The 576716-nt window shown below is 40.3% G+C and overlaps 2 protein-coding genes and 1 pseudogene across 4 annotated transcripts; 2 read left to right on the forward strand and 1 right to left on the reverse strand.

The window, feature by feature from the left end:
- Positions 1-54144: 54144 nt before the first annotated feature.
- On the reverse strand, positions 54145-339843 carry LOC140731170 (nuclear receptor subfamily 6 group A member 1). 2 transcript variants are annotated; one of them, XM_073052587.1, is made up of 11 exons: positions 339678-339843; positions 299032-299076; positions 280929-280985; positions 148924-149154; positions 105122-105177; positions 95350-95510; positions 85724-85948; positions 83734-83988; positions 77676-77797; positions 58604-58756; positions 54145-57534 (listed from the first exon to the last, which is right to left on the reverse strand). In XM_073052587.1, the coding sequence occupies exons 1-11, from the start codon at positions 339742-339744 to the stop codon at positions 57446-57448; spliced, it is 1461 nt and encodes a 486-aa protein (XP_072908688.1). In that variant the 5' UTR covers positions 339745-339843; the 3' UTR covers positions 54145-57445. The 2 variants fall into 2 exon arrangements, with proteins under 2 accessions (XP_072908688.1, XP_072908687.1); XM_073052586.1 differs by lacking the exon at positions 299032-299076.
- Positions 339844-364347: 24504 nt separating this feature from the next.
- Positions 364348-412613, forward strand: LOC140731171 (olfactomedin-like protein 2A). Of its 2 annotated transcripts, none has more exons than XM_073052588.1 (8): positions 364348-364827; positions 382524-382787; positions 385081-385188; positions 387555-387734; positions 388991-389255; positions 401269-401472; positions 406086-406271; positions 409606-412613. In XM_073052588.1, exons 1-8 carry the CDS (start codon positions 364744-364746, stop codon positions 410205-410207), a joined length of 1893 nt encoding a protein of 630 aa, XP_072908689.1. In that variant the 5' UTR covers positions 364348-364743; the 3' UTR covers positions 410208-412613. The 2 variants fall into 2 exon arrangements, with proteins under 2 accessions (XP_072908689.1, XP_072908690.1); XM_073052589.1 differs by having other exon boundaries at positions 364351-364827; positions 388991-389249.
- A 42020-nt stretch (positions 412614-454633) lies between these two features.
- On the forward strand, positions 454634-454734 carry LOC140731311 (U6 spliceosomal RNA; annotated as a pseudogene).
- The last annotated feature ends 121982 nt before the right edge of the window (positions 454735-576716 follow it).

Here is a 576716-nt window from a genome sequence, read left to right on the forward strand (position 1 = left end):
CCACTCTCCTCTCCTATCAGGTTTCTTCTTCTCCAGCCCTTTACCTTTCCCATCCACCTGGCTACACTAATTGCCTTCTAGTTTGCCCCTCTTCCCTGCTCTCCAGCTTTTACTCTGGCATTTTTCCTTCCTTTCCAGTCCTGAAGAAGGGTCTCGGCTCAAAATGTCAACAGTTTATTCATCTCCATAGTTGCTGCTTGAACTGCTGAGTTCCTGCAGCAGTTTGTGTGTGTTGCTTAGGAGCCTGAGTGGCAGCTTCTTTCACCTAAGATGTGGCGTCTGTGTGGGATGAGCTGCCAGATGAAGTGGTTGAGGCAGGTGGGTTTGGTACATGAATTGGAAAGGTCAAACGTAGGCAATTGGAATTAGCTTGGATGGGGCCTCTTGTTCAGCACAAATTAGTTGGACAGAAGGGTGTATTTCAGTGTAATTCTATGACTAAGTTAATGCTCTTATTTTGACAGAAGGTGGCTTTTAATACAAATTCACAAACTACAGTGCATTTCTTATTAAACAAAAGCCAATCTACGTTTATAGTTAATATATAAATCTGTTTGACTGTTTTCTGCTGAGCCTGAAGACCAACAACTCAACATTTTAGGAGCAGCCTCTTCCTCTCTATTCTCAGACTTCTGAACGGCCGATGAACCGTGAACACTATTTCATTATTTCGCTCTCTGTTTGCACTATTTAGTCATTTTTAAAATTTATTATTGTAACCTACAATATTGTTTTAATGTCTTGCAATGTTCTGCTGCTGTAAAACAACAAATTTCAGGATATATGTCAGTGATGATGAACCTCATTCTGATTCTAGAGCTGAAAGAACACACTGTGCTTGGATCCTTAACTTTGTGTGACCAAGGCATTTTCTTCCCATCAGTTGTGTTGTCTCCATAGCTGCTCTAACTGAGGTGTTCTATAAGGCATTGGTTATGCTGCACTTGGTGCATTGCGAGCAGTTTTGGGCCTCTTATTTAAGAAAGGATGCGCTGGCATTGGAGGGGGTCCAGAAAAGGATCAGAGGAGTGATTCTGGGAATGAAAGGGTTAATGTTTGCTAGCTCTGGGCCTGTCTTCACTGGAATTAGAAGAAAGAGAGGGATCTCATTGAAACCTATTGGATATTGAAAAGCCTAGGTAGAGTGGACATGGGGAGGGTGTTTCCTGTAGAGGAGGAGTCTAGGACCAGAGGATACAGCTTCATAATAGGGGACATCCCTTTAGAACAGAGATGAGGAGGAATTTCTTTAACCTGAGGATGGAGTCTGTGAAATTCATTACCGTAGACATCTGTGGAGGCCAAATTATTGGGTATATTTAAAGCGGAGGTTAATAAAGTTCTTGATTAGAAGGGATGTGAAAGGTTTTGGGAAGATAGCAGGAAAGTGGGATTCAGCCAAAAAATAAATGAGCCATGATGGAGAGGCGGGCAGACCCAATGAGCTGAATAACCTAATTCTGCTCTAGGTCTTACCATCTTATGCTCTCTAACCACTGTCAAAATGGCTCATTACCATTTGAGGATTATTGGTGATCTAATTCAGAAACTTAACTCCAATAGTCAGTCTGTCACATCAGTAAACTGACCACATCTTGAGCTCGGTTCCAACAGCAAGAACAGCAGTTTACAGTTCCGTCTTCCCCCATTGCAGAAGAGCAGGAAGGCAGTTGACTAACTGGAACATTTTGGCTCCAGGAAACACTTTGGAAACAGTACTTCAATGACAACACGAGTGAATCTGCAGGTGCTGGAAATAAATAAAAAACACAAAATGCTGGCAGAACTCAGCAGGCTAGATTGCATCTATGGGAGGAGGTAATAACGACGTCTCGGGCCGAAATGTCGTCACTACCTCCTCCCATAGATGCTGTCTGGCCTGCTGAGTTCTGCCAGCATTTTGTGTTTTTTAAGTACTTCAGTGAGTTTTGTTCATTAAATGTTCATGTGACATCCAGTGGCAGAGAACTGTTACTGCAATTACTTTCAACTTGTTTTCTATCAGTTTAATAAGTGCAGAGTGAACCAATGGCTGCCTGTTCTCCACAGCAGGGAGAGACACTCTGCCTCAGCCCCTGGGCTTTTCTCCAGCCCTGGAAACGGCAGAGACTGCAGATGCTGAAAACTGGAGCAACAGATAATCTGTTGGAATAACTCAATTGATCAGATTGAGTGGCCTCTGCTGGGAGTTCTGACCCGAAACATCAGCATTTTCTTCACCCCCACAAATGCAACACAGCCTGTTGAGTTCCTCCAGCAGACTGACTGTTCCACAAAAAATCATCGGAGCAGAATTAGGTTATAGGGCCCATTAAGTCTACTCCACCATTCCATTATGGCTGATTTATTATCCCTCTCAACCCTATTCTCCTGCCTTCTTCTCGTAACCTTTGACACTTTATTATAATCAACCTCTGCTGTACCATACCCTATAATTTGATTTCCACAGACAATGACCATGACTTCCACAGATTCACGGCCCCCCTGGCAAAAGAAATTTCTCCTCATCTCTGTTGTAAAGAGGTGTCCATGTTTTATGAGGCTGTACCCTCCGGTACTGGACTTCGCCACTGTTGGAAACATTCTCTCCACATCCACTCTGCCAAGGCTGGCTCTGTACTCCATTTTTGTTTCGAAGAGCTCAGCAGTATAGACCCTTCAACCTACGATGCTGTTCCACTTACCTCATGATCAATCTAACCCTCGCCTCCTCCAGAGCCCATACCTTCCACTTTTCTTTCATCCGTGTGCCTAAGCATCTCTCAAGTGTAGTTAATGCAGCAGCCAAATTATTTGAAAGGGGTCACTGGGAAGTGTTTTTTTTTTATCTTTAGCTAGAAACATTGATATTAATTAAAATAATTTAAATTCACTTAAAAAATTAATGTGTGGATAATATCTTCACATCTATTTCAACCATGGGGCAGTTAGATATCACAGTGTGAGGCTTGGTCACCATCTGGGGACAGTTCTGCCCTGTGAGCTAGCGCAGAAGGAAGTCCCCTTGCTTGCTAAAGCCTGTGCGACCACAATCTAGAGCTTGGGGTACGCAGGTATATTCCACGGGGTCTGCGAGTAGAGCAGCCATCCATGACACTTTCCCCTGATTTATCTCATTTGTTTCTTTGCCTGTTGTCTGTGAATAATAATTCATGCCCCCCTTAGTAGAAATATGATCTGACTGAATGGGGTTTGTAGCATACGCACTTAGCCACGGCTGCAACTTGAGATGCACTGAGCACAGTACACACACAGTGGTGACTTTATTAAGTGTCTCCTGACCCTAATAAAGTGGCCACTGAGTGTATGTTCGTGGTCTTCTGCTACTGTAGCCCAGCCACTTCAAGGTTTGATGTGACACCACTGTTGTAATGCGTGGTCATTTAAGGGGGGGGGGGTGTGTGTGTGTGTGTGTCTGTCTCGCTCTCTCTCTCGATTTCCAGGATCTGCAGACTCTGGTGTGTTTATAGATGGAACGTAGTGTTTCTGAGGATTCTGATTTCCCATTTAAAATCTCCGTTAGATCTTGAAAAAGGTTGGGTCTGCACAGCAGTTCCTAAGGAGATTTCTGCTCACTACCATCGCCTAGGTAGCTATTGCTACCATCAGAGGGTTTGAAGGCAAACAATCAATGTTTTAGGAACAGCTTCTACGCCTCCACCATCAGATTTCTGAACAGACAATGAGCCAGGAACACTACCTCACTATTAGACTAATAACTTACAAGATATTCTGACCTGTGTGGGCAATTTCCTTTCAATATCTGTGGCATGAGTTAGTGTTGTGAAACTGACAGCAAAGTCTGGGTATTATGTTCAGAATCTGAATCAGATTGTATATTACTGGACAATGTCATGAAATTTGTTTTGTGGCAGCAGTACCATGCAAAACATGATAATAAAAGAAAACTGTAAATTACAATAAGAAATATATTTTTTTAAATAATAAATAATGCAAAAAGAGAGCAAAATTATTGAGGTAGTGTTCATCAGTAAATTGTCTATTCAGAAATCTGATGGTGGAGGGGAGAAACAGTCCTTAAAACGTTCATTGTGTGTCTTCAGGCTTCTGTACCTCCTGTCTGTTGGTAGTAATGAGAAGAGAGCACGTCCTGGATACCAGTGTAAACTATTCCTGATTTTTCCCAAAGTGTTGGTCTTTAGTACTGGAATTGAAGGAATATTTCAAAGAACTGATTCTTGAAATTCTAGACATTTTAACAAAGAAGGCATGACAGCAGCACAATTTCACCAGGAGTTTGAAGGGGCTTGGTATATCACCAATGACACTTGCAAATTTCTACAGGTGTAGTGTGGAGAACATTCTAACTGGTTGTATCACCGTCTGGTGTGGAGGGACCACTGCACAGGATTGGAAAAAACTGCAAACTCAGCCAGCTCCATCGTCAGCATTAGCCTCCTTCAGAAGGTGATGCCTCAAAAAGGCAGCACCCATCATTTAGGACCCAAAGCACCCAAGCAAGGTCCTCTTTTCATTGCTACCATCAAGGCGGAAGTACAGGAGCCCAAAGGCACACTTATCTTCTTAGGAACAGCTAATGAGAGAGGTCAGTGGAGAATGGCCAGAGTAGTTCAAGCTGACAGTAACCCAAGTAACCATTATAACAGTGGTGTACAGAAGAGCATCTCTGAACACACAATATGTTGAACCTTGAAGTGGTTGGGCTACAGCAGCAAAGATCATGAATATACCACTTTATTAGGTACAGGAGGCTCCTAGTAAAGTGGCCATTGAATGTATGTAAATAGATAATTTTCAGAGCTGCTTTCCCTTCTTATTTAGACTAAATTGCAGATGGGAGAAGTTGCATTGCAAAGATTAACCGATTGCTGGTTTTATGGAAATCCAGATCCAGGCACAATCCTGATTTCAAAGGAACATATGTTTATGAAGTAGGATGCACCTATCAGAAATTCAGTAGATTAGTTGGGCAAGTTTAGTCTTCATCTTTACCAAACCAAAGTCATGAACCTGCACCCAGTAATCAGGTGCTCCAGAATAAGGTAGTACTTTATCTCTTATGTTTATACAGCATCAGGATACAGACGTTTAAATCCATATCTGCAGCCACTTTAAAGTGAATTGTGGCTAGGTTTATTTTTAACTTTGTATTTTATCTTTTTTGGGTGAATTTGTCTAAATGCGCTCTCACTGGAGTATCTAGTTTCTGATACAGTTGGGAAATGTAAATGGAACACAGATTAAAACTTCCTTTTCACTGTCTCAATGATATTATTTAAATCCTTATCCCAGAGTGGCATTAGTGTCATATTTCTGTTTACCTTGTTTTAATTTCTTCTGACTTCCCTTGACTTCAGACTAGCCATTTAATTCAATTAATTCCAGACTTAGCCAGTGTTGGATTTGCCCATTTGCTTGCAGAGGATTTCTGATGTGTTGGCATATCCTGCGTACTAGTTGTTGCTTTACAACATAGACCAGTACAGCACAGGAACAGGCTCAACTAATTAAATTAGTAGTCAAATGACCAACTAAACTAATCCCTTCTGCCTACACAATGTCCATATCCTTCCATTTCCCTCACATCCATGTGCCTATCTGAACATCACTTAAAAGTCCCTAGTGTATCTGTCTCTACCACCATTCCAGGCTCTCACCACACTCTGTGTAAAAAAAACTTCCACCTCACATCTCCTTTGAAATTATCCCCTCTCACCTTAAATACACGCTCTCTGGTTTTAGACATTTCAACCCTGGGAAAAGGATGCCTATGTCTCTCATAATCGTAATAAACCTCTATCAGAACTGCCCTCAGCCTCCACTGCTCCAGAGAAAACAACCTGGCTTTGTCCAACCTCTTCTTGTTTTAGTATATCCCCCTCTAATCCAGGTAGCACCTCTTCTGCACCCTCCCCAGAGTGTTGATCTCAACTGGTTTGTGAATGGGAATAGCCAGAGGAAAGTGTATCTGTGGGGGGGGGGGGGGGGGGAAGGAAGGCAGTGACAAGTAAATCTGGGTCTCATATCTAAGGAAGGGTGTTCTGACACTAGAAAGGGTCAAGAGGAGGTTCACGAGAATGATCCCAGGAATAGAAGGGTTTATGTATGAGGAGTGTTTGATGGCTCTTTGTCTGTGCTAAATCTCCTTTGCACCCTCTGTAAAACTTTCACATCCTTTCTGTAATGAGGTGACCAGAACTGAATAATTAAGGTATGGCCTAACTAGGGTTTGATAGAACTGCAACATCACTTTGTGGCTCTTGAACTCAATACCCCAGTAATGAAGCCCAACACACCAAGGTGCCTTCTTAACTACTCTATCAACCTGCATGGCAACTCTGAGGAATCTATGGATGTAGACCTCAAGTTCTCTTTGGAAGACCTTGATCAATTCTATTTCCAGTAGTCCACAGGCAGTGAATTCTACATCATAACCACAGAGAGGAGAATATGTTTCCTTGAAGCCCTCTTGTTTCTGTCCAACATTTCAAATCAACACTAATCCTTCAACTGTTTGCTAAGTAGAAGATTAGGGGTTGTCAACATGGCTTTGTGTAAGGCAGGTAATGTCTAACCAATCTTACAGAGTTTTCTGAGGGGGTTACCAGGAAAATAGGAACGTTTTGACGTTATCTACATGGCGTTTGACGAAGTCCCACATGAGAGACTTGTTCAGAAGGATAAGGTTGGCATTCTGGATGGAACAGTCAGCTGGATTCAGTCAATAGTCAATTGTCAGAAAGATAGGGTGGGGCAGTTGATTGACAACTAGATGCAGTATACAGTGAAAGTGAAAGAAAGGACAGACAGATGATGGGGCAAAATTGTGGTCAGTGGGATGAGTTGCAGTGTAACATGGGGACAAAATCTAAAAGGGTGATAGATAGAGGACCAGTTGTATTATATCTGAATGCAAAAAGTATACAGAGGAAGGTAGATGATCTTGTAGTGCAGTCTCAGATTAGCAGATATGATGTGGTAGGCATCACAGAGTTGTGGCTGAAAGGGGGGAAGGCCGGAAACTGGGGTTGAGGAGGAGAAAAAAACAGGATCGGCCACGATTGAATGGCAGAGCAGACTTGATGGGCCAAATGGCCTAATTCTGCTCCTATCTCTTATGGTCTTATCATAGTTGGGAGATTAACATCCAAGGATACACATTGTATGGGAAGGACAGGCAGGTGGCTCTGTTGGTAAGACATCCTTGGAAAGAGGTGGCATAGGGTCAGAAGATGTAAAATCCTTGTGAGTAAAGATCAGAAACTGCAAGGGTTAAAAGACCCTGATGGGAGTTATATACAGCACTCCGAACTGTAGCCAAGATGTGGGCTACAAAATACACTGCGAGGTAGATAAGGCAATGTTACAATAGTGACAGGATTTCAATGTGCAGGTAGATTGGGAAGATCAGAATTGTGCTGGATCCGAAGAGAGAGAATTTGTAGAACGCCTGCAAAGTGGTTTTTAGAGCAGCTTGTGGTTGAACCCACTAGGAGATCAGATATTCTGGGTTGGATGTTGTGTAATGAACCAGATTTGATTAGGAAGCTTAAGGTAAAGGAACCCTTAGGAGGCGGTGATCATAATATAATAGAATTCACTCTGCAGTTTGAGAAGGAGAATGTGTCAGTATTACAGTGTTAATCAGTACTATAGTGGAGTAAAGGGAATTACAGAGGCATGAGAGTGGGCTGGCTGAAATTGATTAAGAGGGAACACTAGTAGGGATGACGGCAGAACAATAATGGCTAGAGTGTCTGGGAGCAATTTGGAAGGTGCAGGATAGATTCATCCCAAAGAAGAAGTATTCTAAAAGCAATGACACAACTGTGGCTGACAAAGGAAGTCAAAAAAACATAAAAACAAATAGAGGGGGCATGTAACACAGCAAAACTAGTGATAAATTAGAGAATTGGGAAGCTTTTAAAAATCAACTGAAAGCAACTAAAAAGCCATCAGGAGGGAAAAGATGAAATATGAGGGTAAACTAGCCAGTAATATCAGAGGATACCAGAAGTGTTTTTAGATATATAAAGAGTAAAAGACAGGAGAGTGTAGATGTCAGACCGCAGAAAAACAATGCTTGAGAGGTAGTAATAGGGGATGGGGAGACAAGGAGATGGCATACAAACTAAGTATTTTGCATCTTTCTTTACTGTGGAAGATGCTAGCAGTATGCTGGAAGTTCAAGAGTGTCAGGGGGCAGAAGTGAATGCAATTCCTATTACTATGGAAAAGGAGCTTGGGAAGCTGAAAGGTCTGTCGGTGGATAAATCACCTGGACCAGATGGACTACATACCAGGTTTCTGAAAGAGGTGGCTAAGGAAATTGTGGAGGCATTCATAACAATCTTTAAAGAATCACTAGATCCTGACATGGTTCTAGAGAACTGGAGAATTGCAAATTAAAGAAAATTATCGGCCAGTTAGCGGTTCGCAGTGGTTGGGAAGTTGTTGGAATCAATTGTTAAGGATGAGGTCTCAGGGTACTTGGAGGCACATGATAAAATATGCCAAAATCAGCATGGTTTTCTTAAGGGAAAACCTTGCCTGACAAATCTGTTGGAATTCTTTGCAGAAATAACAAGCAGGATAGACAAAGGAGAATCGGTGGATGTTGTGTACTTGGATTTTCAGAAGGCCTTTGACAAGGTGCTGCACATGAGGCTGCTTAGCAAGGTAAGAGCCCATGGTATTACAGGATAGATACAAGATAGAGAATTGGCTGATTGGCAGGAGGTAAAGAGTGAGAATAAAGGGAGCCTTTTCTGGTTGGCTGCCAGTTTCAAGTGGTGTTCCACAGGAGTCTGCATTGGGACCACTTCTTTTTGCATTATATGCCAATGATTTGGATGACAGAATTGATGGCTTTGTGGCCCAAGTTCGCAGGTGATATGAGGAGCAGGTAGTGTTGAGGAAGCAGGGAGGCTGGAGAAGGACTTGAGACACCAAGACTGGGATGTAATGGACAAAGAGGAAGGCTGTCAAAGTAATCTGGACCAGCTGGAAAAATGGACTGAAAATAGCAGATAGAATCTAATGCAGACAAATGTGAGGTGTTGCACTTTGGGAGGACAAGCCAGGGTAGTACTTGCATAGTGAACATTGGGCAATAATGAATACAGAAGAACTGAGGGATTTGGAAAACAGATCCATAATTCCTTGAAAGTGGTGTCACAGGTAGATAGTGTCGTAAAGAAAGCTTTTGGCACATTGGCCTTCATTAATCTGAGTATCTAATACTGGAGTTAGGATGTTGAAGTTACATAAGATATTGGTGAGGCCTACTTTGGAGTTCTGTGTGCAGTTCTGGTCACTTATCTACAGGGTAGATAGCAATAATATTGAAAGAGCGCAGAGAAAAATTGCAACGATGTTGGCAGGACTTAAGGACCTGAGTTATAGGGAAAGGTTGAATAGGTTAGGACTTTATTCCCTGACACACGGGAGAATGCGGGATAGGAAATTACAAGGGGCATAGATAAGGTGAATGGATGCAATGCAGGTTTTTTCTCCTCATAATGGGTGAGACCTGAACCAGAGGTCATAGGTTAATGGTGAAAGATGAAATATTTAAGAAGAACCTGAGGGGGAACTTCTCCAGTTTCAGAGGATGGGGCAAATATGGAACCCTTATGCCAGCAGAAGTAGTAGATGCACGTTTAATTCTAACATTGAAGAAAAGTTCGTTAAGATACATGGATTGGGAGGGTTTTGAAGGGCTATGGACTGGGTGCAGGTAGATGGAACTAAGCAGAAAACCAGGCTGGTATAGACTAGATGGGCCAAAAGGCCTGATTCTGTGCTCTAGTGCTCTTAGACTCTCCTCATGGGATCAGCTACCCTAAATATCTGTACTTTTTTTCTAAACCAATTGAGATCTGATACCACAATTTGATTTCTTAATGCATGATTATGATAAATTTGAAAATTCTAGGACTGAAAAACCAAATTTATTAAAATCTATTTCAGTGACCATGATCAAAGCAAGAGGCATATTTAGATGATCGTACATTAACAATGAGACAAATGGATCTTTGCCACAAACATGAATGGATTTTTTGTAAATACGGTGATAAGTAATTCTAATTCACTTCTTAAAGATATGTTAATCCAGTTAGATTGGGAGGCACGGTAGTGCAGCAATTAGTGTAACACTATTACAGCATCGACATTCCGCTGCTCTCTGTCAGACACAGTGTATCTTCACACCGTGACCATGTAGGTTTCCTCCAGGTGTTCTGGTTTCCTCCCACAGTCCAAAGACATAACTGGCTGGTAGGTTAGTTGGTTGTTGTAAATTATCCCATGGTTAGGGTAGGGTTAAATCGGGGTTGCTGGCTGGCAGTGCTCAGTGGGCGAGCAGGGCATACTCTACATTGTATCTCAATAACCAAATGAAACTGGAAGAAATCCCCAGCTGCTGTCGTTACATTCACGCTTGTATTTCCAGATGAGTAATTGCCCCAGACCAGTGCTTCAGTAATGCTTCCGACTGCTCTCACTCCTGCTGCTCACCTGTTAACCCATTTGCTGAGAGGCTCATTAGTAAACCGGTGAACCTCAGGGACCAGGCCCTGATAAACTCACTGTTGACTGAGAGCAAGATCACACTTTAACTTCTTCCCTGAAGCAGTATTCCCACCTTGTTGATACTGCAAGAAACATTGTAATCTCTGGTCCCTGCCTCCAAGTGTTTCACAGTCAATAGTTTAAGGCAGCAATGAAGGTTTTCATTTCTGGGGACGTTTGGAACTTCCTTCATCGTGTCAGGAGCTTCCACTCGGTTTTCACTACTGTCTGTCATGCAAGTCCTGGTGATGACTCAGGAATACCATCACAGTCAGGTGTAGAAGGAATCTTTATTGCTGTTTTGTAACAGCTTTGTTTTACATTCAGGGTTGTTAGCCCTGTTCCATGCTGTATCTCTACAGATACAGCTACTTTCCAAACAAGGTAAGATCAAGGAGTTGAAAGGGAACAAAACTGAGATCAAAAACTTGGTATTTCCTCTTATTGTCAAGGCACCTTGTTTAATTTCATTATTATGCTTTTTTGGCTACTAATTGTCTCATTCCAAGTTGGGTTTATTGTCATATACACAGGTATGGCGAGATACAAGTACAATGAAAAAGGTTTGCAGCAGTATCACAGGCTCGTAGATAATGACAACACATAGAATGTAAATTACACAGTACACAAATTATGCAAGAGAGTGGAAAAGGGACCGCAAAACAAGACATTCGTGCAAATAAAAGCACACGGCCATGTTAGTGCAAGAGGTGAGTGGTAAGGGTTCCATTGCTGATGTTGGGTTAAGGTTGTGCAGGTTGGTTCAAGAACCCGGTGCTAGTTGGAACGTTGCTGTTCCTGAACCTAGAGGTGTATGGGACTCAATTTCTGAATCTGGTAATGTGGGACTTCAGTTCCTGAATCTGGTGATGTGAGACCTCAGTTCCTGAACATGGGTGGTGTGAGACTCAGTTCCTAAATCTTGTGTTATGGGACCTTGGTTCCAGAACCTGGGTAGTGTGGGACTTCAGTTCCTGAATCTGGTGTTATGGAACCTCGGTTTCTGAACAGTGTGGGATCTTGGTTCCAGAACCTGGGTGGTGTAGGACCTCGGTTCCAGAACCTGGGTGGTGTGGGACCCGGGTTCCTGAACCTGGGTGTTGTAGACCCTCAATTCCTGAACCTGGGTGGTGTGGGACCTCGGTTCTAGAACCTGGGTAGTATGGGATCTCAGTTCCTGAACCTGGAGTTGTAGGACCTTGGTTCCAGAACCTGAGTAGAGTGGGACCTCAGTTCTTGAATCTGGTATTATGGAACCTTTGTTCCTGAGCATGGGTGGTGTGAGACCTTGTTTCCTGAAGCTGGTGTTGTGGTACATCAGTTCCTGAATGTGGGTGGTGTGGGACCTCAGTTTCTGAAACTGGGTGGTGTGAGACCTCTATTCTTGAACCTGGTTATGGGACCTTGGTTCCAAAACATGGGTGTTGTGGGGCCTCAGTTCCTGAACCTTGTGCTGTAGGACCTCAGTTCCCAAACCTGAGTATTGTGGGACCTCTGTTACTGAACCTAGGTGGTGTGGGACCATGGTTCTCGAACCTGGGTGGTATGGGTCCTCGGTTCCCAGAACCTGGTGTTATGGGTCCTCGGTTCCCAGAACCTGGTGTTGTGGGTCCTCAGTTCCCAAACTTGGGTGGTATGGGACTCGGTTCCTGAACCTGAGTAGTGTGGGACCTATGTTCCTGTACCTGGTGTTGTGGGACCTTGGTTCCAGAATCTGGTGCTGTGGACCTCAGTTCCTGAACCTGGGTGGTGTGTGGGTCTCAGTTTCTGAATCTGGTGGTTAGGGACCTCAGTTCCTGAACATGGGTGTTCTAGGACCTCATTTCCTAAATGTGGGTGGTGTGAGATGCCGGTTCCTGAACCTGCTGTTGTGGGACCTCAGTTTTGGTACCTGGGTGTTGTGTGCCCTCAGTTCCTGAACCTGCTGTTGTGGGACCTCAGTTTTGGTACCTGGGTGTTGTGTGCCCTCAGTTCCTGAACCTGGTGTTGTGGGACCTCAGTCCTGAACCAAGGTGTTGTGCGGGACTCAGTGGGACCTCCGTTCTCAAACCTGGGTGGTGTGGGACCTTGGCCCCTGAAGCCCGGTGGTGTGGTACATCCAACTCTGTACTGGCTCCTGCTCCCCATCAGTCACTTGCCCTTTCATATGTGTGCCATGCTCTCTCACATTGCATGGAATACATGTCCACTTAATAAATGCAAATTACTATTTAAGGAGATGTTAAATCGAACAAAAACTAACAGTGGAGTCAAAAGCGAAGGCAGATGCTGAGATCTGGGGCTAAGATCAAACTGCTGGAGAAACTCAGAGCTCCACGCAGCATCTGTGGAGGCAGTGGGATGGTTGATATTTTATTTTGCAAGTGTCCTTCTCATAATCAGACTCACAACACTGTTGAGATATCTTGGACTAAGAACAAATTTCACCACAATTGTTTGTCTCTATGTCTCCTTCTAATGATTTGTTTCAGGAGAATCAGATGTTAGTTTCAATAAACTGCACATTCAATAAATATTAGCCAATGTCATGTTCAACCAGGATTGTTTAATCTCATTTGCAAAACAGAAGTGTAAAGGAGAACGAAATAATTGTTACTCTGGATCCGATACAGCACAAAGAAACATAATAAGATAAAAAACACAATAATAAAATGCAATAAGTATAAACACATCAGATAGCTTATATACATAGATTGATTTTATGTGCGTAAAGTGACGCTAGTTACAGATGTGTCTGTAAGGTGACTGATAGGAAATGATAAAGTCATAAAGTGGGGTGGGTTAATGCGTGGGGATGTTGATCAGCCTTACTGCTTGGGGAAAGTAACTGTTTTTGAGTCTGTTAATCATTATTTCTAAATGGAAGGGAGATGGTAACCACTGTACTGTCTCAATACTGAACATTGCATGGCCTTAATGATTGTAGATTTCTAAATGCATATATTACTTTTACAAGCCACGAAGTTATTCACCAAATTTACAACATTAATAAAGATAAGGGTTGCGGGGCAATGTTTCTTGTCAGAAATGGGCTTTGGCATTGATGACCTACAGAAAAATTGCCTTATCAAATAATTCCATGAATGACTTCAGTCTTATCTAATGTGTTGGTGTCAAAGATTAAATCACTGCTGTTATATAAATATGATAGGCAGTGATGTTTCTTGTAGTTCTCTATAGGACCTTTACAAATCTTTTGTTATATTCATGACCTCATAAAAGTCTTCACTCAATCGAAAGTTTACATGTGCACAGATATCTTGTGTGTAATATGGTCACAAATCTTGTTGGAAGCTCTTTAACCAAGAGATGGTTTTTTAGTGAATGTGAGCAGCAAATAAAACCCAGGATTTATTATTCTTTTGATATATTGCCTCCGTCCTTGCATTAACTTATGCACTTTCCTATGGATGTTTTTATCGGAAACAACGAATGTGGAACTCTTCAATTTTAATACGTCTCTACTCCTTCTCCATGTGGTAAAATATAAAGTTGTCCCAACTACCATAGTTTTAACCATCAATCACATCAGTTTACATTTAGAAAACTAAACAAAAAGCATCCCACAAGCAAGAAGTCCAGGAAAAGAGGTTTAAAAAGGTCTTGTACAAACTCCATTGAAGACCATGCTTTGAATATCAGAGCCCTGATGCTCTACTTCCTCAGGAGGCTGAAGAATTCAGCATGTCCCCATTGACCCTCACCAATGTGATGCAAACATCCTGTCTGCATGCATCACAGCTGCCTTAGGACCATAAGCAACCACAGAGAATTGTGGGGACTGCTTACATATCATGGAGACCAGCCTCCCCTCACTGGACTCTGTCTCTACTTCTCACTGCCTCAGTAAAGCAGCCAGCATAACCAAAGACCCCACCAACCCCCACCCCCCCAATCAGGCAGAAGATACCAAAGCCAGTAAACACGTACCACCAGGTTCGTGGACACCTTCCATCCTAAACACAACAGATTCAAATGGACCCCTGGCATGATAAGATAGTCTTTTGGCCTCACAATCTACCTTACAGATCAAATGGAATCTACACAGAGCATTGTCCCAGGAAAGCAACATCTATTATCAAGGACACTCACCACCTAGGCCATGTTCTCGTCTCACTGCTGACATCAGGAAGAAGGTACAGGAGCATCAGGACCCACAGCATCAGCTTCAGGAATAGATATTACCCCTCAATCATCAGGCTCTTGAACCAGAGGACCCCCAGAATCCAGAGTGAAGAGTGACTCTTCACTCACCTCATCACTGAGCTGTCCGCACAATCTATGGATTCATTTCATGTTCCTAATATGTATTGCTGATTTTTTTTGGGTTTCTTTGTATATTTCCACAGTTTTTTGTCTTGTTGTGTGTAGTCTTTCATTGACTCTATTGTGTTTCTTTGCATCTACTGTGAATGCCTGCAAGAAAATTAATCTCCAGAAAATGAGATATGCATATGTACTTTGATAATAAATTTATTTTGGATTTTTACATTATAAAGGAGCATCATTAGCTATCCTGCACACACAAAAATGCTGGAGAAACTCAGTGAGTCAGGCAGCACCTATGGAGGGATTCTGGTTTCTGCCTTCCTTCTGCTGTTGTTGTTGTTTGTGTTGTTCTGCTGAACATTATTGGCATGCTATGTTGGTGCTGGAATGTGTGGTAACACTTGCGAGCTGTCCCCAGCACATCCTTCGTTTGTGCTGGTTGTTAATGCAAATGATGCATTTAACTATGTGCTTCGATGTACTTGTGATAAATAAATATGAATCTGAGCCTGGTCTCCGTAGTTGACCCATGAAGTCCCAGCTCATAGTCCAACCCCATCCAGGTCACTGTTATCCTTTTCGGAAAGAAATTACCCTCAAAGCTTGGTGTGGCACCAACCCACGCCATTCTGGTCACAGCTACCTCCGAGAAGGAGCAACAACCTCTCCATTCCAGTGCAATGAGAGGCAGGCAGTGAAAATACAAAACTCAAGGAAAAAATCAATTAACAAAATTCGTGAAAATCTCGCCCTTCACCTCTGCAACCTTAGTTTAGATCCAGGCCAGACATCTGTAATGAAGGACTGTTGCAGATCCTAAGTCAAGAGGGATGGGACAACAGACGGCTCCCTTTCAACAGCCCAAAAATACCCTCACATTTGGAACAGCTGAGGACATTTGGCATCCTTGTGGACCTGAAGACCCTTCATACAATGACAGCTCCAATTGATCTGGTGTTCTTAAGGTAGCAAAAGTGTCCCTGTCTAATTCACAGGAGTGACATTGAATGCAAATTGACAGGGAGATGTTTATCTGTTATTTTTGCAGATTCAAGATTGTTTATTGGCATTCTGCAGTATACAAGTGCAAAAGGGAATGAAATGATTGTTACTCCAGATCTGATGCAGCATAGAAAATAAAATAAGCATAAAGAATGCAATAAAAAACTCATTAAATATAAATACATAAATTAGTTTATATACATAGACTGTTTGCATGGCCATAAAGTGACACTAGGCACAGGAGTGTCTGTACATAAGGTGACTGACAGAAAATGATAAAGTAATGGTGTTAGTGTGGGGATGGGAGGTTTGGTGTGTGGAGGTGTTATTCAGCCTTACTGCTTGGGGAAAGCAACTGTTTTTTGAGTGGTTGTCCTTGCATGGATGCTACATAGCCTCCTCCCTGACGGAAATTGGACAAACAGTCCATGAGCAGGGTGGGTGGGATCCTTCATGATGTTACTGGACCTTTTCTGGTACTTTTCTGCATGTATCTCCTTGATGGCTGGTAGTGATGCGTTGGGCAGATGAGGAGAGATGGGAAATTTCCTTCCATGGATTCCTTCATAGTTTTTACACAAATCATTTGGAGAGTAATCTGTGTAAAAAGAGAATAGAAGATACTGTCAGCAGGTGTTCAAAACATTTGCCAGCGCTGGGGTATTCAGCACGCTTAGGTGCACCAGTTTCTAGCAGGGCTAGTAATACTTGACACTTTGAAGTATTTCCTTTATTTATCACATACAGTGAAATGCGTCACTTGCGTCGAACCTGATCAAAGAGGATGTGATGGGTGCAGTCTGTAGGTGTTGCCATGTTTCTGTTGGCAAACATAGAATGCCCACAACTCACTCACCATAACCAGTGGGGGGAAATCGAAGCACTCAGAGGATACCTGTGTGGTCATGGGAAGAACGTACAAACTCCTCGCAGGCAGTGACAGGAATTGAACCCTGATCTTTCAGCCAGTCCAAACCAGCCTAATGATGCCACTTGCCACTCTTATTTGTGATGCTATTTTGGTATTATAAATTCCTGAACAGAGTCTGTAAACTGTTGGATTGAGCTATTAAGAGTTTATTATTTTGGGTGGTGCAGATGCAGCACCAAGGATCTGAACAAAGATGGGCTCTGTCCACATCCTGCAGTTTTCCAGTGAAAATTTGTACTGAGAGTTACTGCAGTAGGAAACCTCTTTCTATACTGTGTCCTTAGGGAGCCTGTGATCTACAGGAACAAGGCAAAGGACCTTACATCATCACCTATCAGCTGAATGAATGATGACTGAAAAATTCAGGCTCCGAACCAGAAATTCCCTGTTAAAATTTTTAAAGGAAAAGATTAGCTTTATTTGTCACATGTACAACCAAGTCCTGATTCTACGACATACAGACTCTACAACTTGCTTTCTTCATCATCTTCACATCTTCATCTTTTTCATCTCGACCTTCTTCATATTCACCATCTTCACTTTCTTCAGTTCCTTCATTTGCGCCTTCATCTTTTCTTTCTTCTTCATCTTTACTATTTCATCTTCGCTTTCTTCTTTAACTTCACCTTCATCTTCATCTGCACTGTCTTCATCTTCACTTCTTCATCTTCATCTGCACCATCTTCTCCTTCATCTTCACCACCTTTTTCATTTTTACCTTCATCTTCACTTTCACTTTCTTCTTCTTCTTCCTCCCCTTTCTCCTCCTCCACCACTCCCCACTCCCTTCTAGCACATGCCCTTTTCTCATTGCTTTCATCAAGACAGAGTCTGAAGACATGCTCTCAACATTTTAGGAAAAGTTTCTTCCCCTCTGCCATCGATTTCTGAATGGACCTCAATATTTTAAAAATCTTGTTTTGTTACCTTTTTACATTACTAATTTAAGTTCTTATGGTTTATCTTTCTAGTTCTTTTTATTATTATGCATTGCGAAGTACTGCTGCTGCAAAACTACAACTAGCGCGACATATGCAATTTGTCTTCATTTTCACATTGGTTGTTTGTCAGTCTTTGTTTATGTATAATTTTTCATAAATACTATTGTATTTCTTTATTTTCCTGTAAATGCCTGCAGGAAAATGATTCTCAAGGTTGTATATGGTAACATTCATGTACTTTAATAATAAAAGTACTTTGACTTTACATGGAAATATACATTGAAAAGCGTTGTTTTGCGTCAGTGACTAACATAAAGGAAATAGTTCCTGACAAATCTGTTGGCATTCTTTGAGGAAACAACAGGCAGGATAGACAAAGGAGAGTCAGTAGATGTTGTTTACTTGGATTTTCAGATCTTTGACAAGATGCCACACACGAGGCTGCTTAACAAGATAAGAGTCCATGGTATTACAAGCATGGATAGAAAATTGGCTGATTGGCAGGAGGCAAAGTGTGGGAATAAAGGAAATCTCTGGTTGGCTGCCGGGGACTAGCGGTGTTCTGCAGGGGTTGGTGTTGGGACTGCTTCTTTTCATGTTAAATGTCAATTATTTGGATGACAGAATTGATGGCTTTGTGGCCAAATTTGTGGATGATACAAATTTGTGGAGGGGCACTTAGTGTTAAGGAAGCAGGGAATCTGCTGAAGGACTTGGATAGATTGGGAGAATGGGCAAAGAAGTGGTAGACTTAATATAGTGTAGGGAAGTGTATAGTCAAACATTTTTGTAGAAATAATAAAGGCAGAGACTATTTTCTAAATGGAGAAAATTGAAAAATCAGGGGTGCAAAGGGACTTGGGAGTCCTTGTGCAGGATTTCTTGGAGGTTAACTTGCAGGTTGAGTTGGTGGTGAGGAAGGCAAATGCAACGTTAGCATTTATTTCGAGGGGACTAGAATATGAAACCAAGGATGTAATGCTGAGGCTTTATATGGCACTGATCAGATAACACATGGAGTATTGTGAGCAGTTCTGGGTCTTTAATCTAAAAATAGATGTGCTGGCATTGTAGAGCGTCCAGAGGAGGTTCGTGAAAATAAGTCTGGGAATGAAAGGGTTAACATGTGAGGAGTGTTTGATGGCTTTGGGCCTGTACTTGTTGGAGTTCAGAAGAATGAGGGGTTGGGGTAGATCTCATTCAAACTTAATGAATAGATAGGTCTAGATCGAGAGGATGTTTCTTATAGTGGGGGAATCTAGGAATAGAGGACACAGCTCAGAATACAGGGAGATCCCTTTCAAATGGAGAGGAGGAGGAATTTCTTTAGAGGGCGGTGAATCTGTGGAATTTAATGCCATAGACGGTTATGGAGGCCAAGTCATTGGGTATATTTAAAGAGGAGGTTGACAGATTTTTGATTTGTCAGGGCATCAAAGGTTATGGGGAGAAGAGAGGAGAATGGGATTGAGAGGGATAATAAATCAGCCATGTTGAAATGGCAGAGCAGACTCAATGGGCCAAATGGCCTAATTTGTTCCTTTATCTTATGATCTTGTGGACCCTTTCAAAGACTCTACATCTCATGTTCTAATTTTTTATTGCTATTTATTATTATTATTATTTCTTTCTGTATTTGCACAGTTTGTTGTCTTTTGCGCACTGGTTGAATGCCCAAGTTGGTGCGGTCTTTCATTGATTCTGTTATGGTTATTATTCTATAGATTTAAGAAAATGAATCTCAGAGTTGTATATGGTGACATATACAGTATGTACTTTAATAAATTTACTTTGAACTCTATAGTCCATGGATTATGCTGGGGGCATCCCATAAGTGTAGTCATGCTTCTAGAACCAACATCACATGCCCATACCTCACCAGCTCTAACCCTAACCCATTTGTCTTTGGAATGTGGGAAGAAACTTGAACGCACAGAAGAATTTTAATTCAAAGTGAGATTTTGTTTCAAAAGCAAAATATAGAGAAGGAAAGGAAGTTGAGAGGAAGGAAAAATAATCTTTGTTAAAATTTTGAACATCTTTTGAGGGTCGAGGAGTGAAGGTGTACAGTTGCAGAGAGGTGGCAGTGACAGAGATCAAAAACAACATCAATTTAAAAAGATAGGAGTTCTATCTTTTTCTGTCAACAAGAACCAAGATCTGGATGAGTGTTTTAAAGGAGAGAATTTTCAAGGGCATGGGGAAAGGATGGGGAGGATTTGGATGGCTGTTATATAAGGCTAGCAGGGTCTTGACAGACTGCGTGGCCTACATCCATTTCTGTGCTTGATGAGTTTCTACTATGGAACAAAAGTAATTCCACACCGTGCTCCATGTTTCAGTTCTGATTCACTAGAAGAGCAGCGAGCTCGGGCTTTGCGATCTCCTTGTTTGATGGCACATCAGGCCATTCTGATTTGCTGTGCTCTTTACTCTGTGTCGATGCTGAGTGTGGATGTCCTTGCTGTCAATCTTACTGCAAACTCTTGGCCAGTATCACCTTACAGGGTGGTCATTAGTAACATGTTAACAGTTCTGCAAAAACTATCCCAGCCCACTGCACGTAAGCCAGCTGTTGGCATAAGGGTTAAATTCATTCGTAACTCCAAATCACAAGTGGTCTTATGAAACCTTGATATTGTGTTTAGCAAGATATCCTTTAGAGTCCTTATCATCCCCAACTGTGTTTTATCTAATGCTGGCTTGGCTCATTCCTTCTATTTCCTGCATAATTACTAAAGTGTGCTTGCAACAGGTGTGGTCTTCCTACCGTATGTTCATCCTTTATCTGCTGTTCCACAAAGAGTCCCTGACATCCAAAACCTCTGCTTGCGATTGGCTGTGCTGTAGCCTTGTTTCACTGACACAGCACTTGGCAACTCCAACCTTGTGTTTCTCAATCTGCGCTTGTTCTTTTCACTTAGCAGCTCAGAGTGTTCTGGAATTTGGAGTTCAATTTGCCGCTGTCTATAAGGAGTTTGCATGCTCTCCCCATGAACTGCATTCTGTTCTTCCGGGTACCCTGGTTTCCTTCCAAAGATTAGTAAGTTAATCTTTTTTTATTTTTACTGCCCATTACACCCAGTAGGACATCAATGAAGGTCCTCCATCTCTGGCGGTGTTCAGGGCTTCCTTCATCGTGTCAGTAGCTTCCTCTCAGTTTTCTCCACTGTCAGTCACGCAAGTCCCAGCTAGAGACTCAGGAGACCATCACACTCCGATGTAGAAGGATTCTTCATTGCTATTTCTGTAACAGTTTTGTTTTACTAGTCAAGGATGTTAGGAGAATTCTGGGTGATTTGGATAGGCTGGGTGAGTGGGCAGATACTTGGCAGATGATGTTTAATGTGAATAAGTGTGAGGTTATCCACTTTGGGAGTAAGAACAGGAAGGCAGATTATTATCTGAACGGTGTAGAGTTAGGTAAGGGAGAAATACAAAGAGATCTAGGAGTCCTTGTTCATCAGTCACTGAAGGTGAATGAGCAAGTGCAGCAGGCAGTGAAGAAGGCTAATGGAATGTTGGCCTTTATTACAAAGGGAATTGAGTACAAGAGCAAGGAAATTCTCTTGCATTTGTACAGGGCCCTGGTGAGACCACACCTGGAGTATTGTGTACAGTTTTGGTCTTCAGGGTTAAGGAAGGACATCCTGGCTGTAGAGGAAGTGCAGCGTAGATTCACGAGGTTAATTCCTGGGATATCCGGACTGTCTTACGCAGAGACGTTAGAGAGACTGGGCTTGTACACGCTGGAATTAAGGAGATTGAGAGGGGATCTGATTGCAACATATAAGATTATTAAGGGATTGGACAAGATAGAGGCAGGAAATATGTTCCAGATGCTGGGAGAGTCCAGTGCCAGAGGGCATGGTTTGAGAATAAGGGGTAGGTCATTTAGGACAGAGTTAAGGAAAAACTACTTCTCCCGGAGAGTTGTGGGGGTCTGGAATGCACTGCCTCGGAAGGCAGTGGAGGCCAATTCTCTGGATGCTTTCAAGAAGGAGCTAGATAGGTATCTTATGGAGAGGGGAATCAAGGGATATGGGGACAAGGCAGGAACCGGGTATTGATAGTAGATGATCAGCCATGATCTCAGAATGGCGGTGCAGGCTCGAAGGGCCGAATGGTCTACTTCTGCACCTATTGTCTATTGTCAAGGTTGTTAACCCTGAGTTGAACCCTCAAACCTGGAGGACCGGTGGACCACTCTTAGACAGGTCTGTACTCTTTGACCCGTCTGGCATGAGTGATCTTACCAAGAACCAAAACATAAAGCCCTGACTCCAGCCAACATGGCTCTCCGGGTCATTGAGGCACGCAAGCCTCCAAACCCCACCACAAGGTTGTGGTCCTCTTGAAGGGGTAGGTTAATTGGTCACTGAAAATTATCCTGTGATTAAATAGGTGGGTTGCTGGATGGTTCCGATCATTGCGCAGGAAGGGCCTGTTCCATGCTGTATCTCTAAATAAATAAAATTAAACCATGGTTATTTACACCAGCCTCGGTGTCGATGAGATATTTAGAAAATGGAGCACTACAGCTCAGTACGGGCCCTTCGGCCCACAATGTTATGCCGAACTTTTAACCTACTCTAAGATCGATCTAACCCTCCCTCTCACTTAGCTCTCCATTTTTCAATCATCATGTGTCTATCTGTCAGTTTCTTGAATGCCTTTAATCTCTACCACCAACCCTGCCAGGATGTTCCATGCACTCACTATACCCTGTGTAAAAAAAAAAAACTTACCTCTAATATCCCCCTTTACTTTTCTCCAATCACCTTAAAGTTATATAACAATTACAGCACAGAAACAGGCCATCTTGGCCCTTCTAGTCCGTGCCGAACGCTTACTCTCACCTAGTCCCACCTACCTGCATTCAGCCCATAACCCTCCATTCCTTTCTTGTCCATATACCTATCCAATTTTTTTTTAAATGACAAAATCGAACTTGCCTCTACCACTTCTACTGGAAGCTCCTTCCACACAGCTACCACTCTCTGAGTAAAGAAGTTCCCCCTCATGTTACCCCTAAACTTTTGCCCCTTAACTCTCCACTCATGTCCTCTTGTTTGAATCTCCCCTATTCTCAATGGAAAAAGCCTATCCACGTCAACTCTATCTGTCCCCCTCATAATTTTAAATACCTCTATCAAGTCCCCCCTCAACCTTCTGCGCTCCAAAGAATAAAGACCTAACTTGTTCAGCCTTTCCCTGTAACTTAGGTGCCTGAAACCCAGGTATGCTCCCTTGTATTTGCCACTTTCACCTTAGAAAAAAGTTCCGGTTTATCCATTCAATCTATGCCTCTTATCATCTTGTACACTGTCCGCCTCTGTAAAGAGAAAGACCCTAGCTAGCTCAACCTTTCCTCATAAGACGTACAAGAGTCTTGTGATCACATGTCACAAAATGCTGCAGGAACTCAGCATCTATGGAAAAAAGTACAGTCGACGTTTTAGGCCAAAATGATGTCCTGCCTGGCCTGCTGAGTTCCTCCAGCATTTTGTGCGTGTTACTTGGATTTCCAGCATCTGCAGATTTTCTCTTGTTTGTGATCGCATGTATTGTGTTCCTGGGGATTGTATGGCAGGTCCATAGATTGTGCTGGAAAATGGTAAATATATAATATCTTTGAGTTCAGTGAAGGCTTATTTAAGATGGAACTTTTAAATAATAATAGCAATGTTATTTCCTTAATATGTTCCTTATGGACATCTGGTAGAACTCTTACAATGTATTTTTAAAAAACTTTTTTATCTTGTTGCAAAGTAGCTAAATTAGTGTGGAGGTTGGAAGGGAGGGATTAAACAGCGTCCACTGTAAATATTGTGTTGATAAATTTAGGGGTTAGACAAAGGTACACAAATAACACTGTCTTGCATACGTTGCCTGTCGTATCCAGCAACAACTGGAGACCTGTGTGGGAGAGTTTTTAAAGTGGAAAAGCCGGGGCAGTTCCACTCTCTTGTCATCGCGAGTCCGTGTTCAGTGGTACACGTAGTCATCACTAACTGGGGTCTTCCTTTGTTGCTGCAGATGACCATGGTGGAGGCGGATACGATAGGGTCTTTTAAGAGATTTTTGGATAGGTACATGGAGCTTAGAAAAATAGAGGGCTATGGGTAACGCTAGTAATTTCTAAGGTAGGGACTTGTTCGGCACAACTTTATGGGCTGAAGGGCCTGTATTGCGCTGTAGGTTTTCTGTGTTTTTTTTCTGACTTCTTCTGTGTCTTGTTAAGCCCTTCACTCTCCACGAAGTGTTGCAGAACCTCCTTCCTGGCCGTTGGATCTCACTGTTGCAGATAGTGTATGTTAGTTATTGTCAATCTTACTCAGTTGTTTGTAGTTGTGTCTGGATTATGGTTGTGAGAACCACATAAGCCTCAGCTATAAACAATATTTCACTGCTGTCTCGAGGGAGAGCTGCACAGTCAGAGGGATGAGTTTCCAGATAGTTCTTAGATGGCTAGAAAACCTGCTGTGTCAATATTCCACAGGGATTGGGCTGATTCCCGGTGATGATTATGTAATTTTAAAAAAGCAAAGTATATAATAAAGACACAAGAGATTGCAGATGCTGGAAATCTGGAGCAAAACACACAAAATGCTGGAGGAACTTAGTAGGTCAGGTTACCGAGGGAAATGGACAGTTACGCTTTAGGCCGAGGCCCTTCGTCAGGACTGGAAAGAAAGAGGGCAGAAGCCAAAATAAATGGTAGGAGAGAGAGAGCTGGCAGATGTTAGATCGTAAGACCACAGGATCCAGGAGCAGAATTAGACCATTTGGCCCATCAAGTCTGCTCTGACATTTCATCAAGGCTGATACAATATTCCTCTCAGCCCCAATCTCCTGCCTTCTCCCTGTGTTTCCCTTCGTGCCCTGAGCAATCAAGATTCTGTCAACCTCTGCCTTAAATATACATAAAGACTCGGCCTCCACAGCTGCCTGTAGCAAAGAATTCCACAGATTTACCACTCCCTGGCTTAAGAAATTCTTCCTCATCTCCATTCTAAAAGGACGCCCCTCTATTCTGAGGCTGTGTCCTCTGGTCTTAGACTCCCCCACCATAAGAAACATCCTCTCCACATCCACTCTATCAAGACTTTACACCATTTGATAGGTTTCAATGAGGTCACCCTTCATTCTTCTGAATTTCAGTGAGTACAGGGCCATCAAATGCTCTTCATATGACAAGTCATTAAATCCTACAATCATTTTCGTGAACCTCCTTTGAACCCTCTCCAGTTTCAGCACATCCTTTCTAAGACAAAGTCTGCTCATAATACTCCAAGTGAGGCCTCATCAGTGATTTATAAAGTCTCAACATTACATTCTTGCTTTTATATTCTAGTCCTCTTGAAATGAATGTTAACATTGCATTTGCCTCCCTCACCATAGACCCAACCTGCAAACTAACCTTTAGGGGATCCTGCACAAGGGCTCTCAAGCCCCTTTGCACCTCAGTTCTGTTTGTGTTTTCTCTCAATTTAGAAAATAGTCAACACTCTAGTTTCTTCTACCAAAGTGCATGACCGTACTCAACACTGTATACCAGCTGCCATTTCTTTGCCCGTTCTCCTAATCTGCCTAAGTCCTTCTGTAGTCTCTCTTCTTCCTCAAAACTTCCTGCCTCTCCACCTATCTTATTGTCTACAACAAAGCCATCAATTCCATCATACAGATCACTGCAACACAGACTCCTGTGGAACACCACTAATCATCGGAAGCCTGTGAGAAAAGGCTCCCTTTATTCCCACTCTTTGCCTCCTGCCAATCAGCCACTGCTTTATCCATGCTAGAATCTTTCCTGTAAAACCATAGGCTCCCAATCATTTTCAATGAACTGTGAATCTGTGTTCCCAGATTCCCTCTGTTTTCCCGCACTCTTCAGTGCCCTACCGCTCCCTGTGTAAGACCTATCTTGGTTGGTCTTCCCAAAGTGCACCTCACTCTTGCCTGTGTTAAAATTCCATCTTCCATTTTTTAGCCCGTTCTCCAGCTGGTCCAGATCCCACTGCAAGCTTGGATAGTCATCCTCGCTGTCCACTACAGCCCCAGTCGTGGTGTCATCCACAAATTTGCTGATCCAGTTAACCACATTATCATCCAGATCATTGATATAGATGACAAACAACAATGGACCCAGCACTGATCCCTGTGGCACACCACTAGTCACAGGCCTCCAGTCAGAGAAACAACCATATAGAATCACTCTCTAGCTTTTTCCACAAAGGCAATATCTAATCCAATTTACTACCTTATCTTGAATGCCAAATGACTAAACCTTCAACCTCCCATGTGAAAGGCCTTGCTAAAGTCCATGTAGACGATATCCACTGTCTTGCGGTCATTAACTTTAGTAGTACAACATCTTTCTCCACAGCCAGTTAACTATCTATTCTGGCACTCTGGTTCCCATGTCCCTGAACTCTAGTTTAAACCCCCTCTTGCAGCACTAGTAAACCTTCCTGCTAGGCTATTAGTACTTTCTTTTCCAGTTCAGGTGCAAACTGCCCTCTGTGAAAGAGCCCAATGTGCACCTCTGCCTCCTGCATTAACTCCTCAGCCACATATTCAACTGTATGAGCTTCCTATTTCTGGCCTCACTAGCAGGTGGCACGGTTATCAATCCTGAGATCACAAGGCTGGAGGTCCTGTTCTTTAACTGAGCATATAACTCCCTGAACTCCCTCAGCACTCGTCCTACCCCATACCATTGGTACCAATGTGGAGAACCCCTCTAACTGTTCACCTTCCCACTTAAGAATGCTGTGGACTTGATTCGAGATATCCCAGATCCTGGCACCCAGGAGGCAATGTACCATCCGGAATCTCATTCTCATCCACAGGACCTCCCTTCTGTTCCTCTAACCAACAAATCCCCCACCACTACAATTCGCCTCTTCAACCACCCCTTCCCTTCAGAGCCACGGAGCTAGACTCAGTGCTGTGATTTTCCTCTGCTAGCTCCCCCCCCAACAGTATCCCAACGTCCACAGTCCCACCCCGACAGTCACCCAGTTACTTGTGTGAAACTACCTTCCTGTATGTCTTGTCTGTCAACTCCTCAGACTCCGGAATGTTCTAAAGTTCATCCAATTCCTTAACATGGTCTGTTGGAAGCTGCAGCTGGATGCACTTCCTGCAAGCGTAGAAGCTAGGGACCCTGGAGGCCTCCCCACATCACTGCAAGAGGAACATTTCACTGTCCTGTCTGACGTCCCCTCCGTTCTAAGTGTGCAATAAGAAAGAAAGAAAGAATAAATAACAAAATAAAATACCTACAGCATATACCTTGCCTTGCCAAAGCTTCAACTCTCCACTCCAACACTGGCCCACTCACACAATGGCTGCTCCACTTAAACAACTTGGACCTTGCTGTGCCTAATTGTGTGTAATCGGGTGTGTGATGCACAAAATGTGCCGACTCACTACTTTTAAACTCTCTCCCCCTCTATGCAATCCAGTGTCACATATGTGGTGACATATATGTACTTTGATAATAAATACGCTTTGAACTGTGGAAACACCATCAGGCTGCGTTAAGTACAAGGTACATCAGTCTATCCTGGAACATGTGTGAAATGCAGGTGTTTGGGCTCATTAGCATTGTATTTTAACTCAGTTGACTGATATTTGTTTTGTATTCTTCTTGCCTTTACCTACTCAGAAGTTATTTTTCCCAGCCTTGAGCATAGACATTCAGTGGCCACTTTATTAGGTACCGTGGTGGCCCCCTAGACCTGAGTCGACATAGTGGTGGAGCCCAGTGTGGTCTTCTGCTGCTGGAGCCCATCCACTTCAAGGTTCAACATGTTGTGCATTCAGAGATGCTCTTCTGCACCCCACTGTTGTAATGCGTGGTTATTTGAGTTACTGTCACCTTCCCGTCAGCTTGAACCAGCCTGGCCATTCTCCTCTCCCTTTGTCATTAACAAAGCTGTATTGTTGGGCTGTATTAAAGGGGTCGATGAATCAGTACACTGTAGGGAGATAGAAAACTTGTCTGACTCAATGTCAACAAGACCAAGGTACTGATGGTAGACTTCAGGAGAAGGAAACCAGAGGTCTGTGAACCAGTAATCATTGGAGGATCAGAGGTGGAGAGGGTCAGTAGCTTTAAATTCCTGGGTGTCACTATCTCAGAGGACCTGTCCTGGACCCACCATATAAATATTATTACAAAGAAAGCATGACAACACCTCCACTTCCTCAGGAGGCTGCAGTGGTTCGGCATGCCATCGAAAACCTTGGCGAACTTCTGTAGCTGAAAAGTGTGGTGATGGGTTACATTATGGCCTGGTATGGGAACACCAATGCCTTTGAGTGGAAAATCCTACAAAAGTTAGTGGATTTGGCCCAGTACGTCACAAGTAAAACCCTCCCAACCATTGAGCACATTTACATGAAACGTTGCCGTAGAAAGACAGCATCCGACATCAAAGATCCTCACCTCCCAGGCCGTGGTCTCTTGCTGCTGTCATCAGGTAGAAGATACAGGAACCCCAGGACTCAAACCACCAGGTTCGAGAACAGTTACTACCCCTCAACCATCAGGCTCTTGAACACTCATTTAAGGACTTTGTTATATTGTTATTTCATGCTCATTATTTATTGCTATTTACTTATATCTGCATTTGCATAGTTTCTTTACATTTCCTGATATTTACAGTTTATAGTTACCATTCTATAGATTTGCTAGGTATGCCCGCAGAAAAAGAATCCCAGGGTTGTAAGCGGTGACATGTATGTACTCTGGTAACAAATATTTTTTGGAATTTATTTTTTTATTGAAGTTCATCATCAAACAAACATTTCCATAAGATGTATTTCAGACATTGTGCATATATATCATATAATCATATATATCACAAATCTCCACAAAGTATTTATCTGAGGTACACACTTATAGAAAAGAGTGGAGAGAAAAAACAAGCAAAAGGAAAGAACTATGTACAAGTAGGGAGTGATTTTTTTTTTACAACAGATTCATTGATCTGTGAGAATAAAATCAGGCCTACAAGGCATTATGTAGTTAAACCATTTTTCCCAGTATGAATCAAATTGTTCCAAATTGGATAAAATTCTCTTACGTTTGATTGGATTTAATAGCCCATTGACATTAAAAGAAATGAATTTTACCTTGTCCTTAGCCATCTGTATTTATCTGTCAGTGTATCATTGAAATTAGAATAAAACTTAATCAATCTACTCCCTGAACAAATAAGAACCAAGAAATGCAAATAACAACAAAAATGGCAATGCACGTGTGATTCCAAGGCTGAGGTCTCTAGTAGATGACACTGTGTTGAGCTAGAGGAAATGTCTAGCTGTGGGGGATAACCCCTCCTACTTGTGAGTTGAGGGCCCCCATTGCAGTATTCATAAAAGTCAGTGAACAAATCCATTACACAGAAAAGATTTCCCTGTGTACTCCTCCTATCTATATATAGATATACACACACACGTACATACTCATACACACACACACATTACATACACATATATATATTCTCATTTTTGTGGGGAAAAAGGAGTGAGTGAGAGAATAAAGAATAACAAGTAATATAAAATCCACATTATAAAAGTATTTCTCGAGATAGGTATATCACCGTGTACTTTTGCTTCCGTTTAGCTTCTCAACATTTTTAAAGTTAGCCAAACCTTATGGCTGTTCTGAAGGGGGTGAGGACTGTCATTGGGAAATTCCCGGTCTCTTCCTGATATATTTCTCTCGGCCTCCTCCCGTCTCCTGCCTTCTCAATTCTCACACTATTTCCCAAGCGGAGCGGGATCATTCTTCAGTCAGGCTTTCCCTCATTTTGGTCACGCTGACGGGCAAACCTCTGGCCTTCATGTCTGTAGTTGCCTCTTCCACTGTCTGGTACAACCGTGTCCCGTCGTCATAAAACACGAAGTTTAGCAGGGTATGGAGTTTGAAATCTAATCTTATTTTGCTTTAGTACTCGCTTTACTTCAGAGTATTCTTTGCATTTCTGCGGGACTGCAAGGGGGTAATCTTGGTTGAAATATATTAATTTATCATCGTAAAACACTCTCTTCTTACCCCAGGCTCTTTGTAGAATCTGCGCCTTGATGCTGTACCGCAGGAATTTAATTATTATTGAGTGTGGCTTTCTATCCTGGGTAGGTTTTGGAACGAACGCGCGGTGGGCTCTCTCGACTTCCAGCTCCATAACCGAGGGAAGATGCAGCACGTCCCACAGTAACTTTCCAACAAACTCCGTCATAGATGAGCCCTCCGCTCCTTCGGGAACATTGTAGATTCTGATATTTTTCCGCCATGATCTTCCCTCCAGGTCAAGCAGTTTACCTTGGTGATGTAATATTTTTATTGTCTTGCTCAGTATCCATTCCACGTTTTGAACGCGATCTTCCACCTTCTCAATGCGAGTCTCTGCCACCGCTATTTTTTGATTAACGCTGGCGAGCTCTGCCTTAATATCACGGAGCTGCTGCTTCATATCTTTCTGGACCTCCATTATTTCTTTCAGGATTTCGAAGATATTCGCCACTTCGCCTGAGCGAGGCCCGGCGGCCGCCTCACTAGCACGCGGTCGGGTAGGAGAGCCGCTCGCTGCACTCCTCTCGGACGCAGGCTGCGCAGTATTGCTTTTTTTATTTCCATTTCTTCTCCCCATTCTTGCCCCTGTTTTCAGTTCAAATATTTTTTGAAAAATATTATATTTGATGGGATAACAGGGCTTAATATGCGTTTTTCCGGAGGAGCTTGTGACTTAAGCTGCCATTCTCGACGATGACATCACCAGTTGTCTGATAACAAATTTTACTTTGACTTTGACTCAGACAACCCCATCTGGCACAACCATTCCACAGTCAAAGCCACTTGATCATATTTCTTCCCCAACTGAACCTCCTGACCATGTCTGCATGCTTTTATGCATTGAGTTGCTGCCACATGATTGGCTGATTAGATATTTGCACTAACAAGCAGATGTACAGGTGTACCAAATATAGTGGCCACCGAGTGTAATCTTGGGAAATCAGACAGTGTTGGGATGTGTATGATAGTCAGGCCGAAGGAATGTTGTTGAACAGAGAGACTTCAAGGTTCAGTTCCCTGGAAACAGCAGTGCTGTTCAATAAAGTGGCGAAAAAAGCATATGGCACACTTGTCTTTACTTATTTATTTAATTGGAGATACCTTATGGATCAGGCGCTTCTGGCCTGACAAGTCACACAACCTAGCAACCCACATGTTTATACTGAGACTAATCACAGGACTACTTGCAATGACCAATGAAACTACTAACCAGTAGGTCTTCGGACTGTGTGGGAAATCAGAGCACCCGGAGGAGACCCACACGCTTACAGGAAGAATGTACAAACTCCTTATGGATGACATAGCAACTGAACTCTGAATGCCAATGCTCCGAGCTGCAATAACTTCACATTAACTGCTACAGTACTGCGGCACGCAGAATTTTGGTCAGGGCACATAGCGGAGATGTTAGGTTGCAACTTTATAAAATGCTGGTAAGATTGCACTGGAGTTCTAGCCACACTATTGGATGGGTGTTTATGCAGACTGGCAAAATGCGCAACTCCCCAAGGCTGTTTTTGAAGAGTATAAGTGGGCCATTCAGCCCATCAATTCTGTCTCATAACAGGTATTGGGTATAAAGTACTTCTGTGTATCGTGGAACATATGTGAGCGGTTCTCTGGAAATGCAGGTATTTAGCTCATTAACTTTGTATTTTAACTCTGTTTGCCCATGTTTGTTTCGTATTCTTTTGCCTTTACCTACTCAAACGTTATTTATCACAACCTTGAAGATATAAATTAAGTCATAATTTATCAGCCTTGTGGAAGAGAGTTCCACCTTTCCCTGGAGTAAAGAATTGCTTCCTGAATTCTTTTGCTTTAATACAAAACATTGGTCCGCAGAAGCTGAACACTAATGTCTTCTGAAAGCTTTCTCCCCACGTCTCCTATTCCAAGTAGTCATTCCTGTATTTGTTGCATGTTTACACAGTTAGAACAGCAGGCCCATCTCAGAACTTCAAAACGGAGGAAAGTTGGAAACCAAAAGGTCACAGACCTGGTTCATATTTTTCAATTTTCTGTTACATGAAAAATTTATGTCCAAGATGAACTTGATGGCTGTTGTTAAGATTAAGCAGACATTTTGATGACATGAGTTCATTTTCTACGTTGCAGGCTTGTCATTCATTCAGAGTAAAAAATGATTTTACTTTTCCTGACTGTAAACAGTTTCAATACTAGGGACACCCATCTCAGCCTTGAGTTTATTGTGTGAAGGTCAGAAGCTGGTGCTGTAAAAGGACCTGCCAAACACATCCAGCAAGGGCCTTGGGGCTGATAATGTATGTTGTATTAATGAAGACACTGCTTATCCACCAAAGATCAGGTTAACAACTGTGACGTTACTTCAAATGTTTAAATGTTCTAGTCCAAATCAGAAATGATGGAATTTCAGCCTTCACTGATAAACTGTGACATCCACCATCAAATCAGTTGTGCTTCACTGGAAAGTATTGCAACAGAAGAGAAAAAATATGGCTTAATTTTGGAAATTATGCCAGGCCAGTCTACATTCAAGATTGTTTAATATCACTTTCAGTTAACAAGTGTAAAGGAGAACTAAATAACTGTTACTCTGGATCTGACGCAGCACACAAAAAAACACAATAAGAAAAAGAACACAATAACAAAAAACACAATAAATATAAATACATAAGATAAGTTATATACGTTGATTGATTGTGTCCATGAAGTGATGCTGTGTCTGTGGTGGTGAACATACAGGGAATGGTAAGAGGAGTATTTCACAGTTAATGGAGCTGCTGGGGGTTTTCATTCTCTGTGTCAGGTTTAAAGTTGGAATGCAGAATATACAGTATGTTCTGTCCATACACTATAACACAAACACGCCAGCCCATGAGACCACAAACAGTTCCCTTATCAATTTTATTCACCAATTACTTCTGTTAGGACCTTGCTGTGGTGTATTAAAATCATAACACGTAGGAGGAGTATTAGGCCATTTGGCCCATTGCGTGCTCTGCCATTCTATCACTAGTGAGGTCAGCTGAGAAGATCATCGGGGTCTCTCTTCCTGCCATCATGGACATTTACACTACACGCTGCATCAGCAAAGGAAACAGCATTATGAAGGACCCCACGCACCCCTCATACAATCTCTTCTCCCTCCTGCCGTCTGTGAAAAGGCTTTGAAGCATTTGGGCTCTCACGACCAGACTATGTAACAGTTTCTTCCCCCAAGCTATCAGACTCCTCAATACACGAAGCCTAGACTGACACCTTGCCCTACTGTCCTGTTTATTATTTATTGTAATGCCTGCACTGTTTTTGTGCACTTTATGCAGTCCAGTGTAGGTCTTATGTAGTTCAGTCTAGTTTTTTGTGCTGTGTCATGTAACACCATGGTCCTGAAAAACGTTGTCTCATTTTTACTATGCACTGTACCAGCAGTTATGGTCGAAATGACAATAAATTGACTTGACTTGAATGAGGGGTGACCTCATTGGAACCTATCGAATGTTAAAAAAAAAGTCTCGATAGAGTAGATGTGGAGAGGATGTTTTTTATGGTGGGGGAGTATAAGACCAGAGGATACAATCTTAGAATAGAGAGGCATCCTTTTAGATTGAAAATGAGGAGGGATTTTTTTTAGCCAGAGAGTGGTGACTGTGTGGGATTTGACGCCACAGCCAACTGTGGAGGCCAAGTCATTGGATAAATTTAAGGCGGAGGTTGATAGATTCTTGATTGTTCAAGGCATGAAGGGATATGGGGAGAAAGCAGGAGATTGGGGCTGAGAGAGAGCCATGATGAAATGGCAGAACAGACTTGATGGGCCAAATAGCCTATACATTATGGACCTATGGTCTATCACGGCTGATATATTACTCCTCTCAAACCCATTCTCCCGCCTTCTCCCAGTGACCTTTGACACTCTTACACAAGTGGAAATGAAATCTAACTTCTAAAGGAGCAGCAACACCAGAGACTGCAGGTACTGGAACCTGGAGCAACACACAATCTGTTGGAGAAACCCAGCAGGTCAAGTAGCACCTGTGGGCGTGGGGGAGAGAAATTGTGCTGTTTGGAGTTTGTTAGCACTGGCCCAAATTAGTGACGGTTCCTGTCCCCGCACAGACACTGCATGACCTGTTGAGACTCTCCAGCAGACTGTGTGCTGTTCAAGCGAATGTGGCAAGAGCAGTTATTGGCTGAGACACAGAATATGGGAAGATCTGGTGCTGGGCGTGGGGTTTTCTGTCAACTGGGCAGGGAAAAAACCCTGGTGGTTGGAGAGGGACGTCTAATGGTCAAGGGAAAGTCCCTATCACTCCTGGATCCCATTTTCGCTGCCATAATTGCCTCACTAACTTTGAACTTTGAATATTTTACCCATCACTTGAACATAGAACTTAGAACATAAACCATTACAGCACAGTACAGGCACTTCGGCCCACAATATTGTGCCAACCCTTTAACCTACCCTAAGCACACAGCCTCCATTTTTCTGTCATCCATGTACCTATCTAAGAGCTTCTTGATTTTCCTAATGTATCTACCTCTACCACCACCCCCGACAGGATATCACATCACTGTGTAAAAAAACTATAGTTTCCTCCAATCACCTTAAAATTATGCCCCTTTGTATTAGCTTTTCCCAGCCTAGGAAAATGTCTCTAGCTGTCAGCTGTATCTGTGCCTCTTATCATCTTATACACCTCTATCATCTCATCTCAGCTCTCATCCTCTTTCACCCCAGAGAGAAAAATCCTGGCTCACTCATCCTATCCGCATCAGACGTGCTCTTTAATCCAGGCAGTATCCTCTGTTGTTTTTTTTTACGTAGTTCAGTCTAGTTTTTGTACTGTGTCATGTAACACCATGGTCCTGAAAAACGTCGTCTCGTTTTTACTGTGCACTGTACCAGCAGTTACAGTCGAAAAGACAATAAAAGTGACTTGACTTGACTTGACTGAAATCCCCTCTCTGTAGATTCCACATCCTTCCTGTAATGAGGCAACCGAAGCTGAACACAATCCTCCAAGTGTGAATATTGTGTTCACCTGACGTTTGTGTACTTCTCCCAGTAGGGACATAGGAGCTGACGTTCACCATCCAAAGCTGGTGGGTCTACAAGTTGTAGCCAAACCTGTGTTTTAGATCTTAGGCAGATTACAGCACTGGCAATGGGGGGTGGGGGAGGTCTGTGATTAATAAACCCTTCCACCCTCAGGCAAAGTTTAAATTAAATTTATTGTCAAAGTACATATATGTCACTGTATACAACTCTTGAGATTCATTTTCTTGTGGGCATTCACAGTAGATACAAGGAAACAATAGAATCATGAAAAACTGCACACAACAACGATGGACAAACAGCCAACGTGCAAAAGAAAACAGACTGTGCAAATACCAAATAAATAGATGAATAAGCAAGCAAGGAAGCAATTAATATTGAGAACACAAGTTGTAGAGTCCTTAAGAATGAGACCGTAGATTGTGTGATCAGTTCACTGATAGAGTGAGTGACGTTATCCCCCTGTTCAAAAGCCTGATGACTGAAGGGAAATAACTGTTCCTGAAGCAGCTGGTGTGGGACTCGAGGCTCCTGTACCTCCTCCCTGTTGGCAGCAGCGGGAAGAGAGCACGGATGGTTGGCGGTGGGTGGGTAGTGGAGAGTGGCGGGGTGCCCCCTCTGCCTGAGGAAACGGTGAGGTTGCATCCTGGGCACTGCTGTGGGAGACCATTTTGTGGACTCACGCCAAAGCCCTCCTGGGTAAGGGATTACTCACCCTCACTGAAATAGTTACAGAGACGAGAAAAGCAAAGGATTTCCTGGCAATCATGTTGGAGGCAGCTGCTGTCCTGGGTCAGACTCCATAAAATATCCAGTGTCCTCCCTTCTAATTAACCCTCTCATCCCCAGGCCTCTGCTCTTCATCTCTCACGGTACACAAGTTCTGATGTTACAAATCATCGTGATTTAATAATGATCTGCATTGCTATCTTGAACTGACGGCCGGTGTTGCATTTCTCCGTCTCTGTATTAAAAAGTATTGAATGAAGGAGCTGGTCTGAAGCGACTGCGCCTTCAGATTCATGATTTATTGCTGCATCTTACTCCTGAGACTGGAAAAACAAGTAGGTCCGGAAACTTAAGGGAGCCTAAAATTAATCCAGATCTCTGCAGGTGTCAGAATATGGACATTACTAACCTTCAGTTATGATGACGGGGCTTGGCCCCAAAAGTTAACTGTTTTAAGTCTTATATTCTTATGTTTATTCCCTTCCACAGACTCTGACTGACCTAAACATAAAGAGATTTTGCAGATACTGGAAATCCAGAGCAACACACACACAAAACACTGGAGGGGCTCTACAGGTCAGGAAGCATCTACGAAGAGGAATAAAGAGTTGATGATATGGGCCAAAACCCTTCATCACTACTTCAAACAACGTTATTCTTTTTTTTTCAGTTCTGCTGAAGGGTCACAGCTCGAAACATCGACTGTTTATTCATTTCCACAGATGCTGCCTGATCTGCTGAGTTCCTCCAGCATTTTGTGTGGGTTACTCTGGATTTTCAGCATCTGCAGAATCTCCTGTGTGCTTGCCATCTATTTAGCAACTTCATTCAGACGCTCCACAGGCAAAGATTTGGCTTTATGTTTCTTATCATGGGACAGCGTTTGGATTGGCCACGCCACTGGAGTTCTGGGTGCAGTTGTAAGGATGCTGGTAAGGCTACACGTGGATGGAGTATTGTGAGCCCTTTATCTAAGAAAGGAGATGCTGGCATTGGAGAGGATCCAGAGGAGGTTCATGAGAAATATCCCAGAATGAAAGGGTTAATGCCTGAGAAGTGTTTGATGGCTCTGGGCCTGTATTTACTGGAGTTTGGATGAATGAGGGGGGATCTAGTTGAAACCTACTGAATATTGAAAGACCTGGATGCAGTGAATGTGGAGAAAGGACCCTTCCTCGGGCGGGGGAGTCTACGACCAGAGAGCACACCCTCAAAATAGAAGGATGTCCCTTTAGAATAGAGATGAGGAAGAATTTCTTCTGCCAGAAGGTGGTGAATCTGTGGAATTCATTGCCACAGACTGCTGTGGAGGCCAAGTCATTGGGTATATTTACAGCAGAGATTGACTGGTTCTTGATTCGTCAGGGCATCAAAGGTTACGGGGAGAAGGCAGGAGAATGGGGTTGAGAGGGTAATAAATCAGCCATGATGGAGTGGTAATGACATGAAGGGCCAAGTGGCCTAATTCTGCTCCCTGTGGCTGATGGACTGTTGTGTTCAGTTTTGGTTGCCCTTCCCTAGGAATGATGTTATTATGCTTAGCCCCCTGCTGTACTCACTTTATACTTACGACAGTGAGGCTCAGCAGAGCTCTGACGCCATATTTAAATTTACTGGTGATGCACTGTCATAAGCTGAATCAAAAGTGGTGATGGACCAGCATATATGAGAGGGATTGAAAATGTGGCTGAATGGTACCACAACACCCTCTCGTTCAATGTCTGCAAGACCAAGGTACTGCTTTCTCTGGCGGACAGAGTGTAGGTGCATATCAGAATGGGAATGGCTCTGTCCGCCAGAGAAAGCAGGATCTCCCAGTGGCCGCACATTTTAATTCCACGTCCCATTCCCATTCTGATATGTCTATCCATGGCCTCCTCTACTGTCAAGTTGAAGCCACACTCAGGTTGGAGGAACAACACCTTATATACCGGCTGGGTAGCCTCCAACCTGATGGCATGAACATTGACTTCTCTAACTTCCATTAATGCCCCTCCTCCACTTCTTACCCCATCCCTGATATTTAGTTTTTCCCCCTCCCCTTTTTTTCTCTCTGCCCATCACTCTGCCTGTTCTCCATCTCCCTCTGGTGCTCCCCTCCCCCATTCTTTCTCCCTGGGCCTCCCGTCCCATGATCCTTTCCCTTCTCCGGCTCTGTATCCCATTTGCCAATCACCTTTCCAGCTCTTAACTTCACCCCACCCCCTCCGGTCTTCTATCATTTCGCATTTCCCCCTCCCCTCACTACTTTCAAATCTCTTAGTATCTTTCCTTTCAGTTAGTCCTGACGAAGGGTCTCGGCCCGAAACGTTGACAATGCTTCTCCCTATAGATGCTGCCTGGCCTGCTGCTTTCCACCAGCATTTTGTGTGTGGTCCATGAGCCATTCCTCACTGAGGGATCAGAAATGGAGAGAGTCAGCAACTTTAAATTCCTTGGTGTTATTATTTCAGAGGATTTGTCCTGGGCATGTAAGTCCAATTATGAAAAGAACACGACTTTGACAATCTTCTTTAAATATTTGGTGGAGAGTATATTGACTGTATCATGGTCTGATATGGAAACACCAATGTCCTTGAACAAAAAGAGTAATGGATACAGCCATTCTTCATGGGTAAAGCCCTCCCCAACACTGAGCACAACTACATGAACTGAAGGGGATAACTTCACTTGCCCCGTCACTGAACTGCTCCCACAACCTTTGACTCGCTCCAAGGACTCTTCATCTCATGTTCTTGACATTTATTGCTTGCTTATTTCTTTCTTTTTTCCTTTCTCTCACTCTCTCTTTCCCCTTTCTTACTCTTTCTTTCTTTCTCTCTCTTTTTTTCATTCTTTTTGTATTTGCGCAGTTTATTGTCCACAATGGTTGTTTGTCTATCCTGTTGGGTTGATTCTATTACATTTCTTGGATTTACCGAGTATGCCCACAAGAAAAAACTAAAATGAATCGTATGGTGGCATATATGTACTTAGATTAAACTGGAAAGAGAGCACAAAAGATCTACAAGGATGAGGCCAGGACTCAAGGGACTGAGTTATAGATTGGACAGGTTGGGATTTTATTCCTTGGAGCATAGCAGGCTGGGAGTGATCTCATAGAGGTGTTTGAAATCATGGGGAGATAGATACATGGGGGAGAGGATCCATAACTGGGGGCACAGGATTAAGATAAGAGGGAAGATAATATTTTATTAATATTTTGGTTTATGTGCTGTGTGTGATATCTCTTGTGTGGGTGCAGTCTGGTCCAGAGGAATGTAGTTTCATTTGGTTGTCTATCTGTGCAGTCAGATGACAAGGAACTGATCTTGTGAGACTTGAGCTGCAATTGTTTTTACACAGAGGGTTGGTGTATAACGAAAGTTGTCATTGTAGCTGCTAAAGAAAGTGGTTGAAGCAGCTACAATAACATCTTTGAAAAAAAAAATTGGACAGGTCCGTGGATTAGGAAGATTTTGAAGTTGATTGGCTGAATACCAGCAATTGGGACTAGCTTGGATGGAGAATCTTGGCCAAAGGGCCTCTTTCCGTGACCAAGCTTGCGTGTAACCAGCGTCCTCTGGGGAAAGCTCTTGTGCATGTATAAACTGGGCAGAGTTATCCAGTCCTGTCTTGACACAGAAAGAGCCCTTCCGGCCCTTCGAGCTGCGCCACCTAGCTGCCCCGGATTGTAACTCTGAATAATTTACAATGACCAGTTCTCTACAAGCTGGATTGTAGAAGGAAACCAGAGCACCCAGAGAAACCCCTCGCATTCACAGGAAGGAAGTTCAGAGGATGCTGGGATTGAACTGCAAACTGCGGCGCTCTGGTCTATAATGGTGTGCGCTAACCGCTACACTACTGTAGTGCCCAAGAGGAAGGAAAACTATAGGCCAACCTGCAGGTATAAACGTTTCTCAGTGTCTACCCAGTCAGCCTTTCTATCCATTGTGCTACACTCCTTTCAGCAGAGCTCTCACTGGGAAGCCGTCTCTTCCATCTGCCTTGCAAGTAATAATTGAATCATCCAACTCCCGGAATTGGTGTTAAGCCTGTAACACACACCCATCATTTTCTTTGCTGCATTAGACCATAATCGGTAGCTTTTCCTCCTCTCTGTCGTGTTCACTCGGCCAATCCAGACAGCTGAAATTTACTAACAAAAGTGAGTTTAGTATCCAAGAGTCCTACCTTGTTACATTGCTCCTGAATGCGGCCAATGATTTATAGGTTTCAAAGATTTAAAGATTGGCTTTATTTGTCACAAGTACATCAGAACATGCAGTGAAATGTGTAAACAAATGAGATTCTGCAGTGATGCAAATTCAGAGTAACGCACACAAGACGCTGGAGGACCTCAGCAGGTCAGGCAGCATCTACAGAAATGAATAAACAGTTGATGTTTCAGGCCGAGACCCTGATGAACAGTCTCGGACCAAAATATCGACCGTTCATCCAGTGAAGAATGCCATTTGCGTCAAATCAAATCAGCGAGGATTGTGTCAGGGCAGCCTGTAAGTGTCGCCATGCTTCTGGTGCCTACACAGCGTGCCCACAACTCGCTAACCCTATCCCGTACGAAAGTGAGAGGATACCGGAGCACCTGGAGAAAACCTATGCTGTCACGAGGCAATCAATAAACTTAATACAGACTGCAGCCGGAATTGAAAACTGATGCGTTTCACAGCTGACTCCGAAAAGCGTTGTCCTAACTGTTACGCAACCATGCCTCCCAGTGTAGCAGGAGAGGTTTGAGAATATTCTACTTCTTCTCTTACTACACGGATATGTGAGCTGACTGGGTAGTTGTCTGCCATGTTCCACACATTATAATAATGACTGTAATGCAGCATGTACTTGTAAGGAGCTTTAGGATGATGTGAAAAACAATATACAAATGTTACACACACAAAATACTGGAGGAACTCAGCAGGTCAGTCAGCATCCATGGAAACAATCAATGTTTCAGGCCAAGACCCTTCATCAGGACTGGAAAGGAAGCGGGATGAAGCCAGAATAATCAGAATCAGGTTTAATATCACCAGCATATGTTGTAAAATTTGTTATCTTTGCAGCAGCACTACAATGCAATACATGATAGAGAGGAAAAAGCTTTGAGCTACAATAAGTATATATATATGTGTGTGTGTGTGTATATAGTTAAATAAGTAGTACAAAAAATACAAATAAAGAATTCATGAGTTACAGTCTATGGGCTCAATGCCCATTCAGAAATCAGATGGCAGAGGAGAAGAAGCTGTTCTTGAATTCAAGCTTCCGTGCCTCCTTCTCGATGGTAGCATTGAGACTGGTTGATGGGGGTCTTTAATGATACATGCCACTTGTTTGAGGCATCGCTCCCTGCAGATGTGCTGGATACCATGGAGGAGAGTGCCCGTTACAGAGCTGACTAAGTTTGCAGCTCCAAGAAGGTGGGGGAGAAAGTAATGAACACAAGCTAGAATCTGATAGGTGAAGCCAGTTGGCGAGGGAGGAGGGATGAAGTAAGAAGCTGGGAGGCTCAAGGTTCATTTTATTGTCAAAGTATGCACGTATAATAAAACTATGATATTTGTCTTCTCCAGACAGTCAAGAAATATGCATGATAAAACGACATAGTGGCAGCTTAAATAGATCATGGACAATGCCTGTGCAGTTTAGATACTGTTAATAGTTTAATTGATCTACTCATATTTTACATGAGGAAGGAATGCTTTATGTCCTTCAGGCAAATGGTTCTTGAGACTATTTGATTGAACTTGTTCCTATAAAAAAAATTGAATATGAGTGATTTTAGTTTTAGCGGTATTGGGTGGGTGACCTTTGAACTTATCTCTACTGCAAGAGATTTGCAGAGCTGAGGCCTAAATATCAGCGATGCTTTGGGAATGTAGTGGGAAGGAATTTATAGAACTGTTTTATAAAACTATGTCTATGATGAAGATTATTTATAAAACTTGCATTGAGTTAGTACTCTTTGTGCTTTAGATGGTTCTTAGCATCATTCCTTTTGAACAGGAGAAAAAGAGTGTGTGTAAGTGGGTACCAGTTATTTCTGTGTGTAACTGCAGCTAGGAATGTGTAGTGAATTAATAGATAATTTATACATTTACTTTTCTGGGCTAGATTTCTATATCTTCTGAGTTGGATTCCAGTGAGTTCCAAGCTGATTTTGGTTCTGATCAGCCCAAACAACTGAAGTACAGATTATTTTAATGTTTTCAGTCAACAGCATCTGTGCAGTTCCCTGTTCCCTCAAAAGTCCTTAGACCCAGAGCTGACCCCTTTCTCAAACTTCAAATATAGCGCCAATTTCCCTGCTCATTTTTGCCTTTCCCTCACAGTGTTAACGACCTCTAAATCCAACAATAAAAACTACAGAAACACACACAAATTGCAGGAGGAACTCAGCTGGTCAGGCAGCATCTATGGAGGGGAATAACTAGGCGTTTCAGGAGGAGACTCTCAACTCTGAAAGATGTAATTAAGCTGGGGAGAGTGCAGAAGTAATTCACCAGGACGTTGCTAAGATTAGAGGCTTGAGTTATAAGAAGACTGGATCCGCTGGGAGTGTTTTGCCTATAGAGGTTTATAACATTTTTGGGGAGGCACAGATCAGATTTGTTGTAACGGTATTTTTCCCATGACACTGGAGTCTGAAACTGCAGGGCGTAGGTTTAAAGTGAGAGGTGGAAAGATTTACAGGGGATCTGAGGGGCAACATTTTCCACACAGAGGGTGGTGAGCATGTGGAATGGACTGCCAGAGGATGTGGTAGAGGCAGGTAGAATTACAGTGTTCAAAAGACATTTGGACAGGTGCATGGGCAGCTCCACTGTGGAGCCTCTTGGAGGAACGTATGCCGACCCTGAAGAAGCTGAAATCCTCTCTTTGACTGGAGGTCAGTGTGACTCTCGCTCTGCTCCCCCTCTGTGATCTCTGCTGCCTTCTGATTCTTTGACCATGAGCTCACCCAGACTCGCTTCACCAATCTCCTTCTAGTTTGTATTCCTTCCCCTGTCTGACTTGCTGAGATCCTCCAGCACTCAGGAGGAGCAGATAAGCAGGCAGATTTTAGAATGGTGCAGGAAGTACAAGGTTGTAGTTATGGGTGATTTCAACTTCCCTTATATTGACTGGCACCTCCTGACTGCAAGGGGGATAGATGGAGTTGAATTTGTCAGGTGTGTTCAAGAAGGATTCCTGACACAGTATGTGAACCAGCTGACGCAAGGAGAGGCCATACTGGATCTAGTTCTCAGTAATGAACCTGGTCAGGTGACAGACCTCTTGGTGGGGGAGCATTTTGGTGAGAGTGACCACAACTCCCTTAGCTTCAGCAGAGCTATGGAAAAGGATAAAAACAGACAAAATGGGAAAGAGCTTAACTGGGGAAGGGCTAACTATGAAGGGATGAGGCAGGAACTAGTGAGAGTAAATCGGAAACAGATATCAAAGGCTGATAGCACAGAAGTAATGTGGAGGAAGTTTAGGAACCACTTGTGCTGGGTTCAGGATAGGTTTGTCCCACTGAGACAAGGAAAAAATGGTAGGAAAAGGGAACCGTGGCTGACAAAATACATGAGGCAACTCGTCAAGAGGAAGAAGGAAGCATATGTTAGAAGCAGGAAGCAAGGGGCTCATGAGAAATACAGGGAAGCCAGGAAGGAGCTTAAGAAATGACTTAGGAGAACTCGAAGGGGACATGAGAAGGACATGGCATGTGGGATTAAGAAGAACTGCAAGGCGTTCTATGTGTATGTGAAGAACAGAAGGATGACAAGAATGAAGGGGCCATTAAAGAATAAAGAAGGCAACATGTGCCTGAAGCCAGAGGAGGTTGGGGAGGCCCTAAATCAGTATTCACAAGTGAAAAGGACCTTGATCAGGGTAAGGTCGAAATAGAACAGGCCTGTGTGCTGGACAATGTGGAAATTAAGGAAGAAGAAGTGTTGGATCTTCTTAAAAACATCAAGATTGATAAATCCCCAGGGCTGGACGTGATACACCCCAGGTTGCTGTGGGAAGTGAGAGAAGAGATCGTTGGAGCAGTAGCTATGATCTTTGAATCTTCTTTGGCTGCAGGGGAGGTGCTGGAGGATTGGAGAATGGCAAATGTAGTTCCCTTGTTTAAAAAAGGTAATAGGGAGAATCCTGGGAGCTATAGATTTAGATCGGTAAGACTTAGATCGGTAGTCTGCAAACTATTGGAAAGGATTCTTAAGAATAGGATTTTAGAGCATTTGGAGAAGTACAGTCTACTCAAGGATAGGCAACATGGCTTTGTGAAGGGAAGGTTGTGCTTCATGAGCCTAATTGAGTTATTTGAAGAGGTAACAGAAGAAATTGATGAGGGTAGGGTGGTAGATGTGGTCTACATGGATTTTAGCAAGGCCTTTGACAAGGTCCCCCACGAGAGACTCATCCAGAAGGTCATGAAGCATGGGATCAGCGGAACCTTGGCTGTTTGGATAAAAAATTAGCTTACAGGAAGAAAGCAGAGGGTAGTAGTGGAAGGAAAGTATTCTGCCTGGAGGTCGGTGACTAGTGGAGCGCTGCAAGGATCTGTCTTGGGACCCCTGCTCTTTGTGATTTTTTATAAATGACCTGGATGAAGAGGCGGAAGGATGGGTGAGTAAGTTTGCGGATGACACTAAGATTGGAGGAGTTGTGGATAGAGCTGTAGGTTGTTGAAGGTTACAAGAGGATATAGACAGGATGCAGAGTTGGGCAGAAAAGTGGCAGATGGAGTTCAATCCGGATAAGTGTGAGGTGATGCATTTTGGAAGGACAAACCAGAAGGCTGAGTACAAGGTTAATGGTTACTTAAGAGTGTGGATGAACAGAGGGACCTTGGGGTTCAAATCCATACATCCCTCAAGGTCGCTGCACAGGTTGATAGGGTAGTTAAGAAGGCTTATGGGATGCTAGGCTTCATTAACAGGGGGACTGTTCAAGAGTAGAGAGGTCATGTTGCAACTCTACAAATCTCTGGTGAGACCACACTTAGAGTATTGTGTTCAGTTCTAGTCACCTCATTGTAGGAAGGATGTGGAAGCTATGGAGAGGGTGCAGAGGAGATTTACCAGGATGTTGCCTGGATTGGAAAACAAGTCTTATGAGGCAAGGTTAGCAGGCTGGGACTTTTCTCTTTGGAGCATAGAAGGATGAGAGGGGACTTGATAAAGGTCTACAAGATTATGAGAGGCATAGACAGGGTAGATAGCCAGTACCTGTTTCCCAGGGCATGAATAGCAAACACCAGAGGGCATATGTACAAAATTAAGGGAGGGAAGTTTAGGGGAGACATCTGGGGTAAGTTTTTTACACAGAGGGTTGTGAGTGCCTGGAATGACTTGCCAGGGATGGTGGTGGAGGCTAAAACATTGGGGGTATTTAAGAGCCTCTTGGACAGGCACATAGATGAAAGAAAAATAGAGGGTTATGGGGAAGTGTGGGGTTAGTAATTTTTTTAAGGAATATATGGGTCAGCACAACATTGAGGGCCAAAGGGCCTGTACTGTGCTGTATTATTCTGATGTCTAGTGTCTAGTGCCAGCATCCCTTAGAAGAAAGAACAGTGCTCAAAACTTGTAGGGAACACTTGCACTGCTGGGAATGGCAGGGAATTCCCAGCCTTGCTTGAAGCAAATAATAGGTGAAATTGATTCCAACATCTCTTAACAAAAGCACCCTTAAATAATTATAGCAATTTTTGGCTTATCTGTAAGAGTAACTAATATTTAATTAGAATTTATCATCTAAACATGCAGTATCAGCATAATTTGGTTCCATGTGCAGGAAACAGTATGGAGTGGGGAGGAGCAAAGATGACAGAAGATGTTCGCGGAACAGAAAATATTACACTGTTTATTATTGAAATGCTTTGCAAAGAAAGGAAATGCATTGACAAGCTAAAGGATGCAGCTGCTGATTTTGCCAAGACACAGTATTTCAATTCGACCTTTGATCTTTTGAAGTTAGTTCATATGAGTCCCCATACAACACAGAAGAGTTCTTTAATAATCTATTTCCTTTCTCCCTGTCAACTGGTTAAACTTTCTGAATCAGCAAGAATTTAAAAATAAATATGTTAATGTTTAAAATGTAAAACATTATTGAAACAGGTACAATTTATAGATAATAAAAATGAGAAACTATGTTTAGAACAGCATTTTTTGGGTATACTTTTAGAAATGAGTATTAGATTAGTTAGTTTGTTTAAGTGAGGCTTTGCTAGTGTTATCCTGATTTATGGATCAATTTATTTTCTTCCCTCATACTTAGAACAAACTCCTAATTTTGCTTAAACTAAGAAGGGGACTAAGTAGCTAGGTTAGCCCATGCCAGAAGCATTTCTAAACCTGTGCTTACTTGCCCAATGCAGGAAGGTTTGCACCTCAAGTAATTTATTTTAATGTTAGGAAAGTGATCCAGGTGGTTCAGATCAAAGTCAGTACTGCTACCCAACATTCTTTGTCAAAATCTGGCACCTAATTTAATTGTTAGACCCTAAATCCAGCACAAAATTAGATCAGAATGCATCTGGGTCATTTAATTTTACCTGGTTTGTGGTCATCACATTTTAAGATACTGGACCTGGCTGTCATTAAAGGAAATGGTGATTGCAGAGTCCATTCTGGCCACTGCTTTTAATGCTACCCAATTCAGAAAAGAGTAGTAAATATCATATTTTTAACCTGCACATGAAAAAAAGTCTTGCTAAATGGAAAATTTTAATCAGTTAAAGGAAATGACTGATTTGTGAAATCAGTTTCAAAATTTCATGACACATGCTGGTGATAATAAACCTAATTCTGATTTCAGAAAAAATTGCAATTATCAGAAAGGATGTGAACTCATAGTGTGTAGGGACTTAAAAGAGTACAAATATTCAGGATTTTCATCTGATTATGACCAATGACAACATTGTGCATTAGTGATAGGTTTGTTGTGATGGGTGATTTTAACTTTCCTGAAATTGACTGGCATCTCTGTAGAGCAAAGGATTTTGATGGGGTGGAGTTTGTTAGGTGTGTTCAGGAAGGTTTCCTGATGCATTATGGAGATAAGCCAACTAGAAGAGAGGCTGTACTTGATCTGGTATCGAGAAATGAACCTGGTCAGGTGTCAGATCTCTCGGTGGGAGAGCATTTTGGAGGTAGTGATCACAATTCTGTCTCCTTTACTGTAGTGCTGGAAAGGGATAGATGCAGACAATTTGGGAAAACATTTAATTGGGGTAGGGGGAAATATGATGCTATTAGGTGGGAACATAAATTGGGAGCAGATGTTCTCAGGGAAATGCATGGCAGAAATGTGGCAAATGTTTAGGGAATATTTGCATGGCATTCTGCATAGTTATGTTCCATTGAGACAGGGAAATGATGGTAGGACAAAAGAACCATGGTGTAAAAAGGATGTAGAAAATCTAGTTAAAAAGAAAAGCTTACAAAAGGTTCAAAAAACTAGGTACTGTTAGAGCTTGAGAAAATTACAAGGGTGCCAGGAAAGAGCTCAAGAATGAAATTAGGAAGGCAAGAAGGAGCCTTAGCGAGCAGGATTAAGGAAAACCCTAAGGCATTCTCCAAGTATGTGTTGAACAAGAGAATGAGTCATGTGAGAATAGAACCAATCAGGAAACACCTGCATGGAGTCAGAGGAGGTAGCAGAGGTAGTTAATGAATACTTTGCTTCAGTATCCACTAGTGAAAAGGACCTTGCCAATTGTGAGGATGACTTACAGCGGACTGAAATACTTGAATGTATAGACATTAGGAAAGAAGATGTGCTGGTGCTTTTGAAAGATATTAAGTTAGATAAGTCACCTGGACTGGATGAGATATACCCCAGGCTACTGTGGGAAGTGAGGGAGGAGATTGCTGAGCCTCTGGCAATGATCTTTGCATCATCAATAGGGATAGGAGAAGTATGAGAAGACTGGAAGGTTGCAAATGTTCCTTTGTTCAAGAAAGGGAGTAGATATAACCCAGGAAATTATAGACCAGTGAGTCTTAATTCAGTGGTGGGCAAGTTGTTAAAGATCCTGAGAGGCAGGATTTATGAATATTTGGGAAGACATAATCTGATTAGGGATGGTCAGCATGGCTTTGTCAAGGGCAGGTCGTGCTTGCAAGCCTGATTGAATTCTTTGAGGATGTAACAAAATACATTGATAAAGGTAGAGCAGTGGATGTAGCATATATGGATTCCAATAAGGCATTTGATAAGGTTTCCCGCGCAAGGCTCATTCAGAAAGTACAGAAACCTTGCTTTGTGGATCCAGAATTGGCTGGCCCACAGAAGGTGGTTGTAGATGGTTTATATTCTGCATGGAGGATAGTGACCAGTGGTGTCCGCAGGTATCTGTTCTGGGATTTTTATAAATGACTTGGAAAAGGAAGAAGGGTGGGTTAGTAAGTTTGCTGATGACTCAAAATTTGGGGGTGTTGTGGATAGTCGGGAGGGCTGTCAGACATTACAGTGGGACATTGATAAGATGCATAACTGGGCTGAGAAGTGGCAGATAGAGTTCAGCCCAAGTGTGAAGTGGTTCATTTTGGTAGATCAAATTTGAAGACAATATTAATGGTAAGATTCTTGACAGTGTGGAGGATCAGCGAGATCTTGCAGTCTATGTCCATAGGACATTCAAAGGTGCTGTGCAGGTTGACAGTGTTTTTAAGAAGGCTTATGGTGTGATAGCCTTCATCAGCCATGGGATTGAGTTCAAGAGCCATGATGTAATGTTAAAGCTATACAAGACCTTAGTTAAACCCCATTTGGAGAACTATGTTCAGTTCTGGTCACCTCATTACATGAAGGATGGGTGTACTATAGAGAGAGTGCAGAGGAGATTGACAAGGATGTTGCCTGGATTGGAGAGTATGCATTATGAGGATAGGTTGAGTGAACTTGGCCTTTTCTCCTTGAAGAGACAGAGCATGAGAGGTGACCTGATAGAGGTGCATAAGATGGTGGGAGGCATTGATAGTGTGGATAGCCAGAGGCTTTTTCCCAGGGCTGAAATGGCTAACACGAGGGTGCATAGTTTTAAGCTGCTTGGAAGTAGGTACAAGGGGGATGTCAGAGGCAAGTTCTTTTACACGGAGAGTGGTGGGTGCACAGAATGCACTGCCAGTGACAGTGGTAGAGGTGGATACAATAGGGTCTTTTAAGAGACTCTTAGGTTTATGGAGCTTAGAAAAATAGAGGGCTATGTGGTAGGGAAATTCTGGGCAGTTTCTAGAACAGGGTACATGTTCAACACAACATTGTGGGCCAAAGGGCCTGAAATGTGCTGTAGATTTCTATGTTCTATGTAACATGAAATTTTAGGTAAGAGATAGAAATCTAGCCTTTGTGCTGATTGACTGAGTTTTCAAAGTTAGTTTTCCAGACACCAAATCTGGACTAGCTTTTGGTTGTGCTGTGTTTACAGCTACAGTATTTTAGAAACATAGAAAATAGGTGCAGGAGTAGGCCCTTCGGCCATTCAGTATGATCATGGCTGATCATCCAACTCAGAACCCTGTACCTGCTTTCTCTCCATACCCCCTGATCCCTTTAGCCACAAGGGCCATATCTAACTTCCTCTTAAATGTAGCCAATGAACCGGCCTCAACTGTTTCCTGTGGCAGAGAATTCCACAGATTCACCACTCTCTGTGTGAAGAAGTTTTTCCTCATCTCGGTCTTAAAAGGCTTCCCCTTTATCCTTAAACTGTGACCCCTCGTTCTGGACTTCCCCAACATCGGAAACAATCTTCCTGCATCTAGCCTGTCCAATCCCTTTAGAATTTTATACGTTTCAATAAGATCCCCCCTCAATCTTCTAAATTCCAGTGAATCAAGGTGGTACACAAGTGCCATAGTTCCTGGTAAGATTATGTGACATTGAAATTCTAAATAATAACACAAAATAGATCAGTGACTTTGGTAAATTGATTCACATTTATTTTTCAAATTTCTAACATACTAAACATGCTTTTTAACACTTATTGGTCACATAATTCTCAGAAGGTAGTTAAGTTACAGAGTGGAGCAAACAGAAATCCAGAAAGAAACCTTTATTACATTTTACATTTCTAATACATGAAAAAAACATTATGATGCACACTTTATTTTTAACAATATATGGCTCTGAATTTTGATCCCATCGCCCTATGCTATGATGTAAATAATCAGGCATCTTTCCACAGTTGAAAGAGACGTACATATTAGCTATCAAACGTTAAGCTGAAGTGACATCATGCTTCCCTGATTTATTCAAGGGATTCTGGGAAAAGCTAGAATTTTTTTGAACTTGCAATCAATGTTGCAATTATTTCAACAGATATTTTTTGAAGGGCCAATCAGCTTCAGTTTACCCGTAACTGTATCTGACAAAGAAATGAAGGCTCATTGGCTGTACTGTTGCAAGAGTAAAGCAGCACCACTCTTTGAAGTGAACTGTTTCAAAATGATAATCTGAACATATTTTTGTTAAAGCAAAAAATTTGAAAACAGAATCCTCTGCCCAGTGAACTTTGAAATAATAACATTTCTTCCAATATGCAAAATTATTTTACCTGCCTTGTGCTTTATTTTTTGATCCAGCCAGCAACAATGCATTTACATACTGCATATTCACTAACAGGACTACACTAACTGGTACAACGAACCAGAAACAGTGGTCTACAATAATAATTTTCAAAGATATTACATGGAAACCAAATCACAACAGATGCAAGGTTGTATTGTAAATTCTGTGGTTTGATGGGTAGCATTTGAAACCATATTTTCATTATACTTATGAAATGCACATGTATTATCTAAATTTAAGACTGATAACTGTGACAGATGTTTAAATATAAAGATGTATTATTACTTTATTACTAGGAATTTAAAAAGGTGCCAAGAACAATATATATCTCAATGTTTTTCACCTTGGCTCCAGAGGAACACTGTTATTTAGCTAAGTATGCTTTGAATGATAATTAAACTTGATTTGATATCTGATAATTATCATCTTGTATGTATATGGCTTGTTTGTTTTAAAATGGAAGGTTCATCAGTAATTTTCAAAGAAATAGCTGTGGGTGAAACTATGTTGCAAGGCAAGGAGGCAGACTTGCACGAAATGTCCCTTTTCCATACCAGAAGAATATTTTTCTGACATGCCCTTCTAGACCACATCTTTAAATGCACACTATGAAAGATGTAAAATGGGCTATTATCCTGCTCTTGCACTGTAGCCTTGAATGTAATAAAATTATCACTTTATACAATGAGGAAGTTGCTTTATTCACATTGTTGGAAAAATGTGAACTTAGAAGATGCTGCAGAACATAGACACTGTCCAAATATTTTACGATTTACAAAATCTATTCACAGTAATTGTGTTCAGTAGTGGATGTATGTCAATTATAAACAAGCTAATGCACAATTAGCAACTTTACTCCAAGAATAGTTGGTCACCACTGTGCTACTCCCTGAGGCTGACAACAACACAATGGAAGAGAAACATAAATGAAGCATTCTGAACTGCCAGGTCATTGACTTTGATTGTTTCACCCCACAGATGCTGCCTGTTCTCTGGGTTTCAAGCATTTTTTGTTTTTGTTTCAGATTCCCAGCATCTGCAGGTATTCTTCTGCTTCTATTATACATGAAAGGGAAGGCAGCGTAAGTTATCAAGCAGTGAGTGGTAAGTAAATATCTGTGGTGTATGTTTGTGGGAGATGAGTCATTTCAGAGCAGAAATGTGGCAGGTGATGTTGGGGCTTTCCTCAACTGCAGACTTCAGTGTGGCAGATTTACAGACAAAATTCTGGAACTATCCCCTTGTTGCTCACAAATTTATGCAATTTCCAAGGGAATTATCAACTGTTCAATAATGTCTATAAATCCAGTTTTAACAAGGTCACATAATCCAATGGGTTTCACTCATTTAGTCCAAAAAAATCATTTGGTAAATAATTATTTGTGGATGCATCTCTAAACAACAGACTACACAAACTGGTTCAATTTAGATTAACTAAAATCTCATGTACTACCGTAATTAATCTGTCATTAAAACAGATGGCAAAGTACATTTCATTGCAACAAGTGCGAAAAAAAACATGTATTGGTTTGGGGAGCAGTCCCTTAACAAGTAGTATTTTCTCAACAGATCTGAACACTTGGCAGAGGATTATCTGACAAAGACTTGACTTCCTGATTCGTGTAGAAAAGGTTACAGAATGATTAGTGGCTACTACTATTACATTTTTGCTTTGTTTCTCAGAATTACAAATTATGATCAACCAAATTAAAGGTTATATAATTTAATCAAAATGAATCGAGAGCTACTGCTTAGCAAATAATGTCTAATTTGCAATGTAAATCATTTCAACTTCTCATTCTGTGCTGTAAAGTGGAACTTTATTACAGGCTGAGATCATCAGGTGTACAGCACTGAGTGAAGATACATTCAGTATACTTTCACCAATTACAGTCTACACTTGCAGAGTTCATTAACCAAATCTACTTTAGCCAGAGCACAAACAATCTGACTTGGGTTTCACTGTGATTCTGCAGGTTAAAATGTAGCTTAATGGCTGTAAAGAAAATGGTGATGCATTCAAGCACTAGAGTGTTAAAATTTACACCTTCACAGTTATGTAAACAGCAAAAAAATTTAACATTTCACATTATCCCTTTATGACATAAAACAACAGGATGTCACATGAGGTAGTTTTTCCACACTGTCATTTGTGTAAATTATGCATCAACTATTACAAGACACATTCCACAATTCAAGAAAACACAACTCACAAAAGGCAATATGAAGCTGCTAATTAGATAATCTGGTTCCTTCTGCCACTGACTGGCGCTTTCTAGAGATACTGCACTTTTCTCATGGACATATTTGGGATATCAAGGCATTTTCCTATGATAGTGTTAACATTATTTATAAATACTAAGACAGGGCTGTAGCATTCGATTATTTTTTCCCTTCAGTTTGTTGCTATATGTTGTGACTTGCTTTAGGTACCAAAAATGTTTTGCTAAATAGTGTAATTATTTTTACTGCTTTTCATGCTAAATTATTTTACAATATTTACTGTTCGTTATTTATCCGTTGGCTAATATGATAAACAATTTTGAAAAAAAGCCTAAATACAATGTGGGCAGATCAATCTTTTAGCATTTAAGAAATTTGAACTGTGTCAAAGAATTGTTTGAACTATAATAATAAACAACCTTTCATTTTTAAATGCTTTGAAAATAAACATTGTTGGTACACATGATATATGGATCAGCAGTGGACAATGTGGAGGAATCCAAGGACGGGGACAGAGCTCCCTCCTGCTCTTGAGTAATGTACTTGAATATTGTAGGTTCCTCATGGACTAAATGAGATTAACACATCCTAGTTGTTACCATGTTACAGAATGCCATAACACTTACTACATGCTTTTTGAATTATATTTTATTAAATTATTTATAGTTTAATATTTTGGTTTGTGCTGTGTTTGTGGGTGCACCGTGGTCCAGAGGAACATTGTGTCATTTGGCTGTATATATGTACTGTCAGATGACAATAAACTTGAACTAACCAAATGTGTTTGCTGCCTAGAAAAGATGGAAGAAGCAGATAAAGCAATATTTAACAGACACATGAACAGGTAGATGGGATTAATTAGTTTGTCGTCATGACCTGTGCTACACTGTTATAATGTAGCAAAATAAAGGATTGCAGCAGATCAAAGTAGTATCTCATCACCACCTTTTCATGGGCATCTGGGAATAGGCAGGTAAATAAAAGGTCTATTTATGGTTCTATAACAACTCCTAAAGAAATACACTTAATTGTTGATAACTGCATCAAATACAACAGTATTTTTTCACGAGTGATGCCATTAAGTATACCCAAATGTGTAGTAATTGTATATTTTAAATACATTTTTGAAAGCAAACAGAATTTTAAAGTCCTGTCAATGTAAATTCATATTTTGAACAAAGGACTTTAAAAGCAATGGAAATGGGGTTCAAAATAAATTTATTATTGAAGTATTTATTAGTCACTTTATACTACCCTGAGGGAAATATCAATTTGTAATGAATAATGATGACAATAATGCAAAGTCTTTTTTTATGGAAGGACAAAATAAATGGCTAAGTTACTAATGCATGAACCAGAAGATTCATAGGAATCCACTATTAGCAGCCAGGGTTGGACATTTATGCAGGAACCACATGAGAACAAAGTAGTAATAGTCAATTTACTCACAGTAGCTAACTTTGAGTCAAACTATTTTTTAAATCACTTGTATACGACTTGGTAGCCCTAAATTTGTCCATGAAAGTAGTTTTCAGCATAAAGTTGTTTTTTCCAGTGGTCATTTATTTAAATATAGATCCCTGAGCTACAAACTGCAATGCGTGCAAGGCAGTGATGACCCTTGGAAAAGCCACTATTATGCTACTGTATTAATTATTTGTCACTTAGGATTAAACATCTTCTATAAACACTACTTGTTTCTATAGTTTCACTATACACCAACTTACCCTCCCACCCCACCACCCCCAACCTCCCCACTCCTGCTTTTGGCTACATAGCAGGACTGATTGCCGCTTATCATCCTGAGAAAGAGATACATTTTCCACAAACATCTAACTTGAAAATTTAACTCAATTAAAAAAGTAAATAATTAATATTTGTGGTTTACTTTCAGCCACATTCACAGAAAAACTTGTAAAAGATAATTAAAACAAAAGGTAGAAATAAATTTCAAGTTTAAAGAGGGATTTTGCTTTGAAGGTCTGGACAATCATGTTTGAAGGAATTGATGAAACTAACTGTGCTGCCTCTATGTTTACATTCTGAAGCATTTTCACAGTGATACAAAATGCTTTTAGTTCCACACACTGGACCTTGGTTTCATTTCAATTATTTCACATTTACTGGCTGCTTTCAAACGTATGTATTATACATTTACCAAGTAGTTCCAATAATGATAAGGTTATTTGATATTAACTAGAAATGGCTACGAGATCAGGTAAATAAATTAAATTTTTGCTTCTGTCAAATTTTTTTGTATTTGGGAAAGTAAAACACACCAACAAGGAACAGTTACAGTACCATCACAAATTACATGATTCAGAATTGTAACCAATTAATTATCTCAATTAATGTCTCCCATTTATTATCCCTATCTCCAATTATGGAAGATGTGTAACTTAGAACCATATCAGTATTTTACTAATTATCATTCAAGTACTGTATTTTTTGGTGGGTATTGCAATGCGATAAAGATCAAAAGCCCTTGCTGTGTTGAGTGCAAGGTAGCATCAAACAATTCTGAGTCTTTACTTGGCAAATGTTGCACACGTTGTTGGGGAACTGCATCAAGATTCAGCTGCATTTGATTTTGCAAACTGGTCTCACGTCATCCATGCTCACCCATGTATTAAAGCAAGATTTAAATTCTCAATTCCCTATAAAATATCCAGCCTTTCAACCATTGCCCTCAATTGCAATTTAAAGGGAAAGATACTTGTGGTTCAAAATTTCTACTTCTAAAACTAGTTCATCTACTTTCATCATAATACCTGAGTAATTTTTGTATGCAACACAACACATTCACTTTACCCTGTTTTAAAACAAGCCATTAAAGACTTGTGGACGAATATGATGAAGACGCCTGCATTGGAGAGTTCAGGTATGTCCATTTTCAAGCATATTAAGCTACAAATATTATAGCTATTTCTGGAGCATTTTGATAGGCATTTCCATGCCAATTCCAAATGGCTTTGACCATTTTTTTTTTAAACAGAATGATTACACAGTTGAGAAGCATTTTGCAAAACAAATCAATAGCTTATGCAATTTTAGATATTTTTCATCAGAAATGAGTCCACTATTCTGAAAAATGGCATGAATCTCTTGCCTTAAACTGAGCATATCTGGAGTCTGGCTGCAGGAATGATTGAATTTAATGTGATCACAAATTAGGACAGGGAGCTGAAAGAATACCTCTCATAAAAAGGTCTTCTTGATTTAACTAGTGGAGAAAAAAAAATGAAAGTATTGAGGTAAAACAGGCACCTACAAATCTTCCCTGTGAACATCTGAAGTAAAACATGCCATGTAAATCTATTTCACATTAGGAGTGTGTAATAGTGTATGCTTGTACAGTTAGGAATAAAACCAGCAGAATCTTGAAGGGAGATTGATTACTTTAAAAAGTTAACTGCACCCACGAGTAACTGCTAAAATCCCTGCATCTCAAAAGCACTAAGATTTTTTATGTTTTTAAGAAGTTTCTGATGTTCTTGGCAACTTTGAGATGAAAGGAAATAATTATATAAACTGAGAGAATTCTTCAGCCAGACCATGAGTACACTTAGAAAGGTGAAATTGCAAAAAGAGGTTCTTTACAGGGCATTTCCATTGATTTGACTAATATTTGGGCTCTACAAATATGTCAACAGGGTATTTTATTTAAAGGGTAAATGAATGGATTTGGACACAGGGAAACGATGGAGCCATGTTACTAAATGTCAGTGACATATTGAATCTTTAACATGTACAAATAGTGATGGTGTATAAAGTACTGCAGATTTTGATTATCTGAAAGAAGATCTGTATAGCTCTGAATTTCATAATTGTGCAAGAATTCTAGGACAACTATTCCCTCACCCACAAGTCTAAAAATAGATAACAGGATCACGATAATGTTTTGGAAACGATAATATGACTTGCCAAACAGCTTTTCCCCCAATGACAACTCCAAATGGTGTTGACAGGGAAGATATATAGGTACACGTGCCTTGGGAAGCAATGCTGCCTTGTACTTCAAGTTTACAAAAGTCCAATAAGAATATAACTTTAAAACTCAGATTTTAGCTCCTTCTAATGTTATCCCTAGGCAAGGATTTAAATAATTTATAACTGCTTGACATTTTAGACATACAATGCATAATAATTCTGAAATGTATTTACCATTTCCAGTACATGAAATCTTTGGTTTTTAACACATACTGACTATTGATCCTTGACCATGGCAACCTGTCTGTTCTGAGAAACCATGTTAATAACGTATTATCAGTATTTCTGTATAGCTTAGCAGGGCTTTTTGGTTGACAGTAAATATTTCAAGATGGCACGGTTTCTTATGCATCTGCATCAGTACCAAATGTAATATTGATAAAGTATTAGCTTATAAGAGAAAAATAATTGCATTTCCCCACTAGATGCCAATTGTAACTGCCTCACTCATCAGTAAAAAACCACTGTAAATAGCCTGGTTACAGCGCCTGGATGCACTTTATTGCACCATCCTTCTGTAGGATCCCCACTGAACCTGTGTACAAAAATGATGTCCACACAACAAATATAAAAATTTTAAATAAAACCTCTTGCAAAGTCTGGAAATAAAGGGTTTGCAATCAATCTGATTGCAGTTAGTACCGATTTGTTGTAACAAGGCAGCAGCTTGCCAGAATGGACCGCTTTAGAGACAGCCTTAAGGCATATGAAATGGAGAGAGACACAAATGGTCATCTCATTATTGAGGTAGTCTTAATAAAACAAAACTTTGCTCAGCCCCCTCCCCCAAAAATATAAAAAAATTCAACTAGACCTAAAATGGTAATACTGTAACAATAAGACCCTACATACCGTAAACTGCAAGGAAATGCATTAACTGCATTGTACAGAAGCATGTGCACTGCGTTGAAGATCATACATTCAACTCTGTCGTGAAATAAATAGATAAAAGTAAAATCTAGCTGTTTTCAGAGTCACAAGGCTTCACTCTTAATCTGAGGATTTTCCCTGTTCTCCGAACCTTGGTCAACTTTATTCCCCGTCTGTATTCCTTCTTCACCTGAGGCAGTAAGGCATGGAAAATTTGAGGGCCACAGGCTGACGGCTCATTCTTTATTTGTGTTGGTTTTACATGAGTGCAGGACTGCTTTGAAAAGCAGAGGCAGCTGTTCCAAAGGAATATTGACCAGTTTACCTGTAAGACAGAGTTGAACATGGACTTTATGAATCATCACCATAGCTTGGCTCCTTGCTTTAAACTGTTCTATACCATTTGCCTTAAAGTTCAACATACAAAGAATATGTCTAGGGGTACATGGACAGTAGCTTCGGGCATGGCATCTATAGGAAACCCACTCACACAGACTTACACTTCAATAATAACAGTCACCATCAAGCCAGCCAACATAGAGTGGTTCTTTCTACTTTGATTAACCATGCAAAAACTATTTCGGACCCAGAGAGTGTCCATGAGGAAATAAGATGATCACACATGACATTCCTACAGAATGGCCACAAGGTGAAGGAAATCAATAGGGCCCTTAAAAGGGCCAATGGAAAAACCAGGAAATTTAATAACAAGGAGGAACCCATTTCTACCACCTGTCTTCCTTATATTTCCACGGTTTCTGGAAGGATCACCAGGATCCTGAAGAAATACCGGATTAATGCCATCCATGAACCCATAAGGAAACTCAAACCCCAGCTTATGCGGGTCAAAGATGACCTGGGACTCAGGATGGCTGGTGTTTACAGGATTCCTTGTGAATGCAGAGCAGCATATATTGGCCAGATGGGACACACAGTGAAAACCCACATCAAGATGCATAGGAGGTGTATCCATTTGGGTTACCCGGAGAAATCGGCAGTAGCAGAACATTGAATTATCAAAAGCCATAGGATTGACTTCGCTGGTACAAAACTATAGTGCCACTCCAATAGCTTTTGGAACCACCTTGTGGAGGAAGCCATTGAAATAAAACTGGGGCCATTGTGGGAAAAGTACCCAAAACAGGTGTACCATTTCCTTTTGAATCTACTGTAATCAATATTTTTTTAAACATAGGTTCTCTTGCCACTCTCTCCTAATAATGTGTTCAAAGGACAATTAGCATCAACAGAAATTAAATTTTCACTTTGTACATGATATTTTTTGTTGAAGATGCAACAGTCAGAGCTTCACTGCAAGATGAGCAAGTATCCTGTGATTGTAATAATAAACCAAGTGTAGCTGATCTCTGCTACATTACCACGTTTTAATTTACCTGCAATGTAGCGTATTTCTGGCAGGCACATCATGAGTTCAGGAAAGCGATTGGTCTGGTGTGGGTATTTAAACTCAGTGTAATCCTGGCACACATACCAGTAACGCTTGTTCAACTGCTCCAACTGAGATACATTGGTCAGTCCCCCAATATCTGTAAAACAAGAATTAAAATGGGACTTTGGTTGATAATGCACTGAATACAACCATTGACTTGTATGTACTGTTAATTTTATTTTCCCTGTAGATTTCATGTAGACTTACTGAGGCAAAGTAGTCTGCGGTGCCACATAGCATCGGTATTGAAAAACTCAAGTCAAGATTGCTGCAAGGATCTATAGACATTGGGGCAACTTCAGAGACTTAACTGAGTTGTTATTCTTAACATTCATTCATAGTAATGGTGAATGCGACAGGCTAGTCAACCAGGGAAGTGTCACATTTATGGCTAATTGCATCATTATGAAGTACCTGTGCATGCATACTAGCCAGTACCAGTTAATAAGTAGTAATTATCAGGCAAATTGTACTTTTCTCTTTATTTCATGTGGAGATACTGATAACACTAGCAGCACCTAACACAGCACAGATGAAATATAAATTTAGAAGTTCATAGAAGCAAATAAAAATACCAAGCATTAATGGCCATGGCATCCTTTTTATAAAAATAGATTATTAAAGGCTTTCAGAACATAACTGATGTGAAGTTGAACATGCATTTTTAATACAGGAGTTAATTTGGAGATTATATACAACTGGCATTTATAAACTTAAATATGATTAAACAAAATTGAGAAAGTTATTACCCATGAATAGATTAGTAATCACCTCTTATCTAACCTTTCAAATTGTCAAACTGAATAATTTGCAACAAAATCTGGCTGCAGCAACACTAGACATCAGATTTGGGTCAGTGTGACACTAAACATAAAATAAACAGTACTATCAATGCCAAATAACTTTACTGTACTTCATATTGGAGCCCATAAAAACAAATTATAAATAACAGCAGTGTTAAATTAACTGCTTTTAAAGTTATCAAGTAATTAAAAGTACTCTTCTGTAATCCTATTATTAAGGAATGATTAACCTGTAAGTGAATATTGATTGCTTGAAAGTTACACAACACTGGAACATTGGGAGAGGAACACTCAGTGATTCACACTTCTACTCACGGAGCAGCACTAGAATCACAAGTATATCATAACATAAACAGAACTAAAACCAAATTGAAATCAACATAGTGCTAGCTGATGTTTTTCAGAACACTGTGCACAATGATAGACCAGATCATAATGGGGGGGGGGGGGTACTTTTTATTTCAATCTCTGCCTGGAGAAAATGCTTCCAAAGAATAATGCATTTGTGAGCAGGTCTTGTGAATACTAAAATCACAACTTGTTACAATATATTTTAAGCACGGCAGTATGACTTTCTACACAAGTACTTGAATTTCACTGATGAACAGGTTAGTCAGTGTAAAGTACATAAAACACAAGGGAATCTGCAGATGCTGAAAATCCAGAACAACACACACAAGATGCTAGAAGAACTCAGCAGGTCAGGCAGCATCTATGGAAATGAATAAACAGTCAATGTTTCATCAGGGCTAGAACGGAAGGGGGACGATGTCAGAATAAAAAGGTGGGGGGAAGGGGAAAGAGTACAAGCTGGTGGGTGGGGGAGATGAGATGAAATAAGAAACAGGGAGGTGATAGATGGAAAAGCTAAAGGGCTAGAAAAAAAAATGATAGGAGAGGAGAGTGGACCATGGGAGAAAAGTCAGGAGGAGTTTGTGTATCTTCACTTTTGACATGAAAATGAGGGATCCACATAATGGTTCAGGTTAAAATAATAGTCCATAAGACGTAGGAGCGGAATTAAGCCATTTGGCCCATTGAGTCTGCTCCACCATTCAATCATGGCTGATTCTTTTTACCCCTCCTTAGCCTCATTCCTCAGCCTTCTCCCTATAATCTTTGATGCCACATCCCATCAAGAACCTATCAATCTCTTGTCTTAAATACACCCAACAACCTGGCCTCCACAGCTGTCTGTGGTAACGAATTCCACAAATTTTTCACTCTCTGGCTAAAGAAATTCCTCCGCATCTCTTTTTTAAATGGACGCTGTTCTATACTGAGGCTGTGCCCTCTTGTCCAAGACTCCCCCACGATGCGAAACATCCTTTTGACATCTACTCTATCTTGGCCTTTTAAAATTTGAAAGATTTCAATTAGATCCTCCCCCCCCCACCCCCCAATCCTTCTAAATTCCAGCAACTACAGACCCAGAGCCATCAAACGTTCCCTGTATGATAACCCTTTCATTCCCAGAATCATCCTTGTGAACCTTCTCTGGACCCTCACCGATGCCTTAAAGCCTCAGCATCACATCTCTACTCTTGTATTCAAGACCTCTTGAAATGAATGCTAACGTTGCATTTGTCTTCCTCACCACAGACTCAACCTGCAAGTTAACATTTAGGATGTTCTGCACAAGGATTCCCAAGTCCCAAATCACATTTTTGGATTTTCTTCCTGTTTAGAAAATAGTCTGCACAGTTATTTCTACAACCAAAGTGCATGACCATGCATTTGCCTACATTGTCTTTCATTTCCCACTTCCTTGCTCATTCTCCTAATCTGTCCAAGTCCTTCTGCAGCCTACCAGTTTCCTCAACACTACCTGCCCTGCCACCAATCTTCATATCATTTGCAAACTTGGCAACAAAGCCAGCTAATCCGTCATCTAAACATTGATATACAGCAAAAAAGAGTGGAGTTTCTCAATAATCTCTACTGCTACCTCTTTTAGAACCCGAGGGTGCAGTTCATCTGGTCTGGGTGACTTATGTACCCTAAGTTCTCCCCTGTAATAGTAACTACACTCACTTCTCTTCCTTCACACACTACAACATCTGGCACACTGCTAGTGTCTTCCACAGTGAAGACTGATGCAAAATACTCATTTAGCTCATCTGCCATCTCCTTGTCCCATTATTATTTCTCTGGCCTCATTTTCCAGCGGTCCTGTATCCACTCTCATCTCTTTCTTTTTTACATATTTGAAAAAGCTTTTACTATCCACTTTGATATTATTTGGGATCTTGCTTTCATATTTCATCATTTCCCTTTAATGATTCTTTTAGTTGCTATCTGTAAGTTTTTGTAAGCTTTCCAATCCTCTATCTTCCTGCTAATTTTTGCTTTGTCGTATGCCCTCTCTTTGGTTTTTACATTAGCATTGACTTCCTTTGTCAGCCACAGTCATACTATTTTGCCATTTGAGTATTTCTTCATTTTTGGAATACATCTGTCCTTCACTTTCCTCATTTTCCCAGAAAATCATGCTATTGTTGCTCTGCTGTCATCCCTGGCAGCAGCTCCTTCCAGTTTACTTGGGCCAACTTCTCTTTCATACCACTAATTTCCTTCATGGCACTGAAATACTGCTCTGTCAGACTTTACTTTCTCCCTATCAAATTTCAAGTTGAACTCAATCTTATTGTGATCACTGGCTCAGGGGTTCTTTAACCTTAAACTCCCTAATCGCCTGTTTCATTGCATTACACCCAATCCAGTACAGCTGATTCCTTAGTAGGCTCAACGACAAACTGCTCTAAAAAACCATCTCGTAGGCATTCAACAAACTCAATCTCTAGAGATCTATTACCAACCTGATTTTCTCAATCGGCCTGCATGTTAAAGTCTCCCATGACTATCATAACATCATTGCCTTTTTGAATGCCTTTTCTATTTCCTGTTGTAACCTGTTGTCTACATCCTAGCTACTATTGGGGGGCCTGTATATAACTGCCATCAGTGTCCTTTTACCTTTGCATTTTCTTAACTCAACCCACAAGGATTCAATATCTTCCGATCCTATGTCATATCTTTCCACTGATTTGATGCCATTCTTTACCAGCAGAGCCACCTCTGCCTACCTTCCTATCCCTCTGATTCAAATGCAACCTTGGATATTCAGCTTCCAACTACAACCATCCATCAGCAATGATTCAGTGATTGCCACAACATCGTACCTGACAATCTGTAATGGTGCAACAAGATCATCCATCTTATTTGTTATACCCCATGCAATGAGATAAAACACTGAGTGCTGTTTTCACTACCCTTTTTATTTTGCATCCCTAATTGTTCACTGCAATTTGGTCCTATCATCTGCCTTCTCTTCCTGACAGTCTGACTGCATGCTATCTTTGCTTTTTTAACATCTGTCCTATTCTGAGTCCCTTTATTCTGGTTCCCACCCGTCAAATTAGTTTAAACCCTCCCCAACAACTCTAACAAAAACTGCCCACAAGAATATTGGTCCCCCTCAGGTTCAGGTGCAACCTGTCCTTTTTGTACAGGTTCTGCCTCCTCCTCCCCCAAGAGGCGACACCAATGATTCAAGAACCTGAAGCCCTGCTCCCCTGCACCAGCTTCTCAGCCATGCCAAAGCAGCCTGTTTTTACCCTCGCTAGCACATGGCACAGGTAGCAATCCAGAAATTACTAAACTGGAGGTTCTGCTTCTCAGCTTTCTGCCTAGCTCTATAAATTCTCTCTTCAGCACCTCATTTCTTTTCCCTCCTAAGTCATTGGTACCAATATGCACCAAGACATCTGGCTGCTCACCCCCCCACCCCCAAATGCTGTGGACACAAGATGACCCTGACCCTGGCACCTGGGAGGCAACAGACTATCCAGGTGTCCCATTCACGTCCACAGAATCTCCTGTCCATTCCCTTCACTATTGAGTCCCCTATCACTACCGCTCCCTTCTTCTCCCTCTTTACCTTCTGCACCATAGACCCATGCTCAGTGCCAGTAACCGGTCTCTGTGGCATTCCCCACAAAAGTATCCAAAACTGCATACTTATTTTTGAGGGGAATGGTCACAGGGGTGCTCTGCGCTAACTACCTATTAACATTTCCATTTCTCCTGACAGTTACCCAGCTACTTGCCTCCTGCAACTTAGGTGTGACTACTCCCTGTAACTCTGATAGATTATCTTCTCACTCTCCCATATAAGCCAAAGGTCATCCAGCTGCTGCTCCAGATTCCTAACACGGTCTTCATGGAGCTGCAGCTCGATGCACTTCATGCATATGTAGTTCCCTGGGAGACTCTGGGTCTCCCAGGACTCCAACATCCGGCATGAAGAACACACAATGGCCATTTACTACACAGAAGAGAAAGACAAACAAAGGGAATCTTCATGGAAACTTACTCAGAGCCAACATCTCTTCTAAGCCAAAGCCTGACACTCCTACTCTCACCACTACCCTACTCCCAAGAGTGGCTGCCCAGTTCGTCCCTTCTGTGTTCGCTGTGCTCTGCTTCTGCTGCTGATTGAACTTCTGGAATGTCCAAACAGAGTGGGCCTCCGGAATGTTACAATGGATTACTTTTGGAAATAAATTTCTTGAAATGATTTGTAATTTGAGTAATAAAAGCCCTACTGAAAAGACAAAAGTGCTATTGATAATAAACATACACTGAAAACTGGCAAAAATTAATGCCTTACTCTAGTGTGGAGCACTCAAGGAATGAAGGTTTGAAGGTGTTCTTCAAAGGAACAAGTATTTGTTCTGAACAAGGATCCCAACATGCAATGTAAATTGTTTCTCTTTCCACAGCTACTGACAGACCTGAGTGCTTCCAGCATTCTGTTTTTATTTCAGTTTTTCAACGTCTAAATTTTATTTTTCTGTTTCCATTCTGCAGCTAGTTCTTTCCTTGCCTGGATTACAACAGTAAAACTGGATTTTAGAAGGCAAAATAATGCTCAAGATCATTATAAACTTTTTTCAGATCCACTATTTTGCTTCTGGAAGCATCAAAGAACATGTCAGAGAATGAGGCAGACAAAGTCAGATAAACAGAATGATGCATGTCACAGAATAATGTTGGAGTAGTTTGCAAACTGAAGAAATGCAGAGCTATGGAGGGGCTTGAAAATGTTCATGAAGGGAGAAATTGAGAGAAGAAATGGAAGCTGGCACTAACAGTTAAAGAAATTCAATCCAACAGGGAACGAAACCATAAACGAGTTACCAAAGAGTAAGGGGTTTGTTAATTGAAGAGAACAATTTTGAAAAGTTGGATGCAATTTACATCAGTAATGAACAGGAAGTGAAATTTTAGATTTACCTCTGGATTAAACAGGATTTTGAAGCATGAATCAACCTGAACTAATAGAAAGGAAGGTGGAAGCAGTGGGAAGTGAAGTTGTAGATTAGTTTGGGTAGGGGTGAAGGGAGTTAACGAAAACAATGTTTTTTTTCCTCTAAGACTTAACTGTGAGCTCTATTCACTTATCTATTTTCTAATATTAGGGAGTATGACAGTTGAAATCATGACAATTTGGACAAAAGCAGCTCTGGATTTCTTCAGCATATTGACTGTCATGGAGAAGAGGCACTTGGAGGAGTTAGGAAGAGTCAAGCATGGACTTTTGGAAAGATCTAGAGGTGTACAGAAGGCAGAGCAGAGTGATGATGCCGCTAAATGGCAATTCATTTGCTTGCATCTTCGGAAACAGCTCTAATTCCATCTTGAATATCTTTATTTTTCCCTTTCAGGGTTCTTTTGAAGACCCTGACCTGGAGTTACGCACTGACTAGAGTTTTTTGCGGGAATGGGACCCGCTCTCGGGTTTCATAACTGGCCGTTGTCTGTCAGCACACCAAGGGCTCAGCCTTGGAAGCCTAGGATCTTGGGGCTCTGGAGGCGGTGTCACAACAGGAGACCTGTGTATCGAGGGAGTTGGAATATCTGCGGCTGTGTACCCAGAGACTCATGATCCTGATTTTTGGGCACAGAGCTTGAAAAAAAAAGGCGAGGTCGTGGACTTTTAACATCGTAAACTAGCGAGTTGTTTGTTATGTCTTCCCGCTCGCTGTGAAAACAGAGACAGCTCTTTCTCCTCACTAGGGAGAGGGAGGGAGAGAGGGAGAGAGGGAGAGAGGGAGAGAGGGAGAGGGAGAGAGAGGGAGAGAGAGGGAGAGAGAGGGAGAGAGAGAGAGAGAGAGAGAGAGAACCTGTGGTATGTTGAATGCTGGGTGAAGAATGTAGTCTTTGGAGTACTGCAAGTCTGTGTCTTTACTGTTGCTTTGTTCCAGCTTGAGTGCTCAGTGGCAGGTGCCGATGCTTTTTTTTTACCAGTGGGGGGAGGGGGGATTGTTTCTTGCTGCCATTTACATGCGGGAGGGGGGAGCTGAGGGGGAGGGGGTTTTGGGGTTCTAACATTTGACTGTCATTCATTCTCTGGGGCACTACGTTTCCGTGGATGGTTGCAAAGAAACAGCATTTCAGGATGTATATTGTATACATTTCTCTGACATTAAATTGTACCTTTGAATATCCAAAAATGTAAAACAGAAACCTTTCATCTTTTATTAAGTAGTGTGCTATGGTAGCGTATCAGTTAGCATAATGCTATTACAGCTTGGGGCATCGGAGTTCAATTCCTATGTCATCTGTAAGAAGTCTGTACATCCTCTCCGTGGAATACGTGGGTTCTCTCCGAGTGCTGTTAATTCTCCTGTGATTGTGCTAGGGTTAAATCAGGGTGTGCCTGTTCTGTGCTGCATTTCTAAATAAATACTATCACCCCTCATTCTCCTATAGACCTCTCAGCCAAGATATAAATTGTCCTTGCATCCACCTTGTCAAATCCTGCAAGAATTGTTGGAGGTCAGGCCCGCATAACAGCCAGAATGGGGACAGGTGCCCACTAACACCCCCACCCATCCCCCTAGGATTGGACCTGTGCAGGCAAGAGGCACAAGGATCAGTGATTCCACCCCCCCCCCCCCGATACATGAATTAACAAGATCAGCGTTTGAGTCATCATACTTAAGATACAGGAGCTGAATTAGGCCATTCAGCCCTCTGTTCTGGCAGAGCAGACTCAATAGGCCAAATGGCCGACTTCTGCTCCTTTGTCTTATGGTCTTGATTCTGCTCTAGTATTCCATTATAGTTGATTAATTATACATCTCAACCCCATTCTCTTGCATTTTGCCCATAACCGTGGATGCCCTGACTAATATACAATCTATTAACCTCTGCTTTAAATACAGCTAATGACTCTGTCTCCACAGCTGTCTGTAGCAATGAATTCCTGCCACTTCCTGCAAGGAGTTTGTACATTCTCCCCATTACTGCGCGAGTTTCCTCTGAGTGTTCTGGTTTTCTTCCACAGTCCAATGATGTATCAGTTGGTAGGTTAATTGGCACTGTAAATTATCCCATGATTAGGGTCCAATTAAATCAGGGGATTGCTGGACAGTGTGGCATGAAGGGCCGGAAGGGCCTGTTCCACGCTGTATCTCAATAAACAAACAAATAATTCCACAGATTCACTATCCTCTAGCTAAAGAAATTCTTCCTCATCTCTGTTCTAAATGGATATTCATCTATTCTGCAGCTCTGTCCTCTTGTCTTAGAATCTACCACTGTAGGAAACATCCTCTGCACATCCACTCCATCTAAGCCTTCCAATATTCAGTAGGATTCAAGCAGATCCTCCATCATTCTTCTAAACTCCAGTGAATACAGGCCTAGAGCCATCTAATACTCTTTATTCATTAACATTTTCATTCCCAGAATCATTCTTGTGAACCTCCTCTGGACTTTCTCCATGCCAGCAGATCCTTTCTTAGATAAGGTGCCCAAAACTGCTCACAATACTCCAAGTGCAGCCTGACCACTGCCTTATAAAGCCTTAGCATTAAATCCTTGTTTTTATATTCTAGTCTTCACAAAATGAATGCTAACATTGCATTTGCCTTCCTTGCCACTGCAAGTTATCTATCAGGGAATTCTAAGTCCCTTTGCACTTCTGATTTTCGAATTTTCTCCCCATTTAGAAGGGTCCTCATTTGTTGTCATCAACTAAACCTAGGTCGATACCAAAGACCAAAGCCCAAAGGTCAGCTGGAAGTCCAGCTCAAAGCCCGACGGTCAATTGGAAGTCTGGAAGTCGAGGTTCAATTGGCTGGAGTCCCGAGTCTGGAAATCTGCTGGAGAAGTTGAGGGCCTAATGTCAGCAAATCCACAAAACCACTGGAGGCTAAAGACAGCCTATCTTGGGGTAAGAGAACTGTGTATGTGGGTGGGGTACATAGGTCAGTGGGAATATAGAACTGGGCTTGTTTTGCTGCTGCTTTGACACTTGGCATGTTCATTTTGCTGTGTTCTGTGTTGTTCTGCCAGGCATGGTAGGCATGCTAGTTGGTACCAGAATATGTGGAAATGCTTGCAGACTGCTCCCAATGCATCCTTAGGTTATTAATGCGAACAACATTTTACTGTATGTTTCAACATACAAATGATAAATATGAACCTGAATTTGAGATGTCCTTGCTACCATTTTTAAACAACGAAACATTAACCATTTTCTAGCCATGCACTATAAAGCTACAAATACCTTCTCCCTGGTAATATGAACAACTCCAAAACATCTCCATGTATCTTCCTAATCTCTTAGGCAACAATGATTTTCTTTTAGGTAAACATAGAGACGTATTTATTAAAAGTCCCACCCATCTCCTGCTGCTCATTGGCCAGGCTAGGTCTTTATTCTTTGGAACACAGGAGAATGATGGGTGAGCTTATAGAAATTTTTATTGAAATGAGGCATAGATAAGGCAGAAATAATAAGGCAGTGACTAATAATCCTTCCCCAGGACAGGGGACCTCAGAGAACTAGGAGAGTTGGGTTTAGGGTGAGAGGGGCAAAGATTTAAAAAGGGACCTAGAGGGGAGAATATATGGAACAAAGTGACAGAAGAAATGATTGAGGCAGGTACAAATAGTATTTAAGAAGCACTTGGTTAGGTACATGAGGGAGTGGGGCCAAAGATTGATGGATATGTGCAACAGGTTGTCCTGCTTTATGACTATGACTTTTTGCAAAATGTGCCATTGAGACAGAGAATATGATAGAAAATTGGAAACTGTACAGATTATTGCTAATCTTTCTCTTGCTACTGCCATAAACTGTGTATAAGCCACCTGTTTTGAAGATTATAATGTCTTAGCCATGACCTCTTATTCAGATTATAATGCGTGTGGTCTGAGATTTGGTTTAATTAGTGATTGTCCCAGGAATTTCAGACCAACAAGGGTCATGATCATCACCAGCAATCTAAAAACTTCATTTCTTACTGGCTTACAAACAGAAAGAGCTAATAATCACACCAAATAGCAAACAATCAACATATTAATGATTGGACCATGTCCTATTTGTCACCATCAGTTGTTCTATTGTGGAAAATACATATTTTTAAAAAAACAAGTAAATTTGCCAATTTTGGAGTCAGAAAGCAATTCTCAATTGATAGAAATAGAAGAATATTAAATACTTAAATATTTAAAGATTTAAATATCCTAAGTTATCATCAAAATTTGTGATATCAATATGGAATAAAAGTGTTAAAAATCCTCAGCATCTTAGATCAGTTTTAACGAAAGAGAGGAAATTTCCTCTTTGAATCTTGAAAGATCATAATCTTCCCACTGATTAGTTCTATCTTTCCCCCTTCATTCAACTACAAATGCTATTTCTCTATCCACAGATGTTGTATGACTTGCCAAATATTTCCAGTACTTTCTGTTTCTGTATTTAAAAAACATTGGATGAACGCTATTTCTTTTCAGACAGTCAACATATTTCTTCATCCTTCAAAGTTTTAATCCTAATGGAGTATTCATATACGAGGGGAAGAACCCTTTCTTAGATACGTGGAGCATTAAGTAGAACTATTTTTATGAGCTTTGGTAGGTTTTTCATTACTCAAATAAATAAAATTATGCAAATTATGCACACCTTTAAGGTTATAATGGCTCCAAGTTGATATTATTTAAGCACATACTACTTAAGATAAAAATTATTTAAAATGCCCAGCACCAACTCCAATACAAATATCAAGTGTACAGCAGCAATTGCATCTTTATCTCCTTTGTCTGAACATTCATCAGGCACAAAGTAATTATGCCTATCATCTCAGAAAGGAGAATTGGATAGATCTGTTAAAACCTAAAAATAATTTAACAGTTTAGCATATGAAAAAGAATTTGAATACAGTAATTATATGAACATCTTTAAAATGGGAAAACCAAAATCATCAAGAAATATTTGTATAAGTACATTAAGATAAATCAGTATTTTGATGAGCTATAAACTCCAAGATTTTTAAAAATTTTCACATGACATCCTAACATTTAACTAAAGGCTAATAAATCAATAGGACTTTATTTCCTAGAAGATAGGAGAATGAGGGGAGATTTCCAGGATGCCTAGGCGCGACTTGAGAAGCAGCAATACTCTCAATGGATATGATTAAATATTCCCGTTTCAGCCCGTTACAGCTAAAAAGCACAACTGCTTCCAAGGTCAGTACAGTCAAAGATGTTTTAATGCGTTTAAATGAACTGTCACTGCTTAAAACTGATGGAAACAATACCGTTTGAGGTCGGAAGTGTCCACGGAGGACACCTCGGAGGAAATGCAGGCGTAGATCAGGATTACAAATGTGTTTAAGGAAACGGGGTTTTAAACTCCCTATACGGACTATTTTGATGCTGAAAGTGCAGTCTCTGGTGAATAAAATTGATGATCTCAGAGCCAGGGTGCTGAATCAGAGGGACATTAGGACCGCATGTGTCCTTTGTTTCATGGAATCCTGGTTAACCCCTTCTGTACCAGATGCAGTGACTCAAATTGACGGGTTTACTATACACCATCAGGATAGATCTATAGAGTCTCTCAAAAGCAGAGGTAGAGGAGTATGCATCTTGATTAACTCTTCTTGGTGCACAAATATATCAGTGCTGCCCCAATTCTGCTCACCAGACCTGGAATATCTAGCAGTAAAGTGTTGTCCTTTTTACCTACCACCGGAGTTCTCTGGGGTCATTCTAGTAGCAGTTTACATTCTACCTCAGGCCAATGTCAAGCAGGCTTTAGATAATCTGAGTAATGGGAACAACATGCATGAAACAGTGTACCCTAACACTTTCACCATCGTTTTGGGAAATTTTTACAAGGCCAGTCTGAAACAAATAACTAAGCAACTACCATCACTTGCAATAACAGAGGAAACAATACACTGGACCATTGCTACACCACCATCAAGAATGCCCACTGTGCTGTTCCACGCCCTCACTTCAGGAAGTCTAATCACCTGGCTGTACCTCTACTCCGAATATAGGCAGAGACTGTTGTGGGGAACAATACCTTATATACCAGTTGGGTAGCCTCCAACCTGATGGCATGAACATTGACTTCTCTAATTTCCGTTAATGCCCCTCCTCCCCTTCATACCCCAACCCTGACATATTTAGTTGCTCTTTTTTTCTCTCTCTCTGCCTGTTCTCCATCTCCCTCTGGTGCTCCCTCCCACTTTCTTTCTCCCGAAGCCTCCCGTCCCATGATCCTTTCCCTTCTCCAGCTCTGTATCACTTTCGCCAATCACCTTTCCAGCTCTTAGCTTCATCCCACCCCCTCCGGTCTTCTCCTATCATTTCACATTTCCCCCTCCCCCCACTACTTTCAAATCTCTTAGTATCTCTCCTTTCAGTTAGTCCTGACGAAGGGTCTCGGCCTGAAACATCGACAGTGCTTCTCCTTATAGATGCTGCCTGGCCTGCTGTGTTCCACCTGCATTTTGTGTGTGTTGTATGATTTGCGGAGGGCTATTTCAAGGGTGAAGAGACAATTTCGATCAAGGTTGCAGGCGATATCAGATGCACAGCAACTCTGACAGGGTCTGCAAGACATAACTTCCTACAAAGCGAAACCCAATAGTATGATTGGCAGTGATGCTTCATTACCAGATGAAGTCAGCGCCTTCTATGCACGCTTTGAAAGGGAGAACACAACTACAGCTGTGAAGATCCCTGCTGCACCTGATGACCCTGTGATCTCCGTCTCAGAGGCTGATGTTAGACTGTCTTTAAAGAGAGTTAACCCTCGCAAAACAGAAGATCCTGATGGATTACCCGGTAAGGCTCTGAAAACCTGTGCCAACCAACTAGCGGATGTATTCAAGGACATTTTCAACCTCTCAGTCCTACGGGCAGAAGTTCCCACTTGCTTCAAAAAGGCAACAATTATACCAGTGCCTAAGAATAATAACGTGGGCTGCCTTAATGACTATCTCCCATTTGCACTCACATCAACAGTGATGAAATGCTTTGAGAGGTTGTTTATGTCTAGACTGAACTCCTGCCTCAGCAAGGACTTGGACCCATTGCAATATGCCTATCGCCACAATAGGTCAATGGCAGATACAATCTCAATGGCTCTCCACACAGCTTTAGACCACCTAGACAACACAAACACCTGCGTCAGGATGCTGTTCATTGACTAGAGCTCAGTATTTAATACCATCATTCCCACAATCCTGATTGAAAAGTTGCAGAACATGGGTCTCTGTACCTCCCTCTGCAATTGGATCCTCCTTGCTGACGATCAGTACTGTTGCACCTCAGGGGTGTGTACTTAGCCCACTGCTCTACTCTCTATATACACATGATTGTGTAGCTAGGCATGGCTCAAATACCATCTACAAATTTTATTTTGCTGACAATACAACCATTGTTGGTAGAATCTCAGGTGGTGATGAGAGGGCGTACAGGAGTGAGATATGCCAACTAGTGGAATGGCGCCACAGCAACAACCTGGCACTCAACGTCAGTAAGACGAAAGAGTTGATTGTGGACTTCAGGAAGGGTAAGATGAAGAACCATATACCAATCCTCATAGAGGGATTAAAGTGGAGAGAGTGAGCAGCTTCAAGATCCTGGGTGTCAAGATCTGTGAGGATCTAACCTGGTCCCAAAATATCGATGTAGTTGTAAAGAAGGCAAGACAGCAGCTATACGAGTTTGAAGAGATTTGGCATGTCAATAAATACAATCAAAAGCTTCTATAATTGTACCGTGGAAAGCATTCTGACAGGCTGCATCACTGTCTGATATGGAGGGGCTATTGCACAGAACTGACAGAAGCTGCAGGTGGTTGTAAATCTAGTCAGTTCCATCTTGAGTACTAGGTTACAGAGTACATAGAAACATAGAAAATAGGTGCAGGAATAGGCCATTCAGCCCTTCGAGCCTGCACCACCATTCAGTATGATTATGGCTGATCATCCAACTCAGAACCCTGTACCTGCTTTCTCTCCATACCCCCTGATCCCTTTAGCCACAAGGGCCATCTCTAACTTCCTCTTAAATATAGCCAATGAACCGGCCTCAACTGTTTCCTGTGGCAGAGAATTCCACAGATTCACCACTCTCTGTGTGAAGAAGTTTTTCCTCATCTCAGTCCTAAAAGGCTTCCCCTTTATCCTTAAACTGTGACCCCTCGTTCTGGACTTCCCCAACATCGGAAACAATCTTCCTGCATTTAGCCTGTCCAATCCCTTTAGAATTTTATACGTTTCAATAAGATCCCCCCTCAATCTTCTAAATTCCAGTGAGTATAAGCCTAGTCGATCCAGTCTTTCTTCATATGAAAGTCCTGCCATCCCAGGAATCAATCTGGTGAACCTTCTCTGTACTCCCTCTATGGCAAGAATGTCTTTCCTCAGATTAGGGGACCAAAACTGCACACAATATTCTAGGTGTGGGTCTCACCAAGGCCTTGTACAACTGCAGTAGAACCTCCCTGCTCCTGTACTCAAATCCTTTTGCTATGAATGCCAACATACCATTTGCCTTTTTCACCACCTACTGTACCTGCATGCCCACCTTCAATGACTGGTGTACAATGACACCCAGGTCTCGTTGCATCTCCCCTTTTCCTAATTGGCCACCGTTCAGATAATAATCTGTTTTCCTGTTCTTGCAACCAAAGTGGATAACCTCACATTTATCCACATTAAATTGCATCTGCCATGAATTTGCCCACTCACCTAACCTATCCAAGTCACCCTGTATCCTCTTAGCATCCTCCTCACAGCTAACACCGCCGCCCAGCTTCGTGTCATCCGCAAACTTGGAGATGCTGCTTTTAATTCCCTCGTCTAAATCATTTATATTGTAAACAACTGGGGTCCCAGCAGTGAGCCTTGCAGTACCCCACTAGTCACTGCCTGCCATTCTGAAAAGGTCCCATTTACTCCCACTCTGCTTCCTGTCTGCCAACCAATTCTCTATCCACATCAATACCATACCCCCAATATAAGTTTGCACACTAATCTCCTGTGTGGGACCTTGTCAAAAGTCTTTTGAAAATCTAAATATACCACATCCACTGGCTCTCCCCTATCCACTCTACTAGTTACATCTTCAAAACATTCTATAAGATTCGTCAGACATGATTTTCCTTTCACAAATCCATGCTGACTTTGTCCGATGATTTCACCTCTTTCCAAATGTACTGTTATCACATCTTTGATAACCGACTCTAGCATTTTCCCCACCACCGATGTCAGACTAACCGGTCTATAATTCCCTGGTTTCTCTCTCCCTCCTTTTTTAAAAAGTGGGGTTACATTAGCCACCCTCCAATCCTCAGGAACTAATCCAGAATCTAAGGAGTTTTGAAAAATTATCACTAATGCATCCACTATTTCTTGGGCTACTTCCTTAAGCACTCTGGGATGCAGACCATCTGGCCCTGGGGATTTCTCTGTCTTTAATCCCTTCAATTTACCTAACACCACTTCCCTACTAACATATATTTCCCTCAGTTCCTCCATCTCACTAGACCCTCGGTCCCTTACTATTTCCGGAAGATTATTTATGTCCTCCTTAGTGAAGGCAGAACCAAAGCAGTTATTCAATTGGTCTACCCAGGACATCTTTAAGGAGCGGTGTCTCAGAAAGGCAGTGTCCATTATTAAGGACCTCCAGCACCCAGGGATGCCCTTTTCTCACTACCATCAGGTAGGAGATACAGAAGACTGAAGGCACACACTCAGCGATTCAGGAACAGCTCCTTCCCCTCTGCCATCCGATTCCTAAATGGACATTGAAGCTTTAGATACTACCTCACCTTTTTAAAAAAAAACAGTATTTCTGTTTTTGCATGTTTTTAAAGCTATTCAATATACGTAACTGATTTACTTGTTAATTTATTATCATGTTTTATTTTATTTATTATTTTTTTCTCTCTGCTAGATTATGTATTGCATTGAACTGCTGCTGCTGAGTTAACAAATTTCAGAACAAGCTGCCAGGTGGAAGTGGGTTTGATTTCAACATTTAAAAGAAATTTGAATAGGGATATAGATGGGAACAAGTATGGCTATCTTTAGTTCAGGGACAGGTCAGTGGAACTAAGCAGATTAATAGTTTGGTATGGACCAGATGGCCAAAGGATCGTTTCTGTGCTGTAGTATTCTATGATTCTGTTGCTTCTAGATCAAATTGGATCCATGAAACAATAAAGTGAAGTTCAAAGTAAATTTACTATCAAAATGCGTATATGTCACCATATACTACCCCGAGATTCATTTTCTTGCTAGCGTTCACGTTCGTACAAAGAAATTTAATGGTATCGATGAAAAAATGCACACAAATAATAAAAGAGGCTCATTATCTGGCACATCAAATAATACACCGGTGGAACGCCGAAGGTCGACTAGCATCCATGGAGGGAAGGCAACTGCCATCATTTTAGGTCTAAACCCTGCATCATATGACCCATGCTCCTTGTGATCTGTCTGACCATTTCTGAAGGAAATACAACTGTCTTGATCAGCTTGAGTGTTATATGGATAGCATATTTTTAACAGGTAGTTGGTCATTCCTAATTTTAAACAAATGCAGACTATGGTGGATTGAATGACTACCAGTCAGGAGAGACAGACAAGTAGTCCAGAACAGTTTCCTACCTGTTAGATAGCGATGGGTTTAATTTCCTCTGTGGGACCCAGGTTTGGAGTGGAGAAAACCAGGGTGGGAAATCAGGCTGAGGCATACAAAAGTGAAGGAGTACAGTACATTTCTTACAATTGTGAGAAACTCTCCCCCTTAGCAGGAGTCTAAACCAAAAAGCACAAATTTAAGGGGCAAAAGATTTACAATGTATTTAGTGAAGATTGCAGGCTCCACAAGACATTTCAGATGCTGGAATCTAGATCAAAAACAGTTGTTGAAGGAACTGCCAAGCAGCATCTGTGGAAGCAAAGGATAGCAAGGGCAAGCTCTCCTCACTTACGTCAATCAGTTACTTGCTGGTGCCTGCCTTTTCTATCCTCTTTATACTGGTTATCTCCCTCTTACACTCTGAGCACTGATGCAAAGTTCTGATCTGAAATGTTGATTATCCGTTTGCCTCCACAAATGCAGACTAACCTACTGATTTCCTCCAGCAACTTGGTGGTTTTTTTAAAAAATTGGATGCTTAACTCGCTACAGGAATGGCAGAGGCAGGTATCCTCACAACATTTACAATGGATTTAGGTGAGTACTTGAAATACCAAGGCACTGAAAGCTATGAGCACATACTGGGATATAGGACTGGGGTAGGGAGGTACCTCATGGCTGACATGGACGCAGTGGGGTAATGAGCTTGTTTAGCTATGTTCACACTGATTCAGATATTTTTCTCCTACTTTAGTAGTCAAAGTATTAAAATCTTCAGATAACAGCAAAAGAGATGGAACTAGACTTATTTTCTCTTTAGTGCATTTTGCTGGCACACCTATAATCTAGAGATTTGCAGCCACATCTTATGGATTTTAAACAAAGGAAAGCAGATGACGGCGTTAATCCTTTTTGAAGTTATTGCTACTGGCTAAGAAAATGCAGATTCAATGTCAGTTACCACCACACCTGATCTGACTTTTATTTCCACTTCAGTGAGGCAGAAGTGGTTAAAATAGAATCAAAATCAGGTTTACTATCACTGGAATGTGTTGTGAAATTTGTTAATTTAGCAGCAGCAGTTTAATGCAACATATAATACAGTATAGAAGAAAAAAAATCAATTACAGTATATGTATATTGAACAGATTTAAAATTTGGCAAAAACAAATAATATATAAAAGTGAGGTAGTGTTCATGGGTTCAATGTCCATTTAGATATCCCATGGTGGAGGGGAAGAAGCTGTTCCTGAATCACCGAGTGTGTGCTTTTAGCCTTCTGAACCTCCTACCTGATGGTAACAATGAGAAAAGGGCATGCCCTGGGTGCTGGGGTTCCTTAATAATGGACGCTGCCTTACTGAGACACTGCTCCTTGAAGATGTCCTAGGTACTCTGTAAGCTAGTACCCAAGATGGAGTCAACTAAATTTACAATCCTCTGCAGCAGCCTCCCCTCCCCTCTCCCCCCCCCCCCCCCCCAATACCAGACAGTGATGCAGCCTGTCAAAATGCTCTCCACGGTACATCTGTAGAACTTCTGAGTGTTTTTGTTGACATACAAAATCTCTTCAAACTCCTAATGAAGTATAGTTGCTGTTTTGCCTTCTTTATAGATGCATCAATATTTTGGGACCAGGTTAGGTCCTCAGAGATCTTAACACCCAGGAACTTGAAACTCCTCAATCTCTCTTTAATCCCTCTATGAGGATTGATATGTGTTCCTTTGTCTTACCTTTCCTAAAGTCCACAATCAGCTCTTTCGTCTTACTGATATTGAGTGCCAGGTTGCTGCTGTGACACCACTCCACTAGTTGGTATCCTCTACACGCTTTCTCATTTCCATCTGAGATTCTACCAACAATGGTTGTATCATCAGCAAATTTATAGATGATATTTGAGCTATGCCTAGCCACACAGTCATGAGTATATACAGAGTAGAGCAGTGGGCTAAGCACACACCCCTGAGGTGCACCAGTGTTGATCTTCAGGAAGGAGGAGATATTGTCACCAATCCACACAGACTGTGGTCTTCTGGTTAGAATCCAATTGCAGAGGGAGGTACAGAGGCCCAGGTTCTGCAACTTATCAATCAGGATTGCGGGAATGATGGTGTTAAATGCTGAGCTGTAGTCAATGAAGAGCATCCTGACATAGGTGTTTGTATTTCCAGCTTAAGGAAGGCCAAATAGAGCAAAAGGAATTTTGTCAAAAACATTAAAACTACCACATTATTCCTTACCTTGATTAAGAAAGTTGATAGCTTTCATGCACACATACTCCTCATTGCTAACTTTCAGCTGTTGAAATTTTCTAAAGAGGTAGATTAGTCGTTCCATAACTTCCATTCCCTCTTCACTGAATCTAATGGAACAAAATCAATAAGACATTATGTAGTTTTTACAACAAGCTGCACACTTGAAATAGAAATAGTTGAGTGCATGTTAGTGATCAGTTTTTTAAAAAATGAACATTTTACTTTTCATTTCTAACATTACAGTCCTGGCAAATATCAGGCATACTTCACAAGTCCAGTTCTTATTCAGCCACAATATCTTTAATTATCAGGAAACTCAAACAGTTAGAGAACAATTAATTTTGTAAAATGTATTTTGACATTTTTCTCTGCATTAAACATTTCTTGGTTATTATTCTTTCAAGTGCAATTATTTACAACCAAATTTGAAGAGAAACAGCATTTAGAACTGGCTTGTGAAGCAGACACTGCATTAATACATATGCATCTTATCATTGTAAAATGGCAATGGGTCTCTACACAATGCATTGGATGGGTTTGTGAATGTTATTTTAAAACTCCAGTTCACAAATTTACATGTCCTCTGCTAGTCATGGAGCTCTTCAGCATGGTAGCATCCTTCAGCTTAACATGTTCATGCTGACCAATGAGCCTTCCTGAGATAGTCCCATTTGCCCTACATTCAGTTCACATCCCTCTAAATCTTTCTATCCAAGATCCTGTCTAAACACCTTTAAAAGATGTTAATTGGCTGTTTAGAACGAGATGTGTACTGTCTAACTTTGCAAAGAATTATAGAAGTGTTAAAAATTTTAGTCAAACAATAAAATTGATCAGTCAATCAAACTTTTTAGCTATTTCCACACCAAAGAGACTGTAGGTGCATATCTGTACATAACAGTTTTCATGACTGAACTGGAAATTCTCCAATGTTATAAAATGAAATTGGAACATTTGTTAGATTTCGGTAAACACTTGTCAATTTCATAAATTCCCCAGGCTGAGAATCATCCTATCTTTAGTATTATTACTGCATTGCTTTCTACCAATTTTCCTCCCTTATATGGCACAAAGCATCCATCACTAGCAAAAGGCAAAGTTGTCACTGAAGAGCAAACTCCTCCACAGCTCCTGACTTTCCCTCTTTCAAACAATTCAGAATTTATGACAATATGTCATTAACATAATATATTGAAACACTTAAGCCAGGTTTTCTGAAAAAGGACTTTTGTATTTTATTTCAAAGCTAACATTATAATGACATCATTCTATCTTGACTTAAGAAAAGTGGATTTGCAAAGACAACCAACAAGATATAAATCATTCAGAAAACCAAGCCTACCTCCAATAAATAACTGTGCTTCAATGTAGGAGGAAAATTGGGTAGAAATGAATACACATTAAAGATGCCATGCAGTTGTTCATGTATAAAATTACTTGCTATAAAAACTCATTAGTGCCAAGTTTGAGATTGTCACTGGATGGTGCAACTGATCCACTCCTGCACGAATTCACATTGTGTATCAGAATAATATGGCTAATCTCAAGTCAAATGACAAAACTGATTAAGAGGATGGCTAAGAAAACATATGCCATAAATCTGGCTCAAATTGGTGATGGAAGACAGAATTTAAAATGGCAGAATTTACCAATGAATAGATGAAAGTTTGAATAAGACTAAGATAAATCATGCTGCTTAATAAAAATCCTTAAGAAAATTTGACAGGACAAAATAAATTTTTAAGAAGCCATGCTTGGGAGACAAACCGTAAGATTTGGTTTCCTTATTATTATCTTGAATTTGACAGCTCAGAATAAATAGATCCCCATCCCCACCAAAAAAAGACTATTTCCTTTTGAAAATCTTCAGAATTTGAACTCTCCCAGTTTTCAAATTTATCCTCATTTTGCTTTGCCTGAGTAACCGGGTTCTTCCTAAATTCAGGCCGTTAACATCCTGGTGTTCCAAAAAAAGTATTCATCAGCATATCAATAATGCTAAAGCAACTCTTTCAAAATCTTACAACCTACAAACTTCATCTAAGGCAAACAAAAAGACAAATGTAAATGATATATCTTGTCAACTGAGAGCAACACTGTTAGAACGGAGCATCACTTTGGCCCTAGAAATGCTGTTTGAACACAGCAGTACTTTCTCAGCTGATTTTTTTCAACAGTACTTTTCTCTCAATCACAATTCATTAACAATAACAAACACAAGAGATTTTGCAGATGCTGGAAATTCAGAGCAACACACACAAAATACTGAAGGAATTCAGAAGGTCAGGCAGAATCTATGGAAAGGAATAAAAGAGTCAATATTTTGGGCCAAGACCCTTCATTCAGACTTTCCATAGCTGCTGCCTGAGCTGCTGAGTTCCAACAGCATTTTGTGTATGTTACTTCTTTAACAGTAACAACTTCTAAAGGATGGTTGAAAAGATTCATGGATTGGAAAGATTTAAGAACCAAATTGCTGGAAAATGGGACTAGCTTGGATGTGCATCTTGGTCTGCATGGACCAGCTGAGCAGAAAGGTGTGTTACCATGCTGCATAACTCAATGAACTCTAAACTGTAACACTGAGCATAGCATGGAACTCATAAAGTAATAATGTCAAAATTAAGAATTTTCAGTAACAATGTAAAATACCAACAATATTTGACATTTCCTGGATCTTCACTTCAACACCCTAAAATTATCGCCTTATTGAATAAGGCGTTAATTTGCGTATTAAGTATAACTGCTAATAAATCTCTTTGGTACTGAAGACTTAGCTTCAGAAGTATGGAGTTTCACATCCTCAGATTAATAAATAATTTGAAAAATGTTCTTTGCAGAAGGCAAAATATATATTTTAAAATAAGCCCCTTTTACTTAATGATTTGCTGTGTATGCATTCTTTAATCTGATTATGTTTTCATCCTGCTTGATGCCTTCCATGATGCCAAATATCTTCTATAAATAACCCTGAATGTACTGGGGGTCTGCAGAACCCCTTTTTAAAATTAGACTTTAAATCTAGCATGATAAAAAGAGAAAGCACTCAGGGCATCTAGCATATTCAGGCAACTACTTGGGAGAGAAACAGGATTAACCTTTCAGTTCCATGAGCCTTCATCCAAACTGCAACTGTTAATGTTTCCACGGACAGTATTTAAAACTTTTCAAATTTAATAGCTTCAAATTTAATGCTTTGAAATATTTTCAAATGATTTTGGAAGATTCAAAAACCTTCAACTTTTGGAAAATTTTTAACTGCTGTTGTTCGTCCTTCGGAGTCAAAGATGACCACGACTTCTGTCAGGTGGAGGGTTTGTGACTGTGGGTCCGGAGGTGACTGGTGAGGCCAATCCAGGCCCTGAAAGCTCACCCACATGTGGGACACATGAGGGTAGGTGCTGCAGTGGAAGTGGAGGTAGCTAGAGCCTTGCGCGCGGTGCGTTTCCTCTGAGCCTCGGCGGTGCATCTGATTTCTGCTGCATACGCTGCTTTAGTGGTCCTGCTCCACCAGGTTGGGCGGTCCAGAGCAAGCGATTCCCAGCTACTGAGATTGATGTTGAGGTCTTTGAGGGATACTTTGAGGCAGTCTTTGAAATGTTTCTTCTGCCCTCCAACTGAGTGCTTGCCCTGGCTCAGCTCTCCATACAGCAGCTGTTTTGGTAATCAACTGTCAGACATCCTGACGACATGGCCAGCCCATCTGGCTTGGGCTTTCTGTAGGAGGGTGCAGACGCTGTGGGTGCTAGCCCGCTCCAGGACCTCCGTGTCTGGGACTTTGTCCTGCCATTGTACGTGGAGAAGTCTGCGGAGGCAGCTCAAGTGGAAGCGGTTGAGCTGTTTAACGTGTCTGCTGTAGACAGTCCAGGTCTCGCTGGCATAGAGGAGGGTGGTGAGAACCACTGCTTGGTAGACCTTCAGCTTGGTGGTAAGGCTGAGTCCTCTCTGCTCCCATACATTCTCACGGAGTCTCCCAAAGGCGGCACTGGCTTTGGCATTTCTGTTGCTGATCTCGGCATCTATGTTCACCGCTCGTGATAGAGTACTGCCCAGATAAGTAAAGCTGTCGACTGCCAGTTGCTTCTGCCCCTTTACTGTGATGTGTGGTTTCTGGTAGGGCTTTCCTACCAACTAACAACTAGCTACCCTAGGGAATGTGATGTAGCTAGCTACCAGGGTTCACTTTGTGCACTGCCCACAAAATAATGAGTTTATATGGCCACACAGGCAATATCTCTGATCAACACTTTACGGTAAATTTTCAACATTGAACTGTAGTGCTGCTTTTGTTTGGCTTGCCAATGATCAGACATTCTACAATTATGATATAAAGTAAGTAGAAAATCATCAATGGGTGAGAGCTGTTTCTTGTGTTTACAGGTTTATGATAGCAACAGGTATTTATACATTGCCAAGTTCAATAAAATGTTTTGTGTTTCTGAGACTTTGTGAAATGAGAATGCATAAGTAAATATGGGTTACAAATAGTATAAGACAGTTATATCTGAGTTGAGACAATAGCATTAGTGTTTCTAAACTACTACTGGAACAATTAAAGATGCACTGCTGTAAATCAGCATAAGACCACAAGACATAGGAGCAGAAGTAGGGGACTGGAACTAGGGGACATAGCCTCAAGATTCAGGGGAGTAGATTTAGGATGGAGATGAGGAGGAACTGCTTTTCCCCGAGAGTGGTGTATCTGTGGAATTCTCTGCTCAATGAAGCAGTGGAGGCTACCTCAGTAAATATATTTAAGACAAGGTTGGATAGATTTTTGCATAGTAGGGGAATTAAGGGTTTAAGAGGAAAAACAGGTAGGTGGAGATGAGTCCATAGCCAGATCAGCTATTATCTTATTGAATAGCGGTGCAGGTTCGACGGGCGAGATGGCCTAATCCTGCACCTATTTCTTATGTTCTTATGTAGAATTAAGCCATTTGGCCCATCATGACTGACCCGCCATTCCACCATGGCTGATTTATTATCCCTCTTAATCCCATTAAAGTCATAGAAGGTTCAGCAGAGTCATAAAAAGGTACAGCACAGAAACAAGCCCTTTGGCCCATGTAGTCCATGTCGAACCATTTGTCTGCCTTTCCCCCATAACCTGTTACTAATCAATAACCTATCAACATCCACTGTAAGTATACCCAATGACAATGTGGCCTCCATAGCCATTTGTGACAATGAATTCTACAGATTCACCACCTTCTAGCCAAAGAAGTTCTTCCTCATCTCTGTTCTAAATGGATGACCTCTATTCTGAGGCTGTGCCCTCTGATCCTAGATTCCATTCCCCCACTATAGGAAACATCCTCTCCACATTCACTCTATCTAGGTCTTTTAACAGTTGATAGGTTTCAATGCAATCCTCTCTCCTAAACAACACTGAGTACAGTCCCAGAGACATCAAATGCTTTTCATTTATCAACTTCCTCATTCTCAGGATCATTCTCATGAACCTTTTCTGGACCTTCTCCAATGCCTACACAGCTGTTCTTGGATAAGGGGCCTAAAACGGCTTACAATACTCCGAGTGTAGTCTGACCAATGCCTTGTAAAGCCTCAGCATTACATCCTTGCTTTGTATAATGACAGAGAGCTCATTTTCAGAATATTATTGGAATGATTAGGCAGGTGTTCTGCTTTCACTCTAGCCCAGGACACAGATGTCCTATTGGAATGTCTTTCTTCATGGTTCGCTGTTGTGGATTCTTTGATCATTGACAATTTGGACATGCAAATATTCTGAAGGCATAAGTTGACAGATACTTGATAAGCAAGGGAGTGGAAGGTTACTGTGACTAGACGGAAATGGAGAGTTCAGCTTACAATCAGAATCAGCCATGAACTAATTGAATGGTGGAGCAGGTTTAGGAGGTAAGCACCATATATAACTTCATACCATAAGAAAGCATGCTAAAGCCAGTGATTACCAGGATATCTAGCTATATTGCATGGGCATATGAGAATTTTCATAACTGCGCCCTACAATGTTATCAAATGCTGCTGCACACACATTCCTTGTCATCTGTCTCACCTTTGAAGTTCATCATCAGATGGCGCATACTTTGAAGTGACATCAGCAAGATCTCCAAAAATTTGTCGGTCATAGACAGTAAGGGAAGAGAGGAGGATGAGCTCCTGCCAGGTGGAACTCAGCAGGCAGGTGTAATCTTTGATTGATAATTCACAGAAAAATGGCAATTTCTTGATCCAGCCAATTTGCCTGAAAAGCAACTCATCAGCTAAGCGGCAAAGTAGAGCAAATAGCTCTGCCTGAGTTACCTTATACCTGTTAAAAATACAAAGACAATTAGACCCCAAGTTACAAAAAGCAATTTTAGAAAACCACCAGACTTCTAAGCACTTTGATAAATATTTCTTGTAAACCTCTAATGAGAATTATTTTCATTATAAATACCAACATGAAATAAGGAAAAAGAACACTGCAAATCAACTTCACACCTTTTTAACGGACTATTGTGATTAGCATCATTATGGTTTCTAATTCAAATTTCTAAGATAGACAATCAAAGTTTCTCAAAAGATTTAAAATGAATTATTTAACCAATTATTAAAATTATGACAATTATGAATAATTCAGCGATGATGCTCAAAGTTAGCCCCAAAGATTACACTTCCCTAATAAAGCCTCAAAATGAAGTTATTAAGAAAGTCTCAACATGGTCAAAGAGGAGCTTGCAAAGTATGTACATGAGCTATCGGCCCAGAATTCATTGACCTCACATTCAACCAGAATCATCACCCATGGTCTGTGCATGACTGTATTCTAGTCATTTCAAAATGAGTTAGTGATACTCCATTAATATCGCCCCCCACAAAAAAGAAAACTTTAATGTTTTTAAAATCCTTCAAAACTTTCCATGACTTTGTCCTCTTTGCATCACTCCATTTACCTTTCCTACTTTATTTAAACACCTACATATCTCTCTACTGTTATAGCAAGATACCATTTTCTTTCTCTCTCCTCCAGGCACCATAATTGGGCACTCATTTATTCATTCTGCATTCAATTTTTAATCCCAACTTTACTATGCCACCTTTAGCATTAAGCCACAAAATGCCTCCAACTTTGTTCAGGCTTTTTGTCCCTGTTTAGCCTTTTCCCTGACTCCACCTTCTGGAGTTCTATTAATCGGCACAGCAAATGAAAAGTTCCTCTGTGCAAATTAAGCACTAATGAAATGCCAGTACTTGCCAACTGAGTTTTTAATCTCTTCTGAATTACTTAGTTGCTGGAAATGCTATTGCTGCTCAGCTGATCCAATTGGAACGCCAGGTATCAATAGTCACAGCTGAACCAGGTAGATACAATCATTGGCTTGTGGAGCAGATTGAGAGGTCACGTTACAGAACTGCAGTAATTGAAGTATTTACACAGCACTCCGCCCTGACCAATGTACTTTGATCACATATTTTGTTACTCGGTAGTTTCTCTTTACATTGAAATGATTAATTTGATTCAGACATTTGTTACTTAACAAGGAATACGAAGTAAGAGCAATTGCCTCCCCCCAAAAAATAATGTAATTATTCAGCTGCAAAATAAGCAACCATTTTACAAAAGAATGAATTAATAAGTTTTCCAATCACAAATTAGAGAAAATCTGCAGATGCTGGAAATCCAAGCAACGTGCACAAAATGCTGGAAGAACTCAGCACGCCAGACAGTATCTATGGAAGAGAGCAAACAGTCCTGATGAAGGGCCTCAGCCTGAAACATTGACTGCTTACTCTTTTCCATAGATGCTGCCTGGCCTGCTGAGTTCCTCCAGCATTTTGTGAGCGTAACTTCTAAGTTGTGACTAATTAAGAGTTCAGACTATGGAGTTTGATTTAAGTTACAGAATATGATGGAATTGATCCACTGTTAGCACTTTATTAGAAGTTAATGTTAACAATAGAATCACTAATACAGCCCTAGATGCAACAATAGTTTTACTCTCTCAATAATTTTCTTTGGGATAAAGTTTTATCTTCTCAGCACTACATTAAACTGTACTCACCCATCTTCAATCAGCATTGGTGTTCCAAGAGGTTCGAGATCTTCTGCTCCAACCAACTGGCTAACCAAAGTATGTGACTGGGGATCTAAGCTGCGGGGTTGAGCTGGCAACAGACCTGAATGAGCAGCATAGCTAAAAAGGTGCGGCAGGTACTGATAGTGCGTGGAGACTGGTGTCCCTATGAATTGATCCCTGAGTGCAGTGTACCCATTCAGTTCCAGTGATCTGCAAGAAAGGCACAAAGACTCTTATAATATTTTACATAATGGGCAGCATTTAGTTCCATTACCCCAATGAAGATATTAGGAAGCTGTTGCCTTAACCACTACAGTACTTTGGAAGGTTCTCCCACAATGCTGTTGACAAGGGAGTTCCAAGTTATTATGGTGCGTGACCTGTCAAGTTTTGTTGCTATGCACCTAAAGACCTTGTCCTTCTTGTTGGTAGAGGTTGAGAGCTTGGGAGTCATAGTTATAGTAGGCTAGGCGAATAAGTACATGGTACACACGGCAGCCACACTGTAAAAATAGTGAAGGAGAGGAGTGTTCAGGATGATAGAGTTTATTTTATTTACAGATACAGCGTGGAACAGGCCCTTCTAGCCCTTTGAGCTGACCACCCAGCAACCCAATTATTGAACCCTAGCCAAACAGAGGACAATTTACAATATTAATTAACCTATTAACCAGCATATCTTTGGACTGTGGAAGGAAACCAGAGTACCAGAGGAAATCTACACACTTACAAGAAGGACATATGAACTTCTTACAGACAGTGTTGGAATAGATAGACTATTTGTCAAACACAATACATAGTCCTGCTGTCAAAGCTGAATGGTCTAGGATCTAGAACAACCAGACAATGGCAGAGTACTCCATCACACACTTGCTTTGTGCCTTGCACATGTACCATTGAAACTAAGGTAGCCCAAGTAATACTCTGTACTTCTCACAAAAAAGTAGGCAGAGATTGGTCTCAAGTCATTTCCATAACTGTACCTTTGATTTGGAGTATGTGAATGAAAAGTGTGAGAATAAATTCAGCCAGACAAAGGGTAGATTGAGTGGGTGGAAGTGACAGCACTGAACTGCTTTGACAACCTATGGACTCACTTTCAAGGTCTCTACAACTCGTGCTCAATATCTTGAGGTAGCAACTTAATACATAAAATCATGCAGACATGATCAAGAGGTTCACTTGTTGTTCAGACTAAACATCATAATGGGGAAAAAATGTGATCTAAGTGACTAAGTGGAATGACTGTAGGTGCCAGATGGGGTGGCTTGAGTATCTGAGAAACTGCTAATCTCCTGGAATTTTCATGCACAACAGTCTAGAGTTTACAGAGAATGGTGCAAAAAAAGAACATCCAGTACGCAGCAGTTCTGTGCATGAAAACTAGATTAATTTCATGTGTAATTAGAGAAGTCAGAGGAGAATGGACAGATTGTTTCAAGCTGACAGGAAGGTGACTGTAACTCAAATAACTGTGTTACAATAGTGGTGTGCAGAAGAGCATTTCTGAACACACAACAGTTCAAACCTTGAAGTGGATGGGTTGCTACAGCATCAAAAGACCATGAAAATGCACTCAGTGGCCTACTTTATTAGGCACAGATGGTATCTAATAAAGTTGCCACTCAGTGTAGTCAAAATGGACATGGTGGGCTGAAAGTTGTAGGACGTACAGCTCTGTTTCCTGTGAACCACTTGTGGAATCTGAGGGTCATTCTCTCCAGTATAATATTCAGAGGTCCTAGCTAGACTGACAGGAGTCCAGTAGTGAAGTGACAAATTTGACCCACGGTGAGTTCTAGACACTTATCTTTTCCCCTCAGTAGATGTTGTTTACTTGGATTTTCAGAAGGCCTTTTACAAGGTGCCACACATGAGGCTGCTTAACATGAAAAGAACCCATGGCATTAAAGATACTAGCATTGATAATGGCTGACTGGCCAAGATTAGTAAAGAGTGGGAATAAAGGGAGGCTTTTCTGATTGGCTACTGGTGACCATTGTTCCACTTCTTTTCACATTATTTATCAATGATTTAGATGATAGAATTGACGGCTTTGCGGCCAAATTTGCAAACAATACAAAGATAGGTGGAGGAACAGGTAGTGTTGAGGGAGCAGGAGACTGCAGAAGGATTTAGACAGATTGGGAGAATGGACAAAGAAGTGGCAGATGGAATATAGTGTATGGTCATGCACTTTGGTAGAAGGAATAAAGATGCAGAATACTATTTTCTGAACAGGGAGGAAATTCAAAACTCTGAGGTGCAAAGGGACTTAGGAGCCCTTGTGCTGGATTCCCTAAAGGCTAATGTGCAGGTTGAATTGGTGGTAAAAAGACAAATGCATTGTTAGCAATCATTTCAGGAGGACTAGAATATAAGAGCAAATGTGTAACACTGAATCCTTATAAGGCATTGTTCAAACTACATGGAGTATTGTAAGCAATTTTGGACCGCTTATCGAAGAAAAGATGTGCTGGCATAGGAGAGGATCATGTGTAGGTTCACAGGAATTCTTCCAGGAATGATGTATGAGGAGCGTTTGATGGCTCTGGGTCTGTTCTCGCTGGAGTTTAGAAGAATGAGGGGGGAATAGTAGAGCAGGGTTATGGGCTGAATAACCCAATTCTGCTCCAATGGCATATGGTCTTATGTATTGTTATTATATTTTGCTTTTTTTGTAATTGCATAATTTGCATTTTGCACATTGATTATCTTTGTTGTGTGCAGTTACTTATTGATTCTGTTTAGTTTCTTTGTATTTACTGTGAATTCCCAAAAGAAAATGAATCTCAGTAATATATGGTGACATATATGTACTTAGATAATAAATGTACTTTGAAGTTTGCACTTTGGTCAATTCTCTATAAAGAAAGAAATTGTTCTGAGATGGATGGATATGTAGAGAAAGTGGATGTTCTTGGTAAAATAATCAGAATCAGAATCAGACTTTAATCGCCAAGTACCTATGCACATACAAGGAATTTACTTCCGGCAGATGTCTCTCTGCTCATAACAATAATAATGATAAATATAAATGAAAATATAGATTATACATACAGGTAGTGCAATCCAAGTAATAGTTAGCCGACAGTTAACTGGCAGTTAATGGGCCAGAAAACTCCCTATATATAGCCAATTCTCTATCTATGCCAATATATTACTACAACATTATGCATTCTTACCTTGTGAATTCACATTATGGATTAGACTATTACATTTCTGGACAGTGGACTTCTTCAGACTTATGATTGTTACATTGTGTTTTTCACCTCTTTCCATTTTGTTGTGCGAGGGGAGGGGTTTGGGGATTAATGTTCTTGTGGCAGTCTGTTAGTTTTTTGTGCGGGTGTAGGAGGTTGAGGGTCATTGTTCTTGAGTTTTGTGCAGGAGAGGAGGGTGTGGGATCATGGGAGGGTGGGTTTTATGTTTCTCTCTGAACAACTTTCATGTTCTTTCTTTGTTCTGTGGTTATCTGGAGAAGACGAATCTCAGAATTGCATATGGATACATACTTTGATAATAACTGAACCTTTGAACTTTGAAATGCATCCACTCTGGTTAAGCTTTCTTCAAAAATTGTAATAAATGAGTCAGGCAAAATATCCCCCTTGACGCTGATTTGCTATGCTTGATCAGAATCTGATTTTCCAAATATGCTAATTGCTTAGTAATTGCTTCAAATATTTTTTCCAACAATGGACATCAGGCTAATCTGCTTTATGTTTCCCTCTCATTTTGAATAGGACAAACACTTTGTCTGTTTCATTTATTTATACCTTTCTAGAACACTAAGATATATTTCTACATAATAGATGCAAAAACAAATTATTGTTTGAATTTCACGTTACTATTATTTCCAGGTACACTTTTATAAAATAAGGAAACATCAATCTAATTTTGCAACTACCTACCAAGCAGCAAAAATTTCTGCAAAATTGGTTCATATCTATAATATAGCTAAATTTATGTCCATTAAACTTATTTTGTGAAAACACACTACAGCTTCATAATAAAATTTTTTTTAAAAACAGCCATTTAAAAAATCTCAATTTAAACTTTTACTGTTCATCTAAAGGTGCAAGTTTTCACCTTTAAGGATAACTGTGAATTCCTAGCCTGTCAATCTACAGACAGTAACTGGCCATGTATTTGTGATTTTGTTTGAAGAATTGAACAATATACTGCACTAATCATATATATATTTTTACATCATACAGTTTTTATAAACCCTTGCAAAGTCAAAACCTACAGAAAAACTGATTGGTTATTTAATACTTTATATTTAGATCAAAGATCTGGACGTTTTTTATAAAAGCACCTCACATCTTTTATAAAACTCCTGTAACTTTTCAGAAAGTCTTTTAAAGAGTAGCATACATCCCCACAATTCATGACATACAGTTTGCAACTAAGCTGCCAACAATTTGCATTCCTATACCCACATTCACCTGCAGCACCTTCTGAATGGGCAAATTTCCAGCAATACTGGTGTTAGCTGGCAGTCAGCTCACTGAAGGACAAAATAATACAAACACAGCAGGCAGATGCATGATTAGGTCTGGATCAACAAGGTCTTTTGGAAAGTTGACAGCCAGTTAATCCACACTACCAAGCAGAACCAGCTGCCAGAAAGAACTCTTAGAATGATTGTTATGATGCTGACATTCACAAATAGTCAAACATAACATTTTGAATTTAAAAATAAAAGTCAAATTAAAGCACAAGAAGTCAATTAAATACAAATCAATTAAATATATTTGTTAATTCTATGAATTCAAAATATGATTTGAGAATTCTTGGGTGCCAATAGAAATGAATAGACTTGCTAAAATTGTGCAACTGGACTCCATAAGGAATCTAACATCACAGCTCAATTGGAGTGTTAAAGGCCAGGGCCTCTCATCAAGTTTGAGACTTCTGTGCTCACTAGGGAACTTTCAGGTATTTCTGACCTTCCTTGCAGCAACACTTTTATAGCAATAGCTGCATGGCTTGTTAACGTGTATAACCCTGCTTATATATATTTGACTATCTTGCATTGTCAAAGAAATTACTTCAAGTTAAATAATTAAAATGCCTTTCAATACTTTGGTTCACAAATAGCTGCATAAAAATTGTGAATATGTGTATTTTTATTTCTTCTATCTTTTGCTAGTTACACCTAATCCAAAAATAATAAACCTACAAATCAGCCTGTACTTGTTTATTGCCGTAAACTGGACCAATAAAATGAAAAGGGTAGCTCTGAGGCACACTGGATGTTATGCTTTGTGAATCACCGAAAGGGGATCAATAAGTCACTGAGACGCAATGAGAAGGGTCGGCAATTCATTGGTCAACTTGGATTGGATTTCAGCCACATCACCAGCAGAACTCAGTATGAAATGAAGCCGGTGAAGACCTTTGCTTGTAAGTGGACCTCTGCTTGGGGTAGGGGTGGAGATCTATCCCCCACTTTAAAAATAAGTATTTCCTGATCACTGGGGTTAGTGCTAAATTTTTACTAGACTGTGGTGCTCAATGTCATTTTGATTCAGCATTTATTTCTTAACACATTGTTTCACATCAGAAGCGGGCATAGACTGAGATCTAGGTGTCAAGATGCATTAACAAGCGTTTATTTTCAAAAGCAATACTGAAACGTGAATGAATAATGTTCACTACGTTTTAAATTTTTCCGCTTTGCAACCTTCACAATAGTGGATTAAATAAATAGACAATAGACAATAGGTGCAGAAGTAGACCATTCGGCCCTTCGAGCCTGCACCGCCATTCTGAGATCATGGCTGATCATCTACTATCAATACCCGGTTCCTGCCTTGTCCCCATATCCCTTGATTCCCCTATCCATAAGATACCTATCTAGCTCCTTCTTGAAAGCATCCAGAGAATTGGCCTCCACTGCCTTCCGAGGCAGTGCATTCCAGACCCCCACAACTCTCTGGGAGAAGTAGTTTTTCCTTAACTCTGTCCTAAATGACCTACCCCTTATTCTCAAACCATGCCCTCTGGTACTGGACTCTCCCAGCATCTGGAACATATTTCCTGCCTCTATCTTGTCCAATCCCTTAATAATCTTATATGTTGCAATCAGATCCCCTCTCAATCTCCTTAATTCCAACGTGTACAAGCCCAGTCTCTCTAACCTCTCTGCGTAAGACAGTCCGGACATCCCAGGAATTAACCTCGTGAATCTACGCTGCACTTCCTCTACAGCCAGGATGTCCTTCCTTAACCCTGGAGACCAAAACTGTACACAATACTCCAGGTGTGGTCTCACCAGGGCCCTGTACAAATGCAAAAGGATTTCCTTGCTCTTGTACTCAATTCCCTTTGTAATAAAGGCCAACATTCCATTAGCCTTCTTCACTGCCTGCTGCACTTGCTCATTCACCTTCAGTGACTGATGAACAAGGACTCCTAGATCTCTTTGTATTTCTCCCTTACCTAACTCTACACCGTTCAGATAATAATCTGCCTTCCTGTTCTTACTCCCAAAGTGGATAACCTCACACTTATTCACATTAAACATCATCTGCCAAGTATCTGCCCACTCACTCAGCCTGTCCAAGTCACCCTGAATTCTCCTAACATCCTCATCACATGTCACACTGCCACCCAGCTTAGTATCATCAGCAAACATGCTGATGTTATTCTCAATGCCTTCATCTAAATCGTTTATGTAAATCGTAAACAGCTGTGGTCCCAATACCGAGCCCTGTGGCACCCCACTAGTCACCACCTGCCATTCCGAGAAACACCCATTCACCGTTACCCTTTGCTTTCTATCTGCCAACCAGTTTTCTATCCATGTCAATATCTTCCCCCCAATGCCATGAGCTCTGATCTTACCCACCAATCTCCTATGTGGGACCTTATCAAATGCCTTCCGAAAATCGAGGTACACTACATCCACTGGATCTCCCTTGTCTAACTTCCTGGTTACATCCTCGAAAAACTCCAATAGATTAGTCAAGCATGATTTGCCCTTGGTAAATCCGTGCTGGCTTGGCCCAATCCTATCACTGCCATCTAGATATGCCACTATTTCATCTTTAATAATGGACTCTAGCATCTTCCCCACTACTGATGTTAGGCTGACAGGACGATAGTTCTCTGTTTTCTCCCTCCCTCCTTTCTTAAAAAGTGGGATAACATTAGCCATTCTCCAATCCTCAGGAACTGATCCTGAATCTAAGGAACATTGGAAAATGATTACCAATGCATCCGCAATTTCCAGAGCCACCTCCTTTAGTACCCTAGGATGCAGACCATCTGGACCTGGGGATTTGTCAGCATTCAGTCCCATCAGTTTACTCATCACCATTTCCTTCCTAATGTCAATCTGTTTCATTTCCTCTGTTACCCTATGTCCTTGGCCCATCCATACATCTGGGAGATTGCTTGTGTCTTCCCTAGTGAAGACAGATCTAAAATACTTATTAAATTCTTCTGCCATTTCTCTGTTTCCCATAACAATTTCACCCAATTCATTCTTAATGGGCCCAACATTGTTCTTAACTATCTTCTTTCTCTTCACATAACTAAAAAAGCTTTTGCTATCCTCCTTTATATTCCTGGCTAGCTTGCGTTCGTACCTCATTTTTTCTCCCCGTATTGCCTTTTTAGTTAAGTTCTGTTGTTCCTTAAAAATTTCCCAATCATCTGTCCTCCCACTCACCTTAGCTCTGTCATACTTCCTTTTTTTTAATACTATGCAATCTCTGACTTCCTTTGTCAACCACTGGGGCCCCTTTCCCCCCTTTGAATCCTTCCTTCTCCGGGGGATGAACTGATTTTGCACCTTGTGCATTATTCCCAAGAATACCTGCCATTGCTGTTCCACTGTCTTTTCTGCAAGGATATCCGTCCAGTTAACTTTGGCCAGCTCCTCCCTCATGGCTCCATAGTCTTCCCTGTTCAACTGCAACACTGACACCTCCGAGCTGCCCTTATCCTTCTCAAATTGCAGATAAAAACTTACCATATTATGGTCACTACCTCCTAATGGCTCCTTTACTTCAAGATCGCTTATCAAATCCTGTTCATTACACAAGACTAAATCCAGAATAGTCTTGTCCCTGGTCGGCTCTCGTACAAGCTGTTCCAGGAATGCATCCTGTAGGCACTCTACAAACTCCCTATCCTGGGGTCCAGCACCAACCTGATTCTCCCAATTCACCTGCATGTTGAAATCCCCCATAACTACTGCGACATTACCTTTGCCACATGCCAATGTTAACTCCCTATTCAACTTGCACCCAATATCCATGCTACTGTTTGGTGGCCTGTAGACAACACCCATTAGGGTCTTTTTGCCCTTACTGTTCCTCAGTTCTATCCACACAGACTGTACTTCTCCTGATCCTATGTCGCCCCTTGCAAAGGACTGAATCTAATTCCTCACCAACAGGGCCACCCCACCCCCTCTGCCCACATTTCTGTCCCTACGATAGCACATGTACATTCATTTCCCAGGTCTGATCTCCCTGCAGCCATGTCTCCGTTATCCCAACAACATCATAGTTACCCATTCGCACCTGAGCTTCAAGCTCATCCGCCTTATTTCTGACACTCCGTGCATTCAGATATAAAATTTTTAGCCCATTTCTCCTCTCTCTGTTTAAATCGCTGCCTATTGTGCTTAACCCAGCTCCCCGAACTCCCATCGGGCTATACGCCCCTTGAATTTTGTTGTCCTTCCTAAATTTACTTATTCTTTCTGCACATTTAACTCCATGTTCCATCAGACCAACCCCCTGTACATGTGTCCTCCTTATCACTTGTTCCGCCTCACCTTTCTCTACTACACACTTAATATTCCAGAACCGTGTAGTCCCCACCTGTGCTTTATTCTTCATCTCGCTATCCTCTCTTGCATTCTGGATCCCTGCCCCCTGAAAATTTAGTTTAAACCCCCCGGGGAGCACTAGCAAACTTTCCTGCAAGAATGTTAGTACCGCTCCAGTTCAGGTGTAAACCATCCCGTCGGAACAGATCCCACCTTCCCTGGAACAAAGCCCAATTATCTAAAAACCTGAAGCCCTCCCTCCTACACCATCCTCTCAGCCATGTATTAATCTGTATAATCCTTCTGTTCCTTGCCTCACTCGCACGTGGCACAGGTAGCAATCCTGAGATTGTTACCCTGGAGGTTCAGCCCTTCAGCTTCGCACCTAACTCCCTGAACTCACTACGCAGGACCCCCTCACTCATCCTACCCATGTCGTTGGTCCCTACATGGACCACAACATCTGGGTTCTTGCCCTCCCTCTCGAGAATAACCTGCACCCGATCTGAGATGTCCCGGACCCTGGCACCAGGGAGGCAACATACCATCTGAGACTCCCGATCTTCCCCACAAAATCTCCTATCCGCCCCCCCTGACTATAGAATCCCCTATCACTACCGCTCTCTTCTCTTCCCTCCTCCCCTTCCTAGTCGAGGGTCCAACCTCAGTGCCAGAGACTATATAAATAGTCTCTAAATATAGAGACTATAAATATAGTCTCATCTAAATATAAATGAATTGCTGTAAATATGGAATAAAATACACTTAAACATTTGTCTCATGTTCCTACTTAGATGTTTATCTCAAATGTTCCCACCTTGAGGAAGGATTAGAAACAGGTGATGGTTGGTTCCCTTCAGAGATACCATGTATACCAGGGGAGCTATGATCACTGTCTCCATTGTTGCTCCATGAAATGTTGGCCTCCTCCTGAAATTCTTGCCCAGACATAATTCTTTCAATCTCTTCTTCAGATATCTGAAATACATAAAAATGTATTTCTTGATTAGCTGCAATATTGGCAGTAAATACTTCTTTGTGAATGTAGCTCAATAGTAAAAGAAAATGAAACTTGTTTCTCTTAATGCAATGTTGATAAGATGGAGAGGAAAGAGATCTGAAGATGAGTAGGAGTGAGGAGGAGGTCAGTAGTGACCTATTACATTTCCTGCAACTTATTCCCAAGCATTCCACAGTTAATTGTGTTCATATGAAAACAAGAACATGTAAAAGAGAAAGAACAGTTATATCACATCATTTGTGGAAGTATGGCTCAAGATCCATTTCCTGCCAATTCCTAAAAGTAATCAAATTTTATTACAACTGTACATTATGATGACAAAACCTGGTATATTAGTGATACAGTATTTTAATAAATGAACAATAGTTAAATATTAAACTATATAGATAGGATTCCACCATTCTAACCGCTTTCTACAGGATTACCATTGATTGTGTCCTGTCTGGATGCATCATTGTGTTGTATGAAAGCTGCAAGGCATCGGACTGCAAGACCCTACAGAGGGTAGTAAAAATCACCAAGATCACTGGGGTCTCCCTTCCCCCCCTATTTATGACATTTACTGGGAGCACTACAGACGAAGGGCCTGAAGCATTGAGGATCTCTACCACCCATCCCAAAATCTCTTTAACCCACTATCTCAGGAAGGTAGGACTGCCAGATTGGGTAACAGCATCTTCACTCAGGTTGTGAGACTAATAAGTAGCCTGCCACTGCCAAGGTCTGGTCACTTGGACTGCAGGCTGCTTACTATTTACTGGTGCTGCACATTATATGCATTTTGAATTATATTTTATTGACTTATTTATGGTAATATTTTGGTTTATGTGCTGTTTTGTGGGTGCACTGTGGTCCAAAAGAACATTGTTTCATTTGATTTTATATATATGTACAGTCAGATGGCAAAAAACTTAAACTTGATCGAGTGAAACCATAAACCTGTTAAATGCTTTTACTCTGCATTTGTAGAAGCTGGAATTTTGATTAAAATTGGCTTAGTAAAGACAGGAGAGTTTGCTTTGCTTTTGTCCCTTTATCACATATTTTTCTAAATAATCCTCTTCCTCCTTGTCACAAATAGGCATTACAATGGTTTTTTTTTGTCAGTGGCTGTTTATTCAACATTACCCCTATTTAACATATAAAACCTTTAACACTCTGAATTTCCAGTTTTAGTTTAATAGGCATAAGCTCCACATATGACTTACATAAACAGGGAGCTCACCTGTTTAAAATAATTAAGAATGGATATTTATGGTAGGCAAAACAGCTGAGGAGGTAGGGAGCCTTGATATGGAAGGCAGTGGGGGGGGGGGGGGGGAAGAGAACATAAATGCAGAAAATTAAGTGGTCGAATTAAGGATGAGACCAAGAAACAAGGAGCTGAAAATATTACCCTGAATTGCATTCAACTTCGCAAATGGTAATGCCAGGAAATTAGAGGTGTATGTACCGTAACAATGGTAATCAAGAAAGACATTAATCTACATGTTGGCTGGGTAAACCAAATAGTAACAGTTTGGAGGATGAACATGCAGAGTGTATAAGAGATTAGTTTTTAGATCATTATGTTGAGGAACCAGAAAGGGGAAATGCTACTGTAATGTGCAATGAAATAGGTTTAGATGATCTGACATTTAAGAACTCCTTTGGGATCAGGGATCCATATGCTAGAGATTTTTATTTAAGAACAGAAGTGATTTAGTTTAATATGAATAAAACCATTTGGGAAAGCTCACGAAAGAGAAATCATATTTGACAAAATAGTCAGAGTTTTGGATATTGTAATCAGCAGAAAGGATGAGGCCAAACTGGCTGATACGGTGTATTTAGACTTTTATGCTTTACATAGAATGCCTCCCAAGTGATTAACAGAATAAGAATGTACACTGACATTGCTTCAGGATTGATTAATGGACAGAAAGAAGAAAACAGAAATAAATATGTCAGGTTTAACTGAATGGCAGAACAGACACATGGGATCGAATGGAGCCGATAGAAAATGCAAACGTTAGAATCTGGAGCAATGATCTGCTGGAGGAACTCAGCAGATTGAGCAGCATCTATGGGAGGTAAGAAATCCTTTCCTCCATTGTGCTGTTGTTGCACAAGGTGCTGACTGGCCGTTACATCTCTCAAGAACACTCAAATTGCTGCACTACTAGATTTGCCTCTCAGTCCTTCAACAAGTTGAGATCACAGAGAGAGACTGTGATGCTGTCATTAAATCTGTTGTTGTCCAGCTCAGTAAATATATTTAGTAAACTTTCACTGTTCTGATAGCAAGGTACGGATGAGATTTCCATAAATGATGTTGCTGTTGGTAGGATGACAATATGTACCTTTGTTGTTATGCACTCAGTAATTCCATAGTAACCTACAACATTCCACTGACTGCTCTTGCTCAAGAATGTGGAAAGTACAGATGTCTTGCAGCGCTTTAAGGTGTGCAGTTTCAATTTGGAATTTGTGCCCTCTGCTCCTAAAGTCATTACAGATACACTGGGGCAGATATTCATGGAATTGCAGGGACTAAATATAATTTAGAATGTGATAGAAATGGTTTGCTTGACTATTATAACTAAAATTTATAAAAAAACAAAATAGCTTTCAATAGCATTCATTGCCAATAAATAGAAATGTTCCTGAACACTACAACAATTATAAAACTCCTTATGTTTGTAAGAATGTCATAGAAATAGAGGTTCTATTATATTGTTATAAAAGGTAATGGCTGATCTGCCATCTCAGCACCATTTTCTTGCATAATTGACTTTGATTCCTTAATATTCAGAAATCTATCAATCTTTGTTTTCAGTGACATATCTCCTCAGCCCTCCAGGGTACAGCATTCTTCTCTACACCTCTGTATAAAGAGGCATCTCCTCAGAATCTACCTACTCATAACACTAATTATATCAGATCCTCATGAAATTGTAAAATTTATCTCAAAGTCTAAATATTTCAACAGGAATTAGTGAAGGTAATAAATAAATATTTTAACAGGCACATTAAAGTAACTTAAAATTTCTTTTTTAGATTATTTCTTTCTTTCATCTATTTATACATCAAAGCATTTACTGCAAAGAAATGCTTTGGAATTCAACATGTGCTCCCAAACCAGTGGGTTTGGAACTGAAATTCCAGAAACCTTGATTTCATCAAGTTAACTTGGGCTATGTTAGAAAATATACTATTTCTGTATAGCTAAAGCATGAAATTCTTCTAGGCTACTCAGGTGTACATCACCCATATTCATGTGAGTATAGTAAATTTAAAGAGGTAGAAAGCAAATCAACAAGTGCAATCTGTTTCCCACCTCCCCACACAATAAAAACATAAGCAGGATAAACATCAAAAATGAAACATTATAAGAATCTAAATAAGCTGCAAGAATCTAAGTTTTACAATAAATTCATAAGTATAAAGGAATATCATAACCCGGGCCTGGGTTATAAAATATGTATGAACGTTTTGTTAACACAAATACAAACTACTTGGCATAATTCCAAGCTTTCCTTATAAAACATTTATAATTGCTTTCCATGAAAAGGCATCCAGAATTTTTACTGCTTTACTGAACTAGACCTTGAATACAAATTCTGCTTACTTTCTAGGCTTAATGCATTCTGCCATCATTTATTACCTTTCTCTGTCGACAAACTCACTTAAACGTTCAATTAGAACTGACCTCAGGGATTTGGAGGTGTTCCCTTTTCACTCACAGCACAGTAATATTGAAATTCCTCAGTTGCTGAAAAGAACTGTTACACTCTAAGAAATACAAGTATAGAAACTACTTTCTGAGTGTCACTGGCACTAGCAGTCAAGGAGAAGCAGTGTGGTGCAAACCCATCAGCTTAAGTTTAAGTTACACCAAACCTAAATGTGAATAACCTGCTAAGCTCAACCAAGACAGTTAGTAAGCTACTCTAATGTGGAGTGCAGCAGTGATTTAAAAAAAAAACAGAATTTAATGTCACGTCCAAGGAGTGTGGCGTCCAAATATGAATAAATATGAACAATTCATCCTCTCCTGGTTTCACCTATCACCTGCCACCCATCTTCTTCTCTGACTTCACCCCTTCCTTTCCAGTCCTGAAGAAGGATCTCAGCTTGAAATGTCGACTGATACTCTTTTCCATAGATGCTGCCTGGCCTGCTGAGTTCCTCCGGCATTTTGTGTGTGTTGTTTTGGATTTCCAGTATCAGATTTTCTTGTGTTTGTGAACATAATCAGTGCTACCTCAATACTCCCCGATTCCTTGGATTTCTACAACTCAAGTATCATATTCTATTCCCTACTTTCCTGATTCTCAAACTCCAGATCTCCATGATCTTGATTCTCAGATTTCCATCCTTTTGCTTTCCAATTAAAAACCTAAGCCACTTATCCAAAGGCTACCATGACCTCAGCAATGTCACAATGTTCCATTACCTGGTTTTGAAGTTGTGCAAGTTTTATTTCAATCAGGCCCAACTGGAAAAGCCTTGGACCTCAATGTTCAGGTGTTTCTATGGAATGAAATTCTTATTTTATCATTTGACCAATGCACTAATGGATGGAATTCAGTAAAAGGTATACTTTTTAAAGGACACGCAGACAGGAATAACAACATAAAAATGAATATCATACAAAGAAATAAACACAAATGGAAACAAAGAAAAACTGATTAATAAATTCAAAATGTGGTCAAGTGATGAATTAAAAGCAGATAAAAACTTTCTTCTACATATTTTGTTGAGTATTCTTAATCAAAACAGCAGGAATACTTTGAACATGTTTACTAAACACAAGAAACATCAGCGACAAATGAAATAATAAAAATATGAGGGTATTTAAAATGAAGAAATGAAGGCTGTGAACAGGAAAGAACTAATCAACTTCAGACCAGTAGTACCTGCATGAAGAAAAATTAAAATTTTAAGATTGGAGCTGTAGCAGCTGCTATTTCTGAAAAGGGCTGTTTTGAAGTGGAAGTATTGTGCATGGTCTAACTCCAGGAGTGTTGATGAATGAGACTTTAACAAGGAGGCTGAGCAGAGACAAGGTATTCAAGATCAAGGTCTTTCCCATTCTTTCTTTTAGGCCAGTACTAACTTGAGGAGTAGACCTGATGGTCAATTAATTGGTATGGTCCTCCAGTGGAATGTGGGAGATAGAGAGAGGACAAGTGTCTCTAGCACCTGCGTTTGCAAGATCATCCAGCTGTGTAGTTCCTCTCAGACTACATAGATCAGTTGGAGCATCAGTTAGATTCAATGAGGAGCACACAGGAGGTAGAGAGTATCATGGGTAAGAGATTCAGAGAGGTGGCTACACTGTGGGTTCAGCCAGGAGGGGCAGGCAGGTCGTGCGGGAATCTCCTGCGACTACTCCCTGCTCTATCATGTATACTTTTGGATACTGGTGGGATGGATGGATCCCTTCTGGGGATAAGCAACAGTAGAATCCAAATTAGAGGTACCACAATGGACTCTATAAGGAACAGCAGGGGAAAATCAAACTCAGGCAAGCAGTAGGAGAGGCTGTATTCAGGAGCACAGCCATAGTAATGACTGCAAGCAAGCAAAGGTCTGCAAACAAGATTAGAGGATATTGTGGTGCCTTTCTGGTGCCAAGTGAAGCAAGAACCCTGAGTGAGTTTAGGACATTGTGAAAGGAGAGGATGAGCAGCCAGAGGTCATGGTCCATATTGCTCCTAATGACATAGGCAGGAAGAGAGATGAAGTCCTGCATAGGAATTTAGAGAGTTTGACAGAAAGTTAAAAAGCAGGATCTTTAGGGCTACAATCTCAAAACTACTCCCTATACCACATGCAGGTGAAGCCAGAAATACTAAGGGACGGATAAATGCATGGCTAATAAGCTACTGTAGGAAGGAAGGCTTTAGATACGTGCATTAGGGTCCCTTCCAGTTCAGATAGACGCGGAACAAGAATTATACTTAAACTAAAGAGATACCAGCATCACTGTTGGGAGGGTTGTTAGCACTACTTAGGAGGATTTAAATTAATCTGGAATTGGGTCAGAGGGCAGTGAAACCCAGAGCAATTGGTCTGGAGCTGAAGAGACTAAGAAGGTACAGAAGGAATGGTTCTGGCAGCTCAAGGTTCCTGTGTATAGATATTTCACGGCACAGAGGGATTCAAGTATTATGAGGGAGCTGCTTTACTGATTAAGAAGAATGTCATGGCTATACCAAGAGACGATATCTTGGAGGACTCATTCTAAAAAGCAGTATGGATAGAACTCAAAAAAGAAATGTGTAATCACTATGATGGAGTTATAGTGTAGGCACCCCAATAGCCAGTGGGAGCGAACCGAACCAATATGAGAAAATGTAAAAATAGCAAGGCTATTGTAGTGAGTGACTTTAACTTCCCCATTATCAACAGGGACTCCTTTAGTGCCAGGGTGGGGCAGAATTTATTAGGTGCATACAGCAGGGTTTCTTGAAACAATATGTTGATCATTCAGGTCAGGCAGCATATATGGAAAAGAATAAACAGTTGACATTTCAGGCCAAGGTCCTTCATCATGACTGATGAAGAGTCTCCAGCTGAAATGTCAACTGCTTATTCATTTCCATAGGCTGCCTGACCTGCTGAGCTCTCTAGCATTTTGTATGTGTTGCTCTGGACTGCCATCATCTGCAGAATCTCTTGTGTTTATGTAGATCATCCAACTAGGGATGGGGTAATACTTGCATTATAAAGGGAGGTTAATTACAGCAGTATTAAGCAGGAACTGAAGAAGGCACCCAAGATATCATCAGTGACTTAACTAAGATCAGATGCTGATATGTAGAAAGGTCAAGAAACTGAGTGGAGGCATTCAGAGTTCTGGAAACAACTCTACCTCCATTTCTGACTTTCACTGATTAATATTTTTGTCTAAGCTGTTTCCGTAAATAGATCTTCTCTCTCATGTGCTGACCCCTCATCCTCAAATCTGCTCTCATCAACCCACCAATAAAAACAATCATATTTAGCAGACAACAGCATGTTCAAGGACTTAAGAGGAAAGGGAAGCTGGAGATGTTCAAAGATAGCTAAAGATATTTTTTTATACAGGTGTAATAATGATACATTGGAAGAACAAGGGACAATATCCCAAGTGAAAGAACAATTAAAAGAACAAAATACAAGGCCAGGAGCAGAGCTAAGCAGCCACAGGGCAAGAGAGAAGAGGGAGTAGTCATGGAAAAAGTGTGTATAAGCCAAATGGGAAGGAAATAAGAGAAAAATTAGAGTACTATGCCAGGATAGAGAGGAATTTTCCAAAATGAATTGATAGATGCAGTTGATCAATTGTATAAATGTTATTGACAAAGTGGTCCTTGAGCTTCTTTAAAGAATTGATGGGGAATGTGGAGGTAAAAGGGAGAGGTTCGACTATCTAGCTGAAGCCGAGTGTTGTCTTTTGATTCCGAGGTGATCCTGGAACTGTCAGCCTAAAAGATAAATCTAATGAAATAAGACATACTGTTTAGAGAGTTATTTATTTAAAGAAGTGGAGTGCTGGTAATCTTCCAGTGATGCAAACCTCATTGTTCTGCAGCTCCAAACAAACACATTTGAAATGTGTTACTCTCTGCCCAGGACCTATATTATCCTTGCTTTTAAAAGACACCTCCAAAGTCATCCTATTTATCATTCAGACATTTATGAGCTGTTCACTTACAGAAAAGGTTTAAAGGCTTGATCTTTTTATTGACCAGGCCAAATTTATGTGAAAGTCAGCAGTTTGAAAATTGCAGGTAGCTTTCGACCTCTAAAGGATGATTAACTTTAATTTCTACCAAATATAATAGTAGGACAAATTAAACTGTCTCTGCTGTGGTGTCATTCCACCACTTGCCCCTCTGTGTTCCCACTGGAAATTCTTCTGTAGGCAAATACAACATAACCTAGCTGAATCATAGAGATTGGAAATGCTTCTAGCTCATTTGACAATGAATTATCTCAGAATCACCAGTGACCTCACATCAGCTGTATGCAAGAGCACTGGCCCTGTACTCTGCGAACCCTTTCCTTTTAGATACATATCCAACTTTCCAACACAATTAAATATGCTACCTCTATTACACTAGATCTAACAACATTTTTATGCAAAAACAATCCTCCCCCATACCACTTTTGACTCTTTGGGCAATCACCTTCAAATTCTTTCCTATTTCTTGCTCCTCCTCCAATAGGAAGTGTTTCTATATAAATCTTCCACAATTTTAAATACATTTTTAGATATCCCCACAACCATTTCTGTTTTAATGAGAAAATTCTTAGCTTCACCAATCTATCCATGTAACAAAAGGCCCTCTTCCTTGCAATTCTTTGATTATCCCTTCTGTACTCTCTTCGAAGCCTTCATATCTTTTACAGAAACTCAATTTCAACACTTATAACTGAACCAATAATTTCCTCAGTCCTATACTCCCTGAATTTACTTAAAGCATCCAAGATCTACACTTTTTTAAAAAACCATTTTCTCACTGTGCCTTGCTACTTAACTAGTCGCAAAGTGCACTGAAATGAATGTAACACTTGTGGAAAGTGCAACTGCTTGTTCTTCATGCAAATGGAGGCCAGGCTCCATGATATTGCCTTGGATCAATTAAATGGCAATATTCGCTACTTAGTCACACATGCGTAGTTAGTTGAACATGACACAAGTTGTCTACCACTTGAATAAAGAATGATATATACTCATTTGGAAAAGGGAAATTCTCCTTACTGTGCCAATTTTAGAAAGGACAATTTAGTGTAAATTTCACAAAAATTATCAAAAAACTTTAAGCACAATTTGTGCTTGACTCAATTTCCCACCATTTTTTAAAAGCACTGCATTTGAATCAGGCTTCACCACAAAACAGAGCATGTTTCCAGAGCAAGCCATTCATTATGTGGAATACCCACTAACTGCATTTTCTTAAAGGTCTTTGAGAAGAAACTATTCTGTGTGTAAGAATAATCAAATGTACATTTTTAAATTTTCTACAACAAACATGAGCCAATACAACTAAAAGTGAAAATGTGCTGAAGTAAATGTCAGTAATAGTCTGGAAATTCGGCTATCTTAAGCAAACCAAATTACAAAGGATACATTTTACAAAATAAAGGAAGCTTTATACAGCTCATAGCTTGAATTATGTAGTATTCATCAAAATTCAATCTTGACATTGAAAAGCTATGAAATTCTCCCTCAATTTTATCAATACACAGTCTTTATCACTAGACACTTCATTATCAAAAGAGTGAAAGCAGAGCAAGTGGGGTTGATAACAAAGTGACTAGGTAGAACAAACTTGCTATTTATTTGGTTCTTGACTTTTACCCTTGAAAGTAACAAGAACTCATCAGAACATTTCTTCCACCAAAAATAAAAAACTGCACACATTTTTCCAAAAATAACTGAACTAATCCTTTATAGATTTGTTTTATTACATTTAAATTAAATAGGAAAATATATACATAACATACTGAACCAAGTCTCCTGAACTGTGGAGCATGTAAATAAAACACAGTTCTTTCATTATTATTCTGCATAGGATATAAAATCACTTACCTGAATAGGACCAATACTTTTGTTTCTACCTCCTGGCATTCCATCCTCCCTGATTGCTGAAAAAAAACCGAAGTGATTTTTAAAGCTATCATAAAATTATTAGCATATTTCTTAAAACTGACTTTGATTTGAATTTACCTACAAGTTTGTGAGTGCAGTAAGATGATCAGATTTCTGTCAATATTATTGTCAAATAATCATTAACAAGTGAATAGGCTTCTTCAAATCTTACAGGAAAGTACAGGCAATCCCCGGGTTACATAACAGATCTATTTCTAAGACCTGTCTGTAAACCAATATTTCCTGTAGTCAGAAATGAACAACTTCCTTTAAAAACAAGATAAAACCCATGCCCAAAATTGTCCAGTCTCCCCCTTCTGAAGGTACTACTTGGATCTCTCACAGTACTGCACCATCATACTTTCCATTTCCTATTGATACACATATTGTATCACTCTGCATAAAACTTCCTATAATTCTTGATGGGAAATTTTTCACAAAGTTGGATTTCCGTAAATCAGGTCTTCTGTAACTAAAGAAGCCCCCTGTAATTTACACTTACTTGGTCTTTTTTAAAAAGGCAATGAAGCTATGTATCCCACCACTTAATGTGTCACAGTCTCAAAGCTATTATTTTAAAAAAACTTTTTAAAATTTTTAAAAAACATTCACTAAAATTTGGTCATTTGGCCCATCAAGTCTGCTCCGCTATCATTCGTGGCTGATCCCTTGATTACCCTCCTCAATCCCATTCTCCAGCCTTATCCCTGCAACCTTTGATGTCCTGTCCAATCAAGAGCCTATCAATCTCTGCCTTAAATACACCCAACAACCTGGTTCCACACCTGCCTGTGGTAACAAATTCCACAAATCCTCCAACCACTGGCTAAAGAAATTTCTCCACATCTCTGTTTTGAATAGATGCCCCTCTATCCTGAGGCTGTGCCCTCCTGTCCTAGACTCCCCCCACCATGGGAAACAATGAGATACTTTACCCCTCGTCCTTCTAAACTCCAGTGAGTATAGACCCAGAGCTATCAAACATTCCTCATATAATAACCCTTTCATTCCTGGAATCAGCACATCTTTTCTTAGATGAGGAGCCCAAAACAGTTCACAATACTCAGTGTGTGGCCTCACCAGTTCCTTTTAAAGCCTCAGTATCACATCTCTGCTCTTGTATTCTAGACCTCTTGAAATGAATGCCAACATTGCATTTGCCTTCCTCACCACCTACTCAACCTGCAAGTTAACCTTTAGGGTGTTCTGCAGGACTCACGAGTTCCTTTGCATCTTTTTTTTGGGATTTTCTTCCCGTTTAGAAAATAATCTGCACATTTATTCCTACCACCAAAATGCATGACCATGCATTTGCCAACATTGTATTTCATTTCCCACTTTCTTGCCCATTCTCCTAATCTGTCCAAGTCCTTCTGCAACCTGCTAGTTTCCTCAATACCTGCCCCTCCACCAATCTTCGTATCATCTGCAAACTCGGCAACAAAGCCATCTATTCCATCATCTAAATCATTGATATACTGCATAAAAAGTGGTCCCAACACCGACCCTTGTGGAATACCACTAGTCACTGGCAGCCAACCAGACAAGGATCCTTTTATTCCCACTCGCTGCATTCTACCAATCAGCCAATGCTCTAACCACACTAGTAACTTTCCTGTAATACCATGGGCTGTTAACTTGGTAAGCAGACTCATGTGTGGCACCTTGTGAAAAGCCCTCTGAAAATCCAAACATACAACATCCACTGCATCCCCTTTGTCTATTCTACTTGTAATCTCCTCAAAGAATTCAAACAGGTTCATCAGGCAAGATTTTCCCTTAAGTATGCCAACTTTGTCCTACCTTGACCTGTATCACCAAGTACTCCATAACCTCATCCTTAACAATTGACTCCAACATCTTCCCAACCACTGAGGGTCTATAATTTCCTTTCTGCTGCCTTCTTCCTTTCTTAAAGAGTGAAGTGACATTTGCAATTTTCCAGTCCTCCGGCATCATGCCAGAGTTCAATGATTTTTGGAAGATCATTATTAATGCCTCCACTATTTCTACTGCTACCTCTTTCAGAACCCTAGGGTCCAGTTCATCTGGTCCAGGTGACTTATGTACCTTCAGGTATTTCAGCTTTTTCCAGTAACTGTGCTCACTTCTCTTCCTTTACAAACCACAACATCTGGCACACTGCTAGTGTCTTCCACAGTGAGGACTGATGCAAAATACTGATTTAGTTCATTTGTCATCTCCTTGTCCCCATTATTTCTCCAGCCTCATTTCTTAGCAGCCCTACATCTACTCTCATCTCTCTTATTTTTTTTTTACATACTTGAAAAAGCTTTTACTATCCATATTGATATTGTTTGTTAGCTTGCTTTCCTATTTCATCTTTTCCCTTCTAATGATTCTTTTAGTTGCTCTCTGTAGATTTTTAAAAGCTCCCCAATTCTCTATCTTCTCGCTAATTTTTGCTTTGTTGTATGTCCTCTCTTTTGCTTTTACATTAGGTTTGACTTACTTTGTCAGCAACAGTTGTACTATTTTGCCATTTGAGTTTCTTCATTTTTGGAATACATCTATCCTATACTTCCCTCATTTTCCCCAGAAACTCATGCCATTGCTGCCCTGCTGTCGTCCCTGCCAGCCGCTCCTTCAACTATATTTTGGCCAACTCCTCTCTCATACCACTGTAATTTCCCTTACTCCACTGAAATAATGCTACATCAGACTTTACTTTCACCCTATCAAATTTCAAGTTGAACTCAATCATATTGTCATCACTGGTTCCTAAGGGCTCTTTAACCTTAAACTCCCAAATCACCTCTGGTTCATTATGTAACATAGCACAGAAATGGGCCCACAGCCCAGTTCATCCCCATCAACCAAGTGGCCACCTCAGTTAGTCCCATTCCCCTCTAAACCAGGGGTTCCCAACCTTATTTTTATGCCATGGCCCAATACCATTAAGCATTGGGTCCATGGACTCCAGGTTGGAAACCACAGCTCTAGACCTTTCCTATCCATATCCAAATGTCTTTTAACTGTCATTATTGCATCTTCTGCAACTATTTACTCTGGCAGGTTGTTCCACATATTCACCACTTTCTGCACAAAGTTGCCCCTCAAGATTCCTTTTAATTCCTTTCCGTCTCACCTTAAATCTATGCCCTGTAGCTTTGGATTTCTTGGGGGAAAAAGACTGTGCATTCATCCTAACCATCTCCATCAAGATTTTATACATCTCTATACTACATTGCTCAGTTTCCTACATTCCAAGGAACAAGGGCTAGCCTGTCCAACCTGCCCCCAGAACTCATCCCCAACCCAACTCAGAGTCCTAGCAACATTCTCATAAATCTTTTTATGCACTCTTTCCCAATAATTAAGATGTCACTTAATCTCACCAACAATAGTGATCAGAACTGTACACAGTACTCCAAATGTAGCCTCAACAAGAAGATGTACAACTGCAACATAATGTCCCAACTCTTATATGGTATATAGCTGTTTTGTTTTGATTTATATATTTTTTTGTTTCTCTAGAAGGACATCAGATTAAAGCAAAATTCCAAAACTCTACAGTGCTCAGTGAAGAGAAAGTTCACAGATTTTATTAATTTTAATTATTTTTAAAATTATTAAACTGGGACAAGGCTTTTATCTCAATGCAAGATTTTGTCACTTCATAGGGCAAGCGTTCTATTATGAAACTAGAACCAAAGGCTCATTGACATCTCATAAGAGAACTATTGGTGTGATCTAAATGCTTAATAAACACAAGGGAAAAGTTGGATTCCATTGGACCACCAATTCAGGCACAGGGGAGGAGAAAGGATTTCTGTGGGAGTCATAAAGTCATTTAAAGTCAAAAGCATACCAGGAAGCTGTCCAAAAAAAAAGGCTCCCATATAAGAAACAGGTTGGTCCAATTTCATTTTCACAAACAAATGCATTCACTGATACTTCTGGGTCTTTTTTGTAAATGCTAAGTCTGTGAACAAAACTCTTAATTCAAAAGACTAGTACAGCTAGCAGAACTGCTGCCTCACAGTTCCAGCAAACTGACCTCAGACACTCAAAGACCCCAACCTATTAATGCTTAATGATATATACTGTTAACACTTAAGATTTCTCACTATTGGTAATGACTGCATTGTATTACCTGTGACTGAAAATATGATTTAATCCCAAACAGATAGAAATTATGATTATCACTATAACTGGGGAGTAAAGATCTGAAACTGTATGGATCACAGATGCAAGAACATACTACCTTTGTACTCGTTAGTTCAGTGTAATCATATGCAAATAGGAAGTTTCATATTTTACACATTTTATTTTTCAGCATCTTTAAAAATCAGTATTGGAAGATGCAGTATTATGTAAAAGTCCCAGGCACATATACAGTGGTGCAATTAAGTTTGTGATCAGATCTTCACGCAAGTCCTAAAACTAGATAAAGAAAATCTAATCAAATAACACAAAATACATTATACTTGCTCATTTACTTTTATTGAGAAAAATTATCCAAAATTACATGTATTTGTTGGAAAAAGTATGTGAACCTCTAGGGTAATGCCTTCTACAAAAGCTATTTGGAGTCAGGTGTTCCAATCAATGAGGTGAGACTGGAGGTGTGGGTTGTACAGGTGCCCTCCTGTATAAAAGACACAAAGGCAAGCTACTGACAGAGCCTGCTCTTCTCAAGAAAGATCTGTTTATGTGCACCATGCCTCGATCAAAACAACTTTCAGAGGACATTAGGAGAATTATAGAGATGCATGAAGCTGGAAAAGGCTACAAAAGCATTTCTAAAAGACCTGAGTGTTCATCAGTCTACAGTAACAGAAATTGTCTACAAATGGAGGAAACTCAATACTGTTGCTACTCTCCCTAGGAGTGGGCATCTAGCAAAGATCACACCAAGAGCAGAACATGCAATGCTGAAGGAGGTGAAAAAGAACCCAAGGGTAACAGCAAAAGACTTGCAGAAATCTCTAGAACTTGCTAAAATCTCTGTTCATGTGTCCACTACAATAAAATCACTGAACAAGAATGGTGTTCATGGAAGGACACCACAGAGGAAACCACTGCTCTCCAAAATAACAAAAACCATACTGCTGTACATCTCAAGTTTGCAAAAGACCACCTGAATATTCTACAATGCTTCTGGGACAATGTTCTGTGGACAGATGAGACAAAAGTTGAACTTTTTGACAGAAATGCACATTGCTAAGTTTGGTGGAAAAAGGGCACTGCACACCAACACCAAATTCTCATTCCAACTGTGAAGCATGGTGGAAGGAACATCATGGTTTGGGGTTGCTTTGCTGCCTCAGGCCTGGACAGCTTGCAATCATTGAAGGAACAATGAATTCAAAATTGTTTCAAGACAGTTTATAGGAGAATGTCAAGGTAGCAGGCTGTCACCCGAAGCTTACTAAAGTTTGGATAATGCAACAAGACAATGATTCAAAATGCTAGAGTAAATCAATAACAGAATGGTTTAAAAAGAAGAAAATTCGTGTTTTGGAATGGCTGAGTCAAAGTCCTGACAATCCTATAGAAAGTTATGTAAAGACCTGAAGCAAGCTGTTCATGTAAGGAAGCCCACCAACATCCCAGAGATGAAGTAAGGAGGAATGGCCTAAAATTCCTCCAAGCCAATGTACAGGTCTGATCAACAGTTACCTGAAATTCTTGTTTCAAGTTACTGCTGTATAAAGGGGTAACACCAGTTACTCAAAGCAAAGATTCACATACTTACAAATGTAATATTGGATCATTTTTCTCAATAAATAAATGAACAAGTATAATGATTTGTGTTATTTATTTAATTGGATTCTCTTTATTTAGTTTTAGACTTGCGTGAAGACCTGATCACATTTTAGGTCATAGTTATGCAGAAACAGAAAATTCTACAGGGTTCATGAATTTTCTCGCACCACTGTATATAGCTGGTTTACCTAAGACTTCTGCATAGTGTTACGTGCCCCGTAACTGGGTCACTTACCAGCAAAGATAGAGAGGTCCATTGAAGTCTGATGGTACTATTTTTAACAGTATTTATTGATAAAAAATACACAAAATAATGTCAATGCAAACATGCAGATAATATACGTTGTCAATACTAAATCTAAAAGCGCGGGTATAATAATAATCAATAAGAAATAGCTCTATCGTTGTCTAGGGGATAATGTATTGTCCGATGGAAATATAAAAGTCACTCAGTTCATTCAAGCTGCAGCTTTTGGGTTGGAGAGAAAGACGGGTTTAAAACTTGCCCATTCCTTTTATGATGTCAATCCTTAGAGTCGTTGGGAGTTGGTTTCCCCATTGTTAGCTAAAAACCTTTCGGCCGTGGAAAAGGGCCCACCGATTCCAGGGCGAATGGAACCGGACACACGTGGCCTTTCCCCTGGTTTCTTGCTATTACGGGATCGCTGGCGTTTCTTCTGGTGCGTCTGAGGGGCTGTTCCCACAGACCCTCTTTTTATCCTGACTCACAGGGTCTCAGATGTCAATCAGGTTGGGATGATGCAATCCCTCCACCAACCTCCCCCTCGTTTCATTGCCTGGGGCGTCGATGCATCGTACAGGATGCAATACACAAGTCCGTCTCCAAGAGACAATAGCCGGCATCAATGGGTCCGCCTCTCAGAGGCCAAGACACATTCCAACAACTTGTGGATTCTGCATGTCTTTCTCTCATTTCCTGGGTCTCCTGAATGGACTCAATAGTGATCTTGCAATTCTCACAAAGGAGGGGGCTACCCCACACCCTTCGGGCCCTCCGAGCTGTGGTACATTCATAACAATAGTACTATAGTAACTGCACTGTACTGCTGCCACAAAGAAAACTAATTTCATGACATATGTGAGTGATGATAAACCTGATTCTGATATGGGTCTCTGTTGTGGACTGAGAGTGGGAAGGGGGTGGAGAGAGAGGAATTATAGTTGGAAAAAGGGAAAACGAGGAGGAGACAGCGGGAAACAGCAGAAGACATTCTGTACTGATCAATAAACCAATCGTTTGGAATCAAGTGACCTTGCCTGGTGTCTCAGGGCTGGGTGTGTCTGCACCCACAACACACCCCGCACCTGACACTTCTCAGCCACCTGTCCCACATCCCTCCTGCGACACTCCACCTTCACAATTCCCAAAATCCTTTGCTCCCCAAACAAAAGAAAATCTGCAGATGCTGGAAATCTGACCAACATACACAAAATGCTGGAGGAACTCAGCAGGCCAGGCAGCATCTATAGAAAAATGTAGTCAACGTTTCGGGTTGGAATCCTTCGGCAAGACTGGCCTGAAACTTCAACTATATTTTTTTTCCATAGATGTGACCTGGCCTGTTGAGTTCCTCCAGCAGTTTGTGTGTGTTGATCCTTTGCTCCCACCAGATTTACAAACTCTCTCTCTCTGACATTGCAGATGAGATATATATTGCTTATATTGCTATAAATTTGCTGATGATCTGACCATTGTTGGCAGAATCTCAGATGGTGACGAGAGGGCGTACAATACCAAGATATGCTAACTAGTGGAGTGGTGTCACAGCAACAACCTGGCACTCAACATCAGCAAGACGGAAGAGCTGATTGTGGACTTCAGGAAGGGTAAGACGAAGGAACACATACCAATCCCCATAAGGATCAGAAGTGAAGAGAATGAGCAGTTTCAAGTTCCTGGGTGTCAATATCTCTGAGGATCAAACCTGGTCCCAACATCACAATGCAGTTATAAAGAAGGCATGACAGTGGCTATACTTCATTAGGAGTTTGAAGAGATTTGGTAAATCAACAAATACACTCAAAAACTTCCATAGATGTACCTTGGAGAGCATTCTGACAGGCATCACTGTGTGGTATGGGAGTGGGGGGGGGGGGGGGGGGGGGAGGTGCTACTGCACAGGACCGAAAGAAGCAGCAGAGGGTTGTCAATTTAGTCGGCTCCAACTTGGGTCCTAGCCTACAAAGTACCCAGGACATCTTCAAGGAGCAGTGTCTCAGAAAGGCAGTGTCCATTATTAAGGACCTCCAGCACCCAGGGCATGCCCTTTTCTCACTGTTACCATCAGGTAGAAGGTACAGAAGCCTGAAGGCACCTACTCAGCAATTCAGGAGCAGCTTCTTCCCCTCTGCCATCTGATTCCTAAATGGACATTGAACCCTTGAACACGACCTCACTTTTTAAAATATACATTATTTCTGTTTTCTGCACGGTTTTTAATCTATTCAATATACGCATATTGTACGTAATTGATATACTTATTTTTTATTATTATTATTTTCTTCTATATTATGCATTGCATTGAACTGCTGCCACTAAGTTAAAATATTTAACACATGCCTGTGATAAGAAACCTGATTCTGACAAAACTGTGCACAAGTCTTAGGCATCCTAGGCATATACAGTGCCTATTAAAAGTATTCAACTCCCCCCCCCCCCCCGGAAGTTTTCATGTTTTATTGTTTTACAACATTGAATAACAGTGGATTTAATTTGGCTTTTTTTGGCCCTAATCAAAAGAAAAAGACTCTTTCGTGTCCAAGTGAAAACAGATCTGTTCAGAGTGATCTAAATTAATTACAAATATAAAACACAAAACAAAATAATTGATTGCACAAGTATTCAACCCCTTTAATATGGCACACCAAATCATCACTGGTGCAGCCAACTGGCCTTAGAAGTCACATAATTAGTTAAATGGTGATCACCTCAACATCTCCAAATGGAGAGACAAGGTGTTTCAATTGATTGTAGTAAAAATACGCCTGTATATAGAAGATCCAATTGCTGGTGAATCAATAGCCTGGCAAAAAACTACACAATGAATACAAAAAGAATACTCCAAGTAACTCCACAAAAAGTTTATTGAAAAGCACAAGCCAGGAGATGAATACAAGAAAATTTCCAAGTCACTGATTATCTTTTGTAATACAGTCAAGACAATCATCAAGAAATGGAAAGAATATGGCACAGCTGTAAATCTGACTAGAGCATGCCATCCCCAAAAACTGAGTGACTGGGCAAAAAAGGGACTAGTGAGGGAGGCCATCAAGAGCCTATGACAACTCTGGAGGAGTTACAAGCTTCAGTGGCTGAGATGGGAGAGTGCTTATGGGTGCTTCTCCAGTCACAGCTTTATAGGAGAGTGGCAAAGAGAAAGCAACTTTTGAAAAAAAACTTGCATGAAATCTCGGGTAGAGTTTGTCAGAAGGCATGTGGGAGACTCCAAAGTCAACTGGAAGAAGGTTCTGTGGTCTGATGAAACCAAATTTGAGCTTTTTGGTCATAATTTTAAACGCTATATTTGACATAAGCCAAACACTGCACACCATCAAGAAAACACATCCCTACTGTGAAGCTTAGTGGTGGCCGCATCACGCTCTGGGGATGCTTCACTGCAACAGGCCCTGGAAGGCTTGTGAAGGTAGAGGATAAAATGAATACAGGGAAATCCTGGAGGAAAACCTGATGCAGTAGGTGACTTGGGAGATTTGTTTTCTGCAAGACAATGACCCCAAGCATAAAGCCAGAGCTACACAGGAATGGTTTTAAAACAACAAAGTTAATGCCCTGGAGTGGTCAAGTCAGAGTTCAGACTTAATCCCAATTGAGAATTTGTGACTGAACTTCAAAAGGGCTGTTCGTTCACGATCCCCATTTAATCTGACAGAGCTTGAGCAGTTTTGTAAAGAAGAATGGGAAAAAATTGCAGTGTCCAGATGCACAAATCTGATAAAGACCTGTCTACACAGCCTTGGGCTATAATTACTGCCAAAGGTGCATCTACTAAATACTGACTTTAGGGGGGTGGGGGGTGAGTATTTATGCATTCAATTATTTTGTTTTATATTTGTAATTAATTAAGATTGCTTTGTAATCATCTGTTTTCACTTTGACACGAGTCTTTTTTTGTTGATCAGTGTCAAAAAAGCCAAATTAAATACACTGTGATTCAATGCTGTAAAACAATAAAACAGGAAAACCTCCAAGGGCGAGCGAATACTTTTTATAGGCACTGTATCTGTGCCCAAGACTTTTGCACAGTACTGTATGTCAGATCTCCCAGCCTATTATTCAACCTGGCTGGCTGGCTGACCTTTTTTCAACCCATGGAATTCATTAGTTCCTTAAAAGAAAGCAATAGAACTCCATCTTTTTCCACTGTTTTTAACAAATATAAATAAAGAGTCCTTGGCTGCTACACCATACACAGCACTAACAGAATATCAATCTACTTCACTGCTCTAGGTCAGGTTGCGATCATATGTATAAACTAATTTGATTTAATGTGCAGTACCATAACTGGATAACACTTCATTTCCACTGCCCAGACTGACTTTGGCACACAGAAATACAGAAACATATGGCTTGTTTGCCTTTCTGCACTGTTTTGTTAAATGTCAGCCTTGTAAAAGAGTAACAGCACAATGAAAGATATTCACCCCTTCAAAACAAGTGTTGCTAAACCCAGCTACACTAGCAAGGATAGTGTGGCTGGCATTATTCTCACCTTCAAAATAGTGCTTTCCCAGGCTGGCATTAATATGCCACAGAAGATCTCAAAGGTCCATAGCAACTGAAAATTTTTGGTAAAATGATGGACATCCTTAAGAGAATTACCAAATAGGTGTAGCAGCAGCAACAATCTCTATTTATAAATTGCAAGTTCAGTTTTCCACCAACCAACCAACCCGGCTGACCCTATTCCTAGACATGTCAGATTAGACAAAGGAATACTGCACGTAAATCACTAGATTCCATTTCAATGTTAATCAATGGAGTGATAAGGCAGAAGATCACATGTGAACATAACAACGTGTTGCAGTAACAACAAACCATTCATTGCCCTTTTACTATTTGATTACTACTAGTCTCTATTTGAACTGGGCTTAGAAACATAGAAAAACTACAGCACAATACAGGCCCTGCAGCCCACAATGCTGTGCCAAACATGTACTTATTTTAGAAATTATTTATGGTTACCCATAGCCCTCTATTTTTCTAAGCTCCATGTACCTATCCAGGAGTCTCTTAAAAGGCCCTATCGTATCTGCCTCCACCATCGTTGCTGGCAGCCCATTCCCCGCACTCACCACCCTGAGTAAAAAAATTTACCCCCGACATCTCCTTTATACCTCCTTCCAAGCACCTTAAAACTGTGCCCTCTTGTGTTAGCCATTTCAGCCCTGGGAAAAAGGCTTCTGACTATCCACACGATCAATGCCCCTCATCATCTTATACCTCTATCAGGTCACCTCTCATCCTCCATTGCTCCAAGGAGAAAAAGCCAAGTTCACTCAACCTATTCTCGTATGGCATGCTCCCCAATCTAGGAAACATCCTTGTAAATCTCCTCTGCACCCTTTCTATAGTTTCCACATCCTTCTTGTAGGTGACCAGAACTGAGAACAGTACTCCAAATGGGGTCTGACCAGGGTCCTATATACCTGTAACATTACCTCTTGGCTCTTATACTCAATCCCACGGTTGTATATGCCTTCTAAACCAGAGTCAACCTGCGCAGCAGCTTTGAATGTCCTATGGGCTCTGACCCCAAGACCTCTCTGATCCTCCACACTGCCAAGAATCTTACCATTAATACTATATTCTGCCATCATATTTGACCTACTAAAATGAATCACCACACACTTATCTGGGTTGATCTCCATCTGCCGCTTCTCAGCCCAATTTTGCATCCTATCAATGTCCCACTGTAACCTCTGACAGCCCACCACACTATTCACAACACCCCCAACCTTTGTGTCATCAGCAAATTTACTAACCATTCCCTCCACTTCCTCATCCAGGTCATTTATAAAAATCACGGAGAAGGGGTCCCAGAACAGAACCCCGAGGTACACCACTGGTCACCGACCTCCATGCAGAATATGACCCAATTATAACCACTCTTTGCTTTCTGTAGGCAAGCCAATTTTGGATCTACAAAGCAAGGTCCCCTTGGATCCCGTGCCTCCTTACTTTCTCAATAATCCTTGCATTGGATACCTTTTCAAATACCTTGTTGATATCCATATACACTAACATATACTGCTCTACCTTCATCAACGTGTTTAGTCACATCCTCAGAAAATTCAATCAGGCTCGTAAGGTATGACCTACCAAAGCCATGCTGACTATTCCTAATCATATTATGCCTCTCCAATGTTCATAAATCTTGCCTCTCAGGATCTTTTCCATTAACTTACCAACCACTGAAGTAAAACTCACTGGTCTATAATTTCCTGGCTATCTCTACTCCCTTTCTTGAATAAGGGAACAACATCTGCAACCCTCCAATCCTCTGGAACCTCTCCTGTCCCCATTGATGATGCAAAGATCATTGTCAGAGGTTCAGCAATCTCCTCCCTTGCTGCCCACAGTAGCCCGGGGCACTTCTCATCCGGTCCCAGAGACTTATCCAACTTGATGCTTTCCAAAAGCTCCAGCACATCCTCTGCCTTAATGTCTATATGCTCAAGCGTTTCAATCCACTGTAAGTCATCCCTACAATCACCAAGATCATACTGAATACTGAAGCAAAGTATTCATTAAGTACCTCTGCTATCTGCTCTGGTTCCCTACACACTTTTCCACTGTCACACTTGATTGGTCCTATTCTCTCATGTCTTATCCACTTGCTCTTCACATACTCATAGAATGCCTTGATTTTCTTTAATCCTGCTTACCAAGGCCTCTTCTGGCTCTCCTAATTTCATTCTTAAGCTCCTTCCTGCTAGCTAATCTTCTAGATCTTTTCTTCTTGACTAGACTTTCAACAGCCTTTGTACAGCATGGTTCCTGTACCCTACCATCCTTTCCCTGTCTCATTGAAAGTACCTATGCAGAATGCCACGCAAATATCCCCTGAACATTTGCTACATTTCTGCCGTACGTTTCCCTGAGAACATCTGTTCCCAATTTATGTTTCCAAGTTCCTGCCTGATAGCTTCATATTTCCCCTTAATCTAATTAAACACTTTCCTAACTTGTCTGTTCCTATCCCTCTCCAATGCTATGGTAAATGAGATTGAATTGTGATCACTATCTCCAAAATGTTCTCCCACTGAGAGACCTGACACCTGATTTCCCAATACCAGATCAAGTACAGCCTCTCCTCTTGTAGGCTTATCTACATTTTGTGCCAGAAACCTTCCTGAACACACCTAACAAACTCCACCCCATCTAAACCCCTTGCTCTAGGGAGATAACAATATTTGGGAGATTAAAATCTCCCACCACAACAACCCTGTTACTATTACACCTTTCCAGAATCTGTCTCCCAGATTAAGGCTGATTTATACTTGTGCATAGGGGCTATGCCGCAGCCTATGCCATAACCCTAATTTTCACTTCCGCATCACTCTATGCTGTAGCGAGCATGCGTTGGTGTGCAACAAAACGCTCGTTGGTGGTGGGGTTTCTATGCCACTGTGTTGAGTTACTTTGTGAGAGACATGGACAAGGAAATGCATTTCAAACATTTTTGCATGTCAGCAGGTAGATTTGACGATTTGGTTCATCTATTTCGCATCGGTGTATGCACAGCCTACAAACATGGCGGAGAAGAAGCAACCAGAAATGTGTAGGAGGAAATGTGATGCTACCAAGCGGACCAATCAGCCTTTAGATTATAGGGCTACATCATCTTGTACCAACTTTGTTAAAAAGAGCATTAACCCCCATTATCTGATCCCATATACAAAATCAATGTGATGCAAATACGTGGATTCTAGCATCTATTAATGTATTAACTTGAATTTACGTAGTTTCTTAACTATTACATGAAGTATATGGAAAAAATCAACAGCGATTAAAGGACTGACAAATAGATCCTCTCTCTATTTTTATAGAATGGACCCTGCTAAATACTAGGTGGCTTTGAAGAAGCCTGAGACAAAGGGACAGAGTTCAGAAATAAATCTCATAGTTCTGAATCGTGCATTATACTATTACTGCTGACTAACACTAGATGACATTATGTTGACATTATGGAGTGTGTAATAATAATTTCCCAAGTAGAAGAAACAGAAGGTCTTGGAATCAAATCAAAGTTCAAAGTAAACTTATTATCAAAAAACATATGTCACCATGTACAATACTAAGATTCATTTTCTTGAAGGTATACTCAATAAATCCAATAACCATAATAGATCAATGAACTGTGCAAATACAAAGAGACAATAGAAATAATAGTAATAAATAAGTTTAAAAAAATTGAGAACTTGAGATGAAGAGGCCTTAAGAGTGAGTCCTTAGGTTGTGGGAACATTTCAGTGGTGGGGCAAAAGAAGTTGAGTGAAGTTATCTCTCTAGATCAGAAGCCTGATGGTTGAGGGGTAATAACTGTCCCTGAACCTGCAGGTGTGAACCTTGAGGCTGCAAGCCTTCCTCCTGATGGGAGCATCAAGAGGAGAGCAAGACCTGGGTGGTGGGGGCCCCTGATAATACACCTCTCTGCAAACCTTCTCACTCAATCCAACTCGGATAAACTGTAATGTATTATTCAGCCCAAGAACTTCAAAAAGATAATTTTGAGAGTTTGGAATCAGTGATAGAGCACATCACAATAACCTATATGATCTTGCCTTTTGTCTTCGTTATTGTGTACTTAATGCTTCTGTAATATTTGAGTAATCTTGTAAATATATTGTTTGCTTAAATGTTCTTTGTTGTTTACAGAATGTATTGCAGGTTTTCTGTAAAAGCACGTAAATGGCATATGTCATCATGCCACCATGTGATACATGCGTGCCTTTCTTAAAGTAATAAAGAAGTTAAATTCTACTTTTGGATTCCTTGTTTTTCATTCTATTAGTTTTTTTTTGTGTTTTGGAGTTACAAAGCATAACACTCCTAATAACAAAACTAAATGATTATACCCAAACCATCTAATGATTTCACAAGTACCAGACAGCAGACAAGGCCAAGCTGTACCTGCAGAAAAAAAACATTGGGGGGGGGGTGAATATAGGCATAATAAAGTCATTTATGTGCCATTCTTAATGCTTGCCCATTTTCATTCTCCACCTTCCCCCCCCCCAACACTTAGCCAGTATTACAGAGCTTGTCTTTCTTTTCCTTTGTCCACTAAAGACACAAAGCAATAATCTACACCACTACTGGGAGTCAGTTCTTCACAATTATTAGATATAACATAGTAACCACACCCTCACTTCATTCTCCGGAACTCACCTATGGTGTGATTTTCCACAAATAAAAATAGAATCAACTTCTCAAAACAGCAGGTGTCAATGGTTATGTCCAATTGGTCACATTTAATGAGCCAAGTGATTGCCAGTAAGCAGAATATACAGGTTAAATGGAAGTATGCTTATGAATTAATTTTCATATGTCACCTTTCTCCTGCCAATGCTTATCCCTTAAACTAAGAATTTTAAAAGTTAGAAGTCACAGTATTTGGGGTGACACATTGGTATAGCAGTTAGCATAATAATCCTATTACAGTGCCAGTGATTTAGGTTCAATTCTACTGCTGTCTGTAAGGAGTTGATAAGCTCTCCCTTTGTCCAGGTGCGTTTCTTCCAAGTGCTCCAGTCTCCTCCCACATTCCAGAATCAGAATCAGGTTTATTATCACTGACATGTGACGTGAAATTTGTTAACTTAGCAGCAGCACTTCAATGCAATACATAATCTAGCAGAGAAAAATAATAATAAACAAGTAAATCAATTACATATATTGAATAGATTTTTTAAAAACGTGCAAAAACAGGAATACTGTATATTAAAAAAAGGTGAGGTAATGTCCAAAGATTCTATGTCCATTTAGGATTCGGATGGCAGAGGGGAAGAAGTTGTTCCTGAATTGCTGAATGTGTGCCTTCAGGCTTCTGTATCTCCTACCTGATGGTAACAGTGAGAAAACGGCATGCCCTGGGTGCTGGAGGTCCTTAATAATGGACGCTGCCTTTCTGACACACTGCTCCTGAAAGATGTCCTGGGTACTTTGTAGACTAGTGCCCATGATGGAGCTGACTAGATTGACAACCTTCTGCAGCTTCTTTCGGTCCTGTGCAGTAGCCCCTCCATACCAGACAGTGATGCAGCCTGTCAGAATGCTCTCCACAGTACAACTATATAAAAGTCTTTAAGTATATTTGTTGACATGCTAAATCTCTTCAAACTCCTAATGAAGTATAGCCACTGTCTTGTTTTTTTTATAACTACATCAATATGTTGGAACCAGGCTAGCTCTTCAGAGATCTTGACACCCAGGAACTTGAAGCTGGTCACTCTATCCACTTCTGATCCCTCTAAGAGAATTGGTATATGTTCCTTCGTGAAGTCCACAATCAGCTCTTTCGTCTTACTGACGTTGAGTACCAGGTTGTTGCTGCAGCACCACTCCACTAGTTGGCATATCTCACTCCTGTACACCCTCCCATCACCACCTGATATTCTACCAACAATGGTTGTATCATCAGCAAATAGATTTGAGCTATGCCTAACCACACAGTAATATGTATAGGTTAATTGGTTATATGGGTGTAATTAGGCTGTGTGGGCTCACTGGGGAGCAAGGCTCTGTTACCAAGCAGTATCTCTAAAATATAGTACAAAAGGTGGTCCTGCAATCTACTGAGTTCATACCATCAACTACTGATTTATATTAATCTTATGTTATTCCCTTTATTCTTCCTCTCCACTTTCCCAACAGCTATTCCCAGATTCTACCACTACCATTCAAACACTATAGTTGCAATTCACAGTGACCAAATAACCTTTTGGAAATGTGGGAGAAAACTAGAACACTCAAGAGGAATCTCATTTGGTCACAGGAAGATTGTGCAAATTCCATACAGGCATCACCTGAGTCTCTAGTACTGTGTGGAAGCAGCTCTACTTGCAATGCTACTGTGCTGCCCATCCGATGATTACTTGGTGTTCCACAAATGTAGGTGCACTCCTGGTGTGTCACAGATTTTAGCCTGGGCATGCCATGGTAAAATATGAATAAGATAATCTTGCGTCACAGCAAGGCATTAACTCCATGATATACCCATTCTCAGCGCCCAAAAAGAATTGATCTCCGTCTTGCTGTGATCAGATGATTTAGACTGATTATGTATTTCAAGATAGGTATGAGTGGACCACACAAGTATTGCCAAATAGCTGATCAGAAATGGGTCTAACTGCAAGATGTCTCTGGCATCAGGTGTTGATAATACATTTCTGAGGGGGAAAGACTTCACAACAGCTGCTGACAGTTCTTTTTAGAATATGCCATTCTGGAAATTTGAAAACATTTTCTCTATTTGCTAATCAATTTTGTATGTACCCATTAAAAATAGATAAATCTTATCGTAAGATTATCATCCATGCAACATGAATTGAAGTGTTACGATCACAATGCTGTGTGTTTTAATTTATTTCTGAGATGGACCTTAGTTATCAGCTTCAATACAAGCTTCTTAAATGTACAGTTATGCAATGAAGAATACCAAGCAAAAATAGCAAGCTTTATGCAATGTGACTAAAATGCTCACTTATCACACACAGAATTTGGACAAAGCCAGTATTTATTTGTAATCACTAGGTGCCCCTTGAGTGGCTTGCAAAGCCAAATCAGAAGGCAGTTAAAGCTATCTATACTTATAAAGAAAACGATTAGCTTTATTTGTCACACGTACATCGGAACATACAGTGAAATGCATTATTTTGTGTCAACAACCAATGTAGTCCAAGGATTGCGTTGGAGCAGTCCAGATGCATTGCCATACTTCTGGCACCATCATAGCATATAATTCAATGGGTTTGATCTAGTAAGCATTGTAGATTTTCTTCCTCAAAACAACTGACACAGATTGCTTTTTATGCCAATCTGTTAGATGTTTCAGTATTAGTATCATTGAAACTAACATTTTATTCCAGTTTTATTGAACTACTTCTATTTAAATGCTCCAGCTGTTGAAGTGAGATTTAAATTACTGCCTCTGCTGAGACACTTTAGCTTAGTCCAGGAACTCAACCATCCACAGAAAATAGTGTGTTTAAAGATGGAACAATTATCCTTCAAATATCAGGCTCTTGGACCAGTACAGTTAACATCATTCACCTCAACATTGAACTGACTCCACAAATTAAGGACACACTTTCCAAGATTCTACAATTCATGTTGTCAGTATTATTTATCTACTATTTATTTAGTATTATCTGGGTTTTTTTCCACACATTGTCTTCTTTTGCACATCAGTTGTTTGTGTAGTTTATGTGTAGTTTTTCCATTGATTCGATTGTATTTTTTGCTCTACTCTGAATGCCTGTAAGAAAATGAATCGCAGAGTAGTATATGGTGACATATACAAAGTTCGAAAATTACCTTGAACTTTGAAAAGTTTGTAATACTAGAACCTAAGCAGTTGCCAAGACTGTGTAGCTAGGCACAGCTCAAATCCCATCTATACATTTGCTGACAATACAACTATTGTTGGCAGAATTTCAGATGGTGATGAGAGAACATACAGGAGCCAAACATATCGGCTGGTTGAGTGGTGTTGCACAACAACCTTGCACTCAATATCAGTATAGACAGAAGTACTGATTGTGGACTTCCAAAAGGGCAAGACAAGGGAACACAAACCAGTCCTCAGAGGGATCATAAGTGGAAAGAGTGAGCAATTTCAAGTTCCTGGGTGACAATATCTCTGAGGATCTACCATCCTGGAGGAATGTTGTTTCATTTTTACTATGTACTGTACCAGCAGTTATGGTTGAAATTACAGTAAAAGCAACTTGACTTGACCTGATCTGGTATGAGGGTGAGGGTGGGGGTGGGGGTGGTGGGGCTACTGTATAGGATTGAAATAAGCTGCAGAGAGTTGGCAACTCCATCATGGGCACTAGCCTCCATAGTATCCAGGATAACTTTCAAGGAGCAATGCCTCAAAAAGATGCATCCATCATTAAGGACACCCATCACCCAGGACATGCCTTCTTCTCATTGCTACTATCAGGGAGAGGTACATGAGTCTGAAGGCGTGCATGCGTGCACAAACACACACACACACACACTATTCAGAAACTGCTTCATCCCCACTGCCATCCAATTTCTATTATTATGCATTGCAGTGAACAGGGGCCACAAAGGCAACAAATTTCACGACATACGCCAGTAATATTAAACCATATTCTGATGATGAGGTAAAGGAAAGGATACACAGAAGTAAAAAATTAAGAATTATTTTACAACGCTATATATTGTGAGCCAGGCCCATAATGATCATTTGCTTTTGACAGAAAATCTGAACAATTACATTTTTCATAATTCCTTTTTTGTTTGGTATATATTTCATCAGAATCAGAATTAGCTTTATTATCACCAGCAAGTGACGTGAAATTTGTTAACTTAGCAGCAGCAGCAGTTCAATGCAACACATAATCTAGCAGAGAGAGAAAAAATATTATAATAATCAAAATAAAACCTAATAAACAAGTAAATCAATTATGTATATTGAATAGATTATTTAAAAATGTGCAAAAACAGAAATACTGTATATTAAAGAAAAGTGAGGGAGTGTCTAAAGCGTCAATGTCCATTGAGGAATTTGATGGCAGAGGGAAGAAGCTGTTCCTGAATAGCTGAGTGTGTGCCTTCAGGCTTCTGTATCTCCTACCTGATGGTAACAGTGAGAAAAGGGCATGCCCTGGGTGCTGGAGGTCCTTAATAAAGGACGCTGCCTTTCTGAGACACTGCTCCTTGAAGATGTCCTGGGTACTTTGTAGGCTAGTGCCCAAGATGGAACTGACTAGATTTACAACCTTCTTCAGCTGCTTTTGGTCCTGTGCAGTAGCCCCTCCATACCAGACAGTGATGTAGCCTGTCGGAATGCTCTCCATGGTACAACTATAGAAGTTTTTGAGTGTATTTGTTGACATGCCAAATCGCCTTAACTCCTAATAAAGTATAGCTGCTGTCTTGCCTTCTTTAGGACTACATCAATATATTGGGACCAGGTTAGATCCTCAGAGATCCTGACACCCAGGATCTTGAAGCAGCTCACTCTCTCCACTTCTGATCCCTCTATGAGGATTGGTATGTGTTCCTTCGCCTTACCCTTCTTGAACTCCACAATCAGCTCTTTCATCTTACTGACATTGTTGCTGTGGCACCATTCCACTAGTTGGCATATCTCAATCCTGTATGCCCTCTTGTCACCACCTGAGATTCTACCAACAGGGGTTGCATCATCAATAAATTTTTAGATGGTATTTGAGCTATGCCTAGCCACACAGTCATGTGTGTACAGAGAGTAGAACAGTGGGCTAAGCACACACCTGAGGTGCACCAGTGTTGATCATCAGCGAAGAGGATATGTTATCACCAATCCGCACAGACTGTGGTCTTCTGGTTAGGAATTCGAAGATCCAATTATGTTTCCTTTGTCTTCAGAATCCAATTTTTAAAGATACAACAAATTAATTTACAATTTCATTCTATTATTTTTCAATTCTCTCAATGGTTCCAAAACTACTCTGCTCTGTAATCATTCATGCTTCCCCTTTTAAGTTAGTTACTGGCAGCTGTGGAAATCCATCAGTAAACCTCTATCTATTGTATTTACATTAATGGTGCCATAAAAGGCAGGTTTTCGTTGATTAGTCAAAAAGATTTTAAAAAACAATTAGGAAATGAAATTTACAATCTTGCTTACTTTAGGGAGTAGAATGTAGAGGTCAAGATAATTAAACAGTGAAGGAAGGAAAATATTTCACTTGTGATTATGTGCAAAAATTGCAAAGATAATTTTCAAAATATTTAAATGGTATGTATTTTGTTAGATTACTTCCATCTAGTGTTTAAAAGCAGCATCAGTACTTTTCTCCAACATTTTGAAATGGCGGACCGAGTGTAGGTGTTCTGCTTTCTCTGGCTCGGTCCGCCAGAGAAAGCAGGATCTCCCAGTGGCCACACATTTTAATTCCACATCCCATTCCCATTCTGATATGTCTATCCATGGCCTCCTCTACTGTCAAGATGAAGCCACACTCAGGTTGGAGGAACAACACCTTATATACCGGCTGGGTAGCCTCCAACCTGATGGCATGAACATTGACTTCTCTAACTTCCGTTAATGCCCCTCCTCCCCTTCTTACCCCATCCCTGACATATTTAGTTTTTTTTTTCTCTCTCTCTCTCTGCCCATCACTCTGCCTGTTCTCCATCTCCCTCTGGTGCTCCCCTCCCCCTTTCTTTCTCCCGAGGCCTCCCGTCCCATGATCCTTTCCCTTCTCCAGCTCTGTATCACTTTCGCCAATCAATTTTCCAGCTCTTAGCTTCATCCCACCCTCTCCGGTCTTCTCCTATCATTTCACATTTCCCCCTCCACCCACTACTTTCAAATCTCTTAGTATCTTTCCTTTCAATTAGTCCTGACGAAGGGTCTCGGCCCGAAACGTCGACAGTGCTTCTCCTTATAGATACTGCCTGGACTGCTGTGTTCCACCAGCATTTTATGTGTGTTGTTATTATTCATCTCCTTGACAATACAACACTTCTATTTTTAAACTAAAACAAACTACTGTATGCCAAGATAAATTTCTGAATTAGGCCATCATAACTCTAAAGACCTCAAAAGTTATATTCCTAGAATCATCTACCAGCTGTGTTTCTCATACACCATAGCTTGGCACATTCATAACATCCCAAAACACTTTACAACCAAATGTAGTACTTCTGATGTGCAGCCATTATTGCAACATAGAAATTACAATGGCCAACATGCACAAAAGCAAACTCCCATATATAGCAATGTGATAATAATCAACCAACCTGTTTATAGAAATCTGAATATACAATATTACAATATCTAAATTGTTGTTCATTACATGCCTCAAAATTAAGTAAGCTGGCTGCTAAATACAAAAAAAAGCCCCAAATTTTCAACGCTTTTTAAAAAAAAGTCCAGAGCTCAAAATAATGATTCTATTTTAAATATCAGGTAGATTGTCACAAAAACTGTTAAAAAAATACCCGATACCTAAATGGAATCTAGAAAGCAACAGAAACTTATTAAGTGGCAAAGTGGCACATTAGTGTTTTTTGTGCATTTCTGTATGGTAGACATCTCAGTTTTCAAGCAACTCTGGTTCATTCCTTTGAGAAGGTTTAAGGGTCGATGATTATTTCCAGAGAAACACGAAGGCCTTGTTTGTCCAGCTCCCAGGTGTCCATTCTCAAAGCAAATGACAATTGTCATCTAGTTTCCTCTTTCTCTTTTCCTTTTAAAGTTAACTCTGACCTACAAATGATAACTAACCAAAGCAGTGCAACAATGTTGTGAAATTTCACATGAACAAAGATAATTTGACTTACTTATTGCTTTTCATCCACAATATATGAATTCTAATAAACTGAAATAGGAACATTATAGACTTGGACATTAATAGGGTGAAGGGACTATGTAAATGGGCACATTAGCCGAACTTGTCCATGCCAAGCAAGATGCCTATCTGCACTAATCCTATGTCTATAGTCTAAAAGTTTCCTATCTATGTACTGATCCAAACATCCTTCAAAAGTATTTGTAACTGCCTCTATTTCTTCCGATGGCAGATCATTCCATATCCTCACCATCCTGTGTGGGGGCAAAACTTGCCCCACAGATACTCTTTAAATCTTTTGTTTCTCATCTTAAACCTATGCCCACCAATTTTGGAAATAAGACTGAATATTTACCCAATCAATATCTTGCAGTTTACCTCTATTAGTTCAAACCTCAGTCTCTTTTGCTCCAGCGGCTACAGTCCGAGCATATCCGATCTCTTGTAAGGTGACCAGTACTACAATTATCCAACTGTGACCTCACCAACAACTTATACAACTGCAACATGGCATCACAACTTCAAAACTCAAATGTCTTCACTGATGAAGGCAAGCATACCGTTTTTCTTCTTCAGCACTCTGTCTACCTGTGTTATTTTCAGGGAACTATACACACATCCCAAGATCTCACTGATCAGAATCAGGTTTATTATCACTGGCATATGCTGTGAAATTTGTTAATTTAGTAGCAACAGTTCAATGCAATACATAATATAATAAATAAATCGATTACAGTATATGTATAGGTAGTTATATGGAAAGTTAGGTAGTGTTCACCAGTTCAATGTCCATTTAGGAATCAGATGGCAGAGGGGAAGGTGGTGTTCCTGAATTGCTGAGTGTGTGCCTTCAGGCTTCTGTATCTCCTACCTGAAGGTAACGATGAGGAAACAGCATGCCCTGGGTGCTGGGGATCCTTAATAATGGACGCTGCCTTTCTGAGACACTGCTCCTTAAAGATGTCCTGGGTACTTTGTAGGCTAGTAAATTTATGACCCTCTGCAACTTCTTTCGGTCCTGTGCAGTAATCCAACACCCCCCCCCCCCCCCAAAATCAGACAGTGATGCAGCCTGTCAGGATGCTCTTCACTGTATAACTATATAAGTTTTTGAGTGTTTTTGTTGACCTACCAAATTTCTTCAAACTCCTAATGAAGTGCAGTTGCTGTCTTGCCTTCAGTAAAACTGCATCAATATGTTAGGACCAGGTTAGGTTCTCAGAGATCTTGACACCCAGGATCTTGAAACTGCTACTCTCTTCACTTCTGACCCCTCTATTAGGATGGTATGTGTTCCTTCGTCTTACCTCTCCTGAAATCCACAATCAGCTCTTTCATCTTACTGACATTGAGTGCAAGGTTGTTGCTGAGACACCAGTCTGCCAGTTGGTATATGTTGCTCCTGTACACCCTCTCGTCTCCATCTGAGATTCTACCAACAATGGTTGTATCATCAGCAAATTTATAGTATTTGAGCTATGCCTAGCCACACAGTCATGGGTATAGAGAGTGTAGAGCAGTGGGCTAAGCACACACGTCTGAGATGCACCAGTGTTGATCGTCAATGAAGAAGAAATATTATCACCAACCTGCACAGATTGTGTCTTCCAGTTAGGAAGTCGAGGATCCAGTTGTAGAGGGTGGTAGAGAAGCCCAGTTCTATAACTTATCAATCAGGATTGTAAGAATGATGATATTAAATGATGAGCAGCATCCTGACACAGGTGTTTGTATTGTCCAGGTGATCTAAGGCAATGTGAAGAGCCATTGAGATTGTGTCTGCCGTTGACCTCCTGTGGCGATAGGCAAACTGCAATGGGTCCTGGTCCTGGCTGAGGCACTAGCTCAACCTAGTCATGACTAACCTCTCAAAGCATTTCATCACTGTAGATGTGAGTACTTGGCAATAGTCATTAAGGCACCTGACATTATTCTTAGGCACTGGTATAACTGTTGCCTTCCTGAAGCAAGTGGGAACTTCCACCTGTGTCAGTCAGAGGTTGAAAATGTCCTTGAATACTCCTGCCAGCTGGTTGGCACAAGTTTTCAGAGGCTTACCAGCTACTACGTCTGGGCCTTACAAGGGTTTACCCTCTTTAAAGACAGCCCAACATCAGCATCCGAGACAGAAATCACAGGGTCACCAGGTGCAGCAGGGATCTTCCCAGCTGCAGCTACATTCTGCCTTTCAAAGCAGGCATAGAAGGCTTTGAGATCATTTGGTTGTGAATCATTGCTGTCATTCATGCTATAGGGTTTCACTTTGTAGGAAGTAATGTCTTGCAAACCCTGCCAGAGTTGTCATACATCGGTGTTGCCTCCAACCTCATTCAAAATTGTCTCTGCACCCTTGAAATAGCCCTCCGCAAGTCATACTGGTTTTTCCTGGTACAGACCTGGATCACCAGACTTGAATGCCACAGATGTACCCTTCAGCAGACACAGTATCTCCTGGTTCATCCACAGCTTTTGGTTTGGGAATGTAAAGCAAGTCTTTGTAGACACACATGCATCCTCACAGGTCTAGACCTCTAAGCGCTCCTATGCTTACCTTGTCCATACCCTCTTGGTCTTCATTACTGGTGCTGCAGTCTTCAGCCTCCGACTATACTCAGTGAGTAGAAGTACAGCCAGGTGATCAGACTTCCCAAAATGAGGGTGTGGAATAGCACGGAAGGCATTTTTGAAGGTGGTGTAACAATGAACCAGTGTGTTGTTTCCTCTGGTATTGCAAATGATCTGTTGATGGTCATTGTTTAGTGATTTTTTCAGACTGGCCTGGTTAAAATCCCCCAGAACAACAGTGAAGGTGTTTAGGGTGCGCTGTTTCATGCATGTTGATCCATTGTTCATATCATCTAAAGCCTGACATTGGCCTCAGGTGGAATGTATACTGTTACCAAAGTGATTGCAGAAATCTCCTGTGGTAGGTAAAATGAATGGCACTTAACTGTGAGATATTCCAGGTCTGGTGAGCAGAGTTGGGACAGCACTGATATATTTGTGCACTAAGAGGATTTGATCATGAGGCATAACCTCCCACCTCTGCTTTTGAGAGACGCTCATGATATTATATTTTAAAAAACGCTTCTCAGACTGATTTTCTGATATAGTATTATAATATAGTATTTACTTTCCATCTTTAGACTAGAGTCAGAGTATTAAAGCACAGAAACAGGCCCTTCAACCCATTTAGTCAATGCCAAATTGTTATTGAGCCTAATCCCATCAACTCACACCTGGACTATAGCCCTCCATACCCTTCCCATCCAAAGGAAGAATTACTTCCTTTAAACTTCACAATAATACTGCCATTATTTAAGATTAAATACAATATTAAGTGTTGTTTTATTTCCAGTGGAACCTGGTGATACAACTGATAAAACAGTAAATTCACATTTAGTTATCACCAAGGACTTCCATTAATAGATTGAACTGCAAATGTTTCTTGATTTAAGTAGGATTTTGTGTTGTTCAACTACAGAATGAAGAAACTGTGTTCATTAACAAAATGTAATGCTTTATGATTGGAAGTGATAGTTTTTGGTGACCAGCATACAAAGATAATAAACGAGGATCGAGTAACAGAAAATAGGCTAGACTTTAATAAACATGTGGGGTTCCAAGCAGTTATTCTAATGTTAAGAAAATATTTGTGATTTAACATTCATTTTTATGTCATTCAACTTCGCTACAATTTTTTAAAAATGGTGGTCGCAAAGAAATTTACAGGCTTCTGTGCCACCTAGTGGCAAGGAAGGTCATAACCTTTCCATTCATTGAAAAAAATACCCAGTCTGACAGCTACTTGGAAGACAATTCAGTTTTACAATAAAAATGTAAATTTAGTTTTATATCTGACTTTCATTTTGAAATACCACTGCCTTTGTACAAAGGTAGTGGATTATAAAAATTTGCTGCTGAAGTAAATGAATCTTGATAATCTGTCCAGGTAGATTGCAAAGCACGTGGGTGTGAGTTGTTTTAGTATATCAGAATCAGAATCAGACTTTAATCGCCAAGTACCTATGCACATACAAGGAATTTACTTCCGGCAGATGTTGTCTCTCTGCTCATAACAATAATAATGATAAATATAAATGAAAATATAGATTATACATACAGGTAGTGCAATCCAAGTAATAGTTAGCCAACAGTTAACCGGCAGTTAACTGTTCAGCAAAGTGACCGCAGTAGGGAAAAAACTTCTCCAGTGCCTATTAGTCTTAGTCTGGAGGGATCTGAAGCGCCTACCAGACGGAAGCAGATCAAACAGTCCGTGCGCAGGATGGGAGGAGTCCTTTATGATGTTCCCCACCCTCTTCTTCAACCTGGAAGAGTACAGGTCCACAATAGAGGGCAGGGAGGCTCCAATGATGCGCTCGGCAGTCCTCACTGTGCGCTGTAGTCTGGTTCTATCCTGCTTGGTGGCGGCTCCAAATCACACAATGATGGAGGTGCACAGGACAGATTCAATGACTGCAGTGTAGAACTGCAGCAGCAATTCCTGAGGCAGACCGTATTTCCTCAAGAGCCGCAGGAAATACATCCGCTGCTGGGCTTTCTTCAGGATGGAGCTGATGTTCTGCTCCCACTTCAGATCCTGAGAGATGGTGGTTCCCAGGAACCTGAAGTTCTCCACGGTGGACACAGGGCTGCTGAGGACTGTGAGGGGAGACATAGCGGGGGGATGTCTCCTGAAATCCACTATCATCTCCTTTGTCTTGAGCGTGTTCAGCTCCAGATTGTTCCGACTGCACCAGAGCGCCAGTTGGTCCACCTGCTGTCGATATGCAGACTCATCACTATTCTGGATGAGTCTGATGATGGTAGTGTACACTCTTTTAGAACTACCCTTATTAAATATCTGTCAAATTCAACTTAGCTTTTAATTTAATGGAAAGAAAATCTTCCAGTGTTTATTTTTTAAATTTCAGAGCTCAAATTACAGGACAATATAAAGTTTGAGCAAACAAAAATATGTTTGGCTTCCTTCTTAATAGGTTGATATATATTCTTGGGAGTGGGAGGGGTTGTATAGCAGAAAATGGAGAAGTCCAATTTTCCAACTCTGACAGAAGTAGTCCTGATTACTTAAATCTTTGTTCAGCAAATTGAATTTATCTGAAACCCTGAATATTTCTGATCTTAATTTGCCTAAAATAAAAACAGAAGCATCCATAAACAATTTAAGAAAAAATAATTTAAGAATTTCATTGCGTATATGTACAAAGTAGTCCAAATTCATTTACAACACATTGGAAGAGCTTCTTTAACAATATTCAAGATTAAAGAATAATTTATTATCAAATAATGTATAAATTATACAGCCTTGAAATTTGCTTGCTCACAGGTAGCCACAAAGCAAGTGTAATGTGCTGTAAGGTTTCAGTGCTAATGTAATGGTTTTTTTGTAATGTTCACTACTGAAGTAACGGTTTCTCTGTAGCAGCAATGTTTGGGTTATGGCTGGAGATAACAGAACTATGGATGTATGTTAGCCAATCAGAATTTTGTTTCCCTGTCTTGTGAATCTGGAAGCAGTTGATTTTGCGGGCTTTTACTGGGGAGAGAGGGAGAGAGATGAAGAGAGAAGACACGAATGGAGAGATTTGGTAGACCACTGGACAGGGTGGACTTGGAGCAAGAGTCCAAAGGGCAGCGACGATTGGAGGAGGTCGATGGGGGCTGATCGGCCTACGAGTGAGCTCCAATTTTGTGCACAGACCGTGATTTTGGGCCCTTTTTTATATATATTTATTTTGTTTTTCTACTAACCATATAGTCAAAGTAAGAGTTATAAAGCTTAATAGTTAAATCGCATATTGTGTACTGTTTGTTACTTCGGGGTACTGATTTGTAAAAGGGACACATCGCACAGCATCCACCCAAACAAGATTTCTTAAGTTTGGCTGGGCAGGAAGTTCTCACCCCCTATATTAAGCCACTGGGCGAAGTGAGGATTATTCAAGAAACCCTAAAGAATCCAATTAAAGCACAAAAAAAAATTAAACTTAAAAGACCAACACTCGCTGCTCAACAGAAAGAAAAAAAGAAAAATCACACAAGTGACTGAAGCAAAAGACAACATTCCAAACCAAAACTGAGTCCTTAGATCTGCACCCTGGAACAGCAACGGAGTAGGCCCGAAGCCTCGCTTATCAGTTCATCATATTAGTGGGCATGGAGCACAGCAGCTTGGGCAGTCTTCACAGCCTCAGTGTCATGGAGAGGGGAATGAGCATCATGGAGACCGACTGAAATCGGTTCTTCTCCCAACTGACACCCTGTCTTTTTAGTCTATCTAGGCTGGTGTTTGAATTGACCCAATGACGGAACAGCAAAAGGCTCCAGAGTCCTTTAGAGAGGAGAGTAGATCGCAGAAAGCAAATAATCTTCCTCCGATCTGGGCCGACATTTAAACTGTCTACACAGCAAATCAAACATTGCACTAGGAAGGCTGCAGTAAAATGCTGCTGGCCCAGATTTTGCCACCATGCACCCAGATTCCATCGCCCAGCCTGAAGCTGCTCTCAAGCTCTTCAGATCAGCTCGGTACCCAGAACAATCTGACCTCATATCCAGGCTAGTTGAACAAGTATCAGAACTTCTTTGCCTGGACCCCAACTTCCTTCGGCTCCCAGAGCGATCCTATCCTCGCACCTGAGCCAGCTGCACAGGCACCAGAACTCCATCTGCAATTATTCTGCAACACCCCATGAAATCAGCTCATCCAACAAACTCGCCTCACCATCACTTGCCCCTTCACTGTTTTCAGCAATAATTTAACACAATTTACCACAGAAAAAGTATCTTTACTGATGTTTATAGTCTGATTTCATATTTTTTTGTGTCTGTGCTATAGCCTGAAAATAGGAGATAGTTGGTACAGATCCAAGTGTGTGTAGAACCCAAGGGTGAACTGTAACATTTCTTGATCAGGCCACCAGATGGCAAACTTCACTAGGGAATACATGCACCAATTTGAGCATGGATTTGATTGCCTGTTAATCATTCACAAAGTATGCATTCCATTTTGCTGTTGCCTATATTTTTTTCCTATATACCTACCCTTCTCAAAGACATGTACAAAGGCAATTTAATACCGTACCAGGGCAACATTCCACAGCCTTTCTGTCAGCATAATTTTATGATTAATGCACAATCGACTATTCCAGCAATAATAGGGAATCTATCTGACCTGTTGAAATAGTAAAATAGAGTTACTTCAGCCTGCCTGCTGCCCTTTAAAATGTCTTTTCACTATAGTACGCTCATGTTCATAAGTAAAACAAGACTATTGGCCTGAAACATGAATTCTTTCCCTTTCCACATATGCTGTTTGACCTGCTAAGCAGTATTAACATTTTCTGTTTTATGATGACATTAAAACACTCTCATTTCTACCCACACTCCAGGACTGCTTTGGTGCGCTATATACTGTAAAGAGGTCCATAATAAAAATAATAGCAGCATTTTAAGGCTGTTCACAGTTTTTTTTTGCAAAGTTTGTCAAGAGGTCTTTAAACGCCACAGGATTGTGCTGTATCCAAAACACCAAAGCTGTAATTCTCCCATGAGATTCCCCTTTTGTGTATTTTTCTCCACCCCCCCCCCCACCCCCGTGAAATGCCATTCAGATCAGTGACAATCCGGATCTTTCCATTCACATCTGAAGGCAAAGTCATCTCCATCTGGCAACAGAGAGGCGAAACAGGCTAGAAGTCAGGTCAACAGTCAACCAGACGCAAAGCTGTGCCATATGCTGCTGAGAAACCAACAGTCCACAGCAAAAAGATGGAGAATGAGAATTTGCCACCAACAATTAACATTTAGCTGAGAACTTCAGAACTAACTTTCTGCCTCTTTCAAGACAGGCCTGAGTTGTTGATGTTCTAGAGTGGCAATCACCCCAAGCTGAAAGTCAATCAAAAAAGGGACTAGGGCATTGTACTTCTCTATTACTTCTCAATGTCTTGGTTTAATGTCTCTACTCTTATTAAGTCTGCTACTAACTGTTACCCAAGTGATCTTCGTAACAGCTGAACAAGATTAAAATATTAGCAGATTTTGGAAGCACATTTCAGGTAACATGTTCTTCCAAATTTCCCAATTTAAGAAATTATTAACCAAACCCCAAAAGGACCATTCTGAAAGTTCTCCTAGTAATAAGTCCCAAATGAACTGTGGGTCTACTGCCCTCTCAGAGTGATACATACAAAGTTAGGCAGGGAATTAAATGCCTTCTCAAAAAAAATCATCTAAGCCAGCAGCTTTCTTCATGGTATTTATTAAGAAAACAATGAAAAGATATTGTTGTTTGAAGAGCAAATAGTGGATAAAAATGATTGTCTTTCTACTGTGTGTGCTTCAAGTTGAAATCCAAATTAACCCAGCAGGAAATGATGTTTTTGAAAAAAGCTTATGAACAGGAAGTGATGTCTGTACAAAATGAACTGTGCCTCCAGAGGCAGAGCTGCTTGACCATATTTTGTAAATAAGGTGTAGTTACTATTATAAGAGAGAAGGTGCTCAAAAAGCTAAAAACCTAAAGGTGGATCAGATGAACTACACCCTAGGGTTCTGAAAGTGGTAGCGTTAGATTGTGGTGGCATTAGAAATGATCTTTCAAAAATCATAACTCTCATGGACACATACAAACAAGCTGGATGAACTCAGCAGGTCGGGCAGCATCCGTTGAAATCAGCAGTCAACGTTTCGGGCTGAGACCCTTCGTCAGGACTGAAGGAGGAGGGGGCAGGGGCCCCGTAAAGAAGGTGAGAGAGGGTGGAAAACAAATCAGAGGAAAGATCAATGGGTGGGGGAGGGGAAGCAGGGAGGGGATCTTTCATGATTCAACCTTCTTCTACTACCCATAGTGCTTTCCCCTTAGATTCCTTCTTCACCTCTCCTGCCTATCCCCTCCCTGCTTAAGTAACCTATTATATCTAATAGGTTACTGCATCACTTACTAATTACTTTTTAATTGATTACGGTTTAGTTGAGGTCTGGAGGCATATGCACCCTAGTGATAGAGAATACTCTTTTTTCTCACATGTTCATAATAAATATTCGAGAATCGACTATTTTATAGTTGACCCTCGACTTTTATTCAATGTTCAGAAACGTGAGTATGATGCGATCACTATTTCTGATCGTGCTCCTTTAAACTTAATATTTGAACTGAAAGATTGTGTTTCTACCAGACCAATTTGGCATTTTCCAGAACAATTATTACAAAGTTCAGAATTTTATCGAAGCTCAGATAAAAGAGTTTTTTCTCTTTAATAATATAGGAAACGTCTCTAAGTTAGTAATTTGGGATACATTAAAAGCTTACTTACGCGGTCAAATTATTTCGTATATAGCTAAACTGAAGAAACAAACAAGAATGGAATTACATAAAATCTCTAAACAAATTAAAGAATTAGATAACATTAATGCAATCTCTCCAAATGCTGTTTCACTTAAAAGAGTAGAATTACAATCACAGTATAATTTATTACTAACATATCCTATTGAAGGATATTTGCTTAAATTGAAAAATCAATTTTATATATTTGGGGATAAAAATAATAAGCTCAGCTTCTCAATTAAGAGCAGCTACAGCTAAAAGACAAATCTTAAAGATTCATAAAAATAATGGAGATATAGTAAGTAACCATGAGGACATTAATAATACTTTTCAAGATTTTAACTCTGATCTTTATAGATCTCAATTTCCTGCAGATTCCTCTAAAATGAAGGCTTTTTTACTTAAGATTAAATTTCCACAAATTTCTTTTGAAGATCAACAGATGCTTGATGCTCCAACTACCGAACATGAAATTCAGAAAGCTATTTTATTAATGCAATCAGGTAAAGCTCCTGGACTTGATGGCTATTCAGTGGGACTTTACAAAAAAAAAAATTTGAAAAACTACTTCCTCCGTATCTTTTGGAAATATTTCATGATTCCTTAGACAAGGGTAATTTATCTTCTTCTTTTTATAAAAACATCTATTTCCTTAATTCTTAAAAAAGATAACGATCCTGTTGAATGTTCATCATATAGACCTATTTCGCTATTAAGTGTGGATGCAAGAATTCTCTCTAAAATGTTGGCTAATCGCTTGGAAAATATTTTAACTAAAATTATTTCTATGGATCAAATGGGCTTTATTAAAGGCCGTTATTCTTTCTCTAATGTTCGGAGATTGATGAACAATATATATTCATCATTATCTAAGCAACCTCAATGTGTTATCTCTCCTGATGCAGAAAAGTCATTTGATAGAGTTGAGTGACCATATTTGTTTAAAGTATTAGAAAAATTTGGTAATAATTTCAATAGATGGATGCAAATGATTTATAAGAATCCTATTGCCACAGTCATTACGAATAACTGCCAGTCTTCTTTTTTCTCACTTTCTCGTGGCACTAGACAGGGATGTCCATTAAGTCCTTTATTATTTAACCTTGCATTGGAGCCTTTAGCTATAACATTATGTGAAGCTAAAAATATTCATGGTATCTCTATGAATGGAACAATACATAAGATTTCTCTTTATGCAGATGATCTTTTGGTTTTTATTTCAAATCTTGAAGAATCAATTCCTAATCTTTTGGAAACACTTAAAGATTTTGGTAAGTTTTCAGGATATAAACTTAACTTGAATAAAAGTGAATTGTTTCCATTAAATGTTCATGTTAGTACGTATAATCATATTCCTTTTAGAATTGTTAATACATTTGAATATTTAGGTATTATAAAGATCTCTATAAAGCAAATATAGTTCCTTTAATGGACTCCATGAAGCAATTATTTTCTAGATGGAATCCTCTTACTTTTTCTTTAATAGGTCGTATTCATGCTGTGAAAATGATTTTACCAAGATTTTTATATATTTTCCAAAATATACCTATCTTTTTAACTAAAAAAATTTTCGATCAAATTGACTCTTATTTCTTCTTTTATTTGGAACAATAAGAGACCTAGAATTAATGTATCATTTACAAAAAGTTAAAAAAGATGGTGGACTTGCACTTCCTAATTTAAGACTGTATTATTGGGCAGTGAATATTAGACAGTTATGTTTTTGGTTATATTGGCTTGATAAGAGCCAAAAACCATTATGGGCTGATTTGGAATTAAAAGCTGTTAAACAATTTCATTTAACTTCAACTTTAGGAGCTCCATTACCTTTACAGCTCTCTAAAATTACAAATTTAAATCTCTATCCGGTTATCAAACAATCCCTACGGATTTGGGTTCAGTTCTGTAATTTTTTAAATTATAAACAATGTAAGTTATCTAGTTTTTTATATTAAAATTTTTTATTTAAACCTTCAACTGACCCCATTTTTCTTTTATGGAAAAATAAAGGAATTCATTCTTTTACAGATCTATTTTGTGATGGTCGATTGATGACTTTTGAGGAGTTAATTAATAATTAATGAGCTCTTGCTCATACACATTTTTTGCAATATTTTCAGGTTAGACATTTATTACAACAATATTTACCCAAGTTCCCATATTTACAAGAATCTGATTTGTTGGATACCATTTTGAAATTGAATCCCTTAGTGAAAGGTTCCATTAGCAGAATTTATAATTTATTTTTGTTACAAAAAGAGAACCTATCACTAACGATTAAACAAGACTGGGAGAGAGAACTTAATATGACCTTTGTTAATGAAGATTGGCTTCGAGTTTTGAAAAACGTAAATTCTTCTTCTGTATGTGCCAACCATTGTTTAATTCAATTTAAAATTGTACACCATTATTACTTAACAAAGGAGAGACTATCTAAAATATTTCCTAGTATAGATAACTATTGTGATAGATGTAAAACTGAAGTAGCTACTTTGTCACATAAGTTCTGGTCATGTTCTTCATTAAAATCATTTTGGAAATCTTTATTTTCTACAATTTCTAAAGCTTTGAAAAGTAATTTACAACCTAATAGATTGATTATTCTATTTGCAATAGTTCCGCATCATATTCAGGGTATCTTATCTTCAGATCAACATGTAACTGCATTTGTTACACTGCTGGCAAGAGGAGCTATTTTATTAAAATGGAAAGATATTTCTCCCCCTACATTTATTGAATGGTTTTCTCAAGTGATGTAATATCTTAGTTTGGAAAAAATTAGAAGTAGAACTTTTGATCCTCGATTTGATTTTGAGAGAAGATGGGGTTCTTTTGCCAAATATTATCATTTAATTTGAATTAAGTTATATGGTTTCCTTCCAATTTTATTTTTTTATATAAATATGAAATGACGGTTGATGACTCTTTTTTAATATATATTAAGATGATGGTCAAACGTATTGCTCCGGGGGGTTGATGGGGTTTTTTTATTGTTGGTGGGGTTTTTTCTTAGTTAGATGGGGTTCTTTTATTCCTTTTTTCTATATATAAATTTTTTTTCTTCCATTTTTACATTTCAAAATCAGTTTTTTTTTCTTCTCTTCAGCTTTATTAATTGTATACATATTAATCTGTTAGAGTTTTGTATCATTTTATAGCTGTTGATGTTTACGTACCAATAAAAAGATTCTAAAAAATGAAACTTAGCAGCAGTTCAATGCAATACATAATACAGAAGAAAAAAATCATAATAATAAATTAATCAATTAATATATATAGAAAATATTAAAAACCATGCAAAATATATATTAAAAAAGTGAGGTACTGTCCAAGGGCTCAATGCCCAATGTCAATGTCCATTTAAGAATCGGATAACAAAGGGGAAGGAGCTGTTCCTGAGTAACTGAGTGTGTGCCTCCAGGCTTCAATACCTCTTACCTGACTGTAACATTGAGAAAAGGGCATGCCCAGGGTACTGGAGGTCCTTAATAATGGCCACCGCCTTTCTGAGACTCCAACTCCTTGAAGATGTCCTGTGTACTTTGTAGGCTAGTACCCAGATAGAGCCGACTAAATTTACAACCCTCTGCAGCTTCTTTTGGTCCTGTGCAGTAGCCCCTCCATACCAGATAGTGATGCAACCTGTCAGAATGCTCTATAGAAGTTTTTGAGTGTATTTGTTGACATACCAAATCCCTTCAACTCCTAATGAAGTATAGCCGGTCAGACCCCACTTAGGAGTACTGTGCTCAGTTCTGGTTGCCTCACTATAGGAAGGATGTGGAAGCCATAGAAAGGGTGCAGAGGAGATTTACAAGGATGTTGCCTGGATTGGGGAGCATGCCTTATGAAAACAGGTTGAGTGAACTCAGCCCTTTCTCCTTGGAGCGACAAAGGATGAGAGGTGACCTGATAGAGGTGGATAAGATGATGAGAGGCATTGATCGTGTGGATAGTCAGAGGCTTTTTCCCAGGGCTGAAATGGTTGCCACAAGAGGACACAGGTTTAAGGTGCTGGGGAGTAGGTACAGAGGAGATGTCAGGGTAAGTTTTTTTTACTTAGAGTGGTGAGTGCATGGAATGGGCTGCCGGCAACGGTGGTGGAGCCGGATACCATATAACAATTACAGCATGGAAACAGGCCATCTCGGCCCTTCTAGTTTGTGCCGAATGCTTACTCTCACCTAGTCCCACCGATCTGCACTCAGCCCATAACCCTCCATTCCTTTCCTGTCTATATACCTATCCAATTTTTTTAAATGACAAAATCAAACCAGTTTTTGAATTGGTTCTTTTAGTACAATAGGGTCTTTTATGAGATTTTTGGATAGGTACATGGAGCTTAGAAAAATAGACGGCTACAGGTAAGCCTAGTAATTTCTAAGGTAGGGACATGTTCGGCACAACTTTGTGGGCCGAAGGGCCTGTATTGTGCTGTTGGTTTTCTATGTTTCTAAGTTTGCCTTCTTTATAACTACATTGATATGTTGGGACCAGGTTAGATCCTCAAAGCAACACACAAAATGCTGGTGGAACGCAGCAGGCCAGGAAGAATCTATAGGAAGAAGCATTGTCGACGTTTTGGGCTGAGACCCTTCGTCAGGACTAACTGAAAGAAAAGATAGTAAGAGATTTGATAGTGGGGGGGGGGGGGGGAGGGGGGAAATCCAAAATGATAGCAGAAGACCGGAGGGGGTGGGGTGAAGCTAAGAGCTGGAAAGGTGATTGGCAAAAGGGATACAGAGCTGGAGAAGGGAAAGGATCATGGGACAGGAGGTGTAGGGAGAAAGAAAAGAGGAGGGAAGCACCAGAGGGAGATGGAGAATGGGCAGAGAGAGAAAATAAAAGGGGGGGAAATAAATAAATCAGGGATGGGGTAAGAAGGGGAGGAGGGGCATTAATGGAAGTTCAATGTTCATGCCATCAGGTTGGAGGCTACCCAGCCAGAACATACGGTGGTGTTCCTCGAACCCGAGTGTGGCTTCATCTTGACAGTAGAGGAGGCCATGGATAGACATTATCAGAATGGGAATGGGATGTGGAATTAAAATGTGTGGCCACTGGGAGATCCTGCTTTCTCTGGCAGACAGAGCGTAGGTGTTCAGCGAAACTGTCTCCCAGTCTGTGTCGGGTCTCACCAATATATAAAAGGCTGCACCGGGAGCACTGGACGCAGTATACCACACCAGCCAACTCACAGGTGAAGTGTTGCCTCACCTGGAAGAACTGTCTGGGGCCCTGAATGGTGGTGAGGGAGGAAGTGTAAGGGCAGGTGATGCACTTGTTCCGCTTACAAGGATAAGTGCCAGGAGGGAGATCGGTGGGAAGGGATGGGGGAGAGAAATGGACAAGGGAATCGCGTAGGGAGCAATCCCTGCGGAAAGCAGAAGGGGGGGGGGGGGGGGAAGATGCGCTTGGTAGTGGGATCCCGTATATCCACTCTCATTTCTCTTTTATTTTTAACATACTTGAAATAAATTTTCTATCCACTTTGATATTATTTGCTAGCTTGCTTATATATATTTTTTCTCCCTTCTAATGATTTTTTTTAGCTGCTCTGAGTAGGTTTTTAAAAACTTCCAAATCCTCTACCTTCCCATTAATTTTTGCTTTGTTGTATGCCCTTTGCATTGCTTTTACAATGGCTTTGACTTTCCTTGTCAGACATGGTTGTACTATTTTGCCATTTGAGTATTTCTTCATTTTTGGAATACACGTCTTGCACCTTCCTCATTTTCCCCAGAAATGCATGCCATTGCTGCTTTGCTGACATCCCTGCCAGCAGCTCCTTCCAGTTTACTTTGGCCAACTCCTCTCTCATACCACTGTAATTTCCCTTACTCAACTTAAATACTGCTACACCACTTTACTTTCTCCCTATCAAATTTCAAGTTGAACTTAATCATAATGTGACCACCGAATCCTAAGGGCTCTTTTAACTTAAGCTTCCTGATTGCCTCCGGTTCATTACATAACACCCAATCCACCCAATAGTAGGCTGAACAGCAAACTGCTCCAAAAAGCCATCTTATGGGCATTCAACAAACTCACTCTCTTGAGATCCATTACCAACCCTATTTTCCCCAATCGACCTGCATGTTGAAATCTCCCGTGACTACCATAACATTGCCCTTTTGACTCGTCTTTTCTATTTCCTGTTGTAACCTGTAGTCCACCTCCAAGCCACTGTTGGGAGGCCTGTATACAACTCCATCATGTCCTTTTACCCTTGCAGTTTCTTAACTCAACCCACAAAGAGAAGCCACAGAATTGTAGTAAACGGATGTCTCTCTGACGGCAACTGTGCTTAGTACTGTAAGGATCAGTGCTTGTTCCCTTGTTGTTTATCATTTATATTGATGATTTATGGATAATTTATGGTAATATGGTAATCTAAATCAGCAAATTTGCCAATGTCACCAAGATTCAGGGTATAGGAATGTTATCAAAACTTACAATAGGATATGGACCAGTTGGGAAAATGGGCTGAAAAATGGTAGATGGAACTTGATGCAGACAAGTCTGAAGTGTTGCACATTGGGAGGACAAATCAGAATAAGACTTGCACAGTGGTTGGTAGGGCACTGAGGAGTGCAGTAGAAAAAAGGAACCAGGAATACAGATCTTTAATTCCTTGAAAGTGGCATCACAGGTAGGTAAGTGTTATAAAGAGAGTTTTTGGCACATTGGCTTTCATAAAGCAGGGCACTGAGTAGAAGAGTTGGAATGTTATGAAGTTGCACAAGATATTGGTGAGAAGAATTTGGAGTACTGTGCAGTGCTGGTTGCCTGCTTTCAAGAAAAATATCAATAAGTTTGAAAGTGCAGAGAAAATTTACAAAGATGTTGCTGAGACATGAGAATCAGAGTGATGTGGAAAGGCTGGATAGGTTAAGGCTTTATTCCTTGGAGCACAGAAGAATGACGTGAGCTCTTATAGAGGTTTATAAAATTGAGGGGTATGGATAAGGTAATTGCAGATTTTCCCTCAGGTTCAGTGAAAGAGGTTATAGGCTTAGAGCAAAAGGTGAAATATGGAAGGAGAAACTCAGGGGGTACTTCTTCACTTAGACCTTGGTGCAAGTGCAAACCATGCTGCCAGCAGAAATGGTAGATACATTTTCAATTGTGACATTTAAGAGAAGTTTGGAAATGTACATGGATAAGAGCCATATGTGAGGCTATGGCCTGGGTAGAGGTAGATGGGACTAGGCAGAATAGGCCAGTACAGACTAGACAGGCTGAAAGGGCTGTCACTGTGTTGTAAAGAACTGTCCCAAATTATGCTCTCAACTTATTTTCTCATTACAAGTAAACATTAACTTCAGATGAAATAATCTTTCCAAAAACAAGCCAAACAGTAGATTTTTTTTTACACAAGAAATACAACAAATTGCAAAATTTCTTTAGTGTGTCACAAATAAAATCTGTGAATGTGCTCAACTCCTTGCTGTGCCATTCCCCAATAGTATTATATATTAATTTCAAAGCATTATTAAATATCTCGATTCCACCTTGCTCTGAAACACCTGCATTCAGACCAAGAAACTGTCAAATGTAGCACTCAGAATATAATGCACTACGCGCAGCACTAGAGCTGAAAATTATTTGATACGTAAACTTGTTTTACTCTCTTACACAAAGAATGAGTACCTCAAGACCATCAAGGTTAACCAGTTTTGAACAATTGCCATACTTCTGAGAAACTTTGTTTTGACAGAAAAGAACATTTGCTAAAGAAATAATAGATAATAATCTTGCTTCACAAAGTCACCTGGGGCAGAAACACTGGCGATGGCCCTTTGCAAAATACAATGCCTCTTGTCTCATGACAGAAAGCTGCTAGGAAAATCACTTTGCCTATAGAAGCCAGCGAAAGCATTGATATCCAAGTAACCATTTCTGTCTAAAATATTACATTTAATGAAGCTGAATTTTAAAGCAGCCAAAAACAGATGTAGGATCTGTGCCCATTAACTTCACTTCAGGAAACTACCGACTTTTGCCAGCAACTTGTCATAATGGCAAAATCTAGGCAAAGCTTATTGATCTGTTCCTGCTTAATGCATCTATATGAAGACCAACATAATGAATGGGTAGTTCCCATTAAAGCTGCAGAAATACTTAACGGATCTTGTAATATAACGGGAGCACAGCCTATTACCGTAGGCTTTGCTGAACTGGGACATAATGAAAGGTGCCAGGAAGGACAGGGTCGACATCAGGGCTTTTGTTCACTTCACTAGAAGCTTGGTATAAGAATTTACAGGTTTCCCCCACTATCCGAAGATAGAACATTCCTATGAAACCGTTTGTAAGCCAAAATGTCGTAAAGCAAAGAAGCAATTACTGTAATTTATATGGGAAAAATTTGAGCATTCCCAGACCCAAAAAAAACCCTACCAAATCAAACCAAATAACACATAAAACCTAAAATAACACGAACATATAGTAAAAGCAGGAATTATATGATAAATATACAGCCTATATAAAATAGAAATATTGTACTAAAGTGTAGTTTCACTTATCAAAATCGGGAAGACAGTGAGCCAAAATCAATGTGTAGAAAAAAATCAGCACATATACACAAGCGCACATACATGCATGCGTGCACAACTGCCCGCACAAGGCTTCGCAATCAAGGTAATCTTTCTCGGGGTAACACACGTATAAAGCGGGTGCCTTTTTTTTCGTAAAAGCGAAAATCCTCTTTGGTTAGCAAAAACAGGTACTAATGTAGGTCTTTCCTAACAGCGAGCTGTCATAAAGCGAACGTTCAAAAAACAGGAGCCACCTGTACAAAGTTATTCCTACAGAAAGCTATAATACTAACCAGATATTTGTTCAAAAGGCAATTGAGTGCAGCCATATATGGCACTCCACACTATAAGATAAAGTAACATGGACCTAGATGCACGATTAAAGACCTCGTAAGAGTGAATGCATCCTGAATGCTACCCTCAAACTGTTCAACACACTACCCCTGTGCCATTCACCTGACCAAAATAAACCATCAGGATTTATCCCCACTATTGAAGGAGGACAGTTGAACATTGTGATTCATATAGGTACTAACGTCATCAGCACTAGGAAGCGCGAAGTCCTGTGGACAGCTTACTAGGCTAGGAAAGGATGGTAAAATCAGAAACTCACAAATATTAATCTCTAGATCATTACCAGTGTCCTGTGACAGTGAGTGCAGAAAAAGATTAAACAGATGAATACATGACCAAAGAAATGGTGTATCTAAGAGTGGCTAATGATTTGGTGCTGTTTTGGGGTGGATGAAGGACCTCTGTAAGCCAGAATTGTTGATGATGTTTGAGAGAATTTAATTAGTTTGAGTGGGGATGTGGGAACTAAAGAGTTGAAGCAAAAAGAAGAAAATCTAAGATGGAAAAGAAAATAGGTGTGAGGATGCATTGCAGAGTGCACCAGCAAGATAAAGAAAAACAAAAGCTGTTCAAGAGTTGAGTTGTCAACATCAATGAGAACCAGATTGATTACATGATCAACAAGTTAATAAAAATTAAAACGACAGTAGCAAAGACAACTATAAAGAAAGATTAACTCCACGTTTAAAGTGGATAATGGAAAGCTGCTCCTTTTGTACAGACATAGTCTAGATGTCACACGCACAAAATAGGCGTGACATGAGGAAAAGTTTCTATTTAAAAACAGCATGAGATTCTAAAATGCACTCTCTCCAGATGCTGTGGAGGCAGGTGCTATTGTGACCTTCATAGTGTATTGAGTTAGAAATATAGTGGAGAAAATGTTTGAAGGCTACAGTAGAAGGGCCAGTCAGTCAAATAGTTCTGGAAGAAAGTCATCATAACATCATGAGCCAAAAGGCTTCCTTATCTGATGTAACAAATCACTTCACTCAGTAAATTCTGAAATTATCTCACAACAATCAGAAAAAAAATTACCTCAGTAACAATTTTCGCTACTTACAGTTCCTCAAGGCCAGCTTTTGTACACCAAACCTCATGGATTATAAAATGAAAACCTATCAGTGGATGTCCAACATATTTTACAAATAAATGGACAAATCTTAAACACACAAGATTCTGCATATGCTGGAAATCCAGACACACATAAAATGCTGGAGGAATTCAGCAGATCAGGCATCATCTATAGAAAGGAATAAAGCATGGATGCATTGGGCCAAGACCTTCCCCATTACAATTCATGCTAGGTGCACCATCAGTTGTCATGCAAACTATTTTTGAAAGGTTGAATTGCCAAGGCGACACTTTTTTTTAACTACTGTCTCACATATTTCAATCCCTGTAGTGTGTTCAGGTAACATTTCTAAGTTTACCAGTTCTTCAAATATCTCATCACCCTCAACAAAACTGAAAAATATTGGCTAGCCTAGTGGTGATGTAACATCAAGAAAAATGGAAAGAAATTTACATGAACTAAGAATCTATAGTTAGCTGTTCTGCTACATTTGTTCCCATCATTAATTTACAAACTTTTATCATGTTTCTTCTCACTGGTAAATCCCTAATATGCTGATTTTTATTTCTTTTTCTGGAAAACCATCAAAAAGGAAAGGAGCATATACTAGCCATGGTTCTTTAACGTATTTCCATCAGTGAGTGGTTTTCCCTGTAGAGCAATAATCTTTGAAACTTCAAAACTAGCAGCAACTAAGTTGGAACTAACAAATAACCAAGACCAAGGAGATGGTGGTGGACTTTAGGAGATCTAGGCCTCATATGGAGCCAGTGATCATTAATGGAGAATGTGTGGAGCAGGTTAAGACCTACAAGTATCTGGGAGTACAGTTAGACGAGAAGCTAGACTGGACTGCCAACACAGATGCCTTGTGCAGGAAGGCACAGAGTCGACTGTACTTCCTTAGAAGATTGGCGTCATTCAGTTGTGGAGAGCGCCCTCTTCTTTGTGGTGGCGTGTTGGGGAGGAAGCATTAAGAAGAGGGACGCCTCACGTCTTAATAAGCTGGTAAGGAAGGCGGGCTCTGTCGTGGGCAAAGTACTGGAGAGTTTAACATCGGTAGCTGAGCGAAGGGCGCTGAGTAGGCTATGGTCAATTATGGAAAACTCTGAACATCCTCTACATAGCACCATCCAGAGACAGAGAAGCAGTTTCAGCGACAGGTTACTATCGATGCAATGCTCCTCAGACAGGATGAAGAGGTCAATACTCCCCAATGCCATTAGGCTTTACAATTCAACCGCCAGGACTTAAGAACTTTTTAAAAGCTATTATTAATGCTTTTTGAGATAGTGATTTAGATGCATATCATATTTTTTTACTGAGTTAAGTATTGTATGTTATTAGTTTTGCTACAACAAGTGTATGGGACATTGGAAAAAAGTTGAATTTCCCCATGGGGATGAATAAAGTATCTATCTATCTATCTAAATGTCATTTTTTTTGTTGCTGATTTCTCAAGAAATGTGTTCCTTTTGTACTTGCTCAACTTTATCACCATCTTGATTCCTGGGATGGCAGGACTTTCATATGAAGAAAGACTGGATCGACTAGGCTTATACTCACTGGAATTTAGAAGATTGAGGGGGGATCTTATTGAAACGTATAAAATTCTAAAGGGATTGGACAGGCTAGATGTAGGAAGATTGTTTCCGATGTTGGGGAAGTCCAGAACGAGGGGTCACAGTTTAAGGATAAAGGGGAAGTCTTTTAGGACCGAGATGAGGAAAAACTTCTTCACACAGAGAGTGGTGAATCTGTGGAATTCTCTGCCACAGGAAACAGTTGAGGCCAGTTCATTGGCTATATTTAAGAGGAAGTTAGATATGGCCCTTGTGGCTAAAGGGATCAGGGGGTATGGAGAGAAAGCAGGTACAGGGTTTTGAGTTGGATGATCAGCCATGATCATACTGAATGGTGGTGCAGGCTCGAAGGGCCGAATGGCCTACTCCTGCACCTATATTCTATGTTTCTATCTGCTGGGAGTCAGCCTTACAATTCAACTCCAGCCAAGCTCTGATCAGTTTTATGAAATTAAGTCAATTTAAGGCATACTTTTTGTTTGATACTTAATCAACATTATTTGTGTTGAAAACTAAAATACCTTTTCGGTTCATGCCCATTTGCAGACATTTAAGCAGCCGACAGTACTGACATCTGTTTCGTTGTTTGCGTGACATGACACAATTCTTGTCTCGGCTGCATCTGTAAACCCGCTTGTTGCAAATACTACGCTTGAAAAAGCCCTTGCATCCCTCACATGAAATGATACCATAGTGCAGACCCGTAGCTCTGTCTCCACAGATAAGGCAGGTTCGCAGATCAGTGCGATCATCTGAAAGGAAAGATAAAGTTCAAATTAATTCAAACCCTATAAAGAAGTTGCATAGGACTTTATAAATTATCTATTTCTACATAAATATTTTTTCATATGCCTTAAATAAACTCAGGGTTGATGACTATATCGTATAATAAAAGTGAGACAAAGATACAGCAAGTAAAATTGGGTTGTGATACAACAAATGATGCCAATATCACAATGAGATATGAATTTAAAGAAATTTGATTTTACTCTCAACTAAAAAAATACTTCAGATGCTCACAAAAAGATCTAAACTTGCCTAACTTTACACAAAGTGTGGACTACTAATTTGGTGTAAAGTAATATTTACAAGCATAATTCTCAACGTCAAAGTAAATTTATTAACAAGGTGCATGTGTGTCACCATATACAACCCTGAGATTAGTTTTCTTTCAGGTATACTCAGTAAATCCAAGAACCATAATAGAATCAATTAAAGAATGCACCCAACAGGGCGGTCAAACAACCAATGTGCAAAAGACAAACTGCAAATACAAATGAAAAAATATTAAAGTTAGTAATCAAAATAGAAAGAGCAATTAAATTGTTTCTAAGTATTTGCTGTCCTCACTATAACCTTGTAATATTTCTGTGGTATAATATGTATACCAAGGTCTATAAATAGGTGAAATGAGTATTTCAGGTGCACAGTAAACAGCAGAGAGGAACTTCAATTCAAAGCTGTCAAAGGAGGTAAGTAGACAGAAGGCTAGGTAACTTAGTGTCCATACTGTATCTGTCCTGTGGCATAAAATAACTATAAATGTTTTGACTTCTCCAAGGAGGCAGTGCACTTGATTTAAACAAAATTAAGGCAAGAACTTGAAAGGGCATTTTATTAAATGTTTCTGCGCAGTCTGTATAAAATATTTTACGAGCCTAAATTGGTGAGAAGATGGTGACAAGACCTTACAAAATAGGTTAATGGTTTGCACACAGAATAGCCTTATTTATGAAAAAGGTTACCAGTAAAATAAAATTGGACCACCCTTCTGCACATGCTAGAGAAATTGAAGGAATGAAAGATGAAATGGGTGAATAGACTCCAATTACTCCCCAGGTTTGGGCTTTGTAGAAGGAAAAATAGCAATAACTGAGGAGGATATCTGGGTCAAGAAAGTTGTCCTCAGGATGACAATCAAAATGGCAACTTCAAATGGCATAGGCAGTTCTTGAGTACAGCAAACCATTAACAATATTGGCTAGTATGGACTTTCCAGCTTAAAGTAAGTGGAGAGAACAGAGAGAATATATCATTATTTTAATTTAATCATTATTATGCAAAAGGCATAGTTAATTTACACAAAACAACATTTCAGCATTGTTAACCAAAAAAATGCATTTGCAGAAAATTGTCCAAAATATTAGAACTCTTCACTCACCCACTCTGCATCTTTGTATTATTAATGTTCTCTCAACCAGGCAGAACCCTTTAATAGCCCGGATTTTTCACATATTGTACCTAAATATGTTTCCAGCTTAACTGTCAGATTACAGGAGTCCTGAATAATGCTGGTTTAATTGTTACAATTAGACCTGTTTTAATTTCAGATCCATGTCAATTGTTGCCAAGCAGTTCCACATTATACATGAGTCCTTCTTTGAAGAGGCATTATATTCGATTTCAAGTAGATTATGAAGGCCAAATTTCAAATAAATCATGGTTAGGTAATCTCCGAAGACCACAACCACTTTGTCCTAAATGTTTTAATGTTTCCAGTGCCACCTATTATTTTCCTGCTCCACTCAAAACAAGAAATGCAGTTAATATCATGGTTAGACTTCAAGTTCATCACTCCTGTGCAGCCACTTGGGCACTAAACTCCTGCTTAGTGCCCAAATGGCTGGAAAAAATCTAGAGAGACCAATCCCTCTCAGATATTCAAATTAAACTACTGTTTGCAAAAACATAGCTGAAATAAGACAAAAACATCCATCCCTTGGAACTTCTATTGGTACACTTGATGGATAATTTCTGTGTTCTTGAAGAGGAAGCAATTAGCTGTAAGTACAGGTAGTCCCCGAGTTACGAACGTCTGACTTACAGACAACTCATACTTACAAACCGAGGAAGGAGAATGCTGTCCGCCATTTTAAGTCAAATCGCAATGCGATCCGCCATTTTAAGTCGTTGCCGTTGACACTGTATTGAGTGTTTAACTTTGTATTTGGCTTGAATTTTTCTTAGTAAGATTCACCCTGACCCCGCGCCACCCCACCTCCATTCCGGTTGGCTGGTGGTGCAATGAGATCAGCGCTGGGCTCGAGAACGGAGGTTCCCGAGTTCAATTTAGTGACAGACCGCTCTTGTGCTGGGTTGATGTCGATCCAGTGACTCCCATACCATCCGTGCGGGGTTGATGTCGAGCTCGCAACTCGACCTTGTAAAAAAAAAAAAACAGCCACCTCCAGTTTAAATTCCCACACGGAATATTGTGGAGGATCAAATAACTAAACCCAGCACAGCCCCCACTTATCCCATTTAGCCTGTCTCAGTGTGGTGGTCCTCAGGACCCAGCGGACCTTGGGAGCTGGCGGAGCTCGGGACCCACCGCCCGCAATGTTTCTGTTCCATTGATGGGAAGCAATCGCGATTGAAAATAAAGTGGAAATAATAAGGCATTTGGAAAGAGGTGAAACGCCATCGGTCATTGGAAAAGCGTTAAGCTACAGTCGGTCAACGATCAGAACTATTTTAAAGGATAATGGATAAAATGAGAATAATGGAGCATGTGAAAGGCCCTGCCCCGATGAAAGCTACAATTATCTACTAAGCAACACAGTGGTTTAATTATTGGAATACATACGTTTCTGTGTTTTATATGCATAGAAAGGTAAAATATATACTATATACTAAGACAAACGTTTGACTAACTGACGCTAAATAATACCGGATGTACTTGTTCCGACTTGCGTACAAATCCGACAAAGACGGACTCAGGAACGGAACTCGTACATAACCCAGGGACTGCCTGTACATCAGTTACTAAATTTTAGGCAAGTCCAATACTGCCTTTCAAAGAAATTTCCATATTGTGTGTTGAGCTGAAGGGTTTGCACTGAATATGTAAAGCCTAGAAACCAACTTCCAGCTAAATCTTTGCTCTCCTCTCGAAATCTTTCAGAACTTGATAGCAGAAGTTTTCTTAGTGCAATCCTTTTTTTGGGTTGTACAAATACAAATGAGCAAGGCAGGCCACTATGGAAGTTCACAGTGCACCTATTTCATCCATCACACATTTAGCAGCTGTAATCTGAAACAAATCTTATTGCCCTATTTCTCCACTGCAAATATTTATACATTTTTCCTTTAAAAGGTACAATAACCTCTGTCTAACCAATCCAAAGTGGCAACACATTGCAAGTATCAATAACCCACAGCACAAATACATTTTATGTATTTTGTTCACATACCAACTTTGAATAAGTGACTAGGTTGCAATAATCTCAACCAAGCTTCTCCCCACTATTATTTTTAAATCCTGTCAGATCCTGTTAAATTTGCAGGGACACCAGGAAGGGAAGCTGAGCGGTGATTATTAATCAGTCTGAACATGGTCATGGGAGTTGTAAGTTAAATTTATGGGATACAAGAGTGGCTATTAATAGAATATTTAAAGTTTTGGATACAAATCTCAGGAAAGTAATGTAAAGAAGGAAGCAACAGAGGCAAATAAATTTTGAGTCATTTTTAATGAGGCCCATGAACACCCCAAGGCTGTTATTAAAGGAGTAAGCGGAGAGGGAAAAGAAAGAAAAAAGGAGACAGTACTATCTAAATTCAGGTATATTGGTATCATAAAATTTTGTTCTACTCAAGAAGCCACAATTATACAGGAAACAGAAGTATAGATCAGAGTTCCTCCAGATCCAATATTTGAAAATGTCTCTGGACCTTTGCATAACTATCACTGAGGAGGCATTTGCTTAATTGCAAAACTCTTTGAATTTTAAAGTAAATTTATCATCAAAGTACATCTATGTAACCATATATAACCCTGAGATTTGTTTTTTTGCGGGCATACTCAGTAAATCCAAGAAACATAATAGAATCAATGAGACCGCACCCAGCAAAATAGACAACCAATGTACAAAAGACAACAAACTGTGCAAATATAAAAGAAAGAAAAAAAGCAATAAATAGAGATTGTGAGATGAAGAGTCCTTGAAAGTGAGTCCATAGGTTGTGGGAACAGTTCAGTGATGGGGCGAGTGAAGTCATCCCATCTGGTTCAAGAGCTTGATAGTTGAGGGAGTAATAACTGTTCCTAAACATGGCAACGTGGATCCTGAGGCTCTAATACCTTCTTCCAGATGACAGCAGTAAAAAGGGAGCATGGACTGGGTGATGAGGGTCCTTAATGATGTATGCTGCTTTCCTGTGACAGCTCTCTGTGTAGATGTACTCAATAGTGGAAAGGGCTTTACATGTGATGAACTGGGCTGTGTCCACTACCTTTTGTAGGATTTTTCATTCATGGGCACTGGTGTTTTCACACCATCCCGTGATGCAACCAGCGAATATACTCTTCACCACACCACAGAAGTTTGTCAAAGTTCTAGATGTCATACTAAATCTTCAAAAACTAAGAAGCATGCCATACTTTCTTCATAATTGCACTTACATAATGGACCAGGACAGGTCCTCTGAAATGATAACACTGAGGAATTTAAAGTTGCTGACCCTCTCCACCTCTGATCTCTTGATGACAACTGGTTCACAGACCTCCAGTTTCCTCCTCCTGAAATTAATAATCAGCTCATTGGTCTCACTGACATTGAGTGAGAGGTTATTGTTGTGTCACCACTCAGCCAGATTGTTAATGGAACATAGAAATCTACAGCACATTACAGGCCCTTCGGCTCACAATGTTGTGCCAACCATATAATCTACTCTAGAAACTGCCTCGAATTATCTAACCACATTGCCCTCTATTTTTCTATGTACCTATCCAGAAGTCTCTTTAAAGACCCTATTGTATCTGCCTCCACCACCATCACTGGCAGCCCATTCCACGCACTCAGACATTTCTGTCTGTACCTACTTCCAAGCACCTTAAAACTGTGCCCTCTCATGTTAGCCATTTCAGCCCTGGGAAAAAGCCTCTGACCATCCACACGATTAATGCCCCTTATCATCTTATACACCTCTATCATCTCACCTCTCATCTTCCATTGCTCCAAGGAAAAAAGGCCAAGTTCACTCAACCTATTCTCATAAAGCATGCTCCCTAATCCAGGCAACATCCTTGTAGATCTCCTTTGCACCCTTTCTATAGTTTCCACATCCTTCCTGTAGTGAGGTGACCAGAACTGAGTACTACAAGTGGGGTCTGACCAGGGTCCTATACAGCTGTAACATTACCTTTCAGCTCTTGAACTCAATCCCACAGTTGATGAATGCTAATGCACCGTATACCTTCTTGACCACACAGTCAATCTGCACAGCAGCTTTGAGTGTCCTATGGACTCAGTCCCCAAGATCCCTCTGATCTTCCACACTGCCAAGAGTCTTACCATTAATATTATATTCTGCCTTCAAATTTGACCTACCAGAATGAACCACTTCACACTTGTCTGAACACCATCTGCCACTTCTCAGCTCAGTTCTACATCCTATTGATGCCCCGCTGTAACCTCTGACAACCCTCCACAACACCTCCAATTGTTGTGTTATCAAGCACTTATTAACCCACCCTTCTACTTCTTCATCCAGGTCATTTATAAAAATCACAAAGAGGAGGGGTCCCAGAACAGATCCCTGTGGAACACCACAGGTCACTAATCTCCCTCCTATGTGTTGATTTGATTCAGCCAATGACAGTGGTGTGATAAGCATATTTAAATATAGCATTGGAACTGTGGTTAGCCTCACAGTCATAAGAATAAACTGAATACAGCAGGGAGTTAAGCTCACAGCATAGTGCACAATGCTGATGGAGATTGTGGTGGAGACGTTATTGTCAATCTGAATTGACTGAGGTCTGCAAGTGAAGAAATCCGAGATCCAATTGCACAGGTAAGTATTGAGGCCAAGATCTTGAAGCCTATTGATAAATTTGTCATTTACAATTTGTATGTTCAATGAATGGAAGTATTTTCTGTTCAGCTAATGCATTTCTAATTGTTCCTTAATAGAAACAAAGAATTAATTCCACAGCCTTAACAATAATATGTAACCAATTACCCGATGATTTCCCATAATGTATCTAGTCTCGTATCCCTAAAAATTACCCTACTGTTTCTGAAATAAATTTAAGCCCTGGAAATGTTAACAGGAATAGAAAATTTCTATGTGGGATGCTTCAAGTTAAGAAAATCAGTAAAGCCATAGCAACTGAGTTCAATATGGGAAATTAGATCCAAGAAAAAGACAGGTGAGAATATTTTCTAAATGTTAAGCATTTAAAAACAGTAGAGAAGTAGTGAGTTCTGCACTTGGTTCAATAAATCTCTAAATTCATGTGGGCAGCTACAAAAATGAGGAAGGCTAATAGAGTGACAGGCTTTATCTGTGGTCAGTAATTCAAAGGGCTTAAGTTATGTGACAACTATACAGAGTTCTAATTAGTCCCTTTTTAGACTAATGCATTCAATCTGAGTTCAGGAAAGATATATTGGCCTTGATGCTGCTCGGCCTGCTGAATTCCTCCAGCATTTTGTGTATATGTTAGCCTTGCATCATGTTGATTTACCACAATGGTAGAGAGTTAAAAGAGTTAAATTGGAACAATAGGTTAGGCATATAATTTCTGGAATAGAAGAAAATGAAAAAAATGTGATGTGTTTAAGAGCAATAGATGGAAAAACATTCCCTGGAAGGAATGCCTGGGTTAAGGCAGCGGACAGATAAAACGGGGTTATGTCAGAAAGCATCACACCACAAGGAGTATAAAATCAAGAGCCTCTACCCCAAAACAGCTTTGGTAAAAAATTTGAAATTTTTAAAACCAGATTGGTAGGTAAGGGTTCAAAGGTTTAGAAAACAAAAGCAGGTAGATGGAGCAAACACGAGGAAATCTGCAGATGCTGGAAATTCAAACAACACACACAAAATGCTGGTGGAACACAGCAGGCTAGCAGCATCTATAATGTTGAGTCCTGATGAAGGGTCTCGGCCCGAAACATCGACAGTGCTTCTCCTTATAGATGCTGCCTGGCCTGCTGTGTTCCACCAGCATTTTGTACAGGTAAATGGAGTTGAGAGGCAGCTGAATGGATTAAGCAAATTTTAGTGAAGAAACAAGCTCGGGTGAACAAGCAAACAATACCATTCTTTTGTTACCTAAGCATATCCACCATTCAATAATCCATTAAAAAAGTTGATAATTCTGTCAAATATAGTGGGACAAGCCATAGGATGCAGTATGATTAACCAAACTTGATGAAGATGGAGAAAATAGAAGTGCAAATTAGCAAAATAATGTAAAAAATTACAAGAGATTCTACAACCATATAATATAGTAGCAAAAATAAACATGGGCAATAGAGGCAGCTTAATTTGTTATGGAGAATAAAGAAATTGCTGAAGCATCAACTATTTTGCAGGATACATAATAAATGTATCAGAAACAGAGCCAAAACAGTGTAATAACATTGATTGACTGAAGACAATTATTATCAGTGAAAAGTGCTGGAGAAACAAACATCAATGAATACCCTGACAACCTGCGTCCTAGTATTCTAAAAGTGTGTCTTTTAAGATGGTTCGTGCATCAGCAATGAATCTAGAAACGTTCAAGATCAGGAGGGAGTATTCTAGTATTGCTATTTATGGTAGGTGAGGAAACAAAAGAGAAACTGGAAGCCACTTTACAGTTGATAAAAGTACACTGAAAATCCAATATTAAGGCAATGGCAATGAAGCATTTGGTAAAGCATGATTAAGCCGAAACAGCATTGCTTTATTTTATTGAAGAGAAAATCTAAGGATGTAAACAGCAGGACAAATAAAGAGCACAAAAGTAAATGTGAGTATCTGACTTTCCCAAAACCCAAGATACCACATAAAAAGTTGTTAGATGAAATAAGGGCCAACAATCGAGAGTAACATATTAGCCAGGATAGGGGATTAGTTAAAGGACAGAAGATAGTAATTACCAGTCTTTTTCAGGCTGGCAAACTTGTACCAATCAATAAGAAAAACACATGCTTTCTAATCAATGCTGTGTAAACTTAAGACCATAAGATATAGGAGCAGAATTAGGAAACTTGGCCCATCAAGTCTGCTCTGCCATGTCAATATTTTATTTTCAGTCCTGATAAAGGATTGTATCCAGAGAGTTGTGCCTGTCACGTGACAGTACTGCCCTCACCTGGTCAGAAGGCACATCACATGCAAGTCAACATTTCGCCCCTCCCAACTAGTCAATGCACACTTAACCATTGGCCACCTTAATTGGATTAACCCATCTAGCACCAAGCCGTTGACCCCACTGGGTGAATCACCTGGGCTGGACCCTCCAGCCCCGAGCTATAAAGGGTGCTACATGTGCTTGGCTCACTCTCTTTTGCCATCCTCAAGGGACCACCCTGCTTCACTCCAGGCTGAAGACACGTGGTGAGCCATGCATTGAATAGGGTTTAGGAACGTTTAATGTTGTCCCTGTAGCAGAGAACCGTGCTTGCCCAGGTCAAGGGTTGGTGGGTATCATAGTTACTTTTCCCTTGCTTGTATGTGTAACCTGTACACTGTCCCCACACCGTTTTCCGGTGTATTGTACTGCTGTTACATACTCCGTGGGTATCTTGTGACTGACACATGACCATGATGTAATTGAGTATCTGGTGAGCATGATGTAATGGTCTTGAGATGGTGGGGTGATGTAATTTCCCACCAGTGAGAGGTCATGTGATGGCCTGTTTCAACAGGTATAAAAGGGGAAAGTCTTGCTGTGATGCAGGTCAGTTTGTGGTTTAATTTGTCAGTGACTCCGTTATGTTGCGTATTCATCTCATGACACAGTTTTGTTTTAAAGTGGAGTTTTACTTTCTATCTTAAGTCAAAGGTTATTGCCGGCAGAGTTCACCACAACGCTGCCAGTTTTGATTCCTACCTTTGCAGTCCAGTTGGAGAGTGAACACTTATTGAAGTGCAGAAAACCCTGAAGGATCGAGTCAAGTTGGTGTCATCGGCGGTAATACAGGATCGACCTTATTTAATCTTTGTTCAAGGAATTAGTAACCTGCATCCAAGATAGCTCCTGCATTGTGAAAGCAGAAAAAGCTGGATGCAGCGGTATTCACCAAGGAAAGGTCAGTGCCTTTAAGCCGTTTTATTTCCTTCGTCGTAAATCCTTCAGGCAAGGCATATTTCCGCAGGGATCAGCAGTAATGTCACGTTGTCAAGGAATTCGTTACTTCAGGAAAGTCTCTCCTAATTGACTGTGTAAATCATTTGGACTTTTGCATTTACTACTTTTAAGAACTGTGTTCGCATTTATCACTAAGATCTGTTCAAGTTGCCTTATAGCCATTAACTTCCAGTTAAGTTAGTTGTTTGTTTACTTTTGGTTTTTCATTGAGCAGTATTTAATAAATGTTTTATTTGTTTATAAAAAAGTTGTCTCAATTCTATATTCATTGTTGCCGTATCATAACACTGCTGACCTGACTTTTCCCACACTCGTCTATTCTAAGTGCATTTGTGCGAATATTGTAGCTGCTTGTGTTGTTCCCAAGCTCTTCTCCCCTTGTAAATAAACCCATTATTAAAACTGTGTCCAGAGCCCTTGCCTTTGAGACCCAAAGAACTGTCTTATTTCCATCACAACATTTGGTGCTGCGAGCGCAGAGTCTCATAGTTCTTGGCTGGACACAGAGCACTGGGGAGAATGTTCTGGGGAAGAAAGCCAGTGCAGGCACCCAGAATAAGATAAGATCCCTGAGTGGACCGATGAATTTGAGAGTCTGAGAGAGATTTGAGAGTCTGGCCAGCATGCTGGCAGACCACGGGAAACCAGTGGACTGGTCTGAGCAGTTAGACCCCCGTGGTGAGAAGCTGGGCCACCACGTGATCTCCCTTCTTAAGGAATCAGGGTTTCCCAAAGCCAAGGGGAGTCAAAGGGGTGCCTTTTGGTTGTTTGTGTCCCTGCTGAGACGCCAGGTCAGGATTACTGACCACGTTCAGAACTTATGTGGTCAGAAGGACAAGGAGCTAGAAGAGCTTCAGCAGCGTTGCTGCACGCTGCAGGAGGCAGCGCAAGCTGCCCAGACCCGAGCCAAGGAGCTCAAGGTCAGGGGAACTGAGGTCACCTGCAGACTCATACAACTGCAGCAGGCACGGGCAGCCCGTCGGTCTGGCTGGCAGCCGAACCCACTAAAGATTCAAGCCCTGGTCCAGCCTGGTGACAAGCTGGACGCGTGGCTGGGGGATGGGGACATCTGGCTGGATAGCAACGAGGAGGGCATGCCCGAGGAGCCTAGGTCCCACAACCACCCTTCCCCCTTCTCACCCGAGCTCCAACATGCCTGACCCGTGACCACACGGTCCCAGGTTCACCGCAGGGAGGAAGGGGATGAGCGGGGCCCAGCCAGACCTACCCCTGGTCACTCCAAGACCATGGAGACCCGGGACATCACCCCCAAGGAGCTGACCCAACTGACGGATCAGTACTGCCAACAACCAGGCAAGCACCTACCCACCTGGCTGCTCCAGTTGTGGGACAAGGGGGGAAACTCAGCCTCGCCCTAGGAAGCCTCTCTGACCAGCAGAACATGAACAATGCGCTGCGGGCGCCACAAACAGAAGTCCGCGCTGGCACTACCATGTGGGATCAGGTAGTGACCGTGGTAAGAGCCCGATATCCCACTCTTCTGGAGTGGGATCTACACAGGTGCCCGAAATGGGGTATGGTTAGTGAGGGCACCCGGGTTATCATGGAATGGGCACTGGTCAACAGCATCTATCAAGGTGCCTGCAACCACAACTTCCTCGAAAACACATGAGTGACCGGTGCCCTAGCAGGATACCTGGTCATTACTGCGCACCCCGACCTGAAGTCAGTCATTCTGCCCCTCATGGCACCAGCCAGCGGTAGGACCATACGGGATTCCATCACCCTCCTAGAGGGATTAGAATATATGCAAAGGGGGGCACCCACCCAGGTCCACAAGACCGATGCAAGGGCTCCAAACACTATCCCTCCCCACTTTACACACAGGCAGCTGTACACAGACCTGCTGTGTGCAAGGGTGGACCATGACAGCATAGATGGCATCTCCACCCCGAACCTCTATGCCCTGTGGAGGGAGCATTGCAGAACAAAACTAGCTACAATAAGACCACCATCTGCCCCGCCACCAAACCCAACGCCCCAGCCCGCCCAGCCAGACCATCCCCACATCAACCTACCCTCTGCATCTCCCTTACCTAAAACTGCCTCACCTACCTTCAAGGCAGAACTCAGAGTTCCTGAGACAGGAAATGTCCCACCTCCACCACCAAGGCGCCTCACCGAAGGGGTGGCAGACCTTCCCCCCCCCCCCCCAATAGGATGAAGGCCAGGGCCCCTGGCGTATTTGCTCTCTCGTCCTCTCCCGCCCAGGGGACCTGAGGCCACATAAACCTGTCGCAGTACATTGGGGAAAGGGAAACAAGCAGAGGTGGATGGCACTTGTCGATATAGGCGCCCAGCACACCATCATCCCAGGCAATCTTGCCGCATGCAGGGGCACCGACATGCAAATAGGGAGGTTGGGGGGCTCTCTTTTGCCCACCAGGGAGGTCACACTTCGCCTAGCCATAGGCAACCATCCCCCCCCCCAACAACCTGTACAAGTCCTTATTGCCTCCTCCCCAGAATGTATCCTGGGGATCAATGTTTTAAAAGGACAGTCCCCTCAAACAGGGGCAAGTTCACCTTCGGCATCACGCAAGCCATTATTGTCGTTGGGGTGGCTAAGTGGGATCCCATTGTTGTCCCCCCACCCTCCAAGGTTATCTGCAACTGTCAATGCAGAGTACCAGGGGGACACCAAGAAATCACAGACTCCATTCAAGCCCTACTACGGGAAGGAGTTATTCGACGTACAGCCTCCCCTTTCAACAGCCCCGTTTGGCCTGTCCGCAAAAAGAACGGCTCCTGGCGGATGACCATTGATTACAGGCACTTAAACAAGGCTGCACCCCACCTCGTCACCGCTGTACTCGATATTGTCACCCTCATTGAGGACATCGCCGGACGTCCACATGAACCCTGGTATGCAGTCATTGACCTCACTAATGCCTTTTTCTCTATCCCTCGCATCAAGATAGCCAGGACTAATTCGCATTTGCTTGGGATGACAGACAATACAGTCTGTCCTCCTTATCTGCAAGGGATTGGATCCAGGACCTCTCGCAGATACCAAAAAACACAGATGCTCAAGTCCCTTATTCAACCTATCTCAATGCAGTAGACCTTAGGACCCAGTGGAACCCCAGACCTTATTTAACCTGTCTCAGTGCACTGAACATTAGGACCTGGCAGAGCAGCTCTGAATCTGCAGTGTTTTTGTTCACGAAAATAATCACGATTGAAAATAAAGTGGAAATAATAAAGAGGTGAAAAGAGGTTGGAAAGAGGTGAAACGCCATCGGTCATTGGAAAAGCGTTAAGCTACATCAGTCAACGATCGGAACAATTTTAAAGGATAAAGTAAGAAAGGCCCTGCTCCAATGAAAGCTACAATTTTTACTAAGCAATGCAGTGGTTTAATTATTGGGTTTTGGGTTTTTGATCCTCCCGGTGCTGAAACATACATTCTTAAGCATTTTATATGCATAGAAAGGTAAAATATATACTATATACTAAGACAAACGTTTGACTAACTGACGGTAAATAATACCAAATGTACCTGTTCCGACTTACTTAGTAAGAGAATTTCCGATTTTCTTCTGATCTCAATCAACCCACGCACATCCTCCTGTACACTTTAAATCATCTCTAGATTACCGTAGATGCCGGATTATAAGCCGCTACTTTTTTCCCACGCTTTGAACAGCTTTGAACACTGCGGCTTTTACTACAGTGCGGCTAATGCATGGTTTTTTTTCATGCCGCCAAAAACATTTTGCCTCGTAACAGTAGACCAATAAAATTGATGAGTAGTTCACAGAGGTCCAATGAAATTGTACGATAAATCAAGCGCACTTTCACAATTAAATTATTGTAAATCAGTCATTTGTACTCACCCTCATCAACATGGAAAACACTCGAAGAAAAGCATTGTGCTGCCTTTATGGCAGTTATTTAGTTTATAATATTTTCGCTTAGTAATTCATTTTCTAGTTAAAGTTAGAAGTGTTTTAACTATATTTGTTTTCTGTACTACATCCCGGGATGCTATGACGTCACATCCGGTTTCGCCGCGTCTTGTGGGAAATACCGGTTTGTGATAAACGGAAAGGTGGGGGGAGCACATTAGACCCGCGCGAGAACGCTGCTTTTAAGTTAAAGGCGATCAATAACTTTTCCTGGTAGGCTGCAGTATATATATTTTTTTACCAGTCGTTAGGAGATATTGGAATGTTGTTCGTGCACTGTTCAGTAAAAAAGTATACGCAACGTAATTTGTGTGTTACCGATACGTATGTATATTTAAAAGTAGCCGTGTTACAGGCACGGTTCGAAAAAAAAGCATTTGCAATATGTATTCGTTTATGTTACCATACGGATTTAATTAAAAGTTAAAAAATCCTCACGTGTAATATCTTTCTGTGTAAATATCTCATATTACAACGTGGGACACCTGCGGCTTAAAATCCGGTGCGGCTTGTACAAGTACAAAATTGATTTTCTTTCTAAAATTAGAGCCTGCGGCTTTTAATCAGGTGCGCTCTGTAGTACGGAATCTTCGGTACTTAAAATACCTAATGCAATGTAAATGCTATGTAAAATAGTTGTTATACTGCATTGTTTACGGAATAATGACAAGAAAAAAAAACTATGTACATGCTCAAACAACAAGTGCTAGAAGAGCACTTCTGGGTTTGCGGAACTCGCGGATAAGGAGGACCGACTGTACACCTTTTGTCACCTACCCCAAGGCTATGTCCACAGCCCCACTATCTGCCATGGCCTCATCTCCCGCGATTTACACAACATCCAACTTTCCCCGAGGTGTCAATCGCCCATTACATTTACAATATCCTCCTCCAACCACTGTCTCAGAAGCCCTTCACATGCTAACTGATCCCTCAGGGGGACGGGGCTGGGCAATTAACATGGAAAAGGTACAGGGCCCGAGCCAAAATGTGCTCTTTCTATCAGCCTCTACCTGAAATAGACATAAAGGCTACCTCCACACTACACCAGATAAATCCATAACCAAAGCTTTTTCTCTTCGTTTTTACCCTCCATCCACAAAACGGCATTTTTGTCCCCCAAAACCGGAGAATTTCAGAAACGCTCTCCAGGGTGTGTAAATTTGAAAATGCCGGATTGGCTGGAACAGTGTGGACGGGGTAACCGGAGAAATTTAAAAACGCTGTCATGACGTGCCATAACAGATGGTGTCATTTCATTGTTTTCTTGAACGCAACCTAACAATTTCAGAACAGACAGCAACACGACAGCAAGACCGAAGCCAGAAGAGTTGAAAATGTACTATCCAAATACTTTGACCCATAACTTACTGAATAAATAAGTATACTCACTTTGCCCTCTTTTCTGTCCTTGCTCATATGAAGGTGGTTTACCTACTTGTGCAAGTATTTCTCTGACAATAGATGTGTAACAGCCTAATGTAACATTGTATGAAAATACAAGATAATACTGATGCAGACATGTTTTATACATTTAACAAGGGGCTTTATTAATGCAACAGAGATTGTCAGTTTTTCAATGTTTATCGTCAGCTGGGTCATACTGTCCGTGAACTCCCTGTCGGTTGCCTCCATACGCTCCAGTATTTGTTTTTTTTTACTTTTAAGTTCTCCTGCGCGAGAGCCAACAGCTGTCCGTCGTTTAAGCTTTTCTAGTCTGTCACTGCACAAATGTGCAGCAAGTCTTTCACGGCAAGATTCAACACCAAACATGTCACTTGTTTTCGCAGATGTGTCCTGCGCATGCGCAGCAGGAGGAGATTCGCCGAAATATCCGTTTTAATGTGGACAGATATTTTTAAAAACACATAGTGTGGACGCCTATTGTTTTTACGCTAAACCAGTGTTTTCAAAATTATCCGCTCTAGTGTGGACGTAACCAAAAACTTGGCCGCCACAGCTGCCTGTGGCATCAAATTCCACAGACCCCCCATTCTCTGGCTAAATAAATTCCTCATCTCCATTCCAAAAGGATGCCCCACTATTTTGAGGCTGTGTCCTCCAAGAGACTCTCCCACCATAAGAAACATCCTGTTCACATCTGCTCTATCAAAGCCTTTCATCATTCGATAGGTTTCAATGAGATCTCCCCTCATTCTTCTGAATTCTAGTGCGTACAGGCCCAGAGCGATCAAATGTTCTTCATATGACAAGCCATTCAATCCTGGAATCATTTTTGTGAACCTCCTTTGAACTCTCTCCAGTTTTAACACATCCTTTCTTAGATAAGGAGCCTAAAACTGCTCACAATACTCCAAGTGAGGCCTTACCAGTATTTTATAAAGTCTCAGCATTACATCTTGGTTTTTTTTATTCTAGTTTCCCTAAAATGAATGCTAACACCACATTTGCCTTCCTCACCAGAGACTCAACCTGCAAATTAACCTTTAGGGAATCCTGCACAGGACTCCCAAGTCCCTTTGCACCTCAGTTTTTTGTATTTCCTCTCCATTTAGGAAATAGTCAGCCATTTCATTTCTTCTACCAAAGTGCATGACCATGTTTAACAGTTTCATCTGCCATTTCTTTGCCCATTCTCCTAATCTGTCCAAGTTCCTTCTGTAGCCTCTCTACTTCCTCAAATCTACCTGCCCCTCCACCTACCTTCATATCATCCACAAACTTTGCAACAAAGCCATTAACTCCATTATCCAAATCACTGACAAATCCGTAAAAAGAATTGGTCCCAACACAGACACCTGTGGAACACCGAAAGGGTCTCTTTATTCCCATCTTTGTCTGCTGCCAATCAGTCCCGGCTTTATCCATGCTAGAATCTTTCCTGTAATACAATGAGCTGGCTCAAAGCTTGTTAAGCAGATTCATGTCTGGCACCTGGTCAAAGGCCTTCTGAAAATCCAACTACACAACATCAACCGATTCTCCTTTGTCTATCCTACTCGTTATTTCTTCAAAGAATTCCAAAAGATTTGTCAGGCAAGACTTTCCCTTGACGAAACCATGCAGACAATGGGTTATTTTATCATTTGTCTCCAAGTACCCTGAAACTTCATCCTTAATAAACAACTCCAACATCTTCCCAACCACTGAAGTCAGACTAATTGACCCATAGTTTCCTTTCTTCTGTCTCCAAGACACAAGACCACTGTAACTTTCCTCAGATAGGTTAAACCCCTCCCCCAACAGTACCCAAAGTAACATACCTTCTGTTGAGGGGGATGGCCACAAGGGGTACTCTGCACAGGCTCCTTAACCCCTTTCCCCTTCCTGACTGTCAAACATTTTCTTGCGTCCTGCACCTTTATATGTCTTACCTGTCACCCTTTCAGCCTCCTGAATGATCCGGAGTTCATCCAATTCAAGTTCCAACTCCTTAATGCAGGTTTTTAGAAGCTGCAACAGGATACACTTCTTGCAGTTGTAATCATCAGGGATACTGGCAGTCTCCCTGCCTTCCCACATCCTGCAAGAGGAGCTTTCAACTATCCTGCCTAACATCTCTATTGTCCTAGCTGAGCAGATGTAAAGAAGGGAAGGATAAAAATTAACCTAGAGATTTTTTTTTGCTTTCTTCAACTAATGCCTCAGAACTAAAGCCAAGATCACCACTCTGACTCTGTCCACTCAGACAATGGCTACTGCAATGATGGAAACTTGCAGGATTAATCCATGGAATGAAGGCTTATTCAATGAAAAGGGATCGAGGAAGTTTGGCCTGTATTTACCAAAGTTTAAGAGATAAAAGGAATCACTTTTCATAAGACAACACAGTGGTCTAAAACCCAGAAAGCATGCTACTGGCTGAGGATATACTATGCTATGCTAGATTTGTAGTGAAATCATCATTATATGAATTGTGCGATCACAGCCTTGACGATGATTGTTTTTGACAATTTTTTTTTCTACGGAAGTGCTTTGCCATTGCCTTCTTCTGGGCAGTGACTTCTTTACAAGACAGGTGACCCAAGCCATTATCAATATTCTTCAGAGCTTGCCTGCTTGGCATCAGTGGTCACATAGCCAGGACTTGTGATACACCTACCATCTGCTGCCATGGTTTCAGGGTGCTCAATAGGTGCTACACCTTGCACAAGGGTGACCTGCAGGCTACTGAAGGGAATTATCTCCATACACCTCCTTTGGTAGAGACATGACTCCACCCCACTAACAGAACAAAGATCTGGCTGTAAAATTATAGAATTTGAAAAATTTTAAAGTTTACTTGTTTAAAAATAGCTAAAGTAACATTGTGGAGATTACAGTTGAGCTCCTCCCTCTTGGCTCCAGTGACCCAAGTTTAATTTTGAACTCAAGTGCTGCTTGCGTGGAGTTTGCACATTTTCCGAGTCTGCCATGGATTTCCTCTGGGTGTTCTGGACTCTTCATATCCCAAAGACCTGCTTATCGACAAGTTTATGAGACATTAAATTGTCTCTATTGTGCAGGTGTGTGATAAGAGTCTGGGAAACTAATGGGAATGTAAAAGATTTAAAAATATGGATTAGTACAGTTGGGTACTTGATATCAGTGTAGTCTTGGTAAGATGAAGAATTCATTTTCCTGTGAGACTGACAAAATTCACCTCACTAGCCCACCCCATTCATATTATAGGATAATCCTATTTCAAAAGCTTTCCTTCCGGTTTCAGATTCCACTGTCCATTTAGGATTAATATCCCATATAACCCCAAGACAACTTTTTGGAGCACTTCCATCACAAATACCAGCTATTTCTTCCTTCCATGATATCATGCATCCTTGAGTGGATCTGTTGAAAACTTTATTCATGATTTGCAAAAATTAAAAGTACATTTATTCTCAAAGTATACAGTATACAACCCTGAGAATCATTCACTGACGGGCAGCTACAAAACAAAGGAACACCAGGAAATTCATTCAAAATCATAAAACATCCGACGTGCAAATAAAGAACCAACTGCGCAAATGGCAAAATGTGAGCGAATACACACAGAATATTAAGAATCAAACCACAAAGTACTTAAAATGGCTCAGAGGTGTACAGTTTAGACTAGCACTATGTCATCATTGTCTGCAGGCTGCAGAGCCCGTCCACACTGATGCACCCCAATCAACTCACACAAGAGCAAAAAGAGTAACCAGAATCCAGAAACACACGTAGCGTGAACTGCAGTCATCCAAAAGTAAATTCACAGCCGCGCCCATCAAACCTTGCACATGGGACTTCTGCACCTTTTTCTGGCAGCACCAAGGGAAAGGAAGAGGGAGATTAGTTTAACACAGGCAGACAGCACTGAACACCCACTCAGCTTCTGCTCTCGTCCTTGATTTCAATTTTGCTCAACGCTTTAATCAGCAAAAAGTACTGGAGACGATTATGGGTTCACACTTTGCCTTTTGGCCGCACACTCTATTCTTAATCTCACTGAATTTCCCCAGAGACAGCAAAAGCACCAGACCACTCAGTTGGACCAAAAACACATCAACAAAATGTAAGTTACAGGCTATAACTGCATGCAATTTAGTATCAGAATCATATTTAAAAGTAGTAGTAGTAGTTTTGTAAACTACTTGCAGGACATTGCCGTTGGTTGCATTGGCCACTGGCTCCATCTTAAAGATGTGTTTTCCACTCTCCACAAGCACAAACACAACCTGTAATAACCAGATTTTAAGGCCTCAATTCTTGCACAGATACCACTCTTTGGTCACTGATACAAAATTCAAATCTGTTTACCATGTGTGCAAATATACAGTTGAATGCATCAACTTCGTTAACAACCAACCCACCTGTAGTTGTGCTGCGGGTAGCCACAAGTAGTGCCATACATTCCAGCATGCCCACAATTCTCAGGCTATCTGCACTTTAATTTTTTTTTGAAGTCTCACCTTTATTTAAGTCACATTTTTGTTTCTTCCAATGATTAAATAATTGTCTCTGCTCCCATCCCTGCACCATTGGAAGAACCCTGCATTTTTGGCATTAATGCCAACTTTCTTCACCTTATTACTGCAAGCTTTCAGGTAATCAAGTTTTAAAACTCTCCTGTTGCCTACAATAAAAAACAGAATAATCTTTCTGCTCTTGGGACACTGCAGAGGCAGAGCAGTGTGATACTTTAAGTGTTGTGTAGTTAATCTTTGTGTTGTTAATTCCAGCAGCAATGTCCCCAAAGATAATTTAGCCATCCCTAAAGAAACTCTACTTGCTGAGGCAATTCCAACAAGAATTACCTAATAAACTCAAAAAATACTTTGAAAAAAGTGGAAAAATGTTTTTAAAATATATTGCATGAAAATAAAATCACAAAAGCAAATACGTTTTCATTTTAGTTTCCAATTGAAGGAATTCTATCTTGATTCGTAAAGGTGACTGTAAAACTATCTTTTTTTAAAGTAATTTACAAACTTAATTCAAATTAAATGATAATATTTGGCAAAAGAACCCCATCTTCTCTCAAAATCAAATCGAGGATCAAAAGTTCTACTTCTAATTTTTTCCAAACTAAGACATAACATTACTTGAGAAAACCATTCAATTAATGTAGGGGGAGAAATATCTTTCCATTTTAATAAAATAGCCCTTCTTGCCAATAGTGTAACAAATGCAATTACATGTTGATCTGAAGATGAGATACCCTGAATATGATGTGGAACTATTCCAAATAGAACAGTCAATCTATTAGGTTGTAAATTAATTTTCAAAGCTTTAGAAATTGTAGAAAATAAAGATTTCCAAAATGATTTTAATGAAGAACATATGTGACAAAGTAGCTACTTCAGTTTTACATCTAAATTATCATTTAATTTGAATTAAGTTATATGGTTTCCTTCCAATTTTATTTTTTTATAAATATGAAATGGCAGTTGTTGACTCTTTTTAAATATTTAAATGATGGTCAAACGTATTGCTCCGGGGGGTTGATTCCTAATGGTTGTTTTTTTTTTGTAGTTAGTGGGGTTTTTTTCCCTAGTTAGATGGGGCTCTTTTTTCCCCTTTTTCCTATATATAATTTTTTTTCCATTTTAATATTTTACAATCAGCTTTTTTTCAGCTTTATTAATTGAATACATATTAATCTGTTGAAGTTTTGTATCATTTTATAGTTGTAGAAGATTATGTACCAATAAAAAGATTCTAAAAATGAAAATGAAGTAATTTATAAACTTAATTAGAATCATTCTTATCTTTAGTTTTATCAGATAAACAGCAACATTGGCATGTAGCTAGTTTATCCTTCTCTCTTTCTCCTACCAGTGATACACAGTTCAACCTCAGCCATGCCCCATGCCCTTATCCCTGTAAATCTCTAAACAGATGGAAGAATACCATGGTTACTGTGAATAACGAAGTTCTGCAGGAGCTCTGTTCTAATTGTCCCCACAAAGAAAGAATACTGCTCATGAGAGATACCAACAGGCATGCAGAGGCCATCGTCAAGGGCCCATAAAACACTAAGGGGAAACAATCTTGGGGCCGTTACACATGGCTTGAATAATATCAGCCCACAATTACACACAGTTGTAGATGTGTGAGAAATTGGCCAGAGTGCCACATGATGCAGCTATTTCACAGGCACAATAAGAATCAGCTGCTCACTGAGAATGTAAGAATACATTCTTAAGGCCAGTAATTGATTGCAAGCTGCCTGATTCTGACTAAAACTACCACATAACCTGAAGAATTTCTCAAAAAGGTTACACTTTTAAAAAATCCCAGAAATGTCCATGAACAATCACAATGGCTTCAGTTTATGGACTCTTGACCCTTGGTATTTGAAATTGTCACCCCTAATTAATGCAAGGCTCTTGTATAGGAATGTCAGCATCAGGATGGACTTCAGCTACAGATGTCCCAAGGTTTTTGCTTCACTCAAATAAAGTATTCTCTGTGGATTGACATCATCTGCCTCTTGACATTGGGTTTTGAATTTTCAGTGATTTTCCAGCTACAGATGGCAAATTTTGAAGATGTTGTTTCAAATTTAGCAGTATCAGTGTTAAAAAGGTATTAGTTTCACAATTCACTGTTGGAAAAAGCAATTAAAAACCCAAAAGCATGAACAGTTTCCATCTTTTTCACCTCCCCTCCCCCAGTGTAATATGATGCTCACTGCGGCTGTTGTCTGCACCATGTTTATATTTTGTGTGAACTTTGTGTCAAGTTGCAGATCAAAATCTAGTTGTGGTGAGATCATTCATAATAAGGTGATCATCAGCAATGACCTGGGAAAATAAGAAGCAACTGCTTTAACTTGTAGGTCAGGACTGAAAAAAAAATCCTTAAAATACCCTAACACGAGGACATCTGCAGATGCTGGAAATTCAAACAACACACACAAAATGCTGGTGGAACACAGCAGGCTAGATGCTGCCTAGCCTGCTGTGTTCCACCAGCATTTTGTGTGTGTTGTTCTTAAAATACCCTCTCCCTTTTCGTTGTCACTTTTCCCAAAAGCATGATCTTGAATCAAGCCTGAGCAGCAGGGGAAGGGAAATGTAGCACAGGTTATCAGAGAGGTTTCTTAAATTATTTAAAATAAGTAGTCATGAAGTATGTTTTAAAATCACATCTTACCACCAACCTGCTGCCTCTACCTACCTACACCTCACAAGTTCAGCCAGTTTAAAGTTGAGGTGTCAGTCTCTGATGCAGGGTTAAAGTTTTTGTTAGAGACGGGGTGCAGTTAATCCAGTTGAAATCAACAAATTTGTATTATATAAGAATGTAGGTCATTGCTTGGGAAAGTTTGACAAAATTGACTGCAGTGACTGGAGCGAGCTGTGCCATATTTCTCATTCCTATTCCTATCATGAAAATTTCATCCTACAGTTTTCCTGTACTTGGAGAACATCACTCTACACCCCATCATTAACTGTTGTCCAAAATGTTCTTTGCTCTTGTGCATTACCACTGCAAACTGGTCTTATTCAGCCAATGCTACTGTGACAGTGTCCCTCCAATGTGTTTACACGTTTGATCCATTTTTCACTCTACAGCTAATGCCATCATGTGGGAACTGAACTTATTTTCAGGATGATATACTATTCCTCAAGACACTAAAACCAATCTCCCAATTTAAACTACTGGTACAAGATTATTACAACTTCTAACCTGCTAACCCTCAACCAAGATAAGACCAATACATTTCCTAATACTTCCTTCCAAATGTTCTGGTTGTGAAAATGTTGATTTACAGTTTAATGAAAGATATACACATAATCAGAATTACCAAATAGAAAATAAGTCAAAAGAAAAGATTGCCAATAATTAATTGAGTTGCAGGTGCTAAGTCAACAATTAACAAACACCCAATTTCAAATACACAGATGTGGAAAGATGCAGAATTCTTGTAGGAGAATTAAGAAAGACAAGTTCCTGGAAATATTCTTGCATATTTGAAGATTATTCAAAATAATTGCATGTAGTTTTCAAATTTTTGCAGTCTATTTCACTTCTACAGGAACTGGAATCAGGATTACCGGTAGTTATTTAACATGAAAAGATTTAGCTTTGAAGTACGTAATTTATAGTTCATTTGTTCAAGTTATCAGCTGTTTTGACTAGGAGATAACATATAGCTTTGAAAGATTATCCAATATCAAGTGTTGATTAATACATAACTACATCACTGGTTTGACATTTTTTCTAAATTAATACAAGAACGTGGGTATTGCTTGCAAGACTAACGTTTATTACCCATTACAAATTGCCTTTAAGGTATGCTGTTGTCATGATCTTTTGTATTGTGTTGTGCAGTGCAAGATCTCCTGCAATGCTAAACATTTGTATGTAATAGTGAATTCCAAGATTCTAAACTAACAAAGGATTAGTGATACATTTCCAAGGCACAATTGTAATTGTGATTTGAAGGGAAGATGGATTTTCCCCAAATAGTTCCATCCCTTCTCCTATCATATGGTACAGACTATAGGTCTGAGCCTCAACTAGTTCCTGTAATGCATTTTGTGTTCTGCAAAATGGCACACCATTGTGGAGGGAATGTAAGTTTCAGCTAGGAAATAAGGCAGCTAGTGTCAAAACCATTTAATGAAGTTAAATATTAATCAACTTTTGTTATTGGATAACTTTTTTTAAAAGCTGTAACTGCTATTGCCTTGTCAAAACCAGCTGATAACTTGAACAGATTAACTACAGATGACCAACTTCAAAGATAAGTCTTCTAATGTCAATTTACTGATGGTGGTTCCAGTTATCATGGAGGTGAAATAAGACTGAAATGTTGAGCACAGTATTGTGTACATTGAATACCGTTGGAATTCTCTCATCCAGGCAAGTGGAAAGTACTTTGACACATTCCATGTTATGCCATTCCCATTACTTACAGCTTAAATGAAAGTTATGTCATGGGGGGGGGGGGGGGGGGTGAGAACAGTAGTGAAAGAGCAGACAAACATGCGAGACTTACCTAATCAGACATTTTCAAGTCAGTCACTCAACTGGGATGTCATACACACCAAAATGATAATGACAGCGCAGTAATTTTACCATACTCCACACAGCATGATGAGCTCATTCTAGGCCAGTAGCTTTCAATAACAATTCCCCATCTCACCTGCTCTTATCCCCAAATCCTCCCCCACCAAAGTGAGGGATCTGCATAGAAGTACGTCCCAGAGATGAAGTGTTTAGGATTAAAAGAAAAAAGATTATGGAAGTTCACCACACATCCAATCAGCGACAAGATTTCTGCCACACCTCACAACTGAGATTCCAAAATGACATCCAATCAGCTAGTTGAAAAGTATATAAAGACCCTGCACTTGGAGGACATAATCAACAGTGCACTGACAATCTCTCCACACATGACGACAAACATCTGTGAGGATTGGAGAACAACTCAAGCCAACCACGAGAAAGGATAGTCATCAAGAACACAAAAAGAGACAGCATAAAGGCAAGTGGGAAAAAGAGAATGATTGCAAAGAGAACAGCTTTAAACAATGAAAAAAAAATGTGAAAAATTATTTAATGGAATACAGGAATACGAATAAGCCTGTTAACCACTCAAGCATGTCTACCTTTCAATAGGATCATCACTGAAATGTAACTTAACTCCATATGATTGCCTTTAGATAAATCCAGAATACCTGAACTTGTTCGTATCAGATTTTAAGTTAAATGACTTAGCAGCAATTACAGTTTATGCAAGCAAGCTCCAAATGCCTACCTCAGTCTGCATACAAAGATTTCCTAACTTCATACCTAAACAACTGGTTCTAATTTTTACACAATCTCCCTCTAGACCAAAACTATTTATTCAACTAATTAATATTATGAAATAAAAGCACAAATAGAAACATAGACTCATTCCACCGAGATGCAACACTGAGCGTCATAGGAAGTCATTCCTGCCTGTGGCCATCAAACTTTACAACTCCTCCCTCAGAGTGTCAGACACCCTGAGCCAATAAGCTTGTCCTGGCACGAGGAAATCTGCAGACGCTGGAAATTCAAACAACAACACACACAAAATGCTGGTGGAACACAGCAGGCCAGGCAGCATCTATAGGGAGAAGCGCTGTCGATGTTTCGGGCTGAGACCCTTCGTCAGGACTTATTTCCACTTGGCATGATTTACTTATTATTATTTATTTATGGTTTTATATTGCTGAATTTCTACACTATTCTTGGTTGGTGCGACTGTAACAAAACCCAATTTCCCTCGGGATCAATAAAGAGTGTCTGTCTGTCCGAAAATAATACCAATAGATGCAGTCTTTTCTTGTAGCCTTGGGAGGTCAGTTATCAACCTGATAAATCTACACTGAACTCAATCCAAAACTAATACACAGTTGCAAGAAAATGCGTGAAACTTTTGTAATTACCTGGTTTCCTGCATTTATTACTCATAAAATGCCACCTGATCTTCATCTAAGTCACATTAATAAACAAACACAATCTGCCTAAACTAATAAAACACAAACAATTGTACTTCTTCCTGTTACTACTGAGTACACCATTTAAACAATCAGTCTAGGTTCAAAAAAGTATGAATCTCTGGGGTAATGCCTTCAACAAAAGCTATTTGGAGTCAGGTGTTCCAATCAATGAGATGAGATTGGAGGTGTGGGCTGTAGAGGGGCTCTGCCCTATATTAAAAAAAAGACACAAAGTCAGGTTACTGACAGAGCCTGCTCTTATCAAGAAAGATCTCTTGTGTGTTTCAGAGGACCTTAGAAGAATTGTAGAGATGCTTGAAGCTGGAAAAGGCTCCAGAAGCATTTCTAAAAACCTGAGTGTTCATCAATCCACAGTAAGAGAAACCATCTATAAATGGAAGAAGTGTAATACTGTTGCTACTCACCACAGGAGCGGGCATCCTGTAAAGATCACACCAAGAGCACAACATATAATGCTGAAGGAGGTGAAAAAGAACCCAAGGGTAACAGAAAAAAGCCTGCAAAAATCTCTAGAATGTGCTAAAGTCTCTGTTCATGTGTCCACTCTAAGAAAAATACTTAACAAGAATAGTGTTCACCACGGAGAAAGACACTGTTCTCAAAAAAAATATTGCTACATGTCTCTCAAGTTTGCAAAAGACCACCTGGATGTTCCACAAAGTTTCTGGGACACCATTCTGTGGACAGATGAGACAGAAGTTGAACTTTCTGGCAGAAATACACACCACTATGTTTGGAGGGAAAAGGGCACTGGGCACAGCACACCCAACACCAAAACTCAATCCAACTGTGAAGCATGGTGGAAAGAGCATCATGGTCTGTGGCTGCTTTGCTGCCTCAGGACTTAGATAGTTTGCAATCACTGATGGAACAATGAATTCAAAATTGTATCAAGACATTTTTACAGGAGTGTATCAGGGAAGTGCTCTGTCACCTGAAGTTTAATAGAAGCTGGATGACGCAACAAGACAAAGATCCAAAACCCAAGAGTACATCATCAACAAAGGTTTAAAAAGAAAACTTGTGTTTTGGAATGACCAAATCTTAACCCAATTGAGATGTGTGGGTGATGCCTTCTTCCCAGATGTGCTGAATAACTTCTACACCCGTTTTGAAGCGGGAAGTGACGTGGCGGCGAGGAAGACCACCCCTCCTACAAATGACCAGGTGCTGTGTCTCAATGTGGCCGATGTGAGAACAACCCTGTGCAGGGTCAACCCATGGAAGGTTGCTGGACCAAACAACATTCCTGGTAGAGTGCTCAGAGGATGTGCAGACCAGCTAGATGTTCTCACTGACATCCTCAACATCTCCCTGAGCAGCGCCACCATTCCAACGTGCTTCAAGGCCGCCACCATCGTCCCTGTGCCGAAGAAGTCTTCAGTGTCCTGCCTAAATGACTACCGTCCCATTGCAGTCACATCCATCATCATGAAGTGTTTCAAGAGGCTCGTCATGAGGCATACCAAGACCCTGCTGCCCCCCTCATCGAGTACCATCCCAACCACTCAACAGACAACACCATTGTCATCACCTTCCACCTGGCCCTAACCCACCTGGGCAAAAAAGACACATACATTCAGATGCTGTTCATAGACTTCTGTTTAACATTCAACACAATTATCCCTCAGAAACTGATTGGAAAGCTAAGCCTACTGGACCTGAACACCTCCCTCTGCAACTGGATCCTAGACTTCCTGACTGGGAGACTTCAGTCAGTCCGGATCAGCAGCAGCATCTCCAACACCATCACATTGAGCACGGGGGCCCCCCAGGGCTGTATGCTCAGTCCACTGCTGTTCACTCTGCTGACCCATGACTGTGCTGCAACACACAACTCGAACCACAGCATCAAATTCGCTGATGACACGACCGTGGTGGGTCTCATCAGCAAGAACGACGAGTCAGTTTACAGAGGGGAGTTGCAGCGGCTAACGGACTGGTGCAGAGCCAACAACCTATCTCTGGATGTGAACAAAAGAGATGGTTGTTGACTTCAGGAGGGCACAGAGCGACCACTCCCTGCTGAGCATTGACAGCTCCTCGGTAGAGATCGTTAAGAGCACCAAATTTCTTGGTGCTCACCTGGTGGAGAATCTCACCTGGTCCCTCAACATCAGCTCCATAGCAAAGAAAGCCCAGCAGCGTCCCTACTTCCTGCGAAGGCTGAGGAAAGTCCATCTCCCACCCCCCATCCTCATCACATTCTACAGAGGTTATATTGAGAGCATCCTGAGCATCACTGCCTGGTTCAGAAATTACACTATCTTGGATCGCAACACCCTGCAGCGGATAGAGGTCAACTGAGAAGATCATTGGGGTCTCTCTTCCAGCCATCACGGATATTTACACTACACGTTGCATCCGCAAAGGAAACAGCATTATGAAGGACCCCATGCACCCCTCATACAATCTCTTCTCCCTCCTGCCATCTGGGAAAAGGCTCCGAAGCATTCAGGCTCTCATGACCAGACTATGTAACAGTTTCTTCCCCCAAGCCATCAGACTCCTCAATACCCGAAGCCTGGACTGACACCTTACTGCCCTATTGTCCTGTTCAGTATTTATTGTAATGCCTGCGCTGTTTTGTGCACTTTATGCAGTCCTGGGTAGGTCTGTAGTCTAGTGTAGTTTTTTTTTCTCTCTGTGTTGTTTTTTTACGTAGTTCAGTCTAGTTTTTGCACTGTGTCATGTAACACCATGGTCCTGAAAAAACATTGTCTCATTTTTACTATGTACTTTACCAGCAGTTATGGTCGAAATGACAATAAAAGTGACTTGACTTGACTTGATGTTGTGGCATGACCTGAAGGGGGCAGTTATGCAAGGTATTCCAGAAATATAGATGAACTGATACAGTTTTGTATGGAGGAATGGTCTAAAATTCCTCCTCACCATTGTACAAGTCTGATCAAAAAGTTCAAAGTAAAATTTATTGTCAGAGTACATACATGTCACCACATTCAATCCTGAGATTTTTTTCTGCGGACATACTGAGCAAATCTATAGAACAGTAATTCTAAACTATAAACATCAGGAACTTTTAACAGTAAACTGCACAAATGCAAATATAAATTAATAGCAATAATGAGCATGAAATAACAAGATAATAGAATCCTTAAATGGGTGTAATTAGCCTGTTGGTTGGGGGGCAATAACAGTTCTTGGACCTGGTGGTGTGAGTTCTGATGCACCTGTACATTCTACCTGATAACAGCAGCAGGAGCATGGCCTGGGTGGTGAGGACCTTTGATGATGGATATTGCTTTTCCACGGCAACATTTCATGTAGAGGTGCTCAATGGTTGGAAAGGTTTTATCCATAATGTACTGCACCAAATCCACAACCTTTTATAGGATTTTCTGCTCAAAGGCATTAGTATTTCCATACCAGGCCATAATGTAGGCAGTCAGCACACTTTCCACCACACATCTATAGAAGTTTGCCAAGCAGGTTCTACCAGTTATTAAATACAAGGGTTCACATTTTTTCCAGCCTGAACTATGATTAAACAATGTGTTCAAAAAGGAAATTAAAAGTACAATTGATTGTGTTATTAGTTTAGGATGATTGTGTTTGTCTATTATTGACGTAAATGAAGATCAGACCACATTTTATGAGCAATTAATGCAGAAAACCAGGTAATTGCAAAGGGCTCACAAACTTTTTCTTGCCACTATATATTTACCAAGATTTCCTCAACTGTTCTCATTACACCAAGATCTAGTCTACGCAGGGGTTTATACTGCTGTAGCATCCTCTTGTGTCCTACTCTTCTAGATACTAAGCCAGCATTTTTAGGAGTCTTTCAAGATTATGTATGCATCTCTCCATGATAAATATTCAAATGCAAATACATGAGCTTTTAGAATCTAAACAAAAATACAAAAGCTCATGGCATTGGGGGGGAAGATATTGACATGGAAAGAAAACTGGTTGGCAGATAGAAAGCAAAGGGTAACGGTGAATGGGTTTTTCTCGGAATGGCAGGTGGTGACTCGTGGTGTGCCACAGGGCTTGGTATTGGGACCACAGCTGTTTACGATTTACATCAACAATTTAGATGAAGGCATTGAGAATAACATCAGCAAGTTTGCTGATGATACTAAGCTGGGTGGCAGTGTGACATGTGATGAGGATGTTAGGAGAATTCAGGGTGACTTGGATAGGCTGAGTGAGTGGGCAGATACTTGGCAGATGACGTTTAATGTAAGTGTGAGGTTATCCACTTTGGGAGTAAGAACAGGAAGGCAGATTATTATCTGAACAATGTAGAGTTAGGTAAGGGAGAAATACAAAGAGATCTAGGAGTCCTTGTTCATCAGTCACTGAAGGTGAATGAGCAAGTGCAGCAGGCAGTGAAGAAGACTAACGGAATGTTACAAAGGGAATTGAGTACAAGAGCAAGGAAATCCTTTTGCATTTGTACAGGGCCCTGGTGAGACCACACCTGGAGTATTGTGTACAGTTTTGGTCTCCAGGGTTAAGGAAGGACATCCTGGCTGTAGAGGAAGTGCAGCGTAGATTCACGAGGTTAATTCCTGGGATGTCCGGACTGTCTTACGCAGAGAGGTTAGAGAGACTGGGCTTGTACACGTTGGAATTAAGGAGATTGAGAGGGGATCTGATTGCAACATATAAGATTATTAAGGGATTGGACAAGATAGAGGCAGGAAATATGTTCCAGACGCTGGGAGAGTCCAGTACCAGAGGGCATGGTTTGAGAATAAGGGGTAGGTCATTTAGGACAGAGTTAAGGAAAAACTTCTTCTCCCAGAGAGTTGTGGGGGTCTGGAATGCACTGCCTCGGAAGGCAGCGGAGGCCAATTCTCTGGATGCTTTCAAGAAGGAGCTAGATAGGTATCTTATGGAGAGGGGAATCAAGGGATATGGGGACAAGGCAGGAACCGGGTATTGATAGTAGATGATCAGCCATGATCTCAGAATGGCGGTGCAGGCTCGAAGGGCCGAATGGTCTACTTCTGCACCTATTGTCTATTGTCTACTTTCTAAATGGTAAAATGATAGAAATAGTGGCAGATCACATTTACCTGCATTGAAATCCATTGATCAGAGGCTTGCCCATTTGCTTATGCTTTAACATTTCCTTTGTATTTCTGCTTTTGTGTTTCTAATGGTACTATTTACAATGTCACTTTTCTTCGTGTCATTAGCTAAGAAAGTTATGCTACTTTATATCCAGTTATTGTGCACTATTATCACAATGGCTTACAATTGCAATCCAGAAGATCCTTGCAGGACAACAGTTATATTCTGGCCAAACACTTAACTGGATGAACAAGCTCCCTCTCATTCCAAGAGTTACAACTTTCTAAACAATGCTATCAAATGTATTCTGGAAGGCCAAATAAATGTCTGTATACTTTCCTGTCTACTATATCAACCAGATATCCAAACCTCAGGTTCAGACATGGCCTACAAGTCAGATATCCAAACCAACATTTTTTTTTTCCCCATAAGAAATTTGAGTTCCTCTGTTACCCTAGTTTTAGTTATAGCATTAATGGGGGCTTAAGTAAAGATCCGCTGCTAAAACGTTAAGACTTATTTCTTTCAGCTTTCTTAAAGAGTGAAAAATTCTGTATCGCATTACAATCTAAAAGAACAGTCCCCAAATAAGACACTGCTAGAAGATTATAGCAAGTTCAACTTTTTAAAAATTGTTTCGAGGTCACTTGCAATGAATGAATGAGGGAATTTACTTCTTAATTGATTGATACAGCACAGAGAAGGCCCTTCAAACCACACTGCCCCAGGAAGCACTGACAAACCCAATTAACCCTAACCTAATCATGGGATAATTTACAGAGACCAATTAATTTACCTGGTATATCTCTGGGCTGTGTGAGGAAACCAATGCATTCCACAGGGAGGAGGTACAGAGACTCCTTATAGAACAGCACTGGAATTGAACTCTGATCTCCAAACACCCCAAGCTTTAATAGCGTCGCACTAATCTCTACACTACCATAGCACCCAACACTTTTAATGCCATTACTTTCTTTGCTAATGTTATTTTTCTTTTTAAGTCTAGCAAGTTAAATTAATAGCACTTTCCATGTAATATTCCACATTTACTGTAATTACTAAAGAAAAGCAATGATTTAATGTCTGCCATTTCCTTACAATATAGAACGTCTTCTCAGGAATGAGGGTGCTCATGGAATCAGCAGTTAAAGGGGTCATTAAAGCATTAAATATAAAGAAATGCTTTACTGATGACATTGCTGTGCTGGGAACCTGGCATACATTTTCCATCCTTCCCACTGCTGGAAGAAAAGAAACAGAGATCCACTCCAGGTCTCCATCACTGGATAATTGCAAAGCAGATGCAGCTTGAGCAGATGCTTTTAGGAAAAGGGAGGAATGTACCTGTGAATGTTCAGAATGAAAGTTCAAGAATTCCGTAATGGATTAGCACTTTGCAGGGCAGCGATAAGCAGGATACCAGTGTAGGGTCACGTGTATAAAATCAAAAAAAGCACGGCTCACATATTCATCCAGATGGATATTAACAGAATCGTGTGATCAGCGTTTACTTTTTAACAAACTAAGGATCAGATATTTCTTCTTTCAGACTGACAACTGGATTAAAACTTTGACCAACTTGGATTTTCATCTTCTGTATCCATCAGGATAGACAAATTGTATGCTTTATTTTGTACAAAGCGATTTTAAAAGACCTATACATGTCTTTTAGATATATTGACAGATTAATTGTGAAAATATAAATTATAGTTTACCCCAGACTAGCTGAAAGTGCCAAGTAAAACTGAGGCTCCTGTAGCCTGGACTTTGCCTCTGTAAAACATGCTTAAGGAGCATACTGAACTAAAACAACTTTTCAAGGGATGAATTGTATGCTAAAGTAAAAATGGCAACTTTTTTTAAAAGTAAACAATGGTGAGAATAGAACTACTTTTGGAGGAGGCACTTTTCCCTTGCCTTGACTTGTCCCGGAAACAAAACAGAGTCTAAAAGGTAGCTATGAGAGTCAGAACTACAGGGGAAAATGCTTTAAACCCTCCCCCACTACTATAATCACAGACCATATGGACTCATGGAATAGAGATATAGCTTTATTAAGTGCTACAGCTCCATCAATCCAATCAAATCTTTTTCCTGATTTATAGAATTCGGATTATGTTCTGTATAAGTATCAAGGTTCCTTTGGAAGCAAGAATATTGCAACTGAAATGTTTCTTAAGTATGAAAAAGCTCAATGCTGTCAGGAATTTTTGGAATGTGATCCCTGAATTCCTGCTCTTAGAGCTACCTTAAGTTCTTCTGCTAATGCCATGAAAGCACACAGCTGATTGCTATTGAAATGATTTGTAAATAGTTTATTCATTATTTTTAAGCACTTATAATCATTTTGTCTAAAAGTTTAACTAGAAACTGGAAGCAATTTGTATGTAGCTTGCAGATAGGACAAAAACAAAATGAGAATGGGGGATGGGATTTGTGAACACTCTTGTTCAATGAAGATTTGTGAGGTATATATCCCTAAATCTCTTAATGTTTATCCATGTTCACAAATTAAATGAAAGCCAATTTTTCACCATGACAAAAGTCATATAAGTAGTTTGCTCCTGGCTTTGTTTCCATTTAACTCAAGATTAAAATCAAAAGCTGGTTAAATTCCAGGGAGATACCAGCAAGAGAGGTTGGTGTTTTTGTTCAGTGGTCCACATCCGAAATCCAGTAGATTTTAACCATCATACCTCATTAATGCCATCAAATAGTTTAGAGCAGAAGATGCAGTTATTTGGCAACACATGCCGCCAGATTGTGCTTGGAAGGCAAGTCAGGAAGAAAGGGTCACTCCCTAAACTGAGGTTTACAATGTTTACCTTGAGTAGCATCTATAAAAGTATCCAACTAGGTCTGGAAGGCATATGCATCATGCACAACTGAAATCAGAGTTTAATAATAGGTGTGTGCCCTGGCTCAAAATGAAGAATGGATATTGGGTACTGTTAAAAGCATCAACGGCATATAGTTGTTGTCAGTTATGTTGTTTTTTATAAAACCAGCATTCATGCCTCAGACTCAGAATGTTGTGGATTCAGATCCCACTTTAGATACTTGACACAAAATTCTATTGCTGTTCAGCAGAAGTGCTGCAAAGTTTGTGGTGCCTGTATGTAGAAGACATGATGCTGAGACCTCGCCTATTCTCAGATTATTGAAGAAGATTGCATGGCACTACAACAAAGTGCAGGGGTGTAATCCCTAGCACCCTGGCCAGTGTTTAATTCTCTTTAAATATTACTAAAATTTAATCATGACATTGCTGTTTGTGAGAACTTGCTGTGATCCCATTTCAAAACCAAAGTATTTCATTGGTTGTAAATAAAGACCGGAGGAACTGGAACAAGCTGGACTTTTGTTTAAACAAAGGGCCAGGGAAATAAAACATTTCTCAGGGTGAGTAAAACAGAGTAATCTAATTAAGCAAAAATATTTTAATATCTTCTATCAGTTGAGTTAGGCCCATAATGAAATGGAGGGAAGGTACAGTATATCATCTCAGGTGCATGGAATGTACATTCTGACTGCAGGTTATCCTCCAGTTAAAAGATGATTTAAGGATAACCCTACATATGAACTCTCATAATATTAAATTCAAAAATTCAATGTATATATACTGTTTGTTCTTACAAATGGCAGAACTGGATTCCTCATTCTCCTCACTTTCAATAATTGTTCTTTCTTATCAGTCTTGTGTGCTTTTGATAAAGTAATTTTGTGCATTTTACCACTTGTGGACAAAATTACCTTTTTACTGCTCCTTGGTCCATGTGACAATAATAAACCAATTAACATCTGTAAAAATAGAACCCATTTGCTACCCAGGGATAGTCTATGTACAAAATCAGGATGCTTCCTGTATCTTGCACAATAGCTGTAAGAAATGCTATCAACTGGAGGAATTCAGAGGTCAGCTTTTAGAGTTTGATTAACATCTGATGGATCTGGAGTCTACCCTTGAGGCTGAAAAATGGTCACTTCACAGTTATAGAGGGGAAATGGGTGACTGCCAAACAGATGAAAAAAACTGGCAAGTAGATCAGGTGCAACACACACAAAATGTGGAGCAAGTCAGGCACCATCCATGGAGGGGATGCTGAAAAATGTTGTGTGTATTTTGGTAGAAAGATTTAAAAAAAGGAAATGTAAATTAGAGGATGCAATGCTGTAAGGGGCAATAGTACAGATTCAGGGTTACATGTGCATTTTTGAAAGTCATAGGGCAGGTTGAAAATCATTATAAAGACATGGGATTTATAAATATGCATACAAGTACATGAATGTCATGATGAAAGTTTATAAATTGGAATATTGGAATGATGTCAGCAGTTCTGGGTGCAATGCTCTAGAAAATATATGGAGAAATTTGACAAAATGATTCTAGGGATGAGGATAGACAGGAGAGGTTGAAGTTATTCTCCATGGATAACAAGTTTGAGAAAATCTGACAAAGGTATTTAAAGTCATGAAGGATGTAGATTAAGTAATGAAAAACTGTACCCAGTGACAAAGGAGTCAGGAAGAACAGGACAGAGTCTGAAAGGCATGAGTAAAAGAACTAAAAATGAGAGGAAGATATTTTGTTTTACTTGGAAATGGTTAAGGTCTGAAATGCACGGCTGGGTTATTAATGGAGACAGATTCATGTAGCACTTAAGGGTTGGTTTGGAGGGACTGGGATTATTAGTTGGATTCCTCTTGTGTACAACTTGTATGGACTTGACTTGCAGATCGCCGCCTTCTCAGTTGTAACTACCGTAAATTCCGGTGTATAAGCCGAGAATTTTGCCCTAAATTTTGGTCCTAAAATTAGGGGGTCGGCTTATACAGAGCGTTTCAACTTTGGAAAAACAAATACATGAAGACAGGTCGTATTTATTGGCTGTTATTGAGTCAAATGTGTTCTACTGTTGATGCATGAATTCTCTGAATGGTTTGTTTAAACTCACATCTAGTGGCTGAGCACAGACGTCAAACTACTGAGGATGACTGCAATGTCCGGTATTTTCAGCTTTCAATGCTGCTTTTGTCTCACCTGACAAGTGCGCTTTGAACATGTCCCAGACAAGTAGCGACTTTTCCTTCCTGAAAGCTTCGGGACATCGACACCACTCCTCTTTAACTCACTTCAAGCAACCCGCTTCGTCCATCCAGCAGTGCTCTTGAACGTAAACAACACCCCGTGGGAATTTTCTGAGCAATCTTTGTTTTTTTGTCTCAACACAAGATCACGTCTATTCATAAATCGGGTGCACCAACTTCGCATAGCTTTGAAATTTTCGCTGACCTCATGGTGTTTTACCTCCCATTTCGACGCTTGAACTCAAATCATTTCTCTGGTAACAATGTATTCAGATGATCGCTGGTGATTCACTTTTTCTTCCAGTTCTGGCCACTAGTATGTTTTCCCGCAGTTTGTACATCTCGTCTTTGGCATTTTTCTCAGCGTGTCCTCTGCCTTTCTCCACTCTCACTTGTTTCTCATTTACACTAAACTTCTTAGCAGCTGCAGAATTATTCGTTCCTTTAGCAAAATCAACAACCTTCAGCTTGAAGCCAGCATCATATCGCATTCGTTTTAATCTTTTGTACATGGTGGTCACAAACTCAATACTGAGTACACGTACTGATCCTGCCACCCCATGTTATGTTTTAACGAGATTACGATGGGCACTAAATGGTTTCACGGGGGTTACATTTCAGAGAATTCTTTTCCTTTGGAAACCTAATTCAAAATTTCCCTCCCTGATTTATTTACTAAGAATTTGCTTATAATGCTCTACAATGTGTAGGCCTGTTTTCTTAGCAGGTACTGGTATACAAAATTTCCAGGTTCCAGATCCAGCAAAGCTGAGTACCAGCATGTGAGATCTTGTGATCTTTTTTGGTTAAGTCAAAAAACTCTACAAAAGGGGTCGGCTTATACAAAGGTAACATGAAAAAGTCACTTTTTTAGCCTGGAAAATAGGGGATCTTCTTATACTCCGGGTCGGCTTGTACACCGGAATTTACGGTATTCCATGATTCTGTAAAACTTTGATTTAGGATATTCTAAAGGAATTGTAAGATATATGAGCAACTCTTTAACAAAAATATCTTTAAAAAATTGAACTGCAGCACAGCATGGAACAGGACGAGAACATTCAGCTTACTATGAAGGAACAAGTATATATTTTCATGTCAGGGCACAGCATGATTTGGAAGGAAACATGGCAATAATAACACTTCCATATATCTGCTATCCTTATCCCTCTAGGTGATAAAGATTTGGTTGGCAGTCAAAATCATGGCAAATTGCTACATGCATCTTGCATGTGGTACACACGGCTTGGGAAAACAGAAAGGTCCCAGAAGTTTTGGAGAAATCTTTGGAGGAAAGCATGGCCCAAGAAGTTTGGGAGGAACAGGGTTGAGAGTATTCTGAGGAGCTTAAAAGTAGCACAAGAGAGACAGGCCCAGGGACTTTAAAACAAACATGGTAATGAACACCCAGATTGGAGCCATTGTTTCAGCTGGACAAAAATGATACGAGGTAATCCTAAACCTGAAGAATCCACAACAATCTGCTGAGAAATCCCATGCTGAGACCCAGCAGGAGACAACAGTCTTCCTACAATGAGCATCACCAGGATAACAATTGAAAATTCTGAGATGGTCTGGGAAAGGATTGGGGGTTCTGGTCTAAACTACTGGTTTATGTAGTGTCATTGCTGCAACTGCACACGGAGAATGGGAGTGCATTTGGCAAATGAAGAGTGACCCCTAAAGAGGACAGGCCCAGCAAGCTTACCTCAAGATCAACCAAAGATTAGAGCAGCAAGGGTGGAGTGGCTGCGGTGGATGAGATCAGACTGGGGGATGCAGGGTGAAGCATTGGAGCTGAGGAAAGGAGTGCATGACAGATTATAGAACATAGAACAGTACAGCACGGTATAGAACCTAAGGCCCACAATGTTCTGCCAACCTTATTAACCTACTCTAAGATCAACGTAACCCATCCCCCCCATAGCCCTCCTCTTTTCTTTCATCCATGTGCCTGTCTCTTAAATGTCTCTAATACATCCGCCTCTACCACCACCCCAGCAATGCATTCCATGCACCTACCACTCTCAATGTAAAATACAAAACCTACTGCTGACATCCCTCTTATACTTTCCCCTAACCAATTTAAAAATTTGCTCCCTCATATCAGCCATTTCCATTCTGGGGAAAAAGCCTCAGGCTGCCCATTTATCTATGCCTCTTATCATCTTGTACACTTCTATCAAGTCACCTCTCATCCTCTGTCACTTCAAAGGCAATAGCAGTAGCTCACTCAACCTATCCTCATAAGACATGCACTCTAATCCAGGCAGCATTTTGGCAAATCTCCTCTGCCTGTGTGGTCACAGTAAGTGGGTGGTCAAGGTAACTTTATGATTACTTGGAGCTTTCATGTATGCTAGGTCTCTGTAGCAAAGCTTGGTCTCCTTATCACTGGACCTCCTTCAAATTGGCCAAGAGCTTACAATGTCAACACTATGTGGTAGTTAGTGTGCAAAGGCCATCCCACATTATAAGAAATAATACATGGGCATCTTTCACTTCTCAACAGAAACAAGTCATCTTCGGTCACTTGGGGCTGCATAAGAAGACACACTGAAGCCGCAGTACACCATTGTTGAATGTACCAAATGCCAAGAATGGTGAAGAGATCCTAATTAAGCAAGCTGTTTTGTGTTGTATGGTGCTCTGCATTTGCTGGACCTAATTATCATTCATTAATGTCTTTGCACTAAAGTAATAGATTTATAACAGTACTGTTATTGAAATAGGAAAAAGGAGAGATGAAAAGGCCAAAATATGAAGAATCTATAAAAACCAGTGGGAGAAGTATAGAAATCTTCTAATGTTCACAACTGTTCCATGGAGAGAAATTTTTTATGATCCCTGCCACAATGTGCTCAGTAGTATCTCTTAATAGGCATATATGTAACTCGGGGGGGTGGGAATCATGAATTTTAATCTCTCTCGTTTTGTTAATATTACTTCAAACAAAAATGAAGAACTGAAAGTTAAACTTAACACTTAGTAATGAAAGAAGCAATGCTTCTGTTATGTTCACTTTTACAAAATTCTGAATATGTAACTTGATGCAGAGATTCACTGCATTTGTTAAATATGAATGTTTAAATTTGCAATTTATAAAACTTCTTTAAATCTTTTATCTGGAAATTACATGAAGCATGAAGGCCATCATTAAGAGAACTAACTGAAAATCTGTAATGTTTTTCACATTTCCATCCAATTTGTACAATAAAGGAATTTTACAAGTTAAACAATTTTTCAAATTATATATTAAACATACAAAAACACTGAAGATACACAGCTGGTCTTGCTGTGTTTGAAAATGAAGTGCAAGACCCTCAATTAAAATTTGGAGAGAATGCTTAGGCCAATTATCAACAGATCCACACACTTCTGCTGTTCTAACTTGGGTGATCAAGAGACTTTATGACAATTTACAGGCTCCTTTTGCCAATTACCTGAGGTACATGGAATTTGCTATATTTGTAATTTCGATGGAAGAAAATTTCAGTTAACTGAATCCACTTTGTTCTGTTACAAGTTCATGTATATGTTCCAAATCTCTGGGGGGTGTCATGGCAGAATGGCAAAATGTAATCAATTTTTTGTATAACTAAAATATTCCAACCACGTTGACCATCATAGAACACTAAAAATGACAGCAAGCAAAACTGTAAATCACTTAAAAAGTGGACTATCTCACCCCCTTCGCTTTCCATGGGGATCGCCCCCTCCATGATTCCCTTGTTCATTTGTCCTTCCCCACTAATCTCTCTCCTGGTACTTATCCCTACAAGCAACCAAAGTGCTACACCTGCCCAATCACCTAATCCTTCACTTCCATTCAGGGCCCCAAACAGTCCTTCCAGGTGAGGCAACACTTCAACTGCAAATCTACTGGGGTCAACTATTGTGCACTCAACAAAGCCTCCACTACATTTGTAAGGACTGTCATAAATTGGGAGACCGCTTCGTTGAGCACCTCTACTCCACCCACCAAAAGCAGGACTTCCCAGTGGCCAAAAATTTTAATTCCTATACCCGTTCCGACATGTCAGTCCACGGCTTCCGAGAAGAAATTTGGATAAATCATGATGAAATGTGGAGCAGACTCAATGGGCCAATGGCCTAGCTCTACTCCTATATCTTATGGTCTTATGACTTAACTAAAATAAGAATTAGTTCTGCAACTTTTAATCCATAATTGACAAAATTAACAAGCAGCACTGTTAAGAGAGAGGTGGGACTGAAAAGTAGTATCATATAGTAAGTTCCTTTAAAAATAAAATTAATTATTTCAATTATAGTTTCTGGAAAGGAACAGTGGTAAAACAATAACTTTATTATTTACTTCAAAATGTGCAAAAAATACACAATATCCAACACATTGGGAAATGTTCATGTGTACTTGGACCAGTACAAAATTAGATTCTAAATTTAAATATATAATTATTTGTACAAAAATAACTTACTGCTTGAAGTTAACACAGCAATAGTAAAGAGGTGAACATCATGTTAATGTTAAGCCATAGTAAATGTTAAGTAAATGATCTATTTCACAATTTCCTTGCATGCACAATGTCAGCACTATTGTACAATCTGAATATGTTCTTGTAACTTAACTAAAGGTTTCCACTCTTAATTCCAGTTGCATTTAAAGTTATTAAGTTCTCAAAACACAACTCAAAAGAATAGCAAATACTTTACTAGTTCCTAAATTTCACAATTATACTGTATATAAAAATTGTATGTGCACTTCCTACAAAAATCACAACCCATTCATGTTGAAACATACTAAACACATGATTTTAAAGGATCTTTAAACTTCAACTATCCAAGTTCTTTTATCAACTGCTGTTGAAAGAATATATACTTAAGGCATTAAAATCCTTATTTGCATCACCGTAGGCCAGTCACAATTGGGGTATGTTCTACATTGGACCAATACAATTCACTTTTGGTACAGCAATCACTAAAGCTTTTAATCCCCTCCCCCACCCTTCCTCCAATCACAACCCCCAAACATCAATCTTCTACTCTGTTCTGTCCTCCTCCACCATCCTCCCACACACACACACTCTCTCTCTCACACACACACTCCAAGCAAATCTAGGAGCTAAGCAAAATAAATAAGACTTCCTGCTTGGCAAATTACACATCGAAAGACTAGGTCTTGCCACTCTGAACTAATACTGAGATTGCACCAATAGTGAAAAGCTCAGTCGATTAACCCACTCTATTCCAGATGGAGTGCCGAGCTCAAATGATGGAGATTAAGTAACTTTGCCTCAATGATATAAAGCAGCAGTTTCATACGATGCAGTGACAACAGCAAAAAAAAATCCCCAAATACTTTGTAGCAGAGAGATCATGGAACATTCATTATGTTGTACACAAAATCATCAAAATTATGTTTCAGAGCAGGTTAGTTTTTCCATTTAAGATCACTTTACAATATAATCACCCATTCCTAAAGCTTACAATATTCAAGCCTTTTTTTTAAAATAGAAAAACAATGGTTATCTAGAAATATCAGAATTCTTGTATAATTTATGCAAGCAATAAATGCAGATTTTCTGAAAGCAGGTTTCACTTACAAAATTTTCATTAAAAACACTGTACAGATTTGACATTGTGACATTTAAATTACTTTTAACAAAGCAAATTCAGTTTTCCAAACTGTAGTACATCATACAAACTGTAATTTAGTATCTTTTTGCTCCAAAATAATACTTTTCCAGGTAAAGAAAATGTGTATTGTTACCATCAACAGAACATCATTTTATCCTGATTAAAAGGTATTCTATTAAGTTATACAGCCCAATACCTCAAGCTATTCTCAACAGAACTAAATTCCAACACAAGATTAGATGAAAAGTTAAAACAGCAAAAAAAAATTAACTTCTTGTTACTAGATATAATTTGGTACACAAATGATACAACAGAAGATGTATTTCCAGTATACTTCTGTACTAATAAATACATCGTAATGTTTTGGGTGCAAACAAATTGACAATTCTCAGGCCTTTTAAAAGCTGCACTTCCTAACTTTCATAAAAATTGATATTTTTGTGCACAATTTAACACAAAAATGTGTACAAAACATACCAGTTATAGATTTGTGAAGGTGACTCTCATGCTTACTTCTAAGGTTAATTATGATTAAAGAGTATTTATCTTATAATTTACTTACTCTCACAATTTTCTAAAGATTGCCTGGAAATTTAATTAAATTTTAAGCAGTCAACATAACAACACCATCGAAATCACTGGCAATTCTGAATTCAAAGTGTAAATTGATGATTCATAATTCATTAATAGTAACAAGTTATTTTTCCCAAAATGATAGATTTAGCATCTTCAAACTATATAAAGATTCATATTTTACAGAAGAGAAAGTCTAAACTTTAACTGATAGTGAATACTATTTATATGAAACTACTAATTGTTTTATCCTCATACTCAGCAGTTACCCATAGATTTAGTGGACACACTACACTACCACCTCTTGTTCCAGCTGATCGTTCCTATCAAATAGATGTTGGAAGTGAATACACACACATACGACAGCACAACTACTCAAAAAATATAGCTTTGATTTAAATCAAATCAAATGAGTTGCAGAAAAATTCAATCGACTATGTAATATCCATTTTATTTTGAGTTACTCTAACCATGATTTTGCACTATTTGAAAACAGCAGCAGTTAATTACAGACAGCAAGAATGAGAGTTTCACTGGGCCTGTGGGATGTCAGCCACAAGCTGTGGCCTACAGAGGATTTAATGGCCATCAGATGGCCCCAAGTTCTCTAGCTGCACACATTCAAACAATGAAAGCCTGGAGATAGGCAAGGCTATTCTCCAAATTAATAAAAGGCGTAGTAAACATTTTTTTTAGAGACAATACTTTTTTTTGTTTCTCACTGCATTCCATTCTCTAAACATAGATTATCTACCTTAAACAATTTGTGAGTCAGTATCAGCCCCAGGAAAATTGGTGGGGAGGAGGTCGGTAGGTTGCACATCAGAATCAATTGTCAAATCAGCCTGACTTCATCAAAAATTAACTGGCAGAAGATAAAACATTTCAGAGTTTAAAAAAGAGCTTTTTAAACAACTTTGTCTTACAAAATACAAAATTCCTTTTAAAATTGAATAAAATGCAGAAAGCAGACCACAGATGAATGGTCAGCTAATCAAAACCAGAATGTGTGGGTTGCATTGATCAGCAATGTGGAGAGATAAAGAGTCTTTTCTGTTTTCATTCCTGGAACATATAGTCTTAACAGCGAAAAAAAATGTCACTTTGATCATTTAAAAAATTAAGACAGTTCCTGAGTCCCCTCCCCCTAAGGCCAGTGTTTGTTTGCTGGTAATCTTTTACAAAACTCTGCTGCAGCTCATAGCAAAGTTAAATAAATTATTTAAGGCATATACTACCTTCCCATGTATCCATTTCATTCTTCTCCCAGTTTGCCAGTAACTTGCATAGCAGCCATCCATGCAAAAATTTGCTACAAATCTCCAGCAGTTAGAAAGCACCTCATGTTTCCCCCTGCCAGTTTCTGTGAAGCTTAGATGCAACAGTCAACCCCACAGGTCAGTTTACAAGCTGGTCATGTGACAGTAAAGTTCAAGCCCTAAGGTCACAACTTTGCTTCGAGTCCTCTGATGACCAAAGGTTATCTGAATGGAACTGATAGCCCTATTTTTCTGTTAACGTTGTAACCTCAAAGATTAACCCTTAAACACAGAACAGTAGCATTTAATTTAAAATAAGGATGTTAAGTGACAACCACCGGCAATAACAAATAGTGAATTGTTAATCACAAATTTAGGACAAAATTGCTTTAATTTCAATCTGTCATTCACGCTGTAGCTAGGCAACACTACCACAATTATAAAATACATTAATTAATTCACATACAGATGTAAGTAACTTTTGTTAAAGATTTGTTCCTTTAATAACTAGAATCTAAACAATCCACACCATTTTAAGATCAGAATAATATTTCTGACAAAAAGATTAAACTGCAGATTTAGACACACATATTGTCAATGGCAAAACAAGTCCATCCATTACGAGCCAGAATCCTCCCTCTACAGATCCATCAATGCCAAAATATAACCAAGGGCTCAAAATGAACTGAATCCAAGGAATAAGTCCAATTGCTCACCGCAACACATTTAATTTGAAGTGGCATTTCTACAACAAACTAAAAATCTACAGTGTATTACCTTCCATAAAGTTTGATTCTTGCTTCATCCCAAGTAAGACAGAAGCTTTTAAAAAGACATGATTAGTCCCCCTTCCTGATCAGTGAGCCATGTCCTCCTGGAAGCACATCTCTCTGCCATTATGTTGATGAAAGCCAGCCAAATCGGATCTTTATGTTAATGAGGTGTGATGTCACCAATAAGGAGCTTTTCAAATTCAAATTGAGGAATTCAAATTAATGTGTTTTAAAACCAGAAACAGTATCTGATGATTTGCAATTGGACCAAATGCCATAATTAACTTTCACTGTTTTAAATTAAAGCTTCAGATTTGCAAATTTTCTCTAAAGTCCTGAAAAAATTGTGCACATAAATACACTAAATGTTACACCTCATTGCCAGCAGGGTCCTCATTAAAATAGAAGAGGGGGCTGCTTGACCAGGCTAGAGCCTGGTAATTGGAAAATTGATATTTGACAGGATTATAGCTGACAACCAATAACAGCAAACAAATTTACCCATCAAGAAATGCATCAGTGTGCCTTTTTGATCTGTATAGCTGAGTGGATGAATTAACTCCTGTATGATCAATTCAGAACAATAATGCAAATAAAAGCAATCCAAAATTATCACAATCAATGCCAAATAGTTAAGAAAGACACAATGCAATTATTTCAGAAAAAAACTCAATAAATTTGCAGACTACTGAACTCTTGGTGATAATACATAGCTCCCCACATAATTGTGTTTCCTTCTTTCTTAACCTTTTGCAGAAAGAATTGAGAGCAGCAATGGCCAGTTTTGTGTACTTATGTTGCTGACCTCTGCCCTTAGATCCTGGTTACTAACAATCACGGAGCCAAAAGACAGCCACCTAAAGTGAAGGTCAACTCTGTAAGTACACTAGAGTGAAAAACGCCACCAGACACAGAAATCTGAAGCAAAACTATATACTTTCAACTGAAAAGTTTCTTATTTTAGAAACACAAATTTCATTTTTCAGTTATCTCTCAATGTTTGTATTCTACTGTTATAACTTATCCACAGACAAGTTAGAAATTTCTTGAATAATATGTTACAGTCTTTTCCGAAATTATGTCCAATGGACATTACGGAAAAACTTTTAGCTCTGAATCCTTGTCAGAAGCGTTTAGTAGCCACCATTTATAATATGATCATGAAAATACAGCCAGAAGTATCAAAAAAAATTAAGAAGGAATGGGAAAAAGAACTTCATTGTCTTATACCCACTGAGCAGTGGGAGAAAATTTTACAATTAGTCAATTCCTCTTCTATTTGTGCTAAACATGCCCTAATACAATTTAAGGTTGTACATAGGGCTCACATGTCCAAGGATAAACTTGCTCGATTTTACTCTCATGTTAATCCAACCTGTGACAGATGTCATTCTGAAGTAGCTTCATTGACCCACATGTTTTGGTCTTGCCCTTGTTTGCAAAATTATTGGAAAGATATTTTCGGTATTATTTCAACGGTTCTGAATATCAAATTGCAACCGCATCCTATTACTGCAATTTTCAGTTTACCAATGGTGGATAATATTTGTTTATCCCCCTCAGCTCAACGGATGATTGCATTTGTTATATTAATGGCTAGAAGATCTATCCTATTGAACTGGAAAGAAATTAATACTCCAACTATATTTCAGTGGTTTTCTCAAACTATCTCTTGTTTGAGCTTAGAAAAAATTAGAATTGTCTTTGATTCTTTAGTTAAATTTGAAGAAACTTGGAGACCATTTATCCAACATTTTCATATCAGTTAAACTGACTTTTCCTAAACCCTACTTCTATTATCCTTAATTATTCGGATGGAGGTGCTGAGTTATTGACGCTACTGTGTATATTTGACATAATGCAATGGCCCATGTTGGTTAGGTTTTTTTTCTTTTTTGGGGATTTTTTTCTTCTTATTTACTCCCTTTTTTTGTAATTACTATGAGTTTGGGAGGTTATTATATATGGATTATCATCTATATGAATGTATACTTAACCTATTAATTATGTACTTTCAAACTCTCTGTATTCATGTTTCATTTATGTTTGTTTAAAATTAATAAAAAGATTTTTTTTAAACTTATCCACAGTACCAAGTTAAAATTTCTTTTTATTACAGAATCAAACACAACTGTAGTACAGAATGCAGCCATTCAGCCCATTGAGTCTGCTTTAAGTCTATATAAAAGCAATCCAGTAGGTCCCAATCCCCCACCTTCCTCATGACCAAAGGGCCTGTTCCAGCGGTGTCCCATTCTGTAACCCTGAAAATTCATTCCTTACAGATGCTTACTCAGTTCTCTTTTGAAGGTAACAATTGAATCTGCCACCACTCCTACCACAGGCAGTGCATTCCAGAACTAACCATTTACTGTGTAAAAACATTTCTTTCCTATTAGTCTTGGCTCTTTTGCCAATTATCTTCATGTACCTTAGTTCTTGACCTTTCTGACAAAGTACACTTTAAATTAACTTTGACTATATCCTCTACTATTTTAAATACCTCTAAGCATTTCCTCTTGAAACCTCCAATGCTTCAGGAATAACAACCCGTTTTTCTCATCTATCCACATAGATAAACTGCTTCATCCCCAGAATCATTCCAGTTAAGACAATCTATTTAAGCATCTTGCTCTCAATAAAGCTGTTATTTCCTTCTTAAAGGATGTTGCCCAGAACTGCACACAAACTCCAATTATAATTGATCCCTTGTTTTATAAAGGTTGTCCATATGTTCCTACTCTATTTATAAAATGCAAGACTACAAGTGCCTTTTAATCATTTTAACTACCACAATCAACAAAAACAAACAGTATACACTTACATACAGCCAGCATATTCAACGTCAGACATAAGCAAAGCTCTTTCATGATGTATTAAATGTAGGAATAAAACAGATCAAGCTGGATATTTCATTCAAAACAGAACTACGCATCTTCTGTGAATCTCAGAAAAATCCAGAACATTATATGGATTTCCTTAATTAAAAATATTTGGATGAATCTTTTTAGACCTATAAGGGTACTTTTTTTAACCATTCACCCAGCATAAACCAGCTGGGAGGCAGTTAAATGACCCTGGATTTATATACCATATTGTTGTCAAAGAATGAGACAAAAGCATCCTTTCCTTAAATACTCTAATTAAGATACAACAGTGTCAATCAGATCCCAAAAGGCACTTTAACCTGGGGTCAAGGGAGTAAATGAGAATTCAGGGAAAATCTGAGGAATGGAAAGAAACTAAGTTTTCAAATCCAGGGAATATTGAGGTTGGGGTGAGCTTTGGCTTAGTGGGAAAAGTAGGGTAGAGTCTCTACAACATATGCTTTCTTTATAGAAAAAGTGTGTTAGGTATTTAAACATAATGGATTCTAGTTAATTGGGACACATCAGGATCAATACATTTGGGCCCAATTAAGCAGATGGCCCATTAAACCAAAGTTTCATGGAAATAGTTAAAAAGGCATAAAAGAGACAAAACTATCATTTAACTCAATAACAAATTATGTATTTAATGAAATGCACAACAAATTAGAACATTACCATTGCTGCTGGTAGTGGCCCATCATGTCCGACGATGACAGGAAACCTGTGCAGGATAATTTTCAAAGTGGAAAAGTCATTGACTGGGGCAGTTCCATTCTCACGAGCTTGGAGGTCTGGATCCAGTAGAATGAGTAGATGTCACAAGTGAGGTCTTCTCTAGTTGCAGTGGATGGCCATGACTACTTCTCTGCCTTGTTATGTCAAGTCAAGTCTATTGTCATTTCTACCATAAACTGCTGGTACAATACACAGTAAAAACAAAACAATGTTCCTCCAGGACCCTGGTGCTACATGAAGCAACACAAAACTGCACTAGACTACAGACCTGCACAGGACTACATAAAATGCACAAAACAGTGCAGGGCAGTACAATAATTAATAAACAAGGCAATAGGCATAATAGAGGACAAATTACAATATAGTAATAAATGATATAGATGTCACTCTAGACTCTCAGTATTGAGGAGTCTTGATGGCCTGAGGGAAGAAACTGTTGCACAGTCTGGTCATGAGAGCCCGAATGCTCCGGTACCTTTTGCCAGATGGCAGGAGGGAGAAGAGTTTGTGTGAGGGGTGCGTGGGGTCCTTCACAATGCTGTTAGCTTTCCGGGTGCAGCGTGTGGTGTAAATGTCTGTAATAGCCAGAAGAGAGACCCCGATGATCTTCTCAGCTGACCTCACTATCCGCTGCAGGGTCTTGTGATCAGAGACAGTGCAATTTCCAAACCAGGCAGTGATGCAGCTGCTCAGGATGCTCTCAATACATCCTCTGTAGAATGTGATGAGGATGGGTGAAGAGATGGACTTTTCTCAGACTTCGCAGAAAGTAGAGATGCTGCTGGGCTTTCTTGGCTATGGAACTGGTGTTGGGGGACCAGGTGAGATTCGCCAACAGGTGAACACCAAAAAAATTGGTGCTCTTAACGATCTCAACGGAGGAGCCGTCAATGTTCAGCAGAGAGTGGTCACTCCGTGCTCTCCTGAAGTCAACAACCACCTCTTGTTTTGTTCACATTCAGAGACAGGCTGTTTGCTCTGCACCATTCTGTTAGCCCGGTGCAGTGCCCTTCTGTTTCCAAAGAGCACTGCAGAACTACATTCCTAGCCAATGGATCTCACTTTCGATCTCATCCACCCAGTGCACTGGATCTGACTTTGCATGCTAGGACAGGCATGTCCCTATCTCACCAGGGTATGATATCCACTGGCTACCTTCTCCTGGTTTAGCCTGCTGGATGCAGCAGTGTACTGGGGTATGGTCGCTGTTACATGCAAACTACTTAGAGCCACAGGTGAGAGCTGAGTGTCCGGTGGGGACCAAAGGTAACATTCAAGATGACCTTCAAACTCTTCACAGTTCTTAACTTGAAGTAGTGAAATCATTTCATTTTCACTCCTGGCAGTTCCTGGCATTTCCATAGTGAGCAAAACAGCTTTGAATTGTCTTGCTGCTTATTTTTCGCCAGCTATCAGTGACAAAAATCACTGCTTTTTAAACACACACAATTGATGCTATTTTAAAACTGTTTGCTCTAAGCACAGTCTTGTGTTTAACGGCCACACAAACGCACGCGACTGACTAGTTGGAAACTGTTTAGCAACAGTCTCCTGTCCCAAGTAAGTGGCATAGTGTCCCAAATAAACAAAGGGAATCCTGGCTATTTTCTCAATTAGCTTTTGTTCTTTAAGAGTTATCCCAAATAAGCAGCTGCCCTAATTAACTGATAGCCCAGTTAACCAGAATCCACTTACCTGATAATACACTGGGGAATGAGGTTGAGGAAAGTATAGGAGCAAAGAACAGAGTGCTGTTACCCTTGCAATTGAGAATATTCTTCACTGTAGACAATTATGGCATAGCAACTATTTCCAATTTAATGCAATCTGAGCAATTCTGACAGTGGCTGACCAAGAGTTTAAGTCTAGAATTTGGAAAATGAAAACTTGAAACATCAAAGAGATAATGGCAAGAAAGATACAGTGATGTATTGTTCCAACTAGTAAATCAACTTCATGGCAGAGTATTTCATCAGAAAAACATCAATGGAAATTAAGGTCATAAGAGAAGAAACAATGAGAGTCCGGTCAACTCATCAATCAATCATCTGCTCTGTATTTTAAGTTCACTGCCCTTAATGCTCTTGTCTTACAAACAAAAGTATCTGTTAGAATGCTCAGTCTTTTTGGGGACAGTTTCTTTGTTGAAATGGGATACTTCAACTGCATTATCAGCTACAGCTATTAAAACAATATTAAGGCATATAGCTAGTAAGGCTAAATATCAAAAGGTATCAAGTGCATTGTTCTTACTATATTTAACATTTTTTCAGGACCAGAGATCCTGGCTCCTTAACCTTTTCACTGCTACACATACAAAATACTGGAGGAACTTGGCAAGTCAGGCAGCATCTGTGGAAATAAATAAACAGTCAATGTTTTGGACACTCTCCTCCTCAGGGCTCACTGCTGCTGTTTCATTAGAGAAAAAAACAAAGCTACTTGGGACGGTGGGAGGCCTAAAATGTTTAAGTTCTAAAAAAATTAAATGATTTATGCTAAATAACTCTACAGAAATTATTTCCAGGCAAAAAATCATTAAAATTACAATTTATTTCAACAAATACAAATATAATTTGTTAAGCATAAATATATACATTATTGACAGTGCTCAACAGTGAATTACAAACTACACTGCATAAGCAGAGCAGTATTTAGTATCACCACAACTCCTTTGGGGACATGGCTTTGTATAAACAAAAAAACAAAAAATCCTTCTCAACTTTTCTTATGTTAATTTAACTAATCTGGTTTTTGCATCACAATGATAATTCCTACCTTGTATACTAACGCATTTGATTGCAATAACAGGACTAAGACCAGCAAATGCAGCAATGCATCATTAATAATCCTTTGCTAATTAACTAGCAACAGGATCAGGCTGTTTCACACAAGAAGCCTCCGACTGTGGCAGCAATCCCTTTGTTCAATGAATAGAATCAGCTGCTTTGATTTCAATGCTTAGGCCATTAACATCTTAAAAGACAAATTTAAATTTAAAGTAGCAGCCTAACTTTTAGTTTACATTTCTGATAAAGGAGTATATATTGCATTCTTCTCACATAAATTCATGGCTGACTTTTTTTTTGCATAAAGTTGCCTTAACCATTTTGAAATGCATTTGATTAAGATGCTACCTGAGCAAAAACCTGAGTACAAGCTTCCAAGTACTGCTGCTCAACACTATATTTTCCATGGAAGAGAACAATGCCTCAGTAAAAAAACAAATAAGAGTCATACACAGCATGGAAAAAGGCCCTTTGGCCTAATCCACCAATGCCCATCATACTACTTCAATTTGCCCATGTTTTTGGCCTGCATCCCTCTACCTTCCTTATACATGTAATTGTCCAAATATCTTTTTAAACATTATTGCACCTGCCTCAACTACTTTCTTTGGCAGTTTATTCCATATAGTATACATGCCATCCTCAATATAAAGCATTTGCTCCTCAAGTCCCTTTTAAATCTCTCACTACTCACCTTAATCCTATGCCTTCAGATTTTTGTACCCCTGCCCTGGGAAAGAGACTAAATGTGTTCACCTTATTTATACCCCTCTTGATTTTATACACCTCTATAAAGTCATCACTCAATTGTATGTGTTCCAAAGAAATAAAGCCCCAGCCTGGCAAACCTCTCTTTATGACTCAGGTCCTGGAAGTGTCATTCTCTGCACTCTTCAGTTTAATGATGTTTTTTCTCTGTAGCAGGGCAACTAAAACTGGGCACATTCTTCCAGGTGTGGGCTTACCAACATCTAGTGCAAGTGCAACATTAAGTCCCGACTCCCAAAATGTGATGCCCAATGACTGATATGTTGTATACATGGAAACTGTAACCTAATCATGCCAGACCATGACCACCTATATAACAAGAAGGAATCTAACCATCTGCTCCTGACATTCAAGGAGGCGTAACCAAGTGCCTTGGATTAACTAGAAACTCAACTGGGCCAGCTACATTCGGTTAAAGGTGGGCTTATATTTCAAAAAATGTATAAATAAATTTAAACAAATATGACCTTCAGTCATCTGGGCCCTGGTTATCAAAAATCTTTCCACTTCTATGCCGTAGTTTTTATTATGAAGGTTTCCTATAACACATGTTACTAGTATTTAAATCAGCATTCGAAATGCAATTTGTGGCAACACTTACAGGCTACCATGCACAAGCTTTACTGATTTGATTTCATGCAATGTATACATGACAAAGATAACCATTATCTTGTTTGAAATAGCATGGATTAGAAGAATATGGGCTAAAATTGGAAAATGGTAACAATACAAATAGGTAACATGTACAAGGTGGATTGAAGGATTTGATTCCATGCCTCACGTTCTCTATTACTAATAATAAAGGCCAACCATTTCTACTGCTAAAATGATGTATTCAATCCAGACATAGAGCATTATTAAAACTGCAAATTATATTAAAGATTTGGCTATGAACAAAGGAACAATTTCAAGGTTTGCAGATCATACAAACCTTGGACCTATGGTAAACTATGAGGCAAATAGGAACAGATTAAAGGAAAGCAGAGGAAAATCATTTTTATGCAGAAAAGTATGAAGTAATGCATGTTAAAGGGAAAATTGTGGACCCAGCACATCCTCAGACTGCATTGGTCATTGACTCAAATAACGTATTTCACTGCGTGTTTTAAAGTTCAAAGTATATCAAAATATGTATACTTTATACAACCTTGAGATTCCTCTCCTTACAGCCAATAGAACCCATTAAAAATGCTGTCAAACACTCAATGTGCAGATTTTTAAAAAATCTTGCAAACAATAAAAGCAAATAGCATTCTGAACTGAAATTAACAAAAGTGAGTCCACAGAAGAAATTCAGGAGCCCATTAGTTGCAGGCCACAGCCTCAGCTCAGTGCAAAGCCAAGTAAACCTTGCAAAGCAGTGAGCTCAACTGGCCTGTCCCTCGCCTCTGACCCCAACACCCTAATCTTTTCAATCCAGCCCAACACCTAAATCACCCAAACCCCAAGTGATTCCTTGCTCTCGGACCCGGGCCCTGTTGCTTCGATACATTCTCTGGCCTAGCCCTGCTGCCTCAATTTGGCCCGAATCTGACCTTTCCAATTTGGCCCAGTGCTTAAATTGACCAAACCTCGGATTTTTCCTTTGCTTTCTGGCCTGGGTTCCATCTCGACTCTGCCTTACTTCAATTCTGCCAAATTGAATTACCTCCAAGTCTGCTCCAGCAATGGCCAAACATTGGCTCTCATTCCCCACTCTCAAGTTTGGATCCTGACACCTTGATTCAGCCCAACAATGGCACAATACAACTATCCTGCACCTTCAGTTCACACCGCAAAAAATGTCAGGTCATACAGGTGGTTCAAAAGCTCAACTCCGAAAGGGAAGGTACTGGCTATTGTCTGCAGTGATCATTTACCAGAAAATGTGTTAATGAAGAAGTTAGTTGTTTTCTTTGCCACCAGCAAGTCACTGAGCTTCGCCAATGCCATCTTAAATGTGACGTCACGTGACAATGTACCTGTAACAAAGACGTACAAATAATGTACATGCAAGTGTACACGTGACAAATAAAGCTAATCTAATCTTTGAATTCTCAGACTGTGACTCTGGTTCTAGACTCCTATGCCAGGGGAAAGCATCCTTCCTGCATCCAGCCTGTTGAGTTCTGTAAGAAACCATTTCATAAGATCACTACCCTCCTAATTCAAATGAATACTTTATCTTTCCTTAGACAGTGACACTCTGTCCTCTTCACTTTCCAGGAACAAATTCAGTGAATCTGCATTTAATTCCCTCTGTAAAACAACCAACATTTCACACAATATTCCTGGCACCATCTCAGCAAGGTTCTATCATAATTGTAGTAAAACATCCTTACTCCTGTACTCAAATCTTATTGCAATAAGGTCCAAATACCATTACCTTCTTAATTGCCTGTTGTACTGCTTTTAGCTTTCAATCATCTGTGTATAAGACACCCAGGTCCCATCTAACATCTCCAATACCAAACTACCATTTACAAATACCTATTTTTCTGCAAATGAATGATTTCACATCTTTCCATTTCCCATGCTTTCAACCACTCAACTTGTCAACATTCCCTCGAAGCTTCCTAATATCCTCCTCACTATTCAAAATCCCTTTAGCAATCTTGGAAATACAGCATTTGGAAAGGCAAGATACATGAAATGGTACAATTTTAATGGACGAGCACAAACCAAGTTGAACCACAAAGCTCTGAAATTACTGAGGCTGTTGAAAACAAATATGTAAGTGGATTTTATTCATGGGATCCCCAAAAACCCACCAGGCTAGGTGTTCAATAAGTCCAGAAATACGGGTTTTCCTTAAAACTATGGAGCTTCAGCCTAGGGCATATTTCAACTGATTACCATAGCTTTTCTACATATCTGGTGCCATGATTGATAAGTTGGAAATCTGCCAAGTAGGCAATCACTCAACATAAGGCAACAACTAAAGACAAATTAGAGCTAAACTGTTCAGTAGAAGTTATAGAAAGTCTTTGGAAAGAGAAGGTTGAGCAGCAAGATTATTGAGGCAGGTAGCACTAGAAAGTTTGTGGATGATTGAAAGGAGTATGACCAGAGTTGGGTGAGTGAGGGCAATTTGAATGCCAAACTGATGAGGTCAGATCAACCTGGTCTTCAAGCCTACAATTTGACTTGTGAAGTTATGGAGTCATGAAGTCATTGAGAAATACATGACACAAAGGTTGGAGGTGTTGTGGAAAGTGTGGAGGGCTGTCAGAGGTTACAGTGGGACATTGATAGGATGCAAAACTGGGCTGAGAAGTGGAAGATGGAGTTCAACCCAGATAAGTGTGGTGGTTCATTTTGATAGGTCAAATATGATGGCAGAATATAGTATTAATGGTAAGACTCATGGCAGTGTGGAGGATCAGAAGGATCTTGGAGTCCGAGTCCATAAGACGCTCAAAGCAGCTGCGCAGGTTGACTCTGTGGTTAAGAAGGCGTACGGTGTATTGGCCTTCATCAATCGTGGAATTGAACTTAGGAGCCGAGAGGTAATGTTGCAGCTATATAGAACCCTGGTCAGACCCCACTTGAACTACTGTGCTCAGGAAGGATGTGGAAGCCATAGAAAGGGTGCAGAGGAGATTTACAAGGATGTTGCCTGGATTGGGGAGCATGCATTATGAGAATAGGTTGAGTGAACCTTTTCCCCTTGGAGCGACGGAGGATGAGAGGTGACCTGATAGAGGTGTACAAGATGATGAGAGGCATTGATCATGTGGATAGTCAGAGGCTTTTTCCCAGGGCTGAAATGGTTGCCACAAGAGGACACAGGTTAAAGGTGCTGGGAAGTAGGTACAGAGGAGATGTCAGGGGTAAGTTTTTTTACTCAGAGAGTGGTGAGTGCATGGAATGGGCTGCCAGCCACGGTGGTGGAGGCGGATACGATAGGGTCTTTTAAGAGACTTTTGGATAGGTACATGGAGCTTAGAAAAATAGAGGGCTATGGGTAAGTCTAGTAATTTCTAAGGTAGGGACATGTTCAGCACAATTTTGTGGGCCAAAGGGCCTGTATTGTGCTGTAGGTTTTCTATGTTTCTATGAATACAGGCCATTCAGCCCGAGTCCATACTAACAACTGTGCTCACTCAGCTACTCCAAATTTCGTGCATTCAAGCCCATATTCTTCTGCCAGCCCCTCCATGTACCTATCCAAGTGCTTCTTAAATGATACTATTGTACCTACCTCAACCATTTCTTATAGCAGTTTGTTCATATACTCACGATACCGAGTAAAAAAGTTGCCCTTCAAGTCCCTTTTAAATCTTTCCTCCTCATCTTAAATCTATGGCCCCTACTTTTGGACTCCCTTATTCTGGGGAAAAGACTGTTACCACATGCCTTATCTATGGATCTCATAACTTTAAACATTACTATAAAGTCAGTTCTCATTCTCCTACATGCCAAGTTATTCAAATGACAAATTCCTCCATTGACATATTTTAAAGGATGGCTTTAATGATCTTTCAAAAAAATGTCAGGCAGGAACTACAAGAACCTGAATATCACACTCAGAGATTTTGAAAAAGCTTCTTCACCACCATCAACAGATTTTTGAATGATCAATAAACCCATAAACACTACCTCATGTTCTTATTCTGCTGCTACAGAACAAATTTCACATGATAAAAGAGTGACAATAAACCTGATTCTAAATAGCAGTTTAAAAAGAATGACATTAAAATAATAGATCTACCCCCTCATCACACCATTAAACCCTGGCGTAGGGTTTTCCCATCAACAAAACTCAACGTACATTTGGAGTGTAAAACACAAACTTCGGAGAAGCTCAATGAGTCAGATAGGATATGTGGAAACAAAGGGATGGTTCATGTTTTGCGTCAGGGTCTCAAACTGAAACGTCAATTAACATTTTGCCTCCACAGGTCTGGCCTAACTGCTAAGTTCCTCATACAGTCAGCCCTCCTTATCTGCGAATTCCACCAACCGCAAATCGCGAAAACCTGGAAGTGCTCCTCCAGCACTTGTTGTTCGAGCATGTACAGACTTTTTTTCTTGTCATTATTTCCTAAACAATGCAGTATAACAACTATTTTACATAACATTTACATTATATTAGGTATTATAAGTAACCTAGAGATGATTTAAAGTATACGGGAGGATGTGCATGGGTTATCGTGGATAGGGATCGAAAAAAATCGGAAGTTCTCTTACTAAGTAAGTCGGAACAGGTACATCTGGTATTATTTAGCGTCAGTTAGTCAAACGTTTGTCTTAGTATATAGTATATAGTTTACCTTTCTATGTATATAAAACACTTAAGAACGTATGTTTCAGCGCCAGGCTCCAGTTCAATCTAGTGACAGACCGCTGCCGAGTGTGCTCTCCACCGTGCCAGGTTGATGTGGAGGATCAAAAACCCAAAACCCTAAAACCCAATAATTAAACCACTGTGTTGCTTAGTAATAATTGTAGCTTTCATCGGGGCAGAGCCTTTCTCACTTTATCCTTTAAAATTGTTCCGATCGTTGACCGACGTAGCCTAACGCTTTTCCAATGACCGATGGCATTTCACCTTTTTCTGATCGCTTTATTTCCACTTTATTTTCGATCGCGATCGTGATTATTTTCATGAACAGAAACACTGTAGATTCAGAGCTCTGACAGCGGGTGGTCCTAATGTCCATTGCACTGAGACAGGTTAAATAAGTTCTGGGGTTCCACTGGGTCCTAAGGTTTACTGCATTGAGACAGGTTGAATAAGGGACTTGAGCATCCGCGAATTCTGGTATCTGCGAGGGGTCCCGGAACCAATCCCTCACGGGTAAGGAGGGTCAATTGTATATTTTTTGTTTGCTCTGGATTAGAATATCAGGAGTCTTTTGTCTACATGTTAAGCGTACCTTCTACCATCCTCTTCAATAAGAGGACAAAAAGCAAAAAAGGAGTGAGTCATGTTTTGAAAAGTTAGAAGTACTCTCAATACGAACCATCAAAAACAAATTACCGTAGATATCCACTTAGAAAGGAAAGATAAATGCAGGTCTATGTGATAATTGGGATAAATAGAAAAACCTATCCATGCATGGGTACAGACAAAATGTACCATTTGATCTCCCCTCATGGGGTACATTTTGCCATGGTAATGTTGTGGCTAAACATTTTCCTGGGGAAATCCATTAAACTTGGGTCAAAAGAACCTCTACATTACAAACAAATCATCCTGCCTGGGCATAGTAAATAGACTATTAACTCATTTTGCAGTTGCATTTCCCTAACAGGCTTTAAAATAACTAAGACTTCTTTGCATACCTTCAATAATTACTGTATAGCAGTCACCAGGCTGACAAGGAGGCTTTTTGAATGAGTTGTAGCCAAAAGTCAATTCCCCCTCCCAGTACAAAATTCCATCCCCAAATGATGTAGTATATACTTTTCATAGTTCAGGCAAATACTCTTGAATTGGCCAGATTTCCAATGTGGTCATTTAAAATAACTCTTTGATATCAATTTGCATCAGTCAGTACCAAATTTTGTTTGAAAATGCTTCTATAAAATGTCTTGAGATATTTACAATATTAAAGGTGCTACATAAAAGCTAGATGTTCTTGATTCAGTTAGTGAAACTTTAAGTATGTCTTGATCTGATGGGTACATTACTGAAAAGATTCTTTTAAGTACTAGCCTCAGTAGGTTTCTTCCCAGTAAATTGTTAGTAGAACAAGGTCAAACACCAACTCTTAATAATCAAATGGGCTTTGCTCCAGTTGGCATTTAAGGTTTATTGCATAGATAAAATGGCTTCACACTCTACATCTACATCTCTCTTCTCTTCGGCTCTTCATCGATTTCGATGTTGACTGAGGCCTGGACAAGGTTGTATGGAAGACTGGCAGTTGCCCATGTTGCAAGTCTCCCCTCTCCAAGTCCAAGGGGAGGGCATAGGCCAATACAGCTTGGCACTGGTGTCATCACAGAGCAATGTGTGGTTAAGTGCCTTGCTCAAGGACACAACACGCTGCCTGAGCTGAGGCTTGAACTAGCGACCTTTAGATCACTAGACCAATGCCACTTGGCCACGCGCTAACACTACATATGGGTATTCAGAAATAAGTTACCATAAAGGGTGGAAAGTAGGCCAAAAGGAAAACATTTACAGAGAGACCGTTTATTATTAATTGACAGCAATTGACTAGGACCAGCTACAAGAAAGTTTATTGTACTTGTGTCTACCTGTCTTGCTTACTAGCTCCATTTAAACCAAGAGCAAGAGGACAACCTGCATCTGCAGGTTGGAGGGAGCATCATTTGATGATGCCCAATAATAATAAACTGCAAATATCACATACATAGATTACCAGAATGTGCAGTGCTTTAGCTTCAATTTCAATACCAGGCATTCCTTTTATAAATTGCAGTGACCAAAAAGTAGTAGTTGAACACATGCAAAACATAGATATAACATTCTGATGAAAGCTTGTCAACTTGAAACATAAAACTATTTCTGCAAACACACTGGCACCTCTCAGTGATGGTAGGCATCAATGATAAAAATTGACCATCAGCTTCAGAGTGACAGCAGAGTATTTGGCCGACTGAGAATAACTTTTGCAGATCAATGTCTGGATAAAGTTCATGGTGTACCAGGCAGCAGTGGTTGTCATCCTTCTGTACACCCCATGTTGGCTTACCTGCATGTTGCAACATACAAATTCCAACACAATTTTACATTTGTCCTATAGATGGAGCAGTAGAGTAAAAGAAGATGATGAAAGCTCTAGGAATTTCCTTTCATAATATTCTAGTGTACAATCATTGACTTGATAGCTTCATTATTTGGATTTATAGATGCAAAATTTAAGTTTTATTCTTCAAACTTTCAACTATGGCTTCAGAAAATCACATTAACTAAATATATTAGGGAACAAATTAGAGCAAAGCTAAAAAGACAATTGAATAAAATGCAAGACCTACACCTCTCTAGTTATTAGCAAAAATACAAAACAAGATTGCTTCCGGGGTATGAATTTACATGCAGCATTTCCTTGCAACTATGTCATACTAATAGCCTCACCAAAAATGACTGAAACTTTAACTTATCTTAAACAAGTACCATACCACTGAAACTTCAGTACCAAATCTGAGGAAATTATTATACTAGGATAGTAATCAATAATTCCAAAACTCAAATCCCAAGACAATGTGTAAAATTAAATTCATATATTAGCGTGAAAGCTCCAGAAAGTAAGCAAGCCACTCTTATCCCAAGATATTCAAATTAAATTCATTATATCATTCATAAATGTGTTGCTTTATATCCAATCTATTTTCCAAAGATATAGATTAGATCAAGGTGGTAATGGAATTAGATTTTAGAAATTCAGTCTACAAGTATGACCATGACAATTAAAAAAATTTGTGGGAAATATGGTTACTGAAAAGTGCAAGTATTGAGTAAATATCTGATACAGCTTAAGAATACAAGCAATTTAGTGTACTCACTTGATTCCTTCTAAGGCATCCCCCTTTTTAAGATGTCCTCAATGGCAGGGAGGCTAGCACCCATGATGGATTTGGCTACAGCTTTGATCGATCCTGTGCATTGGTGCTTCCATGCCTCACAAGCAGTGAGGCAACCTGTCCAAATGTTCTCCACCTACATCTGTAGAAATTCGCTAGGATCTTTAGTGACATACCAAATCTCCTAAAACTCCTAATGAAGTAGAGCTGCTGGCATGCCTTCTTCAAAGATTCAAAGTATATTTATCAAAGTATGTTTACAGCATGCAACTCTGAGATTCATCCTCCTGCAGGCAGCCACAAAACAAAGAAACACAACGGAATTCATTCAAAGAAAACATCAAACGCCCAACAAGCAAAAAAAGAACAAACTGCGCAAATAGTAAGCAAACACAAATTATCAAACATCAAACTAGGAGTACTCAGTTTAGCTCAATTCAGCGCTGCTAGCCGATTGCAGGTTACAGAACTAGTCTTTGACTCAGAGCTCCAGTCCACACTGATTGCCCTGATCAAACCAAAGTCCCCAAAAATGAGTCCACAGCCACAAGTATTGCTGATCAATCCCTGCAGCAAGGAACCCAAGGTTCCTGCACTTTTCTCCAACAGTAGCTCGTGAGAGGGAGAGGAAGACTAATCAGATGCAGGCAAATGGAGCCTAACATCCACCCACAATCACGTTTGTCTTCATTGATTTCAACCTTGCTCGATGCCTCAATCAGAGAGAAACAATGGAGTTGATCATGGGTTCGCACCCACTTCCAGGTTGCACACTCCACTCTCAACCTCACCAAACTCCCTTGGAAATAGCAAATGCATCAGTTCACCCAATTGGCCCAAAAACACACCATCAAAATGTAAATCATAGATTCCAATTGCACACAGCTTAGCAGTAGAATCTTGGTAAAACTTGGTAAAAGACATAGTTTCATAAACTGTCTCCAGGATGACGCTGTTGGTTCTTGTTGATCGCTGGCACCATGTTGATCAGTTCTTTATGATGCATAAATATGCTGGGCCCAGGATAGATTCTCTGAGATGTTGCCACCCAAGAACTTGAAGATGTTCACACTCACTATGAAAACAGTGTGTGTTCTCCCAACTTTCCTTCTTTGAAGTCCACAATCTATTCCTTGGTCTTACTAACATTGTGTGCAAGATTGCTGTTGCAATACCACTCAACCAGCCAATCTATCTCACTCCTTTGTCACTATCTGAGAACCTGCCAACAGTTGTATCATTGGCAAACTTATAGATGGTGTTTGAGCTGTGCCTAGCCACATAGTCATGATTGAAGAGAAAGAGGTATACCTGTGTTGTCTGTCAATGTTGGTTACTGTAGTAGGTGGTAAACAGAAAGGTAATATGAGTGTTTTCACCTCTTAGTCCCCATAGGAAACAAACAGGGCCTCCTAGGTTATTGAGCTGTTAGCATCACAGGTGCAGCTGGTTAAAAATCACAAGGTGTTTCAGCTAATGGCATTGGACTGTTTTAGGACTGCTTATTAATGATTTTCTGCTGTTAAACATTAATTCCTACTTTAAGTGTTTTTACCGTGCCTTATATTATTAATCAGTTACTCCATGTGACTGATTTTCCCTCTCAATGTAGTGTTTTTATTTTGTTTTGTCTCATCTATGAGAAGTAATTTTGTGTGAAACTTCTTTAGAGCATTGCACTTTAACAGCAAGCAATTGCATATACTATACACACATACACAGCACGTAATTATCTCAAACTAATATATTTGCCAAAACAACTTTAGAGCTGCCTGTACAAATATGGAAAAGGGTATGTACCACTGCAGAACAATAAATTGCCTGCTTAAAATAAAAGAAATTCACAGAACTCAACAGAAACCAGACCTTTAGGCTGTAAGTAGCAAAAATTAAATTTAAATCCCAAAAACTAATGTTGCAAAGATGTTAAAGACAACTGAGTATCTACTGTCAATTTAAATATGTTCTTCGAATTAATCATCAAAATCATGCCAAATGTAGTTATATTTTGGCTTAGAATCCAAATCACAATTATACATAATGTTCTATATGGAAGCTAAAATCTTAAACACATACAAAAATATGTGGAGAAGGCAAGAGAATGGGGTTGAGAAGGATAATAAATCAGCCATGATGAATGGCAGAGGAGACTCGATAGGCTGAATGGTCTAATTCTATTGCTCTGTCTTATGGCCTAAAAGCATTGCTGGACGGAATTTGCTTTGGAATTAATAAGACTGCGAACAACCTTTTACAGCAGACACAATATGCCATAACCAGAAAAGTACAGCAAAAATTCAGAAAGGGTGTGAAATACAAGCATGTAAGTTATAGACCAATTAGTATGGTAGCCATAGCACAGAAGATGCTTGATGTCAAACAAAATGCTAACAGTATGTGGCCAACAGGGATGGATAATCTGTAGGAATATAGAAGTAAAAGATCACACTATCAAACTGCTAAAATTCACAAATCTGTGTAAAGTCAGCAGGACAGGACCAATGGAATAGCTCTCTCAGTCATTCTGTGATAACATAATGGTTACCTTAATGAATGCGGGCATTGGATTTTAACATCAATAAAATATTTAGTTTTGAAGGACAGAAAGTTGAAATGCAGTTTACAGCAAATCAGTTATCTGATATTAAAAAAACTGAACTAAAACATGATTTTCATACTAGAATCCCTTCCTCCTTCTGTGGTTCATTATGGATTTGGTGCTGGTTCCCGTGAACATGCAGGCATGCAACATGAAATCTTATACTTTGTTTTCACACAACAGTTTTCTGTTAGAAAATAATGTCGAGTCTATTTTCCTCGTGAAGGGTCGGCCCAAAACATCGTATCTTTATTCCCCTCCATAGATGCTGCCTGACTTGCTGTGCTCCTTCAGCATTGTGTGTTGCTCTGGATTTAGTGAGTCTATTTTCCATCTTTTTCAAGGCTATTTTACATGTTTTACAAGATTCAAATTTCCTTGAACAAATGCAAATTTACAGTTCTTTTAGCCTCCCATTTACACTAAGAAATCTCCGCTGATTTACTTTACAACTGTCATTCTTATTACATCCTCAATCTGAAGTGTCTCTGTTCCTACCCTTTTCAGGTTTGTTGGCCATAAAATGTAGCAACACAGCATGCAGGCTGTTACAGAACCACAATGGTACATTAACAAGCAACATTTTACCTGTGGTATTAAACATAGGCAGTGTCTCGACTTTGGGATCCAAAACTCACATTATCTTGCAGGTCTTCCATATACATTTCCTCAGATTCAGCATCACCAGTTACTCAAAGCAAACACCCTTTTCCTTGTCTTTTCTAGCTAACTATAATGTGGCCCAAGGACTACAATCGTAAAAACCTGTTGTTGTTTGTATAGTACCCTGCAACCTCTTCAGAATAAATTGGTTATTTGTCCCCTTTAGATGAACATAACGCTAAAAAAAAGTGTAGTTTTCATTTCGGTTTATAATAAGCTACTAGTGATTTGCATATTTTAAACAAAATCTTTAACTCTTCCCTGTTACTACAGAACTCTTTAAAAGGTTTTTTTCTTCCATAGCCAACCAACATGATTCTAGCCCATACACAGGAAATTATTTAGAGCCCTAGTCTTTGCTGCTGGCAAAACAAAATCAAGTGAAATTTCATAGAAATAGAAACATAGAAAATAGGTGCAGGAGTAGGCCATTCAGCCCTTCAAGCCTGCACCGCCATTCAGTATGATCATGGCTAATCATCCAACTCAGAACCTTGTACCTGCTTTCTCTCCATACCCCCTGATCCCTTTAGCCACAAGGGCCATCTCTAACTTCCTCTTAAATATAGCCAATGAACCGGCTTCAACTGTTTCCTGTGGCAGAGAATTCCACAGATTCACCACTCTCTGTGTGAAGAAGTTTTTCCTCATCTCGGTCCTAAAAGGCCCTTTATCCTTAAACTGTGACCCCTCATTCTGCACTTCCCCAACATCGGAAACAATCTTCCTACATCTAGCCTGTCCAATCCCTTTAAAATTTTATACGTTTCAATAAGATCCCCCCTCAATCTTCTAAATTCCAGTGAGTATAAGCCTAGTCGATCCAGTCTTTCTTCATATGAAAGTCCTGCCATCCCAGGAATCAATCTGGTGAACCTTCTCTGTACTCCCTCTATGGCAAGAATGTCTTTCCTCAGATTAGGGGACCAAAACTGCACACGATATTCCAGGTGCGGTCTCACCAAGGCCTTGTACAACTGCAGTAGAACCTCCCTGCTCCTGTACTCAAATCCTTTTGCTATGAATGCCAACATACCATTTGCCTTTTTCACCGCCTGCTGTACCTGCATGCCCACCTTCAATGACTGGTGTACAATGACACCCAGGTCTCGTTGCATCTCCCCTTTTCCTAATCGGCCACCGTTCAGATAATAATCTGTTTTCCTGTTTTTGCAACCAAAGTGGATAACCTCACATTTATCCACATTAAATTGCATCTGCCATGAATTTGCCCACTCACCTAACCTATCCAAGTCACCCTGCATCCTCTTAGCATCCTCCTCACAGCTAACACCGTCGCCCAGCTTCGTGTCATCCGCAAACTTAGAGATGCTGCTTTTAATTCCCTCGTCTAAATCATTTATATTGTAAACAACTGGGGTCCCAGCACTGAGCCTTGTGGTACCCCACTAGTCACTGCCTGCCATTCTGAAAAGGTCCTGTTTACTCCCACTCTTTGCTTCCTGTCTGCCAACCAATTCTCTATCCACATCAATACCATACCCCCAATACCGTGTGCTTTAAGTTTGCACACTAATCTCCTGTGTGGGACCTTGTCAAAAGCCTTTTGAAAATCTAAATATACCATATCTACTGGCTCTCCACTATCCACTCTACTAGTTACATCTTCAAAAAATTCTATAAGATTCATCAGACATGATTTTCCTTTCACAAATCCATGCTGACTTTATCCGATGATTTCACCTCTTTCCAAATGTGCTGTTATCACATCTTTGATAACCGACTCTAGCATTTTCCCCACCACCGATGTCAGACTATAATTCCCCGGTTTCTCTCTCCCTCCTTTTTTAAAAAGTGGGGTTACATTAGCCACCCTCCAATCCTCAGGAACTAATCCAGAATCTGAGGAGTTTTGAAAAATTATCACTAATGCATCCACTATTTCTTGGGCTACTTCCTTAAGCACTCTGGGATGCAGACCATCTGGCCCTGGGGATTTATCTGCCTTTAATCCCTTCAATTTACCTAACACCACTTCCCTACTAACATGTATTTCCCTCAGTTCCTCCATCTCACTAGACCCTCGGTCCCTTACTATTTCCGGAAGATTATTTATGTCCTCCTTAGTGAAGACAGAACCAAAGTAGTTATTCAATTGGTCTGCCATATCTTTGTTCCCTATGATCAATTCACCTGTTTCTGACTGTAAAGGACCTACATTTGTCTTGACCAATCTTTTTCTTTTCACGTATCTATAAAAGCTTTTAGAGTCAGTTTTTATGTTCCCTGCCAGCTTTTTCTCATAATCTTTTTTCCCTGTCCTAATTAAGCCCTTTGTTCTCCTCTGCTGGTCTCTGAATTTCTCCCAGTCCTCAGGTGTGCTGCTTTTTTTTGCTAATTTATATGTTTCTTCTTTGGACTTGATACTATCCCTAATTTCCCTTGTCAGCCACAGGTGTACTACCTTCCCTGGTTTATTCTTATATCATATTCATTAATAACTATCTGCACATTCAATTCATCCACCTTGTTACGAATGCTCCTCGCAATGACACACAAAGCCTTCAGGTTTGTTTTTACAACATTCTTAGCCCTTATACAATTATGTTGAAAAGTGGCCCTTTTTGCTTTTTTGCCCTGGATTTGCCTGCCTGCCACTTTTACTTTTCACCTTACTACTTTTTGCTTCTACCCTCATTTTACACCCGTCTCTCTGCACTTCTTCCCATTCCCCTGCCACATTAGTTTAACGCCTCCTGAACAGCAGTAGCAAACGCTCCCCCTAGGACATTGGTTCCAGTCCAGCCCAGGTGCAGACCGTCCTGTTTATACCGGTCCCACCTCCCCCAGAACTGGTTCCAATGCCCCAGAAATTTGAATCCCTCCCCCTTGCACCATTTTTCAAGCCACGTATTCATCTGAAATATCCTCCTATTTCTATTTTGACTAGCACGTGGCACTGGCAGTAATCCAGAGATGATTACCTTTGTGATCCTACTTTTTAGTTTATCTCCTAACTCCCTAAATTCACCTTGTAGGACCTCATCCCGTTTTTTTACCTATATCGTTGGTACCTATGTGCACCACGACCACTGGCTGTTCACCCTCCCATTCCAGAATGTCCTGCAGCCGCTCAGAGACATCCTTGACCCTTGCACCAGGGAGGCAACATACCATCCTGGAGTCTCGTCTGCGGCCGCAGAAACGCCTATCTATTCCCCTTACAATCGAATCCCCTATCACTATAGCTCTCCCACTCCTTTTCCTTCCCTCCTGTGCCACAGAGCCACCCATGGTGCAATGAACTCGGCGGCTGCTGCTGCCGTCCCCTGATGAGACATCACCCCCAACAGTATCCAAAACAGTATATCTGTTTAGGATGGAGATGACCTGAGGGGACTCCTGCACTACCTGCCTACTGCTACGCTGTCTAGTGGTCACCCCTTCCCTTTCTGCCTGTGCAGCCTTTACCTGCGGTGTGGCCAACTCACTGAACGTGCTATTCACGACTTTCTCAGCATCATGGATGCTCCAGTATGAATTCAATCGCAGCTCCAGATGCTCAATGCGGTTTGCCAGAAGCTGCAGTTGGACACACTTCCTGCACACATAGTCATCAGGGACACTGGAAGTATCCCTGATTTCCCACATGCTGCAGGATCAACAAACCACAGGGCCGATCTCAGCTGCCATGACCTACCCAATACTTGCCTCAACTTTTGAAACTTTCCCCTTTGAAAGGAACTTACTCGGCCTTACCTCACTTGGAGGTAAGGCCTCAACAATGTTAACTGTTCTAAATTCTTAGCGCAGATTAGCTTCTCAAGTGAGCGAGCAAGTCAAAAATTTGTTATTGGCCCTTGGGCTACGTCCACACTAGACCGGATAAATCCATAACCAAAGCTTCTTCTCTTCGTTTTGACCCTCTGTCCACACTAAAACGACGTTTTCATTCCCCAAAAATGGAGCTTTTCTAAAACACCCTCCAGTGTGTAATTTTGAAAACGCCGGATTGGCCTGAGCGGTGTGAATGGGGTAAATGGAGAAATCTAAAAACGTTGTCATGACGTGCCGGAACAGATGGTGATGGCAGTGCACCATTTCATTGTTTTCTTGAACGCAACCTAACAATTTCAGAACAGACGGCAACGAGACTGAAGCCAGAAGAGTTAGAAATGTACTCACCAAATACTTTTGACCCATAACTTACTGAATAAATAAGTACACTCACTTTGCCCTGTTTTCGGTTCTTGCTCGTATTAAGGTGGTTTACCTACTTAAGCAAGTACTTCTCTGACAATAGATGTTAATGTAACATTGTATGGTAATACAAGATAATACTGATGCAGACATGTTTTATACATTTAACAAGGGGCTTTATTAATGCAACAGTTAGTCAGTTTTTCAATGTTCGTCGTCAGCCGGGTGATACTGTCCGTAAACTCCCTGTCGGTTGCCTCCATACGCTCCAGTATTTGTTTTTTTTAGTTTTAAGTCCTCCTGCGTGCGAGCCAACAGCTGTCCATCATTTAAGTTTTTCTAGTGTGTAACTGAACAAACGCGCACCAAGTCTTCTATGGCGAGATTTGACACCAAACATGTCGCTAGCTTTCGGTAGATGTGTCCTGCGCATGCGCACTAGGAGGAGATTCACTGAAATATCCGTTTTGGTGTGGACAGAAGTATTTTCAAAAACGCTTAGTGTGGACGCCTATCGTTTTTACGTGAAACCGGCGTTTTCAAAATTATCTGGTCTAGTGTGGAAGTAGCCTTGGTTCAATGTACCATTGAGAATCAATTCACTAAATGCCACTTAATTTCATCACCTTACCTTGATATAAAATCAATGGTAACATTAACTGCTCTTTTAAGAAAGGTGTCAATGGTTTGGGAAAGCTTTCAATGACACATCGTCTACTACTGATAATGTCTGTAAGTACAGACATATTTGAAAGTGGATTAATCTGGTACCCTAACTAATCCATTACAAATAACATCCCAGATTACCCTCCCTCAATCACAGTCACCTCGAGGCCCATTCCATGTCTTTCTCTCTTACACACACTTTCCTAGTTAACCCTTTGCAAACTGAAATTAAAATATTAAAATCATATTGTAATACAACTTAAACCACAAAATCCCTTTTACTCCAAACATATAAAGATATCAAAAAATTACACAGAAAGAAACAGCCCTCTCTTTTTCTACCACTGTATATACAGGAATCAAGTAGAAGCATTCCAGAAAATCAGTGCATTATCAGAATTAGCATATGAATCCCAATTCTCTCAGCCATTCTTTTCCAGACACATCACTTACTGAATTCGGAGCGCTACCAGCTTCAATATTCTGGTTCAACTGCAGATGAAGGAGCAGAATGGATCACTGTGTGCAGATTCCATATTCATTCTGGATTTTGTTCCCAATTTTAACAGAACAGCATTTCTGATTCTCAACTCGACTGATCAATTAATGTTATTTGTAAAACTGTGGTGTTCCATCTACATGCTTATTTTTGATGGAAGCATAATATTCTCTCTAGCATTCAGTTTTGTAAAAACATTGCTCTAGCACAGGGTTCCCAACCTTTTTTATGCCATCGACCCCTACCATTAACAGAAGGATCCATGAATCCCAGGTTGGGAACTCTTGCTCCAAAAATACTGAAAGCTAACTCAGACGAGTGAGTCTGTTGATGGTGTGCTTTACCACAAGAGCTACTGAGTGGTGACCTTTCTCATTGGCTTGGCTACAGGGCAACATGACCTGGCTAAATCTTTAGATTCAAAACCAAAGTAAAATCAAAGTAAAAATCAGAGTACATATATGTCACCACATACAACCCTGAGATCTTTTTTCCTGCAGGCATACTCAGCAAATCTATAGAACTGTAACTGTAAACTGGATCAATTAAAGAGCAAGAGCATAGAAGGCAACAAGCTATTGAAATGCAAATATAAATAAATAGCAATAAATAATGAAACAACAAATAGCATGAAAAAGAATCCTTAAAGTGAGATCATTGGTTGCAGGAACATCTCAAGAGATGAGTGTTGTTATCATCTTTTGTTCAAGAGCCTGATGGTTAAGGAGTAGTACGTGTTCTTGAACCTGGTGGTGTGCGTCCTGAGGTACATGTACCTTCTACCTGATGGCAGCAGCAAGAAAAGAGTGTGGCCTGGGTGGTGAGGATCTTTGCAAGCTGGCACCCGCATACAACGCTCCCTTGGTCAACATCTTCCTGATAGTTCACAAAAATGTCATTTTTTCTTTTGCATCTGTTTTTCATCTTAAATGTGCTTCTGGGACTGTTAGAACCTACGATGTACAGCTTGCAGAGCTTTGGAGTGATCCAGTGCATTGCTGTCTCCAAGAAGTTTTCAGAAAGCGAATACATACTTGGATGACTTCAATGTGAAGAAATTTCAAGATGGGGCGCGAGCCAATGTTCAACTCTATTTTGGTGTTTAAAGTGTCAAGGAAAATTGAGACATTGAGGCAATTGTGGAAGACAAGAGTTTCAGCGACGACTGCCTGTCTTTTGACCACTGCCAGAGATGAAGTGAGTGGCCCATCGCTGTGTGGCTTGCTGTAACAGGTGAGTAGGCCTCTCTACCTCATGTGGCATCCCTGTCTTTCAATGAATGTCTGTGATATCATAGGATGGTATCGTGGTTTTGTGTTTATGGATTGAACTATTGTGTTTATGGACTGTGGACTTCCCAGACTTATGGTTTTTATATTCTGCACTTTTTTTTTAAATCACCCTTTCCTTTTCTGTTTTGTTGTGCAAGGGGAGGGTGCTTGGGGGTCAATGCTCACTTATGCTAAGTTAGATTCTTATGCGGGTAGGGGTTATTTTTTGGGGGTCTATAGTGGTTGGGAAGGGTTGATGATCAGGAGGCTGTTCTTTTTTGTACGTGCGGGGGGGTGGCAGGTTTGTTGTTTCTGAATGACTCATATTCTTTCTTCCTTTTGTGACTATCTGGAGAAAACAAATTTCAAAGTTGTATATGGATACATGCATTGGTAATAATTGAATCTTTGATGAATTTTGCTTTTCTGTGACATTGTGTCATATAAATGTGCACAGTAATTGGGAAGGCTTTACCCATGATGTACTGGGCCAAATCCACTACCTTTTGTAGGATTTTCCACTCAAAGGTATTGGTGTTCCCATACCAGGCTGTAACACAGCCAATCAACACACTTTCCACTACACATCTATAGAAGTTTGACAAGGTTTTTGATAACATGCTGAATCTCTGCAGACTTCCAAGGAAATAGAGGCAATTACATGCTTTCTTTGCAATTACATTTATATGATGGGTCCAGGACAGGTCCTCTGAGATAGTGACACCCAGGAATTTAAGATTACTGACCCTCTCCACCTCTGATCCTCCAATGGGTACTGACTCACGGACCCCAGGTTTCCCCCTCCTGAAGTCTACAATCAGTTCCTTGGTCTTGTTGACATTGGGTGAGAGGTTGTTGTTATGACACCAAGCCAAATTTTCAACCTCCCTCCTATATGCTGATTCATCAGCACCTTTGATACGGCTAGATTTGCTCAGACTTCAGTGGGTATGCTGAATTCTTAGATAATTACTTGATTTTGTTTCTGTGGTGGAATTTTGGACCTTCCACTGCCTTACTGCTAGTTGTGCATCATCTACAAAATGGCTTTCAGAATCTTTGGGCACATGGGCTACTATTCCCAGTCCTCAATGACCGAAAGTGCCTAAGACACTACAGGTAGTACGGTTGCAATGGGCTGAATGGCCTAATCACTTAATGCTCCATATGTCATATCTTAGAAACAAATTTGCTTATTCACTCAAATATCTAGGTATATTTGGGAGTACGTGGCACTGACACAGTACACTGTGGAAGTGAGAAATCACTTTGGCCCATTGAAGAGGGAGGAGGAAGAGACTGCCACCAACCGCTATCAACGGCTCATAGACACACACACAGATGCAACAAAGAGTCTGCCTACTGTGAAGTGAATCAAAAAGAGCCGGATCTTGAAACATCCTGATGTCATCGCAGCAAGAAGTGGTCAATGCTTGTCATGCCGAACTTAGAAGGAGTGAAACAGAAGAGCTAAGAGACAAGTTCAAGACAGCAAAGAAGAATCTCTTTGCCACCTATGACCAACTGAAGGAAGAGGAACTAGCTGAGAGGATCAGAGGGGTAGAGGCTGCTAATGAAGACAAGCAGCATGGAGAAGCATGGCACCTAGTTAACGAGATCAGCAGATGGAAGAAGTCCCCATCAGGTCAAATAAATGGTAAAACAGCAGAGGACTGTGTCCAAACATGGTTTACTCACTTCAAGAACCTGCTGGGAAGCCCTCCAATTATCACGGAAGAGGAGGAGGACATACCCACGATACTAACGCAAGTCAACATCGATGACAGCCCATTCACTATTGAGGAACTGAAGGTGGCCAAATATGCACTCAAACAGGGCAGGAGCACTAGACCAGATGGGATACCACCAGATGTCCTTAAGAACTGCAACCTGAACGACATCTTGCTGGACATATGTAATACGGCACTGATGAAAGGCGACAAACCAGAACAGTGGTCAATCTCAAACATTATCCCTGTCCCCAAGTCGTATCAGCTTGACCTGTATCTTAGCAAAGCTATACAATCGGATGATTCTGAACAGGATTGACACCGCCATTGACCCTAAGCTAAGATTCAATCAGAATGGTTTTCAGCAGAAACGCACAACAGTAATGTAAATACTTGTTCTCCGTAGAATCATCGAGGAAGTCAAGAAGAACAACCTACCAGCCGTGCTTACTTTCATTGATTTTGGCAAAGCTTTTGACTCCATTCACCGAGGCAAAATGCTGAAGATCCTGAAAGCTTGTGGAGTGCCAGACCATCTAATGAGAGCAATAGAGTCCAGTTATACCAAGACCAAGGTGAAAGTTGTATCACCAGATGGAGAAACAGCAGTGTTCAAGTTCCTAGCTGGTGTGCTGCAAGGAGACACCCTGGCACTGTACATCTTTATAATCATCCTTGATTATGCTCTATGTCAAGCTACCAAAGATCATGACAAGCTTGGTTTTACCATAAAACCAGGACAAACCAAAAGTGTCAGACCAGTTACACTCACAGATCTCGATTTTGCAGATGACATAGTCCTGCTCTCTGACCAGATGGAGGAAGCACATCAGCTACTGACAAAAGTGGAAATTGAGTGCAATAAAGTTGGACTTCACCTAAACACTAAAAAGACAGAGTACATGGCATTCAACTGTGACAAAGGTACTCTCAAGACTGTAAAGAATGATACCATTAAGAAAGTCTTAGACTTCAAGTACCTCCGGTCAAAACTGAGTTTGGAGAAGGACATAAAGATACAGAAGGCACTGGCGTGGAGGGCTATGAACGACATGAAGAAACTCTGGAGGTCGAACGAACCAGAGGGCTCAAAAAGAGGATCTTCATAGCAGTCATAGCGTCCATTATCACATACGGATGCAAGATGTGGACACTCACCAAGACCATGCGAAAGTCACTAGATGGTTGCTATACACGAATGCTCTGGATGGCTCTTGACGTGAGTTGGCAAAAGCACACGACGAATGCTGAGCTCTATGACAGCCCACTGATACTCACTACTAAAATCAAGGCAAGAAGATTGCAACTAGCAGGCACTGTCTACACCACCCTGAGCTACCTGCCAGCCTGGTCATCACATGGGACCCCAAGCATGGGAAAATGAACCCTGGGCACCCTCCCAAGACAATGGTCAACACGCTCCTAGAAGATAGCAGCATGGCTAATATAGATGAACTGAACACATTGATGAGAGAGAGGGAGGAGTGGAGAATCCGTCATCATGCCCGACACTGGCCCCCTAGGCCTGAGTCGATGTAGTGGCATTGACAATTGCACTGCTGAACTTGGTATAAGCAGATAGCTTCTTCATTATGGGTTTAAAATGAATGTGTCACCATATGCAAATAGTGAGCTGGAAAAGGTGCTGTTACAACAATGAAACTAGGGAAGTCAGAATACTATGCATTAAATTGGCAGTAAGGGAACAGAGTGGGAGTGAATGGGAATGTGGGAAGAATATGATGGGGTAGGGTAGGATTGGTGTAAATGCAGCATTCAACATTCAGATACGCTATCTCATCAGTAGTGTAGGGGTAGAAAAAGCGGACAGATAAAGTCCAGGTGATAAATGGTTTTGCTTATGAGAGAGTGAAATAATCGCTCATTAATCATAGTTGATTAGTCACATAGGCTACATTGCACCTGGCCAGACAAGAGCCTAATGATCCACAAAGTTCAAAAGGTAAGAAATGGAGTGATATGGAGAATTCAAGTGACAAGTGAGGGCAAGCACTGCAGACTGAATTGAGGTGTTCTGTCACTCAATCCACATTCCTCCAATGTGGAAGATCCCCTATGATAAACACAGAATGCAATGCACAAAAACAGAAGTGCAAATGAGTTATGGGAGGTATTATTCACAGAAATAGGCCCATCGACCCAGAGTCCACACAAACCATCAAACCATTTTGTTCAATACCAGATCCCCATTAACTATCACTCAGATTCTACAATTCATCTACTGTATACACGGAAAAAATATGCTCAATTAGCTGCACCACTGTGCAACCCCAATTACTGCTTCGCCTGGAGGGGCTGTTTGGGTTCATGAATTGTGGGAAGGGATGAATAGAAAGACAGGTTGCATCTCCTGCAGATGTGTGGAAAAGCAAGAAATGATTGGTGAAGATAGAAGAGACTATCTGGAGGAAACATCTCTTTAAAATGGCTGATACAAAGGGGCATAACTTTAAGGTGACTAGAGGAAAGTATGGAGGGATGTCAGAGGCAGTTTTCTTTCTTTTCCAATATTTTTATTAGTTTCTACATAGAAGAATACAGAGTACAAGGAAGTGTATATAAAAGGTCAGAAAAGATTTTTAAAAAACAACCAGGATGAAAGGATTATGAGCAAAGGTGTGGAAATACAAGCCAAGAGACTTGTTATCTATTATAGAGGTGAAACCATGGTTAAAGAAAGGCATCTCAAATACTGGTATGGAAAGTCTCATTATTGCCGTTAGAACACATACTATGGAGATGAAAATGGAGAGGGGATTAGAGAGAGAAACAGAGAAGGGACCAGTTCTTACAGGAAACAGGGTGTAAGGAGGACACATAGTCAAGATAGCTGTCAACTGTCATAGATACTGGTCACAAATCTACCCCCTAAGATATAGATGGCATCACAAAAAGAAAAGGAAGAAAATCAGATAGACCCCATGAAAGTGACAGCAGGGTTGGAATTAGCAGCAAAATAATACTGCAATTTGTCCCTGAACTTCATTTAATACCTTGTCCACAATTTGAACAAATTAATTTAAACTACAAATGTATCATAAACTTTTGAATAGTCATCAGATTATTAGTACAGCATCACTGCAGCAATTCACAGAAGGAACCCTCTCTTAATAGACAGCATGGCACACACTCCTATCAATATTGACATCTGCAATAGCAAATGGGTGTCACATATGTTTCTTCCCTTGCTGGTTTGCTTATCACTTGCCATAGACCAAGTCTAGCATCTACGTCCTTCAGGACTTGGGCAGCTTAATTACCAGTGCTATTAAGTGATCTTTGACCATAAACACTAAAGTTGGAGTACATTATTTGCTTGTTACACTCAGTTCTTCTTACAGTTGTTGTTTAAGGTGTAATTTGTCGGGGGGGGGGGTGGGGGGGAGAAGAGAGAAATACACAGCAACCAGGTTATGGTTTCCTTGCCAGGATCCAAGAGAATGTCACAAGATTTAATAGGGTCAAGGAACACAACACCCAATTTCTCCCAATGGTATATCACCATACTATCAAGCACTTGTGTGTGTGTCCTAGTCAGGAGAAAGAATGTAGAGGAGTGTGAGGTATTAGCTGAAAGGTATGATTCAGTGAAAATAAATATTTTAGGCTTTTGGTCAACTAATCTGCAAGATGGTTCTCCTAAACAGTCAACAGCTTCAAGGAGTTAGTGGGAAGGGTTCTGTAAGGTCAATCAGTGCAACATGCCATGCTTGAATCTAGACTGGTTGATACTAAATGGTCTTAACTACTTATTATTGTTCTTTTTAATGTAGTGACTTTGGAATAACTGAATGTTCCATTTCAGAGAGCATAGGGATAAACTGTACTATTCTTTTCTTAGTCCAAATAGAATTGCAGGATCTATGATATTTACCTGAGAGATCTGTTTAACCTCTTATTCAAAAAAAATTGTAATCAGAAACTTTAGCTTTAGCTTGTTGAGCAGACAGTAGTGGGAAAACCTGAGAATTGATATATAGAGGTTTTAGTGCGTCGGAAAATAATGGGGGATGTTTAGAGTGGGGGGTTGAAAGGGGAAAGAGGGCATTGAGGAGATGCAAGAGCAGCTATTGATAGGGGGAGTAAGCAAGAGATCAGACAAGGTGTAAAGAAGATGGTCTGTTATAGGAGGGATTGAGTAAGACGTTGCTTTACAGTGGGAGGGGAGCATGGAACCAAATTGCAGAATGGAGAGATGAAGGAGAATTGGGGGTTGAGGGGAAGGATAGAAATTGCAATTTTACAATGGGAAGATGAAAGCTTCTTCAAGAGGCTGGGTTAGCACACCCATTCCTCAGGATCAACAAATGGTATTAAAAAATGAAGCTTGGCTTACCAGCTCTTTTATTCTGAGTTTTATCAGTCCTGGTAAACATATGAAATAGTTGTGAACATTAAATCGCACTCTAAGTTACAGTAAGGAATGTGCTTTTAAATATCTCACTGAGGTAACATCTTTCAAGATGCCAGTCTAAAGACAATGATGCATAAGTAAGTTGGGGTCATTCAAGTCAAGTCACTTTTTATTGTCATTTCGACCATAACTGCTGGTACAGTACATAGTAAAAATGAGACGACATTTTTTTCAGGACCAGTACAAAAAGGTAGACTGAACTACGTAAAAAAAAAACAGAAAAAAAAACTACACTAGACTACAGACCTACCCAGGACTGCATAAAGTGCACAAAACAGTGCAGGCATTACAATAAATAATAAACAAGACAATAGGGCAGTAAGGTGTCAGTCCAGGCTCTGGGTATTGAGGAGTCTGATAGCTTGGGGGAAGAAACTGTTACATAGTCTGGTCATGAGAGCCCGAATGCTTCGGTGCCTTTTCCCAGACGGCAGGAGGGAGAAGAGTTTGTATGAGGGGTGCATGGGGTCCTTCATAATGCTGTTTGCTTTGCAAATGCCGCGTGTAGTATAAATGTCCGTAATGGCGGGAAGAGAGACCCCGATGATCTTCTCAGTTGACCTCACTATCCGCTGCAGGGTCTTGCGATCTGAGACAGTGCAATTTCTGAACCAGGGAGTGATGCAGCTGCTCAGGATACTCTCAATACAAGCCCTGTAGAATGTGATGAGGATGGGGGGTGGGAGATGGATTTTCCTCAGCCTTCGCAGAAAGTAGAGACACTGCTGGGCTTCCTTTGCTATGGAGCTGGTGTTGAGGGACCAGGTGAGATTCTCCGCCAAGTGAACACCAAGAGCACCAAGGTGCTCTTAACTATCTCTACCAAGGAGCCGTCGATGTTCAGCAGGGAGTGGTCGCTCCGTGCCCTCCTGAAATCACCATCTTAACAGGTTTATACTCACAAGACCCCTTCTTGACTAATATTACTTCATGCACCAAGTCATGTTTCGAAACACAGGGAGTAGAACTATTTGGTTTAGCAGTGTCAGCTTGTGTTAAATTTTGAAAGCTCAAATTCTAATTGTTTTATTTTTGAAATTGAACTCTCAGCTAAGGGATGCCCTTGAATAGTGAATCTTACCAAATGAGCAAACAAAGCTTTGTTATTCAATTCAGTAACCATGTATTAGCTGAATTAATCTAATGCCAATTCACATGGCATCATGCAGGAACTGTGAAGCTCAAGGAACAAGGGTAAATTTCATAATCCATTGTTTTGCTATGTTTGGCTTTCTTGAACATATTTAGTTGCAATACTTTATTTATAACAGTACAGTATTGCAGCTGTGTTGTTGAGTGATCCTGACATTATTTAGCAGGCAGGACTGAAAATCAGAATGGGACTGAAGATAATGTATTTGAAGGACTAGCCCAATTCTTTACAGAGAATACATGATGTAGAATTGTTAAGTGCTGTGTAATTCCAGTAAAATACATTAAGCTGATAAAAGGATACAAGTGGAAATAGAATAGAAATTATTACCTTAGACTATTTCTTTCACACTAATCTGACATGTGGAGATTATTAAAAGACCAACTGCATAGAGTACAGGACTGGCATGTTCCAATCAAAAAGGATGGACAAGGAAAGGGAACCTCAGATGACAAAAGAGGATGTGAAATAGTCACGAAAAAAACTAAAGGATATGTAAGGATTAGGAAACTAAATTGAACAGGGTCCTTGTGGAATATAAAGAAACTAGAATAGAACTTGAAGAGAATAAGCCAGGAGGACCCATGAGAAGTCCTTGGCAAGTAGGATTAAAGAGAACCCCAAGGCATTCTATATATACACATCAGTAGCAAGAGGATAACTAGGGAGATGGTTGGACCACTTATGAAAGAGGGACTATGTGCCTAGAGGTGGACTATGTGGATATGGTCCTAAATGAATACCTTGCACCGGAATTTACCAAGGAAAAGGAATTGGAGAATAGGGAGATCAGTGTAGAACATGCTAATATGTCAGGGAATTGTGTGATAAAGGAAGAGATGGTGCAAGATCTCTTGAAGACAGCCTTAAGGTAGATCTCCCCAGGTCATGTTGGGTTATTGAGAGGCAAGAGATAAGATCTTGGTCAAGGCCCCAGCAATCTATGTGTCATCTAGCCACAGACAAAATCCTGGAGAACTAGCAAGTAGCTAACATTGTTCCTTTGTTCCAGGGAAATAGGGGTAATCCTGGAAATTAGAGTGGTAAATTTCATGTCAGTGGTAGTGAAGTGACAGAGGGTTCTTAAAGATAAAATTCATGAGCATTTAGAAAAGCATGACCAAATTAGAGACAGTTAGCATGGTTTCTGTGGAGCAAGACGTAACTCAGTAACTTGATAGAGAATTTTGAGGAAATGATGAAGGTTATTCATCAACTTGGCATGTTAGAGGTGTACAAGATGATGAGAGGCATTGATTGTGTGGATAGTCAGAGGCTTTTTCCCAGGGCTGAAATGGTTGCCACAAGAGGACACAGGTTAAAGGTGCTGGGAAGTAGGTACACAGGAGATGTCAGGGGTAAGTTTTTTTACTCAGAGAGTGGTGAGTGCATGGAATGGGCTGCCAGCCATGGTGGTGGAGGCAGATACAATAGGGTCTTTTAAGAGGCTTTTAGATAGGTACATGGAGCTTAGTAAAATAGAGGGCTATAGGTAAGCCTAGTAATTTCTGAGGTAGGGACATGTTCAGCACAACTTTGTGGGCCAAAGGGTCTGTATTGTGCTGTAGGTTTTCTATGTTTCTATGTTATCAATGAAGGTCGTGCAATGGATAAATGGATTTTAGTGAGGCACTCAACAAGGTTCCTTATTTTAAGCTCATCCAAAAGATTAAAATGCATGGCATCCTTTTGGATTCAGAATTGGCTTGTAAATAAACAAAGGGTAGTAGTCAATGGGCTTTATTTTGGCTGGACGTCTGTAGTGCCGCTCTGCAGGAATCCATACAAGTACTCTACTGTTTGTGATGTATATAAATGATTTGTATGAAATGTGGATAGGTGCATAGTAAGTTTGCAGAAGACATAAAGACTGGTGGTGTGGATTGTGTAGAAGATGGACAAAGTTAAAGTGGAATATTGATCAGTTGCAAATATGGGTGGAGAAATAGTAGATGCTGTTTAATCCAGACAGGTGATGCATGTTAAGAGATTAACTGTAAAGAGAAAGTACACAGTTAGTAGCAGGACTCTTAAGAGCACTGACGTACAGACAAATCATGCGATTCAAGTCATTGAAAGTGGCTACACAAGTTGATAGGGTGGTAAATTGCCTTATTAGTTAGGTAATGAGTTCAAGAGTTGAGTTAGGACACATCTAGAGTTCTGTTCATCCCATTAGAGGGACAATATAAAGGCTTTGCAGAGGGCACAGAAGTAGTTTACCAGGATGCTGCCTCGATTAGACAGCACGTACTACAAGGAGGGGTGGACAAAGTTGGACCAAGTTGGACCTGCAGAGGCTGAGGGGAGATCTGATAGAAGTTCGTAAGATTATGAGAGGCAGGGATAAAGTAGACAACCAACATCTCCTCTCACAACCCTCCCACCCCTAAGGTTGAAATGACTAATACACAAAGGCATGTACATAAGGTGAGGGGGAAATTCAAAGGAGATGTGCAGACATTTTTTTAGCAAAACAGAGATTGATGGATGCCTGGAATGTGCTGCCAGGTATGGTAGTGGAGGCACATACCATAGATGTGTTTAAAAGTAACGAATATGCAGAGAATGGAGGGAAAAATGAATATGTTCAAGTAAATATGATTAGTTTAATTAGATGTCATTAGTTTGCCACAATAGCTTGAGCTGAAGTGCTCATTCCTGTGCCGTACTGTTTTATGTTCTAAGTTAAATTCCTGGAATAATAATGAGCTCTAAATGAACTGGAAATACAATGACTTAAGACAGAAGCCCTGTCTTAAGTAGAAGTACTGAAAATTGCAGTTTTCAGAAGGGATATAGTTACAGACTAAGGCTATTCAGCCTATCTTGCCATTGCTACTCCTTGGTATAAATAGACTATTAGTTAGTCCTTTCCCTGCCATGTTTTTAATCCAATTCTCTTTTGAATCTACATTCACCCTTTCAGGCACTGCATTCCAATACAGAACTTGCTGCCTCTTGGTCTTCAGACAGTTTTAATCCTGCCCTCTCTGGCTGGCAATGATTGTGCCATTGGATCAATAGACCTTTGTATTTGTACTCCAAATCATTCATGACTTTCAATAGCTCCATTTCCTTTTTAAAAAAATTATCTCCATATTATAACACAAGTTTCTCTAACCCAGTTACGCAACACGCAACCGAAGTAACTCTTCTCGGGGGGCGGGGGGGGGGGGGGTAGCATTCTAGCAACTCAGCTTTTTATCCATGATCTGTCAAACTTCCTAGGGTATGTGTCAAGATTTAACAGAATCTACCAGCTAATGATTAACTAAGATTTAGTAAAAGTTTGGCAGAGCTCTCTGGCATTTGCACTTTTCATCAATTAATAAAGCCAAGGAAGCAAACTGCAATTTAAAAAGGTCCTACAACCTACAAGGATACACCAAGAGTTAATGTAGGTTAAAAGTAGAAGAGTGAAAAATGAGTGGGATCTGGCATGAGTTTGGATAAGGGGCACTAAAAAGTCTTGGACAAGTTCCAGTTTACATAAAATGAAAATGAGGGCTTGAAAACACTGGAATTATGTTTTTATGACTACGTGAAGAACTTAGCAGCAGATGAGAGGAGGCTGTGATGAAGATGAGTGGCTTCGACACAGTGGAAGTGGCCAGTTTACTTGTGGAAAGGAAATGCAGTCCAATGCTTAGAAGTGGGTCAAGAAGGAAATCATGTTTTCTACCAATCCATTCAACCTTGGACAATAACAAAATGGGACTGTGTCCATGAGTTAAAAGTAGAGCTTGCAACTGAAACCAGAGGCAATGATTTAAACTTCCCTAGTTAAAAATTCTGTTCTCATCAAACTTTGAATCAAACAACTCAAAGTTAGTAAAGAGATTGACAAAGGAGATTTGAGGCAGAACTGGACGTCATCAGCCACAAACAGAACTCACATTCTGATTTCAGATATCATTGATATAAATTAGAAATAAGAGACCATCAACGATAAATATTAGAATCAGGAGTGTTACATACCTCGTGAGTATCTGGTGAGCATGATGTAATGGTCTTATGATGGTGGGGTGATGTATTTTCCTGCTAGTGAGGTCACATGATGTAATTTTCCCGCCAGTGAGGTCATGCGATGGCCTGTTCTAACAGGTATAAAACAGGGAAAACCTGCTGTGACGCAGGAGTTTTTGTTGGGACGTCATTTAAGTTGTCCGTTACTCTGTTGTGCTGCGTATTTGGTTTCATAACGCAGTTTTGTTTTAAAATGGAGTTTTAATTCTTATTGTAAGGAACATTGTCATTGTGCCAGCAGTTTTGAAAATCACTGCCAGTTATGTTTGATGTATCTTCAATTTAATTTTAAAGTCTGAGTATTGGAGAGTGAAGATTTACCGAAGTACGGAAACCCGAAGGATCGAGTAAAGTTGGTGTCGTCGGCGGTTTAATTCAGGGTCAAACTTATTGGATCTTTGTTCCGGAAATAGTAAACTGCATCCGAGATAGCCCCTGCATTGCAAGAGCAGAAAGGGTTGGGTGCAGTGTTATTCGCCAAGAAAAAGGTTAGTTCAAGCCGTTTTTATTTCCTTCATCGTGAATCCTTCGGGCAAGGCATATTTCGGCTGGGATCAGCAATAACGTCACATTGTCCAGGAATTCATTACTTCAAGAAAGTCTCTCCTAATTGACTGTATAAATCATTTGAACTTTCGCATTTATCACTTTAAGAACTGTTCGAGTTGCCGTATAGCAGTTAACTTCCGGTTTAGTCGTTTGTTTACTTTTCAATTTTATTGAGCAGAGTTTAAACAAATGTTTATTTGTTTATTAAAAAACCTGTCTTAATTCTATATTCATTGTTGCTGTATCGTAACAATTGAGGGCTTGTCCGGGATCTGTTCCATTTTTGAGCTTAAGTGCTTGCTTAATTATTAATCCGATTTGGAAAAGGGCAATTCCTGATTCTTTTGTTTGATTGGCTTGTCGGTGGTATTCGGCAACAATGAATACTGACAACTTTCTGGCATTGCCAGACCCGAAGTTATTAGCGAAGGCAAAAAGGAGTGATGTATCTAAGATTCCTAGCAGGTTGGATGTTAAGGGTATTTCGAAGGCTACCACAAAGCCTGTAATTCAGAGAAAAATTACGTCACACTATGCAGAGTCGGGTGATTTTGATGAAGCGGTGTTAGATATGTTTCCAAGAGGTAACCTGACAATGCAATTACAAATCGAACAAATGAAGTTACAGCAATGTAAAGCATTAGAAACGCTTAGAATGGAAGTTGAGTTAAAACAAAAACAATTGGAAGCTGACTTGCAACTAAGTCGGTTAGATGCTGCAAATAAATAGAGGGAATTTGAAGAAAGAAGCAAATAAAAAGATGGAATTTGAACTTGCGATGGCAAAATTAAAGTCTGAGAATCATTCCTCTGGTTCTAGGAAACAGTTATATTAGCTCCTCCATTTAATGAAACAGAAGTAGATAAATATTTCCAACATTTCGAAACCGTTGCTCAGATTTCAGAGTGGCCAAGAGAAATGGCCAGAGATATTACAGAGTGTAATTAAAGGCAAGGGACAACAAGTTTATATAGCTTTAACTGCTGAGCAAGCACTTGATTATGATATTGTGAAGCATATACTGAAAGCATATGAACTGGTTCCAGAAGCTTATAGAGAAAGATTCTGAAATTTGAAGAAATCCTTGGAAAAAACTTATGTGGAATTTGCCTAAGATAAAGCTGTGTGTTTTGAGAGATGGATTTCCTCTAAAAATGTGAATGGAGAGTATAATAAATTGAAAGAGTTGATTTTAATGGAGGAATTTAAAAGGAGCATCTCTGTTGAAGTAAGAACATACTTAAATGAGAGGGACACTGTTACATTGCAGGAGTCTGCTAAATTAGCTGATGAGTATACTTTAATCCACAAGAATAAATTTCTTCAGGGTAGAACTTTTAAAAGGGAAAATAGCACAGAGAGTCAAGGTAAACCAGAGATTAAATCAGAAGTTAGTGAGAAAGGTAAGGATGAAGGAAAACATGTGAAGGAAAGACAGTTTGGTCCCATTTGTAATTATTGTAAGAAACTTGGTCACTTAATAGCTAACTGTTTCCGATTGAAGAACGAAGCAGTCCCAGATGCTTGTGTGCAGCATACTGACACACCTGTAAATCCACATGAAGCTTTGCCAGAGTCTGACCAAGTTAAGAGGGGATATGATCATTTTATAACCAAAGGATTTATATCCTTGAAAGAGGGATCCACTCCAGTGCCAATAAAACTCCTTAGGGATACTGGAGCTTCTCAATCACTGATGTTAGACAGTGTGTTAAAGTTTAGTGATGAGTCTGACACAGGTGAGGTAAACTATATATGAGGTGTTGGGAGTGCCCTTATGCCTGTACATTTGCATAGAGTAAATTTAAGGTCAGGGTGAGTTACAGGACTGGTTAAAGTAGGACTACAACTCAGCTTACCTGTGAATGATGTTTTTCTATTGTTGGGGAAAGAGTTAGCAGATGGACAAGTCTTTCCTGAAGTGCATTTGAAGATAAAGTCAGAGGAACCACAGATGGATTCTAACACAGATTCCTCCATGTTGTAACTCAAGCTATGGCTAACAAGCTTGATGTACAGGATGAAGTTGTTACCCATGACTGTTCAACTTGGGATTTGAATTTTGAGGATATGTCAGAAACTTTTTTACCTTCATTGTTTGATCAAGATTCTTGGAGTAAGTCTGACCATGAAGATTTGTCTCTTTCTCGGAAGGAGATGATAGCAGAGTAGAGACTGAGATTATCGAATTAAAGGAGCAAGCTCTCCCGGATAGTGAAATTGATAAGGTGCCAGTAGAATATTATTTTGAGAAAGGAGTGATGAGGAAGTGGAGATCACCTACAATTCCTGCAAGTGATGAATGGAAGGTTGTTCACCAGGTAGTTGTTCCTAAAGTTTATCAGAATGAGATTTTAACTTTAACTCATAGTGTGCACTTGGGTGGACATCAAGGGGTGAAGAAAACTGTGAACAAGGTTTTTGAACATTTTTACTGGCCTGGTTTGAGAAAAGATGTGGCGAGATTTTGCAGAACATGTCATACTTGCCAAATTGTGGGTAAACTTAATCAAGTTACTCCAGTGGCCCCACTGCAACCTATTCCCACATTTGGTGAACCGTTTTCTAAAATTATTATAGATTGTGTAGGCCTATTGCCAAAAACTAAAATTGGCCATCAATATTTATTGACCATAATGTGCACTGCGTCTAGGTTTCCAGAGGCAATACCACTTAGGAATATAACAGCTAAAATTGTAATAAAGACTCTTACAAAATTCTTTACTTATTTTGGGTTGCCTAAGGAAATACAATCTGATCAAGGTAGTAATTTTATGTTTGGATTGTTTCAACAGATAGTTTATAAACTAGGAGCTAAGCAAATTACCTCATCTGCATACCATCCAGAATCACAAGGAGCCTTAGAGAGGTTTTATTCTACCCTCAAGACTTTGATTAGGACGTATTATGTAGAAAATGAAAATGATTAGGATGAAGACATACACTTACTTCTATTTGCAGTACGGGAGTCAGTACAGGAATCATTAGGTTTTAGTCCATTTGAACTTGTATTAGGGCATAGAGTTAGAGGACCTTTGGCCTTATTAAAAGAACAATGGATTAATAAAGAGGTACACACTAACTCGGTGGATTATGTTTTAAAATTTAAGGAAAGATTACATAAAACTTGTAGCTTGGCCAGGGAAAATTTAAAATTGGCTCAGGAGAAAATGAAAACCTAGTATGATAAAGAAGCCAGAATGAGGTTATTTAAGCCTGGAGATAAGGTGTTGGTTCTTTTCCCGGTGTAAACGAATCCTTTACAAGCTAAATTTCACGGTCCTTAGGAAATTATGTCTAAAGTTAATTATGTGGATTATGTGATTAAAAACACCAGATAGAAGGCTGCCAATCCAGCTTTGCCGTATAAATATGATAAAACCATATTATGAGAAACAGTCTGCTACGATGACTGTTGTGGTCAATAATAATGAATCTGAACTCACTAGAAACTTAATGTATGATTCATCTGAAACTCATTCTAAACCCAATATTATTTCTGCCCGATTACCAAACTCAACAATTCTGGAAAATATTGATGAGAAATTAGCTCATTTACAGCCAGAGCAGAAGCAGTGGATGAAGCAATTAATTCTTAAATATAGGGATTTATTTCCAGACGTTCCTATAAGAACCATAGTAGCTCCACATGATGTAGATGTTGGAGATGCCTATATTGATGATTTAGTTACAGGAAATGATACTTGGGAAGCACATATTACTGCGGTGGAGAAACTATCTGAAAGGCTTTCAAAAGCTAACTTAAATATTAACTTAGCTGAAAGTGAATTTGGTCATGCCACTGTGACTTACCTTGGTTATGTTGTAGGACTGGGCTTGGTTAAGGAAATAAATCAAGCTCCAATTTAGCAACAAAGGTTTGAAGTTACAGGAGTATAATACTTTGATAACTCATATTAAAAACAAAGGTAATGTGATTGCTGACTGTTTATCTGGATGTTGAATGTACAATGCAATTTTTTATGGAGTAGTATTTTAACATCTGTAACACTCCTACTGTATATTAGTTTGGAAGGTGCTATATACTATGTATATTGTGTATATTGTAGATTTTATATATTTGTTTTTTTTGTAAATAGTTGTTAAAATTTTGCTCTTGACAGATCAAAATTTTTTTGGAGGGAGGTGTTACATACCTCGTCAGTATCTGGTGAGCATGACGTAATGGTCTTGTGATGGTGAGGTGAAGTATTTTCCCGCCAGTGAGGTCACATGATGTAATTTTACCACCAGTGAGGTCATGTGATGGCCTGTTCCAACAGGTATAAAATGGGGAAAGCCTGCTGTGATGCAGGAGTTTTGTTGGGACGTTGTTTAAGTCCTCCGTTACTCCGTTGTGCTGCGTATTTTGTTTCATGACACAGTTTTGTTTTAAATTCTTACTGCAAGGTACATTGTCATTGTGCCAGCAGTTTTGAAAATCACTGCCAGTTATGTTTGATGTATCTTCAATTTAATTTTTAAGTCTGAGTATTGGAGAGTGAAGATTTACCGAAGTACGGAAACCCAAAGGATCGAGTAAAGTTGGTGTCGTCGGCGGTTTAATACAGGGTCGTCCTTATTGGATCTTTGTTCCGGAAATAGTAACCGGCATCCGAGATAGCCCCTACATTGTAAGAGCAGAAAGGGTTGGGTGCAGTGCTATTCACCAAGGGAAAGGTCAGTTCCTTCAAGCCATTTTTATTTCCTTCATCGTGAATCCTTCGGGCAAGGCATATTTTGGCTGAGATCAGCAGTAACGTCACGTCGTCCAGGAATTCATTACTTAAGGAAAGTCTCTCCTAATTGACTGTATAAATCATTCAGACTTTTGCATTTATCACTTTAAGAACTGTGTTTGCATTCATCGCTTTAAGAACTGTTCGAATTGCCGTATAACAGTTAACTTCTGGTTAAGTTAGTCATTTGTTTACTTTTCATTTTTATTGAGTTTAAATAAATGTTTATTTGTTTACAAGAAAAACCTGTCTCAATTCTATATACACTGTTGCCGTATTGTAACAGGAGGATCTAACAACAATAATATCTGAAACCAGAATGAGAGTTATGATTGTGGGAGCAGGAAAGAGAACCACTATACATAACATAATTAATTCAATGATTGATGCTAACAAATTTCTGCAGTGCAGTACATCAAGGAATGACATCAAACTAAAAAACAGTAGAAAAAATACACATATATTTTAAACCATAATAAGCACAAGATATTGAAAATATGAAATGTGATTTAAAAAGGTCAATCTAACATATTTTGCTTGACTTCCAATAGATTAATTTATTTGGCCTTTGTCACCGCAATAAGTCTTTGTTTAAAATAGTTAATTCCATGTTAGAATAAGTTAAAATAACTATATGTGGACTGTGGTTTTGTATTTAATGAGACAAATTCACAATCAAAATAACTGAAAATGGCATGATTCTTTGTTCATTTAAACTGAAATAAAATCAGTTGTGTGTGTTCCAAAGAGTACAAATAACTATGCAGTAAAATTGAATATTTTGGCTGTAAATGCAAATTCCATTACTGCTAGAGATTTGTGATCCATTTTCCCAGTGCCCTAAAAACACCAGAACCAAATTCCCAAGTCCAGTATTTCTGGCAAGCTAGTAGATGCCGTGTTCAACCGTCGAGTATGATTGAATGCTATGTCACTACACTTTGGAGGTTACTATATCGGCAGTTACATGCTAATTATGGCATAAAAAGAATATTTCAATCAAGAGATTCAAAAAAAATTTTTATTAGAAGTTCAACCAACATACCCAAGGTTTTTCGTATAATGCACGACTATTGCACATTTCTAGTATCAAATATTTCAAATGGGATGAAATTAACTACCCATGACTTAGCTACACACCCAAAGTTAAAATTAAATCTGTGTTTCATCCTTAAGTAAGAAACACAAGGGTTACATGGAAATAACGTTTTTCATCATGAATATCTAGTTGTCTTTGAAGAATGGCTTTTCTGAATGCCTTTTGCAAGTTAACTTAATATTTAAAACAACCCACAAAAGCTTATTTATCACCCCAAACACTACCAAATATGTTTCAGAAAATGTAATTTACATAAAACTATCAGCACTAATTTAAATATTTTAAGTTAGATTTTCAAAGTTTTTCTTTTAAAGTTCCTGCAAAATATTAATTTACCTTTGCAAAATAAAGAAAAAAATGTCATCTTTCTGTGAAATTTTTAAGTCTGGATTTTAAAGATTTTAAAAATATATTTTGCAGAAATTGTTCAATAATGTTAGTTGAATGACTGTAAACATGAAAAACATTTTGACAAAGGCATGTTTAATTTAAATTTGTTTCGTAAGGGAATAAAACCTTTATGAAAATGGATCCATTAACATTGTAATCTACAGAATTTTTAATTTGAAAATGGACAGCTTCACCCAGCAAAACTGAACTGACAAAACATCGCTTATGTACACCAATGTGCTTATCAGAAAAACGTGCCTGTAATTTTTAGAAAACCCAATTGTGAAAGTTGTATTTAAAATCCAGAAAAGCATGGTTTTTGACTCCAGAAACAAAGCAATTTTCTCTTTTGAAATCAACTTGCACAAATTCACAAGATTTATTAAACAAAAGCTATCCATTTAAAACAACTTCACAAATGGAATCCAGCTATTACCTTTAAAACAAACTTTATATTCAAAAGACAGTGTTACTATTAAAATTTAAAAGATAATTAATCTTTTTCCCTCCTCTAAAAATGTACCTTATTATATCCATACAGCGTTCGTCTAAAGGAATGACAGCAAAGCCAAGTTTCTCCTTACTCATGCAGTACATTCCAACAAGGGAGAAAATAATTACTTAAGAGCTTTCTATGACAATTGCTGGCAGCCAGACACCCAAACAGCCATCCCTATATAACAGTGTTTGAATGGTAAGGACTTCACGTCTCAATGATCATGGTCTGGCCCAATCAGGAGCCAGCCTCCAAACTGCCAGAGCTCAGCGAATGGTCTGTGTCCCAGCACCGCACATGACTAAATTTGCTCCTGTCCATCATTTGGGTCATATATAGTTCAATTCAGTGAAGCAGACAGGGGCTGTAAGGAAATCTGGAGCTGATCAATGCCTTGTCTGGGAGGCTCACAAGCTGCTGATATATGCTAGCAAAATTCATGCCTTAACTCTACCTCGGGCCACAGTACAAGCCAGCTGACAACAATAATTCCATTTTTTTTTAAAACTTAGTTTCAATTGTGGGGAAGTCGTCTTCCTTCCTACAGTAATTGCAACAATTTTGACAAAGATCCAACATTCTGCCTGACGTAATGCAAGTTGCTCCGAGAGTGATCTCCCTCTCTGTTGGGTAAGATTTTTATTTGTTGTTACTAACCAGAGGAAAAAAGGATGCAAAAGGTTATGCTGAGGACGTGGGTTTTAAAATTATTTTGGTCGAATACTGTTGCTGTATCTGAAGTCCTGTTTCAGCACGTGCTCTTTTGTTCTGAGCTAAAGGACTCTTCGTACCACTTTTGGAAAAAATATGCACATGGAATGGATTAAGAATCATGATTTATTACTATGAAAATTGTTAAAGTTTTCTGCTTTCAAATTATAACTTTTAAAGAGTTTGCTACAGATACTTAATTTATCGCATAAGCCTAGTGCTGTTTCTAACTCTTTATCTTCAAGTAACTAAACACTATTACTGCCTAAGGGTCTAGTGAAACAAATATAGACAGAGAGGAACTCAGCCAGACATGGACAAAGGCATAAGCCAAAACCAGACAGTCCAGGTCGCTCAATAGGCCATCAGTGGACGAGACAGGTCAGCCAGCTGCTGTGCAGAAAAAAATGGATGTGTGAGGTGCTCATGCATGAGCTTGACTTGCCTTGGAAAAAAGATTACTAGTTTCATTTACTTGTACTTCAAGAAATACTTTTTTATTGCTTAAAAATATATTTAAACTCAGAATGTAGTTAAATACAGGAACACTGAAAATAGTGATAGTTTTTTTTCCGCGGGGAGTGAAAAGGAATGTGTTGAGTGACAGGAAATACTCCATGCTTTTTTTTCTAAGTCGCGCCTGCTTTTGTCTAAAAGCTTTTAATCCGCACACTGCTACTCACAAAAGCTGTCTGAGTTTGAGACAAAAAAGGGAACATAAAAGATATGTCAAGCTTCTGCTGAGATATACATCGTAAAGCATAAAGAAAATTATACCAAAGTTCTTTTTTTAAACATTGCTATACTAGCAATTTTTCTATAATTATTCTAGGTGTACAAAAATATTCATACACACATTAAGTAGTAAACATAAATTACAAAAAATTGGATGTAGATTATCTTATAATTTAAAATTAAAGATTCTCAGAAGTGAATAAAATAATAACATGAGCCTAGAGAAGCAAAAATTTTCTTCTTCAAGCCAATATTGCATAGGAACAAAAGCTGGATGTTTGGGATACAGGACATTATTTTGGAATGACTCCGAGCACACATTAATGTTAGCCTATATTTGAAACAGTAAAGTCATTCAAGCATGCATTATTATTTTAAAGTCTATCAGTAATTGCCTTGAAGTAATGGTGAATTTGAAACTAAATTTTTCATCAAGCCAAAGGGTTATTTAATATTTTGTTCTATGACTAAAATATGAAGAATATTAATTTTACAGTTTTTAAAGAAACCCAAATTAAAACAACTTCAACTGAAAATTGGGAAACAGTAAAAGCACTATCTATAAACATACTACAGCATTTTATAACAGAAATGGGAATAGTTTTAAAATATTAGAACTGTTCATCAATAGAAATTTATCATCCTGTTACTGTTTAATCAAAATGACAACATAATTCTCAATTTTTACTACAGCTGCTTAAAAGGCAAAATTATTAATAGACTACAAATTACTTTAGGTATTGAGTCAGTTTCCTACTATTTTTAGCAGCTGTTTTAGCTGTCCTAAAAATTTGCTGAATTGTTATCAGATCAATAATAAAATTCTTAATAGGTTTTGGAAATAAGAGTTGGAATGATTGTTTTTCACAAGCACTGGTGGAGGCAAATCTTAATTTGTTAAGAAGTTTTTAAATTGCTTAGAGTTTTAATTGGTAATCTATGCTATCAAACACAGCACATAATGATTCCTTCTCCATCTTTCTCTACATCTTGTACATCTGAAAACTGTTAATCACATCTTTTGTTTTGTGTGTGTAAAAGTTAGATGTACATTGAATATCCAAATGCTTACACACAATACTAATAAAGTTTTAGATTGAGCAGTCCTAAACAGTTAAATAAGGAATTCTATCAAGATGCCATAAATTGACCAGATTTATTTGCTGGACTGCCCCAGACCCTTCCATGACTCTGACTCCTTACCTGGATTTGAATACAAACCAGACAGCAATTCGCCAGATCCAGCCACCATTTGATTTGGTGGACAAAGGCGATTTGTTAGCACACAATTACAAGCACAGGAACACAAAAGTTGAAACAGGTTACCAAGCACATACAGAGGGGTCTGCAACGAACAGGAAATGATCGTCTTTGATACATTAGTGTCAGCTCTCAAGTCACTAAAAAGTACAACTATGTTATATTTGCTTCAGGAGACAAGATTTTTTACCATTATAAAAATTATTATGAGCATAAAATTATGGAGCCCAAAGGAAAACTTAATATATTTAAGGAAGAGTGATTGAAAATAAAAGAACACCACTATACCAACTTCCAGCTTGGCTGGTGGTTTTTTAAACTCCAAAGTTAAAAAACTTTTCAATCCCTCCTGCTACAATTTTCTTACCAGCCTCGTGCTGCAGTAAGGTTCTACCAGTAGCAGCAGCTCTCTGGCACCAAACTTGTCATCTTACATGAGTTGCAACTGATATTCTACAACAGGGTCATCAGAGTTAAGCCTATTGCTATTCTCATCCAATATCTAGATTAGTTTACTAAAGGATGAGGTATCATCATTTATGTGTAGATTCAAGAGGGATTGTTATTTTAATAGCAAACAAGATTAAGAAGTGATTTAAGGAGTGTTCAAAATTATAAGAGGTTTTAATTGGGTAAATAGAGAAAAATATTGCAATTAGCAGATTTGATAAGCAGTTGTTCACTAAGCAAAGCCGAGTGAAATGAAGAACATTTTCTTTCCATAACAAATTGATCTGCTCAGTAATCCTCTGCCCAAACAATTGGTAGAATCAAATGCAAAAGCAAACACAGAGATACAGAAACACAAAAATTGCAGGGGAAGAGCCAGGATGTGAAGCTGATTGGATAGCTCAAAGAGCCAGTGTAATGGACAGCATGGCTTCCTCCTAAGAAGATTTTACATTACCTACAGAAATTATTAGATAACATGACATCACTACAACCTTGCTCATAACTCAATACAAACTACAGATCAAATCATGAATTTTTTTTCGATTACACAAGGCAGCACAAAGAAGCAGTCCTGGAATTTAAAAAAAAACAACATATCAATGTTTCAGTTAATTAAAAAGTCCATAATGGACTTTATATAATGCCTTGATCTTAAGGAAAATCTTGCTATTACTACCATAATCAGAACTTAGTTACTGACCAAATGGATCAGCAAATTCTGCACCTTCAGATTCGTAGTTAAATGTGAAATTCAGCTGACATCCGGGTTGTCCTGCTTCTCCAGAAGCTTCACTTTTACAGCAACTTCCTCAGTAACCAAATATTTAGATAGAGGAGACAAAGCTGCACAATTTATCCATTAATTATTTAACATCTATTAGACAGACAAATTGAGGATGAGGTATACTTTATCAAATTAATTTTTGTTTAAGTCTCTGACATTTAAGATAGACTTGTATGTTATTCCTTCTTATTAATTGTTGGACACAAAGTAGTTTTTATAACTTTTTTCATATCTCAATCTAGTCTTTCACTCTTTATTTTGTTACCAGCACATGACTGCGCATTGAATTCAGTATTTTCACTTGCACTTCCTGACTTAGATTATGTTAAGTGCCAATCTTTACAAAGACTCCTGTACCTTATAAAGTGACCACTGAGTGTATGTTCATGGTCTTATGCTGCTGTAGCCCAGCCACTTCAACGTTCAACATGTGTTCAGAGATGCTTTTCTGCGTGCCGCTGTTGTAACACAGGGTTTGTTTGAGTTACTGTCGTCTTCGTGTCAGCTTGAACCAGTCTGGCCACTCTCTTCTGACCTTCCTCATTAACAAGGTGTTTTCACCCACAAAACTGCAGCTCACTGGATTTTTTTTTGGTTTTTTGCACTACTCCCTATAAAGTCTAGAGACTGTTGTGCATGAAAATACAAGGAGATCAGCAGTTTCTGAGATATTCAAACCACCCTGTATAGCATCAACAATCATTCATTGTTCAAAGTCACTCAGATCACATTTGTTCCCCTTTCTGATATTTGGTCTGAACAATAGACAGTAGGTGCAGGAGTAGGCCATTCAGCCCTTCTAGCCAGCACCACCATTCACTGTGATCATGGCTGATCATACACAATCAGTACCCTGTTCCTGCCCTCTCCCCATATCCCTTGACCCCGCTATCTATAAGAGCTCTATCTTGAATGCATCCAGAGACTTGGCCTCCACTGCCTTCTGGGGCAGAGCATTCCACATATCCGCCACTCTCTGGGTGAAAAAGTTTTTCCGCATCTCTGTTCTAAATGGCCTACCCCTTATTCTTAAACTCTGGCCTCTAGTTCTGGACTCACCCATCAGTGGGAACATGCTTCCTGCCTCCAGCGTGTCCAATCCCTTAATAATCTTATATGTTTCAATCAGATCCCCTCTCATCCTTCTAAATTCCAGTGTATACAAGCCCAGTCACTCCAATCTTTCAACATATGACAGTCCCGCCATTCCGGGAATTAACCTTGTGAACCTACGCTGCACTCCCTCAATAGCAAGAATGTCCTTCCTCAAATTTGGAGACCAAAACTGCACATAATACTGCAGGTGGGGTCTCACCAGGGCCCTGTACAGCTGCAGAAGGACCTCTTTACTCCTATACTCAATTCCTCTTGTTATAAAGGCCAGCATGCCATTAGCTTTCTTCACTTCCTGCTGTACTTGCATGCTTGCTTTCATTGACTGATGTACAAGAACACCTAGATCTCGTTGTACTTCCCCTTTTCCTAACTTGACTCCATTTAGATAGTAATCTGCCTTCCTGTTCTTGCCACCAAAGTGGATAACCTCACATTTATCTACATTAAACTGCATCTGCCATACATTTGCCCACTCACCCAACCTGTCCAAGTCACCCTGCATTCTCATAACATCCTCCTGACATTTCACACTGTCACCCAGCTTTGTGTCATCAGCAAATTTGCTAATGTTACTTTTAATCCCTTCATCTAAATCATTAATGTATATTGTAAACAGCTGCGGTCCCAGCACCGAACCTTGCGGTAACCCCACTGGTCACAGCCTGCCATTCTGAAAGGGACCCGTTAATCGCTACTCTTTGTTTCCTGTCAGCCAACCAATTTTCAATCCATGTCAGTACTTTGCCCCCAATACCAAGTGCCCTAATTTTGCCCACTAATCTCCTATGTGGGACTTTATCAAAAGCTTTCTGGAAGTCCAGGTACACTACATCCACTGGATCTCCCTTGTCCATTTTCATAGTTACATCCTCAAAAAACTCCAGAACATTAGTCAAGCATGATTTTCCCTTCATAAATCCATGCTGACTCAGACTGATCCTTCTACTGCTATTCAAATGTGTCGTAATTTCCTCTTTTATAATTGACTCCAGCATCTTTCCCACCACTGACGCCAGGCTAACCGGTCTATAATTCTCTGTTTTCTCTCTCCCTCCTTTCTTGAAAAGTGGGACAACATTAGCCACCCTCCAATCAGCAGGAAATGTTCCTGAATCTATAGAACATTGGAAAATGATTACCAATGCGTCCACGATTTCTAAAGTCACCTCTTTAAGTACCCTGGGATGCAGACAATCAGGTCCCGGGGACTTATCAGCCTTCAGACTCAACAGTCTATCCAACACCGTTCCTTGCCTAATATAAATTTCCTTCAGTTCATCCTTTACCCTAGTTCCTTTGGCCACTATTACATCTGGGAGATTGTTTGTGTCTTCCCTAGTGAAGGCAGATCCAAAGTACCTGTTCAACTCGTCTGCCATTTCCTTGTTCCCCCTAATAAATACACCCGTTTCTGTCTTCAATGGCCCAATTTTGGTCTTCACTATTTTTTTGCTATTCACATACCTAAAGAAGCTTTTACTATCCTCCTTTATATTCTTGGCTAGTTTACCTTCGTACCTCATTTTTTCTTGGCGTATTGCCTTTTTTGTTATCTTCTGTTGCTCTTTAAAAGCTTCCCAGTCCTCCGGTTTCCCGCTCATCTTTGCTATGTTATACTTCTTCTCTTTTATTTTTATACTCCTTTACTTTCCTCGTCAGCCAAGGCCTCCCCTTACTCCCCTTGGGATCTTTCTTCCTCTTTGGAATGAACCGATCCTGCATCTTCTGCATTATTCCCAGAAATACCTGCCATTGTTGTTCCACTGTCTTCCCTGCTAGGGTATTGTTCCATTGAACTTTGGCCAGCTCCTCCCTCATAGATCCATAGTTCCCTTTGTTCAACTGTAATACTGACACATCCGATTTTCCCTTCTCCTTTTCAAATTGTAGGTTAAAATATATCATATTATGGTCACTACCTCCTAATGGTTCCTTTACCTCGAGGTCCCTGATCAAATCCGGTTCATTGCACAACACTAAATCTAGAATTGCCTTCTCCCTGGTAGGCTCCAGTACCAGCTGTTCTAAGAATCCATCTCGGAGGCACTCCACAAACTCCCTTTCTTGGGGTGCAGTACCATTTTGATTCTCCCAGTCTACCTGCATGTTGAAATCCCCCATGACAACTGTATCCTTACCTTTGCGACATGCCAATTTTAGCTCTTCATTCAACTTACACCCTACATCCAGACTGCTGTTTGGGGGCCTGTAGATAACTCCCATTAGGGTCTTTCTACCCTTAGAATTTCTCAGTTCTATCTATACTGACTCTACATCCCCTGATTCTATGTCCCCCCTCGCAAGGAACTGAATATCATTCCTCACCAGCAGAGCCACCCCACCCCCTCTTCCAATCAGTCTGTCCTTTCGATAAGATGTATATCCTTGAATATTCATTTCCCAGGCCCTGTCCGCTTGAAGCCATGTCTCTGTTAATCCCACAAAATCGTACTTACCAATTTCCAACCAAGTCTCAAGCTCATCTACTTTATTCCTTATACCTTGTGCATTCATATATAATACTTTTAATTCATTACTCCCCTCTCCTTTCATATCAATTCCTATTTCTCTTGGCCATACTGTATGATCTCTTCTTGAGCTTTCTACTCCATTGATTCTGTTGTCCTTTTTAACTCTTCTTATTTTCACTTTCCCTTTAACTCCATCCTTATATTTCCAGTTCATCTCTTCCCCCCCACTACTTAGTTTAAACACATCCTTGTTGCAGTGGCAAATCTGTCTGCCAGAATGCTGGTCCCCTGTCTATTAAGGTGCAACCCGTCCCTTTTGTACAATTCATCCCTACCCCAAAACAGATCCCAGTGGTCCAAGAATGTAAATCCTTGCTTCCTGCACCAGTTCCTCAGCCACACATTCAGATCCATTATCTCCCTGTTCCTGCCCTCTCCAACACGAGGAACTGGAAGCAAACCAGAGATAACCACCCTGGAAGTCCTGCTTTTCAGCCTTCTTCCGAGTTCTTTGAAGTCCCGCTGCAGAATGTCCTTCCTCTTCTTCCCGATGTCATTTGTGCTGACATGCACTACCACTTCCAGCTGTTCACCTTCACCCTTGAAGATTCCCTGCAATCGGTCCGTGATGTCCTGGATCCTTGCACCAGGGAGGCAACACACCATCCTTAAATCTCGCCTGTTGCCACAGAAATCCCTTTCCGTACCTCTTACTATGGAGTCCCCTACTACCACGGCTCTTCCTGATGTCTGACTCCTCGGCTCTGCTTCTGCACCAATTTTCGGCTCGCAGACCTGTCCGCCTCTCAGACTGGCAGTATCTTCTGTCCTGACAGCTTCCAAGAGGGTGAACCTGTTTACGAGAGGTACATCCCCTAGGGTCTCCTGTACTTCAAGCATCCTTTCCTTCCTCATCGTCACCCACTTTCTCTCTTCCGGTATCCTCGGTGTAACGACCTCACTGTAGGTCCTGTCCAGAAAACTCTCATTTTCGCGGATAAACCTGAACAACAACTGAACCTCAACTATGTCTGCATGTTTTTATGAAATGAGTTGCTGCCACAAGATTTGTTGATTAGATTTTGCAGTAACAAGCAGGTGTACCTAATAAACTAGCCACCGAATCAATTTCTGTAATTATAAAAGCCAATAATTAGCAAACCTAGCTCAGTAGTAGTGTTCTGACCTCTGTCAAATATAAAAACCTCCACTCTCACTATCTGGATTAATCAGTTAATAGTCTAATACATTAATATTACTGTCAAAAGTGTCTAATTTTGCATGTTAAACAAAAGACTCAAACTTCCCTGTGTTAATCACATTAAAATAGTTCGTCATCTCACTGATCTTTTTGGACCTTGCTGTGGACACATTGACTGCTATATTTCTGCACATTACAACACCATCTTTAAAACATTGAGGTTGTGAAAAACTTTCTAAGAATATAATAGGAACAGAGTTCAATTCAGAGTAACATGAGCAACATACTTACACTTACAAATGGTGCAAACCTGAACAGAGAACAAAAAATACAGCCAATTAAGTACTTTTAAAGCTTAATTATTATTATAATATGTAGAAATGTCTACACAGAAATATCCTCATGAATAGTAAGATAATAAGCTAATCCAGCAGTTATCAGTAAAGACATTACTGTGACAGGCTTTTCTTTTTAGAAGTTTAGCAAACTAGATTATGCATGTACGCTCATTTTCTAAATCACGTCTGCTGATCCAGCAGTGATTCTGTTGCAACACCAAGTTAAACCCTGCTAATGGTATCCTGCCAGAACCAACCTGGATACATGCACTCAATCTGTGGGACTGGGCAGATGCACGTCTATGTCACAAAATTCCTAAGTATTGCAATCTTATATATTCTCCATACACTACATTTCAATCCTAATTCCAGTATAACACCTTATTTGGTATTACAATCTTCCGGTTTATGCAGGGTCAACTTGAAAGTTATAAAAGCAGCAATGAACCCAATTTTGTCAATAACCCAAAGAGGAGGTCAGGTTACAAATGCAGCATATTTGTATTAACAGATTTGAATGCGATAACAATACAAGACTCAAAGTGGGAGTCAAAGATCAACACTGAGGCCAGACACTAAATTGCCAGCAAAAAGACAAACTGCTAGAGGAACTCTGTAGGTCAGGCAGCGATTGTAGGCTGTACATTTCCCTCCATAGATACAGTTTGACCCACTGAGTTCTTCCAGTAGCCTGCTTCTTGCTCCAGATACCAGCATTTAGTCACTTGTGTCTCTTTTTAAAATAGTCTAACCAAATCCTGAAGCATTGAAAGTGAGAAAGAAGTGAAGTTACAAAATAACATTATCATTTCTCCGTGTTACTTTATCACTAGTTTTGTCTTCACATCTCTTCTACATTTTAGTTTTTACAGGTGTACTTCTACGAGGTGTGTAAAGATAATAGATGGATTTATTTCACTCTTAGCCAAAGCATAAAACATTCATTTGTTCTTTGCCACAGCTCACCTCAAGGACTTGCTCTAACTGAAATCTTCCAAATACACAAAACTCTATTTACTCGCGTACAGCACATTTCACTCACAAAACTCTTAGATCATATTTCATAATGTTAAAGTCTAAGAATTAATTTCAAACCAAAATCCTCATCAATAGCCCACAAACTTTATAGCCCACTTACTTCGGCAAGTTGTGTACATAACCACAAGACTCCACAGAGGTAATTTTTAATGGTGAATGTTATATTTTCAAAGCTAGTTTAAAAGCTTACAATCATTTGCTGCATATTTTCTTAATATAGCAGGTTATTGCATATTCTGATATGGGCCAAATTCTCCCACTCCTCCCCACATCATATTTAGTTTCCACCATCACTCCCAATATTCAAAACTCTGCCCAGTTAAGTAAGTGAAATCCTGGAAGAGATTGCCACTTGCATCTGAAAACTTGCACTGTGTGGTACAGTGCCTCTCCCATTTACTGACAGCCAGACTCCCTTCAAAAGAATGAACCCAGACACAATGGAGGAAATCTCATGTTCTAAAGAACAGCCCTAATGCCCAAAACTGATTTACTTGCTGATGTTACCCAAGAGAAAAATATACTATACATTGCACAAGCCTGTTATCTTTTCACATAGTGCCACAAGATCTTATGATGCTGCAAAGTCTATTTAAGAGTTCTGAGAAAAATAAAAATGGTTCTAGCCTTGTTCCCTTATCATTGCCTTCAGTGGCTAAAGCATTTTGAATTTTTTTTAAAGGAATAAGTTCAACAATAACTAAAATAGATAGTCATTAGGATATCCATAATCTTTCATGTCACTTCCAGAATATTCCAAAGTGCAAGTTTCTACAATGAAGAATGAGAGGAACTCTTAGTTTTTTTTTTAAAAAGGGATGAGCAGTGAGAAGGACACTATAAGAGTACCCCTCTCAAAATAGTTTAAAAGTAATTCATATATCACATTAAAACATGCATTAGAGGTGAAAAGCTCAGAAGCTCTTCAGGAAAGCTCAGTAAATCCCATCACACTATAACCATGCCATTATATGATGGAAAGACTCAAGTCAGAGGACATCATTCACTGCAGGAAACCCAGTTTCTGTTCTGTTCTTGTGATATGTGGGTGTGTTCTTAATACACTTCTTTTAAAACAAAGGTACTTTCAAAATAGAATCAACCAAGATGTTGTGATGTGTAACTAGTAGAGCTCAATTGTGACTTCAGGAGTGGGAGTGGAATTTTCACATACACCCTGCGACTGTGAGAGTTTTCTCTCATTTTCTCCTACACCCCAAAGACATACAGGCCATTAGATTAATTGACACTGTAAATTGCTACTAGTGTTTAAGTGGCAGAATTTGGGGATATCGATGAGAAAGTGGGAGAATATTGTGTACAGTTTTGGTCAGCCTGTTATAAGTGAGGGTGCAGAAGAGATTTTGGAGGATGCTTCCTGGTCCAGAGGGACTGAGTTAAAGGAACAAGTTGGCCACAGTGAATTGTTATTGTTTGGAGCATAAAAGAATGAGAGGCGACCACATAGAAGTTTATAAAATCATGAAGGGTATGAATAACGTGGACAGACAGTCTTTTCCCATGTTGGGAAGACCAAAACTAGAAGGCACAGATACAAGATACAAAGGGGGAGATTTAAAAGAGACCCAAGAGGTAAATTCTTTGCAGAGAGGCTAGTGGGTACTATGAGATGGCAGAGGAAGTGGACAATGCAGGTACAATTGAAACATTTAAGAAGCATTGGTTAAGTACGTGGAGGAGAGAGGCTTGGAGGGCAACTGGGACTAACAGGCAAGGTACTGTGGTTGGCATGAACCAGTTGGGTCAAAGAGTCTATTGCCATGCTGTATTACTCTATGACTGGGATTAATATAGGATGGTTGGTTGGCATAGACTCAGTGGATCAAAACACCTGTTTGTCTCCATGACTGAATAAGTTCATTTGTCCTCCCCAATAATACAGTATCACAATAAACAATTTATGAGACATTTGCATTGCTTTTAAAAATGGAAACATTAAATTCAATTAAAAGCTACTTCAAAAAGTGAAATCAAATCAAAAACAAGAGAAAATTTGCATATGCTGGAAATTCAAGCAACACACACAAAATGCTGGAGGAACTCAGCAGGCCAGGTAGTATCTATAGAAAAAAGGTACAGTTGACATTTTGGGCCAAGACCCTTCAGCAGGACTGGAAAAAAAAGACGTGGAGTAGATTTTAAATGTGGGGGAGGGGAGAGAGAAACAAGCTGATAGGTGAAACTGGGAGAGGGAAAAATGAAGAGAAGAACTAAGAAGTTGATTGGTGAAAGAAATACAGGTTGGAGAAGGGGAAGTCTGATAGGACAGAACAGAAGGCCATGGAAGAAAGAAAAGGGGGGCGGAGCACTGGGGGGAGGGGAGGGAAGCAACGAAGTTGGGGGGGCCGAGCAACAAAGTTGCTGGGGGTGGGTGCATTACTGGAAGTTTGATAAATCAATGTTCATGCCATCAGGTTAGAGGGTACCCAGATGGAACATAAGGTGGTTTTCCTCCAACCTGAGTGTGGCCTCTTCGCAACAGTAGAGCAGGCCATGGGTTGACATATTGGAATGGGAAGTAGAATTAAAATGGGTGACCACTGGGAGATTATACACACCTATGCTCCATCTACCAGAAGTGGGATCTTCCCATTCCAATATGTCAATCCATGGCCTCCTCTACTGTTGCAATGAGGCCACACTCAGATTGGAGGAACACCTCCTTATATTCCATCTGAGTAGTGTCCAATCTGATGGCACGAACATCAATTTCTCAAACTTCCAGTAATGCCTCCTGCCTTCACCATTCCCCATCCCCTTTTTCCTCTCTCACCTCATCTCCCTGCTTGCCCATCACATCCCTCTGGTGGTCCTCCCCCCTTTTCTTTCTTCCATGGCCTTCTGTTCTGACCTATCAGACTCCCCCCCCCCCCCTTCTCCAGCCTGTATTTCTTTCACCAATCAACTTCTTAATTTTTCACTTTATCCACCCCCCCCCTCCCGGTTTCACCTATCACCTTGTTTCTCTCTCCCTACCCCCACCTTTTAAATCTACTCTTTTTTATCCTCCAGTCCTACTGAAGGATCTCGACCCGAAATGTCAGTTGTACTTTTTTCCCCCCATAGATGCTGCCTGGCCTGCCGATTTCCTCCAGCATTTTGTGAGTGTTGCTTCAAAATGTTAAAGTTAGCTTCTATCACTGTAATCTCCATTAGTTTTAAAATAGAGTAAAATAAGTGTGTTACTTGCACATTACATTTACAGTAATTTATATACACCAGGAAAGTCATTATGTGATTTAAAGAGTATTGGCATAAAGACATCTGCTGTACACATTAATGCCTGGTGTTATAAATTACATGGCTTTAAGTAGTTTATCAAATTATAAGCATCAAACATTGCCATTTTAGTATGCAAATTGCAGTGTTCTTTATGACTAAATGTAATGGCTACATTCAAGTTGCACTGTAATGTACCATGCAAATCACTAATAGCACTGTAGTCACAACTTAATGACTGCAATTACACAGCAATATTAAGCAAACACAAAAATATACTTTTTTCATACTTTAATACTTGAAAGTATAGATGGGCTCATGTAGTTTTCTCATTTAGCCTTCTCCCCTTATTTGCCCCAAAAATCATTAATTTAAATTTAAGTTTTTTGCTTTGCCATAGCAAAATGTTAGCACCAGTAGTAATATATTGCCTTGTATTTAGTGCACTTAATGTTGGAAATTGCAGGCTGAAAGCAGCAAATATCCAACTGTGCTCATGACAAATTATCAATATTAAAAATATTTTTAAATAACAAAATTAAAACTACATTACATGAATGCACTGTATGACAGATTAATTAAATGCTTTTATTTTCTAAAGAGCTGCTATCGGCCCAATGACTGACAGCCTGACATAATGCAAAATGTTATGATCATAGCTCAAGAGGCATACTTGTAATATTAATTTTTCTGATTCAATTAATTTTAACCTGTAAATGCAAATGTACTGGTTTCTCATAGTAGCTCACCAGTAGGGAAATCCATGGCGTTATTCTTTCAATGGTTCAGGTTTCAAGTTAAATGGTTATTCAACCAGCAATTTACAAAAAAATTACATAATTTAGAGAAGCTGTGTGCTGTCCAGATGCAACACAGATGTAGATACAAAATACAGAGTACATACTGTATCAGAACAACAAAATTCCTTCAGGATTCAAAAGTAGCTTTTTTAAATTTAAATCCTTATGACAAGAAATATTACATAAAAACCACTATCATTCATAAAAAATTATTCAGACAATACTATGACCTTTACTTTTAATCTCAAATCTTTATATTCATTGTAGTTTACCGCACTTAAAAGTTTGGTGACACAATTCAATGTTGCTGCAGGCTGCAACAATATATAATTAAAGTAGAATTAAGCAGGTCAAGTAGGATGGGAGATGGGTATGTGTGAACTTTCATTCTCAGTTGAAGCAAAAGAAATGCTGTTGAATGCTCAGAAATATTTTAGCAAGGAATGCCGGAGGGCACCCAGGAGAACGAGTAAGTGTTAATGGAAGGAAATGGCAGAGCAGTCAGTGGGAATTCATCTGCCCTATATGTTGCTAGTCAGTATTGAAAAGCAATGTCAGGACCTTTTCCTGTCAAGCAAGGTCAGAGGTTACCTTCCAGGAATGCATAGCACCTCTGTACCTTTAGAGTGACCTTCCTTTGACTATTAAAAGTCACAGTTTACATTAACACTTGGGCGTTACTTAATAAAAAATGACAGAAGAACATTTACATGCCTCCAATCCCCATACCCACCTCACTTCCCCAACCCAGAAAGGAGAGAAAAATCAAATTCCTCCCACATGCAAGAGCATACAAGCAACTGTGAAAAGCAAGATGTTAGACAAGCTGCCAGTGTAATAATTAATCACTTAATACTGATTACTAACTAAACAAACATTAAAAAAATCATTATTGCATCCTGAATCCTATTTCATACTATAGTAGAGCTACTAGGACTTTATGTTTCAAAGTTGTTAAAATTCTTTTCAAAGATTATTTTTCTTTTACTGTAAATCTCATTTCCTTTGTGTTCTCCATGTTGCTGCATGGCCTCCACACATTTCCGTACTGGTTAGAGATAAATTTTAGGTTAGACATCCTGCATATCTAGATAATACAGGAATACGCAAAACAGCATTTACTTATTCTAGGCTTGGAGAGAAGCATTCCCTACGACTCTCTCACAAAAACAATTAGACTGGAATATTGATATTTAAAAGCATTGTCAAATGCCAAAATATACAGTATAAATGTGTAGATCACTTATGGCCATTCCCAGGAATTTAAAAAACCACACACAATGTTTGTACTTCCTTGGGCTAAAATGGTCTGGGTGACAAATTGCAACTAGGGGGAAACAAGTGCTGAAGCTAAATGAACCTGTGACCTTGCAGGAACAGAAGAGTTAAAAAAGAGACTGAATGTAGTAATTAACTGTGGCGACAGAGATGTTAGTTTACTGGGTCCAGAAAAGTTCAGTAGATTACATTATACAAACTTAGTGAGACAGGATACAAGCAGTCAGTACTTCAGCTGGGTGAATAAACCAAGAATTATTTTTCATAAGTAAACACTGGGAAGCATTAGGTTGAAATAGAAAACCATTAGGTTATATATCTTGGCTCAGATATTCTCAGTTTGCTGGGAAGATTGAATACATTAGGAACAATGGTATCTCTTTTCTTAATGAGTATGAAAATGTGCATGAATATTATGAAATTAATAGATTGGCAAATGGCTTTTATCATACATCATTGATAAATAGAAGTGATATTTATGTGGCAAAATTTATATAGTGACTTGAGTGAATGTACAATTACAGCTAATCTATAGAAATTACCAAAATTGGCTGTTGTACAGCTCTGCTGAGTTCCCTAAATTGAGATTATTCCAATTAAACCTAGAAGTCTACAAGACATGGGAGCATAATTAGACCATTCCGGCCGATGAGTCTTCTCTGCCGTTCAATTATGAGAGATTTATTTTTCTCTCAACTCAATTCTCCTGGAGTGGAGAATCAGTCTAATTTTCCCTGAAATGTAGTACAGCAGCCACAAAGACATACATTTAGGTAGCTGGCACAAGAATTGACATAACAATTTGAACACTTAGTATCATGCCCAAATTTATTTACCCTTCCTGCATTTCTGTTGCGAAACAGACCAATTCCACTTAATGGCAGTCTATCTACCATGTACATTATACCATAAGGGGAGCAACTTCTGGGGTACTGTATGAAAAACAATTAGAAGTCCAACACAGTGAAGCATTACCATGACAACTGTAATACTGGAACCGTTGCCATGCTGCCTAAACATTAACATCATTCAGTTCAAATTTTGATTTGATGGTGCTAGTTTACTAATTTGTCATCAACTATCAGTACACCTAAATTGCATTTTAGATAGTAATGATCAATATTTTAATTCTACGAAGGTTGATGATAAAATATCATTTCAAACCAGAACTAATGAGAATTATTGCTGAATTGGCATTTGTAATCCAAAACAATATTTTTAATTTTTAAAAGATTTCTCAATTTTAATTGCATTCAGGGAGGAGGGAGGAAAGAGACCAAACACAAGTGATTTTGCAGATACTGGAAATCCAGGGCAATACAGCTAGTCCCCGACTTACGGATGTCCGACTTACGGACAACTCGTACTTACGAACCGAGGAAGGAGAACGCCTTCTGCCATTTTAAGTTGGATCGTGACACCGTCCGCCATTTTAAGTCGTTGCCGTTGACACTGTGTTGAGTGTTTAACTTTGTATTTGGCTTAAATTTTTCTTAGTAAGATTCACCCTGACCCCGCCTGCCCCCCCCACCCCCCTTTCTGGTTGGCTGGTGGCACAGTGAGATCTGCACCGGGCCGGAGAATGGAGTTTCCTGAGTTCGATCCAGTGATAGACCGTTCCCGTGCCGGGTTGATGTCGATCTAGTGACTCCGTACCATCCATGTTGGGTTGATGTCGACCTTGCAACTCGACCTCGTAAAAAAAAACACTGCCACCTCCAGTTTAAATTCCCACACAGAATATTGTGGATGATCAAATACCCAAACGCAGCACAGCCCCCACTTGTCCCATTTAACCTGTCTCAGTGCTGACCCGGGGAATTCAGTGCAGTGGTCCTTAGGACCCAGCGGACCTCAGGAGCCGGCGCAGGTTGGGACCCGCTGCCCGCAGTGTTTCTGTTCCATTGACGGGAAGCGATCGCGATTGAAAATAAAGTGGAAATAATAAAGCATTTGGAAAGAGGTGAAACGCCATTGGTCATTGGAAAAAGCGTTAAGCTACAGTCGGTCAACGATTGGAACTATTTTAAAGGATAACGAATAAAATGAGAATAATGGATCATTTGAAAGGCGCTGCCCCGATGAAAGCTACAATTATTCTAAGCAACGCAGTGGTTTAATTATTGGAATACATACGTTTTTTAAGTGATTTATATGCATAGAAAGGTGAAATATATACTAAGACAAACGTTTGACTGACGCTAAATAATACCAGATATACTTGTTCCGACTTCCATACAAATCTGACTTAAAGACGGACTCAGGAATGGAACTCATACGTAACCTGGGGACTGCCCATACACACAAAATTTCTGGAGGTACTCATCAGGGCAGGCAGTATATATAGAAACAAATAAACAGTAAACATTTTGGGATTGGAAAGGGACCGAAATAGTTTTTTCATGTCTATGATATTCAATACTTTGTGGAAAATTACAAGTTTCAAATCCAAGGCTGTTATAATGTGGAGTTTCTTGGCAAATGCCCTCAGAGAATCTGCTGTTTGTCCAAATTTATGACCAACTTGCTTGAATATTTTTAGAGATTTAAAGCATAGTAAATGTGAGGTAGCCTAAATAAATTAGGACCTTTAAACAATATCACATTGATCAGAATGCACTAACTACTGGTGTCCAATTATCTAAAATTGACTGGCAGTTAGCAAAGTCAAATGGTAGATAGAAGATTCAGTGTCTTGGGCTTCTACTAAACTGTCCGGTTTTCTGTTTTCACAATATTAGTGATTTAAACTTAAAGGAAGAGGTGATTCGAAAATTTGTATACAAAACAAAAAATGTCTGCGGCCTGCAAGCTAGATGGATATTAAAACAGCAGGTGGAATTTAGTTTGGTAAGTTCAGGGAAAAGATGAGAAGGCCAATCAATGATGGGTGAAAAACACAGCAAGTTGAACAAGTGTGAAAAAAACGGAAGGAATATTGTACATGTTCACAGAATGTAACAAGGCAGGTAACTAACTCAATTAACTGAGCATCCTGGATCTCTTTTATTCACTAGATAAGGCAAAAAAAAACAAAGGCAACACAATGTGATGGAGGAACTCAGCAAGTCAGGCAGCATCTATGGACAGAAATAAATAGTCGATGTCTCAGCCACAAAACGTAGACTTTTTATTCCTTTCCATAGTTGCAGCCTTATTTGAGTTCCCCCAACACTTTGTGTGTGCCGCTCTAGAATTCCAGCATCTGCACAATCTCTGGTGCTTAAAACAAGGGCAAGGAGTTCTTGCAAAAAGATTTTTTTTTAAATTAGCTAAGCACAGCTGGCATACAGCATATAATTATGCTCTCAATTACTGGAAGTATGGTAGCAGTAAACACAATTAGGGGATATTTACAAGGATGTCATCAGGGACAGATTGTTTTCTTTACAAAAGGCAGAATCAACTTGGGCTTATAAAGTTATGAGGTGAAGAGAGAAATTCTATTTCTCTTAGTGGAGACATTAATGTTAGGTAACAGACAAATGGATTAAAATACTTCTTGGAAAAATATTTTAATAGACTCATACAGCAAGGAAAAATACATTGCCAGAGTTATCCTTGGATCTTCATTGCATTCCTCGTGTTTACAATTTGAAAATGTTACTTTTGCCTGTGAAGAGTAAGAAATTCAGTCTTCATACTTGCCTCAGTTTAACGTATTTTTAAATTCCTTCAGAGAACTAGTTATTGTAAAATAAAGTTTATAAAAAGGAGAAAAGCACATTTGTCTATTTTTCATAGACTCATACAGCAAGGAAACAGGCCATTTGGCTCACAATATCCAAAATGACAATTGAGAATTTATCCATTGTAAGCCCATCTTTCAGCATCGTAGCTTTCTATGCCAGGAGATTTAACTGTTTCTCCAGACATTGCTTAAATGCTATCAGGGACTCTGCTTTCACCAGTCTCTGGGAGAAGGTGGTCACCTTCAAACCCATCCAAATCTCTTTCCTTTTACTCTAAATCAATATTTTCTACTTTAATTCACTTATAATAAGTGGGAAAAGTTTTCATAAGACCATAAGACACAGAAGCAGAATTAGGCTATCTGGCCCATCGAGTCTGCTTCGCCATTCAATCATGGCTGATCCTTTTTTAAAATCTCCTCCTCAACCCCAGTTCCTGACCTTCTCCATGTAACCTTTGATGGCATGTCCAATCAAGAACCTATCAATCTCTGCCTTAAATAAACCCAATGACCTGGCCTCCACAGCTGCAAGTGGCAACAAATTCCACAAATTCACCACCCTTTAGTTAAAGAAATTTCTCCACATCTACGTTGAAAAGGTGCCCCTCTATCCTAAGGCTGTGCCCTCTTGTCCTAGACTCTCTTACCATGGGAAACATCCTTTCCACATCTACTCTGTCTAGGCCTTTCAATGTCAGAAAGGTTTCAACGAGATCCCCCTTATCCTTCTGAATTCCAGTGAGTGCAGACCCAGAACCATCAAACGTTCCTCATATGATAACCCTTTCATTCCTGGAATCATCCTGTGAGCCTCTTAGGGACCCACTCCAATGCCAGCACATTTCTTCTAAGATGAGGGGCCCAAAACTGTTCACGATACTCAAGGTGAGGCCTCACCAGTGTCTTATAAAGCCTTAGCATCACATCCTTGCTCTTGTATTCTAGACCTCTTGAAATGAATGCTAACATGGCATTTGCCTTCCTCACCACCTACTCAACCTGCAAGTTAACCTTTAGGGTGTTCTGCACAAGGACTCCCAGGTCCCTTTGCGTCCTAGATTTTTGGGTTTTCTCCCCATTTAGAAAATAGTCCGCACATTTATTTCTACTACCAAAGTTCATGACCATGCATTTTCCAACATTGTATTTCATTTGCCACTTTCTTGTCCATTCTTCTAATCTAAGGACTTCTGCATTCTACCAGTTTCCTGAACACTACCTGCCCCTCTACCAATCTTCATATCATCTGAAAACTTGGCAACAAAGTCATCTATTCCATCATCTATATTATTTATATAGAAAGAAGTGGTCCCAACAACGACCCTTACAGAACACCACTAGTCACTGGCAGCCAACCAGAAACAGATCCTTTTATTCCCACTCGCTGCCTCCTACCAATCCACCAATACTCTAGCCACGTTAGTAACTTTCCTGTAATACCATGGGCTCTTAACTTGGTAAGCAGCCTCATGTGTGGCACCTTGTCAAATGCCTTCTGAAAGTCCAAATCTACAACATCCACTGCATCACCCTTATCTATCCTACTTGTAATCTCTTCAAAGAATTCCAACAGGTTCATCAGGCAGGATTTTCCCTGAAGGAAACCATGCTGACTTTGTACTATCTTGTCCTGTGTCACCAAGTATTCCATCACCTCATCCTTAACAATTGACTCTAACATCTTCCCAACCACTGAGGTCAGGCTAACTGGTCTATAATTTCCTTTCTGCTGCCTTCATTTCTTAAAGAGTGGAGTTCCACAGTGAAGACTGATGCAAAATACTCATTTAGTTCATCTACCATTGCTTTGTCACCCATTATCATTTCTCCTGCCTCATTTTCTAGCAGTCCTATGTCCTCTCATTTCTTTTATTTTTAAGCATACTTGAAAAAAATTTTCTATCCACTTCGATATTATTTGCCAGCTTGCTTTCATATTTCATCTTTTCCCCTCTATAGATTTTTTAAGTTGCTCTCTGTAGGTTTTTAAAAGCTTCCCAATCCTCTTATCTTCCCACTAATTTTTGCCTCATTGTATGCCCGTTCTTTAAGCTTTTACAATAGCTTTGACTTCCCCTGTCAGCCCTGGATGTACTATTTTACTACTTGTATTTTGTCACTTTTGGAATACACATGTCCTGCACCTCCCTCATTTTTCCCAGAAACGCACATCTGCTCTGCTCTGCTGACAGCCCTGACAGCAGTTGAATTTACTTTGGAAGGTGTAGTTTCCTGCAGCCTACTGTATCTATAAAGACAAGAGATCCTGCCGATGTTGGAAATCCAAAGACCTCAGTCAGTCCGGATCGGAAGCAGCATCAACACCATCACACTGAGCACGCGCCCCCCCCCCCCCCCACCCCCACCGCCACCGCCAGGCTGTGTGCTCAGTCCACTGCTGTTTACTCTGCTGACACACAACTGTGCTGCAACACACAGCTCGAACCACATCATAAAGTTCACTGATGACACAACCGTGGTGGGTCTCATCAGCAAGAACGACGAGTCAGCATACAGAGAGGAGGTGCAGCGTCTAACGGACTGGTGCAGAGCCAACAACCTGTCTCTGAATGTGAACAAAAGAGATGGTTGTTGACTTCAGGAGGGCACAGAACGACCACTCCCCGCTGAACTTTGACGGCTCCTCCGGTGAGATCATTAAGAGCACCAAATTTCTAGGTGGAGAATCTCACCTGGTCCCTCAACACCAGCTCCATAGCAAAGAAAGCCCAGCAGCATCTCTACTTTCTGTGAAGGCTGTGGAAAGTCCATCTCCCACCCCCCCCCCCCCCCCCACCACCCTCATCACATTCTACAGCGGTTGTATTGACAGCATCCTGAGCAGCTGCATCACTGCCTGGTTTGGAAATTGCATCATCACGGATCGCAAGACCCTGCAGCGGATAGTGAGGTCAGCTGAGAAGATCATCGGTGTCTCTCTTCCCGCCATTACAGGCATTTACACTACATGCTGCATCTGCAAAGTAAACAGCATTATGAAGGACCCCAAGCACCCCTCATACAAACTCTTCTCATTCCTGCCATCTGGGGAAAAGGCACCGAAGCATTCAGGCTCTCATGATCAGACTACGTAACAGTTTCTTCCCCCAAGTCATCAGACTCCTCAATACCCAAAGTCTAGACTGACACCCAACTTACTGCCCTCTACTGTGCCTATTGTCTTGCTTATTATTTATTGTAATGCCTGCACTGTTTTGTGCACTTCATGCAGTACCGGGTAGGTCTGCAGTCTAGTGTTTTTTTTTGTGTGTTGTTTTTACGTAGTTCAGTGTAGTTTTTGTACTGTTTCATGTAGCACCATGGTCCTGAAAAACATTGTCTCATTTTTACTGTATACTGTACCAGCAGTTCTAAAAAGTGACTTGACTTGATTTGAAAATGTTGGAGGAACTCAGTTATGGAAAGGAATAGAGTCAGTGTTTAGGTTGCGACTCTATCAGGACTGGACCTGATGAAGAGTCTTGATGAAGGGTCTTGGTCTGAAATATCCAACTGTTTATTCATTTCCACAAACGCTGCTTGATCCTCATTTTGTATGTCCTACTGTAACTATACCTCTCCTAATTTTACATTCCTCATCTATGTACCCTCTTAACTTTCTCTCTATGGAGAAAAAAAACTAGCCTCTCTAGTCTCATAACTGAAATGCTTCATCCTGGTGAATCTCATCTGAATCCACTGCAGCATTATTACTTCCTTCTTATAGTATATGCTGACCACAACTTCATGTAGATTTCCAGCTGAGGGCTCACTAGTAGCTCATAACTCATTAAAAGTGCATCACACAAAATTGGTTAAATTTTCACTTGACCCAGTTTAGAATGAAAAATGAAGGGAAAATTCAGAGTAAATAAGACAACATGTTTTTAACATTTGAGTGATTAAGAGAAATTAAATAGCATGCTTGGGTTCATAGCAGACAGATAAACATTTTTTTCCCATTAAAATGATTGTTCACGTTTGTGTTATTTTTGCATTGCCAATTGGTCACAGCATTTCAACAACACATGCATTGAGCTTCGTGGTATTAACATTTGCAAAGTTAAGCTAGTGTAAAGAGAATCCATTTGCTTCAAACACATTCTACCTCTATTAATAGATCAGCTCTAATAAAATACAGGGAAGAATTTATAGATCTAATAGACCGCATATTAAGTTTAAGCCTTTCCTTAACAGAGGTAATTATTTTTTTCTTCTGCTCATTGAATACCAAGGTCAAAGATTCAAGCATCTTCATTAAAATGCCAGGACTCTAGTAAAGGTCAGCTGTTGCTCTACCCTAGATTTCTGAGTTTTTATTATCTTTAGTGTGTAAAATGCTAAAATAATCACACTGCTACATTTTCTTATATAATAAATAGAAGCTTTGACTTACAAAATATTTCATATAGATTGTAAAGTAATTCATCTAAATAAAACAGTAGATGTATTTATCAATAAGTTAAAACCTCAAAGCACTATTGAACAAATATATACATTCTGGAAGGAAAGTTAAAAATTTAAATCAAATACTAAAGCAATCAACCTGAATTAAGATATAATTCTTAGCCTTCTGTAATGTTTATCTTGTCATGTTATAATCACAGGCTCTTCTAAATTTACTTTCTGTCCTTTCTAAACTTATCCTATTAGCATTTTATACAAATTCAGTGACAGCTGCTTTACCATGGCACCCTTCATTGCCTCAGCCATAGATAAGGCTAACAGCTTGTAATTCTTCTATGAACATATTCCTCTACCTATTTCCAATTCAAGCTGTTTGCACAAAGCTGGACATGTGTTACTAAGTCACTTGCAACTCCACTTTCAAAGCCCTAATCGTCTATGTGGAACATGGAAATAATATTTGATATGTGCAACCCTTCATCTCTATCTTTATGCCTTTATCCTAATCAAAGCCCATCTCACATCCCAATCTTGTACCTAGTAAAGCTTAACCTACATTTTTTCAAATCTAATGAATACTATCTTCATGCATCACATATGTCACCACCACATCAAGCTTCCTATATCAAACTATTCACTTTTTCAAAAGCACCCTGGAGAGGAAAAAACCCTTAGTTTCTGTTATCCATTATGAAGTCATTTTCATATATTTCCAAATCCACAATGTTCAAAGTTGTCATGACAAGAGATGAAAATTAACCATTCAGCTGCCCAAGTCAAAATTTCTCAGCTGTCTCTGTATTTCAGAGCCCTTAAATAAATTGTTATACATTACTAATTTCTTCTCCTGGAGAATTCATAAATCTCATTCTTATGAAACTACCCAAATACTGGCCATTACAGTCACTGGTTAATGATATAGTTCTCTCCTCAGTAAGTTAGCTGAAGTTAAAGTTCACAGAATTAGAGGCAAATAGTTCCCTTAATTAGGAAGTTGAATCAGTGGCAGGTAACAAGAATAATAAGAATTCAAATTCCATGGATATAACTAAAATGTCCTGCATGTATTAATACTGTGCCACATCTATTAACAGTATTTAAAGTAACTTATGGACTGAATGCCACAGGTTAAGTTTGCCTTGATACAATCACAGGCCACATTTTAAAAGCATAGATGGAATCAAAAAAACTTAAAGAAATGGCAGAGTAATTAAATAGCTGTTTTCACTAAACGGAGGCACAAATAACTTCCTAGAAATGTTAGGGAAGCAGAGACTAAAGAAAGAGAAAAACTGAAGGAAATTAGTATTAGTAAAAGTGCTGGACAAATAAGTAGGACTGAATCCTCAAGGGAGAGATGATCTGCCTCCTGGGGTACTAAAAAGTACTCTGGTAGCCCTGGCATGGATGCTACATAACCTGATGAGAGTGGGACAAACAGTCCATGAGCAGGGTGGGTGGGATCCTTCATGATGTTGATGACTTTTTTCCCAGCACTTTTCTGTATATAATGTCCTTGATGGCGGGTAAGCTGGTGGTGGTGATGGGTTGGGTAGTTTTGACTACCCATTGTAGAGCCTTCCTGTCCATCACAGTGCAGCATTCGTACCATGCAGTGATACAGCACGTTAGGATGCTTTCTATTTTGCATCTGCAGAAGGACATGATTATTGATGTGCATAGACTAACTTCCTTCAGAAAGTAGAGGCATTGGTGACTTTCCTTGATTGTGCAGGATGTTTTCTAGGACCATGAGAGGTTGTGCAAGATGTGAACTCCTAGGAGTTTGAAACTGCTCGCATTTTCCATCGCTGTGCACCAATATAAAGAGGGTTGTGAGTTGTGCAAGTTTTCCCAAAGTTGATAACCATCTCCTTTGCCCTGTTGACATTGAGGAAGAGGTTATTTGCCTGGCAGCAGACCTTGAACACTTTCACCTCCTGTCTGTAGGCTATTGCATCATTGTTGGTGATAAGCTCCACCACCATTGTGTCATTAGCCCAATTGACAATGAAATTACTTGGGTGTTGGGCTGTGTAGTTATGTGTGAACTCAGCACGTACCCTTAGGGTGCACCTGTGTTGAGGATGATGGGGAGAGAGCAACAGCTGTGCATCCTGACCATCTGAGGTCTGTTGGTTAGAAAGTCCAACACCCAATTGCACTGTGGTGCATTTAGACCAAGGAGATGAATGCCACATTGAAATCCAGAAACACCTCTGTGGATCAGAATTTATTGAGGAGAATGCAAAGAGCTTTCAAGATGATTCAGATGAGGCAGCAAATGCATGCCAGATTGGGCAGGTAGAAAGTAATTGAAGTAAATAGAATGCTGGCTAAGAATAAGGAATAAAAATTAGTCATAAAAAGTTCAGCCTATTATCTGGCATTCACAATGGAAATGCAAATTGATCAGGTACAAAGATACTTAAACATCAAGAATGAATGAGTCCTAATTCTTGAGGATTAAGTAGGAGGGTCTACAAAAACTCTATTTATCTCATCAATGTTCATTTGTACCTTCCTTATAACCCCTTCACAGCTTGTATTCCTATCCATCTATCAAATTCAACAACTGCACCTTTAGCACTTGTTCTGCATAAGTTGAAGCCCCAACACTGATGACTGCAACACACTCATTACATCTTGCCAGAAAATACCCATTTATGCCTATTCTCCATTTACATTAGCTAATCAACCTTCTACCTGCACCAATATGTAATGCCCTACACCTAAACTTTATTTTGCTATAATAACATTTGTCTTCTGGAAAATCAGTAACCTCCTTCGAATTTGAGTGCTTTGCAATTATTCATAATCATTTTTAATTTTCACTAATTGCAACTGTGAAGTTCTTTTAATAAGATCTTGAATACTCCTGTAGATTTTTTGCATCTTCCGCAGCTTGGTTTGATTAACAAGATTAACTGCTTTGCATTAATCTAATTCAGTAGTAACATAAAAGGTTGAAGAATTAAGTTACATGTCACTTTTCTTTGACTACACTCTCTTAAGGGCTCTTGTGCTGTATTTCTAATTTAAATGCACTATATAAATGTGACAGCACATTTAACTTGTGCATTTATATTAGAATTTAAGTTTTACTTAAGCTGCCCTATATACTTTACCGTAATTTTCAGACTACAAATCTCTTCACTGGAAGTTTACATAATACATTCATTGCTCAAAATGTACTACAGCTACAACAACTTGCATGTTTATGATACCATCAGCACATCAACAAAATGAATATAAAATCCATAGCTACCCTTATTGTCAAAAAGAATGTATACATTAATTTCACTTAATTAAATTCAGTTTTATTCCTTCTAAACTAATACAGTGGATTCCAGTTAATTGGGACACATTGGGACCTGTATATTTTGGTCCAATTAAGAGGCTGTCTTAATTAGCCAAAGATAAATAGAAGTAGTTAAAAGGTATAAAAAGACCAACCATGAGGAAATCTGCAGATGCTGGAAATTCAAACAACACACACAAAATGCTGGTGGAACACAGCAGGCCAGGCAGCATCTATAAGGAGAAGCACTGTCGACGTTTCGGGCCGCCCTTCGTCAGGACTGACGAAGGGTCTCAGCCCGAAACGTCGACAGTGCTTCTCCTTATAGATGCTGCCTGGCCTGCTGTGTTCCACCAGCATTTTGTGTGTGTTGTTTGAATTTCCAGCATCTGCAGATTTCCTCGCGTCGACAAGCCAATGTCTGTTTTCCATGGTGAGGGTGTCAAAACTGGAAGACATGAATTTAAGGCAAAAGGGAAGGTGATTAAGGAGCTCTGAGGGAAAAAAATTTTCACACAAAGGGCAGTTGGTATCAGGAAAGAGCTGCCAAAGATGCTAAAATAGTAATGAAATTTAGAAGCTATCTGGACAGTCACTTGAATAAGTAGGGCAAATGGAAATTGTACGGACAGGGTATGATGGTCAGTATGACACAGTGAGCCAAATAACCTGTTTTAATGCTGTAGAAATCTAATTGTAAATAAAGGTAGCATATTAAATGCTCTAAAATGAATAATTAAAACCAACTTAAGGTTTTAATAGATTTAAGAGTGGCAGTTAAAATAGTCCATAAAAATAAAATTATCCATTTAAAATAAGTAAATTACCAGAGTTGAAATTAACTTGAAACAAGATATCTGGGTGGAGATCATACATTCTGCGGCTGATGACTCACAAATCCAAAGTTACACCATCACAGACCACTATGCTATGTGACGACCATTGGCAAAAAAAGTTAAAGCTTTCTCCTTTTCTCAAAATTAAAAGTATTTGTAATTAGTATATACAACAACAAATTCAAACTTCTAATGGTTGTCAAAATTCCTAATTTTAATCTGTGCTTATTTTCTATATTCATTTTTCAGGATTTGGGCATCACTGGCAGAGTTGGCATTTATTTTCCCCTCCCTAACCAATCCAGAGAAGGTGAGATTTCTTCATCTACTTTTGTTCTTCTGATGATGTTCCCACAGTGATATTCCCATTGCTGGATGCCAGAGAACTTCTGGGATTTTAGGCACTTTGATGCACTGATGAAGGCAATTATCAGTGAGCATTTGAAGGATTGGAGCCAAGTAGTCTTGGTAGAATCAAGGATGGTAGATACCCTGCCTTTAAGACAAGTGAATAATTTTTATGACAATCATATAAGCTTGTATCAACTGATGAGTTATTTTTATATTCTGAATTGAATTTAAATTTCACAGGGGCCATGATGGGATAGGCACTCAAATCTCTGAATTGTCAGTTAAGGTCTCTACAACTGTAATTTATATGAAAATATGATAATGCAAATGTTTTATGAAATCAAAACTATTGTACAGAGGCAACGGACAACTACATACAGCAGCTACTCCAACTCCAGATCAGTCATATTGCTATAATATTAACTCCTGAATTAAATTGAGTACCTAGCTCACAATCCAAGTTTTAAATAAGTAATGCTTCTCAACTTTGTCTCACAATCCACCTCTAACTTTTTATATCATTTCCAGTTTTAGTTCAGAGCTCTTGTAACAATTTGTATTCTTGAATCTATAATAACCTTAACAGAGGTAACCTTTAATTTCAACTAAACTTATTAGATCATAGATATTTATTTTGAAATAGATACAAGCACTAAATGTGAAATAATACTGCAAGTGTCATCCCCTCATTTCAATACTATAGATTTTTAGGATAAAATGTATACCTGGAGCTGAAACCTACACAAATGGTTTTTGTAAAATCAGGTTTCTGAGGTCAAAAAGGAGATAGAAATACTCTGAGTTCTTAGAATTAAAAATTCACTTTCACCAAGTCTCAACAAGGAACTAGAATGGGTTTATATTTGCTTTTTAAGACAGTGACTTTGAAAGGAGTCAAATACAATGAAACATGTATTGAGTCCTAGTTATTCACCACATTTTTGAGATAGAATATCAAAGGTAATTTATTACTCTGTAGATCCCATTCAACCTAGAAGTAATTGACACAGAAAAATAATTATTTTTTATTATTAAAAAGCAAATCCAATAAATAAATTTCAGTAAATATATTTTAATACTAAGCCTTTACATTTATTCTACTCCACAAAGCAATGGTATTTTGCTTGCTGCTGACTTTACAGAGAGCATCAATAAAGATCTAACAATTTCCATAGCATGGATTCCCATTTTCTTAAGTTGGTTCTTTTTTGGGTGTCATTTGTAGAGTTTTTCCCTGGCATCCAGCAACTAATGTGTCATTATGCATGCTATTCAGGTAGTCTCATTAATAATTTCTTACCATCAAACCAGGAACAAAAATTGATAGTGTGAGAAAAAAATAAATACAAAAGCTAATGCAGAAGACAAAATATCAGAAAATTATTTGAAAACAATTCTGAAATAATAACTGAAGGAATAGCAATCAATACACATTGTAGGATTAGATAGATGAATGAACAAATTATAGCTAAGTATGCAATTAAAGATTCATTCCCATTTCTGCAATGTTTTTAGTTTTTAAAAAAAATAAGTTTACAAATACTTGTGATTATCATAATTTTGATTCTAAATACTATATGGGAAAAGGTACAATTTTTAATTTCTGCATCAGACTAAGCATGTGTATATTTCAAAAAGTGTTTTGTAGCCTAACAACAAATTCTGTGTCATCATTCCAGTAGCAAAATCTAACTCATATATACATTTCAAAACATTAAAAAAGTGTTACAATGAAGTGCCGTTTTCCTCTATCTTGTGCAATAGAATAGTTTTCATCACCATCTGCATGCTAACACACTAAGAAATTTACTTCAGACTTTCTGACATCAGTTCATTTAAAATTTAAATTAATCTGCTTAAACGGCTACTTTTCCAACAATGTGCATGGAGTTAATAGGTTTGGGATATGCTTCCAAAGACATCTCAGCAGACTGTTACAGTTGTTCCTATGGCTTATACACAAAGGAAAGAATATCCAAGTTTCTGGATTGGGCACTGACTAAACCAGCAGATTTCAAAGTAGAAGCTGCTCCCAGGCATTGGTTCTTGTAATATCTGACACCTAGCAGGGGTTCCCAACCTTTTTATATGCCATGGCCCAATACAATTAAGGGGTCTGTGGTACCAGGTTGTGAATCCCTGCCTTATAGTGAAGGTGCTTGGGAATCACTGATGGAGGATGTAGGTTACTGTAACTTGGTGGTGGTAAAGGAAGAGCCATCAGGTTTTTGCAATGAATAATGTCTAGTGTTTGATATAGTTTTCCAGGGCCTAGGGCTTATTAAGTGAGGTACTACAATTGCACGTTATTCGAGATTTCATCTATCTCAGTTCTCACCAAAGTACAGCATGATGCCAACCAATCAAAAACAACTGCATAGGCCCATCAAAAGACAATAGACAATAGGTGCAGGAGTGGGCCATTCAGCCTTTCTAGCCAGCACCGCCATTCACTGTGATCATGGCTGACCATACACAATCAGTACCCCGTACTTGCCCTCTCCCCATATCCCTTGACCCCGCTATAAGAGCTCTATCTAACTCTCTCTTGAATGCATCCAGAGACTTGGCCTCCACTGCCTTCTAGGGCAGAGCATTCTACATATCCACCACTCTCTGGATGAAAAAGTTTTTCCGCATCTCAGTTCTAAATGGCCTACCCCTTATACTTAAACTCTGGCTTCTAGTTCCGGACTCACCCATCAGCGGGAACATGCTTCCTGCCTCCAGCATGTCCAATCCCTTAATAATCTTATATGTTTCAATCAGATCCCCTCTCATCCTTCTAAATTCCAGTGTATACAAGCCCAGTCACTCCAATCTTTCAACATATGACAGTCCCGCCATTCCGGGAATTAACCTTGTGAACCTACGCTGCACTCCCTCAATAGCAAGAATGTCCTTCCTCAAATTTGGAGACCAAAACTGCACACAATACTGCAGGTGGGGTCTCACCAGGGCCCTGTACAGCTGCAGAAGGACCTCTTTACTCCTATACTCAATTCCTCGTTATAAAGGCCAGCATGCCAAAAGGTGGTGACTATTAGCAAAGCAACTACTGAATACTTGAGATCAAAGTCTTGAAATCACTACTATGTATCATTGCTCACATTATTCAAGCTATGTTACAAACAATTTGGAAAGACCTGCATTCAGAACTTTTAGACTGTAAGATATACAAGTGCTATACAAACAGTTATACAAAATACTTCTGAAGCATTATCTTTGTTTATAATACATGACCTGCATTTTTTAAATCTGTATTTAAATCATTTTCAAAAAAGTTTTTATCATACTATCCTCATGATACTATAATAGCGTTACAATATTTAAGCATTCTGTAACATCTGAATCAAGAGAAGAAAATCTGTTTTTTCCATGAAGTACCTTTTCTCTTTTGATGGCTTCAATGAACATTCAACGCTGTCGGTGAGTTTTAACTTTTCAAATTAAACCATCGACCGTTGGCTGTACCTTGAGATCCATCACTGACATAGGTACTAATCACATTCCATCCAGGCAAAAGCCCAAGGTTTGTATTGAAGTTCTTAATCAATGATATTTACTTAGTTTAGGTCGCTTGTGAGAAAAATGAGAACGATTTATCCAAACTAGAGCAAATAAAAATCACAATGTTTTTCCATCTTAAAGGAATACAGGAATGCAAGTTTATACAATCCAATTAGTAAATTCCACCATTCAATTAGATCATTGCTGATCTATAGCTGTATTCAAATTAACAATATTAAAATTGATCAACTTAGCAAAAATTCACAACTGCCGACTATAGCACAAGATACTACCAGTCAGGCAATGTTCAATCAGTATCTTTGCTTGAGCACTCAATAGTAAATCATACTCTTCCTTTACATTGAAATTAATTTCATTTACTTTTGAAGTTGCAATTTTCTCTGCCTTAATGATATATTCCACATAAATATCCTCTGCACAGTATTTTCCTTTAGCTGTCTACTCACTATAATGGCCACCAATACACCACAATTTTTCCCAATTCACTACCAGCAATTTTATAATTTTAGTTAAATTTCTTATTCTATTTTTGTCTCAAACTAAAATTACTCTTTCGATACAATACTGCACAATATGTTTACTATAGCTTTCATACTCTAATTCATTTGTTTTAAAATATTTTTGTACTCTACTAGTACTTTCCCTCTTAATAGCAATGACCAGTGTTATACATTAAATAAAATCAGTGCATTTATGCTTAAGGATAACATTATCTAATATGGTCTGTTTACCTGTTAGAAAAGAGGAATAAATGGCTCAAGTTGGAATGCTCTAGCTGATGAGGGTGATGCAGAGAAATGCTACATTAATGATTGCCAAGACTATTAATATTAATAAAGGGTATTGAGGTTGAGGGGAGGCTGCAAAGAGGCTTCAGGAAACATACAGATAAGACAGAAGACAATATAGAAAAATGCATCACTTCAGTACAAAAAACATCAAGTATCAAATGGAAAGTGAAGTGTTCAGAGACCTGGCTTGTCCTTATATACGAATCACTGAATGTTAACACAGAGCTACAGCAAGGAATTAAGGTGGAAAATGAAACACTAATGTTTTTCCCCCCCGAGAAGATTTTAAGTGTGAGAGTGAAATGTAATGCTACAGTTACACAGAACTCTTGTGAGGCTGCACCAGGAATTTTGCATGTAGGTCCTCTATCCACACCCAAGAAAAGATGGACTTACAATGGAGTAAGTGGAAAGAAAATTCACCAGGTTGATTGCTGGGACAGAGGGATTTCCATATGAGGAGATGGCATAGACAGGGTACATAATCTCTTGGGAGATGATCTTATTTGAAACATACAGAAATTTGAAAGCCTCACATGCAGATGCTTTCCATTTCTGAGATGCCTAAAACTAGGGGTCATAGACTCAAAGGAGTGAGCCATTCAGAAATATCCTCATTCTGAAGGCAGTTAATCTTTGCAGTTCTCCACACAAGACAGCAATGGAGGCTCATCTCTGAGGGGAAGAACAGACTGTTAGACATTTGAATATTAACAGAGTCAAGAGTAATGGGGTGAGTGGCACAGAAGTACAAGATCAGCAATAATTTTATTGCATGGCAGAACAGATACAAGGAACCAAATGGTTGAATCCCACTTTTATTTCTTATATCCTGTTCACATCCTTAATATATTGCATGATCCAAAATACATTTCTTCATTTATTGAACACAGATATTACTGGTAAACCTAGCATTTGTAATTAAAGTGGTGGTTATAGTGGTGTCAAAGCACTGTCTTAATGATTTGGTGCTAGACTATTTACTAGACAAGAGTCAAGCACATTGCTGTGAAACCGGCTCAATGTGCAGATTTCCTTCCATAAACAGCATCCATACTTCAGATATATGTTTTACTGCAATCCATTACTAACTTTATTTAAAAATAAAATAAATTCAAAGTATTCAGTTACCATGGTGGCTTATTCAGTAAATTAATCACTAATCACAGTTTTACTGTGAAAGCTAATGAGACTACATTCTCACTGATTCCAGGGATATACACCCTAGTTTATTCAGTTCAAGCAATACCTGCAAGTCTGAAACTGTTGCCCATCACTGTCTGCTAACTATACCGTGTACCTACCTACACATTTGCACCAACCTTCAGAAAAGCAGCACTAAATTTACTTTTAAATATAAAGCCTTTCTTTTAAAACAAAGGAAGATGAAGTTCATCTTTAGCAAAGCCCCATTTTATGACCCTGAATATTCCAAATATCTCTAAATGTTCAAAATTGCCATTATGAATAATGGATTATAATATCAGTTTCACTAACATTAATTTATTTTTTGACCATTAGGGACTATAGGGAACAAGTATAAGACTGGAATTAGTCAAGAGTTATAGGGTGGCATGGTAGTACAATGGCTAGTGTATTGCTTTACAGCACCAGTGATTAGGGTTCAACTCCCACTGCTGTAAGGAGTTGTCTGTTCTCCGTGACCAAATTCAAGTTTGTCAATCAACCATACATGAATACAGCCAAACAAACAGCATTACTGAGGACAAGGTGCATAAATACCAACAGTCACACACAGCACAAGAAATGTAGCACATATAAGACAGCAAGCACATAAGATATCAGTAAAATACAGTCACACAAAAAAATAGTCCAAAACCCTGAGTCCATGAATGTTGCAGCAGTCTGCAGTCAAACACAATAGAGCTTCCCTTCTGCCAAGTGAAAACTGGGGGCAGCACCAACTCCAGCTTGGATGCCGTGTCACACGGCCTCCAGCGGAACACGTAGAGTTGCTCCTACATTTCAAGGGAGTATGGGTTAATATGGTTATTAACTTGTGGGCATGCTATGTTGGCACTGGAAGCATGGTGACACTTGCGAGCTGCCCCCAGCGTATCTCAGGACTCCGCTGGTCATTAACACAATGTTTTTTATTGTATGTTTTGATGTACATATGACAAATAAAGCTAATCTAATCGACTAAATATGCCATGATCCTATTGAATGGCTGGACAGGCTCAGAGGTCAAACAGCCAATTGCTGCTTCTATTTATTATATTTTTGCATCTCCAGTTGCTCTGCAATCTACTCTCTATTGCCCCTTGGACAAGCTCATCTCCAGCCCTCTGTTGCAAGTTTTATTTCTGAGGACAACAGAACTGTTTGATTTTTATTCTCTCACTTTCTTCAACAAACTATATTAACTGTCATTGGAATACACTGATTTATTCACCTTGAATTCTACTACTTCTTTCTAAAACCAGGTCTGATTGATTTAAAACTGGTTCACATCTAGTTTCAAAAGTTTCATTTACCTCTTCATGGTAAAGAAGGGTCTCAGCCTGACAGACTATTTATACTGCCTGACTTGCTAAGTTCCTCATGAATTATGTGGTGCTCAGTATTTCCAGCATCTGCAGAATCTCATGTTTAATTATTTCTCAAGTATTTTTGTAGATCTAACCCTTTTGCCTTATGTTTTCTAAATTACCAATATTTTTAACTTTTAGCCTCAAGCATTCATTATGCTTCTTAAACAATTTTACATTGTACTTTTTCTTCACCAAAAGAACAACATTTCACTTTAAGACTTTCTCACATTTTCTGAATCCAGCACCATGTTACTCTTTTACCTCCATTTTCCTCTCCTTCTCAGATTAGTTTACTAAACCACACTTCTTTTAATAATGCAATTATTCAGATGCAGATACTGAAGTCAATCATACAGTACAAAACTAACCAATGAGAATTGTTTTTCTCAAATTCAAAGTAAATTTATTATCAAACTACAAATACGTCACCATATACACCCATGAAATTCCTTTTCTTGTGGTTATACACATCAAATCCAAAAAACACAACAGTCAGTGAAAGAGTGCACCTAACAGGGCTAAACAACCAATGTACAAAAGACAACAAACTGCAAATACAAACAGAGAAAGAAATAGTAAATAAGCAATAAATAGGGAACATGAGATGAAGAGTCTTTGAAAATGAGTCCATAGGTTGAGGAAACAGCTCAGTGATAAAGTGAGTGAAGTTATCCCCTCTGATTCAAGAGCCTGATGGTTGAAGGGCAATAACTGTTCCTGAACCTGGTGGTGTATGTCCTGAAGCTCCCGTATATTCTTCCTGATGACAGCAGTGAGAAGAGAGCATGGCCTGGAATAGTGGGGGTCCATGATGATGATGATGAATGCTGCTTTTCTGTGACAGTGCTCTGTGTAGATGTGCTCAATGGTGGGGAGGGGTTTACAACCTCAGGCATCTCAGAGTGCTTTACAGCTAATGATGTACTCTTCTTTGAACTATATTCTCTATTGTAACGGAAGAACGGTGATGAAACTTCAAAGCCTTACTGAAGGAGTATCATGTTCCCCTCCCTGAAGCGTACCTCAGATATGGGCTTTTATGAAAATCCAGCAACTAACAAAAACATACTTCAGAGATTACATTCATTGTTGTTAATTTGCACAATTTGCTAACTGGGATTGGAACTATAATTTATATCAACTAACTAGTCAAATTGTATTCATATAACACAGAAAGTTGGGCATTGCATGCAGAAGCACAAGTATTACTTGTACCCTCCACTCATTACAGGAAGTTTCTCCAATCTGTTTCAAGTTTTTAATGAGGAATTTTACTTTGCAACAAATAACTGAGCTCACTAAAGACACTGCCCCCAAACTAAAACTGCACTAGAAAATGTTACATGCATTTAGCTGAATTTTCCCATCTGGTACGTTTGATGGCTTTTCAAGCCTTTAGGTTAACAAACCTCTATCTACATGCTTTATTCTCACGTGTATGGGTCTGATTTGAAAGTCAAAGAACGACTTGCTTATAGGTCATCTGTAGTAGTCTATCTACAAAGAAAGGAAAAATGTTAACTCAGCACTGAACTTTCAGGCAGAAATCTCTGCTGCATGATCACAGCAGAGCCAAAACATGAGAAATTTTCCAACAGCTTTGCCTCAAATTCAAAGGGTGTGAAATTGTATCCCTCTGTGAGATCAAAAGGTTAACATAAGCTTTATGTCTATTCTGAGCCCAAATTGACAGAGACTGAGGACTTTGACTAGGCTAATTAAAAACTTCAAGTTAGCACTCATTTCTTCTTGAAAAGGATTTTCCCATTTTAAATCATCCAAAGTAGGAAATATTAAAAGCTTTAAAATCTCAATTTAGGAAAATCTAATAAATGATCATCCTCTTGAAATCTGCTATTATACAAAGGTCTTTCAAAAGTGGAAGTAGTAATGGTTTGTCAACAAGATACTACAGACTGATGCCTATTGATGGTAGAAACTTCTGATGTTAATTTGACAAGCGAATATTTGGAACGATATTTATAGACACTTGTTAGAAAGGTCTGGTCTATTAAAAAAAATCAGTAGGGAATTCAGAGCATAAAACACTACAGCACAGAACATGCTCTTTGACCCACGATGGTGTGCTGACCTTTTAACCTACTACAAAATCAATCTATCCCCGCCCCCCCCCCCCCCCCCACCTAGGCTCATGGTTGAAAGAAAAATGGAGGGCTATCCAAGAGTCTTATCTGCCTCTATCACCATTCTGGGCAGTACATTCCATACATGTAGTGCTCTTTCTGTAAAAAAAATCTCTAACATCCCCACTATACTTTCTTCAATCACCTTAAAATATCATGTTAGCCATTATTGCCCTTTGAAAAAGGCATTGGCTGTCGACACTCTCTGCCTCTAAAACACTTCTATCAAGTTACTTCTCATCCTCATTCACTCCAAAGGAAACCCCCTAACATGCTCAACCTTTCCTCAATAGGCATGTTCTCTCATCTTCTCTGCATCCCCCTTTTAATTTCTTATTTTTTATGATATTCCTATATTTATACTCTATGGTCTATAATGATGCAAACAGAACTGAATGTAAGTGTGTTCTAGCTAGAAGAACCTTCTTTATAAAAGACTGATAAAACGTGGAACTTTCTACCATGAGAAAAGGCTGAAAGAGATAGTACAGATACATTTAATAGGTCAAAAAATATGAACAAAGGAATAAATTGATGAATTTAATATATGAAAAGCTGAGTAGGGATTCAAGTGCAGGAAAAAGGTTAACATGAAGGAATAAACTCTTCTTGGGCTTCCAATCGTGTACAGATATTGATTATAACCAACTTTTTGACGGCAAACTCCACCACCTTCATGTTGAAGATGCTGGAGTTTCCTGCCATATCTGCCAACTCCAGGATTTCATCATCTCTCAAATCATCTCTTTGCCTCTCCTCCCTTAAGCAATCATAAGGGAACATTCTGTATCACTCTGGCAATTCTCATGTACTATTTTCAATTCACAATTCAATCTTGTGTGTTACAGAGGGAAATTACAATTCAGTTGACCACCTGGCAGAGACTTCTACTTTACCACAAGTATGGTCTCTGCCACTTGAACCCATTACTTCAAATTCCCAGCCCACCCCCTCTAAGACAGTTCCAATAAAATTCTGTTGACAAATGAGCAGTGCCTTATCTTTAACTGACTTTTGCCAATGAAACCTATACTTTGTTAGCAAAACAGAAGTTTCTCCTTGAAATGTATTCTAAATGTCTTGACAACACAGATATTGAGATGATATTTCCCCTTGGTCTCAGCTAATGGTTCTCATGTTTTATTTTAAAAAAAGACCTTTCTGGTGTTTGCAATCAGTCCCAAGTTTATACTGACTGCTACTGCTTATGAATATTACACTGTTTAGAGACACCAATAACTGTACTGAAAGTTTAATTGCTCTTGCAAAGCACCAATTCTCATAAGTGATCAGAAACCAGGTGTGAAAGCAGAAAAATTGTGTGATGGATGTATTTTCTGAGGACAAAAGAAATTAATTTTTAAATGTATTTAATGAAAAAAAATCCACAATTTACCCCACATAGCTCCATTCATGCAAGGAATAAGAGGAATTACACAGAATAAATCATTTTAAAATATGGAATACACAAGGATTGCATTGGGCCTGAAATAACTTTACAGGCACAAAATTTCACAATGCATTAAAATCTAAATCTCACTGACTTTGCTGTTTAAAGAATCCTGATTGTTATCTCATTTACCCATACACATCAGTAAAAGAGAGCATGTTAATGCATTATTTCGAAACTACTAAAAAAATTGTTGGCATACTCTGGTTTTTGTTTCAGACCCTCCTTCTTAAAATGTCAAACAATGGACAAACAATAAAAGTGAAGATTATCAGAAATGGAATATGCTTGACCAAAGGTTGCAATAAACATTCATTGCTGTCGGTGGGTTTTAGTATTGAACAACTCACTGATCAGTGAATGCAAACTGCAGCCCAAATATCTTTATTCAGCAAAATTTGTTGAATCTGTAAGTTGATTTGCTTTAGAAACTCAAGTTAGCCAAAATAATGTAAATACTGTACTATATTCATTTAGATTCATTTAATAGATCTATTGGTATAACAATTCTTTCTGACAATTTCAGCTTATACACTTCTTTCAACTAAAGCCTTCATTTGAATTCTCACAATACAGGTTAGTGTTGTGGAAGATTTCTGTAAGTATTTAAAAGAAATACCTACCCTATTTAAAAGCAATGTCTGTTTTTTTTTTAGTAACATCTTACTTTAAGAAACATACTTTGAATCATGAAAATTAATCGCTATTGTAAAGTTACTTGCAACTCAACACAGCTACAACCCACAGGAGATCAAAAGCAGCCTTCTTCAAGACTAACAAATTAAATATTCATATCCACAATTTAGAGAATGCGCAACAACAAAAAAGTGACAGTAAAACAGCTTTAGTATTTTAAAAACTTGGGAGAAAGCTGAGCAAACAATGTGCAAGGATGCAAAAAGGAGGCAACAAAGGGTGAAAGGTGGAACATTTAAGGAGAACCTGAAAGAGAACCTCTTCACTCAGGGGGCAGTGAGAACGTGGAACGATCTGTCAGCAGAACTGTATATGCAGATTCAACTGCAACATTTAAGAGAATTTTGGATAAGTACATAATGGGAAGAGTACGGAGGGCTATGGCCCAAATGTGGGTCAATGGGACTAGGCAGAATAAAAGGTTGGCACAGACTAGATGACCAAGGGCCAGTTTCTGTGCTGTAATGCTCTAGACTCAAAATAACAATGACAATGAAATCACTGAAGTGATGAAAAAGGAAAAATTTATACTGCCAGATCTAGTAACATTAAAAAATAATATCAGGAGCAAGCTCTTCTCCACCATTCAGTATGAGTATGGCAGGTAGCTCACTTCAGTACCCTGTTCCCACTTTCACCATTCATCCCTTCTTCCCTTTGGAAATAAACACATCTACTTTCTTTATGGATACATCTAATAATATTCACTCCATTCTGCAGTACTCATCACCTCTGGATGAAGAAATTTCTTCTGTTCTTAGTTCTAATTGGTATACCCCATATCCTGAGGATGTGATCTCTGGTTCTGGACTCCTGAGCTAATGGTAACACCCTCCATTCCTCTGCCCAGATCTGCTATGATTTTATAGATCTCAATACAATACAATCACTTTCTTTAAACTACTGTCTTGCTATTCCAAGAATTTACCTAGTCTTTGCTGTACTCCCTCCATGCTAAGAACATCCTTCCTCAGAAAAGGCCAAAACTGCAGATGAGGTCTCAAGTCCAATACAGTGCCAAGAGGTCAACCTTACTCCTAAACTCAGTTCCTCTTATAATAAAGACCAGCAAACATTTTCCTACAACCTTGCTCACTGAGAGCCTGATAATATCTTGCAAGGTTGCCAAAAGACACTACCACTGAAGCTTACCGGTCTCTTCAATACTCACATTAGTTAGTTAATGCATGTAATTAATTCAAGAACATGGGAAATAACAGTATGACTGGGTCATTAAGCCTTATACACTTGTATATGCAATTCAATATTATGGCCAAACTTTTATCACATTTAGACACACCACATGGAATAGGCCCTTCAAGTGCACCACCCAGCAACCCACTGGTTTAACCCTAGCCTAGTTACAGGACAATTTGCAATTACCAATTAACCTACTAACCAATGTCTTTGGACTGTGGAAGGAAACCAGACTACCTGGAGAAAACCCACTTGGACATGGGAAGGAACGTACAACCTTACTTACAGAGGATGCCAGAACTGAACTCCAACATCCCTAGCTGTAATAGTGTCACGCTAATTGCTAAGCTACAGTTTCATCAATTATTTTTATAGTCTTTGATACCACTTACAAATATCAACTTCACTTCTATTCTGTCAAACCATGCTGCACACGAGATTTTAATCCCTGCCTGCTTAACATGTCACAGTACAAGCACCTCAAGGCCAAGAATCAACTAGGTGAACATTTTTTGCTCTGGCCCCAGATATTCACAATCTACATCAATGATTTGAATAAGGAAATCAAGTAAATATTTGTTTACTAATTGTACCAATGTGAGGAATAGTGTCTTGAGTATGTAGAAGAAGTTAAATAGAATTATATATAGCTTTTAAGAGAAACCTTGGAATAGCATGTCCAGGTGTGGTCTCCCTACTCAAGGATGGATATACAGGGGCTCCCAGGTACCGAATAACCTGACTTGTAGAAGTCCAACTTTACACAAATTTTCCTATACATTTTTAAGACAGTTTTGAAGTTAGCAATACGTCTTTCACAGTATTCATTAATAAGATACAGTACATGTTCAATAGTTTAATTATTGGCAGTTTTAGTGATTATTCAATAAAAGAAAGGATGCAGAACTACAATGTACGTAGCTATAGAAAATGGACATATCTGACTTGGGGTGAAATTAGCTTACAGACAGTTCTCAGAAATCAAACCCTTGCGTAATCTAGAGATTGCCTGTACTTTCAGTGTTATAATTGTGTATAAAATTCTTCATGACTTCTTATGACACAAAGGTTTGGGGTGTTGTGGACAGTCTGGAGGGGTGTCAGAAGTTACAGCAAGACATCGATAAGATCACAACTGGGCTGAGAAGTGGCAGATGGAGTTCAACCCAGATAAGTGTGAAGTGCCTCATTTTGGTAGGTCAAGTTTTAAGGCAGAATATTAATTGTTAGACTCTTGGCAGTGTGGAGGATCAGAGAGATCTTGAGGTCCATGTCATATGACACTCAAAGCTGCTGCGTAGTTTGACAGTGTCATTAAGACATATGGGGTGTTGGCATTCATCAACTGCAGGATTGAGTTCAAGAGCCCTGAGATAATGTTAAGAGTTATACAAGACCTTGGTTAGAGACCCCAGTTGGAGTACTCTGCTCAGTTCTGGTCACCTCACTACGGGAAGGACGTGGATCCTACAGAGAGTGTGCAGAGGATATTTATAAGGATTTTGCCTGGATTGGAGAGCGTGACTTATGAAGATAGGTTGAGTGAACTCGGTCTTTTCTCCTTGGAGCAATGGAAGATGAGAGGTAACCTGATAAAAGTATACAAGATGATGAGAGGCACTGATCATGTGGATTGCCAGAGGCTTTTTCCGAAGGTGGAAATGGTTAACAAGAGAGTGGCATAGTTTTAAGGTGCTTGGAAGTGGGTAGAGAAGGGTAAGTTTTTCCACTTAGTGGTGGGTGTATGGAATGCACTGTTGGTGATGGCGGCTACAATAAGGTCTTTTAATAGACTCTTAGATAGGTACCTGGAGCTTAGAAAAATAGAGGGCTATGCAATATGGAAATTCTAGGCAGTTTCTAGAGTACGTTATGTGGTCCCCACAACATTGTGGGATGAAGGGCCTATAATGTGCTGTAGATGTCTATGTACTACGCTTATCAAAGACCTTCTAATTATCAAATGTGCCATATACTCTAGTTTCTCCCTTAACTATTGTTAATTGTAATTGCAAAAAAGTCTTATCAGATATGTCAAATGTGATTTCAGTTTCATAAATACTTGTTGACACTACACAATCCAATTATTACTTCAAGTTCCTGTTACGTGTTTCTTGAGAATAGAATCTATCACAGCTCCTATCAACCCAGTATGGCCTTTTTGGAATAAAAACAGATGCTATAAAACTAAAGAAAATAGGCTGAATTTTGGCTAAGGATTATTTGACCATCACTGGTCAACAAGGATCAACTTTGAATTCAACAAATTTCAGATCCAGCCATAAGAATTACCACTTATCTCTCTACTCCAATTTATGCCTCCTCTAATCTTATTTTTCTTTACCAGTCCTATTACCCTCTCCCTACTGCCTTACACCATTACTCCTCATCATTTGCTCTTCTGCATTCCACACATCAAAAGTTTAAGCTTTTCCACAGCCCAAACTATCACCAGCCTTCACTATTGCATCCACCTTTCCTAACATGCCCTCACCACCCTGACAAACCTCTGTACTTGTTTGAGGCCTGTAACATCCTACACATTTCAGTTTCAAAATGCAAACATTTTTTCTCCCCACAGTAACTGACTGATCTGCAGTTTCAACACTTGCTGTTATTTAGAATCTTGCAGGTACTCTGTATTAAAATGACAACCAATTGTAAGTTCGCACCATTTTCAGTAACTGACATAAACTAAAATAGTTGTTATTACGCTTGTGTGCATGTTATCCTTACAAAAAGGATCACTGCTGCTATCTAATGAATAAGTTCCTGCAACATAGCAAAATAATTAGCAATTTCAGTGCATGTTTACAAATTTATCAGCTCAAAATAGTAATATGTTCACAAAATACAAAAGGAACGAATGAAAAATCTCAGCAAACAACCTTAAAATTATGAAGGCACAGAGACAAGTTAAAAAATGGAACAATTTAATGGAAGAGATTAAGTCCCTTAGTGAAAGGTGTAGCGAGATTGAGATGTAATTTCAAAGTACAGGGCAGCATAAGACACTGTTACATCTGTCAGTGGTTGCACAACAAATGGAAAGAACTCACACAAGAGGCCAGAATGAGCGGAGCTCAAGATTTCTAGAAGGATTAGTGAAGAAATGGAGATGGTCAAGTCCAGAAAAGAATTAAACAAAAAGATAGGAACTTCAAATCAGTGATAATGGAGCAACAAATAACATGTATAAGTTAGTGAGGTCCTGATCTGATTTTTTAAATGACAAAAGTTGGAGGATGACTTCAACATAGGACCAGAAATAAATGTAGAAGCAATAATACAGATAAAAAGGACAATGAGGTAATATGGATGGATAGAGTCAAGGGTAAAATGGAACTGAAACAAAGGGAGGGAATTTAATTTTTGAAGTGACTCATCGTGTAATGCTATCTATCTAGGTAGTTAACTTGCATTAGTTTTAAGAGGCAAGGGTGGAAGATGGTGGGGTGGGTTTGAAGGAGGAAAAAGAATATCCCGAGTATTTAGGTTTTGGGGTTATCCCATTAACTGACAAAAACAAAACAGGAGACATTTTAATATACAATGCTCCTTACATGACACTTCACAATCCATGAAATTTAGCATAGCATTTTACAAGATTTATGCAAATAACTTGACTGAGTAGAGAGAACAAAAATACACATGGACAAAATATTTAAGAGTAAAATGCTACATCACTGCAACATCAATATTTTGCTGGACCACTACTCACTGTTTAGTGAGTTCATCTGAAGCACTGAGGAGGATTCCAAATGCTGTACATCTGTACCTGTAAAAATATCAGGATAAAAGTCAAATATATTGAAGTGAAGCATCACCAACAGGGGAAACAACATAGCATATTATACCACAGAATCCATTAGTCCACCACCAAATCAGACCTGGTTTGTACTTAGCAATAAGAGACAAGGAACAAGCAGCCACTCAAATGTTCTCTTGTATATAAACCCATCATCACAAGCTACAAGATCATAGCAGCCTTTATGTTAGTGTATTTATAGATAAGTTATTTCAGGATGGTCTCTATGACAACAGGGATAACTCCAGAGTAGTCCCCAAGGTTGTCACCATGGTAACCAAGCCTTAACTAAAATAAAGATGCATTAGGCATGAAACCACCAGCCATCAATGAAACCTGAAGGTTTACAAACAATGCCTATGAATTATGCAGGAAACATGACGACTGTACATTTTCATCCTAGATTGCTCTAGAACGGATAATTTGAATGCCTGTACATCAATTAAAATACAGTGCCTAATCCAAGTATAAAGATACTGTACTTTGTAAATTTAAGGAGAATGTCTGCACCACAGCCTCAAGACGAACAGGTCTCTATCACCGCTGCAGGAACAACTTTAGCGCTACATTAATAGCAGAATGTGTCAAAAGAGGTAACGTATTTATGAGATTACAAGATAAATGTCTTCAGCTTGCAACTTGCCACAAGTGGAACTGAATTTCCCAAAACGTAACTGTTTCATTGATAGACACTTTATGTGTCTAGATTTAATCATGACTAATACAATTTAACTGGCTAATACAACTGTCTTGTTTCCCTTTTAGTCATAGAATGTATTTGGAATCTTCATTTAACTTGAATGATAATTATCTATTTTGTTGTAATTGGAATTGGAGGTTGGGCAAGTCAGCCTACATAACCATTGTTTTAATCCCTCATGTAATCCAATACTAATTAAATTCAATTTCACAACAAGCATGATAGAAATTGAATTCATAGTCTTTAGCATTGCCAGTCCAATACTATATCTAGTATGCTACTTCACCAGTATAGTCTTTAACTGTTTACAAGTCATCAAATCATCTCAATCTACAGTGAATTCCATCATCATGGTGACAAATTTTGTTTGTGTGTTAATATATATTTGGTGAATGGAACTGCAAAGGGGAGTTTCAGAAGAGGAACAGGCAAAGAAGTTGGGAGAGAATGGCAGGGGGAAAAGGGAGATCTTTCGCCATGTGGTATAGATGAAACTGATACAAACTGGAAACCAGTGAGACAATATGTAAAACAATAGGAGTGTTAGAATGCAAGATTCATGATTGTTTAATGTCATTTCCAGTGCACAAGTGTAAAGGGGAGCAAAATAATTGTTACTCCAGTTCCAATGCAGCACAAAAAACATAAAGGACACAATAACATAAAAAGTATAAATACATAAGATAGATCATATATATACACACACACACACAGTGGTGCTGGAAAGTTTGTGAACCCTGTAGAACTTCCTCTATTTCAGCACAAAGCCTAAAATGTGATCGGATCTTCACGCAAGTCCTAAAACTAGATAGAGAACTCAATTAAATAACACAAAAACATGATACTTGTTCATTTATTTATTGAGAAAAATGATCCAATATTACATGTATTTGTTGGTAAAAGTATGGACCTCTAGGGTAATGTCTTCTACAAAAGCTATTTGAAATCAGGTGTTTCAATCAATGAGATGAGATTGGAGGTGTGCAGTGTAGAGGTGCCCTGCCCTATATAAAAAGACACACAAAGTCAAGTTACTGACAGAGCCTGTTGTTCTCAAGAAAGATCTGTTTATTGCACCGTGCTTCAATCAAAACAACTTTTAGAGGACCTTAGAAGAATTGTAGAGATGCATTAAGCAGGAAAAGGCTACAAAAGAATTTCTAAAAGACCCGAGTTGTTTATTACACCACAGTAAGAGTTATTGTCTACAAATGGAGGAAATTCTTCCCAAGGAGTGGACATCCTGCAAAGATCATACGAAGAAACAACGTGCAATCCTGGAGGGTAACAGCAAAAGACCTGCAGAAATCTCTAGAATTTGCTAAAGTCTCTGTTCATGTGTCTACTAGAATAAAAGCACTGAACAAGAATGATGTTCATGGAAGGACATCACAAGGAAACCATGGCTCTCCACAACTAAAAACATTGCTGCATGTCTCAAGTTTGCAAAAGACCACCCGGATGTTCTACAATGCTTCTGGGACAGTATTCTGTGGACAGATCAGACAGAAGATAAACATTTTGGCAGAAATGCACATTGGAGGGAAAAAAGGCACTGCACACTAGCACCAAAATCTCATCCCAACTGAGAAGCATGGTGGAAGGAGCATCATTGTTTGGGGTTGCTTTGCTACCTTAGGACCTGGATAGCTTGCAATCATTGAGGTAACAATGAATTCAAAATTGTATCAATACATTTTACAAGAGAATGTCAGGGTAGCAGTCTGATGCTTAATAGAAGTTGGATAATCCAACAAGACAATGATCCAAAAGACAAGAGTAAATCAACATCAAAATAGTTTGAAAAGAAGAAAATGTGTTTTGGAATGGCCAAGTCAAAGTCCTGGGAATCCTACAGAAATGTTGTGGAAGGACCTGAAGCAAGCAGTTCATGCAAGGAAGCCCACCAACATTCCAGAGATGAAGGAGGAATAGCCTAAAATTCCTCTAAGTTGATGTGCAGGACTGATTAACAGTTACCAGAAACAACTGGTTGAAGTTATTGTTGTACAAAGGGGTCATACCAGTCAGTGAAAGCAAAGGTTCACATACTTTTTCCAACAAATACATTTAATATTGGGAAATTTTTTGCAATAAATAAATGAATAAGTATGTTTTTGTGTTATTTATTTAATTGGGTTCTCTATCTCATTTTAGGACATGTGAAGATCTGATCACTTTTTAAGTCATATTTATGCAGAAACAGAAAATTCTACAGGGGCCTGACAGAATATTCCCCAAGCTGCTCCACGTAAGGCTGTTGGAAAAGATTCTCAGAGATAGGATCTATGGGCATTTAGAGAATCATGGTCTGATCAGGGACAGTCAACATGGCTTTGTGAAGGGCAGATCATGCCTAACAAGCCTGATAGAGTTCTTTGAGGAGGTGACCAGGCATATAGATGAGGGTAGTGCAGTGGATGTGATCTACATGGAGTTTAGAGTAAGGCATTTGACAAAGTTCCACACGGTAGGCTTATTCAGAAAGTCAGAAGGCATGGGATCCAGGAAAGTTTGGCCAGGTGGATTCAGAATTGGCTTGCCTGCAGAAGGCAGAGGGTCGTGGAGGAGGGAGTACATTCAGATTGGAGGGTTGTGATTAGTGGTGTCCCACAAGGATCTGTTCTGGGACCTCTACTTTTTGTGATTTTTTATTAATGACCTGGATGTGGGGGTACTGTGGAGTACTGTGTCCAGTTCTGGTCGCCTCAGTACAGGAAGGATGTGGAAGCATTGGAAAGGGTACAGAGGAGATTTACCAGGATGCTGCCTGGTTTAGAGAGTATGCATTATGATCAGAGATTAAGGGAGCAAGGGCTTTACTCTTTGGAGAGAAGGAGGATGAGAGGAGACATGATAGAGGTGTACAAGATATTAAGAGGAATAGACAGAGTGGACAGCCAGCGCCTCTTCCCCAGGGCACCACTGCTCAGTACAAGAGGACATGGCTTTAAGGTAAGGGGAGGGAAGTTCAAGGGGGATATTAGAGGAAGGTTTTTCCACTGAGAGTGGTTGGTGCATGGAATGCACTGCCTGAGTCAGTGGTGAAGGCAGATACACTAGAGAAGTTTAAGAGACTACTAGACAGGTATATGGAGGAATTTAAGGTGGGGGGGGGGGTTATATGGGAGGCAGAGTTTGAGGGTCGGCACAACATTGTGGGCCGAAGGGCCTGTAATGTGCTGTACTATTCTATGTTCTATTCACAAATTTTCCAGCACCACTGTAGATTGCCTCTATGCAGAGGAATGTCTGTACATAAGGTGACTGACAGGAAATGATAAAAGTAGTTGTTGTGGGATCAGTTAGTGGGTGAAGGTGTTGATCAGCCTTACTTCTTGGGGATAGTAAGTGTTTGAGTCTGGTGTCCTATGTAACCTTCTTCATGATGGGAGTGAGCCAAACAGTCCATGAGCAGAATGGGTGGGATCCTTCATGATATTGCTGTCCTTTCTCCAGCACCTTTCTGCAAACTTAAGTCCAAAATAAGTTCATTATCGAAGTACATATATGTCACCATATACAATCCTGAGATTTGTTTTCTTACGGGCATACAGGCAGTCCCCGGGTTATGTATGAGTTCTGTTCCTGAGTCCGTCTTTAAGTCAGATATGTACGCAAGTCGCAACAAGTACTTCCGGTATTATTTAGAGTCAGTTAGTCAAATGTTTGTCTTAGTATATAGTATATATTTTACCTTTCTATGCATATAAAACACTTAAGAAACATATTTATTCCAATAATTAAACCACTGCATTGCTTAGTAGCTTTCATCGGGGCAGGGCCTTTCACATGCTCCATCATTCTCACTTTATCCTTTAAAATTGTTCCGATCGTTGACCGATTGTAGCCTAATCGGATTGGAGAATGTGTGGAGCAGGTTAAGACCTACAAGTATCTGGGAGTACAGTTAGACGAGAAGCTAGACTGGACTGCCAACACAGATGCCTTGTGCAGGAAGGCACAGAGTCGACTGTACTTCCTTAGAAGGTTGGCGTCATTCAATGTCTGTAGTGAGATGCTGAAGATGTTCTATAGGTCAGTTGTGGAGAGCACCCTCTTCTTTGTGGTGGCGTGTTGGGGAGGAAGCATTAAGAAGAGGGACGCCTCACGTCTTAATAAGCTGGTAAGGAAGGCGGGCTCTGTCGTGGGCAAAGTACTGGAGAGTTCAACATCGGTAGCTGAGCGAAGGGCGCTGAGTAGGCTACGGTCAATTATGGAAAACTCTGAACATCCTCTACATAGCACCATCCAGAGACAGAGAAGCAGTTTCAGCGACAGGTTACTATCGATGCAATGCTCCTCAGACAGGATGAAGAGGTCAATACTCCCCAATGCCATTAGGCTTTACAACTCAACCGCCAGGACTTAAGAACTTTTTAAAAGCTATTATTAATGCTTTTTGAGATAGTGATTTAGATGCATATCATATTTTTTTACTGAGTTAAGTATTGTATGTAATTAGTTTTGCTACAACAAGCATATGGGACATTGGAAAAAAGTTGAATTTCCCCATGGGGATGAATAAAGTATCTATCTATCTATCTAATGCTTTTCCAATGACTGATGGTGTTTCACCTCTTTCCAAACACTATTATTTCCACTTTATTTTCAATTGCAATCGCTTCCCGTCAATGGAACAGAAACACTGCGGGCGGCCGTTCCTGAGCTCCCCCAGCTCCCGAGGTCTGCTGGGTCCTAAGGACCACCGCACTGAGACAGGCTAAATGGGACAAGTGGGGGCTGTGCTGGCTTTGGGTATTTGATCATCCACAATATTCCACATGGGAATTTAAACTGGAGGTGGCAGTGTTTTTTTAAAAAACGAGCTTGAGTTGAGAGCTTAACATCAATCCGGCACGGGAGCGATCTGTCACTAGATCGAACTCAGAAACCTCTGTGCTCAAGCCCAGCGCTGATCTCACGGCGCCACCAGCCAACCAGAATGGTGGGGGGGGGGGGGGGGGGGGGGGTGGTCAGGGTGAATCTTACTAAGAAAAATTCAAGCCAAATACAAAGTTTAACACTCAACACAGTGTCAATGGCAACGACTTAAAATGGCGGACAGTGTTGCGATCCAACTTAAAATGGCAGATGGCATTCTCCTTCCTCGGTTCGTTAGTACGAGTTGTCCGTAAGTCAGACGTTCGTAACTCGGGGACTACCTGTACTCAAAATCCAAGAAACAAAAAAATAATTGTAAGACTGCACCCAACAGGACTGACAAAGTGCAAAAGAGAAAGGTGCAAATGAAAAAAAAGTAATAAATATTGAGAAAATGAGAAGAAGAGTCCTTAAAAGTGAGTCCATAGGTTGTGGGAACAGTAATGGGTCACATGAAGTTGATTAAAGTTGTCCCACTGGTTAAAGAGCCTGATGGTTGAGGGGCAATAACTGCTCCTCAGGCTGGTGGTGGGGGTCTTTTATGATGGATGCCGCTTTCCTGCGACAACACTGTATAGATGTGCTCAGTAGTGGGGAGGACTTTGCCTGTGATGGACTGGGCTGTATCCTTTACTTTTTGTTGGAATTTCTGTTCAGGGCATTGGTGTTTCCACACCAGGCTGAGATATACTCTCCACAGAAATTTGCTTTAGATGTTATGCCGAATCTTCAGAAACTCCCATGAAGGAGCAGCCATGTTTCTTCATAATTGCACTTACATACCAGGACCAGGAAAGGTCCTCTGAAATAAGAGCACTGAGGAATTTAAGGTTGCTGATCCTCTCCACCTCTGATCCACCCATGAGTACTGGCTCATGGACCTTGTTTCCTCCTCCTGAAGTCAATCAGCTCCTTGATCTTGCTGACATTCAATGAGAGACTTGTTGTGGCACCACTCAGACAGATCTTCAATTTCCTTCCTATGTTGATCTGGTGTCATCATCAAACTTAACTGGAGTTGGAGCTATGCTTAGTCTCACAATTATACGTACAAAGCGAGTAGAGCAAGGGGCTAAGCATGCAGCCTTGTGGTGCACCTGTATTGATGTAGATTGTGGAGGATATGTTGCTGCTAATACAAAATGACTGGTCTGCAAGTGAGGAAACTGTGAATCCAGTTGCACAAGGAGGTATTGAAGCCAAGGTCTTGAAGCTTGTTGATTAGTTTTGGGGGGATGATCGTACTGAACATCAAGCTATAGTCAATAAAGAGCATCCTAATGCATGTATCTGTGTTGTCCAGATGTACCAGGGCTGAGTTAAGAGCCAATGAAATGGCATCTACTGTTGTGCCAGTAGGCTCATTTGAGCAGATCCAAGTCGTTTCTCAGGCAGGAGTTGATACATTTCATCACGAACCTCTCAAAACACTTCATCACTGTGGATGTAGATGCTACTGGAGGCAGATTACCAAATTCTTCTTAGGACCACCATAAATGAAACAAGTGGGTGTTGAATTGAATTGACTTTATTTTTTACATCTTTCATATACAAGAGTGAAAAATCTTTGTTATGTCTCTGTCTGAATGTGCAATTTTAGTAATTTGTAATAAATAGTATGTATAGAAGATATACAACCAAATATTCAATATAGCTTAGAAATACAATTGTGTCAAGTATGAATTAATCAGTCTGACGACCTGATGGAAGAAGCTGTCCCGGAGCCTGTAGGTCTGGGCTTTAATACTGCAGTACTGTTTCTCAGATGGTAGCAGCTGGAACAGTTTGTGGTTGGGGTGACTCAGGTCCCCAATGATCCTTCAGGCCCTTGTTATGCACCTGTTGCTGTAAATGTCCTGAATAGTAGGAAGTTCACATCCACAGATGCACAGAGCTGTCCACATCACTCCCTGCAGAGTCCTGCGATTGAGGGAAGTACAGTTCCCATACCAGGCAGTGATAGTCAGGATGCTCTCAAAATTATACCCCTGTAGAATGTCCTTAGGATTTGGGATTCATGCCAAAATTCTTCAACCATTTCAGGTGAAAGAGGCACTGCTGTGGCATTTCACCATACAACCCGAATGTACAAACCAAGTGAAGTCCTCAGTAATGTGTATGCTATGGAACTTAAAGCTGTTTACCCTCTCAACCCCAGATCCATTGATGTCAATAGGGGTGAGCCTGTCTCCAATTCCCGTAGTCCACAACCAGCTCCTTTGCTTTTGCGACATTGAGGGAGAGGTTGTCTCTTGACACCACTGTGTCAGGGCGATGATGTCTTCTCTATAGTCTGCCTCATTATTATTTGAGATAAGGCCAATCAATGTAGCATACTGGAATATTGTGTCCAGTTCTGGTCCCCTCAGGAAGGATGTGGATCCTATGGAGAGAGTGCAGAGGGGATTTACAAGGATGCTGCCTGGATTGAAAGGGTACCTTATGAGAATAGGTTGAGTGTACTTGGCCTTTTCTCTTTAGAACGACAGATGATGAGAGGTGACCTGATAGAGGTGTATAAGTTGATGAGGGGCATTAATTGTTTGCATAGACAAAGGCTTTTTCCCCGGGATGAAATGGCTAACAGGAGGGGGCATAATTTTAAGGTGCTTGGAAATAGGTACTGAGAGGAAGTCAGGAGTAAATTTTTCACACAGAGCAGTGGGTGCATGAAATGCACTGTGGCAGCGGCAGTGGTGGATGCAGACGCAATAGGGTCTTTTAAGAGCCTCTTAGATAGGTACATGGAGCTTAGAAAAATAGAGGGCTATGCGCTAAGGAAATTTTAGGCAGTCTCTAAAGTAGGTTATATGCTGTAAATTTCTATGTTCTATCATTTACACATTTAATTAGCAGATTGGAGCTGTAGGTGGTGACACAATCATGGGTGTACAGAGAATAAATGAGGAGGCTTAGGATACAGACCTAGGGGGATTCCTGTGTTAAGGGTAAGAGGGGCTGAGGTGAGGGGTCCTAACTAACAGGAAGTCCAGGATCCAGCTACAGAAGGCAGGGTGAAGGCAGAGTCCTCTGAGCTTCTTGTCCAGCCTGGAGGGAATTATGGTGTTGAATGCTGAACTGTAGTCCAGGAACAGCATTCTCACATAAGCATCCCTCTTCTCCAGGTGTATAAGGACAGTGTGTAGAGCTGTGGCTATTGTGTCATCTGTCGATTGACTATGTAGGTAGGCGAATTGTAGGGGTCCAGTGTGGGTGGTAGCATGCTGCAGATATAGTCCTTGGCCAGTCTCTCAAACATTTCCTTATTATTGAGGTGAGTGTGACAGCACACCAGTCGTTCAGACATGTTACCCTGGTCTTTTAAGTACAGAGACAATGGTGGATGTTTCGAAGCAGGAGCTTTTCTGAGGGGCCCAAACCCATTCACAACACTCAAGCTGAGGCTTCACCAGTGCCTTATAAAGCCTCAGCATCACATCCTTGCTCTTGCATTCTAGACCTGATGAAATGAATGCTAACGTGGCACTTGCCTTCCTCACCACCAACTCAACCTGCAAGTTAACCTTCAGGGTGTTCCGCACAAGGACTCCTACCAAGTCCCTCTACATCTCAGGTCTCCCCATTTAGAAAATAGTCTGCACAGTTATTTCTACTACCAAAGTACATAACTATGCATTTTCCAACATTTTATTTCATTTGCCACTTTCTTGCCCATTCTTCTAATCTGTCCAAGGACTTCTGCATCCTACCCGTTTCCTCAACACTACCTGGCCCTCCACCAATCTTTGTATCATCTGCAAACTTGGCAACAAAGCCATCTATTCCATCATCTAAATTATTTATATACAGTCCTATATCCCTCTAAATATTTGGGCAGGTATCCATGTATCTGTCCAAATGTCTTTTAAATATTGTAATTATACCCATCCCAATCACTTTTTTTTGGCAGATCACTCCACATATCCGCCACCATCCTCTGTAGAAACTCTGTCCCTCAGGTCCCCTAAAAATCTTTCTCCTCTAAGCTTAAACTTATGCCTTTGATTTTAGTCTCCCCTATGCTAGGAAAATGCCTAACAAATCCACCTTATCTATGCCATTCATGACTTCGAAACCTCAAAAAGGTCAATGCTTGCCTCCTCCTTTCAGAGGTAAGCAGTCTCAGCTTATCTATTCTCTCCTTACAACTCAATCCTGTAGTCCCAGCAAGCTTTCTTTCCACACTCTAGCTTAATCATATCCTTCCTATAGTATGGCAACCAGAACTGCACACAATATTCCAGATGCAGTCTCACCAATATCTTATAAATCTGCTTTACAATGTCTCAGCATTTTACTTGATGCCCCGCCTGATGAAGGCAAGAACTCTCACTTTCAGTGTATTTGTCATTCATAAGCTTATTAACAACAACTTTTGCAACATATACTGGTGATATTAAACTTGATTCTGAATCATGCCACTTACACTTTCATCCAAACTGTTCATTAACAAGCAACATTAGACACAGCACCAATCCCCATGGCACAATGCTTGTCACAGGCCTCCAAAATGAAAAACTTTCCAATACCACCCTTTGTCTCCTTGCACAAAGACGATTTTGTACCCAATAGCACAAATGGCAATTCCAGCATCATCCAGTTTCTTGCTTTTCCTCCACTATCCAACTGGCTAGCCTAGATCCCATATGATAGAACCTTCTGGATCAGTCTATCATGCAGGGCTTTGTCAAAAGCCTTGCTAAAGTCCATGTAGACAAGGTCTACTACCCTGCCCTTGTCAATCCTCTGTCAGTTCTTCAAAAAACTCAACTTCATGAAAGTTTCCTAAGCAAATCTGTAAGCTATTTGAAGGCAATTTGCACTGAAATATCACATACATTTCAGAATCATTGTATACTGTATAGTTATAGAAAAAGAATTCTGAATGGCTTTCTGAAAGAAGTAATTGTACCCATGTATTCTGAATCAGGAGATTGTATTTTCAATTGTCCGTACTAGATTGTAAATGATGTGATCCAGAGCAGTCTGCTGAAAGATAAAGCAGTATTACAAGTGTTAGGTTGCTAACCTAAGACTCCTTTGGCTTTGCAGATGGATGCAAAATGTCCAATGGGCACAATACTAAGAAATGTGTGGAATTTGCTTTCTGTTCTTAGCACTACATCCTTATGCAACACCATCTAGTTATTCAATTCACTTGTTTGTAGTAGCTCGTTTTTGCCAAATTGGCTGCTGCATTTGCCATGTAACAATTGAAGAGTGCACTTCAAAAGCATTTCCCTAGTTGTTAAGTACTATGGACCATTTGGAGCATATAATCAGGCATTCTGCAAGATGATTTTATAGACCAATAGGAAAGTCATTTATTTCCTATTGCTCTAAAGTTATCTTGCTAAATCACTAAATGAATAAATTGAATTAAAGGCTGCTTTAGTGCAGTGTTTTAATTATTGCCAGCAGGCAGCAAGTAAATGTTTCTATGTTTAAATGAACCAAGACTGTGGATGAAATTCAACATCTTTATATCATTTAAAGCATTTAATTAGGCAATCATGGTTTTAATTACTCTTTCAACTTCTAACATCAAGATTTTTTTGCATAGCAATTTGCAGTAAGTAACCCATTGATTTAATTCAATACATGGCTTCATTGTCCCTTTGTTAGTAGGGAAACCACACTCATCCGTACATTCCAGCTGCAATCTCACCGCAATAATATTGAAAAATAGTATGGGAAGTTATTAATAAAAATGAAAGTCTGATATCTTTTAAATCTCAATCTAACCAATATTTCAAGACTTCTAAAGGAGAAGTTTCTATAATAAACGAGTCTATTGAAAAACTCATTTCACCTCATGATCTGAGTCCACTTCCTGGCCTGAATGGGGTACTAAATACATTAGCAGATGGTCACTCACACAATACTTGCTGCTATATGCTGAGCAGCTGTCCGGTGAGAGAGCAGATGGCTATGGACAGGCCAAAGTTGATACTGGTCAACATAATTAAAGCTGGTCACCTCAAGGACCTAAATGCATCAAGCAAAGGACTTAACATCTGAAATAGGTTATGAAATACTTCAATAGATTTTAATGCAGCTTTTTACAAATGGAAAGGCTACAATATTTCCAAATATAGTCAAAGTCATAATTCAAAATATGCTCTATTTATACACAATATATAACATTCTCTTTGCCAGAAATTTGGATGATGAATTGTCTCTACTCAAGTTGTTTAACCTCTCCTTTGCCTGATTTGTTATTATATACATTATTTGATATTTGCATTTTTATTCAAGCCCATATTATGTTTAAATTAACTGAATTTGCTATCCAAACTATAGATTTTCAAAATTCTGAACCTTTTACATTAATTGCAGCCATTATAAATTAGTTTATCCAAAATACTACTTTTGAGTTTTCAACTGAGTTAAAGGGATGATCATGCAATCAGCATAGGAAGAGAAATCACAGGCTGGCAATCTGTGATTATATATATGAATTTCCATATAACTATGGTCTCCATTGTTGTAATGCAGAATCACCAGTATTTTTTTTTTAACACAAACATTACTGGGCAAAGAATGAAAGGCATGAAAGAACGAAGTATGGGAGCAGCAATAAGCCATGTGACCCCATGAGCCTACCGTGGCATTCAGAGAGATCATAAACATCTGATTTTGGCTTCAGCTCTACTTTCTTGCCCATTCTCCACAACCTCACCAGATTCCAAATAACTCCCCAAATTTGAGTATTTAGCACCCAAGTCCAGAATCGATGAATCTTTCATGTTTAGAGAGTGTATGCAACAAGGTTACAAAAATTTTCAGCATTAAGATTGTTAGCAAGATGAAAAACTGCCACCAATTCATTCCCCAAAAAGGAAGATTTGTACTCTATAACTAACAGCTTTTTAAATTACTTCTATTACTCCTTTTATATGTTACTCAGGTAAGAGGAACAGGTATGGAAAAAGCTTGCCTATCTCTATAGGGACCACATGCTTGTGCAGTCACACAACTACTAACAGCATTTCCAATCCTACACCTAATGCTTACAACAGCACACACAAAATGCTGGTGGAACACAGCAAGCCAGGCAGCATCTATAGGAAGAAGCGTTGTCGACGTTTCGGGCCGAGACCCTTCATCAGGACTAATTGAAAGGAAAGATAGTAAGAGATTTGAAAGTAGTGGGTGGAGGGGGAAATGCGAAATGATAGGAGAAGATCAGAGGGGGTGGGATGAAGCTAAGAGCTGGAAAGGTGATTGGCGAAAGTGATACAGCGCTGGAGAAGGGAAAGGATCATGGGACGGGAGACCTCGGGAGAAAGAAAGGGGGAGGGGAGCACCAGAGGGAGATGGAGAACAGGCAGAGTGATGGGCAGAGAGAGAGAGAGAGAAAAAAAACTAAATATGTCAGGGATGGGGTAAGAAGGGGAGGAGGGGCATTAACGGAAGTTAGAGAAGTCAATGTTCATGCCATCAGGTTGGAGGCTACCCAGCCGGTATATAAGGTGTTGTTCCTCCAACCTGAGTTTGGATTCATTTTTATAAGGTGTTGTTCCTCCAACCTGAGTTTGGATTCATTTTTATAAGGTGTTGTTCCTCCAACCTGAGTTTGGATTCATTTTGGCATAAAATGAATCCAAACTCAGGTTGGAGGAACAACACCTTATATACCAGCTCGGTAGCCTCCAACCTGATGGCATGAACACTGACTTCTCTAACTTCCGTTAATGCCCCTCCTCCCCTTCTTACCCCATCCTTGACATATTTAGTTGTTTGCCTGTTCTCCATCTCCCTCTGGTGCTCCCCCCCCCCCAATCCTTTCTTTCTCCTGAGGCCTCTCGTCCCATGATCCTTTCCCTTCTCCACCTCTGTATCGCTTTCGCCAATCACCTTTCCAGCTCTTAGCTTCATCCCACCCCCTCCGGTCTTCTCCTATCATTTTGCATTTCCCCCTCCCCCCACTACTTTCAAATCTCTTCCTATCTTTCCTTTCGGTTAGTCCTGACGAAGGGTCTCGGCCTGAAACGTCCACAGCGCTTCTCCCTATAGATGCTGCCTGGCCTGCTGTGTTCCACCAGCATTTTGTGTGTGTTGTTGTTTGGATTTCCAGCATCTGTAGATTTCCTCATGTTTGACCTAATGCTTACATCGAGTTCTCAAAAGAGGCTCAGCCTCAAGGGTGAGTTGCGTAATCACACTTCCAAGACAGCAGATTCACATGTTTCTCCTCTCACAGGATTTTCCACTCATAAGAAATAATTTGCAAACGACTCCATAATGAGAACATAAATGAACAGTGAAATGTACAGTGTTTCACTCTGCCAGCTGCATTAATGCTTCATTCACCAAACACCTGAGTCAGCATTACAAAACACTACTTCATTTTGTATATTTTAAATATATCCTGCATTTATCTAGATTGACTTTTGAACTTTTCCTGAATAAATTTTAAATTGAAATTAACTTAACAAATACCATTGCATACAGTATTTTTGTGTGTTAAATACAAAATACCCTTTAATACACTGCCTGAAACCCAAGACTCAGGTTCGATCCTGACCCCAAGTCTCCGATACCTTGGTGACTGTGGAAGGTGCTCCAGTTCCTTCCAACATCTCAAAATCTGCAGGTTGGTAGGTTAAATTGCCACTGCAAATCACTTCAAGGTAATTGAATAAAGAAATTTTTAAAAATGGAATTAATGTAGAATTGATGTGAACAAGTTGTAATTGGTTGTAAAGGGCTGAAGAGCCTGATTCCATTTTGAATCTATGGTATGTGAAACCAGTTTATCAAATATCTATACAATGTGCTTCAAAATAGAATATTTTAGTAAAACATTATGGACTTAACAACTTCAGTTTTGTAATACATGTAGATGATATTAAGGTGAACAGCATCTTGAACATTTGCTACATTGCAACTTCACACAATATTAAGTGGTGATAATTAAAGATATGCTCTGCTTTAACACACAGGGCTGCTTAAGATAAAATCCTATGGCCTTACAGGAAAGACACATATGGATAGGGAAATGGCTGACAGGCAGGAGGCAGCAAGTGGGAATAAAGGGGGCCTTTTCTGGTTGTCTGCCAGTGACTAGTGGTGTTCCTCAGGTGTCAGTATTGGGACCGCTAAATTTCACAAAGTTTGTCCATGATTTGGATAACAGAATTGCTGGCTTTGTGGCCAAGTTTGCAGATGGTAGGTAATGGTGAGGAATTAATGCAATTGCAACGGGACTTAGACAATTTGGAAGCATGGGCAAAAAAGCAGCAGATGGAATACTGTGTTGGGAAATATATGATAATGCATTTTGGTAAAAGGAACAATAGTGCAGACTATTATCTAAATAGGGAGAATGTTCAAACATCAAAGGTGCAGAGGGACTTAGCAGTCCTCATGTAAGTTGGTTAATTTACTGGTTGAGTCTGTGGTAAAAAAAAAGGTCAATGTAATTTTGCCATTTATTTCCAGGGTAATAAAATATAAAAGCAAGGAGATAATGCCGAGTCTTTATATGATGCTAGTCAGGCCACACTTGGAGTACTGTCAACAGTTTTGGGCCCCATATCTCAGAAAGGAAGCGTTGTCATTGGAGAGAGTTCTGAGGAGGTTCATAAGGCTGATTCCAGGAATGAAGGGGTTAACATATGAGCAGCGTTTGGCAGCTTTGGACCTGTATTCACCAGAATTTAGAAGAATAAGTCAAGATCTCATTGAAACCTACTGAATGCTGAAAGGACTAGATAGGGTGGATATAGAGAGGATGATTCCTATGGTGGAGGTGTCTGGAAGTAGAGGGCATAGCCTCAAAATTGAGGGGCGACCTTTTAGAACAGAGTTAAGCAGGAATTTTCTTTAGCCAGAGGGTAGTGAATCTGTGGAATGCTCTGTCACAGACTGCAATGGAGGCCAAGTCCATGGGTATATTTAAGTTGGAAGTTGATCATTTCCCGATCGGTCGGTGCGTCAAAGGATATGGATAGAAGATAGGTGTACAGGGTTGAGTAGGATTTGGGATCAGCCATTATGGAATGGCAGAACAAACTCTATGGGCTGAGTAGTTCAATTCTGCTCCTATGGCTTATGGTCTATAGTCTTAAAACTATCCATTAGGATAAATTAGTGTAAAGTTAAACCAAGTGACATAGCAACAGCAGGGCTTCGCTTCCAGATGGGCTCAATGCCTTCTATGCTCGCTTTGACCGTTAAAACGTGGAGGAACCATCACAAACTCATACAGCCCCCAATGATCCTGAGATTTCAGTCTCTGAGGCTGATGTGCAAGCAGCCCTCAAGAGTGTGAACCACAAAAAGCACCCAGCCCAGACAGGGTACCTGGCCAAGCACAAAAGACCAGTGCCGATCAACAAGTTGGAATATTCACTAAGATCTTTAACCTCTTGCTTCAGTAGTCTGAGGTAGCTACCTGTTTCAAAAGATTCAATTATACCGGTGCCTAAGAAGAATGTGATAACCTGCCCCAATGACCATCATCTAGTAGCATTTACATCTACAGTGAAGAAGTGTTTTGAGGGTGGTGATGAAACATATCAACTCCTGCCTGAAAAGCAACTTGAATCTGTTCCAATTTGCCTACTGGAATAACAGGTACACAGCAGATGCCATCTCAACGGCTCTTCCCACTACACTGGAACATCTGGACAGCAAAGATGCATGCAACAGGATGCTCTTTATCGACTACGTCGTCCATCATCCCCTCAAAACTAATTAATAAGCTCCAAGACCTTGGCCTCAATACCTCCTTGAACAACAGAATCCTCAATTTCCTCACTTGCATACCCCAATCTCCATCAGCACAAGTGCACCACAAATCTGTGTGCTTAGCCTCCTGCTCTACTTGTTTTACACATATGATTGTGTGGCTAGGCACAGCCCCGATGCCATATTCAGTCTTGCTGACAACACCACTATCATAGCCCAAATCAAAGATAATCATGAATTGGCATATAGGAGACAGACTGAAAATATGGCTGAGTGCCATAACAACATCCTCTTAATCAATTTCAGTAAGACTATGGGGCTGATTATTGACTTTAGAAGAAGGAAACCAGAGGTCTATGAGCCAGGCCTCAGAAGTGGAGAGGATCAGTAACTTTAATTCCTCGACGTTATTGTTTTGGAGGAGCTGTCTTGGGCCTAGCATGTAAGAAAGCATAGCAGCCCTTCTACCTCCTTAGCAGTTTGCAAAGATTCAACACAAAATCTAAAACTGACAAACTTCTATAGAAGTGTAGTGGAGAGTATACTTACTAGCTGTATCACAGCCTGGTATGGAATCATCAATTCCCTTGACTGGAAAATCCTACAAACATTAGTGGATACAGCCCCATCCATCATGGGTAAAGCCCTCCCCACCACTGAGCACATCTACAGGAAATAATGCTACAGGAAAGCAGCATCCATCATCAGCAACCCCCACCATCCAGGACGTGCTCTCTTCTTGCTGCTGCCATCAGGTAGGTAGTACAGAAGCCTCAGGACTCACACCACCAGATTCAGGAATAGTTACTGCAAAAGGGGACAACTTTCTTCAATCAAGTTCACATGCCTCAACATTAAAATACCCCCACGTCATAAGGACCTACTTTCAAGGATTTTTCATCTCATGTACCAGGTATTTATTGCTTATTTATTATTTCTTTCTATTTTGTATTTGCCCAGTTAGTTGTCTTTTCCACACTAGCTGAACACAAGTTGCTGCAGTCTTTCATCGATTCTGTTATTGTTATTCACTGGATTTGTTGAGTATGTCCGCAAAATAATGAATCTCAGAGTTGCATATGGTGACATACATGTACATTGATAATAAATTTACTTTGAACTTTGGAAATAATTCACTTCCTGTTAAAAAAACATGGAAAGTAGTTTTATGTAAGGCACCAGGATTTAGTTTGAAAATTATGACATTAGGCTGAAATATGGATTTCTAGTTAGACACTGGAATCGTTTTTCAAGCTAATTAAATTCCAAAAAAATCACTCATATTCTACTGACAGGAGAAGAGGCAAAGGTAGATTACTGGTGCCTTAAAACCAGTTGCTCCAGGCAGATGGGACTCATCAGTTCATCTCAGAGAAGGAAAACTCAGATCTCAATCTTTGCTACCTTACAACTATATTAATTCATAGGGAAAGCTTGAGGAGTAAACCCCAAGGAAAATTCTGGAGCTGGAGTCTCCAAGGCAAAACCACTGAGTTCAATGCTGACTGGCAATTCCGGAGATGCCACTGGTTCCAAACTGGATCAGTCCAATTCCTTTGGATCCATCAGATGCATGGAGAGGGAGAGCCTGCTGCAAGGGCAACAGCTTGCTCTCCATATTGTACTGACCTGGTATGCATATGACAGCTAGGACACAACATCCTGACCCCTCTCTACACTAAAATGCAAACATCATTCTTGCATAATACGGCAATATGCAGAAAAAGAATTTACTGGTATTAGACTGGTCATTTTTCAGCGGGTGGTCTTCATAAAAACCTGCAAGAAAAATATACAAGTTACAATTTCTGTCCGCAATTCATTTCTGTCATTAATTAATGCTTAAAATTTATCTTTGTTGCTTTAATCTTAACATTCCTTTTTACTGCTTAAAATTGCCTTTTTTTAATTGCTCAATTCCAAACAGAAATACAAGCCTCAAAAGTAGCAAAATATAACATATAAGAAAATTCTTTAAGATTAAAAAAAATACTTTAATAATAAGAAAGTCCCAACATACCAATGCAGTTATAAGGAAAGCAAGATAGCAGCTATATTTCATTAGGAGTTTGAAGAGATTTGGTATGTCAACAAATTAACTCAAAAAACTTCTATAGATGTACCGTGGCGAGCATTCTGACAGGCTGCATCACTGTCTGGTATTGGTGGGGGGGGGGGGGGGGGCTACTGCACAGAAGCGCAAGAAGCTGCAGAGGGTTGTAAATTTAGTCAGCTCCATCTAGGGTACTAGTGTGCAAGTCCAATCCGGATAAAGTCACTCAGAGACCGTATAAGTATAAACCCCCCCCCCCCCCCCAACACAAAACAGGCTGGACCAGATTTATCTATGTGCATTACAGTATCGAGAGACAAATTACATGATAGGCATAATGGCTCACATACACAGAACAGGCTAGAGTGGTCTTATCTATGTGCACGACTGCACAAGGAGACAAGGACCTTGAAACACTGTCTAACTCCAAGAAGAAATATGGTTCAGCATGGCTTAGCACATCTGTTGATCATCAGTAATTTCTTACAGAAAAACAGGCTGCTATTGTTTATCTGACCATGTTAACCCTTTACAGCGTAAACTCTTTACTAGCGTACAGAGTACCCAGGATATCTTCAAGGAGCAGCATCTCAGAAAGGCAGTGTCCATTATAAAGAACCTCCAGCACCCAGGGAATGCCCTTTTCTCACTGTTACCATCAGGTAAGATGTACAGAAGCCTGAAGGCACACACTCAGCAATTCAGGAATAGATTCTTCCCCTCTGCCATCCGATTCCTAAATGGACATTGAACCCTTGGACACTACATCACTTTTTTAAAAATACAGTATTTCTGTTTTTTGCACAATATTTTATACAACATACATATACTGTAATTGATTTATTTTTTCTTCTTCTATATTATGTATTGCATTGAACTGCTGCTGCTATGTTAACAAATTTCACGTCACATACCAGTGATAATAAACCTGATTCTGTTTCAAATGTTGCCTTTCCTCATTATTTCAAGGTGCTAATAGGTATTCACATCCAAACGTTACTTCAGATGTTGCCCAAATTTTATCTTTGGAACAGACATTTGTTTTCCAGGATAACTTTATATTTCATTTCCAAATGGAAACTGAACATATTAACATGTACTTGCAACACACTTTTAATATGGAAAATATCTCAAAGCACTTTGAGGAGGAATTTTTTTTTTAAACAAAAGAACAAAGATTAGGAGAGATATTAAAACAAACTAAATTGACTTGTGTTAAAGAAGGAAATGTAACTAGGAAGGAAAATACAAAACACCAGAGTCTGGTGCCCAGAACTCAAAATATTTTACTATCAATGGTGGAATAATGAGAATGGAATCAAGAGGAACAGCATTGGAGGAATTGTCTGAGGTAGGAATAGGATAAGAAGAGTGTTGGATGGTTGGGTAGGTTTTACGCAAGAAGGGAAGGATCAGGAAAGGATCAAAATTTCAAACAAGAGACTGGGGATGCCGGAATCTGAAACAATTTGTTGCATGAATTCACTGGATTAAATAGCATCTGTGGGAGGAAAAGAACTCTCAAAATTTCAGGTTGAAACACTGCATCAAAATGATAAAACTACACAGAATATTGTATGAATATTTTTGATTATTATGAGCTTCAAGTCTTATGTCTAACTAAAGAAAACTGCCTCACTTAAAACTGAATATTGACCAAACAGAAATTGTAACAAAGAGCTTGACGCATACACTAAGGTGCTGATTGGTCACGGGATTGCAGATAATATTGAGAATAAAGCACATGAATGACAAAAGGAATTGAAAACAAGTATTTGGGAGACTATGGAAATAGGGGACTTGGAATTCAATAACAATCAAGCCTACGGGTAAATGATGTCTCAATGAACTGGCTAACAGAACATTAAAAGATAATTTGGCTGAACAAAGGCTACAGGGAAATTAAAGGCATTGAGAAAAGATAATCAGAAAATGGTGGTAAAGACTGCAGTAATACAAGGAGTGGAAATATGATTGGAAGGATAGTGAGTCCCAAGAGGATGAGCATGGAATCTGGGAGTTGATAAGAGATTCAATAATTTTTTTTGGGGGGGTTAAAGTCCAAAGAAAGAAGATTCTAAAGAGAAGGATCATTTGAAGGGGACCTAGAAAAGAAATCATGTCAATAATTACGTCTCCAAAAATGACGCTGATCTCATGGTCAAACCAAACTCAAGATTTCACAATTGTAATAAAGAATTTCCAGTGGTGGTTTGCTTAAGTAAATAAAAAAGGATCAAAATAAAGCCAAGTTTGGGTCATTAAAATGAAAATACATCAGAAATACAGTCAAGAAGGCATGAAGACAAGAGGCAACAAACAAAACACAAACTTGGGTCATGGTCTGCTTACTGCAAAATTTTATATTTAAGTGCAACAAAATATTTTATACAACAATATTGTTGTAAGAAAAAGATAGTTATGAAGTGAAGTAGTTGAACATACACTCAGAGGCCACATAATTAGGTACACCTGTGCACATGTCCCTTAATGCAAATATCTAATCAGCCCATCACATTGTAGCAACTCAATGCATAAAAACCATGCAGACATAGTCAAGAGGTTCAGTTGTTGTTCAGACCAAACATCAGAATGGGGAAGAAATGTGATCTAGGTGACTTTGACTGTGGAATGATTGTTGGTGCCAGATGGGGTGGTTTGAGTATCTCAGAAACTATGGATCTCCTGGGATTTTTATGTACAACAGTCTCTAGAGTTTACAGAGAATGGTGTGAACAAACAAACAAAAAAAGGTGAGCAGCACTTATGGGGCAAAAACACCTTGTTAATGAGAGAGATCAGAAGAGAATGGCCAGACTGGCTCAAGCTTACAGGACGGTGACAGTAACTCAAATAATCACACATTACAACAGTGATGTGGAGAAGAGCATCTCTGTTGAACCTTGAAGTGAATGGGCTATGGCAGCAGACGACCAAATATACACAGTGGCCAATTTACTGAGGTTTCTTCACTTAACCAAGAGTATCAAATTCAGTCCAATGCAGTTGAATATTTTCATCTCAGATATACAAAACAAAATCCAATTCCTAGTTGATTATTCCTCATAAGAACTTCTCAAGTGAACAAAAATGTATGTAGAATAAAACTGTATACTTTGACTAAAATGTGTATTTTCTTTGAAAGAAATTTTCTGCAGGTTTGTTTTAAAATTCCTTAGTTATTTACCTGACTGGACATGTACTTGAAATGACTATATCAAAGCAGTAAAATAAAGTTGCATGATGACTTAGAAAATATTCAACATCTTTTCAAATTTCCTATGAAAATTCTGCACATGCAAACACACTACTTTTTTACTTTCTGTAATACATGCACTCCTCTTGACTCTACAAAATTCACTCCAGCAATTCAGAGTGATGTTGATAATCTACAGAGTTGAGCTGAAATGGATGTCAGAGTTTCTGTTAGTCTGGCGAGGACCAGATTTTCCATTCAAATTATCAATTGCCTGGTATAATTTCGCTTTAAATAATGTTAGTTTCCAATTTGGCCCATTTCTTACCTACAAAAGGTTAAATGCTCACGGTGTCAAAATTAACCTTTGCAGTAATATTATGGAGGTCAAAGTCTTTTTTAAAAATGATTATTGCAGACTATAATAAAACAGAATAAAAGTGCAACAAAAAGAATTAATTTCTAGAGCACTGAGTTCAAAATTTTCTTGAGTAATACATGAACCAAAGAGAACATTTTTCAGATTTTACCATAACATTAAAGACTTTTCTTGATGCATTAACTATTTGGCTAGAGTATGAACAATAACAGCAACTTTACAACAGGTACATAGACAGGAGCAGAGATAACAATCAGTGGCAGAAGCAGCACACAGCAAGGAGGTTACTTGCAGGTTGGTAATGCTTGTTTAAAAGGAGAACTTTGGGGACATTCAGTAGCCCAATCAGTGGAGGGAACAGCACAGAAAGGAGTAAATAAAAGGAGTGAAGGGACAAGCATAGCAGATGGCCAGGGTAGCAATTTTTGGGATTGCTATCTGTGCCACACGTCACTGAGAGTAGAAACAGGACAATTTGACAGATAAATGCACGGCTGAGGAACGGGTGCAGGGGTCAGGGTTTCAGGTTCTTGGATCATTGGGATCTCTTCTAGGGGAGGTACGACCTCTACAAAAGGGACAGGTTGCACCTGAACCAGAGGGGAATTAACATTCTTGCAAGCAGGTTTATTAGAGCTGTTGGGGAGGGTTTAAACTAATTTGGCAGGGGATGGGAACTGGAGTGAAGGGACTCAGGATAGGACAGATGGTTTAAAAAAGAACAAAGGTAGTGTCCAGTAAGACTGTTAGGAAGGACATATAGATGATAGGACAAAATTGCAGCTAGCATAGTGAGTACCAATGCATTAGGGGTATAGAATCAAAAAGCGTAGCAAATACAGTACTCAATGTGTTACGTCTTAATGCACGGAGTACAAGCAGCAAGGTGGATGATCCTGTTGCATTTCCACAGATTGTCGGGTATGATATTGTGGCCATCACTGAATCAGGGCTCAAGGATGATTGGGAGCTGAATGTCCAAGGTAATGTGTATTGGAGGGATAGAAAGATAGGCAGAGGGGGGTGGCAAGGCTCTGCTGGTAAAGAATAGCATCAAATCATTAGAATTGGAAGATGTTGAATCTTTGTGGGTAGAGTTAAGAAACTGCAAGGTAAAAGGACTCTGACAGCAGTTATATACTGTACAGGCCTCCAAATGGTAGCTGGGATGTGGACTACAGAGTACAATAGGAAACAGAAAAGACATGTCAAAAGGGCAATGTTATAATAGTCATGGGAGATTTTAACCTACAGGTTGATCGGGAAAACCAGGTTGGTAATGGATCTCAAGAAAGTGAATTTGTTGAATGGCTTTTAAAAGCAGCTGGCTGGTGGTGTAGTGGCATCAGCGCCGGACTTTGGAGCGAAGGCTGCCAAGTTTGAATCCAGCCGGCTCCCTTGCACACTTTCTATCTGTGCTGGGTTGAGCATCGAGCTAGCAACTTGGCCTCGCAAAAATAAGAAAGCCTCCTAAATAAACCCCATCACGACGGCGTCCCAACGACTCCGGAGTTAAGGGCTTTCTTCTTCTTCTCTTCTAAAAGCAGTTTGTCTTTGAGCCTACTAGGGGATCAGCTATACCAGATTGGGTGTTCTGTAATGAATCAGAGACAATTAGAAAGCTTAAGGTAAGGGAACTCTTAGGAGGCAGTGATCACAATAATATTGAATTCAACTTGAAATTTGATAGGGAGAAAGTCTGAATCAGAATCAGGTTTATTATCACCTGCGTGACATGAAATTTGTTAACTTAGCAGCAGTTCAATGCAATACATAATCTAGAAGAGAGAAAATAATAATAAAATAAAACATAATAATAAACAAATCAATTACATACATTGAATAGATCTTTTTTAAAACATGCAAAGAAATACAGTATATTAAAAAAATGTGAGGTAGTGTCCAAAACTTCAATGCCCATTTAGGAATTGGATGGCAGAGAGTAAGATGAAGTTCCTGAATCACTGAGTACGTGCCTTCAGGCTTCTGTACCTCCTACCTGATGGTAGGAGTGAGAAAAGGGCAAGCCCTGGGTGCTGGAGGTCCTTATTAATGGACGCTGCTTTTCTGAGACACCACTCCCAAAAGATGTCCTGGTTACTTTGTAGGCTAGTGCCCAAGATGGAACTGACTAGATTTACAACTTTATTCAGTTTCTTTCGGTCCTATACGGTAGCTCCTCCATTCCAGACAGTGATGCAGCCTGTCAGAATGCTCTCCACAGTACAACTATAGAAGTTTTTGAGTGTATTTGTTTACATGCCAAATCTCTTCAAACTCCTAATAAAGTATAGCCACTGCCTTGCCTTCTTTATAACTACATCGATATGTTGGGACCAGGTTAGATCCTCAGTGATCTTGACACCCAGGAACTTAAAGCTGTTCATTCTCTCCACTTCTCTATGAGGAGTGGTATGTGTTCCTTCGTCTTACCCTTCCTGAAGTCCACAATCAGCTCTTTCGTCTTACTGACATTGAGTGCTAGGTTGTTGTTGTGGCACCATTCCACTAGTTGGCATATCTCACTCCTGTACGCTCTCATCACCACCTGATATTTTACCAACGATGGTTGTATTGTCAGCAAATTTATAGATGGTATTGAGCTATGCCTAGCCACACAGTCATGTGCATATAGAGAGTAGCGCAGTGGGCTAAGCACACACCCCCGAGGTGCCCTAGTGTTGGTCATTAGTGAGGAGGATATGTTATCACCAATCCGCACAGACTGTTAGGAAGTCGATGATCCAATTGCAGAGGAAGGTACAGAGGCCCAGGTTCTGTAACTTCTCAATCAGGATTGTGGGAATGATGGTATTAAATGCTGAGCTATAGTCGATGAACAGCATCCTGACATAGGTGTTTATGGTCTAAAACTGTGTGGAAAGCCATTGAGATTGTGTCTGCCATTGACCTATTGTGGCAATAGGCAAATTGCAATGGGTCCAGGTCTTTGCTGAGGCAGGAGTTTAGTCTAGTCATAATCAACCTCTCAACGTATTTCATCACTGTCAATGTGAGTGCAACCGGGTGATGGTTATTAAGGCAGCTCACATTATTCTTAGGCACTGGTATAGTTGTTGCCTTTTTGAAGCAAGTGGGAACTTCTACGCGTAGGAATGAGAGGTTGAAAACGTCCTTGAATACTCCCACTAGTTGGTTGGCACAGGTTTTCAGAGCCTTACCAGGTACTCCATTGGGACCTTCTGCCTTGCAAAGATTCACGCTCTTTAAAGGCAGTCTAACATCGGCCTCTGAGACAGAGATCACAGGGTTATCAGGTGCAGCAGGGATCTTCACACCTGTAGTTGTGTTCTCTCTTTCAATGCGTGCATAGAAGGCATTGAGTTCATCTGTTAGTGAAGCATCGCTGCCATTCATACTATCGGGTTTCACTTCGTAGGAAGTAATGTCTTGCAGACCTTGCCAGAGTTGCCATGCATCTGATACTACTTCCAACCTCGTTCAAAATTGTCTCTTCGCCCTTGAAATAGCCCTCTGCAAATCATACCTGATCTTCCGGTACAGGCCTTGGTTGCCAGACTTGAAAGCCACAGATCTAGCCTTCAGCAGATGACGTACCTCCCGGTTCATCCACGGCTTTTGGTTTGGGAATGTACAATAAGTCTTTGTAGGCACACACTCATCCACACAGGTTTTAATGAAGTCAGTAACAACTGCAGCATACTCATCCAGATTCAAAAATGAATCCCTGAATGCAGTCCAGTCCACTGATTCAAAGCAGTCCTGTAGGCACTCCTGTGCTTCCTTTGTCCAAACCTTCTTGGTCCTCACTGCTGGTGCTGCAATCTTCAGTCTCTGCCTATACTCAGAGAGTAAAAGGACAGCTAGGTGATCAGACTTCCCAAAGTGGTTTGAGAGTAAAGTAAAGAATGGCATCAAATCAATAGAAAGGTGTGACATAGGAATGGAAAATGCTGAATCCTTGTCGGTTGAGTTAAGAAACTGCAAGGGTAAAAGGATCCTGATGGCCTCCCAACAGTAGCTGGGATGTGGACCAGAGGTTAGAATGGGAAATAGAAAAGATGTGTCAAAAGGGCAATGTTACGATAGTCATGGGAGATTTCAACATGCAGGTCGACTGGGAAAATAGGGTTGGTTATGGACCTCAAGACAGTGAGATAGTTGAATGCCTATGAGATGGTTTTTAGAGCAATTTGTTGTTGAGTCCACTAGGGGATCGGCTATACGGGAGTGGGTTTTATGTAATGAACCGGAGGCGATTAGGGAGCTTAAGGTAAAGGAATCTAGAAGTTGATCCCAATATGATTGAGTTCCATTTGAAATTTGATAAAGAGAAAGTAAAGTCTGACAGAGCAGAATTTCAGTCAAGTAAAGCAAATTACAGTGGTATGAGAGAGAAGTTGGACAAATTAAATCGGTAGAAGATGCTGGCAGGGATGTCAGCAGAGCAGCAATGGCTACTGGGAAAAATGAGGAAGGAGCAAGATAGATGTATTCCAAAAATAAAGAAATACTCAAATGGTAAAATAGTACAACCACGGCTGACAAGGGATGTCCAAGCTAATATAAAAGCAAAAGAAAGGGCATACAAAGCACAAATTAGCAGGAAGATAGAGGATTGGGAAGCTTTTAAAAACCTACAGAAAGCAACTAAAAATATTAGAAGGGGAGATTAGGGGATTAGAGATTAATGAGAGTAGGGGAGATTCAAACAAGAGGACATGATTTGAGTTAGGGGGCAAAAGTTTAAGGGTAACACGAGGGGAAACTTCTTTACTCAGAGAGTGGTAGCTGTGTGGAATGAGCTTCCAGTAGAAGTGGTACAGGCAGGTTCGGTCTTGTCATTAAAAGTAAAACTGGATAGGTATATGGATAGGAAAGGAATGGAGGGTTATGGGCTGAGTGCAGGCCAGTGGGACTAGGTGAGTGTAAGCGTCGGCACAGACTAGAATGGCCGAGATGGCCTGTTTCCATGCTGTAATTGTTATATGGTTATAAGAGCGGCAAATAAAACACAATGTTGGAAAATGTATGGTCATGCACTTCAGTAGAAGTAATGTGCAGACAGGTACAAAATACAAAAATATGAGATGCAAATGTACTTAGGAGTCCTTGTGCAGAACACCGCAAAGGTTAATTTACAGGTTGAGTTGGTGGTAAGGAAGGCAAATGCAATGCTGCATTTATTTCAAGAAGTCTTGAATGCGATGCGATGCTAAGGCTTTACAAGATGCTGGTGAGGCCTCAGCTTGAGTATTGTGAACAGTTTGGGGCTTCTTATCTAATGAAAGATGTGCTGGTATTGGAGAGGTTCCCAAGGATGCTTCCAGGAATGAAAGGGGTTATCATACAAGGAACGTTTGATGGCTCTAGGCTTGCTGGAATTCAGAAGGATGAGAGGGGATTGCATTGAAACCTTAAGTATGTTGACAAGCCTAGCCAGAGTAGATGTGAAAAGGATGCTTCTCATGGTGTGTGTGGGTGGGGGGGGGGGGGGGGAGTCTAGGACAAGAGGACACAGCCTCAGGATAGAGAGGGATCCATTTAGAACAGAAATGCGGAGAAATTTATTTAGCCAGAGGGTGGCGAATTTGTTACAACAAGCAGGTGTGGAAGCCAAGTCGCTGGGTGTATTTAAGGCAGACATCAATAGTTCTTGATTGACCACGGCATCAAAGGTTACAGGAAGAAGGCTAAGGAATAGGCCTGAAGAAGGGGATAAGGATCAGCTATCAATGAATGGCGGAGCAGATTCATTGGGCCAAACATTCTAATTCTGCTCCTATGTCTTATGATCCAAATTCACTCATGAATGAAATGCAATAGGTTATTATGACATCTCACATTTTCAAAAACACATTTTGAGGGCTCATAAACCAAGTTAAAATAATAAGGGTACACTGAATGTATTCACAAAATCATTGTAATATCCTACAGTTTACACTCAGTGGCCACTTCTTAGGTAGCCCTACTCGTTAATACAAATATCGAATCAGCCAGCCACATGACAGCAACTCAATGCAAACACGGTCAAAAGGTTCAGCTGTTGTTCAGACCAAACATCAGATTGGGGAAGAAATATCTAACTGAATTTGACTGTGGACTGCTTATTAGTGCCATACAGAGTTGTTTGAGTATTTTAGAAGCTACTTATCTCCTGAGATTTTCATGCACAACAGTCTCTGGAGGTGCAAAAAACACCCAAAAATCCTATGAGTGGTAGCTCTGTGGGCGAAAGTGTTCTGTTAATGAGAGGTTGGAGAAGAATAAACTGACTGGTTCAAGCTGTCAAGAAGGTGACAGTAGCTTAATTAACCATGTTTTAGAACAGTGGTGTGCAGAAGAGCATTTCTGAAAATGCAACATGTTGAAACTTGAAGTGGATGGGCTACAACAGCAGAAGACCACCCCATGTTCCACTCCTGTACCTTACAAAGTAGCCACTGAGTGGATCTGCCATGTCAAAACATAACTGCATATTAAAGCACGGATGAAAGCCATGTGCCAATATTTATTCTCTAAATGAAACAGACTCCAACCTATGTAGTTAAATTATCCAGAATCATAGTGATAGACAGCACAGAAACAGGCCCTTCAACCCAACCTATCCTTTCTGAAATTCTTCATTTTTTAATAGTTTCCCATTTTACTTTTTCAAATTTTGTAGATTCTATCTGAATGCAGTGCTTTTGCATCACAGCATTGCTCCAGAAAGTGCTAATGGATATTCTGAACTGAATATAAATAAATTCAATCTTTTTTATATCAAATGCACTGTACAGAAATGAATTTTTTAATGTACACAAAAAATAAGAATCTAGCACAGACACGACTTGAAATACTTAAATTCAATAATACAAATATCTGTATCTTTCTCCTTGCATTGTTTGCTGGAGCTATCCTACCAGACAAGCAGGTACTACTACTTTAACTCTATATAGTATACTGTATAGGCTTTCATTTTTACTACAAATACTTTTAAAAGATGCATGATATATTCACTTTCAGAAAAGATGTAATTTAGCTGATTAGCCAAATTTTGTTCATTATTCTTAATCAATCATGGGAAACTAAAAACTTCTATCAATTCCAAACCTTCATTAAATTACCAACATTTAACTTCCCTTTCTTCTGATATTCTCTTCAACTATCTCTGGGCTCAAAAATACCACGCATTACACTATTTGTTATCTCATACTCAAATTTTACATTTAAGATCAGATCTTATTAGAATGAAATTTAAATCTCTATGGTGACCCACGCCAACATCACGTCCCAATACAAATTAATTAATTATGTTGCCAGGCTAATTAATCAAGCTATGGGCTATGTAAATGAGCAACAAGCACCTCCAAACAGTTTTGACCATTTTGTCATATGTTGTTGGCCAAGTAGAACAATCATGAGGCAAAATAGTCAACATCTGAGCATTGACTTAATTTCTTACCAAAGGTTCTCCCACATATTGGCCACAAATGCAGGTAGATCTTTTATATCAAAAATTATTTCTATTATCAGAAATGTAAGAAATTAAAATGTGAAAACAATTACCATCAGCTACCCCATAACAGGAGTGGTGGAAAGTTTTTCTCCATTATCATGGAACTATTTCCTCCAAAATGTTTAGTCAGCACCCAGGTAGTTAATAAACTTCAGCATAATTAAATGATATTTGAAGAACAGTTTCCCCTGTCGTCAAGTATACTTGAAGCCATTTTCTCAGTGGTATATTTTAAAGTTCATGTTCAGTGAGGCAGCTAATAGAATCACTATCTCACAGCAACTGATCCAGGTTCAATTCTGGCCCCAGGTGCTGCCTGTATAGAGTTTGTATGTTCTGCCTATGACTGCATGGGTTTCTACTGGGTACTCCTTCCTCCAAGATCCCATGGCTTGCTACATTGGAACAAGTATACATGCAGTCTTATCACATTTTACAGCAATATTTAATCTCTGCTCCGCAATGTTTAGAAGGAGACGTAACACAAAAATTTTTACTCCTCATGTATATGAAGGAAGTAATAAAGTCAATTCAATTTTGGTGCCAAACCCTTGAATCACAACTGGCATGGGCTCTCCCTATACCGTATGGAAATCTAAATTGCTTGAAAATTCATCTACGACTCTTTCAATAATTCAGCCTGAAGGTAGCTTCCAGCTAACAAATGAATAGTCAAGCATTAGCTAAATGTAATATCCACCACTTTGCACAAGTTTTAAGAGACAACAGCAGAAAAACTTACATGTGGTTAAATTGATGAGTGAAGCAGAGTGAATACCATAGTAATCATCTATGCCATCTGCTTTGTCACATAACTGAATATCATAGCTCAACAACAGCAGTCTTGCTAAAGTTCCTTTTCGTAAGCACCCCCCTTTCCATCTGGAGGTAAATGTTCAAACTTGACCACCAAATACTTACCTAAAGCACATATATATAATGTCACTACTAGTTTCTTCAAATAATGCATGTAATTTAAAAATAAAATTATTCAAAAGCAAGTGATATTTGAACCACAGTGGAGCCAAGAGCTCAGGAAATTACATTATAATCATAATTTTCATAATGTGCATATTATACACACATACATGAGATAAGATGCTTTATGTTCTGTATGTTAACAATGGTACTTGTGGAAAGTAATTAATTAATAACTTGGTAAACTAGTCTTCATTTCCACACATCAAATTTTAAGTTACAATACCAAAGACTCTTTTAATTATAGTTGACAAAAACATGCAAAAGTGCCAATTAAAGTATGACCAAGTGTCAAATACAAGAATAATTTGATTTCGATTTCAAATTATTGCATTTAACAAATCAACTATTTGTTCCAAGCAAGATTATTCTCAACAATGTAGTCTAGAAATTCAGTTGTCAATAATCTACAAATACCAATACAATCAAGTCATTTTCATGGATTTCAAGTCTGTTCTGATCTACAGAACATTAATCCAACAACATATGTATGTATCTGGTTGCAAATGCTGAGGTACTGGAATTTAAAACACAAGTCTCTCCAGAGCCTGAAGGCCTGGTTAGCATTCCTTCATTCTAACAGTAGGACTGAACCCAGTTCACAATATAAAGATTGCACAGAAAATTAGTCTAGGCAAACTCAGCTTATTTTCTGGGAATACAAAGCCATAACATAGCAAAACAAAATTTGTCACTCAGGATTACAAGCTTGTTGGAACCAAAAATGTCCACCAGTGTGGAAAAATACTCTTGCCATTAAATTACCTTTCTGGGACTATTGGGTTTTGCTACCCTGGAACTTTCTGGTGCTATTAAAAAATTTTTTACTTCTCAGCACTGACAGAAAGTCCACAATTAACGTAATTAAATTAAGCCTAAAGGAAAAGATCCGGCTGGCACTTAGTTATTTAAACATTTTAATATATAGCCATCACAAATATATAAATATAAAACTTTAAAAAACCAATGTGAATTTTAAAATTGCTCATGCTGGAAATCTGAAATAAAAACAGAAACTACTGGGCATTCTCAACATGTCTGACAACAACTGTGAAAAGAAACAATGTTTCAGGTGAAGACATTCCATTAAAATTATATCCATTTAGTATATTTTATGGCTACAAGACATTGCATTGGATCTTTCAATCATTTTAGTACTTTTGAAATCAATATTGTAAAGTTATTCCAGTTGTTTATACATCTTTAAAATAGAAAAATAACCTTAACATCAAGTGTCCAGTGGATCAAATAGAAATATTTTAAAGTCTTTACTAGGAAACCTGCAGTTCTCTCTCCTCAACCCTGGCAAGCACACCTTACATAGAATGCATTACAGTTCTCCATGATCACACGCTTGTGCAATTGCCAGGGATATCCTAGCCATCCTCAAAAATATAACTGCATTATATATTTGGATTCCCATCATCCAGGCCATGCTCTATTCTTGCTACTGCCATCAGGAAGGTGGTACAGGAGCCTCAAGCCCCACAACACCAGGTTCTTACCTCTCAACCATTAGGCTCCTGAACCTGCGGTGATTAACTACACTTACCCCAATACTGAATGATTCCACAATCTATGGACAACCTATGGATTCACTTTCAAGGACTCTACAACTCATGTTTTTAACATTTATTATGTCAGTATTTATTATTACATTTTTTTCTGATTTTTGTATTTGTGCAGTTTGTCGTCTTTGGAATTTAATTGATTCTATTATGTTTCTTTGTATTTACTGTGAATGTCCACAAAGAAAGTGAATCACGGAGTTGTATATAGTGATATGTACTTAATCACCAATATTTACTTGCAAAATACTAATTTTTTAAAAATACTCAAATACACCAATTTCCAAACATACATGTAGAAAACCTAAAAATAAAATTCCACAAAATTAGAAATTACATTTACAAATTGAATCAAGCTCCTTTCACTGGTCTCCTACTATGACAGCACCTTTATCTTTTCAGTAATCAAAGATTATGCTCATCAGGTCTTCAAAATATACTGATATCTCAACCTAGGGTAGCTTTATTATTAGAAAAGAAACAGTAAACCAGAGATTATTCATGAAATATTTTAGTACAACAGTGCTGAAATAGTAGAAATATTCCAAATATTGCAATCTATTGACAATATTAAATAATGTATTAACAAAAGATTGAGCTACAGGTATATCCATAAATTATTACCGAAATATTGAGGAAATGATATCAAATGATAATCAAATATTTTAATTTTGCACTTGTTCAATGTCACATGATTAACTACAATTTTATTTGTTATTCTGCAGCTTATCTTTAAACTGTAATACTTTGCAGTGTTGCAATGTTGATATAAATGTGTAAAAAGTGCATTTTACATATTTATATCAATAACCAAATTACACCAAAAGTAAATTAACAATTGTAACTAATCATTGAAACAATTTATACAATTCTACAAATTTCATTTACTCTTTTAAAACAAAACAATTTCTTTGGCCTCCAAAATAGTAACATTCTAAATTGCCTTACAGCTACAGCAAATTCAAAGTACCGATTTTACGTAAATTAGCTGTACAGAATCTTTTCCTTAAAAAGAATATGTCTTATCGCCTGCCTTTTAACATGAAAGAGATAAATTGAGTAATAGACAGCTGCAAGATCCAGAGGGGTTTTTTCCAACATTTGATTGATAATGCTTTGTACAAAATGGCTGCCACAGAAATGATTGATGTTGGTTTCCAAATGATGCTGCGGTCCTCCTGCTGGGAAGCCTTTTACATGGCAGTCACATTCATTAACGCAAGACAGAATTGTCCCTCATTTTGCTCCATTTTGCTTCCATGCAAATAGAAGCTGTTTTTCTCTTTCCCAATTTACATGACACCACCCAGAAACAATTATTTTGAGACCAGCATCCCAAAAATAATCACAAACCAAAATTTACCATCTAACCTGTCACCAACTCCAGTATATTCATGTAAGCGTGCAAATCAGAATCCTACGCATGAACAGGAAACCAATATACTCTTTGCTAATATAAACAGAATTAGTACCCAACAATCCTTGGTGACTAATGTCAAAATTAAGAATTAAGATCATTATCTACAAACCATATCAATGCTTTAGCTGTCTATCTTCATTGGTATGGAATCACATGATTAAGACAATCATTATAGATCATGGTGCCCATGTTGCCTTTTTAGGAAGACTTACTAAATAGTTATACTTGGTAATAGTCATTCACAGGCAATACATTTTAGAATATAACAATAATCTTTTCAAAGCGTATTTTTCTATTATCAATCATCTTAACTGTACATCAAAAACACTCAAGTTTGAAAATTTTTATTAAACTTCTTCAACTTTTGCTGCTCCAAGAGGAACAGTCTGAGTTTCTGTAAATAATTTTGATTGCTCATCCTTGAAAAATCTCCTCTGCATTTTATCCTAATCTTTAACAACTATACTAAAGAACTTGATTCAATATTTTAAGGTGCAACTGATGACTTAAAAGTTTTCAACAATTAGCTTAATTTTAAATATCCTTGTAATTACAAAAGGATTTCATGTATTTTTAAACAAGTTTAGGTGACGTTAATAGTCATACTATCAGAAAATTCACGTCAAAACTTTTTCTTTCAGAGGGAGAAAATGCTGTGGAAGCATAAAATTCTTGATGCCTTAGTGAGCAGATCAATTAGCATGCTGGAGTTACAGCAGATGCTAATAAAGCTCAATGAGAAATTGCTCACAGGCAAACCTATTCTATGCAGGGGTTTATGAACCTAAAAATCAATAGCCCTGACATCACAGAGGAATATAGGATAAGGACATGAAGTACGTGATGTGAAGTCACCTTTAAAAGAACCTGCTGCACTTAATACCAGTTGAATAACAGCACATTTTAATGGGCTACAGTAAACTTGAGCAGCTATAAATTGATAAAAGATGAACATGAATCTTTCAAAAGTGTCAATGTGAATTTAAACAAAAACTACAGGAGCTGGTGACAGAGGATACTGTCAGCTGCTCTGCCGTGGATGACAATGGCCAGAATTGCATACATGCTAGAATCATTACAACTCCATTATGTTGTGGAAACTGTTAGGAAGGGACACCAACAACAACAGGGTGCATCAATTAGCCTCAGTTTGCAGCTATCCTCTAAGAAAGACACCCTAATCCTATGCGGCAGGCTCTAGACCTTTTCTCTGACAAACTCCTACTAATTCTGTCAGAATCACCCAACATCTCATTCTCTCCACTTCCCTCCTTGTCAAAGAATAAATTGATGTATTGAAGCTAGTGGAAAGGGTACTTGTTGAAAATATGCTCTTACACTGAAAACAACCAACATAATGAGAGAAAGGGAAACTATAGAAATAACAATTAAGCATGCAGGGTCTCACACAGTCTAATCCATAACAATAAACAATATTGGTGAACAAGCAGGAAATTATTCTTGTCTCACGTGAGCAACAATATCTTGTCAAGAGATTTCTGGTTCCTTCCTCCAAAAGATCAGCAATGATACCTTTATCCTGAATGTAAAAATGATTGGTGTATAAAGCAAATTTATTTTATGTTTAAGTTGAAGGCTGTGAGAATAAAGATGCCAAAACTAGCCTGGTTTTCATGTTTATTTGCTTAAAAAGTTACAATAACCAATTGCACCTACTGAAACTGACTCCAATTCAAGTACTACACCAGTTCAAATGACAATCTCCAAGACCCAGCATCTGAAATTCTAACTTATTTAATAAAATTATCAATTCATTCTGTAGTAAACACATCCCAAAAATTCCGCAGCCACAGAAAATTACTGTACTCAGTGTGCAGTGAGGCACTAAGGGGGATAAAAACCAACTAATTTAAACAGTATGATAGATTAGTGACAAAATGTGATACAAATTAAAATTTAAAGCTCAACCTTGAATATATTTACTCAATTAAATGCAACAGGAAAAATGGGTTGAAAGGCGAGCAAAAGGAGAAGTACTGATTAGCAATAATCTAATTACATGGCAGAACATGCTGATCAGGTTTAATGGCCTACTACTATTCCTCAACAGCAAAACTAGCAGGTTATAAATAAAGTTAAATAGCTCAATAGATCAGATCAAAGCTGTGTGATAGGCAACTGGCCAACTAATAAGAAGGCTGTTCATCAAGATGCCACATCCTCACCATGGTGAAACCCAGCATGAAAGCAAGAGACAAGTTAGAAACATTTGAATAAACCCTCAAAAGTATTCATCCTCCTCCATAGTGCCCATCATGAATTGGGTTATTTCCCAATGTAAAAAAGCAATCACTTAACACTTGCAAAAGCTTGTTATATGGCCCTACAGAACAGGAACCTAAGAAATAGGCTTAGGCCATTTGTCCCGAGTTTACTTTGCTATTCAAAATGTGATTGGCTGATCTGATGTTGGTCTCAACTTCACTTTCTCAGCAGGTTCTCTATAATCCTCAATTTCCCAGCTGTAAGTCAGTCACTTGAAACTAAGTTCAGCCTCAGCAAAAATGCTGTAGCAGTTTTTTAAAAAATTAGTATACAAACAGTTGCTCAAAGACAAAAGAAACAAACACAGAATGTCCAAAAAGATGTCTTGTATCCCAAAACTAAGTCAGATGCAAAACATTGTAAAATATAATAATCATCACCAGAATTCAGTTTTATCACATACCAAGTTGTGTAATTTAAACTATGAGCTATGTACAAGCAGAAATGTTTACAAAGATCATATCTATAATGCAATGGTAACAAAAGATTTGGGATATACAAGGTAGCAATAGAGTTGTGTAGAACAAGTTACACAGATCATTAAGGATAGCTGGATAGGCTGATAATGTTGACTGTGATGGCAATCCAAACAAATCCCATCTGTCTATACATAGCCATTAATCCTCTATTCCCAGCCTGCTCATGTGTCTGTCTAAATGCCTCCTAAATATTGATATTGTATCTGCTTCTATCACCTCCCCCCAATATCAAGGCCCCTACTACTCTTAAGTAAAAAAAGTCTGCCTCACAAATTTCCTTTAAACTTAATCCCTCTCACCTTAAACCTATGGTGAAATTTAGTATTTGACATTTCCACCCCAGGAAAAATAATCCATAATTTTATATAATTTTATCAGGTCACCCTTGTCCCTAATACTCTAGATAAAGCAATCCAAGTTTTCTTAACCTTTTCTTATAATTAATACATTGTAAATCAGACATCATCCTGACAAACCTCTCCTGCACCCTCTTCAAAGCCTCCACATCCTTTAGTGTGGTGACCAGAACTGCAAAAAAATACTCCAAATGTGGCCTAACCGAAGTTTTACACAGCTTCCACTTTTATACTCAATACTCAACCAATTAAGGCAAATATTCCTTGCCACCCTATCAAGTTGTATTGCCATTTTCAGAGATCCCAAAATCTATCCATATAGCAATTATCCCAAACATCCTGCCATTTATTATACACCTTGTTTGTATAACTTGTATTTATATTTCCAAATACATTTGAAAAGGTGTCATATAAGCCAGTGCTTAAATTAAGAGCCCAATGTATTGGAGAAAGTGTTAGCATTGATTGATAGTTGTTTGTTACATAGAAAACAAAGAATTGGAATTGGAATATACAAGTTATTTTTAGAACAAAGGTGTGCAACTAATGGAGTACCCTATGGTCAAGATTTTGGCCTTCAATTATTTATTAGTTGCATTAACGACCTGGAGGACAGAACAAAAATATAACAAAATAGGTGGAAGGGCATGTTGTGATGACAAATTAATTATGCAAAGACACATAACATAGATTGAGTTAGTGAGCAAAAACCTTGCAAATAGACTTTAATATGGGGAAGTATGAAGTCATGCATTTCAGTATGAATCAAAATGCAAATGATACAAATTTAAAGACACTGCAAATAAATGAACTTCAGAAGGATCTACGTGTTCTAATACATGAAGTCACAAAAACTGAGTAGTTAAGGCAGCAAATGACATATTGGTCTTTACCTCGTAAGGTTTGACATCTAAGAATCTAGAAGTATTAATTGTACAGAACTGCTGAGGCCATATCTGGAATACACTGCAGTTTTGGTAACCTATGAGGAAAGATCTAGTATTGAAATGTGGGTTTAGACAAGCTAGTGCATTTACTACCAGGTCCACATGAACTTGGCTACCAGCTGGTGCAATCACGAAATGAAGCACTTTTGTGAAGTTGATTTTATATCAATGCTGGATACATTAATCATATTCTGTTAAATATTTATTGGGATTGTAACTTGTCAATTAAAGCATTCTTATAAAAAGGGAACAGAATTTTTTTTTAAAAAGCAAAGGGGCTTAAAATTAATAACCCTAAAAATGGGGGGGGGGGAAGGAGCCCAATGAGTATTAATGTGATACTGTCTATGAGTACAACATCCGGAGTTTACTAACACTTCGTCTTGGCTGGATGCTTCAGCAAGTGATCAACATCCAAGTTTCCAAGTTTCCAAGCTTCCTTTTAAAGGGAGGTAAAGTTGTGGCTGAACCAGGCTGGTTTTCACAAGCAATACTAGCAAAGCTCAAGAACTGCATATCAAAAAAGAACTGAAATTTTTAGGTCTAAATAAAATCATGATGTTTATATTAATTGGGTGTCCAGTGACCCTCCAGAGATGGAATTAGAAGGCAGAGGACAGAGAGCCCTGGAGATCAACACCAAGGGTCAAGAACCAAGAACTGGAATGCAATGATGTAAGAAGTCCTTTGACGTTCCAAATGGGCCCAGTCACTAAATACACCACCTCTGCACTGTTGGCTTCGGGAGCTATTCAATCATAGCCTCATTCAATTATACCAAACAATCAGGACTCATACATTCCATTCTGTCCTAGTATATTGCTGGAAGCAGACTCATACAACACACACTGAAGACTACCAACTATACAATATTAGCATCGCTCAGATTGCAGTTATACACATCCCCTTTCATTTGCAAAATATTCTCATATAATTGGATGTAGCAACAATTAAGAGGACTAAGCATGAATGCAAGAGATTCTCCAGATGCTGGAAATCCACAACAACACAAAATGTTGGAGGAACTCAGCAGGTCAGGCAGCATCTATGGAAATGAATAGATAGTAAAGCAGAGACTCGTCATCAGGCATGAATACATCACTTCTCTTGCAAAGGAAATACCACGGCCATCATGGGAAACATCATGCACCAACTTGCCATGAAGACAGCAGTCCTGTAATGTGCCTAAGATTAATGGATTAATAAAGTACTGCCCAAAAAGACAGCAGTAGCTTTATGAAGCACAAGTCTACTGTTCTCTCAGAAAAGGAGTATTCATCCTTCTCCAGTACGGCACTCTGTCAGTACCTTACTGGAAGCAAGTTTACTCTTAGTTATGCTTAGCAGGTGCAGTTTGTTAGGCTTCTATACTCAGAAGTGCTCGATACCATGCTCCAAGGCCAGCTCACTGACACAGAGGGAAAAGAATCTCTTTTGATGTTTGATGTGCTCAGTCCACTGCTGTTAACTCTGTTGACCCACGACTGTGCTGCAACACATAGCTTGAACCATATCATCAAGTTCCCTGATGACACGACCGTGGTGGGTCTCATCAGCAAAACCGACGAGTCAGCTTACAGAGAGGAGGTGCAGCGGCTAATGGACTGGTGCAGAGCCAACAACCTGTCTCTTAATGTGAACAGAACAAAAGAGATGGCTGTTGACTTCAGGAGGGCACGGAGCAACCACTCCCCACTGAACATCGACAGCTCCTCGGTAGAGGCTGTAAAGAGCACCAAATTTCTTGGTGTTCACCTGATGGAGAATCTCACCTGGTCCCTCAACACCAGCTCCATAGCAAAGCTCAGCAGCGTCTCTACTTTTTGCGAAGGCTGAGGAAAGTCCATCTTCCACCCACCATCCTCATCACATTCTACAGGGGTTGTATTGACAGCATCCTGAGTAGCTGCATCACTGCCTGGTTCAGAAATTACACCATCTCGGATCGCAAGACCCTGCAGCAGATAATGAGGTCAGCTGAGAAGATCATCAGGGTCTCTCTTCCAGCCATCACGGACATTTACACTACACGTTGCATCCTCAAAGGAAACAGCATTATGAAGGACCCCATGCACCCCTCATACAATGTCTTCTCCTTCCTGCCATCTGGGAAAAGGCTCCGAAGCATTTGGGCTCTCACAACCAGACTATGTAACAGTTTCTTCCCCCAAGCTATCAGACTCCTCAATACCCGAAGCCTGGACTGACACCTTGCCCTACTGTCCTGTTTATTATTTATTGTAATGCCTGCACTGTTTTGTGCACTTTATGCAGTCCTGTGTAGGTCTGTAGTCTAGTGTAGCTTTCTCTGTGGTTTTTTTTATATATATAATGTAGTTCTGTCTAGTTTTTTGTACTGTGTCATGTAACACCATGGTCCTGAAAAACGTTGTCTCATTTTTACCATGCACTGTACCAGCAGTTACGGTCGAAATGACAATAAAAGTGACTTGACTTGACATTTGCTTAGTGGACGCAGACAAGAATATGCTTGCAACTAATGCCATCCTGCTGCATGGAAGTCTACAACCATGGAAAGTTGTGTGTGTATTTTTCCTCTAGAGCAAAATGAAGAATCTTCTGAATTAAGTGTCAGTGACTTCCCTTAAATAGGAATATTTATAAACGTTGTCAGCTCTCAGTTTGAAAAAAGCCGGAGCAATACAAATTCAACAGCATCGCCACCTTAACATCCAATGGCAATGAAGCTCTTTTGCTGCCGAGGATGGCATTTGACAAATTTCAATGAGTATGCTTATGGAACTGCAAACATTTCATGTACTATTTCTTGTTGACATCCACGTAGATTTCCAAATAACACCCGTAATGCAGAAACAGAATTGAAATTTGCATTATAAAACCTCAATTATGAAGTTCTTAATTTTAACTACACCAAATTTGATTCTTCAGAAATAAACCACACATTTCATAATTCTTATATACTTTGTTACGGTATAGATGTAAAAGTATTAATTAGAATAATTAAATGCATTAATAGCTTAAAAATATGGTAGAATAACACACAATGTACAATTATACATAACTAAAATCTCAATTATTGGATTTCAGCAACATTTAGATTATGTTTACCTGTAATGTGGCCAGAACTGGGATCACTGAACTCTCAAATCAAGTCCTTCCATTAACAAGCTTTGAGTGGAAAATGCTGAAATGCAAAATCTGCTAACTATTGAGTCAATAGCTAAAGGATTACAGGATTCCCCCGCTATCCAAGAGTAGAACATTCCTATGAAGCCTTTCGGCTTATAAGCCAAAGTGGCATAAAGTGAAGAAGCAATTACCATTAATTTATATGGAAAAAATATTTGAGCATTCCCAGACCCAAAAAATAACCTATCAAATCATACCAAATAGTACATAAAACCTAAAGTAACACTAACATATAGTAAAAGCAGGAATGATATGATAAATACATAGCCTATATAAAATAGAAATAATGTACCGTAGATGTCGGATTATAAGCCACTACTTTTTTCCCACATTTTGAACAGCTTTGAACTCTGCGGCCTTTACTACGGTGCGGCTAATGCATGATTTTTTTTCATGCCGCCAAAAACATTTTGCCTCGTAACAGTAGACCAATAAAATTGATGAGTAGTTCACAGAGGTCCAATGAAATTGTACGATAAATCAAGCGCACTTTCACAATTAAATTATTGTAAATCAGTCATTTGTACTCACCCTCATCAACATGGAAAACACTCGAAGAAAAGCATTGTGCTGCCTTTATGGCAGTTATTTAGTTTATAATATTTTCGCTTAGTAATTCATTTTCTAGTTAAAGTTAGAAGTGTTTTAACTATATTTGTTTTCTGTACTACATCACGGGATGCTATGACGTCACACCCGGTTTCGCCGCGTCTTGTGGGAAAAATGCCGTTTGCGATAAACGGGAAGGCGGGGGGCAAGCGGCATTAGATCTGAGCGAACGCTGCTTTTAAGTTAAAGGCGATCAATAACTTTTCCTGGTAGGCTGCAGTATATATATTTTTTACCAGTCGTTAGGAGATATTGGAATGTTGTTCAGTAAAAAAGTATACGCAACGTATATTTAAAAGTAGCCGCGTTACAGGCACGGTTCGAAAAAAAGCATTTGCAATATGTATTTGTTTATGTTACCATATGGATTTAATTAAAAGTTAAAAAATCCTCACGTGTAATATCTTTCTGTGTAAATATCTCATATTACAACGTGGGACACCTGCGGCCGAAAATCCGGTGCGGCCTGTACAAGTACAAAATTGATTTTATTTCTAAAATTAGAGCCAGCGGCTTTTAATCAGGTGCGCTCTGCAGTGCGAAATCTACGGTATGTAGTGTAGTTTCACTTACCAGAATTGGGAAGGTTTAGCCAAAAACCGATTTGTAGAGAAAAAAAAAAAAATCGGCACATACATGCATGCGCAAGGCTTCACGGTCATAGTAGTCTTACTCGGGGTAAACACAAGTTTAAAGCGGGCCCTGCCACCATTTCTCGGACCTTACTTCACAGAGTTAAAAAGTTAAAGTCTGTCCCGAGCCTTATAGGCTCATCAGGCCAGTGCTTATGCCGGTTTCCATGGCGTGAAGCGACTTCCCCCCATCCCCCCCACCCCGGATAGGATGCCAGTCCTATGGAGGTTAAGCCCCAGCATTTTACCAGTACCCATTTTCAGCTGGGTGGACTGGAGCAATGTGTGGTTTAGTGCCTTGCTCAAGAACACAACACACTGCCTCGGCTGGGGCTCGAACTCACGACCTTCAGTTCACTAGTCCAACACCTTAACCACTTGGCCATGCACCACTTACTTCACAGAGTGAGGCGATAATGGCAGAAGGGAATGAGCGGCGTCTAAGGGACAGGAATCTGCTGGAAAAGGATTTTCCAGAGTTATATCTGTCATTATATCCAGAACTAAGAAAACTTGCCCAGAGTTATATCTGTCATTTCAGAACGACGTACAGATGTCTTTATTTTGTTCATCACAATCGAAATGCTTAATTATGTCCAGTTTTATGCTAAGCGTAACACCCTTATGAGCTCTCTTAGGCTTTTCTGATACCTTAGGACACATCTTGCTAACGAATGCACACAATAAATTGAGATAAAGCACAGATGCTCAGCGGCTTGATGCTGAGTGTAGTTCCCAGGGAAGGAGCTTGGCGGCACTGCTTGGGGTGCGCGCTGCCTCTATAACGGCTCGCTGCAAAACAAATGTTGAATGCTATTTTCGTTTTTCACCCTTTTTCGTAAAAGCGAAAATCCTTTTCGGATTTCTTTCAGTTAGTGAAAACAGGTACTAATGTAGGTCTTTCGTAAAAGCGAAGTGGCCTAAAGCGAACTTTCATAAAGCGGGGGACACCTGTATTGCTTTGAAAAGGGATATGACAGCTGCCTCTCCTGTTTGTAAGCAAAAGGTGGCTTGCGATGGTACCAATCACTTGCTTTACAGACAGATTTCACAACACCTTTCATGTGTGGCAGTCAATACATCTTTTTATCCTATCCTTTAAGTTGCAGAGGATGACTTTTTGGGAATCAGACCACTCTGTAAAGATTGGCACTATGAATACAAAGAGCAATGCACGTTTGGTAGCTGTGAAGTTGGTGCAGGGTTTCAGAAATAAAATGAAAATCTGGAAAGGTTTCCCTGTAACTAATGCCTGGCCATTAGATCACTGGGCTCAAAACAATGTTTCTTGCATCTGGATGGATCTGAGAAGGTATCTATAGAATGTCCACATGTACAGTTTGATGTAGGAAGGTAGATTATATAGGAGGACAGCATTTGAAGAACACAGCAATTGTCTTGATCTGACAAAGATAAATTAGGTTGTGGAAAAGTATAAACAGAAAGGTTAGCATGATGTCTTGTAGGCAGATAAACCAGGTATCAGTTGACAGAACACTCTCCAGGTAACTTTCTCATTCCACTCCCTGAAGCATTGAAACTTCAGTGCAAATAGTTCTTAAATCTTGAATTTTAAAAAAATCAAAACCTTCCATGAAGGATACACTGACAAAATTGTCATACAAACACTTCCTAACAGAAAACCTTGCTTCAAAGTAATAATGAAATTTTCATTTTCCCCAACAGAAGCACATATAGATCTGTTAGTCACCAACTCTAATCTCCCATTAAGAACATATTAACTCAAACCCAATTCAGAGTCACCACCAGAAATCATGCTCTAAAAGCCTCTACAATTGCACAACCAGCTCTACAAGTCAGCCAGGCAGGAAAGGTTGAGATTGATGGAGTCATCCTCCCCAAACCCAAATCTACTTCTGATTAAATTCCTTTCAAACACCAACAGAAGAGCAATTCATTTGTTAATCATTTCTTAGATGTTAATGACAAATTCTGCAGCTGCATTGGTCTAGTCAGTTGATCTGATTATTAACTAAATATCCCCACAATCCAAATTTCAACACACCATTCATTAGTTCTTACACCCAACACTGTTCTCAGTTTTGAAGTCTTGAGTACATCATAGTAGAAGTCTGCCCAAACCTGACTCAACCATGGCCAGTCTGAATCCAATCTGGTTGACTTTATTATTTATCCCCACCCTCCCCATTTACAACCATTCAAAAAGCCTTTACGTAATATAATGCTTAGACACTGGTACCAACTCAGGTATCATCTGCAACCACTAGAGATGACCACTGCATTAGGACCATTTGGGCTACAGAAATATGTACTCAAGGAATTCAGTAATCATCGCCCAAGAATCCAAGATACAAGATAAAATTTGCTCTTTTGAATTGAGTGCCTCTGTGTGCTTCTGTGTAAATAAACAGAATATGCAAAAACAACAAAAATTATGTTTAGTCACTTAATACTGTAGGGCAATAAAATTTGGTTTGACATCACGGTGTTGATTGGGTGGGGAGTCACAACGAAGCCCCTTTTTTTCCTACAACCTTGCCAATGGGAGGCCATGTGAAAAGATATGCAGTACAGCCAGACTCTTCAAATGCAAGGCGTTTTCTCAGAAGTGCTGCATTGCAAGGAGACAGAGTGGCCATGGCCAGCTCCTTCGAGTAATCTCTCAGCCTTTACTGCATGTCCACCACCACCACAAATTAACCCACTATCCCACTGAAATTGTCCTACAGTTTTCTCCAATGAATCACGATCCTCAAGTCCCACTCTTTCCATGTTATCTCTACTTCTGAAATCCTTTCCTAATCCACGAGCCTTGAGCATGAGAGAAAATGCCTTGCAGACAAAGGAAACAAAGGGGCACTCAGACATCTGTTCATATGTCCTCAGACTGGGAAGGGGATGGCAAAGGATGGACTCAACCATGACTGTTGATCTATTGACAAAATGGCTTAATACAAGAGGAAAACATTCTGCAGGAACACATCTCTACTTATAACATGGGATTCAATAGGAAAAGGGTACCTGTGTCTACATAAATGCAAACTACATTACCTTGAATATTACATTCTATCACCAGTTCCTAGTCAAACTAACAATGTTTGGGGGAAAACAACACTCCAAAACAAAAAAGCAAAATATTCCACTAGTCTGAAATGAGAACAGAAATTCACAACACCTTTGGCTTATTCCAAGTTATGGTAAAATCCCTTGTCAATTCCCAGTGAGCTAGAATTATTGCCTGGCTATGACACAATGGAAGATTTGAAATCAATGCTTACAAAACATGCCACAACGTCTTGCTACTGACAAGACAACTAATTTGAAATAGATGCCTGAAAATGAGCTTCCCGAGTCAAGCAACAATGCCTCTCCAGTCTCTTGCCAAATAATGCATCCTGTCACTGAGAGCCAAACTTGAAATCAACACCTAAAACATCATGTTCCTTAGCTCATTCACTCTCTGGCCAAATGCTCATCTGTCACTTACTGACACTAAGTAAATTTGACTTGTATAAAGTACTGGCTGACTGATGCACCATAGTTTCAGCAGAATATGCACGCAACCCCAACACACGTAGTTGGATTTAAAGAGCAAACACAAGGAAATCTGCAGATGCTGGAAATTCAAACAACACACACAAAATGCTGGTGGAACACAGCAGGCCAGGCAGCATCTATAGGAAGAAGCACTGTCGACGTTTCGGGCCGAGACTCTTCGTCAGGACTAACTGAAAGGAGAGATACTAAGAGATTTGAAAGTAGTTGGGGGAGGGGGATATGCAAAATGATAGGAGAAGACCAGAGGGGGTGGGATGAAGCTAAGAGCTGGAAAGGTGATTGGTAAAAGTGATACAGAGCTGGAGAAGGGAAAGGATCATGGGACAGGAGGCCGGGAGAAAGAAAGGGTGAGGGGGGAGGCACCAGAGGGAGATGGAGAACAGGCAGGGTGATGGGCAGAGAGAGAGAAAAAAAACAACTAAATATGTCAGGGATGGGGTAAGAAGGGGAGGAGGGGCATTAACGGAAGTTAGAGAAGTCAATGTTCATGCCATCAGGTTGGAAGCTACCCAGCCGGTTTATAAGGTGTTGTTCCTCCAACCTGAGTGTGGATTCATCTTAACAGTAGAGGAGGCCATGGATAGACATATCAGAATGGGAATGGGACATGGAATCAAAATGTGTGGCCACTGTGAGATCCTGCTTCCTCTGGCGGACTGAGTATGTAGTTGGGTTCTTTTGAGTTTGGCCTGAGCACATGCTAATGTTAATTCCCTTGCAACACTTTAGTAATACCATGTACCCAATTAGTTTCTTTATAATCTCCTTCCTACAATGTGCTCTATACTTATTGCATATTTACTGTGAAACAGTTCCATGCACATGATATCATTAGGAAAGCTGCAAAAATGCACCACTTAAACTGGTGCAAAAATGCTTGTCTTGGTAAGGGAAGCTGTTTGCTTCATCTGCATACATATTAATTAAGGCTGCCAACCAATATATCTGATCCATTAGCCATACTGAAGCAGCTGATGAAACTGCCTCTACTTTTCTATGTGCAAATCTGCTTTGGGCAGGAAATTCCAAACCTAGCAAAGATAGATGTGGTGCAGTAGCACAAGCTATACCTCAAAACTTAAGCACATGATTAACATATTACATTCATCTGTGCTCAGCATAAGGCAGCATAACCCGGTCGCTTTTTTAGATTTACAAATAATAATCAATTACAAAATCAACTGACAATTTCTTTTTATCAACCACTGATAAAACAAATGCCGGGTGCGTGGTACATATCTCAAATTGTTCAAGTCACTGGTTTAAAGGGGAGTAAATAAGAACCAGCTCAAAGGATAGAAGTGGTTAAGAATCTAAGTGAATTTTATTATTATTATATGGGTAAAATAGGCAGAGAGGATGGAGTGGGGTATGGAGATAGTATTTTTAAAGAGGATTTGGTAAGGTGCAGAAAGTGTACCTTATTTCTGTGTTAGTATATCTCTGCTGTATTGACTGACATGTTGTACATACTATTTATTACAAATTACTATAAACTGCACATTTAGATAGAGACGTAATGTAAAGATTTTTACTCATGATGGATGTAAGTAATAAAGTCAATTCAATTCGATGAATGGTACAAGTACCAACGAGCAAAGGTTTAATAACTGAAACAGCAAATTCCACATAGCACTGATAGGGAAGTTAAGACTTGCATATCTAAAAGCAAAAATCTTTAAGTGATTGCAATTAGGGATAGAACAGATCTGAGAGTGGAAAATCAGGTAATGTTGTTCTGGATTAAAACAAATATTAAAGAAAATAACAACAGGAGAATTGATCATTCAAAATTCACAACTCAATTCTAAATGCCTATTGCTTGAGAGCAACAACTACATGCATGGTGGCTGAAAAGATAGAGGCAACCTACATTAAAAACTATGGTTACCTACACAGTTGAAATTAAAAAACTCTAATCAATAATATTATTCCATACAACAGAGAAATTGACTCCACTATTACAGACATCTCAATTTCAGTTGCAAAAATACCAAAAGATCTGCATTAACAGCTCTCAATGCATGACAACAAACCATTAACCTTGCAACCATACAAGGACGAATTAAAATACACAGCTTCTGCTTTGCTAGGTTTGCTCAAAGAAAATGCTAGTAAGATACCTTTTAGATACCTTATGATGTATGAAATTGTACTGCATAGTTAAGTATTAGCATCTATAAATATATTTAGAAAGTGTGAACATTCCTAATATATTCCATGACAGGCAAACTGCAGGTTAAAGAAAAGGTAAATTCTTCAACATATTTGGCAAAGTTTATTACTACTTCAATGAATATTTGAGATAACATAAAAAGTGACCTGGAGGTCTGAAGGATCAAAGCAATACCACAGAGCCTGAGATGAGCAGAGTTCCCTAAACAGTGGCCAGCTGAAACAGACTCTGACCCTGTTCTTATGTAAATTACTGTGAATTAGACTAGATTTCGCAAGCAAAATCTTTCTCATCTGAGCAAAGCTGCTTATCAACAGGATAAACATTTAAACTTTCATTCAAAGAAGTGTATATGAGATGAGTTTCCATTTTGTTACTGAAATAATTAAACAAGTCAAAAAATCAAATTATCAAAGAACCTCAAGTAACCCTTACAAATAATATTTTACAGCGCATTATTTAAATGACAATCAGATAATGCAAATTATTTGTTAAGAGTATGATTGCAATCTGGACAGTGTAGAACACCTTAAAGAGTAAGTTGAATTATGAAAACCATGAATACTTTTTTTTAAATTAATAGGGCATTTAAATTTGATTGTATCAATACACTCCCTATAGATTACAAATTTTCAAATCCCTCCTGCTCTCTTTCCTCTTTATTGAAAGAGTAAGGAGGCATGGGATCCAAGGGGATATTGCTTTGTAGATCCAGAACTGGCTTGCCCACAGAAGGCAAAGAGTGGTCTATAGATGGGTCATATTCTGCATGGAGGACTGTAAACAGTGGAGTGCCTCAGGGATCTATTCTGGAACCCTTACTCTTCGTGATTTTTATAAATGACCTGGATGAGGAAGTGGAGGGATGGGTTAGTAAGTTTGCTGATGACACAAAGGTTGGAGATGTTGTGGATAGTGTGGAGGGCTGTCAGAGGTTACAACGGGACATTGATAGGATGCAAAACTGGACTTTGAAGTGGCAGATGGAGTTCAACCCAGATAAGTGTGAAGTGGTTCATTTTGGTAGGTCAAATATGATGGCAGAATATAGTATTAATGGTAAGACTCTTGGCAATGTGAAGGATCAGAGGGTTCTTGGGGTCCGAGTCCATAAGATGCTCAAAGCAGCTGCGCAGGTTGACTCTGTGGTTAAGAAGGCATACTGTGTACTGGCCTTCACCAATCATGGAATTGAATTTAGGAGCCGAGAGATAATGTTGCAGCTATGTAGGATCCTGGTCAGACTCCACTTGGGGTACTGTGCTCAGATCTGGTCGCCTCACTACAGGAAGGATGTGGACGCCATAGAAAGGGTGCAGAAGAGATTTACAAGGATGTTGCCTGGATTGGGGAGCATGCCTTATGATAATAGGTTGAGTGAACTCAGCCTTTTCTCCTTAGAGCCAAGGAGGACGAGAGGTGACCTGACAGAGGTGTATAAGATGATGAGAGGCATTGATCATGTGGATAGTCAGAGGCTTTTTCCCAAGGCTGAAATGGTTGCCACAAGAGGACACAGGTTTAAGGTGCTGGGGAGTAGGTACAGAGGAGATGTCAGGGGCAAGTTTATTACTCAGAGTGGTGAGTGCATGGAATGGGCTGCTGGCAACAGTGGAGGAGGCAGACTCAGTACGGTCTTTTAAGAGGCTTTTAGATAGGTACATGGAGCTTAGTAAAATAGAGGGCTATAGTTAAGCCTAGTAATTTCTGAGGTAGGGACATGTTTGGTCTCTATTGTGCGGTAGGTCTTCTATGTTTCTATGTTTTTTTAATGCTAATTCTCCTCTAGTCCTATTCACCTATTGTAGGTTTGTGTGTATCAGTCTTTAAAGAGGATACGAGAGCTAAAAAATGATTAAAGTAAAAGAATGGTTTTCTCCATCAGCAGTGGCAAAAAGAGCAAGCTTACGCTAAAACTGAATACAATTTTAGGCCAGTGCTCAAGCACTGCAGACATCCCTGGTCAGGCTGCAGGAAACACTTGGTTGCACTGCAGAAGGTGCAGAAGTAATTTATGGTGATTTTGTAGGATTTGAAAATTTTAGATACGAGTAACTGTGATTGTTTCTTTTGGTTCTAGGAAGCACAGGGACAGATTTAAATGGACTTACATAAAACTCTGAAGCATCAAAATATAAAGTAGGAAGGATCAATTTCCATCAGTTTAAGGGTCGAAAGACCAGAAGGCAGACTTAGTGTACAAGAACAGAAAATGCTGGAAGTACTCGGGTCAGGCTGCACCTGTGAGAAAAGAAACAGTCAACATTTCAGGTTGGCTATCCTTTATACCAGTGATATGAACAGACCTACTAAATATTTACAGAACCTTCTGTTTTTGCTTTAGATGCCTGGCATCTGCATTTTTTTTTTTTGATTTTCTCATAAATTTCTAAGAACTGTTAGAAGAATTGGATGGATGAGGAAATTAATGCAAGAGAGATAAGGAAATTAAAGATTTCTTTCCCAGCAAGCTATAGAGTTCCAACAGCAATACTGGTAATAATAAAATAGCCTGTGTAATGAAAAGCACGTTTGTGATTTATGTCTTAATTTAAAAGTGAACTAGTGCACATTTCAATCACAGAATATTTCAAATTGTATATTTCATTTGTCAAATCTATTTACATTGAACATACCGAATTGTTTTGCTACTACAAATAGATAAGCTCAAGTGAGAAAATGAAGATAATGAGAAAGGAAGTGAGTGAATAAATTAACATAATAATTCTGAAAAAATAAAATCTGCCGCTAGTAAACCTTCCTGCCTTCAAGTGACAAATTTAATGAAGCACCGTAAGGATCAAATTGCCCAGTATTAACAGCATTATTAATACCCTCTTCCTTCCATCACTGCCTATTTTGTCACAACTCAGTTAGGAACTGCAGGGAAAAGGCTGCAGTTACATAATGCCAGTGCACATCCTAGCAAACAGAAGCTACTCACCAGCAACTTTGTTTTGTTCACCCCGTACGGATTATCTATACATCAAGAAAAACAGGCTGTCATATTCGATAGTCATATTATGTGAAATCTCACTCAGCTTCCTCATTTTGTTAAGGATTACTAACTTTTCCTATTTGGCCATCACAACCTCAATATTTCCGTAAGAATATTAGGCAACTAAATTATGTTGCTTGGCAGCCTTAAACTATAACTCAAGCACCTGGTGAATCACAGTGCAAACTGGGTCTTACTGCAGGCAAATTTCAGGTGATTTTACATCCAAATAGCTTGGGCTGAATGAATATTGATTCACAGTACATAGAAGAAATGAAAAAAGTGCATACAAGTACTTAAGCGTAGACTTCAATAATCTACACAATTTATATTTATAACCATTAAGTTTACACAAAATTAAGTTAAATCACCACAGAGCTAACCCCCATTATTCTCAGCAATCTCTACTATTGCTACATCCAAAGTCAGAAATGTAAACAAGATTTTTAATTCATTCACAGGGTGCACATGATCACAATGATCAAACGTATCAATGTTGCAGTTATCATATAGCTGCAAGTATACTTCTTCTGTTTTGACATCAGGCATATCATTATTTACAAAGTAATAAAGATCCTACTAACCCAACTTTGGAACCTTATCATTGCTACCACCTTCAGTCATCAGAGAAAACTTGACTTACCACCAACTTACAAAACTACTCAAATCAAAGCAACACAAGGAGATCTGCAGATGCTGGAAATTCAAGCAACAAACACAAAATGCTGGTGGAACACAGCAAGCCAGGCAGCATCTATAGGAAGAAGCACTGTCGACGTTTCGGGCCGAGGCGCTTCGTCAGGACTAACTGAAAGGAGAGATACTAAGAGATTTGAAAGTAGTGAGGGGAGGGGGAAATGCAAAATGATAGAAGACCGGAGGGGGTGGGGTAAAGCTAAGAGCTGGAAAGGTGATTGGCAAATGGGATACAGAGCTGGAGAAGGGAAAGGATCATGGGACAGGAGGCCCAGGGAGAAAGAATGGGGGAGGGGAGCACCAGAGGGAGATGGAGAACAGGCAGAGTGATGGGCAGAGAGAAAAAAAGGGGAGGGAGGGAAAAAACGCCTTATATACCGTCTGGGTAGCCTGCAACCTGATGGCATGAACATTGACTTCTCTAACTTCTGTTAATGCCCTTCCTCCCCTTCTTACCCCATCCCTGATATTTAGATTTTCCCCCTCCCCTTTTTTCTAACTCACCAGCAACATTTTCCAGTTGTCCAATATCAACTCTCACCTCTCTTTTAATCTTTATATAACTGCAAACAAATTTGGTATCCTGCTTTATATTATTGGCTAGTCTCCCCTTGTATTTCAGCTTTATCCTTCTTAAAGCCTTTTTAGTTGCCTTTTGCTGGACTTTTAAAAGTTTCCCAATCATCCAACTTCCCACTCACTTTTGCTACCTTATGTGCCCTATCCTCGGCTTTTATACAGTCTTTAACTTCCCTTGTCAGCCACGGATGCCTAATCCTGTCATTTGAGAATTTTTTCCTCTGTGGGACGTATCTATCCTGTGCCTTCTGAACTATTTCCAGAAACTTCAGCCACCTCTGCTCTACTGTCATCCCCACCAGAATCCTCCTCCAACCCACCTGGGCTAGCTCTTCTCTCATGCCTCTGTAATTCCTTTTATTCCATTGCGATACTGATACATGTGAGTTATGCTTCGCCCTCTCAAACTGCAGTATGAATTCAATCATATTATGATCACTGCCTCCTAATGATTCCTTTACATTTAGCTCCCTAATAAGATCTGGGTTATTACACAATATCCAATCGAAGATAACCTTTCCCCAAGTAGGCTCAAGCACAAGCTGCTCTAAAAAGCCATTTCATAGGCAGTCAATAAATTCCTTCTCTTGCGATCTGACACCAACCTGATTTTCCCAATGCCTTTACATATTGAAGTCCCCCATTACAATTTTGTCATTACCGTTACTACTTGCCTTTTCCAGCTCCCTTTGCAATCTTAACCACAAATCTTGGCTACTATTTGGAGACATATATATGAATCCAATAATGTTTTTATTACCCTTGCAACTTAACTCCACCCACAAAGATTCAACATTCTCTGACCCTATGTCACCTCTTTCTAAAGATGTAATCCTATCTCTTACCAACAGAGCCACACCACTGCCTATGCCTTCCTGCCTGTCTTTTCAATACAAAGTATATCGTTTGATGTTAAGCTACCAACTATGGCTCAGTGATGCCCACAATGTCATACTGACCAACCTCTAATTGTGCCTTATTCTGAATCCACCTTATTCCGAATGCTATGCGCATTTAAATACAGCACCTTCAGTCCTGCATTCTTTGCCCTTTTGAATTTTCCCTGTGGTACAATTTAGCTCTTTGCTCTGTCTGCATTTGTACCTAATAACTGGCTTGTCCTTCCTTGCTTTCACATTACACCCATCATCTACTTGTGAACCTGCTGGCTCATCCTCAGCTCTATCGTACTGGTTCCCATCCCCCTGCCATATTAGTTTAAACCATTCATCTGCAACCTCATTCTATCCCTATATTCACTGCCGCATGGCACAAGCAGCAATCCCGACACTACTACCCTTGACGTCCTGCTTCTCAACTTACTTCCTAACTCCTTATATTCTTTTTTCAGGACCTCCTCTCTTTTTCTTCCTATATCATTGGTACCAATATGTACCACAGCTTCTAGCTGTTCACTCTCCCTTTTCAGGATATTGTGGATGCATCCAGAAACATCTTGGACCCTGGCACATGGGAAGCAAACTACCATCCGTGTTTACTTTTGCGTCCACAGAACCACCTATCCGTCCCCCAAACTATAGAGTCCCCTATTACTGCTGCCATCCTCTTCAGTTTCCCTACCCTTCTGAGCCACAGAGCCAGACTCAGTGCCAAAGGCACAGCTGCTGTTGCTTGCTCGTATGTCGTCTCTCCAAACAGTACTAAAAATGGAGTACCGTAGATTCCGGATTATAAGCCGCTACTTTTTTCCCACGCTTTGAACAGCTTTGAACACTGCGGCCTTTACTACGGTGCAGCTAATGCATGGTTTTTTTTCATGCCGCCAAAAACATTTTGCCTCGTAACAGTAGACCAATAAAATTGATGAGTAGTTCACAGAGGTCCAATGAAATTGTACGATAAATCAAGCGCACTTTCACAATTAAATTATTGTAAATCAGTCATTTGTACTCACCCTCATCAACATGAAAAACACTCGAAGAAAAGCATTGTGCTGCCTTTATGGCAGTTATTTAGTTTATAATATTTTCGCTTAGTAATTCATTTGTTAGTATTTTCTAGTTAAAGTTAGAAGTGTTTTAAGTATATTTGTTTTCTGTACTACATGCTATGTACATGCTATGACGTCACATCCGGTTTCGCCGCGTCTTGTGGGGAAAATACCGGTTTGCGATAAACGGAAAGGAGGGGGCGAGCGCATTAGACCCGCGCGAGAACGCTGCAAACATATGATGCAGCTTTTAAGTTAAAGGCGATCAATAACTTTTCCTGGTAGGCTGCAGTATATATTTTTTTACCAGTCGTTAGGAGATATTGGAATGTTGTTCGTGCACTGTTCAGTAAAAAAGTATACGCAACGTAATTTGTGTGTTACCGATAAAAAAGCATTTGCAATATGTATTTGTTTATGTTACCATACGGATTTAATTAAAAGTTAAAAAATCCTCACGTGTAATATCTTTCTGTGTAAATATCTCATATTACAACGTGGGACACCTGCGGCTTAAAATCCTGTGCCGCTTGTACAAGTACAAAATTGATTTTCTTTCTAAAATTAGAGCCTGCGGCTTTTAATCAGGTGCGCTCTGTAGTCCGGAATCTACGGTATTTATTGTTGCGAGGGACAGCCACAGGCGTGCTCTCCACTATCTGACGTTCTCCCTTCCCTGTCCTGACAGTCACATATTTACCTGTCTACTGTAGCCTTTATCATTTACCAAAGCACTTTACCTTCCCATCATCCTGCCCTCACCTTCTAGCTAGTCCTCTTTCCCCTCCCCCACCTTTTTCTGGTATCATCCCTTTTCCTTTCCGGTCCTGAAGAAGGGTCTTGGCCTGAAACATTGTCTGTTCATTCATTTTCATATTTGTTGCCTGATCCGCTGAGCACCTCAACATTTTGTGTTCAAACCAAAAGATTTCAGTGGAAACACCAGACAAAAATTACTACGGTAATACAGAATAAGACAAATATTCTAAAAACAAACTAAATGCATGACTTTTATCATGCAAAAAATACCTAAAACCTAAACCAAATGAATTTAAAAGTTTGGATAGGTACATAGATGAGCGAGGTATAGAAAGCTATGGTGGAGGTGCAGGTAGATGGGACAAGACAGAAGGCTAGCACAGACCATGGGAAGAAGGCCTATTCCTGTGCTGTAGTGCTTGCTCCTAGACTGAACAATGTATCAAATCAAATTCCAATGAAAGACTGATGGGGAAAAAAATACATGATGCTGCTTTCCAATTATCACATATCTGGATGTTTTGATTTTTAGCAAAATATGGGAAATCACACACAATTCCCAGACAACTCAACCTATACATGGCTCTTGCCTTTTGGCTTTAAATAAGGCTGAAATTGGGAGTTATTGCGTTAACCAACAAATGTGATAGTTTATCCCAAACATCTTTTTGGAAATATAAAATCAATTTTAATCCACTGGTTGTTGTCATTTAGCTTGTAAAAAGTTATTAAACAAAACAATTAATAAATACAGCTAGATTAATCTAAATAGCTTGATTGCAATGTGAGCAAATAAATCTTATTTCACAAAATAAATCACAATGTTTAGACAAACAAGCAGGAGCTAATAAAGCCATTGGGGGGGTGATGTTTTTAAATGAAGTAATGATAAAAGATTCAAGGGAATTTTTGGCTATGGAGAAAACATACTTCCAGGCATCACCAAAAAAACTGAACACTACTAATTCCAGTGAAAGTTAAGAATGAATTGCTGCGAAGTAGTAACGGACAGTTTTTAAATTTCTTTATCACAGCCATGTTATGAAGTAAGACAACTTATGTTGACCCTCTTTCTGGCAAGAACATTTTGTAAAAATTAGTTTTACAGTAGTTAACTGTTAATTTGAAGCAAACAATTCTAGAAGCAAAAGACTCACAAGAATGTCTTCCAGTACTGTACAATAAAAATCGCATTGTAACTTGTACTGATTACAATACACAAGGTATACTCTCATTATGGTATACAATTAAAAATGCTTCTCAAAAACTGTCATTGTCCTATCAGCAACTATAAAACCACTCATCTGCAATGCAACAATAAAACTTTGTTCTAATTCTTTCCTTTATTTGGAATACAATCATCACATTTCTTTGTTTTAAACTTTCAATCTTCCACATGGTATCAAGAATATTATGTTAATCAACCATCTATTGATCTACATGTAATTCAATCACAAATAACAAGCAAAAAACAGATTGCCCCCATGCAGGGGTGTAAAGAATCCACTCATCACATCACCTCATTTCCATCTATTTAGTTCTGCAAACATTTTTCTTGGTGTGTGGATAGCAACATTCCAACAGGCCAAAGCATCTTCTAAAATATCACACTTCAAACCGAAAGCACACGCCTCAACCCAGAATGCTAAGCATTTCACCACATACTGAAAGTTATACTGCTCACTACTGCATGTACTATTTGATCTAATATATTAGATCAAACTTGATCTGATATAATGTTTGATCTAATCACAACTTTATTTTCTAGATATTATGCAAAAGATTGCACAATCAAGTCATAAAGCTACTGGGGCAATGAATCACAACATACCCCACCACCTCAATCTAAAAGGCAGGCAATGAAAACAATTAAACCTTGCTATTGAGATCCAATACATAGTATTTATATGTAATGACTTATTAAAATAATTCTTCCAAGACCAAATGGATTTCATGATCAAATTTAATTCTCATTACCTCTAGAGCATTGGGAAAAAATTGATTCAAAACTAATCTCCCATCTTCATATTCTTCCTGGCAGGTTTTACAAGCAAACAAAACAGTTGTTTTAAGATGCAGGTACTATACCATTAATCGACCAATTATATTATTCTATGATATAATAAATCTTAAGCCAATGTTGAAATATTCAAAGCAAGCAGACAGCATCATTTACACAATATATACATCCCCTTCCCAACCAGAGCACCATGACATTAAAAACCTCCATCCACGAATATTTAAAACCATTGAAAAGCCAGTCATTCAAACATTTGGCATTTAGTGAAGTGACCTCAAATTCAAAACATGTTAACTTTCAAAGCCTGTGTGCCAGAAAACAGTTGATGGCCCGACAATAAGGCATTGCCATGATTATGTCACAATGCTTACAAATGTGTTTGAAAATTTCTAAAAGATTTTCTACAGAATTTCCATATTTTCTCTATTAGGGTCTTAGCCATGCTCTGTCCTTCTATTGCACCGCAGCTCAGATTGCAGAATACACTAATACTCTGGCTTGGTGATGGGCATTATAGTGTTTGATGAACAACTCCAATTGTAACACAACTACTACTTAAATCCCCTACTTTAAGCATAATTAGACAAAACCCTTTTTCACTGCAATACAAAAATAATAAAACTGCTCAAATGCTTATTTTAGTGCTTCAATGCTTAAATGCTTTCAATGTTTAAATGATTTAAACATTGAAAGCTACCTGATCTACAAAAACTGTGTGCAAGTCAAAAATTTGCAACCAGACTAGCTCATAAGCAACACTAAACACGTTAAGATTCACAAGATGCATAGCTAAAGATGCATATATCAGTTAAAATCTTACTTTCAGTAAGAAATCAGTAATCTTATCACAAACATATCACATTATGTGCACCATAAAATGAAATATGTTTCTGTTACAGGGGAAATAAATAAACTTGCAAGTCCAAATACATGCTTAACATGTCAAACAGTGTAATATGAATTGCTGAAGTGTGCAGGTATCCACTTGCAAATTTGAGAAATTAATTTGCATTGCATCAACAAAAGTAAATGTTATTCCGATTTCTGCACACCAGTGCAAAGGCTGGCACTTAAAAAAAATACTTTACAAATTACAAAATGTATAATACTAAATACAAGTGTATGCAAACAGATTGTTAAAGTAGAATATCTAGATGCAAATCAAAACTAAAGGTAACAGAAGGAAATAGGGAAACACTGCAAAAAGGCAATTCATTTGAATTTGATAGTTGGCACGTACAGCAACAAAATGCGTTATATGCCCTACTTTGCTATTTATAAGATCACGGCTCACAGTGTAAACTTAGCTCATTCAGTTTTATACTCCAAGTCAACTTCAACAAAGGAAATAATTACTCCATCCTTCAAGTAAGATGGGACTGATATTTAAACGTACAAGTTACGCAATGTGGAACTTCTCCAACATTTTACTCCTTAAAAATCTACTTTTCACACAACCCACCAGCACCAAATCACACCCCACAGAGAAGGCAGAGAGGAAAAAAATACTTAATACATTAAATACGGTATTTGAATAAATGCAAAACAAATATTGCATTAATCCCACTTTGGCTCTGGGGCTAATTTTAACCAAGAATCCGCCTAAAAGCATTGTATTTGCAAACCACTACTCCGGTAAGCAGAATGCAATGTTTTATGATGTGATGCTATTTTGATTGATGGTGTTTTCTATTCTTTTTATACATCCTTTGTAATTCGGCGGTGTCCTTATTATGCCTTCTCCTAATTGCTCCAGGGCGCTCTCAAGTTCAAAAGTTCACGTTTTACGACCTTACAAAGACTCATCACTACAGAGAAACACATTGCAAATAAATGTCCCACAGCTGCAGTTTGTCACCAAAATAAGCTGAAAATGGGCTTTATTCCCCCCCCCGCCCTAAATTCTCTCACTTCCAAATGCCCATTTTTCAAGGAACAGAGGAAAACAGCACAATAAACCCGGGGTATTCCGGGCCCGCAGCCCCGATGACTTGTGGAAACCTGAGGTAAACAGTAAATAAAATATAAATCTGAGGGGAAAGAGCGCCTGCCGCTGACCCCCCACCCGTTCCTGCTCAGAATAAAAACCACCGCGTTGACTTACTGCTGAGGGGCTTTAAACCGTTTTTCTCTTCATATTCGTAGCCATTGGTTCTTTTCTCGATCTCCATCTTCTGGGTGTCGTGCCCTCGCCGGGAGCTCAGCGCCCGCCGCCCATCGCCGTTACCTGTCAGCTCGCGCACCGCGATAACGCCCGGCCGGGCTTCAACCACTCGGCGCACCCCCCCACCCCCCTCCCAACCACCTCTCCAAGCGAGCATGCGCGCAACCGAGCCCCCGCTCGCCCACCCGCCCCCAAGCCCACGCTGCTGCGCATGTGCTCTGCGAAAGGAACCGGCACCAGAGCCGGAGCCATCTAGCGCGCCTGCGTACTCCTACAAGAAATCACGGCACCTACTGTGACACCCTATTTCTATGTCAGAGATAATTCCGACTTTAACATCTCAGTTCTTTTTTTATTAAAGTATTTCTGGCAGCAACATAATTCCAACTTCAGCAACTCAAACTTCTTTTCTTGAAAATATTTTGATAGTTCTCAAAAGTTTTGACAGGCTCTGAGGTAGAAAATGAGAGAAGTGGCGAAGAAATTAGTTTCAAAAGTGAATCTGTAACTTTGAAAAAGGTGAGATGGTGTATGCGAGAATCTCAGAGGACCCAGGCAAGAGTTGTAGTAGGTTATAGGGTCCGAGCAGAGTTTGTAGAAGAAATCTCAGAGCAACAAAGTGTTCTGAACAAGACTAGAGCAGGCAAGACCAACATGTTGAAAAATGGATGCTTTAGAGCACAGGAGCAGAATTAGGCCATTTGACCTATCGAGTCTGCTCCACCATTTCATCATGCAATTCCCTCTCAGCCTCATTCTCCTGCCTTCTCCCTATATCCTTTCACACCCTGACTAATCAGGTACCTATCAACCTCCGCCATAAATGCACCCAGTGAACTGGTCTCCACATCTGCCTGTGGCAACAAGCTCTACAGGTTTTCACAAAAGGTCAGAGCCCAACGGCTGGAGCCCTGGGCCTACAAATCTCTACAAGTCCACTGGTGAAGTCAAAAGCACAATGTCTGTGTCCAATGGAGGCTGAAGACAGCCTGTACTGGTGTTGGGGGGGTGGGGTGTGAGAGAGAGAGAAAGAGATAGGTTGATGAGAGGAAGGAACAGGCTTTGTTTTGCTCTTACTGTTGCTTGTATTGTTCTGTGGACAAGGTGGGTATGCTATATTGGTGCCAGGATGTGTGACAACACTTAGTGCCCCCAGCACATCACTAGGTTCTGTTGATTGTTAACGTAAACGATGCATTTCACTGAATGTTGTGATAAATAAATGTGTTTGAACCTGAAAAGGCCAGAGCTGGCTATGGACAAGCCGCAGAATCTGATTCCGAACTTATGATGGAATAAAAGGTCACTGCTTGAAGCAATCTGGCTCCATTTAAACACTGTTTCCAAAATCCAAGGACTTTTACAATTAAACTCCAAAACTTTAAATTCTAAATTGAAATGTCCAGAGAAATCTATGAAGGATATTCCAGGAAAGGAGTTTAAGAGGATTGTGGAAGTGGAAAGAAGAGAGATAAATGTTTCCAAACAGGTCAATTGACATAAGATACGAGAAGGAAAAATATGAGTGTCAAATCAATAGCTACACTAGAAATGGTCTCAGTGTATAGATGTGACAAGAAAAGTATTTTCTAACCTCACCAAATTTCAAAATGCCACAAGGGACTTAAGAAGCAAAGCTAGAGGATGGTAACAAGAACGGTAACAATATCCTGCTTCAGTACAGTTTATAGTCAAGACCCCAAAAAAACCTCTCAAATGCAATATCTGCTTCAATATGGTTCAGTCCATAAACACAAGAGATTCTGCAGATTCTGGAAATCCAAAGTGATATTTGTGTGTAGTTTTGGCCTCCTCTTGTGCCAAGTTGAGGGGGAGAGAGAAACATCTTATATTCCATCTGGGTACCCTCCAACCCGATGGTATAAATATGAATTACTCTTTCCGGTGAACAAAAACTCCACCCCCCCCCCCCCCCCAACTCTATTCCCCACTCTGACCTTTAACTTCCTCTCACCTGCCTATTACTTCTCCTCCACCTTACCTTTCTCCTACTGTCCACTCTCCTCTCCTATCAGACTCTTTCTCCTCCAGCCCTTGACTTTTCCCACCCACTGGGCTTCATCTATCACCTTCCAGCTAGCCTCTTTCCCCTTCCCCCACCTTTTAATTCAGGCATCTCAGCCCTTACCTCCCAGGCCTGATGAAGGATCTTGGCCAGAAACCTCAACTGTTCACTCTTTTCCATAGATGGTGCCTGACCTGCTGAGTTCCTCCAGCATTTTGTGTGTGTTGCTGTAGATTTTCATTGTTGCTATTGTATTTCTCTGTTCTTCTGTGAATGACAGCAAGAAAATGAATCTCAAGGTAGTATATGGTGACATGGATGTACTTTGATAATACATTTACTTTGAACTTTGAACCCTCAAATTCATTTTAGTAGCTGTACTAAAGATCCATGGCACTCGTAAAGAGACCACCATTCTCGCCTTTTCTGCGAAAGAATAATGTTTACGGAAAATAAAGCATCTTCAGCAAGAAAGGCACTAAAATTAGACACATCTTGGCATCATAATTTGCCCCTTACACTATTATTCTGAAAGTCAAAGGAAAGTAGCCAAAGTCCTGCTGATTAAATTCAGTGGAGATAGGATGACATCAGCAGTTTGCTGAAGCACATTCCTGGTTACAAAATTCATTATCTGCACAATCAGAAAAGGCCTTATCCATGACTTCCAAATAATGGTTAAACCCCACTTCATTCAAGAGGGTGGAGGAGGGTAGTTAAATAAATATATGAGGCACAGTGAATGCCATTGTAATCCTAGCTAAAACAATCATCATCTCACACTTTAGTTAATGAATTGCAAAATTTTATGGCAATGATAGGCCCAAGGTTTAAATATATTGCAGAGTTTATTGATGTTTTTATAACAAACCCTATCTCTTAGAATAAATCTCCTGTGAAGGTTACTGGGTATGTTTGTGCAACCTACATCAGCTTTTCCTACAGAGTTCAAATGTATCATGGAGTCGCAACTTGTAGCTCAAGAGAATGGGTAGATAAAAGTCAGCAACTGACCAGGAGTCTCAGAATATGGCCATCAGTAGAACACTCAAGGTTTAAGTGTTGTGCTGACTCAGAAAGGCAGGGCCCAGGCCAAATTGAAGTGCTGGGGAACAGGCCGAACTGAGGTGCTGGGGAACAGGCCAAATTGAAGTGCTGGGGAACAGGCCGAACTGAGGTGCTGGGGCCCAGGCTAAATTGAGGTGCTGGGGAACAGGCCAAATTGAAGTGCTGGGGAACAGGCCAAATTGAAATGCTGGGGAACAGGCCGAACTGAGGTGCTGGGGCCCAGGCCGAACTGAGGTGCTGGGGAACAGGCCGAACTGAGGTGCTGGGGAACAGGCCGAACTGAGGTGCTGGGGAACAGGCCGAACTGAGGTGCTGGGGAACAGGCCGAACTGAGGTGCTGGGGAACAGGCCGAACTGAGGTGCTGGGGCCCAAGCTAAATTGAGGTGCTGGGGAACAGGCCGAACTGAGGTGCTGGGGAACAGGCCGAACTGAGGTGCTGGGGAACAGGCCGAACTGAGGTGCTGGGGAACAGGCCGAACTGAGGTGCTGGGGAACAGGCCGAACTGAGGTGCTGGGGAACAGGCCGAACTGAGGTGCTGGGGAACAGGCCGAACTGAGGTGCTGGGGAACAGGCCGAACTGAGGTGCTGGGGAACAGGCCGAACTGAGGTGCTGGGGAACAGGCCGAACTGAGGTGCTGGGGCCCAAGCTAAATTGAGGTGCTGGAGAACAGGCCAAATTGAAGTGCTGGGGAACAGGCCAAATTGAAGTGCTGGGGAACAGGCTGAACTGAGGTGCTGGGGCCCAGGCTAAATTGAGGTGCTGGAGAACAGGCCAAATTGAAGTGCTGGGGAACAGGCCAAATTGAAGTGCTGGGGAACAGGCTGAACTGAGGTGCTGGGGCCCAGGCTAAATTGAGGTGCTGGGGAACAGGCCAAATTGAAGTGCTGGGGAACATCCAAGCTTGCTGAAAGAGGACACCAGAATTAACCTCCAAATTCCAATGCCCTGAGCTGTAAAAGTAGTGCACTATCTGCTATGCTACTATGGTGCCCAAGTTCTATGGTGTTCTCCATTCAGGGAATCCACCCTAATGTGTGGACCATTGATTGGCCTCTACAGCCAGTTGAGAATCCAGTAATAGACAACCCTTAAGAGAACACCATACTCAACTACTACCACCAATGTGAAGTTCCTCATGGAATTCCACCTCCTTGTTAATTCATTTTGGGGGATAATTGGAATTAGTGGTGTTGGGAAGCCACTGTTCTTAATGTCCAGTGATAGCAAGGACTCTCATCTTCACACCCAGGTTATGGATGTGAAATATAACCACATTTATAAAACCAGACACATGTTTGTCATGAGCCCAGCCAGCCTTGCACCTGTATTTCTTAATTTGTCTTATCTAGAGTTGTTAAGGGTGTATGCTTTCTATTTAATCTTGTTAAGTTAATTGTGACTGGCACAAGTTTTCTGTGATTATTTGAAATAGATTCTCAATTAGTCTTATTGGGGGTCCTTGTGTGTGCTTCAAGAATGGTTTGGCTTGCAGTGTCACTTGGTCAAACCACTGAAGTTCAACTGGAAGTCCAATGGATAAACCCTTGTTTCTGTCTCAATGTCAGAGTTTGTTGTTACTCTGCACCTGAGTTCAGTCATTTGTCAGTTCACACTGTGACAGAAGGACTCTATGCCATTAATGGACCCAGTGGAGCTTCAACAGCAGCTTGGACATTGGTCAGATGGAGGTGAAAGTGCCTTCTATTTTTAGTGGTTTTCCTGAGGCTACATTCGGAACTTCTCTAGTCTATGTTCAGCATTCCCTGAGTCTCTCATTGTCCTCCTGGTTTCAAGAACTATTTCACATTTCTGATTTCAATGCAATGTTTCCAAGCTATATGCACTGTCCCCAAGTTTTCCAGCCCTGTTTCAAGAGCATCAGGTCTGTCTTGAATTTACCAGCCCGGCTTTGAGAGCATCAGGTCTGACTCAATTTTACCACCCCTGTCTCAAAAACATCAAGTCTATTTGGACTTTACCAACTCTGTCTTGAGTTCCTCAGGATCCCTGGGCCATCAGGTGCTGACTCTAGGGACAGAGGTACTATCATGAGCCCTGCCAGCCTTACACCAGTGGTTGATAATTGCTGTCTTATCTAGAGTTGTTAAGCCCTTGTACTTTCTGTTTAATCTTGTCAAGTTAATTGTGACTGGCATAGGTTTTCTGCACTCTGTGATTACTTAATGTACACTGCCAATTAGCACTGATTGCGCGGGGGGGGGGGGTTTCTTGTGTGTGTTTGGAGAATAATTTGTCTCAGTGTTGCTTAGTCAAGCCATATTGATCTCAACATAGGACTGCCTTAGGGACTCAACTCCACATTCTTCCTTGGGGTTTACTCGCAAGACCTTCCCTATGAGTGGATATAGCCACAAGGCAGTGATGGTTTGAGATCAGAGTTTTCTCTCTCCTAGATGAGCTACCAACCATGGCTGATGAGCCCCATCTGCCTGAAGCAACTGGTTTTAAGATGCCAGTAACCTTTCAGTAGAAATAGTTCAGCAGGGCTTAGTAACTAAGCCAGTAGTGAAAGCCAGGAGGATTTAATACAGGTTAAGATGGCACTGATGACACCAGTGTACTACTTGTGGCAAAATACAATGAAGAAAACTACTAAACATCTTATTAATAACAATGACTGCTAATAATGGAGAGGCGTGCAGAGATGAGGCTAGGTGAACATCGTGGGAAGAGGAGGAGGCAGAGGTGTGGTGGGGTCAAGCAGAGGCAGGAGTGATTTCTGATTGATTTAAGCACCAGGCGGAATTGGAAAGGTCCACTAGAGGCCAAATCGTGGGGGCGGGGTCCGGGCCCCAGTGCTGTCCGAAAGTGAGGAATGACCCAATATTTGGATGCTGGGTCAGGTTGAGAAGCTCAGGGTGTCAGGACTGGAGACGATGCAGGGGCCAGTTCCGCCTGGTTCTGTCCGCTGTTCTGTAACGTTTACTCAGCTCTACGCTGACCTGGGACTGTGGCCTGCTCTGGCTGCAGTGATGCCTGGCTTCATGTCTTTCATAAAACTTCAGTCCTGAATGCTATTTAATTGCTTTTATTATTTGCATAATTTTTCCTCTGTCTGTGCACGGGGTGTTTGATGGTCTTTTTAATGGTTTCAGTTTGGTTTCTTTGTTTTGTGGCTGCAAGTTTGGAGATGAATCTCAGGTTGTATATAGTATACATACTTCGATAATAAATATATTTGAACTTTAATGGCTAGTATGATCATATCCTCACTATCACCCCTGGCTATGACAACCTTAAGGAATCATTTACAGTAATCCCTTGGTACTCTCCCCACATTCCCATCAAGTCTCCTCACATTCATTGAACATGGAACATAGAACATTACAGCACAGTACAGGCCCTTCGGCCGATGGTGAGCCAACATTTTAAGATCAATATAACCCTTCAGTCCTATGTAGCCCTCCATTTTTCTCTCATCCTTGTATCTATTGAAGAGTTTCTTCTCACCTACACTCTTGTAGTAATTTGCAGTGGCCAATCAAACTAGCAATGTGTGTGTCTTTGAGATGTGGGAGGAAACTGGTGCACACGAGGAAAGCCCACACACTCTCAGGAAGAACGTGCAAACTCCACGCAGGCAGCAATAGAGGACGGGGTCAAACTGGGTCACTAGAGAGGTGAGGCAGTGACTGTAATGGCTGAACCACTGTGACAACCTGTCTTAAAAAAAATGTTAAGGATTATAGTGATACATTATATTAACATTTTTAATCTAAGAAAATCAACCATATTTCTTAAAGACCATTTTCAAAATATAATTAGAGTATGTTCACTTCTAATTTCTATTCCCCATTCTGACAATGTGTTACATTGCACTTATGTTGGGAGTTATTGGAAAAATTCTAAGAGACAGGATTAATTTATACTTGGATAAGTGGATTAAAGATTAGCTTTATTTGTCATACGTATATCAAAATATTGAAAAATACAGTGAACTACAATGACATACACTGCGGAGCAGATTCAATGGGTCAAATGGTTCAAGATTCAAGATCATTTAATGTAATTTCCAGTACTCAAGTGTAAAGGTGAATTAGGTGTAATAGCTATTCCAGTTTCAATGCAACACGGTAAGATAAAGAACACAATGGTAATAAAAAATACAATAATACAATACAGGAGTGTCTGTACATAAGTTGACTCTGACAGAAGATGATAAGGTAGTGGTGATTGGAGGTGTTGGTGGATTGGGTTAATAGGTGGAAGTGTCGATCAGCCTTGGGGAAAGTACTGTAACTGTTTTTGAGTCTGGTGGTCCTGGCCTGGATACTATGTAGCCTCCTTCCTGATGAGCAGAGTGGGTGGAATCCTTCATAATATTATTGTATTGTACATAAATCATATTATATCATAGTATTGTTGGCCTTTTTCCAGCACCTTTCTGTATATATGCCCTTGATGGTGAGTAGGCATGTGCCATTGATGAATTGGGTAGTTCTCCAATTCTGCTCCTATGTCTTATGGTCTTCTAGAAATATGTCAAATCAAATCACTGAGGATTGTGCTGAGCAGCCAATATATGTCACCATTATAGCCAGTGCCAATAGAGCATGCCAATAATTCATGAAATCTAACCTTTGGAATGTGTGAAAAACTGGAGCGCCTAGGAGAAACCCATGTGGTCACGGGGAGAACATACAAACTCTTTACAGACAGCAGTGGGAATTGAACCCTGATCTTAGAGCCAATGCTGTAAAACGTTGTGGTACCAAACTACACTAGAGAGTTAAAGATGGTAGTGAAATCCTGTTTGATCATTTTGCCGGAAATTTTTAAGATATAACAAATTGTATTGATGACGGTAAGGCTGGATTTGCTTTCCTTGGAGTAGATGAGGCTGAGGAGGACCTCATGGTGGTAACAATATAATAAGGGACAGAGATAAAATGGATAGTAGACAAATCTTCTGCCAAACAGAGGCTTCTAAAGTATAGATGGCATATATTTATGGTAAAGAATCATGAGATTTAGAGAGAGTCCCAATGAAGGGTCTTGGCCAGAACTGTCAACTCCTCATTCTTTTCCATAGATGCTGCCTGACCTGTAAAGTTCCTGCAGCAGTTTGTATATGTTACTCAAGATTTAGAGGGAATCTGAGAAAGAACATTGTCACCCATGGGGAAGTTGGAATCTAAGAAAGCAATGTCTGAGTGGATAGTGGAGGCAGATACTCCTTTCTTCTTCTTATACCCATCACCCCTGCTGGGGCACAGGCCATTAACAGCAGCTCGCCAGAGTCCTCTGTCCTGGGCCAACTGGAGGTTGATTGGCCCCGTGGCTTCTGCTTTCACCACACAACTTCAGGCAAAGATCCACCCTTTCCTAGGGATGAGGTCTTTGGAACATCTGTTGGTGTTTCTGTAGCTCTGGATGGGATTGCTAGCCACATGTCCAACTGTCCTCCTTTTGCAACAAGGCTTGGGGCCATACATGGCAGAGTTGGAGCCAAACATTCCCACAACATTTAATATATATCTAGAATGAGCACTTAAATTGCCACGGCATTGAAGGCTGGAGACTAAAAGCTGGTAACTAGGATGAATATAGATAGGTACTTGATGGATAGCACAGACATGTTGGGCTGAATGGCCTGTTTCTGTACAGTATGTCTCTACAATTCTATGAATCTTTGCACATTACAAACCCGAGAGATGACAGAGAGAGAGAGTGAAGAACATATGTGAAGAAATTTCTTAATGTGAATTAAGTTTAATATTTAAAAATGTTCATCCAAATTCACTCCTGAATGTTTTTCAAATACCAATATTGTATACTAGTACTACAGTCACAGGCTATACATTTTACAAGTAAAAGAGGCTTTTTTCCCTTCCCTAGTTTAGATGAAAGGAAATATCATTGAGGATGAGACAATTATTTGCAGTAAGCTGTGATGCAGAACACTGTGTTGATTGTAAGGCTCAGAGATAGAGATTATGGGGTTCAGAAGCAGGTCTGACTGTGATACTAAGAGTTAGAAATTGTGGGGTTCAGAGACAGGCCTGACTGTGGGCCTCAGAGAAAGAGATTGTGGGGTTCAGAGGCAGGTCTGACTGTGGGGCTCACAGACAGAGAAGAACAATAGAAGTTTTCCTTTTGCCAATCAACTTTCCAGCTCTTAGCTTCATCCCTCCCCCTCCTGTCTTCTCCTATCATTTTGGATCTCCCCCTCCCACTTTCAAATCTCTTACTATCTCTTCTTTCAGTTAGTCCTGACGAAGGGTCTCGGCCTGAAACATCGACTGTACTTCCTCCTATAGATGTTGCCTGGCCTGCTGCATTCCACCAGCATTTTGTGTGTGTTGCTAGGACAATAGAAGTAATGGCTAAAGGGACCAGTCAAAGTTGAGTTTATTGTCACATGTACAAGTACATGTATGAGCAGGGGAATTGCAAACTTACTTCAGCAACTTCACAGGCACAGAGCATCATACACATGGCATTCCCAAGAAAAACAAAAATTAAGCATAAGTCACACAAAAAAGAACACAATTAGAACAAAAAAACCCATTGTAGTGCAAAGTCAACATGAGTGAATCTGCAGATGCTGGAAATAAATAAAAACACAAAATGCTGGCAGAACTCAGCAGGCCAGACAGCATCTATGGGAGGAGGTAGTGACGACATTTTGGGCCAAAACCCTTCATTGGGAGTGAAGTAACATGGGATGGTAGAGGGGGAATAAGAAGTGGGGGGAGGGATGAAGTAGAGAGCTGGGAAGTGATAGGCTGAAGGGAAATGGGCTAGGGGGAGGGTGGAGAATTATGGGAAATAAAAGAGAAAGAAAGGTAGGGCTGGGGGGAGATTATAGTGAGGGGGGGAAAAGGAGAGAGAAAGCGAACCAGACTAAAATTATAGATAGGGATGGGGTAAGGGGGGGGGGGGCAGGGGTATCAACAGAGGTCTGTGAGTTGAATGTTCATGCCGGCAGGTAGGAGGTTACCTAGGCGGGAGATAAGGTATTGCTCCATCGACCTGCGTGTGGCGTCATCTTGATGGTAGAGGAGGCCATGGACAGACATATCGGAGTGGGAGTGGTCTGTGGAATTGAAGTGTGTGGCCACAGGGAGATCCCGCCACTGCTGGAGGACTGAGCGCCGGTGTTCGGCAAAACAGTCTCCCAGTCTGCGGCAGGTCTCCCCAATGTATAAATGGCCACATTGGGAGCACCGGATACAGTATATCACCCCAGTTGACTCGCAGGTGAAGTTGCCTCACCTGAAAGAACTGTTTGGGGCCTAGGATGGTGGTGAGGGAAGAAGTGTGGGGGCAGGTGTAGCACTTCTTCCGTTTGCAGGAATAAGTGCCTGGAGGGAGGTCGGTAGGGAGGAATGGGGGGGATGAATGGACAAGGGAGTCACGTAGAGAGCGATCCCTGCGGAAAGCCAAGAGTGGGGGGGAGGGGAAGATGTGTCTGGTGGTGGGATCCCGTAGGAGGTGGCGGAAGTTACGGAGCATTATACGTTGGATCTGTAGGCTGGTAGGGTGATAGGTGAGGACCGGGGGACTCTATCCCTGGTGGGCTGGCGGGGGGATGGGGTGAGGGCAGAGGTGCGTGAAATACAGGAGACGTGATGGAGGGCAGAGTTGATAGTGAACGAAGGGAAACCCCTTTCTTTAAAAAAAGAAGACATCTCCTTTGTTCTAGAACGAAAGGCTTCATCCTGAGAGCAGATGCGGCGGAGGCGGAGGAATTGAGAGAAAGGGATAGCATTTTTGCAGGAGATAGGGTGGGAGAAGGAATAGTCTAGGGAGCTGTGGGAGTGATCATTTTGCACAACCCTAATCACTGAGGGAGTGATTAGGGTTGTGCAAGTAGGTTCAAGAACCAAATGGTCGAAGGAAGGTAGTTGTTCTTGAACTTGGTGATGGTAGCTGTCAGTAGATGGCATGACTCAGATGTTGGAGATCCTTGGTGATGGATGTGCATACTATGAATGGTGGGGAGGAACGTGCCCATGATGTATTGAACTGAATCAATTACCGTACTCTGCAACTTCTTACATTCCTGCATATTTCAATTGCTGTAGCAGACCACGATGCAACCAGTCAGCCATGTTAAAGATATATCAGCACAGCAAGGCCTAGGGTAGTATGGATTTGAAATAATCAAAGTGAAACACTTTGGGGCAAGAATATGGACAATATATGATGCTGGGATCTGGAGCCAAAAAAAACTGGAGGAACTCAGTGGGTCAGGCGGCATCTGTGGCCGCAAAGGGATGGTTGACATTTTAGATAAAGATCCTGTGTCAGAACTGAATGGAGAGTAACTCTGGGAAAGAGGATTCCTGGATTGAAATTCCAGGAGCTCAAGGCACAGCAGGAACTCAAAGTTTAAAGTAAAGTTATTATCAAAGTATGTATGGCATATACAACCTTGAGATTAAGCTTCTTGCAGGCAGCATAAAGAAATACAATAGAATTGATGAAAAACATACATAACAAAGACCAACAAACATCCTCATACAGCAGGGGTTCCCAACTTTTTTATACCATGGACCCCTACCATCAACCAAGGGGTCCGTGGACCCCAGTCTGAGAACCCTTGTCTTACAGGAAAAGTTAAAAGAAAAAGAAGACATTGGATTGGATGTGAGAAGAAAACTCAGAGGAAGAACTACAAATCAGAAGAAAACTAAAAAGGAGGAAGAAGAAAAACAGTAAAGATGGGGGAGAAAAATTAAAAGTGATAAAAGGATTGTCTCTCACTCTCCCACTCTCCCCCACTTTCTCACACAATCTCTCTCTCTCTCTCTCTCACACACACACACACTGTAAGGCACAGTGGAATGATAAGCTGAGCTTGAGAGAGACTGTGGGGTACTCCTCTCGGATCCATTTGGCCTTGGAAATTCGTCTCTGCTTTCATGAGTGCATGTAAGTTGTGACTACACCAAGACATCTTCAACAAACCCCATCACAGTACAGACCAGCAGCAATAAACACACGAGGTTCTGCAGAAATCCAGAGCAACACACACAAAATGCTGGAGGAACTCAGCAAGTCAGGCAGCTTCTATTGAGAGGATAAACAGTGGATATTTTGGACTGAGACCCTTCATCAAGCTGATGAACGGTGTCGGCCCAAAATATCATCTGCTTATTCCCCTCCATAGATGCTGCCTGACATGCAAACCAGAATCTAGCTGGGGCTCATCATTACCCCAACACCTATTCAATCTTTGCGCCAATGTGCTGCTGTGCAAGTTCCACCTACGTTCAGCACAACATTGTGGGCAGAATGGCCTGTTCCTTTGCTGTACTGTTCTCTGTTCTATGCTGTCATAGGAGTGGAACTAACATGCAGGATAAATAGGAAACTGTCCAAAATCACTGCCAATCTAGAACAAGTCAATATGATGTAGTGTCCTCGACACTACAAGACAAGATGTTATTGGCTTGTTCAGCATGGTAGTGTAGTGATTAGCGGAACACTATTACTGCACCATTGACCCAGAATCATGTCCCACCGCTGTCCGTTGGAATTTGTACATTCTCCCTGTGACCGAGCTGGTTTTGTCTCACGGTCCAAAGACGTATGGGGTAGAAGGTTAATTGGTCACATGGGTGTAACTGGGCAGCGTGAACTCGTTGGGCTGGAAGGGCCTGTTACTATGCAGTATCTATAAGTTAATACGTGAGTAAATGTGCCAGTTAGGTTCTTCACTGCACCTGTGCACACATGCACTTGTGTATCTGACATTAATCTCAATTCTTCTCCCTCCTTTGAACAGGAGCTCCTGTTTCAAAGCCATACAGGGTAGTAGGTTAATTGGTCACATGGGTGTAAATCGGTGGCACAGGCTCATTGATCTGGACGGGCCTGTATCTCTAAATCTAAAAATGAGCTTGATATCTGATGACCATAAAGCAAACCTCCTCTACCGACCTGCCCCAGTGAAAAGTGGCAAAGCTCCATAACAAATCCCTGGAAAGCATTAACTCTTCCCATATCTTAGGTGTCAGCTCTCAGTGAAGGCAGATGTCAATGATAAAATACCTGGAGTGTGCTACCACAGCTGTTCAATAATGGAGGGAGAGAGCTGTGAAGATCGGGCATGCTGTTCATGGTCTACCAGACTGCAATGATCCTATTACTTCACCCTACTGGGCTGTAGGCCACTGACTGAAGCTTGCCAGAGTCCTCTGCCTTGGGCAAATCCTTCATGTTGTCTCCAGGTATAGCCTAAACTCTTGATGAATCCCTCCTCTCCCAGGGACGAGGCCTCTGGAGCCTCTTGGCATTTCTGTAGCTCTGGGTTTTTATGGGAGGGGGTTGCTAGCCCCACGCACAACCCTCCTCCTTTCACAGCGGGGCTTGGGGTAGTCCGTGGTGGAATTGAGCTCAAGTTTATTTTATTGTCATTCATCCTATGATTGACTCTGTGACTTCATACATCTTCTAGGGATAAGGTCTCTGGAGTCTCTGGCGTTTCTATAGCACTGGGTTTTTACGAGATGGGGTAGCTAGCCCCACGCACAACCCTCCTCCTTTCAAAGCTGGGCTTGGGGCCGTCCATTGTGGAGCTGTAGTGATCCTATCCTCCTTCACATTTCTGAGAAGTGGACTCCCCAGAGCAGGCATCTCAGAACACTGCGAAAAGTAAATTCAACAGCATATTTGCAAAATCCTCTAACTCCTCTGGTAGGAGAAGCACACCAATGTCCTCTCCGAGCTTTGAGACTGTTATTATGTTCAGGTGTCTCAAATGGGCTGTTTGCAATGCTATGCAAAAACTAGACACCTGACTCAGGCACTCCGTTTCAGACGTTGTCTCAGCTTTACTGTGTACTGTACCAGCAGTTATGGTCGAAATGACAATAAAAAGTGACTTGACTTGACACTTCCTCAGGGTAAGAGGTTACTTGCTTAACAAAATAAACGGCTTAACAATGTTCTCAAAACCTTTTGAAAGCTTTGACATGACCAGCAAAATCCTGGCCCATTACTAACCAAAATGGAGAAGGTGTGTTAGAGATCACACTGCAAACAGAAGCCAAGTGTAATTGGCTGAGGAAGTGTTTCACAGCGTGAAATGGGCTCTTCTGGGCCAAGAAGCCAAGCTGCCCAACAACCTACTGATTTAACCCTAGCCTAATCACAGGACAATTTACGATGATGAATTAACGGTATGTCTTTGGACTGTGGGAAGAAACCAGAGCACCCGGAGGAAACCCAAGCACACATGGGATGGAACATACAAACTCCGAACTCCGATTTTTCCTAACTAATAGTGTTGCACAAACCACTACGCTACCGTTGCGCCCCTATTTTCTGTTTGGAGCATAGGAAGACGAGAAGTGATTTAAAAGAGGGTCTGATATCAAGGAACGAATTAAGGTTTGGACAATTTACATGCCGGGCCAGATTGAAAAGATCAGGGTTTCAGGGACAGAGGCGAGGGATGGGCCAGTTCAGCTGACTACTCCATGAGGTTTACTCGTCTCTGCACTGAACTGAGGCCGTGACCTGCAACTAATCAGGGATCACTTTTGTGAACTTCGGTTCTGAGCACTATTTGCTTGCTTTTATTGTTTGCATGATTTGCTTTTTTTCCCCTCTTTCCACATCGGGCATTCAACAGTCTTCTTTTGTTTCAGTGGGGCTCTATTGGGTTTCTTTGTTTTGTGTCTCTCTGTAAAGAGACTAATCTCAAGGTTGTATAAAGTATACATACTTTGATAATAAATGTACTTTGAACTTTGAGATGATAAGTGGCATAGATAGAGTGGCCAGTCAGAGAGTCTTCCCCAGGACAGAGATAGTTAATACAAGGGGGCATAACTTTTAGTGATTGGAGGAAATTACAGGGGTGATGTCAGAGGTGGGTTTCTTTACACCGATTATGGCACCTCACTTTCTACCCATGTGTGCAGGAGGCTGCTGTGAACACATTCGCCTTCTAAGTTATTTCATAATCCACAGAACCAGACCCAGAGTTCCCAGAGGATGATGATGACCCAGAGGCTACAGCAGGTCTTAATGTAGGAGTGAAAGGAAAATATATCCGATGGAAGAGGTGATGTTTCATTAAAAGTTAAGTTTTCCAGCTTCAAACCAATACTCCATTCCAGGAAGACCACTGTTAGCTTAGCCACCCTGACTGATATCCTAATCACACTCCTTCCCTCTCAGGGTCAGGACTGGCACACCAGAGGGTTGGCATGGTAGCATAGCAGTTAGTGTAACACCTTACAGTACCAGTGATCCGGAACATCGGGGTTCAGTTCCCGTCGCTGTCTGTGAGGAGTTTGTGCCTTCTCTCGGTGATTGCAGAGAGATCCTCTGGGTGCACTGATTTCCTCCCACATTTCAGTATGGGCTAGGGTGAGCAAGCTGTGGGCATTATGTGCTGGCGCCGGACGCATGGTGACACTTGAACAATCCTCCGACTGTGTTGGTTGTTGACACAAATGACTCATTTCATATATGCTTTGATGTTCAATGGTTCCATTTAATATCGGAGAATGTATACAGTATACAACCTGAAATTCTTACTCTTCGCTGACATCCATGGAACAAAGAAAACCCCAAAGAACATAAGAACACAAGAAATAGGAGCAGGAGTTGGCCACCTGGTCCATCGAGCCTGCCCCAACATTCAATAAGATCATGGCTGATCTGTCTGTAAACTCAGCTCCATCTACCTGCCTTTTCCCCATACACCTTATTTCCCCTACTATGTAAAAACCTAATTAACTATATCTTAAATATATTTAGTGAAGAAGCCTCAACTGCTTCCCTGGGCAGAGAATTCCACAGATTCACCACTCTCTGAGAAAAACAATTTCTCCTCATCTCTGTCCTAATTCTTCTCCCCTGAATCTTGAGGCAATGTCCCCTAGTTCTAGTCTCACCAACCAATGGAAAGAACTTTCCTACTTCTTTCTTACCTTTTAAAATTTTGTCTGTTTCTATAAGATCCCCTTTCATTCTTCTGAACTCCAGAGAGTATAGTCCCAGGTGACTCAATCTCTCCTCATAGGTTAACCCCTTCATTCCAGGAATCAACCTGGTAGTGAATGGATGACAGAAAAACGTTAGAATCCCAAAGCCCCCCAGACCCTCCCATGCACAAGCAGCAGCAAAGCATCGACCCTCCCTCCCTCTCCGTCCCCCCCCCCCACTTGTTCCATCAGGAAGCATCAGCGCCCATCACCCACCAAGCAAACGATAGCAAAACCCCCAAAGAGCCCATGATCTGTAGTCCAACAAAAACTAGTCTACAACCCAACACTTTGACATGCCACAAATAAAACTTATGAACAATCTAATGTTCAAGTTCAAATTTCTTGTCATCTGACTGTACATACAAAAAAACCAAACAAAAAAATGTCCCTCTGGACCACGGTGCACCCACAAAATATATATCACACACAGCATATAAAATAAAATATTACCATAAATAAATTACTACAGTATACAATAAGCAGCTCAATGTTCTACTGATGAGACCTCGGTGGTGGCAGGGTATTCATTAGTTTCACAGCCCAAGGGAAGAAGCTGTTACCCAGTCTGGCCACCTAGTCCTGATGCTCCTGTACCTCCTTTCTGACGGTAGTGGGTCAAAGAAATTGTAGAATGGGTGGTAGGGATCCTCAACAATACTTCAAGACCTTTATGTACAACACTTCCGGTTCATCATCATCAAATACTGAAGCAACTTCTGCCCATTCACATTTGGAATGACTTCCAAAATTTGAATTAAATGACGAGTGGCATTTTCACCAAGGAGCGTTAAAGCCAAATAAGGTGCCCATCATTGTCCTGTGGTGCTTCATAGCCCATGATCTGCCTGTGGGTCACCAACATCACAGAACTGAAACCTGAACACTGCTGCTGATGCTCTGTACCCATGGCACTGCTGCAGGGAAGATTTCCATTGCACCTTGCATATATGTACTTGTGTCCATGACAATAAACTCAATTTTCAGATTCAGATATAGATTAATTTATTCATCAAATGTACATCAGAACATACAGTGACTCTGGCCCCCTCTAATCTCTTCTCCTCACCTGTCTATCTGCCCGGGTCCTCTCCTCCTTCCCTTGCTCCCATGGTCCACTCTTCGCTCCTATCACATTCTTTCTTCAGCCTTTTGCCTTTTTCACCTAACATGACACTCTGAGTTAAGAGGTTTCCCTTCATGTTCCCCTTAAACTTTTCACCTCTCGCCCTTAACCCATGACTTCTAATTGTAGTTCCACCCAACAGTCCTAATATGCCCCCCATAATTTTGTGTTCCACTATCAAATCTCTCAAACTTCTACATTCCAAGGAGTAAAATCCTAACCTATTCAATATTTCTCCTGTCCTGGCAACATTCTTGTAAATTTTATCTGCACTCTTACAATGTTAGTTACATCTTTCCTGTTGATGAGTGACCAAAACTGCACACAATCCTCCAAATTAGGCCTCACCAACATCTTATACAACTTCAACATAATATGCCATCTCAACCTACTCAGTATTTTTACCTACAAAGGCCAATGTGTCAAAAGCTCTCTTTATGACCACTTTCACCACTTTCTGGGCATTATGTACCTGTATTCCCAGATCCTATTGTACTACAGATCTCCCTGGTACCGGTCCTGCCATTCACTGAGTAAGACCTACGCTGGTTGGTCCTACTGAAGTGCATTACCTCGCACTTGGCTGCAATAAATTCCATCTATTTTTCAGCTGGTCCAGAACCCGCTGCAAACTCTGATAGTCTTCCTCACTGTCCACTACACCCCCAACCTTGGTGTCATCCACAAATTTGCTGATCCAGTTAACCACATTATCATCCAGATCATTGATATAGATGACAAACAACAATGAACCCAGCACTGATCCCTGTAGTACTCCCACAGGCCTCCAGTCAGAGAGGCAACCATCTGCTACCACTCTCTAGCTTCTCCCACAAAGCCAATGTCTAATTCAATTCACTACTTCATCTTAGCAACACACACAAAATGCTGGAGGAACTCAGGAGGCCAGGCAGCATCTGTGGAAAAAAGTACAGTCGACAACTGAACCTTCTTGACCAAACTCTGATGCAGGTGCTTGTCAAATGCCTTGCTAAAATCCATGTAGGCAACAGCCACTGTCTAACTTCCTCGATAAACTCCATAAGATTGGTTAAGACACAACCTACCGTGCAGGGAGCCAAACTGACTATTCCCATGTCTCAAAATTTCCAAACCAGCTTATCCATTCATTAGCACATTATAACTTGTGGAATATTGTTTTGAAGACAAAGATGTTGCATTACAAAATAAATACTGAAATCTGACCACGCTTTCTTTTGTAGTAATTTCTTTCAAAATCATGAACAGATTTTGATTCTAGTTGATAGCCTCCGTTAGTCAGGTTGACCATGGATATTGTGTTCCAGCTAACGAAGTCAATACACAAGTCAGTATGCAAGCCTAGGCAGTACGATATGGAGAGCAAACTGTTGCCCACACATCAGGCTCCCCTCTCCACGCAACTGATGAATCCAAAGGAACAGCAGAGACCGATACAGTTTAGCACCAAACAGCGATGTCGCAAAGTTGCCAATCAGTGTTGAACACAACATAGGACTGCCTTAGGAACTCCAGCTCTGGATTTTTCCCTCAGGGTTTACTCCCGAAGGCTTCCCCATGACAGGGTAGAACTACAAGGCAGCAGAGGTTTGAGATCAGAGTTTTCCTTCTCCTAGGTGAGCTGCCAACCTCGGCCTTTGCCCCTTCTCCTGTCAGTAGAAATGGTTCTGTCAGACTCTGTTAAGCCACACGTGCAGGCCAGGAGTTGCATTTGGTTGTCAGAGTCTATTTGAGATGAACACCATTGGGAGCATTTAAGAGGTTGTGGGAGCTTATCCTCTCTACCACCCCTCCCCACTCCGGCTATGACAACTTTAAGGTATGACAACAGTATGACAAGTATTATAAAACATTTAACATCACAGCACAGTACAGGCCCTTTGGCCTACAATGTTGTGCTAACCTTTTAGCCTACTCAAAATCAATCTAACTCTTCCCTCATACATAGCTCTCCATTTTTCTTTCATCCATGTGCCTATCTAAAGTTTCATAAATGTTCTAAATGTGTCTGTCTATCACAATCCTTAACAGAGTGTTCCACGCACACTTCACTTTCTGTGTAAAAATATCTTTCTCTGACATCTCCCTGTACTTCCTTAAAATTATGCTCTCTAGTATTAGCCATTTCTGCTCTGGGAAAATATCTTTGGGTGTTGACCCAGTCCATGCCTCTTACCATCTTATAAACTTATTATAATTCAAAGTGGAAAACAGCTACTGTTTATACAAAGCCCTCACTTACTGAATGTTCATAAAGCATTGATATAGAACAAGGTGTTTCTAATTATATTTGCAATAAAATGAACATGCAATATACAGTATAAAATTCCAAGAGTTGTGTTTCACATATAATAAACATTTAAAATAATTTAGGTGAGTGATCATGGAAAAAAATAAGTAATACAAGTTAAAGTTTATTTTGTTAATCTTCACATGTGTGTTGTCAAATCAAACATTGGTTCCAAGGATAAGGATCAAATTTTACTTCATCTGGTCACCAGGTGTAGCGGTAGTTTTACACTGTGATGATCTTTGAACGGATTTCCAATCCTTTCCCAACCCAGTGTTGTTCTCCGCTCTGCAGCGACCCCTGCTGACAAACTCAGGAATCAATTCCGTCCCTGTTCCAATTCTGATGAAGACAGTCAATTTTGTTTTACATAAAGCAGTTAAAAGCTGTTCTCCAGTCGGTAGCGTTCGGTCAAAGATAAAATAAAATTGCTTGTGTATGGATGCAAAAACATTTTGTACACTTATTGCTAAATATTGGACCAAAATAATTTATCCAAAAAAATTGTATGTTGAATACAGTATAGGCACAATCTTTTCAGCTGTCTTCTGGGAATTTCCACTTGACTCTGCTGCTTAATTACTTTGTCAAGGTAGCTGACAGAACTAATTAAACATTGCAGATATAAAATTAAATGCCTCACTTGGAAGCTAAAATAACAATAGTGTAATTATATCTTAACAGGTTTGAAAGCTCAAATATTTTATTATTATTTCATTTCAATGTCATACATCAGCAACTAAGACCTTTCAATACTTACCTTATTGTGATAACAATTAATCAAAACTATGCTGTGCAAATAGCTTGTTCAATTTATTTAATTAAAATGATTATCCCAATAATTACAACTGTCTTTAAGATAATATAAAATTTATGTAGAAAGAATGTATAGTTTATTTCAAGTGTAATTGAGGTGTCACAATAGGTGACTGAAATGTCAAAGCTGGGTTATGAAGGTCTTTAAAAACGCAAACATGAGGAAATCTGCAGATGCTGTAAATTCAAGCAACACATACAAAATGCTGGTGGAACGCAGCAGGCCAGGCAGCATCTATAGGAAGAAGTACAGTCGATGTTTCGGGCCGAGACCCTTTGTCAGGACTAACTGAAAGAAAAGATAGTAAGAGATTTGAAAGTGGGAGGAGGAGGGGGAGATCCAAAATGATAGGAGAAGACAGGAGGGGGAGGGATGAAGCTAAGAGCTGGAAAAGTGATTGGCAAAAGGGATACACAGCTGGAGAAGGGAGAGGATCATGGGACAGGAGGTCTAGGGAGAAAGAAAGGGGGAGGGGAGCACCAGAGGGAGATGGAGAACAGGCAAAGAGTGATTGAGAGAGGGGCAGAGAGAGAACAAAGAGAGAGAAAAAAGGGGGACAATAATAAACATAGATAAATGAATGAATGAATGAATAAATAAATAAATAAATAAGGGACGGGGTGAGGAGGGGCATTAACGCTCAGTCCGCCAGAGAAAGCAGGATCTCCCAGTGGCCACACATTTTAATTCCACGTCCCATTTTCATTCTGATATGTCTATCCATGGCCTCCTCTACTGTCAAGATGAAGTCACACTCAGGTTGGAGGAACAACACCTTATATTCTGTCTGGGTAGCCTCTAACCTGATGGCATGAACATTGATTTCTCCAACTCAATTTCTCCAACTAATGCCCCTCCTCCCCTTCTTACCCCATCCCTTATTTATTATTTCCACCCCTTTCTTTTCTCCCCTTTTTTTTCTCTCTCTGCCCCTCTCACAATCACTCCTTGCCTGTTCTCCATCTCCCTCTGGTGCTCCCCTCCCCCTTTCTTTCTCCCGGCCTCCCGTCCCATGATCCTCCCCCTTCTCCAGCTCTGTATCCCTTTTGCCAATCAACTTTTCAGCTCTTAGCTTCATCGCTGCCTGTCCTGTCTTCTCCTATCATTTCGGATTTCCCCCTCCCCCTCCCACTTTCAAATCTCTTACTATCTCCTCTTTCAGTTAGTCCTGACGAAGGGTCTCGGCCCGAAACGTCGACTGTACTTCTTCCTATAGATGCTGCCTGGCCTGCTGTGTTCCACCAGCATTTTGGGTGTTGTTATTATGAAGGTCTTACTCATTAGCAAAACATTGTAATTAATGTTCATTTCCTTTATTCAAAAGTTCAAAGGTCAAAGTAAAATTTATTATCAGAGTACATACATGTAACCACTTTTAACCCTAAGTTTCTATTTCTGTGGGCATATTTAGCAAATCTATAGAACAGTAACTAAACTGAAAACTCATGAACTGTCATCTGTAAACAAATGGTGCAAATTCAGATATAAATGAATAGCAATAAATAATGAGCATGAAATAACAAGATAAAGAGTACTTAAATGAGTGTAGTTATCCCCCTTTGTTCAAGAGCCGTATGGTTGAGGGTGTTCTTGAACCTGGTGGTGTGAGTCCTGAGACACCTGCGCCTTCTACCTGATGGCAGCAGTGAGAACAGAGCATGTCCTGGGAGGTGAGGATCTTTGATGATGGATGCTGCTTTTCTATGGCGCTGTTTCATGTAGATGTGCTCAATGGTTGGGAGGGTTTTGCTCATGATGTACTGGGCCGAATCACTACCTTTTGTATGACTTTCCGCTCAAAGGCATTGGTGTTTCCATACCAGCTTGTAATGCAGACAGTCAACACACTTTCCACCACACACCTACAGAAGTTTGCCAAGGTTTTTGATGACATGCTGAATCTCCGCAGACTCCTGAGGAAGTAGCGGTGCTGTTGTGCTTTCTTTGCAATTATGTTTATATGGTGGGACCAGGACAGGTGCAGAGATAGTGACACCCAGGAATTTAAAGTTACTGACCACTTTACATCATCAGTAAATACCAAATTCATTAATCCTGGGGAACTGGTGGTGGTGCTCTTTATACGACATTACTGCATGTTAATAGCTGCTTAATAGTGTAAGCTTCATCATTATCTGCTGTGTTGTATCATGTAGGCGATTGTGGTCTCATGACCATGATTGTTCTTGGCAAATTTTTCAACAGAAGAGGTTTGCCATTGCCGCCTTCTGGGCAGTGTCTTTACAAGATGGGTGACCCCAGCCATGATCAATACTCTTCAGAGATTGTCTACCTAGTGTTAATGGTCACATAGCCAGGACTTGTGATCTGCACCAGCTGCTCATACAACCATCCACCACCTGCTCCGATGGCTTCATGTGACCCTGATCTTGGGTGGGGGGGGGGGTGTTAACCTGGAGCTACACCTTGCTCAAGGGTGACCTGCAGGCTAGCAGTGGGAAGGAGTGCCTTACATCTCCTTTGGTAGAGATGTATCTCCACCCCACCACCCACGTTTAATAGTGTATGCATCTTTAAATCTATATTGAACAAAGGCTTCAGACTTGTTCACCTTCCCACAGAGGCTGCCTGACTGGCTAGGTGTTTTGGCAAATGTCCATCTTCTGAAGTATTTTGGCTATTTTAATCTATTTTTCATTATAAGATATAGGAGGAGAATTAGGCCATTCGGCCCATCGAGTCTGCTCCACCATTTCATCATGCTGATTTATTATCCCTCTCAACCCTGTTCTCCTGCCTCCCCTCAATAAGCTTTTATGCCCATACTAACCAAAGTTAAAGGTAAATTTTATTATCAAAATACAACCCAGAGATTCATGTTCATGTGGGCATACTCAGGAAATCTATAGAATAGTAACTATAACAGGATCAATGAAAGATCAACCAGAGTGCAGAAGACAACAAACTGTGCAAATGCAAATATAAATAAATAGCAATAAATAACAAGAACATGAAATAATGTGATAAAGTGTCCTTAAAGTGAGATCATTGGTTGTGGGAACATCTCAATAAATGGGCAAATGAGTGTAGTTATCCCCTTTTGTTCAAGAGCCTGTCGGTTGAAAGGTGGTAACTGTTCTTGAATCTGGTGGTGGGAGTCCTGAGGCTCTTGATGGCAGCAGTTTGAAGCGACCACGACCTGGGTGGTGGAGATCTCAGAAGATGGATGCTGCTTTCCTATGGCAAAGTTTCATGTAGATGTGTTCAATGGTTGGGAGAACCCATCACCTCCGTTGTAAATATATCCAATGATTTGGCCTCCACAGCCAATTGTGACATCTTACTGTCTCCCTGCGCTGCACTTTCTCTGTAGCTATAACACTTTATTCTGCATTGATATTGTTTTACCTTGTTCTACATCAATGCACTGTGTAATGAATCGATCTGCATGACAAGCTGTTGGCTGTATCTCGGAACTTTTGATAATAAATCAATTCCAATTCCCAGTCTAATGCAGCAGGGAGAAGGTGCAGGTGTTTGAAAGCCCAGAAAGCTAGACTCAAGAACAACTTCTTCCCAGACTCCTGAACCAATCACCTGTTTCACATCCCCTTCCCGGTGATGCTGCTCCTTTCTGATGTTCTTTATTAATCTTTTACTGTCACTTTGCACTACTACCGATTGCACTATTGCACTCTGCACTGTTCGTCATTGAGTTTGTTTTTATTATTACCAAGTCGGAATTTCACTGCACCCTGGTGTGTATGACAGTCACTCGACTTCGTTAGAAGTATGGGGAGATTCGGTGTGTTACCAAACTCTCTTGCAAGTGTCAACAGTTGTGGAGTGGAGACATTCTGACTGGATGCATCACAGCCTCCAGTACAGAGGCTGCAGAGGGTTGTAGACACTGCCAGCTCCATTACGGGCACAACCCTCCCCACCACTGAGGACATCTTAGCCGCAAGAAGGACCCTCACTATCTGGGATATCTTCCCTTCACAAGGCGCGGAGGTACAGGAGCCCGAAAACCCACACTCAGCGATTCGGGGGCAGCTTCTTTCCCCTCGTCATCAGATTTCTGCACGGTCCATGAACAGCTACTACCCCCTTATTCTTTTCTTTTGCGTTATTTATTTTAACATTTATAGTGACATTTATACTTTTGTACTGCTGCCGCAAAACAACAAACTTCAATTCTGAGTCTGTGATCGTAGCGGGTCGACGGCCACCAGATGGCGGAGCCGCATCAGGGAGGAAGGAGAAGGCGGCGCGGGGAAGTGTTGGCTGAGGAACCGGGCAACACTTGCTGTTTCACCGTATTAAACACCACCTCCCAACCAGCCCATGTAACAACGTGAGTCGCTGCAAAGCCGAAGGGATACACCAATACCATCCGTCATTATCCCATCCAAATGAAATCATTTTAATTTTGCCGACAGGGGACTTCAATAAGCTGGCGGCCCCTCTACCCCGTGCAGCGGCTGCACAGGGGGCTGGTGCTTTACTGGTAATCATTAATGCCCCTCCCTCGCATTCAATACACAGTGGGGATTAAAAATAGCCTTCTCTGCTGGGAAAACGGAATGTGTAGCGCACAGTCGCAGTTGCCATAGCTTTAAAGGAGGAGCTGGATGCAAGACTTTGGCGTTCTTGCCCATGTCCGCTTAAAGCATTCGTGTTGTCACCGAGATCTCGCCTCAAGCTGCAACCTCTTTGATTTCTTCAACACCGAGAATATAAAATGCATTTACTAACAACGCGGATACTTCTAAAAACGGTTCTTTATCTTCTCATCTTACCGCAAGCAGTAATTGCGACTAGTAAGGTGAGTCCTTAAGTCATCTTTTCAATGTGTTAAATAATTTAATTATTTTATAGTAAATCCAGTGTTCACTCAGATTTTAAAAAGCTATGAAGAACCTGTTACCGTTAAGTATCTCGCTGTGTCGAATACAAACAGAGGCGCTGATAGGTTTACATCGCGGGCTTTGTACGGGTCGATCAGTCACAGAAGTCAACCTCGTGTTGTTATAAACAAGTTTTGAGAGTTCTGAACATCTGGATTAGATTCAACCCGGCAAAGACACAGTAGGTGGGTCGTTATAACTGCACCAGGCTGATTTCTGCACACATGCTTGTGCAGGCTGCCTGCTTGTAGCTAACAAATCAAGCACCCCCACCCCCAGTTTAAAATGGATTTCAATAATCAAAGTGACTGCATTTTAGCCACGAATTAAGCAGGCGGAGGATGGCGTTTCCTGCCAAAGTTCGCTGTTGTGATTAAACAATATAGAATTTTTTGTCGAACATGTGATACTATTTTGAAAGTGAATTATTTTTCATTTATAAATAGTTTATGCGATGATTATAGAATTCATATAGAGCTTTTAGAGTTATAGCATTTTTAACAACTGGAGAAAAAACATGCAAATTGATTGTTGCGATATTTAAAATTTGCAGTTATGAAGGACTCCCTCCGATTTTATGATTTCATTAAAGTGTCAGTGGTGATCCCACAACTTCGGAGTGTTTAGCTCATGCCAGGTCTATAATTTGATCTGGACTTTGTTACATTGTAGCTATTAAAAAGCCGCTTCTGATCCCAGTTCCAAAACCTACAATAATTAAGACCTGACACAGTTTTACGTTAATTATCAGCCACTTACAATCCAGAATTTCAAATGTTAAAACCAAACACTTTCTGCCTAGTTGCCACAATTCTTTAAGTTAACTTTATGCCTCAACCTGAAACAAGGCAAGCGATATTCCTGGAGAAACCAAACCGAGATGAACTTTTCTGTTGCAGCAAGGAATTGTTCAGCTCCGCGTAGTAAGCAGATCAGGCCTGGGTGGATTTGAATGAAAATCACTCCAAGTGCTGGAATAATTGAGGTGTTTATAATGACTTGGAGATTCGGTGGGGTAGGGGGAGAGAGGGTATATCCTCTGGTTGGATGTAGGTGTGACCGGCTTCCTTCACATTATATAGAGGTATCTTCGTTGGAAATACTGAAACTGAAATTTGCCAGAGATTTGTCAGAAATGTGGGACAAAGGACCGTAAATAGTTAAGGCGCTGGTCAGTAATGATCTAACTGAATGGCCAGCGACTGAACTGTCTCATCCAATACTGTCAAAGAACGAGCTGAGTTAGCAAGGCAAATGGAAAGGAGCGTTAGGGTTAGGGTTCTTGCCTGTGATTCCTCTGCAGCTCTCTGAAGGAGGACACGGGGAAGCAGAGGCTGGGCACTGACGGGGTGGGGTGGGGTGGGGTGGGGTGGGGTGGGGTGGGGTGGGGGGGGGGGTTAATTGGACCATTCTCGGCCACTTTTCAAAGTGGATTACCCGTCCATTTGCAGGAACACTGAGATGAGACCTACTTTAATTCTTCTCTTGCCAACAATGTGTGGAGATGAATGTTGACCAAAGAGAAAGGTACTTATTGATTACGATACAGCACGGAACAGGCCCTTTAAACCACACAACCTGGCAATCGCCCGATTAACCAGAAATTAATCGCGAGACAATTTACAATGACCAATTAACCTACCAACCGGTCGGCATTTGGACTATGGGAGTACCTGGGGAAAACCCATGTGGTCACAGGGAGAATGTACAAACTCCTTACAGGCAATGGCGGGTCCGGGTCTCTGGCACCGCAAAGTGTTGTGCTAACACTACAGGACCGCGCTGCCGCACGGTTAACGATAATTATTGTTATTATAGCAGCGTTGTTTAAATAATTCAAGGATTAGATTTAAATGCCGAACTAAAATTCGTATCTTTTCATAAATTATCTGATCTAAAACTAATTTAATTTTTGAATATTTGCAATATTGTACTATCAGCATTTGGTTCTTGGGCGGTGTGGCGTGGATACATAATTGAAAAGGTTAAAAGAGACATTCAGACTGTTCCAACTAAAGGAAGTGCTGGAGGAATGCAATGGGTCAGGCAGCATCAGTGCAGGGAAGTGAAGTCAATGTTTCGGGTCCAGATCTTTCATCTGGACTAGACCAGATTAGCAAACACAAGGAAATCTGCAGATGCTGGAAATTCAAGCAACACACACAAAATGCTAGTGGAATGCAGCAGGCCAGGCAGCATCTATAAGGAGAAGTACAGTCGATGTTTCGGGCCGAGTCAGTCCTGACAAAGGGACTCGGCCCGAAATGTCAGCTGTACTTCTTCCTATAAGATGCTGCCTGGCCTGCTGTGTTCCACCAGCATTTTGTGTGTGTAGACCAAATTAGTCCAGATGAAGGAAGGGTCTCAACTGTCCATTCTCCTCTGTAGATGCTGCCTAACTTGCTGAGTTCCTCAAGCATTTATTTGTGTGTTCTGGATTCCAGCATCTGCAGACTCTAATGTGTCTCCCTTCAGACTTGGAGTCTCCCTGGAGGTGGCACTCTTGCCTGGAGCTTTTAACTTACTGTAGATTATTAGCATCTGGTATGATTATTTAAACAAATATATCCTACAGATTGGGAGGTCTACAAACACAGAACCAAATGACTACAGTTCACAAATACAGGAAGATTTTATTCAGTAAGGTGACAGGGCTGCTGTTCAGTGCTTGGAGTTCTATGAGAGTTCTTTGGCTTTTTATTACTGACAGATACAACAGCGTATCAGGCCCTTCTGGCCCACAAGTCCACACTGCCAAATTACACCCATGTGACCAATTAACCTACTAATCCGTACACCTTTGGAATGTGGAAGCAAACCGGAGCACCCGTAGGAAACCACGCATTCACAGGGAGAATCTACAAATGCCTTACAGATAGTGGAGGGAGTTGTACCTGGGTCACTACCCTGTATTAACATTCCGCTACCATGCCACCCCCACAGTTTCCAGTTTTCTCACTCAAGCTCAGAATCGTGCTTAATAATATGAACTGGATATTAATATTGGCTGAATAATAATATTGACTGGAGGGCAAAGACAGCCTGTCCTGGTGTTAAGCGGTCTGTGTTTGTGCATTGGTGGGTGAGTGGGAGGGAGGGAGGAACGGGACTTGTTTTGCTATTGTCTTGTTGCTTGTTGTGTTCTGTGTTCTGCCAAACATATTGGGCATGCTATGTTGGCGCCAGAAGGTGTGACAACACTTGTGGGCTGCACCAGCATATCATTGGGTGTTAATGCAAACAACACATTTCACTGTAGTTTCGATGTTCATGAGATAAATAAATCTGAATCTGAATAAATGCTGGGAATCTCAGTACAAAAATGCCAGAAAAACACAGCAGGAGATTAAATGTAATGGGGAGGGTTTCGTAGTTCAAATATTTATCAACATACATGATTGTATCATGGATTCCAATGGTGGGGTCCAGAGTGGAGAAGATGGGGTTAGCCTTGGAGCACAGCGAACTAGGAAAAGTTGGGCAGGATAATGGGTTTAGCTGGAGTAAATTCAAAAGTATTGGTTTTTCATAATGCATGGTTCAAAGACCCAGGGACACTGGTTCAAAATGATGGACAGAGGGTGTAGGAAGGGTGGGAGGATGATATAGACAAAAGGTTTTCTCCAGAGAGCAGGTATAGATTTGATGGGCCAAATGATCTCTGGTGCTGTATTCATTACATGCTCCTTGTTGTTCCTTTCTGCACCTTGTGGCGCATTGGGCGACCACCTTGCTATTTCTTTAGCTCAATGCTCAACCCAGCACGGATGGAAAGCATGCAAGGACCCAGCCAGATTCGAACCATGGACCACTCACCTTGAAGTCCAGTGCTGATGCCACTACACCACCAGCCAGTTAGTTATGTGCTCCTATGAGTGTGAAATTTCCCAGGTACTTTCTCTGCAGGAAAGGGCTTCCATGCAGCTGGTGAAGTTCAAGGGCATTGCACATGAATTTATCCATCAGTTTAAATGGAAAATTGGTATATTTAAAGTGGAGGTTGATAGGCTCTTGAATGGGGAAAAGGCAAAAATTGAGAGGGATAATATATCAGCCATGATGGAACTGTGGAGCAGATTAGTTGGGCAGAATGGCCTATTTCTGCTCCTGTATTTTAAGGTCTTCTGTTAGATTATTCACCCATCAGTTCCTGGAACCCACCTGCTATCTACAAGGTCTAACTGATGCTGTAGAGTCCATGAAACCATAAGACATAGGGGCAGAATTAGACCATTTGGCCCATCGACCCTGCTCCACCATTCAGTCATGGCTGATTTATTGTCCCTCTCAGTCCCATTCTCCTGTCTTCTCCCTGTAACCTTTGACACCCTCACTAATCAAGAACCTATCAACTTAAGCTTTAAAATATACTCAATGACTTGCCTAAGCAGCCGTCTGTGGCAATGAATTCCAAAGATTCATCACCTTCTTGCTAAAGAAGTTCATTCTCATCCTGTTCTAAAGGGATGACCTTGTATTCTGAGGCTGTGCTCTCTGTTCCTAGACTCCCATGGTATAGGAAACAGGTTCTCTATGTTGATATTATTAAGGCCTTTCAATATTTGATGGGTTTCAATAAGATTCCGTGCCCCCCCCCCCCCATTCGTCTAAGCTTGAGTGAGTACAGACCCAGAGCAATCAAACCCTCCTGATACGTTAACCCTTTAATTCTTGGGATTATTCTTGTGAACTCCTCTCTAATGCCAGCACATCCTTTTGTAGATAAGGGGCCCAAAACTGCTCCCAATCCTTCAAGTGCAGTCTGACCAAAGCCTTATAAGGCATAATCTTGTCATTGTCACTCAGGAAATAAGACCAAGCTTTGGCAGTGGGACGACTGGGTTGTCACTGTGCCACAGAGGAAGCAGGAATATGAACAAAGAATTTTGTTTTTCTTATTATTCCAAAAACAGTTTGCAGGCCAGGACAAATACCACAGGCGTCCTTGACTCCTTCCTGCACGGTCAGAGCATTGTCAGTTTGCTCAAGTCAAGATTTTAGAAGGGTCACTGTATCCCTCCTCCCACGGAGTGAAAACATCTGAATGTCCCTGTAAGTGGAGCTCCCCTGAACTCTTGGCCAGAATTCAGCAAGCCGCCCACATCACTAACGTAATTAATTTGACTCTGGGATCTTGCTGTACACAAAACTGCTGTCATAAATCTCTACATTATGGCCATGACAAGATTTCAGAGAAGTACATAGAATGCCAGGGCATCCTGAGTACCCCTATTTCTGTCCTCTGACCAATTTAGAATAACAAACAAAAAGACAGACAATTAAAAAAAAAAGATCCAGAAATTATGCTGGAACTTTCCTTCACTCATGAACTACATTCGGCCTGCAGCATTTATGGCCATGATGGAGTTTGGAGATTGAATTTCAAGAGAAGGCATCGTTACTTTCCCCTGCTCTGACACTGACACCAGAAGGCTCCTGTCATTTATTTGGCTAACTTGTCCGTTACACCATATCCATTACACCAGTAGCTCACAAACCTTTCTGAATGAAAGCCCATTTGTTCACACTTAGTTACAGTAAATACATGCCCCCACCCCCACGAGCCACTGATTATGACAGGCCACACTTTTTAAGGACGTGAGGCTGTTCTGGGAACAACTAAGAGACACAGCTGAGGTAACCATGTGCCAAGTACTTTCTAAATCTATTTTTACTATTAATGTGAACTTTATGACAAGTATCATTGAAGCCAGACAGACCCTGTGTAATATACCCACAACTCCACAGTGACCCACTGTATTGCTGTGTGGAAGTCCCATAGCTGGTGGAGTAGCTGTGAACAAAGTTGGACCAAATTAACTTCATGTTCTTTTCAATTCCAATCTGAACCTGTTATCTGTGTTTGATCAGCTGTTGGAGAGCTATTGCCGGACTCCTGCTGTGTTTCTAGACTACAGATTCACATAGTTCACTTCATGAACACCTTTGCTCTGTCTGCCACAAAAGGCAGGCTTTTCCAGAGGCTGCCCATTTTAATTTCTACTTCCTATTCCCCTTCCAACATCTTGCCTCATGGCCTCCTCTACTGCACTGTGAGGCTACACTCAGGTTGGAGGAAAAACACCTCCTATTCCATCTGGGTAAACTCCAACCTGACATTGAACTAACTTATGGTAATTCCTCCTCCTGTTCTCTTTTTCCATTCCCCTTTCTGGCTCCCTTATCACCCCTTCTGCTCACTTGCCCTTCACTTCCTTCTGGTGCCCCTCCTCCTTCCCCTTCTCCCATGGTCTACTCTCTTCTCCTATTAGATCTCTCCTTCTTCAGCCCTTTATTTTTTCCACCTAACCTCTCCCAACTTCTTACTTCATCCCACTTACCTCTCTCCTGATTTCATCTGTCACCTGCCAGCTTGTACTCCTTCCCCTCCCCCACTTTCTTACTCTGGCTTCTGCCCCCTTCCTTTCCAGCCCTGATGAAGGGTCTCAGCCTGAAACATTGACTATTTACTCCGTTCCCAAGACACTGCCTGACCTGCCGAGTTCCTCCAGCATTTTGTGCTTGTTGCTCTGGATTTCCAGCAACTGCAGAATCTGTCGTGTTACAAACTCACAAGGTTTGCCCGCCTCTGAGGCACAGGATCGAATTGTGCACGGATTGAGATGACAATTACTACTGAACTAATCTCAGGGAATTCACAACTAGTTAAAGAAAGAATTAGAGCATTATTTAGGGAATGTGTAGCAATTGCCTTAGGTAATTATTAACAGTTAGATTAATTTGAAAGGATACAATTCAACAATAAAGATGTCATGTGTAGGATGAAATATATCATCATCATTACGTGCTGTGTCCTATGATGTAGTCGATCATAGTCTTCAATCTGTCTTTACTCTGAGCTTATTCTTTCTATCAATGACCATGATTGTTGATGAAATATTTATTAAGGTTAAATTTAACAAAATGAAAGTTGAAAGATGGCCTAATCCAAAGTAGGGGAACAGTGCCAGCTGGGTAGATGTGTGTGTTGGTGTTAGTTACTGGGGTTGATCTGTAATATAGAGCATCTCAAGGGCCTTAAAGTTGAGATATGAAGAAAAATAGTGACAGATATTAAAATGTCTGCTGATTAGAAAGTGAATTTAAGTGAAAAGCAAAAGTTCCCAGTGCTGGAAATCTGAAATAAAAAACAGGGTTTGTTTGAAAACTCAGCACATTAGGCAGCAACTTGGGAGAAAGTTACTGTTTTCAAGTCAATTAGCTCTTATCAGAATTCATCATGAAGGTAAAAAACTTCAAAGTAAATTTCTTATCAAAGTACATATGTCACCATATACAACCCTGAGATTTATTTTCTTGCAGGCATACTCAATAAATCCATAATAGAATAATAGCCACAATAGAATCAATGACAGACTACATCAACTTGGACATTGAACCAGTTAGCAAAATACAACAAATACAAAAAGAAAGTAATAATAAATAAATAAGCAATTAATATTGAGCATGAGATAAAGCGTCCTTGAAAGTGAGTCCATAGGTTGTGGGAATATTTCAATGATTGGGCAAATGAGGGTGAGTGAAGTTATCCCCTTTGGTTCAGGAGCCTGATGGTTGAGGACTAATAACTGTTCCTGAACCTGCTGGTGTGGGTCCTGAGGCTCCTGCACCTTCTTCCTGATGGCAGCAGTGAGAAGAGAGCATGTCTGGGTGGTGGGGGTCCCTGATGATGGATGCTGCTTTCTTGTGGACAATGCTTCGTGTCGATGTGCTCAATGGTGGGGATAAGCTGGACTGTATCTACTACTTTTTGTAGGAGTTTCTATTCAAAGGCATTGATGTTTCCATACCAGGCTGTGATGCAGCCAGTCAATGTACTCTCCACTACACATCTATAGAGCTTTGTCAGTGAAATATTAACTCCATTTTTATCTCCGTAGATGCTACCTGACTTGATGGGTGCTTTTCAACATTTACTACTTATTTCATATTCCTTCATGTCATAGGAGATTATTCTGCCCATCGACTTGTATTATAGATAGATAGGGTAGATGCAAGCAGGCTTTTTCCACTGAGATTGAGTTCCAGTCTCACCCAAGGTCATGGGTTAAGGGTAAAAGGTGAAATGTTTATGGGGAACATGAGGGGGAACTTCTTCACTCAGGCTGGTGTAAGTATGGAACATGCTGCCAATGGAAGTAATGGATGTACATCCGATTTCAACATTTTAAGAGAAATTTGGACAAGCAGGTGGATATGAGGGGTATGGAGAGCTATGGTCCAGGTGCAGGTTGATGGAAAAGGCAAATTAATAGTTTAACATGGATTAGATGGGTTGAATGGCCTGTTTCTGTGCTGTAGCATTCCAAGATTCTGTTTTCACATACGTGTCCCCCACCTCCCCAAATCTCCTGCCACCCACTGGGTGAGGTCGGAACTTGGAACGCCTGGGGTAACTAATGCTGTCTCAGGGAGACCTTGCATACTCCACAGAGACAGTGGCAGAGATCAGGATGGAATCCAGGTCACCGGAACTGCGATGCATTTGCAACATCAGCTGCTCCTATTTCTGTCGTGTGTCTACCTGTAATTGAGGCTTAGAATTCCAATTTTTCTCCTGTTTCATTGCCCTGACTAGCACACTGGCTGCAGTGGTGTACCATCTACAAAGCAAGTCTATGTCCATATTACTCTGACGGCATCTCTCCAGCCACCAAGAAAGGCAAGGGTACCAGGTGCCAGGGAACATCACCAGGTTCCCAATCCAGTCACATGCCATTCTATCAAGCTCCTTACTTCTGCTGCCTTCATATCCTGGACTCCCTTTCCCACAGCAGAGCTCCCTTTCCTACTGTAGCAGCTGAAAGACTGGCTGTTGATTTGGGTTGCCCCGGTGTGTAGGTGAGTGTTAGAGTTTGTGGGCATTTGATGGGGACATTGGGGAAGTAGGTACAGGCAAAATGAAGAATGTGATTGTTCTGTGAGCTGGGATAAACTTGATGGGCCAAAAGGCTTTTCCCTATGTCATAATGCAGGAATGAGGCCTCCGTCAGTTAGGGTCGTTGATGGATTTTGTGTCCTAGTTGTCTAGATATGCAAGCCAGGGCAGTACAATATGGAGAGCAAGCTGTTGCCCATGTAGCAAGCTTCCCCTCTCCACTCATCTGATGAACCCAAAGGAACGGCAGAGACCGATACAGTTTAGTACCAGCAGCATCATCGGAGTTGCCAGTCTGCATTGAGTTTAACGTAGGACTGCCTCAGGGACTCCAGCTCTGGATTTTTCCCTCTGGGTTTATGGGTATAGCCGCAAGGCAGTGGAGATTTGAGATCAGTTTTCCTTCTCCTACATGAGCTGCCAACCACACCCTACCAGCCGCATCTGCCCACGACGACTGGCTTTAATGTGCCAGTAGCCCACTTTTGCCTCTTTCCCTGTTAGTAGAAACGGTTCCGCCAGGCTTAGCAGCTAAGCCACAAGTCAGGAGCTAGACTTAGTTGTCAGAGGCTATTTGAGTCGTACGCCATTGGGAGCTTTTAATGGGTAGCAGGAGCATGTCACCACTACCTTTCTTGGCTTTAACAACCTTAACGAACCAATGTCCTGTGACTTAAGTGAGTTTGGAAATGAGGGTTACCACTACCTTTTCTAGGGGTATCAAGGGATGGGTAGTTGATGATCAGTTGTATGAGCTAAGGTTTTTCCTTCTGGAGAGGAGGACAGAAGTGACTTGATAGAGGTGTACAAAATGGAAAGAGGGATAGCCAGAGACTTTTTCCCGAGTTGGAAGTAGGTAATATGTAGCAGAGAAGGGTTAGATTGATCTTAGAGGAAGTTAAAAGGTTGGCATTACATTATGGGCTGAAGGGCCTGTACTGTGCTGTAATGTTCTATGACCAGATTCCAAAAAATTAATAAAATTTAAAAAGTAAAAAATGTTTTGATGGTTGGTTCTGGTTGGATGTAGAGGTGCAAGAGTTCAGGAATTTCATAAATGTTTTGCACAAACCCTAAGGTGAGTAATGCCAATGCTGTCTGGGAGAGATATTCATACCCGTCCTGCTGCAGTTATTATTTGGAGTACTCTGGCGAATGGTCTCTGCCACCATGATACATTTCGCTTATTAACAAAGCCGGGGATATATAGAATGTATTCAAATCCTGTTTAATTGTTTAGATGTGAAGAAGATTTCTTCATTCTTCCCCTTAGGCACTGATTTCTAGAAACCATGACCCTCAGGCTGGGAAATTAATACCTGTCTTAAAATAATAGGGGTTTTCAATTTGCTGTCCCCTCATAGTTTTATACATAATAATTAATTCACCTTCATTCTCTCTTGTTCTGAAGCAAAAGAATCTCTAGCTTTATCTGGTGCTTTGTCATGGTTTTAATTTTCCATTTCTCCAGTGCAGTCACGTCTTTCCCATAATGCACTGACCAGAACACCACCCAATACCCAGGTTGTGTCTTGATTAGTCTCGTTCACAATTGCAGTGTAATTTCCTTGTCTTGTATTCGATGGTCTCTGGTAATAAAGGAAAGCTGCCTGTGCCTTTTAAAGTTAATAGATGTTCTGTTCTCAGGTAAACGCCACTCTTAAAGTACAATTCACACCCACAATTCCTTGTTATTTTACATACATTCTTTGTTTTTGTGGGTGGTACTAGCAAGAACTCTGGGCAATCAATGAAACCAGTTTGCTATTAAAGAGCTTGCAATTGTTTGTGTTGGTCAAATAGAGTCTTAGTAGGGTTTCTCATCAGATACGTGACAGAGTTCATGTGTAGTTGAGATTCAGAATCATTTGCCCCATTTTGGATATAGAGCCATAGAATTATACAGCATGAAACAGGACCTTTGGCATAATCCATCCATACTGACCAAGATGTCTATTGAATCTAGCTCCATTTGCCTGCCTTTGGCCCACATCTCTCCAAACCTTTTCTATTCATATACTTATCAAAATGTCTTTTAAACAATGTAATTGTACCCGCCTCTAACATTTGTTCTGGCAACTCATTCCATATTCCTGCCACCATCCTCCATGTTAGCAGGTCCCAGCTTGTTTCAATGCCATGGACCAAAACCATTAAGCAAGAGGTCTGTGGATCCCAGGTTGGGAACCCCTGCTCTATTTGACAAAAGTTCCTTCTTGTCCCTTTCAAATCTTTCCCCTCTCACTTCCAACTTCTACCCTATAGTTTTAGATTCCCCCACTTGGGAAAAGACGTAATCATTCACCTTTTCCGTGTCCCTCATGGTTTTAACTATCAATATGAAGTTTCCTCAGAGCCTCCTTCACTCCAGCAGGGGGGTGGGGGTGCAGGGGAGAAAGGACCAGATATCCACTGTTCCACTCATGGTGATATTTTAAAGTTCAAAGTGAAATTGACTATCAGAGTGCATTCATGTCACCACATACAACCCTGAGATTCTTTTTCTGCCACCATACTTTATTTTAATTTACAGTTTCAAATCAAAATCTACATTTTACACAATCTATTTCAAATCTTTTGGCTTCATTGTAAAACTCAAATTCTTATGTAAGTGAATCAATTCGTCTCATTTTTCATATAAATTTGCAAAATGGGATCATTATTCTAAAGGACTGTAGGTAACCAACTTTAAACATTATTGAAGTGTCACCGAACTCGGATTTATGGGTTTTCCTTGGGACATCACAGGAGTTTCCACAGTGACAGCAGACTGAATATTATTTTCAATCCAAAATAAAATACTGCAGATGTAGGAAATCTGAAGTAAAATGCCAGGCACTCCATCAGGTTTTCTCTGCTTGAGGTGACTGTGGAGAGGCTTGTTTATAACATGATCGATGGTTTATGATGTTAAAAGTCCGTTGCGTCGCTTTTTTTCGAGCTCTGTGCCTAAAGATCACAAAGATCCCGGGTCTCCAGGCACACAGCAGATATTCCAACTCCCCTGACAACACATGGATCTCCTGTCGTGACACTGATCCTCAATCTACCCATCTCCAGAGCCTTGAGATCCTAGGCTTCTGAATTCGAGCCGGTCTCTTAGGCCGAGCCTTTAGTGTGCCGAACAACGGCCCGCTATGGAACCCCAAGAACAGGTCCCATTCCCGCAAAGAACCGTAGTCAGCATGTAACTCCAGGTCAGGGTCTTCAAAAGAACCCTGACAGGGAAAAATGGAGATATTAAAGATGGAAATGGAGCTGTTTCTGAAGATGCAAGCAAAGGAGTCGCTGTTAGGTGCCATTAACCCTCTTAAGCTCCGCCTCAGTTGTCCTAGACTCCCCTACCATGGGAAACATCCTTTCCACATCTACTGTGTCTAGGCATTTCAGCATTCAAAAGGTTTCAATGGGATCCCCTCTCATCTTTCTAAATTCCAGTGTGTACAGACCCAAAGCCATCAAATGTTGCTCATATGATAAGCTTTTCATCCCCAGAATCATCCTTGTGAACCTCCTCTGAACCCTCTCCAAAGCCAACACATCTTTCAGATAGGAGCCCAAAACTGTTCACAGTACTCAAGGCAAAGCTTCACCAGTGCCTTATAAAGCCTCAGTATTATAAAGCCTCAGTATCACATCCCTGCTCTTGTATTCTAGAAATTTTGAAATGAATGCTATCATTACATTTGCCTTCCTTACTGCACCTCCAACCTGCAAGTTAAACTTTAGGATGTTCTGCACAAGTCCCTTTGCATCTCAGATTTTTGGTTTTTCTCCCGTTAGAAAATAGTCTACATACTTATTTATTCTACCGAAGTGCATGACCATGCATTTTCCAACATTGTATTTCATTGCAACCCACTCAAAATGCTGGAGGAACTCTGCAGGCTAAGCAACTTCTATGGAAATGCATACAGTCTATGTTTTGGGCCAAGACCCGTCATCAGCACTTGGGAGAAAAAAGGTGAGGAGTCAGATTAAGAAGGTAAGGGGGAGGGGAGAAAGAAAGACAGGGTGATAGGTGAAACCGGGAAGGGGGAGGGATGAAGTAAAGAGCTGGGAAGTTGCTTGGTGAAAGAGATACAAAGTTGGAGAAGGGGGAGTCTGATAGGAGAGGACAGAAGGCCATGGAAGGGGGAGGAGCACCTGAATATAAGGTGTTGATCCTCCAACCTGAGTGCGGTCTCATCACGACAGTAGAGCAGGCCATGTCAGAATTGGAATAAAAATGGGTGGCCACTGGGAGATCCCACATTTTCTGGCAGACAGGTGCTCAGTGAAGCGGTCTCCTACTCCATGTTGGATCTCACTGATATACAGGAGGCTACACTGGGAGCACCAGTTACAGCAATGACCCCAGCAGACTCACAGGTGAAATATTGCTTCATCTGGAAGGATTGTTTGGGGCTCTGAATGTCAGTGAGGAAGGAGGTGTAGGGGTAGGTGTGGCATATGTTCTGCTTGCAAGGATAAGTGCCAGGAGGGAGATCAGTGGGAGAGACAAATGGACAGGGAGTTGTGTAGGGAGCGATTCTTGCGGAAATAAGAAAGTGGGGAGAGGGAAAGATATGCTTGGTGATGGGATCGTATTGGAGATGGAGAGAATATTGGTTCCCCCTCAGGTTCAGGTGAAGCCTGTCCCTTTAGTACAGATCATATTCCCCTCCCCCCAGAAGAGCTCCCCATGATCCAAGAGCCTGAAGCCCCATTCCCTGCCTAGCTTCTCAGCCATATATTTGTCTGCCAAATCATTCTGTTTCTACCCTCACTGGGGCGTGACACAGGTAGATTTCCAGAAATTACTACCGTGGAGGTCCTGCTTCTCAGCTTTCTGCCTAGCTCTTTAAATTCTCTCTTCAAGACCTCTTTACTTTTCCTTCCTATGACATTGGTACCAATATATGTACCAAGACATCTGGCTGCTCTCCCTCCCTCTACAAAATTCCGTGGACGCAATCCGAGAGAATCCTGACCCTGGCACCTGGGTGGCAACATACCATCTGGATATCCCGTTCATGTCCACAGAATCTCCTATCTGTTCTTCTGGCTATTGAGTCCCCTATCACTACCGCTCCCCTCTTCTCCCTCTTTTCTTTCTGCCAGTAACCTGGTCTCCATGGCATTCCCCTCAACAGTATCCTAAACTCATTATTGAGGGGAATGGCCACAGGGGTGCTGTGTGCTAACTGCCTATTCACCTTCCCATTTCTTCGTTCGACAGTCACCCTGCTACCCGCCTCCTGCAACTTTGGGGTGGCTATTGGCTTGAAATGTTAACTGCTTATTCCTCTCTATTGGCACTGCCTGACCTGCTGTGTTCCTCCAGCATTTTGTGTTTGTTGCTTTAAGATTTACAACATCTACAAAATCTCTTGTGTTTATATTTCTAAAAGATCACCAATCAACTTTCTTCGCTCCAGGGTAACAACTCCTAAGTAAGCATTGTTCCAACTATATTGATATTTTTACTTATCAGTTTATAGGATTCGTGACTCCTGATGCAGGATTTCAACCCAAAACCTTGATGATTTCTTTTGTTTTTCCAGCAGATTGATTGTGCTGTTAAAGACCTGATATGGGCCATTGTTGCAGGACAAAGGTCTGAGAGTGCAAACTCCATTAACTAGAGTGCTTTAAACTTACAGCTGGGCTCTTCTTTAGACTCTGTTTCCAAAACAACATAATTACTGCTAATTTGATGCTAAAACTCTCAGAATAATGACATAATAAAAAATCCTCTGGCCTTCTCTGGAGTGGAGATTTGAACTGATAAGAGTGTAACCCAAACAAACGTTTTAATGGAAGGCTTGAGGTATTAAGTTTTCACAGAAACCTTGTTTACCTCAGTAATGAAGACTTGATTCAGATTTTTGCAAATGGCAGGCGTTTCAGTGATTCTGTGGCCCACACTGTAGCCACATGCTTTCCCGGATTTACTGATGTTTACCTAACAAATTTACTGCAAAATAAACAGGCTCATTCCTGCTACCATTAATCCTTCAGTACCTGAGGGTGTGGGGTAACTGAATTTGAGCAGAGGCCAACTTCTGTAATTTCTTAACAGTATAAATCACAAATGAAATTGACAGGGGAGTTATGAATCGTCATAAAACAAAAGAGCAGAATTAGGCCATTGAGTCCACTCCACCATTTCATCATGGCTGATTTATTATCCCTCTCAACCTCATTCTCCTGCCTTCCCCCATAACCCTTGACACTCTTGCTAGTCAAGAACCTACAAACCTCCACTTTAAGTATACCCTGTGACTTGGCCTTCACAGCTGTCTGTAGCGGTGAATTCCTCAGTTTTACCACTCTCTGGTAAACTCTCCTCTTCTCTGTCCTAAAGGGCCATCCTTGTATTCCGAGTCTGTGCCCTCTGGTCCTAGGCTCCCTGCTATAGGAAACATCTTCTCAACATCCATACTATCTAGGACTTTTAATATTTAATAGGTTTTAATGAGTTTCTCCCTTCATTTTCTAAACTCTAGCAGGTACAAGTGCGGAGTCATCAAATGCGCCTCATGCATTAACCCTTTCATTCCCAGGATCATTCTTGTAGACTTCTCCTAGATCTTCTCTAATGTCAATACATGTTTTCTTAGGTTTAAAAAGCCCAAAACTACACACAATAATTTGAATACAGTCTGACCAATGCCTTGTAAAGCTTCGGGTGATCTATAAGGAATAGAACATTGAACAGTACAGCTTAGGAACAGGATTTCAGCCCTCAGTGTTGTGTCAAACCAATTAAATTAATAATCAAATGACCAACTAAACTAATTCCTTCTGCTGACACAATATCCATATCCTTCCATTTACCTCACATTCGTGTAATCATCCAAAAATCTCTTAAAAGTCCCTAATGTATCTGTCTCTACTACCATCCCAGGCAGGGCATTCTGGGCATCCATCACTCTTTTTTTAAAAAAAAGGTCCCTCATATCCCCTTTGAAATTAGCCCCTTTTGCCCTAAACATGTGCCCTTTGGTATTAGACATTTCAACCCTGGGAAAAAGATACTGTCTATCTATGCCTCTCACAATGTCCTGGGTACCCTCACAAAGTAGGGAGCAGTGTCTCAGAAAGGCAGTGTCCATTATTAAGGACCTCCAGCACCCAGGACATGCCCTTTTCTCACTGTTACCATCAGGTAGGAGATACAGAAGCCTGAAGGCACACAGTCAGAGATTCAGGATCAGCTTCTTCCCCTCTGCCATCCGATTCCTAAATGGACATTGAGCCCATGAACACTACCTCACTTTAATATACAGTATTCTATTTTTGCACATTTTTAAATCTATTCAATATACGGAATTGATTTACTTATTTATTATGTTTTATTTTATTATTATTTTCTCTCAGCTAGATCATGTGTTGCATTGAACTGCTGCTGCTATGTTAACAAATTTCATGTCACATGCCGTTGATAATAAACCTGATTCTGATTCTGATCTTATAAACCTCTATGAGATCTCCTCTTGGTTTCCACCACCCCAGAGAAAACACTCCAAGTCTGCCCATCCTCTTGTTGTAGTACATGCCCTCTAATCTAGGCAGCATCCCAGTAAACCTCTTCAAAGATCCGACATCCTTCCTATAATGGGATGACCAGAACTGTATACATTACTCCAAACGTGGCCTAACTAGAGTTTTATAAACACAAGACAGTCTGCAGATACTGGAATCCAGAGCAACACCCATAAAATTGCTGGAGGAACTCAGCAGGTCAGGCAGCATCCATGGAAATGAATAAGCAATTGATGCTTTGGGTCGAGACTCTTCTTCAGGACTGGAAAGGAAGGGGGAAGATGCCACAACAAAAAGGGGAGGGGAGGAGAAGAGGAAGAGTGGACCATAGGCGAAGGGGAAGGAGGAGGGGCACCTGGAGAAAGTGAGAAGAGGTAAAAGGCCAGAGTAGGGAATAGAAGAAGGGAGAGGAAAATAATTTTCTTACCAGAAGGAGAAATCAATATTATTCATGCCATCAGGTTGGAGGCTATCCAGATGTTGCTTCTCCAGATGATACAAGGTGTTGCTTCTCCATCCTGAGGGTGGCCTTGTCTTAAAGCTACAAATTTATCTGATATGACCTAAATGTGATTCCAGACCCACAACTATAGGGTCAACAGTTAAGCACAAAGAAACAGCTGGTGGAGTTCATTAGGTCAGGCAGCATCTGTGGAGGCAGAGAGATGGTCTAATGTTTCAGGCCAGTCTGATCCAGGGTCAACAATCCTTCAGTCTTGACAGGCTGAGTTCCTGCCCCAATTTGTTTGTTGCTCTGGATTCCAGAGTCTGCAGCCTCTTGAATCTCCACTGGCCCCTGAGATGGCCTCCAGCAGCACTGGCATGCCTTTGGATCTGTCGAGGATGTGAGAGGTGCTATGTAAATGCAATCTCTTTGTTGGCTACATAAGTGCATCAGCCTGCAGTCAACAAACAACAGTGCTAAATTCAACGGCAGTGAGCTAAGCTGAGTATTCATAGACTGTTTCAATGCCTCTGTAGTTTGATATTTTATATTCTGCTCATTTTTTTGCCATTTGTACAATTTACTTCGTGGCCCTCTGTGGAAAGATGAATTTCAGGGTATGTACTGCATACATACTTTGATAATAAATGTACTTTGAATCTTTGAAACATTGCTAAGTCGATGTAAACACTGAAGTCCACTGATATTTACCTGCACATCAATTATTTTTGCTTCATCAGTTGTTTGGGGAAAGTGATCAAGTCCAAATGATATCGGAGGGCTCTGACTGTCGCTGTAAATGTATCATGAGGCCACTGACGAAGGATGCCTGCAGTCGCATACGGAATGGAAGCCTGCGCTTCGAGGACTTCTACACAGTCGAAACCGTCAGCTCCGGGACGGACTGCAAGTGTTCCTGTGTGGCTCCTCCATCATCTCTCAACCCCTGCGAGAACGAGTGGAGGATGGAAAAGCTCAAGAAACAGGCTCCGGAATTTTTTAAGGTACCACAGTAACGTTGGGGTGAACAGCCATGAAACTTGAGAACCCAACATGGGTCTGTGCTGTTGGATGTATTATGGTTAAATTCTTTTGCACTGTTAACGAATCAGTAATTATTCTGATGGTATGAGTGAGGGGTCTGGTGGCGTTATGGCCATGAGGGACTTGTTCTAATTCTGGAAACATGAGTTGAACCACCATCCCAAAATGGAGGGGCTTAACCATTCAGTTAAAAGGTGAGCGTTGGTACTCATAAGCAAAATTAGACCCATCGAGTCTGCTCCACCAGTTGATCATGGCCGATTTACTATTCCTCTCAATGCCATTCTCCTGTCTTCTCACCGTAACCTTTGATACCCTTACTAATCAAGAACCTATCAAACTCCAGTTTATAAATATACCCAATGACTTGGCTTTCACAGCAATCTGTGGCAATGAATTTCACAGATTCACCACCCTTTGGCTAAAGAAATTCCTGTTCCTACGAGGTAGATAGACAGGTAGGTGGTTCAGCCCTCTGGGTGTGTTCTGGAAAGGGTAGATGACCAGTAGAATTGGCATTAAATGTGTTATTATGACACTGAATGTAGTGCTGTCTTATGGGCAGTATTGTGCTGGGAACCTGGCATGAATCCTTGCCCTGCCGTATGCTGCGTGGACTCCTGCCCAGGAGTGCTGGTGACAGGAACTGGGCACAGATCCCTGGCCCTCGCTTGTGTTCCTCTGGCAATGAGCTCAATGCCATTCTTATTTAACTGGGTCCCCACCCAAACGTCAGCCTCATTAACAGGCCTGGCTTCCAGTCAGCCAGGGCACACTGGACAAAAGGCATGGAGCTAGTATTCTGGGAACAACCCAGGGCATGGATTTATGATCTCAATAGGTTAGAGGACAAGCCTCAGCCTGGGGAGTTTGGAGGGGCCTTGCGATGGAGGTGAGGGGCAGGTGATTGGCGCACAGTCTGCAGTCCCAGAGTGGGAAGGGAAGAGGGGTGGGGAATAGTGGTCTCATCCAAGGGAAGCGAGTAAACTGAGACAATGTTCTGCTCCTCTGCACAGTCAATGCTCTGGAGGAACCTTTCTCCAAAGCTGTAACTGAATTCCTTGAACTTCTAGCTCCCAGGATCAGACTATAGAGGTGATTAATAGCATTTGTATCAGATTTTATATTTCATAACAGCATAGAAGAGGGCTATTTGGCCCATCAAATCTATGACTTCACCCAGGGCACTCCCATCAGCCCATCCCTCTGCAACCCATCTCTCTCACATATCCATTAACATTCCCCCCCCCATCCCCACCATCTTACACAAGGGGAGATTTGTACTACCCAACTAATCTGCTGACTAGCACATCTTCAGAATGTGAGAGGTAACCAGAGCAATGTCTGTGACACCCATAGCCCCAGATTTTTTTGTCTTAATATTTAAATATGCACACCTATCACTCAGGAGTAGATTAGCTACCTGCCCAGGTCTGGTCTCCTTTAAACCCAGGGCGAGTTGGAGGCAGATTTGAGAGATTTACTTATTTTCACTTCTCGCCATCTTCAACCCTGCAGTTTTAGGGGTTAAGGTTATCTTCATGTTGGAATAACACAATTCATGATGTAACAATATTCAAAGTAAATTTATTATCAAAGTATGTCGATGTCACCTACACTGAGATTAATTTCTTGTGGTTATTCACAGTAAAACAAAGAAAAGCAATAAAATCAATAAAACAATCTCCTGCATGCATTTGGCACTGAAGGCCTGGAGAGTTGTTCATCAGTTGAGGATGGTAGAAGTTTTGTTTATAGACCATGTCTGGAAGATTGGTCCCCATGTTTTTGCATGTTGCAGCATTTTCTTTTCAAAGTCACTCTGAGACATTGTGTAGGACGACAGTTTGCTGATGCCCACAAAATGCTGGAGGAATTCAGCAGGCAAGGCAGCATCTATGGAAAAAAGTACAGTTGATGTTTCTGGCCAAAATGTCGACTGTACTCTTTTCCATAGATGCTGCCTGGTCTGCTGAGTTCCTCCAGCATTTTGTGTTTTGCTCTGGATTTCCAGCATCTGCAGATTTTTTTCTCGTTTGAGATTGCTGATGCCACTGCCCATTGTGCCCTCAACTAATGAGTTAATTTTGGGTGGGGTGGAAGGGGCAACGTGAGGAAATATTGGTATAGAAATCAAATTATGGACCTTAATTCATCTGAGTTAAACTGACTACAAGAGAAACCTTAAAATGGTAACACTTCCGCTGAAAAAATGGTTCACGTGTTTAATTCAACTCTATGCTCTCACTCTAGTTGCAGTCACTCGTTGACCTCCTGGAAGGCACCTTGTACAGCATCGATATGATGAAAGTGCACTCGTACATACGGAAAGTGACAACACAGATGAACAACCTTGAAGAGGTGTGGTAGACAAAGTTCACTGTCAGTCATTTGGGAACTCCGATAGCACAGAGAGCAGTGTAACAGAAGGAGAAATGAAAATGAGGGAATTCACTCTCATTCAGTATCATGTTTCCTAGCATTCACCACCACTGATTGTCTCAGTCTCTCTCTAGCAGGGGATCCCAACCTTTGGTTATGCCCTGGACTCCTACCATTAACCGAGACCCCAGGTTGGGAACCCCTGCTTGAATGGAAAAGGTTGCAGATATTATTTAAGGAGATTCCCCGATATCTGAAGGACGTGACCTATCCTTTCCTCTTCCCTGGACTTCAGTAGAGGTTCATTCAAGTACACAGTGTAGTGGTTAGCGCCGCGCTATTGCAGCTTGGGACATCGGAGTTTGGAGTTCAATCCCAGTGTACTCTGTAAGTCCTCACTGTGGAAGGTGTGTGTTTTGGCTTGGCACTCCAGTTCCTCCCACACTCCAAAGGGTTACTGGATAGGTTAATTGGTCGTTGTAAATTGTCCCATGATTAGTTAGGGTTAAATCAGGGTTTTTGGGGATTTCTAGGTGATGCAGCTCGAAAGGCTGGAAGGGCCTCTTCCATGCTATATCACTAAATAAATAAAGTAGGATAAGTAAATTAAACTAAATGTGACCTCTTCACAGCCAATCCAAGCCTAAGGACTAATCGGCTGTTGTGTATCTGACCCAGTCCAAGGTGGAAACAGTATTTAATCTCCTACATGCTCGTTCTGCTCATCAAGGGCAGAGGATGGTATAGCTGAGCAAATCACCATGTACCGGGTAAACTTCTGAGCAAAACCGGTGCAGGGCACCCAACTCCATATACTTTAGTTGACTCTTGACTAGATTCGTCCTTAATGCTTTAGCGGAACATCCACACAAGCCAACCGAAACATAACAAATGTCTTGTAACATCACACACAAAATACTGGAGGAATTCAGCAGGTCAGGAGTGTCTATGGTGGGGAATAAACAGTTGAGCTGACGCAACCTGATAAAGGGTGTCAGCCTGAATTGTTTATTCCCCATCACAGATGCTGCCTGACCTGCCGAGTTCCTCCATTTTGAGTGTGTTGCTCAAGATTTCCAGCATCTGCAGAATCTCTTGTGTTTATCAAGTTGCATCAGGCTTGAGTCGGGTAGGCGGCCTTTATTCTGAAATATAGCGATAAGTATGTCCATTCCCACTGGCTAGGAAGTTCCGAATCATTCATCACTCAATTCTCCAGTCAACAAGGCCTTGAATCTGTCCTTTACTCCATAGTTGCTTCATCTCCTGACACGACCACCCCAATGCTCTTTACCCTTTAGAAGCCTCTTGCTCAGGTTTTTGTCTCCAGTTATCAGAATTCCCAATAGATCAGAGGTTCACAATCTGGGGTCCACAGTTCCCCTCCCCCCAGTAAGTGGGAAGAGTCGTGGTATAAAAAAAGATAGGTGACCCTTGCAATAAGGGATTCTGATGAATGGGCTGTACTGGGTGCCTCCTTACTCAGCCCAGAGCACTGTATACCGGAGTTTTTTGTTAAAGTTATTAATTACTTGGATACACAGAAATAAAAGAATTGCACATTTAAATCAGTGAGAAATTCAATTGCTTGTTTCTATAAAGTAAGATGAAGACATATATATACTTATTATGAATAATCTTTGCATTAAATTTCATTTTTGAATAATGCTGTTGTAGGCTTTTGTCATGTGTAGGATTTGTGCCCCAAGATATTCCTTTACCCAAACACTACAATGTAATTGCAGTTTACTCCTTTCAATAAAGAATGTTTTATAGAATACCGTAGCGCAGTGCAGGCCCTTCAGCCCATTAAGTTGTGCCACCCTTAGAACCTACTTGGACCAGTCTAACCCTTTCCTCCTATATTTTTCTATAATCCATGTGCCTATCCAAGAGTTTCTTAAATGTCCACATGCATTCGACTATTCTCTGCATATAAATAAAAACCTGCCTCTGCCACCCCCCCCCCATACTGTACTTTCCTCCAATCACCATAAAATTATCCCCCCTTGTATTAGCCATTTGAGCCCAGAGGAAAAAGAAATCTCTGGCTGTCCACTTTGTCCATGTCTCTTATCACTTTGCTGCAGCATCCTTCAATCTGATTGTCTGTGTTCGCAAGCTCAACTAGAAATAAAATATTTCCAAAGTAATTCTTCCCTGAAACATTATAGAGCTGAGTGTTGTTACTGGGAAACCATATTGATGAAATTCAGTTTAATGTGTGATATTCTACATTGACTTGGGCTAGCAATGAAATCTCTTCTAGGACATGTACTGACGTAATTGTAACCCTGAAGCTGGCACATTATTTGATGGATGGAATAAACTCTACTGTGTTTCAGACCATCAAATCAAACCTGACCAGGGAGAATGACTTCATGAAAGAGAGCGTGAAAAACCTTTCTGATCAGATGAGACGCTACGAAAACTACTCTGAAATTATGCTCAGTGTAAAGAAGGAAATTTCGAAGCTGGGTCTCCAGCTCCTGCAGAAGGATGCAGGTGCGGAAGATAAGCAACAGGTAAAAAGATTGAAAGATGAATTGTCACATCAAAAGTTACAGTGAAATGTATTGGTTGCCTCCTGGTGGAAGCCTGTGTAGTCATAGGGAGAGCATGTAAACTCCTTACAAAAAATGGTGGAAGTGAATCTGGGCACTCATGATGTAATAGCGTTACACTAATCACTAGGTTCCCTATTACTCTATGACTCAATTTATAAAAGGTTAGCAGTGGCAAGAAGTGCAAGAGTGGTTGTCTATCGTGTCCAATGATGACAGGAAGCCTGTGGGGAGAGCTGTAAAATGGAACACCCATTCGACAGTCAAGTCCACTCTTTTGACCTCAGAAGTCTGAGTCGTGGTACAAACAAGCATCTCAAACTGGGATCTTCCTTAGCTGCAGTACATGACCACGGTGTCTACTATGTCTTGTCATGTCTTCGCTCTCCACGGAGCATTGCAGAATCTCCTTCCCAGCCGTTGGACCTCTCATCCACATAGTCAGCTGCAGCAGACTTCATGTGAAAGGGCAGGAGTGTCCCTATCTCACCAGGGTGTGACGTGCATCCGCTGCCCTCACCTGGCTTAGCCTGCCTGTCGAAGCGGTGTACCGTGGTGTGGCTGCTGTCGCACACAAACAGCTACTTGGATCCACTGATGAGCTTAATGGCATAGAGAGATTCACTAAGTGCGTGAGGCAGAGGGAGAACCGTGGTGTGGGAGAGACCTGGGGGAAGGTGAGAAGCAGGTCAGGAGTGTGGAGAAGACCTACAAGAGCCACTACAAGAGCTGGTGAATATTGGCAACACCAGCCACACAAATGGGCTGTGGGCTTATAGAAGGACAGCAATGAGAAAGAAAGAAAAGGGGGTGGCAATGTAGCATGGCAGTTAGTGTAATGTATTACAGCACCAGCGAGCTGAGTTCAGTTCCCACCACTGTAAGGAGTTAGTAAAATAAGCCTTAAAATTGGTGCTCCTAAATCGAATGCTTCAGTTTCCTCCCATATTCCAAAGCGATACGGCTTAGTAAGTTAATTGGTAGGTTAATGATAGAATGGTGGAGCAGATTTGATGGGCCAAATGGCCTAATTATGCTCCAGTGTCTTACGGTCACTTGGGTGTAATTGGGTGGCCTAGGCTCATTGTAGTGGAAGGGCCTGTTACTGTGCTGCATCTAAATAAAATTGAAAATAAAAAGAGAACAGCTCATTTGAAAGGTTCAGAGTACTGGGACATCCTCAGATTATTACTGAATCTACAACATTTTTTTTTCAGGACACAACTGGGCCAAAGGGTGTGAAGTATTTAAATAAAGTAGAGAACAAGAAAAAGCCACCGGCCCGAAAAACCCTTCCCAAGGTACCAAAAGCCAAAGTGATTAAACCAAAGAAGGCAGCTGCAAAAACCAAGCCAGCCGCCTTACTCAAAATACCACAGCCCACCAGCAAGACCAAGCCTGGCGTCCAGCAGCCAGGTATCGTAAAAAGTGTCACCTACTACATAGCCGGAAGGCGCGAAGACACAGGAAATCACGGTAAGAGTAAGTACGAAGAAAGCAAAATCCTAGTGTTTTCACATAGACTATCAGATACTATTGCCAATTAATGCTCGCAATATATTTTTAATTCTCTGCTTTTTTAGATGGTTCACGGTGGTATAATAAATTTTCCAACAAACCTGATGAGTTTAAAGGGAGGCAGGACTCTGTGCTTAGCAAATGTGAAAACCTGCTGTGGAATATCCATTACTGAGTCTGTGCTTACCATTTTCAAAAATGTCTGATCTTTTGACTCATTTTTTACCTTATGAAGGATCATCCCCTTCCATTTTTTAAACAAATTATATTTAAGGATTAGTAAGAGGCTGTGTTGCACATAATGTGATTTACTGTGGAGCTTCCACCCCTGCCCAAGTAAAGAAGGATATGTGTTGCATGTCTCTATAACTCGTAGCAAGTTGAAGTATTAAAACTTTGAGAGGAGAATCACTAGGTAATGTGACAGCAGAACAAAGACAATACATTCCATTAACTTTTTGAAGCAGAAAATTCTTAAGCTGTGCTTGGTTTCTCCAGAGGAAACCCATGTCCTCAGGAGGAGAATGTACAAACTCCTTACAGGCAGTGGCAGGAATTGAACCCAGGTTGTATTTGTATAGTGTACTAACTGTTACACTACTATGCATACTGGGCTCTGGAGGAACTCAGTTAGTCAGGCAGCATCTATGGAGGGGAAGGAATTGTGACTTGACCCAAAACATTGCCAGTTCCTTTCCCCTCAGAGATGCTGCTCCACCTGTTGAGTTCCTCCAGCGATAAGTTTTTTCATACATAATCTGCTTGTTGGTATCTGAACAGGTAGATGGCCTGGCCTGATCATCTCATTTGAGAGATGTTCACTTTGCCAGTACATCATTTCCTCTGCCATATAAATCAAGTAGCAAAAATACTTGTCCTTCATCTTTTGATCATTTTCTTCAGCATCAGATTCAAATTAATTTATTTATCACATGTACATCGAAAGATGCAGTGAAATGTGTTTGTGTTAACAACCAGCACAACCTAGATGTTCTGGAGGCAGCCCACAAGTGTTGCCACACATTCCGGTGCCAACATCACTATGTACCGTGTCATATGACAAGGGCAATCATGACCAGGATTGTTCTTGGCAAACTTTTCTACAGAAGTGGTTTGACCTTGCCTTCTTCTGGGCAGTGTCTTTACAAGATGGGTGACCCCAGCCATTATCAATACTCTTCAGAGATTGTCTGCCTGGCGTCAGTTGTCACATAACCAGGACTTGTGATCTGCACCAGCTGCTCAAACGACCATCCACCACCTGCTCCCATGGCTTCATGTGACCCTGATCCGGGGGTGGGGGGGCTGCTAAGCAGGTGCTACACCTTACCCACGGGTGACCTGCAGGCTAGTGGAGGGAAGAAGCGGTTTACACGTCCTATGGTAAAGACGTATCTCCACCCTGACACCCAACATTTTGCCTCTTTTAGGCTGCAGTTCTGGTCAAGAGTAAGGAACTAATCTTTTATCTCTGGAGAGACAATGCAAGAGCTTGTTGGCTGGTTCTGCAAATATAAGAAACCCTCTAAGGCCTGAGTTTAAAAACGGTCATTCATTACTTCTCTGTTTGAACATCCCCATCACTTTTGTTTACATTACAACAATCGCAGCATTTTTTTTTAGACTGAACTTCATTTCTCTAGTCATGGTCAGCATTTCCTTGTGGTCCAATGTGATTTGTATAGTTACAGGGTGGTCTTGCTCTTGATTCCTGGTGGTCCTATGTGGGGTGTACATCTGTTTTCTCTACTATAGTGTAAAGAAGGTGTGTCCATATTCCCAAATGACCAAGGATAGTGTTCCTATTGGCAGAAGAGCACTATAGTTTCTATTTTTGTAAGAGCCTAAATTTGTCTCCAATGTCAACATGATTTCCTTTATCTTGCAGACAAGGGAATTGGTTTGATGTTTTATTCTACAGTATTAAATGTAATCCTTGATGCAATTTTAGGTATAATATGTACCTCAGTTTCAAGAATTAGTTCATGGTCAGTCAACTTTGGAACAAATTGCAGTTTATATTATTGTGATGACCATATTTTGGCAGTTATAAAACCAAAGGCCGGGAGCTTGGGAGTAAACTGATCAGCACAATGTCAGTGGTCTGAGTGCATCATCAATGATCTTCTCATTGTGTAGTGGTTAGTGTGACACTACTACAACTTGGGGCGTTCCGGAGTTTGGAGTTAATTTCCGATACTGTCTGTAAAGAGTTTGTACATTCTCTTTGTGAACATTTGGGTTTCCTCCCAGAGCCCAAAGATGTACCAGTTAGTAGGTTAATTAGTCATTGTAAATTGTCCTGTGATAAGGCCAGGGTTAAATCGGTGGGTTGCTGGACAGCTTGGCTTGTTGGGCCGGAAGGGCCTGTTCCACACTGTATCTCAAAATAAAATTAATTAATTTAAATAAACCAAGCAGGAAACTACTAAAAATAGTTCATTTACTATCCCTGGAGACCTCATTCACCTGCTCTAATAGCAAGCTGAGACAATTCTTCCTTTTCCATCTGCACAATCTATAAAGTATTTGAAATACTAAATAAATGTTCAATAACTTGACACAGTGAAAGTACTGAAAGTGAACTTCTTCTCTGGAATCACTAAAAAGTGTCTCTCATCTCCATTATGGTACAAAGTGGTTAGCACAGTCACTTTCCAGTTCTAACTAAAGGATTGGGGTTTGACTCCCACTAGTGCCTGTGAGGACTTTGTACTTTTTCCCCATGACTGCCTGAGTTTTCTCCAGTGTTCTATCTGCCCATCATCCCCTCCGCATCTCATTCCAGCTCCCACCTCTCAGCCTCTATCTCACACCCTATGTACTGCCATATACCGGCATTCTTCTCTCTCAGTCCCAGAGCAGGGTCTCGACCCGAAATGTTGACTCACAATTTTTGCCTCCACAGATCCTACTTGAGCCACTGAGTTTTTGACCCAGTGTGTTCTGCCTTTCATCCTTGATACCAATACCTGCAATCTCCTGTCTTCAGTAGGAGTGAAGAGCAACAAAGAGTCTGCTGGAGGAACTCTGGGTCGAGCAGTATCTGTGGTGGGAAAGGAGCCCAGGGTGCTCCACCCTCTCAGTTCCTCCAGCAGATAGTTTGTTGCTCCGGAGTCTAGCATCTGCCGTTTCCTGTGTCTCTATGCTTCTGGTGTTATCTGGTTAGTCTCTAAATTTGGAAAATCTGCTCTGTTGGTTGAATGGCTCCCTAAGGCTCGGCAAACTGTGGAGAACAATACAAACCAAACGGGGGGGGGGGGGGGGGGTGCAATGAAATGAAGCGGCTTGAACCAATTCACTCCAAAAAGAATATTGTGGTATGCATCCTGTTTCAACTCTCAATGCTTACAAATTGCATTGAGCAGTGTTGTCATTTCCTGGTCAGACTGGTCCTGTTGCCAACAGGTTTTCCTGTAGCTTTGTTCTTTCCCAATTGCTTTTCCTGAAACTTTGTGCCTCGGGAGGGATAACTCCATTAAAGTGTTCTCAGAATGCCCATTCATGCTGTGAAAGGAGGGTTGTGGGGTCCCTAGGTGACCCCACAACTCTCTGTGTGAGTGTGGAGATGATAGGTTTGTGGGGGTGATGAGTGTGTGCACGTGTGTTTTACACAAGTTTTGTGCATGTACATGTGGGCTGTATGCGGGGGAAGTGATGAGTGTGTGTGTGTGTATACAGGTAGGGTGTAGGGAGGCCAAGTCATTGGATATATTTCAGGCAAAGGTTTATAGATTCTTGATTAGTCAGGCCATGAAGGGATACAGGGAGAAGGCAGGAGATTGGGGCTGAGAGGGAAATAGATCAGCCATGATGAAATGGCAGAGCAGACTCTACGGGCCAAATTGCCTAATTCTGCTCTTTTATCTTATGGTATGTGGAGGAAGTGATAAGTTTGTGGAGTTGATTGTGTGTATTGGGTTGTGTGTTTGTCGGAGTTTTTGGGGGCAGTACTTCTCTGTATTGTGTGAAAAGAGGCAGCGTACATTCACGCTGGGTGTGTTTGAGAGGTGTGTGTCTATGGTGTGTACATGAGGGGGTAACTTATCTGTAAAAGAATCATGTGTGAGGGGTGGATGCGAGGTTTATTGTATCTGATCCCTCAGCAAGGTGAGTTACAGGACACACTGACTCACACCCTCCTCCCCCTGTGCATTCTGTAGTCACTGAAGTCCACACACATCCTGCACTTTAATCAGTGGCTGGGAATTTGAGCTCTCCTGCTGTTGGGCTTTCTTTATTGCCACACATGAGATACAACTCAGATGCTCACAACCGTACACAATGTTCTTAAAAGGGAAATCAAATATTACAGCATAAAAGATCTATCTACCAATAACATAACATAACCACACTATACTTATCCTGATCTGTCGCTGGGGGATAGTACGTTCTGTGTGCGGCTCTGCTGAGGAAGCTGCTGGTATTCGGCAGCCACTTCTGCAGAGCAGAGTAAGCCCTGTAGGGATAACTACCAAAGGAGAGTCTCATCAACCAAAAGACCCACCCACTGACCACAGCCACCACTTGCTCTTGCCCACTCTGCACCAGGATATGTAGGGCCTCCACAACCACTGGAGGACTCACCAATAGACAACCCACAGTAGCAGAGTGGTTAGAGCTGTTATAGCTCGGGCCATTCCAGAATGCAAAGTTCAATTCCAGCTACATCTGTGAGGAGTTTGTACCTTGTGAACTTAATGGGTTTCCTCCATGTGCTCCAGTTTCCTCCCACAGTCCAAAGATGTACCAGTTAGTAGGTCATTTGACATTGTAAATTGTCCTGTGATTAGGCGAGGATTAAATTGGTGGGTTCCTGGGCGGTGTGGCTCAAAGGGCTGGAGGGACCTGTCCTGTGCTGTATACCTACATCATAGCCCATTGAGAACATCATACTTGACTCTAGTGATCGCACTACTACTAGTTGCTGTATCATTATTCAGAGCAAAAAATGTTCAGCAAAGTGACTAGTCGGCCATTTATTGTCCCAGTCAGCTCTTGTCCCCTCCTGGTCTTCTGCACATGATGGAATTAAGCTGAAGTACAATCAGTAGCAACTTTTTTGTGTTAAATCAGAATTAAGCTCCAGACTGTATCAAAGCCATAACTTATTCAAAGTACTTACAGGTCACTATAAATAACCCTGAGATTTATTTTCTTGTGGGCATTCACAGTAAATACAAAATTAACTATACAAACAAATAAATAATTAACAAAAATCGACAACATGAGACAAAGGGTCCTTGAAAGTGAATCCGTAGATAGTGGGAATCGTTCAGTGTTGGAGTTCCTGAACCCTAGTGGTGTGAATCCTGAGGCTCTTTTACCTCCTTCCTGATGAGAACAGAAAGAAGAGAGTGGCCTGGATGGTAGAGGTCCTTGATGATGGATGCTGCTTTGCTGTGACAGTGCTCCCTGCCATGTAGATAACATTCTGAATTTTCCCGAACTTCTAAGAGTGTAGAGTCGCTACCACGCTTTCTTTGTAATGGCAATAAAGTGCTGGGCCCAGGACAGATCCTCTGAAACGATAGTACTGAGGACCCTCTGCACCTCTGCTTCCCCCTGATGAGGACTGGATCATGGACCTCTGCTTCCCCCTGATGAGGACTGGATCATGGACCTCTGCTTCCCCCTGATGAGGACTGGATCATGGACCTCTGCTTCCCCCTCCTGTAGTAATAATCAGCTCCTTAGTCTTCCTTCTACAAACTGCACTCAATGCTAAAGAAAAAGCAGCAACCAGTTTGCTCTGAACAAGCTTCCATAAACTGTCAAGGCCATATAATGTTGGTTGAGGGAGTAAATCCGGAACAGAAGACCACACCCAACCCTCCAACATGCTTTTCACAACAGAACCACAAAACAACCGAGCTCCACCAGAGAGAACCGATGTTTTAATGACTGACCTTAAAGCCTCGGCCAGCTGCAGTGTGGCTCTGCCTCAGTTGGGGTTCCTGCACTGCTGTCACTGCAGTGGGTTCAAACCCACTGAGAGATGAGAGAATGCTGCTGACAGCATCCACTGTCGCTGTCAGTTCCAAGGAGCCGGTGAGAGCTCGCCAGTGGGATCGCTAAGAAAGTTCTCCAAAAGCTGGAGTTATGGTTGCAGGGGGTCAGACATAACGGCAGGATCTCTCTGTGAGATTATTGATGCATTAATAATCTTCCCTCTGGCAAGAAGCCAGCACAGGTCTGTTCCCTAAGTTCACTCCTTTGTCCATCCTTGATGATAACCGCCAACGTAGCGCAGCAGTTAGCACGAGGAGGAATTTCTTTAGTCAGAGAAGTGAGTCTGTGGAATTCGTTCCCACAGGCAGCTGTGGAGGCCAAGTTGAAGGTCGAGGCTGATAGATTCTTGATTGGTCAGGGCATGAAGGGATGCGGGGAGAAGGCAGGAGACTGGGGCTGAGAGGAAAATTGGATCAGCCATGATGAAACAGCAGAGCAGACTCAATGGGCCAAATTGCCTATGTCTTCTGGACTCTATTACAGTCCATGGTGTTGGAGTTCAGAGTTAATTTCCAGCATCCTCTGTAAGCATGCTTGTACATTCCTTCCCGTATGCACATGGATTTTTTTTCTGGGTGCTCCAGTTTCCTCCCACACTCCAAAGATGTACCGGTTAGTGGGTTAATTGGTCATTGTAAATTGTCCGGTGATTTGACTAGGGTTAAATTGGTGGGTTGGTAGGTGGTGCAACTCAAAGGGCCGGAAGGACCTGTTGCACATTGTATCTCTAAATAAAATCATTGTAACCACTCTGATAATAAAATAGTGACACACAAAACTCTGGAGGAACTCAGCAGGAAAGGAAGAATGGTGACATTTTGGGCTAGGTCCTTCTTCAGGACTGAAAATAAAATAGTTCAAGCTAGCCCTACCAGCTGATGGCACCTCTCTCTGCCAATACACATTTACAAAGACAATATAAATTTATTATCAAAGTACATATATGTTAGCATATACTACCTTGAGGTTCACTTCTTGCAAACATTTACAGGAAAGTAAAGAAATACAATAGAATTTATGAAAATTTGCACATAAGAAGACTGAAAAAAAGTTCAAAGTACATTTATTATCAAAGTATGTACAGTTGGCCCTCCTTATCTGCGAATTCCGCATGCGCGAATTCAACCAACCGCAAATCGTGAAAACCCAGAAGTGCTCTTCCAGCATTTGTTGTTCGAGCATGTACAGACTTTTTTTTTCTTGTAATTATTCCCTAAACAATGCAGTATAACAACTATTTTACATAGCATTTACATTGTATTAGGTATTATAAGTAATCTAGAGATGATTTAAAGTATATGGGAGGATGTGCGTAGGTTATTGTGGATTGGGTTCGAAAAAATTTGGAGGTTCTCTTACTAGGTAAGTCAGAACAGGTACATTTGGTATTATTTAGCTTCAGTTAGTCAAACGTTTGTCTTACTATATAGTATATATTTTACCTTTCTATGCATATAAAACGCTTAAGAACGTATGTTTCAGCGCCGGGCTCCGGAACAGAAGTTCCCAAGTTCGATCCAGTGACAGATGGCTCCCGAATGCGCTCTCCACTGTGCCGGGTTGATGTGGAGGATCAAAAACTCAAAACCCTAAAACCCAATAATTAAACCACTGTGTTGCTCAGTAATAATTGTAGCTTTCATCGGGGCAGGGCCTTTCTCACTTTATCCTTTAAAATTGTTCCGATCGTTGCCCGATGGAAAAGCGTTAGGCTACAATGACCAATGGCGTTTCACCTCTTTCCAATCGCTTTATTATTTCCACTTTAGTTTCAATCGTGATCGTGATTATTTTTGTGAACAGAAACACTGCGGATTCAGAGCTCCGCCACCAGGTCCTAATGTCCACCGCATTGAGACAGGTTGAATAAGGGACTTGAGCATCCGCGGTTTTTGGTATCCGCAAGGGGTGTTGGAACCAATCCCTCGCGGATAAGGAGGGCCGACTGTGCAGTGTACTTTATACAACCTTGAGATTCGTCTCCTGACAGACAGCCAAAAAACAAAGAACCCAATAGAACCCATTTAAGTAAAAGACCCAATGTGCAGAGAGAAAAAAAGCAAATCGTACAAACAATATAAGTAAGCAAATAACACTCCGGACTGAAGTTCACGAAAGTGAGTCCACAGTCAGAAAGTCAGCCCATTAGTTGTAGGCCACAGTCTCACTTCAGCACAGAGGCAAGTACACCTCGTGGAGCAGTGAACTTTACTAGCCCGCCCCTTGCCTCCAGAAACCAATGTGCAAAAAAAGTACTGAGAACATCCGATGTACAAGATCCTTGAAAGTGAGTCTGTAGATTGAGTTATGGTGAGTGAAGTTATCCAGGCTGGTTAGGTGGACTGTCCATGTTTCACTGAGCTTCCACCTGCTTTACCACTGGTATCCATCTCAATTCTCATGGTAAGGAACTGGCAACTACCAAAGAAGTGAGAAAGTAGTTACTGTACAAATACCAGCTCTAATCATTTTTATTTCCTGTATGGATGTGATTGAAGCTGTTAAAGTCACAATTATTCCCATTCCTAACTTTTTCAAGGGTGTGTGCATCGGAGAAGGATGGGAAGAGGCCAGTTGGCCTTGAAGGAACAAGGCGTAAATGAGATGGGAAAATGCAAAGAAACAATTGAACTAGACTTCTACTTACCAATGTTCAACGGCAAACCAAACAGTTTATTTATGTTTATAATTCGCGATGTAAAAGTGTCAGATGTCCCTCTGTCACTCAGAAGCTCAAGTATAAGTTCAAGTTTATTATCATTCAACTGTCCATATGTATAGCACCAAATGAAGCAATGTTCCTCGGGGTCAAGGTGCACAACACAGTACATATAACTCATCCACAACACAAAGTAATATTACCACAAATAAATTAACAAATAGTAAGATGCACTTATAACAAGTTAAAAAGAAAACAGTATAACACTACTGGTGCTTCATACGTGATGATACCTGAGTGGTGGCAGGGAGTTCAGTAGTGTCTCGGTCTGGGGAAAAAAGCTGTTTCCCATCCTAACAGTCCCTGCCCAAATACTATGGTACCTCCTGCCTGACGGTGGGGTCAAAGAGATTGTTGGATGGTGTGAGGGATCATTGACGATGCAAAGGGCCCTGTATAAGCAGGGCTCCTGATAAATATCCTTGAGGGGCGCAGTGATCCTATTTGGGTGTTTTAATGTTCTGTAAATAATTTTTTGCTGTATAATTATTTATTGTACAGTACTGTGCAAAGGTCTTGGGCACATTGTTAAAAATGCTGTAAAGCAAAGATGCCTTAAAATAATTAAATAAAAAGTCTCTAAATGTCAAAAAGTTACGATAAAGAGCAGTAAACAGTAAAAGACAAAATTAAATCAATATTTGTTGTGACCACCCTATGCCTTTAAAACTGCATCAATTCTCATAGGTACACTGTTGTGCAGTTTTATAAGAAAATTGGTTTGTAGGTTGTTCCAAGCATCTTAGAGAACTTGTCACAGTTCTTCTGCAGACTTTGGCCATCTCGCTTGCTTATGTCTCTCCAGCTAATCCCAGACAGCCTCAGTGATGTTGAGATCAGGGCTCTGTGGAGGCCATACTACTGAAACCGTATTAAAAAAGTCTAGGGTGCCTAAGACTATTGCACAGTACTGTAACAGCAGTTGTCGAACAGTAAGAGAGTAAAATCTAGTCACTCAGTACCAGGTGCTACAAGTATCTGAAGATGCAGTGACGGAAATCAACAGAATATTGTTTGTTGCTTCAGATAATGATGGTTCCACCATTTAATCAGCTAATAAATATTTATTTATTTAGAGATACAGTGTGGAACAGGCCTTTCGGCCCAATGAGCCACACCGCCCAACAACCCACCTATTTAACCCTTGCCTAATGACAGGACAATTTGCTATGACCAGTTCACCAGGAGGAACGTACAAATTCCTTACAGATGATATTGGAATGGAACTCCAGGCTCTGATGCCCCAAGCTGTAATAACCTCGTGCTAACTGCTACGCCCACGTTAAAAATATTTTCTTAACAAGCTTGTACTTGTAGTTTTTTTTTCAAAAATTTTGCTTGATTCAAGTTTCTGTGTTCATAAAAATATCCTCAAATTTAATGTGCTTAAGCTTTAATTTGTCCAGCTATTTAAGCATTTATCTGAAGCTTTTTGAGATAATTTCTCATTGTTACTGAAATAGAGCCTTGTGATTGATTAGTTTGTGTGTTACGATAACGTTGCTGTTGGACTGTAGGGAAACTTGAGAAAAAGCAGAAATACTGTGAACCCTCTGTTTAAAATATATATATATACATATATATAAATTACTGGCTGTGTGATGAGTCAACAGAGAGTTTGTACAAGGTTCAGGCACCTAGTGTGACAAAATTGACCTTGTGCTTCTTCAAGCCTTGAAACTGACATTGTATACCTCCATGTCCCACATCCTCAAGATGTTCTGCACACTTTTAAATTACCCAAGGAATTAGCAAATCAAATATCTCAGGGTAGTTTTTAATCCTTGGTGGACTTCCAGCAGGAGGGTGTGATGGCCTGTTAATTCCTTCCTTGCCCACTGATAGGAAATTTATCCATCAACACCACTGATGAGGAACCATTTCTCATCTGTGCGTCGATGGATGAAGGGGAAAGTCTTAGTGGTGGTTGCCCAGGATAGAGAGGCCTCAGTTTTCCTTGTGCTTTTCCAGATCACATACCTGTGCTTCTTGGCACAGGAGAGAAAATGACCTGAAGCGTGTCTCCAGTGATTTCCACGCTTTGATCCCACTTAGCAGCGAGGTTGGAATGAAAGCGAAATGGAATGATCTAATCAGACCGCAGAATGGATTTAATCTGCAGGTTTTGGATGGACTTCTTTGTGACTGGGAGAGGCTTGAACCGTAACACTCAATGCTCAATTTATCTGATGTGCAGTACATGCCTTCAGCCTGGGATTACAGTAATGGGAATAGCCTCAAAGGACAAAGAGTTACCAGGAAATTTACAAGAAACTTTTGGGGAAATATGTTAAATATAAATATAGTGAAGGGACACTTTTAAAAGTCCTTGAGTTCACAAGTGATATCTTCATTTATCAAATACTGACCACCCAAGTTGTGTTGCATTTAGAAAATTTCTTGATTACTTACAGCTTTCCAAACTTGTTAACTTTATGTTCAGACAAACCATGCTAACTTCCATGTCTCTAAGACAGAAAACAAAAATGCCGTAAGTGGTCAGTAGATCAGGCAGCAACACAAAGAGGTCAGTAACCTCTTTTCGTAATCAGTAAAGCCAAGGATAAATAAACTTTGAAAACATGAGTGGAAGGAGGAGATAAGAAGGCATGTAGCAGTGTGGGAAGCAGGAAGGATTAAATGGTGACAGAGGGACAGAAACAACAGCTGGTTCTAGAGGAGATGTAAAAGGAAGATGTAGAATTGTTATTAGAAATTGTGAAATTTAGAATAACACAGACCTTCCCTTCTGTTTTCATCCTCATGTCCCATAAATCGATGGTACAGTTCCCGGCATATCAGCCTGTCGTTCTACTGATTGAACACTGGAGGTAGCATCGATGGGGGAGGCCAGCCCCCAACCATGCATAGATGCCATGCTACACCGCCTTCAGTGTCTAATCACCTGAACTGTAGCAGCAGGCAAGCCCCCGGCTTGAGACATAGACCTTGCTACTGCCCAAGCTATGCAGCTCCTATGCCACCTATCCCCCCCCACCACAAACAAGGGAAACAGGCCTGTAGCAACTTACATTATCAATGTCCAACAGGGTCTTGTGATTGCAAGAAAAGCTTCCAAGGCAATCACCCACGGTAACACTGCATGCTGCCTTTGTGCACCAATGGGCACTTAATTTCTCTGCTAATTAGGGAAATAACTTACATTATTCAATTGTTGATACTTTGTGCTTGTAACATTTGAAATGGTCCCACACTGATTAATTTTATTTGAAATATCACTTTCAGATAGTTCTTCTAAAGGGACATCTCGTTCCAAGGATCAGGAGTTACGAGCGGGAGAGAAGTCTCAGGGTTCTCGCGAATCTGAGGGAGCTGACAAGCATGCAGAGAGTTCAGCTGTAGCTCCATTCCCCGAAACCGACGCAACCACCACAGCTGGGCCTGGCACAAACGTCACAGAGACCCCTCACACAACCAGGCCAAATACAGGTACATTCACACAGTTTTAAATGTTTACAGATCTGAATAGAGTAAGAATGGGTTCTGTTATGACATATTTTTGCATGTTTTCATTTGTTTATCTGCCAGTTTTTTTCATGGTGTCACTGTCTATCCCTCTTTCCCCTTCAGTTGAAAAACATGCCAAGGAATTTTAGAGGGTGTTTAACTGTCAATCATATGGGTAGGTCTGCAATATCAAGAACATCGTTGGCATGCTGTGTTGGCGTTGGACAGTGTGGTGACACTTGAGGGCTGCCCCCAGCACGTCCTTGTTCGTTATTAACACAGATAACACATTTCACTGTATGCTTTGATCCAGTAATCCAGATGTAGCACCTGCCCCCCAGAACTAGCTTGCATTTCGCTGACCTGTTCTAATTCACAGAAAAGCAACTCAACACCATCCAGGATAAAGCAGACAGCTTGACTGGCACCCTCAACATTAATTCCCTGTGCGTCAGTGCAGAGCCGTAATAATAATATTGACAACATGCATTGCTGTTACCCCCCCCCCCCCCCCCGAGTACTTCCAATCCTACAGTAGTTGCAGTATCACTGTTTCCAACATGTACTGCCATTACCCACCCAGAATACTCCCACCCCACAACTGTTAAGCAAGGGGACACCACTACCACTGGTACCTTTCCAAATCGCACCCCGTTCTGATTCGGAAATATATTCTCCATCCTTGAATCAGGTTTAATATCACTGGTATATGATGTGAAATTTGTTGTTGCATGGCAGCAGATTATTGCAACATATAATAATAAAAACTGTGAATTACAGTAAGAAGTATGTATTCAGAAGGTTAAATTTTAAAAAGTTAAGCAAGTGGTGCAAACAGAGGAAATGCAGTAGTGAGGAAGTGTTCATGGGTTTGTTGTCCTTTCAGAAATCTGATGACAGGGGAAAAGCTGTCCTAAAACATGATGCTTGTCCTCAGGCTCCCGTACCTCCTTCCTGATGGGAGCAATGAGAAAGAGGGAACGACCTGGGTGATGGGGGTCCTTGAAGATTTTGTGGATGCTGGGGAGGCTAGTGTCCATGATGGAGCTGACTGAGTTTACAACTTTCTGCAGCTTATTTTGATCTTGTGCTGTGCCTCTTCTCTTCTCCACCGCCCCCCCATTCCAGAAGGTGATACAAGCAAGGCTGCTTAACATGGTATTACAGGGTAGATACTAGCATAGATAGAAGATTGGCTGATTGGCAGGAAGCAAACAGTGGGAATAAAGGGGGTCTTTTCTGGTTGGTTGCCAGTGCAAATGGACTTGGGATTCCTCATGTTGGATTCACTAAAGGTTAATTTGCCAGTTGAGTTGGTGGTGATGAAGACAAACGCATTATTAGCATTCATTATGAGAGGACTAGAATATAAGATCAAGGATGGACTACTGAGGCTTTATAAGGCATTGGTGATCCCTCACTTGGAGTATTGTGAACAGTTTTGGGCCCTTTATATAAGGAAGGATGTGCTGATATTGGAGAAGGTGTAGAGGAGATTCACAAGAATGATTCTGGGAATGAAATGGTTATCATATGAGAAGTGTTTGATGGCTCTGGGCCTGGAATTTAGAAGAATGAGGGTATCTCATTAAAACCTATTGCATATTGAAAGGCACAGATAGAGTGTCTGTGGAGAGGATGTTTCCTATACTGGGGGAGTCTAGGACCAGCGGGCGAAGCCTCAGATTAGAAGGACATCCATTTAGAATGGAGATGAGGAGGAATTGCTTTAGGCAGATGATGGTGAATATGTGGACTTCATTGTTGCAGGTGGCAGTGGAGGCCACATCGTCAGGTGCATTTACGGTGGAGGTTGATTGATTCTTCATTAGTCCGACATGAAAGGTTACGGGGAGAAAACAGGAGAATGGGGTTGAGAGGAAAAATGGATCAGCCATGATGAAATGATTGAGTAGACTTGATGGGCCAAATGGCCTAATTCTGCTCCTATTGCTTATATTATCAATAAGTGTAATGCTGTTTCTCCTCATTACTTGCTGTAGTTGTATACACACCTTTTGGTAATTGTACTTGTACAAGGGAAATTAGGGATAGTATCAAGTCCAAAGAAGAAACATATAAATTAGCAAAAAAAAGCGGCACACCTGAGGAGAAATTCAGAGACCAGCAGAGGAGGACAAGGGGCTTAATTAGGAAAGGGAAAAAAGATTATGAGAGAAAGCTGGCAGGGAACATAAAAACTGACTGTAAAAGCTTTTATAGATATGTGAAAAGAAAAAGATTGGTCAAGACAAATGTAGGTCCTTTACAGTCAGAAGCAGGTGAATTGATCATAGGGAACAAAGACATGGCAGACCAATTGAATAACTACTTTGGTTCTGTCTTCACTAAGGAGGACATAAATAATCTTCCGGAAATAGTAAGGGACCGAGGGTCTAGTGAGATGGAGGAACTGAGGGAAATACATGTTAGTAGGGAAGTGGTATTAGGCAAATTGAAGGGATTAAAGGCAGATAAATCCCCAGGGCCAGATGGTTTGCATCCCAGAGTGCTTAAGGAAGTAGCCCAAGAAATAGTGGATGCATTAGTGATAATTTTTCAAAACTCCTTAGATTCTGGATTAGTTCCTGAGGATTGGAGGGTGGCTAATGTAACCCCACTTTTTAAAAAAGGAGGGAGAGAGGCATCGGTGGTGGGGAAAATGCTAGAGTCGGTTATCAAAGACGTGATAACAGCACATTTGGAAAGAGGTGAAATCATCGGACAAAGTCAGCATGGATTTGTGAAAGGAAAATCATGTCTGATGAATCTTATAGAATTTTTTGAAGATGTAACTAGTAGAGTGGATAGGGGAGAGCCAGTGGATGTGGTATATTTAGATTTTCAAAAGGCTTTTGACAAGGTCCCACACAGGAGATTAGTGTGCAAACTTAAAGCACACGGTATTGGGGGTATGGTATTGATGTGGATAGAGAATTGGTTGGCAGACAGGAAGCAAAGAGTGGGAGTAAACGGGACCTTTTCAGAATGGCAGGCAGTGACTAGTGGGGTACCGCAAGGCTCAGTGCTGGGACCCCAGTTGTTTACAATATATATTAATGATTTAGACAAGGGAATTAAAAGCAGCATCTCCAAGTTTGCGGATGACACGAAGCTGGGCGGCGGTGTTAGCTGTGAGGAGGATGCTAAGAGGATGCAGGGTGACTTGGATAGGTTAGGTGAGAGGGCAAATTCATGGCAGATGCAATTTAATGTGGATAAATGTGAGGTTATCCACTTTGGTTGCAAAAACAGGAAAACAGATTATTATCTGAACGGTGGCCGATTAGGAAAAGGGGAGATGCAACGAGACCTGGGTGTCATTGTACACCAGTCATTGAAGGTGGGCACGCAGGTACAGCAGGCGGTGAAAAAGGCAAATGGTATGTTGGCATTCATAGAAAAAGGATTTGAGTACAGGAGCAGGGAGGTTCTACTGCAGTTGTACAAGGCCTTGGTGAGACCGCACCTGGAATATCGTGTGCAGTTTTGGTCTCCTAATCTGAGGAAAGACATTCTTGCCATAGAGGAAATACAGAGAAGGCTCACCAGATTGATTCCTGGGATGGCAGGACTTTCATATGAAGAAAGACTGGATCGACTAGGCTTATACTCACTGGAATTTAGAAGATTGAGGGGGGATCTTATTGAAACGTATAAAATTCTAAAGGGATTGGACAGGCTAAATGCAGGAAGATTGTTTCCGATGTTGGGGAAGTCCAGAACGAGGGGTCACAGTTTAAGGATAAAGGGGAAGCCTTTTAGGACCGAGATGAGGAAAAACTTCTTCACACAGAGAGTGGTGAATCTGTGGAATTCTCTGCCACAGGAAACAGTTGAGGCCGGTTCATTGGCTATATTCAAGAGGAAGTTAGATATGGCCCTTGTGGCTAAAGGGATCAGGGGGTATGGAGAGAAAGCAGGTACAGGGTTCTGAGTTGGATGATCAGCCATTATCATACTGAATGGCGGTGCAGGCTTGAAGGGCCAAATGGCCTACTCCTGCACCTATTTTCTATGCTTCTATACTGCAGGATATGCAGACCGGTCTGTATCTGGGAGCTTCACAACTTCTCACAATGTAGATGACATGTGATGCATAAATTTCCCAATAACCTATCTGTTGAGAGATGATGCAATTAGTATAAATGAATAGAGATGTGTCTTTCTCAATGAAACAATTTATGTGCATTTTCAATAGACCTGAATTTCTGAAGCATGATTCAATTAGTAGTTTGCTCAATAACCCTGCCCCTGCTTTCATACACTCCCCTATTCAGTAACACTGCAAACCTTGTTCAGTTTAGTATTTTATCATTTCCTGTCCAAGCACATTTATAATCAACAGACTGTAGATCAGATACCGCTCTGTCCTGCACAATGTCACACTTCTGTTGTATTTCTCAGTGTCTGAGACTTGTATAATTATCCCGATGAAGGGCCTGGGCCTGAAACGTTGGCTCTTTATTTCACTCCATAAATGCTGCCTGACCTGCTGAGTTCTTCCAGCATTTTGTCTATGTTACTCTGGATTTTCAGCATCTGCAGAATCTCTTGTGCTTATACTGTACAATTATTCTTCTTTTTATCTCAAGTCGGTGAAGGTGAATGTTATGGGACATTGTCAATGATCGAACCTCCTATCAAACACCAAAGTTATGGCCGTAATGAGGGTGCCTGGATGAAAGATCCCTTGGCAAAAGACAACCGGATCTACGTGACCAACTATTACTATGGAAACAATCTGGTAGAATTTAGAAACCTTGAAAACTTTAAACAAGGTGAGCTGTGACACTTTAAACTCACTGGAGATGTAACAGACACATTTCAGTTAATAATGATTATCTCTTTTGTGTTCATAAGCCATAGGAGCCGAATTAGGCCACTCTGCCCATCAAGTCTGCTCTGCCATTCCATCAAGGCTGATTTATTATCCCTCTCAACTCCATTCTCCTACATTTTCCCCATAACCTTTGATGCCCTAACTAATCAAGAACCTATCAATCTCCACCTTAATTACAACCAATGACCTGGCTTCCACAGCTGTCTGTAGCAACAAATTCCACAGATTGACCATCCCCTGGCTAAAGAAATTCCTCCTCATCTCCATTCTAAATGAATGTCCCTTTATTCTGAGGCTGTGCCCAGAATCATTCCTGTGAGCCTCCTCCCCTCTCCAATTCCAGCACATCTTTTCTTAGATAGAGGACCAAAACTGCTTTCAATACTCCAAGTGTGGTCTGACCAATGTCTTATGAAGTTTCAGCATCACATCCTTATTTTATACTCTAGTCCTCTTGAAATGAATGCTAACATTGTATTTGTCTTCCTTACCACTGACTCAACCTGAAAGTTAACCTTTAGGTAATCATGTACAAGGGCTTTCATGTCCCCTTACACCTCAGATCTTTTATTTTTCTCCCCTTTTTGAAAATAGTCTATGTCTTTTCCCCTTCTACCGAAGTGCATGGCCATACAATTACCTACACTATATTCAATCTGCCATTTCTTTGCCCATTCTCCTAATCTGTCCAAGTCCTTCTGCAGAGTCCCTCTCCCTCAGCACCACCTGCCCCTCCATCTATCTTTGTATCGTCTGCAAACTTGTCCGCAAAGCCATTAATACCATCGTGGAAAATCATTGACATATAATGTGAAAAAAAAAGTGGTCCCAATACCGACCCTCTGCAGGACAACACTTGTCACCGGCAGCCAACCACAATAGTTCTCCTTTATTCTGACCCTTCGCCTCCTGCCAAGCAGTTTTGTATACTGCACCTTATCAAAGGCCTTTGGAAAATCCAAGTAAACAACATCCAATGACTTACCTTTGTCTATCCTGCTTGTTATTTCCTCAAAGAATTCCAAGATTTGTTAGGCAAGATTTCCCCTTAAGGAAACCATGTTGATGTTGGTCTACTTCATAACGTGCTTCCAAGTGCTCTGAAACCTTATCTTTCATAATTGACAGCAACATCTTCCCAACCACTGACGTCAGGCTAACTGACCTATAATTTCCTTTCTTCTGCCTCCCTCCCTTCTGAAAGATTGGAGTGACATTTACAATTTTCCAGTCCTCTGTGACCATTCAAGAATTGAGTGATTCTTGAAAGGTCATTACCAATGCTGCCACAATTTCTTCAGCTACCTTGTTCAGAACATTGGAGTGTAGTCCATCTGGTCCAGGTGTCTTATCTACCTTCAGACCTTTCAGCTTCCCAAGCACCTTCTCCTTAGTAAAAGCAACTACACTCACTTCTAATTCCTGGCACTCTTGAATATCTGGCATACTGCTAGTGTCTTCCACAGTGAAGACTGATGCAAAATACTTACTAAGTTCATCCACAATTTCTTTGTCTCCCATTATTATCTCTCCGGCATCATTTTCCAACAGTCCAATACCCATTCTCACCTCTCTTTTACTTCTTATATATCTGAAATAAGCTTTTGGTATCCTCTTTGATATTATTGGCTTGCTTACTTAAATATTTTAACTTTATTCTCTTTGTGGTTTTTAGTTCCCTTCTGTTGGCTTTTTAAAGCTTCCTAATCCTTTAACTTCCTACTAGTTTTTGCTATATTAAATGCCCTCTTCTTTGCTTTTATACTTTGATTTCCTTTGTCAACTATAGTTGCCTCACCCTCCCTTTAGAATACTTCATCTTTGGGATGTATCTATCCTGCACCTTCCAAATTGCCCCCAGAAACTCCAGCCATTGCTGGTCTGCTATCATCTCTGCTACTGTCCCTTCTAATCAACTTTGGCCAGCTCCTCTCTCGTGCATCTAATTCCCTTTACTCCACTGTAATACTGATATCTCTACCTTAAGATTCTCCCTCTGAAACTACAGGGTGTATTCTATCATATTATGATCACTGCCTCAGAAGGGTTCATTTACCTTAAACTCCCTAATCAAATCTGGTTCATTACAGAACACCTGATCATGACTTGCCTTTCCCCTAGTAGGCTCAACCACAAGCTGCTTTAGAAAGCCATCTTGTAGGCATTCTACAAATTCCCTTTCTTGGGATCCAGCTCCAACTTGATTTTTCCATTCTACCTGCATATTGAAATCCCCCCTTAGCTATTATGACATTGCCCTTATTAAATCTCTTTTCTATTTCCTGTTGAAATTTACATCCCATATCCTGGCTACTGTTTGGGGGCCTGTATATAACTCCCATCAGGGTCTTTTTACCCTTGCAGTTTTCTAATTGTACACTCAAGGATTCTACATCTTCAGATCCTCTTTCTAAGGATTTAATTTCATTTTTTTACTAACAGAATCACCCCACCCCCTCTGCCTACCTTCCTGTCCTCCCAGTACATAGATCATTGGATGTTAAGCTCCTAACTATGATCTTCTTTCAGCCACCACTCAGTGATATCTGCCAATTTCTAACTGCACTACAAGAGCATCTAGCTTATTCTGTATACTCTGTGCATTTAAATATAACACCTTCAGTCCTGTATTCATTGCCCTCTTCAATTTTGCCCCCATGTTACACTTCACCTTGTCCCACTGGCTGCAATTTTGCCCTATCATCTGCCTTTCCTTCCTCACAGTCTCACCACACACTGCATCGACTTGGATACCAACTGTCCCATCCTCAACCCTGTCACTCTGGTTCCCATCCTGGTGTCAGTTGTCATTTTGATATAGAACTTCTGAATTGATTGCATTAGCTTGTTTACCGGAATTGGTGGAGGTAGGTTCAAATTCAACACTCAAGGGAAATTTGGATAGGCATGGAGGGCGATGGTCCTGGTGCAGGTCACTGGAACTTTGCAGATTAATAGTTTGACATGGACTAGATGGGTTGAATGGCCTGTTTCTGTGCTCTAGTCCTCTTTGATTCTGTGACTCCAATTGCTTTGTTATAAATCTAAGGTTCAACCATCCACCTACTCTTTTCTATATACGTATATATTATACATGTGCCAGAATTCATAAATTTAAATTATTTAGCTGGCATCATTCCCACATACTCATTTAACAGTGTTCTCCCACTGACTGTCTACATCTCGCATATTATTGCATGAATCTGCTTTTTAAGTAGCTTTGAGTGAATTATTTTGTTTTAACTTTCTTTTAACATCATCTTTTCTAATAGGACGATGGAGCAACCTGTACAAGCTTCCTTATAATTGGATTGGAACAGGTCACGTTGTCTACAATGGGTCATTCTATTATAACCGGGCTTTTACCCGAAATATAATCAAGTATAATATTAAGCAGCGTTACGTGGCAGCCTGGACTCTTCTTCACGACGTGGTTTATGAAGACACTACACCGTGGAAGTGGCGAGGACACTCCGACATTGACTTTGCTGTCGATGAGAGTGGCCTCTGGGTCATTTACCCTGCTTCATATTATGAGTTCTCCCAGCAAGAAATCATAGTCATCAGCAAACTAGATCCGACTGACCTCTCAATGAAGAAAGAGACAACTTGGAAAACAGGCCTCAAACGTAATTCCTATGGCAACTGCTTCATCATCTGTGGTATTTTGTATGCAGTTGATACCTACAATGAAAAAGAAGGGCAAATATCTTATGCATACGATACTCACACAGACACTGAGATAAGTCCAAAGTTACCCTTCATCAACGAATACACTTATACCACCCAGATTGACTACAATCCCAAAGAGAAGGTTCTCTATGCATGGGATAATGGTCATCAGGTGATCTACAATATCATTTTTGCATTCTGACTTTATACAGAAACATGGCCCATCACACAGCACTTTTAATTTGTCTTGTTTTAAACATTTATAAAGAATGAGAATTTGCACTTGGGCTGGTAGAGAGGATTAAATGGAAGGCAACCCTTGTATTAAGTGATCTTGAGTAAACAGTAAGTTTATAAATATGATGATTTACGACTGATTGTTCTACATGAGTACAATGTACGACACTTAAATATTACCATTTACTACAGAACAGTGCCATCTAGTATTTAGAATCAAATGGCAGATTTACAAAGCTCCTCCCTTTACGCAGGATGTAGAAACATAGAAAACCTACAGCACAATACAGGCCCTTCGGCCCATAAAGTTGTGCCAAACATGTCCTTACCTTAGAAATTACCTAGGGTTACCCATAGCATCTATTTTTCTAAGTTCCATGTACCTATCCAGGGGTCTCTTAAAAGACCCTATCGTATCCGCCTCCACCACCGTTGCCGGCAGCCCATTCCACGCACTCACCACTCTCTGCGTTAAAAAAGCTTACCCCTGACGTCTCCTCTGTACCTACTTCCAAGCACCTTAAAACTGTGCGTTCTTGTGTTAGCCATTCAGCCCTAGGAAAAAGCCTGTGACTATCCACATGATCTATGCCTCTCATCATTTTATGCACCTCTATCAGGTTACCTCTCATCCTCTGTCGCTCCAAGGAGAAAAGGCCAAGTTCACTCAACCTATTCTCATAAGGCATGCTCCCCAATCCAGGCAACATCCTTGTAAATCTCCTCTGCACCCTTTCTATGGTTTCCATATCCTTCCTGTAGTGAGGCGAACAGAACTGAGCACAGTACTCCAAGTGGGGTCTGATCAGGGTCCTGCAACATTACCTCTCGGCTCCTAAACTCAAGGATGAAGGCCAATGCACCGTAGGCTTTCTTAACCACAGAGTTAACCTGCGCATCAGCCTTGAGTGTCCTTCATCAGTAAGAGAAGTCATCACGATGAGAGCAGTTTAAAGCAGACTAATGCCACCTCTTCAGATATTTCAAACTGGAAATCTGCATCTTTGAAACACCACCAACAAAGTATGTTCCAAAACTGCCTCTATGAAATCCACTGAAAAGATCAGCCATTTTAATTATATCTGTAGTGAGTCTAGTTAAGACTTTTTTGATTGATCGCACAAAACCACTCACAAAATGTTGGAAGAGATCAGCAGGTCAAGCAATCGGCGTTTTGGGCTTGATCAGGAGAGTCTTGGCCCAAAACAGGTTATGATGAAAGGTCTTGTTCTGTAGCATAGACTCTTTATTCTTCTCCATAGATGCTGCCTGACTTGCTGAGTTCTTCCAGCATTTTGTGTGTGTTACTCTCAAGTATCTGTAGAATCTCTTGCATTCTTGTTAATAACATTTCTTTAATGGTTAAATGGCCCCTTTGCAAATTTTAGTTGCTTCAGTGGCAGAACAAAATTGTCAGTGAACAGGTTAGCCATGAATTGCACGTTGAACAAGATTCTACTTTGCCTGCCAGACTGTATAGTGAATGGCTAATCTGCTACTGCCTATACTGCACACGGCTGAAATTAAAACTCATTGTCCCATGAGTCTATGTTAGTATTAATGTGTCCAAACTTGCACTGCATGTTAAACATATCTTGTAATTTGCTGGATAGTGTGAAACTAGGGCTACTCCTAAATGCTTCAAGCACTGTACTCTGTTGCCTCTTGATTGGAAAATGCATACATTGTAGATCTATGAAAACAACCTGTGTAAATTATGCAAATAGACTTTGATTTAAGGATTTGCACAGGACGCAAAGCTGTTTCTGTACGAAGAACAGATTTTAAGTAATACAAGAAATACAAAAATGTGTCTATTATTACAATTATTTCAGAATAATGTTAACATTTTTAGAATTCTGTGTTGCAGTTGGAAGGCTGGAAAGGAATAAGCACAAGCGAGACATTTTGCAGGTCAAAGTTATATTGCGTGGTCTAAGATATCAGGTGATGGTATAGATTTGAATGACTTAAGCTGTGGCACTTTGCCATAGCTATTGCTCAAGCCATTATACTCACAATCCTATACGTTATACCAGCTTATTTTAATTCAGATTTGCAAAAGAAAGCTTGATGGTTTAGACATTGTCTTAAAGAAATATTGTACACCAATGCCGTGTAATGGCTATATATATACTCCTCACATCATCTCTTTGTAATGTTTTTGCTATGTGTGGAGACACTATCACAGTTGGTATTTCTGATAAACAGTGTTTTGCTAATTGTGTAATCAGAACAAGAACTCAGCCTGCATACTTTCCTCATTTACAAATGCTTGAAATGGAACGCGACCATATTTTGTTGAGTGTTATCTCATTAGAACCGAGAATATGGTTATAAAGGTACTTTGATAAAAAATGATTCAAAAATCTTTCATTTTACTTGGCTTGGAATTATTTCTAATAATAATACATAAAAAGAAGTGATTTTTTTTCCTCATAGGTTAAAGCAGATTTGGTTCCTGTGAACTTTTAGTAACCTGAAATGTGGTAAACTGATCTCCCAGGTGGTAGAAGCCACACACACAAAATGCTGGAGGAACTCAGCAGACAAGGCAGAGGAAAGGAGTAAACATTCGACGTTTTGGGCCGAAACCCTTCATCGGGAGTGGAAAGGAAGGGATGAAGTCAGAGTGAGAAAGTGGGGGGAGGGGGGAGGAAGAAGAAGTAGAAGGTAGCAGGTGATAGGTGAAACAAACTGCGAGAGGAGGAGGGGTGAAGTAAACAGCTGGGAAGTTGATTGGTGAAAGAGGTAAAGGGCTAGAGAAAGGGGAATCTGACAGGAGAGGACAGAAGACTGGAAGAAAAGGAAGGAGGAGAAGCACAGAGGGAGGTGATGGGCAGGTAAGGAAAGATGGTGAGGGAAGGAAATGGGAATGGTGAAGGAGAGGAGAGAAGGGGGTTTGTGTGTGTTGTTTTGGATTTTCTCACGTTTGTGTCCAAGGTGTTATAAGATGCCTGCAGCTCCACAGTAACCAGCAGATCTCTGCCACCAGTCTCTCAAATGCTTGGTCGTATGTACAACCCGTACATACTGTAAGTGGACTTCCAGGGCTGATATCCTACTGGGACAAAGTTCAACCATCTCACAATTTATACATGTTATTTCACAGCTGTCTTACATGCATTGTTTGTAATTTCCAAACACACTTCAAATTAATCCAAACAATGCATCATCAAATTGTTTTTAATACTGTATTTATGATTTTCTGATCTTTAGGGTTCTTCTGGGGTCAAAAATGGCAAGCAGTCTTACTTCCAAGATTTCAGTTTATACAAACAAACATGCAAGTACTAAGCAAACTAAATAAAGAGCCGAGAAACAATGCTAAGAGGTGTAATGACAAAAGAATAAAGATAACACTTTCTGAAAAATCTATCACTTTTATAGATAAAATAAAGAAAATTCCTTAGACAGTGATAAATTAGTTAATAGGCCACACAATTAAAATAATTGCATCACATAGGCAATATGCTATTGCTTAGCCAATGAAAAATGAGAAAGGTGATAAAGTTAGTTTAGCTGATATACCACTTTCTGCCAGTGAGTGTGAAAAATACATGAGTTTGTTAAAAAAGTACAGATCTTATAAAAAGTATTATAAAGAAAAACTGGTTTCCAACAGATTTCACAAGGATATGGGAAGGAGATTGATAGAGCCAGATAACACAGAAGCAGTGCCATTGGCCAACCTGTCTCTATAATCTAAGGTGTCTATTTAAGCTGGTCCCATTTGCCCACTAAACCTTTTCTATCCATGTACCTGTCTAAATGCCTTTCAAACATTGTAACTGTAACCACTTCTGCCATTTCCTCTGACAGCTTGTTTCAAATACTCACCACCCTCTATGTGAAAACTTTGCCCCTCAGATCCTTTCCTTTCTCACCTTTGGGTCTTCTGGTTTTAGACTTCATTACTGATGATCTACCTTATTTACGCCCCTCACACCACTCAGATTCCTACATTCCAAGGAAAGCCGCCCCAGTCTGACATTGTTGATTTTGGTGGTCTTAGTGCATAAGACATAGGAGCAGGATTAGGCCATTCAACCCATCAAGTCCATTACATCATTTGATCATGGCTGATTTGTTATCCCTCTCAATCCCATTCTCCTGCCTTCTCCCAGAAACTTTTGATGCCCTGACTAATAAGACCATAAGACATAGGAGCAGAATCTTCTGTTGAAAAGGTCTGAAGCTTTCGACTATAATTAAGCATGCATTTAAAAAGTCCTTGAAAGAACATGGTATTTCCCATGTATTGTTGGAATCTTCAAAATTTATTTACCATCAATGGATGTTAACTAAAGATACATTTTTCAAATCTTTGTCTGAATGTACTAGTGTCTGAAAGAAAGGGTAGACTTGGTGTCTGCCAAATTTCTTCTCAAGTTGAACATAAATAATGCAGCTTGACTTGGTTCCTGGTTTTCAGTCCCTTCCATTGGCAACTAACCCATTTCAGCTTGATGATCTAATGAGTGCCATTTGAAGCTTATAGACGTTAACCGGAGGCCGGAACAGTGCAGTGTGTTTCTGATGAAGGGTCTCAGCCTGAAACGTCAACAGTGCTTCTCCCTATAGATGCTGCCTGGCCTGCTGCGTTCCACCAGCATTTTGTGTGTGTTGCTTAAATTTCCAGCATCTGCAGATTTCCTTGAGTGTGGTCCTACCTAGCTGGCTCTGTTTCTGTTGATCCTGGACTTACACTGCTGTCATTCTTGTTGGTGTCACTTGATGAACAACTCTGCTGGATTTGGTGTAAGTCTAGAATCAACAGAAACAAAGCCAGCTAGGTGGGAGTATGCTGCAGTGTTTTGGCCTCCAGTTAAAGTCTGTAAGTTCCAAGTGTCATTTGTTAGCATCATAAAGTGGAAAGTCAACATTTATCTATACGTGCATTCCACATTTCTTTCTACTTGCATTTTGTGCGTTGCACTGGATTTCCAGCATCTGCAGAATTTCATGTCTACGTTCATGGAGAGTGGCACGGTAGCAAAGTGGTTAGCACAACAATTTACAGTACAAGTGACCTGGGTTCAGTTCCTGCAACTGCCTGTTAGGAGTTTGTACATTCTCCCTGTGACCACATGGGTTTCCTCCCACAGTCCAAATACCTACTGGTTGGTAGGTTAATTAAGCATTGTAAATTGTCCCATGATTAGGCTAGGATTCAATTAGGTGGACAGTGCAGCTTGAAGGGACAAAAAGGCTTATTCTGCACTGCATGTTAAATAAATGAAATTAAATATATTTTATTTTTAAAAAAGAAAAAACCACCGACAAGGCCAGTATTTATGTTCCATCCCAATTACTCCTGAGAAGTGGGTGGTGAGCTGCCTTCCTGAACTATTGTATTTTGTCTGGTGACAAATTCTATAGATGCTAGAAATCTTGAGCATCACACACAAAATGTTGGAGGAACTCAGCAAGTCAGGGATCATCTGTGGAAGGAGATGTTCGAGCTGAGATTGCTGATTCCCTCCACATTTAGCGTGTTTTGCTCCCTACAAATCTGTTGTGGAGTACACGGAATTTACTTCCAAGCAACGATGAAGACCAGTAGCATATTTCCAAACCAGGCTAGGAGAGAGGCCTGTAGGTGGTGAATTTTTGCCATATTTACAAACCCTCCGTGGGATAGAGTGGAGCAGTAGTGTAGTGATCTACACAAGTGTAGTGATGCTTTACAGCAGCCAACGGTAAGATCAGGATACAATTCCCTCTGCTGTCTGTAAGGAGTTTGTACATTCTTCCCATGACTGTTTTCTCTGCGTGCTCTGGTTGTCTCCCATGTTTTAAAGGCGTTAGGGTTAGTGAGTTGTGAGCATGGTGTGTTGGTGCCAGAAGTGTGGTGAAATTTAGAGATTGCCCAGCACAATCCTCATGGATTTGATTTGACATAAACAATGCAGTTCATTGTATGTTTCGACAACACATGATAAATAAAGCTAATCAATATAATCAGTCTTTAAAAGAGGCAAAGAGAAGTGACCAACATCCTCTGCAAAATCACACCACAGCTAAAAGCTTGAAGTCCCTTGGGAACTTCCTCACGATAACCGGTCACTGAGCACCTCACAAGTGAGGACCAATGGCAGGTCTGAGTTAGAACATAAGATATAGGAACAGAATTAGGCATTTGGCCCATTAAGTCTGTTCTGCCAATTCATCATGGCTGATCCCATTTTCTCTCTCAGCTCCAATCTCCTGCTTTCTCTCTGTATCCCTTAGAAACCTTGTCATTGGAGTAAGCGACAATACGGACTTTTAAGATCGTAAACTAGCGGGTTGCTGTTATGTCTCCTGCTCACTGTGAAAATGGGGAACACTGTTTCTCCCTTGCCAGGGAGAGAGAGAACCTGTGGGTTGTCGAAAGTCGGATGAAGTGTGAAGCCTTTGGGGTAACTTTGGTCTGTGTCTTTGCTATTGCTTAGCACGTGCTTGGGCTCGGTGATGGTACCGATGCACGTTTGTTTTTTGCTGGTGGGGGAAGGGGGGGATTGTTGCTCACTACCGCTTATGCACGGGAGGGGGGAGCTGGGGGGGGACTTCGGGGTTCTCATGTTTAACTGTAGTTCATTCTTTGGGGCACACCTCTGTTTTCATGGATGTTTGTGAAGAAAAAGCATTTCAGAATGTATATTGTATACATTTCTCTGACATTAAATTTGATCTTTGAACATTTGAACATGGGTATCAGGGCATCTGATCAATACCCTGCAAGACCGTGGGGTAGGACCTAAACGGCTGTACCCAAGTCAGAGGAGAATCTGAAGTCTGAGCATAAACCCGAGGCTCAGGGGGACCCTAAAGGCATTGTGACATTTAATTATCAATTTAGGTTTATTATCACTGACATACAGTACTGTGTAAAAGTCTTAGCACACACACTACACACATGAATGTATTGTTACGAATGTGCCACAACTCTGAGGGGCCGAAGGGTACAAAGTCGCCCCCTCCTTTTTGAGAATCGCAAGATCGCTATTAATTCGGGTCTGGGACCCAGGAAATGAGAGAGAATCCTCAAGGTTTTGGAATGTGTCCTGGCCTCAGCGAGACAAAGCCACGGATAACGGCCATTGTCTCTTGGAGACGGAATTGTGTATTGAGTACTGTACTATTCATTGAAGCCCTCAGGGGACGACCAGAATGGGCTGGTTGAGGGATTGCATCATCCCAACCTGATTGACATCTGAGACCCCGTGAGTAAGGATAAAAGAGGGTCTGGGGAACAACCCCTTTAGACGCACCAGGAGAAACGCTAGAAATCTCGTGACAGCATTTAATAGCGACAGCCGGTGGGGGGCTCGTGTGCGTCCTTTTCCCTTGCCTGGGAATTGGCGGCCTCGCCACGGAAGAACGGCTTTAGCTAAAGGAGAGGCCACAAGTGACCAGCCACACCAACGGAACTCTCAAAGGATCGAAATCATAAAAGGAAAAGCCGGCAAGTTTCTAAAAATCTCTCTCTTGACTCCAACCAAAGGCTGCAGCCTGAATGAACTGAGTGACTTTTATATTTCCATCGGACAATACATTATCCCCTAGACAATGATAGAGCTATTTCTTATTGATTATTATTATACCCTCACTTTTAGATTTAGTATTGACAACGTATATTTTCTGTATGTTTGCATTGATATTATTTTTGTGTATTTTTACTAATAAATACTGTTAAAAATAGTACCATCAGACTTCAACGAACCTCTCTATCTTTGCTGGTAAGCGACCATTTACAGGGTTCGTAACAGTATGTATGTATATATATAGCTAGGATACCTACAACTTTTGCATAGTACTGAAATAATTTTATGTATTTCACTCTATAGCATAATGTCAAGATTATATTAACATTACATTAAAAAAGTTCAGGCTGTGAGGCAATAATGGCTATGTATGTGGGAGCATCTCAGTCACTGTGCGGCCACATACTCGTGCCACTTAGAGGGAACAGTGTTTAGATGTCAGTGAATCTGACCTCCCACCCACTGCTGGACAGCACTGAGCTGAAGAGTCAGATGCACTTCACAACTGGCCTCACAACTTAACGCCAGCCTATTCAATTAAATGGTGTCACGTGCCTTCAGTAAAAAAAGTAAGCTCAAGCAAACATTTTATATATTTCCTCATTAAGGGGTCAGTGGTGGATGAGGAGCAAGATAGTTCAGCTGGTTGAATGGTTTCACATCAACAACCTTGCACTCAACGTCAGTAAGACCAAGGAATTGATTGTGGACTTCAGGAAGGGGAAGTCGAGGGAACACACACCAGTCCTCATTGAAGGATCAGCAATGGAAAGTGTGAACAGTTTCAAGTTCCTGGGTGTCAACATTACTGAAGATCTATCCAGGTTCCATTGTTAATGCAATAACAATGAAGATATGCCAGCAGCTATATGTCATTAGGAGTCTGAGGAGGCTGGTATGTCAGCAAACACTCTAGTAAATTTCTACATAGCATTCTGATTACTTGGCATCTGGTATACAGGCACCAGTGCACAGGATGATAAGGGGCTTCAGAGGGCTATAGACTCAGCCAGCTCCATCATGGGCACTAGCCTCCAGAAGGTGGCATCCAGCATTTAGGATCCACACCATCTAGGACATGGCCTCTTCTCATTACCAAAAGATTAAAAAGGTTAGCTTTATTTGACACATGTACATCAAAACATAGAGTGAAATGCATCATTTTCATTAAATCAATTCAGTAAGGATGGTGCTGGGGCAGCCCATAATTGTTACACTTTTGGCACCAACAATGCACAACAGAGCAACTCTCACCCTAAGCCTAACCCGTACTTCTTTGGAAGGTGGGAGGAAACTGGAGCACCAGAAGGAAAACCATGAGGTCCCAGGGAGAATTTACAAACTCCTTACAAACAGTGGAGGGAATCGAATCCCAATCAGTGATCAGTGGTGTTGTGAAGCTACTGTGTGAACCCCTATGCTACAGAAGCCTCAGCATGCACATTCCACATTGTAGGAACAGCTTCTTCCCCACCAACATCAGAGTTCTGAACAGTCCATGAATCCATGAGCACCACCCCACCATTTTTCACTATTTATTTATTTTTTAATATGTCTTGTTGCAACTTATAATAACTATTTTGTGAATTGCAATGTACTGTTACCACAAAATAACAAATTTCACAATATACAGTACTGTGCAAAAGACTTGGGCACATACAGTGTGTATCACTAGGGTGCCTAAGACTTTTACACAGTACTGTATTTGTCAACATGGAGCAGAGAGCGTGTTTGTAAATCTGACGGGAGCAAAGGATGTTGGGAATGATGAGGGTGGAACACCATGGGAGGGGTGTGGGACAGGTGGCAGAGAAGGAGTGCTAAGGGTCGATGATGGTGTGGGTGCAGACACACCCAGCCCTGAGGAGCACCAGCAGGGTCATTTGATTCCAAACAATTGGTTTATTGATCATTACAAATTGTCTCTCTGGTACTTCCCGCTTCCCTCTCCCTTACCCCTTTTCCAACCATGATTCCCCTCTCTCTGCCCCCTTCCCGCTCTCAGTCCACAATAGAGACCCATATCAGAATCAGGGTTATCATCACTCACGTATGTCATGAAATTTGATTTTTTGTGTGTGACAGCAGTACAATGCAATACATAAAATTACTACAGTTCTGTGCAAAAGTTTTAGGCACCCTTGCTACATATATGTGGATAAGACCTTTGCACAGTACTGTATGCTGATAGTATGCTTAACTAAATCAACACAATATTTATCTGTTTTGACAAAGGTCACATGCAGCAGGTAGACTGAATTTACCCATGAGAAACTTGTTTCACAGAGCCACCTTCTGCTCGTACCCAGCAGCTACACATTGATGTTAGAACGGCCAGCTGAACAGGAAATGTTGACCCAGCACTTTACAATGGATAAATATTGACCCATAATCATAATGAAAATTGTAACAACCAGAAGCAACGTATTTTAAAAATCTTTTTGTAGAAGCATAGGAAGGGATTATTTGAAACCTCCAGGTTTCTGACACGGCTGAACAGAATTAATGCAAGGAGGATGTTTTGCTTGGCTGGAGTTCTTGAAACGGAAATCAGAGTCTTAAAATAAGGGGTATGTCATTTAGGATGAAGATGTAGAGAAATGTCTTTATGCAGTGGGAAGAGGTAAACTCGTGGAGTTCTCTACAACAAAAGTCTATGAAGTCCAAATTGTGAAATATACACTCAGTGGCCACTTTATTCAGTATACCTGTACATCTGCTCATTAAAACAAATCTCTCATCAGACAATCATGTGGCAGCAGCTCAATGCATAAAAGCTTGCAGACTTGGTCAAGAGGTTCAGTTGTTGTTAAGACCAAACATCAGAATGGGGAAGAAATGTGATCTAAGTGACTTTGACCATGGAATGATTGTTGGTGCCAGACAGGGTGGTTTGACTATCTCAGAAACCACTATTCTCCAGGGATTTTCACACACAATAATCTTGATAGTTTATAGAGAATGGAGCAAAAAACAAAAAAAAAAATCCAGTGAGTAGCAGTTCTGTGGACAAAAATGTCTCGTTAATGAGATATGGGAAAGTAAAACAGCCAGACTGGTTCAAGCTGACAAGAAGGCATCAGTAACTCAAGTAACCACATTACAACAGTGGTGTGCAGAAGAGCATCTTGGAATGCACAACATGTCGAACCTTGAATTGGGTGGACTACAGCAGCAGAAGACCACACTGGGTCAACTCCTGTGCCCAATAAAGTGGACATAGTGTACTTAAGAAGAAAATAGATTTTTGGACATTAAGTATTGAATATTGTGGGAATGCAGGTACTTGGTACTGAGATGGAGAATAATGCATTACTGTATTGAATGGCAGAGCAGTTTTGAAGGGCTGAAGGTCCTACGCTCGCTCCTATTTTTTCTGTTTCTAAATTTACCCCAAGTTCCCTTCATTATTTGACCTGGAGGTCTGTCTGAGTTCATTTGTATGAAGATTTTTTAAAAATCCTTATTTCAGACCTGTCTTTGCATTTTGTTGGAGCTGCAAGTGGCACTTGTGGGTCTCTCTTTGCTAAATTTATTTTAAATATTTTCCATGAGATCCTCTGTTAGTCAATTCCTTCTGTTCCATTAGGCCAGAATTTATACAATCATGTTTTCCTACAATTGGTATTCCTATAATTATACCTCATGCGAGGATCAACCTTCCCAGCCTAAACATCGCCTTTGTGTGTGGCTGACCAGAGCTGTACACAATATTCAAAAGAAAAGAATTTGATTCCATTCTCAATCCTGGTTCAGAAATTCCTCCAGCATATTACTGCAGGAAATTACTCTTAAAGGGATGTTAAAAGTGTAATAGAAATCTGCTCAAGAAATCCAGTTGTCCTCTAATTGATGACAATTTCCCAAGAAAAACTGATTGAAACTATCAAAAGAACACACACAAAAGCTCTTTCATTGAACCACCCTGGTTTGCTGGTGCCTGTGTTTCTCTTTTATCTCAATTGGCCTTTCTAAATGAATTGTTTCCAATAGGTTGTCACTGTAATGTTATTTGCATAAGAAAGATCACTTTCAAAGGGTCATCCCCAGAAAGATAAATTACCCTTTTACAATTCTCTAGGGTGGAACAAGACTGCTACAAGGATTCACTCCAAAAATCAAAGCTGCTTAATGTCCAACTGCAGAAACATCACTTACCATTTTCAAAACAGTTGAATTTATCCACATTTACAATGAGGAATGTGACAAAATTCAATTAAGTATAGTTTAAAAAAATATTTCTTAATATTCCTGGATCAGTGAGGGCAAGGAACATTTGTTGAGCTAAGGTTCTGCGACATGGCTGGCCAAGATTTGACACTTACCAATAGGGATCAAGAATATGACTGGTAAATTGTTTCAAACAATACTGCCTTAAATTAATAATTTATATTTGACTACGTTTGTTGGGGTTTTAAGAAAATAAATTAAGCCAAAAATAGATATAAGGACTTTGAAAAGAATCACTGGAAAATGAGAAGCATAGGAATTGGGTGTGATGACCCCTGTGCAACTTTGTATTACATTGCTGATCCTCACCCACCATCACCACTACCCCCACCTCCCATGTCGCCCAGCTGTGCACTTTTCACCTAAATTGGCTTTATAAACCTTTTCTAACACTGGGGAATGTCCACAAGCAACACTCTGTCAGCCTGACTCAGCCAATTTTGAAGCTGCTAAACACTATATCTGGATGTATTCAAAATGTGAATGGATGAGCTTCTTAAACACTAGAGGTGAGCTTCGTCATCCTCAACACAACAAGGTAGCAGATTTACCCAAAATATGCCAGAATTTTAACTCTATTTAGGGTTATTAACGTGGATAACAAACTAATTATTTTAAAAATGTTATTTAGAGATACAGCACAGTAACAGCCCTTTTGATCAGAGGAGCCCAGGCTGTCCAATTATACCCATGTGACCAATTAACCTACTAATCTGTACGCTTTTAGAATGTATGAAGAAACTGGAGCATCGTACAGAAACTGTACGATCACAGGGAGAACGTACAGACTCCTTACAGACAGCAGTGGAATGGAACCCGGGTCACTGGTGCTGTAATAGTGTTATGCTAACTGCTATGCTATCGTGCTGCCCTTAGTATGATCCTTTCCCTATTTAGTGCATCCTCCTGAAATCTTGCAAATGGAAATCTAGTACTAAACTCACAGAGCAACTCGTAACTCTAACAGGAGGCAGTACTTTCTCTATCAAATGTTAAGCAGTTTTAATTAGAAATGCATCGCTACTCACTGACACCTCAATAAGTCAATACCAACTGGCAGACAACACCGTTGATATGTACGGGTTAAGGTTAGCAAGTGGTTGGCATGTTATGTTGGTGCTGGAAGTGTGCCAACACTTGCTGGCTGTCTCGAGCAAACCTGCAGACTGTGTTGGTTGTTGAAACAAATGTCTTTTCACTGTATGTTTTGATGTTTGATGTACATGTGACAAATAAAGCTAATCTTTGAATATATGTCTGTCTGTGAAAACATTTTTGACCAAAATTGACCTTTAATATTGTGAAAAACCATGTTGAGAATCTCTCTTCCTTTGCAGCTTGAAGAACCCATGGCAAAAAAAGTGCAGGAAAAGATCATTGTATTTTGCAGTATTTCTCAATGTAGATGTGCATAAACTCACTTTGTTGGAATTGAATTGATTTGAATTGAATTGACTTTATTACTTACATCCTTCAAATATATATGAGGAGTAAAAATCTTTATGTTACACCTCCATCTAAATGAGCAATGTGCAATTTATAGTAATTTATAATAAATGTAACATAGAAATACAGTAGTGTCAGCATGAGTTAATCAGTCTGATGGCCTGGTGGAAGAAGCTGTCCTGGAGCCTGTTGGTCCTGGCTTTTATGCTGCGGTACCATTTCCCAGATGGTAGCAGCTGGAACAGTTTGTGATTGGGATGACTCAGGTCCCCAATGATCCTTCAGCCCTTTTTACACAACTGTCTCTCTAAATGTCCTGAATAGTGGGAAGTTTACATCTACAGATGCGCTGGGCTGTCTGCACCACTCTCTGCAGAGTCCTGCAATTGATGGAAATACAGTTCCCGTACCAGGCAGTGATGCAGCCAGTCAGGATGCTCTCAATTGTGCCCCTATAGAAAGTTCTTAGGATTTGGGGGCTCACACCAAACTTCTTCAACCATCTGAGACGAAAAAGGCACTGTTGTATCTTTTTCACCACACAGCCAGTATGTACAGACCAGATGAGATCCTCAGTGATGTTTATGCCAAGGAACTTAAAGCTGCTCACCCTCTCAACCACAAATCAATTGATGTCAATAGGGGCTAGCTTGTCTCCATTCTTCCTGTAGTCCACAACCAGCTCCTTTGCTTTTGCGATATTGAGAGAGAGGTTGTTTTCTTGACACCACAGTGTCAGGATGATGATTTCTTCTCTGTAGGCTGCCTCATTATTATTTGAGATTAGGCCAATCAGTGTAGTGTTGTCAGCAAATTAATTAGCAGATTGGAGCTGTGGGTGGTGACACAGACATGAGTATACAGAGAGTAAAGGAGGGGGCTTAGTACACAGCCCTGAGGGGCACCTATATTGAGGGTCAGAGGAACAGAGGTGAAGGAGCCCAATCTTACCACCTGCAGGGGATCTGACAGGAAGTCCAGGATCCAACTACGCAAGGCAGGGTGAAGGCTGAGGTCTCTGAGCTTCTTGTCGAGCCTGGAGGGAATGATGGTGTTGAATGCTGAACTGTAGTCCAAGAACAGCATTCTCACATAAGCATCCTTCTTCTCCTGATGTGCAAGGATGGTGTGCAGAGCTGTGGCTGTTGCATTGTCTGTTGATCAGTTGTGTCAGTAGGCAAATTGTAGGGGGTCTAGTTTGGGTGGCAGCAAGCTGTAGATGTAGTCCTTGACCAGCCTCTCAAAGCATTTGCTTATTATTGAGGTGAGTGCGACAGGACACCAGTCGTTCAGACATGTTACGTTGGTCTTTTTAGGTACCAGAACAATGGTGGATGTTTTGAAGCAGGAGGGCACTCTATGCTGGGAGAGGGAGAGATTAATAATGCATTATTTTTAGGAGTGTGTTGATAGAAATTAACACCCAGATTGTGCACTTGATGTAACAACAAGTGTACTATAATGGTAGTATGGTTTTTATATTGCTGAGATAGAGAAAGAAATTTCAGCCCATTAAGACTATGCCAATTGCCAACGCACAAAGCAACCTCATTTCACCCACTGATTTCCTATAGACCTATTCTTCCCTTATTTCCACACCTACAAACCAGGGAACCAGTGTCTAGTTAACCTACTGATGTGCTAGTGAAAATCCCTGGGATTACAGGGAGCATGTGCCAACTCCAGAAGGTTGAAATATTTCTGTCTTCTAAAACTGACAGCTGTGGAGGCCAAGCAGAGATTGATTGACTCTTGATTAGTAAGGGTGTCAAATGTTATGGGAAGAAGACAGGAGAATGGGGTTTGAGAGGGATAATAAGTCAGCCATGATGGAATGATGGAGAAGACTCAATGGGGTGAATGGCCTAATTCTGCTCCTTTGTTTTATTGTCTTATGGTTTATGGCAAGCTCAAAGCAAAGAGATTAAACAAATATCCATCCAGTAAAAGTAATAATGGATAATGATGAGTAATAATAATGAGCATTACTCATAATTGCAGTAACAATACTTAGGCACATGCTAAACATTTACAACGGCTGTCCATTGTAAACTCAGCAGGGGCTTTATATGTGTTTTAATTTCATGTTTACTTTCCCTAAACTAATAAGATAATTGGTTTTGTTAGATTAGATAAGACCTTCTCTAATTCATTGATGTTACATGGAAGTAGCAAGACTGATAAAGCTATGGCCTTTAATCCATTCCATGTTGTTTTTATATCTTTTATGGAAGCAGAGATTATCATCTCACCTACCACCCTGTCCTTATATTACTCTTCTTCAGCCACAAGAAATCTAACATCAAGGACCTCCATCATCCAGGCCTTCTCTTCTCACTACCACCATTGGAGCCTTAGGTCCATATTACCAGGCTCAGGAACAGTTATTATCTTACAACCATCAGGCTCCAGAACCAGTGTGGATAACTTCACTCACCTCAACACTGTACTGCTTCCACAACCTCTAGACCAGGGGTTCCCAACCTATTTTATCATTAACTGAAGGGTCTGTGGACCCCAAATTGGAAAGCTCTGCTACAGACTCACTTTCAAGGACTCCACAATTCATGTTCTCAGTATTATTTATTTACTTTCTTTTATTATTTGCATGATTTGTCTTCTTTTGCACATTGGTTGTTATTGGCTTGCTATTCATAGATTTTCACAAATTCAATTACATTTCTTTATGTTCCTGTAAATACCTGCAAAAAAATTAATCTCAAACTGGTATATGGTGACTGGTACTTCAATAATAAATTTATTATTATTAAATTTACTTTGAACTTTGAACCTATCATAAAGATAGGTTTGATGTCCCTGCTTCATCGAAGGATATAAATGGTTCAGAGGAGATTTACAAGGACATTGCCAGCAATAGAGAAATCAGATTTTCAGGAAAGACTGGCTAAGCTTAAGTTCTTTTCCTGAGAGCAAAGGAGGTTGAAGGGAAATTCAACTGAAGAGCATAGAACTGTCATCAAATAGGCAGGTTGTATTGGAAGGCTGCAACAATGTTAAGACATAGGAACAGAATTGGGCCATTTAGCCCATTAAGTCTGCTCCACCATTCCATCATAACTGATTTGCTATCCCACTCAACCCCATTCTCCTGCTTCTCCCCATTACCTTTGACACCCTTACTGATTAAGACCCTATCGACGTTCACTTTAAATATACCTGATGACTTGGTCTCCATACCTGCCAGCGGCAACCAGTTCCACAGATTCACCACTCTCTGGCTAAATGGCTCAGATTTAAGGTATTGGATGAAAGGATTAGAATTCAAGATTTTTTAACTGAAGGAGCATTGTGTGCCTAGAATTAACTCTTTAAAAGGATCAGTGAGGCAGCATCCTCACCACATTTAAAAATAAGTATCTTGATGACTTAATTCTGAGTGACCTCAATGGCTACTAAACAAGATGATTCACTTTTGCCAGCATAGACTCAAGGGGTAACCAGACACCTTCTGTGCTGTAAATGTCTATGATTATGTCCCTAATTCCATCACACTGTCGCACAACTTCCCAGGGTGATGAATTCCTTCACAGACTGGCCAGCCACTTCCAAACCATTAAATACATGCAGATCAGTCTCAGTCAGAATAATACTTCAAGACCTTAAGAGATAGGAGCAGAATTGGGCCATTTAGCTCATCAAGTCTGCTCCACCATTCTATCATGACTGATTTATTACCCCTAATAGCCTTATTCTCTTGCCTTCTCCCCATAACCTTTGATTTCCTGACTAATCAAGAACATATCATCCTCCTATTTAAATATACCTTTTGACTTGGTCTCACAGACATGGGGGAGGGGGAAAGCATTGAATTCCACAGATTCATCACCCTCTGGCTAAAGAAATTTCTCCTCATCTCTGTTCTAAGGCTATTCTAATGCTGTGTCCTCTGGTCCTAGACTCCCACTCTATAAGAAACATCCTCTCCACATCCTTGAGTTGGCTCTTAAGTTCTGGTAACTCAAAATTGGTTCTTGACATTGTCATAAGCTAGTCTTTGACATAACAATCTGAGACAGCAGACTTACCCAGTGATAATGCAAATACAGTGTAAAGAAAGATGTTTTCAAAATATAAACCATTCACAATTTTGTCTGTGAAAGCTCTTATGTTGCAGGGAGGCAAATTTTAGATTTAATTAGTTATAATAAATCCTATGACTGGGTGCTAATGTGCATTGGGATTAGAGGTTCTAAGTGTTGTAAAAGATCATTTGCAAGTTCTAAATGACTGGCTGATCACTGCCTGGTATGAGAACTCTACTTCTCTCAATGCAGGACTCCGCAGAGAGTGATGTGGTCAGCCCAGCTGTGAACTTCCCACTACTCAGGACACTTACAGTGACAGGTGCAATAAAAAAAGGGCCTAAAGCATATATGTCAAACTCAAGGCCCGCGGGCCAAATCCGGCCCGCGGTGGAATTATCTTTGGCCCGCGAGATAATATCTAATTACTATTAAAGCTGGCCCCAGTAATCAAAGTGCCTATGGCGTATGATATGGCTAATGCTGAGTTTATTCAGGTACCAGGTTTTCAGGGTTTTTAGTGTTTATTCGGCAGTCTTGCTCGGCAGTCTTCTTCATAAGAAACGGAATTTGTAAAGTGAAACACTTTGTAGTTATAGCAGAGACTGAGACACATGAGAGCAGGCTGAAAAAATGGAGGCAACGAAAGCTGCGTTCGCACGCGTCCGACTGATCCGGCCCGCATGAAGCTGCATTTTGCTCAATCCGGCCCGTGACCTAAAATGAGTTTGACACCCCTGGCCTAAAGGATCATTGGGGACCCACGTCACCCCAGCCACAAACTGTTAAAAGCTGCTACCATCTGGGAAACGGTACCACAGTATAAAAGCCAGGACCAACAGGCTCCGGGACAGCTTCTCCCACCAGGCCATCAGACTGATTAATTCACGCTGACACAATTGTATTTCTAAGCTATATTGACTGTTCTGTTGTATATTTTACTGTACATACTATTTATTACAAATAACTATAATCTGTACATTGCAGATTTAGACGGAGAAGTAACGTAAAGATTTTTACTCACGTATGTGTAGCATGTAAGAAATAAAGTCAATTCAATTCAATTCAATTGTATTTCGTTAAGTCCCAAGATCCTAAGGCTAGGCATTAATTGTTCTGTGCAGACTTGGAATGAATTATATTGCATTGTTCAGTTTATTTTTGCTATTAACATCTGAACACAGTTTCCTGTGTTTTTAGAGCTTGTGATGTGAAATTAAGGCAAATATGGTTCCGGTGACTTCATCGTCGAGAATGGCAGCTTAAGTCAATAGCTCCTCTGGAAAAATGCATATTTTGCCCTGTTAACCCATCAAATATAGGATTTTTCAAAAGTATTTGAACTGATAAGAGGGGCAAGAATGGGAGAAAAAGAATGGAAATAAAAACAGCAACACTGCAGAGCCCGTGGATGAGAGGGGTGCAGCGAGTGGCTCTCCTACCCGACCACGTGCTAGCGAGGCAGACGATGGGCCTTGTTCAGGCGAAGCGGCAAATATGATCAAAATTTTGAAAGAGATACGAGAGTTCCAAAAAGATATAAAACAGCAGCTACATGATATTAAGTAAGAGCTCGCCAACGTCAATCAAAAAATAGCGGTGGCAGAGACTTGAATTGAGAAGGTGGAAGATTGCGTGCAAAACATGGAACAGATGCTAAGTAAGACGATAAAAATATTAAATCAGCAAGAAAGTAAACTGCTTGACCTGGAGGGAAGATCACGGCGGAAAAATATCAGGATATACAACGTTCCCAAAGGAGCGGAGGGTTTGTCTATGACAGAGTTTGTACGAAAATTGCTGCAGGATATGCTGGAGATTCCTTCGACCATAGAGCTGGAAACCGAGAGGGTGCATCGTGCGATCATTCCGCGGTCTACCGAGACAGAGAAGATAAGCCACACTCAATAGTAATTAAATTCCTTCGATACAGTACCAAGGCGGAGATTCTACAAAGGGCCTGGGGTAAGAAGAGGGTGTTTTTAGACGGTAAATTAATATATTTTGATCAAGATTACCCCCCCGCGATCCTGCAGAAATGTAAAGAATACTCTGAAGCAAAGTGAATACCAAAGCAAGAAAGGATTAGATTTCAAACTCTGTACCCTGCTAAACTTCAAATGTTTTATCAAGATGGGATCCAACTGTATCAGACAGTGGAAGAGGAGACTACAGACATGAAGGTCAGAGGGTTGCCTGTCAGCATGATCAAACCGAAGGAAAGCCTGGCAGAGGAATTATCCCGCTCTGCTTGGGAAATAGTGCGAGAATCGAGAAAGCAGGAGACGGGAGGAGGGTGAGAGAAGTATATCAGGAAGAGACTGGGAGCTTTCCAAAGACAGCTCTCACCCCCTCCAGAAGAGCCATAGAGTTTGGCTAACTTTAAAAATGTTGAGAAGCTAAACGGAAGCAAAAATAGACGGTGATATACCTATCTCCAGAAATATGTATTATAATGTGTATTTTATATTACTCAGATATTCTTCTTTATTCGCTCACTTACTCCTTTTTCCCCACCAAGATGAGAATATATATGTATATGTGTGTGTGTGTGTGTATAGGAGGAGTACACAGGGAAATCTTTTCTGTGTAATGGACTTGTTCACTGACTTTTATGGATACTGCAATGAGGGCCCTCAACTCACAGGTAGGAGGGGCTATCCCCCGCAGCTAGATATTTCCTCTAGCTCAACCAGGGTCATCTACTAGAGACCTCAACCTTGGAATCACACCTTTGTTGCCTTTTTTATTATTTGCGTTTCTTGGTTCTTATTTGTTCAAGGAGTAGATCGATTAAGTTTTATTCTGCTAATTTTAATGATACATTGACAGATAAATACAGATGGCTAAGGACAAAGTAAAATTTATTTCTTTTAATGTCAATGGGCTATTAAATCCAATCAAACAAAATAGAATTCTATCCAAAATGAAAAAAGAACAAGCCCATGTAGTATATTTACAGGAAACTCACTTAAGTGATAATGAGCATAGAAAACTAAAGAGAATGGGCTTCACTAATTTGTTTTTCTCCTCATATAAATCAGGACATAGGAGAGGAGTTGCTATTCTTATCTCAAGTAGGCTAAATTTTGAAAAAGTATTCGAAATGGGAGATAAGGAGGGCAGATATATTCTGGTAAGGGGGAATATAGATGGAAATTCTGTTACTCTATTGAATATATATGCACCCTGGGAAGTGATATTGGTTTCTTTCAGAAAATTACTGATATTATGGTAGCAGAAACAGGTCTCCTGATATGTGGGGGAGAATTAAATTTACAATTACAACCAAAGTTAGACTCTTCCAATAGAAAAACCTATGAAACAAGATCCTTCCATAAGAAAGTTAATACACTTTTTGAGGATGTTGGTTTAATTGATATATGGAGGGACCTTTTCCCCGACAGAAGGGATTACACTCTTTATTCTGCTCCCCATTCTGTATATACAAGAATAGACTATTTGATAACATTTGGAAAAGACAAAGACAAAATAAACACCTGTGGAATTGGGACAATAGATGTAAGTGACCATGCACCTATATATTTATCTGTTGATTTTGACCTACAACCAAAGAATACTATTTGGAAACTAAACTCAAGTCTACTCAATGATCAGTACTTTAAGGAACAAATTTAAAAAGAAATTGGTCTCTACTTAGAATTCAATGATAATGGAGAGGTTTCACCTCCCATTTTATGGGATACTCTGAAGGCTGTTTTAAGAGGGAAAATTATAGCAATATCTTCATATAAGAAAAAAATAAGGAATAAAACATTAGAGGAATTACAAAATAGGCTGAAGGAACTAGAGAAAAACACAAATTGAATTTGGCACAGATACATTAGAGGAAATTAAAAAGATTAGGAATGAAATTAATAGTTTGGCTATGCAAGAAATCAAGAAAAAATTAATGTTTCTGAAACAGAGACATTATGAAAGTGGATCTAAGTCTATGAAAATACTGGTGTGGAAACTGAAAAAAAGTTAGCAGAAAATACAATTCATAGAATTAGGGATCCAAGAACAAAAATGATAAAAAATAAGCTAAGTGAAATTCAAGAAGCTTTTGAAGTGTTTTACAAAACTCTATATCCAAAGTTCCAGGGGGAAGCATAACCCAAATTAACACCTTCCTGAATTCTCTAGAGTTACCCACTTTAAGCGAAGAACAAAAGAACGATGACTGCTGACATAACTGAAGTTGAATTAAAAGCTGCAATTAGTAGGCTTAAATTAAGCAAGTCACCAGGATCAGATGGGTATTCGGCAGAGTGGTACAAAGAATTTAAAAATGAGTTAATTCCTGTTTTATTTCCCACACTGAACTGGGCTCTAAAAAAGGCACAAATGCCACCCAATTGGAAGGAAGCGATAATCTCAGCTATACCGGAAGAAGGCAAGGATAAAATGGAATGTGGGTCATTTAGACCAATATCTGTTCTTAATGTAGATTGTAGATTATTTACCTCCATCATGGCCAAACGATTAGAAGAGTTTTTACCCATACTGATACATAATGATCAGACATGTTTTATACAATATACGAAGGACACTTCACATTATGGATCATATACAAAAAAAATAAAATCGAAGCAATAGTGATAAGCGTGGACACTGAAAAGGCATTTGCTTCGGTTAATTGGAATTTTCTTTACAGAGTTTTACATAGATTTGGTTTCCAAGACACAATTATTAAAACTTTACAGATACTATATGACAACCCTACTGCTAGGATTAAAATCAATGGATATTTATCAAATAGTCTTACCCTAGAAAGGGGCACGAGATAGGGTTGTGCATGGTCACCGCTACTCTTCGCATTATATTTGGAACCATTAGCTCAATACATCAGACAAAATGAAGATATCAGGGGAATTACTATTAATTGGACAGAGCAAAAATTGGCTTGTTATGTGGATGACATTTTGATCTACCTAGGGCAACCAACATACTCTTTACCTAAATTGATGCAATCCTTTGAACAATATGGTCAATTATCAGGATACAAGATCAACATAGATAAAACCCAATTAATTTCATATAACTACAGCCCACCAAGAGAAATTGAAAGTAGATATCCCTGGGCATGGCAAACAGAGTCTTTCAAATATTTGGGCATCATTATGCCAAAAGATTTGGCAAAATTATCAGAATGCAATTATCAGCCTTTATATAAAAAAAATTAAGGAAGATATGTCAAGATGGAACCTGATTCCTTTTTTTAGTCTCAGTTCAAGGATTGAGTCTATTAAAATGAATATACTGCCCAGACTATTATATCTCTTTCAGACCCTACCAGAAGAGGTAATCAAAATCAATTCAATGAATGGAACAAGATGTTATCAAGGTACATTTGGCAAGCTAAAAGGCCCAGAGTTTGTCTGAAAACTTTGCAATTAGCAAAGGAAAAGGGGGGATGGGGCCTACCTTCTCTTAGAGATTATTATTTTGCAGCACAGTTGAGAGCTGTGATATGTTGGTGCAACCCATCATAAGACGCTCAATGGAAAAACATTGAGGAGTGGGTACTTCCCATCCCCATACAAGCAATTTTGGCTGATAACAACCTGCAAAGGTACATAAATACTATTGATGATCCATGGGTGAAATGGACTCTTAAAATATGGAAAACTACTATAAAAGAATATAATCTAGAGGGAGATATTGCAATTCTTAAATGGTGTGCATATGAGTCGGATTTTACGCCGAATAAACTGGATGCTAGATTTAAGGACTGGACAGCTAAAGGAATAACAGTTCTTTGCAACATAATGAAAGAAGGAACACTGTTCAGTTTTGAAATGCTTAAAGAGAAACACTTATTAGAAAAACAAGATTTTTATTGGTATTTACAGATGTGACAATATGTTAATAGGATGCTTAAAAATGTAACCAAGGTAAGTACATGCTTGATAGAGCTATTTAGAAAAGTATATAATTCAGATAACGGTAGTAGAATCATTTCAAGCATGTATAAGGGTTTGTCAAATCTTAAAACACATTCAACTTCATACATTAAAACAAAATGGGAGAAGGAAGGAGGGATAATTATATCTGAGGAAGAATGGACAATAATATGGAGGTATCAATGGAAGTGTACCAGTTCACAGAAATGGAGGGAGTTCGGATGGAAAAACTTGATAAGATATTTTATTAAACCCTCTCAAAAATCCCATTATGATAGTAACCTCCCTGTTTGCTGGAGAAATTGTGGAAATCAAAATGCAAATCATTATCATATTTTTTGGGATTGCCCTATTATCAAAGACTATTGGAGGGGGATACACAATGCCCTACAAGACAACTTTAAATGTGAAATACCCTTAGAAAGTAAGACCATATATTTTGGGTATATACCTCAAGAATGGTTGAAAAGAGATAAATATTTAATGAATGTACTGTTGGTGGCTGGTAAAAAGACTCTTACTGGGAAATGGTTATCACAGGAGAGCCCAACTTTAAATGCACATATGGAAATTACAATGGACATTTACAAAATGGAGAAGATAACAGCATCTGTTAATCATAAGCTGGAACAATTTGACTCATACTGGGAAAAATAGTTTAACTACATAGCACCTCATAGACCTGATTTTATTCTCACAAATTAATGAATATGTTGTAAAAAAAAGATCACTCCCTACTTGTACATAGTTTTTCCCTTTTGCTTGTTTTTTCTTTCCACTCTTTTCTATAAGTGTATACCTCAGATAAATACTTTGTGGAGATTTGTGACATATATGATTATATGATATATATATATATGTACAATGTCTGAAATACACATTATGGAAATGTTTGTTTGAAGATGAACTTCAATAAAAATATAAATTACAAAAAAAAAAGAAATTAAGGCAAATACATGACCTCAAAATGTTGTAGAAAATTGGGTATGAGTGAATTACACAAACTATAATATTTAGCACCCTCTTCAATATTTTATTAATCAGCTTTCAACCCCTCTATCAAATATATCGCAACTCATTCTGTAGCTTGCTATAAGACCATATGATCATAAGATATAGGAGCAGAAGTAGGCCATTTGGCCCATTGAGTCTGCTCCTCCATTCAATCATGGGCTGATTCAATTCTTTCAGTCATCCCCACTCCCTTGCCTTCACCCCATACCCTTTGATGCCCTGGCTAATCAAGAACCTATCTATCTCTGCCTTAAATACACCCAATGACTTGGCCTCCACAGCTGCTTGCAACAACAAATTCCACAGATTTACCACCCTCTGACTAAAGTAATTTCTCTGAATCTCAGTTCTAAATGAGCATCCTTCAACCCTGAAGTCGTTCCCTCTTGTCCTAGAATCCGCTACCATGGGAAATAACTTTGCCATATCTAATCTGTTCAGGCCTTTTAACATTCAGAATGTTTCTATGAGATCCCCCCTCATTCTCCTGAACTCCAGGGAATACAGGCCAAGAGGTGCCAGATGTTCCTCATATGGTAACCCTTTCATTCCTGGAATCATTCTTGTGAATCTTCTCTGAACCCTCTCCACTGTCAGTATATCCTTTCTAAAATAAGGAGCCCAAAACTGCACACAATATTCCAAGTGTAGTCTCACGAGGCTTTGTACCACACCCTCCAGTTAAGGCTGAAGAGCCTTACTTAAAGTCACAATAGTCAATAGAAGGTTTGAAATTAAGCCCAGAATTCAAGATGCAGCAATAAATAAAACTATTTGTTCTGGCATTTCACATAACTTGCGGATTAAAAAAATCTTCACTTGACCTTTACCATATTTTCTGGTTCATTCAACTAATTTTTATCCCATCAATTAAAGTCAAATTGTAAAGCCTCTGTAATTGCTTGTCCTTGAACTAGCTGGAGTTTGTTTCAAAAATATTCATACAGAAATGGATGAAGCAGTTCAAAAGATCACAGAACTTTAAACACCAGTTACATTGTCTTCCATGACCTTTTACATTAGTTCATTTTTGCCTCACCTGATTCAGCCTGGTCCCAAATGAAAATTTAATGACTAGTATTAATTTAAGACCTCACCTAATCCCTGTAGATACCACATAGATTTCGGGTGCCGATATAGTATAGGGGTTAGCCCAATGCTATTACAGCTCAGGGCATTCCAGATTTCGGAGTTCGATTCCGGCACTATCTGTAAGGAGTTGTACATTTTCCCCATGAACCACATGGGTTTCCTCCAAGTGTTCTGGTTTCCTCCCACAGCCCAAAGACATACCGGTTAGTAGGTTAATTGGTTATTGTAAATTGTCCTGTGATTAAGATAGTGTTAAATGGGTGGGTTACTGGACAGGTAGCTTGTTGGGTCAGAAGGGCCTGTTCTGCATTTTATCTTTAAATTTAAAAAAATCATTATTACTAAGAGGACCTGCTTTCTTCCAAGAGATTATTTTATTTGTAACTTAAAACATGGAACAGTACAGTACAGTACAGGTTCTTTGGCCCACAGTGCTGTGCCAACCTATTAACCTACTCCAGGATCAATCTAATGTTTTCTTCCAACATAGCCCTCCATCATTCATATGGTTGTTGACATCAGGAGGGTACGGAGTGACCACACCCTGCTGAACATTGACGGCTCCTCGGTAGGGATCGTTAAGAGCACCAAATTTCTTGGTGTTCACCTGGCGGAGAATCTCACCTGGTCCCTCAACACCAGCTCCATAGCAAAGAAAGCCCCACAGTGTCTCTACTTTCTGCAAAAGCTGAGGGAAGTCCATTCCCCCATCCTCATCACATTCTACAGGGGTTGTATTGACAGCATCCTGAGCAGCTGCATCACTGCCTGGTTCGGAAATTGCACCATCTCCGATCACAAGACCCTGCAGCAGATAGTGAGATCAGCTGAGAAGATCATCGGGGTCTCTTTTCCCGCCATCACAGATATTTACAATACACGCTGCATCCGCAAAGGAAACAGCATTATGAAGGACCCCACGCACCCCTCATACAAACTCTTCTCCCTCCTGCTGTCTGGGAAAAGGCACCGAAGCATTCGGACTCTCACAACCAGACTATGTAACAGTTTCTTCCCCCAAGCCATCAGACTCCTCAATACCCAGAGCCTGGACTGACACCTTACTGCCCTATTGTCTTGTTTATTATTTATTGTAATGCCTGCACTGTTTTGCGCACTTTATGCAGTCCTGGGTAGGTCTGTAGTCTAGTGTAGTTGGGTTTTTTTTCTCACTGTGTTGTTTTTTACATAGCTCAGTCTAGTTTTGTACTGTGTCATGTAACACCATGGTCCTGAAAAACATTGTCTCATTTTTACTATGTACTGTACATAGCAGTTATGGTCGAAATGACAATAAAAGTGACTTGACTTGACTTGACTATTTAACCTGCATCAATCACTTTCATCCAGTAGCACTTATGTCAACTGTAATGAAGTGCTTTGAGAGGTTGGTCATGAAAAGTATCAACTCCTGCCTGAGGAGTGACCTGGATTTTCTCCAATCTGCGTACAATAACAACATGTCAACAGCAGATGCCATTTTGTTGGCTCTTCACTCAACCCTGGAACATCTGGACAGTAAAATGGATACATCAGGATGCTCTTCATTGACTACAGCTTAGCATTCAACACTATCATTCCCTCAAAATTAATCAATAAGCTCCCAGTCTCAGGTCTCGATGCCTCCTCATGCAATTGGATCTTTGATTTCCTCACTTGCAGACCTCAACATCTCCTCCACTGTCACCATCAGCACAGGTGCACCACAAGACTATGTGCTTAGCCCCCTGCTCTACTCCCTTTACTCCCTTTATATTTATGCTGTGAGGCTAAATACAGCTTCAATGCCAAATTGAAGTTTGCTGCTGATCTAAACTAAGTTTGCTGATGCCACGGTTGTTGGCTGAATCGAAGGTGGGTGACGAATCAGCATATAGGAGGACAACCGAAGATCTGGTTGAGTGGTACCACAACAATCCCCTCTCATTTAACATCAGCAAAACCAAAGAGCTAATTATTTGATATAGGCGGAGGAAACCGGAGGCCCATGAGCCAGTCCTCATTAAGCGATCAGTGGTGGAGAGGGTCAGTAACTTTAAATTTCATTATCATTTCAGAAGATCTGTCCTTGGACCAGTACATAAGTACCAAGGAAGTCATGGCAGCGCCTCTATTTTCTTACAGGTTTTTGCAAATTCAGCATGTCAATTAAAACTTCGACAAACTTCAATATGCACAGTGGAGAGTATCTCAACAGGTTGTATCACAGTCTGATATGGAAACACCAGGAACAAAAAAAGCCCACACAAACTAGTCTATACAGCCCAGTCCATCACAGAAAAACCTTTCCCCATTATTGAACAGATCTACAAGAGACACTGGCTCAAGAGAGCAGCATCCATCATCAAGAACTCACTCCATCTACGCTATGCTCCCTTCTTGCCACTACCATTTGACAGGAGGTACAGGAGCCTCATCACCAGCTTATTACCATATGATCATCAGGCTCCTAAACCAGCGTGGATAACTTCACTCACCGCAACTCAGAACTGATTCAACAACGTATGGACTCACTTTCAAGGACTTTACAACTCATGTTCTCAGCATTAGTTATTTAGTACTTGCGGAGTTTGTTTTTGTTTGCACATTGGTTATTTGTCAGTCTTTGTGGTTTTCAATAATTCTATTGTATTTCTGTGATCTACTATGAATGGCCACAAGAAAATGAATCTCAGGGCAGTACATGGTGACACATACGTACTTTGATAATAAGTTTACTTTGAATTTTGTTCTTGGGACAGCCAAATCTCCATAATGGCCACAATGTCATACTGACCCATGCTTTAAGTTCATCCTGCTTCTGATACTGCTTGCATTAAAATGAACATATTTCAGCCCACTTCAATGACTGCAATTTTGCCCCATCCATTGCCTATGCTTCTTCACAGTCTCTCCACACTGCATCCACCTGCATACCAATTGCCCCATTCTCTGCCCTATCACTCTGGTTCCCATCCCCCTGCCAAACTAGTTTAAACCCTCCCCAACAGCTCCAGCAAACCTGTCCACAAGGATATTGGTCCCCCTCAAGTTCAGGTGCAACCGTTTCTTTTTGTGCAGGTCATACCTTCTCTAGAAAAGATTCCAATGATCCACATTCTGAAACCCTGTCCCCTGCTCCAACTCTTCAGGCTCACATTCATCGATTAATTCATCCTCTTCCTACTCTTACTGGCACATTGCACAGGCAGTAATCCAGAGATTACTACCCTCGAGTCAATGCTTCCTACCTAGCTGCCTATGTTCTTTCTTCAGGACCTCATCTCTTTTCCTACCTTCAGTGCTATGCAAAAGTCTTAGGCACAGATACAGTATATAGAAAAGCCCAAGACTTTTGCACAGTACTGTATTTATCAACGTGGAGCAGAGAGCGGGTTAGTAAACCTGGTGGGAGCAAAGGATGTTGGGAATGGGGAAGGTGGTGTGCTGCAGGAGGTGTGTGGGGCAGGTGGCAGAGAAGTGCCAGGGGTGGGGTTTGGCATGGGTGCAGACACACTCAGCCCTAAGACACCAGGCAAGGTCACTTGATTCCAAACAATTGGTTTATTGATCATTACAGAATGCCTCTCTGGTGCTTCCGCCTCCCTCTCCTCTCCCTTCCCCTTTTCCCAACCATGATTCCCCTTTCTTTGCCCCCTTCTTACTCTCAGTCCACAATAGAGACACGTATCAGAATCAGGTTCATCATCACTCCCATATGTCATGATTTTTGTTTGGTTGCAGTATAGTGTAATACATAAAATTACTACCATGCACCCTAGCTATATATATGACCTAAGACATTTGGACAGTACTGTATGTCTGTGGTACCAATATATACCATGACATCTGGTTGATATTATTAAGGGTGCTTCACGTGTTCCATTTTTATCTCATCTGCTCATCATCCCTCAGTAACATTCATTATACAATTCTCCCCCACATACCACACCAATATTACACCTGGGTTTTTCATTTCACAGGTAACCAATGTATTTTTAGATGCTCAGACTTTGACACAGATATGGATACTGTTTCTCTTGGCTTTTGCCATTTGCTTTGGCATGTCTGTAGCTTAGCTGTTAGGGCCAATGGAAAAGACAAGAGAAGGGGCAAAGGTAAGCTACTGCGCCTTAAAACCAATCGCTTTGGGCACATGGGATACATCAGCCATAGTTGGCAGCTCATCTAGGAGAAGGAAAACTCTGATCTCAAACCTCTGCTGCCTTGTAGTTCTACCCTGTCATGGGGAAGCCTTTGGGAGTAAACCCTGAGGGAAAAATCCAGAGCTGGAGTCCCTAGGACAGTCCCACGGTGGGTTCATTGCTGACTGGCAACTCCTGTCATGGTGCTGGTGCCAAACAGTATCGGTCTCTACCGTTCCTTTGGATTTATCAGCTATGTGGAGAGAGAGCATGTTGCATGGGCAAGAGCCTACTCTACGTATCGTACTGTTCTGGTTTGCTTATTACATACACAGCTGGGCCACAGCATCCATGGTCAGCCTTGACCTACGGACGGCCTCAAATCTCTTTTACTATAGACATGCACTTTACAGTACAAGCTTACAATGAGTGAAGAACTCTACTTCAGTTAACTTACTCCTATATTTATATAGGTTTGCTTATGGCGTGATTCTGACTCAGTTCCAACTCTCTGTCAAGGCTAGTTTCAGATTTCCTGTTAGAATTGCACTGGAAAAAAATAAGAGAATTTATGGGAAGTACTCAGCCAACTGGGCCACATCTCTGAGAACCTTTCTGACCCTTTGTCAGCTTTTTTTAATTTTCCTAGGTTTGATACTTAAACCCTGAACACAAACTTCTAGATGATGCCTGACCTGCTGACTTCCTCCAGCATTTTGTGTCTGCTGTCCTTCAATTTCTTATTCTGGCTTCTTCCCCTTTCCTATCCAGTCCTGATGAAGGGTCTTGGCCTGAAACGCCAACTATCTATTCATTTCCATAGATGCTGCCTGATCTGCTGAGTTCCTCTGGCATTTTGTGTGTGGTACTTAGGATTTCGAGCATCTGCAGAATCTCTTGTGTTTGTGCCTATTGCTGAGATGTGTAGTTCTTGGACACCCACTCCTGTCCCCTCTGACAGACATAATTGCACAACTTTTTATCTTCACTTTAACTTTTGAAAGGCAGTGTGCTCATCGGTGAGGGATTATTCTTCTCTACAGCCAAAAATCTTGAAATTTCAAACTGTGGGGATTACAAAGGAAATACACCTTACAAGTAGTTATAATTCACTGCAGTTGAAGTTGCTACAAAAGTCACCAGTGAATGACAACATGATAAGGGACAGAAACTGCCATTAAAAGCTATGCATCTGTCCTTGTCCATGAACTTGAAATCATCTGTCTTTGTCTGTTGGACCAAATCATAGCTGCTAAATTGCTGCTTTTTATGATGTGTCAGTATGTATTTTGCAGTAGGACTTGAGACCATAAAAATAATCATAGTCTTATGAACTCAGGAAACTCTACCAAGCTACCTTCACCACAGGACTAGTGCAGGTTCAGTTTAATTGAATCACTCAAGACAAATTCCTGTGGGTAAGGCAATTTAGAATAGTCAATATGAATGTTACCTGAAACCTCCAATGTAGTTCTACTAGAATTAAGTGCAGGCACTGACATTGGCTTTTGACAGTTCTAGACTTATATCAACGTAAATTAATTCAAGCTGTCAAAACACATTGATTGGGCAAATGACCTGGAAGGCAAAGGGGTATCAATGTCACCCCCAATCATATCCCAATTAGTGGGTTTGCTTCCAGTACCATTTTGATTCTGCAGCTACAACTGTTACTGAGATCAGTTCATTAGTCTCAAAATTAATAGCCCAATTATTTTCATTCCTCATTATAGACAGACTTTGAGTTTATAGGACTGTTTCATTTTCATCATGCTGTCTGAGGGTCAGATTATCGAAGAGCTCACATCACTTTGTAATTTCTGGTATATACACACATACAACTCCATGTACATAATATCTACAAAAACATGTAGCACTTACTCATTTTTCTACTCCCTTAGCAACATTTTTGACTCCAAAATGTAATTTCCCCACCTAAATATTGACAGCTGTCTTTAATTTACATCCAGAAATCCATCCCAGAAACATCCGTGCATTTCCCTCCTTGAAACTCACTGACCAATCCTAATGTCAACCCTTCCAGTATTTCTTTGTGGTTCAACTCTAATTTTTTAACTTTATCCTCTGTGAAGCACATCAGGACATTTGTTTTATATTGTAGATGTTAGACTGATGTTGATTCACTGCCCTGCAGTTCGATGAATACTTTATTGGAGCATGCTTTTTAGTGTCTATGAACATCCACAACTATACCTGGTGTTCTCTGGAAAATACTGTATAACAAAAAATTTACTCAGTGTGCATCCACTATCTTTTACAGAAATCTAAAGTACCCACACAAAGGCTAGTTTTATTTGTAATGACTTCCATTTGCCAAGAGTGTGTGAGGCAATAAATTGCTCCTAAAGGCAAAGGTCATGGGGGTCAAAGTTGTCAGACAAAGGGATACAGCTGTTTATTGCTATTTTACATGAAAAGAGTTTCTGAGCTAAAAAAGAAAGACATCGCCTATATCGGCAAAGGGTGTATAAACTGCCAAGGAATGGAGTGATTGAAGGAGGAGAAAGGGAATGCATGAACAAAAGAGTTTTTGAGTCAATCTGCTTGGAATTTAAATGTGGGGGAAGGCTTTCCTGTCCAAATGAGTTGCTAGAGTAATCTGCCTTAACAACCTCAAAAACAGTCCTTTTTTTCATTTTCTCCTTAATAACATCATAAAAAGTGTCCAAAGCCCCTTCGGAAAATTGTTACTAAACAAAAACAAAAGAATCAGAATTAGAATCAGGTTTATTATCAGGGAAATATGTTGTGAATTTGTTGTTTTGTGTCAACACTATTGCATATGGAACAGAGAGTGAGTTTGTAAACCTTGGAGGAACAAAGGATGTTGGGAATGGTGAGGATGGAACTCCGTGGGATGCAGATACACCCATCCCTGAGACAACAGCTGATGCACCATCAATAACTCTCGGAGACGTAAGGCGAGATATAGGCTTTTATTGGCTGGAAGAAAGAACAAGCAGCAATTGACCACCACACTACATCCTGGAGACTGAGGCTGAGGCGGTGTCTCCAATCGCCTTTATACCGGGGTCCGTGGGAGGAGCCACAGGAGCAGTCAGCGGTGGGGGGCGTGTCCAGACAGGTATATGTAGTTCACCACAACAGCCAAGGTCATTTGGTTCCAAATAATTAGTTAATTGATCAATATAGAACACTTCTCACTTCTTTCTCTCTGCCACTCTCAGTCTACAATAGAGACTCATATCAGAATCAGGTTTATAATAACTCACATAATGTCATGAAATTTGATTTTTTGTGTGGCAGCAGTACAATATAATACAAACATAAAATTATTAGTATTGTGCAAAAGTCTTAGGCACCCTAGCTATATATATATATGTGCCTAATACTGTACATTAAAAATTACCATAAGCTACTATTACTATAAGAGGCTGAAGAGCAGAACCTCAAGGGCAGTAATCTCTGTATTTCTCCCAGTAGCATGTGCTAGTCAGGGCAGGAATAGGATGATAATACAATTGAATGAGTGGCTGAGAAAATGGTGCAGGGGGCAGGGTTTCAGATTTCTGGATTATTGGGATCTCGTCTGGGGAAGATATGACCTGTATGAAAAGAATGAGTTACACCTGAACCCCAGGGGGACCAATATCATGCGCTGGATATAACTCCCATCAGGGCTATAACCATTATAGTAATTCCTGTGGGCAGGTTTGCTAGAGCTGTTGAGGAGGGTCTAAACTAAGTAGGCAAAGGGATTGGAACTGGAGAGATGGGGCTGAGGATGGTCAAGTTGGCAAAGTCGATGCAGTGGGTAGTGAGACTGTGAGGAAGGATAGGCAGATGATAGGGCAAAATTTCAGTCAGTGGGATGAGGTGAAGTGTAAGATGGGGAAAAAAATTGAAAATGATAATGAATACAGGACTGAAGGTGTTATATTTGAATACATGCAGTATACAAAATAAGAAAGATGATCTTGTAGCACAGTCAGAGATTGGCAGGTATGACATTATGGCATCACTGAGACGTGGCTGAAAGAAGATCATAGTTGGGAGCTTAACATCCAAGGATACACCCTTTACTGGAAGAACAGCTAGGTTGGCTCTGTTGGTAAAAAAAAAAGAAATCAAATCCTTAGAAAGAAGTGACATAGGATCAGAAGATATAGAATCCTGTGGATAGAGTTAAGAAATTGCAATGGTAAAAATACCCTGATCAAGTCAAGTCAAGTCAAGTCACTTTTTATTGTCATTTCGACCATAACTGCCAGTACAGTACACAGTAAAAACGAGACAATGTTTTTCAGGACCATGGTGCTACATGAAACAGTACAAAAAGTACACTGAACTACATGAAAACAACACAGAAAAAACTACACTAGACTACAGACCTACCCAGGACTGCATAAAGTGCACAAAACAATGCAGGCATTACAATAAATAATAAACAAGACAATAGGCACAGTAGAGGGCAGTAAATTGGTGTCAGTCCAGGCTCTGGGTATTGAGGAGTCTGATAGCTTGGGGGAAGAAACTGTTACGTAGTCTGGTTGTGAGAGCCCAAATGCTCCAGTGCCTTTTCCCAGATGGCAGGAGGGAGAAGAGTTTGTATGAGGGGTGCGTGGGGTCCTTCATAATGCTGTTTGCCTTGCGGATGCAGCATGTAGTGTAAATGTCCATAATGGTGGGAAGAGAGACCCCGATGATCTCAGCTGACCTCACTATCCACTGCAAAGTCTTGCGATCCGAGATGGTGCAATTTCCGAACCAGGCAGTGATGCAGCTGCTCAGGATACTCTCAATACAACCCCTGTAGAATGTGATGATGATGGAGGGTGGGAGATGAGAGTTATATACCGGCCCCAAACAGTAGTCAGGATGTGGAATATAAATTTCAATGGGAAATAGAAAAGGCATGTAAAAAGAACAATGTAACGATAGTCATGGGGGATTTCAATATGCAGGTAGAATGGGAAAATCAGGTTGGAGCTGGGTCCCAAGAAAGGGAATTTGTAGAATACTTATGAGATGGCTTTTTAGAGCAGCTTGTGCTTGAGCCCAGGATACTTGGAGGTGCGTGATAAAGTTGGCTAAAGTCAGCATAGTTTCCTTAATGGGAAATCTTTCCTAACAAATCTGTTGGAATTCTTTGGGAAAATAATAGGCAGGGTAGCAAAGGAGAGTCAGTGGATGTTATTCACTTGGATTCTGAAGAAGGTGGCACCAGTGAACAACGTGACCAAAGGTGAGGTCCTTCAGACAGTTCACAAAATTACTTCTTTTACTTTTTCTTCTTTCAAATATGATTCTGTACTAAGCTTGGAACTGCCTGTATGCAGCTAAGTGATCAGATTTCCTGAAATGAGTCTAGGCACGGAACATTTAGCATTCTTCCAAGGCAAAGGTTGATTGATTCTTGATTGGCGTGAAGGGATACAGGTGAAGGCAGGAGAGTGGGGCTCTGAGGAAAAATAGATCACCCATAATGAAATGGAGCAGACTCAATGGGCCAAATGGCCTAATTCTGCTTCCTTATCTTATTGTCTTATCCTAGTACAGCAATGATCGAGTATGTTGAGACCCTTGTTGCTGCTTGACAAGGCTGACAAGTAAGAGTGTGTTCAAGTTGAATGGCAGACTGCTGCATTGCTGAAGCTTGCCAATGTTTCTGTGAAAGTAGATTAAAAAGTTGCTTTCATATTCAAATAAAACAAAGTGGGAAGTAAACTAAATAAAGAATAGCACTTAAAGGCAGTCACAGTTCATCTGGGTTAAAACTGATGATGATTCGATACAACACAACATTTCAGCAAACAATCAAAAAAGACATTTTAAACACACAACTGGAGCACCACAGTACAGTAGCGTAGCGGTTAAGCAGGTTGGAGCGCTGGAGTTCAGAGTTCAATTCTAGTGTCCTCTGTAAGAAAGTTTGTATGTGGGCATTTCCCGTGTACATGTGGGTTTCCTCTGAGTGCTTCGGTTTCCTCTCAGAGTCTAAAGACGCACCGGTTAGTAGGTTAATTAGCCATTGTAAATTGTCCTGTGATTAGGCTAGGGTTAAATAGGTGGGTTGCGAGGGTGATGCAGTTTGTTGGGTCGGCAAAGCATGTTCTGCGCTGTATCTCTAAATAAAATGTTTAAACCGACAAAAAGCTCTTTGGGGATATTTTCTTTTGCCAGAGTCGTATGTTTGATGAATTTTCTCAGCGGTAAAGTACAATTTATTTTGTAAATTCTTTACTAATTAAAATAATTGCATATTGTTAATAATAAACAGAAAAGCATTAAATGACTGCAAGCTGTGTCCTCTGCATGTTACCACAAGTACAGGCTGGTGGGAAGGCACAATTGCTACACAATTACTGTATGTGCTTTAGTTTGCTTGCCAAGTCCCATTTTCCTGTGAATATTAGTGAAGGGGCCAAGCCTCTGGGTACTTAACATAAACAAAATTAAACACCTGGCTGTATTTTTGTTTTTATAAAAGGTTGTCTCTCACAAATTATGCTCCCAAAATTGTTCTCATTTGTTGTTTTGCAGTTTTCCTTAAAAACTCTGAAGCATCCATCATGATATGAAAAAGCATTCAACTGTGTTAGCTGTATCAATATGGACATCTGTTCAGTTAACTAGATCATTTTTGGTGATAGCCACTTCACGTAAACTATCACACCATTATGTCAGATTAAATCAATAATCAGACTCTGTACGTGACTGAAATAAAGCAAACTACATCTTTCTGCATCAGCTCTCCAAAGTTCAAAGTAACTTTAATATCAAAGTACATATAGGGCACCATATACAGCCCTGCGATTCATTTTCTTGCAGGCATACTCAATAACTCCAATAACTGTAATAGAATCATTGAAGGACCACACCAACATTGAAGACAACCAGTTGCAAAAGACAACACACTGTGAAAATAAAAAAGAAAGAAAAAAGATAAATAATGATAAGCCAGAGATATCAAGAACATGAAAACATATCAAGAACATACTCGCACTTAGAGTATTGTGTTCAATTCTGGTCACCTCATTATAGGAAGGATGTGGAAGCTATGGAGAGGGTGCAGAGGAGATTTACCACAATGTTGCCTGGTTTGGAGAACAAGTCATATGAAGCAAAGTTAGCAGAGCTGGGACTTTTCTCTTTGGAGTGTAGAAAAATGAGAGGAAACTTGATAGAGGTCTTCAAGATTATGAGAGGCATAGATAGGGTGGATAGTCAGTACCTGTTTCCCAGGGCACCAATAGCAAACACCAGAGGGCATATGTACAAAATTAAGGGAGGGAAGTTTAGGGGAGACATCAGGAGTAAGTTTTTTACACAGAGGGTTGTGAGTGCCTGGAATGACTTGCCAGGGATGGTGGTGGAGGCTAAAACATTAGGGGTATTTAAGAGCCTCTTGGACAGGCACATGGATGAAAGAAAAATGGAGGGTTATGGGGTAGTGTGGGTTTAGTACTTATTTTAAGGATTATATGGATTGGCACTGTGGTGAACTATATATACCTGTCTGGACACGCCCCCCTGCTGACTGCTCCTGTGGCTCCTCCCACAGACCCCGGTTTAAAGGTGATTGGGGCCTGAGCCCTGCCCTCAGTCTCCAGGATGTAGCATGGTGGTCAATTGCTGCTTGTTCTTTCTTCCAGTCAATAAAAGCCTACATCTCGCCTCACGTCTCAGAGAGTTATTGATGGTGCATCAGGCACAACATGGAGGTCTGAAGGGCCTGTACTGTGCTGTAGTGTTCTATGGTTCTATGGTTCTATGGAGATGAATAGTCCTTGAAAATGAGTCCATAGGTTGTGAGGCAGTTCAGTGATGGGGTGAGTGAAGTTAGCCCTCTGGTTGAAGAACTTGATGGTTGACGGGTAATAACTGTTCCTGAACCTGGTGGTGCCAGTCCTGATGACAGCAGTGAGAAGAGAGCAAGAACTGGGTGGTGAAGGTGATGATGGATGCTGCTTTCTTGCAACAACTCTCCATGTAGGTGAGCTCAGTGGTGGAGACAGCTTCACCCATGATGGACTGGGCCGTATCCACCACTTTTTGTAAATTTTCCATTCAAGGGGGTTGGTGTTACCATACCAGGTAGTGTTGCAGACAGTCAATATACTTTGCATCGCACACCTGTAGAAGTTTGTTAAAGCTTTACATGTCATGCCAAATCTTCTCAAACTTCTGAGAAAGTAGAGGGGCTTTCTTCATGATTCCACTTATGTCCTGAGCTCAGGTTAGGTCTTCTGAAAAGATAACACAGAAGAATTTAAAGTTGATGTTCCTCTCTGCCTCTGATCCCTGATGAGGACTGCCTCATGGACCTCCTGTATCCTCCTCCTGACGTTAATAATCAGATTGTTGGTCTTGCTGACTTTGAGTAATATGTTGTTATAGCACCACTCAGCCAGATTTTCAATCCCCCTCCTATACGCTGATTGGGCCACAATAGTGATGTCATCAGCAAACTTAATATGGCATTGGAGCTGTGCGTAGCCACACAGTCATAAGTATAAAGTGAATAGAGCAGGGGACTAGCACACAGTGTTGGGGTGCACTTGTGCTGATGGAGATTGTGGAGGACATGTTGTCAATCCAAACTGATTGAGGTTTGTAAGTGAGGACATCAAGGATTCAATTGCATGAGGAGCTATTGAGACCAAGGTCTTATAGGTTATTGATTAGTTCTGAGGGGATGATGTTATTGAATGCTGAGCTGTAGTCAATAAAGAGAATCTTGATGTATGCATCTTTGCTGTCCAGATGTTCCAGAGTTGAGTGAAGAGCCAATGAAGTGGCATCTGCTGGAGACCTAGTATGCCGGTAAGCAAAATGGAACAGATCCAAGTCACTTCTCAGGTAGGAGTTGATATTTTTCGTCACCAACCTCACAAAACACTTCATCACTATGGATGTAAGTTCCACTGGATGATAGTGATTGAGGCAGGTTACCACGTCCTTCTTAGGCACCGGTATAATTGAAGCCTGCTTGAAGCAGGTGAGCACCTCAGACTGCCGAAATGGGAGGTTAAAGATCTCAGTGAACACTCCAACCAGTTGATCAGCACAGGTCTTCAGTACTCAGCCAGGTACCCCATTTGAGCTGGATGCTTTCCATGGGTTCACTCTCCTGAAGGATGTTTTCACATCAGCCTCAGAGACTGAAATCACAGGATAATCAGGGGTTGTGGGACTTCATGATGTTTCCTCCATGTTTTGATGGTCAAAGTGAGCATAGAGGGTACTGAGTTCACCTGGAAGTGAAGCCTTGTCACCTACGTTGCTTGATTTCACTTTGTGGAAGGTGATAGAATCCAAGCCCTGCCACAGCTTGAATCTTTCATTAATTCAAGTTTGGTCTGGAATTCTCACAGCCACTTCGCTTCTGAAAAGTAACATCTGTATTAGCATTATTGATAAATAGCTCTAAAGATTGACAAGTAGAATCTTCATCCTTTGAATTAATTCTGTTCAACAGCATAAATACAAATTGATGGAGAGAATCTGGAAGAGGTAGGATTATCCATTTAGACTGGCCTTAGCACTAATGTGCAAGGGAGTATCTCAGAAGAGACTTAATTACTGTTATGTGTTGTCCATCAAGGTTAGATTCCTGTTCTCTCAAGCAGCTACACTGAATGGATTTGTCAAAGGTTAAAATTACTAAAATAAATTGAAAATTGAGAACAGGAAGTACCAGAAATCAGAATCTTGGCAATCTGCAGGTGCAATGTACAGTGGAGCTTGAGGAAAGGATCTTCCCACCCAACGGGACTGTGGCGGTACATTCTCCAGAAGGAGACTGCTCACCCCACCTTCTCAGGAGCAGTTATGGGTGGGTAATAAATGCAGGCCTGGCTCATGACCCCAGATCTAAAAAAATTAGACAATATATGTCTTCATTTCAACTTATTTATTTATTTAAAGATACAGCATGCTTACAGGTCCTTCCGGCCCAAAGACCCCACTCCACCCAATAACACCCATGTGACTAATTAACCTACTAACCCATAGGTCTTTGGAGTGTGGAAGAACCACAGCACCTGGAGGAAACCCAGCTGGAATTTATGAACACCTTACAGGCAATGGCAGAATTGAACCTGGGTTGCTTGAACTGAACTGGCATTATGCTAACCAGTACATTACTGTGCCATCGTTTATGTCCACATTTATTATGGCAACTGTGCATGTAAAATCTATCACAAGGTAATTATTCTTCCTCTTGTGATTGAAGTGCTACATAGAGTATATAATGCAATTTTACTTAGACTATTTCCTTTATAAATGGAACATTGGGAAAAGTACATGTGGACATATCACTTCTGACATATTCTACAAATTTTATTTGATGGTAACACAAACAATGGTGAATGTTCTTTAAAGTTCAAAGTAAATTTATTATCAGAGTACATACATGCCACCATATACAACCCTGCGATTCATTTTCTTGTGGGCGTACTCAGTAAATCCAAGAACCATAATAGAATCGATGAAAAACAGGACAGACAAAAAGCAAAAGATAAAGCAAAAGCAGTTCTTTTACTTATATGAGAAGTTTCCAACTGGGAAGAGGCCACTTTGTACAACATTCTAACACCCCACCTCTGTATGTTATCACTTTACCTCTCTCCACAGTTTGGTTCAAAGTCCTCCCCTGGAAATCTTTTGTTATCATTGTATGAAACAATTCTGCTGAACTCACCATTTATTTGCCTTCCCTTGTTTTAAAATTACACCTATTTTAACCCTTCAGTTCTACCAAGTAACAGAGAGCGTTGAAGAGGGTTGATTTATACTGCGTTTGCAGACTTACAAACAACCCAGACAAGATGGAAAGAAGTGAGGAAAGGTGAGTGTGAGGATCTGGAATTGGTGTTGGCTGTCCCCACCCACCTACTTTCCCCCTCACCCAGCTTCATCTTCTAGCTTGCACCCCTTCCCGTCTCTTCTCCTTATTATATAACATATAACAATCACAGCACGGAAACAGGCCATTCCGGCCCTCCTAGTCCGTGCCGAACTCTAAATCTCACCTAGTCCCACCTACCCGCACTCAGCCCATAACCCTCCACTCCTTTCCTATCCATATACCTATCCAATTTTACCTTAAATGACACAACTGATCTGGCCTCTACTACTTCTACAGGAAGCTCATTCCACACAGCTATCACTCTCTGAGTAAAGAAATACCCCCTCGTGTTTCCCTTAAACTTTTGCCCCCTAACTCTCAAATCATGTCCTCTCGTTTGAATCTCCCCTACTCTCAATGGAAACAGCCTATTCACGTCAACTCTATCTATCCCTCTCAACATTTTAAATACCTCGATCAAATCCCCCCTCAACCTTCTACGCTCCAATGAATAGAGACCTAACTTGTTCAACCTTTCTCTGTAACTTAAGTGCTGAAACCCTGGTAACATCCTAGTAAATCGTCTCTGCACTCTCTCTAATTTATTGATATCTTTCCTATAATTCGGTGACCAGAACTGTACACAATATTCCAAATTTGGCCTTACCAATGCCTTGTACAATTTTAACATTACATCCCAACTTCTGTACTCAATGCTCTGATTTATAAAGGCCAGCGTTCCAAAAGCCTTCTTCACCACCCTATCTACATGAGACTCCACCTTCAGGGAACTATGCACTGTTATTCCTAGATCTCTCTGTTCCACTGCATTCCTCAATGCCCTACCATTTACCCTGTATGTTCTATTTGGATTATTCCTGCCAAAATGTAGAACCTCACACTTCTCAGCATTAAACTCCATCTGCCAACGTTCAGCCCATTCTTCTAACCGGCATAAATCTCCCTGCAAGCTTTGAAAACCCACCTCATTATCCACAACACCTCCTACCTTAGTATCATCAGCATACTTACTAATCCAATTTACCACCCCATCATCCAGATCATTTATGTATATTACAAACAACATTGGGCCCAAAACAGATCCCTGAGGCACCCCGCTAGTCACCGGCCTCCATCCCGATAAACAATTATCCACCACTACTCTCTGGCATCTCCCATCTAGCCACTGTTGAATCCATTTTATTACTCCAGCACTAATACCTAACGACTGAACCTTCTTAACTAACCTTCCATGTGGAACTTTGTCAAAGGCCTTGCTGAAGTCCATATAGACTACATCCACTGCCTTACCCTCGTCAACATTCCTCGTAACTACTTCAAAAAATTCAATAAGGTTTGTCAAACATGACCTTCCACGCACAAATCCATGCTGGCTACTCCTAATCAGATCCTGTCTATCCAGATAATTATAAATACTATCTCTAAGAATACTTTCCATTAATTTACCCACCACTGATGTCAAACTGACAGGTCTATAATTGCCAGGCTTACTTCTAGAACCCTTTTTAAACAATGGAACCACATGAGCAATACGCCAATCCTCCGGCACAATCCCTGTTTCTAATGACATCTGAAAGATCTCCGTCAGAGCTCCTGCTATCTCTACACAAACTTCCCTCAAGGTCCTGGGGAATATCCGGTCAGGACCCGGAGATTTATCCACTTTTAAATTTCTTAAAAGCGCCAGTACTTCCACCTCTTTAATTGTCATAGGTTCCATAACTTCCTTACTTGTTTCCCACACCTTACACCATTCGATATCCTTCTCCTTAGTGAATACCGAAGAGAAGAAATCGTTCAAAATCTCTCCCATCTCCCTCGGCTCCACACATAGCTGACCACCCTGATTCTCTAAGGGACCAATTTTATCCCTCACTATCCTCTTGCTTTTAATATAACTGTAGAAGCCTTTCGGATTTACTTCCACCTTATTTGCCAAACCAAACTCGTAACTTCTTTTAGCTTTTCTAATCTCTTTCTTAAGTTTCCTTTTACATTCTTTATATTCCTCGAGCAATTCCTTTACTCCATGCTGCCTATATCTATTGTAGACATCCCTCTTTTTTCGAACCAAGTTTCTAATATCCCTTGAAAACCATGGCGCTTTCAAACCTTTAATCTTTCCTTTCAACCGAACAGGAACATAAAGATTCTGTACCCTCATAATTTCACCCTTAAATGACCTCCATTTCTCTATTACATCCTTCCCATAAAACAACTTGACCCATTCCACTCTCTCTAAATCCCTGCGCATCTCCTCAAAGTTAGCCTTTCTCCAATCAAAAATCTCAACTCTAGGTCCAGTCCTGTCCTTCTCCATAATTATATTGAAGCTAATGCTATTGTGATCACTGGACCCGAAGTGCTCCCCAACACATACATCTGTCAGCTGACCTATCGCATTCCCTAACAGGAGATCCAACACTGCCCCATCTCTAGTCGGTACTTCTATGTATTGTTGCAAAAAGCTATCCTGCACACATTTCACAAACTCTAAACCATCCAGCCCTTTTACAGAATGAGCTTCCCAATCTATGTGTGGAAAATTAAAATCTCCCACAATCACCACCTTGTGTTTACTACAAATATCTGCTATCTCCTTACACATTTGCTCTTCCAACTCACGCTCCCCATTAGGTGGCCTATAATACACTCCTATCAGTGTTACTACACCTTTCCCATTCCTCAATTCCACCCAAATAGCCTCCCTAGAGGAGCTCTGTAATCTATCCTTCCAAAGCACCGCCATAAGATTTTCTCGGACAAGCAATGCAACACCTCCTCCTCTGGCCCCTCCTACTCTATCACACCTGAAGCAACTAAATCCAGGAATATTTAGTTGCCAATCACACCCTTCCTGCAACCATGTTTCACTAATAGCTACAACATCATAATTCCATGTATCAATCCACACTTTAAGCTCATCCACCTTTCTTACAATGCTCCTAGCATTAAAATAGATACATTTAAGATACTCTCCACCTCCTCCTCTCTTTTCATCCCTAGCAATGCATTCAAATTTATTATCCTTTTCTTTCTTCTCCCCTACAACTTCGGGCTGAGCGCATCCCTCCTCCATCACCTGCCTGTCCTCCCTCACACACGGTCTACTTACTTGCTCTACTGGTGAACTAACTTCCTCTCCCATAGTTTCCTCAAATTGATTTCCGCCCCCCCATCTTACTAGTTTAAAGTCTGCCCCGTAGCCCTAGCAAACCTCCCCGCTAGGATATTGGTCCCCCCAGGATTCAAGTGTAACCCGTCCTTCTTGAACAGGTCACGCCTGCCCCAGAAGAGGTCCCAATGATCCAGAAACTTGAATCCCTGCCCCCTGCTCCAATCCCTCAACCACGCATTCATCCTCCACCTAATTCCATTCCTACTCTCACTGTCGCGTGGTACAGGCAGTAATCCCGAGATTACTACCTTTGCGGTCCTTCTTCTTAACTGCCTTCCTAACTCCCTATACTCTCGTTTCAGGACCTCTTCCCCTTTCCTACCTATGTCATTGGTACCTACATGTACCACGACCTCTGGCTCCTCACCCTCCCACTTCAGGATATCTTGGACGCGATCAGAAACGTCCCGGACCCTGGCACCAGGGAGGCAAACAACCATCCGGGACTCCCGATCACCTCCACAGAACCGCCTGTCTGAACCCCTGACTATCGAGTCCCCTATTACTATGGTCCTCTTTCTTCTATCCCTACCCTTCTGAGCTACAGGGCCGTCCTCTGTGCCGGAGGCCCGGCCACTGTCACTTCCTCCAGGTAGGCTGTCCCCCCCAACAGTACTCAAACATGAGTATTATTCTATTATTCTAGCTTCTTCCCCCTTCCAGGCCAGTTCTGATGAAGAGTCTGGCCTGAAGCACCAGTTGTTTATTCCTCTCTGTAGATGTCACTTGATCCATTGAGTTCATCCAGAATTTTGTGTGTGTTTCCAGCATCTGCAGAATCTCTTGTGCTTACAAAAGAAGAGGTTCAGTACTCTAGGACTTCATTTCCTGGAAGTCAGGGGATTGAGAGGTGACCTGACAAAGCTGTCTAGATCATGAGGGGGATAGGCAGGGTGAAAGTATGTTTTTACCTCTGAGGGAGGGAGTGTTAAAAACAAGCAAGCATAGGCTTAAGATCAGGAGCTTTTTTAAGCAGCACATACTGTATACAGACATTGGAATGATACAAAGAAGATTAGCATGGCCCCTGCACAAGGATGACATGAAAATTTGTGAAGTGTCCAATACTTTTCAGCTTTGTTCTATTGTCATGAAACAACAAATTTCACTTCCTGTAAGACAGTGATTATAAATCTGATTCTGATTTAAATGGGGCATCAGGGCAGCTTCTTCATGCCAAGAGTTGCTGGTATTTGTAATTAGCTGCCAGAAATAACAACTGAGATAGGCATATTAGCAACAATTAGAAACCATCTGGATAAGTACACGGATATGAGAGGTTGAGAGGACTTGGCGCCTAACGTGGGCAGATGGGACTAATTTTCTGGGCAATACTGTCTTCATGGACAAGTTTGACTAAAGAGCCTGCTTCCATTCTGCAAGACTTTCAGACTCTAATATAGGTACTGATATACTTATTTTGAAGTCATTTTTGACAGACTCTTTGCTAGTTAGAGTGCCTTGTGTCTTGTCATGTTATAATACGAGTTCAAAGTTCAAAATAAAATTTATTATCAGAGTACATACATCCATCACTCACAGCCCTGAGATACTTTTTCTGCAGGGTTGTATGTGGTGACATGATTAGAAATTTTACTTCAAACTTAGACCATAAGACCATAAGACATTGGAGCAGAATTAGGCCATTCAGCCCATTGAATCTGCTCCACCATTCCATCATGGCTGATCCCAGTTCCCACTCAACCCCATACACCTGCCTTCTCGCCGTATCCTTTGATACCCCGACCAAACAGGAAATGATCAACTTCTGCCTTAAAAATACCCATGGACTTGGCCCCCACCATAGTCTGTGGTAGAGCATTCCACAGATTAACTACTCCATGGCTAAAATAAATTCCTCCTTAACTTTGTTCTAAAAGGTTGCCCTTCAACTTTGAGGCTGTGCCATCTAGTTCTGGATATCCCCACCACAGGAAATATCCTCTCCATCCACCCTATCTAGTCCTTTCAACATTCAGTAGGTTTTAATGAGATCCCCGCACATTCTTCTAAATTCCAGTGAGTACAGGCCCAAAGCTGCCAAACACTCCTCATATCTTAACCCCTGCATTCCTGGAGCCATCCTCGTTAACCTGCTCTGAACTCTCTCCAACGACAACACATCCTTTCTGAGATATGGCACCCAAAACTGTTGACAATACTCCAACTGTGGCTTGATTAGTGTCTTATAGAAACTCAGCAGTATCTCCTTGTTTTATATTCCATTCCCCTTGAAATAAATGCCAACATTGCATTTGCCTTCGTTACCACAGACTCAACCCATAAATGATCCTTGTGGGAGTTTTGCATGAGGGGTCCTAAGTTCCTCTGCACCTCTGATGTTTGAACCTTCTCCCCATTTAGATAATAGTCCTCACTATTGTTCCTTTTACCAAAATGCATCATCATACATTTCCTAACACTGTATTCCATCTGCCACTTTTTTGCCCATTCTTCCAATTTGTCTAAGTCCTGCTGCAATTGCATTGCTTCCTCAGCACTACCTACCCCTCCACCTATCTTTGTATTATCTGCAAACTTTGCCACAAAGCCATCAGTTCCATTATCTAAATCATTGACAATCAATGTGAAAAGTAGCTGTCCCAATACTGACCTCTGAGGAACACCACTTCTCACCGGCAGCCAACCAGAAAAGGACTCTTTTATTTCCACTCACTGTCTCCTGCCTGCCAGACATTACTCTATCCATGCCAATATCTTTCCTGCAGTGCCATATGGCACCTTATCAAATACCTTTGGAAAATCCAAGTAAATGACATCTACTACTTCTCCTTTGTCCACCCTGCTTGTTACTTCTTCGAAGAACTCTAACAGATTTTTCAGGCAAAATTTCCCTTGACAGAAACCATGCTGACTTTGATTTATTTTATCATTAGTCTCCAAGTACTCCAAAACCTCATCCTTAATAATAGACTCCAACACTATTCCAACCACTTAGGTTAGGCTAACTGGCCTATAGTTTTTTTTTCTTTCGCCTCCCTGCCTTCTTAAGGAGTGGAGTGACATTATAATCTTCCAGTCCTCCGTGACTTTCAAGTGATTTTTGAAAGATCATGACCAATGCCCCCATTATCTCTTCAGCAGCCTCTCTCAGGACTCTGGGATGTTGACCATCTGGTCCATGTGACTTATACACCTTAAGATATCTGAGTTTGCCTAGTGCTTTTTCCTTTGTAATAGCAAACTTGATTTTGTTTTATTGAGGAACGGTACAGAAACCTTCCATATGCTCTTCAGTTACAAGCATTTCCAATTATAGCTAGCAAGTGTTTGCATGAAAATTTGAGTTAGAGGATGTTCAGTGCATCAGTGTGGAAGAAAAAAAGGTCAAAGAATAAGGAACAGGAGAGTAAAAGATGCAATAATGTTTAAAAACACAGTGTAAAGACAGATGAGTTCAGGCATTAGTTGTGTTTGTGAGAACATAGAACATAGAACAGTACTATAACAACCCCTTCAGCCCATAATGTTGTGCTGGGCTAATGAACAAATTTAATATACTACTGTATTAAAATAGTTTATAGAAATAATAATAATTAAACTAATCCTTTCTGCCTACATAATGTTGATATTTCTCCACTCTCTGCACAATTATAACACCACAAGACTATAAGATATAGGATCAGAATTAGGCCATTTGGCCCATCAAATTTGCTCTGCCATTTCATCATGGTTCATCCATTTTTCTTCTCAGCACCAATCTCCTGCCTTGCCCCTATATCCCTTCATGCCCTGACCAATCAAGAATGTATCAACCTCTGCCTCTAATAGACATAAAGACTTGGCCTCCACAGCTGCCTGTGGCAATGGATTCCACAGATTCATCACTCCCTGGGTAAATAAATTCCTCATCTCCATTCAAAAAGGACACACCTCTATTCTGAGGCTGTGTTCTCTGGTCTTAGACTCCCCCACAATAGGAAATATCCTCTCCACATCCACTCTATCAAGACCTTTCACCATTCAAAAGGTTTCAATTAGGTCACTCCTCATTCTTCTAAACTCCAGTGAACACAAGCCCAGAGCCATCAAACACTCTTCATGTGACAAGCCATTTAAATCTGGAATCATTTTTTGAACCTCCTTTGAACTGTTACATACCCCATGGGTAACTTGTGACTGTCTTATGAATATGATGTAATGGTCTTGTGATGGTGGGGTGATGCAATTTCTTGCCAGTGTGAGGTCACATGATGTAATTTTCACTCTAGTGAGAGGTCATGTGATGGCCTGTATCAACAGGTATAAAAAGGGAAAGTCTTGCTGTGACGCAGGTCAGTTCGTGGTTTAATTCGTCAGTGACTCCATTATGCTGTGTATTCATCTCATGGTGCAGTTTTGTTTTAAAGTGGAGTTTTACTTTCTGCCTTAAGTCTCAAAGTTTCACAACACTGCCAGTTTTAGTCCAGTCGGAGAGTGAAGAATTTACTGAAGTATGGAAAAACCCAAAGGATCGAGTAAAGTTGGTGGTGTCGGCGGTTTACTCCAGGATTGACCTTATTGAATCCTCGTTCAAGGAGGTAGTAACCTGCATCCAAGGTAGCCCCTGCATTGTAGAAGCAGAAAGGGTTGGACGCAACGTTTTGTCAAGGAGCAGGTCAGTGCCTTTAAGCTGTTTTTATTTCCTTCGTTGTAAATCCTTTGGGCATTTCAGCTGGGATCAGCAGTAACGTCATGTCGTCGAGGAATTTGTTACTTCAGGAAAGTCTCTCCTAAATGTGTAAATCATTTGGACTTTTGCATTTATCACTTTAAGAACTGTGTTTGCATTTAGCGCTTTAAGAACTGTTCGAGTTGCCATATAGCAGTTAACTTCCTGTTAAGTTAGTCGTTTGTTTACTTTTCATTGTTTATTGAGAAGTGTTTAATAAATGTTTTATTTGTTTATAAAATACCTGTCTCAATTCCATATTCATTGTTGCCATATCATAACAGAACCATCTCCAGCTTCAGCACATCCTTTCTAAGGGGCCCAAAACTGCTCACAATACTCCAAGTAAGGCCTCACCAGTGCTTTATAAAGTCTCAACATTCCATCCTTGCTTTTATATTCTAGTCCTCTTGAAATGAATGCTAACATGGTATTTGCCTTCCTCACCACAGACTCAGTTTTCAAATCAACCTTTGAGAATCCTGCACAAGAACTCCCTACCCTCTTTGTACTTCAAATTTTTGTATTTTCTCTCCATTTAGGAAATAATCAACCCTTACTTTTCTTCTGCCAATGTGCATAATGATACACTATGTTCCATTTACCACTTCTTAGCCCACATATGTTACTTCAGCACCAAGTCTGGATAGTTTCTAAACAAGCAGCTACAATAGTCCTGATGAAGGGTCTCAGCCCAAAACATTGACAATTTGTTGCCTGACCTGCTGAGCTCCTCCAGGACTTCGTGTGTGTTTCTCTGGATATCCAGCATCTGCAGGATTGTTTGTGTTTCTAGTAGTTCATCTTCCTTGGCTTTTACTTTATTAAAAGCTTTGCAACAAGATCATTCGTTGATCAGCTGAAGATATTTGGCTGCAGTGTGCAGTTTGACAATATAGCAGTTGGGCTATATTTTTTGTGTGACTGTATGTTTATTGCTGTCTTATATGTGCTATACATGCCTTGTGCTTTGTATGACTGTTGGTACTGTGTTTTGCACCTTGGCCCCGGAGGAATGCTGTTTCGTCTGGTTGTTTTCATTGGTATTTATGTACAGCTGAATAGCAATTAAATTTGAACTTGAACTTGACATATAGAGATGAAAAAAATCAGAGTTGCTCCAAGTTGCACCTCTGCCCTTTTGACAGAGATCTATCTGAACATAAGTAGTTAACATAAGTGAATAAGAGCCCTTTCTATCAAACAGCATAATTGAAATGCATTATCAGTGGCAATGTCAAAGTATGAATGTGCCTCACTTTATAAAGAATCCAACAAGTTTAGCTAACACATTGAGCACTTTTAAGAACAGGCTGGAGATGGCCCCATACTTACACTCCATGAAATATAAAGCCCAGCAAATTAAAGCCACCTCTCTGAGAAATTCAAAGGCCTGCTCTGGAGTCAGACTAGGGACAACTCTAACAAAAAATGATCCATATGTTATAAAGCTGGCAAATAAGCTAATTGTTTACTTTCAGCAGTAGTGCTGAGAACTTCATGTTCTTAATATAAGGTGTGATTGTGCAATGTGAAGAACTGTCTCATTCCCAGTGCAAACAAAAACATTCACTGTGGGATGTTAGTTATAGAGATACAGCACCCATTCTCAATGGTGAAAGCTGAAAAGTTTCAACACATCAAAATTAGGCATTTATCTTTACAGAGAAAATTTAGAGAGAAATGAGCCAGAGGGATTAAATGAATTCTCACTTATGCAAGTATAAAAATAATATAGCAGTTAAGGGACCAAAGCAATACTGTAATGTCATCATCATTATTCTCTCCATATCAACAGGATACGTAGTACAGTTCAGCACAGGAACTGGCCCTTCGGCCCACAATGTTGTGCCAACTAATTAAATTAGTAATCAAATAGCCGACTAAACTAATCCTTTTTCTCTACACAATGTCCATATTCCTTCCATTTTCCTAACATACATGTGCCTATCTAAACTTCTCTTAAAAATCCCTAACATTTGTGCCTCTACCACCATTCCAGGGACCCACCACACTCTGTGTAAAAAACTTGCCCTTCACATCTCCTTTGAAATAATCCTCTCTCACCTTAAATATCCCCTCACCCTCTGGTATTAGACACTTCAACCCTGGGAAAAAGATACTACTCTGTCTCTGCCTCTCATAATCTTATAAACCTCTATCAGTTCTCCCCTCTGTCTCCAGCACTCCGGAGAAAACAATCCAAAGTTGTCCAACATCTGGCTGTACATATGAGTAACATATCCTAAAAGTAAACTACTTCATATGTTATCAGCATTGCAAATAACTCTGATTTATCCAAAGGTAACTAACAAATAAATGCAGTTCCAATTGAGCTCTCTATCAAAAAGATGGACAATTACAAAACTTTATTTATCACCTCTTGTGATCAGAAAATAAATCTTTTTTTTCTTGTCAATCTCCCTATTGAGTAACTAATTGAATTCGAAAATGGGAAAAGGATTCCTCAATAGACATTGTAGTCCTGCAATCTAAACCACAGAGGAGAGCATTAGTTAGTGGTGCCATTGAGGATATATTATGCACAAAGATGTAAATATATAAAATTGCTGGTTCAAAACTCTATGTAAGTAGAGCACCTGTAAATTTGCTGATCTATATTAATCTCAAATGTATAATCATCTTCCTAATTACAAAATGCTCTTTATGGATCAAGGGTGTTGTAAATCATTCTCTAACATTTTATATAACTAGTTTCATGCCAAATCAAACAGGTAATCCATGTCAGGCCTGCACAGGCAGGCACCCCCCAGTCTTCATGCCAGACCTGCACATGCAGGCACCTCTCAGTCTCCACCCAGCTGCAGTACTGTGAAAAAGTCTTAGGTACATAGTGCAGCTAGGGCACCTAAGACTTTTGCACAGTGCTGTGGTAATTCCATGTATTGCACCCTGCTGCTGCCAAAAAAAACATGTTATATGTGAGTGATGATAAACCTGATTTTGATATGGGTCTCGATTATGGACTGAGAGTGGGAAGGGGGCAGTGAGAGGGGAACTTGGTTGGGAAAAGAGGAAGGGAAAGGGGAGGGAGCAAGCACCAGAGAGGCATTCTGTAATGATCAATAGACCAATTATTTGGAATCAATAACCTTACCTGGTGCACTTGTGCCACCTCCCTGCCCCGGCACTCCTTCTCTGCCACCTGTCCACACCCCTCCAGCGATGCTCCATCCTTGCTATTCCCAACACCCCTCTGCTTCAGCCAGATTTACAGCCTCACTTCACCATCACGAATACAGTACTGTACAAAAATCTTAGGCATCCTAGGTGTACCTAACACTTTTGCATAGTACTGTAACAGGAGTCACTTGCCACTTATTTTCAACTCATCACCTGCAGCCTATTTAAACCCAGCTCTGATCCACAGTCAATTATTCACAATTGAACCAGCCTGTCTCAACCAGTTGCTCCTGGCCTTCATTTACCTTGTTTCCTTGTGGTGTTAAATATCTGCTCACTCTTGCTCTGTGGACCCTTGTGGCTTGTTACTTTGCAGTTTACTGCTAAGTTATCTGCTTTTGGGTCAACCTTCCTCTTTATTTCCTGACAGAATGGATTGTCCCAGCTGAATATGTTTGCCTAAGGGAAGTTGTCCATCAACAGGAGCACACGATCCCGAAGCAGCAGGGAACCATTGACCATCTGATCACCAATCTCAACCAACTTTTCTGCTGCATGAAAGCTTTGATGGATCCCCAACCCAATGCCACTATTTTCTGTCCCAGTACATTTTCTGTTTGCAGCTCCAGCCATCTCTCTATTCTACAGACCAAGCCAACGTTGCCTTCATCTCTCTCCTGACAATGTGAGCCCCGATACGGCTGCTACTAACTAGTACAATAAAGCTTCCATTTGCAATAAACAGGAAGAATTGACTGCTGAGATGCACTAGTGTTTTGACCATCTGGGAAGTGAAAGGGGGGCACAGATCAGGTACTTCACCTGTGTCAAGGCTCACGCTCATTGCTAGATTACACCATGGAATTCAGGACCCTTGCAGGGTAGGGCAGCTGAAATGTGGAAATGCTGCTGTATCATTACCATCACATCTTCTCAGAGCACTTGAAAGACAATCTGTCTACCTGGGAGATGCCCTCTGACCTCAAAGGCCTCATCACCCTGGCCCTCTGAATAGACAAGCTTCTCGTGGAATGATTCTACAACTCATCACCCAGAACCCCAGTTCCATTCCCAGAATCATCTCAGGCAGCAGGACTCTCTTCATCACAGCTTCCAGAGCCCATGCAGCTAGGGAGAGCTCCCTTAAGCCCCCAGGAGTATAAGCATCGGTGAAGAAACAACTTTGCTTTTACTGCAGAGCTGCTGATCACCCACACATCAAATACCCACTGCATCTGGGAAATGACACCACAACTAAGTGATGAAGGGCTGAAGGGCCTTCTATCTGGTAAGCTCTCCCTGACCTCTCATTTCAGCACCATAGCCTGTATCACTCTCTCTGTCCACCCCAAAGGCTCTGCACATGAAGGAGGCTCTGGCGCAGCAGGCAACTTTCTGGATTGGACTCCCTACCGAGACTATCTCTCACCCCTTCTGCATGCTGGTCGTTGATGGATGTCCCTTGGGTTCTGGGATGGTCAGGGTGTGCACATGAGCATCAGAGAGCACCACCAGTCTATCCAATTCCTCCTTATCGACTCCATTCATCTTGGGTTACCCCGGCTCTACATTCATGACCCTCAATATGCCTGGTGTTTGGCACTCTGTTTACCCACCCAACAGACCATCTGCCTGCAATCTCAGCTGATTTTACTTTGTAAATCTGTGGAGAAAGAGGAACTTTCAATGTCACCAAACTTCCAAAGCAACACCATCGCCTGCAGTAAATGGGAGGGCAGCTGCCTGGCACCTCACAGACCACACGACTGTATGATCAATCTTGTTTGGCACCACCCCTCATCTGTTCTCCCTCTCCCGTCCTGATCCAAGCTATGAATGACTACATTGCAAAAGCACCACATCACAGTTTCATTCAGCTATGCCAGTCCCCAATGGATGCAGGATTCTTCTTTGTCAAAAAGAAAGATGAGAGCCTTCATCCCTGCATCAACTACTGAAAACTCAACAAAATCACTATTAAGAACTGCTATCCTCTCCCCTTGATGGATAGTGCATTCAAAACACCCCAGATCTTCACCAAAGTGGATCTATGGAGTGTGTACAAACTGGTCCACATCAGCCAGGGAGAAGAGTGGAAGACGCCATTCGTAAAAATCCTCTGGTCACTATGAATTGCCTGGTAATGCCTTTTCCCAAGCCTTCAACAAAGAGATCCTCTGAGACATGCTACACAAGTATGTGTTCATCTACCTTGACGACATCCTCATTTTCTCCAAGGACCCACAAGACAACACTTGTCATGTCCATTCAGTTCTTCAGCATCTCCTTGAAAACCAAATGTACTGCAAGTGTCAGTTCCATTCCCTAATCAGGCGTTACATGTTTTCACTCCAGGGCATAACCATGGACACAGAGAAAATATGTGCCATCGAATGGCCCTGACTGAACTTCCTCAAAAATCTACAGCACTTCTTGGGCTTCTCCAACTTATACTGCCATATCATCAGGAACTTCATCCAAATCACTCCTCCTCTCATCTCCCTCATCAAATCAGCTTCCTTATCCTTCGTTTGCCACTATGGACCACACTTTCAAGGAGCTCAAGAGACTCTTCACCACCACTCCCATTCTCCATCATCTGAACCCCTCTGGACCTTTTGTGGTTGAAGTGAATGCATCTAACATGTGTTCTGGGGCTATGCTCTCCCCAGTGAGGACTGATGAGAAAACAAACCCTTGTGCCTTTTCACACAAGTTCAACTCTACACAGTGCCATTATGGAGTAGGAGACAGGAAACTATTCACCATCATATGGGTCTTGGAGGAATGAAGATATTGACTGATGGGAAACACTGAGCCCCTCCTAATCTGGACTGAGCACCAGAATCTCATATCCATTCAACAGACTGACCAACTCAACCCACATCAGGTTCACTGGGCGCTCTTCTTTGAGCAATTCAACTTCACCATTACTTACTGACCCAGCTCCAAGAACACTAAGGGAGATGCCCTGGCGTGACACAATCTACCAGTTGAAATGGAACCTCAGCCCATCATTCCATCCTCACAAATCCTCGCCCCAATCCTCTAACTTCTTGATAACCAGATCCACCAGGCCCTACAGCTCGAGTTTGCTCTGGCTGAAGCACCTGACAACCACGTGTATGTGCAGGTGACCACCTGCTCTGAGGCACTCCAGTGGGGCCCCTCTACACTCCTCTCAACCATCCAGGCATACGACGGACTCTGGATTTTCTGGTTCTGGTTGCCCACCATGATCACAGAATTACATCAGGTCCACAAAGAAAGACTTCAGTGCATTAATTATTTTTTAAACTACAACTGCCTCCAACTGGCTACATTTGTAGAAATGTCTTTAAGTAAAAGGAGCTTAAATGTAAATTTACTAAGAAAAAGTTTCTAACACATTGCTGCATTGTGTGGAAGACTTGTACCTTCAAAAGAATAAATGAACAATTATTGCATCAGTTGTAAAAGTCAGAATACATAATCTCCTCTCCAACCCCAGCTCTTAAGAAGGGAAGTATCGAATGAATGTAAAAGATGAAAGAGAAATACAGTATCACTCAACACAATGCAGCATCTGACTACACATTTAGATCAGCAGGGCAGAACATAAGCTATACTGTCATCTCCACAGGGTTATGACCCCTGAAGGAAATTAGTTAGTCAATCATCCCAGAGACTAATTACAGGAAAAATCAAATGGAAATCTATAACCTACAGTTGAGTCAGGTCAGAAAGATCCATATTCAGGGATTGTGGCATGTCAAACATTCCTTTGTTGGTGAAGTCGGGAAATAGCCACTTGTACAAGGCTTTTATCATTCTCTTTTGCACACACCTCTCTTCTTTGCTCTAATAAAATCTATCTCTCAGCTACTTAAAGTAACAGCTGAATGTTAGATGATGCATATTTGCATTTCTAGCATCTACAGAATTTCTTGTATTTATGATGTACATTTATCTTTTTATCAGTACAGTTTTAAATTTGTCCTGATGAAGGGTCTTAGCACCAAAACGTCAACTCTTTATTCCCATCCATAGATGTTGCCTGACCTGCTGAGCATTGTGTGTATTGCTCTAGATTTCCAGCATCTGCAGTACCTCTTTGTGTCTTTTAATTTCTATAAGTGTCTTTATGAACTCTGCAGCACTCATTTAGCATGAGCAGCAAACTGTAAACAGGATGTGTGACGTGATTAGCTTTGCCAGAAGAACCTTTGTAATGTTTTGTTTATATACTGAGATACAGTTAGGAATTGACCCTTCCGACCCCTCCAGCCATGCTGCCCAGCAATCCCCCGATTTAATCTGAGCCTAATTACAGGACAGTTAACCTCCCAACTGGAACATCTGTGGACTGTGAGAGGAAACACACGTGGTCACAGGGGGAACGTACAAACTCCATGGCATGGAACGTACAAAATCAAAGGAATGAACGTTGATTTTTCAAACTTCTGGTAATTGCCCCCCCTTCACCATTTCCCATTCCATTTCCCTTTCTCACCTTATCCACCTTATCTTCTTAACTGCCCATTACCTCCCTCTGGTTCTCCTCCCACTTCTCTTTCTCCCCTCTCCTATCAGATTCCCCCTTCTCCAGCCCTTTATCTCTTTCACCAATCGACTTCCCAGCTCTTTACTTCACCCCTCTGCCTTTCCCAGTTTCAATTATCACCTGCCACCTTGTACCTCTTCCTCTCCTCCCCTCACCTTCTTACTGACTTCAAATCTCTTTTTACCAGTCCTGATGAAGGGTCTCAGCCCAAAAAGTCGACTGTTTACTCTTTTCCATAGATGCTGCCCGGTCTACTGAGTTCCTCCACCATTTTGTGTGCAATACAACTCCTTATAGACACGGAAGGAATTGAATCTGGGTCACCTGTACTGTACCATTATGCTACAATGCCATTCCAACCATTAGGCTCTGATTGACTGGCAACATTCCAGGTCCAACAGGTCCGCATGATTTATATTATGCATGCAAACAATAAAAATGTCCACTGGATTTAATATGATTAAATGTACTTTTATGAAATCACATTTTCAGCAAAATGAATGTGTCTTCTCCCTCTTGAGCCCTTAGCTCCCAGTGAAGCATAGGCCATTGATGATCTCCTGTCTCTATCGTCTGAAGTCAATAGTATGGTGAGAGTTCATCAATGTTTCTGTAATCCATTGTATCCACTGTATACCAGATTAGCCTATACAGTTTCACCAGAGCCATAAGACATAACATCATAAGATATGGGAGCAGAATTAGGCCATTTGGCCCATCAAATCTGCTCTGCCATTTCATCATGGCTGATGCATTTTTCCTCTCAGCCCCAAGCTCCTGTCTTCTCCCCATATCCCTTCATGCCCTGACCAATCAAGAAACTATCAACCTCTGCCTTAAATATACATAGAGACGACCTCCATAGCTGCCTGTGGCAAAGCATTCCACAGATTCACCACTCTCTGGTTAAATAATTTCTTCCTCATCTCCATTCTAAAAGGATGCCCTTCTATTCTAAGGCTGTGTCCTCTGGTCATAGACTTTCCCACCATAAAAAACATCCTCTCCACATCCACTCTATCAAGGCCTTGCACCATTCAATAGGTTTCAATAAGGTCACCCCTCACTCTTCTGAATTCCAGTGAATTCAGGCCCAGAGTTGTCAAACACTCTTCATATTTGTGAATTTACTTTGAACCCCCTCCAGTTTCAGGACATCCTTTAGAAGATAAGGAGCCCAAAACTGCTCATAATACTCCAAGTGAGGCCTCAACAGTGTTTTATAAAGTCTCAACATTACATCCTTGTTTCTATATTCTAGTCTTCTTGAAATGTATGCTAACATTACATTTGCCTTCCTCACCACAGACTCAATTTGCATATTAACCTTTAAGGAAGCCTGAACAAGGACTCCCAAGTCCCTTTGCACTTCACTTTGTTGTATTTTCTCTCCATTTAGAAATAGTTAACCCTTTCATTTCTTCTACCAAAATGCATGATCAAACATTTCCCAGCACTGTTCCATCTGCCAGTTCTTTGCCCATTTTCCTAATCTAAGTCCTCTGTAGCCTCTCTAGTTCCTCAAAACTGCCCGCCCCTCTATCAATTCCATCATCCAAATCATTAACATATAATGTAAAAAGAATCAGTCCAACTCGGATCCCTGTGGAACACCACTAGTCACCGGCAGCCAACCAGAAAAGGCTCCCTTTATTCCCACTCTGTGTGTCCTGTCAGTCAGCCCTGTTGGCTGGCCTTACCCATTTCCACCTCTAACCAACAGTGACATGGAGTTGGACTTTGGGAGGTGTATGGAATGTGCAAGGGCTTCTTGAATTAACACTGCCAATTTTTTTAATTTGCAGAAAGTAATAGCGATGCATGTATTAAAATCATCTACAATCATTTTATATTACCTCTTTTTATTTAAGTGTAGGCTGTATATGTTGTTTGAATTATGTTGTACCATATTAGTACTCTGTTACGTATTCTACCCAATGCAAAGGAATAATGACCTAGAATTATCAATCAGTGACAAGGCCTCTGATAGTGAACAAACATCAAACAATTTGTGACAAGAACTTTGTTCTTTTTTAGCATCTGACATATGTTCATGTCCACCATCAGCTCATCAAAAGAATTCCTGATGCCCAGCTGCTGTGATCTCATCAAGCTGGCTGAGCAGCTAGCTGCATGAAATAATTCTCACTGAATAGAAGTCAAGGAAATACTTGTGGTGAACTACATATACCTGTCTGGACTGCTCCTGTGGCTCCTCCCACAGACCCCTGTATAAAGGCGATTGAGGCCTGAGCCCGGCCTCATTCTCCAGGATGTAATGTTGTTCATTCTTCCAGTCAATAAAAGCCGATATCTCGCTTCTTACGTCTCAGAGTGAGTTATTGATGGTGCATCAATACTTTTTAATTAGGTTTCTGAAACATCTTGCACAGAAATAAATAAAGATAGTAAATGTGAAAGGTCAGCAGGTCATGCAGCATCTGTGGAAAGAAATACAATTAAGATATCTGGTCCAAACCCTTCATCAGAACTAAATGGAAAGGAAAACCAGTGAGGGGAACAAGACAAGGGGAGCAAGTAGAAATCCCATCAAGGAGAAGATGATAAGTTCAAAGTTCAAATTTCAAAGTAAATTTATTATTAAAGTACATGTATGTCACCATATACAACCCTGAGAAACATTTTCTTGTGGGCATACTCAATAAGTCCCTAATAGAATAATAACCATAATAGAATCAATGAAAGACTGCATCAACTTGAAATTCAATGAGTATGCAAAAAACAACAAACTGCAAATACAAAAAATAAATAATAATAATAATGATAAATAAGCAATAAATATTGAGAATGTGAGATGAAGAGTCTTTAAAAGTGAGTTAATAGGTTGTCAGAGATTCTTTAAGGCTGGTGTTTCTGGAAAAGAAGTGGCAGTAATTGAAAATGGGTACAGTGTATTTAAAGTGGAGGTTGATAGGTTCTTGATTAGTAAAGGCGTTAAGGGTTACGGGGAGAAGGCATCAGAGCTGGGTTGAGAGGGAAAATAAATCAATCATCATTGAATGCTGGATCAGACTCGATGGGCTGAATGGCCCAATTCCCTTCCTATGTCTTATGGTCTAAAATAAAAAACAATACTCCAGTTCTGATGGAGAAACTTTAACCACAAATGTTATTTGTTTTGCTTTCGACAGATGCTGTCTGACCTGCTGAGTTTTTCCAGCATTTTTGTTTTTATTTCAGATTTCCAACATCTGCAGCTTTTGAGCTACCCTTTTCAAAATAAAGATTGGATCATGTACAGCTGTGATAGAAAATAAAATATCATAAATAAATTGAAAGAGTTGAAGTCATCATATTTTGAAATATGCACGTGAGGGAAATATGCATGCATAAAATTAGTCTTGGACCAGTGTTACAGTAGCTTTGTCTTAATGCACTTAGGATCCTTGTTACAAAGTTCTAGACATTTCAGAGTCTTTCAAGAAAAGCTGGTTTGCGAACAGATTTAAGTTCACATCAATTTTTATGATTTACCTCAATTCTGTTAGTAAAGCATGCAAAGTTCAAAGTAAGTGGATTATCAAAGTACATATATTATATGATATGATACCATCTTCTACCTTGAGATACATTTTCTTGCAGGTATTTACAGGAAAATAAAGAAATACCATACAATTTATGAAAAACTGCATAAACAAAGACTGACAAACAGCCAATGAGCAAAAAGAAGACAAACTGTGCAAATAAATAATTCTGAGAACATGAGCTGTAAAGAGTCCTTGAAAATGAGTCTATAGGTTTTGGAATCAGTTCAGAGTGGTGAGTGAAGTTATCGATGCTGGTTCAGGAGCCCGATGGTTGTATGGTTATACAGCCTTTTCTGTAGAGGAGGGCTGAATTATTAAGAGCAACTTCCGGATTTCCACGTTACATGATGTATGGGTGAAATCTTGAAGCCGCTCTCAGCTTCAGGAAGGAACAATGGTGAACCCAGGTAGTATTTTCATTATTGGAAATGTCCAGCATTATGAAAACTTCTTCCTACACAGAGTACACACAAAAAGCTGGAGGAGCTCAGAAGGTCAGGCAGCATTTACGTGGAGGAAAAACAGTTGGCATTTCATGCTGAGGCTTTTTTTTCTTTTTATCAGTTTAGGAATACAATGAAATTTACTTTTTTTAAAAATATATTTGCTGGTACAGTTGGGAGATACATTGATTGCCTCATTACAGAGCAAAAATTAAATTCTTTATAATAGACTTTTGCAGGACATTAGCTCACATTGACCTTTAAATGAAACAACCATTCCCATCCAAAGAGAAAAAAATCATAATCTAACTACTGTGGAATGTGACACACAACTTAAAGCTGTGATCCAGACACTTATAACTAGAAAAACAAAAAGAAGGACTCAAGTCCTTCATGATTACAATATATATTCTTCTTCCCTGTATTGACTCTTTATTCCTCTCCATAGATTCTACCTGACCTGCTGAGTTTCTCAGCACTTTGTGTGTTTTAGCCTGGATTCCAGCATTTACAAAATTTCATGTGTTCCTATATAGCAATCTGTTTCTGTTTAAGAAAATATCTAGTCAACATTCTTTAACAAATTTGTCTTTTATCATGCACACAGCAGTGGTATTCAAAATATTGTTTTAAACAGAAACAAACACGCTTAAACATTAAGTAATAAACCATGAAGAATAAAGAGTACAGCAACAAGGAAAAATATTTGGAACAATTTTCATGATTGTCATTGTCTGAGTGAGTCAAATAAATGAATACTTAAGTTTTTCTTTATTTGATAAGGTTCAAATTTGATAAGATTCAATGCCAATGAATGGCATTGACACAGAATGTGTGATCTTGTCATGTCTTGCCTTGTCCATAATGCACCAACCGCTGCCACTGGGCTATAAATGTGCAGGAGCGGTGTGTGGTTAAGTGCCTTGCTCAAGGACACACACGTTGCCTTGCTGAGGCTCAAACTAATGACCTTCAGATCACCAGCCCAAAGCCTTAACCACTTGGCCATGTGCCAAGGAGATAACCATATAATTTTAGTTAAAAGGTAATTTCAACAATATTCATATTAAACTTGTTTGACAGCAGAATTTAAAGTTGGTTGTAGGAAGAGATGATCTGATCATCCAAGCTGCTCCTCTTTACATGTGATGAGATCATTGTGAAGCCGTAATATCCATGGCAAGCACTTCCTATCAGTCAAGACCTCTGGCTGTGAGTAGATCTTTCAACATTTACATTGGCAATCCTCAACAGAAGAATAAGGCCAACAAAGATGAATTCTATTCCTCATGTGGACTATACCCAGTGAGGAGTCTGCATCATTATGGAGAATAAATTCATAATATATTAATCTTACAACCAGCTATTGTTAAACAAATAGTCTCAGAGTGCTTTTTTAAACAATTTATGCTAGAAATTTGGGTGCTTTCTCAAACTTACATGGATGTTCTGAAATGTTGCAGCCCTCCAAAAAGTGAAAATAGGTCAGTATTAGGTACCAATGTATGGGAAGAAAGCATTACCAAGATTTCATCAATTATGAGATGTTTTTTACATTTTTCCTCAGCCGTTCCTTTAATGGAAATGGAAAAGCATGTAGAAATTTGCTTTCAATAAAAATAGTTGCAATTCTTCCTTGAGTCAACTGAAAGACCCTTTGGTATTCATCATCATTATGTGCCATGTCATATGACATGGACAATAGATTGTTCTTGGCAAATTTTTCCACAGAAGTGGCTTGCAATTGCCGCCTTCTGGGCAGCGTCTTTAATGACCCCAGCCGTGGTCAATACGATTCAAAGGTTTCAAAGGTACATTTAATGTCAGAGAAATGTATACAACAAACATCCTGAAATGCTTTTTCTTCACAACCATCCACAAAACAGAGGAGTGCCCCAAAGAATGGACAACAGTTAAATGTTAGAACCCCAAAGTCTGTCCCCAGCTCCCCCCACCCACGCACGTAGCAGCAGCAAGCAACAATCCCCCTTCTCCCCTGGCAAAAATAGCATCAGAGATTGTCTGCCTGGTGTCAGTGGTCACATAACCAGGACTTGTGATATGTATCAGCTGCTCATATGACCATCCACCACCTGCTCCCATGGTTTCAAGTGAGCCTAATCAGGGGGAGTGGTGGGCTAAGCAGGTGCAACACCTTGCTCAAGGGTGACTTGCAGACTAGCAGAGGGAAGGAGTGCCTTACACCTCCTTTGGTCGAGATATGTCTCCACCCTGGCACTCTCCTTTGGTATTAACCCAATCCATTTTGTATAATCCACATCAGTATTCACAACTCACAACTGAAAACTATCAGCTTCACATTTAGCCTTCATGAAGAATGCTTGATCAAAGAACAATTATAAAGGTATTAAATGTAAGCCACTTTTTGGTGCGAGTCATCTAACAAGGCCCCAACAGTGATTCCAGTTTTGTTTTTATATATGAGCAGAGAAAATCCATTAATCAAAAAATATATGATGGAAATCTGAATGAAATAACAGAAAGTGCTCAGAAGGTCAGGCAGTGGATGTGGAGAGTGAAACAGAGTTGATGACTCTTCATCAATACTGGACAAGCAGGAAAACAAGCATGGTTTAAGTTATTGAATGGGGGGGTGAATTGGCAGAGAGAAGAAATGAATGATTTTTTTGTTTCTTTGTGGCATCTGAGAAAGGGAGATGAACCCTTGTTAATCATACTGTACACATTGCTCACACATGACTGCACGGCCAAACACCCGAGTGATCATATTGTCAAGTTTTGCCGATGTCACGACAGTGGTGGTGTTCATCACCAACAACGATGAGATGGCTGTCAGAGAGGAGGTGAACGAGCTCAAGGCCTGGTGTCAGGAAAACAACCTATTCCTAAAAGTCAACAAGACAAAGGAGATGGTTATCAACTCACCACACTATCAATCGCACCACTCACACCTCTCTTTACATCGGCAGCACAGCAGTGGAAGCTGTGAGTAGCTTCAAACTACTGGGATTGCACATCTCACACAACCTATCATGGTTCCAGAACATAATTTACACAATCAGGAAAACTCAACAACACTTCTACTTTCTGAAGAGGCTGACTACACACATCCATATTCACATCATTCTACAGGTGCACAGTAGAGAGCATCCTAACACGCTACATCACTGCATGGTACAGAAACTGCACTGTGGCACACAGGAAGGCTCTGCAATGGATGGTCAAAACTGCTCAACTCTGCACCAGCACCAGCCTCCCCACCATCAATGTCATATATAGAGAAAGGTGCCAGACAAAGGCCAGTAACATCATGAAGGATCCCACCCACCCTGCTCATAGACTGTTTGTCCCACGCCCGTCAGGGAGGAGGCTATGTAGCATCCACGCCAGGACCCTCAAAAGTTACTTCCCCCAAGCAGTAAGGCTGATCAACACCTCCACTCAATAACCCACCCGTCCACGCCCCCACCACCACTACTTTATTATTTCCTGTCTGTGATCTGATGTGCCAAGCACCACTTTATGGATATATAATCCATCTACGTATATAAGTTATCTTTTGTATTTATATTTGTTGTGTTTTTACCATTATTGTGTTCTTTAACATTGTGTTTTTTGTGCTGCATCAGAGCTAGAGTAACAATTATTTTGTTCTCCTTTATACTTGTGTACTGGACATGACATTAAAAATTAAACAATCTTGGACCTTGAATGTTGAGCTACTATTTCTACCTGGCAGATGAGATTCCATGTATGTCAGAACACATTGATACTTGTGAGAAGATTCATTTTGGACTGTGGGAGAAAACCTGAGAACCCAGAAGAAACCCACTTGGTTCACAGGTGGAATGCAGGATCTCCATGCAGACGGTGCTGGAATTAAACTCTGAACTCTTGAATGCACCAGCTACAAAGCCTCACACTAAGCATTATGTTACAGTGGACTAATGAGGTTTGGACATATGCCATGAATGTTAAAGACTTTGTGATTATTGTGGAACTGAGAAACCTTGGTATATAAGAACAGATAGATAACCCTAGTCAAGAAAACATATTGGATGGTGGACTTCGACAGCCAAAGCATTGGATGCAAGAGCAGCGAAATTATGTTTCTATTTTATAAAACATTGTTCATACCTTAAGTACTGCATGCAGTTCTAATCACCACACTTCAGAAAGGATGCAATAGCAGTCCAGCGGAAATTTATCAAGATATTCCCTGGATTGATACATTTTTGTTCTCTGCCTCGGTAGTCTTTTTGCCTGGAGCAGAGTTGGTTAAGAGGGTACATGATTGAGGTGTCTAAAATTATGAGGGATATTGATATGGTAGACTGCAGGAATATTTTCCTTTTCAGAGGTGAATACTCTGGAGAACATAGATTTAATGTAAGGTGTAAGAGATTTAGAGGGAATCTGATAGAGACTTTACCCTGAGAGTGGTGAGTACGTACCTGGAATGCACTGCCAGAGAGTGTGATGAAAGCAGAATCACTGACATTTAAGAAGCGTGCAGAAAACGTTCAAAATTTCAAAGTAAATCTATTATATAAGGGCACGTATGTCACCATATACAACCCTGAGATTCATTTTTTGCAGGCATTCACTGTAAATACAATGAAACACAATTGAATCCATGAAAGACCACACCCGATAGGATAACAAACGACTAATGTACAGAAGACAACAAATTGTGCAAATACAAATAAAAAAATAAACAAATATGAAACAAATATCATGAATGTGAGATGAGGAGTCCCTGAAAGTGAGACAATAAGTTGTGGGAACAGTTCAGTGACTGGGAGAGAGAGGCTGAGTGAAGTTATACCCTCTAGATTAAGAGCCTGATGGTTGACGGGTAATAACTGTTACTGAACCTGGTTCCTGTACCTTCTGCCTGATGGGAACACTGAGAAGAGAGTGTGGCCTGGATTGTGGGGTCAAGCACTTGAATCACCCTAGGCATTGGCATTACAGGCCAACTGCCTGAAGATGGGATTATTCGTGATAGGTGAGCACTAGTCAATGTGGACATGAAGGGAAAAATAGCCTGTTTCCATACTGTATAACTCTATGATTTAAACTTCATTAGCCGTAAGTTACTTTGGTCATGAACAACACAAAAATAAATTGCTAATTCCTGCCTTGGTAATTGCAAATGATGTTCCAATTGCTTGGATACATAGAATGAATGCAAGCTTTAAGATACATATCTTTAGCCTGAATAAATAAGCCTTTTTCTTATGACTTTCCTTTTTGCTGACTTTGATTTCTTTTATACTACTTAAAAGTGCACCAAATGAAGGAAAATACAAGGCAAAGTTACAAAAGGCCACAGAGAGATCTTCTCCTAGCTTAAAAAAAATCCACAAGAGGAAAAATATGTTGGCAATTTTAACAATAAAATGAACATTTAAAAAATGAGAAAAGGGAAACATGATATGCTTTGTGAATAAAACATTTTTGGAAAAATATAGTGTGTTCTTTGCTCGTCAGGCATCAGCTGTGTACAATTGGTCTATTGTCTATATCCTGAATGCTGGGCATTAGCCAAGTTTCTTCCTTGTCACTGGTTCACCTCTGTAATTATTGGCTTTTCACTGGGATAACTAGAATTTCTCAGGGCAGTAATGGCTAATATGAGGGGGCATAAGTATAGGGGGAGGTCAGAGAGAGGTTTTTACAGAGTGATGGGTGTGTGGAATGTGCTGTCAGGGGTGATGGTAGTGACAGATACATTAGAGACATTTAGGAGACTCTTGAACACACAGATGATGGGAAAATGGACAGCTATGGGGGATGGAAGAGCTAGATTGATCTTCAAGTATGTTTGAAAGGTTGGCTCCACACTGAGGGCCAAAGGGCCTGTGCTGTGCTGTACTGTTTCACTGTATGTTCTATGAATACAACAGACACAACATAGAAAATAATCACCTCCACCCCCAACTCCAATTTCAGTTGTTTCCCTCAATAACCTACCATTATTTATCTTTTAAGTTGCCCCCAATTAGCAGCTGTTTATAATATCGTTCCTTCATTTAGATGATATTGTTAAGTGTCAAAGCAACACAACAGAATGACAGGACTGTATTGCTGTGAAAGGGGTCAAAGAAAATGGAATGTAGGTTAGCTGAGAAGTTGTTTGTTAAATGATAAAGATTAAAAAGAGCTAAGGATGGTAATGAGAGTTTTAAATAGACACATGAGCAAAATGAAAGTGTTCAACGACATGTCACTTCACAATGTCTGAAATTTTTGTTTGGAACAAAATATGGATGCTGGGAGTCAGTAACATTACACAAAAACTGCTCCAAGGTATTCACAGGAACGATGAAGAAGGTGAGAGTGAAAGACCTTTGAAATATGGAAGACAGTTTGAGTACAAGAAAATCATTTGGGGGTTCCTTGAGCTTTTCTGCCTTTTAATAAGATCATGCCTTGGTAACATAGCACAAAGGACCGGAAGAACTCAGCACATCAGGCAGCATCTGCGGAGGGAAATGGACCATCGATGTTTCAGGTTGAGATTTTTATCTGGAGACAAGGTGAATAGTCTGAAACCCAGATGTTAACTGTCAACTTCTCTCCATAGATTCTGCCTGACCTGCTGAGTTCCTCCACTGGTGTGTGTGTAGCTTCAGATTCCAGCATCTGCTGTTTCGAACTGTTTTAGAGCCCAGTGATGTCCAATACATATGTTGGATGTATATTCTGATAGTGATTTGGGTTGGCTTATCACTGGTCAGTAATTTATAGGCAAATTAAAACATTTCAATAAGTCGTATAGGTATACTTCTGTGTGTAAATGCATGCCACCAAGGAAATTACTTCTGTTTTCTATAGATTACCCCTATATCTAGGAGGCAATCATCAGGTCAAAATGGTCTTGCTCAGAATGGGCTTTGATTGGCCACAGTCAGGTCAGGTTCTGGCCAGGATTTAAAGTCCCATGTTCTGTAATGTTTAACAATTGTATGTTCTCTCCATGACTGTGTAGGTTTTCTCTGGGCATGCCGGTTGCATCCCACATTCCAAGTACTTACGGTTTGGGTTAGTGGGTCGTGAGCATACTACATTGTCGCTGGAAGCATGGGGACATTTGCTCAGCATAATGTTCACTGATTTGACCTGACGCAAATGACACGTTTCACTTTGTTTTGATGTTTTGATATACGTGTAATAAATAAAGCTAATCTTTATCTTTATATCAATTATCCTTTGCAAGAGCTCCAAACTTCTGCCACTTCATGAGTTGTACTTTGTCCAAAGCAGAAGAGTTTCTTAAGTTAATCTCTGAAAGGCATGGATCTAATTCTTTACAATCTATTACCACAATGAGAGGTATTTGCATTAATGTTAATAGCCTTATTGAACTACAATTATTTGGTTTGCAAGCTTATCTCTAAAATGGTGACCAGGGACAAGTAACTTCAGTTGCCTGAAGAAAATGCTGAAGAGGAGATAAAGAATAGAAATATTGGTTTTGAGGAAATAAATGTAATTTTTTTTTAAAACGGAGCTAGTGCTTTCCCCGGTGCATATGACACATAAACTATTCTCAGGCTTCTAGCCTGGTCCAGGTGTCACTTTTAATCAACGTCTTGAAGAGAATCTCCACCATTGTCATCAGGGATGATGCCTAAGCATGTCTAGTCCGGTGATATATATACTCAACTCCTGTCCCCTGTCCCTCCTGATTGGTGCTCAACCAATCAGGTTTCTGCTGTCCCACTTTGTTTAAAATCGTATTCCAGTTCTTACTTAGAGCGAGACCACGAGGAAATAAGACGATTACGCATATCGTTTCTCCAGAATGGCTACAAGGTGATGAAAATCAATTGGGCCCTTAAAAGGGCCAACAGAAAAACTAGGAAGCTTAACAATGAGGAGGAACCCATCGTTACTGCCTTTTTTCCATATATTTCGGCAGTTTCTGGAAGGATCGCCAGGATTCTGAAGAAATATCAGATAAATACCATCCAAAAACCTGTAAGGAAGCTGATATCCCATCTTATGCCAATCAAAGATGACCTGGGACTCAGGATTGCCTGTGAATGTGGAGCAGCGTATATTGTCCAGACAGGGTGCATGGTGGAAACCCACATCAAGGAGCACTGGAGGTGCATCCGTTGGGTTAACTGGAGAATTCAGCGGTAGCAGAACATTGTATACACAATAACACAGGGTTGACTTTGATGGCACAGAACTACTGTGCTGCGCCAATGGCTTTTGGGACTGCCTGGTGAAGGAAGCCATTGAAACATGACTTGAGAATAAGAATTTCAACAAAGATGAAGGTCTCACTCTAAGTAAGAACTGGAATGTGATTTTAAATGAAGTGGGACACCTGATTGGTTTAACCAATCAGGAGGGACAGACGATGGGAGTTGAGTATATATACCATCTGACTAGACATGCCTAGGCATCACCTTTGATGAAGATGGCAGAGTTTGTCATTGAGACATCAGTTAAAAACAACATCTGGACCCAGCTGAAGGCTTGAGAAGAGTTTGTATTTATTTTTTTTAATTTTAGAGATATAGTGTGGAACAGGCTTTTCTGGCCCAATGAGGCACATCACCCAGCACCCCACCTATTTAGCCTTGGCCTAATCACAGGACTATTTAGAATGACCAATTATCCCACTAACAGGTACATCTTTGGACTGCAGTAAGAAACCAGAGCAAGCCCTGTGTTCATGGGCAGGATGTGCAAACTCTGGGACTGAACTCTGAAGTCTGATGCCCTAAGCTGTAATAGCATCGCACTAACCGCTGTGCTTTGTGGCATCCTAAAGAGGAGATAAAGAGGGAATTAAAAAATGGTGGGATAAAGAGGGAGACACAGTTTCCAGTGGTAGAAGGCTTGGCAACCAGAGAATGCAAATTTACACTGAGCAACTGAACAATCAAAGGCAAGGTAGCGATTCATTTCATGTATTTGGGGTTACTGTGATCGGGAATGCACTACCTTAGAGGAAATGAAAAAGGACTCAATAGTAAATTCTAAAAATGAGTGAAGTAAATACTTAAAGAGAAAAAGGTGCTGGAATGAGGCAAACAAAGAAGAGAGTTGGATCAAATATACTTCACCTCCAACAAGACGATACAGGCACATTGGTTTGAGAGCCTACAACTCATTGGTATCGTTCTATGCTACTCCTAACTGCAAGTCTTTGCAGCTTTCATTTTAATGACATGGTGTTCCTTTAAATGTGGACATTTGACTCACTGTTCCCCTGATTTTTGACATGCTTAGATGAGTGGTTGTGAGTACAGGAGAAGATATTTTTCATGAAATAAAGATAAAGCCAAGCAAGAGAAAGCTACCTTTTTAGTGGTCAGTTCAGGAGCTGCAGCAACAAGGGTCATAGGTCACAGGTCAATGATAAGGAACGGCATGGTAACGTAGTGGTTAGTGCAATGCTTTGCTGTACAGGCGACCCAGATTCAATACCTGCCACTGCCCGTAAGGAGCTTGTATGCTCTTCCCGTGGCAGCATGGGTTTCCTTTGGGAGCTTTGGTTTCCTCTGACAGTCCAAAGACATACCAGTTGGTAGGTTAATTAGTTATTGTAAATCGTCCCGTGATTAGGCTGGGATTAAATTGGGGGATACTGGGTGGTGCAGCTTGAAGAGATGGAAGGGCCTGTTCTGGCCTGTATCGCAATAAATATATACAAAAAATAAAATGAACTGCAGAGGATAATTGTATGTTACATAACCAGACATGGATGAAACTGTCCCAACATCCAAAGAATTCTTTGTATTTTAGTAGACAACTTTATTAGCCCTTCAGATAAATAAAAGAAACTGATATTACAGACCTGCACAATGTTGGCCAAACCTGTACTGCCATAATCCAGCACTCCTCCTGTTAGAATAAACAAGACTGTACATATTCAATAAAACTTGGATTTTGCTATAAAAGCAGTTCGCTGTCATCACATATGATGTTCATTGATCTCTGTTAAAATATACAAACTTAACTTCAAATAGTTTATGTTGCTGGTGAGGACTATCGGTGGGATGCTGCATATCTTGAAGGTTTAGCATTTTCTTAAATGCCTCCCCATTTTTTATGAATTGTCACTTTCCGTCAGTAGATTTCAAATGAGGGATCCCCCACCCCCATTGGTTGGGGTCAACCAAGGATATTGTGTCCTAGCTATCTAGTGATATGCAAGCCAGGGCAGTACAATATGGAGAGCAAGCAGTTCCCTATGCAGCAGGCTCCCCTCTCCATGCAGCTGATGAATCCAAAGGAACGACAGAGACCGATACAGTTTGGCACCAGTGGCGTCGCAGGAGTTGCCAGACAGCATTGAACTCAATGTAGGACTGCCTTAGGGACTCCACTCTGGAATTTTCCTTAGGGTTTACTCCCAAAGCCTTGCCCATGAGGGGCAGAGCCGCAAGGTTACGGAGGTTTGAGATCAGAGTTTTCCTTCTCCTAGCTAAGTTGCTAACCACAGCTGATGAACCCCATCTACCCAAAGCAACTGGTTTTCAGGGACCAGTAACCCACTTTTGCCCCTTCCCCTGTAGTAGAAACTGTTCTGCTGAGCTCAGTAGCTAAGTCACACGTGAAGGCTGGGGGCTGTATTTGGTTGCCAGAGGCTATTTGAGCTCTGGCATGCCACTGGGAGCATTTAATAGGTAGCGAGAGCATATTCCCACTACCTCCACCAGCTATGACAACCAAGGATATCAAATACAAAAACACTATACCTATTATTATGAGCACTAAAAGAGATATTTGTCACAAGGGTCAGTTCCTGTCTTCTCCAGCAGAACACAGATGTCAAGAGCACAAAATTCAATGTGATTCATTTATAGTTTTGGTCACTAGAGTTCTTACTGCACAAATTCAAGGCTGAGCATGAGATCTTGCTATGAATCATGTCCTATGGTTTGTAAAATAATAGCTTTGGGCAGTTCCCATGGACAAGGGTGAAACAATTAGAACTAAGATCTGTTCTCCTAACAACAAGAAGAATAGGGAGTCTTGAGCAATATTCTTAAGGAAATTCACTAGAAGTTACAACTTGGGCAGAGTTTTCCCATTGATGTCAGTGGAAAAGAATTTCAGAGGCAGAATTCAATGTGTTTCTTCATTTCTCACAAAGCAGAGGATGAATCTCCTCCTCAGAATATCTTATTCAGTTGCTATTTGTATGAGCTAGGCTTTTGCAAGTTATTTGTTCCTAAAAGCCAATAGTAATGGCACTTCAGAAATAGTCTGCTGATATAATAGACTTTGGTAGACATTCATCTGTTTGCCTCAGCAACTCATTCATTATAAGTGCTGGGTCTAACTCCACAAGAATGTCTGAACTAGGTGTCCCATTCAGCTTTGTTATTAATAGCATGGTGGGGTGGAGATATGTTTCTACCAAAGGAGGTGTAAGACTCTCCTTCCCTCCACTAGTCTGCGGGTCACCCTTGAGCAACATGTAGTATCTGCTTAACCTCTCCCCCCCCCCCCCCCACAATCAGGGTAATGCGAAGCTACAGGAGTGGAATGGTTGTATGAGCAGCTGGTGCATATCACAGGTCCTGGTTATGAGACCACTGATGCCAGGCAGAGAATCTCTGAAGAGTATTGATAATGGCTGGGGTCACCCATCTTGTAAAGACACTGCTCAGAAGAAGGCTGTAAAGTATGGGTCTATTTCTTTTAAGGGCAATGACTCCCCTTAGCACTACGTATGGGCTATTGTCTATGCATGCATATGGAACTGTTGTCTACGCTTGTGTATTGATCTGTTGGCTATGCATTGGGCTCACTCTCCCTTTCTCTTGCTGCACTAGTTAAAGCCATTTCCTGCGTGTGTGCTTTTATTTAATTGATATGTAATTGCACAGACACAACAAATTGGTGATGAATACAAACCTGAATGTCAGAGAACATCACCAACTGCACTGACAGTTACAGGATGATTATGGGACGAGTCTGTGGTGAACTACATATACCTGTCTGGACACGCCCTCCCTGCTGACTGCTCCTGTGGCTCCTCCCACAGACCCCTGTATAAAGGCGATTGGAGGCATGGCTCCTCCCTCAGTCTCCAGGATGTCGTATGGGGATCTCTTGCTGCTGACTGCTCTCTTCCAGCGAATAAAAGCCGATATCTTGCCTCACGTCTCCGAGAGTTATTGATGGTGCATCAGAGACTGTGAGAGGAAAGAGTTAAACAGTATAGGGAAGGTTGTCACAGACACTAACAAAGGGACGCAGATGCAACCAGCAAAGTTAAAATGAAAATAATGTGGCGATGGCTTCAGTCAAGAAAGTCGATGAATTCGATAGTGCCAATGAGGATATATTGAGAGGGTTGAACTGTATTGTAGAGCAAATCAAGGTGGATGAGGAAAAGGAAGCCCCAGTGGCTCTTAGTTTAATGGGTGCTAGAATGTACAGTCTCTTACACAACCTGGTAACTCCTGAAAAGCATTTGACGAAATTGTTACAATTTTACAAAATCACTTGAGTGCTAAACCACTGGTAATACCTGGAGAGTTAGATTTTACAAAGGGAACCAGTCAAAGGATGAAAGCATTTCTGAATACATTGCAGAACTGCACAAACTTTCCCAGTACTGTGACTTTAGAGATGGACTTTCTGATGCATTAAGGGACAGGCTTGTATGTGGCATGCATAGTCAAAGCATTCAGAAGAGGCTACTGTCATAAAGAGACCTAACCTTAGCATGGGTGTTGACAATTGTAATATTGTGACAGACTGCAGCAAAGGAAGCAGAAGAGCTACAGAAGGAAGGGCCTAGAATGTGAAATCCAAAAAATGTCCCTGAATGGTGTGTGGTGAACTACATATACCTGTCTGGACACGCCCCCCCCCCCCCCCCCCGCTGACTGCTCCTGTGGCTCCTCCCACTGACCGTGGCTCCTCCCATGGACCCCAGTATAAAGGCGATTGTGCAAAAAAACAAAAATGTTATCGATGTGGCAAATCCTCCCATGATGCAAATAACTGTTGATTCAAAAAAAAAGCTTGCAGAAAGTCACAGACAAGGTCACATAGAGAGAGTGTGCTTCAGACAAAAAGCACAACCGAAGAGAAAAATCACACAGTGAGAAGCTTCACACACAAAATTAAGCATATGTAAAAGTGATTGAAATTGAAACCGACAGAGAGTTTGACAAAGGTTAGCTATTATGCCTGGAACTGCATAGTATTACTGAAGTAGTTCACAAAATCATATGGATCACAATAGATGTGTCTTATGTAAAGCTGAAACTGGAGCTGGATACTGGGTCAGCTTTGTCTGTAATTTCCAAGGCTGACTACAACAGACTGTTTTCTAAGCTACAATTAGAAAAGACCTCAGTGATGCTACACAGGAGAAAAAGTACATCCCAAAGGCAAACTGAAAGTAAATATGACATATGGAAATAAAGCACAGCAGTTAGAACTTCATGTGTTGAAAAGTAGAGGGTCAGCACTTCTTGGATGTGAATGGTTCAGACAATCCAACCAGACTGGCACACAATCAAAGTTTACAATGTGTCATCAACAGGTAACTGCAACCCAAACAGTAGCACTAACCAGAGATTGTCACAGCTGCTTAATGCTGATCAGAAGGTGGTTGAGAAGGGTATTGATAAACTCAAAGGCATGAAGACCAGAATTGAACTGGATGAAGCAGCAACACCAAGATTCCATAAAGTGTGTCCAGTGCTTTATGCACCACATCCTAAAGTGGATACTGAAAACTGTAGAGCTTGGAGGCATCTGGGATTCTCTCCAAGGTTAATTGGAGGGATTCAGCCACACCCATTGTCCCGCTGATCAAGAAAGGGAAGGCCAGAGCTGTTCTCATATGTGGGGATTTCAAAGTGAGCATTAACCTGCTGGTGCATACTCTGCTGATTCCCCTGCCATGAATAGAAGACATTTTTGTATCTTTGGCAGGCAGGGGGAGGTTTTCAAAGATTGACTTGTCACAAGCATAACTACAAATGGAGATTGATGAGTCAAGCAGGAAGTTCCTCGCAATCAACAGTTACAAGGGACTGTTCCAGTATTACTGTCTCGTCTTTGATGTCGCATCAGCTCCAGCAATTTAGCAAAGAGCAATGGACCAAGTACTCCAAGATATCCAGGAACAGAATGTTACCTTGTAACTGGCACGAATGATGAAAAGCACCTCCAGAACCTGAGTAAAATGCTTACCAGGCTGAGTCAGTATGGTATGTGTGCAAAGAGAGAAATGTGAGTTTTTAAGAATGAAATCTCATATTGTGGACACGTCATTGACAACCATGGCTTACATAAGTCACAAGAGATGAGTAGTGCTACAGGCACCCAAACTAGAAAATATATCACAACTCATATTTGGGCCTTGTAAACTACCACCACTGGTTTCTCCCAAACATTGCCATAGTGTTGCACCCATTCAATGCACTGTTGCAAACAGGGACAATGTTGGAATAGTCAGAAAGATGTGAAAGAACATTCAAAGAAACAAAGAGACCAATAACATCAAATGAACTGCTCACCAATTATGACTCATCCCTGCCCATCAGACTAGGGTGCAATGCATTCCCTTATGGCACTGTGGCCATTTTGTCACACACTATGGAAGATGGATCTGAACGTCCAACTGCATTTGTCTCAAGATCACTGATGAGTGCAGAATGCAACTACACACAGATCGACTGAGAGGTCCTTTGTATGTGGAATAAAGAAGTTCCACCACTACCTCCACGGACAAATGTTTACATGACAGATCACCAACCCCTTGCGTCCATGTTCAATCCCAGTAATGTCTGTTACCCAGTTACAACGTTGGGTACTATTCCTATGAGCCCACCCTTATGACATAGAGTTCAAGGGTACCAAACAACACAGCAATGCTGATGGCTTGTCACATCTTCCATTGTTGGCAGCTGAAGAAGGCTTCATACTGTGACCCAGCAGAAGTGTTCTACACTGCATTAGTGGACCAGTTGTCAATAACAAAATTCCAAAATACAATGGAAACAAGGAATGACGCAACATTGTCAAAAGCCTATGAAATCACCATACAAGGATAGCCAGCTCATGGTAACCCTATGTTTCCAGAGTTCTCAGCAAGACGGGACCAACTGTCAGAATGTCAAAGAACACTGATGGGTAGATCTCGTGTTGTGGTTCCCTCTAAACTGCATACAAGAGTGTTAGAGGATCTGCAAGAAGGACACCTGGGTACAGTCAAGATTGAAGAGTGTCTCTCAGAGCTAGGTGTGGTGGCCAGGAATAGATAAACAAATAGAAATCTTGGCTAAACCCTATTCGGGATGCCAAAAAGTTCAAAATGCACCCCCACAGGCACTGCTTCACCCATGGGAGTGCCCATCGTCACCATGGCAAATAGTACATATTGACTTTTCTGTTTCTGCTCTGAGGACTACCTTCAGAAGAGTTCAGAATATTCATGAAGAAAAATGGCATCAAACATTTCAAGTCAGCTCCTCACCACCCAGCAACGAATGGGTGAAAGGTTTGTCCAAATATTCAAGAAGTTCATTAAAGCTCTGGACCAGGAGGACAGTTCTTTACAGCACAAGGTGGAGAACTTCCTTTTTGTGTATTGGAACTCTGTTCATGTGATGATAAATCAAACACCTACAACACTGTTCTTGAGCAGGAATCTGAGATCCTACATGGACCTCATAAAACCAAGTCTACAGAGGGAAGTGAAGAATAAACAGTTCAGCAAGTTGCCAAGTGAATCAGCAAGGAGCTTCAAGGTTCAACAGAAAGTCATAGCATGTGAATACCAAGAAGACAAGTGGACTCCTGGAGAGATAGCTACAAGAACTGGACCCTTGATGTACACAGTGGAGGTTGGAGATCAGATATGGAGACCTTGTGGACCAGATACTGAATGCTCAACCAAGGAACATACCTGAGCCGATTGTGTCTAAAAAGACGGACACATTACAGTCACCGGACTTATATCTCAGTGATGATGTCACAGGCAGCAATGTGCACAGGCAACCGAGAATGTTTTCTTTGATAAGACACCTGCCAAACCTGATGCCACTCCACAGGTCCAGAGGAGTGATGAGAACGTTGTCTTTGATAAGACACTTGCCAAACCTGATATCTCTACGCAGGTCCAGAGGCACTATCCTGAAAGAAACAGAGTGCCATCCAAAAGACTGAATCTTTAGTGCAGTGAAGTTAGTTATGGACTGTTATTGTGAAATTATGTTTATTTGAATATGGTTTGTGAAGGGAAATTGTGAAGGGAAACACATAGTTTTATGTTACATTAAAGGGGAAGGAAGTATAATGTATGGATTTATTTCTTTTAGAGCAATGACTCTCCTTACCACTACATATGCACTGTTGTCTATGCATGTGCATTAATCTGTTGTCTACACTAATGCATTGTTCTTGCTCTCTCTCTCTACAACATGAATACACCAGTTAAAGACATCTCCTGTATACATGCTTTTATTCAATTGATATGTAGTTGCACAGACACAAGAAAGGCAATGGCAAACCACTTCTGTAGAAAAATTTGACAAAAACAATAATGGTGATGAGACCATAATCGCTCATATCATATGACACAGCACATTATGATGATGATGATGATGATGATGATGGTGATGATAATGATTGATATTAATGCAATGAAAGGATTCCAACAGAAAGGCTAGAGCAAATCTAGATTATCCAGATATCTAAATTCAATGCAACAGATTAGTTTTAATAATCAGGTCCTTAATCCAGGTTCTTCTTGCTGAATCTCAACTATATATCTGCTGTCTTCTGTAATGGATTTTTAAATTTATTTAATTAATCTTTAATTCTTGTAATTAATCTTTATTCTTGCTTCATCTACTTAGATTCATCACCTCCTCATCTTTGAAGATTAGGGCACATAGGCTTCAGTCAGGTTCATTTTAAGCGGTATTGGAATTGATTTATTATTATCATACATACCGAGATAGAGAAGTTTGTCTTGCACACTGTTCATACAGACTTGTTGAGTACACAGTGCATTGAGGTAGGACAAGGTAAAACAATAACAATGCAGAATAAAGTGTAAAAGTTACAGAGAAAGTGCATTGCAGGTACACAATAAGATGCAAGATCATAACGAGGTAGATTGTGAGGTCAAGAGTCCATCTTGTTGTACTAGGGAACCATTTAATAATTTTATTACATCAGGGTAGAAGCAGCCCTTGAGCCTGGTATTACATGCTTTTAAGCTTTTTGTGCCTTCTGCCCATTAGGAGAGGGAGAGGAGAACATGGTTTGAAATGAGGATTTCTCCGTCCATCATCACAAGTTTCAGATAGCACCCAACAAGACAGACTCCATGCTGTTTTCTAAAAGTCTTAGCTGTCTCTTCCATGTCAAATATCAAAAGAGATCTCTTCAGAATATATTCAGGACTAGCTTATTCTTATACTTAAATCAGTGGCTACATTTCTAAAATATTTAATTGGATATCTAATACTTGGGAATGTACAGAGATCATACAAGTGAATCTACTCTTTAAAATGATGAGTCCTGATATCATTTCAATCCAGGATATTGGTGTCATTTTAGAGATACTTTCAATATACTTTTTACTTCTTACCAAGATTTGCAGTAAAATAAAAGATAATTTAAGTTTAATAGATAAACGTTTCTGATTTTGTATCTCTGACATGCATAGATTGCAGCATTCTTTCATATGCTTGCATCATAAATTCTATGGACTACTCTGGATGTCTATGTGAACTCAACATTCAAAGTTCAAAGTAAATCTATTATCAAAGTACATGCATGTCACCATATATGACCCTGAGATTCATTATAAATCTATAATGATTTATAAATCTATAAATCCATCAAATAATAACCACAACAAAATCACTGAAAGACCGCCCAACTAGGCTGTTCAACCAGAATGCATTAGACAACAAACTGTGCAAATAGAAAAAGAAGAAATAATAATAATAAATAAAAACAATAATTATCAAGAATATGAGAGTTCTTAAAAATGAGTCCATTGGTAGTGGGAAAATTTCAATGATGGGAAAGTGAAGTTGAGTGAAGTTATCTCCTTTGCTTCAAGAGCCTGATAGTTGAGGGGTAATAATTGTTCCTGAACCTGGTGGCGTGATTCCTGAGGCTCCTGTACCTTCTTCCTGATGGCAGCAGCAAGAAGAGAGCATGACTTGGTTGGTTGGGGTTCTTGAGGATGGGCGCTGCTTTCCAGCAACAGTGTTTCATGTAGATGTGCTCAATGTTTGGGAGGGTTTTACCTGTGATGTACTGCACCGTATCCACTACTTTTTATAAGATTTTCCGTTCAAGGGCATTGGTGTTTCCAACCAGGCTGTGATGCAGGCAGTCAATATACTGTCCAATACACATCTATAGAAGTTTGTCAAAGTTTTAGATGTCAAGCTGAATCTTTACAAACTCTACAGACTCAAAAAGGACTTGTCCTGGGTGATGGAGGTCCTTAATGATGGATTTTGAGGCATCATATTTTGAAGGTGTCCTTGATGCTCTCTACGGAATACCTGTAGAAATTTGTGAGAGTTTTTGGTGACATACCAAGTCTCGTCACACATGTAATGAAATAAAGCCACTGTTGTGCCTTCTTTGTAATTGCATGGATAGAACTTCACAGGTGTTGACTCCTCATAGATCCCTTTCTTTGTGGAGTTATTTCAGATCAAAGTCACTTATTCTCATCAATTCCTTTCCCAAACTACATCTAGTGAAGAAAGATTAAATCATGTTTGCCCAAGTCACTGCTGCAAATCAAGTGCAAATCAGACAGTTAGATGAGCTTCCATCCATATCATATCATGTGCCTATTTCCATCTCTCAACAAATCCAGTCAGGAATTAGCCAAGAGTTACAAGCCTGATTTTCCTTCTCAAGGAGATGAGTATCAAGTTTGAGATTGTTACACTCAAGATAATGTTTGGGTTGGGGAAAACAAATGGTCTGAAGGATGATATTGATCACCATAACTCTGTACTGTCATTCTACATCATATGTCAGGGTAGAAGTCTCCTTGGGTATGAAATTGAAACCTGACTCAAATCTGACCCAGCTGCAACCAATATAAGCCAGATGACTGCAGGAAATTCCAATCCCTTCCCGCTATGACCAATCCAATCCAACTTGACCACATCCCATTCAATCTCAAACCAACCATTAACAATCTGAACCCAACCCAAGCCTTATACTTATGAATGTTTTTAGTACTTGACCCTTTCCCCCCAGCCCAAACATTATCTTAAGTATAAAAATCTCAAACTTGTCACTAATCTACATTATAAGGAAACACTTAAGTATTAATCAAGAATAATGGCCTCATGCTAACCATTTGACCTGGGTAAGATATGGAGACTGGCTGGCACACAGTGGCTTGGCATAGCATAGATTAACAGAACCTTCCCATATATAATCAGGTCAGATTCATAGCCAGCTGATTCCGCAGATACAACACTATCAAATAAGCTTACGCTTTAGCTATCACGTACAGGGCTGCCCCTTGGGAATTGATAGGATTTTTAAGCATATAGAATGATGAATTGGGGCTTTCTTTGGAATATTATGTCAAGTTTGGCTACAGTACATTTTAAAATGACTGATTTGCTGATAAACATACAGCAAATTGACGAGGAGAGTCACAAAGAACAGCAGTCTTTTAAAATGAAGAGGGAAGTGAATTGGTTTTATTAGAGGAAAGAAAATACAGATTTTTTGAGGGTAATGGATACTTCAAGGAAGTTATTTAATGCAGCCATAACAGAGTATAAAATACTTAGACTAGAAGTAAGTTTCATTGCAAATTAATGGTCTAAATAATTCCCATTTTGCACATCTGATGTGCTTTGGATAGTAATAATCCCAGTATATTGATAATATTCTATATTTGTAGTTTAGGATTTTATTTTCATAAATTAGATTCTTAATTATTCTCCAATCATGATACAAATTTTGTCAACTTCCTGGCTTACCATTCTAGGGTTGAATATATCTTACTTGGTTCAAAGCCCACATTTGATATAAAGACAAATCTTTTCATTGTTTACAGAGAAATTTGATTCATTTTTCCAACACAAAAATTTCCTAACTGCAGGTGATCATGTATTTGGTAATATTTTCTGTCTTTCCACCAACATACACACACAGAATTGCTAAAATGTATCCCCTTTCCCAGAAACCAAAGACAACTTATCAAATGTTCAGCTTAGGATGAGGAAGTTTAATGCCATTACTTTAGATTCAAAATGAGTGTAGAGTCATTTTCAGTACTTTATTCTGTTGCAGACCACTACTCATCATTGGTATTTTCTTACACACATTAAAGTAGTGCATTTTGCTTTCAAATAGTGCTTCCAAGCAGAATGCATACAGACATGCTTTCAAAAATTGATTAATTTTTCCTAAGAGTTTTATTAACGTTCCTTGAGAATACTTGTTTAGATATTTGGTAATGAAAGCAGGTACCAGAAGTATTTACTAATTTTCTTTCTCCTTATTAATCAACAGCCTCTTGGTGCTGTTTTTCTTATCTTGGAAAGATCATTCACACTTATATTTTAATAGGACAGAGTAAAAGAATAAACTGTGTAGTTGGGGTGTCCAGGGAGGGCAGCACCTCTGGTGAAGGGGTTTATTCTGTACAATATGGGGCAGCTCACTCAGCTTTTGTCCCCACCAGACACTCAGCTCTCATTGGTGGCTCCAAGTACCTGTTTGCAGGCCATACTTGGGTACACAGCTTTGACAGTTGAGATAAACCAGGTGAGGGTAGCAGGCAGGTCTCATAACACAGTGAAATAGGGACATGCCTGTCCTAACATGTGAAGTCAGCTTTGGTGGACTAGACAAATAAGATCTACAATGAGATCCAAAGGTCAGGAAGGCATTTCTTCAATGATCCGTGGAAAGCGAAGGGCATGACAGGGCATTGAAGAAATCACAGTCATCTACTGCAACCAAGGGAGACCCCAGCTGTGATGACCACTTGTTCTACTGGATCTGGTCTTCTGAGGTTGAGAGAGTGGAACTGCCGCAGCATAACAGCTTTACAATTTTCAAATTTCTCCCGCGCATGTTTCCTGTCATTGTTGACTATCACCATCAAAAGAATAAACTAAGGTGTGTTTATCTTATTTATGTTGTAGGCTTATTTAAATCATAAATATACTGGCAGCCTTAATATTATTGCAACATAATATCACAACTGATTTCATCCACAGTTCTATGTCTTTCTAAAATGTTTAGAATTGGCATACCTCACTCAAATCACAAATTTTACATAATTCATTAAAACAGATGTAGATGCAGGTGGCTTAAGGGAGATCAGAATTGATAGCAAAGAAGCAGTTAGTGTAAATTTAATTTAAAGAATTGGCAGAATTAAATGGGAGTATTACATCTGGGTAAAGTTACTGCCAAAGAAGAAAATTGCTGGCGGGGAATAAAGCCAGTAATAGACACCTGAGACAGAGGGACAGAAAATCTTACGTGCACGAAGAGAGAAAGAAACAAAAAGCAGCCCTCAAATGGAATAGAAAACTTATGTACAGATTTCACTAGCATTTAACTTTAAATCTAGATGTTCATCAAAAAAGTTCTACACCTCATTTTTAAATGTTATTGGAACAACCAACAATTTTGGTTACAAATGTCCGAACCCCATGCCTCGACCTGCTAACCCATGAGCAACTTGAATGGATATTTGTGGATCTAATGTGGTAGTGTTCTATATCCTGCCTGATCATACTTTTGGGATACAATCAAAACAACTGTGGAAACAATGATATTTTGGTCACACTGCCCATAATCTGTTTTTTATAAGCTTTTATTTACATGTCTAAAACAGGCAAGAGCTGTGAGAATTCATTTTTTTCTAAAAGATATCCTATACCAGGGTTCCCAACCAGGAGTCTACAGACTCCTCGGCTAATGGTAGGGGTCCATGGCAAAAAAAGGTTGGGAACCCCTGCCCTATACAGTAATTCCGATTTGTCCAGTCTAGAGCTCAGATATTGGAAAGTATGAGAGGTTAGACCCAAATCTTCCACTTAAGTACTTCCCATTGGGCCAGCAAGAGGTAAATAATGGACGGGATTCCTGTTCAATGGTGAAAGTGTGAGGGCACAGTTAGCTTTAATTAGCAGACAGTCATTATGAAGTAAATTGAAGAACTTATAAGTAAATCATGATTGTACTCAAGACTAAAGACTGTTCATAAGATCTTACCCAAATGGTGAGATTGTGGAAATTGTGACCTCTGCAATATTAGCACTCTACTATGGGCTCAACCATTGCAATTCCAATGTCTCCGGTCTTTATTTCAGACATTCCTAATATCTGTGGCTCTATCTCAGCCACTCTCAGGTCTCTGGCCTCTTTCCAAGCTACTTTTGGGCTTGTCATGTGTCCACCTTACCCCAGAACTGACTCTTTTGCCTACAGACACTTGAAACCAAGCACTGAACTGCACTATTCCAAGGAACGTGTATTTTAAAATGCTGTAGTTACTAAAGTAAAATGCACCACAGAAATGCTTTAATGGTATGATATAAATGTTTAAAGGAAGAATTTTTTATCACAAGAGACTCTGCAAATGCTGGAAATCCAGAGTAACACACCAAATGCTGGAGGAAACCAGCAGGTTAGGCAACATCAATGGTAACGAATAAACAGTTGATGTTTTTGGTTGAGACCCTCCAATAGATTGTGTGTGTCACTCTGAATAAAATGTATTTGTAGTTTAACCACATTTCTTTCAAAAACTAATATATATAATTTTTTTGCAAATGCCTATACCTAATTATATTAAATACTGAACTAACTTTCCCTAATTCTAAGTGACTTCCCAGCACCTTGGCCCTTATGCTTTTAATTTCATCCTACATTTTAAATAGGGCTTTCTGTAGAAATTTTGTTAAATATCAAATGGTGTGGCAGGTGTCCTGGTTATTGCTCAGAAATGGAGCATGAATCTACAGTGACCTATTTTTATCTCATGAATAGTGCACTGTGCTAAGAAGGTTTAAAGCAGCTGCTATTTTGGTATCTATAGCAATTCATACATGACACCAAATGTTTCTGCAGTTGGGATAAACCTATAAATATCAACTCATGCTTGGGATTCAAAAAGTGAAGTGCTGGTGACTAAACTGACAATAATTTACAGCTAATATGATTCTTCAATGCATGCATTGTTCTGAGAGAATATTTGTAACTTATTGCAAAACATACATGAGTTAACTTCAGTAATTTTACTTTAGATTTGGGGAGTTAGCTTGTATGGAAAATGCTAACGTTTTTAAGAATTTCTGTATAAAATCACCCAAACAAATTGATACATGATTTAGTTTGACATTTTTAAATATTGGTAAGTATAATACTGAGCAGTTTTGCATCTTTTGACTGGATCTGTAAACCACAACTCCATTTCTCAGATTGAGTGGTTGGATTGAAAAAAAACTCCATGACATATCCCAAACATTTTCCTTAATCAATCTTAATTGCCTGTCATCTTCCTGTTGTTCTGGAAACTTCCTGTGTAAAACATTTTTGTTATTTACACAATTTGTCTTCCTTTGCACATTGGTTGTTTGTCAGTCTTTATATACAGTTTTTGTAAATTCTAATGTTTTTCTTTACTTTCCTATAAATAGCTGTAAGGAAATGAATGTCAAGCTAGAAAAACTACAGTACAATACAGGCCCTTTGGCCCACAATGCTGTGCCAAACATGTACTTACTTTAGAAATTACCTAGGTTACCCATAGCCCTCTATTTTTCTAAGCTCCATGTACCCATTCAGGAGTCTCTTAAAAGGCCCTACCATATCCACCTCCACCACCATCGCCAGCAGCCCATTCTACGCACTCACCACTCTCTGCATAAAAAACTTACCTTTGACATCTCCTCTGTACCTACTTCTAAGCACCTTAAAACTGTTCCCTCTCATGTTAGTCATTTCAGCCCAGGAAAAAGCCTCTGACTATCTACACAATCAATACCTCTCATCATCTTATAGACCTCTATCAGGTCACCTCTCATCCTCCGTCACTCCAAGGAGAAAAGGCCAAGTTCACTCAACCTATTGTCATAAGGCATGCTCCCCAATCCAGGCAACATCATTGTAAATCTCCCCTGCACCCTTTCTATAGTTTTCCACATCCTTCCTGTAGTGAGGTGACCAGAACTGAACTGAGCACAGTACTCCAAGTGGGGTCTGACCAGGGTCCTATATAGATGTAACATTACCTCTCGGCTCTTAAACTCAATCCCACGGCTGATGAAGGCCAATACACCATATGCCTTCTTAACCACAGAGTCAACCTGCACAGCAGCTTTGTGTGTCCTATGGACTCGGACTCCAAGATCCCTCTGATCCTCTACACTGCCAAGAGTCTTACCATTAATACTATATCATATTTGACTACCAAAATGAACCACCTCACATTTATCTAGGTTGAACGCCATCTGCTACTTCTCAGCCCAGTTTTGCATCCCATCAATGTTCCGCTGTAACCTCTGACAGCCCTCCAAACTATCCACAACACCCCAACCTTGGTTTCATCAGCAAATTTACTAACCCATCCTTCTACTTCCTCACCCAGGTCATTTATAAAAAGACATGAAGAGAAGGGGTCCCAGAACAGAACCCTGAGGCACACCTCTAGTCACCGACCTCCATGCAGAATATGATCCGTCTACAACCACTCTTTGCCTTCTGTGGGCAAGCCAGTTCTGGATCCACAAAGCAAGGTCCCCTTGGATCCCATGCCTCCTTACTTTCTCAATAAGCTTTACATAGGGTACCTCATCAAATGCCTTGCTGAAATCCATTTACACTACATCTACTGCTCTACCTTCATCAACGCGTTTAGTCACATCCTCAAGAAATTCAATCAGGCTCGTAAGGCACGACCTGCCTTTGACAAAGCAATGCTGACTATTCCTAATCATATTATGTCTCTCCAAATGTTCATAAATCCTGCCTCTCAGGATCTTCTCCAACAACTTACTGAAGTAAGACTCACTGGTCTATAATTTCCTGGGCTATCTCTACTTCCTTTCATTAATAAGGGAACAACATCTGCAACCCTCCAATCCTCTGGAACTGCTCCTGTCCCCATCGATGATGCAATGATATGTAACATTAGTATATGTATATTTTTAGTATATGGTAACATTCACAGTAAATAGTGAATCACAGTAGAATCAATGAAAGACCTCACCCACCAGGATGGACAAACAACCATGGTAACTTATACCTCTTGTAATATTGAACATTGTTCTGAAAGTCACTTCTGCCAAGCTGGTTAATGACAGGCACACTCAGAGTTTGTAGCCACCTCTCCTTTGGTTAGCTCCGAGCACTGTGGCAATGGTTTGTGGTCCCAGGTCATGGTCTGCGATACCTGCAACTGGTTTCTGGTCTTTAGGTGTATAAAGGTGCGTGCTCTTTCTGTTTCTTGACCCCCAAGCCACTTCAGAAACTATTTGGAAGGGGTCCTACAGTTAACAAGGAGAGGGGCTCATGTTTCAGTTGCACCCCTAGTTAAGTAGTTGTTTATTGCTTGTTTAATCTTGTTGTGTAACTTGGATAGATTTAACAAGTGCATTGAATGCTTAGTGTTATAGTTTCTATAGTTTGGGTGACTTGGATGAGTGCTTGTTCGAATTACATGTGAGTAAAGTGTTTCGTTGCTTGCATGTGAATAAACATTTGCTATACATACCTTCAATCAGTGTCTGCTGTTTCACTTTCCAAATCTACGAATCAGCTTCCATACAACAGTACTTTATCAAGAAATTGGTTTGAACTTTGAAAACATATTCAGTGTTCCTAACCAAAAAGTCAATGTTGCAAAAATAATTCACTAGATTTGAACCACTGTGATGTCATGGTGGAGGACATCACAAGTGCTTCAGAACCAGTGAATTATTTCTTACTTTAATTCAAGACAATACAGCTCAAGGCCATATCACTGGTAAACTTCCTGCACCTGGAGCCACTCATTTGCACATAGTTTTATAGGGTGTTCCAGAGCCAGGAGAGAAGAATCCTGTTTTCTAGTAACAGATGGACTCTTACAAATTCCATTAGTGAGCCAAGTTAGCTAACCAGCTATCAATTGAATCAATGGTCTCTTGATAATTCAAAGAACAATTTTCTTTTGTGAGTACAAGAAGTCACAGATCAAAGAATTTGGTTCAGATTGTGTTGCAGGTTTGACAGCTGAGCATGAGATGGTTGTGTAGGAGACACCACGGATTGGCTCCAGACTCCAGTGTTGGGTGGTTTAGTGGCATGGAGTCACCACATATTTCAGATTTCACGCATACACCATGTAAGTGTCTCACAGGTTTTACATGTGCAAGTTGAAGTATGCAGTGGAGTAGAATGAAACTGAAAGCAATCCTCTCTAAGTGTCTGTTCTACAGCTGCAACATAGGAACTGAGATTAAGTGTTGGAGGCAGCTAGCATTAAAGAAGAAATAAACTTTTAAAGAGTACACTGTTTACAAGGTGAGAAGTAGGTTTCTATTTCAAAATTATTTTAGCCTGCTGTGGTATTTTGGGGGCTGAAGATTATGTTGGCCTTAAATCGTACATTTATCACTAACCTCACAGATCTCTATGCCATAGATTTTGCCCTTGTATCAGTGTTGTTCAGCAGGCCGAGTCACCGAGCACATTGAAGGAATCTCACAGACAGCAAACCAATAGCTAAAAATAAAATATTTATGCACTTCACAGAGTATGAAATAAACATTGCACAATAAATTCAAAATATTTTTATGAAATATAGTAAGTTCAAAAATATACTTTAACCTGCATTTTCAGCCATATTACAGTTTAGGCAAAGTCTTATACATGAACCATCAGCTTTGCCTAGATGAGAAACTATCTCTGTAGCTGTCTGAATTTTACCATGTCATAATCTTATGCCTTCCTGAGCAAGAGACACCAGCATTTAGCTAAAAACAATTTACACATGCATTATTAGTTAATCACAAACACGAAAAAGTCTGCAGATGCCAGAAATCTAAAGCAACACACAAAAAATGCTGAAGGAACTCAACAGAATAAAAACACAAAATGCTGGCAGAACTCAGCAGGACAGACAGCATCTATGGGAGGAGGTAGTGACGACGTTTTGGGCCAAAACCCTTCATCAGGAGTGAAGTAACATGGGATGGTTGAGGGGGGATAAGAAGTGGGGAACTCAACAGTTCCTTTTGGTCATATCGAGGTAAATATGGCTTAGTGCACATTTAAATGTTTCCAAGGTGCAATATTTTCAATCTTTCAAATGGCAACAATAGTTTGTAAATTCCCATTAGTTCAACAATTCCTGCAGATTACGTTGGGCTTCCATTACAGGAGCAAGGATCTAAGGAATGCCCATGTTTAACAGTACATGCTTATAATCTGGTAGATGCTGTTAAAGATTTCATTTATTATAATAGCTTTATTCTTATCTCAAGTTTTGGTCTAATTCCCCTGTACTTTTTATATCCAAACCCATTTAAAGAATATAAACTTTGTTAAAATGAAGTTTTATAGCCAGGAAGAAAAGAAGGTTTTAATAGGTACACTTAAAGTCAGAGAAATGTATACAATATACATCCTGAAATTCTTTTCAAATTTCACAAGCAAAGGAATCATTCCTCATTTACAGCTTTGTTGTAATTCTAATACCCTTGACAAAATGTCTACCAAAATGAGTTTAAACGAGGACATGAATAACAATTGGATGACACTAGCATTTAAAAAACTTTATCCAATAAAAATTAATTTTCGTGTTAAATATTGTCAATAAAATTCAATGCTCCTAAAATATGAGTCATTTGCAAAGGCAAAATATTACAGCCTCAACTTTAAACTACAAAGTTTATTCAAAAATAAGCACTTGGTTATTTTTAGTTGTGCTGAACAATGATTTATGTAATTGCACAGTCCTGAACACTAAATGCACTTTGAATTATATTTTATTAGCTTACCTGTGGTAATATTTTGCTTGATGTGCTATCTGTGATAAGTGCTTTGTGGGTGCACTGTGGTCCAGAGGACTATTGTTTTGTTTGGGTGTATATATATATTTTTTTAATGTGTGTGTGTGTGTGTGTGTGTGTGTGTGTGTGTGTGTGTGTGTGTGTGTGTGTGTGTGTGTGTGTGTGTGTGTGTGTGTGTGTGTGTGTGTGTGTGTGTGTGTGTGTGTGTGTATACACACAATCAAATGACAATAAACCTGAACTTGAACTAGAACTTGTCCCTTAATAATGGACTAAATATACTTCAACAGCTAACCCAGTGTGGTATATGTACAAATGAACAGGCAACCGCTCCCAGACCTGAAGTCAAATCTAACCAAGAGCATTGCTCTCTTGGTGAACTTTATAGGCCATCAGTAAAATCCATCTCCACAAGTGTCCATGACACTAAACTGCCTATAACCTTCCATTATTTTTAGTTAGGTGCCCATTTCTTGACCATAAGACGATGACATGGTAAAATACAGACTGCTAAAAAGTTAGTCCCTCATCTAGGCAGACCTGATGGTTATTTGATGCCCTTGAATAGAAAATCCATCAAAAAGTAGTGGATATGGTCCAGTTCATCATGCGTAAAGCAATTCCCCCCATTGAGCACATCTACATGAAGCACTACAACAGGAAAGCAGTATCCATCATCATGCTCTTTTCTCACTGCTGCCATCAGGAAGAAGTTACAGGAGCCTCTGAACTTACACCACCAGGTTCAGGAACAGTTATTATCCTTCAATCATCAGGCTCCAGAACCAAAGGGGATAACTTCACTCAACTTTGATTGTTCTATCATTGGAATGTACCCAAACAAATGGACTCACTTCCAAGGACTCTTCATCTCATGTTCTCAACATTTATCGCTTACTTATTTATTATTACTATTTATTTCTTTTTGTATTTGTACAGTTTTTTTTTTGTCTTTTGCACACTGGTTAAATGACCAAGTTGGTGTGGTCTTTCATTGATTCTGCTATGGTTATTATTCTATAGATTTATTGAGTATTTGCACAAGAAAATAAATTTCAGGTTTGTACATAGAGTCGTAGAGAAGTACAGCACAGAAACAGGCCTTTCAGCCCATCTAGTTCATCCCAAAACCATTTAATCTGCTTACTCCCATCAATCTGTACCAGGATAATAGCCCTCCATATCCCTACTATCCATGTACCTCTCCAAGCTTCTCTTAAACATTTGAAATTGAGCTTGCATGCAACACTTGTGCAAGCAGCTCATTTCACATTCGCATGACCCTTTGAGTGAAGAAGTTTCCACTCATGTTCCCCTTAAACTTCTCACCCTTCACCCTTAACCCATGACTTCTGGTTGTAGTCCCACCCAACCTCAGTGGAAAAAGCCTGCTTGCATTTACCCTATCTATAACCTTATAATTTTGTATTTTTCTATCAATTTTCCTTTCAGTCTTCTATGTTCTAACGAATACAGTCCTAACCTATTCAATCCTTCCTTATAACTCAGGTCCTCCAGATCCAGTAACATTCTTTTAAATTTTCTCTGTACTCTTTCAACCTTGTTTACATCTTTCCTGTAGGTAGCTGACCAAATCTGTGCACAATACTCCAAAATAGGCCTCACCAACATCTCATACAATAACATCCCACTTCAAAATAACATCGCATCTCCTGTACTCGATACAATATGCCAAAAGCTTTCTTTCTGATCTTATCTGTTACATCACTTGCAATGAATTATGTACCTGTATTCCCAGATCCCTTTGTTCTACCACACTACTCAGTGCCCTACCATTCCCTGTGTAAAACCTACCCTGGTTGGTCCTACTGAAGTGCTGAACCTTGCACTTGTCTGCATTAAATTCCATCTGTGATTTCTCAACCTTTTTTTTCCTGCTGATGCAGATCCTTCTATAAGCCATGATAGCCTTCCTCACTTGTCCACTGCACCCCAAATCTTGGTGGCATACACAAATTTGCTGATCCAGTTGGCCACATTATCATCCAGACCATTGATATAGACAACAAACAACAAAGGACCCAGCACTTGGTGACATATATGTACTTTGATAATAAACTTACTTTTAACTTTGAACTTTATGAGATTCTGCTGAGACTGTGAGATTGCTGAAAATGCAAATTCCATAGAACCAGACCTCATCCAACCTAATTCCGCTTGTTAGGTCATTGCAACCCCCACTCCCCCACCCACTTCCACAACCTGCCCATCTAGTCCAAGGCTTAGCTGTTTCTGCAGTAGACCCCTGAACCAAGCCAACCATATTCCTGGAATGGAAACCATTGCAGCGTATCAAGAATATGTACTGAAAACAATGATAAAATACTCCATAAACATGTTTAGTAGAAAGATTTCAAGTATTTATTTGTCTTCAGCTATTTTCCCCCTGAACTATTGCACAAATTTTCACAATAAATGAAAGCACCACTATTCCTTGGCTTCTGTTACCCTTATCTCCTGCTTAACCTCAATTCTGAAGGTTGTCCCTTAATGAGGATACCGTTTTATTCATTTGACTGGTGCTTTTCCTGCAGTCCTCTCTAACATGGAGTTGGGGGGGGGGGGGGCTGAGTAGGAGGGTACTAAACATGTTATATTCTTATTAAAAACAAATTCTCACCACAAAATAATAAGAAAAAGGCAGAAGAAAATCAAAATTAAATTGAAAAAGTATTTCAAAGGTTGATCTCTGAGTATGAGCAAAATTTAAATCAGAAAATGAAAGTCAATCACTGAAATGTTACACTGCAGGAAAAATAAAGCAGCAACTCATGGTGTAAACTTTGAGCTTGCTCCTGGTTCACCAAATATACTGTTAAGGAAATTGCTGTAGAAAAAAATGAATAAAGGCAGTATAATAAACACAGGAGATTCTGCGGATGCTGGAAATCCAGAGTAACACACAAAATTCTGCAGGAACTCAACAGGTTGGGCAGCATCTGTAGAAGGAAATAAACAGTTAATGTTTTGGGCCAAGACCCTTCATCAGGACTGGAAAGGCAGGGGGCAGAAGCCAAAATTTGGGGAGAGGAAAAGGGGTACAAGCTGGCAGGTGATAGGTGAGACTAGGTGAGGGGAAAGGTGGGTGGGTGGAGGAGTGAGGATGACATAAGAAGCTGAGAGATGATAGGTTGAAGAGTTAAAGGGCTGAGGAAGAAGAAATCTGATAGGAGAGGATAGTGAAACACCGAAAAAAGGGACAGAGGAGGAGAACCAGAGGGAGGTGATGTGCATGTGAGAAGAGAAGGGGTGAGAGGGTAACTAAATCGGGAATGGAAAAAGAGAGGAGCGGAGTGGGGTAGGGAAGAAAGTACCAGAATGTGGAGATGTCAACATCCATGTCAACAGGTTGGGGGCTGCCCAGACTGATTATGAGTATGGCCTTTTCATAGAGGAGGTCATGGACAGATATGTCAGAATGGGATTGAGAAGTCAAATCGAAATGAGTTGCTACTGGCAGATCCTGCATTTTGCGACAGACAGAGAGAAGGTGCTCGACAGTGTGGTCCTCCGGTCTGCATCGGGTCTCACTAATGTAGAGGAGTGCCGCACTGGGAACACCATACAATAGATGACCCCAACAGACTCACAGTTGAAGTGTTGCCTCACCTGGAAGGAGTGTTTGGGGCCCTAAATAATGGTGAGAAAGGAGGTATAGGGACAGATGTAGCACTTCTCCCACTTGCAGGGATAAGTGCCAGGAGTGAGTTCAGTGGGGAGCGATGAGAGAACGAGGGATTCACATAGAGAAATTATAGTTATGCAGGAGTTTTACAAAATAGGTCTGGATTTGTGCATCTTGACTAATCATGGGGAACAGAACAGTTACTTAAGAACAAGAGCAGCACATTTATACAGAGGAATTATTCTTTTTCTTCTTAAGCCCATCAGCCCTTTACTGGGGCATAGACTGTTTACAGCAGCTTGCCAGAGTCCTCTGTCCTGGCCGAAGGTTGATCAGCTCTGTGGCTTCCACTTTTGCCACATGACTTCATACATCTTTTGGGTGAAGTTCATTCCTCACCCAGGGATAAGTTCTTTGAACCTTCTGCTGGTATTTCTGTAGCTCTGGGTTTTTACAGGATAGGGTTGCTAGCCCATGCCCAACCCTCTTCCATTCACAGACAGACTCGGGATAATCCATGGCGGAGTTCCAGAGGCCATGGATTAGAGGCTCAGTGTGACCCCAAATGCAACTGGTCTGACTGGCAATCAAACTCACCTTTGGACAGTCGCCTGTTGGTTTTTTTCAGTAGGTCATTCTACAACTGAGTGATCCTTCAGAGAGTTGGAAAAAAATCTTTTCCCCAGGCTGTAAGAACTATATTCAAATTATTCTCCACTTTAGAGCAAATATTTTGCAAAATCAATCTTTCTACTAGAGTAGAGGTTACTAGAGTCATAGCTGGATACTTAAGAAGTACGTGATGGCTGAGAAGAAAGGCTTCTAAACTGCTCTTGTGTCCATTATGTGTACTCTTGAGAGTGCACGTCTCGCACAACCTCCCCTGGTCCCCACAATCAGGAAAGCTCACTAGCACCTCTACTTTTTGAGGAGGCTGAAGAGAGCTGGACTATGCACATCGATACTCATGTCATTCTACAGATGCATCCTAACATGCTGTGCCACTGCATGATATGGAAACTGCATTGCGTTGGACAAAAGGGTAGTCAAAACTGCCCAACACATCACCGGCACCAACCTACCTGCCATCAAGGACATACTGTATATAGGGAAAGCTACCAGAAAAAGGCTAGTAACATCATGAAGGATCCCACCCAGTCTGTTCACAGACTGTTTGTCCCACTCCCATCAGGGAGGAGGCTACACAGCATGCATGCCAGGGCCATCAGACTCAAAAGCAGTTACTTTCCCCAAGCAGTACAACCGATCAACACCTCCACTCACTAACCCATCCCACCACACCCCCAACCACCAGTGCATTAACATTTCCTGTCAGAGTCACCTTATGTACAGATACTCCAGTGCCTAACCTCACTTTGTGGACATACAAACAATGTATATAAGCTATCTTATGTATTTATATTTATTGTTTTTTTTTAGTATTATTGTGTTCTTTGTCTTATTGTAGCTTTTTTTGTGGGACATTGGATCCAGAGTACTTTGTTCTCATTTACACTTGTGTACTGGAAATAACTTTAAACAATCTTGATTCTTACGTGCAATAGATTGATTTAAGGTTTGTTCTTGGTAGTATGGATAAAAATTGCTGTCCCTCTTAGATTGGCGTAAGAGGTCAGATGGGTTCTCTTTTGCTCCACAAGTTAATTAGTCTGTAGAGGTTGCAGTCTTGGGAAATATTGAACATTGGATCCTTGTATGAATGAGGCCAAAACTCCTTAGTCCACATTTTCTTCTGTTCGAGTTTGTTCTTTACTGATGGGTTAGAGTCAGTGGTTTAAATCCCTATGGTCTCAAGAGAGCTTTAAAAGGTTCAAACAGTAGACACAAAAATTCCTTTTGTTGTGCTTTGATGTGATCCTGTTATTTTAACTTGCTTGTCTATGTTAAAGTTTAATTGCAACAGTGCACATTGACAAGCTGAAAAAACTGAGATCCAATGTTGTCTTAAATTTACGCTTCAGGATCCTGACAGTGAGCTGCCCTGAGACACATTTCCCCCTTTACAATTAGACCCCAACTCCACATGTTATTTACAATCCAAGGCACATGCAAATGATCAGCTGCTAGACATCTGCTGGATTCTCTCTGAAATCAGGCCCCAGGCAGTACACCAAAGTACCCGAAAATAAATTCTCCTTTCTGGCATTTCTGCTCCTTGTAGAAAACCTTTGATTGTCTTCACTGGAATCTGAAACTTTCCCGATGGGAATGAAAGAACCAAATGTATTTCTTAATATGTAACAGTCTACTGAAGGTTTCAGCTGTGCCACAAGAAGGTGGCATTTCTCACTAATTACCCTCAACCATCCAGGACATGCCCTCTTCTTGTTACTGCCATCAGGGGGAAGGTACAGGAGCCGGAAGGCACACACTCAACATTTTGAACACCACCTCACTATTTTGCTCTCTTTTGCACTTTATTTTTCATATATTTTTTATTGTAACTTATAGTATTTTTAATGTACTGTGCTGAACTGCTGCATAAAACAACAAATTTTATTACATACATCAGTGAAGATAAACCTGATTCTGATTCACATGCATTTTATAATTCATTCATCTATAATTCAGGACACAAGTATATTTCAATCAGAATACAAAATCTGACAACAAATTGAGATTACTAGCCCCAGTTTCCAGGTGTTACAAGTGTCCCTGGTGATCCAAACCTAGTGTCTGATTATGCTTGATTGGATCCAACTGACGTTGAGTATCAAAAAATTATTAGACCTGAGGTTCGGGTCAGATTGGATTATAGCTTTATGACTAAACAGACTTCGATTCCGAGGTTCAGATAATTTTCAATTTAATGTGCACACAGTGGATATATGACGGAAGTTTGCAGGGCGGGCAGATCACGCACAATGTTTTGATGCTAGCTGTGCCAATTTAAAGCTCTATTATCCAGCTAATGCTGTCTCTCATGGGTAAACATGGAATTCTCTATTCTATTTAGAGATAACGATAATGATTAGCTTTTTTGTCACATATTTTGTAGCCTGGGAAAAATACCCACTCAGGACAACAAATACTTTTTCGGGTCTTTAGTTCCTTTATCTGTTTTAGATGTTTTAATGCAGAAAGATGGTATCAAAATAAAGACAACCAAATGATTTTTTTTAAAATCACAGTTCCTGCTGTTACAATCTCGGCTTAATTTCTGTCCACACACTTGTATATCAACTAGCTACGTATGCAGTATGAACATAAATAAAATATACAAAATCAATATAGTAGTGGCAATTCTAAAAAATACAATACGAACACTAGAATCCTACCAAACCTGTACCTTACACACAACATCAAAAATGTGAATAAATACATCTCATCATAACTAGGCACACACATGATGCTTAACTTCCAAACATGTATAAGGTAGACCCAGAAACAAATTCTCCTCGCTCACACTATGTGAACAGAGATTAACACATTCACACTGTTCTGTTACATTCACATTTGGCCATGAAACAATAAAGTAAGACACAAATAAACTTTTACAAAGCTTTTTCAATATATTGCCTTGTAGTTAAATTACTAGAAAGACAAACCTACTAGGCCAATAAGGAACTTCACACAACCACACTATCCAGCGCCGATACCTTACTTGCGAAAAGCTAAAGCATCCACATGTAAAACATACCAAATTACCGATATTCTAGATTTACAAACAAGTATAAATGAATTTACATGGATATTATCAAATATTATTCACCTTTCCTCACCATATCTAGGAAAAGTAGCTCCCAGCATGCAACGTTCATTCTAGAACATTGTAACTCTTCTTTCTATTCCACACGTGCATAATGACATACTGTTTTCTTTTAAAGGCACAGGCAGCTATTTTAGCATTACCAAGTTTAATACATAGGTGCACTTTAACAATAAAAGATAATATTCAATGGCCACCTGGTTACACGTACATCGAAACATACAGTGAAACGTGCCATTTGCATTAAATCAAATCAGCAAGGATTGTGCTGGGCAGCCCACAAGTGTCAGTGCCAACATAGCTTGCCCACAATTAACTAACTCCAACCCATACGTCTCTGAAATGTGGAAGGAAACCCATGAGCTGACGGGGAGAAGTTTTAAACTCCTTCCAGGCAGCGTTGGGAATTGAACCCTTTCTTACAGCCAATGTTCCTAGAAATTTTTACAGCTGCGCAGACCGACCATTGCTCAGAGCAAGAAGTTTTTACACAGCCTGAAAACTATGTGGCACTTTAATAAAACATCATATAAAAGAAAATTCCAGCTGCATGGCAATGAAGGCTTTGTGCATGGGAGCATTTCAGTTTCTGCGCAGCCGTGCAACTGCATGGCTTAGAGGGAATAGTGCTTACAGCTGGCACTGTGACAGCATTAAGCTAACTGTTATGCTACTGTACTGCCCACCATCAACCAGTTACAGATAAGTTTCTGGTTAAATGCTTCTGGCTATGAATTTTTCTTGCAAGATATTCCCTAAGGCAGAATATTTTTGTATGAGCTTTGTTTTGCAGGTGCCACACATCAACCCAGTAAGGCACTGGAGCTGGATGAGGTTCGTCTCTCTGAGCATCCAGTTGTTATGTGACCACAATCAGTGAATCCCTTATGCAGTTTAAAGACAAAAAATTCAGACAGTGATTTTTCTTTTCTGTTCTATATTCAGAGGGTAGTGGAAATTAAAATCAGACAGAAAGAGAACACATGAGGAAAGGTCAATTGCCAACATAAATGGGAATTCAAAAGTTCATAGGTAGATAGAGTTGTAAAGAAAGACTTTGTCACATTGGCCTTCATAAATCAAAATATTGAGTACAGGAGTTGGGATGTTATGTTGAAGTTGTATAAGATATTGGCGAGGCCTAATAAGGAGTACTGTGTGCAGTGTTGGTTACCTACCTACAGAAAAGATGAAAACAAGGTTGAAAGAGTGCAGAGGAAAATTTACAAGGATGTTGCCTTGTCTGGACAACCAGGGTTACAAGGAAAGATTGATAGGTTAGGGTTGTATTCTTTAGAACTTAGAAGATTGAAGGAAGATTTGATAGAGGTATACAAAATTATGAGGGGTATAGGTAGGGTAAAGGCAAGCAGGCTTTTTCCACTGACGTTGAGAGAAACAAGAACTAGAGGTCATGGGTTAAGGGTGGAAGGTGAAATATTTAAGGGGAACATGAGGGGGAACTTTTTCACTCAGAGAGTGTGGAACGAGCTGCCAGCAGAAATGGTGGATGTGATTTCGATTGCAACATTTAAGAGAAGTTATAGTAAAACAATGGATGGATTCTGCACTGTATCACTAAATAAAATAAATAGATAAAAATAAATAAGGTATAATAATGTACCAGCATTATAACACCAATAGTTCCCAGTGATGGCACAATTTTCATCTATCAAACTGACAACTCATCCCAAAACAAAGAATAAGGCTAAAAGAAAGTTGATATTTTCAAAGTTCCAAACTCCCACAATGGACAAGACTTTTAATTTCAAATGAGAGAACTGATTTTAAAGCATTTCCTTTACCACAGCTGCTGGGTTTGTATTGCAAAACAAAATTAGGGACATGTTTTGAAATCTAAACCAATTTTTTGGATGCTTTTCTTTCAATAAACAACAAAGTGAATTGATTCTACCATATTGCCTGTGTGAAACTGATGCTAGGGTCGGGGAGTAGATCATATCATTGATTTATTTTAAAATTAACATATTCTCCTCTGATTAAACTATGATTTTCCTTATTATTACCAGCTGAATCAAATTCATGATTAACTAAGGAACTTGCAGGCAATCCAAAGTGATTTATCCTAAACATAACCAAAGAAATAAAACTTGAGTGAGTCTAGCTACACAGAAAATAAGTATGAAGTTAAGGCTTTGCATCTTATTAACTACCTGCACAGCACTTTCTCTGTTATGCAACATTTCATTCTGCATTCTGTTGCTGTTTTCCATTGTAGTCACTCAATGCGCTGATGTAATGAAATTATCTTTATCAACAGCATGCAAAACAAAGTTTTTGCATTGTGCCTCAGTACATGTGACAATAATAAAAAAAAATTTTCAAATGTAAAATGATTGGTTGTATTCCAGCTATTCTCTGCTTCATTACAAAGTCCACGAACACTGCCAACCCTCATTCTTTATCTGCTTAAATTTTTTGATCATTTCTACTTTCAAAGATTTAATTCTTTAAAGTACCCAATTAGTTATAACCAAACAGGCACATGAAGATACTGGGAAGAACTCTTTAAAATTTGTAATTGCTCTACTAGTTTTCTTCCAATTTCCAGCTTTTTCCCTCTACACCTAAAAGAACCAGGTCTTGTTGCAATCCAGCTCCATGAGTACTGTGATATTCCTCCATTACCTCAGCATCTTTGTGGAACAAAGCAAGAAGCATTGGCTCTCTGTTTGTCAGAGATCACTCTGTCCTTTCCTGATCAAGAGTAAGACACTGGGGTAATGAGGCACACTATATGACCCACTTAGCATAGATTTAAAACCAGCTGTAACATGCAATACAAAGAGTTAGAATAAATGGATCCTTTTCAGGTGAGAGGCATGTAAGAGGCACTGTGTTATCTTAGCACACTCAAAAGAACATAAAGAAAATGGAGTAACAGCAGGCCACCAGGCTACTGAAGCCTGCACTCCATTCAATACGATCACGACTGATCTATGCTGGCTTCATCTCCTCTTCTGTTCCAGTTCCTTATAATCCTCGGTTCCTCAGTCTTTCAAATATTTATCTGTCATTACCTAAATCTAGATATAGCCTTCACCACTCTTGAAGATCACCACTGTTCTACTCTCTCTATACCCATGACTTTGTGATTGGGCACAGCACAAATGCCATCTATAAATTTGCTGACAACACAATTATTGTTGGCAGAATTTCAGATGGTGATGAGAAGGCTTACAAATGTGAGATAACTCAGCTGGTTAAGTGGTGTCACAGCACCAACCTTGCACTCAATGTCAGTAAGACCAAAGAATTGATTATGGACTTAAGAAAAGGTAAGACGAAGGAACACACACCAGTCCTCATCGAAGGATCAGAAGTGGAAAGGGTGAACAATTCCAAGTTCCTGGGCATCAACATCTCTGAGGATTTATCCTGGGCCCAACTTATCAATGCATTTACAAAGAAGGCATAACAGCGTCTATATTTCATTAGGAGTTTGAGGAAATTTGGTACGTCACCAAAGACACTCATAAATTTTTACAGATGTACTGTGGAGAGCATTCTAACTGGTTGCATCACCATCTGGTATGGGGTGCCACTGTGGAGGATCAAAATAAGCTGCAGAAAGTTGTAAACTCAGTCAATCCCATCATAGCACCAATCTCCCAAGCATACAGGACATCTTGGAGCAATGCCTCAAAAAGGCCATATTCATTATTAAGGACCACCATCACACAGGATATGCCCTTTTCTCATTGCTTCCATCAAGGAGGAGGTACAGGAGCCTGAAGGCACACACACAACACTTCAGGAACAGCTTCTTCCCCTCTGCCATCAGATTTCTGAAGGGACATTGAAGGCATGATAGTGGCTATACCTCACTACCTCACTATTTTTTTCTCTTTTTTCACACCACATATTTAATTTAACTTTTAAACTACATATACTTACTGTAATTTATAGTTTTTATTATTATGTATTGCAATATACTGCTGTTGCATAACAACAAATTTCACAACATACGGCAATGATATTAAACCTGATTCTGACAGAGAATTCCCCAGATTCTCTCTTCTTCTCTGAGAAAAGAGCTCTCTATGTACCTAAGCATTAAATGAATGTCCCCTTACTTTGTAGCTATGTCCCCTCATTCACTGCTCTCCCATTAGTGAAAACATTTCAGCATCTACCCTGTCAATACCATTTAATATAGTATAGGCTTGAATTAGGTAATTGTAATCCAGGAATGGCCTTACCTGGACCCTGTGCGACTGTAAGAAAATCATCCTTTTCTTAAACTCCAACCTACTTGTCATTTGCCTTCGTAATTACATGTTGGATCTGCTTGCTTACTTTTTCTGATTCATGTACTAGAATCCTAGACTCACCTGAAGTTCACTCATTTGCTGTCTTTCTCCATTTAGATGAGCATTCATCTTTTGATTCCTCTACTAAGATGCATGATCTCACCTCCCCAAATTCAATTCCATATGCCAGGTTTTCACCCAGTCACTCAATCGATTACAACCTACTGCAGAATACTGTATCAACATCCTCATCGCAACATCCCCTTCTGCCTATTTTTATGTCATTGGCCAAATTTAAAAACATTACATTTGATTTCCTCCTCCAGGTCATTAATGTCAATATCAAGCAGCTGAGGATCAAAAATCAATCCCTAGGGAACTAGAACAGTTACATGCCTCTTGCTTGAAAATGACCCATTTACTCTAACTCTTTGCATTGCATGCGACAGCTGGTTTTCAGTCTATGCTGACATATTTCCTCCAACGCGTTTAGGCTTTTAATTTTGGTCACCGGTTTATTGTTGTCACATATACCAAGGTGCAGTGTCTTGCATACTATACATACAGGTCAATTCATTGGGGTAATACCAATGCAGGAGAAAGTATAAAAGCTATAGTGAAAATGTAGTGCAGAAAGGACTTACCAAGATTATTCCATAGTTGAGGGACTTAAATTATGTGGTTAGACTGAAGAAGGTGGGGTTGTTCTTGAGGACTGAGAGGAGATCTGAACATAAGAAATAGAAGCAGGAGCAACCCAGTTATATATAGTGGAGGAGTCTACCACCAGAGGGCACAGCCTCAGAATAGGACATCTGTTTAGAACTGAGGTGAGGAGGAATTTCTTTAGCCAGAGGGTGGTGAATGTACAAGATAATTTGTTTGTTGAGTCTGCACTTGCTCAATTTAGGAGTGATTTATCTTGTACTACATCCCTCTTCTCATAGTTCTGCAAATTTGACCCTAAAACACAGGAGAAGAATTAGGCCTTTCAACCTGTCAAGTCTGCTCTGCAAACCTTTCTGGAGAGACACATTTCAGCAAATTGGACTTGGCTGAGGACTACCTACAGATGGAGATGGAAGAAGGTTTGCATCAAGAAGGTTTCTCATCATAAATACTCATAAAGGGCTTTATAGTTATAATAGGCTTTTTTATGGAGTAGTATCTGCACCTGCACTCTGGCAGAAAGCTATGGACCAGGTGCTGCAAGACTGCCCAGGCACTCAGTGTTACCTGTAAGGATGACAAAGAACATCTTCAAAATCTTAAGACAGCATTAAAAAGATTAGAAGATTATAATCCAACACGTGAATTCTTTAAACCAAGCATTACTTACAGTGGTCACACTGTTGAACCACAATGATTATACAAGTATGCTGAGAGAATGCAAGCAGAGATGGATGTTCCAAGGTCCAAAGGTGAGTCACAATTGTGTATCTTTTTAGGATTTGGCAGTTACTATACCAGGTTCCTGCCAAAGCTAGCTACTGTGCACCGCCCCTTGAACTCATTACTACAGATTGGGAAGAAATTGCAATGGACAAAGCAGTATGAGTTGGCTTTCCAAAAGGTAAAGGAAATGGTAATGTCAGACACTATATTCACATATTATGATCCACATTGTCCAGTGAAGCTTGTTATGTAACGGATGCCAACACGTCCAGAAGAAAGGTGTGCAGAGCTGTCAGCAGTGAGTGATATATATATGGGTGTGTGTGTATATATGTGTGTGTGTGTGTATATGTATTTATATATTTGTTCATACACTGTATATGAGTTGAGATGCAGTCAATATTGATCTGGAGTTTATAGCTAAGCAGGGAGAAATGTTGTGTATTTAATATTTCGTTAATATTGTAAATGTATTGTTTGATTAAGCATTCTTTTTCATTTAAATAATTTATTATGGGTCATATCTAAAAGTCCATAAATGGCAGACATCATCACGTCACACGTACATGCCTCATTTGAAGTAAAAAAGAAGTTAGACTTGCCTTCCAGATGCCCTTGTTTATATTCTAATTAGTTTTGTGTTTTGGAGTTACAAAACATAACAGATCTCAAGTGTTGTTAGCATTCTATGATTTCGTGGTGTATGTGGAAGTTCATAAAAACCTAGCAAATTAACAATCAACTTTTATATGATGCCCTTGTTTCAAGATTCAAAGATACAAAATACATTTATTATCAAAGTATGTATGCAGTATACAACCTTGAAATTCATCTTCCCCACAGTCACAAAACAAAGAAACATGGAACCAACCCATTCAAAGAAAAACATCAAACATCAAATGCCCTCCCCTGCACAAAGAAATCGTGCAAACAGCAAAAAAAACCAAACGAAAACACAAAATCAAAAGACATATTTCAGTTCAGTTCAGCTCAGTGTTCATTATCAGCAGGCAGCCTCGATTCAAAAATCCCCTAAAAGTAATAATAGAAAATTGCAACCAGAGTTAGAACTAGAAACTAGAACATATCATAAACATGCTTATGTGTAAAAGTATGTGATCTGGAATTGGTGGCCAGACAAAGCTAACATGGTTTAGCTCTAACATGTTAATCTACTATTGTAATAATATTAACATGACTTTTTAAAAATTTAACTGTGCTTCTAAGGGGCTTCCCAGACTTCCAGAAACTTGGCAGAAAGAGCCGAGCTATAACACTGAAGCAAAGGAAGGTGATGAATACAGGATGAAAACATCTGTCAATCAGTTCTGATAATTAGCAGCTGCTTTCTCTTCCCCTTCTGTGAAAGTTAACTTCAGGTGAGCTACAGAATGCAGAAAGGTAACCTCAGCAACTTCGGTGCAACTCATGTGGACTTGGAACTCTGATCAGTAACTTCTGATTTGGTGAAGGTGCAGTTGCCAAGCTTTCTATAAGCAGTAGCTGTCCTGCTGTAGTCCTCTCTAAATAATCTCTTTGCACTTCAAAGTTAGGTTGATAATTGATTGATCAGAACAAAAATAACACCATGAATGATGACACCCCTGCAGAACACAACCAATAAGGTACTGGAGTTTATGCTGGGTGTGTATATACTTCTAAGAATTGTATGCACTATATATATTGACTTTGTTTATACTGATGATTCATGCAACACCATTAATTGTTCTTGTGGTGAACTACATATACCTGTCTGGACACGCTCCCCCCCCCCCCCCCCCCCGCTGACTGCTCCTGTGGCTCCTCCCACAGACCCCGGTATAAAGGCAATTGGAGACACAGCCCCGGCCTCAGTCTCCAGGATGTAGTGTGGTGGTCATTTGCTGCTTGTTCTTTCTTCCAGCCAATAAAAGCCTATATCTCGCCTCACGTCTCCGAGAGTTATTGATGGTGCATCAGTTCTTTGCCTTCAGGAGGGGATATTTGATAAAGCCCATCCTTTCTAATATCTTTACTAAACAGAGGAAAACTGACACACATCACAGCAACCATTTTAAAACCAGATATGCCATTGAACACATAAAGATGAAGGTGCAGAGCAGTTACACTAACTATGAAGTGGTACAGTAGTGTAGGAGTTAGTGCAATCACTTTACAACAACAGAGATAATCAATTGGAGTTCAATTTCTGCTGCTGCCTGCAAGGAGTTTGTACGTTCTCTCCATGGCTGTGTGGGTTTCCTCTGAATGCTCCAGTTACTGCACCCCCACCCCTACATTCGAAAGACCTATGATCAGGATATATGAGTTGTAGGTATCCAAGTTGGTGCTGGAAGCATGCCAACATTTAACCAACCTCTTCCAGCACATCTTTAGACTGTGTTGGTCATTGATGCAAGGGATGCATTTCACTGTGTGTTTCAATGTTTTGGTGTGCATGTGACAAATAAAGCTAAACTTTTAACTATTTTAATGAGCAATAGCAATACCAATGTCAGGCTGCTGCCTATTAGCTTCTTGACTCCAAGAAGAGACCACAATCAGTGTAGATCAGAAATAATATCTCTTCTTCACTGACCCACCTCAAGGCTGCATGCTTAGCCCTCTGCTCTACTCCCTCTACACCCATGACTGTGTGGCCAGGCACAGCTTAAACATAATCTATAAATTTGCTGAAAATACAACAATTGTTGGCAGAATTTCAGATGGTGATGAGGAGGCGTACAGGAGTGAGAAAGATCAGCTGTTTGAGTGGTGTTGCAAGATACCACTGATTGTGGACTTCAAGAAGTTGAAATCAATCGAATACACATCAGTCCTCATCTAGTGATCAGAAGCAGAAAGGGTGAGCAGTTTCAAGTTCCTGGTGTCAGCTTTTCTGAAGATCCATCCTGGGTTCAACATATTGATGCAATTATAGAGAAGGCACAATAATGGTATTTCATTAGGAGTTTGAGGAATATGTCTCCAAAGACTCTTGCAAATTTTTACTGATGTAACATTGGGAGCATTCTAACTGATTGCATCAGCATCTGGTATGAAGGAGCCCACTGCACAGGATCAGGAAAAGCTGCAGAGGTTCGTAAACTCAGCCAACTCCATCATAGGCAATAACCTCCCCAGCGTTGAAGAAACCTTCAGAATTCAATGCCACTAAAAGGTGGCATCCATAATTAAGGACCACCCCCCACCCCCCCATCAACCAGGATATGACCTATTTTCATTGCTACCATCAAGGAGGTAGAATCTGAATCTGAGTCTGAAGACACCTACTCAACATTTCAGGCTGCCATCAGATTTCTGAATGGACAATGAACTGTCTACACTACCTCACTATATTTTCTCTCCCCTTTTGCACTACATATTTAATTTAGAAACATAGAAACATAGAAAATAGGTGCAGGAGTAGGCCATTCAGCCCTTCGAGTCTGCACCTTCATTCGGTATGATCATGGCTGATCATCCAACTCAGAACCCTGTACCTGCTTTCTCTCCATACCCCCGATCCCTTTAGCCACAAGGGCCATCTCTAACTTCCTCTTAAATGTAGCCAGTGAACCGGCCTCAACTGTTTCCTGTGGCAGAGAATTCCACAGATTCACCACTCTCTGTGTGAAGAAGTTTTTCCTCATCTCGGTCCTAAAAGGCTTCCCCTTTATCCTTAAACTGTGATCCCTTGTTCTGCACTTCCCCAACATCGGAAACAATCTTCCTGCATCTAACCTGTCCAATCCCTTTAGAATTTTATACGTTTCAATAAGATCCCCCCTCAATCTTCTAAATTCCAGTGAGTATAAGCCTAGTCGATCCAGTCTTTCTTCATATGGAAGTCCTGCCATCCCAGGAATCAATCTGGTGAACCTTCTCTGTACTCCCTCTATGGCAAGAATGTCTTTCCTCAGATTAGGGGACCAAAACTGCACACAATATTCCAGGTGCGGTCTCACCAAGGCCTTGTACAACTGCAGTAGAACCTCCCTGCTCCTGTACTCAAATCCTTTTGCTATGAATGCCAACATACCATTTGCCTTTTTCACCGCCTGATGTACCTGCATGCCCACCTTCAATGACTGGTGTACAATGACACCCAGGTCTCGTTGCATCTCCCCTTTTCCTAATCGGCCACCGTTCAGATAATAACCTCACATTTATCCACACTAAATTGCATCTGCCATGAATTTGCCCACTCACCTAACCTATCCAAGTTACCCTGCATCCTCTTAGCATCCTCCTCACAGTTAACACCGCCACCAAGCTTCATGTCATCCGCAATCTTGGAGATGCTGCATTTAATTCCCTCGTCTAAATCATTAATATATATTGTAAACAATTGGGGTCCCAGCACTGAGCCTTGTGGTACCCCACTAGTCACTGCCTGCCATTCTGAAAAGGTCCCGTTTACTCCCACTCTTTGCTTCCTGTCTGCCAACCAATTCTCTATCCACATCAATACCATACCCCCAATACCGTGTGCTTTAAGTTTGCACACTAATCTCCTGTGTGGGACCTTGTCAAAAGCCTTTTTAAAATCTAAATATACCATATCTACTGGCTCTCCTCTATCCACTCTACTAGTTACATCTTCAAAAAATTCTATAAGATTCATCAGACATGATTTTCCTTTCACAAATCCATGCTGACTTTGTCCGATGATTTCACCTCTTTCCAAATGTGCTGTTATCACATCTTTGATAACCGACTCTATTTTCCCCACCACCGATGTCAGACTAACCGGTCTATAATTCCCCGGTTTCTCTCTCCCTCCTTTTTTAAAAAGTGGGGTTACGTTAGCCACCCTCCAATCCTCAGGAACTAATCCAGAATCTAAGGAGTTTTGAAAAATTATCACTAATGCATCCACTATTTCTTGAGCTACTTCCTTAAGCACTCTGGGATGCAGGCCATCTGGCCCTGGGGATTTATCTGCCTTTAATCCCTTCAATTTACCTAATACCACTTCCCTACTAACATGTATTTCCCTCAGTTCCTCCATCTCACTAGACCCTCGATCCCTTACTATTTCCGGAAGATTATTTATGTCCTCCTTAATGAAGACAGAACCAAAGTAGTTATTCAATTGGTCTGCCATGTCTTTGTTCCCTATGATCAATTCACCTGTTTCTGACTGTAAAGGACCTACATTTGTCTTGACCAATCTTTTTCTTTGCATGTATCTATAAAAGCTTTTACAGTCAGTTTTTATGTTCCCTGCCAGCTTTCTCTCATTCTCTTTTTTCCCTTTCCTAATTAAGCCCTTTGTCCTCCTCTGCTGGTCTCTGAATTTCTCCCAGTCCTCTGGTGTGCTGCTTTTTCTTGCTAATTTATATGTTTCTTCTTTGGACTTGATACTATCCCTAATTTCCCTTGTCAGCCACGGGTGCACTACCTTCCCTGGTTTATTCTTTTGCCAAACTGGGATGAACAATTGTTGTAGTTCATCCATGTGATCTTTAAATGCTTGCCATTGTATATCCGCCGTCAACCCTTTAAGTATCATTTGACAGTTTATCTTAGCTAATTCACGTCTCATACCTTCAAAGTTACCCTTCTTTAAGTTCAGAACCTTTGTTTCTGAATTAACTATGTCACTCTCCATCTTAATGAAGAATTCCACCATATTATGGTCACTCTTACCCAAGGGGCCTCGCACAACAAGATTGCTAACTAACCCTTCCTCATTGCTCAATACCCAATCTAGAATGGCCTACTCTCTAGTTGGTTCCTCAACATGTTGGTTCAGAAAACCATCCCGCATACATTCCAAGAAATCCTCTTCCTCAGCACCCTTACCAATTTGGTTCACCCAATCTATATGTAGATTGAAGTCACCCATTATAATTACTGTTCCTTTATTGCACGCATTTCTAATTTCCTGTTTAATGCCATCCCCAACCTCACTACTACTGTTAGGTGGCCTGTACACAACTCCCACCAGCATTTTCTGCCCCTTAGTGTTGTGCAGCTCTACCCATATCGATTCCACATCCTCCAGGCTAATGTCCTTCCTTTCTATTACGTTAATCTCCTCTCTAACCAGCAATGCTACTCCACCTCCTTTTCTTTCCTGTCTATCCCTCCTGAATATTGAATATCCCTGGATGTTGAGCTCCCATCCTTGGTCACCTTGGAGCCATGTCTCTGTGATCCCAACTATATCATATTCATTAATAACTATCTGCACATTCAATTCATCCACCTTGTTACGAATGCTCCTCGCATTGACACACAAAGCCTTCAGGCTTGTTTTTACAACACTCTTAGCCCTTATACAATTAAGTTGAAAAGTGGCTCTTTTTGCTTTTTGCCCTGGATTTGCCTGCCTGCCACTTTTACTTTTCACCTTACTACTTTTTTGCTTCTACCCTCATTTTACACCCCTCTGTCTCTCTGCACTTGTTCCCATTCCCCTGCCACATTAGTTTAAAGCCTCCTGAACAGCAGTAGCAAACGCTCCCCCAGGACATTGGTTCCAGTCCAGCCCAGGTGCAGACCGTCCTGTTTATACCAGTCCCACCTCCCCCAGAACTGGTTTCAATGCCCCAGAAATTTGAATCCCTCCCCCTTGCACCATTTTTCAAGCCACGTATTCATTTGAAATATCCTCCTATTTCTACTCTGACTAGCACATGGCACTGGTAGTAATCCAGAGATTATTACCTTTGTGGTCCTACTTTTTAGTTTATCTCCTAACTCCCTAAATTCACCTTGTAGGATCTCATCCCGTTTTTCACCTATATCGTTGGTACCTATGTGCACTATGACCACTGGCTGTTCACCCTCCCATTCCAGAATGTCCTGCAGCTGCTCAGAGACATCCTTGACCCTTGCACCAGGGAGGCAACATACCATCCTGGAGTCTCGTTTGCAGCCGCAGAAACGCCTATCTATTACCTTTACAATCGAATCCCCTATCACTATAGCTCTCCCACTCCTTTTCCTTCCCTCCTGTGCCGCAGAGCCACCCATGGTGCAATGAACTCAGCTGCTGCAGCCTTCCCCTGATGAGACATCTCCCACAACAGTATCCAAAACAGTATATCTGTTTAGGAGGGAGATGACCTGAGGGGACTCCTGCACTACCTGCTTACTGCTACGCTGTCTAGTGGTCACCCCTTCCCTTTCTGCCTGTGTAGCCTTTACCTGCGGTGTGGCCAACTCACTAAACGTGCTATTCACGACTTTCTCAGCATTTAATTTTTATATATACAGTATATTTCTTGTTGTAATTTATAGCTTTTTAGTACTATGTATTGCAATGCACTGTGGCCCCAAAACAACATATTTCTGACTCGGATTCTAATTTGTAAGATTGCTGCAGCTGCAATTGTATGCAGAGTGGCCATATAGTTTGCACTCCACAAGAGCTTGTTCTACAGCAAAGTGTGAACATGAGAGAAAATTGATGCAGAACACAGCCTCCACATATAAGGGGAAGAAAAGTTGAGGAATCTGACCAAGCCTAATATTAGTGGTATTCACTGTTGCCAATGTGCCCACAAAAGAGTCTATAAATAGAAATTTTATTAAATGTTATAGCAGGGCAGTTAGAAATATTCAAGATAATCAGACAAAGTCAACATGTTTGACCAATTTATTAGAGTTAAGATTTCCAGCTAGTTAATGATTAAGTGCAGGAAAAAAATTACAAAGTGTAGGAGGTAACATTTTCATTGTGAATGGGGCTAATAGTAAACAGACAGCAAGCAGAAACAGGTCTTTTTTCTGATTGGCAAAAACAGTAAGTTGAGTGCTATAGAGAAGAAGTTTTTCTAAGTTAACAAATGACTTAGTGTTGTCAGTAATGTTTACTTGTTAAATTTGTTGATGACACAAAAGATCAAACATTAAGATCATGTTCCTAAAATTATTCCAGACTAACAAAAGAAGAAATTCTTCACTCTGACTGAGGGATCTTTGGAATCTTGTGTTTACGATTCTGCTTATTTTATTGATTTATACAGCATTTTTTATTAATTTATTTTCCAAGATTGCAGTTCACTGAGGTTCCAATATGCCAGCAATCCAAGAGCCACACCAAAATGATCTCATGCCTTTACTCCATTGTTCTAACACTAAGTCAAGTTTATTGTCATTTAACTATGTCCATGTATATAACATATATAGAAACGAGACAACGGTTCTATGAAGTAGGGTGTTTGAGTATCAATACTGTGTACTGTCACCAAGTATCCCCTTAGCAACTCCAATAGTCTGTGTCAATTTATGTCCAACCACTGTTTCAAAGTGAAATAGCTATCTGGTAGCCAGTAACCACAAATAAGCTCAGAAATAAAATATAAACTCGATCCTCCAATACCATTTGACACAAGTATCTACAACTATGAATGTTAAAGATCAGGGAAGAGACACAAGGAGATTTGAAATCAAGGATTAGTTTTCAAAATAAAGGTATTCGTTGAGAGTATGTCTCGGTCACAGAGCAGTGGTGTGATAGATGGACAGACTGGAGCAAATTAGGACATGGACAACAGAGTTTTGAATAACCTCAGGTTGAGGGAGCCTCTCAAAGTCCAACCCTACATCCCTGTTGTGAGAGGTAGAGATGGGTAAGGCCAGCCAGCAGGGCTCTGGTGAAGTATTGATGAACTCCAACTGTACCATCAACTTCAGAGGATGATGGAGACGGGAGGTCATCGAAGGTCTGTGCTCCACTGGGAGCTGAGGGCCCAAGTAAAGTAAGTCAGGTTTAAGGAGGGTAGAAAGTGAGGTTAGAAGCTCACTGGAATAGTTAAGTCTTGAAGTCAGAAAGGCATGGAAGTGAGGTTCAGCAGCTGATTAGCTATGACAGTATGCAGTTTTGTGATGTTACGGAGGTGAAAATAGGCAATATCAAAATCGACCCCGAGATAAACAATATCACTGAATAAAACCTGAGAGAAAAAAACTGCTATATTTATCAGCCACCCTGCCATTGGCCTTTTTGGAAATAATACAGTTCCCTCAGAAAAGCTGGAAACTGCAGCATGTAACTATTTAAATATTTGTAGTCTGAATTCTAGGGCCATAATGAGTCTGTGACATAAAACACGTACTGCAAAGGGTGGAGCCTTCAGAGAACTGCAGGAAGCCACAACTGGCTGTGAATATTGCATGAAGTAAGCTTGCCTAATGTTCTGATTTTCAAAGCTCCTGTTTTTACAAGCAAAGCCAATCTACTCTTAATGCAGTTACAAGATAGCTTGACAAACCTCATTTTCTGTTACAGTTAATAATTTTAATGTAATTAGAGAAACTTACAGCTTATTCTCTGATTATTCATTTGCATTAACAACCACCACAACTTAAGGATACGCTGGGGATAAGCCAACATTCAGGCATCAACGTAGTGTACCCAGCACATTCACAAAACACACAAGCAACAACAATGACAGAACAACAACAAAACAACAACAGCAAAGCCGTCTTTCCTATCAGATTCCATATTCTCCAGTCCTCTACCTTTTCCTGCTATCTCCTCCGAGCTTCCTGCTTCAACACACCCTCACTCCTCCACCTTCTTATTCTGGCATCTTCCCCCTTCCTTTCCAGTTCTGATGAAGGTCTCAGCCCGAAACATGACTGTTAATTTCTCTCCGTAGATGCTGCCTGATCTGCTAAGTTCCTCCAGCATTTTGTGCATGTTGTGCTGGATTTCCAGCATCTGCAGAATTAAACCCCCTCCCAAAACTAATCTCTCTTCCCTACACAATGTCCATATCCCTCCATCTTCCTCACATTCATCGAAACGTCTCTTAAAAACCTCTAATGTATTTGCCTCTACCACCATACCAGGCAGCACATTCCAGGCATCAACCACTCTCTGACAAGGAAATATGAAATTTCTTTTTTTCTAATCATTCAGTTGTTGTATGCTGTCAGGATCTCTGTGTATTTAAACAGGTATGACAAGACTACCACACAACAGACCATTAAGTAAACCAAGGGTTCATGGATGTGTGGCTATATATTAACACAGATTAGGGGGCTAGTTGATGTGGAAAAATGCAGATCAGAGGAAGTAGGTCATTTTTAGCTTAGCAGGTTAATTCTAATAGAACTCTGTTCAATTCAGTTAACTACAATTTATAGTAACAAACAGAATGTAATGTTTAAAGGTGTAAATTTCACTGGTAGTGTAGTGGTTAGCATGACGCTATTACTGCTCGGGGCATCTGGGTTTGGAATTCAATTCCAATGTTTTCTGTAAGGGGTCTATATGTCCTCCCTGTTGAATGTGTGGTTTTTCTCTGGGTGCTCTGGCTTCCTCCACAGTCCAAAGATGTATCAGTTGGTAGATTAATTGGTTGTTGAGAATTGTCCTGTGATTAGGCTAGGGTTAAATTGGTGGGCTGCTGGGCACGCTGCATCTCAATAAATAAATAAATAAACTAACAAACTAACAAATAAATAAATAAATAAATGTTATTTAGGTTTACTGATGATGTGGTGCAAGATGTGAAGGCTGACCAAGAGAAACTTACAGACAGGTTAAGTATGTGAATTAGAAGGTGAAACAAATATGTCACTTGGGAAACTGAAGTTATGTACGTCTGTACTTGGTAGTTAGAATATGTAATCTTCAGTGTTGAATAAGCATAAAATACAGATAGATCTGGGCATGCTGATTTATAGAGGAGTGGTAGACATCAAACAACATGGATATGTTATGGTCGGGTCCGGAGCCCGCATTCTGGGTCTTGATCCGGTCCTTGAACTCTGGACTCCGGGCCTTATAGCTGTCCCTCCTTTCGCCCTTGAGCCCAATTAGTCACACCTGTGGATCATCGTGGCTTGTTGGGGTTCAAGGAGGCGCACCTGATGCCCATTGGCTGGTGGTGTATATAGGGGGCTCTGGGACTGAGTGGAGTTGGGGGTTGTCCTGATGTTCCTCTGGTTAAAGATGAGCTCTTTGAGTAAGACTGGCAGTCACCCTGGACCTAGTTCCCTTCCTATCCCTTGCCTCTGTTGGGCAAGCCTTGCTGGACTACTGTTGCCTGGTGGGGGCTCTGCCCCTTTCCATCCCTCACTGCTGATGGGTTGTGTCCTGCAACCTACCCAGATGTCCTGTGACCTGCTCAGGCCCTTGTGTTCCTGCCTGGGAGGTCCAGGCCCTGCCTAGGAGTTATGTGGCCTGCCCAGTGAACTCCAAGAGCCTGCCTTGCCTGAACTCCAAGACTTTCCCTGAACCCCAGAATCACCTTAAATGTCATGTCCCTCACACACACCACGGTCACCATATCTTGTCTATTGTTTAGTTGTTCCCATCCTGCCCCTAGTACTTCAGTGCCTGTGTCTTGCACTTGGGTCCAGCCTCCTGTCCCCTTATGACAGGATAGCAAGACACTTGGTACATTGGCATTTATTCCATTTTTGGGAAGTAGGGCAAGATACTGGTACAAATGGAGAAAACTTTGCCAAGCTGAAGCTCTGTATCATCATGTACCTGTCCTGGAGTTGATACACTTGGTTGAGGAGAGATTGTGAAGAGAGATTGGGAACTGATAGCTGCTGCAGAGTGATATGGAAACAAAGTCACTGAAGCTACTGGATACAGAGTGTTTTATTCAACAAAAATGAGACTCTTTCAAATATTATCCATAAATTTGCTGACAGTACAACCATTGTTGGTAGAAGCTCAGGTGGTGATGTGAGGGTGTACAGGAGTGAAATATGCCAACTAGTGGAATGGTGCTGCAGCAACAACCTGGCACTCAACGTCAGTAAAACGAAAGAGTTGATAGCAGACTTCAGGAAGGGTAAGAGGAAGTGTCACGCAGGTGAGAAACTGCTAGAAAATTCAGCAGTCTAATGAACAAGGAGGCAATTAAAAGAGAGAGAGAGGACTCTGACTTGGTTTTGATAACACTTTTAATTGTAACCTTGAGAGAGAGTATGGCGCCAGCTGAGACACGAGCTGGGAAGTCGTCATGGTAACAGTTCAGAGTGGTTGAGCTAACGGATGGTTGGAATTCCGGATGGAATATTAAAAAAGTTGAGGCATTGGTCTGATAACAGCAGAGGAGACATGACACGGGAGAAGTGCGGAAGTGACCTGAGAAACCACTGGTGGAGTTTAAGACCACCACGAGGGTAGAGGCCATGGACCAATTAATTTTGACCCGTGATTACAAGTGCGGGTAAGAGCTTGCCTGTGGGGGTCTGCTGATGGTGAACCCATGCCATGGGTTAGTAGACCATTCCCTAGAAGGGGCTCTGTCCATCTGTGTCTGTGTGGGGTTCACACAAAGTGACTCTAAAGACTTCGGAAGCAAGAACAACTAAAGCTGCCAACTTAAACAACAACTCAATTAACTCTCTCCCTCTCTCCATTAATTCAACTCGACGCAACACAAAGTGAACTGAACCATGGAGAGCATTCTGAGAGGTTGCATCAGTGTCTGGTATGGAGGGGCTACTGCACAGGACTGAAAGAAGCTGCAGAAGGTTGTAAATCTAATCAGCTCCATTTTGGGCACAAGCCTATGAAGTACCCAGGACATCTGTAGGGAGTGGTGTCTCAGAAAAGCAGTGTCTATTATTAACGACCTCCAGCACCCAGGGCATGCCCTTTTCTCACTGTTACCATCAGGTAGGAGGTACAGAAGCCTGAAGACACACACTCAGTGATTCAGGAACAGCTTCTTCCCCTCTGCTATCTGGTTCCTAAGTCGACATTGAAGCTTTGGACACTACCTCACATTTTTTTAATATGCAGTACTTCTGTTTTTGGATTTTTTTATAATCTATTCAATATATGTAATTGATCTACTTGTTTATTTATTATTATTATTTCTTCTTCTGCTAGATTATGTATTGCATTGAACCGCTGCTGCTAAGTTAACAAATTTCATGTCACATACCAGTGATAGTAAACCTGATTCTGATTCTGGATAAAGAAGCCTGTTTGACCCAATATCACATGACATTTTATATGCTAAAGATCAATGGACAATTCTATAGTTACAATGTATATACAATGCTTCCTTTGATTTACATGTAATTTTCACACCTCCTTCTGTGCACCCACACTCCAGACACCCATAATGAATATTAATCAGCATTGTCTATTTTTCAATTAATTGATGTCCACAGCTCCAGGTAACTATTGTCCAGGGCATTTTAAATTTAATCTACAACCCACAATTGGGTCTAAGATTGGTTGCTGAAATTAGTTGCTGAAGATAATACTTGCTATATATCTTAACTCCAGAATATGCTCTACCAGGCATGATTGACCTAACACACTATAATTTGGAAGAGGAAGATGATTTTAATCAGATAAACACCATTTCAAAAACTAGATCTACAGATACATCTGAGAGATTACTTCCAAGATTTTTTTCATTGAATTACATATATACTGATGTTTTTTTGTGTGTTGTCTAATAATTGCAAGGGCAGATGTGTGGAAGAAGAACCTTGAATAAAACACCAAAGGCTCCATGGAATTAAGAAGCACCAAATGTAAATTACTGAACAACCTGACGAATAGGTTTATAGGTGGTCTTGTTCAATGCAGAAGCATGCTTAATTTTTCCCATGGTCTCAGTCCAGTATATCAAAACATTATCATTAGTATGTTTTCAAAACCAACAAGGGCCCAACCAGATATATCATTTTCTTCAGAATATGGCCGTAAATTATTTCATCTGCTTTCTTTGAAAATACTGAATAGTAATACTAACAAATATTTCCACTTTGAACTTCAAAATTGAAACCTTAAAACAATAAACAAACTATTTTAATAATACTTTAAAAAATAGCTTTATTAATAAATGGAATTTCAACAGACAGAGAGGAAGAATTATTTATATTGACTTGACTTTCTGGTATTTTTGGCCTTTAGCCACTGTAACCCCACTAAAAGTGAACGACTACAACCATTACATTAATATCATCTGGTCTTCATGGTTCAGAGTTCAATAATTTCTGAAATTCTAGCTTCATTTGAAGTTTTAGGTTATTTATTCATTGTTCTAATGTAGTTTTCAATTTTAACACAATCTAACTAATGTAATGTTATAACATAATTTTTACTTTGTTAAGGGATTATAAACTTTGGAGTTCAAATCATCACTTCACACAACTTAAGGTAGTTAAAGTGAAGCAAGGAATGTGATTAATCATAAATGAATTTCTCCAAGAACATATTCCCATTACAAAGTCCAAGGGATTTTGCTTCCTTGGGAGTCCATTCTAAGTCTCACAGAGTGCCATACTTGGTCACACTTAGGAGTGGATATTCATGAAATCCTACTGACTAAGGAGTTGTTTTCAGCCCCAGTTGGAAGGTTCATTTCAAGTGTTGCTCACCAAATATACTGTTCTGAAGGTCTAGAGTTGGCCAACATGGGTCCAGGTATTGCATATTAAGCCAGCTAGGCCACCAGACTAGGAAACTGTTGGCCAGAAGAACCTTGATGACAAGGGCTAACTAAATGAACTTTTGATCATTATTACTCACAAACTTAAATAATCAAAGTTCAAAGTAAATGTATTATCAAAGTACCGATACATTACCATAAGCTACCCTGAGATTCATCTTCTTCCAGGCATTCACAGTAGAGCAATAAATACAATAGAATAAATGAAAAACTGCACACAAAGACTGAGAAACAACCAATGTGCAAAAGAAGATAATCTGTGCAAATAAATAAATATGAAAATAAATAATACTGAGAATGAGTTATAGAGTCCTTGAAAGTGCGTCCATAAATTGTGGAATCAGTTCAGAATTAAAGTGAGTGAAGTTATCCATGCTGGGTATTATATGTTTCAAATAGCCTGTTCATCCTTATTCTGCCTAAGTATGGAACTGCCTCATGGCACTAATACTCCCAACACTTTTCTTCATCTTAGTTATGAATATGCTTGGCATACTAACCAGCAGAGCTGCTGGATTTGTTCCAGAGGACCTACACATTCAGGAGGTGGATTGCCAATGCAATCTATACCTTTGAATCTTACTGAGTTTGATTCTGTTTTCTAGTTTGATAATGAGGTTGGAGCTGTGAAGGGATCAGAGGACTACTGCCCATTAAAATGACCCTTGCCAATGCAACTGCTTTGAAGGATGGTATCAACCTTCAATGAGCTACATAAACACCCTTACCTGAAGTCAAGGATAAGGGTGAGGACACTTATTGCAACTACTGAGGACTGGGGAGAGACTTAGGTAACAGTACATACAACCTCTATGTCACAAGTGACCTTCCAAATCTTGTTCATTTTAAAAAGGAATCTTTAACCTGTACCAAAGCCATGAAGGGGTTGTTGCTACCTGGCAAATGTGATTTCTGACTGTACTGTATCACCTACTATTACTCTCCTGACATCAAGCTGTGCGAGGCCAGCAATGAAAAACTATTACAGAGACAGGCCTTTTCTGGATAATAGCATCTCCATTCTGAGGAACGGCTAGACTTGCTGCCATAAGTGTCTATATGGCCTCGGCAATGGAGAAATTACCAATGGGGCACAGTTGGCATGACATGACACAAGACAGACCATTACAGATATCACAGCTGGAATAGATGCAATTTGAATTGTGCCCTTTCAGAACTAGTTGGTAATGGATTTCCTATTGGAATTTATTTTTTATCAGTTTGATCTTGTATCTCCTTTTGTCACTCCTGCTTCAATTAAATTTTCAGATTTCAATTTTGTCCATTCCCCTAAATGTATTATAATGTCATATCTCAGTAAAAAATAGAAACTCCTGGGCTTGACAGTTCCGGTTAACATTCCATTTCTGAGGTGCCTCTTATCCTAAGTGAAAAGCTCAGAGCCTCCCTAGTCTTTCCTTGCAAATTAGAAACACTTCACAGGGGATGAATTTTTTCCTTATGAGGAGGATGTTTTGTACATTCAGTTTGCAGCTGCCTGCCATTAGAATTGTTTACTGGCTGTCTGTCCACAAACTAGTTCAATTACAGTATGCCATAGGCATCTACAATGTGCAACGATGTAGTGACACAATCAATTCAACCAAGTGATCTGGGATGATACCATTGCAGTTTTACAGGTAATAGCAAATAAATGAACACATAATCAGTTCATAGATTTAACCCACAGGTGCACAAAGAGAATTAGTGACCAATGATACCATTATATAGTTGAGTCACATTATAAGTGCTTCAACATCAATGTCCATTATTCTTTAAAAAAAATTTTGATATAAGACATTCCTCTCCTCTTCCCCCACCTCTCACCACACCTGCCACTCCACCACCACTTTTGTGCTACTGCGTTGTCATAACTTCCTCAGAAATATGGTGGAGTCTTGTTTAAATACATCTGGGTCCTTCACTATCCCTTGTTCTCATTCAATCTGAGGTCTAGTAAGTCTGAGAAATCCAAGTATTCATTAAATATGTTATCAGTCTCTGAGGGAGCGGATAATTTTATTGACAAAATAACTTCAACAAGATGACTAGTTGGTCCTGTGAGAAACACTTTCCAGGCCTATATTGGCCGAGGCATCTACTCAAGCACAGCATTGGGGTTTACAAGGTCTTGACAAAGTCAGTATGGGTCAAGCTCCGACAGTTTGCTCATTCAGTAAAAAATAGGGTGGTGCTGTGGTGCAGCAGGTAGTACCAATGCCTCGCTGCTCTAACATCTTGTAGGGTTCAATCCTGACCTCTGGGTTTGCATGTTTGCTCGCTGAGTAGTGCTCCAGTTTCCTCCCACATTTCAAAGACATACAAGTTCGGGTTAGCAAGTTGTAACCATGCTACACACACAAAATGCTGGAGAACTCAGCAGGCCAGGCAACTTCAATGGAAAAGACTAAACAGTTGATGTTTGGGCCGAGACTCTTCATCTGCAGATTTTCTCATGTTTGTGAGCGTGCTATGTTGCATTGGAAGCATGGTGACACTTCCGCACTGCCCAGCACAATCTTCATTGATTTGAATTGATGCAAATAAAGCATTTCACAGTAGGTTTCAATGTACAGGAGACAAATAAAGCTAATCCTTAAAATTTTTGATGGCAGGGCCTCCCCCCCCCCCCCCCCCCCCACCACCCCCGAGGTGCTCTGGCTTCCTCCCACCTCTCAAAGACATGCAAATCAAGATTGATTGACTAGTGCAAATTACTCCTAGTGTTGGTGGGTGGCACATTGATGAACATATGATACAGAATAAATTACAGAGAGAAGTGGAGGAATGGGATTGATGGGAATACTCTGATGGCTGGCATTGACTCCATGCACTGAATGACCTACTTCTATACATTGTAAGAGAATATACCATCAATACTTAGATTTGGACAAGGTCTTTGCTTAAGGAGACTAAAAGTGGCAAAGGTTCTGAACCACCTTAGATGCTGGCGGAATAATTACACCTCAAAATGGACCATACTCCTTCATAAATAGTTCACAGTGAGGTGTTGTAATGAAATTAAGAAAGCATTTAAGACTCCTGTTATTTACTAGACAGCAACAAGTCATCCTTATCCTGCAAAGTCAATATTTCATCGAAGTAAAGTTATTTTTTCAGTACATTACTCTTAAAAGTTACTGGAAGCATTATATCACAATACTAATCATAATGGACTCATCTATCTGCAGGCTTATTTCTTTGTGGTTACTAGTCATGCAAACTAGAAAGTCATCTATTTTTGGGATATGGTCACTGCCTGCAGCTCCACATTGTATCTGCTTTTCATCAAACCCAGCTGTTACAAGGGCCTGTTTCTATTCTGCGTGACTATGATATAGACTCAGAATGGAAAAGCGAGAACAAATCCTTTCGCAAACCATATTGCTTACATGTTACACAGAAACAAATTTCTTACATTATTCACAATGAATTATCCTGCTCAAAAATTCAGCTTGATTAATGGCAATGAAATGAAGTAAATAAGAATTCAATGCTGAAATGCAGTTGTATAAATGCACAGCCCGTGAATCACAGCCCCATCAGTGAATGAGACAGAAGGTTAATAATCTGTTGGGTTCCTTTCCTTTTGACATTGTCCCTTCATTATTGTTTTATACAAGGAAAAAATGGCATTACATAATGCTGTGTACAAGCAGATAAATTCAGATTTGACAATTAATGGAGGATATTGCGAGATAACCTTGTTACATATTCTGTAAAGTAAAAGTGACTCTTTAATTTTTAAATTAGAACTTCTCAATTTTTCAGAGATACCAGAAAACAAACAAATTTAAATTAAATTGATTGCTATCAGTTGGCAATATAATCTAACTAAGCAATGGAATAACAGTGGAAAGTACAGCTAACCTTCAATACACTCTTTTCCATAAGCCTAGCGAGCATCCCAAGGAAATAAATATTTTATCAGAATGACATTTATTTCCCTTGAAAATAATTCTTGCTCATTAGTACTAATGCAGTGATGCATTTTGTTTCCCCATAAAATACTTTCTGTGAAAGTTTTTTCTGTATTTTTCCCATACTCCTTCAGCTTCTCTGGAATATTAAGACATGAACTGGCCGGAACAACATTAAATGAAATGGCATTTTGGTCTATGTTTACAAATGAGCATTTTAAAGAACAATTTTATATAGCACATTTCAAATCTTAAAATAGCCCAACACATAAGTCCATAAGACTATAAGACATAGAAGTAGACCATTCAGCCCATTGAGTCTGCTCCGCCATTCCATCATGGCTGATTCCAGATCCTACTCAACACCATACACCTGTCTTCTCGCCATATCCCTTGATGCCCCGACCAATCAGGAAACAATCAATTTCCACCTTAAATATACCCAAGGACTTGGCCTCCACTGTAGTCTGTGGCAGAGCATCCCACAAATTCACTAGGCTCTGACTAAAAAAATTCCTCCTTAACTCTGTTCTAAAAGATTGTCCCTCAATTTTGAGGCTGTTTCCTTTAGTTCTGGATACCCCCACCATAGGAAACATCCTCTTCACATCTGCCCTTCACATCTAAAACCAGTTTGAAAGAGTGGTCAATATAAAAACATAGGAATTCTAATTGTGCACAGATATGTTCCACAAGCAAAAATATTAATATGACTAAATAACTTACTAGTTAGTTGGCAATTATTCCCTCCTATGAGAGGATTACCATTTATCTCTTTCTCACCAATCCTGGCCAAATCTTCAGCTGCTAATACTTAAATTCTAGAATTTGCCCAACTCAGCCTGCTTATATCTATTGCTTTAAGTGAACTTGAAGATGAAGTGGTTCAATGTTAAACTCTGTTTAGTGACCCCTCCTGTGAAATGTGGTAGCTCGGATTTCAAGCATCTACAGATTTTCTCTTGTTTGCAAGTCTAATAATGCCTTTCAGGAGATGAAATTTGCATAATCTCTTCAGGAAATGAAATTTGAAATTTACTTGGTCAGCCCTATGTACCGCCTGCAACACAGGGCAATTTCATTCAGTTCATTATGTGACCCTGATTTTCAATTTACCTCTCACTTTAATTTTACATCACTTTGTAACCTGTATGTGACCAGTAAACTGTTTCAAAGAGGCCTACCATAAGAATGAGGAACAAAATCTCATCTTCCAGATGGGCACGCTGGAGCCTTCCAAACTTAGTATCTAACTCAACAACTTCTGATAACTCAGTTTCTCTGTTTGCATCAGAACTATCCAGTTTGACTATTAGACAAGCCATGTATAATATTAACCACTTTTCTTTCTCCACAGGTAAGGTCCTTATGTGCTAGACTTTTCCAACATTCTCCATTTTTGTGGTTTTACTTCTCTGCAATACATAGATCTAGTTTGCATTTTAACTCTGAACAGCCCTTCCTTTGTTCTCTGTCTCTCTCTCTCTCTCTCTCCCCCTCTCTCTCCCTCTCTACAAACGTCGACAGTCCTTCTTCCTATAGATGCTGCCTGGCTTGCTATGTTCCACCAGCATTTTGGGTGTGTTGCTTAATTTCCAGCATCTGCAGATTTCCTCATGTTTGCTGAGTTTTCTTATGTTTTAAGTCAAGATTTCCAGCAGCTGCAGTTTTTACTTTTATTTCCCATGACAATGTGGAAATGTTCTAGCAAGTGAGAATTACAGATTTGCAATAAATGCTGAACTTGCTGCTATTACCCACATCCAGGAAAAAATTAAATGTGAAAAGCAGTTTCCTTGCTGCTTCAGTTCTTCTTTACTCCCTTATTTCTCAATTTCATTTCTCATGCTGGTCACACAGAATGCGATGAAGTTAACCACATATCCCAACATACAATTTTGGGGCCAGACCTATTCAAATGAGAACACTGCAATCCTGCAGTCTCTGGGGTTCACTCAGTAGGTATAAATATTTTGGTAAACCACCTAAACACATTGATTTGGAAGTCAACCATGGAAATCACAATTTTTATGGAAAGCCAACATGGATCTTTTGCATCTATGGGGTTTAAAATTGAAATTGAAATTTCCTAATGTTGATGAACTAATGTAAAGTAGTGGATACAGCCTAGTCCAGCACGGGTAAAGCCTTCCCCACCAATGAGCACATATACACTGAATGCTGTCACAGGTAAGCAGCATCCATCATTGGGGTCCCCTACCACCCAGGTCAAGCTCTCTTCCCATTGCTGCCATCAGGAAGAAGATACAGGAGCCTTAGAACTTACACCACCATCCAAGAACAGTTTTTACCACTCATCCATCAGGCTCTTGAACCAGAGTGGATAACTTCACTCAACATCACTTGCCCCAGCACTGAAATGTTCCTACAACCTATGCACTCATTTTCAAGGACTCTTGTTCATCTCATGTTCTCAATATTTATTTCTTATTTCTTATTATTATTTCTTCTTTTCTTTTGTTTTTCAACAGCTTGCTGTCTCTTGTACATCATTTGTTTGTCTGCCTTGTTGGTGCGGTCTTTCATTGATTCTATTAAGATTCTTGGATTTGCTCTTTGTACTCTCATCTATCCAGAATGGTTTAGGGCTGAGCTTATCTGTCCTTTCTTTAACATGGCTGCAAATTTACTGTAAACCCAGAAGAAAAGGCCAAATAATACAATAAATCAGTATCAGAATCAAATTTACTATCACTGGCATATGTTGTGTAATTTGTTAATTTTACAGCAGTAGTACAATGCAGTACATGATAATATAGATAAAACTGTAAATTACAGTATGTATATAATAAACAGCTCTCAGTACAATTAACTGTCGTGTTAACTGTTCAGGCTAACAAAATGGTTTCTCTGTATTGTTACTTAATGCTGTAATAGGTTTCTGTAGCTGGAATGTATGGGTTATAACTGCAGATAGGGGGGGGGGGAACTAACCAATGGAGAATTGTTATGCTATCTTGTATGTGTGAGTTGAGTGGGAGTTTGTGGTCTTTTTTGGGAGGTGAGCAAGGAGGACGGACGTGTGAGGAACGGACGGTGGTTCCTGGGCGGCGGATACTGGAAGTCAGTGGTTCAGAGGGTGGCCAAAGGCTCGGAAGGCCGCTGTGGTTGGAACCAGAGGCGTGAGCTCCAACATATTAAAATATTATGTGCACAAACTGATATACTTACTGATTTGGCGCCTTTAGGTTATCTGTTTCTACTAACCTATCACTAAGAAATAACTATAAAGTTGTAATTATTTACTCACCTTTGGTGTATTGCCTAATATTTGTGTTGCGAGCATGTACTGGGGGGGGGCATTACACTGTATTTACACCAAAGTATTATACTGTTGGCGGGGTGACAGCAGTTCACCCTAGGCAAACGGGGGTAAATTGGGGGCACATTAAATAAGTAGCACAAAAACAGAAGTAAAAAGTAGTGAGATTGTGTTCATGGGTTCAGTGTTCATTCAGAAATCGGACATCAGAGGGGAAGAAGCTATTCCTGACTCACTGAGTGTGTGTCTTCAGGCCTCTGTATTTCCTTGCTGATAGGAGTATTGAGAAGAGGGCATATCTAGGGTAGTGCAGGTCCGTAATGATAGACACCACTTTTTTGAGGCACCATTCCTTGAAGATGTCTTGAATACTATGGAGGCTAGTACCCAAGATAGAGCTGACTAATTTTACATCTCTCTGCTGTTTACTTCAATCCTTGCAGTAATCCCCCATACCAGATGGTGATGCAGCCAGTCAGAATGCTCTCCATGTTGGCATACCAAATCTCCTCAAACTTCTAATGAACTAAAGCCGCTGTCTTGACCTTATAGTTGCATTGATATTCTGGGACCAGATTAAGTCATAGAGATGTTAACACTCAGGAACTTGAAATTACACTCTCTCCACCTCTGATACCTCTCTGAGGACTTGTGTATATTCCCTCATCTTACCCTTTCTGAAGTCCAAATTAGCTCTTTGGTCTGTGGCACCACTCAAATTGCTGGTTTATCTCGTTCCTGTACTTGCTTTTGTCACCATCTGGGATTCTGCCAACAATGGTTGAATCATCAGTAAATTTATAGATGGTGTATGAGCAGTGCCTAGCCACGCAATGATGGGTGTAGAGAAAGTAGAGCGGTGAACTGAACACATATCCCTGAGGTGCATCAGTGTTGATTGTCAGTGAGGTGGAGATGTTATTACCAATCTGCACAGATTGTGGTCTTCCAGTTAGGAAGTCAGGGATCCAGTTGCAGAGGGAAGTACAGAGGCCCAGGTTCCGTAGCTTTCCCATCAGGACTGCAGGAATGATGGTGTTAAATGCTGAGCTATAGACAGTAAACAGCATCCTGACATAGGTATTTGTATTGTCCAGGTGATCCAAGGCCACGTGGAGAGCCAATGAGATCATGTCTGCCATAGACCTATTGTGGTGAAAGGAAAATTGCAGTGGGTCCAGGTCCTTGCTGAGGCAGGAGTTGATTCTAGACATGACCAACCTCTCAAAGCACTTCATCACCATCTATGTGAGTGCTACTGGATGGTAACCATTAAGGTGGCTCACACTACTCTTCTGTGACACTGGTATAATTGCTGCCCTTTTGAAGCAGGTAGGAACTTCTGACCGTAGCAGTGAGAGACTGAAAATGTCTTTGAACACTCCTGCTAGTTGTTTGGCACAAGTTTTCAGAGTCTTACCAGGTACTCTATTGGGACATGATGCCTTACAAGGGTCCACCCTCCTGAAAGACAGCCTGATGGTGGACTCTGAGACAGAGATCACAGGGTCACCATAGCTGGGATAGCAGGGATCCTCATAGCTGTAGTTTTATTCTCCCTTTCAAAGTGAGTATAAAAAGCATTGAGCTCAACTTGGAGTGAAGCATCACTGTCATTCATGCCTTTGGGTTTAATTTTGTAGGAAGTAATGGCCTGTAATCCTATTCAGAGTTGGCATGCATCTGATATCACCTCCAACTTTGCTCAGAATTGTTTCTTCACTCTTACTCTCGCCCTCCACAAGTCATACCAGGTATTCTTGTACAGACCTGGGTTGCCTGATTTAAATGCACAGATCTAGCCCTCAGCAGACTATGAACCTCCTGGTTCATCCATGGCTTATGATTTGCATATGTACAGTAAGTTCTTATGGGCACACACTCATCCACACAGGTTTTAATGAAGTTGGGACAGCTGTGGCATACTGATTCACACTTGACAATGAATCCCTGAATACAGTCTAACCCACTGATTCAAAGGAGTTCTGTAAGCACTCCTGCGCCTCCCTTATCTCTACTTTTTTGGTCCTCAATGCTGGTGCTGCAGTTTTCGATCTCTGCCTATAATCAGAGGGTAGTACAGCCAGGTGATCAGACTTCCCAAAGTGTGGATGTGGGATATCATGGTAAGCAATATGTTGGCTTTGTTGGTGTGTTTTTGGGCTGATTGAGTAATCTGGCCCTTTGCTGTCTCCAATGGTGTTCCAGGAGGTTTAGAGAAGAGTGTGTGGCCTGGAGGCCAAAAGGCATGGAAATGGGGTGTGAGCCTATGGTTGATTCAATTTCTCACCAATTAAAGTATCAAGCAAGATTGTGGGTATTCAGTGCCGTCTACCTGCATGTGACTGGTCTCTCTCAATCTCTCTCTCCCTCTCACTTACTCCTGCCAGAGGAAGGTCTCTGCATTTGACTGGGCTCTCTGTCCCTCTTGCTCACTGCTGCCAGAGGATGATGCTGAAGTCTTGGGTCTTGAGCAAGGTTTAATTTAATCGACATGGTTTGTGGACTAGACTCTGTGGTTCATGTTACATGTGTTTTTAGTTTCTGGTTACTTTTTTTATTATTGCTATTTTGTGCAATTTTGATCAGGGCGGACTGGCCCTATAGCCTGCAGTCAGCGTACGACACAGCGCTACGTTCACCTGAACTGAACTAAACTGAACATACCTAGACTGTTTAAGGACTCTGCAGTTCGATGTTTTATGTCCAATGTGTCTTTTACTTCTTTTTTTGCCATTTGTGTGATTTGTTCATTTGTTTCGCACGTGTGGTGATTGATGTTTTCTTTGAAAAGGTTCCTTGTGTTGTGGCTGTCTGTGGGAATAAGAATTTCAGGGTAGTATACTGGATATAGACTTTGATAATAAATATGCTTTGAATCTTTGAATCTTTGAACAAGAGGCATCAGCATATTAGCAAAATTCCAACAACAGAAAATTTAGCACATTTAACATAGTAAAAACACATGTGGCAATCATTACATTCTGAGGTTTGGAACAACTCTAAAGACATTATTTATTTTTGGTAAGTTGTTTATCAGTTTTGCCACTTTCACTATTTTGGTTTCTACCCTTAATCCCTCAATTCAAATGTTGCCTGTGCTTCTTTATCATTCCCAAACATATTTTTCTGATTATATGAAATATAAATCCATCATAATACAGTAAGGAAAAGAAAAACAGTCGGGTTTTTTTCTGCCTCCTTCGTCTTTCAATGTCATGGCTGAACCAAAGCTGCTCAAGTTCACTTTCCTTCTGTACCCTCATTAGCCTTGTTCCTTATTTTATTAGAAATCTACCTATCCTAGCCTTAAAACATTGAATGACTTTGACCTCACATTCTCATCAATAAGATCAATGCAAGTGGTCAATATCGGTGAAGTTGCTGAATGCAAGTGGTCAATGTTGGTGAAGTAAGTCTCTTGGCAACATTACAGAGTACAGTTTCCTGTTAGACCATAAGACTCAGGAGCAGAATTAAGCCATTTGGCTCTGCTATTCTCATTCTCCAGCTTTTGTAATAAGTAGGCGAGTTTTATATTTCATATCTATCTGATAGCATTCTGCCTTTTGGATACACTGTACTCATAACATGTTTCAATGTGCTCAGTTACTCACCACTCAGTACCTAAGATACTTTTAACAGGGCTGCATCATTGTTAATAAGTATGTTGGAAATGATCTTTTTACAATCAAGAACCTATCAACCTCCGCTTTAAATATGACGGCTTCCACAGCTGTCTGTGACAATGAATTCCACAAATTCATCACTCTCTGGCTAAAAAAATCCTCTTTGTCTCTGTTCTAGAGGGATGTCCTGTATTCTGAGCCTGTGCCCTCTGGTTCTAGAAACTCCACTTTAGGAATCATCCTCTCCGCATCCATTCCATCTTTGCCTTTTCAATGTTCAGTAGGTTTCGATGAAATCCATCTTCATTCTTTTCCAGTGAGCACAAGCCCAGTGCCACCAAACACTTCTCATACGTTACCCCTTTCATTTCCAGGATAAATCCCATAACAACATACGAAGGAAAAGGCCTAGACAGAGTGGATGTGGAGAGAATGTTCCCAAGAGTGAGGAGTGTCTCGGATTAGAGAGTACAGCCTCAGAATAGAAGGGCATCCCTTCAGAACAGAGATGAGGAAGAATTTCTTAGCCAGAGTGTAGTGAATCTGTGGAATTCATTGCCACAGACGGCATGGAGGACAAGTCATTGGAGCAGAGGTTGCCTGTATAATGTTTGGATCTATTTTGTTTAAAGCAATGACACCCCCCCCCCCCGGCCGCCTTAGCATTACTCATGGGCTGATAACTTACCTATGCTCATTGATCTGTTGTCTAAGCATGCACATTGATCTGTGCTCTCTTTCTCCCTGTAATGTGAATACAAAGTTAAAGCCACCTCCTGTGTGTGAGTTTTAATTGTAATTGATATGCAGTTGCAAAGACACAACAAATTGGCGATGAGTACAAACCTGAATATCAGTGGATATCACCAACTGCCTCGACATTTACAAGATGACCGAATTTGGAAGAAGGGAGAGAGACAATGAGAAGGGAAAGTGAATCAGTATGGAGAAGGCCATCATGGATGCTAACAAAGGGATGTGTAAGTAACAGTGCGTGGTACACAGTGAGAGATGCACAATGAGCAATGTTTCCCAATACTGTGACTTTGGAGATGGTCTTTCTGATGTATTAAGGGACAGGCTTGTATGTGGCATGCATGGTCAAAGCACTCAAAAGAGGCTACTGTAAGAAAGATACCTAACCTTAGAACAGGAATTGACCATTGCAATATTATTGGAGACAGCAGAAAAGGGAGTGTCAGAACTACAGAAAAAGAATTTAGTATGTGAAATGCACAAAATGGTGCAAAAAGCCAAAAATATTATCGATGTGGCAAATCCTCCGATGATCCAAATGACTCTTGGTTCAAAGAAAATGCTTGCATGCAAGAAGTGTACAGAAAAGGCCACATAGACAGAGTGTGCAAGTCAAATAAAAAGCACAACCAAAGAGATAAAAACAGAGTGAAAAGTTTTTTTCACTCTGTGAAAAGTGAAAAACTAAACAATTTCATAAAGTGACTGAATGTGAAACTGAACCAGACAACACAGAGTCTGACAGAGGTGAGCTGTCATGCCTAGAACTGCATAGCATTACCGAAGCAGTTTGTGAAATCATATGGATCATAACAGATGTGTCCAGTGTAAAACTGAAAATGGAGCTGGATACAGGGTCAGCTTTGTCTATAACTTCCAAGGCTAACTAAAATTATCTCAGTGATGCTAAGGACCTACACGGGTGAAAGTGTCTCTCTAAGCCAAGTTGAAAGTAAATGTGACATATGGAGGCAAAACCAGCAGTTAGAGCTTTATGTGTTGAAAAGTGGATGATACCTACAGCCCAAATGGTAGCACTAATGAGAGAATGTCACAGCTGCTTAATGTTAATGAGAAGGTGCTTGAGAAGGCTATTGGTAAACTCAAAGACATTAAGGCCAGAATTGAACCTGATGAAGCAGCAACACCAAGATTCTATAAAGTGCATCCAGTGCCTTGCGCACCACATCCTAAAGTGGATGTTGAACATCAGAGCTAGGAAGCATCTGGCATTCTCTCCAAGGTTGAGTGGAGCAATTGGTCCATGCCCCTTGTCCTGGTGATCAAGAAAGGGAAGGCTGGAGCTGTTCACATATGTGGAGACTTCAAAGTGAGCATCAACCCTGTGTTGTGTACTGTGCAGTATCCCCTGACATTTTTGCACCTTTGGCAGGCGGAGAGAGGTTTTCAAGATTGAATTGTCACAAGCCTATCTGCAAATAGAGATTGAGGAGTCAAGCAGGAAGTTCCTCACAACCAACACTCACAAGGGACTGTTCCAGTATTATCGTCTGGTCTTTGACGTCGCATCAACTTCAGCAATTTGGCAAAGAGCAATGGACCAAGTACTCCAAGATATCCCAGGAACACATTGTTACCTTGATGACTAGCATTGTGACTAGCAAGAATGGTGAAAAGCACCTCCAGAACCTTGATAAAGTGCTTACCATACTGAGTGAGTACGGTCTGTGCACAAAGAGAGAGTAATGTGAGTTTTTTGAGAATGTAATCTCATATTGTGGACATGTCATTGACAAGCATGGTTTACATAAGTCACAAGAGAAGACTGAAGCAGTGCTACAGGCACCCAAACTGGAAAATGTGTCACAGCTCAGGTCATACATGAGCCTTGTAAACTCCTACCACTGGTTTCTTCCAAACATTGCTATAGTTCTGCACCCATTGAACACACTGTTACAGACAGCAGCAAAGTGGGAATAGTCATAAAATGTGAAAGAGCATTTAAGGAACAAAGAGACTAATAACATCAGATGAACTGCTCACCCAATAAAACCCATCCCTACCCATAAGATGTTGTGTGATGTGTCTCCTTATGGCATTGGTGCTGTTTTGTCAGACATTATGAAAGACAGATCTGAAAGTTTGATTGCACTTGCTTCAAGATCACTGGAATGCAACTATGCACAATTTGACTGAGAGTCCCTTAGTCTAATATGGGGAATAAAGAAGTTCCACCATTACCTCTGTGGACAGAAGTTTACTCTAGTGGCATAGACCCTTGTGTTCATTTTCAATCCCAGGAAGGGAATCCTAGTGATGTCTGCTACCCAGTTGCAATGTTGGCCCCACTCTTATGACATAGAGTTAAAGAGTACCAAAACAGCACAGCACTGCTGATGACTTGTCACATCTTCCACTGTTGGCAATTGAAGAAGAAAAGTCTTCATTCTGTAACCCAGAAGAGGTCAACATTGGTAGACAAGTTGCTGGTAACAAATTCTGAAATATAAAGAGAAATAAGGAATGACCCAATATGTCGAAAGTCTATAACATCACCAGTCAAGGCTGGCCAGTTTATGGTAATCCTATGTTTTCAGATTTCTCAGTGAGACGAGACCAATTATCAATATGTGAAAGAACCCTGATGTGTGCATCTCATGTTGTGGCTCCCTCTAAACAGTGCATCGGAGTGTTAGAAAATCTGCATGCAGGACAACTGGGTACCGTTGAGAGTCTCGGTCAGAGCTATGTGTGGTGGCCTGATATAGATAGACAGATTGAAGACTTGACCAGAAGCTGTTGAGAATGCCATAACATTCAAAATGCACCCCAACAGGCACTGTTACACACATGGGAGTGGCCATCGTCACCATGGCAAAGAGTACAGATTGACTTTTCTGGGTCAGTCTTCGACTCCATGTTTCTGATTGCTGTGGATGTTCATTTGAAGTATCTGGAAGACATACCAATGAAGTCAACCACATCAGAAAAGACTGTTTCTGCCCTGATGACTATCTTCTCCAGAAATGGCTTACCAGAATAAATAGTGAGTGACAATGGACCACAATACACGTCAGAAAAGTTCAGACTGCTCATGAAGGAAAATGGCATCAAACATTTCAAGTCAGCTCCTCACCACCCCACAGTGAATGGGTTGCTTGGAATGTTTGTCCAAATATTCAAAGAATCCATTACAGCTAAGGAAAACAACATTTTCCTGCAGCACAAGGTGGACAATTTCCTCCTTGTGTATCTGAACTCTGTTCATGTGATGACAAATCAGACACCTGCAATGCTGTCCATGAGCAGGAATCTGAGACCTCACATAGACCTCCTGAAACCAGATCTACAGAAGGAAGTGAGAATAAACAGTTTAGCCAAGTAAGTCAGCAAGAAACTTCAAGGTCGGACAGGAAACCCTAGCGCGTGATTACTGAGCTGGTAAGTGGACACCCAGAAAGATAAATCCAAGAACTGGACCACTGATGTACACAGTGGATGATGGAGATCATACATGGAGACATCTTGTAGACCAGATACTGGTCTACAAGAGCACAGCTGAGTAGATTTCATCCAACAAGATGGATCATTGCATCTTCCAGCCTTACCTCTCAGTGATGATCTTGTCACTAACAGCAAGGTGACACCTGACACAGAAAAAGTTGTCTTTGACAAGACACCAAAGGCGCTATCCTGAAAGAAACAGAGCACCATCCAAAAGATTGAATCTTTAGTATAGTGAAGTTAGTTATAGACTGTTATTGTGAAAGCATGTTTATTTGAATATGGCTTGTTAAAGGGAAATTGAATGTTTTATTACATATAGTTACAGTAATCTAAAGGAGGAGGAAGTGCAATATATAGATCTATTTCTTTTAGCACAATGACTCCTCTTAGCACCACTTATTGACTGATAACTTACCCATGCATATCAATTCATTGTTCTTGCTCTACAAAGTGAATATACCAGTTAATCTCACCTCTGCGTGAGTGCTTTTATTTAATTGATATGTGGTTGTACAGACACAATATCCAACATGCTTACTAACATCATGCAACCCTGTTAAAAGTATCTTAGGTACTACGTGGTGAGTAACTGAGCACATTGAAATGTGATATAAGTATCCAAAAGGCAGAGATTTACAAGCTCTTTTTATCAGATAGATGTGATATATAAATCTTACCTACTTATTACAACACAGAAGGGGACTATTTGGCCCATTGAATCTATGATAGCTCCCAATCTTGTTAGTCCAGTCCCTTATCTCACCACTTATCTCACACAGATGTCCTCAAATCCCTTGTGATTCTTTGGGAAATGGATGATTTGCACATAACAATAACTGTATTTACAGCTGTCTAGGAAGTGCAGAAATTAATTACTGTAGCAACTGAATGTTTTCGATAAACGAACAGTTCGGTTCAGTTTTTTAAAATTTTATTAGAGCTACCTAGAACAATCTCAGAGATAAATGTTTGTAACATTTCACTCACTTTGCATATGAACACATTTTATTAATGCCTTTAAAGTTTTTACCCAAATAACTAGCATTATTACAAAGGGGCATAAATAACATAAATGTATTAGCTTATTGTACAGGTAGTCTACCTTTCTTCATGACTAAGTACAACTTAAACTAACAATAATATTGGTTGAAGGGAGATTGGATTCCAAAACTGCCTAAATGATTAAAAGTCAAATGGCTAAATCAGTGTTTAAAGTTTGTAATGTTCTACATTTCTTGCACAAAATAAATTTACAAGAGGCACAGAGATTTCTTTCAGTACTTTGATCTTGAACTGCATTGGACAGCACCAACTAGTTATTTTTTAATAGGGGCTTGGGTAGATAGCGAACATCAGTGTGGCCAATAGAAAATCACTGCCAAAATGCCAAGAGGCCACAATGGAGTTGATCTCATGCTCCAAGCAGGAAGTCGTATTTACAGAGATCACAGATTCAAATTGAAGGGAGTTATAAAACTGCCGATAATTTCCCATCACATGCTTACTGTTCAGAGAGTTCTAAATCTACTCTAAAATCAAAACAGTCCAAACAGGATTCTTTAGCTTCCCAACCACAATGATGCAAAATAAATACAATCATTGTATTTGCAACTACTTACGCAGTGCTTCTTTACAGTATCTTTCTTGGAGCTGAGAAATATTGGTGTTCTTCACCTGATATTTTATCTAATAATCTTATTGTTTAAAAATTGTGACTTTTCCATGAGCATTGCTGGTAGGCAAAGTAATTCAACAGTATGATTACCTAAAGCCTCTTTAATATTATCATCTTGACAAGTGATAATTGTTCAGAAGACATTTGCCCAATTAAATGACCTCTCTGAATAGCAGTGCCTTCTCTCTCCCTCTCTCAGTACAATAAAGCTTTGGTGAGGAACAACAAAAAGTCACGTTGCCAGAAATTGTTGAGGTTTTTCTGTGGTTCACAACACAAATGCAATTTCTGACCTTTATCAAAGTTTGAAATATACAAAAGGACCATTCATGGTGCAGAAAACCCACCAATTTCAAATTCAGCATAAAAAAACAGATTAGCATGTAGAAACACCATCACTAAGAAATATAATGCAAAACAAATTCAGGGAAATTGTCAAAGACATGGCGTAGGCAGCAATTGAATTAACACCCTAATGTTTCTCTTCTTGTCCTATGCTCTATCTGACAGGTTCAGGGGTTTATCTTTGGCTTTCGCCACTCTTGACCCAGGAATATTTTGTGCATTTTAAAAATACAAGTTCTGCTGTAACTTAGACCATTCTTGTGGATTTGAACCAGTAGATAAGAAAATTAATTCAAAGGAACATTTTTAATCAATTTCAAGTCCTGTGACTGTCACACCTTGAAAGGAGAACTGGGATTAAAACAACACACACAAAATGCTGAAGGTACTTAGCAGGCCAGGGATCATCTATGGAAAGAGTACTGTCAATGTTTCGGGCCGAGACCATGATGAAAATCTGCAGATTTTCTCTTGTTTGTAACCGGGATTAAAAATTTGAACACAGTTTTTGTTTGAAAACAAAAGTGCAATGAACCTAAACGCAAATGACTTGAAAGGTATTTGTAAAATATGCTGGTGTCTGCCTGGATTTACTAGACTTAGAAATTGCCTCCTGTATAGAAATGATTACTGAGATGCTGCTGTGCAGAGGACTGTACAAGTTCCTCACAGGAAACAATGAAACAATAGCGTACAAGGTGTTGTATGTTTAAGCTGCTCAACTGCCTTCAGCAAGTTTAATGCAGTAACTGTTCCTTATTTTCAAAGCTATTTAAGTGATTTTCCTGTCACAGAGGAAGTGGAGGGGGAAGATCTTAAAGTAATAGATGTCAACAGAAACCAGTGTGGGACTAATCTAGGGAAGCTTTTGCTCCAGATGGGAATTCAGAAATGGGGATGGGCACAAGGGTGACTGTATCATCTGAGGTTGGTAGTCAGAATGGGCAGCAGCTCTGACTGCGATGAAGGAAATGGAACACGTTAACTCAAAAATCAAAGGTATATGATTCTTTACTGAAATGTTCATGGTTGTTGACGCTGATTCAGACAACATGACATTTTTACATATGCTCAAACAAGCCATCTCCCTCCTGCTAGGATCTGCTGTTGTAGTCAAAACTCACATTATATACAAAGCAGAAATGCATACAAATGTCCCCGGCATGTGTTACATACTTGCTTAAAACCCAGTAGCCTCCTGCTTGTGTCACTTGCATGGAGGATTACAGTAGAATTTATGATTCTGGAAAGATTTAAAGTTTCAAAGTACATTTATTATCAAAGAATCTATAAATTATACAACCTTGAGATTTATTTTCTTACAGTTAGCCACAAAGCAAAAAACCTGAAATAACACAATTAAGAAAAAAAATTAAAAGGCAAAACTCCCGATGCACAAGGGAAAGGGGAAAAACACAAATCATGCTAACAATTGAAGCAAACATCAACATTCCGAACCAAACTGAGTCCTCAGATCCGAACCCTGAGGCAGCCAGAGTCGGCCCAAAGCCTCGTTTATCAGTTCATCCTATTAGCGGGCACGGAGCACAGCAGACAGGTTAGTCTTCATTGTATTAATTGTGTTCAGAAGAGGGTCGGACATGTTTAGCAATCCATGTTTATTTTCAAATCTATATAGTGAAACAAAGACTGCAGATTTTCCAGTTCATTTGCACTCTAATTAAACTTTCAAATATCCACTTTTTAAATCAAGTTAAATTATTTATAATGATGTACATTTGTCAATGTTACTCAAGCATTTTTAATGTGTGTCACACTCCTCAGCTAAGATTCAAATTATTTCCTCAGCTATTTCAAATAAATAGCATTTCTACCTAGTTCTCCACATGGGCCATTCATATGAAAAGCCAATGCTCAACCCTTTATTTAGAGGTTATTTAATCGTCAGATTTTCCAACCTGCAGCAGCTGGCTCCACAAGTACAAATTGCAAATCCAAACTCTGAATATCCTGACAACCAGTCCTATCCCTTACAACCAATTCTAATCTCTATCAATTCTACCCAAGGCAATCCTAGTTCCTGACTCCTAAACCTGTCCCAAACTATCTTTTTTACATTCCAAAGAACTCACACATTCCGGAAAAAAACACACTGGTTAGCGTTAGTACGTGTGGGCGTACTATGTTGTCACTAAAAGTATGGCAACACCTGTGGGCTGTCCCAGCACATATCCAGACTGTGTTGATTGCTGACATAAATAATGCATTTCACTGTATGCTTCAATGTACATGTGACAAATAAAGCCAATATTTAAAATATATATTCTAGCTTGTCACGTTCTACTTCTTTATAACATGAGTTTAAGTGTGAAAAGATTCTGATTTTCTTGGGAAATTAAGCTAATAGGTCAATAATACCCTGTAACCTTATTATAGAACATGACTGTGGATTCAGGGCTTCAGACCGGATAGACATTACATGAAAATCCAAAAAATACTGATGTTGGAATTGTGAAATGAAAACAGAAATTACAGGAAACTCTTGGCAGATCAGACCCTCAATGCCAGAATCCAATAGATTAAAAGCAATAAATTACCAATAAACAAGACTCAAATCAATTTGTGCCCTCTCTGTTAACAAAGTATTGCCAAGTGTGTTATGTGTACAACTCCTTTTATTAAAGAAGCCTATTCAATGAGATCACTGACCTCTGCAGATGCTTTGCTTTATTGTAAACACACTATAGTCCAAGTCGTTATTCTTTCTGAAATTCCAGAGAATGACATTTAGCAAGATAAGCTTGGAAGCATATCTACTGTGCAAAATACATGAATACTGTAGCAAGTTACAGTGAAAAGTAAATGCAGAATTTAAAAAATATACAAACATAAACTTATGATTCAATGATAAACACTAGAGACTCTTGTTATGACCTCAGCCCCCTCCCTTGTGAGAATCACAAGAGCCCTAGTAAAAAGGGGGGTCCATGACCCAAGAGAGAGAGCGACATGCTGAAATTGGACTCAGGAAAATAAGAGAGAAGCCTTAAGGTTTGGAATGTGGTCTGGCCTCTCAGCCAGACAAAAGCCACGGACATGGCCATTGTCTCTTGGAGACACCTTTGTGGACTGGGGACTGGACTACGTGCAAACCCTCAGGGCAACGTGGGCTGGGTGTTGGGGAAAGATTGCCTCACCCCACCCTGATTGACAGCTACAACCCTGCAAGTCCCGATAAAAGGTGGGCTGCCGAGGCAGCCCCTCAGACGCACCAAGGAGACACGCTAAGAAGACACGCTAGCGCTTCCCATCAGAGTGGGAAGCCATTTTGAAGGAAGCCATGTGCGTTAGATTCCGGATCGGGAGTCTGTGGCTGAAACCAAAGGAAAAACCATTTTTAACTAACAACGGGGATTTGCTTCGCAAAGATCGGGCAAGTGTTCCTTTTCTCTCACCAATCTCTCTCTCCAACACGTGAAATGCCAGCGGTTCCCAAACGGAAAAGCCTGCAGATTTCTGAGTGACTTTTATATTTCCAGTGGACTCAGTATTATCTCCTAGACAACGATAGAGCTTATTTCTGATTGATTATTACTATACCTGTGCTTTAGATTGAGTATTGACGACGTATATGATCTGAATGTTTTGTATTAACCATACGTTTGTGCCCCTTTATAAATAAAAACGTTTGAAAATAGTACCATCAGACTTCAGCGGACCTCTCTATCTTTGCTGGTAAGTCACCCAGTTACGGGGAACGTAACACTCTGCAGAGCAATCACAATGTTAAAGGAGCTCAGCAGATCAAGCAGCAGCTATGGAGAGTCAATATTTAGTGTTGATACCCTTCATCAGAACTGGAAAGGAAGCGGGTAGAAGCCAGAATGAAAAGATCAGGGTAGTGGAAGGAGTACAAGCTGGCAGCTGGTAAGTGAAGCCAGGTAAAGGGGAAAGTGGGTGGGGGGGGGGGGGGGAAGGAGGAATGAAAAGAGAAGCTGGAGATGATAAGTGAAAGAGGAAAATGATAGAAACACTATGATGATGTCTGTTCACTTTGCACTACAATTCAGTGTTTTGGCATTTACAATGTCCAAAAGTGGACTGCTTTTAGTGACATTCAGATTATTATAAAATATAATTTAGTACTGTGCTGATGCCTCATCACCAACTGGTTCCACCATGGTCTAATTTAGCAATTCAGATGCACGGGAACATAAGAAACTGCAGAGAGTAGTAGACTCAGCTAGATACATCCCTCCCCACCATCAGCAGTATCTACATGAGGCACTGCCTGAAAAAGGCAGCATCTACTATCAAAGATCTTCACCATTCGGGCCATGTGACCTTTTTGCAGCTACGATCAGGCAGGAGGTACAGAAGCTTGTGCCCCACACCACTAGGTTCTAGAACATCTACTTCCCTTCATATATTCAGTTCTTGAATTAACCTCCACGACCCTAATAATCATTCCTCCATATAGCAACACTACAACTAATCTGAACACTGCAGTATGATGGACTTTGTTCTAATATGTATAATTTATGCATATTTAATGTTTTTCTTGTAAATACTGCTTACCTGGTACCATGTGCCTTTGATGGTGCTGCAAGTAAGCTTTCTAATATGCCTGCGCACACATGTACTTATGCATATGACAATAAACCCGGAAGCTACAGATTCAGAAAGGGATGAACTGATGAAATCATAAAAAGTTCAACATTCAAAGTAAATTTATCATCAAAGTACATATATGTCATCATACTGGGATTCATTTTCTTGTAGGCATTCTCAGTAGAACAAATAAATACAATAGAATCAATGAAAAACTATGCACTAAGACTGACATACAATCAATATACAAAAGAAGACATTATGTGCAAATACAAAATAATAATAAATAAATAAATAAACAAATAAATAAATAATAGTGAGAACATGACTTGTAGAGCCCACTTTCCATAGTTTCTGTTTCCAACAGATCATCTTTCTCATGTTCTGTCACCATCAATGATATTCCACCACCAAACACATCTCCCCTTCTCCTCCCAGTATTCTGAAATGATTGTTCTTTTGCAACTCCCTGATTTAATCTTCCAATCAATCACAGGAGATGTGGCACTAGTCCATTTACATCTTCCCTTCCCACCATCCAGTGATACAGTTCCTTCGGGTGAAGCAGTGATACAGTTATACTTTTTCCAACTTACTGATGTAGTTCTTACTGTTAAATACAGTAAGTACAGTTGTACTTCCTGCATTTAATGCTCACCATATAGTCTACTCTATAATGGAGAAACCAAATGCAGGTTGCTGACTGCTTTATGGAACATATGCATTAAGTCCTCAGGAATGGCCTAGGTTTCTAGATGGCTGCCATTTTAAATTCTCCATCCCATTCATTCCCACGTCGACCTCTTTGTTGTGCTCTGTACTGATCTAACAATATGTAACAAGAACTTGAGGAACATCATTTCATCTTCCATCTGGACACACTGCACCCTTACTGATTTAATTTTGATTCAAAAACTTGTTTTATCTGTTTTATAATTGATCAATTCAACTGTAGGTATCCATCTGTGGTATTAACTCCTTCTGGGCAAACTCTCCAGTCTGGCTTGCATATCACAACTTTGACAAGTCTCAATTACAAATTAGATTGGCTTCATCAACACGTCATCAAGACAAACATGACTTCATCCTTTCAGAGATAAGCGCTTTGTCTTATTCATCCCAGAAGTTCTCCATGTAGTTCCTTGAGTGACTCTGCTAGTCAACACCATCACATCTGATAGCCCAAATTCCCAGAAATAAATGGAGAAACTTCAGTTGCAGCCTAACTTCTGGTAAGATGGCAGCGCATCCGAATGCAGTGGTGTCCCAGGGATCAACCAAAGTTGTTTTTTCACTTTGTTAAATGTTGATTTTATGATAGCAAGTCTACCCTATTAGTGAGCTGCTTGTTGGCGGAGGCACTGGACTGAGTGCAGACCATGTTGCTGCCTGCTACTGAAAGGCATATCAGAGTTGGTGTGTGAAGGTGGTGTACAAAGTAACTGTGGGTGATTGCCTTGGACATTTCTTTTGCAAACGCAAGACCATGTTGGACATTGATAATGTAAGATGTTGCAGGCCTGTTTCTCTTGTTTGGTGGTGTGACAGACAATTGAAGAGCTGCGTAGCTTCAGTTGTAGCAAGGACTAAGCCTCAGTTGCCGAGGTTGCCTGCTGCTGCAGCCACGGAGAGGGGACGCCAGAGCTGATGTAGCATGGCGTCCGTGATTGGTTGGGAATGGCCTCGCCTGTCGGTGCTACCCTCCAGTGGTCAATTGGTGGAATGACAGGCTTGATTGCATGCTGGAAACTGTACCATCAATTTGAGGGACATGTTGCTTAGGAACTTGGGCTATATATATGGTTTTTTAGTGTGATTGCTTTTTCCCTCACTATTTTGAACGTGCTGTGTACGCTATGAATCTTGGCCCCAGAGGAATGCTATTTCATTCAGCCGTATTTATGTACGGTTAAATGATAATTAAACTTGAATTTGATTTGACTTGATTTGGAACATGAATCTAATATGGTAGAGGTGAAAAGAATACAACTAGCAATGCCTATAAATTACAAATATGAACAAATCGATTCATATGCCAATGTCATGAAGACTTTACCATCCAATTGCAAGGATATTACTTCTGGGTGTGTAATAGCTGAAACATTTGTATGATGTATACTGCAAGCAAGAATGGAGCAAACAATTACTCAAAAAGCACGAGTATGCCAAAGTTTGACATTGGACCCCGGCTTGACCGAAGTTGTTGCTGTATTCCAAAAAAAACACTCAAACGCAGAAGTTATCGCTAAACAGCAAAGTTATCTTCAGGCTTTTCATATCTACAAAGAAAAAGTTAGTGTTCTTATGAATCTACTGCACAAGAAGGAATCAGCATAGTTCAAGTTATTTCATCCGAGCGACAAATATACAGCAAAAGCCATTGTTTGTGGTCTTCTATGTTCAAGAGGATGCATACAGATCAAAACAAAATCTCTTCTGTTCCAGAAATCTTCATCAAAATCTCTTCATTGCCAGAAACTCTCAATGACTCATTCAAGTACTGAGAAAGGAAATTCCTTCTTTCAGCCACTGTTAAGAAAGAAAGTCAAATAATAAACATAAGAGATTCTGCAGATGCTGAGAATCCAGGGCAACACAAACAAAATGTTGCAGAAACTTAGCAGGTCAGGCAGCATCTATGGAAATGAATAAACAGTTGATGTTTCGAGACCCATCTTCAGGACAATTAAATGTGAGGACAAACTCAATGTCTTCTGAAATACAAAAAGGAAATCCTGTTCATTGAAGTAGATGAATTGTGATTATATCGATGCCTTTTGCTGGCAAGTGTTAAAATATCAATCGTTGATATGTGCTTGGAACTGAGATTCAGACTGTAGACTGGGTATATGACAGGAGCAAGGGCCCTTAACACTGAAAATTAGAAACATGGATTAGTTTGTGGAGCAGAGCTGGGATCTAGAGTGATGGTCATCTGTGGAGCTGGAGCTGGGATTGGGGGTGGGGTCAAGATCTCTAGGGTAGATAGATTGATGTGTTTGTACCTGGTGCCGTGGTCAGGAATGTGGGTAAATACAGTAAATACAGTTGTACTTAGAGCATTTAATGCGCACAATATAGTCTCCTCTATAATGGAGTAACAAAATGCAGATTGCTGGCTGCTTTATGGAGCATATACATCAAGTCCTCAGGAATGGCCATTATAAAGGACAACTCTGCTGAGCTGTTGCCACATGGCTATCAGCTGCCATGGAGAAAATTCAAAAACTAGTCAAACTCTTTCCTAAAAGGAGAACAAATCAATCCAACTATCAACCGCCCGAGCTACACATTTTCCAAGTTATTTCTTCCCTGTACATCTGCAGTAAATCAAAACCAAGCCTGTCATGACAAGCTGGAATACACAAGTTGAAGCTTACAAGCTCATCCTTACATAGAAGTTGTTATATCCATGGATGGATTGACTGCTAAATATCAGTGCAGCCTTGGTGTTATTATCAGCAGCCTTGAAGGTATCAACATTTTTGCTATCCACTGGAATTTGGTGTCTCTGTTCAGTTGTTCAGATCAAACTTCAGAAAGGGGAAGAAATGCGATCTTGGTGACTTTGACTGTGGAATGATTGTTAATGCCAGGTATGATGGTTTGAGTATCTCAGTAACTACTGATCTCTTGGGATTTTCATGCACAACAGTCTCTAGAGCTTACAGAGAATGGTGTGGAAAACAAAACGTATCCAGTGAGCAAAAGTTCTGTGGGCAAAATCGCCTTGTTAATGAGAGAAGTCAGAGGATAATGGCCAGGCTAGTTTAAGCTGACAAGATCGTGACAGTATTTCAAATTACCGTGTATGACAACAGTGGTGTTCAGGAGAGCAGCTGTGAACGCAGAACACGGTGAGCCTTCAAGTGGATGAGCTACAGCAGCAGAAGACCATACACATACACTCAGTGGCCACTTTATGCTGTATATTTTTTAATTGACGTCACTGCTGTCCAAGGATGCGATGGAACAAGCCTTTACAAATCATGAGACCTACTTTACCACATCCAAGAGGACTTGCTGAGAATTATAGCCATGCTCAGGAGGTATTTTATTTTGCTGGAATCTCTCACTATTATAAACATTCTCACTAGTTGGAATCTAGATTCAGATCTTCATTGATTTTAGGTTTAATATCAACCCATAGCCATTTTCAAAATTCAAGAATTTTCTGATTTAATATGCTTTGAATTGAATGTAGTAAAACTCCATTAATGTGGCACACTTGGGATTTGATGGTGCCAGACAAGCAAATTTCTTGGATGATTGGATGTTATTCTTATTAAAACTCCAACAGCCCTTGTAATTCACAGTTCTTAGATGTTCACCAGCAGAATAATACATTTTCCAGTCAACCCTGTAAGTTTAAAGGAAGCAGGGGAAACCGAACTTGGCTGGTTTCAAGAAAGTACAGAACTGGGGTCCCGGTGAGTGAGAGTGAGTGTGGAACTGGGGTCCCGGTGGGAGAGAGGGAGTGTGGAACTGGGGTCCCGGTGAGTGAGAGAGAGTGTGGAACTGGGGTCCCGGTGGGTGAGAGGGAGTGTGGAACTGGGGTCCCGGTGGGTGAGAGAGAGTGTGGAACTGGGGTCCCGGTGAGTGAGAGAGAGTGTGGAACTGGGGTCCCGGTGAGTGAGAGGGAGTGTGGAACTGGGATCCCGGTGGGTGAGAGAGAGTGTGGAACTGGGGTCCCAGTGAGTGAGAGGGAGTGTGGAACAGGGGTCCCGGTGGGTGAGAGGGAGTGTGGAACAGGGGTCCCGGTGAGTGAGAGAGAGTGTGGAACTGGGGTCCCGGTGGGTGAGAGGGAATGTGGAACTGGGGTCCCGGTGAGTGAGAGAGAGTGTGGAACTGGGGTTCTGGTGAGTGAGAGGGAGTGTGGAACTGGGGTCCCAGTGGGTGAGAGGGAATGTGAAACTGGAGTCCCAGTGTAGTAGAGGCAGTATGGGAACTGGGTCCTGCTGTGTGAGAAGGGTTGTGGGAACTGGAGTTCCAATGTGTGAGTGGGAGTGTGGGAACTGGGATCCTGGTTTGTGAGAGAGAGTGTGGAAACTAGGTTCCTGGTGTTTTAGAGGGAGTGTGGGAACTGGGGTCCTGGTGTTTTAAAGGGAGTGTGGGAAATGGGGTCTTGGTGTGTAAGTGGAGTGTGGGAACTGTGGTCCCGGCGTGTGAGAGAGAATGTGGGAACTATGGTCATGATTGGGGTCTTGGTTTGTTGGAGAGTGTGTGGAAATTTGCATACAATATATGTCGAACCACTGGAATATCCAAATAGTCTGACAATGGATTTGTGGAATTTTAAAGTAGATTGTTATGTAATTAACACATTTTGTCAAATGATGATGGAAAATGGTCTTTGGTTCTAAGCATTTTATGTAAGGTTCAAACCATGAAATCGGAAGACCAACACTCATATAGTGCTGGGATGACCCAGGGATCAGAGGTTTGTCTTTTAGTTAGGCTTGACAATTTGGATCAGTATTCTTTAGGGGTTTAGAAGAATGAGGAGCGAGGTTATCCAAATATGTGACATCCAAAGTGGGCTTGACAAGATGTTTTCTGTGGGAGAGACACTAACAATGGGCCATGGATAAAAATAAAGAGCCAGTTGTTTAAAACTAAGCTATGGAGAAGGTTGTGAATCACTTAAATTCTCCACCCCGAGGGTGGTGGAAGCCTGATCATTAGATCTATTTAAGGTGGTGATAGATAAATATTTAAAAGATTACAGAATTGAGGGTTATGAGGAACTAGCTGAGAAGAGGAATTGAAGCAAAGGATAAGTGACTGCAAAATAAAATTGTAGAATTACTATCAGAGAGAGATTAATGCTGCATGTGATAGCTGTTCGTCCTTTTATTTTCCTCTCCATGATGAAATGTGTTTCAGGTGAGTTTACTACACAGCCTACCTAGGATGTAGGTAGGATGAGTAAAAAAGTGAGATATGTAAGTGGAATGCTACTCCACAATCCAACTCAAGGAAGCACTCCACTTTAGAAATTCACCTCAGTGATGATAAATTTCTTTGACAGCTGAACAGTTACTGCCAAACAAAACTCAGGCACCAACAAGCAAAAGGAATGTGCCCACGAGCTCTGTAGCCTGTACAGCACAAATGGGAGAGGCTAGCAAGCCAATATAAGACATACAATCTGGAATAATTTCCATTCACAAGCAATCAAGTCTTAATGCCCTTCCCTACTAAATTGTACAATAACAAGCAGTCATAGTAGCAAGCACTAACTAGAAGATTTATGATGACTTACATCAATGTCTACTGAAGAATTATCACCCATAGACATGACCAAATCTGTGGAGAAAAGTCAAGGTTAAATTTCAAGCTCAAAACTTACACTTCTAATCTGTGAATTGAACAGTTTATTTGAGTGACTAAAATGGATAAATTGAATGGAGTAATTATACAAACATGTGTATGATTTGCACCTATTTAAAGTGTTACGTACCCGTGGCACGTGACAATGGTACCCTTGTCACGTGACTGGGGTTGAAGCTATACTGGACTTGAGGTAATGGTCTTGTGATGGTGGAATGACATCATTTTCCTGCCAGTAGAGATCATGTGACAGGTTTTTTTTACAGGGTATAAAAGGAGGACCCCTCCCTGTGAGGAGGGGCAGTTCGTGGCTGGATTTGCCAAGTTGACTTCATGCCACTGCGTGATTTAATGTTATGACGCAGTTTAGTTGAAAGATGAAGTTTTATCTAATGCCTAAAGTTTAAAAGGTCATTGCCAGCAGTTTCTGTATAATACTGCTAGTTGAGAATCAATGGAGAGTGAAGATCGGAGTTCGGGAGTTAAAAGATCGAGGAGAATCGATTTTGACGGGGGAACAGGTTCGACCTTGTTTGATCCTTATTCGGAAGGAATTTGTTGACTGTTCTCGTGTTAATCCCTGTGAATAATAGCAGAAAGGATTGGGAACAGTTTTGTAAAGGAAAGGTCAGTGCCTTTAAGCCGTTACATTTCATCTTCGTAAATTCTCCGTGGGAAAAGTAGTTCGACTGGGGATCGCAACAACACGACGTGAAAGAGAATTTAAATCATCTTAAAAAGTCTCTCCCTTAAATGGACTGTAAGCATTTTGAACTTTTGGCAATACGACTTTGAAGAACTGTTTTTGCAACATCGCTTTAAGAACTGTTTAAGCTTCATTGCTTTAAGAACTGTTTAAGCTGCCGCACAGCAGCTGATTTCCGGTTACGTTAGTGATTTGTTTACTTTTGGAGGGTTTTGTTCTCAGTGTTTAATAAACGTGTTATTTGTTATAAAAACCCCTGCCTCACTCATATATTTATTGTTGCTTGAATCCGTAACAAAAGTTTTGGTTACAGTATGATATCAATTCCCTAGTCAGCTAAGAATGATTATACCATAAAAAATTTTTATGTGGTGTAATCATTTTTTTGGATAGAATTAACATAGGTGTTGTGGTTTGGGTGCTCTCCAGGTATATTTTTTATGTGGAACGCAAAGGAACAACGGACAAATGTGTGCTACTTATGAACTGAATGCAAGTTACACTTCATTATATGCAATCTGACAGTGACCTATAAACCTCAAAGCAATTGATGTCCATTATAAGATTCTTCATATTCCCAGTCTGTTGAATAGCTAGACAGATACTTCTTCAAGAGGTCATCATTCTCAGTTAAAAGCCAAGAATCACCATTATGAATAAATTTGTCAAGAAAGGCTGCTTCTGCATGAATAGCCTGTAAGAAGTGCAAATTAAAATTACAGAGGAGTGCCAAGGCATGAGTAACACGTAGATTTTGCACACATCTGAGGTTCTCTGTGCTTTAGTGCTCTGGACACATGGAGACCAGTAATTTCTGGATTGTTACTTGTTCCATATGCCAGTGGGGGTAGAAACAGGATAAATGCATGGCTGAGAAGCTGGTGCAGGGGACAGGGCTTCACCTTCTTGGATCATTGGGATCTCTTCTGGGGGAGATATGACCTGTACAAAAGGGGCAGGTTGCATCTGAATCTGAGGGGGACTAATATTTTTGCAGTTATGTACAGGCCTCACAACAGTAGCTGGGATGTGACTACAGTTAACAACGGGAAATAGAAAAAGCGTGTCAAAAGGGCAATGTTATGACAGTCATGGGAGATTTTAACACAAGAACAGACATGTGATGCTGGGGCTTTATAAGGCACTGGTGAGGCCTTGACTTGAGTATTGTGAACAGTTTTGGGCTCCTTATCTAAGAAAAGTTGTGTTGGCATTGAGGGTTCTGAGGAGGTTCACAAAGATGATTCCAGGAATGAAAGGGCTATCATATGAGGAATATTTGGTAGCTCTGGGTCTGTCTTGCTGGAAGTTAGAATTATGAAGGATTGAAGCTTCTTAAGCCTTCTGTCGAAAGGCTTAGACAGAGTAAACGTGGAAAGGATGTTTCCCATGATGGGGGTGGGGGAAGTCTAAGACAAGAGGGCACAGCCTCAGGAGAGAGGGGTGTCCATTTAAAACAGAGATACGGAGAAATTTGTCTTGCCATTCAGTGGTGTAGTTGTGGAATTTGTTAACACAGGCAGCTGTGGAGGCCAGGTCATTGGTTGTATTTAAGGCGGAGAAGGGGGAAAAAAGGATCAGCCATATTTGAATAGTGGAGCAGACTCGATGGGCCAAATTGCCTAATTCTGCTCTTACGTCTAATGGTCATAAGGACCTGGAACAAAAATACACATTTCCCATATATCATCCGGTGCCCACAAATTTCAGCTACTATGGATTTTAAACCATAAGACCATAAGATATAGGATCAAAATTAGGACATCTTCCCCATTGCATTTGCTCCGCCATTTCATCATGGCTGATCCATTATCCCTCTCAGTCCCAATCTTCTACCTTCTCCATATATCCTTTCATGCCCCGACTAATCAAGAATCTATCAATCTCTGCCTTAAATATACCCAGTGACTTGGCCTCCTCAGTTGCCTGTGGCAACAAATTCCATAAATTCACTGCTTTCTCACTAAATTTTTTCCTGAAGTGTGATCACATAACACTCATAAAATATGGCACAAAATGATCCGTTTTCTAGATAATTGATCTGTTTGCGCTTGATTGCATTGGATCTGATCCAGGCCTTGCAGACACCTTTTCAGGGATACCTTCAGTTGCACATACCTTTAGTGCCCATGATGCTCCCAATATCTGATGACTTTAGTGCTGTGACCAATCCATGGGTAGAGTGGTTCACAAGCAATGGCCAAGTTTCAGACCTCAGATTGCCGGAAAACCTGACAGCTAAATGCTTAAATAGTTTAACGAGACTGAATAAAAGTAAAGGAAAAGAATAAAAGAGTCAAAATAATATAGCACATTGGCTTGAACACACACATACAGACTGGGTGTCTAACATTTAACCCTACCACTGAAAAGGAATTGAGCTCTGCAAAGGTGCAGGTAAAAGCATGAGAGAGAAAAAATATCAGACTGAATAAGTGCAGCACTTTCAAATATTTATAACTACTCTCTAAAGTAACTCTATGAAGAAACAACTACAATATGTCAGTGGCTAGCTTCCATACTAAGTCACAGAGAAGAGAAGATCTGCAGATGCAGGAAATCCAAGTAACACACACAAAATGCTGGAGGAACTCAGCAGGCCAGGGAGCATCTATGAAAAAAAGTACAGTCGATGTTTCGGGCCGAGACCCTTCAGCTGGATCCTTCATACTGAAGAGTCTTGGCCTGAAACGTTGACTGTACTCTTTTCCATAGATGCTGCCAGGCTTGTGAGTTCCACCAACATTTTGTCTGTGTTGCTTTTATACTAAGTTGTTTTTTTTTCTTTTTAACTTTAAATTGTGTGGCATTGTTAACAGAAAATTGCACAAATCTTCCCTCCTCTTTCAGCATTTTAAAGGCACCACTTCCTTCTGAACTCCCTGTTCTTCACTTCTATCTTCACCAAACATCTCCCATCTTGCAGCATTTTCTCATGCAACATCTTAAACATAAAAGATTCTGCAGATGTTGAAAATCCAGAGTAACACACACAAAATGCTGGAGGAACTCAGCAGGTCAGGCAGCATTTATGGAAAGAAATAAACAGTTGATGTTTCAGGCCAAAACACTTCATCAGGACTGGAAAAGAAGACCATAAGATCATAAGACATAGGAGCAGAATTACGTCATTCAGCTCATCAAGTCTGCTCCACCATTTCATCATTGTTCACCCGGATCCCACTCAACCCCATACACTGCCTTTCTTTGATGCCCTTCAGAAAATGATCAACTTCTGCCTTAAATATACCCATGGAATTAGCTTCCACTGCAGCCTGTGGCAGAGCATTCCACAGATTCACTACTCTCTAGCTAAAAAAATTCCTCCATTCTAAAAGATTGCCCTTCAATTTTGAGGCTGTGCCCTCTAGTTCTGGATACCCCCACCACAGGAAGCATTCTCTCCACATCCACCCTATCTAGTCCATTCGGTAGGTTTCAAAAGACAATAGACAATAGACAGTAGGTGCAGGAGTAGGCCATTCGGCCCTTCTAGCCAGCACCGCCATTCACTGTGATCATGGCTGATCATACACAATCAGTACCCCTTCCTGCCCTCTCCCCATATCCCTTGACCCCGCTATCTATAAGAGCTCTATCTAACTCTCTCGAAAGCATCCAGAGACTAGGCCTCCACTGCCTTCTGGGGCAGAGCATTCCACATATCCACCACTCTCTGGGTGAAAAAGTTTTTCGGCAACTCTGTTCCAAATGGCCTTCCCCTTGTTCTTAAACTGTGGCCTCTAGTTCTGGACTCACCCATCAGCGGGAACATGCTTCCTGCCTCCAGCGTGTCCAATCCCTTAATAATCTTACATGTTTCAGTCAGATCCCCTCTCATTCTTCTAAATTCCAGTGTATACAAGCCCAGTTGCTCCAATCTTTCAACATATGACAGTCCCGCCATTCTGGGAATTAACCTTGTGAACCTATGCTGCACTCCCTCAATAGCAAGAATGTCCTTCCTCAAATTTGGAGACCAAAACTGCGCACAATACTCCAGGTGGGGTCTCACCAGGGCCCTGTACAGCTGCAAAAGGACCTCTTTACTCCTATACTCAATTCCTCTTGTTATAAAGGCCAGCATGCCATTAGCTTTCTTCACTGCCTGCTGTACCTACATGCTTGCTTTCATTGACTGATGTACAAGAACACCTAGATCTCATTGTACTTCCCCTTTTCCTAACTTGACTCCATTTAGATAGTAATCTGCCTTCCTGTTCTTGCCACCGAAGTGAATAACCTCACATTTATCCACATTAAACTGCATCTGCCATACATTTGCCCACTCACCCAACCTGTCCAAGTCACCCTGCATTCTCATAACATCCTCCTGACATTTCACACTGCCACCCAGCTTTGTGTCATCGGCAAATTTGCTAATGTTACTTTTAATCCCTTCATCTAAATCATTAATGTATATTGTAAACAGCTGCGGTACCCCACTGGTCACAGCCTGTCATTCCGAAAGGGACCTGTTAATCGCTACTCTTTGTTTCCTGTCAGCCAGCCAATTTTCAATCCATATCAGTACTCTGCCCCCAATACCATGTGCCCTAATTTTGCCCACTAGTCTCCTATGTGGAACTTTATCAAAGGCTTTCTGAAAGTCCAGGTACACTACATCCACTGGCTCTCCCTTGTCTATTTTCATAGTTACATCCTCAAAAAATTCCAGAAGATTAGTCAAGCATGATTTTCCCTTCATAAATCTATGCTGACTCGGACTGATCCTTCTACTGCTATCCAAATGTGTCGTAATTTCCTCTTTTATAATTGACTCCAGCATTTTTCCCATCACTGACGTCAGGTCAATGGGATTCCCCTGCATTCTTCTAAATTCCAGTGAGTACAGGCCCAAAGCTGCCAAACGCTCCTCATATGTTAACCCTTCATTCATGAAATCATCCCCGTGAACCTCCTCTGGACTCCTTCCAACAGTAACACATCCTTTCTGAGATATGAGCCCCAAAACTGTTGACAATACTTCAAGTGCGGCCTGACTAGTGCCTTATAAAGGCTCAGCATTATCTCCTTGTTTTTATATTCTATACCTCTTGAAATAAATGCTAACATTGTATTTGTCTTCTTTACCACAGACTCAACCTGTAAATTAACCTTCTGTGAGTCTTGCACAAGGACTCCAAAAGACCCTTTGAACCTCTGATATTTGAGCATTCTCCACATTTAGATAATAGTCTACACTATTGTTCCTTTTACCAAAATGCATTATCATACATTTCCCAACACTGTATTCCATCTGACACTGTCTTGCCCATTCTTCCAATTTGTCTAAGTCCTGCTGCAATCATGTTGTTTCCTCAGCACTACCTACCCCTGCACCTATCTTCGTATCATCCACAAACTTTACCACAAAGCCATCAATTCCATCATCCAAGTCATTGACAAACAATATGAAAAGTAGCGGTCCCAATACTGACCCCTGATGAACACCACTAGTCACTGGCAGCCAACCAGAAAAGGCCACTTTAATTCCCACTCACTGCCTCCTGGCTGTCAGTCATTCGTCTAACTATTCCCGTATCTTTCCTGTAATGCAATAGGATTTTATCTTGTTAAGCAGCCTCATGTGTGGTACCTTATCAAATGCCTTCTGAAAATACAAGTGAATAACATCCACTGCCTCTATTTTGTCCACCCTACTTGTTAGTTCCTCAAAGAACTCTAACAGATTTGTCATGCAAGATTCCCTTTTACAGAAACCATGCTGACTTTAATTTATTTTATCATTAGTCTCCAAGTACCTTGGAACCTCATCCTTAATAATAGACTCCAACACTTTCCTAATCACTGAGGTTAGACCAACTGACCTACAATTTCTTTTCTTTTGCCTTCCTCCATTCTTAAAGAGTGGAGTGACATTTGCAATCTTCCAGTCCTCTAGGCCAGAAGGGGCAAGAGGCCAGATGCAATGCCTAGTTTTTTATCCTATCCTTTCCCACATTCTAGGGATACAAAAAGTCCTCCATTTGCATTTCTTTCAATGTGCTCCTTATAAATTAGGGAAATCAGAAGTATATGAGTGACCACTTGTGATGCATCTTCATTCGTAAACTTCATGACCAAGGCATCTGTCAGCAATGGGGTCATGTAAATCTAGAGCATAAGTCCTGTTTCGGTGGATTGGTAGGGACCCCAAAGGAATTAACTTGCACCGTGCATTTCTGTCTTACCAAATACATCACTCCTGATGTGTATAGAAGTCCAATGCCGTTTACAATCAGAGATAATGTGTTGGTAAGGTGAATGAAGCTATCTTCCTCCTTGAGATTAAGATTGATCAAATAGATAGGTTTCTGTTTAACCCAAGAATGGACTGTATGAGTAACTCTCTTGCTTCACAACACCATACTATTGTTCACAGTCAACTCTTTCAGCCTTTTAGTTGAAAGGTTGCAGCAAGGAATGTTACAATTTGCACATTGTAAATTCAAGAAGATTTTTACATATATAAATATGAAATATGTTTACATATTTATCCTTCCTTTTAATAAAAAGACAACAGGTCATTTTCTTTACATTGGGCATCTATTGTTTCACTGAAATAATGGGGTACTAGAAATTCAATATTTTTAATGTACTACAAGACTAATTTGAAATGTAAAATAATCTTGAGAATACTTGGCAACATACAGCACAACATGAAATTGAATTGATTGCACAGCGTGCAAGAGATAAGCCCATAATTAGGACTCAGAGGCACCTAGTGTGATGAAAGGCCTAGGTGAGGATATGTACTTGTACCCAGATGCTGGAGTATCCAAGACTAGAATCGAGACATGATTTTGAGACTGAGATGAGAAAAGGGTTCTTAACTAGATGCTAGACAAGAACCTGGCGAGACTAGACAAGAATCCAAATGAGACAGAAAACCTAAACGCAATTGCAGACTGAACCAAATTTGAGCCCCATACCTGAGTTAAGGTGCTCTTTAACTATTCAAATGTTGGCACCAAAACATGGCCACCAATTAGTGGAACATACTGAATCTTTAAAGGAACCGAGCCAATTATCCATACTCCAGAGAATCGGAGCGACTAAATCCCAGAAACTAGTGTGGTCAGGTGCATATTGTAACAGCTTAGCAAACAATTAGCATGTGACATGTGTTCAGTGTGGCTACCATTGAACCAAAGTGTGTATGAATTTTGAAGAAACTTTCAACAAGCACTTAGGAAAGCAAACTACATTTATTTCAATAATACTGATGATACCCTGCAATTTCTTTGATCTTGGTAGGTCTAGAATACAGGCTGGTCCCCCACCAAAAAACATATGTACTTGTGATAGATGGAGTGCAGTGTAGGTTCACCAAATTGATTCCATGGATGATGGTTTATACTACGAGAAACCAATATGTGTAAACCAGCATACACATAAAAGAATGGAAAGTAATCTCATTGAAACATACCAAATTCCTACAGGGTTTCACAGGGTAAATCCATGGATGATATTTTCAGCCAGGAGAGGTGGCAATCTCACAGTACATCACAAGTCAAGTCCTCCCAACCATTGAGCACATCTACATGAAACACTGTCATAGGTGTTACGAATATGCCGCAACTCTGAGGGGCCGAAGGGTACAAAGTCGCCCCCTCCTTTTTGAGAATCGCAAGATCGCTATTAATTCGGGTCTGGGACCCAGGAAATGAGAGAGAATCCACAAGGTTTGGAATGTGTCCTGGCCTCAGTGAAACAAAACCACTGATAACGGCTATTGTCTCTTGGAGACGGAATTGTGTATTGAGTACTGTACTATTCATTGAAGCCCCTCGGGGACGACCAGAGTGGGCTGGTTGAGGGATTGCATCATCCCAACCTGATTGACATCTGAGACCCCGTGAGTAAGGATAAAAGAGGGTCTGGGGAATAACCCCTTTAGACGCACCAGGAGAAACGCTAGAAATCCCGTGACAGCATTTAATAGTGACAGCCGGTGGGGGCTCGTGTGCGTCCTTCCCTTGCCTGGGATTGGCGGGCTCGCCACAGAAGAACGGCTTAGCTAAAGAAGAGGCCACAAGTGAACGGCCACACCAATGAGACTCCGACAGATCGAAATCATAAAAGGAAAGCCGGCAAGTTTTTCTCCCAAAACTCTCTCTCTCTCTAACTATTGCAAACCCAGCGGTCCCCAAAGGCTGCAGCCTGCATGAACTGAGTGAACTTTATATTTCCATCGGACAATACATTATCCCCTAGACAACGATAGAGCTTATTTCTTATTGATTATTATTATACCCGCACTTTTAGATTTAGTATTGACGACGTATATTATCTGTATGTTTGCATTGATATTATTTTTGTGTATTTTTACTAATAAATACTGTTAAACATCGTATCATCAGACTTCAACGGATCTCTCTATCTTTGCTGGTAAGTGACCCAGTTACGGGGTTCGTAACATAGGAAAGCAGCATCCATCATCAGAGATCCTCACCACTCAGACCATGCTCTCACTGCAGTCATCAGGTAGAAGGTACAAGAGCCTCAGGACTTGCATCACCAGGTTCAGAAACAGTTACCACCCATCAACCATAAGGTTCTTAGACAAAAGGGGATAACTGCACCCCCTTGTCCATCCATTGAGATGTTCCCATAACCAATTATCTCATGTTAAGGACTCTTTATATCTTCTTATTTCATGTTCTTGTTATTTATTGCTATTTATTTATATTTGCATTTGCTCAGTTTGTTGTCTTCTGCACTCCTTCAATGGTTGATCTTTCATTGATCCTGTTATAGTTACTATTCTAGAGGTTTGCTGAGTATGCCCCCAGGAAAATGAATCTCAGGGTTGTATGTGGTGACATACATATACTCTGATAATAAAATTTACTTTGAACTTTGTAAGAGGACAATTTTATTCATGACAATAATTAATTTTTTGAGTTGTCCATCCAAAGGGCCACAGAAGCTCAGTTGCTGGGTATATTTGTGAAAAACATCAATTAATTTTTGGATATTAAAGGCATAAATTGGTTCAGGGTAACAAATGCTGAGATAAAAGATTAACCATAATCTTATCTAACATTGAAGTGGGCATGAGGAGCCAAACTGGGTACTCCTGTTATTTCTTGTTTTCATTTTTTAAAATTCCATGTTTTTTCAACAATTTGAATATTATGTCCAATTCTGAGCCTCGCATTTGGGGAACGTGAAGACTTTAGATGGTGCAAGAGGTTTACAGGAATGATTACATGAAGGAGATGCTTCCTTGCATGAATGGGGAAGGCTAGCAGTATTTATTTTCAGCTCCATTCTTCAGTCTGGCAATGAACAGGTAATGTTGATAGCTGACAGCTAATGTTCCACTGAGTGGACTACTTGCTGCAACCTGAAGTTGGAGAAGGAGAAGGTGGTGCGAAATTAATCAGTGATAGAGGTGGTCACAACATTCTCAATGATGGCTGAGTAAACATTCATCAGGACATGCCCTGAAATGTTATGTTTCCTAAATTGGCTTGTATTGAAAGCCAAAGATTGTGAAGGACCTGGCATATTTAAATCATGAAACATCCGGGCAAAGGAAAAACAGAGAATATGTAATCTTTGGCAGAGGGAACAAAAAGCAGAGGCAGAAAAAGGCAAAGTAACAAAAATGACATTAGGAAAAACTTTATGAGTGCTGGAATGCATTGTAAGGGCTCATGGTGGAGGTAGATTTAAAAGATTTAAAAGAAGTATCTTTACATGTCCTACAAAGGGAAAGTCAGGATCACAAGACCATGCTAAGAGGGTAGTGGAATGAAATGCACGCAAAATGCTGGTGGAACGCAGCAGGTCAGGCAGAATCTATAGGGAGAAGCGCTGTCGACGTTTTGACCCTGACGAAGGGTCTCGGCCCAAAACATCGACAGTACTTCTCCCTATAGATGCTGCCTGACCTGCTGTGTTCCACCAGCATTTTGTGTGTGTTGCTTTAATTTCCAGCATCTGCAGATTTCCTTGTGTTTGCCAGTGGAATGAAATGGGATGGATTGCTCTTGTGTAGAGCTGTCTTGAATGTGATAGATATAATGGACTTCTTATGCTGTAATCTTTTTGTTTATAATGATCGCATGACACAGGTTAAAATATCTTGCATTGAAAGCCACAGAATTTTTTTTAAACCCCAGCAAACATTTTGTGCATTAATTGTGCTTCAGTACATTAGGATGAATTTGGTTTCCATGAGAAATACTAATTCTATTTTCAGCAGTGCAGTTGATTAGATAACTGACCATTTTTCCACTCATGAATGAGTTTATTTCAGCAATAAATTTGGCTTTGCACATCAAAAGCATTCTGCTTGAAATTTTTTGCATCAGAACATTTTACTTCGAAACTATAAAAGAATAAGTATCTGATGTGTCATTTTGCCAGCTGTATACTATCCATGGAAATAATTGAACTATTGCTAGGCACAAAAGAATGAACATTATTATTCCACTAGTTTAATATAAATACTATAGGAGTTATTACCTTTATGTTTTATAACTCCAAAACATAAAAACTAATTGAAATAAAAATACAGAGCTGGGAAAAACAAGTCTAAATTCATTTTTACTTTAAGCAAAGTATGTGCATATGATGTGATGACACAAGCCATTCACGTACTTTTACATATAACCTGTAATTAAATATTTAAGTGAACCAGAATGCTTAATCAAACAATATATATACAATACGTACTCAAATATTACTGAAATATTAAATACACAACAACCCTCCCTGCTTAGCTATAGACTCCAACTCAATATAGAATGCAATATAGAATCAATGGATCTGGGGTTGAGAGGGTGAACAGTTTTAAGTTCCTCGGCTTACACATCACCGAGGATTTCATGTGGTCTGTGCATACGGCTATGTGCTGAAAAAAGCACAACAACGCCTCTTTCACTTCAGACAGTTGAAGAAGTTTGGTATGGGCCCCCAAATCCTAAGAACTTTCTACAGAGGCACAATTGAGAGCATCCTGACTAGCTGCATCACTGCTGGTATGGGAACTGTACTTCCCTCAATCACAAGACTCTGTAGAGAGTGGTGCAGAGAGCCCAGTGTTAGAGTGATTTTTGGGTTTAGGTCCTTTACATTTAGGATGCTTTGGTTACCAGTCTTCTGTTCCTTGATAATGTATTGTGGATTTAATTTGGAGCAATGCATTTCCTAAAAGCTGTGAATCCCAGTCCACAGACAATGCTGGCATCTGTGGGATGGATGTGAACCCTGAAGGTGTGAAGTTTGCATGTAGTTTTCAAAGAAAGCATTGTCTATACTACGTATGTAAATATGGAATTGTCCTTTGTGTTTAGCAAATAAATATCAAGCCTCACATTGGGCCAGCAGACCTTTCCACCAAAAGGTATGATGCCTGCCGTATCTTGTTTTGTCAATTAAAGAAGCTGCTTTGTATCTACCAGTAACTCTCTCTCCGGTGATTTCATTCACGCAACAACACCCAGCACATCTGTAGATGTGAACTTCCCATTATTCAGGACATTTACAAAGACAAGTGTGTAAAAAGGGCTTGAAGAATCATTGGGGACCTGAGTCACCCCAACCACAAACTGTTCCACCTGCTACCATCCGGGAAACAGTACCATGGCATAAAAGCCAGGACCAACAGGCTCTGGGACAGCTTCTTCCACCAGGCCATCAGACTGATTAATTCATGCTGACACAGCTGTATTTCTATATTATATTGACTGTCCTGTTGTACATACTATGTATTATAAATTACTATAAATTGCACATTGTACATTTGGACGGAGACATAACGTAAAGAATTTTATTCCTCATGTATATGAAGGATGTAAGTAATAAAGCCAATTCAATTCAATCTCAACATATATATATATATATATATATAGTATACTATATATTACAGCAACTATATTGACATCCACAGCAGAGTAAACTTTAAATTGTCTCATTCAGGCCTAAAGATTCCATCACTGTGGAGGATTCTTACGCTTGTAAGATAATGTCTTTTAGAACAAGGATGAACACTCTGTTTGGCAGGAGAGACTTGTGCCTCTGGGTCCTCCTCCGTGGTGTTTGTAGCAGTTGACTTTGGGACTGCAAGAAATAGTTCTGACAGCTCTGGACACCTTTCTTTTGGATGTGTTGGCATCCTGAATAGTGCACAGCAGGCTTCACTGGACAATGTGGTTGATAATATCTGAGGACTGTGTTTAACCTCACCATGCCCTTCACCTTTTGGAAAGACACCTCACACTGTTTTGTCCATTGCCATTTCTTTCCAATCCCTATTAATGAGGGTTTGGCAAGAAGCTGTAACAGTAATTGGTAATTCCTAAAAAGGACCGCAACTATGACATGTCTTTTGGCCCTGGGGCATCCACCACCGCTTGAATTTTCTGAATACAGTTGTGTAATTCATGTGTGGCAGAGGTGTGACAACAGTAAGTGATGCTCGGTTCAGAGAATGCATTCTTGTTGTGTCGTGCTCCGAGCCCATAATCTTCTAATCTTTTTAACACTGTCTTGAGATTTTGGAGATGTTCCTTGTCACCTTTACTGGTAACAATGATGTTATCCGGGTGACACTGAGTGCCTGGAGAGCTTTGCAGCACCTGATCTATAAGTTTCAGCGAGAGTGCAGCTGCAGATGCTACTCCAAAAGTAAACCTAATAAGGCGATAAAGCCCTTTTGTGAGTGCCTGCAGTGAGAAACACTCTGGACTCTTCTTCCATCTCCATCTGTTGGCAGGCCTCAGCTAAGTCTACTTTGCTGAAGTGCTTCCCTGCAGAACTTTGCAAAGATATCCTCTATCCTAGGCAGAGTGTATTGATCTACTTTCAGCACTGGGTTGATGATGACCTTAAAATTACCACAAATCCTGACCCATCCTTCTTTCTACTGGGGCCACTGGCATTGCCCATGGGCTCCACTTAACTTTGGAAAGATTTCCTTCAGGCTCCACGCAATCTAGCTCACTGTCTACTTTAACACGGATGGTCTAACGAACCACACAGGCTTTGTAAAACTTGGGTGTGGCGTTTTCATTTAACACTATTTTGCTCTTGACATATTTAGGTTTTCAATGCCATCATTGAACACTGCTGCAATATCATCCAGTACCTTTCTTGATTTGTTTTCAGTTGACTCTATTGAAGGGAATGTGGCATGCAAATAGTGGATGGATCTCCAATCAAGTTGTAGCTGTCTCAGCCAATCACAGCCGCATTGTTTTTACCACAATCAAGCCCAATGTGGCTTGTTGGTTGTTGTATTTCACTGTTATGAATGTCATTCCCACAGGGTTATCTTTTCTCCAGTATAAGTCCTTAGTTGGAAATCTGCAGACTCCAGTTCAGTATCTTTGAAATGTCATTCAAACTTATTTTGTGGAATGACTGAAACAGCTGAGCCAGTGTCCAATAAAATTTTAATTAATTTGCCATTAACTTTTGGTGTAAGACATATTACTTGTCTATTGTTAGTTTTCACATTCTAAATATCAGGGCCACCCAGTCCTTTATTATTCATCATTATCAGATTTTTCATCAATAGCAATCAGATTAGTGTCTCTTTCCTGCACAGTCCTTTTACTTTTGTCTGCCCAACATGCCCTTTGTGTGTGTCCGACTTTGTCGCATTTTCTGAAACGAATTAGGACACAAAATGTCATCTTTAAATTGCAGGGTGTATGTGAGCCCCTGCCACAACAGTAGCACAATTTACTTGTTCAGGCCAGTTTCTGTCTAGATGTTGCAATTTTGTTCATGCTCACTTACATTCCTGATTGCAACTCAATTGCATCTTTGGTTGCTGTTTCCAGTGATAGTGCTATTTCAACTACGCTTTTAAATGTAAATTGTGCTTCCATTTGGACCCATTTTTGATCACTTTCTTGTAAGATTCCACAAACTAAACGATCTCTCAGTGATCATTAAGCCTATTACCAAACTGACTATGCTCAGACAATCTCTTCAATTCAGCCACATACACAGAAATGGACCCCCCTTCCTTTTGATTCTGCTTATCAACAATGCATTCTGCAATCAACAATGGTTTCAGTTCTAAATGTTCCTGCATTACTTTCACAATATCAGCAAAGCTAATTTTGGCTTGTTAGGGTGGTGCAGTTTAACTTCTAAGCAAACTGTATGTCTTTATTTGCACTCAGCAAAACTGGCACTCACTAGCTATTTTATTTGCTTCAAAATACTGCTCAGTTTGTTCCAAATACAGCAGCCAGCTATTTCTTGTGCAATCAAACGTGCCTATCTTTCTGATTTAGCCAGCCATTTCTGCTCTTTTTAATTTATGATTTTTATCACCCAGTACTCACTTTTTATGAACTCATGAATTTAATCCATTTTCTGCCTTTTTCTTAATTCTAACATCTTTCTCTTCATGCAAAGATTAAAAAAAAGTGCTGTGGTTTTTTAAAAACTCAAATATTTCTCATTGCATTTTTTAAACTTGAACATCTCGTTACACTTCAACACGTAGGTAGTTATCTCAAGTTCGCTTAAATCTTTCTCATCGTACTATGTTTTGTAATTCCAAAACAAAATTTAATTGAAATAAAAGCATGGAGCTGGTAATAACTTGTCTAATTTTGTTTTTATTTTAAGTGAGGCGCATGCCTATGTGGTGTGATGATGAACGCATTCACATACATTTACATAGAACCCATAACAAATTATTTAAACAAACAAGAATGCTTATTCAAACAATCTGTTTACCATGTTACTCAAATATTACTGAAATATTAAATACATAATTATCATAAAAGATTCTATTGGAAACTGACTGCTCCTTTATTGTATATTAATTTTCAAAATAATTCTGCATGTTATTAAACAATTTTGCATCTGCATATGAACTACACATACAACAGCCTACAAGTACCATGTAGACTGCTGGGAATAGTATACAATATTGGATTCTTATAATCTTAAAAAAATGTTGATATTAGTAACATTATTTAAAAGTCACTCCAGATGTTTTTTTTGTCAGAACTTCACTCCCTTTACCCAATGTAGTTTCTCCAAGAACCAAACTGTAATGGTTGATTGGTATGAAGATATGCTGTTTACTTTTTTTGTGCATTTGTTTTGCTTTACAATTGTCCATGTGGCTTTCACATTCAGCAATTTTATCTCCTTTGGTTAATCAGAATTCCATTTAGTTAGATCTGTTTACATAATCACAATGGCATACAATCTGCACATGTTCTTAAGAGACATCAATAGAACCAGTGGATATGAAGTTCATGATTGGAAGTGTTGCTAAAGTAAAAATCAACTATGGTCATATTGAATCCCCATTTGGTTGAATGGCTCACTGCCATTGTGTCTTATATTCTCATGCTGGGTAATAAGGTGATGTAAAGCACCTTCTGGGTGAATCGTTATATCGGAGGGATAGGAAGGTAGGCAGAGGGGGTGGTGCGGCTCTACTGGTAAAGAATGGCATCAAATCAGTAGAAAGATGTGACATAGGATCGGAAGATGTTGAATTCTTGTGGGCTGAGTTAAGAAATTGCAAGGGTAAAAGGACGTTGATGGCAGTTATATACAGGCCTCCCAACACTGGCTGGAAAGTGGACCACAAATTACAACAGGAAATAGAAAAGGCGAGTAAAAAGGGCAATGTTATGGTAGTCATGGGAGATTTTAACATACAGGTCAATTGGGAAATTCAGCTTGGTAATGGATTGCAAGAGAGTGAGTCTGTTGAATGTCCAAGAGATAGTTTTTACAGCTGTTTGTCACTGAGCCTACTAGGGGATCAGCTATACTGGATTGGGTGTTGTGTAATGAACCGGAGATGATTAGGGAGCTTAAGGTTAAAGAACCCTTAGGAACTAGTGATCACAATATTATTGAGTTCAACTTGAAATTTGATAGGGAGAAAATGAAGTCTGATGTAGCAGTATTTCAGTGAAGTATGGGAAATTACAGTGGGATTAGAGAGAAGGAGCTGCTGGCAAGGATGTCAGCAAAGCAGCAATGGTGTGAGTTTCTGGGAAAAATGAGGAAGGTGCAGGATACATGTATTCCAAAAAATGAAGAAATACTCAAATGGTAAAATAGTACAACCATGGCTGACGAGGAAAGTCAAAGACATTGTAAAAGCAAAAGAAAGGGCATACAACAAAGCAAAAATTAGTGGAAGTTTTTAAAAACTAAAAAACAACTAAAAAAAATCATTAGAAGGGAAAAGATGAAATATGAAAGCAAGCTAGCAAATACTATCAAAGTGGATAGTAAAAGTTCTCTCAAGCATGTTAAAAATAAAACAGAAATAAGAGTTGATATAGGACACTAGAAGATGAAGCAGGAGAAATAATAACGGGGGACAAGGAGGTGGCTAATGAACTAAATGAATATATTGCATCAGTTTTCACTGTGGAGGACACCAGCAGTATATCTGATGTTGTAGTGTATGAAGGAAGAGAAGTGGGTGCAGTTACTATTACAAGAGAGAAGGTACTCAAAAAGCTGAAAGACATAAAGGTACATAAGTCACCCAGATCAGATGAACTGCAACCTAGGGTTCTGAAAGAGGTAGTGTTAGGGATTGTGGTAGCATTAGAAATGATCTTTCAAAAATCATTGGATTCTGGCATGGTGCTAGAGGACTGGAAAATTGCAAATGTCACTCCACTCTTTAAGAAAGGAGGAAGGCAGCTGAAAGGAAATTATATACCAGTTAGCCTGACCTCAGTGGTTAGAGTCAATTGCTAAAGATGAAGTACTTGGTGAGGCTGCTTAGCAAGTTAAGAGCCCATGATATTACAGGAAAGTTACTAGCATGGTTAGAGCATTGGCTGATTGGTAGAAGGCAACAAGTGGGAATAAAAGGATCCTTTTCTGGTTGGCTGCCAGTGACTAGTGGTGTTTCGCAGGGGTTGGTGTTGGGACCACTTCCTTTTATGCTGTATATAAATTATGTAGATGATGGAATAGATAGCTTTGTTGTCAAGTTTGCAGATGATACGAAGATTGGTGTAGTGTTGAGGAAACAGGTGGGATGCAGAAGGACTTAGACAGATTAGGAGAATGGGCAAGAAAGTGGCAAATGAAATACATGGAAAATGCATGGCCATGCACTTTGGTAGTAGAAATAAATGTGCAGACTATTTTCTAAACAGGGAGAAAATCCAGGAATCTGAGATGCAGAGTGACTTGGGAGTCCTTGTGTAGAACACCCTGAAGGTTAACTTGGAGGTTGAGGAAGGAAAATGCCATGTTAGCATTCATTTCAAGAGGTCTAGAATACAAGAGCAAGGATGTGATGCTGAGGCTTTATAAGGCACTAGTGAAGCCTCACCTTAAGTATGGTGAACAGTTTTGGGTCCTTCATCTTAGAAAAGATGTGCTGGCATTTGAGAGGGTTCAGAGGAGGTTCACAAGGATGATTCCAGGAATGAGAGGGTTATCATACTAGGAATGTTCGATGGCTCTCGGTCTGTACTTGCTAGAATTCAGAAGGATGGGGGGTGATCTCATTGAAACCTTTCGAATGTTGAAAGGCATATACAGAGTAGATGTGGAAAGGATGTTTCCCATGGTGGGAGAGTCTAGGACAAGAGGGTACAGCCTCAGGATAAAGGGGCGCCCTTTCAAAGCAGAGATGCGGATAAATTTCTTTAGCCAAAGGGTGGTGAATTTGTGGAATTCGTTCCCACATACAGTTGTGGAAGCCAGGTCATTGGGTGTATTTAAGGCAGAGATTGATAGGTTCTTGTGTGAACATAGCATCAAAGGTTACGGGGAGAAGGCTGGGAACTGGGGTTGAGTATAGAAAAAAGATGGATCAGCCGTGACTGAATGGCAGAGCAGACTCAACCAGATGGCCTAATTCTGCTTCTACGTCTTATGGTCTAATAGAGGGGCATCCTTTTAGAATGGAGATGATGAAGAAATTTCTTCAGTCAGAGAGTGGTGAATCTGTGGAATTTATTGCCACAGGTGGCGGTGGAGGCCAAGTTACTGGGTATATTTAAGGCAGAGGTTAATAGATTCTTGATTAGTCAGGGCATGAAGGGATATGGAGAGAAGACAGGAGATTGCGCTGAGAGGGAAAATAGATCAGCCATGATGAAATGGCGGAGCAGACTCGATGGACCAAATGGCCCAATTCTGCTCCTGTACCTTATGGTTTTATGAATGCAAAACTTTATGATGAATTTCTGTAAAAATATTTTAATGCAGCTATGTTCACGTCCTTCTCCTCCGCCATTAATGGAATGTTGCTTCCATTTGCAGCTTTTCTTTATTTTGCTGGATATCTTTGGAAACTGTCCATTCTTTTCATCTGAACTTTAATGGAGCTTGCTCATTTACTATCAGTACTATTTAAAAATGAGATCATTTCTCACAGATAGTCTGATCCTTACTTTAGAATAAACAGAAATCATCTAGTTAAAACTGTGACTTCTAGTTGCTCAATAAAACTTTCAACACAATGTCATGTGATTAGTAAAGTCTGAAACCACTGTGGCTGTGCCAGCTCTCTCAGAGTCAGGAATTAATTTAATTCCTTAATTGTCTTCATAATGCCACATTACATCTTTTCAAGTGAATGTGCTCCAGATCACAATAATTTACTGAGAATAGTTTCTTAACACATTCATCTACGTTTTTTGCCAGTTACCTTAAATCTCAGGTCTTTCATTATCGACAATTCTCATCATAATTTTGAAAAAATCTATAAATATTCATTTATTTTCTTGTTCTGAGGAGTAACAATCACAATCAGCAGATTACACGTAATTAAATTCACTAATTTGTGGTTACTATTCTGGTAAGTATATTCAAGTTCTTAATATCCATTATGAAGTGTAGTAATCAGATTGAGTAATCAGTACAAGATCAAGTGAACAGACAGACAGACAGACATACTTTATTGATCCCGAGGGAAATTGGGTTTCGTTACAGCCACACCAACCAAGAATAGTGAAGAAATATAGCAATATAAAACCACAAATAATTAAATAATAATAAGTTAATCATGCCAAGTGGAAATAAGTCCAGGACCAGCCTATTGGCTCAGGGTGTCTGACACTCCGAGGGAGAAGTTGTAAAGTTTGATAGCCTCAGGTAGGAATTTATTGTCATTTAACTATATATATGTATACTGCCAAATGAGATAACTAACGTTTCTCCAGACCAGGGTGTAAAGCACAGTAGTACACATAACACCCAATAATTTAGGAAAATAAGAATTAAATCTACAAATTAATTATGCATTGGTAAACAAAGTAAAGTGCATAAATTAAATATTGCTAGGGTACAGTACAAATTATCCGGTGACACTTCAAATGCAATATGGCAGAAGCCTAATGGCCTAAGGGAAGAAATTGTTTCCCCATCTAGACTGTTCTTGTTTTTAACGCATCAGAGTCTTCTGCCTGATAGCAAAATGTTGAAAGGATGATGGATGGATGTAGTCGAAATAATGTAAGAAAACTTACCATGGTTTTTAACCTTTATATATTATATCTAATAATAACATCAAAGGCCCATATTCATATCTTAAATAACCATGACCCAATATACTCAGTTACAAAACATTGTGTAATGAACCTCAGGTTTCCTGCTTCTGTACCCATTTAAAACATTTATCATTTGGTTTCTTATTGGCTTTTATTTCTTTTGCAAAATATACTACCTAGCACTTCTTTTCATTCAGTTTTATTCAGTGTTCTACCACATCCCCCTGTGTCCCTTCCTCCTTCCTTTTATCTTAAGGTCCACTCTCCTCTCCTATCAGATTCCTTTCCCTTCAGCCTTTTATCTTTCCAACCCACCTGATTTCTCCTATCACCTTCCAGCTATCCTCCTTCCCCCCCTCCCCCACCTTTTTATTCTGGTGTCTTCCCCTTCCTTTTCAGTCCTAAAGAAGGGTATCAGCCTGAAATGTTAACTGTTTATTTACTTCCATAGATGCTGCCTGACCTGTTGAGTTCCTCCAGTATTTTGTATGTGTTGTTCTGTAATATTACCTCAGGTTTACTCTCTCCACCAGATACTGCCCAATCTGTTGTGTATCTAGCATGGCCCATTCTGCTGGGTATCCACGAGGCTGATGTGGGAACATGGGGGAAATGGTCGTCAAACGAATTGGTAGATGGCTTGTTTGCAAAATGATGCACTGCTTCCACTGTTTACACTGGATTTACAAGGCAGCAGTCAGAAGTGTGGTGGAATACTCTCCATGAAGCTAGACAAGTGTTGGTCTAACAACACTCAACAGTACAAAGTAGCCTGGTAACTTGCACTCAATCACCTTCCTGAACATTCAACTTTGATTAAACTTCTTCCATTGTGAATATGTACTTCTTTATATAAGGAGCTATCCCAAGCTATCAGACTCCTCAATACCCGAAGCCTGGACTGACACCTTGTCCTATTGTCCTGTTTATTTTTTATTGTAATGCCTGCACTGTTTTGTGCACTTTATGCAGTCCTGTGTAGGTCTGTAGTCTACTGTAGCTTTCTCTGTGTTGTTTTTTTTTATGTAGTTCAGTCTAGTTTTTGTACTGTGTAATGTGACACCATGGTCCTGAAAAACGTTGTCTCATTTTACTATGTACTGTACCAGCAGTTATGGTCAAAATGACAATAAAAGTGGCTTGACTTGACTTGAGATCAAAACTGTACACAGCACTTCAGCTGTGATCTTGCTAATTGTAGTAAGAAACTGTTTACTTATGTACTCAAATCCTCCAACAATAAAGCCCATCATTCAATTTACCTGTCTGCGGTACCTGTATGTTAGTTTTCAGTGCTTTATGTACAAAACACCCTCACATTCTTCTAAATTCCAGTGAATACAGGCCCAGAGCCATCAAACACTGTTCATATGACAAGCCATTTAATCCTCAAATCATTTCAAAGAACTTCCTTTGAATCCTTTCTAAGGTAAGGAGTCCAAAATTGCTCACAATACCCTTAGTGACAACTCACCAGTGCTTTATACAGCCTCAGCATCACATCCTTACTTTTCTATTTTAGTCCTCTAGAAATGAATAATAACATGGCATTTGCCTTCCTCACTACAGACTCAACCTACAAATTAACCTTTAGAGAATCCAGCACAAGAACTCCCAAATCTTTTCACACCTCATATTTTCAAACTTCCTCTCCATTTAGAAAATAGTTAACTCTTTCATTTTTTCTACCTTACATTTCCCAACACTGTATTCCATCTGTTACTTCTTTGCCCATTCTCCTATCTTTTAAGTCCTTATGTAGCTTCCCTATTCATCAAAAATACCTGCCTCTCCACCTATCTTCGAATTGACTGCAAATTTTGCAACCATGCCATCAATTCCATCATCCAAATCATTGACAGAAAATATAAAAAGAATCTGTCCCAACTCAGATCCCTGTGGAACAACACTAGTCACCAGCAGCCAACCAGAAAAGGCTCCCTTTATTTCCAGTCTTTGCCTCCTGCCAATCAGCCACTGCTTTATTCATGACAGAGTCTTTCCTGAAATATCATGGGCTCAAAGCTTGTTCAGCAGCCTCAAGTGTGGCACCTTGTCAAAGGCCTCCTGAAAATCCAGTACAAAGAACAAAATGAAGATCAAAACAACTGCTCTCCATCTAAAATGAAATACTATTTTGAATCTTCTAAAATTACAAAACCAGACTGAAGCAATGTTTTTCCTTATGCAGCCACAATATTAACCAAGCACCTGAACCAACATTGGACTGACTAATGAAACACTGAAATGCATGTTAGTGTAAACCAGCAGTGTTTATATGTTTTGGCCACAATGTGTAAGAAGTCTCTCTTGTGCACAATGCACAAGAAGGACAGATAATCTGTAGTACTTCAAGAAACAAACAAAATAAACAACATCCTAACCATTATGGGAGGTTTTAGTATTTCACATTGAGAACCTCTGCCTCAAACAGCGAGTGTGAATCCGTTGACCTTATCATTTTGCAAGGCAACTCCTATATTTCAAACAATTTTACTTCCAAAATATTTTGCTACTGATTGACAGGTATAAATTCAAGGTACCGTGGGATGTTATGGCAGTGTAGTGGTTAGTGCAAAACTATTACAGCTTGGAGTTCAGAGTTCAATCCTGGCATCCTCTGTAAGGGATGGAATGCAATGGTTTGTTCTGGTGCTCCAGTTTTATCCCATCATGAAAGATGTTAGTAGGTTAATTGGTCATTATAAAAATTATACTGTAAATTATACTGTGATAAGATTAGGGTTAAATCAAGGCTTGTTGGTGGTTACAGGGCAGCATGGCTCAAAGGGCCGGAAGAACCTAGTCCACACTGCATCTCTAAATAAATAAATAAAAACTAAAATCCTCTTAATTTGACATGCTCAGGATGTTGGTGATATCAAACTGGCATTTTTTTTAGACTTTAGGATGATATTTTTATTAATTTCCCAACACATCTTTAACTTGCTTTCATTTAGATGTTATTCAGTAACCTGATAAATATATCAGTGAACATACAAGAGAAAATCTGCAGATGCTATAAATCCAAGCAGCACATACAAAATTCTGGAGGAACTTCGAGTATGACAAATAACAACCAGTGAGCCAGACCATC

The sequence above is a fragment of the Hemitrygon akajei genome, chromosome 7, assembly GCF_048418815.1.
Source record: "Hemitrygon akajei chromosome 7, sHemAka1.3, whole genome shotgun sequence".
Classification (NCBI taxonomy): Eukaryota; Metazoa; Chordata; class Chondrichthyes; order Myliobatiformes; family Dasyatidae; genus Hemitrygon; species Hemitrygon akajei.

What these genes read in the sequence shown, in the direction of transcription:
- LOC140731170 (XM_073052587.1), bottom strand. Translation starts at nt 339,744, where the DNA reads ATGGAGATCGAGAAAAGAACCAATGGCTACGAATATGAAGAGAAAAAC. An exon ending in AAATGACCAGTCTAATACCA is followed by an intron (nt 280,986 to 299,031) that starts GTAAATTCTTTT and finishes ATATTTTTACAG; the next exon opens with GTACAGATGTACAGCATTTG. An exon ending in TCAGATGAACTCACTAAACA is followed by an intron (nt 149,155 to 280,928) that starts GTGAGTAGTGGT and finishes CTTTCCTTTCAG; the next exon opens with ATGATCGCACTGATCTGCGA.
- LOC140731171 (XM_073052588.1), top strand. Translation starts at nt 364,744, where the DNA reads ATGCATTTACTAACAACGCGGATACTTCTAAAAACGGTTCTTTATCTT. An exon ending in CAGTAATTGCGACTAGTAAG is followed by an intron (nt 364,828 to 382,523) that starts GTGAGTCCTTAA and finishes TTGCTTCATCAG; the next exon opens with TTGTTTGGGGAAAGTGATCA. An exon ending in CACAGGAAATCACGGTAAGA is followed by an intron (nt 389,256 to 401,268) that starts GTAAGTACGAAG and finishes TATCACTTTCAG; the next exon opens with ATAGTTCTTCTAAAGGGACA.